The sequence below is a fragment of the Colletes gigas genome, unplaced genomic scaffold, assembly GCF_013123115.1.
Source record: "Colletes gigas isolate AHSC1104 unplaced genomic scaffold, ASM1312311v1 Colletes_gigas_Sc00044, whole genome shotgun sequence".
NCBI lineage: Eukaryota > Metazoa > Arthropoda > Insecta > Hymenoptera > Colletidae > Colletes > Colletes gigas.
This window is the reverse complement of record NW_025106673.1, coordinates 634,781-1,122,367: the sequence shown is the minus strand read 5'-3', so window position 1 is coordinate 1,122,367 and position 487,587 is coordinate 634,781. Positions and strand designations below refer to the sequence as shown.

At 36.7% G+C, this 487,587-nt stretch overlaps 23 protein-coding genes across 30 annotated transcripts; 15 read left to right on the top strand and 8 right to left on the bottom strand.

Annotated features, from left to right (window-relative positions):
- Positions 1-5,217: 5,217 nt before the first annotated feature.
- On the top strand, positions 5,218-8,337 carry LOC122403095 (cytochrome P450 307a1-like). The gene is made up of 3 exons (XM_043406412.1): positions 5,218-5,608; positions 7,135-7,926; positions 8,009-8,337. The coding sequence occupies exons 1-3, from the start codon at positions 5,218-5,220 to the stop codon at positions 8,335-8,337; spliced, it is 1,512 nt and encodes a 503-aa protein (XP_043262347.1).
- Positions 8,338-12,563: 4,226 nt separating this feature from the next.
- LOC122403138 (facilitated trehalose transporter Tret1-2 homolog) lies at positions 12,564-23,162 on the bottom strand. The gene is made up of 6 exons (XM_043406488.1): positions 22,503-23,162; positions 21,825-22,398; positions 21,344-21,400; positions 16,617-16,752; positions 15,209-15,528; positions 12,564-14,198 (listed from the first exon to the last, which is right to left on the bottom strand). Exons 2-6 carry the CDS (start codon positions 21,885-21,887, stop codon positions 13,254-13,256), a joined length of 1,521 nt encoding a protein of 506 aa, XP_043262423.1. The 5' UTR covers positions 21,888-22,398; positions 22,503-23,162; the 3' UTR covers positions 12,564-13,253.
- A 6,114-nt stretch (positions 23,163-29,276) lies between these two features.
- On the top strand, positions 29,277-30,372 carry LOC122403119 (DNA-directed RNA polymerases I, II, and III subunit RPABC2). Its single transcript, XM_043406454.1, has 3 exons — positions 29,277-29,433; positions 29,692-29,844; positions 30,044-30,372. The coding sequence occupies exons 1-3, from the start codon at positions 29,405-29,407 to the stop codon at positions 30,252-30,254; spliced, it is 393 nt and encodes a 130-aa protein (XP_043262389.1). The 5' UTR covers positions 29,277-29,404; the 3' UTR covers positions 30,255-30,372.
- Positions 30,373-30,542: 170 nt separating this feature from the next.
- Positions 30,543-31,926, top strand: LOC122403126 (bridging integrator 3-like). 2 transcript variants are annotated; one of them, XM_043406464.1, is made up of 4 exons: positions 30,543-30,762; positions 30,849-30,956; positions 31,079-31,253; positions 31,318-31,926. In XM_043406464.1, exons 1-4 carry the CDS (start codon positions 30,755-30,757, stop codon positions 31,825-31,827), a joined length of 801 nt encoding a protein of 266 aa, XP_043262399.1. In that variant the 5' UTR covers positions 30,543-30,754; the 3' UTR covers positions 31,828-31,926. The 2 variants fall into 2 exon arrangements, with proteins under 2 accessions (XP_043262399.1, XP_043262400.1); XM_043406465.1 differs by having other exon boundaries at positions 31,063-31,253.
- LOC122403125 (activating signal cointegrator 1 complex subunit 2) lies at positions 31,848-36,099 on the bottom strand. Of its 2 annotated transcripts, XM_043406462.1 has the most exons (14): positions 35,881-36,099; positions 35,693-35,770; positions 35,340-35,500; positions 34,818-35,202; positions 34,525-34,745; positions 34,259-34,444; positions 34,023-34,178; positions 33,842-33,935; positions 33,614-33,778; positions 33,413-33,544; positions 33,201-33,331; positions 32,942-33,065; positions 32,704-32,863; positions 31,848-32,115 (listed from the first exon to the last, which is right to left on the bottom strand). In XM_043406462.1, exons 1-14 carry the CDS (start codon positions 35,920-35,922, stop codon positions 31,976-31,978), a joined length of 2,175 nt encoding a protein of 724 aa, XP_043262397.1. In that variant the 5' UTR covers positions 35,923-36,099; the 3' UTR covers positions 31,848-31,975. The 2 variants fall into 2 exon arrangements, with proteins under 2 accessions (XP_043262397.1, XP_043262398.1); XM_043406463.1 differs by lacking the exon at positions 35,693-35,770.
- Positions 36,100-36,376: 277 nt separating this feature from the next.
- LOC122403123 (methylcrotonoyl-CoA carboxylase beta chain, mitochondrial) lies at positions 36,377-86,301 on the top strand. Of its 3 annotated transcripts, none has more exons than XM_043406458.1 (10): positions 36,377-36,479; positions 36,946-37,009; positions 46,089-46,342; positions 46,412-46,683; positions 50,512-50,659; positions 73,216-73,631; positions 81,915-82,049; positions 83,257-83,393; positions 86,003-86,088; positions 86,154-86,301. In XM_043406458.1, exons 1-10 carry the CDS (start codon positions 36,442-36,444, stop codon positions 86,269-86,271), a joined length of 1,668 nt encoding a protein of 555 aa, XP_043262393.1. In that variant the 5' UTR covers positions 36,377-36,441; the 3' UTR covers positions 86,272-86,301. The 3 variants fall into 3 exon arrangements, with proteins under 3 accessions (XP_043262393.1, XP_043262392.1, XP_043262394.1); XM_043406459.1 differs by lacking the exon at positions 36,377-36,479 and adding an exon at positions 36,818-36,861; XM_043406457.1 differs by lacking the exon at positions 36,377-36,479 and having other exon boundaries at positions 36,807-37,009.
- A 143-nt stretch (positions 86,302-86,444) lies between these two features.
- Positions 86,445-182,172, bottom strand: LOC122403124. The gene is made up of 8 exons (XM_043406461.1): positions 181,803-182,172; positions 102,781-102,882; positions 102,544-102,653; positions 101,196-101,371; positions 89,500-89,730; positions 88,687-88,834; positions 87,384-87,528; positions 86,445-87,321 (listed from the first exon to the last, which is right to left on the bottom strand). The coding sequence occupies exons 1-8, from the start codon at positions 181,867-181,869 to the stop codon at positions 87,077-87,079; spliced, it is 1,224 nt and encodes a 407-aa protein (XP_043262396.1). The 5' UTR covers positions 181,870-182,172; the 3' UTR covers positions 86,445-87,076.
- Positions 182,173-199,665: 17,493 nt separating this feature from the next.
- Positions 199,666-212,164, bottom strand: LOC122403112 (protein artichoke). Its single transcript, XM_043406445.1, has 11 exons — positions 211,912-212,164; positions 208,634-208,921; positions 208,324-208,561; positions 208,019-208,265; positions 207,309-207,563; positions 206,745-207,061; positions 205,921-206,218; positions 204,291-204,771; positions 203,735-203,998; positions 201,370-201,598; positions 199,666-200,002 (listed from the first exon to the last, which is right to left on the bottom strand). Exons 1-11 carry the CDS (start codon positions 212,162-212,164, stop codon positions 199,666-199,668), a joined length of 3,207 nt encoding a protein of 1,068 aa, XP_043262380.1.
- Positions 212,165-223,435: 11,271 nt separating this feature from the next.
- Positions 223,436-224,606, top strand: LOC122403120. Its single transcript, XM_043406455.1, has 4 exons — positions 223,436-223,558; positions 223,615-223,658; positions 223,732-223,997; positions 224,461-224,606. The coding sequence occupies exons 1-4, from the start codon at positions 223,513-223,515 to the stop codon at positions 224,567-224,569; spliced, it is 465 nt and encodes a 154-aa protein (XP_043262390.1). The 5' UTR covers positions 223,436-223,512; the 3' UTR covers positions 224,570-224,606.
- Positions 224,607-228,810: 4,204 nt separating this feature from the next.
- Positions 228,811-236,867, bottom strand: LOC122403111. Its single transcript, XM_043406444.1, has 4 exons — positions 236,838-236,867; positions 234,099-235,526; positions 230,690-233,606; positions 228,811-230,618 (listed from the first exon to the last, which is right to left on the bottom strand). The coding sequence occupies exons 1-4, from the start codon at positions 236,865-236,867 to the stop codon at positions 228,811-228,813; spliced, it is 6,183 nt and encodes a 2,060-aa protein (XP_043262379.1).
- A 9,398-nt stretch (positions 236,868-246,265) lies between these two features.
- On the top strand, positions 246,266-249,994 carry LOC122403109 (protein apnoia). Its single transcript, XM_043406443.1, has 3 exons — positions 246,266-246,482; positions 246,572-246,709; positions 249,740-249,994. Exons 1-3 carry the CDS (start codon positions 246,266-246,268, stop codon positions 249,946-249,948), a joined length of 564 nt encoding a protein of 187 aa, XP_043262378.1. The 3' UTR covers positions 249,949-249,994.
- Positions 249,995-253,267: 3,273 nt separating this feature from the next.
- On the top strand, positions 253,268-253,915 carry LOC122403108. Its single transcript, XM_043406442.1, has 3 exons — positions 253,268-253,460; positions 253,526-253,623; positions 253,700-253,915. Exons 1-3 carry the CDS (start codon positions 253,268-253,270, stop codon positions 253,913-253,915), a joined length of 507 nt encoding a protein of 168 aa, XP_043262377.1.
- A 13,573-nt stretch (positions 253,916-267,488) lies between these two features.
- On the top strand, positions 267,489-270,022 carry LOC122403107 (protein lethal(3)malignant blood neoplasm 1). Its single transcript, XM_043406441.1, has 4 exons — positions 267,489-267,648; positions 269,111-269,242; positions 269,331-269,434; positions 269,615-270,022. Exons 1-4 carry the CDS (start codon positions 267,489-267,491, stop codon positions 270,020-270,022), a joined length of 804 nt encoding a protein of 267 aa, XP_043262376.1.
- A 7,408-nt stretch (positions 270,023-277,430) lies between these two features.
- On the top strand, positions 277,431-282,052 carry LOC122403121. The gene is made up of 2 exons (XM_043406456.1): positions 277,431-277,740; positions 281,706-282,052. The coding sequence occupies exons 1-2, from the start codon at positions 277,431-277,433 to the stop codon at positions 282,050-282,052; spliced, it is 657 nt and encodes a 218-aa protein (XP_043262391.1).
- Positions 282,053-286,455: 4,403 nt separating this feature from the next.
- LOC122403092 (U-scoloptoxin(01)-Er1a-like) lies at positions 286,456-290,702 on the top strand. The gene is made up of 3 exons (XM_043406404.1): positions 286,456-286,560; positions 286,640-286,843; positions 290,472-290,702. Exons 1-3 carry the CDS (start codon positions 286,456-286,458, stop codon positions 290,691-290,693), a joined length of 531 nt encoding a protein of 176 aa, XP_043262339.1. The 3' UTR covers positions 290,694-290,702.
- A 68-nt stretch (positions 290,703-290,770) lies between these two features.
- Positions 290,771-302,406, bottom strand: LOC122403091. The gene is made up of 5 exons (XM_043406403.1): positions 301,880-302,406; positions 294,408-294,589; positions 293,457-293,678; positions 293,091-293,237; positions 290,771-292,793 (listed from the first exon to the last, which is right to left on the bottom strand). Exons 2-5 carry the CDS (start codon positions 294,510-294,512, stop codon positions 292,275-292,277), a joined length of 993 nt encoding a protein of 330 aa, XP_043262338.1. The 5' UTR covers positions 294,513-294,589; positions 301,880-302,406; the 3' UTR covers positions 290,771-292,274.
- Positions 302,407-319,930: 17,524 nt separating this feature from the next.
- Positions 319,931-327,200, top strand: LOC122403117 (U-scoloptoxin(01)-Cw1a-like). Its single transcript, XM_043406451.1, has 5 exons — positions 319,931-320,093; positions 320,256-320,327; positions 325,402-325,524; positions 326,575-326,676; positions 326,751-327,200. Exons 2-5 carry the CDS (start codon positions 320,256-320,258, stop codon positions 326,826-326,828), a joined length of 375 nt encoding a protein of 124 aa, XP_043262386.1. The 5' UTR covers positions 319,931-320,093; the 3' UTR covers positions 326,829-327,200.
- A 6,568-nt stretch (positions 327,201-333,768) lies between these two features.
- Positions 333,769-400,920, top strand: LOC122403139 (zinc finger CCCH domain-containing protein 13-like). 3 transcript variants are annotated; one of them, XM_043406492.1, is made up of 8 exons: positions 333,769-334,026; positions 374,546-374,592; positions 383,558-383,697; positions 384,326-384,547; positions 396,508-397,220; positions 397,631-397,830; positions 397,908-398,079; positions 398,307-400,920. In XM_043406492.1, the coding sequence occupies exons 2-8, from the start codon at positions 374,556-374,558 to the stop codon at positions 399,913-399,915; spliced, it is 3,093 nt and encodes a 1,030-aa protein (XP_043262427.1). In that variant the 5' UTR covers positions 333,769-334,026; positions 374,546-374,555; the 3' UTR covers positions 399,916-400,920. The 3 variants fall into 3 exon arrangements, with proteins under 3 accessions (XP_043262427.1, XP_043262426.1, XP_043262425.1); XM_043406491.1 differs by lacking the exon at positions 333,769-334,026 and having other exon boundaries at positions 374,297-374,592; positions 397,911-398,079; XM_043406490.1 differs by lacking the exon at positions 333,769-334,026 and having other exon boundaries at positions 374,297-374,592.
- Positions 400,921-403,697: 2,777 nt separating this feature from the next.
- On the bottom strand, positions 403,698-433,846 carry LOC122403128. Its single transcript, XM_043406467.1, has 3 exons — positions 433,410-433,846; positions 408,581-408,796; positions 403,698-406,297 (listed from the first exon to the last, which is right to left on the bottom strand). Exons 1-3 carry the CDS (start codon positions 433,501-433,503, stop codon positions 406,113-406,115), a joined length of 495 nt encoding a protein of 164 aa, XP_043262402.1. The 5' UTR covers positions 433,504-433,846; the 3' UTR covers positions 403,698-406,112.
- Positions 433,847-434,400: 554 nt separating this feature from the next.
- LOC122403118 (protein bric-a-brac 2-like) lies at positions 434,401-435,870 on the top strand. The gene has a single exon (XM_043406452.1). The coding sequence runs from the start codon at positions 434,688-434,690 to the stop codon at positions 435,828-435,830; it is 1,143 nt and encodes a 380-aa protein (XP_043262387.1). The 5' UTR covers positions 434,401-434,687; the 3' UTR covers positions 435,831-435,870.
- Positions 435,871-436,240: 370 nt separating this feature from the next.
- Positions 436,241-437,439, top strand: LOC122403106 (tetratricopeptide repeat protein 12-like). The gene is made up of 4 exons (XM_043406440.1): positions 436,241-436,376; positions 436,672-436,866; positions 436,925-437,317; positions 437,387-437,439. The coding sequence occupies exons 1-4, from the start codon at positions 436,241-436,243 to the stop codon at positions 437,437-437,439; spliced, it is 777 nt and encodes a 258-aa protein (XP_043262375.1).
- On the bottom strand, positions 437,424-439,826 carry LOC122403143 (UPF0415 protein C7orf25 homolog). The gene is made up of 5 exons (XM_043406497.1): positions 439,559-439,826; positions 439,013-439,181; positions 438,348-438,789; positions 437,699-438,252; positions 437,424-437,634 (listed from the first exon to the last, which is right to left on the bottom strand). The coding sequence occupies exons 2-5, from the start codon at positions 439,160-439,162 to the stop codon at positions 437,548-437,550; spliced, it is 1,233 nt and encodes a 410-aa protein (XP_043262432.1). The 5' UTR covers positions 439,163-439,181; positions 439,559-439,826; the 3' UTR covers positions 437,424-437,547.
- On the top strand, positions 439,475-445,897 carry LOC122403142 (zinc finger protein 346-like). 2 transcript variants are annotated; one of them, XM_043406495.1, is made up of 8 exons: positions 439,475-439,606; positions 443,952-444,395; positions 444,560-444,633; positions 444,715-444,864; positions 444,937-445,031; positions 445,121-445,437; positions 445,507-445,575; positions 445,650-445,897. In XM_043406495.1, exons 1-8 carry the CDS (start codon positions 439,567-439,569, stop codon positions 445,802-445,804), a joined length of 1,344 nt encoding a protein of 447 aa, XP_043262430.1. In that variant the 5' UTR covers positions 439,475-439,566; the 3' UTR covers positions 445,805-445,897. The 2 variants fall into 2 exon arrangements, with proteins under 2 accessions (XP_043262430.1, XP_043262431.1); XM_043406496.1 differs by lacking the exon at positions 445,650-445,897 and having other exon boundaries at positions 445,496-445,575.
- Positions 445,898-487,587: the final 41,690 nt, after the last annotated feature.

Genomic DNA, 487,587 nt, shown 5'->3' with positions numbered 1-487,587 from the left:
ACTTCTGAATGATTTTAATCAATATTTCTAAGTATTTCTCACTTTCGTCTGCAATGCGATCGAGCCGATCAGAGACAACAGCTGAGAATTCCGAGAATAGACCCTCTTTCGATAATATTCGCGTCGCGGAACCAAGCCAGCGAACGTTAACGAGGGACCACTATAGTCACGAATGATGGTCTACCAAAAATGTAAAATACAGTACGACAATACCAGACCACACGTAGCAAACAGAACAGTGCAAAAATTACATTAGTCAGGTGTCGAAGTTTTACCTCATCCCTCACATTCCCCTGTTTTATTACTGGACTGCGGATGTTTATGCATTCATGGGAAATTTTAATTTTCAAAAAACTACAGTATGCATTTAATATGTAAAAATATAAGAAATACTTAAAGTAAGATACGAATTATTATATTTAGGGGTTGAGGCAACCCACTACGAAGCTCCCATTTCATTAATTCTATTAATAAAAATATGAATCTGTATAAAGATCCACAGTCTAGTAATAATTTTCTATTGTAGTTTCTCAATGTCTGTCTCAAATCACGATTATTCACGATTACAGCAACGACTCAAACTCATCTATAAAATACACCTATCTTTTGCCAACAAAAAATTAACCATTCCAATGGCAGACTTATCACCTGATTTTCACTTTTTTCATTCACTTGACACTTTTCTTAGAGGAAGACGATTTAGGAATCACGAGAAAATCAAAAACGCCTTTCAGCAGTTTCTTTCCATCCAAGATTTTGACTTCTATGTAAACGGAATTAATGTTCTTGTATAACGTTGGAAAAAGTACATAGAAAACGACAGAAATTAGTTTTAATAAAAATATTGAACCGGAGTTATATTCTTTTAAAATGGGTGACCCAGTAATAGTACTATAAAGTAAGTCACTCAGACGATAATGTATTTTATGTATAATGTAATCGAATGTACATGATATCAAAACAATGATATCAAAACGGGTGTAAAATAACATTTACCGCGTTTTCGGGGTAAATGCCCCACTGCGCGTCGGAAATCGACCTGGATCGATAATCTTTGGTCGCGTTTGAGAACCTTGAAAGCGGTTCACCTTTCTTTTTCATCGTGGAAGGGGGCACTTGTCTGAGATAAAAATTTTCTTACACACTTTTTGGCACTTTCGCGGGTAGTCGCCGAGGGACCATGTTCGCACGAAGCGCATCGGTCCTCGCGTGACTCGAGATATTTTAATAGATAATAGCGAGCAATTTTATTTCGCGTGCAGCTGACGAGGGTCCCGGCCGTTTCGGTCATGTTGCTTTCGCGGCGGTAAATTTCATTTTCATCCAATTCGTACTGTTTCGAAAGTCGTTAGGCGTTCCCCTTGGAAACGACGATCTCTGGGCGTCGCGATCCATCGGAGCCCCGCGAGCACGTGTCTGTCGGATAGCGAAAAATCGCGCGTTATTCGAGGCCGGGAGAGAGAAAGAGAGGATCGAAACTGGTGCGCGGAAGGGAGTCGCCGCTTTCGACTTGCACGGTCGATCGAAAGCGAAATGAAAAATTTCGCGGCGCGCGGAGAGAAGAGAGGGCCAGCAAAAAGGAGCTTCGGGTCGAGCAGGAGAGTCGAGAGCTTTCCCGTTATGCGCCTCCTCTCTAAGCTGATTTCGAGCTGGCGGGCAGAGACCGGTACCGCTAGCTTCCCAGAAATCGACGCTCGATAATACCTCTCGATACGGATGAAGCAATCTCCTACTGTCGCACCGCGCGAGAGGGGAAAAAGACTGCCCCGCGACAGAGGGTGGGGAATCGACGTCCACCGTGTGGGGGGGGGGAAGTCGCACATATAACCAACACCACCGGCTCATGTTTTATTCATCGGTTAAACGAATTCGAGGTGTACTCCTCATCGCACGCTTCCTCATCGCCATCGCGGACCGATAACGCGACGATGTCCTTCTTCTGAGCGAGCTTGCAGGGCTTCCTCCCTATTTCACGATATTTTCGATCCAACCACCTCCCGTCAACCCATAAACTTATATTTTCCTAATACTCATAGAAATAAAACTATCTTTACTTTAGAAAATACCTTACATTTTTCTAAATTTTAATTATATTTTTAAAAAGTCATGCAAATATCAGGATCGAACATCGTTGAATCACTTTTCTGTACAATTTTACGAGTCGAATAAACCGTAAATTTAAAACCGTTAATATATACGTTTTGTCCCATTTTCGTTTAGAAACCTCTTCAAGGACCTTACAATTCTTTAAGAAGCATTTAATTTTAAATACTTTTAAGAATCGTAAGACTTGTAAAAAATTTTTTAAAGGAAAATGGGACTATACACTATCATCTGCGACATATATACAGAACAATAACATTTCTTCTTCGATCAAAATTCTTGAATTAAAAAATGATCTATACGCATTCGTGAAGTTACATTTGTATTATACGTATCACGAAAATATTTAAAAAAGATAAATAACAAAAATACCAGTACAGTACCATTTTTTCACGCGGTTCTTCCTCGGAGTTTTAGCAATACATTTTTCATTATTTTGTTCACAGAGAGTGAAACGTTTGCAAGCGATTTTTGAAATGACGAGAAGACAGATTTTCGTCGATATACAAATGTCTCTCTGTCATGTATTTTTTTGCGGATTCTCAAAAACTGTTAGGCAATTCGGACCGTTTCGAAGAATGTTCTCGAATAGCAAAGTGAATCAGGTAGATTCAGCGTCTCAAGTAATTGCGTCTGACTTAAATTCGATTCTACTGACCTGACCTACTATGATCGCCGCGTCCAATGTTGACGGTCGATTCGTGAATGTCTCTCGAACTTGCTAGAAAATATGCAACATTTCTAAGATATTCGGCGAATAAACGCTCGTATCCGGCCAGATTCGTTGGTCGTTGTACGATCCAGACTGTTTTTCGCACATTCGAAATCGAAACTTGGCATTGTTCCGTTCGCCTTATGCTGTCCATTCGCTCGATTTTTCACCGTAAAACTTTGTTGATTTAAACACTAGACGAGACCAAAATTAATAACGCGTCACGTGATAGAAAGTATGCGGTTAACAAAATTTATATTCGTTTCGGAAACATTGTAACAACGGCTACGCGTTTGCAATAATTCAACCGATCGATTTAGCTGACTGGCAATCTTATCTGATATCCTCACTCGTTGCGAATCACTCTAATATTTTTTTTTTTCGAATCTCGAGCGTTGTAATATTCCGCTGAAACGTCATGATAGATTGTTGCTGTTCGACGAGAAAGTCATGACATTAACCGTGATAGGTTTCGTTCACACTTATTCCGTGCTACGACGGAGCACGGTTTTCCTTTTATTTTCGATAAGGTCGGTTTGTCACCTAATATTTATACCGGCTACATTTCAAACGTCACTCACAGATTCGGTCTCAATTCTGCGTGGTTGCATCATACGAAACGTTAGTGAAAGCATTCTTTTCTCCTTTTTCAACGATCTCGTCGAACGCATTCGCCGGAAAGTGCTCGTCACAGTGTTACGTAACTTGCATTCAACATCCTGCAGAAGGAAATTTCAGATTCAAGATCGATCGATTTTCTCGATGGTCGACAATAGAAATGTCGCATCGATGATGGCGTATAATTTTGCAGATCTAAACGGCGCCCAGAGTAAAAACAGCAAGTCACGAAGGACGGAATCGTCCGATTTTCCGGTTCTTTTATTTTTTCAAATGGAAAATGTTTAAAAAATAAAGAGCCGTAGGTAGTTTTCCAGCGTAGTCGGAGATGTGTCGAGTAGGTTAAAGGTAGGCCGGAAAGTAAGTAGGATCGAAGATACAGAAGGCGAAAGCGTAGCTTACTCCAGTTTTCCAGTTGGCCAAATTCCGTCGTAAAAGGCGAGCTCGGCTCGCGTCGCGTAAGTTTTTCTCGTCTCGCGTCCCTCAGGCACCCCAATGGCCCTAAAAGGCCCATCGAAAAAGCCACAGCCGGCCACGTACGTGAACGCGGGAGAACATCTCCCCGGGAAAAACGAATGATTTTCGGGAGCCGGTGCCGCGAGCGAAGGGCCACTTTGGAAGCATGATGAACCGTAGTAGCGTCCCGAATCAATAAACGTCAAGTACATCGAAATAAAGGCGGAATAAAGCGTGTCTGGATGGGAGCGCAGCCGGTCTCACGAGGTACTCGCTGGACTGGAGGCACACCACCATGCTGCCAGAAAACCCGATGGCACCTTAAGGAGAGAAGTCAAGGGCAAGAAGCGTCCCTTCGTTACCCAGTCTGGCCCAGCTTGGGCCCTACTTGGACCCCACTCCAGCCCGCGTCCACCCCCTCCCCATACCTCTTCTGTATCTCTTGTAGAATCCCCTGCTCCTCCAGCCCCTTCACCTTTCTGGATCTCCCTCCTTCCCCTCCACACCTTCTATCATCCCTCCGTCCGCTCCCTCCACCTTTCCAGCCCTTCTTCTTCGGGCTCTCCCGTTCCACACACGAACGCGAGTTGGAGAGTTGGCTCTCTCGGTGCTTTCTTGAAATTCGTCTCTCTACCAGCAGTAGCAGCACCAGCAACACAAGCAACACACCGGGTTGTATACACTTACGACAGAGTACGACAGAGAGACCACCTCCTCCCCCTTCTGCCCTCGTCTCAACACGAATCCATATGTATGGGGTTGGCGCACAGCGACGCAAATGTGCTGACTATATTACGCCACCACCTATATAAGATAGCCGGCCAACCATCCTATCCCCACAGACCGAGCCAGATCGGCAGACCGTTCACAGACGGACCAACGAACCGATCTACCGATACAGACACGATACATCCATTTCGTTCACGGGATCGCGAACACCCGATTTTAGGATTACACTCGTTTCCAGTCGGACGCCAGTCCGAAGTAATTCGTTCGATCCCAGCCTGGGGAGAAAGTGATACATTCGTATTTTCGGTTTCGACGGTATCGAGCTTTCATATCGCTCTAGCCGAGCGCACACCCTGGCTCCTTGGTCGGTAAATTTTCGAAAGAAACTAGTCGCGTTCGTCGTCGGCCGATTCCGCGTGACATCGCGGCACGCGGGCCATTAGATTTCCGGGCTTCGTACATACCGCTCCTCCAGGCGACCGAGATTTCCTCGTGACCCGGGTACCGTAGGTCGGGGTACCACCAGCTCTTCTCTAGACGTACAAAGGCCCCGCTGTGACGAACGTTGTGAGTGCATCGAGGAACAACAACATCCAACGATGATCCCTTTGACAGCCACCACGTGTTTCCTCGTCGCTGTCACGTTCTTGGCTCTCGCTCTGATCTTGCTGGATCACCTACGATCCAAGAAAACCTCGAAAAAGATCATTGGGAGCGACATCCTACCGGAACCACCTGGACCAAAACCATGGCCGATTCTGGGCTCCCTTCATATACTGGGACGCTACGATATCCCTTACAAAGCTTTCGCTGACCTTGTCAGAGACTACGACTGTCAGGTGATCAAGCTCAGGATGGGATCTATGCCTTGCGCGGTCGTCAACGGTCTGGAGAACATCAGGGAGGTGCTTACCACCAAGGGGCATCACTTCGATTCCAGGCCCAACTTCACCAGATACCATCTGCTCTTCGGTGGAAACAAGGAAAACTGTAAGGAACTTTCTTTTTATCTCCCTTTTTATTATCGAATCGTTCGTTGAACAAGGGGTGAATTTCGTTCGAGTACACTTTTCCTTAAAATCGTAGATCGGTCGATTTTGCATCGGGCAGCAGATTCGAGGTTTTAACCGTTCCGAACGATCGGAATTAATTCGACATCCCGTCGAGACAGCTCGTTCCCCGTACAAACTATCTCTTCGATCTTCGTTTTTAATTATTCAAAGCCGCGACGTCTACCGGCCTTACGTAACACCGTGCACAACAAATCCCCCACCCGAGCCACGGGAACGGTCGTCGAATTCGTTCGAGCGCGCCTAAAACCTAAAACTATCCGCGCCGCGATCGTGTAAGAAAAGAAAAAAAAATCAATTTCCCCGTTGGTCGGTGTCGGCGTTTTTCGAATACTGACGCGAGAATCGAATTCGTCGACACCTCGTTACGGTTGCTGAAAACTCGTTCCCCATGCTAATGACCTTGCCGTCGCGCGCGACACGTGAGCGGTCCGTCCTACACAGTCGCAGCCCGTTTATTTTTCGCGTGGCTCGTGCTTTCGTTCGTTCAGCCAACGCCGAAACTCGTGCTAAGGTCAACGTCGAAGCGGTACCAAGTGCAGCCGGAAAGGTCACGGTACCACTTTCACGCGTTCCTGGCTCACCTGGCAGCCGGCAAACAGGATCAAGGCTGATCCACCGGAGGCGATTCCGACACTCGAGTTACCACGATTTTCTTTCTCCCTTTCTCTCCGTCCGCCTCGTCCAATCAGCAATTTCGCGCTTAGATCGCGAGAGTTGTCGCTACTTATACTTTTTCTCCTCTCTCTTATTGTAAATCAAAGTTATTGCGTAATTCTAACAGAATCGTACGGATAATGTTTTAAGAACAACTTTAAGATCGGCGATCCGCGTGGAAATCCTGCACGGGACAGAAACCAGGTCACTTCCTGTTCTGGTCCGCTCGCAACCGCTTCGATTTCAAATCGAGCCGGCTGCTCGCGCGCCGATGAATCGATTTTCTGCCGAGTACGCGCGATCGGCATCCGCCGGCTTGCATTTCCGCGTGGCGCGTTCCCCGATGCGACGACGCGACGGCGAGAAAGAGACGGCGATTAGGCGGCGCGAGAACGGAATGGGAGAGAAGAAAGAACACGCGTCGACGAATTTTTCCCTTTTTCGCCTGACAACGATATTTCGAAACGCATTTCCTACGCACGTTATCACGTCAGGAAATGCTGTTCCACGATAAAGTTTAACGCGCCGGCGTATTTATTCCACCTTGACGCCAGGCATCAATGGAAATCGTCGAATCTGACGATCGATTTATCTCTTCCTGTTGTTCGCGTGTCACGAATGGACATCTTTGCATAACCACGTTCGCTGGAATCCGTTGGATACCGAGAACTTTCAAAATAGGAGTTTCCTCATTGATTCAGAATTCTTTTTTCTTCGTCGTATTACATTGAAATTCTTTCTTCACGAATCCCAAATGGATTAAAGAATCCCATTTCCTTTCTGTTATAGCGTTGGCGTTTTGCAACTGGTCCGACGTACAGAAAAATCGAAGAGAGATGCTGCGAGCGTACACGTTCCCTCGCGCCTTCTCCACGCGGTACAACGAGCTGAACGGGATAATCGGTAACCAGATGGAATCCTTGCTGAAACATCTGGACTCCCTCTCGAACACCGACGTGCACACGAAACCGTTGATCCTCCACAGTTGCGCCAACATCTTCATCACCTATCTCTGCTCGAAGAGCTTTCATCTGGAGCACGCGGGCTTCCGCAACATGGTCGAGAACTTTGACAAAGTGTTCTTCGAGGTGAACCAAGGCTACGCCGCCGACTTCTTGCCATTCCTGATGCCACTTCATAATCGGAATATGGCGAGAATGGCGCACTGGAGCCACGAGATCCGCAAATTCGTCATCGAGAACATCATCTCCGAGAGAGTAAACAAGTGGAACGGACTGATGCCGGAGAAGGATTACCTCGATTGCCTGGTAAATCACGTAAAGACTGACGCTGAGCCGCAGATGTCCTGGAACACCGCGCTGTTCGTCATGGAAGACATAATCGGTGGACATTCGGCGATCGGAAATCTCCTAGTGAAGGTTCTTGGATTCCTCGCCACACGACCGCACGTCCAGAAAGCTGCCCAAGAGGAGCTCGACGCTATAGGCATCACCGGAAACTTCGTCGGATTGGAGAACAGGAGATCGCTGCCGTACGTCGAGGCGATCATTCTGGAAACAGTTAGGATAATTGCCAGCCCTATTGTTCCTCACGTGGCTAATCAGGATAGCTCCATTGCCGGTAAGTTTGAAAAACTTTGAAAGACTAGACGAAGCTTAACACGGGAAACACGGTTGCGCTAATCTCGCGGTTTCCTCTTTAGGTTACAGAATCAAGAAAGACACGTTCATCTTCCTGAACAACTACGACCTGAACATGTCCACAGATCTCTGGACGTCGCCGGAAGACTTCGTGCCCGACAGATTCGTGCAGAATGGAAGGCTACTAAAGCCCGAGCACTTCCTGCCGTTCGGCGGCGGACGAAGATCCTGCATGGGTTACAAGCTGGTCCAGTATTTGACCTTCTCGATCCTGGCCACGTTGTTGAAAAATTACACGATAGTCCCTCTGGAGAAAGAGGACTACACGATCCCCATCGGGAACCTGGCGTTGCCCGAGATGACCTTTAAAGTGCAATTCAAGAAACGGTAGGGCCGAACGTGAACGTAAACGTTGGCCTACGGAAATAGGTTACGCCCTTCGGTTCCGGTTGATTTATCGAAGTTTCAAAGGGCAAAGGAAACTCGAAGAGACGATTCTTGGATGAAAAGTTTCGGGTATCTTTGGTCGAAGGAGCTTCGCGGAGATTGGGAGCGATGAAGGATCAGCCGAAGAGAGGCTTTCCGTGTTTTAGACAAAGCTTTAGGGGAAGGTCGATCGCTACGGGCCACGACGAGGATTCGACCTTCGTTGGCAACGAGAGCTTTACTGACATTACTAGGTGTTTAAGGTAGCAAATTGTTGATCGTCCCTCGACGCGTAAACTCTCCTCTAAACGAATCGAAGACGATCAGCCGCGATTACAGGAGAGAAGACTTGGACTGAACAAATGACGACCGACTTCGCGACAGACTGCGACAGAACGTCGTCATCTTAGCGAGCGCTTTAAGTAAACCCGGGCTTCGCCGATCACCCTCTCCTATTTACGTCTTCGAGCACGAGATCGATAGGACATCGTCGCGTTATCGATCCACGATCTCGGACTAGACTAGATTTTCGGTTAAACGGTTTCAGAGTAACCCTGGATTATAGTTCGTTCACCGATTTTGTCAGTTTATTGAATCAATAATAACTGAAAGCAATGTTCGCACAGTTTACTTTGTTTATTAATTCGTTCTGCTATTTACATTTCCTACATTTCTTTTTTAATACGGAAAAAATTTTTTTTTATTTATCGTATATAGCTTTGGTCTACAAGTTTAATTAGTAATTCTGAATCCATTTTTTTAATACAAATATAAATACGCTACTTGGATGTATGTATTATACTGTTATTAAAAGTGCACTTCGTGTTATATACATGATTACCAAACCCGAATGTCAAAAATGACTTAATCGGTAGACATAAACTGTATTGCACAAGGCATACGAGTGCTATTTTCAGTTATTACAGAATCGATTACAAAACTATATCGTACAAACGAACTGTTGGATTGTATTCCTTCGAAGTCGATCTACCAATCTTGAATTCTTTTCGTCGATCACGTTTGTAGCGATCGATTTCAAAGGAATACGACGAATCAAGTGGTGAATCACGGCCTATAACGAGATCCAGGGATCAGAAATCGCCGAGACTTGCTAATCCTCTGTTGATCCAACCATCACGTACCGACTGTCGTCCGATAACGACTCGTTAGAAAGACGAGACGCGAGAACGTGAGAGGCAAGCCCGGACAAACCGCGACGATTTCTCTCGCGTTGATCGTTCAATTGCGAGATATTAGGGGAAATAGACGCCTAACGACCCTCCAAGAGGGTGAAACGCGCATTTTTCAACGTTTTTTTCGACGTCCGAACGTTCACGGTATTCCGAATACTCGACCAACTATCGGTGTCGGTGTTGATCTAATATTGGACCTCTCATCGATTTCACGTTCGATTTTTAAATCGAGTAACATTACCGAGGCCAAAGTTGTCCGATTCCGCGACGAATCGGGCTTGTTTCGGAACCATGACGAGTTGAGCGTGTTTCTAGTTGTTGTTCGGAAGGAACGTTCGATACTTAATAATTTCTAATTTTCACGTAAGTTGTAGGGAAAAGCAAAGACCAAAGTTAATCGAATTTGTTGGAAATTAAGTTATACTAAGGTCAACTTGTCACGGTTTTGATCGGATTTCCTTGCAATGTTGGATCAACGTTTGATCGAGATATCGAGATAAGAAAATTTTAACGAAAATGTCGCACCGAAGGGTACAATACAATAATTTGTTTATCTCGTTTCTCGACGCATATTCTTGACGCGTTACTTTCTTTCTTTTCTTCTGTATTATCCTTCTCATTACGTTTTTCCACTTTTCTCCCTGTTTTTGTTCTCTATTACTATAGTTTTGTTTTCTGTTTTCCTAGTACAAATTAATAATCATCCACTTCGCCATCGTCACGGTAAAAACGATCGAATGTTCACGATGGCGCAAAGTGGTAGCTCTAAGGGATGAGTACTGATAGAGGACGAAATGAGTTTGGAGAAAAACGAGAAATCGATTTCACTGTAATATCAATTATTACACGACTGAACGGCTTTCCTCAAGGAGAAAAGTCGTGTTTTCGCGGGCCACCCTCGCGGATAATAATTTATTTCTGCGATCGAGCATCGATTCTAATTAATATGTTATTATTATATTATATTATATTATATTATATTATATTATTATTATATTATTATTATATTATTATTATCGCTTGCTACTATTATCACCACTATTATCAATAGTTAAATGTATCATCCCTTCTTTTTATCATCATGTTCTCCATCCCCCATTTCATGCTTTCACATCTGTACGTTATTATGTGTTTGTTATTTAATTATCGTGATTGTTACGACATTTGTTAATTTATTATTTAAGATTTTAATAATAAAAGTGAACATTAAAATTCGTTGTTTCGTTCGTCAAACTTCGGCCCAATCGACCTCCTTTGTGCAATTTTCAACACAAAACTCGAAGCTTAATAAAATGAAGGATAATTTATAAAAGATTCGAAAAAGCAAGGGAATTCGATTGAAAATTAATAGAGATGAATATGTCATATTTTCTAATACTTTATTAAACTCTAGTTGAAAAGATAGAGACAAAAATTATTTAACATCATTTCGTCGTAAATCCCCGAGTAAATATACTACTGAAAAATAAAAATCAACGACTGTTTTATGATTGTCTTAAAAAATAAAAGATTTTGTTTCGCAAAACACAATAACAATCAAAATTGGAGCAGTGCATAAAAATGGAACTAAAATACCTAATTTTAGTTGAATGGATACGTTAGATGAAGAAGAGATTTCTTGATCAGTATTGTTTTACATTTGTTAATGTTTACTTCTATTTTCCAGGCTTTGCATAGTCTATTATTTCGTTGAAGGTTCAAAGATTATTTTGGATACTGAGAATTTTTCTGTCTTTAGCATAAATGATTAGATCATCGACGAAGACAATTTACATTGTTGTTTTCGTTTAAACTAAGTAGTTTTAAAGTGTCTGAAGAGAAAATATTGAACAGGCTTAATGAGTTTACTGTTCCTTGTTAGAGATCGTTCTTTATCGAGTGAATTGCGCTGGTTTGTAATCATGTTTGTTATTAAGTATATGAAGTTATTTGGAAACTACTTTTTTGTTCGTTTATAGTAGATGAAGCCTTATTTAGTTCATACTATATCGAAGACTTTTTCTAGGTCTATTAGGCAGACTTCTATCAACTCTTTTCCATTTACAGTCTAACAAATATGTGATAGTACCTTGGTTATTGCATGTAACTTTTGTCAATTATTATTTCGAAGATCTTTCTAGCGTTTGGTAAGAGGCTTATAAGGTCTATATTTGCTAGATTTGTTACGTCTTTGTCTTATTTCATTGGGAGGGTAATACTATTAGTTTTGATATTTTTCTAATTTTCTGGAAAATAGTTGATGTTAAAGGCAGTTGTCGAATATTGTTGTATACTGTCTAATGATGGTGGCGGGGAATTTTTCTTAGTATGCAGTTTGGGATTTCATCAAAATTTCAGAATTCTTTGTTATTTAATACGTGAACAATCTTTGCGACTTCTTTATAATTGATGAGATATTTATATTTATTATTTATTTGTAATTTAACTTAAAATCTAGATGTATACCTAAATAATAGCGTATCATGTGTTGGTGTTTGTGGGGGAACTCTTCCAATTCTTGTTATTGTTATAAAGGTGAATTTCGTCACGTATTTACGTACGTCGTAGTTTGTGACAAAGATAGGAAACATGTACTGCCTAAATAGAATTGCCTTGTATTTATTAATACTGATTTTAAGAATTTCAATCTGTAATTTCTAATAGGCCCTGCATTAATGTCGAGACATTCGATAATCATTCGTTGAAGTGCAAATATAGGAATCAAAAGCAGGTCGAAAACTTGTGAGAGAGATAAATATTGGGTAGCCCTTTAATGACAATAAGTGTCGCCACAATATTTATCTTATATTGGCATAAATACACTTTCCAATTGTGCAAACGATGACATCACAGATTGTACATCGACAATTGTTTATTTCCAATTAAATTTGACAAAGCTGACTTAATAGTTGTAAGATCACATTTTTGATTTGTTAAATCAATCATCGAAAACACTTTTTCTTACATATAAAAATTTTTCTTTAAATTAAATAGTCGAATACATATCTCAGACGTTTGTAATAATTTATTTGTAAATTATCGATGTTACAAAACGCAACATTATACAAGATTAGTGTCTTTTATAATATTAAACACCTTCTTAACGGTATAAAAATGTTTCCTTTTACTTAATATGCCCTGATAGTAGTATAACATTGATTTAATATTAAATAATTCTTAAGTTATAGTAAAAGTATGTGAACACAGACGGCAGATAATCATTGTTAGCATGGTAATTTCACGTATTAATGTTAATTTGTTAAATAAAAAAAGCTGCACATACGTATGGCAATACTATTTTTAAGCGAGACATAGCTAGTACAATTTTGTATCCAAACGTATACTGGACTAGTTTAAATGCAAATTCGTTTCTTCACAAAACTTTTTATAAATCCCAAATATTTCTAGGTAGTATTCGCAATCTTTTATCATCTTTTATTATCTCTTGCCCCAACTGGGACAAAGCAATTAAGAAATTATAAACTGCTCTCACAAATTCCATAATATAAATCGATTTTAAACATTCTCGAGCAGTATCTAATCACATTCTTTCTTTTTTCAGGCTCAAATTCTATCCTCGATCGACTGTCGAAGCTTTTTAAAAAGAGACGCCGGCTTCGAGCAGCAGTCTAAATTTCCAATTCAAACAAGAACTAATTTAACAATTAGTTTCCACATTTTTTCGAACAAAGTGAAATCACAAGAGAGTCTATACTCCTGCAGTAACGTCTTTCAGGTCCACCATCCTCTCTTTCTCCTGCGGATCGACAGCGTCCTTCTTCTTGGAGAACATTTCTTCGATCTCGATCAGGGTTTTGCCTTTGGTTTCAGGCAGGAAGAACGCAACGAACAACGTGCCTAACAGCGACAACGCCGTGAAGAAGATGAACACACCGTGTCTGCCCATCGTGGCCTCCATATCCGGATAAGTTTTAACGGTGATCGAGCTGAAGATGTATCCTACGCAGGTGGTCAGTCCTGTCAACACTTCCTTCACCTTCGGGGGATAAACCTCACCCACCATAGCGAAAGGAACCACCAGGAAGCCAAGGGTGCTGGTAAATATATACATAAGCACACAAATTACCGGTATCATACCACCATCCTTTATGACGTAACCTTTATCGTCCATCACTAGATAAACGGACAGTATCGCCATGAAGATCGTCATCCCTAAACCGGAAACGATCGAAGGTATTCGTCGTCCGAATTTCCTGGACATGCAGGCCACCAGTACGCTGCCCACCAACCTGGTGAATCCTATCAGAACCGCCCCTAGATAAGGGTCTATCGTAATACCAGCGCTTCGAATAATATCCACCGCGTAATAGACCACCACGAAGATCCCGGAGAACTGCTGGAAGAAGAAATAACTGAGCATAATGGTGAACGGCACCAACGCGTTCCTCTTCAGCAGATGTTTCAGCAGGTTCTGCTTCTTCTTCTGCGGTCGTCGTCGCAGTTCTTGCAGCAGCTCCGGCGAGGGGGGTGTATTTTTTGGAATGCCGCGGAATCTCTTCAGGGACTCCAGCGCCTCGTCTAGACGACCTCGGTCCCGCAACCAGATCGGGGTTTCTGGGACGACGGCCAAGGTCACCGTGCCCGAGAGCAGTGGGAATAGGGCACACATCAAAGCCACCAATCGCCAGTTGTCCTTTGAAAGAGAAAAATCGTACGTTATTTAATAACGTGTCGCTTCTGAGTTCGGAGGGTTGATTTCGATGGTCGTTCGCGGACGCAAATTTGTTTTTATTTCTATGAGGAAAAGTGGGATAGAATCGTCTATCAGGAAATATAATAAGTAAAACGAAACAACGTCCTTTCTATTTGTAATAATGATACAGAGTGTCGTTGATGCATCCAAAAAATATAACTGCACTCTTTTTTCAAATGGAACTCTAATTTTTATTACTCAGAAAGTATAAAGGTACTTATGTCTAAACTTATTAGTTCAAATGTTGTGCCGCAACTATATTTATATTGAATTCGTTTCAAAAGGAGCTATAAGATTACAAAAAAATTCCATTTAAAAAACACACTTAACCTTGAAATTTCCCCCACTACTGCAGATATTAAAAAAATAATTCTGCAGCATTATGTTCCCCCTCGTACCTAACAACATTTGCGAAAACATTTTTTTTTATATTTTCAATCCCTCCTGAGATATTCCAAAGAGTCTAGTTAAAAGAGACACCTTTTTAATATAATATACTATAATTTGTGTTCAATTTATATTCATTACTTAGTAGATATAGGCATTTACATTTTAATACGGCAGAATCCGATTGTTCAGTCATCTAATCGCTCTATTATATCCTACAGAATATCCATCTTCTTATTGATGCATTTTTCCATAACGGTAAAAATTAATTATTACAAGAATTTAGGCTGTAACCCGTTTTCTTTATTAATAACTTGGATATCCTTTTATGCACAGCAAAATAACGTCAAATAAGTATGTAACAAGCCTGAATAGAAATTATTATTGCGATTGTGATGCAAACATAAAAGTGAACTGCAAATAAAATTTTTAAGTAAATAATATTAAGTTAATAAAAGCGACAGTATTGTGTGGTCAACCAGTAAGTGTGCGGTTGTGTATTTGCGTAACAGATGGAACTACCGGTGTTGTTCTACTTCGAAATGTTTTTCCTCGACCCTTACCTTGAACAGGTAGCCGAAAACGTAAACAATCAGGACACCGACGGCAATGGCCACGCTGGTCCATGTGACCATTGTGGCGCGCCACTTCGGAGAGGCGACTTCCGCGCTGTAAACAGTCGCCGGGACCGAGGCCGAACCGGTCGCGATTCCGGAAATTATTCTGCCCACAATGATCTGTTCGTATGTCCCAGAGAAGTAAATGACAAGCCAGCCGACAACCGAGACGATTGATGTTGTCAGCAGGCTCAGTCTCCTTCCGCGTCTCATGGTGTAACTGGACAATATGCAGCCAAACGGAATTCCCAGCGCCGTCACGGTGGCTGTGAATTAATTGGATTGTTAATTGAAACGCTCGAACCTCGCAATGGATTCTAGTTAAACGTTTCGAAAGATTTTACACGGGGTATGAGGGAATTATACAGGGTGTTCGACGACCTCATGTTAAAAATTTGAAGGCTGATTCTAGAGTCAAGAATAGTGATTTGTTGATTGAGGCTTTGTTTACAAAATATTAACATTTAAAGATTCGCCTGTAGAACGGTATATGTATTTCAGGAGTACATATATGTATTTCTGCATTTCAGCAGAATTCGACATCTTTCGTTCAGCGAAGATTTTTTGTAAAAAATTACCAAAAAATTGACTCTGACTTGAAAAAATCAAAGTTAATTTTTGTTTACTGCATCGTATTATATTCGTCGCGTGGATAATAAATATTTATTTATCAACTATACTGCTTTATTTATGTGTGTGTTGTGGGTTTGGTTTCCCGTTGTTCCGACGCGATAAATATGTATAATTTGTGCTTGGTTTTTGAGATGTTGCAAGTTTATGAGAATCAATGTCTAAACGGGCGTAAAATCATGCTCGCGCATGCATCAGGTTGTTTGTTACTAGGGGCACGTTGCATGAAAGAAAATTATAAAAAAGAAAACTAAAAATTTACACCTAACTTGTACATACATGATATTAGTCCTTTTAGATTTAATTTAATTTATTCTGTTTTGAAAAGAACCCACACTAGGATAGAAACGTAAATAAAGAATTGTTTGATAGGCTGTCAACTCATTATACACGCAGTATAATTTTTTAAATATTTTCACGTCGCGAGATATTTTTTTATCGATGCTTCTATGCCTTTAATTTTCAATATTACAGTAGAATTAGTTTATTTCATTTGTGAACCTCTAGAAGACAATACAAGCTCTAGAATCGAAGAAGTATGATATTTGTCTAGAAGTAAATGTGTCTATTTTAAAATGTTAAATATTCTCTCCTAAATTATTACAAGAATAGACATGTTATTAGAAAAAATGAATTATTAAGCTCTTGTATCTTACAGCATTTTTATTTTGCTAAATATAGTTGTATGGGGTTAGATGGTAAGAATTATAGAAATAACACTGACCTATCCAATTTGCTTGAACCTTATCAATTTTGACGTCACTCATGGGCGCCATTAATGGCCCCAGTGCCACAGCACTGTAACCGAAAGCCATGGCTGGGCCCAAAACAGAGGAATTTGCACACAAAGACATAATTATCTGAAAGGAAGTAAATACTTATTAATTCCTTTCAAAAGTACGTTTTAGTAATAATAAACTTTATATTATATTAGTAAAACATAAAATTAAATCAAAATCTGTACTTCATTCTTATATTTTTCATATTTTACTAAGTTTTTATAGAATTTTCATCATTATACCCATTTCATGATTGTACAAATTTCAATACTTAATGGTACTATCATTTCGAGGATAAGCAATTGAGCATAAGTTCTCATCGATACAAAAATACAATGATAGTTATTACTTTCTTTACAATAATTTTATAAATTCTCCGCAGAAATAATCAAAGGTATTAATTTCAGAAAGTACTAAGTAGTATTTTAAATATATTTTATTGAAATGGTATTCGAAATTATTGTTTGTGTAAATTTTCCGTGTTAATCCGATATGTGGTTTCCCAGAATTTTTTAATACTAATACTATTGCTCTTAAAGATTATAAACCAAAACGTAGGACGCAATGGAACACGTAATACTAAATACCCAAACGAATTCAGACAAAGGTGTACAAAATGAAAAAAAAACTAAACTATGTATCAAAAATATGTTTTTGAATTTTGTACTTTTTAAATTTTTAATATGTCCATTAATTTAATTTGTTATACTATATTATGTTTCAAGAACAATCAGAAATGTTGTTTGTTGTAAAATTAGTTTCAATGACTATACAAATATTTTAAATTCGCAAACAAGCATCCAAAAATAATCATTGTTTGGCCGTTTATGAGTAACAATGTATTTACAATATCTTTATTTTCGAATTGTTTTCTTTCTTAAATATTATTTATTTTTTGACTCAGGTAAATTTTCTTATCGTGCTGCAGAATATGAATTGCTTTCCAAAAAACTGTCTGAACATTTTACAAATTTTGTATCAGTATTTTGTAATGTTTTAAACTACTCTTCAGAGAGTAATCTTTTAATTTGTCTTATCGCTAGATGTATTTAACGACAAGATCGTTCGCTATCTTTTAATTCGACGATAACCCGCCGGGGGTCGAACAACAAAAATAGCAACGTTACATAATCTTTGATATTGCGAACCGTGTTCGATAGAAAATTGCAATTACAGGATATAATTGATTTTGATTAATTGCAAGCTTCAGTTCGAACGAGTAGAAATTTATTCCTGACGAAGCCTTGGAGGAATCAAAGTGCCGCTATTTTTTCTAAATTCCAAATCACGCATTGAAATTTCCATGTTACATAAAGTCGTCTGTAACGCACAATTGTCGTGATTATAATTTGTAATTAACAACCACCATTGAGAAACTCGGTAGAATCGATTACCTGAACTTCAAAGAATAATTCTTATAAGCGATAGAGATTATTTTAAATGGCAGTCAATTACGATTTTAAAAGTGATAATACAAACATGACGTTGTTTACAGCGTTAGTTTCTTGATTATGAGTGGAAAATTCGTATAGTATCTTAGATCAAATTCGTGACCGATAAATTTGTGAGGCAACCAACTTCGATAAATATTAGAAGCCACAAATCGATAAAAATTTTTCTATCGATTCCAATCGAACATATAGTTAATGCAACGAATTAAGTTTGTGTTTCAATGTCAATTTCCATCTACGAAAAATCGTTATCTAAAATATACTTCATATATTATATTAATATTCCTCAGATAAAAATCTCACGCTACTTTCAGCACAATAAAATTAAGTTGAATGTGCGAATGATAGCACAACAGAACGATAAACGAGTAAATACAAAGGGTTAGCTGATCAAACGACCAAATGCTAAAATAAAATCGAGTCGATCGAAAAGATTTTCCCCCGATCAACCCCGCTATCGTTGAACTTTTCTTATGACCAATATCGAAACCGGTTTGAAAAGGATGACCGAGAAGATGGGCAAGATAGTCGTGGAATAATTAAATTAAGCCTTGAAGTGTCGCCGTAAGGTTTACGTAAAGCAGCGTTAAACGTTCGATAATATCACGGTATTTCAAGTTACGCAAATCTTTCTAATCAGCTCCACTGTCTGGAAGCTGAACTGTCAAGAAATTGCACAAATTCTGCGACAGACGATTTATAATATTATTTATTCGAACAGAATTTATTTTGGTCAGTGTCGCCAATTTATTGTTTAGAAAATTCATTGATCAAAACTAGTTTGTATTTCGAGACGATTTATGTTTAACTTAGATGAAAATTGGAAATCGCTATTATGCACAATTTACTCGCAAGATTTGTGACGCAAGTGATCACGTCGCGAAGAGAAAAAGGAAAAATTCTGCGTGTATAGTGACAGGAATTAAGCATCCCATATAATTTATTACCCAGATAACAGACCAGTCATTTAAATTTTTTTACGTAAGCCAAGACAGCTCGGTCCTCTCTCTGTGTCTATGTTACTCGTATATAACGGCGATCGTAACTCGATCTTAGGTAAGGTCTGATAGACTTCGTCCTCGATTCTCGAAAAATGTACGTGATCGGCTCTGTGTTCATTTCACTAGCGTCTTTCAAACTGTTTCGTCTGCAAGAGAAGATCCTCGAGGTTCTAACAGACGTATGGCAGAACCGTAGCTAAACGTCAAACAATGAACTTTAGCAGATTTCTATCTTTACACTAAAATATACATATTTGTAAATTTATGATTTATTCAAGAAATTGTAGCGTTTCTTTATAAGTATTAACTAAGCACTAAGTATTCGACAGGTCGACGGGCATAAGGTTTACAAATATATTTTAAATATTCGAAATATTTTTCAACATGTTTATTATCGTTAGGCAATATTGCAAATGGGTTTTAAAAGACGGAGTAGCTTCGTTCCTTCTATAAATTCGATGTTCAATGTTGAAACTAAAAAGAACTGTGCTTCAGTTATGTTTCACATTATATGTAGTTCTCGTAACCTAGTATTATGTACTAGAATTTAAAGCAATATTTCAAACATACCATAGAATTTTATGAAAAACTGTAATCTCTTTCTCGTTTTAAACGTTAATTAATTTGTAATATGAAGTAAAAAAGAAAATGTTGGATCGTGTAACGAAGAACTCAATAGCAATTACTTATATTATAATGTTTGTGCAAACTATATTTTCTACGAATTATTATTATTATAATATAAAGGAATTTGTCTACTCTTAATATTTAAAAAATTATCAAAAATAGATTTGAGAGGTTCTAGTATCAGACAGTTGCAACCTAAATAGTTTGCAGTTAGATGAGAAATTAAATAAAGCCTCAATTATCAATATACTTCAGGTATTAATTTGTCAAACGTAGTATATCGTTAAGCAATAATGAATAGAACGAATATTGATCCAACGCAGAAAGTTGTGCCTATCATTAAACTTTCTATTATAATATTTACATGGTACACGAAATTAATAATTTAATCTTCGTTCCCTTGATAATAATAGTGAACCAATTAGAGTCATAATTCACAAAAGATTAGTACGCATCGTAAATCGTTCCACAATCAGTTTGAAATTGTGCACTTTGATGCAGGTTAACATAGATAAGAGAGAAACTATTAATTCCTGTTTATCTCGTCTATAATTTTGTGCCATAATTTCCATTATGGATTAATGTTAACAAGAAAATAGCTAAACAATTGAAACGAAAGGAAACTTTTATTTTCGAATGAAATTTGTAAAATTTTCATTCAATTTGATTCAGAAAAATTTTCAAGCTTCGTAAGCTTTTAAAATATAAATTTAGATGATAGAAAATTCTGAAGAAAAGTATTGGTATATTTTCTTTTAATTATGGTTTCGTTTAGTTGCCGTATTATGCCATAGTAAATGATTCATTTGATATATCATTACTAATACCATAAAACACGAACTCTGGATACAATAATTTCAACGATTCTTACTGTTTCATCATCCAATGCATATCAAGGGATTCGTCGATTGTCACGAGAAAAAAAAAACAGCTGAATAACAATGTCACAGTAACTAACGTTATTATACAGTTCGCTTTCAATAAAAAATATATTCATTAAACGTTGAAACGATTCTCATTGTGAGTAACAGTAATTAAAAATGCATGTCCCTTTTAAATTTTTGTATAAAAATTTCTTTGTATTTTGTCATTGTTCACATAAAAAATTCGTGAGAATAGGGAAAACGTCAAATTTTAACATCTCTAAGAAAATAAAAATTTATTTTTTAATATAATGTCAATTTCGTACATATAGTTTTAATTTTAAATAGTATATAACACATTAAACTTTAAAAAACGAGTACTATTTTTGTCCCCATCTTTTTCGTAAAACTCAAAATTCATTAAAATTGGCATTCCTCCTTCTTCTCGTAGACCTTCATTTGTTTTCATTTACACGTTTCATTAATTTTAGAGTCAACGTTTCTGTCTCAAATAAAAATTACCCTATCTGTGTTCTTAGATATTTGGCCTCGATTGTATTACTAAGTAAATTGTTCAATTATTGTGCAGACGTTTGATTTATTATACGCAGTATCTCGTTGCAAACTTGACGTATTTATCGTAGAGATCGTAGTTTCTGCACAATTCACAGAAGCTGTGCATCGTTCGGTCGAAGAATGACAGCATAAAAATTCAAAATCCGACAATTACCTGATAAGTGACTCCTTTTTTCCCCCGCCTTTTTTCTTCCGCAATGTCAGGCTCCATCTGGAAAAAAAATGTTTATAAAATTTCTGTTCCTTTCACCTGCTATTGCTGGCTATTATTAAAGTCTTATTTTTACGATAATATGTGTGTTGCGCGATAAGCGAGCGCGTTACGATCGACATTCTGACGCTTGTTTGCTTTCTTCGACGTTGGAAAGTGCTAAGCGATAATTGCAAATCGTTGTTTCTTAATTCCTTTGTTAAAATGATAATTGATACAAGTGAAAGCCAACTTTGAAAATTTTTAAAATAACATTTAACATTTTACTACATGATCTAACATTTCGCGTTAAAGTATGAAGGGAATCGATAAGTATCGATACAGGGAAATCCACTCAAGCAGATTAAAAACATTCGATAAGTCAATGAAGAATTTAGATTCGTGACGCGTACAAATTTAGAAGAATATCATACAAACAAGTTACCTTCGCCTCTGAATGTTTGTCCACATGCCCGTTTGAATTACTCGTTCCGTTTACATTACTCATTTTAATCCGTTGATGAAATTTTCTCAAATTTTGCGTCGCAATATAAGATATTCAAGCAATTTTGTATCGTAAAATGTTAGATCGCCTCTTATCGCGATAGTCTCTTTTTTTATCTCGAACCAGCAATGCTTAATCCTTTAATACACTGCTTTACAGGTAGCCTGTGTCTTGTCCTTTTTTTCTTTCCCCCTTTCTGATAAAGACTTCTTCAAATTAATCCGACGCCGAGATATAGTGAGATATAACTGGATACGTTAAATTGGTAGTTTATCTCTTTTAACTTTTTCTTTATGACTAGTGTGATTAGTGTATTTCCTCGATTTTCAATCGAACTCCAATTCCTCCCACAAGAGTATTTCCCACATGCCCAGGACAAACGACATGAACCAAAAGTCTCCCAAGTGTACGAACAAAACTTGTTTCCAAAGCAACCAATCGACCTTTCTGCAATTAAGAAAACTTCTATTCTCAAATTCTCCGACCACGTCCCATACATTCGCTTCCCACGTATCTGAAAAAAGACTTATTACAATCCATTCGTATTTTCTTCCGACCGGTTCGACATTTTATCATTAAGAGATTCACTATACTTTGTATACAGGTTCTACGACTCACATTCCATATAGTCCCCTTATTTCCCCCATTCGCACGATCAGCAAACTATCTCCAAAAAATGAATCGATCCTCTTCGAAGTATCGATTCGAAATTTGCAAACGTTATTTCTCAAATTAAATCAGTCGACAATCTTCAAAATTGCTAAAAATTTCATCGATCCACTGTGTACCAATGAAAATCTATTCGTAATTCCTTTCACTGGCGACTGCAATCCTATCCTGCAATTTCCCGATACTTTCGCAAAAGCCACTCGCGGTGTCGTTGACCGAAATGCCCTATGAGGAACTCCGAAAATAAATATTTCCTTTCACAAAAAATGGTAACTATCTGATTTCGTCTTTCGAAGGGTGCGCGAAAATTCGTGCAGAAAGAAACGAATTTAATTTATTTTCTTTGATCTTGAAAGTGGTAATCGGGATCACTGGTTCCGAACGGTTAACGGTTGATCAGAGTGGAAACAATTATCGAAAGTTTCTGGTCCCTGTTGGACACTAAATGGCACACGGTGGTGAGTGCGGTTGCAGCCAGCAGAACTGCCACTCGAAGACTCGTTACTCACTGAATGCAAGTCCGGTTTTATCTGCCACGAGCGACGCGCGTTTCTTCGATCCCGATCGTCGGAGACCATTCACATCCGCGGCCGCGTCCCGATATATCGCGTCGTCTGTCGGCGAACGATCGACGAGAAATTATGTGTTCCCGACCCGCGAATTCCAGCAAATAAAGAAGACCGATCGCGCGAGCGAATCCGTCCGCTCGGGGATTACGCGAATCGATCAGTGGGGACGTTCGAGGGTAACGCGCGGGAAAAAGGTTGATGAAACTAGGTAGACGAGTTGAGTAGTCTAATTCTTCCTTACGTACGGGAAAACAAAGAGTGTCTAAGTAGGTTAAATACTAGATTCTTTACGCGTATACGGGGTGAGTCAAACGATTAAGACTTGTATCGCGAGTTATAAAAGTGTAATTTCGAAACTGTTCATTTTTTAAAAGTCTTTGGATATTTATTGCAATCTGTTTTGTTGGCATGCCTGATGTTACTACACTGTAGAACGTAACTATAGTTTTCGAAAGTTTCAAAGTTTTAACAGTTACTTTCCACATATTAGTAGCACAGATTTTTCAAACACGAAAAAAGAATTTCTGAATTTCTTTAATCTGATGTCCCTATTATTTTATTTTGATTATTATAATCATAATTTTCGAGAGTTTCAAAGTTTCAACTATTGCCTTTCAAATATTAGCACAGATTTTTCGAATGAGAACAAAAGGATTTCAAATTGAAATGAATTCAATATCATTTAAATGACCACCACGATTGCATTTGACGGAGCAAGTACGATAAACCTAATTTTTGATAACTTTGCCACATAAATCAAGCTGTATGACACCAATAAAACGAACGATGTTTGCTTCGAGATTGCCAACATGTTGTAATTTGTTGGAATAAACAAGAGACTTAACGTGGACCCCATAAGAAAAATCTAATGGCGTCGAGTCGCAAGATCTTGGTGAGCAGTTGACAGTTGCATTTCTTGAAGTAGTCTTATCGTTGAACTTCGATCCCGATAAAGTGGTCAGCCAAAAAGATAGTGGCGTGTGGCACCATTTTGTTGAAACCACATCTCAGACAAATGAAATCCACGCAATTCGCGCCAAAGAAAAGATGTGAAAATAGGTGTCTAACCGTGGTGAATATTGTAATTTTGTAAAAATGAACGAAAAATCTACGAAAAGAGTGAATTTTAATTTATTCTTATGTATAAGAAAGATAGAGATAGGTGCTTAAGTCTGTCGCGTACTCTAAATATTACTTACGTACAGAAAGGGTAAAAATAGATGTATAACTAGATTTAGTATTTCAATGTTTTCTTATATACAAGGGGGACTGAAAATAAGCTTTTATCTGGGTTGAATATTCTGCTTACCTTCGCCTGCAAGAAGGGTGGAAGTAAATGTCTAACTAGGGTGGGTATTCAAATCTTGTCTTGTATACAAGAAGAATGCAAATGAATGTCTAACAAGATTTCACACAATACTCTAATTCTTTTTCTTTGTAGAAACAGGATCACAATAGAACTCTAAATATTTGCATTGACTTTTCTAATCTTTTCTTATGTATAAGAAGGGTGAAGATTGATTTCTAATTATAAGTTTTATCAGTTTTCAATATATAAGAAGAGTAAAATATTAATTATTCTAATGTCTTCTCACCTACCAAGAAGCTAAAAAAGGGAGCTGCGTAAAATATATTAAAATTTCTTTATTTACGAGCAGGGTAAAAATATTATGTAAATATAATTAAATTGAGTATTCTAATCTTTCCTTACGAAAACTGTAGACATGATTCTAACAAAGTTAACAAAAAGTTTAACAAAAGTCTACATCGAATTCTCTAATAATTTCCATTACACAAGGAAGATAACATATGAATATTTCCTTAATTTCGATTTTAAGCCAAGTTGCAATTTACCATTAACTTCAAGTCCCTTTAAATAAACTCAAAGCACTTAGATCGAACCGTAGAATGAAAGGAATGCACGAATTCTGGATTTATTTGGCGATATTTCTACTAGAAACTTCGTAGACGCTTTTACACCCCCGCGTGAGTCTACGGTAACAGCCGGAAGCGACGATGTTTCATCGGTGAGTGTTATATTAAATCGAACAGACCTTGCTGTTGGAGTCATAGGTCGGTTTCTACGTTGTCGGCGTCTTTTCGGAGATCAGAGGCCAACCTGCGACACGTGCACCTTATATTAAAGCGGATTAAGATGTTCGACAGATTAATCATACTTTAAATCGTCTGGTGAAACTTCCTAGATGATTCATTCATTCGAACGTGTTGTTATTTTAAAAGCTGATGATTCTTAAGCATTTGAGAATTATAAATAAGCAGCGTCAAAAGATTATTGATAGTCCTCGATAGTATTAATATACTCGAGTTGTGTCAAAAGTTTCCAAACTTTGATTAAAACATCACTTTTTCGTAAAATAATAATCTTATTAGGTGTTTCTTTCACCCTGTCTATGGATATTTTCCATTAATTTTTCAATTACATTAACATAAGTTTGAGACCAATTAAAATTAGATAAAGTAAACAAATAAATTAAGCTAAATATGGGATAAATTGCAGTTGCTTGCTTCGAGTCACTTGTCCAGTCGTTTGCCTTTGTTTTACTTCCATTACTCCGAAAGTTCAAGCTACGTCCATCAAGATCATTTAACCCTTAATCAATTCGACTGGGACATTCTATGTATCTAGCCCGCCCACTGTATTCTCCCGATATTGGCCCAACTAATTTCAACCTGTTTCTTTCACTAAAAAATTCAGATTCTTGGAAGAACTAAAAAATCACCATATATATTCTTAAAAAATAAGGAACTTTCTTTTTGAAACAAAGGTATTATACAGCTAGTTGAAAGATGGGCCAAGATAATAGAATAAAACGGTTGGTATTTAATTTAATAAAGTAATGCGTTAAATAAAATACTGTGGTTCAATATAAAAAATTTAAAACAACATAATATTTAATATTTCTATACAAGAGAAGCAAGCTCTCAGACTTCCAAAAATCTATCTATTACCCCTCGACGTACGATTTAATTCCAAATAATTTGTCAAACGTATACTATTTAATTTTGTTTAAAAAAGGGTATGCCGAATAAGGGGTTCAAATGTGCCCTCGAACCAAATTTGACATACGATGGATCCATCGATAGAGAATCAAAATCAAACATTCTGTGCCAAGTTTCAACCTTCTATCTTGTCCGGAAGGGTAGTTATAGGGAAACTCCGGATTATCGAATTTGTATCTATTTTCCGTGTTTAATCGAGTACGAAAATTACGTAAAAAATCTGGTACATTATGGTTATCGATATACGTGTTCAAGAATTTTTTTCGGTTTTTCGATTCCAAATTCTAGGTGTGAAAAATTAAAAACGCAGAAAAATATCGATTCCGTATCGAAGCTTTCGAAACACTAGATTTATATAATTACTGTAAATGCGTATTATCATTGGTTATGCCCCTGAATTTCGTACAAAGAATGGTCATGAAAAAGAATAGATTTGTTTTACGAATACCTCGTGAATGTAAAAATGTGTTTATTTTAATTTATAAGACTCGATGACAAGTGAGCCTCATAATTGTGAAACTTATGACGAGTCTGACTCGTCATTGTACGACAGGGGATTAAAGGAAATAGTGATCGATGACTAGCAGATGGAGAGGTGCAACAGCTTTCATTTCTGTTTTTTTCTTGTCGATAGCGGAGCACGCCGACGATGCAGAGGAAGATCGACACGAAGAACACTGACCTCCCTCTACTACTTCGGTGTGTCCTTGGCCTTGAAACGAGAACGTGTTTCGGGAGATGAAATCCAACCGCACAGGTGGAACGATAATTGCTTGGCCGTCATAGAGAGAACGAAAGCCTTGCCTTTACTTTCGCTCAATTACGGAATCGGAGCGGAGAAGTGTCTACACAGAGAGAAACGAGATGCAGTAAAGCTTCCTTGCCCCTTACGTGCGTATGCGTGCCCGCGCATGCGATCATACTAGTCACGAACCGTATAGTTTTTAAAATTGGACGAAAAAGGGGAAACTTTTTGGAAAATGTTCCAAGATCAAAATAAATAAATGATCAAATTATTTCTATTCCTTTCTGGCGTTTCCGTGCAAATTCAGCAAATCAATTTTTATTTCTTAACTCTTTGCGGCACAGGATTTCAGATAATAAAATAGACCCATGTAACTTAGAAATTTTATTACGTTTTAAATTAAACAAAACTGGTATATTTTTATTAAGAAAAGTATCACATAATAACATAAAAAAAAAATAGTAATAGTTGTCGCAATAAACCTTACGCTTGCAACAATTGATGAACCTGTATTAACATTTTGAATATTGCCAACACAAGTGAATACATTTGTAACATTTGTTGAAGGTATTACCATCTGCTTTACGTGAATAAGACGAAATATAAACCTCTGCGCATGTAGCTATTGCAATATTTGGAGGTGGGACTAAAAATGTCCCACCATGCATTACGGTGCATCAAAAAAGTGGGACACTTTTAATCTCAGCGTGCCCCAAAGAGTTAATCGAGCCAGAGTTTTTAACTTTCTTTAGGATAACAATTAGTTAGATGCGGTGAGTAATTGTCATCCACCCCCGTACGGGGTGTTTCAAAACAATGAGACAAGAGTAATATACATATTCCTCGAGTGAAAAGAAATTGAAAATTTATTTACTATTTTGCAAGAAAAATCAAACGGTACATACGAATTATTAGTGCATATGTTTGCAACGTCTTCAAAATAAGTAATCCTTGCTATTGCAATCCACTCACGATTTTAGTTTTACTAAAAAAATGTCGAAAGTAACAAGTAGCCGATGGCCAGAGAATGTAGTATTGATTTTATCTCGTTAGAAATTTCATAATAGGTAAAGATCATGTAACAATCATGACTTTGTGTCAAATAAAGAAAATGTCAAATTTTCAATTGAATATTCCCAAGTATTAGTCATATTTAATCAAAAATCACTGTTACTTTAATATCGTATGATGTAACATATTCGCCAATTAAGAACCATAAATTCGTTACAAATAAATACAAATTCATGTCCAAAATTTAAAAAAATAAGTGAAAATTTATTACACGTCGGTTTAGAAGGAACCTGAAATAATTAATTGGTATTTTATAATAAGTATAGGAAAATATAATTGTTGCATGAAATCCTCGCCCAATTTATTTTTTCTGTTTTTTTTTTGAGGAAGAATAATATTATATAAATATTTTGAATAATAATGCAAGAATAGTAACAGTACACCTGTGCCCTTGGCATTTTTGCACGTACTGTGCTTTAATCTAAATAGAGGTGTTCGTAATCAAACCGTATTTTAAAACATTAAATGCAGATGTGACGATTCTAATCTGCGTCACGTGTTTTGCATTCGGTGCTAAACAACTGCAAAAATTCGATCGGTAGTTTGCTCTTCCTATTTCGCAATTAACACCATTCCGAGGTTGTCGATAACGTTACGTAAGTTACATTGTAATGTGATTATTATGAATTATCGATTAAAGTTGTCACAGTTTAATAACGTTCATCCTATAAATTTGAGAAAAATAACTAAACGAAGAAAAACTTCATTAAACATCAGAACATCAGATCTTAATTTTAGAATTAGTAAACAGTTAGTAAGAATTTTTACAAACGTAAAAACATAATTCTTCTTTGTATAATTATTTGTCATATATAATAACAGTTTTACTTTTTGCTTCCTAAATTCATGATTTATCGAAAATACAGAATAAAAGCAGAATTTTTTATCGAAAGAAAACTCCAACATTTTCTTATCTTAAAATCCTTCTTTTTTAAATAATGAAATCAATTCAAACGCAATGATCGATTCAAATGATTATAAGAAACACTTACAGAGTGAGTCCCATAACTGTGTCGGTTTATATTTTTTTGATTAAAGGTAAAAAATGTTGTAGAAAAAAAAGTTGCCAGGTATAAGATCTACTTCCCTGCCACACTATTTTCTAAATACAATAATGCACCCAAAAAGTGTAGTTATACTCTTTTTACCTGAAATTTTTTTAAATTGTATATTTTGGTAATTATTTAGTTTAGAGAGTGCTTCCATGACCTAAATCTCTAAAGCCTCCAATAATTGTAGACGATTGAAAATTCCCTTTGAACTTCGTATCTTTCATAACGAATTTTATTTCAAATGTAGCGTCAGTTGGTACAAGTGTTACCATATTTAAGCATTCAAAGTATTGTTTGACGTCGTGAAATTGTTATTGATCACGCTGAATTAGTATAAAATTAAATACATTTAATCTTATAGCACATCGATAAAGTTTCTTCAAGTTTAAAAAAATGGCAGACGATGATTTTGATGGAGATGAGTGAGTAACTTGTTTAATTGATCATAAATTTTAGAAATTATATATATATACCTACTGTTCAGAATATTTATTTGTTTTATAATAAAGATTCATTCAATTTATATTGTAAGTGTATATTACTGGATAGAGACTCGTTATATTTTTGTATAAATTGTATTGGTTGATTCTAATCTTATACTTTTATGTGCAAACTGATCATAACCTAAGAATATTATAGAGTTAAATAATTTAAAAACACTAAAATTGTATAATTTAAAGGGTAGCGGATGATTTTGACGATGTTGATGATGATGACAATATAGAATTGGAACCCCAAGAAGAGGATGGAGAAAATATTGAATTACTAGCAGCTGGCGAAGCTACTGGTGGTGTGCAAAGATCAAAACGGATTACAACAAGATACATGACAAAGTATGTAACTTTGAAATTTTAACAAAAATAAATCCTTTCGGAATAACAAAATTGAATAGCCTGATCAAAGAACATAATTATTGTTTACTTTATCGATGACCTTACTAATTTTCATGGCTTTATAAGAGCCAGATTAATTAGTTGAAGTTTTACATTAATTAGCTTATGTATGTATTATGTTTGAATTATATATTTGCAGATATGAGCGAGCAAGGGTTTTAGGGACAAGGGCATTGCAAATAGCTATGTGTGCTCCGGTAATGGTAGAATTAGAAGGAGAAACAGATCCCCTGCAAATTGCAATGAAAGAATTAAAGCAAAGGAAAATTCCAATTGTGATCAGGCGCTATTTGCCAGACAACAGTTACGAAGATTGGGGCATAGATGAATTAATTATAATAGATCATTAAGTGTCATTTATATTTCCATCAGCTTTTAAGATAATTTTAGATATATTGAAATTTATTGTATCAATAATGTTTCAATTCCTGTATGTTTAATACCTGTACAAAAAGAATAAATAATAAATATTGATTTTATGTCGCTCTCCTTAACGAAGATGTACAAAATTTGATTGACTATAGCGATGTTTCGGAAATGTAATCTGGTTCATAAGATTCAACTAGTGATAAAATCACTATAGGTTAGAAAACCTTGCGTCAGATTTAAATGTTTCAAACGCGCTGATATAACGAAATTTGTGAAACATATTTACATTCATCCAAAAAAATGATAAGATTAGTGCACTAAGAGATGGAAGTATGTGAATCACTTTATTAAACAGTGATAACATTGATAACAATTTCGAAACACAAGTCATTTAATAATCGTGACAAATTATTTATATAAATACATTGACTACAAAAATAGACATAAAAGAGTATGAAAATACTAAAAATTAAGGTATAATATGACGTGGTGAGTAAACTAGTTGTCTACAATTACTAATTAATTTAGAGAGGTTAAGACCATCATCTTTATAAACATTATTGCGATGTATACAGGAATCCTTTAAAGAAGAATCACTTAACACAAAGACCCACATCAGCACCACCTCTGTTATCTTCTGCAGAGGATAGAGAGCTTGAGGTTGCAGTTCAAAGACTTATTTCGTACGTATTATTTATTATTGTTGTATTTTCAAATTTAACATATAAGTAATTTTTCAAAGCATTAACGAACTTTGTATATTAAAAAGTTGACTGTCTTATACTTAAGACATTATTTTTTTAAGTGTCGAAGATACAATTAGAAAACTGACGAAAGAAATGAAAAAGTACATAGAAGCTGTAGTAAACTTGGATCGTGCAGACCAAAGACTAACGTTTAATCTGACAACTTGTGGTCTGGTGCATCTGAATGATGAATTTAGAAAAATAGTGGAAGATTATCACTCCGTTACTACCCAGGTACATTTATAAATTACTAGTCTTTAATATTTGACGACATAAAAATCCTTGTGCCATTTGATAGGTTGGAAAAACGGTACAAGAAATGGCAGCTCTTTGCCAAAAAACCTTTATAGAACCTTTAAAAAAATTACGAGACGAGTTTGCTCTAATAGCTGCGGCAATAGCCAAACGGGAAGAATTAGTAACTACTTGGAAATACAGTTATAATCGTCTTAAAAAGTTGCAAGAAAAAAAAGATAAAATGGCTAGTCATACAGCAAAAGTGGAAAGAGAACGCAGAGCAGAAGAAGCGGCTGCAAAGGATCTGAAGACTGTACATAGCCAATTACTTGTCGAATTACCTTCATTCTTAGACAAGAGATTAGAATACATTAAGCCTAGCATACATGCTTTAATCATGGTACAGTTAGATTATTATGGAAGCACGACAAAATTATTCACACACTTAATGCCAGTTCCAAACGTTTCGGGATCGCCGTCTAGTGCAATGATACCCGAGGAAGAATATCAACAATTAGTGGCTAATCAAATGAACAAAATAAGAGCTCTTACAATTGTTAAAGATCACTGAAAATCGGTAGTAGTTTTATAACAAAGGTTTCGAAGAATTAATGAAAATTCATATATCGAAGGTACTAAATGCCGTGGAGTTATCGTAGGTACGAATGTATTTATCACATGGCAATATTTACATTAATATTGTAAAAGTATAAGTAAATTTAAGATGGAACCATTCCTTGGTTTCGTTTGTATTGCGCACCAGAACGTCGATTGTGGTTAGCACGTGTTGATTTATGGGTATTTTTCTGTTGTCTATTATATAAGATATCCTTCTCTTGCCCTTGACCTCTGGGTTTACCTACGCACGGAAAAAGATGCGACAAGATGTGTTTGATGTTTTACTTGCATAGAGTTAGGCAAATTTTACGGCACAACTTTAGTTACTCAGGCAATGAGGAAGGGGGTCTTGATTAAAAGATTACGTCTCAAGAATTACAATAATATCGGTCGGACGTGCCAAAAACTCATACTTTCCGAGATATTAACAAAAATATATCGGTACTCTAATCCATTTACCAAACTTAGCTTAATCCACTGATATAATAGACTGCTCGCGTAAATAGATTAGAGTTCGACCACTTTTTATTTCGTAACACCATGTAAACAAGTGGCGTTCAAGGAACGAGGCGGATATTATTTGACTTTGCACTCTGTTTGCCTACGAGAAGAGGCGCCAATTTCAGATTCATTTGCAAGTTAGAATCCATTAACGGAATTCTTAAAACGATATTCAAACAAACAAAGCCGCGGACAAAAGCTAGGTTACGAATAAATTTGAAATTTTTATTTGTTATTCGTGAAAATTTGCCCAACTCTGATCCCGTGAACTACAGAAAAGATATGCAATTGTCAATGCGTTGTAATAAATACAACTTATATAACTTACCGACCACGTTTGAAGTCCTTCCGCCTCGATGAGCTTGTTGCCTTCGTTGTTCAGCTGGGTTCTGTATAAAATGATCTTTACCGTTCTGTTCTGCTCCTACATCTTCGTCCTCAGATTCCGATTCGTCAACAGTTTCGGTCTTTTGCATAGCAAGGAGCACCTACAATAAAATAAATCGTTTACGCAATTTTCGTGTAACTAAATGAGTTTATTTTTCAAATTAAACGAAAATACAAACTCTTGGTGTCGTAAAGGGTCTCGAATCTATATCGACGGAATCGTCGCGTGCAACGCCACGTACATCTCTACTATCATATGCGTCATCGTATTCATCCTCGTAATCATCTATTACAAGGCTATAACTGTAACAAGCGTTAATTCCATAAAATAATGCTATTTTATGAATATTATTAAGTACAGTTGTTTTCAAATAAATATTATTTTGATATGTTATGTGTACAAGTAAAAATTAATTACTCTACTCTTTAAAAACTTACTTTTTCACTATATAGTCTTTGGGTACTTCGACGATTTCATGGGGTTTAATATTGTTAATATCGTCATCGTCGTCACTGAGCATGTTCAATTCTCCAATGTTCAAAGCTAGATCTTCGTTGATTGACGCCTCCTATAAGAATGATACATAATATTTACATTCTCTAATAAGAAACTGTTATTTACAATAATGACAAAAACGAAGTTCATGTACCGTGTAATCTGGTGGTGTATCGTTTATTGCCGGTTTTAAGTCTTTCAATTCTTTCAAATGGGGTGGTAATGTATCTTCTAATACAGCGTTTATCACAGACGCAGTATCATATTTGTAATGATCCAAACATAACTATACAATGAACAATTTTATTAAATATATTTTGGTAATGCAAATTCGTTCTCATGTTATAACTGTTACCTGTATGAAATGTTCGTTTAGATGAAATAAAATATCTTTAACTTCAGAAATAAGAGAGTCCAATATAACAGGGTCCTTCATTATTTCTTTTTCATTTGAGAGACTTATATTATCTTTAGGTGCTACTAATTGATTTTGAATACCACTAGGACCAGCAACACTTTCCTACGGGAAAATGATATTGGATACAAACGAAAAAACAATATTGTTTATAGACTTTTTACTTACAGCTAAATTATTCGCATAAGCAGTAAATGGAGCATTGGGGTTTTCAACAATTGCACATATTGAGTTAAATATGTAACTACATTTTATTGCATCACTGAATATTTGTTAAGTATCGTAGAACTGACTGTGTACTAATTTTTTAATTGTAACAATTTCAATTATGTTAAGTTAGAAAGGATACACTTCAGGACAAATACTCGACAATATTCCGAGATCCGTTGCAACTGGATAAAACTGATCGTAATCTGTAATAAATTCTTTCTCAGAAATGACACTGGTTAAAAATGTAAGATATTCTTCCACACGTTCCTTTATCCCTGCTTCTGTCATTGTATTTCTAAATATAATTTCATAATAGCGTTTGTTATGATTATAATAAATGATAGACTTTTGTTATTTGAGTATACATGAACTTACAAATTTTCCTGAACATTTTGTATGGGTCCGTACAGTATAGTGCGAAAAAGGTGTAAAATTTCAACCCTTATCACATCCAATCTATGCTTCAGTTCCATATATTTCGGTATGTTTGCGTCGTTATTCCCTAACTTATCTAATTTTTTATACATTTCAGGTATTGTGCTCTCATATATCGAAACAATTCTAATTAATTAATTAGAGAATAAGAAAATAAATTATCAAAAATAGTCTGCATAAATGAAGTTATAAGTAGATATACTTACTTATTCATAAAATCCTCTCTATGAAATGTACTCACTGCAGGAGGGTAATTTGTTAAAAACACAGCAATCGTTGATGATATATCTAATACATATAATATCATATCTTCTAAATTAAATAATGTAAGTTCTGTGGAACTAGTACCCTGTTTTGGTAGTGAGACTGCTTTGTTGGTATTGCAAACATAACAACCAGTGAATTTTATTTCAACATTTTCAAGAGCCTATACTAACAATACTTATTTTCAGTTATATTTTTTGAGATAAAAATATTTTTTTATGTATGAATGCATCACCTCTATAAGACAAGGAACAGCTTTTTGAAGATCGTTATTATACCGTGGCTCTAATGTAAATAAACAATTTAAAATTTTCTCCATTACTTTTCCATTTTCTCTGCCATAAAGTTGACAGAGGTCAAAGATAATTGGTATCGTAAATATGTAGTTTTCATACAATAAGTTTCCAAGAAATTCACGGCTGATGTATTCTCCAGTGCTTTCCTTATTTGTAACAAAACGTGAGAAAACCACAAGTACATAGCGACGAAGAGTTTCTAGAAGTTTCAACATTTCTGGATAGTTTGGAAAACTTTCTAAAGCATAAAATGGTGGTGCTTCTTGTAAAAAAGATACCAATGAATTTATTATCGAGGTATTGTATACAATGTTCGACCAGAACCTAAATAAACAATGCATAGTAATACATACATATAATATACAAAAAACATACAATGAAGACATATACAAACATACAATATTTTTACTATTGCAAATTAACATTGTTTTAGGCTGTTATGAGCTAAATTATGGGCTTACCTGTAATGTGGAAGACTAAGTAACCATTTTAAATCATCGATCATATATTTGACAATTTCTATCCAATGCTTTTTAGCCCCCATAATTTCAGATCCATCTTCATTATATAGTTTAGGAGCTTCATAATTCAAAAAATAATGTTCATCTGCCCACCTTTTATCCTAAATGAAAATTGGCAATGACACTTTGTATTACATTCATAGTTTAGAAATCAGCAATTTTACAAGAATGAAGCCATGGATAAATTCATTATAAAGTATTATTAAATAATGGAAAACACTTGAAAGTTATTATTAATGAGTAAGAATAATAAGTTGTGCAATGTTAACTAACATTTTCATAAATAAACATACCAAAGCATTGATATTCTCAACAACACCATTAGTTCTGATTTTTAGCTTCAGTTTTTCAAGGGGCACATGGTCAGGATTCTATTAAAACGTGGACATGTGTAATTTTCTAATAATTCTGATTATTATAACCTCTTGTAATCGGCAACAGTTACATGAATGACAATTGTAAATAGTCAAAGATATGTTACCTCAAATTGCTCCATGTTCTTGCGCGATACATTTTCCGTCATAAATAACGTAAATTGATGCTGAATAGCCCTAATAGTAAACAAATTGTCTGTTAAACAATTCTAGAACGTCAGAAGGCATTAATTTCTGCCGTTTAAGGGGAATACCAGTGAATACCGCACACAAAACGAATCCCCTTCTCCTTACAAGCTTCTATAGTAGAAGTAGAAGTCTGTCGTTTGTCTGAAACATGTGAACATCTAACCTGAACTCATTTAACCTATATGCAACAAGTCACGCGATTCGTTATAAATAAAGATGTGTTAATAACTTTGGGATATTTAAAGCATAGAATCTGTTATTAAATCTAAGAATTAAAGTATTATTTGTGAAATATGAACTAGTATGTATTTAAAAATGAACATCGATATATGTAATTTATACATGACAGGTTACACGAATCGTTAAGAAATACTAATGTCCTGTCGTTCTAGTAAATGGTTTCACGAAATTTAAAGTTTATAATACATAATCGATCCAATGAATGTATTATTATTTATAAAAAAATTATTATTTTCAAAATGAATTCTGACACATATAACATATTAGTACAGACGAGGTTTATGTATTATTGAAATATTCTATTATAAGAATGAAAATTCTTAGATCGATTTCTGATTTAAATCGACCTTAACAATGATATTATTACCTATAAATAATTAATATAAATTTTAGTTACTCAAATATTATTTTTCGAAGAATTAATCAAAACATATAGTTAATTATTTTAAGATAAGGAGTGCTTGTAACCCTAAGGGGAAGCAATAAAATGATACTACTAAGTACTAGTTAATTATTTTTGTCACTAGAATGTAAGAGAAATATTCTTGTCAATGTATCTGTGGTCTAATTTTTTTTATAAAATGTGATAAAATGTATGAGGAAACTCTCTTTTGAAATAAGTGAATTGTGTGTCGCGAGAGTGCAACACGTGTAAAGTAGTGCGTGCTCAAAAAAGTTGAAAGTCAATAAACAATGTTGAGGAAAAGTAACTTGTTAATAAGACGCTTATGTTTTATTGCTAGGACGTTTCATGATGAGGCGACTATTATCGGCTGCACACAAGACGTCAATTCATCTGTTTATCAGGTTAGAATTACGAAACATGCATCTCTCATTGATAAACGACCAAGTCCTTGATTTTTGACTTTTTCGTACTCCGGTTGTCAACAATTTTCGCTTTAATGGCCTTCAAAAGGGAACGATAACTGTTGCCATATTAGTTGTACAGATTTTTCTATTATTTCTTGAGCAAAATAAGTCAAATATATTTGAATGCAGCGGAACGTAATCACTCGCCCGATAGACACATATACAAGGTGTTCGACTACCTCTAGGAAAAATTTTAATGGGCGATTCTAGAGGCCAAAATAAGACGAAAATCAAGAATATCAATTTCTTGGCTGAGGTTTCATTAAAAAATTATTACAAAATTAAATTAAACAATTTCAAATCATTCTGAAAAAATTATTTTTAGTTGCGGGGCTCAATTACAATCATTTTTGATGAATACATATATCCCTGAAATCCTATCCACTTTCGAGAAAAAAATTCGAGTAGGTACTGAAATTATTAGTCGAAATTAAAAAATTTCAAATCATACAAAAAAAATTATATTTAGTTACAGGGGTCAATTACAAGCATTTTTGGAGAATAGACATACCCCGAAATTCTACGCATTTTCGAGAAAAAAGTTCGTTATCGAAAATCTAATGTGAGGCCAGAAATAGTACTCCGAAATTTCATACGAATCTTTAAAATGTCATAACTCCTGAACGGATTGAGGGATTCTAATTTTTCAAAATGTAAACAACGCGTATTTTGGTACAGAATATGTAGAAATTCTAACAATATTGAAAAAGTTGTTCCTTAACCCCATAAAGTGAGAAAAACCCCATAAAAATGGTGCAATTTTTGAACAACCATAACTCCTACAGTAGTGAATATATTTCAATGAAATTTTTAACTGAAGTAGAGCCCATGGGTACCTACAAAAAAGTATTAGACAACTTTTCTGTAGAGCATCAAACAAATTTATTAAAAATAAAAAACGAATGTTTAAGAAAAATCAACAAGGATAGGATTAGGTGCCTAAATTTTTCGGCGAAAAAAAAAATTTCAAATCGTTCAGGAAAAATTATTTTCGGTTATGGGGGTCAATTACAATAATTTTTGGTGAATAGACTTACCACCGAAATTCTATCCACTTTCTAAAAAAAAATTCAGTACGGGCGGAAATTTAAACATTAATAACTTTTTAACGAAGCCTCCATCAACAAATTAGTATTTTTTATTTCCATCTTATTTTGGCCTCTAGAATTTCCCATTAAAATTTTTCCCGGTGGTGGCTGAACACCCTGTATGCAAAATATCATATTAATGTATAAAAACGTATAATATGTATGTTTTCATATAAATCAACATACAAATTTTCATTACTGATGATTTTATACTTTTTCTTATTTTTAAAGCGAGTGTTTTACATCTAAGCAATACTTCTTTTTCGTGGCAACAAACTTATCATTTATTTTAATAATCGACTGAAACAATTTCACACTTGAAATGTGCAAAATATGCAATTAAGCAGCCTTTTTTATTGCTTAGACTACATTACTATACAATTTAAATTTGGCGCATTTGTAATTCTTTGAATTTCCACTGAGAGCAGTTAGTGGAACATTAACGATCACAGTGAACGTGAACTATTAAAACGCCATCTTTCGGATCACGGTCGTGAATGGAGTTTAATCACGAGCTTGATCGTGATTTTGTAATCACTGTGATAAATCACTATTAGTGGTTTTTAGAGATGGCGTGCAAAATTAAATAATTTAGAGAAAACAGTTTGACTCTCTTTCATAAAAATGACAAACAATTTTCTCAATAAACACAAGTGGAAAAATTATGTTACTATTATTAAAGGGATATTAAAAGCATGCCAAAATCTTGACTGTAATATGTCGTTAAAAATGCACTTTCTACATTTTTATTTGGATATTTTTTTTCAAACTTTGGAGACACAAGCGATGAACATGATGAACGTTTCCGCCAAGATATATTTTTATATAAGATGTACTTTTCAATATTGTATAGGACTTTTATTTCACAAACTGATTTACCAATCAAGCAAAAACCTTCTTACCACCGTACGTATCATCGTTATCGGTTGAGTCTAGAACATGACTTTCGCATTTCTAGCGTCTAGAATTAAGACTACGTATAGACAGAAATAATTATTTTCGAAGTTATCAAAATCAAATCATAGAATCTAACTGGTAACTATTTTAATTGATTAGATTTGAGTTGAGTTTGGGTTAGAATTTTTGTAAATATCTCAGAAAGGCCGACCGCCTATTATTGGAAAAGGAAAAAATTGTTCAAAATATCGTCCTTTATAATATATTTAAAAATAATCAAAATTAAATTTTAAGATAGAATTTAGAATGTAATACCACAGACGAGATATATGAATAGACGTTTCACCTTATGGACTTTCGCGGCCGAATCTGACTGTCATACCGACCTGAAAATTCGTAGCTGATTTTAGCGGCCTCTTCTCATGGATGGCGGTTAGTTGAGAAACTAGGCACTGAATTAGTATTGATGGGCAGCCAGCTGAGTGTGTACGTAAATACATGTGAGTTGATTATGGGAGGGATTGGAAAAGACAGTGGAGTATTATCAGACGGCAGACCCGTGCCGAAAGGGAACTGCCCCACCACTCACACACCCTAATGCCAACCACCTTGTATATGAGTTCTGGCGTTTCGTATAGCTTCGTAGATTCGAGAAAGGCGGCGAATGTCAGTCTATCCTTCTTGCTCTCAACACAGCTGAAATTCGATCTCGCATATTCTCGAGCCGAGATTCTCGACTGCCTAGGCATTTTTGACTTTCCGACCTGTGTAGTCATATACAATGTATAAGCAATATACCATAATGAAGAAAAAATTACAAAAATTTGTTTTTACGGAAATACACGTTTTAAAAAGATAATATTTTATGAACATATTTTAACCCTTTGCACTCGGTTGTCCCCTCTGAGGGGACATGAAAGTTTATTAGTGATTAAGGAGAATGAACTGATTTCACCGCAATTTTTTAAGAAACACATGTTTTCCTGTACTTTCCTATTAAAATGGGAAATATTCTATTAAAATGAGAAATATATCAGCCGTTTTTACGTTGGGAGTGGAAGGATTGTCGATGATGGTCAGAGGCGTATGGTCGGATTCAAACACGTGGACAATAAACGTAACTATATAAACTATATTATTTAATGTTTACTAAAATTATTTAACATAAAGAACATAAAACGTAAACGTAAAAAACTATAAACGTAAAATCGAAACTTCATTCAAAGTCGAACCATTCCTATTGCTATCTTCGTTATAATCTAAATAAATTAACGTTCTTTGTCGGACAATAGAATGAATAATAAGCTACATATTCCAAATGTAGGCCAAAGAAACCGGGACTGCATTATTTGTTCCGACAGGAAAACACCAGGAGAAAGACGTCAAACAACATTTTATTGTGAAACATGTATAAATCAACCTGCTATGTATATTGGGAATTGTTTCAGAATTTACCATACCATAGAAAATTATGAGAAATAAATTTTTATTTTGTATTGTAAATATGTGTTCTTCAATGTCCATAAATACATATAAACCAAATTTCAACACAATGCCTTACTTGGTTCCAAAGTTGTACCATATAATATCACGACTCAAGGGTTTTCGTTTTCGCGAGAAAGTAGCGTCGAGTTGCTGATAGCTAACGTCCGAAAAGGTGCCGAGTGCAAAGGGTTAACTATTAAAAAAGACATTTTTTTACTACGCTTATGGACGTGCGTTCATATATTTATACTATTAATACGATTGAGTCTAAACAACCAAATGAATTTCAATGTAATTTTACATTAAGTTTTGTGTTCTCATTTCAAGGTTTGATACACGTTATTTGTAAGAAATTTAAAAAATGTAAAGTAATAAAATTATAATTATAATCGACACATTATACATTATTTGTCGTCGGTTGTCATGCCGGCTAATACAAACAAGAGAAAAAAGCAACGATCGTGGACTGATGCAATATAGAGCCACAGATATGTACATATAGACAGAATTCATTGTAGTAGTAGCGATATTTTTGAAGAAAAATCTCGGAAACTAAGGCCGAGCGGCGGTTATACAGGGTGTTCGGCCACCTCTAGCAAAAATTTTAATGAACGATAGTAGAGGCCAAAATAAGACGAAAATCAAGAATACTAATTTGTTGATGGAAGCTTCGTTAAAAAGTTATTAACAATTAAATTCAAAAATTTCAAATCGTTCTGGAAAAATTATTTTCGGTTGCGGGGGTCAACTACAATCATTTTTGGTGAGTACACATACCTCCGAAATCCTATCTACTTTCGAGAAAAAAAATCGAGTAGGTGCTGAAATTTTTCGGCGAAAAAAAATTTTTCAAATCGTTTTAAAAAAATTATTTTCGGTTGCGGGGATCAATTACAATCATTTTTTATCATTACATATACCTCCGAAATCGTACGCACTTTCGAGAAAAAAATTCCTTACTGAAAATCCAATTAGGTGCCTAAATTTTTCAACGGAGAAAAAAAATTGCAAATCGTTGTGGAAAAATTATTTTCGGTTGCGGGGGTCAATTACAATCAGTTTTTGTCATTAGAAATACCCACGAAATCCTGCCCACTTTCGAGAAAAAAAATAGAGAAGGTGTGAAATTATTCGAGAAAATTAAAAAATTGCAAATCGTTGTGGAAAAATTATTTTCGGTTGTAGGGTTCAATTATAGTCATTTTTGGTGAATAGACATACCCCCGAAATCTTGCGCATTTTCGAGAAAAAAATTCAGTAAGAGCGGCACTTTAAACGTTAATAACTTTTTAACGAAGCTTCCACCAACAAATTAGTATTCTTGATTTTCGTCTTATTTTGGCCTCTACTATCGCTCATTAAAATTTTTGCTAGAGGTGGCCGAACACCCTGTATGTATAGGAAAAAGTTGCTCAAAATGTTGATTTCTACAACATATTCAAATATCATCGAAATCGGTGAGACCCGGCCTTTTCTAAATAATTACCTCATTTTCTTTCAATAATTCTCCATTGCAAAAATTCTACAGTATTCTTACATTTTTTTATATTTTAAAATTTTCCCATGTTATTAGAAAGTAGATATACAACGAAAGTTATACAATTTATAGTTCCTAGCATGTATAACATGTATATGTATATAACGCATGGTCGCTTCGTATGGAAAGTCAATGAATCTTCAAAAAGCGCCCAGGTCCGATTTCGAGAAATGTAAGGTCTGTCGGTCACGATGGCTTTTGTCGTTTACTGACGATTCGAACGGTTGGCGATGCCAGGCTTGCTTTCGAGAAATGTAAACGACGTCAGCGATGCAAGAGCGAGAAGGAAAGCGAGTATCAGCCTGTTCTTCTCGGCTCTTCCGAAACTCAACGAGCTCACGTACACGCAATTGAGCATAGTGTGCGAAAGCGAGGAATGAGGAGTTTCCGGGGCCCCGATGCACAGTCTGATTAAACTGATTTCGAGTCGCAAATACGTTTCTGCCGAGTTATTTTTTTAATAAATGATGTATTACAATTTAAAATAAAAAATAGAGAATTTGCGGTGTACGTATCAATGAAATACATCCTTATGAATTTTAATAATCTTGAAATTTTTAAATACTCTTAATCGATTGATTTCTCCAATGAAATTAATCGATTAATGTCCAATGATGGACCCTACAGCTTTAATTCCGTTAAAAAATAATAAAATTTATGTAATTTTATTTTCTGTCTCACTTCCTCTTGTGTTAATTTCTGAATCTGTTGATAACGTAGCGAGTGACACGAAAATGGTAATGGGGTCCCGGGACCCCAGAAACTCCGGCCGAAAAATTACATTACGTGAAACGTCTATTCATATATCTCGTCTGTGGTAATACAGTGTTTTCACAAACCCGATACAGAAGAGTTATAAAAATGTAAAAGGAAATAGAAGTTTTTATGTTTGTCAATTCTTAGTTAAAAATGAAAAGACAAATTGATCAAACTGATTGTAAAAATTTATTACATTCAACATTCTTTTCAGTGCTAAATTTTTAAAGCTAGCGTGCACGTTATGCGAAGATTCTGGAGTTGTGTTTGTTTAGCATATACGCTAAACAAACGTAGGCCTTGGTGGCGTCGCCTCCCATGCTCGCCACCAGAGGGGTGGCACTCTCACAAGAGCTTGACTGACCTCTCGGTTGCTATTATATGTTAATAGGGATGTGCGAACGCCCGATATTTCGAGTTCGAGCCGAGTTGAAGAAAGTCGAGCAGGCTTGAGCGGGCTCCCGAGACATTCGAACTTTCGGGCGGCTCAACCGATCGACTCGACTCTACGGTTCGACTGTTTGTTGGATATTTAATAGTAATTGTTAGGAACTTTGCGAGGTTTACGATACGGTTGCTTGTGAATACCGCTATTTTTGAGGATAGCTCATTTCAATTCGCTTGTTAATAGTTACAGCTAAACGAAGAGTCAGGGCCCCTTAAAAGAATTATTACAAAAATTGAAGTAATTAGGAGGAACTCGTACCAGGGCCGCGCCCTGCTCCGTCGTTCTCAATAGCGATTGACGGTGTCAATAAACCTTTCAACTAGCGCGGTCGATTAACGGCCTTGGTACCTGGGCACGGTCCCCGGTCGGTTGTTGTGAAATATCCATTTTCGGGGCAGTTTGTAGCCCGACTAGTTGGGCGGCAACCTGGACTAGACGGATTTCGGAAATCCAACCCCCGACCAGGGACGTTGGCTGAGATTGGTCAGTTTCATTACGCCTCATCGGCAATTTTTTTAGAAGAGCATCGAAAGACTATCGCGGATTAGCAACAAAATTATAGTTGGAAACGTCACTGTATCTCTTGTTGAAATTAATAAACACCGAATACGAAAACATTAGTTTTCTTCAGAGAAGGTGGCCCTTCGAGTTGTATCTAGTCGGCACACCACGTGCAAACTTACAATTTCCGAACGAGCAACACTCGACCACGAAGCGAACAGTAATAATAAAAACATAAAAGCATATGAATATGTTTTTTAACATATAGAATTAATACAGGAAGTAGATACAAGGTGGAATTCGACATATGCCATGTTCAAAAGATATATTGTGTTACAAAAATCGTTGAATGTATTACTATGTGAAAAATACATCCCAGATAATTTAAGTATATTAAGTAGAAGAGTGGAATTTCATGGAAGCCCTGATAATGATTCTCGAACCACTAAAAGAGGCAACAGAAGATACGAGCGGAGATTCGTATCCTACCATATCCCACTACTTCCCCATGTATTTTGCATTAATGCACATATTAAAAGAAGAATCGGCAGAAAATGCATTAATTGCAAATATTTCCAACAGCGTTCAAAACGCATTAAAGGTAATTTTAATTATTTATCGGAAAACGACAATAAAACAATATTAAAAAATAGACAGAAGGAATTATACAAGAAAGTATTAAATCAAAAATATAATATTTTACTTACAGGAACGTTTTGAACCAATTATTCAAAGTAATTGGATATACTATCACAACATGCTACTAGACCCACGTTTTAAAGACCACTTGTTACAATCGACAGAAAAACATATAATACATGAACAATTTAATGAAAGAATTTCCACAATTTACAATGAAGCTAACGATAATAACAAAGAACAGGGCAACATTCCAAGCATCAATTTTTATTTTTTAATTTCATCAATTTCAAATTTATCATTATATTATAATTTGTTGATTAGGTGCAACAAAATCAAAATTATCTCATTTTTTTTTATAACACGCTGGGCAACACAGAAGAAGGACCAATAACGTTTACAATGCGTCAAAATAGAGAAATACAGGCATACTTCGCTGAAAATTTAGAACCGTGGAAAACAAATATTATAGACTGGTGGAAATCAAATCAGACACGATTTCCAAAACTGTCTCGAGCAGTTAAACATTGTCTTGCTGTACCAGTAACACAAGTAAAAAGCGAATGCTTATTTTCTACTGCCGGAAACATAGTAATGCAAACTCGAGCGCGATTGCTGCCAGTAAATGTACAAGGACTATGCTTCTTACATGAAAACTTAAAATAAAATGTTAATACATGTCGTGTACGCCGCGACAACGTTGGAAATTGTTGACTCGCGACGAAGTATAAAATGCTGGTTGGTTTAATAATTTATTTATTAATGAAGCGCGATTGAAGTCCACGGCGAGGACCTTTACAACAGTCTGCTCGGAATTTTGGAGTAATCTCGTTCAGATTTTAGAGTGTCCTGTCTGTAGCTCGCAGTCTACCTTATATGTCTAATTTTAGTGGGTGGAGACGCCGGAATTGGGATGGAAAATTGGGAGTAGTTTATCAGACATTGGCTAGTAGGGAAAAATGTAAGCTGGGACCTAGGAAAAGGAGTGGAGGTGTGCATAAGGCTGTTTTGGAAAAGGAAAGTCGGTTAAAAGGACACCAGGGTGAATGAAAACATATTGGAAATTGGTCGAGCGGCGCCTCCAACCACCTAGCCGACGTCTGGCCTTAAGAATACCACTTGCCCAGGAGATGAAAAATGCCTAATAAAGAGGCGAGCAAGTGGTTGGGCCTACCCTAAGTGGTCTGCGACGCAACAATACATACATGTTAAAAAACATATTCATATACTTTTATGTTTTTATTACTATCAAATATCCAACAAATAGTCGAACCGTAGCGTCGAGTCGATCGGTCGAGCCGCTCGAAACGTTCGAGCCGCCTGAGAGTTCGAATGTCTCGGGAGCCCGCTCGACTTTCTCTAGCTCGATCTATCGACTCGGGCGTCCGACACATGAGACGGGCTGCACATCCCTAAGCCTATACATATACATATACATTTCTCGAACGTCTTCCCAATATCCCAGTCGTCTAAGGCAGGGCCTGCTAAAAAGCCTTACTGACGAGTCCGCCAACAGGCTCGGACGAAACGCGCCCCCTCCTTTCCTTTTCTGTCCTACAAATTTCCCGAGTTCCTACCCGCAGCAAAGCAGCGCCAACAGCCTCGTAAATTTCTCAAAGAATTAATCGACGAAAACAAAGTATAAAAGAAAAGATTTGTTTATAGGAGAATTACGTGCAAATGGAAACTTTAGTCCGCGAATTGAGGAAGATCACTGAAAGAATTGTAGAGGGTGCCGATGAGAAGACAAAAGAGTGGCACACGAAAAGAGGAAAACTTTTACCGCGAGAACGAATAAACGTGCTCCTCGATCCAACCTCTCCTTTTCTCGAACTTTCACAATTGGCTGGCTACAAACTGTACGAAAATGAGGAAGTGCCAGCCGGTGGTATTATAACTGGCATAGGTAGAGTAAAAGGGTAAATATCATTGATTTTGGATTACAGTATGCAGTAAAAGTTCTTTAGTAAAATTCGATTATTTGTTAGGACCGAGTGCATGATAATCGCGAACGATGCAACCGTGAAGGGTGGTAGTTATTATCCGATTACGGTGAAGAAACAATTAAGGGCTCAGGAAATCGCGGAGGAGAATCGCTTACCTTGCATATATTTAGTGGACAGTGGCGGCGCGAATTTATCCAAACAGTCCGAAGTGTTCGCCGATAAAATGCATTTTGGCAGAACCTTTTACAATCAGGCAATGATGAGCGCAAAGGGAATCGAACAAATCGCAGTAGTTATGGGGAGCTGCACGGCAGGTCTGACTATTGCATGTTTTTTCTACTTAATCCTTTCATTCCCACTGTAGACCCATGGCTACATACAGGGTGTTCGGTCACCCCTGGGAAAAATTTTAATGGAAGATGCTAAAGGCCGAAATAAGACGAAAATGAAGAATACCAATTTGTTGATTGAGGCTTCGTTAAAAAGTTATTAACGTTTAAAGTTGCGCCTGTAGAACGGCAATCTGTGAACAGCTGGGTACGCGTGATAGTTGTTTCGTGTCGAGGTCGGTTCGTACCTCGCAATTGCGTCGCGATATCCCGCACGGTTGTGCCCGTCTTCGAAGTTGTAAATTTCGAAGTTACCTTCGATCGGGTTAAATGGTCGGTCGCGACGCGTTGCTTCTAGGACTTAACCCGGAAACAATGTTTCTAAATTATTAAGCAGCGTGAACGGTGATGCGGACGAATCGCACGTAAGCCTTCAGTCCAAACGTTGACTCGAAGGGGTGGTCGAACTGTTAAAAGAATGGAAAAATATCCTCGAAGTAAATCGTGTGATCGAATCAGAGTTGCAATGTAAAAACCGGATCGCGGTGAAGATGTATGTATCGACTCTCGGTTGATTTGCAAGTGACGACTCGGCGTCGTCCGAACTTCCTCGCGACGTCGGAAGTGTGGGGAGCGACACTGATTGGTGATTTCCAAAAATTAAAAAATCCAATCAGCGTGCCCGCTTAGACCTCGTCACCACCCTCTATGCGCCTTTGGCGCGCCTTCTTTTAGAAGAGAGTGGGGCGATACCTGGTTGTACGCGAATGTTTCGACGTCCGACAATATCGCGGCCTTCCTCTGGGTTTTTCCGCTCGAAGGTCGAAGTCCCGTTTTCGACGTACTCTTCGGAAGACCGAGTTTATGACCGGCTGAGCTATTGAGAACGAAACGAAAAAGTAAAATTCTAAATCCATTATTCGAAAAGTTAAATGGTTAAATTGCCGGCAATTGAATAAAATATCTTTTCTCAAAAATAGCTTTACGTCGCGGACCTACCATAAACTGACAACGAAATATTCGCGTATTGTGTTCCTTCGGACGGAACAATAGTAGTTCTCACTCACAAAACTGTAAGGCTGTGGATACGTCAGTAAGTAACTCTCATGCTAAATAAGAATGTGGTGTCGCCTCCCATGCTCGTCACCAGAGGGGTCGCGCTTTTACAAGTGCTCGACCGACCCCTCGATTGCTATACATGTATACATATATTCCTTGACCGACTTTCTAACATCTCACAATCAGTCGTCTAAGGCAGGGCCTGCTAAAAAGCCTTACTGATGAGTCCACTAGCAGGCCCGGACGAAACGCGCCCTCTCCTTTCCTTTTCTGTCGTCCTACGATTCTCTCGAGTTCCTACCCGCCGCAAAGCAGCGCCACAAGAACCATTATCGTGCGCACGCAGCTGTCTGCAGATTGCCGTTCTACAAGCGGAACTTTAAATGTTCATAACTCTTTAACAAAGCCTCGATTAACAAATTGGTATTCTTGATTTTCGTCTTATTTTGGCCTCTAGAATATCCCATTAAAATATTTCCCAGGGGTGGCCGAACACCCTATATAAAGGCTGATTGTAGACGCCAAAAGAAGACGAAAATGAAGAATAATGAAATTGTGATCAAATCTTGACCTTGTAATTATAAGCGTTTAAAAATTTGTACACATGCATATACAGTAATGGATCTTAAAATGAAAATCGCTCCGTGGCTAGCATGTCCTTTTAAGTACATACGAGGGCGGTCCGATAAGTACTTAGCCTCACCACCCGATGGTCGCCACGATGGCAAGAGAAATTTACTATCGTGTAGTACATTCTTGTAGACAGTTACTGTCAAAATTTCAGCCGAATCGGACTCGTAGTTTTGTTTTGACCGCGTGTGGAAGCGGGTGTGGAAGCGTATTTTAGAAAAATGGAAAAAGAGCAATATCGGTCGGTGATTCGATTCTTGTTTTTGGAAGGGAAATCGCGCAGCAAAATCAAAGAGCGCTTGGATGCTGTGTATGGTGACTCTTCTCCTTCGATGGTGACCGTCAAAAATTGGTTTAACGAGTTTCAACGTGGTCGCACGTCAGTTTTTGATGAGCCACGTCCAGGTGCCCCGAAAACGGCTATCACGGAGGATAACGTGAAAAAAATTCACGATCTCGTATTGGCAAACCGACGATTGAAGGTGCGCGAGATAGCTGAGACAGTAGGCATCTCAAAAGACCGCGTGGGTCATATCCTGCATGAAATATTGGGCATGAGAAAGCTGTCGGCGCGATGGGTGCCGCGTTTGCTTACTCCGGACAACAAGCGCAACCGTGAGACCACTTCAGAGCAGTGTTTGATGCTGTTTAGGCGCAATCCGAAGGAGTTTCTGCGTCGTTTCGTGACCGTCGATGAAACATGGATCCAGTGGTACACACCAGAGACCAAGGAACAGTCGAAACAGTGGACTTCACCCGGCGAACGTGCTCCGAAGAAGGCGAAGACTGTCCTATCGGCCGGAAAGGTAATGGCCACCGTTTTTTGGGATTCAAAAGGTGTGATCTACATCGACTACCTGGACAAGGGCAAAACGATCACAGGGCTCTACTATGCCGGATTATTGGGCCGATTCGACGCCGAATTGCAGGAAAAACGGCCCCATTTGGTGAAGAAAAAAGTGCTCTTCCACCATGACAATGCACTGGCTCACACCTCCGCTGTCGCCAAGGCCAAATTGGTCGAATTAGGCTACGAACTGCTGCCTCATCCACCGTATTCTCCAGATTTGGCCCCGTGCGACTTCTTTTTGTTTCCAAACTTGAAAAAGTGACTTGCCGGGCAGAAATTTGAGTCGAATGAGGAGGTTATCGCCGCCACGGAGGCCTACTTTGCAGACCTCCAGAAAACGTATTTTTCAGACGGGTTAAAGAAGTTGGAGCATCGCTGGGTCAAGTGTATCGAGCTGAAAGGAGACTATGTAGAAAAATAAATCGCCACTTTTCCAAAATTTTTGTTTTTCTTTTGTAGGCTAAGTACTTATCGGACCGCCCTCGTATGTACAGTGGAAGCGAAATTCGACACCAGTAGGGAGCTCATTTTAAGAATCATTACTGTGATATGATGATATCTGTAAAAGTTTCCTTATCGTTGGATAAAATAATATTTTATGCAAAGCCAAATGTTTTTTAAGACTATATCGTATTTTTAATTTATTTTAGTTCAGACAACACCCACAACTATGGAGATTAATTTAATTTCTTCATTTTCAATGCCAATCATGAATACAAATCTTCCTTTTACACATTCTATGTATTAGGTCGTCCCATAACTTCGTGTCGAGTTTTGAACTAAAATTTAATCTTGTTAAGCTCATTTTTCAATACTATAATTTAAACAAATGCATTTCTTATCGATTCATCTGTACAGTGGAATTTGTAATAAAAAATATATGATTCATTTGTTTGCACTTTTCTAATATTTTTGATAGCTTGCGACATGTTGGAGTAAATACGTTTTACTGCTTCTACTTTGAGGGCGGATTTCACTCCTTCAACACGAACGATGGCAGATAAAAAAATTACGGGTCAAATATTTTTGGTCGCTCTGCTAGTGTGCCAAATATTGTTGAAATTAGCGATTGACACTTTGGTATGTTCCGTTTTAAGTTATGAATGTTATCTCTCGTCAAATCGACAAAAATTCGAAAGGTACGAACTTATGGGAGAACTAATATATTATAAATGAATAACTTCGTAAAAATCAGTCATTTGAAAAAATTCCTGTAACTGATTAGAGCAAAATTTTATTCTATATTCGTGATAGTATTTGACTAATGTATTTAGGGGGTGCGTATATACCGTCAATGGCCGACGAGAACATCATCGTCGGTAAACAAGGAACGATCTTCTTGGCTGGGCCTCCCTTGGTGAAGGCTTCCACCGGCGAAGACATTTCTGCAGAGAATTTAGGCGGCGCTGCGGTTCATTGCCGGTAATTAATGTCTACGTTAAAGGGTTACGTGCACCTGAACACTTAGAAAACCATCAATTTTTTGGTTACCATCTTGGTTTATACGAAACAAAAAATCTAAATTTGTATGGTTGCAGGTGACTAATTGCACCGTTATATGAAACGAATCTAGAAACTGAGACAGGTTGCAGCAATATATTCTTACATTTAATTTAAAAATGGAATTATGTTTCTTTAACTGTTCGGGTATGTGCGACCGCTTAGCGAGCGTATAACCACTAAAGTCCTAATTTCTTAATTACGCCATTGGGTTCAGGATGTTTAATCCTCGCTTAGTGGACTCGAGATCCATTATTACCTTTAAAAATTGTTTATTTTAGAATCGCAGTTTTGATTTTTATTAAATAAATTATAATAATTAGAATCTTATATTGGAATGCGAAATAATGAAAGTCAGATTCGGGTAAAAATGGACTTGGAGTTCATTTTTCTGAACTAATTGGACTACTATTGGATCATTAAGGTGCGTATTCACTAGTTGCGTATTCCCGTATCGTATTTCCGTTGCGTAACATAATGAACAAACAATCGTTGCATCGGTGCGTGAGAAAACGTAATTAACACCTTATCGTTCGGTAGCCTATTAATCAGCTTTCTGTCGTCAACGTTTACCGACCTGTAGCTTATCAACCGGTTGCTATGAAAATAAAAAATGTTACTAGATTTAATTACCCTATAACAGAACAATACAGTGAGCATTTTTACAAACGACTTAACATTTCTATAGGTGTAAGAAGAAGCATATATTCTAGCCTAGGGTCAACAGCTACCGGTAGGTAAAGTGTTAAGGTATATAATCACAGACGAGGTATACAAGTAGACCTTTCACCTAATGTATATTTGCGGCCCATTTTTCTGGGGCCCTAGAGCCCATTACCATTATCGTGTCACTCGCAACGTTACCAACAGATTTAGAAATGAACACAAGAGGAAGTGAGACAGAAAATGAAATTACAGAAATTTTATTATATTTTAATGGCTGTACGGTCCATCATTGGACATTAATCGATTAATTTCATTGAAGTAAACAATCGATTAAGATTGTTTAAATAACGCGTTAATTCGTTATTAAGAAACGGCGGTTAAATTCTCGCGTGATCTATGGAAAAAAGGGGACATTTCTTATACGGTGTTGTCCTCAGTGTTCGCGACATTCCAGAGCCTTCTCTGCGTCGTAACCTGCTTCGGGAGCAATACCGTGTAGAAAACATCCAAATTTACCTTCAATCATAGTCACGCGATCGGCCCAGTAACGGTTCCATGAGAACAGGTGTTACTACGCCGAAATAACAGAGAGGATACAAGATTAATACGAGACAGACAATCTCCCCTCTCGCGAACGCGCACAAGAGGGTCCGTCTCGACAATCACTTGCTATCTGGTTCTCGACGAGTTCGCTTCGTCCAAGCCGACCTCGTCCAACACCGCGATCACGATATACGCGCAATTAAATCCGTTTAATTGTATAGTTACACCACAGAACCGAAACGGAACGAAATTAAGACTGTGGTAAATTCGAAAGAATTAACCTAGTCGGATTTCGTACCACACGGTTTCGTGAGTTTAGTGATCGTTGTGTGAACAGAACCGTTCTGGAAAAACGCAGCATTGAAACAATTTACAGTGAACAACCGGTGGCTCATCATAATCGTGTGTGCACTTCAATAGTGTTCGATTATCGCCACCGTTGCGTCAATTGTTTCAAATCATAAGCGATTTCCCACATTAACAACCGGTGGCTGATAACAATCATCGTAACACTTAAATAGTGTTTGATTGTCACCACCGTTGTGTGGAAGACACGTACCGCTGTAATCAGCTGTCGTGCAACGAGAACCGAGAAAAACTTCTCGGTTTTCCTTGAATTTTTGTGCGATTCAAACACTCTGATAGGGGCCTTTTGGCGTATACCCTGAGTGGGATTGTCGTTTCCGAGGGTCGAAATTTCAGTTTGAGTACCACCCCCATAGGGGCCTTATTTGGCGCATTCCCTGGGTGCTCTCGGCTGAATTCGATTAGCTCGAACGTCGGTCACCCATCACCAGTGTGTACGGACACTCGGTGTAGAGCGACGTTCAAAAGGGCGCCGTGGTGTAAGCACCTTAACCTTCAGACGCTTCTAGCGCAGTTAAGGTGTCTTGCATCACACCGGTCCCGTACGGACCAGGAAACGACGCTGAATCACGGAGTGGACAATTTTTGGAGCCTTACAACCTCCAACTGTTGTCACCTTCAGCCAAAATTCAAGCCAGCAGCAGTGGGAAGATCGAGGCTCAAATCTTGTCTTCCCCATCTGCTGTTAAAAGTTTCCAGAACTGCAGTCGAACGTTTCTCGATCACACGAGAAACGTTTAAGTATACAGTCCACTAACACAGTTGCGTATCGCTGTGAAGGAATCCCGCTCCTGTTTATCATAAACAGAGACAGGAGCGTGTGGATTGAAGCGAGTCAGACAACGCGACGAGCGTTGTCAAGTATTTACAGCCGAATTTCGGTCTCTGTTTGTTGCAGACGACCGAGACGCGAGCCGTAGTGGCCAGAGACCACGGCCAGGTTTTTTACGAGCCCGCTAACGGGCTCGGTTTTTCCTGGCGATTTAAAAAATTATAATTTTCTTCATTTTTGTTTTATTTAATCTTGTTTTTTTTTTATTAAATTTCAAACTTTTTAAATGAACGGCCTAGTCGATTGACTAGGCGAAAGAAAGGACAATGTTAAGTCATAGAGGGGTTTACTGACCCAAGAGCGTACAGCATATGCTATACACCGTTGGAAAGGTCTCGCCAAGGCGAATCGACTGATACCATTTTTAACTTCGATATCAGATGGGATAATGTCGAAAAATGGCCTCAAAGTTCGAGATTTTGCGGTTTTGAACAAAAGAAACCGGTAGTAAAAGCCCATCCGGCCCGAGAGACCTCGGGTAGGCACCTGAGGAAAAACCGAGGGGTGTAAGCGATACTCTAACAGATTGGGACGGCAAATGTGCCCCACCACCTTCATTTCAGTGCCGTGTTGGGCCTGCGTTTGTCGCATGGGCCCCGTTCCAAATGCCCAGGTCGAAATCGCCAATGGATCAGTTGTTTTTCATGAACATAATATATTCATGATAGACGATTCGCAGGTATGAGTTGGGAATGTGCAGGTTAGTATTCAGTATTCACATCATTATGTTTCGTTCAATCAATAAAATGTCACTCCATTCACTATTGTAAGTGACGCATTAGTGTGAATACTAACCTGCACATTCCCAACTTATACCTTGCGAATTGTATACCATGAATATATTATGTTCATGAAAAACAACTGATCCATTGGCGATTTCGCCGTGGGCATTTGGAACGGGGCCCATGCGGCAAACGCAGGCCCAACACGGCACTGAAATGAAGGTGGTGGGGCACATTTGCCGTCCCAATCTGTTAGAGTATCGCTTACACCCCTCGGTTTTTCCTCAGGTGCCTACCCGAGGTCTCTCGGGCCGGATGGGCTTTTACTACCGGTTTCTTTTGTTCAAAACCGCAAAATCTCGAACTTTGAGGCCATTTTTCGACATTATCCCATCTGATATCGAAGTTAAAAATGGTATCAGTCGATTCGCCTTGGCGAGACCTTTCCAACGGTGTATAGCATATGCTGTACGCTCTTGGGTCAGTAAACCCCTCTATGACTTAACATTGTCCTTTACAGTGTACCGATTCACTTTCCCACACATTCCCACTCCCTCGTAATTCGGACTCAACGTTAAAGGGTGAGAGCGATAACAACTCGCACCTATTTTAACAAAGATTATTTAAAGATTTCAAGGTTATTAAAACACCTAAGGATGTATCTCATTGATACGAGCACCACAAATCCTCTATTCTTTATTTTAAATTGTAATACATCATTTATTTAAAAAATAAATCGGCAAAAATGTATTTGCGACTCGACATCAGTGTTATCAGACCGCGCATGGGGGGGGCCCAGAAAGAAGCCCCAGTGAGCTCGTAGAGTTTCGGAAGAACTGAAAAAAACAGGCTGGTACTCGCTTTCTTTCTCGCTTTTGCATCGCTAACGTCGCTTACATTTCTCGAAAGCAGGCAGAGATGCCAGACGGAGCCTCGGGTACACCGAGGGCACATCATACCACTTTCTTACACTATGCCAGGTCACAAGTACATGAGCTCGTAGAGTTTTGGAGAGTCGTCAAAGGCAAACTGACACATGCCCTCTCTTTCGATTCTCCGAAGCTGCCTGAAATATTTTCGGACCGTCTCGTGGGAGTCGAGAGAGGAAGGCTCACATTTGCCTTCTCGCTCTTGAACAATTGAAATTCGACCTCGCATCACCGGCATGCGATTTCAAATCTCGACTGCCCAGACATTTTTACTTTTCGATCTCTGTAGGCTCACATAAGCAAAGTACCATAATAAAAAAAAATGTTGTGAAATTTTTTTTACGGAAATACACGTTTTAAGGTCCTGTTGCGACGTGAGTAGGCCCTCGCAATTTAGCATTTATGACAGGGTTAGTTGGCGACAGTCAATGCCCTCGGTCGAGCCGTTGGCCGGGCCTGCAAACGACTCTCGGCCTTTTGTTACCCAAGTGTTTCGAGCCGGAGCATTCTCCAACTTCGGTCGATGGCAAGACAAGTTATTGTTTCCGGCCATATAAATTCACAGCCCAAGTGCATGCATCTTGAGCAAACAAATTCGTGCCTACGCATAAGTAAATTCCATTAGACACGCCACTTCTTAGCAAGGCGACGGTTTAAGGCCCTTCAGATAACGGGTCGCCATAAAACTATAAATCAGTTTCGAACCGGGAACAGTCCTCGCGCCAAGCGAGAGGGTTCTCTAGGAAAACAGGGTCCTATTGAAATCGGGACACTCGGCCCAAACCGAGGCCTCCCACATGGCACACTGGCCAACTACTTTACGAGCTGTCAAGGAGTGTCTCGAGTTACCAAACTCAGACGACTTTCCTCGCCAACAACAGGAACAGTTCCTTGCAGTCAAGGGCCAATATATCTTTCCTCAAAGAAGTTCCTCTCCTTAGCTACAATCTGTTTACCAGCCGATGCACATGTCCATGACTCCAATACATTCCGGCTGACAAAGGCCCTCGGTCGCACACACCGAGCGACCAATGCGATGCATTGGTCTTTAGGCCAAACCCATCAACAGACCAAATCACACCAGTGATTGGACCTCCAGATTCCTTCCAAAACTTAGTCGATCTTGGCATGCAGGGGGAGGTCTCGATAGTCCAATCGGTGTGCTCTAGCGCGGCAGCGACCCCTGAGTGGTCCCCGTTGTTAGACACAGCCGCAACTCGACCACCCCCCCCCCAAGATTGCATGTTGACCGATGGGACAAATCTCGTCTAGTCTACCAAAGGATCTCTCTCGTGAAACACATAGCGAACAGACGAACCATCGTCATCAAGCGTCCTAGTTTCAATCGTTAGAGATCGACCACAGACGCGAGACTGTCCCACATCCATCTCTGATCCAGAAACATCAACCACATAGAAACAACCTTATCCTCTCCATCACCCTATCAGGTCGTGGAGACGCACTCGAGTCGTGGAGAGAAGATTTACAACCTTCGACGATCCGATCGGCCAACGTGACGGTTACTCCACCCTCAGTGCTGAACACCAAGGGTAATCAAGACGGAGTTTTTTGGACAGCTGAAACGCACGTACGCGGCTAGCGCGCACTTTCACTTGCTAGCTTTTACCAATTTTCAAACAGTTAAATTTACCAGAAAACTCCGTTCCAACCCCGGAAAGGGCCTTCTCATCAGAGCCTACCCTTTCCGCCAGTACAGTTAAGCCTTACCCATACAGGACAACTACACCAATCATTCATAACCAACGTCACTCCTACAACACGACACATTAGCCAATAAGAACATTCCACAACCAATGTAAATAGCAACATCAGACCAGAAATAGACATTCTACGTTAAACAGAAAAAAGATCAACTTCGCTCGTTCACTAGTTCATTCATTTTTCCTTATATTCCGATAGTACTAATTGTATACTCTTCGGAAAGCGTTGCTTCGCGCACCATTCCAATTTTTCCCGACCGCGAGAGTCCACGCAACAGACCCCCAGATCATATTTCAATTATTGAAAAAAGAAATTATTTGTTTATTATTCCTATGTACGAGCGTACATATGTATATAATTAATACGATTTTTCTAAATCAAAATACTTTAAGATTGAAAATTAATAAATTAAAATGAGAATCCACTCTTTGTCAGTGTCGTGCACGCTGTAGCATTTTTCAATAAAAAGTGTTCTTGTTTTTATAATATGAACAAAACAGAAGAACCAATTGTTGCAGAAATGAATTAATAATGATTTTTCTCGATATGTTTTGAGATAACTAACTAAGCTTCTGCTGGTCTCTACATGCCTTTACTGGTCTCTGTTTGTCTCTGCTGGCCTCCACTGGTATCTGTTGACCGCTACTGACCACTTCTGATACTTCTGACAACGTATAACGATAACGACTGGCTACTGCCTGCCTCTCCCAGCCTCCGATGACCTCTGCTGAACGCTGCTGACCACTGCTGACCACCTCTGATGCTTCTGACAACGTATAACGATTACTACTTGTTACTGCTTGCTTCTGCTGGCCTCTACTGGCCCCTGCTGACCACTGCTGCCCTTGTTGATAACTTCTGACATATCGAGGAAAATCATTATTAATTCATTTCTGCAACAATTGGTTCTTCTGTTTTGTTCATATTATAAAAACAAGAACACTTTTTATTGAAAAATGCTACAGCGTGCACGATACTGACAAAGAGTGAATTCTCATTTTAATTTATTAATTTTCAATCTTAAAGTATTTTGATTTTGAAAAATCGTATTCATTATATACATATGTACGCTCGTACATAGGAATAATAAAAAAATAATTTCTTTTTTTCAATAATTGAAACATGATCAGAGGGTCTTAAAATGTGTATTTCCGTAAAAAAAATTTCACAAAATTTTTTGTTCATTGTGGTACTTTGCTTATGTGAGCCTATATACAGTGAAAACTCGATAAATGTCGCTACTCCGGGTCCGGTCAGCAACACTTACGGAATAGGAGAATCGTCTTTCGAATTTGATTGTAGTTTGCCGACGCTTCGAACGTAGAAAGAGTCAGTAGCTAAAAAAGAAAGAGGGACTGAAACTCGGATTTATCGCCCCAGTTTAAATATCCGCGTCAGTGTGACCACACTACTGCACAGAAGAAAATTTTTTATTTTTTACTTTTTGTTAATAAAAATTTCACTATCATGTTGGGGAGATTTCTCTAATTAAAATGAGGCTAAACACGATATACATCGGTCAATATTTGGTAGCATAATATTGAATTAAATATTGTACTTGCGAGTCTTTCTCTCTTTATTTATCCTTCTTGTGCTGCCCTTTTCTATGTTCGGAAATATCAAAGAACGACGCATCGAGGTGCTGGCTACATTTATCGAACGGGAGGTAGCTATTTTCAAACGGAACGGTTCCACCGTTTCGTAAGTGATCAAAAACTGCAACACTTATGAAATAGGGGGTTTCGTTAGCTACCACTGTTCGATAAATGTACCAATCCACTGACCTTGCAAAGATACGAGTACACAATATTTAATTCAATATTATGGTAACAAATATTGGCCGATTTATATCGTGTTTAGTCTCATTTTAATTAGAAAAATCTTCCCCACATGATAGTAAAATTTTTATTAAAAAAAAGTAAAAAATAAAAAACTTTCTTCTTGTACAGTAGTGTGGTCACACTGACAGGGACATTTAAACTAAGTGACGAAGGCAATAAAGATTTTTAAAGAAAGTCGCTACGTCTCCGGTTACACTTCGCCTCACTGGTTCAAGGGGGATCCCCCTAGTGGTGGGGATAAAAATGTATCATTTATGGAACAGCTCTTGAGGACATTTATCGAGTTTTCACTGTAGATCGAAAAGTAAAAATGTCTGAGCAGTCGAGATTTGAAATCGCATACCGGTGATGCGGGGTCGAATTTCAGCTGTATTGAGAGCAAGTAGGATAGACTCACATTCGCCGCCTTTCTCGAATCCCCGAAGCTATACGAAGCGCCAGAACTCATATACAAGGTGGTTGTGCATTAGTGTGTGTAAGTGGAGGGGCAGTTTCCTTTGGGCACGGGCCTGTCGTCTGATAATACTGCACTGTCTTTTTCAATCCCTCCCATAGTCAACTCACATGTATTTACGCACACAATACAGCTGTCTGGCCAGCAATACTAATTCAGTGAATAGTTTGTAGGGACTACACACGTTTCCGCGCCTTACCGCGCCGCTAGCGTTGCGTGACTAGCCGCGTGCGAGCGGAGAAAGAGAGTCGCCCCTCTCGACTCTGGTATTGGAAGAGTCGCGGCGGATTGGCCGCCGTGGAGAACTTCCCGCTCTCTCCGGTGACTGCATTCGTGGTGTCAACATGTGTCTGCATCCGTGGTGCACGTATAATAATAAAGTTCATTGCTGATACGCACGGCAGTGTTTTTCCACCCAGCTTCCTGTTTCCCGACGGTTGTAAGCCGCTGCTTAGTTATTCACCAGGCCATAATCCTACAAGTTTCTCAACTAGCCGCCATCTATGAGAAGAGGCCGCTAAAATCACCTCCGAATTTTCAGGTCGGTATGGCAGTCAGATTCGGCCGCGAGAGTCCATAAGGCGAAAGGTCTACTCGTATCACAGACGAGATATATGAATAGACCTTTCACCACAGACGAGATATATGAATAGACGTTTCACGTAATGTAATTTTTCGGCCGGAGTTTCTGGGGTCCCGGGACCCCATTACCATTTTCGTGTCACTCGCTACGTTATCAACAGATTCAGAAATTAACACAAGAGGAAGTGAGACAGAAAATAAAATTACATAAATTTTATTATTTTTTAACGGAATTAAAGCTGTAGGGTCCATCATTGGACATTAATCGATTAATTTCATTGGAGAAATCAATCGATTAAGAGTATTTAAAAATTTCAAGATTATTAAAATTCATAAGGATGTATTTCATTGATACGTACACCGCAAATTCTCTATTTTTTATTTTCAATTGTAATACATCATTTATTAAAAAAATAACTCGGCAGAAACGTATTTGCGACTCGAAATCAGTTTAATCAGACTGTGCATCGGGCCCCCGGAAACTCCTCATTCCTCGCTTTCGCACACTATGCTCAATTGCGTGTACGTGAGCTCGTTGAGTTTCGGAAGAGCCGAGAAGAACAGACTGATACTCGCTTTCCTTCTCGCTCTTGCATCGCTGACGTCGCTTACATTTCTCGAAAGCAAGCCTGCTGGCATCGCCACCCGTTCGAATCGTCAGTAAACGACAAAAGCCATCGTGACTGACAGACCTTACATTTCTCGAAACCGGACCTGGGCGCTTTTTGAAGATTCATTGACTTTCCATACAAAGTGACCATGCGTTATATACATATACATGTTATACATGCTAGGAACTATAAATTGTATAACTTTCGTTGTATATCTACTTTCTAATAACATGGGAAAATTTTAAAATATAAAAAAATGTAAGAATACTGTAGAATTTTTGCAATGGAGAATTATTGAAAGAAAATGAGGTAATTATTTAGAAAAGGCCGGGTCTCACCGATTTCGATGATTTTTGAATATGTTGTAGAAATCAACATTTTGAGCAACTTTTTCCTATACATATAACCGCCGCTCGGCCTTAGTTTCCGAGATTTTTCTTCAAAAAGATCGCTACTACACAATGAATTCTGTCTATATGTACATATCTGTGGCTCTGCATTGCATCAGTCCACGATCGTTGCTTTTTTCTCTTGTTTGTATTAGTCGGCATGACAACCGACGACAAATAATGTATAATGTGTCGAGCTAAATCTAGTTCTGCATTGTTGTCAAAGGTTCGAATATTCTGAAGTATGGAACTCGCCAAATACATTATGTAGGCTATTTAGGTGAATTCTTCCGTCGACAATATCATGCTAATGATCTAATAATTAATTTTGTCGAAATAATGGCTGAAATCTTTCCCACTTCTGATAATATCAATAAAGAAAATTGAAATAGAAAATGAATGCGTGGCCGCCGTCAGGCGGCCCGCTACACAAATCGAGTTTTTAAGCACAGCTGTTATACGCATTCATTGCCGGCCGCCTCGATGTATCTATAGAAACAATAAACAATCGGCGAGTCTATTCATATATCTCGTCTGTGCTTTCACCTTATGGACTTTCGCGGCCGAATCTGACTGCCATACCGACCTGAAAATTCGGAGCTGATTTTAGCGGCCTCTTCTCATGGATGGCGGTTAGTTGAGAAACTAGGCACTGAATTAGTATTGATGGGCAGCCAGCTGAGTGGGTACGTAAATACATGTGAGTTGATTATGGGAGGGATTGGAAAAGACAGTGGAGTATTATCAGACGGCAGACCCGTGCCGAAAGGGAACTGCCCCACCACTCACACACACTAATGTCAACCACCTTGTATATGAGTTCTGGCGTTTCGTATAGCTTCGTAGATTCGAGAAAGGCGGCGAATGTCAGTCTATCCTTCTTGCTCTCAACACAGCTGAAATTCGATCTCGCATATTCTCGAGCCGAGATTCTCGACTGCCTAGGCATTTTTGACTTTCCGACCTGTGTAGGCATATACAATGTATAAGCAATATACCATAATGAAGAAAAAATTACAAAAATTTGTTTTTACGGAAATACACGTTTTAAAACGATAATATTTTATGAACATATTTTAACCCTTTGCACTCGGTTGTCCCCTCTGAGGGGACATGAAAGTTTATTAGTGATTAAGGAGAATGAACTGATTTCACCGCAATTTTTTAAGAAACACATGTTTTCCTGTACTTTCCTATTAAAATGGGAAATATTCTATTAAAATGAGAAATATATCAGCCGTTTTTACGTTGGAAGTGGAAGGATTGTCGAGGATGATCAGAGGCGTATGGTCGGATTCAAACACGTGGACAATAAACGTAACTATATAAACTATATTATTTAATGTTTACTAAAATTATTTAACATAAAGAACATAAAACGTAAACGTAAAAAACTATAAACGTAAAATCGAAACTTCATTCAAAGTCGAACCATTCCTATTGCTATCTTCGTTATAATCTAAATAAATTAACGTTCTTTGTCGGACAATAGAATGAATAATAAGCTACATATTCCAAATGTAGGCCAAAGAAACCGGGACTGCATTATTTGTTCCGACAGGAAAACACCAGGAGAAAGACGTCAAACAACATTTTATTGTGAAACATGTATAAATCAACCTGCTATGTATATTGGGAATTGTTTCAGAATTTACCATACCATAGAAAATTATGAGAAATAAATTTTTATTTTGTATTGTAAATATGTGTTCTTCAATGTCCATAAATACATATAAACCAAATTTCAACACAATGCCTTACTTGGTTCCAAAGTTGTACCATATAATATCACGACTCAAGGGTTTTTGTTTTCGCGAGAAAGTAGCGTCGAGTTGCTGATAGCTAACGTCCGAAAAGGTGTCGAGTGCAAAGGGTTAACTATTAAAAAAGACATTTTTTTACTACGCTTATGGACGTGCGTTCATATATTTATACTATTAATACGATTGAGTCTAAACAACCAAATGAATTTCAATGTAATTTTACATTAAGTTTTGTGTTCTCATTTCAAGGTTTGATACACGTTATTTGTAAGAAATTTAAAAAATGTAAAGTAATAAAATTATAATTATAAAAAATGATTAGGTAATAACCAACAAATTAAAATTTATTTATTTATTTATTTATAAATGGGTTCAAAAGTCATACATGTACAAAAAGGAAGCGTGCATACAGACGAGCAACTTAATTAATTTAATTAATTAAGTTAAGTTAAGTTTATTAATTTATTTAATTTAATTTTGTTTCATTTCTTATATAATTCTGCCTAGTGTACAAACATTAAACAGTCTAGAAAACACTCATATATTGAAGAATTCATAAAAATTCAACGTGTAAGTTATTCCAATACGCAGAAAATGAGGAAAAAATCGGTTTTTATTTTTTTTCACTGCGGCGCACCAGAATGAAAAATCTGAAAAAAATTGAGAATAATAGTAACAGCAATACCTGTTTACTATAAAAGTATAAAAGTAGTTCCGGACCTTCTTCAATACGTAATCGGCATTTTTCGACATTTTTTACAGTTTTTTATTTTTTACTACCTAGTTCTTCAATCAAAAAATCTGAAAATCTCCCAAAATATGTGCCCCGGTACAAGAAATGTCTCTGTATTGTTTTACATTTTTTTACTTAATAGGTCAACAGAAATTGTACAAAAACATGATTTTCGTTTTCACGACATTATTACCCCCACGGTCGAGATTTCAAGTTAAAAATTTGCATACAGAGTTTGTTTTGGATAAGCTATCGAATGACGAGGGATGTGTCCGATATAAACATATGTATGTATATAATCAATTCATTTTCGGTAATTATTTAGGAAAGGTCGGGTCTCAAAGATTTCGATGATTTTTGAATATGTTGTAGAAATCAACATTTTGAGCAACTTTTTCCTATACATATAACCACCGCTCGGCCTTAGTTTCCGAGATTTTTCTTCACAAATATCGCTGTTACTACAATGAATTCTATCTACACTTACGTGCCTATTATATATATACGACTCGCCGATTGTTGACAAAAAATCTGCAGTATGTATACGACTCGCCGATTGTTTATTGTTTCTATAGATACATCGAGGCGGCCGGCAATGAATGCGTATAACAGCTGTGTTTAAAAACTCGATTTGTGTAGCGGGCCGCCTGACGGCGGCCACGCATTCATTTTCTATTTCAATTTTCTTTATTGATATTATCAGAAGTGGGAAAGATTTCAGCCATTATTTCGACAAAATTAATTATTAGATCATTAGCATGATATTGTCGACGGAAGAATTCACCTAAATAGCCTACATAATGTATTTGGCGAGTTCCATACTTCAGAATATTCGAACCTTTGACAACAATGCAGAACTAGATTTAGCTCGACACATTATACATTATTTGTCGTCGGTTGTCATGCCGACTAATACAAACAAGAGAAAAAAGCAACGATCGTGGACTGATGCAATGCAGAGCCACAGATATGTACATATAGACAGAATTCATTGTAGTAGTAGCGATCTTTTTGAAGAAAAATCTCGGAAACTAAGGCCGAGCGGCGGTTATATGTATAGGAAAAAGTTGCTCAAAATGTTGATTTCTACAACATATTCAAAAATCATCGAAATCGGTGAGACCCGGCCTTTTCTAAATAATTACCTCATTTTCTTTCAATAATTCTCCATTGCAAAAATTCTACAGTATTCTTACATTTTTTTATATTTTAAAATTTTCCCATGTTATTAGAAAGTAGATATACAACGAAAGTTATACAATTTATAGTTCCTAGCATGTATAACATGTATATGTATATAACGCATGGTCGCTTTGTATGGAAAGTCAATGAATCTTCAAAAAGCGCCCAGGTCCGATTTCGAGAAATGTAAGGTCTGTCAGTCACGATGGCTTTTGTCGTTTACTGACGATTCGAACGGTTGGCGATGCCAGGCTTGCTTTCGAGAAATGTAAACGACGTCAGCGATGCAAGAGCGAGAAGGAAAGCGAGTATCAGCCTGTTCTTCTCGGCTCTTCCGAAACTCAACGAGCTCACGTACACGCAATTGAGCATAGTGTGCGAAAGCGAGGAATGAGGAGTTTCCGGGGCCCCGATGCACAGTCTGATTAAACTGATTTCGAGTCGCAAATACGTTTCTGCCGAGTTATTTTTTTAATAAATGATGTATTACAATTTAAAATAAAAAATAGAGAATTTGCGGTGTACGTATCAATGAAATACATCCTTAGGAATTTTAATAATCTTGAAATTTTTAAATACTCTTAATCGATTGATTTCTCCAATGAAATTAATCGATTAATGTCCAATGATGGACCCTACAGCTTTAATTCCGTTAAAAAATAATAAAATTTATGTAATTTTATTTTCTGTCTCACTTCCTCTTGTGTTAATTTCTGAATCTGTTGATAACGTAGCGAGTGACACGAAAATGGTAATCGGGTCCCGGGACCCCAGAAACTCCGGCCGAAAAATTACATTACGTGAAACGTCTATTCATATATCTCGTCTGTGCTTTCACCTTATGGACTTTCGCGGCCGAATCTGACTGCCATACCGACCTGAAAATTCGGAGGTGATTTTAGCGGCCTCTTCTCATGGATGGCGGTCAGTTGAAAAACTAGGCACTGAATTAGTATTGATGGGCAGCCAGCTGCAGTGTGTGCGTAAATACATGTGAGTTGACTATGGGGGGAATTGAAAAAGACAGTGCAGTATTATCAGATGGCAGACCCGTGCCCAAAGGGAGCTGCCCCACCACTTACACACACTAATGCCAACCTCCTTGTATATGAGTTCTGGCGTTTCGTATCTCTTCGAGGATTCGAGATAGGCGGCGAATGTCAGTCTATCCTTCTTGCTCTTAACACAGCCGAAATTCGATCTCGCATAATCTTGAGCCCAGATTCTCGACTGCCCAGGCATTTTTGACTTTCCGACCTATGTAAGCGTATACAATGTATAAGCAAAATACCATAATGAAACAAAAATTTTTTTTACGGAAATACACGTTTTAGGACCCCTTGATCATATTTTAACTATTAAAAAAAAGACATTTTTTTACTAGGCTTATGAACGTGCGTTCATATATTTATACTATTAATACGATTGAGTCTGAACAACCAAATGAATTTTAATATAATTTAAAATTTTTAAATCTGAAAAAATTTGAGAATACTGTCCTATTTGTCCTCTTTGTTTAGCAATTTAAAAAAACGCTGACTCATTGAAATCAATCATATGAAAATTAGTGGAAGTTGACACCGCCCCTACTGAAAATGAAAGACTGGAAAATTTTTCTTCTTTCAATGAAGGAAACTCTTTTGCTTAATCTTTTTCGAAGGCGAAGGCAAAAAAGTCGATTTCGCCACGGCAATAATGGTTGGACGCGACGCGTGGACATTCCCCCGAAATAGGGGATCGGCTTTTGTTTTCCAGAAACGCTAGCGACAATGTATTTTCCAAGGGAGTCGAATGTAAGGACCACTGAAGGACGCTCAGTCTACGATACATTTATAACAGAGTTTTGGGGTGCATGTGGCAAATAAAGAGCAAATGAGACTAAACAGGCCTGGCAACGGATGACGCGATAGCGGACGACCGCGTTGGGTCTCCAGGTAGCGCGTGTCGAGGCATTGATTGTTTATGAATAGAGAGAGAGTAGTTAAAAGAGGCAGACGACCTGACGTCGTACTGCTGGAAAAAATAAAGACTTTGTCCTGAAGGATCTGACCACGGAGTGGGGAAGGCGTGGGACCTTCCGGTAAGAGCGCTGTGAGGAACGGCACAGGACTTACCCCAGAACCGTCAAAGACAAAATTTCTAACATACAGGCATGTCTCTATAAATTTCAAATCCATTAATTAATATGAATTTGTGATATCATGTCAGCCAATTTCGAAAATATGGTTTCGAGAAAAACTCATTTAAAATTTCTGGTATGATTATTAACCTTTGGGTACTCTTCCCTCTAAATGGCTATAACTTTGTTATTTTTACGAATTTTAATGAGTCTACGTTTATTATAATTGCTAAATGAAGAGGACGAGTTCCGAGTCAAATATCAGTTGCGGGGTTTTAAAAAAGGACAGATTTGCAGTTTTGTTCTCATTAATGTTTGCAGCGTGTTTGCGAGGGATCTGTGCGATATATACATATGTATATAATCAATTCATTTTCCTTCAATAATTCTCCATTGCAAAAATTCTACAGTATTCTTACATTTTTTTATATTTTAAAATTTGCCCATGTTATTAGAAAGTAGATATACAACGAAAGTTATACAACTTATAGTTCCTAGCATGTATAACATGTGTATGTATATAACGCATGGTCGCTTTGTATGGAAAGTCAATGAATCTTCAAAAAGCGCCCAGGTCCGATTTCGAGAAATGTAAGGTCTGTCAGTCACGATGGCTTTTGTCGTTTACTGACGATTCGAAAGGGTGGCGATGCCAGCAGGCTTGCTTTCGAGAAATGTAAGCGACGTCAGCGATGCAAGAGCGAGAAGGAAAGCGAGTATCAGCCTGTTCTTCTCAGCTCTTCCGAAACTCAACGAGCTCACGTACACGCAATTGGGCATAGTGTGCGAAAGTGAGGAATGAGAAGTTTCCGGGGGCCCGATGCACAGTCTGATTAAACTGATTTCGAGTCGCAAATACGTTTCTGCCGAGTTATTTTTTTAATAAATGATGTATTACAATTTAAAATAAAAAATAGAGAATTTGCGGTATACGTATCAATGAAATACATCCTTATGAATTTTAATAATCTTGAAATTTTTAAATACTCTTAATCGATTGATTTCTCCAATGAAATTAATCGATTAATGTCCAATGATGGACCCTACAGCTTTAATTCCGTTAAAAAATAATAAAATTTATGTAATTTTATTTTCTGTTTCACTTCCTCTTGTGTTAATTTCTGAATCTGTTGATAACGTTGCGAGTTTTATTGATATTAAATTACATTTACAACTAGCTTCATTGAGCTAACCAGCAAATTTGATGAACTAGAGACGTGGCATGCGTGCAGTAAACGCTCCGTAGCGTTGCCGCTTCCATTAAATGTGATGTTCCTTCTTTACTTAACTCTGCAAATCGGTCGGTTTGTTCCTTTTTAGTCTTCTGTGTTGTGGTGCCTGATTTAGATCCTTGACATTGTCGTTGGGGTGATTTAATATTCGTTTCTTGTGTGCTGTCGCAAATTTTTCTATGTGTTGTTTGATATTATGTATGCACAAATCATTATGAAGAGAGTCTGAGGTAATGTACCATGGGGCGGCAGCAATAGTTCTCAGTGTTTTGTTCTGAAACCTTTGGATGATGTCTATGTTACTTCTCTTGGCACATCCCCAGAGTTGTATTCCATATGTCCAAATTGGAATGATAGCGACCTTATACAGGAGTAGTTTATTGTGTAGTGTAAGTTTTGATTTTCGACCAAGCACCCAATACATGGTTCTCATTTTGTGATTTAGTTGCATTTTTTTCTTTTTTATGTGGTCTTTCCATGTGAGTCTTTTATCCATGTGCAGACCAAGATATCTGACACAGTCCTTGATCTCGAGGTATTCGCTGTTCAGTTTGACTGCAGGGGACGTAATATGTCTGGTAGTAAATGTAATATGTGCTGATTTGTTTACGTTGATCTTAATTTTCCATTTTTTGGCCCATTCTGTAGTCTTATCAAGAACTCCCTGCAAGAATCGTGACGCCTCCGCAGGGTTTTCATGGGAAGATAAGAACGCAGTGTCGTCCGCGAATGTGGCCACGAGTACGTTTTCATCTGCAGGAAGATCTGCTGTATAGATTTGATATAATGTGGGACCTAGGACGCTACCTTGAGGAACACCCGCGAGTATAGGGTAGATTTTCGAGTATTTGTCGTTTTGATTGACCTGGAAGAACCTGTCATTTAAGTATGATTTTAGCAGAACACAATAGTTATATGGAAGGTTTTGCCTAATTTTATATAACAAGCCCATGTGCCACACTCTATCAAAAGCTTGGTTAATGTCAATAAACGCAGCGGAGCATACCATGCGTTTCTCGAAACATTCTTCTATCACATTGACTATACGATGTACTTGTTCGATAGTAGAGTGTTGCTTCCGAAAACCGAATTGATGTTGTGGGATTATGCATTTCTCCGTTAATATTGGTGTTAGCCTATTTAGCAGTAATCTTTCAAATAATTTTGACAAGATTGGTAACAGTGAGATAGGCCTGTAAGAGGTCACTTCTGTGGGTGGTTTGCCAGGCTTTTGAATCAGAATGATTGTCGCAAATTTCCATTGGATGGGAAAATACTGAACTCTCAGTATCGCATTATATATTTGCGTGATAGCTACTACACCTTTCTTTTTTGGTAATTCTTTTAACATTTTAGCGGTAATGAGATCATATCCAGGTGCTTTTCGGTCATTAAGTTTCTTTATTTTTTGTGCTATTTCTCCGGGAGAGAAATGTATGATGGGTTCGCAAGGTTGCGAGGGAGCATTAAGGAAGTTCGTGATGTCTCTGTAGTCGCTGTCGAGCGTTGGTATGTCATTCGGTGTGAAGATTGTAGATAAATGATTTGCAAAAGTATCGGCTTTTTCTTGATCGTTCCTGGCCCATCGGTTGTTTCCCATTTTTATATGAGAGATGTGTTCAGTTGGCCTTTTCAATTTTTTTGTGATTTTCCACAAGGAGTAATTATCTTCCTGACGTGGAGACAAGCTTTGAAGGTAATCTTGGATGCGCTCATTTGTAATTTGGTGCAGCAGCTTTGTGAGTTCCCTGGTTAACTTATTTAGCGTTCTCTTATCATCAGGGTGTCTAGATAACTGCCATTTTTTCCTAGCTTTCCTCTTTTCTGCAATTTTAATTCTCACGGATAACGGATGGTTCATTGCGTGTTTATTTTCAGCTTTGGTTTCAGGCGTCGATTTATATGCTGCATCTTGCAGCGTCTTAGTTAGGAGTTCTACCGCCTGATCTAAGTTGTTTGCAGTTTTTAATGGGATATTTAGATCTATATTATTATTTATAAGTGTTCTGTAAAGAGACCAGTCTGTTTTCGAGTTTGTCCAATACGGCCGTTTTTCGTTGTCTACCAGTGTAGAGCTCAATGTGAGTATAATTGGCGAAAGATCAGATGACAAGTCCAAGCTTGTATTTACCTCAACCTGGCTTAGCGAGATACCTTTGGCTATAAAGAAGTCAAGTAAGTCTGGTGTTTTCCTGGGGTCGGTTGGCCAGTAAGTCGGTTCACCGGTGCTGATGTGATTATACCATTTTGATGTCATTGTTTTCTGGAGTGCTTTACCTTTTGGGTTGCTGAGTCTTGAACCCCATTGGGGGTGTTTTGCATTGTAGTCTCCACCTGAGATAAATCTCACACCTAGCGTGTTAAAGAATTGATCAAATTTTTCTTTGCTTATTGCATGTCTGGGTGGACAGTAGACTGCCGCAATGACGATTGTACTGTATGCATCTTTGATTTCGACACTAGTTGACTGTAGACAAGCTTCTTCGAATTTTGATGATTCAGAGTGCGATATCTTTTCGTTTATAATAATAGCAGTTCCTCCGTGAGCTGTTCCGTCTGGATGATTGGTGCTATATGTTTTGTACTTGTAAATATTAAAATAGCTTCTGTCAGTAAAATGAGTTTCAGAAATTAGGAGAATATCTATTTTATTTTGATTTAGAAATAATTCTATTTCCTGTTTGCGTTGCTGCAAACCGTTTGCATTCCATAAGGCTATTCTTATATTATCAGGCATTGTTATTTTCTGTTGATGAAGGCGGTAAGCAGATTTATAATCATGCTGTTTTGGTCCATTAATTGTTTGAAAAGAGACTCGAATTTCTGAAGGAGTTGATTTGACATTGTGTTAGTAGCATCATTATGGTCATGTTGGATAGTATTACCTTCTGTGGCTTGAGCGTAACTTATGTTTTCACGTATACTATAATTTCTTTTTACAATTGTATTTTTATCTGGCTTACCTCTTATTTCCTGTAATTCTCGATATACACTGCATCCTTTGTAATTTGCAGGATGCGGGCCGTCGCACAATACACATTTTGCAGGAGTGTTTTTCTCCTTGGTGCAAGTATTTGTAGGATGATTTTCAGCACATTTCACGCAGTTAAATGGCTTGGTGCAATAACCCTTGGTATGCCCATATTTTTGACAGCGATGACACTGAGGTATCACGTTCTTTTTACGCGGTGGTACGACTTCTATTATAACACATCACTCAATAAGTCTCCGGTCTAACTAAGAAAAACAAATTTTTTTTTAGGAATTCCACTTTATTCATCAACATACTCTCCTTCAAGAGTGATACATTCATTCCAACGCTCCTCTAACTTTTCGATGCCCTTTGTGTAAAACGATTTGTCTTTGCTCTCAAAATAAGCCTCAGTTTCGGCAATCACATCTTCATTTGAGCGAAATTTCTTTCCCTGGAGCATCTTTTTCATCTCTGCAAAAAGCCAGTAGTCGCTGGGGGCCAAATCAGGAGAATAAGGTGGGTGGGGAAGCAATTCAAAGCGTAATTTATTCAATTTAACCATTGTTTTCATCGACTTGTGACACGGGGCATTGTCCTGGTGAAACAGCACTTTTTTCTTTTGCATGTGGGGCCGTTTTTTCTTAATTTCTGCACTCAATCGATCCAATAATGCCATGTAATATTCACTGTTGATAGTTTTGCCTTTCTGAAGATAGTCGATGAATAAAATTCCATGCGCGTCCCAAAATACGGATGCCATAATCTTGCCAGCCGACTTTTGAGTTTTTGGTCGCTTTGGACGACTTTCACCGGCTGCTGTCCACTCAGCTAACGATCTTTTTGATTCAGGCGTGTAATGGTGGATCCATGTTTCATCCATTGTCACATACCGACGCAAGAAATCCTTTTTATTTCGTTTGAACAGCTCCAAACAGCGCTCGGAATCGTTGACGCGTTGTTGTTTCTGGTCCGGTGTGAGCAAACGCGGCACCCACCTCGAAAGCAGCTTGCGCATGCCCAAATTTTCATGTAAAATTGTAAAGACACTACCTTCTGATATCTTCAAGGTGTCAGCTATCTCCCGCAACTTCATTTTACGGTCTTTTAAAACTATTTTGTGGACATTTTTTATATTTTCCGGAACAACTGCCGATTTTGGGCGACCAGACCGTTCAGCATCATCGGTGCTTGTACGACCGCGTTTAAAATCAGCATACCAGTCAATAATAGTTGATTTCCCTGGTGCAGAGTCCCCATAATGCTTATCAAGCCACTGTTTGTCTCCAACAGTATTTTTCCCCATCAAAAAACAGTGTTTAATCAACACACGAAATTCCTTTCTATCCATTGTCTTGAAAATGACAAAACTGGGATCACTAAAACGACTGCAACCTCTAAACTAACGGTCAGAATGCCACGAAATTTGGACACGTACTGTTTGAAGGTTCATACTACCCGGACATCACGTAGGTTTGTCAACAATGTTGCCATATATGCGCCAGACCGGGGACTTATTGAGTGAACTGATAGTGTTAAGAAGGTGTTTTAATTTATAGATTTCTTTATTTTTCTCACCTGGTACTTGGTCCACAAAGAATAAAGGGAGTGATTCTTTCGTTTTCCAGCTACGTATATTAGTGACACTTCTGATTTCAAAACCTTTTTGTTCTAGTTCATCTTTAATATCCGTTGTTGGAATTGAGCTATGTAGATTTTTGATAACAACTCTGAAAGATCTTTCCTGACGCGGTTGATACGTGTGAAATGCTATGTTATTACTTTTTAGGAAATGGACTAGTTTTCGGTAGGCGTCTGGTGTGTTGGTGTTTACTTTAACCGAGTCCGCAGACATTGATTTGCAGGAAAAATCTTCACTTGTTAGGACAGTTTTAAAGCTTTCTAACATTAGTGGGAAGTTTGCTATATCGTTCATAAATATTGGAGGAGGTTTTTGTATTTTATTAGTGTTTTCATTGACATTCTCGGTAATTTCATCTTCTTGCATTGGTTCATTATTATTCAGCTCTGAAAATCTATTGAAGTTTTGTTTGCTGATATCCTGCAAGGCTTGTTTCTTTCTTGTGTAGTTATCTGATTGAACTGTATCTCCATTTCTTTTATTCCTCCAGGGTTTTACTTGTTGCCACGTGAGTTCTTGATCTGATATATTCGTATCGATGTGTTGTCTAAATTCCTCCTGTTCCTGTAGTGGGGTATCTATGTGTATTACTCGCCGTTTCTGTACGTTGTGTTGTTCCGAGGTGCCGGCGTTGGCTGTGTGTGTGTGGGTCTGCTTATTTGTTGTGATTTCTGTAGCCATAATAGGTGCTCTTCCAAATATGGATTGTCCGTAATATGGATATGTAGAGTACGAAGTTGTGGTTACTGTATCACTTGCGCAAGTGAATATCGGTGAGGGAAATGCCCCTCCACTTCCTTGCTGCATTTTGCAATATCTTAACCGTTCGCTTATGTATATTTACACTCAAGGATCGCAACGTATACACGTCTGTACTCTCCGACGGTCCGCACGCGAATTCTTGTATTTCTTGAATGAATTTCAATTAGTTCGGCAAAAAACAATTAATATTAACGCTCCATTTACGAGATTAAATGTCAACTGCTAGGTTATACATATAACTGTACGAGGTCGTTGCTAACTGAAGAGGTGAACTTATTGTAGAGTCAAGGAGAAACTAACCCTATTTCTCGCGATTGGTCGTTTGATAGGGACACGCATGCAATGATAAGCAATTAGTGGATACACACCTTTGAATTTTATAAGTTATACGTATGAATTATAATTACTCGATGACAGGGTATCTGGAGTTACCGACCATTACGCCATAGATGACCATCACGCTCTGTACCTGACCCGGCAGATCGTCAATGACTTGAACAGACAAAGAGTGATGCACGTAAACGTGGACAAGAACGTGGAATTACCTGTACACCCTGTTGACGAAATTTACGGTATCGTTGGTACGAACTTGAAGAGACGGTACGACGTCAGGGAAGTGATCGCCAGGATCGTGGATGGATCTAGATTCCGCGAGTTCAAGGAGCAATATGGCGAAACATTGGTTACAGGATTCGCGAAGATCTACGGCTATCCGGTGGGAATTCTAGCGAACAATGGCGTGTTATTCTCGGAGGGCGCGTTAAAGGGCACTCATTTTGTGCAGATCTGCACGCAGAGGAAGATACCTCTGATCTTTTTGCAGAACATTACAGGTGCGTCCAGTTTAACAACTTACTATGGGATTATAGTTGCCTGCTGGAAATTTCGTTAAAAAGAGGGGTCATCGAATATGACATTCTGTAGAAGGACAACATCGTATTATTAACACTAAACCTACCACGATCGGTCAAATGACTGTTTTTAAAATTTCGTTTAGATTTTCTAACATACAATGATATTTTAGCGCCATTTAACTTCACGACTTTTCTTGTACAGTTAAGAGCAAAACTGAACACACATACGGAATTTTTGCGTAAATAATATTTAAAAAAAATTATACAATTATACAGTATTAAGTTCAATGTTTTAACTGTCCAAAAAATTTTCAACGATCTTAATATCTTTATTATTTTAGTAGTCGGTTTTGCACCATAAAGCATTTGTAAATAAACATTTCAGTTTTATCTAGATTTAATATTTCGTCCATAAACCTTTGGCCTTAATGGTGTGTTGAATGCATTTTGACATACTTAGAACTATATTTTCGCAGTATTGTGGAGTAATTAAGTACCATAGTTCCTGCACTCTTTCCCACAAATCGTTTATTGTCGCTAGCAGTACATTATAATCACTCGCTAGTTTCATTTTTAAATATGCCCAGACATTCTCATTAGGATTTAAGTCTGGTCTTTGAGCAGGTCATGCTATCGTTTGAAATGATTGAACATCGAACCAATTTTTCACACTTCTCGCAGAATGTACGGTGGCATTGCCATGTTGGAAAACGACATCACATTCTGGTACTGGCTAATTGTCAACTGTGTGTAGTAGATTCTTTTCTAAAATGTTCTTGTAAGTGTACTGATTCGCCATACTATCAATTCGATCCAGTGGACCTACACCATACGCCGTAATGCAACTCCATACCATAACTGAACCACCGCCAAATTTAACTGTCTGTTTAACTTAACGTGGTTTAAGTGATTCATCTTTTCTTTTCCAACACCAGGAACGACCATCCAACAAAATTCGATTAATTTTACACTCATCTGAAAAGATTACGTTCTTCCATTGTTCAATGTTCCACCTTATACATATATATTTTTGCAAAGCTCAAACGGACTTTTATATTCTTCTTTGAAAGAGCAGGTTTCTTTTTTCTTTCTATTGATATAAAATTAGCTTCTTTTAGTGCTCTTCGAGCAGTCCATTTGCTTATTTTCTTTCCAACATCGCTTTCCAACAGCTTTGCAGCCATTGATGCCGTCATTGCGACTTCTGATGTAATATACTTTGTTAATCGTCGCTTGTCCTGACAAGATAATAATTTTGGACGACCTCCAAAAGATGTAGGAACGTCATTGCAATATCGTTTCCGTATTTTATGCACTACTGCCTGACTAATAGCAAACCTTCTAGCAATGTTTCGTATCGATAAGCCAGATTTTAACTGGAAAATAATATTATTCTTCACAATTTTAGATATGGCCATGATTTCATGGCACAATGTTAATACGTATCACTCCACAAACAGCAATGAACTAACTACTAGAGTACTTCCGGTGATAGATACTACCGGGCGTTGTTTATAAAAACTGTGTTTACAATTCGTAGCAATAACAGTTCTAACGCGGTGCAAAACCCACTATACGAACAAAATTTGTAGGTGTCAAAATAATAAGGATATTACGATTGTTGAAAATTTGTTGGAAAGTTAAAACATTGTACTTAATACTGTATATTTCGTTTCTTTTGTATTCTACATACAAACAATGAATAAAATATTATTTACGCAAAAATTTCGTATGTGTGTTCAGTTTTGCTCTTAACTGTAGCATACGTACAATGAATTTTTCAATATTCACTTCTATTCTTATTGTTTGTTTTCTGAGAAAAATATGTAGTCTGTCTTACCTACCATGACTGGTTATTTGACCGGTTCAACGACTTGTATTGTTTTGTAAAAGCCGGGCAAAATTTGGTATCAAAGGTTAGCTTCCGATGTAAATATTAAATACATAGTAAAGATGAATGAAATACTCTTCAGTATCCACTGGTTTAGAATAGTCTAACAACGGTGTATTAAAAATAGTCAAACTTTACATGCGTACAATGCCGAAACTACTAGTGTTTTTCCATAATTAAGCCACTGTTAGAAGCGGCAAGACTTGCCCTTTAAAGTGGTTTTTGATTTATGTTGATCCGACTTTCCGTTTTGGAGATATCGTAATTTAAATAAAAGGGTAATTTTTCAAATTCCACTCTCTGTCTAACAAAAGTGTATTAACGCGTATTAAAAGTACTAAAGCTTTAGACGCGTAAAGTTCCGAAGTTACTAGTTGTGGTCCGTTAGTAACGTCATATATACTTTATTATATCAATAAACCATTCAATACACGTGATACACCTCATTTATCTCGCACGCTCGGAAAAACGTCCCGCGACCACGCGGCCAGCGTCACTCTCCGGGGTTCCCCTACGAACGCCACGGCCTCCGCCGTACAACGCCATCGTGCGGCCACATGCACGCCACAATTCCCCCTCTTGAACGCACGATCTCACTGGTTACCTGTAACATCTTAGTACCTTTAATTACCTTTTCTTCAGTCAGTCCTTTTGTCAATATATCGGCTTCGTTTTCCTCTGATTTTACATGTTTCAGCTCGACTCTTTTCCCCTTTACTTCATCTTTCACGAAATAGTACTTCCTGTTAATGTGTTTCGTCCTGTTAGTGACTTTATCCTTGTTTATCCAGTCAATTGCTGCCTTGCTGTCTGTCTTCACCTCTACTGGGTTTTTACATAAATGCTCCATTCCTAAACCTTCCAAGACTGTCTTGATCCATTTTATGTCCCGTATGCCTTCACAAATAGCCAACAACTCCGCCTCACAGGTAGATAGTGCTACCAGTCGTTGCTTCTGACATTTCCAAGTTATCAGATTATTACCTATTTTGGCTACATAAGCTCCATATGACTTGGCATCTTTTGTGACGCTCCAGCTTGCATCGGTACTCATCGTTAACTGGGACTCCTTTCTATCATATTGCAATTTATAATCCATTGTTCCCTTGAGATATCTATATACTCTTTTTACTGCTGTTAAGTGCATTACTCTTGGTTCTTGATTATATCGCGATAGTCTACTTATCGCATAAGAAATATCAGGTCTTGTTCCCACGGCTACATACATAAGTGATCCTAGTAACTCCTGATACTCGGTTTTATCTACTTTAGGTGAGTCTTCATATACATCCAGATCCTGTGTTGGACATATTGGAGTTTTTACCGGATTGTAGTCTTCTAAGTTATGTTTTTTTAAAATCTTCGCAATGTATGCTGCCTGAGACAACTGTATTCCACTCTCGTTCTCCGTAATTCTTATATTCAGGAAATTTTGATCCTTTATTTCAATTAATTCGAAGTGTTGTCTAACCCTTGATACTGTCTCTTCAATTATTACATCGTCAGATCCTATTACGATAAAGTCGTCTACATAAATCCCCACCATCAGCTGTTGTTTTCCCTTTTTCAAAACATAAGCACACGGTTCACCTTCTATTCGTGTTAATCCTAATGATATTAACGTGTTATGCAATTTCTCGTTCCAATAGTGACCTGATTGAGGTAATCCATATATGCTTTTTCGTAATTCGCAAACCTTATTATCGTCTCTTGCAAACCCTGGTGGCTGTTCCATATATACTTTCTCCTTTAGATCTCCGTAGAGATAAGCTGATTTCACGTCAAACTGCTTAATCTTCATTTTGTAAGTTGCCGCTAACGATAACATAATTCTTGCAGTTTCCAGCCGTATAACTGGTGCGAACGACTCCTCATAGTTTATCCCCAATTTTTGATTACACCCTACAGCAACCAATCTCGCTTTGTATTTTATATCACCTCCTGGTGTTTGTTTCTTACTGTAAACCCAGCGACTCTTTATCGTTTTTATCCCTTCTTGCCGCTGAATTAATTTCCATACACCATGTCGTTCCATTGTGGTAATCTCTTGTGTCATCGCTTTTTCCCAGTTCTCTGAGTCTTTTGACTTTATTGCTTCTGCATGGTTGTTCGGTAATCCCATGTCTTGTATGCTAATGAAATTTGTTTGCTCAACTTTTTCCTTCAATCTTGTAGATCGTCTTACCCCGTCTTCTCTCAGACGTCTCTCTATCTCCACCATTCGTTTCTCATGTTCTTCTCGTATGTCTTGATTTGACTTTCCCCGTTTACGTCCACACTTTCTACTTACTCGATTTTCTTCTATCTCTGATTCAGTCTCTACATCCTCTATCCTATCGTTCATCTGTTCATCCTGGTCATTTCTACTAATCTGTTCTTTCTGGTCTCTTCTACTGACTTGTTCTTCGTCCTGATCCTCGTTATCCATAACTGTATAGTCCTCCTCTACAGTCTTATTTTCCTCACCTATGTATATAACGTCATTGAGATCTTCCTGTTGCACATCTGTTTTCACTAGACTGGAGCCCATAACCTTCTCATTAAATTTGACTGATCGTGCTGCATGAATTTTTCCAGTTTCTATATTATATACCCTATATGCTCTACTATCATTAGAATACCCGATAAATATCCCTTTTGCGGATATAGGTTCAAATTTACTTCTACAATTCTTAGGTATGTAATAATACGCCGTACAACCAAATACCTTGACGTGTGATACGGTTGGCTTTTTCCCTTCCCACATCTCTATCGGCGTTACCATCGCTCCTTTCACCGGGCATCTATTTCTTACATACGCCGCTGTCGCGACGGCTTCTGCCCAAAATCTTCTCGGCAAGCCGCTATCGATAAGCATCGTCCTTGCTTTGTCAATTAGGGTTCTGTTAGCTCTTTCTGCGATTCCATTGCTCTCTGGGTTGTATGGCACGGTTCTCTCATGTCGTATTCCTTTCTCACCAAACAATGTCTGAAAGTCGCTATTAACGAACTCTCTACCATTGTCTGACCTTATAGCTAATATCTTCCTGTTAAACGCATTTTCATATCTATTCATATATTCCTTAAACCTGTTAAATGTTTCATCTTTGGTCTTTAAAAAATATACACATATATATCTACTATAATCATCTATGAGTACAAACATGTAACGACTCCCACTAAGAGATTTTATCTGCACCGGTCCACATAAATCTATATGAATCAAGTCGAGTGGACCTCTCGCAGACTTCGCGTTCAGCCTTGTGTGCGGTGCCCGAGATCCCTTCCCCATTATACATATTTCACAAGCGCCCAAACTTTGTACAGGGTAACTAAGGCCTCTCACCATTTCCTTTCTTCTCATGTTTGTTAAGTATTCTTCACATATGTGACCAAGTCTTCGATGCCACAACATTACATCTATTTTCGCACCACCAACCTCTCTTGTACCTGGGCTGTCAGACGTATCTCCATTTTCGTTTGTACCCTCCTGAGATACCAAATATGATTTATTATGGTTTTTAACATACGTATCCAGCATGTAAATTCCATTCTGTTCTTTGCCTATTCCCAGTATCTCTTTCTCTGGTCCTATTATGGTTACTGATCCATCTGAAAACACAACCTTATTGCCATTATTCACCAGCTGACTCACAGACAGCAAATTGGTACGCAAATCTGGAATATGCAAAACGTTATTAATGCGTATATTCTTCTGTTCACTTCTTACTGTTGTACTTCCGTGTACATCCCCTCTGCTTTTGGATACCATGCATTTTCCATTCTCCGCCAAATTTACCTTGGTTGAATAAGGCTCCACATTCGTCATGTGTGCTGCATCCGGTGACATATGTGACGAGGTTCCAGAATCTACTATCCATGTCTGTTTACCACATAAGCAATCACCATCATTTTCCCCATAACTTATTGCTTGTCTCGATGCTCTAAAAGCGTATTCTTCATGATTTTCAGAGGCCATATTCGACTGCTCTCTTCTGTACCCAAATCCAAATCCTCGCCTATTTCCTGTGTTTGGTCTTCCTCTGGCGCCCCTATAATCTCTTCGGTTATTATCATTCCTGTGAAAACATTCTTTCGCTAAGTGATTTTGTCTACCACAGATGTAACATCCACTGGTACGTTTTGGTTTATCCCGTGAGGCTCTATATGCTTTCTCATTCGTTAAATTTACTTCAGAATGATAATGACTATTATTTGACTTTAACCGACTTTCTTCTTCACACAGAATTCGTTGTACCTCTTCTAGGGTGATATCTCTCTGCGCTCTTAACACTACAGATGTCTTTTCAAACTTTACATGCACACCCCTGACTACATGATATACTATTTCTCGGGTTGCTATTACTCTACCTAATGTTGCACTTCTTGCTGCGATATTTTTGGCTCTATTTATATAATCTATTACTGCCTCATGGCTTCCCATTCTAATATTTCGCAGTTCTAAACCTATATCTATTACCTGGTCTTCGGCCTGACCCATAAACATATTCCTTAGTTCATTCCATACCTTTTTTGCGTTGGTTTCGCCCAGGAACAACCCAGCATGCTCGTCAGATAATGTTAATATAATAATACCAAATGCTTCATCGTTCTTCGCTTCCCACAACAGACGGTTTTTACCTTCCGGTGTCCCTGCGTCATTAGCAATGGGCGGTTCATCCTTTTCTACGACATCCCTGAATAATTTTCGGCTTCTCAAAGCTGCACCTACTTTTAACGCCCATACATGGTAATTTCTATTCGTCAGTTGCTCTATTTTACCCGTTGTCATCATGGTATTATCCATTTTACCGCTTTGACTATTCTTCCTTTATCTATTCTATCCTTTTGCAACGACGTCAATACCCGCCACGTGTTCTTCCTAACCTCTATTTCTCTTCAACACTATTCTCTCCTTTCTGAAGAAGAACCACGAACCACGAACCACCAACCACGCTCTGCTACCATTTGTGGTCCGTTAGTAACGTCATATATACTTTATTATATCAATAAACCATTCAATACACGTGATACACCTCATTTATCTCGCACGCTCGGAAAAACGTCCCGCGACCACGCGGCCAGCGTCACTCTCCGGGGTTCCCCTACGAACGCCACGGCCTCCGCCGTACAACGCCATCGTGCGGCCACATGCACGCCACACTAGTGTTTTCTCCATAATTGAGCAACTGTTAGAAGTTGCAAGGCCTCCCCTTTAAAATGGTTTTTGGTTTATGTCGATCCGACTTTCCGTTTTGGAGATATCATAATTTAATTAAAGGGGTAACTTTTTAAATTCCACTATCTCTGTCTCCGTCTCACTTGTCGGATTTTCTCTCTCTCTCTCTCTCTTTCTCTTTCCCTCGTACGTGGGTCGTGACCGAGTGACCGAGTGACGTAATGTTTACTATTTACTATTTACTACGAGCACGTGCGATCATTGACCTCGCGCCAATGTCAACAATGAAAAGTGAACAAACGCTTCGAACCCTTATATCTCCGGAACTACCCACGCGATCGACATGAAACGAAAATCGTTATATCTTCAAAATTAATTGGGCTATTGACTTGAAACAGTTTCATTTTAAAGGGTTCTTCATTCTCTAGGCGATGAATGTATCAACTATTATCATTTATGCTGTCTTCTATGTTTATTTTGAAATTGAGTTATAAATTGTTTATTTAATTGAAAATGAATTTAAATTTGTACACAGGATGTTTGCGTAATTACTAGCCAGCATTTTTTCGAAAATAATAATTTTCTCTGAAACTAACTACGGTATCGACTTGAAACAAAATTCGTTTTTAAAGGCGTTTTATCTTCTATCCGATGAAAATTGAAAAATTTCGACGTAGTTTGTAAATTCTTCATATGAAGTTAAAGTACTAAGTATGCACATTTAGATTAAAATTATTGAATATTTTTGTACAGATTTTTAAACGCATGCTTTGAGAAGAACTATGCTACGTAAAAGAGAAAGATGTCTTATGAATAAACTTCAAAATACAACATTCTATACAATATATTATTCAAACGTTAGGAGTTCGGTGCCTGATAAAAGAGAAAACGAAAGACTGGTCATTTGACTGATTATGGTAGGAACGAATATACGAAGTATCGAAGTATCAGTAGATTTAGTGTTAAGTCTACTAGAAAATTCTAGTTGTTCATTAAGTGAACAAAAATAATACATTTTTACACTATGTGTTAATACTTAATTTACAATGTAATTTCCATTAACGTCAACAACTGCGTCTCACCTTAAACGTGACAAAAGACATACTTTTCATAAAACATTTTTTACATGCCTGAATATTAAAGGACCAACGTTTTCTTATCTAAAGAATCTTTTCTAAATAGTCTGTTGCTTCTATTTGTTGTAAAACTGCAGGTTTTATGGTGGGCAGCGACGCAGAGGCCGGCGGGATCGCAAAAAATGGTGCGAAAATGGTGACTGCTGTAGCTTGTGCCCAAGTACCTAAAATTACAGTGTTGATTGGGGGCTCGTACGGAGCAGGGAACTTCGGTACGATTCGTAAACGAATGTTTAAATTAATACGTCCACTGTTGTAAAATTTTAAAAGAAGAAATAAGGAATAGGCCAAAGAGTGAAAAGGAAAATAAACATCGTTCTAAATGCTATTCAGGGTGGGCCGGAATTCGTAGTACAACCAAGCAGGGAGTCATTCTGTGTACAAAAATAAGAAAGAAATTTGGTATAACATGTTTTTTTATCCAGGGCTCCGTTTTCGAGAAAATCAACTTTGAAGTTTGTTCACTTTTGTCAACAATTTTGTCGTCATCTATTCTTCGACTGTGGTTGTTCCGTCTGAGATAGCGTTTACAAACATTGACAATGATAAAAATATTCGGTTTACGATAGAATCAGACTGCGTAATAAGTCAGTTTTTCTCATTTATCTCAACTCGAATCGTTCACAAAAATGAAGAACAAACTTTAAAGTCGATTTTCTCGAAAATGGAGCCCCGGATAAAAAAATTCTATATCAAATTCTTTGTTCATTTTTTCACGTATAATCATCCCCGTCCGGATCACCCTGTATTCATGAGGAACTGTGTCGGATTATCCAATAAGATCTTGTCATTTTTATTCTCAAACATTTCAATCCATGAGAAGTTGAATGTTGGCTTCGTGTTAGAATCATCATAAAGTCGGTGTATTGGTGAATAATTTAATGGTTCTTCATTAATAATAAAAATTAAAAAATTGGCAGGACGAGTCCTTCGATGTCAAATCGCGAATTTCTCTAAAAACGGTATACGAAGCGAATATCGAATTGATTAATTTGTGTTTAACACGTTGACTGCCACGTTACCCATTTATGGGTGACATGACTATTTCCTAGGGGGCTACAAAAATTAATTCTCAAGATTAGATGTTAAAGAAAATAAATCTAAATAAGACGTTTGAATTTTAACGAGGCTGTAAAATTAAATTCTATGACAATCTATAAGTATGCTAGTTTTCAATTGTCTAAAAACAAAATTTCGATTTCGTGGACAATTTTAGAGGTTTGGTCTGGCAGTTAACGTGTTAAACGACAGGAACTTATTGGACTTTAGAATTCATCGATATCATTATCACTACATGCAGCGACTTCTATGACGAGCTGAAAAATAATCATCAGTATTGTTGTTTTCCACTAGTTGTTTCTAAATCATAAATTTGTATATACAGGGTGTATTGTAACGTATGGGACTCATTGTATACAGGCATGTGTGGCCGAGCTTATTCCCCGAGGTTTCTTTATTCCTGGCCGAATTCCAGACTGTCTGTAATGGGAGGTGATCAGGCTGCAGGAGTGATGGTTCAGATCACCAAGGATCAACGTCTGCGAGATGGGAAGGAGGTACGGTCTACTGTTGGCAGAAGAGATGTTGGCACACTATCCGCAAGCTAAATGATGCAAGGGAGCAAAGAGAATCATCCGTACTCTCCATCTAATCCCCTCTACTGTTTTAGACTTTACTGTTTTACTCTTGCATCGTTTAATTTGTAGATAGTGTGCCATCATCTCGTCTCCAAATAGTACACTATTCAACGAGAACTGGCAAAAAATATAAACAAACGCGTAAGTGATGAAGCAAATCGAACGTATACAGGGTGGATGGTAAACCGTAGTACAACGGGCTAGGAAGTAATTCTACGTAAAAAATAAGGAACAATTCAATTTTTTCATTTGGGGCTTTGTTTTCGAGAATATCAAATTTAAAGTTTATTACTTCACAAATACTGTTGAAAATACTCTTCTCGATGCTGCATACACAACTATACATGGCCAATTGAAGATAACTGAACGAATTGTAACATATTATTATTTTTTAGTTTTACCTTTACAAACTCCCAAACCTAGTAACATATCAGCATACTCTCGATTAGAATACCTTGCCATATCTTGATAATTTGCAACAAACGAAACAAAATTGATTGTTACACAGTCTGATAAATTGTGATTTCTGTCAAACATTGCACTACCTGGGTATAGTAATCCCTCTCTAATGTTTGTTGGCTTGATTATGGGACGCGAACGTTATCGAGGAAGATACTATTCTGAGAATTGCTAATTATTATTTGTATTAGTCTTGATCGCACTACAAGTGAAAGTAAGAAGCACTGAAAGTGAGTGAAATACAGAAAAATGTTCAATGTTTGTATATACTAGGGGTTTTAAAATCATTTAGAAGTCAAAGTGTATAATCTTTTTTTACAAATTGCATGATTTTCGTTTTGTGGTTTAAGTTTAAAGTACGAAGTTTGATTTGTTAATAATGTTACACCTTTCAACACATTTATTTTTAATTACTTTGCATCTTTTTAATGCATTCAACATACTTATGCATTTCTTCTTTCCCCTTTTTGATAGTCATATATGTATGTGAACATTTAATGGCCAGGCCTGTCAGATTCTATTTTATTCTATTCTATTCTATTCTCTATATTATTTTGTGAATTTTTCCATTTCATTTCCTACATTTCCCATTCTTAATAATTTCTTTCAAGGTTTTAATAGATTATTATTATCAAAAATATTATGTATTTTTTATATACAGGCTGTTCGGCCACCCCTGGGAAAAATTTTAATGGGAGATTCTAGAAGCCAAAAAAAGACGAAAATCAAGAATATCAATTTCTTGATTGAGGCTTCGTTAAAAAGTTATTAAAAAATTTAATTAAAAAATTTCAAATCATTTTGGAAAAATTATTTTCGGTTGTGGGGATCAATTACAATCATTTTTTGTCAATAGATATACCCCCGAAATCCTATGCACTTCCGAGAAAAAAATTTGAGTAAATGCTGAAATTTTTCGGCGAAATTAAAAAGTTTCAAATCATTCTGGAAAAATTATTGTCGGTTACAGTGGTCAATTGCAATCATTTTTGGTGAATACACATGCTCGAGAAATCCTACGTACTTTCGAGAATAAAATTCTTTACCGAAAATATACTGTGTGGCCGGAAATGTTTTTATAACTTTTTAACGAAGCCTCAATCAACAAATTAGTATTCTTGATTGTCGTCTTATTTTGGCCTCTAGAATCTCCCATTAAAATATTTTCCAGGAGTGGCCGAACACCATGTATAGTCATTTTTTTATATTTGCATTATTGTACTACTTTCTTCTTACTATTATTGGTATTTCTCACCTTATTAATACATATTACTATCATAAAATGTATATAATTTACTTTGCATTCTTTTCCTAATTTTTACCCGTGGAAGCAAATATGGCTTTGTTTGGTATTATTTTTACTGGAAAAAGCTCAGCAATGCGATTAAACTAATTTCATAGTTGTAAATTGGAAAATATAAAAATGTTATTTTTGTTCTTTCGATGATTCGTTCGTAGTTGCGTCATTACTAGTCGCGAATTATAGATAACATGGTCGCTCGTCTTATCGAAACAGTTCTAAAAATTGGCGGAGATGACTTCGTGAACAATATCGAGGGGAAAAGTAGCAATCAATAGCGAAGAACCACTGTATTTCCTACAGTACCCTATCATTATCAATATTTGCAATAGAACATACAATAAATAAATTGCGTAGTTGAGTAAACTTCAAATTCGATTTTCTCCAAAATGAAGCGATGTGAATGTATATTCACACTGAACGAATAAAGAAATTCTCTTCTCGTTGAACGAAATATAGACACAGTTCCTTATTACGGGGAATGAGGACAGTATCGAATAATTTTTACTTCTTTACAGGCCTAACAAAGGTTGACTAAAATGTTTGACTCAATACGATTCGCAATTCCTCGTAGAATTGCTCTTACTAATTTTGATCTATACTAATACAATTAATTTCGTATTGCCACCTGGTTGTCAGGTTAAAAAAAACGGTATTTGAATCTTCTTCATGAGAACTTTCTATACTTGTACTCCATAAGTTTGCATTTCAAGTCTAAAATGCCCTATATGTAGATGATTTAACACTGTTCCTTGGATGATTTTAACAGTGGACTGCGCAGGAGGAGGAGAATCTCAAGAGACCTATCTTAGAAAAGTTCGAAAAAGAGAGCAGTCCGTACTACGGCAGTGCCAGGTAAGTTTAATCTCAGTGCAGGAAGTTTTATCGGAACGTTGTTTTATAAAATTGACTCCTTTCAGACTCTGGGACGATGGCATAATCGATCCCGTTGACACCAGACTGGTGCTTGGACTCAGTTTATCGGCGGCATTTAACGCGCCCATTCAGGAGAGTAAATTCGGAATTTTCCGAATGTAAGTCAATCAAGATGCAATCGATGACCTGCGGGTATGAATGCATGATCGGAATCTCGTGTTCGTTACTTTGTATCTGATATTACTTTAAGCCAAAGGTATATAGATATATTTTTATACGGAATCATCATGTATACATGAGTGTTAAACATTCCAAGTATATATATATAAATTTTTTTTTATGTTTCTACGCGCATTTTTATTGTCGGTCTCTTCTCCTTCCCGACAGACAAGGACGAGCTCGTCGCGTTCGCACTCGCGTTATTAATAGCTATTTTACACTTGCGCGTCGGTTCGTTATAATTAAGATTAAAGCAGCAATTAATTACCCTCGTGATCGTCTATATTTGCTTAAGTCGTAGCGCGATGTTATAGCTCGTCGCGCGACTAGGTCCTCGGAATTCTCCGCTCGCAAAGGCCAATTTTCTTCCGGGCGGTGTAGCGACTGTATTATCAAGCAATTGATCGCGAGCAACTAATAACGCGCGGAAAAGGAAGGATCTGGATTACTCGCGAAGGGACAGGAACGAAAATTCCGGCGGTCGCAGAGCGGAGAAATGCTTTTGAGCACGGTTACATTTACGTACGTCGACCCGAATTCAAAAGTAACCCGTGTGCGTATTTCGGAGTAGATCGACATCCGTTTCGATTCGATATCACACCGTTTCTCCCTACGCGTAAAGGAAAATAATTATACTAACGCCTGGCGAGGCATTCGGTCCTTTTTGTTTCTCAGTGGTAACCCGAATTCCGCCGGCTCTCGAGCTGCTTTCTATTTACAATTGGCGATCGTTCGTCCCTTCCGGATCCTACAAGAGCTTGCAGACGCAGAGAAGGATAAGGACGATGGCGAAGGGCATCGTTCTACACGAGGATCCATTTATCTCCGTCTCCGTGACCTTGTACTTGAACTGTTCGTTGACTTCTTGTGCTATGAAAGCCCTTTCCTCTGTCCTGATCGTCGTCGGCGATGTCTGCTCCCTCACCTCTTCCGCGATCACCGCCCTGGCTTTCGTCCTGTTCTTCCCCTTTCTGATGTACAGTTCTGATAGAGCTGCGCGAAACAGAGGTCAAACGATGTAGAAACTGGAACAAAGTAATCGCAATGGGCGTTACCTTTGTCGACCACGGCGTCCTCTTCGAAATCGACCTTGATGAACGTGGACATGGTCACCTCGAAGATCTTGTTCTTGTCGGTACTTGAGACTTCTATGGCTCTCTTCTTTCTACCAAAGCCTACTTGGCCGTTGCTGCATTCGATCTGCAGCAGTCAAAATTCACAGACTCAGGGAATATCAGCTGTCTGTTTCGTTACTTTGTTCATATATTCTTCGATTTATTCCATAAGTTGTTATTGTCAAATTGCGCATTAACACTAGAACTATCAAAGCAGACAAAATTATCCATTCGTAATTTCTAATAAAACTTGTAAAAAATTGAATAGAATATAGTTCGGCTACCTCTGGGAAAAATTTTAATGGGAGCTTGTAGAGTCCAAAATAAGACGAAAATCGAGAATATCAATTTATTGATTGAGGCTTCGTTAAAAAGTTATTAACGTTTAAAGTTCCGCCTGTAGTAGTGGGTTTCGGAACTTTAAACGTTAATAATATTTGGCGAAACCTCAATCAACAAATTGCTATTCTTGATTTTCGTCTTATTTTGTCCTTTAGAATCTCCTATAAATACTTATTTCCATTATATTATACATTTCTTCACGTATCTATTGTTTTAATTTCTTTAGTACAAATAAATACACCATAATTGTCGGTAGTTTTAGTGTTAATCATTGGATGAAATTATATAAAAATTTGTTATGCAAATTAAAATAAAACTGCAAAACTCAAACGTATTAATAATTCGAATAAAAAACATTACGTAAGTATCTATCCTTACTTCGTACGCAGAGATAATGAAATTTTGCAAGTATTAAGTTTCCATTTAGGCAATAAACTTAAATATATATTTAATTTGATAATTTTTATAGTTAGGAGACTGTTCCATTAGAGGTGTTGCTATCTTCTTACGAAGCAAACGTTGTTTCTCATCTAACACACTTTCCTGCAAAGCTCATATTTAAATGTAAATAAATTGTACTACAAATTTGAATTGTTTATAAATAATGCCTATGAAAAAGTAATATCATCAACTAAAATACTCATAATTCTTGTCAGGCCTATTCTTTCTTTTCCCCTGCAATAAGAAAACTGCAAGAAACTACGTTTGTTTCAGAACATCCGCAACATAGTGGTTACTTTAACAAAAATTCCGATTTCCAATACGTTCGTACGCTACAATATAGAAACATAATACGTCTCGTAGAAGGAAACAAAACGCTTAAGAGACTTTCATGAACAGAACTGATTTAAACGAAGCTCAAGCAGTTTGCATGTACGTGACACTTGGAGAATCAACGTACCCCTTGGCACTTGTCCAAACAGACGTTTACGGTGCCACGAAACTGAACGTATGTGCTTTCCGGGAACTTGAATGCCCGGAATTTCGCTGTCAGGAAGTCACCGTCCACGGTGTTAAAGTTCTCGAAGAGATAGGGATCCACGGAGCAGCTGAAGACAAACAGATTATGCAGAATAATTACGTGGACAGTGGATGAATTTACACGGTTTTTAAATCGAAGACTGTGTTATATGTATATTATATTATTATATTATTAGATCGTCCAATAAGCTTGCAAGCTTTTCATTGCATAGTTTTTTTCCAATAAAAATAACTTTACCAACTCATATATGTATACACGAATTAATTAATATTTCTTGAGTAGGCCATATTAGGTACACTTTCCCATTTTTCTGTAGATTTCATCAGTTCTAGCCTATTCTGTATTAAATTCGAATAATTTTGTTTACACCCTATAGTATTGTAGTAAATATTTTTTTATGAGAATATTGATGCGATGGACGTTTTTTTAGTTTGGTATATAATCAAAGATACTCCACTAAAGGTGCTAACAATTTAGGTACAAGTTATTTACAGTTTGTACCAAATCGATGTAGTTATAGCGAACGAAGTTGAATAAAAGTCTGTAATTATTGACTATTCCATAACAATTGAGTCCTTTGTTTTTGATAATATGAATATGCAAATGTTTTTAATTTTTTTAAGCATACAGAGCTCTTAATTTTTGACTATTCTGTTTCAGGTATAACCGGACAATGGTTTATAGTGATTGTCGTTTACAAATTTGAAAAGTAATTCTAAAAGTGTCTGTTACCCGTTAATGATGATAGTTTCTTCTTGCGATTTTGTGTCAGTAACCAACATGTAGCTGACCAGCAGACCATAAACAGGTGCGGAGTGGTTGTCCAAGAAGATTTCCATCTGCAGAGGCGTGCCTGGACTGACATTCAACTCTCCGGTGACCAGAGTACCGCCTTGCCTGACGCCAACCCCTAAAATGGGCACTGGCGCTGACTCGGAAATTTCACCTCTGATCTCGACCATGCTGAAGCAACAAATAAACGACATGGATTAAATTTGTATACAACAGAAGGTACGAAATTTCTAAATTCCCGAATAGAGAAATTTTTATATACAACGAATAAAAATGTTAAATTTCATTCGCAAATTTGCTTCTGTCTGGATATCGGTAGAAAAATCCGTTAATGGTTTCTAATTACACGAATGAATTTACGCAATACGAAACGTAAATGTAAATTATTTCACGAACGGACATATAATTTGTATATTTTATTATATTTTATTAATCTGGATTAATATCATTTTATAAATTGAGAACGTCGAGACAAATCGTATGCCTGCTATTGTACAATCAATTGCAAAAGTAAATAATAATAGATGAAATCAAACAAGAGGTTTTCTAAGCAACACTCGTGCCAAATACCGTTGAATGTAATCGAATAGTCATGACTCGGGATCGTTATAAGAAATCCAGAACGAAAGGAAATCGTTCGAAGAAATTTCCTTCGAATCTTTCCAATCGCGTTACAATGAGGCTAGATTAACATTATAACGTTGCGTTGCATCTGGCGATCGGAACGAATGCAATTTCCGGGTAAAAACTACCGAACGAACGGCACCTCGCGACACTGAATGACAAGATCGCGATGATCTACATGTTTTGGTGGACAGTTATAGGAAAACGGTGCACGACCTGGACCACTTTGAGGCTTAGAGTCTCCATTGATCTGAATCGCGGACGTGCTTCTGCAGAATCATTCGTCGTTTTCGCGGAATCGTTTGTCCCGCAGATTGAACGATGAAGATTTATAAACGATATTAAAGTAATGGCACGATGACGAAGGGGAGAGAAAAAATGCAATAAAGTTTCCCGTTTAGTCTCTAGCAAGCCAAACGATAACTACGAGGACTGTTCGATAAATCGGTGAAAACCACATTAATACCTTACACCAAGAAATATTGTAATAAACACATTTATAAAAATATTATTTTGTTTGTAGTGGAAAGTATTGTAACGTAATCGCTTCTGTTAATTTAATTTGATTATAATGATGTGTATTATGATATTGATCTCACTATTACAAATTTCAATATTGACATTAACGAAATCTTTAAATACATAAATAAACTATATATTTGTACTGAACCAGGTATGGGTGGTATTCACTCTCTTGCGAGTAAATCATGCGTTTATATAATGTCAAGAATACTTTGATTTATTTTTAATAAGTCCCTTGACACCAGCCTCTTTCTACATATTTGGAAAATTTGTACTATTTGTCCTGTACCAAAATTAAGGAATAATTCCAATATCAATAATTATAGACTAATAAGTATTCAAAATGTAATTCTGAAGATCTTTAAAGAGATCTTTAAAGAAGATCTTTCAACTCTCCTTCATTTATAAAAATATTATCATTCCGGAATAGCATAATTATCAGCAACTTGATGTTATATCCTCATTGCCTGGTTAAAGCCATTGAAAAAGGCGAGCAATTAGATGTAATCTGTATTAACTTTCGGAAAGCATTTGACTCGGTAAATCACTCTGTAAATAAATCACTCGATAATCTGTTATCGTGGCTGCATGGATTTATCTCTGGTAGATCAGAAATTGTCAGATTTAATAATGCCTTATCCAATATCACTATAGTTCACATTATTCATTAATGATATTAATCAATGTTTTCGGTATTCCATATTTTTACTATTTGCTGACGATTTAAAAATATTTCACGCCATTCTCTCATAAAAGTTATGTCCCAAAGTTTCAATACGAAATTAACCACACCATATTACATTCTGTTACTAATATCCTAGATTTTTGAGTCATTTATTCAGATAATCGTTTGAGAAATACATTATCGATATCACTAGTGTCGCACTTAAGACTTTGGGCTTTCTAGGTAGAACTTATATATACCTTAAGAACACCAACACAATTAAGTATTTATATGTTTCTCTAGTTAATATAATATTTTCTAGTTCATAATTTTGCCTTTTGAATGCAAACAACTGATGTCTGACTTATTACTTGCCTTCAAACTTATAAACGGTATTATAATTTATCCCGAGATTTTGCAACTTTTTAAATTGAATGTACTTTCTCCATCAATAAGAAAGCGTACTTTCCTTAAGTGGAAAGCTCATCGAACACTTTACGGTGAGTACAACTGCGTCAATCGTCTAATTATTGATATAAATAAATACTGTGAAATGGTTAATTTTTTTAGCTCTTTATCCGTCTTTAGAAGGAATCTGCTAAATAATTTTGTTAAAGGTAATTCCTTTACCCTTAAATAAATAAATAAATAATAATAACTAGTATGTTTTACGAAAACAATCGATGATCCGACAATTATTTGTTTACAGTGCAAATAAGAACTTATCAATATCTTCAAAATAAAGGAGATGTTTCGATGTGACATTAGAAGTTTGCGAGCATATTTTCAGAGAAAAGTTATTTTTTATTTTGAGATTCTACACGCGTCATTTTTTGGAGCATTTTAAGCTGGGAGCAGCCTGTGTACGTCTTAGAGTTTTTTCGTAACAAGCATAGACCGAATATTGAATTTTTAATTTTGGATTTCGAGTTGTTTATTTCTGGAGAAAAACAAAAAAGAAAGTATTGGAATTGGGTGAAAAAGCAGTACACTTTGTAAGTAAAAGTGAAACTTTATTCTGTGGTTTGGAAGGACGTCTTTACTCTGTTAAAACTGAACAAGAAGTGAAGCGACGCTCAGATCCCCTAAAAGAAAATCTGGCGTCCACTTAAAAGGAAAGAAACCATTGCCTGCATCATGTTTATTTCCCTGGCCCTCGACGACAAAACAGACCCAGGCCCCTAGGCCCGATGGTGCCAATACGGTCTTCGTATGCAGACAATGGGCAGTGTTTCTCACTGTTAGATTATGTTTTATTAATGATTATTTATTAATAATCCAACAGAAAGAATTAAAAGCTTTAGAGTATCTTCTATTTAAGGGGCATAAATTTTCTCGTATTCACAGTGAAAAATTATAGATCTTTTACAAAATGCTTGATTTTCCATAATTTTTTTAAATTGAAAATATTCTTGATTCCTTTCTCTATTTTTTTTTTTTATTCTAAAAGTATTTAAATATAAGCTCAAATTTTTTACGAATTTGTGCCAATTGTTTGACACTTAGGATAAGATAGCTGTATTCTCACCTAATATATCACCTTTCTATTCCATTTGTATCAAAGTATAATTTCTTCATCCGTAAATAAATAAAGAAATAAATAATGCAAAACGGTAACACGAATGCTCAGGAACGTACGAAACTACTCGATGATAATAATAATAATCTTTGGTGGATCGAATGGATGTAAATGAACGTCGCAATCGAGGAGTATTCGAAGTATTCTTCGACCGGTCGATCGTTCCTCAATGTAGTCGGCGATCCTTAATCTCGATGAACGCATCCGATCGGCTAGGTATGCAATTCCATCGACTTCGTGGAAGCAGAAACAGTTATCAAGATCGAGAAAGAATTTTCCCGGTGGTGCGTGGCTCGCGACCCCGCGGTATCAGCCGCGCGCGATAATTCAACAATAAAAGCTTGTTACGGCTTCCTGGTCGAGAGGCGACATCGTGGATCCCAAGGAATCCGCGGGACAGCCGGCGCGAGCTACGATCGATTAGTGCCAATAAATTAGCTTAGCCGCAAAACAGGAACGACGAAAAAAAAGTTACGTCACGAGTCCCTTGCTCGTGTCCCGGGAGTATACTCGAAGAATGTCGTCACGGCGAGAAGTGACTTTCGTCATCGGGAAACAGGAAGAGAGGCCCACGCGTGACAGCCGTCCGTTCCTTGGCAAGCTAAAATTGCATTACGGCTTTTCTACCATCTGTTCAAGAGCTGCCGGTATGCAAACACGCGTAAATCGTAATTTGGCAACCGATCGCTTGGGAAAACGTGTCGTTTCTAAGAGTTTCTGCAGAGTTCCGTGTCTTCTCGACGGTTCGCGAACGAACCGAGACTCGGAGAAGAAAACCTTAAGCAAGAATGCTACGAGAGTCATTCAATAAGTCGCTAGAAAGAGATAGAAAAAGAAACTATTTTAGGTAGATCTTTTTTTATTTTTCATCATAATCTCCTTTTAACTCTATACACTTTTCCAAGCGTTTCTCCAACTTTTTTAAGCCATTTAAAAAGTAAGATTTTAGAAGGTCCTCAAAATAGGTATCTGTTTGAGCGGTGACCTCCTCGTTCGACGTGAACCGTTGATCGCCGAGCCATTTTTTTAAGTTTGGAAATAAAAAGAGTCAGTGGAGGCCAAATCCGGTGAATACGGTGGTTGTAATAATTCGAACTTTAGTGCACCCGTGCATTGTTTTGATGGAAGAGGAAGTTTCTTGCTTCGATCGACAATAAAAATGAAACCATGTGGTGGATATAATTGAGACTTTGACAGCTGTCTAGTGAGTCATGATGCTTACTAAAAACAAACCATTTTCGATGCTACAAGCGCCAGCACTTGGATTTTCTAAGGACTTATTGAACGACCCTAATAGCTGGAAGAAATATAGGAGTTTTTAGTAAGAATGTTAGAAATTTCGATTGTCACGCCCTGAATAGTTGCTCGACGCGTTGGAGTTATTAATGGAGGATGTTAAAAAGTGCCCATTTTTGGCATCGAAATGGAAATGAAAAATTTATGCAGATACTTTCAGAGTGTCTCTCAATGAAAATGCTTTTTCGAAAAATGATGGGAGAGTTATTGTAAATGTTGGTTTCCAATTCGGTTTCACTTTTCGTAATTAATACATATGTATACAGATTTCTTCTTCTTAAAGATTAACGGTGCTGCTTCTCACATTTGTATTGTTAAATTTTGTGCCATAGATTTGAGTCGCTCACGAATTTCAAGGTATCCCTTATATGGTCCTTGGATGTTAGGGCCGTATTTGACCTGATGCCATAAACTTGTTTTTGTTGGTCGAATTCTCTGCATTCGTACAGAATGTGGTTTCTTGATAGTGGTGTGTTTCCACAGGAGCTGCAGTTTGGTGGGTCTCTTTTGTCGAGGATGTAGTCGTGTGTTATTTTTGCACGGCCACTTCTTAATCTGGACATTATAGTTTTTTCTTTATTGGTAATGAGACTGGTGTTTACTGCTATGAAGACGTCTTGTGTGATGTTGTGTATGTTGGTTGTTTTTGTTGTTTTATTACAAATTTTGTTTTTAGTAAAAATTGTGATTTATGTATTATATTTATTTGATTTTATGTTGTATGCCACTTTTTGGAATATTAGCGACCACATTTGCGTATTTCATGTGCACTGCATAGAATGTGTAGTATACAGGATGTCCCATTTAAGTTGTAAGTCACTTTATCCTGTTTTGATAGCACATTGTCAGATACATTTGTAAACAGAAACATAATATCTATGTTTATCTCTATTACACTTAAAAAAGAGAAATATCGAAACATTTTGGATCTGAAGCTACGTGTCTGAAGATGTAAGCCTACCAGATGTGGTATCAGCATAAATTTTAGATGACGTTTCGTTACATATCTTAAAAAATATTAAACTTATAAAAAATGTTTCAAATAAAAGTTGTGACTTTTTAGATATGATTAGATATGACTAGTAGAATATAATTCCAAAATAAAAAATATGGGTTTATGATAAAAAAAGCCATGATGACCTTGAAATAACCTTGAAAATGCCCACGCATTAAAAAACTATTAGTGCTGTTACATATCATTCATGCATGGGGCTGAAACGTTTGGTGACTTGGGCGTTGGCTCGAGCATCTAGCGTGCAACCCTTTGAACGGGGTTGACTCATGCCGTATGCGCACACCCGGCCCAATTTTCATTGCCTTTTATGGTAATGCCCCGCCTTAGTACTGAGCATTTTCAACTATATAAGGGCCGCGGTTTCTTACTCGGGGAGCTCAGTTTTACCTAAACTCTTGGCACGACGTTACTGTGACACTCAGGGCAAGATCGGGCTATAATCCCCTTCAAGCAACTATCTACGACTATCTACCTTAGCGGTTTATCAGTGAGTGTCCATTAATCGAGTAGAGCTCCCGCGAACGCGCCGCGTAAAAGCCGATAACAAATCTTTCGCCTTCGAGGCAATTTAGCAATTGTACAACTTCTTGTAAATCCATAGCTGTATTTGTGCATCGTCAAAAATATATATTCAAGTTATTATTCCTTACGTGTGTTATTCACTCAAAGCAACCCTGAACCATATTAACCGTAAGGCTAGGGGTATCTCACGAACCCGGTACACCTTTACCGCTCGAGGTGTACCATCACGACAGAGAGCAAGATCCTAAAACATCCTAAAAACCTACGTGGTTCCCAGGGTATAAAGCCCCTGGTTCGTCCACTCCTACTAGCGGTTCCCAGGGTATAGAGCCCCTGGTTCGTCCGTGAAACCATTCATTTTCCCTATAAATCTAACCCCGTGGCTCCCAGGGTATAGAGCCCCTGGTTCGTCCACGTAACCTCCACCTACGGCTCCCAGGGTATAGAGCCCCAGGTTCGTCCGGACCTCCTTTCTTTTCCTAACCATACCCAAAACCACCGGTCGAGTACTGCCCCTCGACCGAATCCAGGATCTCGCGCTCCCGCTCGTAACAGTGCTATTTGACTCCCTACTCGAAATACTAAAGAACATGTGTAAGTTTGCTTTTTTTAATTCACATGTCTTTGAAATTTTTTACAATCTTAACTTAAATGGAGCACCCTGTATAGTGAAATACACGATTTATATTCAATCGGTGTGTTATACATATGTATAAGGTTCACGATTCCTATTTCTTTTAAAAATTGTAATGCTTCTTTTTGCACGATTAAACGTCATTTAGGTGTTTGATAGTTTTTGGTAGGACGAGTTTCTTTCTTGTTTCTTCGTATTTTTGACACTTTGTTAAAATGTGATCGATTGTTAGCGTCGAGTTGCAGTTTTTGCAATTTGGTTTTTCTTCTTTCGACATCAAATACGAACATGTTAATTTACTTACTTTGATTTTTACAAGTTGTCATTATTTCAAAAAATATCTAAATATATGTATTTTATGTTATATATTCAGACATTTTCATATGTGTATGTATTAATTAGGAAAAGTGAAATCAAATTGGACGCCATACTTGCACAATCATATGAATGCAACGTAGGAGAACGCGTTATTAGGTATTGTTCCCATGTAGCAATAATTACATGGTACTTTAGGTTTCCTCGATTTCAAGCCTCAATTCATCTGCCTGCTGATTTCTCTGTTAATTATTTCGTGGTCGATTCGATATCCGAAGAAGACGATGAAACGAAATATAGCCGAGGTCAATCTTCACCATGTTTACATTTTAGACTCATTTTCAATAATTTCATTTTTCGGAGAAGCGATAACGATATTTTTTTAGCAAAAATGAGCATTTTTTAACATACTTCTTTAATGTCAAAATTCTTGTTCAATTCGAATAACATTTCGTGCACTTCGTTCGATTGATGGTCAATAAACTCATACAATTTGTCGTTTAATGTAGAAATTCGAAGCCACTGGTTGTTGATTAACACATTTTGTCACGTCAACGTATTGCAAGAAGACAGTATTGTTACTGTAAGGAAAAATTGTTGTAAATCTAAATTGATTGATTCTACAATGTCTCTACTCAAAAATTAGGTATTCCTTAAATTTTCGTGTAGCGAATTCTGCGATTAGACGTAATTTTATCATCGCAAGTATAATTAAATTACACTTTGGCCAACTTTATTCGTAGTTTTGAAAACACTTCAGCAGGATCATTAGTATTCTATAGATGACATTTACATGTCGGAGGCGTGGAAACCGATCCTCTTGAATGGGTTCTGGCTGACCAGCTGGAGCTTTTTGCCGCGGTTACGCGGAGAGTACGAATGACTCGCGAAGTGAGTTTTATCGAGCGCGCGGAAAAAGGAAGGTAGACTCTCTGACGCGACATATCCGAGGCTAAAATTACATTTCAGGTTTCCCAGCACCTGCGCGCTATAGTCTTCATGAATAAATGGATCGTAAAACAGCGAGTCGACTCTATGATCGCAACCTTTGAAACGATCGAAAGAAAGATGGCCGAATTTATAACTGTTTTAGCACCAAAAATTTTAATAAGGTATCGTTCTATAAGTTTCAAAGTATCATGAAAGTACAATTACATATTTATGGCAAACGTTATAAGAAAGTTGTGAAACTAGTTGATGAAATTGATGATCCACAGTGAAATAAATTTTAACTCGCTGACATTAAACGATTTTAACTTTTGAACAATTGCGTGAAACGTAAACATTCAAACTGATTTTTAAAAAGAAACTCTATATTAATACATTGCGTAGAAAAATCTTATTCGAATTGTTACTTGATAATTAGACTGCGGATCTTTATATTTTTATTAATAGAATTAATGAAACGGGAGCGTTGTAGAGGGTTGTCTCAATCCCTAAATATAATAATTCGTATCTTACTTTAAGTGTTTCTTATATCTTTTCGTATTAAGTTCATTCTCTAGTTTTTTGAGAATTAAAATTTTCCATAAATGTATAAACATCCGCAATCTATTAATTACAATGGTGTTTTTGCAACACTTGAATATGTTTAAAATTGTACACTGTCAACAAGATGTGTACCTACGACCATAAGTAAGATTATATTTATGGACAGTAGTGCACATTGTTTTTTCGTCATTTTACGTGTGTATGTAAATGTCTTCAAAAGCATAAAAGTAAGTTGTAGGAAATCCCAGTTTCTACATTTAGCTTAGAATTAACCTCTTGTTGACATCTGTGTTCTTCAAAACATAGTTGATTAAAAGAAAAATTAATTTTTTACACTTTTTTCTGTTTACATGTATAAGTATAGAAAATAATGAATAATCTGACTTATATTATTATTGTATATTTTTGAGTTATTATTCAATTCATTATCAATTATATATTCTTGAGTTTCTAAAAATCACTTCGTATTTCGAATAACGGACAACTATTTTAAATAAATACGTCTCAATAGCCTCGCCTTCTCTACTCGAAGGGTTAACGAACGTGTCGGCTCGTTAAAATATTTGGTAAAGGCGCGGTTAATTATTGACTTAACACGGCGAGTATCTCTCGTTGTCCTCGTTCTTTCCATAATTCATATCGATCCGCAAATCTAAGCGAAAACGGTATTTTTGTTAAGGCGATCGTCTCATTTAGAATTTCAAAAATATCGATTCCTCTTTTGTCACATTTCCTTAAAATTTTAGATTTTAAAAACACGTAGACATTAGATTGAAATTCGAAAAATTAACAAAGCTTTGAGACTTGAAAGGTACAAATTGAAGCGTTCAAATATGGTAGCTGTAGCACCTGTAAGTAAACTATAGTAATGACATTTTATAACTTAATCATACATAAAATGTCATTAGTGTACAAATATACTTACAGATTCTACAGTTACATAAACTTGATTTTTGTCACAAAGGTGGCTCAGTTTACTTCTCATTAACTTCTTTCGCACTTAACGAAGGATTTCATATGGTTAAATTAATCGCTGAATTTCTATAACGATTCTGATTAAAGTAATTACAGTTGTCTGTCGCGGCATCCAATTCCAATATCAGCTTTTGTAAAATGTAAAGTAATTATGGCTGTATCGCCGGAACAACAATCAAAATGATGAAACACAATGAAAATTTCACTATTTTTCATTAAAATTCCACAATATTTTTTGTTGGCAAGAGACTTATTCTCATGCAGTTTTTCTTCTGAAAATCTAGAATCTAATTTTAAAATTATATTTTCCTTGATTTCCTTTAATATGGTTTCATATTGGGAAAAAGTTAAAAAAATACTATACTAATTACACTACTAATATAATCTATTTATCTACAACTGCAGATAAATAGATTATGAAAATGTATTCACAAATATTAATACTATTTAAGAATAACTTTTGTATATAGGATTTAAGGGGTTATTTTAGTTTAGAGTTTCATTTTTTCGGTGTTTTGGGGTTTTTTTTAAAAAAAAAGTATAAGTTTCTTAATTTCAAGATTTTGCATACATATTTATTTATGGTTTACGAATGTTCACAATTTTTTTCAAGTGAAAATAATCAAAACTGACTGAATTATGTGCAATTGAACAAGGTTCCTTTAAAAAAAGTGTCTTACTGGCTAACACGATTTCGATCATTCTGCTTATTTGAAATGAAAAAGTCAAAGCGATTCTTGATTACCATGACTGAGATTATGACGTGAACTAGAATGAAAATAATAGTAAAAATTTACAAAATGGCACTTTGAATCTTAAATATCGATTTTCTTGACTTTTTTTCACGTTTAGTGAGCTAAAAAAACAATAAGAAAAATTTTTTTTTTATTTTGGTCTACAATCATACTGATCAAGAATCCTTTTAATTTTTTCATTTTAGATAAGCAGAATGATTGGAATCATGTTAGCCAGTAGGACACTTTTTTAAACTCAATAGTTTTTTAAATTCAAAATGTCGAAATTAAGAAATTTATAGTTTCTTTGTAAAAAAAATCCCTAGAAAGATCAAAAAAAGAAACTCTAGACCAGAATGCCCCCTTAAGAAACCTAAATAAACATTACAAGTCTTTAAAAGACAGCGTACCAGCTCGTTAATTTTTATGCATTGCACCATTAGTTATAATACAACATTGTGCATTTAAATCAGTGTTAATATTTTTGAAAATTTTATAACATTGCTCAGTTTTGGTCATCACTGTAAATAGCTAATCATCGAATTTCTTAAAAATCATGAGAAAAGATAGTATCATATCTATCACTAGTTTCGAACACCTATTAATGAAAATCAATTACGTTCCAAACATTAATACAGTTTCTTTTTTCTGGTTTATATTACACTAAACTAAAATACATAATCTTACGCGAGTTAGTCATGTGTTGTTTTTGTTACTATCGTTTAAAAATGATGGGAAAAGATAGTACCATGCCTATCACTAGTTTGGAACACCTCTTAATGAAAATCAATTACGTTCCAAACATTGAGACAGTTTTTTCTAGTTTATATTATACTAAACTAAAATACAAAGCCTTACGCGAGTTGATTGTGTGTCGTTTTTCTTATTATTATTTAAAAATCATAGATTCTATTGTTCCGTCATTGTAGCCGAACCTTCAACGCTTTGTCTGACCAGGTACAGTCTCGTTTCACTGCTGTCACCCTATAAATTCTCGAGCGATTGCGAAACGGTTCGTTCGCCCGCGAGCCACTCGAATGAAAGGAAGGCTTCGTGGCGGATCTTAACTATTACTTTTCGACGCCACTTACTGTCTACTAGAGTCTATTAGGTGAAGCTGTCCTCGATGGAAAGACGCAACTGTTGCCCGTGCAGAATCGGTTAGCCGCGTGCAACAGCTGTTCCGTGTTCTTTGACGCCGCGCTCGAGAACGGTGCAGCAAATAATCGACATCTGAAACAAGTATTAACGCAACGAGAACTCACTCGGGTTCCTGAAAGCCCGCTGGAAACACGCTGCGCCGAACCGTGGTGTGATTGGACGCGATCGAGATTCCGGGCTTCACCAAGACCTCGGTGATAACACACTTCACCGTGAACGTGTGCTTGCTCGAATCAGCGGGCTCCTCGACTATTATCCGATGGAAGTATACCTTCTGGCCCTGTACAATGCAATTACACGTCTGCAGTTTGACTCGAATCCAGGGGTATCCTCCTACGCGAGGGAAACAATGGAAACTAGACGCGACAACTTGGGCTCGATGCGGACGAGCGACTTTTTCAAGCTAGATCACGTATATCTTTCTTTGTTTATTCTACTAAAAATAATCAGCAACGTTCGATTAAGTTTAGAGCTTCTTCCTTTCCTTTTTTCCCCTTGCGATACAAAATTTTCTTTTCTTTTCTCTTTTTATGTATTTTTTTAATCACGTTCTATTTACTATTTTTATACAATTATTATCATATTTTATTTTATTTTGTCAGGCTGAAGATCGCTTGAATAAGTTTCGAAACGTTCACGTTTCAAGGGGGTATTCTGCCCTAGAACGCAATTTTTTCATTGTACTTTGAACATTTTTAGTGGGAAAGATAAAATATTTTTGTACCCAGTTTAAATACATATATTTAGATCTATGCTTGAAAAATATTCATAATTTTTTTCATATAAAAATATTAAATATTTTAGAAGTCACGTTAATTTTAGCGAAAGTCCTTCAAGAAAAAGATGTCCTTATGGTTGCCACGAAAGTCAACAAGCACATTAATCAGTATGGACGTGGTCGTAGTTGGAGCTAGAATAATACACTTTAAAACCAAAGAATCTATTCTCTGTGTTTTTCAAAATATTTAATGTACTAAGGAAAATAGTAAAAACACGTGTGCTGAAAATTTCCTCCAAATTTGTTATCAATCGGTCCAGTAGGATTTGAGCTATCATGGCAACCATTTCGAAAAAATCGCGTTTAAAGTTTTATATTACTGTGCAAAGGTGTAACAACAAAAAAGATTCTATACTAGAATACCTCCTTAAATTAAATTTCACAAATATTGGGTCTTTTGCTCGTGTAAAAACTGAAACATGATCAAATTTCTATTGGTATCGAATAAACGGAAAAAAATCAATTATGAGTCAGTGATCTCCGTCGTATGATATGCAGAAGAAACATTGTGCCCCGTGGCTTGTTAACAATTTGAGAAGGAAATGGCGTCCGTAATGGAGTCGTGTAAGTCACCAGTCGCGGTCAGCCATCGACTTTAAATTCTACATTTTAATTATTCGGTTGTAGCCGTCCCGTCGCGTTATCGGCAACCAGACCTCGTAATTATGTCCTACCGTGACTTTGTTCACGACTTTCGTGATACCACATCGTAATATGTCCTCCTCCAGGAGCGATAATCGGAACGTGGCGACGCCGTTGCTCAGCCGGGCTTTGCAAGCCTCGTCTGCAAAAGAAGATACATTTCAGCGTACAAAATACGCGTGCGCAAAACACCGCTTCCCGTTTATATTTCACTGGCACGCCGGTAATGCTGTGGCTCCGCGTAGACAGAAACACGAATCGATCTTTACCTGGAAAGTCCTTCAGCTGCTGGAGATATATACTCGCCTGTGGACTGCTCCTCACGATGTCGACATCCATCCACTGCTCGGAGCATCTCACTTTGCTCTGAACTGGAACGAACAAGCGAGAGAAAATATCAGAATTTGTCCCGTAAACGGTTTTCGATTTTAATGCAAGACGATTGTATTATTTGAGAACCAATACCAATGGTCGGTAATAGTGCATTGAATTTCGAAAAGAAATCAGTATATTGTAGATTTATCAAACTCCAGACCAGTTGCTCTTAATACTTTTTAAGGCTATAGCCTCGAACTTATGTAACGTTTAACGATTTTGTTCGAAAGAACTTTAACTTTTTCAAAGCAGAACTGTTTCTGTTCGACTAGATCTTTTTCCCATTTTTGAAAAAAATAAAAATTTGTTATCTGTGCATAAATATATAGAGTGTAAGTATGTGGCAATGCCTCTCGCACTCATCAGTAGAGGGCTACGCGCAATTTATCACTCCCACAAGTACTCGACTGATCTATCCCTATACAGGGTGTTCGGCCACCCCTGAGAAAAATTGTAATAAGAGATTCTAGACGCCAAAATAAGAAGAAAATCAAGAATACCAATTTGTAGATTGAGGCTTCGTTAAAAAGTTATTAACGTTTACAGTTCTGCCGGTCGAACGACAATCTGCAAATTTTTTTCTCGAAAGTACGTAGGATATCGGGGGTATGTCTATTCACCAAAAATTATTGCAATTGACCCCCGCAATCGAAAATAATTTTTCTAGAACGATTTAAAATTTTTTAATTTTGTCGACAAATTCGTACACTTACCCGAATTTTTTTCTCGAAATTATGTAGGATTTCGGGGGTGTGTCTATTTATAAAAAAATGATTGCAATTGACCCTCACAATCGAAAATAATTGTTCCAGAACGATTTGATACTTTCCAATTTCGCCGAAAAATTTTAGCACACCCTCGTGTCGATTTTTCATAAAAATTCGTTTTTGATTTTTAGTAATTTTCTTTGACGCCCTACAGAAAAGTTGTCTAATACTTTTTTGTAGGTATCCATGAGCTCTACTTCGCAATCAAATTTCAACGAAATACGTTCGCTAATATAGGAGTTACGGTTGTTTGAAAACAAGACTATTTTTATGGGGGTTTTCTCACTTTACGGGGTTAAGGAACAACTTTTCGAACATTCTTAGAATTTCTACATATACTTCACCAAAATACTAGTAGTATGCATTTCAAAACATTAAAATCCTTCAATCCGCTCAGAAGTTATGATGTTTAAAATATACGCACGAAATTTCAGGGGAATCATTCATGTCTCTGGTCAGACATCATATTTCCGGTAAGAAATTTTTTTCTCGATACTGAGTACAATTTCTGGGATATGTCTGTTCACCAAAAATGTTTGTAATTGACCCCTGCAACCGAGATAATTTTTCCAGAACTATTTGAAATTTTTTAATTTTTATCGAAACTCTACTTACTTACGTATCGGCAGCCTTACAGTTTTGTGAGTGAGAGCAACTATCGTGGGTACACAGCTGTTCGCAGATTGCTGTTCTACAGACGGAATTTTAAACGTTAATATCATTTTAACGAAGCCTTGATCAACAAATTGGTATTCTTGATTTTCGTCTTATTTTAGCTTCCTGGCATCTCCTATTAAAATTTTTCCCAATGATGGCCGAACACCCTGTATATACGCTCCTCGACCGAGCATTGATCAACCCGTCGCGTCGTTTAAAGCAGAGCCTGCTAGAGTTGCTTTAGTATCAATATTTATTGATACATAAATATATATACATTATTATATTTATTTAGTGAGAATATTGGAGTCCACTAGCATAACACGAGAAACGCCTTCCCCCTTTCGTTTTCTTTTCTTTCCTATCTCGGTAGATATGTGAAACTGTTTTTTTTTTATAGCGAAAAAGTTAATAGTAGTAAAGAAACCTGACTGCTATATCAGAACAAATTGAAAATTGTAACAATTTCGTTCAACCCCGTGTAAAAGTCGCGCTGATGGCTTCTTCTTCGACGCAGCAGAAATCCGGTCGGTCCGCATTAAGGAAATTGTAATTCAGGTAGCTGAAGGAATATCGTGGAACCAGTTTCGCAGTGAACGTTGATAAAATATCGCTTGATATCGTTCCGGTGGATAGACGTTTCGGAAAAAGGGTAGGAAGAGAGGTTTCGAAACGCGCACAGCACGATCCCGGCGAGCGACGGACACTTGGAAAAGAAGACGAAGAAGAAGGAGTGCTGGCTATAAGCCTCGCAAACTAACTTGCAGTATACCACGGTAATTGGCCCATAAAGTCGTAAACGTCTCGACCTTGAAAAGCGACCAGCTCGACACTGGGTGCTCGAGAGACCCTCGCTGATGTATATCCCACTGGGTTGGTCCCTGTTTATTCGCGGTACTCGATGATAGATACTTTCACCGTTCGCGAGTAATGTCTGCAGCGATACACCGAAACCACCGATTTACATTATCGCGATGCGAAAGAAAACGCTCTATTCTCCGGCCCCCAGGTACGGACAGACCAGAAGAAATCGCCGAGTATCCTGCGTGATCGTTTCCTCTCCGGATAATTGAATTTCCAGTCATAAATCTCGATCCAGAAATAAAACGCGACCAGCCGATGCTCTTACAGCGATCGACGACTACTTCGATCGCGAGCCACGATCCCGTGGTTACGATTGGTCTGTGTCATCGATAATAGCTCTCCAGTGGAAGATTAGAAAATTAAACGACCGATAATTGAGACTGCCGACCAGACGTCGAACGATAAACGCGGGAAACGATTTGGTCCAGTAATTGGATTCAGGGATAACAATATAGGACGCTTGCAAACTAAAAGAGTAGTGAACAAAAATATCGACTGAAATGGTATTGTATTGTATTAGAATTTTTCTAACCGTTGATTATGGTAAATGTTTGCCGAGTAGTGTATATCCAACCCAACGTAATCTGGTCTAACTTATTCTTCGGTTTTTATTACTTGATAACTTCGTTTCATTCAAAGTATGGTTAAATTAGGGTAGGCTAGATTTTTATTAATTTTTATCAATTTTCTAAAAATATAATGTAATCAATTTAGTCTCTTTCAAGCAAAATGTAAAACATTTTTGTTGTTCTGTTTAGTATATACAGTTACTCTTACTCGTATTCGTACACTTTAATGGTGATTTGCTATAAATGAAAAATATTTGTTTGTTATAAATTGAGCCGTTATTTTTTATATTGATACAAGTCCATTTTTGCATACATTGTGATATTTGAGGGTTTGTCTTTGAATAAATTGAAAACAAAAGTCAACGGTCATGCCACGTTGAAAACACCGATTCTTATCTTTCAGAAACATGGTTTTATTAAACTTTTCCTGTAAGAAAAAGATATTCCTTCTATAGAAAATATATATTATTGGGCATCACATTGTGATAAATTTGAAAGAAAAATAGATATAATATCTTAACTGTTTCATAATGAAACAATGATTCATAATGAATGTTAGATGGGTGATTGCTTTGGAAAACACAACGTATTGTTGATTTGTATACTGTTTATATTATTTACATTTCTCTCTCGGTTTTATAATTGACATTGCTTACCCGTTAATATTAAATAAAATAAAATAAAATTACTTCGTAAGTAGAAGTTGCATAACTAATAAACAACATTTGATAAAAATAAATGGAAAGAATTTATAAGAAACAAGTTTCTTTTCATTTATAGCGAATCACTATTACAGAGTACGTGTACGAGTAGGAGTAATTGTATGTAAACAATCGTAATGCAATGGTGAAGATATACATACATTTTTTCGTCCTCAGAAACTTTCATTAGAAACTATTTCTAATTAATTTGTTTAAATTTAAGTCGATGAGCTATCAACTGCTTTCAAAGGCAATCGATCAATTTTATAGGAACAGTTTGAAACGATTTTCTACACTGATATTGTAGATCAAAAAGAGCAATACGAAAATGGTAGGAACTATAAGTTGGAATATCATAACACGAGATTAAATTGGAACCTCAATAAACGTAACAAGTTAAATGGATGATGACATGATGACGGAAGCAATGAAATTACGTACACGTGACAGCGGCCGTTAAAATATTAAACGTTCTCTTTGATATTTGTACTTCGGAGCCCTTCAGAGTTTCTACGAGTCCTTCTGTAATTAAATGACGGTTCTCCGATGTAACATTAGTGGTTTTTCAATCAAACTCTGGAATTCTTTTGATGTTTCCTGATGTTTATGATATATTTTCAACTATAGAATTGATGATTCGTTTTACCGTCCGACGTAAAATGTCCTCATATAAGAAAAACCCAGCAATTTAATAATTTATTTTTTGATTACTCTCACTCTTCTCAACTCTGACTCTGATCAATTCTTTATCAACTCTTTGATTCGTGTACGACAATCTTGCTCACTATAGTAATAGATTAATTGTTAATGTTGTTATTTGTTAATTGTTATGTAACATCATTATGTACCTACATATTTAAAAAAAAATTAAGGCAGTTAAGAGTAATTTGCTACTTATGATATATTGTTGTAGTTAGAAAAATCTAATTCTTGCATGTGGTTCAACTATTATATTTATTTTTTATTTGTTGACCGCTTTCAAAAGTATTTGTAGGGTAATCTTGTTTTTGAAAATGAAAACCTATATTTTTATTTACAGATTTTTATTCTACACAAAAAAGGACGAAACTATTGTATGAAATATGTTTTTATAAAATTTTATCTTACAAGGATATTTAATAAAATAAAAACTATATTTACTTATGAAACTTCTTTATTTTTTTCATGACTGAATGTTGACAAATTAATAACAATTACACTCTTTCACGTGGTTCTTTTGGAAGAGATTTAAAATGGAGAGCATTTTGAAAACATTTTATGAAAATGGGGGCACTGAAGTTTTTTTCGTATTATGAACAATAATCTATCGTTTCAAAATTTTGTTTATGTTTTAGGGATGTAAGCGTCCACAGTGATTCCTTATGAAGTAAAGAAGTCACGTAAAAATGTGTAATCGTTATTGATTCGTTATCATTTAGTCAATAAAAATAAAGATGTTTCATTAGTAAAAATTTTTTATTTTATTAAATATCCTCGATAAAAAAATGTTTCATATATAAGTTTGTTCTTTTTTTTGCGTAGAATAAGAATTTGTAAATAAAAATATAGATTTCCATTTCCCTTTAAATAACTTTGAATGCGCTCAATAAATAAAAAATACCGAGCAACTTTTATATTTAATATTTTTTCCAAAAATGTGTTGTTTTCGAGATATTTAGATTTAAAGTTTTAAAACGAACACCTCGTATAGGCTAAATTACATAACTATCCTGAATGACTCTTAAAGTATGAGTTCTGCAAAAAAGTGTTTCATATAAAAAGTTTACGATATCAAATACCCCCGATATTACCCCCCTTATCACCCCTCTACTGATATGTCCATTTACTGAAAAACACTTTCTAACACTTTAGGCGATTCACTTCGTATTTAAACCAGATTTTTTATTGTACACCAGAAGAAGGTATCGATATTGTATATCGATTAACCTTGAGCTGCGCAGTGGCATATAAAAATGAAGGGGAGACGTAAACTTAAAGCGATTTCTTTATCGACAAATGTTAAACAATCATCAAAACTTTACAATTTCTAGAAGTGGAATTCTGGAATATTTCCGCAATTTTTATTAACCCCTCTTTTATATCTAGCACCGTCAAGTGTAACTAAATATTGTCGATCGATGGTTCTCTCGTTTAAAACGTTTGCCTTAGACCCTTTTCTTATTAACAAAAGTCACGACATTTAGAGTTTATGAGCGCCTTGTACACCGAGGATATTCGACTCATAATTTTAGCGCCAATCTCGGGAACAGCGATATTTCTACTCAAGAGACTTTGCGCGCGCATTTCACGGGCGGAGTAATAATTCACGATGAAGTATCATCGTCGCGTGCGCAACAGGGTGTTAAAGAATGCGGTGAACGTTCTCTAGGACAAGGGAACGGACGCGGGAAAATTTCACGCGAGTTCCGGCTCGTTTACGAATGGTAAACATTGCCAGTCACCGATCTTCCATGCTTGCTACTCTTTAATCTATTTTTTGTACGCATTCCGGTTGTCTCGAGGCAGTACGATTACGCCAAATGAGCAGTTGATGGCAATCGGATATATGGAATTTGTACACCTGTGAATCGTGACGAACGTAGCTTGACGTCTTAACATCGACGGAATTCGTTTTGATTTGTTTGCTTAAACGTTCCCGTTTAAGAGTCCTCGAGCGGAATTCTATTGGATTCAAAATTTAGATCCACGAGAACAAAACTATCACTTTGGTATTTTCGTATTGTCACGGTTGAGTAAAATAATAACTTAACAGCAAATTAAATTTTTGAATAACATTAAATATTTGAATATCACATTTACATAAATTACATAATCGAATGTTCCGTTTAACACAATTCCAACCTAGAGACTCTTTAAAATATTTGGTTATAATATTATTTATAAAAAAACGAAGAGGATCCCCTTTTTTAATTTACGTTAAGATAAAATCAATCTCTTAACAATATCTGCCGTATAATTCCAATTGCACGCATCATAACCGTTTCATTAATTAGATAAACACGATTATTTAATCCGAATCTCAGCTAACTGTTCATTATAAATAAGACAAACATTTGTCTTCACACAGAACGTGCCACAAACATACTTAAAACACTTTGAGCAAACAACGATTGTCTTGGTTAGTTTTTACACTATCTCGTGTTTACGAAGACTTTTATTGCGACACTCAAGAATACCCTCGATTGCATTTAGAACTTGTTTCTCATTTCAGTAACGTTTTATTACTCGCTCTTCAACCAAAAGTGTTATAAACTGAATTACCAGCTATTACAGAAAGAATCATCTTTGGTTCCACTTGGTTTTATTTCATTCTGAGCAATTCGAAACAAAAAGTTAACAAGATATGACTTTCCAGTTTTTATATCGGTTATCAAGTTCAAAAAATATAAAATACAAAATACAATAGCTTTTATAATACATAGTTCGAGATTGCATTACACGTCCAAGGAGGGTTGTTTCATATTCATAACGAGCTTAAGTCTTCTCTTTAATCTTATTTATTTCTTAACACTAAACCTATATTATGAAACATGTTTTCTTTTAAATATGTTTTCTTAACAATTGGTCATTTGACCAGTCATGATAGGAATAGGTATAAGTGAAATGTCGGTAAATTCAGTTTTAATTAAAATAAATGAATATTATCAATTTTAAAAAGAGCTGATTTTAGGAGTCTCATTACTGGGAAATCTTAGTACTATTTAATTAAAATAATTTTTTAAATAGAAGAAAATGAGTTCTATTTATTTTAACTAATTGAGTATAGATCATAGATATTATTAAATAATCATTATTAAAAGGGTCTAATAAAAATAAATTTATATTCAAATAAACTATACGAGAAAATTTTCAAGTAAATTTTTGTGTGTTTAATTTTTTATTCGAACAATTTTTTATTTGAATGGAGTGTTATTCTTGATTGTTATTCGTTATCCGCCATTCGAACAAATTAATAGAATGTATAAAATGGAGAATTCCTTTTTTTTTAAATATACAAAATTAGATTATTATTATTCTTCTTCTTTTGTTTTGTTTAGAGTCTTTATTAATATGAACAACTAGCAATACCAATGCAATTTTGTGATGTAATTTCTAAAAATAAATAATATAATTTAAATTTATTTATATGTTCCCTAAACTCAATCTGTTATGATAAATGAAACTTAAATCGAGCTTGTGGCATGTATTATGTTTGTCGCCATAGCTGCGACAGTGGAGTGCAAAAGGCTAATTAAGAATCTTTCACGTTTTTTCATCACCTAATCCAGAACTATCACTCATCTATATGTATGTGAGTGACATGACTTTTCACTAAGGAGCTAAAAAAAATTAATTTTCAAGATTAGATGTTAAAGAAAATAAATCTAAATAAGACTCTTGAATGTTAATGCGGATGTAAAAATAAATTTAATGACAAATTGTGGGAATGTTGGTTTCCAATTGTTTAAAAACAAAGTTTCGTTTTCGTGGACAATTTGAGGGATTTAGTTTGGCATTCAACGTGTTAAAAGCGGATATGTTTGAGAGTATGCACTGCCACCAATTTTAATTAAAACACCCAAGAATGTCACTGAAAAAATGTGTAAATAAACCTTGTAAAGACTGCAATAGGTGTTACAGTTTATTTGCAAAAAATTACCCGAGAAAGTTAAAAGAAAAACGCACTTTCACACCAGAATACCCCCTTAAGGACGTATTGCTGTCTAGATTGTCATTTATTCGGTCGTTTTTATAATTTTTTTAAAATGATAGATAGGCTGTTTTGTACTGAAATTTTTCAGATATATTTATTCATCTTATAAGTACGTACAGTTTTTTTTTCATAAAAAAATATTAAAAATTGTAGGAGTTATAATTTCTTGTTTAAATGCGTTTTTTTAAACTGACCTCCATGATATTTCAAGATCTAGCAGACCAATTGACTTCTTTGGAGAGAATATTCAACAGACACGCCTTTATTCATCGAGATTTTGACTTCTCCCTAGTTCCTGCTATAATTACACCCTTCCTAATGAAGATACTTTAGCCCCCTCTGTTTCAGATTAGCGAATCGGTTGAAATCGTGGAAGTCAGTGGAGCACCGTTTTCAGAAGAGCCATTAAACAAGAAGTTTTAACTCCCACAATTTTCAATACTTTTTAATGAAAAACATATTGTACATATTTGTAAGATAAATATATCTGCAAAATCTCAGTACAAAACAGCCCACCTATTATAAAAAAAAATCATAAAATGTCGAAAAAATGACATAGACAGCAATACACCCTTAATGAGTGTTGTTGTTGCTCGAGCTTTTCCCGAAGATAATTCACCGTCGGTTTCCTTCCCATTTGTCATCGCTGACCTCACGCGATTGATATCGTAGGCCTGGAGGAACGTCACCCACGCTGTTCGAGTCCCCGCGCGGATCCCCGGTTTCCGCGTGTCCATCAGCGCATGGTTAACGCGTAAATTACGTGACCGCGCGGCGTGTCGCTTTCAAATAGCCCCGGGGGCCGGTGGTCTTTTCCATTAGCAAGTTTAAACGCTCTCCTAGGTAGCACCACCACCTGTGCGATCCTCCGGCGATCTCTCGACGAAGGTCCGTGACCTTAAACTTCTCCCTCCCCTCTTTCGTTCGTTCTCCTCCTTCTTCGTTCCTTTTTTTTTTGTTCTTTCATTTTTGACATCCGCTACGTTTTTGCCCGGCTCCTTTATTTGCTCCAGCCCCGGTACCAGGTTCAAAGATTCCCGGCCCGACTGCCATGTCGAGAATCGTTCGCGTTTCTTCGTTTTCTTCTCCTTCTGCCGGTTCTCGTCCCTTCGTCTGTTACCGTTCGCTTCTTTGTGTTTTGATCCGCGGCGTCGTCGCGTCGGTTCGAAGTCACCGGTCGCCGCGAGAGATCCTGCACCTCCCATTCCTTCTTCCCTTTCATTTTTTCCCCTCGTCTCCTACGTCGCCGTGTGTCCCTTCGCGGTGTCATTTATTTACCCCGCTGTCAGACGCGTCGGACGACTTCCTGTTTCGGTTCTTCAACGTCGCGTCTGCGGGCCCCAAAGGCGAACGAACCAACGGCAACTTTTTTCTTACAACCATTGGACACTCTCATTCCCCATTGTCTTCATAATTTATATTATCGATAGGGATCCGTTTTCATCGGCGAGGTAAGGGTGCGTCTTCCCTTGAGTCGAATACCGCACTGTGTGGGTATTTGCATCAAATGACTGGCCAAACGTCCATTTTCAAAATTCTGCCTCGAAATATTTTCATGCATAATGTATCGAGTCGAACCATGCGTATTTTCTAAGATGTCTCTATATCCTGCTACGTCCTCTATTTGTAGTTAGTTTTTGGATTTCACAACCCTAATTATTTTTTCACACTTTTTTCATAGTTACAAGTATATTTTTTATTTTTGGGTATCCACCAAAAATGACTAGAAATAAGATATATATTTTCTAAGATGTTTCTATATCCTGCCACATCATTTATTTGTAGTTAGTCTTTTATTTTCATTATATTAGGACTATGAATAAAATAACTTGAATATAATTTAATTTTTAGTTCTTTTTATCTGAAGGAATGTATATCTTTCTTTTAAAACATTTCTGCAGCGACTAACCCAACTCGAGCGTAGAAGAGCGTACGCGACGCAGTTCGCCTAAACTCACAATTCCTATTTGTTTCTTGTGTAAATATTCACTCTTTCTCAGAACCACACTCAAACTATTCACTCTTATAGACGAGATTAATTTTTGTTTGAAACTAAACTTACTTTTCAATACATAATCTTAATTATTCTTCCACCTTTTATTTTTACAAGTCAATTTCTTGTTGTTTTGATTTTTGGATATCCACCAAAAATGACTGCAGATGAGATACATATTGGTCACGTATTGTTTTACGAATTTCTACTGTCGCAGAAACAGTAAAGAACACTGGTGAGGAGCATGGAGAAGACATTCTAAAGATTCGCGTTCCTTTCGTCGCTGAATTCCTTTCAGCTCTTTTTCTAATACCACGAGAGCTTGGAATATTTCTTATAGAGATATTTTTAATGCCACTAACTCTAGCTTTTCCAATACTATGCAATATTCATTCTTCACTAAATTTATTGCTGTTATATCAGTTTGACGATATTATTATTCATATCAAATGCCTGTAATAATTATTTGTTACCGTTATGGAACAGCATTTCAAGAATAAAAGGTAATGCTTTTGATTGAACATTCGAATAACAGAGATTCCTACAACGAAGGATTTATTTTGTTTTCTATCCACATTCAACATTCCAAAATATACTTAGAATACTGAGTTTTAATATAATACGTCAAGAAGTTTGAGTAGCAAATTTTACCATGTCTTCGTGAAAAAGAATTTATCTAACAAAGGGTTAATTATGTGAATCGGTAAAAAAGAATGATGAAAGCGAAACTTTAAAATAAATTAAATTTTTCAATTTTTGAAATTTTTATTTTAAAAAATAAGTCGGAGATACAGAATAAATTTCTTTCATACAAGAAATTGTTTTCGAAAAAATCGATTTTTTATATATTACAAACATATATGACTATATTTTTATAATATAATTATAATTTTGCTTGTTTAAGTTGGTACACAATGTGTTAAATATGTAAAGCATCGTACGGGATCCCTAACCTTCTTTAACAAGTCTAAATTATTAAAATTCGGTCGATTCAGAATAACTTAAAAGCATTTAATTGCGTCATAGCATTAAATGAATTAAAAAAGAGGTTTGCCTACAATGGCAACTATTAATTCAATTAAAAAGATTAATTATTAACTAAATAATGAAGCTGAGTCGTTATCTAAAAAATTAATAAATTAATGGCGGGACACATGGGAATACTTAATTTTGCTGACCTCTGATCGAAGATATATGAAAACATATTTTTAAACTCTGTTTTGCTCGACTTTGAAATTTATTTGTAATTTGATTACTAATATTTTCTGTGTATGTCCAAAGCCACATGGAATGTAATGTAAAATGAATAATGGTATATACTTTTTACATGTGTAATCGTTAATTTTGAAGAATCAAGAGACGAGAAAGAAACAGATTATTTAAGCTTCAAAATGTTTCTTGATTGATCTATGGTTTATGTGCCTAGCATTGTTGTGCAATAGCATAACGCCTTTACGATAGACGCAAGACTGGTCGTTCTGCTTGCACTTTTTCTTGCACTTTCGCTAACTACTGGTCATACAGTGCTGCCGTAACTGCATCATTACGCTGCAGTAACTCGTATTAAATTATTCCTTTGCGATCCCACCACGTGCAAAAAAGAATCTTCCTTCCATGAAAGTTGGCTTGGGAATCCTTTTAAGGTCGTTTATTTTCATCAATCTACGTTTTTTTCAAACGGCATTACATTGGTGATCCACCATCCGTAATAATTTATCTAACAATAGGTCATTTCCGTACGAGGACAGAAATTTAAAGACTATACTTATACTATTTGCCTTGGTCGTGTCTAACAAGTTACGTGGAAATGAACCCTCGACAGAATACAAAACTACTGTCGTGTACGAATTTTCCACCGACGATGTTCGGAAAGTTAAACCCGTACTTCGCACGCCGACTTAACTTTGTGCGAATATTTTACGTTTGAAAGTGGACTGTATTTAAAGTTATGATGGATATGCAATGCGGTGACTCGAAAAAATGAATACTTGTCGGTTTGATGATGCTCCGAAAAATTCTTGTTGAATCCTGTGGCATCGAATCGCGCGCCAGCCGCGAAAAGACGCGCGACTAGGTGTGCATGAGTGTGTGTATGTCTGGGCGAATCGAAAAGTGCGAAAGATGGAATGTTTGTAAACGATTGTATGATTGGTGAGGATGAGGGCAGAGAGCACGGCAGAGCGAGTGTGAGAGAGATAATGGATGAGAGGAACGGTGAGCGATTGGAAGAAGTGTGCCAGAGTTTGAACGACAGCGAAAGCAAGCGGTATCGAGTAGAGAATCTGTTAATAAAGAGATTAAATTAAAAACGCCCGTGGTCTTTTAAACTCTCGGTCCCCGGGATTCCGACAATCCTTTATTTCTGAGCGAGCGTCGCTCTTTATACAGTTCTATTTGGGCGGTTACTAATATGCGAAAAACACTGATAGGTTACAAGATTTTGTAAGGCGTGAACGGCCAGCCCCTGCAAGAAGGGGTGGTGTGGGTGTCACCAAAATTTTCTGTTTTTGGCTGTGTCGGTGGTCGCGCGAAAGTGCTATTGTATCCTCGAAGGTTGACCGTGGCGTGCAATAAAACTAGACTCCTAATTGCTGGAAAAAACGTTTGTAACGGGCTTGATGCACAACTGCTAGACATCTGGTGCGCAGGTATGGAAAGAACAAATTTTGTTATATGACGGTATTTACAAGGCTCTTTCTGAGTTGGGCTCGTTTGTTATTTGACGGCCATACGGAGGGCTCGCGACGCGACAACTACATACCAAATAAAATGAAAATTACCATTTTCTAAATATGGTAAGAAAACAAGGTTGTTACAAAAGATAGGTCATAAAATGAAAAAATTGATAAAAGATAGTATGATATAGGTAAGGAAGCGTAAATTGTAGCTTTGATATAATGCTGCAAAAAGTGGTGTAATTTATGGTAATATATGTTGAACAACATACAATTTAGATCTAGAAATGTTGTAGTAATTAATATTGTTTCATTGGTTCGCAGAAAATCTTATCTTCATGATAATATTATCAATGGATTGTTGAGAGTATTTTAAAGAGTATTTAAGGCTATTTTTAATTATATATTCCAGAAAACTTTTAATTACAATTAAAAATAGTCCGAATAAAATCAAAATGAGTCGTATTCGCGATACAAATTATGTAAACATGATAAGCTTTCGTAATAAAATTAATTGCCTTCTGTGTACTTGCTAAATATTTGATGCTTTTTAATTTTTGAAAATTTCTTTTCACGGTTTTGTTGGCTTCTAGCTAATTGGACGTTGTCACGCACGGTCTCAAATTAAATCGAAAGGCAAATGAGTTAAGTGTCTGGAAGAAAGATCAGTCCCGGAAGGCATTACGAGGCGTATTAGATCAGGCGATTTATTTAACCTTCGTAAAGCCTGCGATGAAGAAAATATTACTCGACACTGTGTACATTCCACTTACTCATTTTACCACATTACTCTTAACTCGGGTCTGGTCTTTCTTTCTCCCTTCAGTACACTCGTTGACAATGAATCATGCCGCTTGAGGGGCATATGGCTCGATTCATGCTACACGTTGCACTTCTATTTAGTTGTCACACGACTAAAATGCTATAGACGGCGTCACTACAAAGGCATGACATATTCCGTATAATCATTATGCCACCATTTACATTACGGAATAAACCTAAACCATCATACATGTTTGAACAATGCTTCATTAACAGATCGACAGTTAACATTTATAATAGATTATTTTAGTGATATATGCATTTAATAGTATGTCATTCACGATATAAGATATGAGTTAATTCTTTTTTTTTTAATAGAGTTTCTGTAAGAAACATTCGAAGGATATACTGATTTTATCTACAAAGAAATTTCAGTGTCAACAAATTCAGTTACTACATAAAATGAGAGATGGGCTCATTATCAAACACTGTTATATTTCTCGACCTATAATGTCAAAAAAATATAAGAATATGGTGGACATACCATCTGTGTATCATGACTATTTCTAAGTTCGACCAATTTTAGAAATGCCTAGAGTGGGGGAAATGAATTTTGTTGCTTCTCTCGGATCAAATATGACCCAGTAATTCAGAAAATCACACTAAAAATCACCCACTATAATTGTTCTTTTTAAAATATTTTATTTATAGTATTACTCTTTTGAATGTAAAGAATGGCACAAAATTTTGTAAAATACCAATAAAGAATTAACACATGTAGTATAAACACGCAACAAAAGTGCCTAACGATGAGACTTGTCCATCTATACAATTTTAGGATTCTTTGAACTATATTCGTAAACAATTATACAAAAATGTTATTTAGTGCTTTTCGACTTATCTTTTTCATATAGAATCACTCTTGTGTAAAACAAATATCAAGAAACATCTACGAAATTAAAAATTTTATCTCGGATCTCGCAGATCCAAGAACAGTACGATCAAATAATATTTTAATTCCTGGATTGATAGCGTAGTATAAATTTTAAATATTGCGAAGCCGTCGAAGAAGCATCGATACTTCCTAAAAATTCATACGACCGTACAAAATTATTAAAGCGTTTTAATATGATTGCAAAGCGATTCTGGATATGCGTCACACCGCGGGAGTGCCTTCCCGAATACAATAGACCGCGTTTCCTCTTCGTTTGTCGCACGCCGCGTTTCACAGTTAGATGCGTGGTTACCTGTTTTAATAATATATGTATGTAGACAGTTATCGTAAACCTGTATACCGATTGTCACATTTAGTCCTAAAGTTTTTTTTTCCTTCCGCGAACATCCAACGCCGCAAGACCAGCAGCATTCGTGACCTCCTCGCATCTTCTTTATTATCATATTATTTCTCCGTTTCTTTCCGCCATTAAATCCGAGAAAGACGCACTACCCTGCTCTGAGAATTCTATTCCTCTTCTCCCTCCGTTCCGTATCCGTGTTTCGTTTCCTCTTCTGGATCTATATCCGAGATGGAGATCTCTTTGGCCTCCGTGACCTTTTGTTTCCGTGATTATTTTGTGTATTATTACATTATTTTATAATGTATTGGGTTAGCAAAAAAGTAATTTCGGTTTAGTAGGCTGAAATAAAACTCATATTCTTTATACACAAAATAAACTTGAATCAATTATGTATTTTCCTTCTTGTTCAATCACCTTCTGCCATCTTCCATGCAGTTTCATGATTCCACGTTCATAGAAATTTTGGTCTCTAGCAGTAAAAAACTGAACCAGGTGCGATTTCAGATCCTCATCATTTTTGAAAGTTTTACCATTCAAAGAGTTTTGTAAACTTTGAAATAAATGATAATCAGATGGTGCCAGGTCAAGGCTGTATGGGGGATGCGACATCACTTTTCAGCCAAGCCTCAATAATTTCTCACGAGCGACTATACCATAGATGTGTGAGGCCTTCTTTTGATGCGATTCAGCTTTATACAGGGTGTTCGGCCACCCGTGGGAAAAGTTTTAATGGGAGATTCTAGAGGCTAAAATAAAACGAAAATCAAGAATACCAATTTGTTGATAGAGGCTTCGTTAAAAAGTTATTAACGTTTAAAGTTCCGCCCGTACTGAATTTTTTTCTCGAAAATGCGCAGGATTTCGGGGGTATATTCTATTCACCAAAAACGATTGTAATTGCCTTCCGCAACCGAAAATAATTTTTCCAAAATGATTTGAAATGTTTTAATTTAATATTTTAATAACTTCTTAACGAAGCCTCAATCGAAAAATTGACATTCTTGATTTTCGACTTATTTTGGCCTCTAAAATCTCTCATTAAAATTTTTCCCAGGGATGACCAAACACCCTGTATGTGGTTTGTGCTGATTCATTATGCTTGCACAATGATCGTTCTCGAATGATATTACTGTAGACGACCCATTTGTCATCACCAGTGATGATTCTTTTAAAAAAAGAAATGCATTTGCGATTTTATTTCATTTAAATGAATTTCCTTCAATTCATGCAGAACCCAAATATCGAGCATCTTAGAGAGTCTAAGACATTTTAAGTGGTTTTCAATTGTTGTTGTGAGATACATTTAACCTACCTGCAATTTCCTGAACAGTTATATGATAATTCTCTTCAAATATAGCTTTGATTTGGTCATTATCAACTTTAGTAGGTCGACCAGAACGTTAGTCATCTTTGAGTAAAAAATCTCCAGAACGAAATATTTTAAACCAATTTTGACAGGTACATTCTATTATGCAGTCAACGCCATAAATTTCTACTATCTCTTTGTGAGTCTCAGCAGCTTTTCCCCCTTCACGGAAATAAAACAGTAGAATATGGCCAAAATGTTCATTTCTGCACTCCATATTAAAATGAACACTAAACTAACAGTTAGAAACAAAATTAGGCATACCTTGCTTCTAGTGTAACCTAAATGACTGATATCAAATACCAAAAAGGAAAAAAAGATAACACTGACGGAATTCTTGCAAAGCAATTACAACACTCACTATGCGTGACAAACGAAACCCAATTATACATGTATAATTTCAGTTTGCTCATATTATGATGATAGTTTTCTTAGAGGGCACATTCGAGTTGTTTGCTAGATTTATGACGTCCCCTCAAAGGCAGCCGAGTGCAAGAGGTTAACTAGTAAAAGTCCAAGTGCCGAGCCTCGGCAGAATTTAATCGACAGGGAAGAAAAATTCTGATTCAGCGCGCGATCGTATCTTGGAATTACAAAATTTACACTCTTTCTATTTGTATCGAGGAGGTTTCGCGGGAATTGACGGCTCCTCGATCGTTCGACGAGCTCGAGTCTCGCCGCTCGCGCAGCAATTACGTTCTCTAATCGAGACTGATGCCACTTTGACACTCTTTCACTAGCGGGGTGACTCAGCAGTCGGTATCGGCAGCGTGTGCAGCCTCCGGGCGATCTTTATTTCCCTTCGAGATTCAACGTGGATAACGTCCAACGGTGAAGCATGTTCGTAGATCTTCAGAAGGATCCGCGACCATGAACTTTGTCCTCTTTCTCCCTCTGCCAGTTTCTTTATTTCTCGCGTTTAGCGTTCGTGTTTCGAGCAGCACGCGGCCATCGAGATAGAATCCCCGGGGAAAGAGAATCGGTCGACGAGTGACCGGTTTCACTGTCGATAGCAGAGATATTCCTCCCGGATTTGCATGAATATTCCCCCCGAGCGTTCTCCGCTTCCGGTTGCCGTCTCTGTCGCTCGCGACCGCGCAACTTCTTTTCTCCGACTGTCTCGTAAAGTTGTCGAGGGTACCGGGAAGAATTGATGTAAATTGCGGCAACGGTACGATCGCCGGGATTACAATAATTTGAGGCCATTACTGGCAGAGTGTTAAGACCAGAGCGGAGCCGCGTAATTACGCGTCGTCGCGCGATCTTACGTTCTGCGAACGTTGCGAATACTTCTCTCCCGCCAGGGATCAAGGACATTTGTGTCCAGAGATAGAGAGTCTGGATATAAAACGGGCTCGTTGTACGATTAATTTTCATATTAATCACCCAGACTGCCCGACTAGAATCTTCTACGTTCGTCGTCAAAATTATAGAGTTCCCATATAAATTACGCACATCGAATCAAGTATTTTCGATTTTATGTCCCAGCTTTGCAATTTCTTTACCACCACAGTAGAGTTCTGATTATCCAGCACCCGATTAACCGGCATGTCACAGTTATTTCACACTAGCAAAGAAGTCACAGCCGCATGCATCCAGCGCAGTGACAATGATACGAAACAATTTTATCTATTTTATATAATGTATTACTACATTACCCACTCGATATCCTACGCACTTTCGAGAAAAAAATTCTTTACTGAAGACAATATGTAGCCAGAAATGTTTCTCCGAAATTTTATGCGTATGTTTAAAATATTATAGCTCTTGAAAGGATTGAAGGATTTTAATGTTTCAAAATGCAAACAACGCGTCTTTTGGTGAAGAATATGTAGAAATTCCAAAAATATTTGAAAAATTGATCCTTGACTTTTCTGTAGAGCGTCAAACAAAATTATTAAAAATCAAAAATGAATTTTTAAGAAAAATCAACAGAGGTGCCTTTTTTCGACAAAATTAAAACATTTCAAATTATTCTGGAAAAATTATTTTCGGTTGCGGAGGTCAATTACAATCATTTTTTGTTAATACACATACCTACGAAATCCTACGCACTTTCGAGAAAAAAATTCTTTATCGAATATACAGGGTGTTCGGCCACCCCTGGGAAAAATTTTAATGGGAAATTCTAGAGGCCAAAATAGGACGAAAATCAAGAATACCAATTTGTTGATGGACCCTTCGTTAAAAAGTTACTAACGTTTAAAATTCCGCCAGTATTGAATTTTTTTCTAGAGAGTGGGTAAGATTTCATGGGTATGTCTATTGACCAAAAGTGATTGTAATGGACTCCAGCAAACGTAAATAATTTTTTCAGTATGATTTGAAATTTTTTAATTTAATTTTTTAATAACTTTTTGACGAAGCCTCAGTCAAGAAATTGGTATTCTTAATTTTCGTTTTATTTTGGCCTCTAGAATCTCCCATTAAAATTTTTTCCCAGGGGTGGCCGAACACTCTGTATAATGCATGACCAGAAATGTTTCTGTAATTTCATTTCCTGTGTCATTTCCTCTTGCGTTCATTTCTGTAACCTGTAACCTGACACAAAAATGATAATGGGGCTCTAGAGCACCAGAAAAGTAGGCCGAGAAGGTAAATTGGATATAAGTTCTTGTTGTATACCTCGTCTGTGATTATAGGTGTATTCCTCGTTTTTATCACTTCATATGTAGATATAGTCCAATTATCCGACATTGCCTCAGTCTTATGTCGGATAATCGGAATTTTACTGTATTGTGTTTCCAACCATACGTGACATTCGAGTTAATTAATATTACAAGTTTCATAAAACTGCTGTATACCTCGCTTATCTTAATATGAAAAGAACAACAAAATAATTTAGACATTGTCTAGTTTTATAAGGAAACATTATGAATTTAAATAAAATAAAAACATTATATTTTGATTAACTAAACTCCATGTTTTAACGTAAATAAGACAACAGAGTGAGAACTGCAAAATGTCCGAATTTTAAAGATGACGAATTTCTCGACGACAAAATAGCCCCTTTCGGCTTTATTTTTTCTCGCGAGTCCCGCAACGCCACGAAAGGGTGGAAATCCGGTCCGAGACGCGATTAGCATTCTTGATCCGTCCTCCGTGCGTTGTGGCGTTAACTGTAAAACGAACAGCGGCTCGGCGGACGGTTCTTCGGAAGAACGAAATACTCGGAAATTTCTGCAATTAAACCGTCCGACAAACGTGACGTCCGAATCGAAGAAAACCGAACAGGAAGCTTCGACGCGGGCGTGTCTTCGTTTTCAACATAAAACGGTCTCACGAGCCACTTCCTATAACTAAAAACTTGTATGGCTGTCGCCATATTGAATCTTCAACAGGCGCATGTTTGAACTTTACGCAGATGCTCGTTATTTACGAAAGACATTTAACTCGTTATTCTGTATAATTATTATATTCAAACTCCGAGTTACGTGCGTGATTTGAAAGTTATTGGTTAATTAACGCGAACCTTACGCGAGGATATGACAATTTATTTCTGTCGAGGTCAGCAGAAAATGATGCCAAGGCCTATGATTTCGCCAGGCTAATGTGAAGCGATCCGTGCGAGAAATCGATCACACGTTGCAATTAGGGACATAGTAGCGAGAAACGTAAATGCGTCGTTTCGTTCTACCGACTACATATTAGCCGATTTGCGGCGTATTGCGTCATGGTGGTATAATATAACGATCATTATCGCGGCCAAGAGTACGGAAGCAGAGTGATCGAGTCGGCAGGGTGCGGGACCCCCACTGATCTCACGAGAATCGAGAAATTAGATCGAAGACACCGCGATCTTCGAGGGTGATCGCTGGGATTACTGTTGGATTATCAGTTTATTTTCCTACATAAACAATGTCTTTCTCCGACTGATTACTTTGTACAGTTATCTTCCTAAAGCATTAAGCAATTCAGTCTCACAGTCTTGTTCATCTTCTCACTAACAATAAGAACTATTCTAATATACCAAATGAGTTAAATAAAAAAATTTTACAAGTTGTTTTCTCAAAAACCAACGATGGCACAGACAATTAATAAGATTGTCAACTTGATATGGTCACCTTTCATCTTCCCAATTAAAAAAAAATTTCTAACGATCGAAAATAAATGAGAATTAGTTGATGTAAGATCTAAAGAGGAGGGTGATGTACAATTTCTCAAATCGTAGCTTTCAATGTTCTTATTTATTCACTAATGCTGATCATTTTTCACATAAAACTGCGTGTAATCAGTCGAACTGTTCGCTATTTTACGTGGTCCAAATAAAAATGTTACAAACTATTTTTTTAAAAATGATTAAACGATTCTATCGAGTATTTTTCTAGAATTACAATGACTGCCAGTCGCGAATTGTGTGTTTTCAGAGTTGCAATTAGTTTCATAAAATTCGTCGAAGCGACAGATTTAATCGTTCCTCGAACGAACAAACCCATCCGTCATGTGAAACATCGCTCGTATCAGATGACGACAAATGAAGCGGTTCTACAAATTGATAAGTCGTGACCGCAAGAAAAAAAAAATAAGCGAAAGGCCGTTAATCGTTACACGATACGCAACATCAGTTTGCAATGAAGAACACGAGATTATTAATTGCTACAATTTCCCAGCGAGTCGCTAACCACCGAGGACACAAGTTGCGATTCACGTTAATTAAGCGACCGCGTACATTTTCGTAGTTATGCAAATAAATCGCGGCTCGCGTTCCATTGGATACCGTCAACGCGTTCGTCGCCTCTCCACATACGTAATTCAATTAGTCGCTGTTCATCGATCTCCACGCTCGAGCATGAGTTACTTTTTTTGCTAGAATGCAACGATCAGGACGAACTATTTGGACAACTACGAATTTTCACCTTTGTTGGATTTCTTCAACCGAAGCCTACTGATTCCAAGCCTATCGTGTTTCAATCCTTGCACCTTATAGGGTAAGTCTAAGGTGTGAGACAAGTTGGATGATCTTAACGGACAGTAAAGAGCAACGCCGGTTGGAAATGTGCATTTTTCTTTACGTACGCAACGAGAATTAAGCAAGTTTTCGTTCAACTAAAATTATGATAACTGTTTGGTGGTCCGCAATAGCTATTAAAAACAGAGATTCTATTTTAAAAAAACGGATAAATGTACTCGTTTCTCGATGAACGAAATGTACTAATCGTTTACTTTGAATAATAAATATTATATTTAATAGAAATGTAATTGCTAAATTTTAAGTTTGGGACATGCCATATGCAACAACCTAATTACCTCTGCAATAATAATATTTGTTGGTTATGTAAATGATTTTCATACAAGAACACAACGATATTTTTATAGTAAAAAAAACACTTTACTACGAAGACTTGTATTAAGTAAGAAGAAAAAACTAAAGTTAGGAAATAAATCGAAAAATCACTACTAGAGGCGCTTGTGTCGTCTCTCTTCCCAACTGTTGGAAGATTATAGTTTCAACAATATTTTATATAATTCTAAAACGTATAAGCGTATCTGGTGGGAAACTTTTCTTGACTGTAAAAGGCGTATGTGCTTAACAGATGCGTAACAGGATCGAAAGTTCGTAATCGATGCGAGGCAGGTTGGCCGCGAGAGTGATAAAACAGGAGCGGCTGAGACTTCGTAACGGTGATTTCATTCCGGTTCCTTTTGCCGCGGCGATATACGCCGGCCCGATTACGACGGCTGCCAGCGGTAAATCACTGATCATCAGTGATCATTAGTGGTCCGCGATTCTGTCGATAGGACCGCGGGAAACGACGGAATCGCCTCGAAAGGGACTGCATATGGTCGCTGGAGATCGCAGAGGTACCGAACGCTCTAACATCGGTTGATATCTTGCTGGTATCTTCCTGATACCTTCTTGCTAAGTGCGTGGTGACTCGATAATCCTATCTCCTTCGTAGAACTACCATTTTTTCTATCCCGTTGCTGGCTGTTGCGCTATTCTGGTATATGAAAGGAACGAACCGTAGGACAAAGAGGAAACGAAGACTAAGGATCGTAAGGTTAACAATTGTTGAGTCCTCGTTTCCTCTTTCTTCCATGCTTGTTCCTTTCATATATCAGAATTACGCAATAGCAAACAAGGAATACGCTTATCGTCCAACGCCTTAGAAAAAGATCCTTGCGCCGAGTTCAGCCTTCTCTTACAACGGGTATTCTCGCAAATTTAGTTTCACTGTTATGTACCATCCAAATATCTAAGGAATCACACTCTATTTTATTCTCTAAATCATCGCACAACATATGAATTTAAGATTTGTATAAATAGAATATTATTTATGCTAACTCCGTGCACACAAAAACAGATATAATTGAACGATCCTTAAGAAATCCAAAACTACCCTTGCAGTGTATTGTGCATTAATTATTTTATAACATTTTATAAGCGATAATATTTTCTCTGTATAGTTTTTACTTTGTTTTTACATACAATTACTAACTTTTTATACTAACGGGGTTTTATTATTATTATTATTATTCATTTATTAAGGGGAATAAACCCTTCAGTACAAAAGATGTAATATGAAAGAAACTACAAATGGGGATTTTATACAATCAAACATTATCGCTTATAGAATTTTAACAAAATAAATTAATTTAGAATACGTTGCAAGGATACTTTTAGACTTTCTAATGATTGTTCGATTAAATCAGTTTTAGTGTGTACAAAATTTGCATGACTAATCCATTCTATTTACACAATTCTGAGATGCAAATGTTTTGCAATAACTTTCAGAATAAAATAGAAAGTGATTTCTTAAATATCTTGATGACTTTTCTTGTTAATAAATTAATAATCATAATAATATTCGTCTCTGCTCTCAAATGTTTTTGAAAATTTAACACTAAACCTACCGCGACCGGTCAAATGACCGTTTTTAAAATTTCGTTTAGAGTTTCTAACGCACAATATTATTTTGGCGCCATTTAACTCCACGACTTTTCTTATAGTATACGTACAATGAATTTAACAATATTCACTTTTATTCTTATTGTTTATTTTCTGAGAAAAATATGTAGCCTGTTTTGCCTACCACGATCGGTCATCTGACCGGTCGAACGATTATATTTTTGTTGTAAAAAACTGGACAAAATTTGATACCAAATTCTGGTTAGCTTCTGATGTAAATAGGAAATATATGTATAACAAAGACGAAAGGAGAGAATCTACAGTTTCCACTGTCTTAGAACAGTCTAACAACGCGTATTAAAAATAGTTAAACTATAGACGCGTGCAGTTTTGAAACTACTCATGTCTTCTGCATAACTGAGCCATCGTTGGAAACAGAAAAACCTTCCTCTTTAAAGTGATTTTTGGTTTTTGTTGATCCGACTTTCCGTTTTCGAGATATCGTAATTTATGTAAATGGTAATTTTTTTAATTCGACTATCTCTGTCTTGGTCTAATGGAGTCGGACCTCTTTGTCGCACGTGCGTGATGCTGACCTACTCTGCGTACGTGACTGTCGTGACCTAGTTTCGGCGTAGTATTTCCAAGAATTTACTACGCACTGTTTACTGTTGTCACGCGCGCGAGAGCAATGAACTCGCGAGCGCAACAACAAAACGTAAACAAACCCTATCTCCGAAACTAGCCACCGCATCGACTTGAAATTAAAATTGCTATATCTCCGGAACTAACAAAGCTATCGACTTGTTCGAACGCTCGTTTTAAAGGGCATTTCATCCCCTACCTAATGACCATATCACCTACTATAATTTATGCTGTCTTTTACGTTTATTTTGAAATTTATTTTAATGCTATCTACAATACACATCTTTAATAATTACCATCCAAGATTCAAAGCAAAATTAATTACTTCACATAATTTTGAAAATTGTAAATTACATTGAGAGAACATGGACAAGTGAAAGTAACACAGTATTGCCTAAAAAGAAGAAATGAAACGATTGAAACAGTTGTGGATCATATTTTAGTTACATAAAGATTGGTGAGAGTTCATCTCTTTCACAGATTCGCCAAAAAAATGTAGAAAATAAGTATTCGGGTATCAGATCACCCACATGATATATTTCAATATCGACATTACAAAACTCCTTTGATTTTTTATTAAAATATAATTCAACGCTGTTCCTTAAAATGTTGACATTTTCAAATTGTTTACCCATTAATATGGAGATTGTTGTATACGCTCCATTTCTTATCTCCAGTTATTAAGTGGTTTAGGGAGGGTTCGATTTTCTTATATGTTAGCAAAAGTAGTCATGAAGTCTGGCTTAAGCACCATCAAGAAAATTTCGTTCCTTAGCCAGTGTAGATTCCATACTGTAAGCTTTAACACAATATCTATTCGTTTCAAATTTCTCTGAATCGATGATGTTAATTTATTTAAAATTACGAAAATTCCCTGAACTGTCAAATCTTGTTTCTTTTCTACTAAACTAAAAATTTTGTCGTTGTCAATTTCAGACTATCGAATAGCATGTTACGTACGCCGAACGTTTCGTCCCTCAAAATTTTCTTGTCACTTGCGTGCATTGGGAAATCGCCCTGCTACGTATCTAACCTTTGGAATGGGGGTCACTTCCGTCGAGATACAGTAGCCCGGTAATTAAGACAATTCGGAGAATACCGAATCCGGTAATTAACACAATTCGGAGAATACCGAATGCGGTAATTTCTAACGTACTTTTCAATCCGCCCCCACAGATTTTTGGGTATATAAACCCCGCGACTTCATTACTCGGGGGATCATAATCGTATCGTCACGTTTAGAGTCAACGTCACGTCTCTCGTTACGCGTCTACGATTTTGATAGTCAGTTATATCTAGTGAGATCGGGCTACAGTACCCTTTCGTATCAATATTAAACCATATAGAATCCGTGAACCGGCATAAATTCTATTACGGCCTTTAGTTTCAACCGACTTACCCCCGCATCGCCAGTGCGTCAACACCGAGCAACAACATTTTAGGTATTTATAATTATTCTTTGGACGCGACAAACATACACAGAACACTTGTATCTTTCTTGTTTGTTTTAAGAATATATCTAGTTTCATTATTAAATCAGAGTTACTTATCTTCTCTAACCCATCATTATATAAAGCGATTATTGTTAGTTAAACGTTCCCACAATAATATAACCTTACCGCTCGGGTTATATTATATTTAATAATTGAAGTTACGAGGTCAATTAACACATCCTTAATCCAAATACAAATTCTTACAACCTAGTGGCTCCTCGATTACGCATCGAGTTCGTCCACGCAATCTAATACCATCCTAGCGGCTCCCTGCTTACGCACCAGGTTCGTCCGCATCCTACAGCTCCCTGATTTCGCATCAGGTTCGTCTGTGATTTATCCAACCTCCCAGCAGCTCCTCGATTACGCATCGAGTTCGTCTGCGTTTGTTCCAACCTCCTAGCAGCTCCCCGATTTCGCATTGGGTTCGTCTGCGTCGTTATTAACCATCCTAGTGACTCCCCGATTACGCATCGGGTTCGTTCACGACATTACACCCTCCTACGGCTCCCTGGTTTCGCACCAGGTTCGTCCGTAAGTGACTCCATCCTAGAGGCTCCCTGATTTCGCATCAGGTTCGTCCTCGTTATCAACTATCCTAGCGGCTCCCCGATCTTGCATCGGGTTCGTCCGTGCACCTAATTAACAAATTGATACCATATTCCATACTCTCACTTGCACTCGCAGGCCACGCGCGCTGCACGGCCCTGGCTCGTAACAAGCACGAACTTATGGGACCTAATACGACATAATATTTTCGAGGGCACATACTTTGAGAAAGTAAAATAAGAAAGAGATGAATTTTTGGAAGGTTTTAAGTTAGAAAACTCCCTTAACCTCTTCAAGGATTCCGACACATATTCGTACGCCTAACATTTTAATTATTTTAAATATTATATGAGCCGTTTATTTTGAAAGCGGCGTAAGTCCATTTATGTTCGAATCGAGATATTGAATGGTTTGCGTTGGATTAAATTTAAAAATATGGGTGACAGATGACATGGTAGAATAATGTTTTTGGGTTTCTAAGGGTGTCAAATTTATCATGCCAATTAGCATAATTAACATTATTTAAAAAATAATATGTTTTTAATGGCTATGATTGGACTTAAGCCACTTTCAAAATCAATGAAATGACGTTTTCAATTCTTAAGAAAGTGTTCCGATACGAGGTTGGTTTCGTATCTCGCGATCGCGTCGTGATATCCCGCACGGTGGTGCCCGTCTTCGAGATGGTAAGTCTCGAAGATACCTTCGATCTTGGTAAACGGTTAGTCGCGACGCGTTGTTTCAAGGAATTAACCTGGAAACAATGTTTCTAAGTTGTTACACAGCATGTACGTTAATGCTGACTAGCCGTACGTTAAGCCTTCGGTCCGAATGCTTGACTCGAAGGGGAAAAGTCGAAACGTTAAACGAATGAAAAAGGTACTCGAAGTGAACCGTGTGTCTCGAATGGCAGTGGAGATGTTAATGCCTCGAATCGCTGATGGAAAGTGAAAAGTCGGCGTTGTTCGAACTTCCTCGCGGCGTTGGAAGTATGGGGAAACACTATGATTGGTGATTTTTGGAAATCAAAAAACCCAATCAACGTGCCCCCTTAGGCATTGCCACCACCCTCTATGCGCCCTTGGCGCGCCTTCTTCTAGGAGAGAGTGGGGCGATACCTGGTTGTACGCAAATGTTTCGAAATCCGACAATGTCGCGGCTTTCCTCTGGGTTTTTCCGCTCGAAGGTCGAAGTCCCGTTTTCGACGCACCCTTCGGAAGACCGAGTTTATGACCGGCTGAGCTATTGAGAACGAAATGAACGTGAAATTCTAAGTTGATTATACGAAAAGTTAAATGATTATTGCCGGCAATGGAATAAAATGTCTTTTCTCAAAAATAGCTTTACGTCGCGGACCTATCATAAACTGACAACGAAATATTCGCGTATTGTGTTCCTTCGGACGGAACATGCTCCCCCCGTTGAGCGAACGTATCGCTCAAGATTCGATTGGGTCTGTTGGTGAGAGGCCTGGTTATCGTTGGGGAGGTTCCTCGTTTGTAATTGGGAGCAGCGCCAGCTGCTTCACGTTGCGTCGGTAGGTGCCCTGGTTGGTCCGGACGGTGACTGCTCGGATGATGTTGTCCGCTCCTGGATGCACCTTCTCGACTCGTCCGAGATGCCATTGTAACGGTGGAAGATGATCATCCTTTAAGATGATCAGGGATCCTTCCTTGATCTCGTGCGAACCCTTGATCCACCTTGTTCGCACGTTCAGCTGGTGGATATACTCCTTGTGCCATCTGGTCCAGAAGTCCTGCTTGACCTTCTGAATGTGTTGCCAATTTGACAACCGATTGCTGGGAAGATTGCTGAAATCGGTCTCGGGTATGCTCGTTAAAGAAGTGCCAATCAGGAAATGGGCAGGAGTCAACGCGACGGGATCGTTGGGATCAGATGACAGAGGAGTTAGTGGACGGGAATTTAAAATCGCCTCGACTTCGATCGCGAACGTGTTAAATTGTTCGAATGTGAATAATTCATCCCCGACCACCCGTTTTACGTGATGCTTAAACGATTTGACTGCGGCTTCCCACAGTCCGCCGAAATTAGGGGAAAGAGCCGGTATGAAATGCCACGAAACTTCCTTGTCCGCGAGGAAGCGTTGCACCCTTTCGTCTTTCTCGAGCGTTTGATGTACTTCGGCCATCTCGTTGCTGGCGCCTACGAAATTGGTGCCATTGTCCGAATATATGTTCCGGCAGATTCCTCTTCGCGCGACGAAACGTTTTAAAGCCGCGATGAAGGCTTCGGTGGTCATATCACCAACGACTTCGAGATGAACGGCCTTTGTCGCGAAGCATATAAAAACGGCCACATAAATTTTAAGGCGATTGCGGTTTCGAAATCGTTTTTCCTTGATGTGGAACGGTCCGCAATAATCGACGCCGCAATTGTAGAATGGTCGACATTCGGAGACGCGTGCCGCAGGTAAGGCGCCCATCAGATAATGCACGGCCGGAGGGTTTACGCGGAGGCACCTGACACATTGACGAATTATTCGTTTGACCCTGTTTTTGCCGTCAATGGGCCAGTATTGTTGTCGTGCGTTCGCCAGCGTAGTGTTGATACCTGAGTGGTGTCCCTCCACGTGGGCTTGACGCAATATCAAATCGGTAACATAATTGTTTTTTGGAAGCAGGATCGGATGCTTCTGGTCGAATGGCATGGTTGCGTTTTGTAGCCGACCGCCGACGCGAAGTAGTCCCTTGTCGTCCAGAAACGGGTGCAATGGCAGAAGACGGCTCTTCGTATGTAATGATCGGCCGGTTTTGAGATCGCGGATTTCTTGATCGAAGGAGGAGGCTTGAACGAGCCTCAAAATCTGTTCGTTGGCGTAGTGGATTTCTTCGGCAGATAGGGTTCCTTCTCGACGAGAACCTTTCTTGAATCGGAGACAATATGCGACGATTCTTCGCAATTTGGCGATGTTTGAATACCGATTCAAGATTTCTTCGCTGCGAACGATTGTGGTCGCGAAACATGCGCGCGGACGGGTTTCCGGAACCTCTGAGGTGACGATGAATTTTGACTTGGGCCAATCCGCGACGTTGTTGGCGAGCCATTCTGGTCCGTGACGCCAGAGAGAATCCCTTAAAAATTCTGCAGGTGACTGGCCTCGCGAGATCAGATCCGCTGGATTGTCTCCTGATTGGACATGATGCCACACTGCGATGTTCGTTTTCTCTTGAATTTCGGACACTCGATTTGCTACGAACGTTTTTAGCGTGCATGGCTCTTTCCTCAGCCAGCTCAGGACCACCGTTGAATCGGTCCATAACCTCACGAAGTCGAAACCGAATGCGTTGATTTCACGAACGGTCGAAACCAACGACGCGAGGAGTACGGCTCCGCACAGCTCTAATCTTGCAAGGCTGACGACCTTCAAGGGGGCGACGCGAGACTTTGCGCATAACAATTTCGTTTTGATATGACCGCGTTCGTCGATTGACCGGACGTATAGGCACGCTCCGTATGCCCGCTCGCTTGCGTCGCAAAATCCGTGCAACTCTACGGCGCGGATAGCGCGTTGACCGACGTGACGCTCGAATGATGTCCGATTCAGTGATGGCAACTCCTTGACGTAAGTGGTCCATTCGGTATGGATGCTGGCTGGTAAAGATTCGTCCCAGTCCAATTTCAGTAACCAAAGTTGCTGCATCAGTAGCTTCGCGGTCGTGATAACCGGTGCCAGCAGACCTAAAGGATCGAATATCTTCGCGATGGTGGACAAGATTGTTCGCTTCGTTACTCTTGTCTCGATATTCGGATCCACCGAATAGGTGATGTGGTCGTCGCGCGCGTGCCACGAGACGCCGAGAGTCTTGACCGTTGCGTCTCCGAAATATTTGGTGTGGATTTGGGCTTCCGGAAGTCCTGTGAGAAGTCGTGGTTCGTTCGAAGCCCACTGCCGAATGTGCAATCCACCCAATTTGAGAAGCCTGATTGTTTGCTCGCGTAGCCTTATTGCTTCTGCGTAGGTGTTCGCTCCGGTCAACAAATCGTCCACGTACAAGTCGCGCTGAAGAACGGTTGCCGCGACTGGAGCCTCAACTCTTTCGTCGTCCGCTAGCTGTTGAATGCTCCTGATGGCGAGGAATGGTGCGGGAGATAACCCGAACGTGACGGTGTTGAGTTCGTAGGTTTTGATCTTGTCGTCGTTGTCTCGCCACAATATGCGTTGGTACCGGCGATCTTCGGGTCTGATGAGAAATTGGCGGTACATTTTCTCGATGTCTCCGGTCAAGACATACGTGTGCGAACGAAACCTGACTAGGAGCGCGAAAATGTCGTCTTGAATTGTCGGTCCAGTTAACAGGGTGTCGTTTAACGATAGTCCGCTGCTGGACCTTGCGGATCCGTCGAAGACGACACGAATCTTAGTCGTCGTGCTGGTCGGTTTTATGACCGCGTGGTGGGGCAGGTAGAAACCCTCCGTGCCGCGAGGTTCTACCTCGCTCATGTGCCCCAGGTCCCGATACTCTTTAAAGACGTCCGAATATTCGCGTTTTAAGTCTGGATCTCGCCGGAATCTGCGTTCGAGGGACAAAAGACGATTCAAGGCGCGCGATCGAGATTCGCCGAGTTGCGTCTTTTTTTCGTTAAACGGCAGCGCGACGATGAAACGGCCGGTGTTGTCTCGCGTGACGTGATCTCGGAAATGCTGCTCGCATTGTTGTTCCTCGAAGGAAAGGTGTCGCGTTTCGGATACCTCTTCCAACTCCCAGAACCTTTGAAGGTCAAAGGTTGGGGTGGTAAAAAATGTGCGCTGTTTTTTCCGCGCGGCAGCCGTTAATACGCTCCCCCCGATGATCCATCCAAATTGCGTTTTTTGGAGGACCAGATCAGGTCCAGTGCGAGGAGAGAGTCGATGTTGACCGATGCTGAGCGAGGACAACGTAGGACCCGTGCCGATTAACATGTCCACCTGTGCCGGTTGGTGGAATTGCGGGTCTGCGAGCTTGATGTTGGCCGGTATCGCTATTCGAGAACGATCGATGTGCTCGTCCGGTATTGGTCCGGCGATCCGTGGGATCGTGAAGAACGTTAATTCCCGCTGATAATTGGAGTGTCGCGATTTGATTGTGGTTGAGACCAGTTTATTCGCGATCGTGTTCAACTGGTTCAACGCTTCAATCGTCGTGGTATTGTCTTTCGTTGGAAGCCGTAATTTCGTCGCCAGGTCGTTGGTAATAAAATTTGCGCTCGAACACGTATCGATTAGGGTCCGACATTCGAACGGTTTTCGGTCGCGATCGAGTACATGTACGATTGCGGTAGCTAGCAACTCGGAGGTCGATCCGTCGATCGCGATGTTTGCGGCCCTCGGATGGTCGGGCTTTCTGACGGTCGATCGTAGTCATGTTTCGTTCTCCGGATGCTGATCCTGGTGCAGCTTCGTGTTGTGTCGGTGGTTACACACACGGCATCTTCCGGCCTTGCAATCTTCCGTGTGGTGGTCCGGTTGCAAACAATTAAGGCACAAATGTGCCTTGCGAGCGGCTTCAACGCGACGCGGTACCGTTGTATCCAAAAACCGCGGGCACTGATATATCGCGTGCGATCCCTCGCATACGGGGCATTTCGCGTTGGCGTATCCCGTTCGTTTCGGTCCCGGCGGCGGCGTCGATCGGCGTTGGGCGCGTGGAGACGATGGAGGTTGAGGTTGATCGTCGTTGCGAACGCGGAGATGTCGGCGGCGTCGTCCGTCGTTGCGAATTCGAAGATAACGGCGGCGTCGGACTGTTTCGCGTGGTGTTGGTCAAATAACCTTGACGTTTTTGTATCGGTGGCTGCGTTCGCGGATAGTCGGTGGGATTGCGCGTCGGGGTCGCTCGCGGTCTGTTCACGGAGTCGCGGTATGTGGGCGAGCGATTGATGTCGAGTCCGTACTCCTTGCTCTGGTGCGACGCGTTGTGCAGGAATTTAAACAGGTCGTCGATTTTCGGTACCTCCGTGTCCGATAAAGTGCGCTCCCACGATCTTCTCGTCTCGGTCCCCATCTTCGCGATCAGAATACTCGCCATTAGGTCGTTCGCGATATCGTTTGGCGATCGACCGAGGGCTTGCAACGAGCGAATGTGCAGTTGCATGTGATTCGCGAGATCGCGTATCGACTCTGATGAATCGTCTGGCATCGCGGGGGTGTCGCGTAAGAGCGTGGCGTGACGTAACACGAGCGCGCGTTTATTATCGTAAATTTCTATCAGATGTTTCCACGCGGCTTCGTAGTTGTCTTCGGTGATGCTGAAAGCTCCGATCGCGGTTTCAGCCCTTCCGGACAATGAGAGTCGTAAATAATGTAGCTTTTGAATTTTACTTAATCCCGGTTGTGTATGGATCAAGGTATGGAACGCGTCCTTGAACGTTATCCACGTTTCGATACGACCGTCGAATTTCGGTAGATCGATTTTTGGTAGATTTACCGATAGCGCGTACGCGGAAGAAGAGGGGGTTGGCGAATTGCTGCTCGCGGGTGAAGCCTGTGTAGCGCGTGCCTCTAACCTTTCGAGCAAAACGACCGCGGTGGCTATGACGTCGTCGAAGTGGTCTGTGGTTGTCTGCCGCTCTTCTTCCTCTTCTTCAAAATCTCCTACCGAGCTTAGTTCGTCTTGGATGCGGTTGAAGGTTTCAAACTGACTGCGTAACCTTCCGACACGATCCCGCAATTTCACGCGCTCCTTGGGGGAATCCGCGTAGGTCTCTATCCAGTTTCCGAACTGTGTGATCTGGCTCTTAAAGGTCCGTCGCTTGATTTTCAGATCACGAATATGTGCGGACGCACTGCTGGACGCGTTCTCACTTCGAGATTCCATTTCGATGCGATACGAATTTAACGAGGTTCAAGGAAATATTTTATAGGTGGATGATTGGCAAATCTAAAGTACGAGCTTACCCTTGACTGGATCTCGCAATGGCTGGTTGAACCTGGACCGTCTGTTGTCCTTGATGGATGAATCCAGTTGGTGATGGCTGCTGCTTTTGTCCGTAGAATTGCCGTTGACTGGATTCCGCGAGTGTTGTGCTCCGTTGCTCTCCCTTCTTCAGCACAATCACTGTTACACTTGGAATGTCTGTGTCACTTAGTGTTTCGTCAGAAGAGTCTCTTGTCCACACGTCACTGGAATCCGGCTCGAAGGACCATGTTCCGATACGAGGTTGGTTTCGTATCTCGCGATCGCGTCGTGATATCCCGCACGGTGGTGCCCGTCTTCGAGATGGTAAGTCTCGAAGATACCTTCGATCTTGGTAAACGGTTAGTCGCGACGCGTTGTTTCAAGGAATTAACCTGGAAACAATGTTTCTAAGTTGTTACACAGCATGTACGTTAATGCTGACTAGCCGTACGTTAAGCCTTCGGTCCGAATGCTTGACTCGAAGGGGAAAAGTCGAAACGTTAAACGAATGAAAAAGGTACTCGAAGTGAACCGTGTGTCTCGAATGGCAGTGGAGATGTTAATGCCTCGAATCGCTGATGGAAAGTGAAAAGTCGGCGTTGTTCGAACTTCCTCGCGGCGTTGGAAGTATGGGGAAACACTATGATGGGTGATTTTTGGAAATCAAAAAACCCAATCAACGTGCCCCCTTAGGCATTGCCACCACCCTCTATGCGCTCTTGGCGCGCCTTCTTCTAGGAGAGAGTGGGGCGATACCTGGTTGTACGCAAATGTTTCGAAATCCGACAATGTCGCGGCTTTCCTCTGGGTTTTTCCGCTCGAAGGTCGAAGTCCCGTTTTCGACGCACCCTTCGGAAGACCGAGTTTATGACCGGCTGAGCTATTGAGAACGAAATGAACGTGAAATTCTAAGTTGATTATACGAAAAGTTAAATGATTATTGCCGGCAATGGAATAAAATGTCTTTTCTCAAAAATAGCTTTACGTCGCGGACCTATCATAAACTGACAACGAAATATTCGCGTATTGTGTTCCTTCGGACGGAACAGAAAGCATAAGTCCATAGGAAAAGTAAATTTCTCTTGAAATAAAAATAAATGTATACATTTTTATGTTATGAAATCAAAAAGATATTCAACTTGTATTCTTTGTTAAAAAATTTTTACATTAAAATTAATCTTGTTTTATTAATTCCAAAAATTTTTTTTGGTAGTAACTCGCATGGATATAATTTCTATACATAAGAAACAAAAACCAATTTCCTTCAAATTTTTAATAATAATTATTGTTCTTTCCGTGGTCGAATGTTGCTCGTTCGGAAATTGTTGAGTTTGCACGTGTGTGCCGACTAATACAAACTCGAAGGACCACCTTCGTTTGAAGGAAATTAATGGTTGTGTATTTGGTGTTTATTGAATTCAATAAGTAATACAGTAACGTTTCTAACTATGATTCTGTTGCTAATCTAACTAAACTCTTCCAATGTTCTTCTTATATACTAAAATTGCCGATGAGGCGTAAAGGACATGACCAATCGGTCGACGTCCCTGGTCGGGGGTTGGATTTCCAAAAACCGCCTAGTCTAGGTTGCCGCCCACCAGTCGGGGTACAAACTAGACCTCCCTGGAAATGAAAAATTCCTAACACCCGACCGGGGACCGTGCCCAGGTAAGTACTAAGGTCGTTACTCGACCGCGTGACTAGTTGTAAGGTTTATGACACGTCAATCGCTATTGAGGACGACGGAGCAGGGCCCTTCCTAATTGCTTCAATTTTTGTAATGATTCTTTAGGGCCCTGACTCCTCGTTTAGCTGTAACTATTAACAAGCGAATTGAAATTAGCTATCCTCAAAAATAGCGGTATTCACAAGCGACCGTATCGTAAACCTCGCCAAGTTCCTAACAATTATTATGTGAAGACGTGTAGGGCATTTATTTTAATTGCCTGCGTTACTGTCGGACGTATTGTGAAGGTGAGCATTTTCCAACATGTTGAAATTTATAATATTACAAGTAAAGCACAAATTAAGCAATTCGAATTTAAGAAAACTTGTGAAACAAGTAAAAATACTCAGCGAGTGAAACAACACTATTCATCACTCTGGTTTTCAACGCTGACTGCGCGAGAACGATGCGCTTTTTTGTGGACAGGCGCTGTTCTGTGTTTATAACAAGTTCATTGCACATTGATAATTCAACTGCTACTTTGCTAACACTGAGATCTCATAAAATTTTATTGCATAATATTTTCCATATATATTTGAAACTCTCACAATGGGACATACGCCACTTTCAAAATAAACTTTTTCGTCACTTCATTAACCAGCAAATTTTCGTGTTACAAAATCTTAATGATTTTAAATACAGTACACGTATTAGTAACAAGTTGCTTCAGAATGAAAAGATCATGAAAAAATGTAACTGTTAAGGTAGCTAACTCGATTTTTTTGGAAGATGGACTTACGCCACTTTCAAAATGAACGGCTCATATCATAATAGTAACGATCAAGAAAGTTTTATTCCGTAAGCCAGTGTGGATTCCAAACTTCGAGCTTTGACACGAATTCTCGAAGCTGACCACCAAATTGTTAGCACAACCCTGCTTCGTAATAACAGAAAATGCAAAAGAAATGAGAAAAACATTTGTTTGATTACTCGTCAATTTAAGAATGTTGAACGCCATGAACTTATGAGACAGGTGACAATATTGCGTTGTTTCCAGCGGATTTTCTTCCTGCGACGCGAGAAGAAGCGATCACTTGACGATCGGCGATGCAAAGGACACCGATGAATTCGTTGTCCCGTGGGTCGCGGCTAGTCACGAAACGCAACCAGTACACAAAGTGCAAGGTGCATCGTGAAATGAATAATTTATCACGGCGGCGATCCGTGCACGAATTATGCGCGTATCCGGGCGATTACCGTTAGCAGCATTTTCGGTAATCGAGGGAACGCGATTAAATCGCGGCGGCGCGATTATTTAAACAATTTTATGCCGCGGCTCGCCGGAGCAGCGCATAAAACGTTCACACGCGTCGTTACGTGACCGGCTCGATGCGCATTTTTTCGGCCCACATTCTTCTGCGTTGTGTATTGTGCGCGAAACGTAACGAGCGCCGATTCCTCTCTCCGGAAAATCCGCAATATCCTAACCCCGAGTTCACTGAAGCTCAGATTCCCTAATTACAACCAACGCACTGTCGCGTATTTGCACCGTAATTACTCCCATAATTTTGTTAAACCTCAAATATCACGAAAAAAAGTATTTTAAAGCATAAACTTCCTACTATTTAATTTCTTAATACATTCGCTGCCAAGCCTAAATTATATGAAGTTATTCCTATTGCCATTTCCGTTTTGAGTGTTATTGTTTATCTAAGTTTTGTTATTTCTTGATAAGCACACATATTTTGTTGTAAATAATTGTTTACATGCATAAAATCAAATACGAGTATACTCGTGGTTGACAGTGGGAACACTTTTATATTTATGTCTGTGGCCACAAAAGGTTTGCAAATTCCAAAGGCTTTATGTTTTAACATGTTTAAGGTACCACGAGTACATTCGTGCAGGCAATGCATAACACCCTGCCAACAACGCGTATACTTCTATCGAAATAAATGCCCAGGGGGTAAAATGCCCTTAACTATAAGCATGGCATTGATGCAAATAATATTTTTTGTAATTTCTATAAATGTGTACTAACGAAAAACATAATCACTTAAGTGAGTCAAACCTCATTAAGAAAGCATATTTTTTAACGAAGATATAGCCATTTAAACAAACCTACGTTTTTTATACGTCTTATGTATGTAGCAATGGTTACTGTTGACGCAATTTAAATGCAAAATGGTATCCATCAGAGGGCGCCTTTAGCGTCATGCGTCATCGCCAGTTTTAGTTCGGGTTTTGTAAACCCGTTTTAATAACGGGTGTTGAGAGAGAAAATAAATCGTATCGAATCTTTGATTCTCGTACCACTCCACAATCTCAAAAGAAAATACGCGCTAAGCATTGATTCTCTTTTAAAGGGTACGATTAGCTAATAATCAACAGACAGTGACAGAAGAACGTGCGTCGATTGTATGCATAAGCAATCATAAAAGTTATAATTTATGCTGTATAACATATAGTATTATTTATCTTTAATATTAGTCCTCATTTTTATTCTTTTCATTTTCGTCTTCGTCTTCGTCTTCATTTATGAAAGTTGTAAGTTCAGGAACAAGAAGTAGATCCATAGTTTCCTTTAAGAATATTTCGTGATCTTAAGATTCCTTAACAAAGAATAGCATATGCTTTTTTGATTTTCGTTTCGTTTCATGCAGCTCACTTATTTTTTCTTTTATATCATTTATTTTTTCAACAATAATATTTGTCGAGTCTCTAACGAATCTTATTCGACTGTAAAAAATAATTTTTCCTTTATGGAAAAGATTAAAATGGAACAAAATTGCTTTTAAATATATTGGACTTTGAATCCGTGGTTTTTGTAAGCTTTTGTTTGAATTGTGTTTGCTGTGACCCATCACATCTCCATTTGTTTAGTAGTTTCAATGAATTGATTTCGTTTTCGCTGAAATTACTTCTTCCATGTACAATAATAACCAAGATTTTCAATAAATCTTGAAAATTTATTTCAACACATGTTTCAGTTATTAAATATGATTTACGAACTGGATAGTGGTACTTTTTAGCTCTTTGCAATAGAGAATAATAAGGAATTAAATTCATGTCACTTGTTCTAATTACTTCATCCTATCTTTTCGATAGCCTTTCTTCATCAAACATTGAAAGAGGTTTCAAAGTTGACAGCTGCTTTCGTTTTTCTTATTCGTTAGTGGAAGAAATTTTCTTTCGAAAAGAGATTTGCTTTACAGTATCCTTCAGTACAACTGAAATTTTATACTACTGATTTTATTGTACTTAGGTTTTATATATAAGTTTTGGAAGTACAAATAAAAGACGCGATGGATCCTAACAAGACCGAATAACGAAATGTACTCCTATCTTAGATTTTAATATATAATTGTTCCATGATTAGTTCCAGAATAGCTGACGTAAGTCAAGGTAAACACAATGCACACGTGTATATAGAAACGTATATATTAACATTGCATGACATTAAGTTGAAACAAAGAATGAATATTTCACACATTCGTTATTGCTCTGTCATAAATTTACCCCATCTTTATTTTTGATTAATTAAGTATGTCTTGAATATTTCCATAGATGTTTACCTTTAAAATGTCCTACTCTTAATACTATTTTCCTCGTGTGTTTTTTTTTCTATATAAAATTTTGCTTAAAAGTAACGTTCGAAAAATCAACATTCCTCGGTCAATGTAGAGTTAGTATTGACTACGATGCAGCGATAACTTTCTCGATAATCTCGATTTTGTGATAAATTGCGCGTAAGTGGCGCGCAACGTTTCGAAAGTAGAACGTGAACGTATCGCGTCAGACGCAGCGATATAATTTATGGAGAAATTATTCGCGGGACGATAATCCTTCGTCGTTCAAAAGGACTTCCTCGTACTGTCGTTGTCGAGATATCGAATCGGTCTAGCTCTATCTCGAGTCGACTTCCGGCACGCTTTATTATCCAGACTTTGTAGCTCTCGACCCGAGCGCGGAATACATTTTCCAGAGGATACTCGCGCGCTTATCTGATCACGGGATTTAATTGTTTCCTCGAGTTCGTCCTTCCCTCGTTGAGCCTCGGACGTCTCCTAAGGGGGAATATAACATCCGAGCTCCCGGATCCCGCTGAAAATTACGACAACACGATGATTCTTGTCACTTCGAAACCGCTCGCTGCTCGCGAAAATTCGAGCCTTCCTTTTCCATTTCTTCGGAAAGTTACTTAACGTCATAAGAAGACAGCTTATGGTAGTCGACGAATGTGTAGAGAATCTTCATTCTTTGTATAATAGATGTCTTACTTCGTTTTATCTTGTTTGAAAAACACACATTGTGGTGCAGATTTTCGTTTGGAGGATCGAAAGGCAAAAGTCACTATCCATTTTTTGAATTTAGAGGTGATATAAAAACAATTATTAGACGCAAAAGTATATATGTACATTAAAGCAACATAAAGAAAAAAAGAAAATATTTGGAAGAATATTTTTGTTAGAGAAACTTCTGATTTCTGTTCTTCTAAATTACAGGAGAATTTTAGTGTGAATTATTTTACAAATTTCTTTTCCTGAGGAATTTCTAATTCTTTTTGTTTTGTTTCGTTTTGTTTCGGTATACATATATACTTTTGTGTCTTATAGTTGTCTGTTGTAAATTTCTATTATTATTACACAGAATAGACAGTGACTTCGGTACACTTTGCAAAAACGATGAAATTAATCGGTAGTAACTAACAAGAATTTCTCGTCGGCCAACAAATTTTTTAATCTCCGTAAGACAACCTTTGAATTAGTGTATTATCGAATTTCTTTTCCTATATTTTACAGTTTTTGTACACTGATTAATCTTCATTATTATTAGTACGAATGTTTTCATAATATTTCTTCTTTTCATCTGAAATTTCTAACATTTACGGATTTCATTAAAAGTAGATTCCTATGTAACGCAGATTTTTAAAAATATTGAGAACTTTGTTACTGTTTTTCAAATAATATAATTTTCATACGAAACCTTTCGCTGCATGACTGGAAGGTATTTTATGTTTATATGATACAATATATTGAAAAATAAGAAGACAATTATATACGAATGACAGCACTATTCTGTGTTAACATTTATAATACTCTAACTACAAAAAAATTAGCTTTTCTTTTCCATTGAATACCACTAGCGTACACTTTATGATATTTAATTTAATTTCCTTTGTTTCGTAGGTATAAAACACCGCGTAAAACATAATTCAGTTCGATAGATCAATTTAAATAGATTTAATCCTCCATTTTTTCAATTATGTAAATGTTAATCCTAATTTTTTAACTACACTTGTATCTAACGTCTGATAATTATTTCATCAGTATTTTAATATAGCATGATCAAGATTATGTTTATATTACACTGTTAGTTCGAGCGAAGACCCAATTATACAAAGCATGAATAAAAATATAAAGATTGCGTAGTATGCTCCAATCGTTAACTGCAAAGAAAAGAGAAACATGCTACGTACGCGAAACATGCGAAAGAAAGTCTGAATTGCGCGTTGAAGAATGTTTCAAAAGATACCAACCGACGATTAATCTTAAATTGCAAATAACGACGAAACATGTTTTGTAAGTTATTGCTTTACTTATATTAAATCGATTACTGTAAATAACGTTTTCATTATGTAATAAGGAAATACGTATGAACCGTGAAGTATAAGTGGAAATAATTGAATTGTATAATATCAAAAATATCTCGGATCGCAGAGAATTAATAAGAAGTATACAGTAAATTACACTCTTACGTCGGCTACGTTACTATATAAATAATTTTAGTAATTTCCAAATTGCATATTATTATTTAAATACGTTGTAAATTTATTCCTAATTATTTGTTTATTCTTCTTTGTGATCTCTCTTTTTAATCACAATCAGGAAAAGCAAAATGGCCGTTCCTTTGAAACACTGGATATTCAAGAAATCCTCTGGAATGTATCGTGCCGGTCTAATCAATCTCCATAGATGCTGAGAGCCATAAATACAAGATGTTAAACAAACATCAAATCATCATTTGATGTTAAACCAGACAGGTACGTAAATTTTCATTAGACATTCAGTTAAAATGTACAGTTGTTTAAATGGAGAACACGATGTATTAGAAAATTGTCCGAGATATTTAAAAAAAGAACATACTCTTGATCAATACTTAAAGTCTTTTAATGGCGTTAGCATCTCTGGCAGCTATGTTGGGATTAATTTAAAGTTAATAGCCGGAAGTTCTCCGCGTTTACTAAGTTTTCAAGTAATCATAAAAATGTTAAAGATTTGATTACGAAAGCATGGAATTAAAATTTCAAAGTCTCTGCAACGTAGCAAAAATTCATTTTACCAGCTGTTCAACTTTAATTCGTTATTAAAAAATAATTAACCCTAATTCGTATACATGCCTCCCTTCACGCGTTCGCGTACTTTAATCGACGAAAGACTCGCATGAGGCGTTAGGTACTTTTATAACTCGTAACAGTGGACCTCGCGGTGAAAATTGCCCGACGTTTCGCGCGTCGTTAATTTGTTTTTCATTTCAGCCGTGTCGTTACCGGTGCCTCGCAACGTGCAATTATCGCAAAGCAGAAGTAAACTGTTCGCGGCGAAGCGCGAATAGAAGACAAAATCTCGATTAATCGCGTTCGATGGTCGGATCGGCCATCGAAAAGAGCACTGGCAGGGTGGTAGAATTTTCTAGTACAGCGGCTGACGAAAGACACGCACCAACGACGCGTGCGTCTGGGAACTTATTCGCGCGATGGAGCCGCGATAACGCGCTAGCTCGTTCGCTAACGCGTGGCGGTGCATACTCGACACGCTTCCCTGAAGAAGACGGCTTTTTAATCCTTACAAATGCGCTGCTTGTAAACCCGGCAGCCGTCGCGTCGCGTCGGAGCCTCTGGGCCTCCTTGTAACTCCTAGACGTTCTACGAGGCGGCAAAGTAATATTTCTAGCTTTCTGCAAAAGTGCTATGAAAATTAACTTGTTCCCAAACTTGAAAATTGAAGTATCGATTACTTGAATCTTTGTGCAAGTATAATACGTCAAAATATGCAAAACATATGCAAAATACATACAGGGTGTTCGGGCACCCCTGGGATAAAATTTTAATGGGGGATTCTAGAGTCAAGAAAATCAATTTCTTGATTGAGGCTTCGTTAAAAAGTTATTAAAAAATGAAATTAAAAAATTTCAAATCATTCTGAAAAAATTATTTTTGGTTGCGGGGGTCAATTATAAGCATTTCTGGTGAATAAACATACTCCCGAAATACTACACATTTTCGAGAAAAAAATTTGGATATGTGCCTAAATTTTTCGGCGAAAAAAAGAAATTTCAAATCGTTCTGGAAAAAATATTTTCGGTTGCAAGGATCAATTGCAATCAATTTTGGTGAATACACATGCCCTCGAATTCTTACGCACTTTTGGGAAAAAAATATCTTACTGAAAATATAATTTCTGGTCAGAAATGGTTTCCTTAAATGTGATGCTTACGTTTAAAACATCATAACGCCTGAACGGATTGGTGGATTTTAATGTTTCAAAATGTAAACTACGCGTATTTTGGTGAAGAATATGTAGAAATTCCAAAAATGTTGGAAAAGTTGTTCCTTAACCCCGTAAAGTGAGAAAAATCCCATGAAAATGGTCCACTTTTCAAATATTCATGGAGTAAAAGTCAAGTATTAGACAACTTTTCTGCAGGGCGTCAAATAAAATTACTAAAAATCAAAAACGAATCTTAAGGAAAATCGACAGGGGGTAGGTGCCTTTTCTAGATTCCAATTTTGACAAAACTTTGCGCAAATAATCGTTGATTCAACCTAAGAGTATGGTTGATGGGTCTTTTTTTGACTCAGATAACACTTGTTTTTTATTCATCCTTTTTCACTATTTTCTAAAACGTTAATGTTTCTGATATTCATTATACACTGTGTGATTCGTTGTATTTCATTGGCATTTTAAGAGCAAGGGTCTAATAAAATATGTATTCTTTTAATAAAACTCAAAAGTATTCAGGACAAAATTAGAATCATTGTGTCTCGTAACAAGTGGGTAAAATAAATATTCTACATTAATATAGGTTAAAAGTCTAAAGATATAAGTATTTCAAAATGTAAGATACGGGTTTTAAAAAAAGCCAGCGATTGCCGCTCGGCTAAGTATTTTAATGATAGCCGCCTAAATGTTAACGAATCATCCTTTATATCGAAGCTAGCTAATTTTATCTACCTCTATACAAGGTGTTGTCAAAAGAGTGGGACTTTTTTCCACGATCGATTCTTTGTGACCATATTAATTAAAAAGATCTCCCACCATTTTGTCATTTGTCTTCATTGCAAAGATATAAGCGTTTTAAATTTACAGGTGTGACATCCGGCGTACGCTGTTAGAATCCCAGTCGATTGATTCAAACACACGATCGTGTATGCGTCACACGTTGACGTCATAGCTCCGAAGATTTTGATCCATTTCTGCAATGGTTTTAATAATTCATCCCAAACTAAAACCATATGCATCTTCTACTTTATGGTTTTAATCTTAATCCTAGCTGTTATGTATCAAGTTTGAGTAACTGTAGAATCTGATAGTAAATGTATATATTAATATTTTATATATTATTCAATGATAAAATACGTAAAATTGTTATACGTGATATTTCCTTAACTTTTTTACACATTTTTCTGAGCACTTTTATTAATGGGACAAAAAAATGTTTCGAATAAAAATTCGAATAAAAAAAAAATTATCAATTTCTTTTGTCAGCTTTAATTTAATTTTAAACAATTATTATTCTTTCAATAAAACATCGAGATCACCTTGATTTTGTTAAATGGCATTGCATATGTTTTACTTCATATTTTTGTAGTTCGTTTCAATTCAAGACGTTTCAGTAATCGAAACGTTGTACGATATAGAATTCCGTTGTGGCGTTATGATAATCCAGTGTTTATTTCTGTTGATTCAACTTAAATTACTCAATTCGAGGTCATCCAAAGGTCATGATATGGTACGTCGTTGAATTCCTCTTGACACGAACTACAATAATATGAAGTGAAAAATATGCACTGCCATTTAAAATAAATTAAGGTGACCTTGATTTTTTTATTGAAAAAATAATAATTTTTTTAAATTAAATATTCCATCGTGTAGCTGATGTTACGTATGCCGAATGTTTCGTTCCCCAATTCTTCCTTGCCACTTGCGTGCATTAGGAAATCGCCCTGCTACTTATTTAACCTTTGAAATGGGGTTCACTTCCGTCGAAATACAGTAGCTCGGCAATTAACGCGATTCGGAGAATACTGAATACGGTAATTTCGGGGGATCGTAATCATACCGTCACGTTTAGAGTCAACGTCACGTCTCTCGTTACGCGTCTGCGGTTTTGATAGTCAGTTGAATCTAGTGAGATCGGCCTACAGTACCCTTTCGTACCAATATTAAACCATATAGAATCCGTGAACCGGTATAAATTCTATTACAGCCTTTATTTTCAACCGACTTACCCCCGCATCGCCAGTGCGTCAAGACCGTGCAAGAACTATTTAGGTAATTATAATTATTCTTTGAACGCGACACAACTTACACTGTACATTTGTAAATTATTCGTTGTTTTGAGAATGTATTGAATTTTATTATTAAATCAGAGTTATCCAACTTCTTTAACCCCTCATTGCATAAAGCGATTATTATTAGTTAAACGTTCCCACAATAATATAACTTTACCGTTCGAGTTATATTATATTTAATAATTGAAAGTTACGAGGTCAATTAACATATCCTGAATCCAAATACGAATTCTTACAACCTAGTGGCTCCTCGATTTCGCATCGAGTTCGTCCACGCAGTCTATTACCATATTCCATACTCTCTCTCGCACTCGCAGGCCACGCGCGCTACACGGCCCTGGCTTGTAACACTGACAAAAGAAATTGATTTTTATTCTAAATATTTTTTTGTCAGATTAACAGAAGTTCTCTAAAATGATTAGAGATACACAAAAATGTTGCAACGTAAAATTAAACGACATTGAATGACAAAAACTAATTATAATTTTATTAATTTTTATAAATGTGATACTCAATGCAGCCTTTAAATCTCGACAAAAGATTATTAAGGTACATACTTATGTCCTAAACGTAATAGTTCAAGAGTTATATCACTTCAAAGTTGATATTGCTCAAATCGATGACTTTGACATGACCTTGAACATATTTCAAGGTTATCAAATTCGAGCTGTTTCCGTATAATTACCAACGTTCTTTAATTGCACATATTTTATTACATTTCCATGTCATTTTAAAATTATTTCCACTAAAAAAAACTATATCGTACTTCCAACAAAATATCCTGTACATTAATTTGAACAAAGAGAATAAAAAACATTCGTTTCTTTATATTTATTGTGTTGTTCCTACACCCATTTCCTCGATTCGTTTTGAGAATTGCCAGCATCACGCTCGCTAATCAAATTAATTGCCGGCAATAATCTCGAACGTTGTCTGATATCGATACATCGTTAGAGCCCCGATCGTATCGCGGCGATCGTCCTTCGCGACGCAACTTTTTCCCGCGGGAATGTCGTCCGGTGCGAGTCAGTCACGCATCGCGGTGTCGGTGCAATTTTATCAGTCATTCGGTCGCTAATTGCTTTTCAGCCACCCGAGAATTCGCTCAAACGCGGTTCGTTAACGACCGTTATAACCGTCTGTGCGATTTCTTGCTAATACGATGGCGAAAATACGAAACGATCGCCCCGGCGGCAGTTTCGTTAACCGTGCGTTTCATTGCCGTTACTTTACGACCGCTGTCGCTTCTTCTTGCAACGGGTCTCTCGGTTTCCTATCTGAAAGCGGAAATCCTCGCGCGGCCATTTCCTTTTTCTTTTCGCTAATGAAGCTACGGAACAAATTTCCGTCCAATCTTTCTATCTTCGTCCCATTAACATAAATATTAATATTTCGGCTCGAAATAAAGGAAGCCTTCTTTTAAAAACACTTCTTTTGGAACTCTTCTTAGTCGATAGTATTGCTCGTTGCGCGTAAAGTAGAAGACGATAACAGTGACCTTAACTAGTCATTCTGTTATTGTGTAGTTAATTGAAATTTCGAAAAGTCCATAAAATTACGCGTTAGAAGTAATCATACGGCCATAAAATGTATTCCGACGATACTTCCTGGAATATTTAAGTGAGAATTTAGAAGAAGTCGTTTAACTTATGACTACGAGAAAGGGCATAGCCACCTTAGAAAATAGCAGTTCTGAATTAAAACTTCTGATAGTTCGGTAAATGTTGGGAAAAAAGAAATTATAACACATTACTTATATGTATGTATGTTCATTTTATATACAAAACAGTATTCTATGCATCTACTATACAGGGTGTTCGGCCACCCTTGAGAAAAATTTTAATGGAAGATTCTAGGATCCAAAGTAAGACGAAAATCAAGAATACCAATTTGTTGATTGAGGCGTCGTTAAAAAGTTATTAACAAAATTAAATTAAAAAGTTTCAAATCATTCTGAAAAAATTATTTACGATTGCTGGAGTCAATTACAATCATTTTTGGTCAATAGACATACCCCCGAAATTTTACCTGCTTTCTAGAAAATTCAATTTTGGCCTCTAGAATTTCCCAAAATAATTTTTGCCAGGGGTGGCGTCACAAAAAGAATTTATAAAATTAATTACTTTTATCAAAATTAAGATAATTTTCCTCGATAAAAATCATTTGAAAGTAACATTAATCATTTGATTCGGAAGGTTGACTCGACAGGTATGAAGATATTTGTGGTGGAAACGACATCGGTTCTTATACCAATAAATTGTTTAACTGCTCGTTTCAGTCAAGGCGAAACGTTTTCTTTTATTGAAACAATTATCGAGAGCGAAACAAATTTTATTATTTTGACTCGCCCTATTAAGATTCCTCATTTCGTTCGAGTTATGGTACTTCCTTTCGAACGCCACCGTAATTATTACGTTCGTTAGCATTAATAATGCTTCATGAATCTCGCATTTCACCGTGAAGTTGCGTTTAACGTGATTCTCCATAGCGAATCTATCCCCTATCAATTTATTAATGTTTCCTCGATTGTAACGGCGACTGTGTACGCTTAGTGGCTTGTGCTCGTTTGTGTGGAACGGCTGGCGCTCTGTTGTCGCGGAAACGGGAAATGGGCTCGGGGACGTTCAATTTTATAACGAAAGAAACGGTTAGCGCAACAAACCTTGAAACACCGTGCACAGTAAAACTGAAATATGTCATTAATGTTAATTAGCCTCCATATACACTATCGGTCAAACATTTTGAATTGACAACAAGAATGTATTTTATATAAAGAAATTTTCGCATTTTCTTATACCCAATGCATCCAATACAATTTAATTAAAGATATGTTTGAGAATGTATCATTTACAAACTAAGAAAATTATTAATTACTTGTTTTTAAACAAAAATTTGTTTTCATTATTAATTACATTTAGGCCAAAGATTTCCCCTAAATTAAAAACCAAACGAAAAAATGGTTGTAACGTAAGTAAAATGCATTTATATTGTAAATAAAAGACTATTAGAAAGAGAAGGTGTAGAAAATCAAAGATTATACAGGGTGTTCAAGAATATCAATTTCTTGATTGAGGCTTCGTTAAAAAGTTATTAAAAAATTAAATTAAAAGATTTCAAATCATTCTGAAAAAATTATTTTCGGTTGCGGGAATCAATTACACCCTGTATATGTCTGATTAATCGTTACGGGAATTTGCTACTTATTCCCATCTTAATTACGTGTCGAAAAAAAATTTTATACTCACGAGATAGCCTAATACTTTCTTGTCAACAATGGGTAATTATGATAAATCTCTTTGGCAATTAGCTGTGGATATAACTATGCTAAATTTTCGTGGCTTACCTAAAACAAAAAGAGAAAAGTAGTATTAGAGGTGGGAATTTTGGTATTAGAATTAATATAAAGGATGAGTCTCGTAACGTGACGGCCTTAAATTATGTATAAAGTATTTGCTGTATCAAAAAATGTTTCAAATAAAAGTTGCATAGTTTTCTGGAAGACACATAGCACAATAATCAGAGTTGTATTATTTTACTTTTTCATTGAGATACGAAAGTCACTTACAACTTTTTAAGTGGAATTCCCAATATTTTTTTCTTAGATTTCGATAAAGCATTAAATTTGACGTATAAAAGTATCATATGACTGAAAATGAATGATTAGGTACTGTAATATTATTAAAATATATTTCTTATTGGAAACACTCTCAACGTGATTGTCAACATCACTTGAAAATTAATTTTGTTTACAAAGGTAGGTTACGTTTGTAAATCTTTGTTGGATATTAGACATTATTAACATGAAATACTTATTAAGCTCAGTGAAAGTACGTATACGGGGAAAGTGTTAGTTTTATGTTACGTTCAATAAGAATCTTATTTTAAAAATAACTCGGTATCTATTAATTTTAGATCATATATAATAAAATAAATTTTTACATAAAATTTGATGCTTTATGAATATTTAAGAAGAAATATTGAGAATACGACTAAAAAAATTAAAGGTAATCTTCGTATCGTGATAAAAAAAAAAGTAATCAAAAACAAATTACTGGATTGTATATCATAGTTTGAAAATCATACAATTTTTATTTAAACAGTTTTTCACACAGCAATAATTTACGAGTTATTTGGTGTCAATCTTATAATATACTAGCAGATTGCCCGGAAAAGAGGAATCAAATCTATCTGCATATAATATAATGTAATATCAGAGTAATTTCACTTACAGGTTTTTAAAAGTATAGGTACAGTACACAAATTATAAATTAAAATCTTTTAGAAATTCAATACAGTAGTAATTTAACATAAAAATTGAGAATGGGAAAATGATTTCTTGCACGTCCAGTTTTTCTAGAAGATTCTATAAGGTAAAAACTTCCAAAAGGTTTTTCAGAGTTCTATTCGTTCTATTCAACTAAACTTGGCATCAATCTGCTTAGCCAACCCTAAAACTATGAATTCGACTCTAATATCGGTTATTTTCGATTATTTGTCACCTCTTCCCACCCTCACCTCACCTTTAGGGTGTACATGTGTATCAAGTTCGGTTGAAATTATTCCACAGTTATGCTGCAATATACACGCATACATTAATTTTTATATATACATATAGAGAGAATTAATTGTATCAATATTGTAAAGAAATATTTAGCTATATATAAATTATTGTTTTTTCTCCACTTCGCTATTGTTTATTATTTTAAGAAGCATCATTTTTGTAATTTTATTACTTTTGTTTACAATGGGACAAAAAAGATCCGAGGACCGTGAATGTAACAATTTTTATTAATTTTTAAATAACCGAGGAAGCCATGGATCGAATGAGGCCCAAGAAACGCTCTAGAATTGAAAATAATTTTTATGAAAACAATTATTCAAACGATTTGGTCGGCAAACGTTGTTTTTCTCCATTTTCGAAACACAGATCTTCCAATTCGATCGATTTTTAAGACAGTTGTTTTTGCATAGGTATCTTTGACAATGACTGGCGACTTTCAGGTTCTGCCGGACCGTTGATAAATCCGCGAGCACGATCAATGATCATGCTTGACCACGATAGTTGTCAATCATGAAGCAAACACGTAACTTTTTCCTGGCATTCGGTCGATTATTATCGAACGCGGAGACGAGTTGTTGTAATGAGACAAACGAGGCAGAGTGCACATAATAGGAGAGACCGAACAGGAAGTCGATTAATCGAACAGAGTGGCAATATCGAGAGGGTGAAAAACGTCGACGACATGCTCTATAGTTATCGAATTGGCTCGAGTCAATGGCACGAACAAAAATTGTGGCGAATCGCTGCGAGTTGATTATACACCGTTTCACCAAGATTGCTACTTTGTAGGCGACGCCAGACTGGTTTGAAATTACGTCCCAGATGCGTAGATCCGGTAGGTGGAAATCCTTGAAGCCGAACTACTGAACTCGCCTAATGTGTTACACTTTTATAGCCCCGCTGGGAGCCCACGAGAATCAAGGAACGATCATGGAGGAACTATCGAAGATTGTGCAGAGTGCACCATGCAATTCAAAACGGGTTGAGAATGCCTTTTGCTCGGCAGAAGATGGTACAAGATAGAATTGAATAGCAAACGGAGAAGTTCAATTTTCGATAATAAATCGTGAAATTATTATATTTTTCATTTTATCTTCGCGAAAGTATAGTCAATAGATTTGTGAAGTTTTCCCGGTGAAAATGAGCCCAAACACGACCTTGTTTGGATCATTTTTGATTATACCACTGTCTCTCAGGTTGTCACAGTTGTCTATTTTATTATCAATTGTATCTAACTCGTAGTACTATTATAAAGATACAATGATACATTAAAAAATTTGTATTTTATAACTGAATAAAATTCAATCTCGTGCTGATCATGACAGAACGATTAAACATACTCTGTGGTCAGGATAATTTCGTTTCAATTGTCCAGAGATTACTGTTTTAATAATAATAAAAAACTTTGTAATTGTAGCGTGTTTGAAAGTATTAAGGCAAGGTTTTAGTCCAGACTTTTCAGAAGATCAATTTATCTCTATTTTTGTCTTTCGATTTCTTAATATTTCAAGACTATACAAGACTATAATTACAAGGAAATTTAAAAATGTTTAAAGTCACATAGCGGCATGATTTAGTAAAAACTCGAGCACTGGCACGCCGTTCCATAATGTTACTCGATAAATCAATGGAATCTTTTGCCTAATTTACATTGATGAATATATTATATGTAGAGTCGAGCCATAGTTTGCTGGAAGCAAACTGGTTTTTACAAAAAAAGTCGATATCGTTCTGAACGTCAAGTTATAACGCGAGAATATAATAAGGCAATTCACTTGTTTTGTGTTTTTTCATAGATGAATCATCTTATTCGATTTTGAATAATGTGTCATTTTTTAAAAAAAGACTCACGATATTATCGAACACGTTTCTTATTCACAAAAAAAGGAAATTCAGAGGCAACCAGTTTATCTTGAAACATGAAACATAATTTACAAGTACGTCGGCTAAAAAGTGAAAAGGATTCTAAGAATGATGGTGTAATTATATATCTGTCTTACGATTATGTTATTATACATTTTCCATCAGTTTTTAATTTCATCGGCCAATGTTTGCAATGTAAGTTCTGTCGGAATATAGTGATAAATTGTAAGTTTTTAAATTCAAAGTAAAATTTCACAATAGTTTTATATGTATAGATAGCACTTTAGAAATTCAATGAAAAAGTGATGAAAAAACGGCTGAAATTCGCATCGAAACAAAATAAGAAAATTCATTGATGATTGCACCAGCTCGAAAAACAAGGATTTCCTTCATCAAGGTGTCTATTTCATATCAGAACGATGGAAAAAGGTAGTAGAAGGTAGTGGAAAATGTTTTGACTTAACAAATATTGTACAACGTATAAAACATTATGCATACCCCTAATATATTTGTAGGAGATTTGTATTTTATACTTGTGCCGCGCTGTAGTTTTGTTGAATGTTAATTTATGTGTAAAAGGGTTGAAGGTGTTTTGTTCGTGACGGAATGGGTAGAACAAAACGAGTGGTTGTGAAGGACAGACGTGATTTTTATATAATATTAATTTGTGTAGAAAGATTTTGTGCTTGGTATGTTTAAAATTCGTTCATATAATTATATCATTTGTACATTTGTTCCAAATACAATTCTCTTTGATAAATCCTATACATTAATCATTTTTTCGCGTCCCTTTGGACAGTAATTTCGCCTCCCTCCCCTTCTCTTAGTTTGGAAAATACTGATGTAATGGAAGTAAATGAATAGTGAACCTTCATTGCTTCTATGATAAACCTCCTAACGTTCAGATATTTTTCGAATTTACAATTCAAAGTATACAAACGGTGGTGTACGAGTAGTTTATACCTTCTTTTAAACAAAACCCTATCCAATGACGTATAATTCAATTAGTTTTATTGTCACTTGAAAAAAGTTGTGAATATTTCTAAAAACATATATAAATATGTATGCAAAATGTCGATATTAAGATATTTATACTTTTTTTAAAAAATAACACTAAAACACTGCAAAAATGAAGCTCTAGATTAAAATATCCCTTTAAATCCTATACACAAAAGCTATTCTTAAACGGTGTTAATATTTATGAACACGTATACCCTTTTACAATTAGATTAGTTGTAGGTAAATAGATTATATTGGTAGTGTAATTAGTATAGTGTTTTTTGACTAAAAATATAATTTTAAAATTAAATTCTTCTAGCCGAGACTACAAACATGAAAGTTTAAACTGGAATACCTCCTTAAGGAGTTAAGGGGTTAAAGAAAAGTTACCGTGTCCTTAACGTGTCAATCGTCGCGTAGAGACTTCGGACGGATTCGCAAGAAGATTTATTTATATTCAGTGCTTAAAACGGAGGCGCGGTACCGGTGGGCGATTTTTACGGCGATCTTGTCACGAAGAAGCTTATACGGCATCGAGAGACGATCGTCGAACGACAGGAATTCGCCCGTGGGTGCTCCTGTCTGTTCTTCGTCTCCACACGCACAGGAACGCGTGCCCACGCATTCACGGTGACACGCGTGCACCGAGCGAGTGGTTCGACCGGTATCCGCCATATTTGGCTGCTGGAACAGCCGCGTGAACTACAGAGACGCAGAAATCCACCGGAGAGAAGAGGTCATTGCTGCGAGGGTAAGGCGTTTTGTTCAAATATAGCGAACAACAAAAATCCTCTCGGCGCGATGTAAACATTTTTTCGAGAAACGCCTGTTCGCGCGCGCGAAAGTAGAAACTTCAAGCTTTAAAATGAGCTCAAGTTGGTCGCCGTACGATATGTTTTTAAAAAATTGGAGCAGTTCGAAGTTTGACAATTTTTCGATCAAAATTTGTTGATCCCTTCATGTTACTCATAAACCGTACCGTTTCAACCACTGGATAAAAATTGTTGTTCAACATTTTGGATAGATGATTCTTACTCGCTAGATGGTGCACCTATAAATCTCCACCTTTTCCGTTCTTTTTAAAATGTTTTAAACGGTATTTATTTTCACAATGATGGAATTCAAAGTTTTCACAATGATTTACATTTACGAATGGGGCTTGAGGAGGTCTTCTACTGTAAAACGCGTTTTTTTATGCTCTCTTTGGTATTTTTTTATAAAGAAACTATGCAAGTTTTTGCATCAGCGTTTCGCATATATAGGGTGTTCCACCACCCCTGGGAAAAATTTTAATGTGAGACTCTAGAGGGCAAAATAAGACGAAAATCAAGAATACCTAATTTGTTAATTCAGGCTTCGTTAAAAAGTTATTAACGTTTAAAGTTCCGCCTGTAGACGGCAATCTGCGAACTGCTGCGTACGCGTAATAGTGGTCATTAAGTAGAGTTTCTCATGCTGAGTGAGAACCACTAACATGCGCACACAACTTTCCGCAGACTGCCGTTCTACAGGCGGAACTTTAAACGTTAATAACTTTTTAACGAAGCCTCAATCAACAAATTGCTATTCTTAATTTTTGTCTTATTTTGGCCTCTGAAATCTCTCATTAAAATTTTGCCCAGAGTTGGCCGAACACCCTGTATATTTATTATTCTTTCAGTAATATTCATAAATTTTTACAACGAGAAATAGTCAAAATGAGTGGTAGTACAGAGATCGCGTACCAAAAAAGTGTTCTAATGGCTTCTATGATTCCAGCCGTTCTGTTTGTCTAACAGTAAGTAAAAGAAATGAGAAAGATTCTTAATTAGGATACATTTTTCTATAGCTGGTACTAAAAGGACAGAACAAAATTGGTAATTGAAGGCATGGCAGCATTTTGAAGTTAAAATATCGATTTTTTTCTTGTTTTTAATTTCAGCAGGCTAAACAAAAAGAATAATGATTTTGAGTTCATTGTACTGCAAGCTATAGCAACACATGTACTGAAGGTACATGCTAAATTTGAACGAAACTGGTCAAGTAGATCTTGAGATATCATGGAAACCAATTCAGAAAAAAATAGTTTTGAGTGTTGAAAACGCAACTAAATAGAATGATCAGACCGTTTAAACAAGTCTAGCTCGACCGAGTAATACGTATACCTTCGTTAATTTTAGGAGTTCAGTGATATGCTTTTGTACACATATTTCTAAGACTATATCCTTTAAAAAAATGCAAAAAAAAGTCGAATTTTTTGACGGTTTACAGTAGAGGACACCCTTAAGGTATAATCACTGTTGATATCCGACGTGTACATTAAGTTTTTAAAATAGAGTTAGGAGCAAAAAAAGATATTTAACAGTTGAAATCATATCGTTAATATTGTACTTGAATGTTTACACTCATTAATATCAAAAGTAGTTGTTAATATCTAAACACTGGTTAAAATGCGAAAGAGAGACAAATCTTACCGTGACATTTCTGCTTTATTTTCAATTGAATAACAAAGAAATTAATCGTATTTATTAAATGGAAATCTGTAGCAAATTTAAAAAAAATTTGTCTCAAATTGCTCACGATTTTTACGAAGAAGGAATCGTTAATGGATAAATGTAGTACTATCACCAGACACCTACACGATCATTTTTTCTCGATAGATATAAAAACAACTTTGAATCATTAATTAAAATGAACTTCATTATTTACGTTAGTATCGAAAAATATCTTGAATAGTTCAAAAGAGAAGATATAAAATATATACTGTACTTTTACATATCCCTCCCAAACAAAACATGTGAACCCCTCTCTATTAAGAGGTGTTCGCAATTCATTTACACCGAGTAAATTTATTTGCAATCGTATAATGCTCAAATCGCGTACACTTATCATTTGAGAACTAATTGTAGCATACGCTGCAACTCCTTTTGTTTTACTTGCCCCACCGTATGTAGGTTAGGCTTAATTACAGCTTAGCTGAGACTCAGCGTGTACACTGCTCTCTACATTATGTAATGTTACGTAGGGCAATAAAGATGATATCGTTATTACTTCACGTTTTTTATTCGAATTCTGGAAAACGATTTTTACGGAAAGATCGAATATCCGCGGCTCGTCGTTTAAGGAAATGCTTCCCAGTCTTTGAAATCCTAACGGCAGCACTTTACTGGGAAAAGTTTTCCAATGCGGATGACATTTACGAGGGAATAACGCATGCAACAAGATACGGATAGTTAAAGAAGCAACGAAGAATGGACGACCATTGACGCGCGTTAAATGGAAAATGTTCCGTGTCGAAGGTCACGATCCCCTGCCGATCGTTCTCCCCGACGAAACGGTGTAATAACTGTACAAACTTTTCTCTCCAAACCGCTATCCTTTGTTTAGACAATTTCACGATTTAATTTGCCAAGAAAAGCAGCGTGGAAAACGCTCTGTGGACCGTTGTACAATCGAACAGCCGAGACCTAGTTTCATTGTCTAAAAAAGTGGACGGAGATCGTCGATTGCGCGCCCGGATCGATCGTTCAGGGGAAAAAGTAGATCCGTTACGTCAAACACCCGATCGCTAGATCTTCGGCTAGATCAATCTATTAAAAGTCAGAGATAGGGAAAATCTAGGTAAAGGTTTCGAAAAATAAATAAAAGATGTATTGCACAAATAAAGATAAAATTAAATTTTTCATAACGAACGAACAAAAATTCATTTCTTTCAAGTTCAAAATAAAAATGATATGTAATTAGTGTATATAGTTTTAGTTTGACGTCAAAATTGTTGCAAAATCATTAAACACGAACGAATAACATTTGAACAATAGAATAAAACCAGTAACTAACAGCTTGCTTTTATTGCTTTTAACCTTCGAACGAACTTGTGGGAACCTTTACTTTAGTTTTTCTCAGAATTACAATTCCTAATTAATTCTGGTTTTTATTCAAATGTGTATTTGTGTGTCCATTACTGGTGCTAATTAGAAGATATGAAATGATACAGTAGAATCTCGATTACTCGGGGTAAAAAAGATGTTTTTACATAATAATAACGCAAATTAAGTGTAAAAAGCATGGAAAAATTACTAAATGATTAATTCGTTTAATATTTCCATCTCATTACTTGCTCCTGCTTCCGACTGATACAATACATAATGTTTTTATCACGTTTCACATCAGTACCATTTTTAACCTCATAACGCCATCTGCATAAATAAAAACTGCGTTTTTAAGCTAGCTGGTTATTCTTTGCGGGATCGAGTTTTATTAACACTAGAAGTACCAACAATTACAGTGTATTTATTTGTACTAAAGAAATGAAAACGATAAATACTGGAAGAAATGTATAATGCAATGGAAATAAGTTTATTCATTCTCTTATAGAAAATTTCGGTAAATTTTCAAAAATTCAGTCGAATACATTTTTTACCAGTTTAATCACGAATAGGTCATTTTGACAGCTCTGGTAGTTCTAGTGTTAACAAGAGGTTTAGGAAAAGAAAGATGCTGCGTAAAAAGCGCGAACGAAAGTTGTTTCGTTTCCTTTTGGCGTCCGAATCGAACCTATTAGCCGCGAAGGAATGATCGGGTGATCGATCGGCCGATAACTAGGCCTTCTAAGGAGATCGAGGATCGAGTTACCCATCTTGGAAATCCCGGCTCGATTCGTTTTCAAGACCTCCCAGACCGGAGAAGGTCGTTTCGATTTCAGCCTCGATCGACGACAGGATCGTTCGAGTTTTCTAAATGCAGCTTCACGGATCGCGGATGCTTTTTTCTTCGCGTGTTTCGACCGTTCAGAATTCGGTCGATTCTGCTTGGCAATTCATAATTACACTTCCCATTTACTTCGAACCGCGTGCATGGTCGGTCGTCTTGCGCAAAAATGAATGAAAATGGTTTCGAACGATGCGATGGGTCGATTTACTGAAAACCGGAGTGCCGGACGTTTTGGCTTTTTCTTTCTGCAGCCCTGCCCGGCGACGTCCAACGTCTGTGCAGATTGGCAACCGGTTTTCCTATGGCCTCTCCCAGCCGATTCCTCACTCCCACTCTCACTCCCACCATCCGATTCCCATTCCAGCATCCCACATTCTCCGCGTCTTCATCGTCCAGGGCCGTCTCTTTATTTCTTTCAACCCGTATGTCAATAATCAAAACACTCACGGTTGTTCAATAACCGAGGTACCTGGGTACTCAAACCGCGTTATTCGAACGAGTTGGATATGAAATAATAATTTTGCTTCTATGCTTTCGCTAAATTCCTCCCTGACCATCCTACGATGCACCGCGTATTGTTTTTAAAGTTAAACAAAAAATACTTGAAATTATAATATAATAATGCTGAAGTCGATTGATATGATTCGCACGTATACGTGCTGTTGTCGATTCAGAAGATGACAAACAAAACATTATCTTATATTATACGACCATGGGCTATGTAAAACTATGTAGTGATAAGTAAACAAAAGAATACATTTTAACATTTTGACTACCACATTATCCATATAAAATTAATTCTCAAGTTGAAATGTTCAGAGATATAAATTGGGATCGAATTTGTGAAGTTTAGCGAAGTTACAAAAATAAGTACTGAAACATATTTTAGGATATGTACTTTACGATTATCTAAAATCAAAATTGTAGGCTTGCAGAATATTATACGGTTTGATCTGGCAGTGAACGTGTTAAAAGAAATGACAGCCTCAAAATCACGTAAAAACATTTTCGTGTCATTTGGATTTCGTGAGAATGTTATAATACATTCGTATACATCGAAAAATGAAGTTGTCACTTTGTTAGCCACTATACACACAAATATTGTCGTTTTTTAGCTGGGAGATAAACTAGAAATAATTGAACTTAATAATCGGATCAATTTGGTATTGTCATAATAGAGCAAATGTTAGTACGATACATCTAAACAAACTATTAGACGATAATAATCTGAAAAAGGAAACAAAACAGTTCTCTAAACGTTCTAATAACAAGACAGTTTTCCATTAAATTGATTATTTCAAATTTGTTTATAAGAAAAATTTTGCTTGGATCATAAAAAACACCCAGCGTGTCATTTCAGGGTTAGCTTATGCTTAATTTCAAGATCTTGGTAACCAATGGTAATTGTGTCGAAGGACACAATTTAGTTACTTTGCAGTGTCTAGTTTAATACTTAATTAAATTTCTGTAATTTCTAGAAATTCGATATTTCGATTTTGTCGAGATAAATTAATCAAATTGACCACTGTGCGTCCTCCATTTTAACCAAGTCTTTACCGATCGCCTTTAACGAGCCGTTTTCGTGGAACTACGACACTGTCGACACCCACGCTCGATTCACTTTTCCGCGAATGCTTATTTTGCATACAAGGCGAACGTTCGATCGCGAGGCGCTGCCTTGCAATTAAATGCCCGACGACCTCCGGTGTCTCTCAAATCGCTGTTCGCGAGAAACTTTCTTACTGTTTGTTCCAATGACTCTCAAATTTATTTAAAGCATTATCATGCTTGGCGATTTTTTAATTATTGGTACAAACAGAAATGCTTAATCCTCGAAAGCCAACGAATTTCACCCAAATCTTGTGCCAATCGGGCGAGTAGATTTTGGATATCACGTCAAACAGTTAAGAAATATACTTTTGAAAGAAATGTGTTAAACATTTTCATTATTTTCGCAGACTAAAAAAAATATGATAGAAACAAGGAGTATTGACATATTTTACAAGAAAATGTCAAAACATATTAATTTTTTTAAAGTTTTACAACAGAATAAATTATAAAGTAGAATATCTCTTGAAGCTAAAAATAATTGGTGATATGTGTTGTAGCATGATTTACAAACCCACAATGTAGTGCACAGAATGATGTTACTATGGATTCAACATACAGAAAATACGTACATAGTTCCTTAACTCCTTAGTAATATTTACCGACTTCTTTATAGAAAAAATTTTGCTACGTGTTTGGTAGAATCATTTATCACGTATTTTTAGAAGTAGAAAAAAGCTATCATTCCTCAAGAAGTTCAGGAAAAATTAAGAAATGAAAAACAAACCAGTCAGCCTTGATAAAAAGAAAGTTTTGTTTTTTTAAAATAATACTCGACCCCATGACAAAACAGTGAAACTTAAATGGGATTTTATGTATCTTTATGTTACGTTTTATGTTATGAAAGAAGAAGTGTCAAGATTTTACTGCGGTAGAACAAAAGATTTTTGCATATATAGGTTATTAAACCGTTAGGAGAAAGTTATAGAATGCAAAGAGTCATATATTGACGAATAAATTAATTTAAAAATAAAAATGTGTTTCTTTTCTGAGCACACAGATTTTTTACTTTGAGCTTTAAGGGTTGTTTTCAACCCTTCAGTATGGACGTTTGTAGCTAAAAGAGGCTTGAATATTTCAGCGAACGATTTATCGCTGCATCTTTGCAGCATATTTGTTGTTTCGTAGTTTTACTGAACGTGCGACCTTCCACAGACTTTCTAAACGATTTTCTGACTAATTACTTCGCAAACAAACCGTTACTCGAAGGACACAAGGATGAAACGCAGTCATTAGGTGAGTCGCGGTTGCTATCATATTCTGATGTTTACGCATGGTTACAATTTTCTCGTTATATCGTAGTTAAATAATTATTATTTCTCAATTTTTCAAAACATAACAAAAAAAATTTTATTTTTTCCATGCATACCAAATGTAGCCATTTTCGAACATTGTCCTTTTCCAAGAAAGTGTTAATCAGGCGCACTCTTACGTTCCCTGCTCTTTAATTTATTTATAAACGACATTTCCACTGTCTTTAGCAGTTGTAAATGTGTTTTATACGTAGATGATTGAAACATTTTTCTCAAAGTAAATTCCTAATTTGTGACGTGTTAAGAAACGAAGGTAATTATTCGGAATCATGGCCGTCTCACTGATTTGGATAATATTAAAATACGTTGTAGATATCAATATTCTAAACAACTTTCTCCTATACACGTTACCGCTGCTCGACTTTAGTTTTCGAGATATTTGCAACAAATTATTGCTACTGCATAAAATTAAATTCTAATCTAAACATCTAAAGATTAAATCATTTACACCAAATTTCATTTCATTAATGCACTTCGGGCAATTCAAAAGTTTATTAAATTATCACAGTTGTCGTATATAGTAAAAAATTTGTATAACTTCATCGTAACTAAATTCAGTATTACTGTAGCAATTCGTACACTTTAAATGTAAGACAAATTAATTGCGTCTTGTCTTTCTCCTTGTCACGTATACACTAATAATCAGAGACAAGAAATAGAGTTTCTTATACACAATTCAAGGATTAAGGGCAGTTGTATATTTTTACATGGTAGGATGAATCATAATGGAAATTATATTCCATTAAAGTTTTTGCGGATATCTTGGAGACTAAGGCCGAGCAGTAGTAACATGTATCAGGAAAAGTTGCTTAGAATATTGATATGTACAACATATTTAAATATCATTCAAATCAGTGGCCATGATTCCGAATAATTATTAAAATTAGATTTAAATAATTTTGAGATCTGGAGTGAAGTCAGTACAATGTCATCAAATTGCTTTATTATCAATCACATATGTTAACAAACTCCAATAATTACTTCCTACAACTTAGAATTTCAAAGTTGGAGACAACTATTCCCATTACTATTAACACCATCAACAATCTCTGAATTACTTTGATATCGAAACTAACATTTACTAATCCTATAAATTATAACCATAACGTTGTTTCCAAATCGCTTAGTTTTCAAATGCATTCGGCTAATAACTTCCGTAAACTGAACACTCTGAAAATTTTATGCAGGGTGGACGGAAATTTGTGATAAAACCGTGCTCAGTGAGATTCTGTGGCTAAAAATAAAACGAAAATAAAGAATAATAAAACTGCAATCTTGTACGCGTACGCCTTAACAGGTATAACGCCTCTTGATTTTTATCTCTAAGACAACGTAAAAAAAAATAGTTTATTACAAAAGAATAACAAGCCTTGACCAATTAAAAGGAAGAATTATCGCAGCATTCGAACAAATTAAAAAAGTTCACCATAATTTAACACAATGAATAATATCACTATTAAAATAAACTGAACAAGCAATAAATTAAATTTGATTAAAATTGTAAATGTTCAATTCATTGATATCATTTATTTATTACATTCGTTGTGCTCGTTCACAAGGCTTAATTACAATTTGATACAAATAAATGATAATAAAAATGTATTTCTACTTTGAAAAAGTTTTGTATCTAATATTTTTAATTCTTTTTTAGATATTTATTTTTGTACATACTATCCTATTTAGTTTTTATTTGGCAAGTGTTATCAAGGTTATTTGAAGGCCAATTTTGGTTTCTTAGATACAGAGGCTATATTTTCATTTACAGATTCTTGTTCTATGGGGGAAAAGAAGAAACTTGTGTATGAGACATTTTCTTCATCAATCTTCATTTTAGGGAGGTATTCGATAAAATGGAAACTTATTTCAAACTTGTAATTTTTAAAATGAAGCATAAAAAATTAAACCATACAAACGAAATTTCTTTAATTTTTCGGTGACTAAGAGATGATGAGGTCAGATCAATAACCACGTTTTTACTAATGGAAGAGGATCAAACCTTAGATTCTTTTATGAAGGCATTTAAAGCCTGTACAAGGCTAAAAAATATTGCGAATAGAATAAATAGAAATATCCAAAAGGAAGCTGTAAACCAAAAGAAAGAACGAATTCCACAGCAAATTGTATTATTGCTTAAAGATGCTACAAAGATCCTTCGAATTGAAAGTCATGCGAGATCTTACGATTATCATTATTTAGTCACCAAAAAAAATAAAGGAATTTCCAACCTCTTCTTTGGAGGATAGTGAAACTGAAAATTTTTTTATTTCGTGATGTTTCTTTTTGGCTATTTTCCTTTTTTGACTTTCCACTTTCGATTACTTTTTTATGCACCAGATTATGGCACTTGGTAAAAAAAAGTTCTGTGCAAAATTTCAGTGATATTAGGCAATAAGAACACGTGCCGCATTTAAATTAGAGTTTTGACATTTTTATAATTTCGCGTTAGAGTCGAATGCACTTGTACCATTTTATATCAAACTTATTGACTAATATTTTTTAGTGAAATTATAATGCCCTATGTCTGAAACAATAGCGTGAGTGTGATTTTCATTGTTATATTTAGAATCCTATATAATGCAGCATCTGAAGTAGAAAAGTATAGTACATATTGGGATGGTCCTTATTTTTCGACTTCCAATTTTGTTCGGTCTTATCCTCTTAAATTATGACATTTAGAGAGAAAATAACATGTGTAAAATTTTAAAGTGATTGGAAGACGGGAACCTGTGCCGCATGTGAGTTAAAATTTTTAAATTATAGTTGATTTCACGTTAATTTAGGACATAATTGTATTGTGCTATTTTAAAAGTATTGATGAATATTTTTAAATAGAAGTACAATTTCTCAGATATACAGGGCATTCGGCCAACCCTGGGAAAAATTTTAATGGGGGATTCTAGAGGCCAAAATACGACGTAAATCAAGAATACCAATTTCTTGATTGAGGCTTCGTTAAAAAGTTATTAAAAAAATTAAATTAAAAAATTTCATATCATTCACGACAAAATCATATTCGACTGCGGAGGTCAACTAGAATCATTTCTGGTGAATAGACATACCATCGAAATTCTACGCACTTTCGAGAAAAAAATTCGAGTAGGTGTGCTAAAAAAATTATTCCCAGTTGCAGGGGTTAATTACAATCATTTTTGGTCATTAGACATACTCCCGAATTCCTATGCACTTCTGAGAAAAAAATTCTTAACTGAAAATGTAATTTCTGGCCAAAAATGTTTCCCCAAAATATCATGAAAATCTTTAAAACATCATAACTCCAGAACGGATTGGACGATTTTAATGTTTCAAAATGCAAACGATGCGTATTTTAGTGAAGAATATGTAGAAATTTCAAAAATATTTGAAAAATTGATCCTTGACTTTTCTGTAGAGCGTCAAACAAAATTATTAAAAATCAGAAACGAATTTTTAAGAAAAATCAACAGGGGGTAGGTGCCTAAATTTTTCGACAAAATTAAAACATTTCAAATCGTTCTAAAAAAATTTTTTTTAGTTGCAGGGGTAAATTATAATTATTTTTGGTCAATACACACACGCCTGAAATCCTACGCATTTTGGAGAAAAAAATTCTTTACCGAAAATATACTGTGTGGCCGGAAATGTTTCTATAACTTTTTAACGAAGCCTCAATCAAGAAATTAGTATTCCCGATTTTCGTCTTATTTTGGCCTCTAGAATCTCCCATTAAAATTTTCCCAGTGGTGGCCGAACACCCTGTATACTAATAATATTTATATATTACTTTCAACAATAAGGCCATAGGGACAAGAAGCGTTTCTGATTTAGTCATCGTTAAGATGTCGACGTGTGCAGTTCGCAAAATATTATTCATAGAGAAGGTGAATGTGTACAAAAATGGAGATCACGAGCTCTGATGAAATATATTTGTTGGGGCATGACGAAAGTAAAATTATTGGAACAAAGCTTCCTAGTAATAGACAAGTATTGTGTGTGTTATTTTACAACGTACAGGAAATAAAATTGGAAGACAAATGTCGCGATCGTGATCAAAGCTCAAAAACTATTAGCATTGCATGAAACTTGGTGTACAAGAAGAACAGAAGACTATGATTGTGTACTTGAAAAATGGTTTCTGGGATCTCCTCATCTACAATGAAGCGGCTTTTATTAATTCTCGTGAATAAAGGAAAAGAAGCACGATTTTCCTAGCACGATGCAAAGAAGCGTAATTTCTTGACACAGAATCGTATGTGTCTCCTTGTCCTTCCAATTGAAAATAATCGTATGGTAAAACGTAGCACACCTACATTCGGTTTTAGTTTACATAAGGAAAACCCACGAATTATGGCTCACTCTCTACGTTATATGCGATGCTTAATAATAAATTGAATGATAGTATTGGAGATCATACGTAATGTTAATTATTTTACACTAAAGGAATTATAATTTCACCAAAAAATATCAGTTAATAAATTTCGAATAAGACGATACAAATACATTCGACTCTAATGCGAAATCGTTATAATTTCAAAACTTCAATTCAAATGTGGCACGTGTTTTAGTTGTCCAATCACGCTAAAATTTGGCATGAATGATTTCTTTATCAAGTGTCACAATCTATGGGTAAAAAAAAAACTAGAAAAAAAATGTTGACCTTTGTAGCTAAAGACCACTTTAATACGGCTATAGAAGGGACAAAAGGATTAAGACACCGATGGACTCGCAGTTACCGAAGTGTCTTGCAACGCTCGAAGCAGCGTAAGAATTTAATATCGCGAGTGTCTCTCGAATGATGCTCCCTTTAATTGCCTTGAATTATCGAGGCTGCACAGATGGACGACCGTTGTTCCAACCGCCAATAGGCACGCGAATCCGTTATACTTTTTGCATAACGCACTGCACGCTCGCAGCTGGACACGTTCGAGCGGCCATAAATCGTCCCAGCGCGTCAAGTAGCCCCTAAACGATAGCGAGTTAATAACGCGCGAAAACGGTGGACGCGTCACGCGAGGCACTCGACATACGTTCGCCTTTTTGTTCATAACAAATCCATCCACAGGGATTCAGGTGCATATCATTCGTTCTGCTCCACTTAGGGTGTGCGTTTATAGTCCGGTCAGCTTCTGATTTCAAAGAAGGAACGCAAATTTTTAAACTATGTTGGACAACCCGTTCACCAAAAACGAATTTATTCGAATGATTTTGTAACAGAAATAATATCTATTTTTCTTTTTTATTGATGAATAAACAGACATTAATTGTTCTGAAAAAAATTCTTGTGTTATTTCTAACTATAGTAAAAAATATATAATATTTATTTTTCCATATTTCTTAGTTCAGTTATGCTTCTTCAAATATCGTCATTTATTTGTACAATAAATGTTAATTAAATCAGTTTTTGTCATTGAAAACATATTTGTTAAAAATTGCAAAAAAAACACTAGGCTCAACTTGTTACAAGTTTGAGATAATTCTGACATAATTTTACTTATATAGTTTTATGATCTGGAATCAGTGGAGAATAATTTGCGCCTTAAACCATTAATGAGAATCATTTCTTGCCAAAGTATTGAAATATGTTTGTAGTTCAAACACACAAATATAAGAATTGTATAGAAACACACTAATGGGCAAGATTCATCGTTTAAACAGCTGTTTTTAAACCTGACTCTGACAATTTTTAAATATTTATATATTTTCCCGGCTGTATCGGTACTTAATCTAAAAATAAGCAAAACTTCGTTCAAAGCACAAGCAAACAAATCGTGTTAACAATTTTTATATAACTTCAGAATAACACTGCTTTGTACTGTTTCGCAAGAGAAAAGCCATACAAAAATTAAATTACGACCACAAAAGAATTATTTAAAGTAATTTACAACACAAAAAATATTTAAAAAATTAATTTAAAGCAGCGAAAGCTATTAAAAATTCTAGGACGCTACGTCACATATGCAATTTTTTTAACGTGATTTCATAGTGTCCTTTTAGTTTTGTTATGCAGTTTCAGACTGACCGTTTTATTTAAAGCCAATCAGTTGTTGCGCATTAACGACCCCTACGATGAAGCAATTATCATAGAATTTTACATACCTGCATGACAAGGTCTTTTTGTCGCCACCTGAGAGGACATTTAACATCACATAAAATGATAATATCTTCGTACAAAATGTAAACTTAATTTATGACATTTCTTATTAGATTTGGTCTTTTGCATTGCAGTCTTTGTCGTCATATTTCAACTTTAGTTTAGTCAATGAATTAAATAAAATCGCCTACTCAAACGGGGAATCTCACAAACAAGTCGAAAGTTAAAGTGAAACAAAAATGTTCTATTATTTTTAATTATTCGAGTAAGTGCTGAAATTTTTCGGCGAAATTAAAAAATTTCAAATCATTCTAGAAAAATTATTTTTAGTTGCAGGAGTCAATTCCGATCTCTTTGGTCAATACACGTATCCTCAAAATTCTACACACTTTCGAGAAAAAAATTCTTTACCGAAAATATAAGTTCTAGCCAGAAATGCTTCTTCGAAATTTCATGCAAATGTTTAAAATATCATAACTTCTGGACGGATTGGAGGATTTTAATGTTTTAAAAGGCCAACAATGCGTATTTTAGTGAAGAATATGTAGAAATTCCAAGAATATTCGATAGGTTGTTCCTTAACCCCGTAACGTGAGGAAAATCCCCATAAAAATGGTCCAATTTTCAAATGACCATAACTTCTACAATAGTCAATGGTTTTCATTGAAATTTAGTTTGGAAGTAGAGCTCATGGATATCTACAAAAAAGTGTTAAACAAAATTTGCATATGACGTCAAACAAACTTATTAAAAATCAAAAACGAATTATTTAAAAAAATCGATGGGGGGGTGGGTAGTCCAAATTTTGCGATGAAAAAAAAGTTTTTCAAATCGTTCTGGACAAAATTATTTTCGGTTACGGGGGCTAATTACAATCATTTCTGGTGAATACACATATCCACGAAATCCTAGGTGCATTCGAGAAAAAAATTCTTTACCGAAAATATACTCGGTGGTCGGAAATATTTCGATAACTTTTTAACGAAGCCTCAATCAACAAATTAGTATCCTTGCTTTTCGTCTTATTTTGGCCTCCAGAATCTCCCCTTAAAATTTTTCCCTGGGGTGGCCGAACACCCTGTATAAATTGAATAATTTTGTATCTAAATCATAGAGATTGTTGATCAGGATCGAAATACAGTAGAATTTCGATTATTCCAACCTGGATAATTGCAAGCAACGAAAAAAGTTGGAGAGCCTAAGCACGGACCATAAGTATTGTGGATACGCTGTGTGAGGCTATTTCACGTTGGATTGATTACCTTGATTATTACAAGAACCTCGATTACTGTAGGAATTTTCAGCCCCGATTTCTTGCAATAATCTAAGTTCTATGGTCGGTATGAAAAGCCCTTAAGAGGTTTGTATTGGGTATTTTAATTGCTACATGAATCTTTTGATCAAGTAAATACATTTATTAAACAGTATTTTGACAATAATTCACAACGATAAATAGTTTGTTAAGGGGATGTTCCCGTTTGGTAATGTCATTTTTAAACGATATTTGGGACAAAAAGTTATTAAATAATTATAGTAAAATCTAATTAATTTGGGTAGATAAAAAAAAGAAAGAAAATATTCTACTATTGTATCTTTTTAAACAACAGGGCCAAAACTATCAGTGTACATAGTTTTATTAAAATTGGTGACCCTAAAGGTCTTGCGTTCTCCTAGCGAAGAGCAGGGCCCGATGGTTTGTAGCTACCTTACTGGTCGACCCTTGGTACTCTCGTTATTCTTCATTCCTTGGCACGTGTTTCTGCTGATCGTGAAATGCACGGAATACCGTCTTCGCGAGCTGCTTTTCGCTTTCCCGCAAGAATCTGCGCGTTTCCAAGTCAACTTTTCGAGTTTCACAGCCGAGAAAAGAATAGACGGGCCCCGATACATCGAAACCGCGACGATTATTATTTCATCGCGCCACGAACCGCTGCGGCGTGGCCACTTTATTTTAATCGAACAACTCGATTTATTCCGTGATTGAACGCGTTTCTTGCGTTACGCTCGATCTCCGCTTTTTCATTTCCTCCAGCAAACTATTCAGCACAAGAGGAGAATATGTACATCGAATCGAAGCGGTTTCCTACACTGTTGCGTCGATCGAAGTTTCCTTCACCGTCTGCTTTTTAAACGATCCTGTGTACTTTGTATTTTTATCGTGGAACCGTCGGCTCCACGTCTTTTTATTCCCTTCTTATGACAAGCTGACGATTCTGTGAGTGAACTTTATACCCCTACATACAAGGGGAAATAACAACGTGTCGAAGTTCTTCCTCTCAGCGAAACTGAATTACTCTTTGTCTATATCGAGAATAATACAAGTAAGAATACAACGTTATAATAGTTCTTGCTAAATTATCGAAAAATGATTACATATTCCGTGTCTGTAATTATGCATGGATTAAGGGAAGGACTCGCCTTTCGAGGGGCCTCACGTTTTCAGATACTAAAATAAATTTGTATGTTTGTTAATATTTTTCCATTTAATTGAATCATTTTTAAAACTTTGATTTCAACATATAGATTGGGTGTAAAATCGTAGTACAACCGATTAGGGAGTAATTCTATGTAAAAGAAATGAGGAAAAAATGTGAATCGAATTAGAAGTTTGCTCAACTCCTACGCAATACGATTTATTTATTGTATATTTACTATATGTTCCGTCCGGTCAGCTCGGGGTTTTCCGCTCGTTTATGGTGCCAGATGCGGAACCTTGACTTTGTCGAAAAAGTCTTCGAACATTCCGCATCTGGCAAATTTCATCGTAAAGCATTCAAGCGCTTTAGCTTTTCGAAAGCGCAAGGCCCGAGTTGACCGACGAAGGGCTGCATTGTTCCGCGGGTGGCACGGTCCTCTACAACGACCGTCGCCAACTCGTGGAACAATGCAGCCATAAAACGTCTGCAACGCACGTGTAGCCAGGCGTAATTCGGAGTACCGTTTTTTCCTCGGCAAAATTAACGGGGCCTTCGACTTGGGGAGGAAACCTCGGTCACCCTCGTCCAGGGTGAGATGGGACTCTTCCTCCTCCCCCAAGTCGATGGCCAATCGATAAACGGAAAAAGTCAACGCGAATCGGTTGACGAACCCCCAAAATCGCGTCTCGGAGGGGGTTCAAGCCGAGGAGGAAACGGGCTCCGGACACTTCGACACTCGTCGCTGAAACCTCAGACAACAACGATCGAAATCTTTAACTCGTCGCTAAAAGTTCGAAGACAACGGTCGAAATCTTCTTTAACTCGTCGCTGAAACCTCAGACAACAACGATCGAAATCTTTAACTCGTCGCTTAAAGTTCGAAGACAACGGTCGAAATCTTCTTTAACTCGTCGCTGAAACCTCAGACAACAACGATCGAAATCTTTAACTCGTCGCTAAAAGTTCGAAGACAACGGTCGAAATCTTCTTTAACTCGTCGCTGAAATCTCAGACAACAACGATCGAAATCTTTAACTCGTCGCAAAAGGTTCGAAGACAACGGTCGAAAATCTGCAGTTCCATCGTTTCGGGAACACTCGTCATTCGATCTTCGAAGAAATCGCAGCTTAGAAAGTTCAATCGTCTCGTGAACCATTCGTTGTTCGAACATCATTTCGCGAAAACTCAGCTCAAGCGGTTCGTGAGCAACAACTCGTGATTCGACATTAAAGAGAACAGCCGGATTTCGATTCGAAACAATCCGGCAATTCAACAGTCGCTCAAGATTAATTTGGCGAGCGACGGCTAGGAACCCGCGTACCACGAAGGTTAAGAGGGCCTTACAACCCCTCAGAGTTTAAAAGAAAACTCACGCGACTACCTGGCCAGTACCGCCGCGACGGTACGATTCACTATACAAATAACCTATACTATGGCCTATACCTGAACTATAATTTCCCAACAGTTGGCAAGAGAGACGACATGGACGCCTCTAGCAGTGACTTTTGATTTGTTTCCTAATCTTAGTTTTCCTCCTTAATTAATACAAGTGTTCATAGTGAAGTGTCATGTGTTTTTCTTTACTATAAAATATCATCGTGTTCTCTTATAGAGATCATTTACATAACCAACATTTATAAACATTGTAGGAAATACTCAGTTCGATGTCTGAAAGAAATTATAATTTATCAGGACGCGTAACAGTCTGTTTCGTTTCGTTTGGTGCAAATTTACAAATTATGGAGAGATATTCTCATCCGGAGTATGTTGACATGTCATCGCTTGGGGAGTTTGTGGAAGTAAGATTAAAAAATGACAATACGTTACAATCCGTTTAGTTATCTTTAATTCGTTGTGCACAGTTATGAATGCAACAATGAGAAGAACATTTCCAACAGTACTTGTAAAATTGCAAACTAAAATGAAAGCTTCGAATTAAATAATTGAATAGCAAATTTTTTTCTTATTTATTTACGTAGAATTACCTCCTGGCTGGTTGTATTACGATTTTCTACTCAATGCGTACAATGATAATTAACAGGAAAAAACAAGACATGATTTTATCTAAAATCATATAAAATTATAGACCAACACTTTGGCATGGACGCCATTTTGTCACGATTATGACTGTCATATTATTGGTCTCTGAAAATGCACTTTTATACAAATTAATATTAATTCCTAACCAAGAAATAGAAAAAATGTTAACCGTCGGCTTTCATTTTTAGAACAACACTTGTTTCAGTAAAAAACTATTCTTTTTCATGGAAATTCATAAAAAACTGTGATGTATCAGAAAGCAATTTTGAATTATAGATTTAACTATGTTACAATGTGTGCACTTAGAAGTTCATATAAAAGTAAACGATAATTATTACTCAGAAAAAACTAAAACATTACGATTTTTAAGTAAATAGATTTCATTCATCGTATTTTGAAGTTACAACATACCGATTTGATTTTACTGAAGATAAATTGCGAACAGATTCCATTCATCGGGTTCATAATGGCCCGAAAATCGATGACAAAAATCATTACATAATGTTTAGATGAAAAGAAAATAACTGTTTTGAAATGGTCGTCACACAAGGTCTGCATTTAAATCCTGTCACGATGCTTTGAATAAATAACGATAGGGAAATAGTACATAAAAAAAATATTAACAATTATACATATAAGGTATTCCAGGACTCGTGGAATTCGATTTCTGTCGATCATTTGGTTCGTCTAATTCAATTCATGCAAAGATGTTGTGAATCAGTAAATCACAAAACGACAAAATACTAGAGTTATAATTTTGACTCTTGAAAATAATGTTATGATATCGAAAATATATTGTTTCTATGCGTGTAAGGTAAAACATAAAAATCACTACAATTGTTAAGTTAATAAAAAATAACTGTACATTTCTTAAATATATATGTATACCATTAAAAAATTGCAATGAAAAATGTATACCCTTCTTGTATGATACTGTTTTCAATGAATGTGGAAAAAGTGCACGTATGGCGGAAAGATTATACAAAGAACGATTTCCAAATAGGATTTGTCTTTCTAGAGAAACTCTTCAAAAATCACTTTTGCATGGATAATTTCCTGATGGGAAATAGCAGTAGTCTGTCATAAATGAAGACAATGCAATATCAGTGCTAAGTTATTTTGTTACTTCTCTTCGACAAGTTGAAAAGAAATGAATATGTCGGTCACAACTGTTAACACAATTATGAAAAGATACAAATATCATTCCCTTAAAATGACATTAGTTAAAAAACTGCGTGTTACTGATGAACAGCGGCGATTGAAATTTTTAGCATGGCTAGCTGCTGCTAATGAAGCGGATCCTGAAATTTTTATGAAAATTATGTAGACAAACGAATCTAAGTTTATCAATAATGCTGTTTTCAATCGACAAAATCAACGCTTTTGGTCGATAGAGAATCCATACTAGACACGAGAAACGTGTAGTATTTTAAATGGTCACTTAATTGAACCATACTTCTTCGAAGAAAATTTGACAGCTGTCCGATACCTTAATTTTTTGGAAGGAAAACTTCCCCACTTATTGCAAGGCAGTACTTTCAACAAGACGGGTGGCCTACTCACAATGTTATTGTGATTAGATGATAATTAGGATCGGAACATATGGTCCGATTCGTTGGCCACCGCGTTCTCCAGATCTGTCTCTGCTGGATTTTTATCTTTGGGAATATCTACAATCCGTTGTATACGACACACCAATCAATAATGTTCAAGAACTTTGGAATCGCATAACAACTGCATATAATAACATAAACCGAGACGTCCTAATTACAGCGACAACGAAAAGTTTAATGCAAAGAGCAGAGCTCTGTACCATAGAAGATGGATCGTTGTTCGAATATCTGATGTAACTTGTTTTTTTTTGCAAGAAATAATTTTTCATTGAAATTAGGTTTGTACAAAATTTTCACCTTTAAGTTCATTTCAAGGTCATAGTATAATACACTGTTGAATTTGCCTCGACGTCAACAACAATCCTGTGACATCAAAAACATAGAGTACCATTTAAAAGCATTTTTTGAGATTTAACAATATGGGAACATGTAGTCCATCAAATAATAAAAAAAAATTTGTTTGAAACATTTATAACGCGTACACCCTGTATACATTAAAAACTAATTTCTACATGTGAAAAATAACATTGTTTCATTTTTATTAAGAGCAGTCCAGACGAATTCCTATTTGTAACAGAGGATCCAATTACTGAGTCTTTCTAAGCAACTATCATTTCGCAGATCATAGGTTGAGAAACGCTGCTCTAGAAAATAAGATCAGTTATAGAATAGAATAGTTAGCAGATAAGATTTAGCTCATAAAAGATTAAATAGGCCAAGAATATTACCAACTATTTGTAAACAATTGAATGCGTATTATTTATATTTTATATGTGTTGTTATAAACCGGAAGTGATCCTAAGCCAGATAAAAAACGCGATCCTTCGATTGTAAGACACCTCTTGTAGAGTTCTCACGCCACCATATTGGAAAACACTGGGTTGCACAGTTGATATTCCAGAATTCCTCTTGCGTTCCTGGAGAATTCGAGAAACCGAAAGAGGAGAGATTCGTAGCGCGACTCGAAGCGTGAAAAAGTCACTTTCCTCATCACCTTCCCTTTCTTTCCGCGACGAAAAGAAACCACGAGTCAAGCATTCTCCAAGATCGCTTCAATTATGCCCATTACAGGAACGAACAAAGATAATGAATTTTACCGACTGAACGAGGAGAATTTGCGGCGCAACAGAGAGTCGACGAAGAATAATCGATCGCGGTCGATCAATCCGGACACGACGGAGCCCCATTAAAGCTTACGTCGAGGAATTAACTCGAAGAAGCGAATCACCACAAGGAAGCAATCAAGAACAATATGTCTTCCGTTCGATTTCGTAAAAACACAGCGTAATGTTGGATCAAAGAGAGCCGAGATCTATCGTTTCCCTCTGTTCGAGCGCGTTGCTCGTTTCTTACGGATTCGCGATCGATCGGTCTGTGATTAATTCCCTTGCAATACAGAGGGAGACGCTGTCGAACGTTCTCTTTTACTTTCTACGTAAGATTCTACGAACAAGAGAAACTTGTGTTTGGCGCTGAGATTTACGCAACACGAGGAGTTGAATAATGAGATTTACAGCGATCGTGTGATCCATTGAGCAGCATTATTGTTCGCGTGAAAATCGCATGATTTCCGAGGCTTTCACGCGGTATTATTAGTATCTTTGCGCAATAGTTACGAGGCTTCTCCATTTGCAAAAGCGACTACGCAACGCGAGGACTCGTTTCACGTACGCTGACATTCTCAATAACTCGTATGCTGGCATTACCAGGATATTTAAATTATACGTTTCTTTCAAAAGACTATGACAACGGTAAAGATAAATATGCAAAATTAATTAGAACTACGTTATTCAGAGCATGGGCAGTGCTTTGCTATTAATGATTATCCTTTTAGAGCAAGGACGGGGAATTTCTTTTCCGCTTAGAGAAAATGGCCGTCACAGTTAATACAAAAATAATTCGTTTCTCAATTTTCTTGTGATTCTTTTTTGTCGATGCATTCGTCGAGACAGTAGCAACAAATGAAGTAAAGTATAAAATACGGAGGGGACGGTATGAGCAACACTACGGACCAAAAGAAGACGGAAACCAAGAGGAAATAACGATAATCTTTGTATTAGAGTTAATGAATACTAAAAATATGCGAAGGAACTAAGATTTATCTAATATACAGTTTTCCAACAAAAGCGATAGAACTTTCAATTGTCATAGCCGCCATATTTATTACCCCATTTGTTCGAGTCATGTGACATTTGTATTCAGTAGTGTTTTGGTTCTTTCTTTACAAAACTTCTACTAATATATTTATGACATACTTAGAATTAAAATAAAATGAACCCCAATATAATTTTGACTATGCACGGTGGGTCACCACATGTTACCATCTAGATTTACTTCATTATAATTACATGTAGCGAAAAATGATTCAAATAGACTTAAATGGTTACAAGAGAGGCACATTTTGATGGTACTAGTTTTCTTACAGGTGAACGTGTAGAGGACATATGAAAGACATTAACATCTTTTAAATGAAATCATACATTTTTTATTTTATCACTTGATGCTTCTTGATATTCTTTACAAAAAGGTTTTAACCTGTTTAGGAAATATTTTAATTTTAATGTTGTTAAGTTATCATGACTCCTCTGTTGTAATAGTCTTATTTACAGAAAAGGTTCAATATGACCATTTACGACCATTTACATTGCAACATTTTCTGAATCGATAGATTAATGACTCATTCATGTTGTGTAATGTATCTGGTGTTATTTTATTGCATTCAGTGATGATACGATCTCTCATATTTGCCATTGTAGTCGAAGGCTCAGCGTACACCTTATTTTTCAAATCAAACTATTCTCAAATGTTTATATTTCATAACGCCGTTGAATAAAGTCATAAACAAAGCCAGTATTAAATAAAAGGACAAGAGGACAAGATTAAAATATCTCTTGAAGTAATGATTTTTTAACATAAATAGGTTAATACTTTTTTGTCAAAAATATTAAGGTGAATTTACTGATGAACTAAAAAATATATGATTCGATTTAAAAAAAATGCTAATGACCTTCTTATGTTTTTTACACCATCAGAATGTGCCCCTTTCGAAACCATTCAACTTCATCTGAAACATTTTTCACTACGCGTAATAATAATGACGTCAATCTAAATGGCAATATGTGGTGACCTAACCTGTATAATACATAAAAAAAACTAAGATACTAACAATTTAATACATTACTAATAATCACGTTAAACCTGGAAGGTCATCATATGTGTATCATTCTACAGTTAACTACAATATAATCTTGATTATTGCGAAAGTCTCGTTTGTTACATAGTGGTCCCGGGGATGGTCGCTAAGCAACATGTAAGGTAATCTCAGTAGTTTCAAAAAATCAAATGTATTAATCTATTGTTTATGGTTTCATTGCAATTTACTCGACTGTTCAGACATAGTTATATTAAAAAATATGAGTACATACATCCAACTCGTACGTACATGTTCACATTTGACAAATATTTTTGTTTTTATAGTAAAAATATTTCTTTTTGATATGTTTTTATTGTACGTTGAAAAGTAAACAAGCTTTAAACATAATTTTTGTAGGATCATCCTTTAAAAGAATTAAGTATTAATAACCGAACATCTGGTATATACGAAATATCTGAACAGCGATTATTCGTAATAACACTGTTCAATAAGATTTAGGTATTAAAATAAAGTTATCGTTCCTTGAAATTCTTTTCTTGCTGGACTTAAGTTCGTGGTTAAAGTTATCATTTTTTATATGTAAAGAATGGGTTAAATTCAATTGGTTAAAGTCGACAATTTGTATATTGTTGGATTAGAAATAAGTTCTGATTGCGACGCGATATATTTATGTAGATGAAACTTGTGACTTGTACTTGATATGAAAAAAAGTAGAATTTCCGCACTCAAAAATGTAGTGAAATACAAGCTATTGTATAATGCAGCATACAAAACTCAAAGCTATTTTTCTATCCTGTATACCGGAGTAAGTATAACTAATTAAAAACCATGTCAAAACTACAAATGCAGATAAATCCAAAATTGCGATTATCTTGTGTGAATTTCCACTACAGAATTAAAAATCACTTCTAAAGATCTAGCACCGAGTGAATTGTAATGGTCGACTTCGGACTGCTTTTTAAATCGAATGACGATCATAGAACAAAGTGAAGTACACGAAGGTGTTATACATATGATTATAAGGAATTATAAATGTTAAAATTTATAAGTTGAATGGATGATATCATAGCAACTCTCAGAGTATACAGGATGAGTCATCGCGATATTCAAGTTCGTTATGACAGTTTAATGAACAAATATTGCAAATAAAATTAATTGATATCGAGTAACAAATGAATCGTTATTAAAAAAAACCGTTAAAAAACTGTTATTTTGTGCTTTCGAAACAGCTTTGTTTATTTTTCTTTGCATACTTTTAAATTACATAAAGTTACGGAATTATATATATAAAAATAAATAACATTAAAATTTAGACTTATCCCACTGATCGCTTACAAGAATGAAAATGTAATTACTAGATATTCTGTTAAAAATAATGGTTGAGGGAATGAATGGCTATTCGATAGTATGCGTTTACAGTTTCTTCGCACGTTTGTACTATTTTCCACTTTAATGATTGACGGTCGACGTCCATATACATATACATATACTCTATTAGCATATTCGTTAACAGAATATATACGAGGCATGATCATAGCTATATCTGAACCTGCTCTAAAATTCTTTCGATTCATACTGTCACTGTCTATAGTAGTAACAACTTCATAAAGATATCACAGTAAAACACATTTTAACTATTCTATTGGTTTATATGTCCCTAATGTTAGAACCAAACGTTCATCCTTTCCACTTTGGTTTTCACTGTCATTAATATCAGCTATCAAAAAGAAAAAACTTGCTCATCTCCGCTACAAAGGTTACAATCATTTTTCGGTTTATCTCACCTTCTATAAACAGAGCTCGGAGTGTAAAAACCTATTGTGCAAATGCTGGATGGACTTCGTTGGTGATATTGAAAATAACATTATCTTAAATCCGAAATTATTTTAGAAATTTACTCGTTCCATGAGAAAGTCAAATGACAGACCACCTAGTATGTATTATGACGACATCGTATTAACTGATGACACATTCATCGCAAATGCATTTGCCATTCTTCGCATCCAGGTATGGATGATATTCACCCTCTTATAAATAAGTCATGCGTTTATATAATGTCAAGAATACTTTGGTCAATTTTTAATAAATTGACACCAACCTCTTTCCACATATTTGAAAAACTTGTATTATTTGTCCTGTACCAAAATCAAGGGACAGTTCCAACATCAATAATTATAAACTAGTAAGTATTCAAAATGTCATTTTGAAGAACTTAGAAGCAACAAAAAACTCTCCGTCATGTATTAAAATATTATCATTCCGGAACAGCATGGCTTTATCGAAGGTCATTCAATTACCAGCAACTTGATGTGATCTATTCTGACTTTTGGAAAGTATTTGACTCGGTAAATCACTCTGTATTCTTATCAAAATTGCGTGTTTATGGTACATCCGGTAATCTGTTATCGTAGCTGCATGGATTTATCTCTGGTAGGTCAGAAATTGTCAGATTTAATAACGCTTTTTCCAATACTATAATACTATCGCAAAGATCACATCTTGAACCACTGTTATTCACATTATTCATTAATGACATTAATCAATGTTTCTGGTATTCCAAATTTTTGCTGAGGAATTAGAAATATTTCACGCCATTGACGGTCCATACAGTTCACGATATACTCAAGATGATTTGCCTAATCTGGAAGGGTAGTGTATAAATAATAGGTTGACTTTAAATTTATCCAAATGTTCTGTCATTTGCTTCTTTCATGAAAATTATATCTCAAAGTTTGAATATGAAATTAACCACACCATATTACATTCTGTTACTGATATCCTAGATTTTAGAGTCACTTTTTCAGATAATCGTTCGAAAAACACATTATTGATATCACTAGTGTCGCATTTAAGACTTTGGACTTTCTAAGTAGAACTTCTAGATACTTTAAGAATGCCAAGTTGAGTTCTGCTCAACTATTTGATCACTCTATCATCTTTGTTTTTATAATGTTAGAAAGTGACATCGTTTCCTCCGTATAGCTGTCTATCGAATTGATCGCCAATGTCACTATATGAACATAATTATATCGACATGTACAAGTATTTCAGAATTTTGCCTTTAGAATATAGACAACTATCATAATATAGACAATATGCTTGACTTCGTGCTAGCTTTCAAAATTATAAACGGTATTATAATTTGTCTTGAGATTTTGCAACTTTTTAAATTAAATGTACTTTCTCTATGTATAAGAAAGCGTACTCTCCTTAAGTGAAAAACTCATCGAATACTTTACGGCGAGTACAATTGCGTTAATAGTCTAATTATTAATGTAAACAAATACTGTGAAATGGTTGATATTTTTAGTTCTCTATCTACTAAAGACTTTGTAAAACCTCACCTAATGTTTTATTCTATTTGTATCAAAGGGTAATTTCCTTACCCGTTAATAAATATATAATAATAATAAAAACTAGTTTGTTCTACGAAAACAATTGATGAACCGACAATTATTTGTTTACAGTGTAAATAAGATCTGCATGTTCAAAATAAACGAGAAATTTCGATGTGACATTGGAAGTCAATATTTCTTGAACAAAAAGTTAGCAAGTTACTTTTTGTTTTGGGATTCTAAATTCGTGATTTAAGTTTAATCATTTAAATATTAAATATTGAATTTTTAATTTTGGTTTTCGAGTTGTTTATTTTTGAAAAGAAAAGATTAAAAACTTTAGAATATCTTCTATTTAAGAGGCACAAATTTTCTCGTTTTCACAGTGGAAAATTATAGATCTTTTACAAAATGCTTGATTTTTCATAATTTTCTGAATTGACAATACTCTTGGTCCCTTTCTTTATTTTTTCTTTTACTCTAGAATATTTTGGCACTTGAAATGAAATGGCTGTACAAAAAGCCATTGTTATCTCAGAAGGACAATAATTAAAAATTTGATGAAAATTAAGAATAAAGATTTTGTTCTATTCGATTATTCAAATTTCATGAAACACTGAACGAAATGCACTGTTGTTTCGTCCTTAAAATACAACAGTTTTTCTTTGTTACTCAAAAACCCTAGTGACATTGCAATTCCTTTTCATCGATCCACACATCTCAAGATAGCAATCTAACCATATTATATTTTGCAAACGTAAAACTGTGTACGCGCAACTGAAAAATTTTTTGAGAGTACGTATTTGATACTGTTCGCCAGTAGATTACGATTTACTGAGCTGGTATCGACGGTATCGATGCGGTATCATTCCCATCGCTAGTTCTCACTTGCTTAAAACTCGCGCAGCGTTTCCGTCGACCTCGCAACAAAAGAGCCTACAATTATCTGTAGCGTCACGGGTGAGAATTGCTGACATTCTTCGCGGTTCGCACAATTTCCACCCTCGGTCTAAAGCGTACGAACGATTCCAAAGGATACGCATAACGCGAGATTCGTGAGACTCGAATGCGTCGCGTATCGGCGAAATCGGTGCCGCGCAATGGACGAGTGAAGGTGTCTGTCGGCCTTGAGTCGTCCGTCGACCGTCCACCACGTGACACGTCGGTAATCTCAAAATTCAGAGCACGTTTCGTTTTCACCGTCGTCACGGGCCGGAAAATTCAAAGCTCTTCACTCACCGTTCGCTCGAGCTGCGACGAGGATAAATATCCAGCACAGAACCAGTTTCCAGAATCCGGTCTCCATGTCCACTGGCGGTCGTCGTGATCGCGCACACGGGGGTTGAAATCGAGAAAAAGGGAAGAGAAAAGGGACGATAGAGGGAGGGAGAAGGGAGGAAGAAGGAGAAGGAACGGAATTTTCGCTATTAACCCCAGAAAAGTCTCATTTAGTCGGATTCCCGGCGCTCCGAGTACGAGTTTTCTCACCGTCCTTGCGCGTCCACGGCTGAGATCTGCGTTCGACACGTCGCACGACACAACAAAAGTAACGAGACAAACGAGTCGCACAAGAGCACGCGAGGCCAGCCGGAGATGTTCCCCGTGCGAGAACGCGAGAGACACTGACGGGCCCCGGCGACTGGCGGGAGAGTTCGAACCGCGCGCACGCACCGGACCCACGGGGCCGGACGTCGACGTCGAACGGGGCAATATCTTCTTAACGGCGCCGTGCACGACGTACGGTTGCTTAGAAAACGATCATTCCTGTCCAAAATCGAATTTTTCAACGTTTACTTAACATATAGGGTATTCCGCATTTTTCCGTACACACTTCAGCAGTGTGTTCTACAAGCAAAAATAAGACTAAAGTGTTATATAACAACAAATTCATAAATGCTTTGTTAAGAAGTTATGACAAAAATATGAAATGTGATGTTTTTTTATTTACTAAACAAACAAATTTATTAAAATTCTGTTTAAAGAGAACAACTGCTAGTTGACACACGGAAAAATATTTTTAACGTAGAATTATGTGGATAACTTAAACATTTCTTTATCCGAGTTTAGTTTCTATGAGTTATCTTAGGTGCTGAAGTAATCTTTCTTCGATGATAGCTTTTTGTTGTCATAAAATTTTGAACTATTGTTCAAGTCTATGTCCAGTAAATTACAAAGAAACTTACGATATCGAATGTTTGCAAAAGATTGATTTTATTTTATTATAAATTTTTTTTCTTATTTTAATGTCCTGAATAACAACCGAATTTCACAGTTCATATTTTTGTTATAACTTCTTAACAAAGCATTTATGGATGTTTTGTTATACAATAACATTTTAGTCTTAGTTTTGCTTATGAAACACTGCGGAAATGTGTATGCAAAAATGCGGAACACGCTGTATACGTGACCGTGAATGCTGTGTTAAAATTTTTTTGTGAGACCGACGATTTTGGTAATAGGGTCAGTTGTCCTAATATGGAATAATTTTTACATATGTTTCACTTGCTCGCAGAACTTTTATAAAAACTTAAATATTATGAATCTATAAGAAATTGTATACTCTCTTTACTGGTAACAATCAAATTAAAAATATAATAACGGTTTAGGAAACGTTTACTTTTTTGACGGAGGTCGTCATTTTCGTAATATGAAATACTATACAGGGTGTTCGGCCACCCCTGGAAAAAATTTAAATGGAAGATTCTAGAGGCCAAAATAAGACGAAAATCAAGGATACTAATTTGTTGATTGAGGTTTCGTTAAAAAGTCATTAAAAAACTAAACGAAAATATTTCAAATTATTTTGAAAAAATTATTTTTAGTTGCGAACGTCAATTACAATCGTTTTTTATGAATTCACATACCCCGGGATCCTACCTACTTTCAAGAAAAAAATTCGAGTAGGTGCTGAAATTTTTCTAATCGTTCTAAAAAATTTGTTTCCGGCTGCAAGGATCGATTACAATCATTTTTGGTCATTACATATACTCCCGAAATCCTACTCACTTCCGAGAAAAAAATTCCTTAGCGAAAATTTGATGTGAAGAAATGCTTCCCTGCATGTGAATCTTCAAAACATCATAACTTCTGAACGGATTGGACAATTTTAATGTTTCGAAAGTCAAACGACGCGTATTTTAGTGTAGAATATGTAGAAATTCTAACAATATTGAAAAAGTTGTTCCTTGACTCCGTAAAGTTAGAAAACCTCCATAAAAATGGTCCAATTTTCAAACGGCCATAATTCCTACAATAGTGAATATATCTTCATGAAAACTTTTTCGGAAGTAGTACTCATGGGAACCTATAAAAAAGTATTAGACAAAATTACTAAAAATCAAAAACGAATTTTTAAGAAAAATCGACAGGGTGCCTAAATTTTTTGGTGAAAAAAAATCTCGAATCGTTCTGAAAAAATTATTTTCTGTTGCAGGGATCAATTACAATTATTTTTGGTGAACAGATACCACCTCCAATATCCTACCCATTTTCTAGAGATAATTCGAGAAGGTGAGAAATTGTTCAACAAAATTAAAAAATTTCAAATCGTTCTGGAAAAATTATTTTCAATTGCGGGGGTTAATTACAATCGTTTTCGGTGAATAAACATACCCACGAAATCTTGCACATTTTCGAGAAAAAAATTCAGTGCGGGCAGAACTTTAAACGTTAATAACTTTTTAACGAAGCCTCCATTATCAAATTGGTATTCTTAATTTTCGTCTTATTTTGACCTCTAGTATCCCTCATTAAAATTTTTCCCAGGCGTGGCCAAACACCCTGTATATCGAATTTAATAGAATTGGATCATTTTTGGAAGGTTCAACTTTAAAATTTAATTTTAATATTTATAGATTGTGTAATGGGCAAATGAATCTATCTGAATATATTACAAAATAATTTAAAGCAAAGTGTCGAAAAAGTGGAACTTTAAAATAATTTTACATTTTATTCCGATAACTTGCAATATAATTTTTACGTGGTTTAAAGTTGGCTATCGAATAACTGCTCTAAAGTTCTTTAAACACCTCCCCAATTATCCAACATTAATGTAATAGGGCATCTGCGACTACATAATAAGATTACATAATATTACGAATAAAGAAGCTCTCAGAAACACTTTAAAAAAATCTAATCAAATGCATGCCTCAACAACTACAATATATTAAAAATACACGTGGATACCCTACAAAATATTAACATAAGCTATACGTATTAAATATAAACGAAAATAAGTACTGTACGATTTTTACTGACAAGCTGGTATTTGTAGTGACAATTTGTATTTGTTATACTAACAGTTACTGAAAATTTCATTCTACGTTTGTAATATATTAAACAAAAAAGCATTGAACTATATACTTGTATCTGTATTTTAGCCATGTACTGTAAATTTTTCGATTTATAACTGAAAATCGACTGAATCGCTAGGTGTACGATTTTAAGTGACCGTACAATTATTTTAACACATGGATTGTTGCATCGTCCACATATAGGTGACATGACATTTCATTAAACAACTAAAAAAATTCAGTCTCAAGATTAGATGTTAAGGAAAATAAATCTAGATAGAATTTTTGAATTTTAACGTGGCTATAAAAATAAATTCTGTGACAACTTGTAGCTCTGTTAGTTTCCAATTGTTTAAAAACAAAGTTTCGTTTTCGTGGACGATTTGAGGGCTTTGGTCTGACAGTTAACGTATTAAAAAGCATACAATAAACCTATAGCAAAAATTTTAATGAGTGATAGTAGAGGCCAAAATAAGACGAAAATCAAGAATACTAATTTGTTGATGGAGGCTTCGTTGCAAAGTTATTAACATTTAAAGTTCCGCCTGTAGAATGACAATCCGCTAAACAGCTGCGTTCGCGCGGACGGTTGCGGCAGGCGAGTGCTAGTGGTTCTCACGCAGCATGAAAAATTCTGCTTACCGACATTATCGACAGCCTTAGATTTTTGTCTACTTATGGGAATGCGAACACCTTACGTTGAATAAGATTCAACCTGTCTTATGAAAATCCAGAAGGGCATGTAGCGGCCATTGTATAGCCACTACGCCCTTGCCAGAGTATGAATGGGAATGGAATATAAGGATAATTTTAAGCTTTCTATTTTTCCATTTTCCCAGGGTCTCGTGCGAGCCTGGTCGTCCTGTTAAACACTTGGCGACCAGAGCCGTGCGAGGCGTCTGTTTTCCCTCAAGGTTTCGCCTGGGCCTCGGACCACCCTGATCCGGGCCCGGCGAGCCTCTTGACTTTTATGACTCGCTTTCGCTAAACTTTTCCTATACTGAGTATTTTCCAGTTTCGTTTTTCCGTCTTTCTGTCCTGTCTCTTTTTCTCTACCTTTGCTATTAGGGTATGTTGGTTATTTAAACGCAGTTAAAGGAATATTTATTAAAAGCTCGATATAATATACGCCATAAATACATAACAGATCGTCGGAAAAGTGACATGTAACACACACGGTTGAATAAACAGTAGTTACCAACAGTAACAAGAACAGATGAGGATAATGCCTATATGGGTACAAGTAGGCGCCGAAAGACACGTTCTTAAAATGTCCGTGCATCGTCGTGTGAACACACCCAATTGCTCACAGGGTAAGAAATTGTATATATTCAGGGGACGTGAGAAGAAAGACCCCCAGTCTATTTTAGACCTCAGTCTGGCTAAGACGTCGCGCGTTTGCGAAGCCAGTTATAGTGTCGATTTTACCTACGTGTGGCTACACCCCCGACACCCGCGAAATAAACTCTTTAATAATTGTTGGGGTAGATTGAGGTTTGTCACTTGAACCTCCAGCCCCCTCAGGCATATCAAAACTCGCCCGACGAGATTTTCACAGAGAAAGGGTGAATGCCAGTTCCAATACACAATGTTGTGAACAAAAATCACCCACATGCGATTATACACGCCCCACGATTGCCCACAGTGTCCACAAGTATCCACAAATAATCCTTTCAGGCACTAACCACTATGCAATTAAATAAACACGTACCGCGATTATGTTATTCGTGAATGTCTACGTGTACGTGTATCACGATTCTTCCGAGTTACTTACGAATAAAACTGTTATTAATTGGAATTTCTTTTCGTTTGGGAAGAAGTAACTGAAATAGGATTAATAATGTTCGAAAATAGAAAAAATACTGTCACCTGGAAAGCAATAAAGCAATAAAAATAAAAACAAGAAATCTCGCGTCCGGTTTTTGACGTATGTCTAATGAAACTGAAAATTCTTGTTACCGGTCCTCAATGCGTCCGTAAACTATCAACTCTCTAAAGCTTCGAAATCTACACATATTTCATTTTATAAATAATTTTTTTATACATACAGTATTAAGATAAAATGATTATACTCTAAATGAAACTAATCATAATATATTAAAATATAGATTTTGTATTATATTTTTATATAGGTAAATATATTTCAATTATTATCAATTATTATGTTCATACTACTTCAGAATTTATATAATATTTTACTTTTGGCAGTATATAATATTATAGTATAATATAATATAACATATACATACTCTATATAGAGTATTCGTATTTTGACTAAAAAGTCAAATACGGAATTTACAAGCCCATTATTTATTTTTCGAACAGTTGTAAACTCCACGATTTTATTTTCTAAGTTTAAAAAAATCCTTAGAAACTTTACATACTAATAAAGAGTGCAACACACTTATGTTATTAATGACCCATTAATATGAATGATATTAATAAAAAATGTTTTAGTGAAAAAGTAATGAACAAAATTGTGGATTGAAGGATAAACACAGAATCACAGAAGCGCGAAAAAGGATTACAAAAAAAGACGGACATACAATCGCCTGCGTTGCGCTGCTCCACTTTTTTCGAATTTTTATGAATTGATTTCTAGAAGGCTGCTCTAATTCAAAAGAAAAGAGGGCAATGAATAAGAAACTGTGATCACACTTCGTAGGTTGCCCTTGTAATAAGGCAGAATTCCGGTCAGTTAATTCTGTGTTACTGTACCTTCATTACTTTATATTCTTTTAATAGGCAGCCTACTAATTCTAGTATTTAGCTGACTAACAAACTGCATTTTTCCATGGCCGAGGTCATGAGACAGTACAGTGAAGCTGTAAAATCTATTATTAAAAAGATATTCTGTGTCATAATACTCCTATTTAGGACTAATTTCTCAGTATCAACTCTAATGGGCGAGTAAGACAGAGTTTACTTCAATTGCAGTTGTAATTTTTAAAAAATTAAAAAAAACAATTGTTTTTTAAATAAATTTTGTAATTAATTTAAATTGTATTTTCCAGAATCGAGGAATAAAACTATGGAAAATATTGAAAAAATGAAGTCTTGGTAAATATTAAATTTTTGCAATTTTTTGCTGACTTTAGCATCGTTCATAAGAACACAAAAGCAAATATTAAAAAACGTGGTTTGCAATGTTAGAGTACAATCAATTTTCTTAATTTACAATAACATGTTTTCAATTCACAACGCGAAAATCGATTTTTGATCCTAGTCAGTTTGATACACTGTTAAAAAGTGGACAAAATTCTTATCTAAAATTAAAGGTAAAGAATTGTTTACTTCGTTAAATAAAAATAAAAATTGTAAATATCGAATGAAATATTTTACAAAGAACACATGAAATTTTAAATGAAATATCATGGATAAATTGAAATGTTGATATTATTAGTTATTTAATATTTTAATAAAATTTTGGCCACCTCTAATCAACAATTCTAAAAATAATTGTAATAACAGATCTTAAGAAAAGAAATTGTTGCGTATACTATTTAAACCACGAGATATTTGTAGATTCTGTTTTAATATTTTAACATTTTTTATGTTGTAAAATGTACGAATATGTAGCGTAAAATAAGTGTGTAAATATTTTCATTAAAGCAAGTTATTCTAAAATTGTAAAAAATACTACATTCTACGCATTCCAGTTCTACGTTTATCAGGTTTTTATTCAGCATCGAAAAACAAGTCTTCCACAACTGGCCGAGGTATTTCCTTAATCAGGGAATGGTCGGAATTGTACTCGCTATTTGAAATAACTTTAATATTTTTTATATTCTTTAATAAAGACACGAATATCACTGTTAATATCTTTTCCCATTCAATATATGCCAGGTATCTGCATACATGAATTTTTTGAACATACTAATGTCGATATTTATTCATTAACCATATCAATTAAATGATATATAAGTTTCGATAAATAACATTCGTTCCATTACTTAGAATTATTGATTCTTAATCAATTTTCTAAATTCTGTATTTTATAACATTTTATCTTCGTTTGTTTTAAACCTGAATATATTCGTGAAATATCGATTCGAATACTGTTTCTTTCAACACCAGTTTATATGAACATACATAAATAGCTTTTTATATATTGTTTTAAGCAACCTGAACAATATAAATGTGAACTGGGTCTCCAAGACTCATGCATAGTATTATGGGTTAATTACTGGGTAAAGATTTATTTTATAGATAATTAAATTTTAAATTTACAAAAGCGTATCATGTAATTACAACTGACTGTATTCCTCCAATTATCATCATCTTGATTGGTCATAAAAGTATTAAGTGTTTTTCGCACATTTATATGCAGCAGATAATGTAAATAGGGGCTATAATTACGAATGTGAATATTTTATATTATATCATGGTAACTAATTTATTTTAATATTATATCGGTGTTGTCTAATTTTCTTAGTTTTGGCAGACAAAAGACTTTTAATTTGCCATCGTTGGTTTAAAAGGAAATTCTTAATCTTCTCGAGCTCGTATTTAAAACAAAAAAAATCCGATACAGTTCTTAATCATGAATAAGTATATAAATTTTAATAACTATAAAAAATAAAAATACATTAGATCCTTTGCTGAACACTCGTGTTATAGCATAGACGGCTTCACAGCACGTTCATTAAGAATCACCGACTTAGGGTAAGGTTACTTTATTTGGATCGCTGCCTTAATTTGGACTATGTTCATAAATAATTGAAATTAGTACAATAACTCATTAATTGCATGTTTTCTCAACGTTCTTACTATAATACAGTATATGGTCGAGTTCCTGTTCGGAAATGGAACAGTTAATTTGTTATAAAAAAAATATAAGAAGGGGCGACAACGTTAGTGTTAATTCCCTTATAATAAGAACATTAAACTGTTAGGAGACTCAATCTGTGTGGTCCTGGATCCTCTAATGAATTATTGGAAATAATTCTAGCAAGTATTATTGGAAAGTTTAGAAACTGTGCAACCATCTGTGACGTAGTTGCTTTCAGAGCATAATTCTTAAACATTTTTAGAAATTTGAAATAAAAGTGAGAGTCAAAGAGCCAGAAGCTGGAAAAGTCTCGTTTCAATTACTTTGTAGATTGATCGTCACAAGGAATGATTTTGTAATTGAAAACAATCGAAAGTATTAAATATTGTATTTTCTATTTTTATTCGATTCCTTCTACATTTTCTCCAATGTTAAATATAATATAATAATATATTCGACATTGACGAGCCAGGTAATATTTATATAAATTTAATAAGCAATGTCGTAAGAATTAACACAGCTATTGATTATCATCAGAAAATGGAGAAAATATTACAATTATCATTTATTTCGTGTATTACTCTTTATTCATATTGTATTTTATTATTCACATTTTATTATTTCACATTACTCAATTTGAAAAGTTTTATACGAACTATCAGCCAACCGATTCCCCCATTATCAGGTTCCACACTAGTTAGGTGCTCAGTGAGCCTTCGTTCCAACTCTGCAGAATAGACATAGTGGGGGAAGTTTTTTTACGCTAGCACGGAACAGAGGAGTAGGGGGAGCCACAACTGATTTGCAGAACGCCAGTTCGTCACACCTGTTCTATACAATTGAAAAACCAAAACCAACATCGTATTTAGCGTAGATAAATCCAAATAAAGATTCAAATTCTTGAATTCCACCATTCTATTTTTACGAAGTGACTTCATAGAAAGAACTTAAAAACGCAGTTGTTGAAACTCGGCGGAATACGAGTGAACTTTAAGATTAATAAATTCAATTGTTTATCGATGTCATGCTTGCATACAAGAAGGACATTTTTTTTTTAATTCATATTTTACGTCGCATCGACCTTCGGGTCATTAGCGACGACTTGGTGCTGGGTTCTCTTCTTTTACTGTGGTTATATTTTGTAGTAGATGTTGGTTTCTTTTAGATATTTCAGGGTATTTTCTATATGTTTCTGTGACATCAAGGCTATAGGTGATGTTATCTTGTATTTTTGTCTTTGGACGATGTATCTTCTACATTCATATACATCATTGGTCGTTATGATTTTGTTGCATAGGTTTCAGGTTGGCAGTTTTTTTCAAGGTACTCATGTGTGAGTTTACTATTCGTAGCCTTGTCATGATTATTCGGTCTTTCCTCTTCACATTATTGGTGGTTGATAAAAATCTTGTGTTATTTTGTGCGTTTTTGCTTTTTTGAACGAGATCCATGTGTTCTATTCTTGTTTTAAGACGTGATTTATTGCAACAGCAAAGTCTTGACATGGGATTTGAAAGGACATTATTTTGAATTGAGAGTTTAAAAATAGTATAATATGGGATACAGTTTGCATTTTCAGATAATAAAAAAATATGTAACTATGTAGACAATCGACGAAAAAATTCACAAATTTTATATAACATTTCTCATTTCTCTTTCTTTTCTCTACATTAAGTTCCCGCAGGTTGCCGTAAAATCACATAACACCTCAATTTTCATGAAAATCTGCAGACTCTTTCAAATCATGGTCAATTTTTCAAAATTCTAGCCTACTATGCCATTTCTGGTAAACGGTCCTTTACACTCCGTTCGAAAACCAACGAGACTCTCATTTTGGGCCCCACGGACGTCCTTCTTTTTTTATCGATGAGACGAGCAACGTTCGCAGGCGTACAGATCTCAGGAGAGACTGTTGCGTGAGTCACTGCCCAAAGTAGACTATGTAAATGCGTTCGTCCAGCCTCGAGAACTGGTCGTTCTGTTCATCGCGTTAAATTTTCTCTTGGAAATCTCGCGGCGAGTCACTCTTTAATCTATTTATAACACGGACGAATCTGAACCGGAATAAATAATTGGAAATCGATACGCAGGTTGATTGCAGGATCTACGATTTACAGAGTACTGGGACCGATCGATAAATAATTATTGCGTTAGCGAAGGAAGTCGCGGGGCAGTGTAGTCGGGTCAACGAAACCGAGGCTCGTCGCGAGCAAGGAGGAAGGGAGCGCGCATAAATTTATTCCAGGCCGAACAGCCTTGGGGCCTTATGGCCCCAACCGGGGCCCAAACAAACGGATGTCTGCCTCTGGTAGACAGCCGCGAACAACCGTCGTCTTCGTGGACGTTCGTGCACGGTCGTGAACTCTCGTACGGTACCGAGGCATCGCCTACCGGTGAAAGTGTCCAAGGATTTCGTAACGAGCTACCGATACCGATTACGCTTACGAGGAGAAATCGTTCGGCTTCGTAACGACCGCCGCGGTTTCAGGCTAATTGGACTCCTTCCTCGGCGACTGCCTCGCAAATATTCGATAATTAAAGCGATCGCACGAAAGAACATTTCCGGTAACATGTTATCGTGGATCCATGCCTATCTCGCGCGGAAATCGCGAATAATCCTTAACGACTCGCTGTCTCGACAGAGGGATATACTTCTGTCGCATCCTGCGGGCCCTGGATCCGCCATTATATAATTTAAATGAACAAATTAACGACGCGCTTGTTTTAGCTATTTGAAATTTGAAAGTACAAACGGTGTGAATTTCGTTTGGTTATGGAGGACACTCGTCGCCACTGGCGGATCTACATAGAAGAGCTTAAAAAGTGGGAAAACGTGTGAAAATCTCAATCTTAGAAATTACAAATAAAAATAAAAATAGTTTGTTAAGGAATAAATTTCTTGAAGGAATTGAAATTCAATGAATGGAAGTCGAACAGTTTTAGGTAAAATTTAATTTTTTGAATTCAAGGATTGCATCAATGTATGATTCCCTAAGGGTTTAAAGCTTTTAAAGGTTAACATTTAAAGTGAATTTTTTCGAACGTTTAGTTTTAGTTTTCGAATATTTTATTTCACCTTTGTTTCTCTTCGTTCCCATGCTAAAAATGAATTAAAGGGACCGCCTGTTAAATAAATAAAGAGAAACGTCCCATTCGCGATTCGTGCGGGAAGAGGCTGGAAGGGTCGATTGTTTTTTCCGTTCGCGTCGAGACTGATAACGATCGCGCACGCTATGCGTTTACTGATTCAATGTCCCGTTAAGCACCGACGAAACAGGCTCGTTGTCTGTTTCTCTGAATCTCGAGGATCTTTCGAAACGAAGGGACCGCGTTGGGTCAAAAAACCAATTTATTTTTTACCTTTTCTGAAAGTTTCAAGTATTAAGAACGGGTTCGTAAAGTTTTAAGCCGGAATTCGACAAATTAAGTCCCGTAGAACCATTTCAAGAGATCCGTTTTATATATCCTGTAACCTCACTTGAAACTTCGAAGCTGTTCGAAGCATAATTTTCTCGAAACGACAATCAAAATATCTTGAAAGGTAATCCAGTAATCGATTTTAAATTTAACAAAACTACATTTACACGCAGTGAGAGCAAGGATGAATAAATATAAAATATGCAATACTGAATACTTTAAGCAAAAAAATTACTGACAATGACCCATTTTTACGACCAAGATAGTGGAAGTCACCCTTGAAAGTTAAATTAACCCCTTGACGTACGATTTAATTTCAAATAATTTGTCAAACTTATGTATATTATTTAATTTTCTTTAAATTTGTTTGTACAAGGAATGGCCACGAAAAAGAATAGATTTGTTTTATGAATGCATCGTAAATGTAAAAATAAAGTGATCTTAATATACAGGGTGTTCGGTCACCCCTGGGAAAAATTTGAATGTCAGATTCTAGAGGCCAAAATAAGACGAAAAATCAAGAATACAAATTTGTTGATGGAGGCTTCGTTAAGAAGTTATTAACGTTTAAAAGTCCGCCCGTACTGAATTTTTTTCTCGAAAATGAGCAGGATTTCGGGGATATGTCTATTCACCAAAAACGATTGTAATTGACCCCCGCAACCGAAAATAATTTTTTCGGAATGATTTAAAAATTTTCTTTTTTTGCCGAAAAATTTCAGCAGCTATTTCCTGCTATCTATCCCTTGTCGATTTTTCTTAAAAATTCGTTTTTGATTTTTAGTAATTTTGTTTGACGCCCTATAGAAAAGTTGTCTAATATTTTTTTTGTAAGCACCCATGAACTTTACTTCAGAAAAAAGTTTCATTGAAATATATTCACTATTGTAGGAGTTATGGTCGTGTGGCGCTGCTTCGCTGCGGTTAGGGAACTCGTGAGAATTCGTAGGAAGGCAGAAAAGGAAAGGAGGGGGCGCGTTTCGTCCGGGCCTGCCAGTGGACTCATCAGTAAGGCTTTCTAGCAGGCCCTGCCTTAAACGACTGGGATATTGGGAAGTCGTTCGAGGAGTGTATATATAGCAACGGAGGGGTCGGTCGAGCGCTTGTGAGAGCGCGACCCCTCTGGTGGCGAGCATGGGAGGCGACGCCACAGTCGTTTAAAAATTGGTTCATTTTTATGGGGTTTTTCTCATTTTGCAAGGTGAAGGATCAATTTTTCAAATATTTTTGGAATCTTTACATATTCTTTACTAAAATATGCATCGTTTGCATTTTTGAAACATTAAAATCATCCAACCTGTTCAGTTATGACATTTTAAAGATTCGCATGAAAGGACAATGTTAAGTCATAGAGGGGTTTACTGACCCAAGAGCGTACAGCATATGCTATACACCGTTGGAAAGGTCTTGCCAAGGCGAATCGACTGATACCATTTTTAACTTCGATATCAGATGGGATAATGTCGAAAAATGGCCTCAAAGTTCGAGATTTTGCGGTTTTGAACAAAAGAAACCGGTAGTAAAAGCCCATCCGGCCCGAGGGACCTCGGGTAGGCACCTGGGGAAAAACCGAGGGGTATAAGCGATACTCTAGCAGATTGGGACGGCAAATGTGTCCCACCACTTTCATTTCAGTGCCGTGTTGGGCCTGCGTTTTGCCGCATGGGCCCCGTTCCAAATGCCCACGGCGAAATCGCCAATGAATCAGTTGTTTTTCATGAACATAATATATTCATGGTATACAATTCGCAAGGTATAAGTTGGGAATGTGCAGATTAGTATTCAGACTAATGCGTCACTTACAATAGTGAATGGAGTGACATTTTATTGATTGAACGAAACATAATGATGTGAATACTGAATACTAACCTGCACATTCCCAACTCATACCTGCGAATCCTCTATCATGAATATATTATGTTCATAAAAAACAACTGATCCATTGGCGATTTCGCCCTGGGCATTTGGAACGGGGCCCATGCGACAAACGCAGGCCCAACACGGCACTGAAATGAAGGTGGTGGGGCACATTTGCCGTCCCAATCTGCTAGAGTATCGCTTACACCCCTCGGTTTTTCCTCAGGTGCTTACCCGAGGTCCCTCGGGCCGGATGGGCTTTTACTACCGGTTTCTTTTGTTCAAAACCGCAAAATCTCGAACTTTGAGGCCATTTTTCGACATTATCCCATCTGATAGCGAAGTTAAAAATGGTATCAGTCGATTCGCCTTGGCGAGACCTTTCTAACGGTGTATAGCATATGCTGTACGCTCTTGGGTCAGTAAACCCCTCTATGACTTAACATTGTCCTTTCAGGGAAGCATTCCTTCACATCAAATTTTTGCTAAGGAATTTTTTCCTCGGAAGTGGGTAGGATTTCGGGGGTATATGTAATGACCAAAAATGATTGTAATCGATCCTTGCAATCGGAAATAATTTTTTTAGAACGTTTTGAAAAATTTCAGCACCTATTCGAATTTTTTTTCTTGAAAGTGGGTAGGATTTCGGGGATGTGTATTCATAAAAAACGATTGTAATTGACGTCTGCAACCAAAAATAATTTTTTCAAAATGATTTGAAATTTTTTAATTGAATTTTTTAATAACTTTTTAATGAAACCTCAATCAAGAAATTGATATTCTTGAGTTTCGTCTTATTTTGGCCTCTAGAATCTCCCATTAAAATTTTTCCCTGGGGTGGCTGAACATTCTGTATAAGACTTGATGACGAGTCTTATGATTGTGAAACTTGACTTCAAGAAGTCAGACTTGTCATTGTACGGCAAGGGGTTAACTGAAATATGCGTGATCATTACGATTTAAAAAAAAAAATACTGCACAAGACACAACGAGAAAAGTTGTTGAGCATTATTCTACTACAATTGAAGAATGCAAATAAATTTTTTGTAAGATGACGAAGGATCTTGAAACAGAGGATCGAGAGACGTCGTGTGGACGATCGCGTTGACGCCGTTAATCTTGCCGAGAGGATCGTTTTGCGGAAGCGACAACTTCTACGGAACCTCGGCCTCATTAGAAAACCCCTCCCCCGAGCTATTTCTCTTCCTCCGGGATAACCGTGGATGCTAATTATAAAGCGCGGAATAATGAAATCATCTTACAGCGCGGGGCTCGCGAGCCCGCTGACTTCCTTGAGAACTTTTTCACTCGAGCCTTGAGAGAAACGCCTTTATTAGTGGCGGTACATTGCGCTCCGTAGAATTAGGCTCATGGGATTAGCCGGTTGGTGTTATTAAGACAAATTGTCCGCTAATCGTCTCAACCTCCCGGCCACCTAACGATCTTGAATTATTCGTCGCTACAGTCTTCTTTCTAAGAGCCTCCTATCAATCGATCTGCCTTTTCCAATTATTCTGTATTAGGCGTTGGCAACTTTTCAAATTAAAATTTCGTAGTAATTATTCAAAGTATTCCCAATTCCCATTTCAATGACTGCTGGTTTGTTTTAACGTCTAAAATGTACGCAAAAATATTTTCGATACTGGTTTCTTTTTAAACCACGCCCTTAACAACTATAAAAATTAATTTCAATCTCGACCCTGGGTGGGATGACAAATGGAAAATAGACTCAATGTCACGGATAACGATAGTTATTTCATGTTATAGGTTTGTCCTCAAATCAGGAACGTATAACGAATTTTCTAGTTTTACAGATTTTTCTATGATACCATTTATGGGTATTAATTTGAACCACTCCTGCTGCCTTTACACTTGTCGATGCATTATTAGCCAAGTGCAGTTCCTTATTAATTGAACTTGTAATTTCCATAAATTTATCTTTATTTTTGCACAAGTGAGCTGTATAGCCACTATCGAGATACCAATACTTATTTGTCCTACTCTTAGCAACATTATGTGTCTCGTTTTTGCTAATATCTTCTATATTAAACACATCATCTGCCATTCCTGCCTTCGAATTGACGTTTTCAACATTTCTTGAATAGCACTGATTTGCCTTATGTCCTAATTGTGGACATTTATAACAATGCGGTCTTTGAATTGTCTTGGCATCATATCTATCATCTCTCAATTCACGATATCTACCAACATTTCCGTTATCAACATTTCTATTTGTACCATTAATACTTCTGTGGCGTCGCCTCCCATGCTCGCCACTAGAGGGGTCGCGCTCTCACAAGCGCTCGACCGACCCCTCAGTTGCTATAATATACATTCCTCAAACGACTTCCCAACATCCCAGTCGTCTAAGGCAGGGCCTGCTAGAAAGCCTTACTGACGAGTCCACTAGCAGACCTGGACGAAACGCGCCCTCTGCTTTCCTTTTCCGTCCTCCTACGAATTTCCCGAGATCCTACCCACAGCGAAGCAGCGCTACACTTCTTTTATAAAAACTTCTACTTGAGTTACTACTATTCCCCTTATAATAATTAAAATCTCTGTTCGTGCTTCCTGTATTACCTATATAATTATTATATATTTTACTTATACTCATCGCTCTTGGATTATCAGTGTTATGCTTATACCTGCGCACATCTAATTCCTCTATAATTTTTATCTTAAGCGTTTCTGCATCTGGCAATTCGTCCCAAGATTCTATCGCACATCGAAAATTGTCGTACGAATCGGGAAGGCTATACAACATTGAGCTTAATAAATCTTTATTTACATTTATTGCCATACTTTCTAACTTGTCAACAATTTCAAAAAACTTATATGTTCGCGTACATTTTCAACCTCTGACATGTGATTTGTGCTCAACTTCTTCAGTAGTGCTACTTTTCTCGCGGGTCTTTTAGATGCATAAATTGAATTTAACTTTTGCCATACCTCATACGATGTGGTGCATCCTTTTATTTGTATGACTTGTAATAGACTTATTGATAAAATCAGATCAGCACGTGCCTTCCTATCCATGCCATCCCACGCTTCTGCCGCGGCTCTCGATCCTGCGTTTTCATACTGCCCAATTGGTCACGATTTTGTCCCGGATGCATATTCCCATAAATTACTCTTTCTTTTAGTAGAGCCTCTACTTAAATGGTCCATGATTCGTAACTACTCTTGTTCAACAATTCTATACGGGCAGTCGATACCACGATTTGCGCCATGCTTCCAACACGTGGTTAAACTCAGTTTTCTTTTAAACTTACAAACTTTATATTTAAACCACGCTGATCAGAACGTCCTGGGGCCATAACCTGTTATAGGTTAATTGAAACAAATAGTTGGCCAAAATGCAAGGTTAAGCAGTATGAATTTATTTCTAAAACTTTACACAGATCACGTATGTACATACAACACAAGCCGGTGGGGGAAGCGTCATGCACCGGACGTTATATGAACGACTGAAGCGCGAAATACAAACACTTACAATTATATCTAACATTTCTTAGTACTTTAGTTTCTGGTTTTTAATAATTCTTTTATTTCCCTCCTACTTTCAAATACATATACATATGTATTTATATATTTATATTTATACATATATATATGTATATACACATATGTATATGTAAGCACAAACGCACTTTCTTGGGTTCATACTTCTTCATGTATAGCAATACGAAGTGCAGTGAAGTAAACAACAAAGGATATAGACGGGACAAAATTCACTGCATACTGTCATTATCTAAAATATGCATTTATTTATATCTCGTGATTTAAATAAGTTGACTCGAATCAAGAACTGCAATAATTTAACTAAAGAGTCGGATGTATATACATACGTTTATGTAAAAAACAGCTTTTCTACAATTTTAATCATAACATCGATTCATGATATACTAAATTTTGATGTTTTAGTGCGAATACAACCATGTCAAATATTAAAAAAAAAAAACTGAAATAATGTAGTTGCAAATAAATTTTTTTTAAATAACTTTTTGTGAATGAATGTATCTTTTTGCTTATTTCTCTCTCTTTATAAATTCTATAGATACTTGCTTGATATGTAACAGAATAACTGATGTTGGTGTGAAAACAGCCCTTGAAATATTTTCGACTTTGTAAAATAATTTTGAACCTATGGCCCGCCACATGGTGTCAAAATACAAAATGATCTGAGGTTTAAAATACGTTTCACGTGTCTGCAAATAGAACAAAGTGATGCTGCACACGTATTTATGTGGCAACCATTAACACAATATAAGATTATTTTATATTTTCATTATATCTTTACGAAAATAATAAATCTCTTTTCAATAATAAATTATTCGAATTATTTCCAAAAAACTTTCAACTATATTAAAATTATTCTAATTAATGTAAAACTTCATAAATCTATTAATAATACTTTCACAAAGATACAATGAGAAATATAAAAATTAAAAAAAAGTGTTTACCGTATAGAAGAAGAGAATAAGTGGTGGAGACGCATCTGTGTCTTTTCGGCGGGGAAAAAATTCGGTCGATGAGCGAGGGAATACTGTACCGTGTGTGAAAGACAGACACACAAGACTACCGGTCAGCGTATATTTTTACAAAAATAAATACACGACGTTCAACGCCCTCGCAGCTCTGGTAACGCATAGAACTTATGTACAACCACAATCCACGCCGCGACGTCGTCACGATCGAGGTCGCTATTATTTACACGGCTAATTCTGGGACGTACGAAACTCGACGTTCCTTCTTTCTTCTCTCTTCACGCTAGAAAGCCGCAGGACATGACGATTAGGATCAAGGACAAGGCACCCGTGAACTTCGTCGATGAGTCGAACGCATTCTGCGTCAAAATCTGACACTGAGAGCTCCGAAAGTGTTTAACGTTTCCTTCGGAGTCCCTCGCGAGCACGCACAGCTCGTACTTCGACCTAGAGTCCTGGAGATCCTGAATCGTGAATGATCGCTCGCTATAGACGAGATCTTTCTCTATGGCCGACTTGCTGCTTCCGGATTCGCGTACCACCACGTAGAAGTCACCGATGTCTTCTCGCGACGTCACATACCAGGTTGCCTTCCAGCTTTTGTCGTCCTCGTTGCTGGAAGATATGGTCAATATTTAGCTTCTTCCAGTATGTTCTTAGATTTAAAATAAAAGGTACGGAAGCAAAATCTTCTTTAAGACTAAGGGTTCTTTGTAACAGTATTTTTCAACCTTTTGGTTTCGAACCAAAAGTAATCGATAATTAGGTTTTTAATTTTAGAAATGAAAATCACCAAAGTGTAAATTGAATTTAAATTAAATTGAAATTTTTATGTTAACTTATATTTCTGTAAAACACATTTTGTAATTTATATAGTATGCAAGTAATGCATTGTAAAAATAAAAGAAATCGATAATTGGGTTTTGAATTTTGGAAATGAAAATAACCGAAGTGTAAATTGAATTTAAATCAAATTCAAATTATTTGGATAACTTATACTTCTGTAAAACACAGTTTGTAATTTATACAGGGTGTTCGACCATCTCTGGGAAAAAATTTTAATAGGAGATTCTAGAGGCCAAAATAAGACGAAAATCAAGAATATCAATTTATTAATTCAGGCTTCGTTAAAAAGTTATTAAAAAATTAAATTAAAAAATTTCAAATCATTGTAAAAAAATTATTTTCGGTTTCGGGGGTCAATTACAATTATTTTTGGTCAATAGACATACCCCCGAAATCCTACTCACTTCAAAGAAAAAAAATTCTTTATCGAAACTATAATGTCTAATCAGAACTTATTTTACTGAAATTTCATGCATATGTTTAAAACAGCATAACTCTCGAACGGATTAGAGGATTTTAATGATTCAAAATTTAAACAATGCGTATTAATGGAGCCCCACAAAAATGGGCCGAAAAAATGCATTGGATGTAAAGTCTACTCTCAGATTGCCGTTCTACAGGCGGAACTTTAAGCGTTAATGACTTTTTAACGAAGCCTTAATGAACAAATTAGTATTCTTAATTTTCATCTTATTTTGGTCTCTAGAATCTCCCATTAAAGTTGTTCCCAGGGGTGGCCGAACACCCTCTATAGTATGCAAGGAATGCATTGCAAAAATAAAAATAATCAATAATTGGGTTTTGAATGTTAGAAATGAAAATGGCCGAAGTGTAAATTGAATTTAAATCAAATTGAAAGCTTTTGTTAAATAATAAAATATTTTTGTAAAATACACTTTATAATTCATACAGTAACTATGCAAGTAATGCATTGTAAAAATGAAAATAATCGATAATTGGGTTTTGAATCTTAGAAATGAAAATTACCAAAGTGTAAATTGAATTTAAATTTAAAGTCAAATAAAGATATGATATTTATCTATTAATTTCGATCCGAAATCTTGAAAATTAAAAGGGAAGTAGACAAAAAAGAGATTGCTTTGGATTCAGTGATCCAATTGGAAGGGAATACGTACTACTCGATATTTCGATATTTCACGTCTGGGGTGATGTCGAATTCCGGATACTCCTTGACCTCCCTTTCTCCACAACCCATCAAATCCTCTGTGACTTCCAATATGAGCTTCCCCGCGAGGAAATGTGGAGTTCGACAGCTGACGTTCGACCACTCCTTCGGCATTTCGGTGTGCGTGTTCAGCCACCTCTTCAGGGGCCTCACGTAACAGTCGCAGTGCAATGGGTTTTCTGAAAATCAAATTTATTACACATTAGTTTCCTTTCTACGCATTTATTTTATCGATTTTATTTAATGCTTGCGAGACAGGATGCGTTAAAGAGAAGACATACAAGGACACGAAATATAATACAGAGGTTTAGCAGTAGCTGTTTTACTGCCTATCAAAAAACTTATGAACTTGCCTTAAAAAATAAGATGGGCAGAACAATGCTGCTAAGATGAAGAGGGAAGGAACGAATGAAGAATTGTGAGAAATTGAGAAAAATAAAACAACGGAAATACCGTTAAAGGGTCATTCCATGCGAAGTCGGACACCTTTTGGAGTACCATGTCGGATTTTGTTCTAATTTGAATATGTTGTAGTCTTTAGTGATATTTAGTGAGAATTGTTTGTTATAAAATTACTTACTTCATAACAGCTACAACTTTTGATTTTTCACTGTCTGAATAAATTCGGGCAGTTAAATATGTTACTTCTTTGGTTGGAGTAAATGAATGAAAATGATGTGTTCCACAGATTGTTGTAGACAGTTCACGTCTTTCCAGCAAGAATTCCGAATGTTTCTTATATTCTTCTGTTGAGCTAAATTCAAAATGTATATTTTTAATATTGACAGTTGCCCAATCAAATAATTTTTGTGGTGTTGTTATCTGGTCTTCCAACGGCTTTTGTACACTAGCTCGAGCAGCAAGGCGTTTTAAGGAACCACTAATACCATCGCATCCATTTTTGCCATGCGATGTTGCAAAGTAATGCCATTTGGCGTTGATTTCAAAGTCTTCAAAATCGAAACTAAGATTCAATAAATTTTATTTATTTTTGTACTGCAATGATGCTCCGTCAGAAAAATATTTGATTTTCTTGACAATTGTGGCATGTGTTTCTTTCAAAAATTTCACTAATTTCTTTTGGTATAAATGGACTGCAGTATTGTCATGTTCGGGACAATCCGAAATAATTACAAAGTTGTCATGGTTTAGACAATTATCCAACAGATAATATGCAATAAATGTGAGTATTGTCACTTGTTTGTTGGACCAATGATAATTGGTTACGACGCCACAAAAATTATTTGATTGGGCAACTGTCAATATTAAAAATATACATTTTGAATTTAGCTCAACAGAAGAATATAAGAAACATTCGGAATTCTTGCTGGAAAGACGTGAACTGGCTACAGCAATCTGTGGAACACATCATTTTCATTCATTTACTCCAACCAAAAAAGTAACATATTTAACTGCCCGAATTTATTCAGACAGTGAAAAATCAAAAGTTGTAGCTGTTATGAAGTAAGTAATTTTATAACAAACAATTTAATCCGGTAGAGGATCATTGATAGAATCCAACCATTATTCCTTAACCAGAATCTAATCCCATCACATTCCATCATATCCTATCCCACCTCCCGATGGAAGAATACTCAACACCTTCTCGTGGTTTCCATTGAACATTGACAACTTAAATGTGTATAATGCTAAGTGTCATTGACAAAGAGTGAGTGCCCAAAAACTGTTAGACCTTCCAGCAGTCCAACACCTTACGTATAACAATATTTCCTTTAAAGGAAGAAACATAACGTACTTGGAAAAAGATTTGTATAAATAGATTTCCAGTATTCATGTTATTTATCAATTTTAATGAGTATTCTTTTAATGCCACTTTGCTACTTCAGTATTCTATTATAGAATCGTAGGAGAGACGTTAAATATCTTAAAATATATGTATAGTAGATTTTAACACATAAATTTTTAAAATTGCAATATCATACGTATCTCTTTGCAAATGCAATATATCCTTTTCCTTCTTTTTGATCTTTAAGGAGATATTATACTAGTTTTATCTGGCACACAAGAGAGTTTTGTTTTTTTTTTATTATATTAAAAAATAGAAAAATTGTCACATTCCTTGTACAACTCATATTAAAATAGTAGTTCAATAGACAAAATGAAGATCCAAATTTTGGATACACTGAAGAAAGAATAAAGACTATAGGCAATATAAAAGTAACCAAACAGGAAAACAACTAAAGACTGTATAATATAATGAGTTTAGTTTTGACACAACACGAAGGATACAAGAGACATAAGCATAAAAAAGCAACACTGTATAGAAATTTTCATTTCTAACGTTTGTGTGTTACCAGAATACTGTAGTTTCGTGCCATTTTCTATGATCTTCATAAAGTCGTCGTCGAAAATGCCTATCTCGTTGGACTCCACGTCGAGGATCTTCAAATTCGGCAACAGTAGAATTTTGTTTAGCGGTATATGGCTCAGATGATTGTGACTCAGGTGCAGATTAGTCAGATTCAACGGTGGATCGAAGATGTCCTTTTCGGAAATGTCGTTGATCTCGTTGTAGGAAAGATCCAGCGTCTCTATGGCCGTCAAGTTCCCGATCACATCTAGAAAATGCATTTAACACTTTGACTGCCACGTCACCTATATGTAGGTGACAGACTTTACCACTATGATACTAGAAAAATTCATTCTCAAGTTAAGACGTTAAGGGAAATAAAGGATAGAATTTGCGAATTTTAGCAAGGTTACAAAAATAAGTACTGAAACAAATGTTAGACTATGTAGCTTACAATGGTCTGAAATCAAAATTTTACTTTTGCAGAATATTATTCGGTTTTGATCTGATAATGGAACAAACGTTCAGTTACCAATGTTCGAAACAAGTTAATTACTCACATCTTCGAATCTCGTTAATATTGTTGTGACTGATGTTCAACGACTGCACCTTCTTCGTGCCGATGGTAAGTTCGAAAGTCAGCACAGGCATAGTGTTGTACGATATATCAATGTCTTTCAGCCTGTAAGGGATCCACGGGTCGTTTGGAAAGGTTTTCCTGGTGACGAAAGAGATTTTGTTGTGGCTGAGATTGAGCCTCTCCAGGGATAGACAATCGTCTAGTAGCCCATGAGTCTTATTGTCCAGACTCTCTAGTTTATTGTGCGAAAGATCGAGCGTTCTTAGGGAAACGAGACCCTGGAACGCTCCGTTTGGAATATGACTAAGTTCATTGCTTGTCAAATTCAACGTCAGCAGTTGCAATAACCCTTCGAAAGCCCGGCTGCTCACGTTCGATATCCGATTATTGGCCAGATTCAGCTCGAACACTATTGGCAGGCGTCCGAATGCTGACTTTCCTAGCTGAGTTAGCTGATTGTCCTGAAATTATTATTCGTAGGTAACTGCCTTTATGGATTTATCGTTAATTCGTTAAACCAATCGACGACCATTATTATTCTCGGTATCTGTACAGCTCGAGATATATCCACGCAATTGTTTCAGGTCATAACTCTGTTATTAATGTATTTACGAAAAAATGTCAAAGGACAAAGGGAAATGGCTCAAAGAGTACTACATCCGCAGGATGTCAGAATTTTTTTTTCAAATTCAACAGTGCATGTGCAATTAAGAATGGCATCCTTTCTTTAAATTGAACTGCATATCTTTTGTTGCACAGATCCGTTTCCCTGTTCATTCTACTTAAAAAATTATTAAGGTATCATGGCAAAAAAATTATTAGTTTCCGAGATATTTTCAAGAAATATCTTTATTGAAGAAGATGCTCAAACGCTTCTCCATTACATTGTAAACATTTCCGATAACGTTTTTTTATTGTTTTCATGACTGCGTTTAAACTATCTGTATTTATCGCTGTACTTTTCAGTATGATCTATTCTCTCATAGTCATGAAGCGTTTGAGCATCTTCTTCAATGAAGATATTTCTTGAAAATATCTCGAGAACTAATAATTTTTTTGCCATAATACCTTAATAATTTTTTATGTAGAATGGACAGGGAAATGGACTGTGCAACAAAAAATATATATTTCCATAAAAAAAAGGATGCAATTCTTATTGCACATGGACTGTTAAATTTGAAAAAAATTTAGGGTCTATAGATGAAGTGCTCTTCGAGCCATTTACCTTTCTTTCTTAGTATTTTTTCGTAAATGCATTAATAACAGAGTTATGGTCTGAAATAGTTGCATGGACGAAGCATAGTCCTACTCCATCTCCAGCATACGTTTAGGAACGTCTTTATACAGAACTATTTTGAAATACATTATGTAAATTGATCAATAAGATATATGTAAACATTTTTTATAAAACAGGTTTCATTACTTTTTAGATACATCTCGTATATAAAGAGTAATATTTAGATGTCTAGGCTAGTCTTCATCATAACGTGTACGATATTCCTTCGTAAAATGTAACTTTTTGATAATGAAAATTCAAAGACTCGACAGCGTTGGCTACCAAATCGAAAACGAGTTAACGACGAGAAATAGATTCGGTTCAATGGTGCAACCTGCATGTGAAGATACTGCAAGCTGTTTAGACTGCTCAGCGCCTCCCAAGGTGGTTTCGTCATATTGTTCGACTGCAGGTCCAGGGTCCTCAAGGTGAGCAGGTTCTCGAAGCTTCCATACTTGAGATTATCGGCCAACCGATTCCTGGAAAGGTCCAACGAAAGGAGAGCGTTCATCGACGGCCAGATGTCCGTGATGGGTATCTCCTCGAGTAAATTGTCTGAAAAGTCCAAAGAGGCCAAGGAGATTGGCAGCTGAAAGATCTTTGTTAATCGGTTGCTCCTGACAGTTAGGACTCTGCAAATCGATACGTCACGATTGTTATAAAAACGTTAACGTCTGTTGTCTAACACGGAATACTAGTTTCGTGTATCCCGCCAATTTTCTTTATTCTTTTACGCGTTGTGAAGCAGTGCTTCTTAACGTGGACATTTAAAGTTTCAAATTGAAATCACTGAAGCAAAAGTTGAAGTTTAATTCAATCGAATACACGAACCATTAATTTTTAAATAACATTGCCTCCAGGGAGAATCAAATTTTGTAATATCAAATGAAAATTATCAAAAAAATAAATAGAGCATTTGAAAATTACTTATGACTTATTTATAGAATGACGAAACATTTATTAGGGAGATTTACCACCCTAGAAAATTTGAAAAAATAAACGACGAAGCAACGAAAGTTTAGACCCTTTATTATCCTCTTAAAATGTTTCTTGGCCGATATACAAAAATATGAAAATTTTCTTTTTCAATGGTCTATACAAAAATAAAGGAAATCGGCAAGGTACACTAAATTAATATTCGTGAAAATGACCAATCACCTGCAGCTTGGCAACCTAGTCAGACTGCCACGGGCGACGTCGATCAGCTGATTGTAACTCATGTCCAGGTCTAGGAGTGTTGGCAACGGACCAAACGTCGACGGTTTAATCTTTTCGAGAGAGTTATGCGACAGATTCAAGAACCGTAAACTAAACAGTGTTTGGAACACCGCGTTGTGTATCTCGGATAAGTTGTTGTAGGACAAATCGATCGTGTGGAGCTCGTAAAGCTTCGGAAAGGTCTGGCGGGGCACCGAGTGTAACAGATTATGGGAGACGTTCAGGATTTTCAAGCCAGTCATATTGTGCAAAGGCACCTGGAACGAATAAAGATGAAGTTCTTCAGAGTTCTCAACTACATCGTTCTATTTAGAGACTCTATAATCGGAGTCTGGCTATCAACGCCTCTGACGGTCCGCCATTTTAATTCCAAGTGATTAACCGTTTTCTCTAATTTCTCGAAATTAATATAAAATTTTGACAACGTACGATCACACACGATTGGCAATAAGACGACAGACTCTGTTTATAAGGTCTCTAATTCGATTCGATGCTAAACAATACCTGGTTTAGAGCAGTGAATTGGTTGTAACTCAGCTGCAATTCGGTGGCATAGGTCGTGCTGTCAAACGAGTATCTGGATATATTGTCTAGTTTATTATGACTTATATCCAGGACCGTCATGTTCACGCAGTTCTCAAAGGCTCCCGGCTCGATCTTCGCGATCTCGTTATGCGACAAGTTGACCTTCGCCAGAAAGATATCCTTGAATGACAACTTCTCCACTACGGTCACGAAATTCTCAGAGACGTCCAACAACTGGGGAAAAAGGGTCGATGAATGAATAGATTTGCTATACAGTACCTAATTGCTCTTATTAACCCTTTCCCGTACTTTAACGAGTTTGACTCGTGACAAAGATTTTGGCGCAAACATAAATATAACGAGCCAGATTCGCGAACAGAAAGTCGGCCCAAATGTAAACATCACAAGCGAGGCTCGCGGACAGCAAATCACGATCGTGATTGAGTTTTAGTTTCTATCAGAACGCCACAAGAGTTGGTCGCGATTCTTATAACCTCTGTTACAAAGCAGTTTAGCATCATTCTGGTCTGTTTACCGCGCGTTAACGTCTGCCGTTTGGACCCGGATTTCGTCGAGTTAAATGATACGGGAAGGGGTTAAAGGTTTCAAAGTTACGTTTACTACGTGGAAAAAGCCCCGTTTGGTGTCTTTAATATTTTTCAGTATCAATTAATGAATACGATTCGTACCTCGGCAAATTGCAGTTGATTGAACATCTGGTAATCGATTTTCTTGATAAAGTTCCTGGCCAGGTCGATGGTGCCTATCCTCGTGACCGGTCCGAAGGTTCCTCTGCCAATGTCGTTGATCTGATTGTCGCTCAAGAACAGCCTTACCAGGAAACGCATTCCGCGAAAGGTGTTGGAATCGAGTTTTCTGATTTTATTGTGGCTCAGATTGAGCACCTTCAACAGCGAGTTCCTCGCGAAGGTGCCTCTGCGATCGGTAAAGGATGGGCAATAAAACGAGAGGCGAGACGAATTACTTTACGTACCTCTTCAAGTCCGCAATCGCATTGTGAGACAGATTGCACCAACCCATTTTAGTCAGGTCGGCCAAATGGGAACCGTCCAGCTTGTTGATCAAATTGTGGGACAGGTCCACGTACTCGGTGTCCCTCAGGCCTTTGAACTGATTCCTTTGTAGCTCCTTGATCTCGTTGCCGTGGAGATCGAGTCTCTTCAGCTTCTTCAAAGCAGTCAACGCTTCTACCGGAAGGGAGGTCAGGGTTCCTAAGAAAATCGAGATACCAAATCAGAGAGAAGATCGAAATCAATGGAGTTTCCTTTTACGAAACCCAGTACCGTTACTGATCTCCAGTTTTTCGATTTTAGCCGCCGCCGCGCTCTCGGCGAAGCTGTCCGCCGGCAGAGTGGCGATTCGATGACCGGCGATGCTCAGGATACTCAGGTTTCCCAATATCTGCAAAGCCTCGCGCGGGAATTTTTCCAGAACGCTGTTTATCACGTACAGCTCCTGGAGCGTCCTGTTCACGCCGAGAAAACTGTGCTCCTCGATCCGTCCCAAAGGCGTGTCGACGAACTTTAGGACTCGAACGTCCAGGGGATAAAGCGCTGGACCGTAAAAACGTCCTAAAAACGAAACACAAATGGACGAACGAGCTAAACTTGGGGCTCTAATTACTAGACTGCGAATGTTTATGTATTTGGGGGAAATTTTAATTCTTAAAAAATTACAGAATGCACTTAATATGCAGAAATATAAGAAATACTTAAAGATACGAATTATTATATTTAGGGGTTAAGACAATCCTCTACAAAGTTCCCATTTTATTAATATTAGAACTATCAAAGCAGTCAAAATGACCCATTCGCAATTTCTAATAACACTTGTAGAAAATTTACCGTAATTTTCTATAAGAGAATAAATAAACACTTATTTCCATTTCATTATATATTTCTTCACGTACCTATGGTTTTAATTTCTTTGGTACCAATAGTCACACTATAACTGTTGGTAGTTCTAGTGTTAATTTTATTAATAAAAATATGAATTTGCATAAAGATCGGCAGTCTATATACTTATCTATGATTTTTAACTTTTGTGTTACACAAAAAAAATGAGTGACAATGTAAATTAAATTGTTTTCTATGTATAAAAGAGGTATGTTCTTTCTTCGATGACGAATTTTATTATGATTTTTTTGGTTTAATATGCGAAAACAACTGAAGATAGCTGCACATAGTTTTATATTCAACTATTATTTCTTGATTTGATTTAGTATAACTCAAGGATTATCGTAGAATTGCAAAAAAAAATGATCGGCGATATAAATTAAATTTCTCTCCATGTATATGTGCTTTCTTTAACGACGAATTTTATTATGATGTTTTTGGTTTAATATGGGAAAACAACTGAAGATAGGTGCAAATATACTTGCAGACAGTTCTATATCCAATTATTATGTTTTGATTTCATTTAGTATAATTTGAAGATTATCGTAGAATCCATTTCTGACAGAATGCCTATCATGCTTCAGTTAAAACTTCGTAGCTTTGTTAATTTTGCAAATTTTGTCTTAAAATTTGTATAGGAAGTTGATTTCTTTCAGTACTAAATGAAAAGTATTAGTAGAAGCAATTGTTATTTAGTGAAGATCTTATACGAATTTTACGAAAATCTCCATCCATATGAATTCGTTATAATTTTTGCACATTTGTAGATATACATTGTTTAATATATAATGGAGAAATCTCGTTGCTTTCGCACTACTCTTTTCTCGGTAACATTTTTTTTCTTGAGGAGGCACTGTATTTGTCATTCGTTAGTATCGCTAGAGTCATCGCGAGGTTGACGTTGCACGAAGCGTTATACAGGGGCGGACTTCTAGTAAATTAAATTTTGCTGTTAAGTCATATTTCCGTAAATTAACTTAAAAAGAAAAAGTGACTCTTAATTACATTTTATATTTTTCAATTCAATGTATGTCTCGAGTTATATTAACTTATACATTAAAATAAAAGACTTCGTCTAATATCAACTACAAATTAATAAAATCGGATATTTTCATTAAATATTTAAACAATTGTTCCGAAGGATTACTTACTATGTAATTTAGGTCAAACAATATTATAATTATAATAATTTTAATAGAATCATAACAATAAAATTAAAAATAGCCAAATACTTGAGGGTTAATTTTGATCCCTTAAACTGAATTTCCGTAGCAAAAAAAATATTGTATAACATATATTTACATGTTTCTCGAAAAATGATGTTTTGCATTTATCGTTTAAAAAAATTTCATGTACTTATAACAGCTGTAAATACACGTATATAGCTTCAAGAAACTTTTAAAAAGTGTCTATACCTGAAAATTAAAATACAGAATAGAATTGTATACAATCTAGAAGTAAATTAATCAATTTAAACTAACTTATTTAATACATTCCTAAGCATTTTGGTTAATTAAAATAAAGGGTATTTCTAAGAAACGAAGCTTTTTTCCATTAATTTCTTTTTCACGAATGTGTATCAAATTTGTTGGTATTGCTAAACAGTAGAAAATAGCAGAACTATTCATTTTTGCATAGAATCTTCTATTTCGTTATCAGAAAGTAGATCATGATCTTATACATATTTGGAGTTCTTAATAGTTAGAGGAGGAATGCAATTCTTTTCTTTCAAATTATTCATTTAAACGTTTTGGCCGATTCTGTTACATTCGATATTTTTAGTAATAATGCCATTTTATTTGCAACCAATTCAAAATAAAATAGTGTAAAGTGACAAAGAAAAGTACTCCTATCATTTTATAGAGTTTATACTCGTACTACTATGCTTCTCATATACAGGATGGTTCACGCAACTCGTGCAGCTCTATAACTTCCAAAATATGCATTGCACGAAAAAGTTTGTATTCAAAAGTTGCATGGCTTAAAGGGATACATAATTTAGTGCATTTATTTTTGTTATAGGAGGAGGCGATTCGGAGATTTGAAGGTCAACTTTGTTTTTTTAAATAGAATACTATATTTTTTATTTCAAAATATGGAAGAATATCGAATTCTGAGTAGAAAAGTATTGACCTTTATTAGCCCTAAACCTTATAACTAACGAGTAATTTCAATTCATTTCTTGACAATTTTCTTCCCGTAATATCAAATAATGAGTAATAATAATAATGAGTAATTTCACTTGATTTCTCGATAATTTTCACTGTTCTACAGAAATCTGTAACAAGATTGAATCTCCAAATTCTTATTACGTGAAGAAAATTCTCAAAAAATAGGGTCAATATTTTTTTACTCAGATTCGATATTTTCCATGTTTCTATATAAAAAATATAGTATTCTAATTAAAAAAACGAAATTGAACTTCAAATCTTCGAAAAGTACCCCTTTAAGCCATGTAACTTTTGTATACAAAATTTTTTCGTCCAACGCATACTTTGGAAGTTATAGCGTTGTACAAGTTGCGTGGACCATTCTGTATTTCCATAGATTTCTACAGTTTCAAAATGTTGTTTATCTCCGGGTTAAGGATCATTCCTTGTTAACGAGGTCGTTGAAAATATGAAAAATGCTGTTCGATTCGAAAAAACGGATAATATTATACGCACCTATATTACATTTGTACAAAATTAGCTCCTCGATGGGCATGCCCTCGTTGCCTAAATTGGAGAACGCCAGGCTGAGGCTGGCGAGATTGGTGTTCTCGCAACGAACGTAAAGGCCTCTGTCGCTGCCACGAAGACACACGCAGGGGTAGATGTACTTAGATTCCTTGGGACACCTGAACCGCGGCCCGGGTGGAACGTAGCCGCCCATGGCGGACAGGACCATGGCCCATAATAACGGGAAAAGAAGTATCATCTGCGGGGCAGACAATGGCGGCGTTCTAATTAAACGTTTCGTTCTCATTCGTCGTGCTACCCGGGGCAAAATACGCTAATGGGAACGATCGCTCGTAAAAACAACTTTTATTAGTCACCGCTACTGTCGCAATTGCGCCGTTTTTACGCGAAACGTGAGAAAGTTTTTCCCCGCGCAGGTCCGTTGGCCCCGCGTCAGATTCGTGCCGCGATAGCGCGGCGCCAATTAAAATTTCCCTCGATTCGAAACCCTTACGGACAACCAGCCTTCTCGTTTTTTCAGTTTCGTTTGGAAAAGCCGTGATTTATCGCGTTTCGAAACTGCCTCGCGTCGACCGATTTCCGCATCAGCGGCCTCCAGAAACAATTACGAGCGAAGGTAAACGCGTCGTACGAACATTTCCAAACAGACATTCAGCCGAAACTGGCAGAATTTTTAATTAATTATCGAGCACTTTTACTTAATAAGTTTTGTATAAATGGGAAATTTTTGTTTTTCCTACGTTGAAAATGGAGTTAATGGAGTCAGAGATATTAGACTGTCACCCAAAGGAAAATTGAGTTTATGGTATAGTGGTATAATACTATAATAATTTATAATATACATCCTAGAACAAAATCCTCTAATTTTTCAAAAATCGTAATTCAATTTCAATTCCTCAAACAATGCTAATTAAAAAAATAGTTGGGATTTACATATTTTGCCTTAAATTATCTGTAGTTGTTTGGAAATTTGTCAACGTTTAAAATACTGATCGTTCTTTTACCCTCTAATTTCGTCATTAATAGCACGCACACGAGCGATGCAACAGTTACAGTTAATTCTTTCGCAACACGCTTTGAAACGGTTTACTCAAATGGCACGGCACGTCCTTCATATTTTGCCTTTCTGATTTACCGATGAATATTAAAGTATAAGAATAATAAAGTTTCTATGAAACTAAACACTGTAAACGTAAATAAAGGTTTCGGAGATGGTCTGATTCCCCCACTAGCTGTTAAATCATTCTGAGTTCTTTATGGCTAGGGTAATTTAGATCGCTTTTAACTCCTCTTCGAATTTCGTATTTTTTTGCCTTTTTTCTAATTTTAAACCTGTTTGCGTTTTCAGTGGTACATGTTTGTTAATTATTATAGACTCAATACTTTAAATATACAGGTTGAGTCATTTAACTCTTTCACCTTAATTTTTCTTATAAACTGCATGTATAAAAACATGTTTCGAACGAAACTTGTTTGATATGAAGACGTGCATACACGGTAACAATTAATTTGTTGCTATTTTCCTTTTTTATCAAATTTTTCTGCATTCAAACGTTTTGCTCTTGCAGAGTTTTCATTCAGAGGTACCATGAGCAAGGATCATATCCCGCTTTTCAATATTACTAAATTTCATTATAACGACGATATTTGTCACGTTCGCTTCTGCTAATGACTTATCACTGCAGAATTGATTCATGCAGAAATAACATTAGAAGATTCTACATGTTGCTAAACATTGAAATTGAGGCAAGCGTTGCGTGGAATTCTCATACACAAAAGTTTCACAATCCTTCACTGGAGAATATCTCGGTAACTATTTATTTCTGACCCCATGCATCTTAATAAGTTTTTATTCTATATTCAATAGACGTTCGAATAGTGTGATAAATATTGCACATTATGGTTAAAAAATTCAAGGTTCTCTCCATATTTTGATAAAAAAGAAAAACAGCAAAAAATTAATTATTGCTGTGTATGCTCCTCCTTATGCCAAACAATTTTTGTTCGAAACATTTTTTTATATAACTATAGTTTACAAGAAAAATTAAGGTGAATATTAAATGACCCGCCCTGTATACAGGATGTTCGGCCACCTCTGGGAAAAATTTTAAATGAAAATTCTCCAAAACAAGACGAAAATCAAGAATATCAATTTCTTGATTGATGCTCCGTTAAATAGTTATTAACAAAATTGAATTAAAAAATTTCAAACCATTTTGGAAAAATTATTTTTAGTTGCGGGGATCAATTACAATCATTTTTGGTAAATACACACACCTCCGAATTTCTACGCATTTTAGAGAAAAAAATTCCTTACCGAAAATATTATGTCTGACCCGTGACCAGAAATGTTCTACTAAAACATCATGCGTATGTTCAAAATATCATAACTCCTGCATAGATTGGAGCATTTCAGTGTTTCAAAATGTAAAGATTTTAGCGTATTTTAGTGAAGAATATGTAGAAATTCCAAGAATGTTCGAAAAGTTGTTCCTTAACCCCGTAACGTGAGGAAAACCCCCATAAAAATGGTTTAATTTTCAAACGACCATAACTCCTACAATAGTCAAAGGATTTCATTGAAATTTAGTAGAAGTAGAGAACATGGGTACCTACAAAAAATTATTAGACCAAATATCCGTAGCATGTCAAACAAATTTATTAAAAATGAAAAACAAATTTTTAAGAAAAATCGGAGAGTGTGGGTGTCTAAATTCGACAAAATTAAAACATTTCAAGACGTTCTAAAAAAATTATTGTCAGTTGCAGGGGTCAATTATAGTTGTTTTTGGTGAATAGACATACCCATGAAATCCTGCGCATTTTCGAGAAAAAAATTCGTGTAGGTGGTCAAATTTTATTAATAACTTTTAACAATAGTTTTGTTAATAACTTTTTAACGAAGCCTCAATTAACAAATTGGTATTCTTGATTTTCGTCTTATTTTGGCCTGTAGAGTCTCTCATTAAAGTTTTTTCCAGGGGTGGCCGAACACTCTGTACATACTTAACACTTTACCAACTGGTACCGATTGACTCGAGGTTATATATGTACGTACTTTTTCTTGTACTTATAGGAATGTTACATCAAACTTTGTGAAAGTGCTTACCACATTGTTTTTTTTCTGTTATTATAGGGTAATTAAATCTAGATTAAAAGATGATTTCCAGGAACATTCTGTAAACAATATTATTTGTTTTTGGATTTTCTACAAACATGGAGATTTCTTACGTATAAAATGTTTGAAATGACTAACATTGACGGAAGTGTTGACATTGTACTAATTTTAAACAAATGACATCGTAATTCTCGTCAAATTGCTACAGTGATTGTAGAACATTTCTACATAAGGAAACCACATATGAAATTTATAAATTTAGAAAATCGTGCTTGAAAAAATTATTAATTCAAAAACCTAATAATATTTTTTATTTCCATGACAACCGATTAATAAGCCACCGGTTGGTAAAGTGTTAAATTATTTTGTCCTTCGTAATAGACGAAACTATCAAGCCTGAAAACAAAGGAAGAATTGCGAAGTGTTAAACTGTTAACTTCTGCGAATATCTGTGACCCACTCGGGATACTCTCTCACTGTGAGCTTAAAAGCCGATCTTCGGATGGAGGTTGGTCGAAAAACCAACGTCCCACGCGTACGGATGATACATTAGGACTAAGCTCTGCGTAGAAATAATAATTTCGTGGGTGCACCGGCTCACGTCGAGGCGCGACTAATTCGTTCGCGGATCGCCGCTATCATATCGCCAGCAGAAACAAAGAAGTCGTAAAGAGACGAACGACCTCGTCGTTGCTGACGCTTCCTCGGAGGGCCGTGTCCGCGGAGGAATTGCGTGCAACGACTGTTATCCACCATGTATCTATTTAATCAGCGATCCGTCCTGACAATTCCGCCCACGAGGTCACCGCGACGAAAGATAAATCATAGACGAAACTCGTTGTGAACAATTACGTTGATTAACTTTTTACAAATACATACTCCGGACGGGGGCTGCCATTCACCGCGACACGATCGTCGCGCTCAAGTGTCGCAAACCAGGAGACACGCTATTGGAAATGCGTGCTGATGCGCTCGGTTGCAGAGTTTTCCGATAGAAAGTGAAATGAATGGGGCTTTCGCGACGCGCGCTCTAATGCAAATACTTTCTATCGTATTATAGCGGGTATAATACCTAAGTGATAGAGATTCAACGGAGAAACGTACTGCTGCGCGATGGTGCTCATTTGGTTAAAGTAAAGTAGTTCAGTCTGGTTGGAATCATGAGCCGTTAGCGGAATATGAATGTTATCTGATGCTCGATACCGTAATCGTCACGAAGATTTCATGTTTTTTCTCTGGAAAAATATTTTTACATATATTATACTCTATATGAACAGAGGAGAAATTTTTTGTTCTACATGGGAAAAGAAGAAACTTTTGTATATCGATTTCGCAATTACCTGCCCCCAAAAAACCCTCATATATCAATTTTCAAGCAAACGTAATATATTTTTAGCATACAAGTAGACCGTATCGAAACCATCATTTTGAATTTCGGAATGCTGATATCCAAATTCATATTTGTATTAATAGAATTAGTGAAATGGGAGCTTTATAGAGGGTAATCTCAACCCCTAAATATAATAATTCGTATCTTATTTTAACTATTTTTTATATTTTTGCATATTAACTCTTTTGTATTCCACTAGCGTTTCTATGGTGACAAATGTAATACGTAGCCATAGCTCAATACAAGAATGTAATTTAGGAAATATATGAATAAAATTTAAATTATAAGTATTTATTCATTTTTGTAAAGAAAAGTTTCTTTATTTTTAGAAGTCACGTCACAAAATTGCAATTGGTATTGCTAGTTGTTATTATTAACGAACACTCTGGAAGTGCAAAGGGTTAAGTGCATTCTGTAGTTTTTTAAAAATTAAAATTTCCCATAAATGCATAAACATTCGCAGTCTAGTAATCACTATGTCAAATACAAAACTCTCAGTTTTATAACACAACTATCTAACTTATATATAACTATCCTATTTACTTTTTATTTGCTGAGCGTTTTTAATGTTATTTAAACGTCAACTTTATCTTTTTAAATAGAAATTTATGTTTATATTAACAGATTTTCATTCCACATGGAAAAAGGAGAAACTTCTATATATGAGACTCTTCTTTATCAGACATGTTTTAGAAAAACGTTAAATAAAATTTATTTAGTTTCGCTGCTCCCAAAGTAAAGAATGGAAAACTAAACCTTACAAACGAAATTTCTTATTCGACATATCTGTATATACATTTCGTTTATATGGCTTAATTTTCCATCCTGTACTTTGGAAGTAGCAAAACTAAATAAATTTTATTTAATGTGTTTTTAAAACGATGTCTGATAAAGAAACGTCTCATATAAAAGTTTCTCCTTTTTCCATGTGGAACAAAAATCTGTTAATATAAATATAGATTTCTATTTAGAAAGAAAAAGTGAATAAGATAGTTGTTATAAAACTGACACAATTAGTGTTTAACATAGTCATTACAAACTTGAATTCCAAAACTCGAAAAAGTTATTAGGTTTGCTTGAAAATTGATATATAAGGAATTCTTGAGGCAGGTGATTACGAAATTGATATAAAAATTATAAAATTCAAAATGGTAGAGTCAATGTAAATGATTTGTATATTAAAAATTGATATACTATATACAGTACAATCATTAATATACAATATCTATTAAGAATTAATAAGTGTACATTTCATTTCGTTGCTTTAATAGAAAATATAACAAAGTACTTTCCAGTTCTTCCAATTATTTAAGAAGTTACCATTACTTTAGAATTAATTAACATCATTTCATAATGATAATTCGTTCTTATAATGCATTAGCTAAGTGTCTGGTGACTTATATGAGTTTACTCGTTTCTCTACTTTCTTGAAATTCCAAATAAATCTGTGATGAATCTACTAGTTACTTTCTCACGTATAATGCAACATAATCCATATTTAAGAAGATAAAAAATAATTATATTTACATTGTAACTTTGGCGAAGAGAACTTTCTATTTGAGCGAATGTGTAGCAGCGTTGAAACGGTTTCGACAGATTCGGTTTCGTGCGAATCTTTGCATAGGTGTGGTAATTATTTTGCGATACAATGAAAAGTGATTTGTATTTATGAAATATTAGAAACTGGTTTTTCAAAGACTGAAATGTTCGAGACTAATAAACCACTCAGTATCGATTTAAAAAAATACCAATTACGAAACGTATTTAAACTGTATGATATTATATTACAATGTGCTTTTTTACATTCTACACAAAATACTATCATATTATTTTTCTAATTTAATGTTGATCTACTGGAAAGAAATATAAAAAATATCGTGGAGTGTAAAGAGTACATTTTTGTTATTTATAATAAACGTTGTTTACGTTGTTCCTTTTATTTTGAGTCGGCAATTTTTGTAGAAAATATAATAAAATACTTTTCAATTTTTCCAATTATTTAAGAAGTTACAATTCTTTTATTGTCACTAAATTTTTGATACGTCTGTTTCTTCGCACAATTCACCTTATAGCTGCGACAATGAAACCGAACTATTTGAATTCGAAACACAAACTGCCACATCTGACACTTAATTAGCAATACAAGGTTCTATTCTCATTGTCACTACACAGTTATGGTATCAAAGCACATAAGGAGAAACACAATTCTACATAAGCACGACGCACACGTATGCCCAGCAATTAATGTATACACTATATTCTTGCATATGTATGTTCTTAAATGTAAATATGTAGATTCGGTGCATACATTATGCAAAAAATGCAAAATAAGTAACACATTTGTATAATTTTCTAATTACAATAAATTTCTATTCACCAAGTGGTCCAAATAAAGAGCAACTAATTATCTTAGAAACCAATGAAAGCATCCATTTCATTTTTTTTTTAAATTAAACGGTCCATGGAAACTAATTTTTCATATGCAATAAATTCTTCGAGGATGATTCTTAAACTTTAGCTAAATTTTTAAAAATGGAGAGCGATATTATTTCTTCGTTATTTGGATAACTCTTATGAAACTGAATAACATTTATTTGATCTATTTATTTTTATAGTTACAGAGTTAAAATAAAAAATTAAAGTCGATTCTATAAAGTTAAAGACAAGTACTATAAGTTATTTCGGTACTTGGTACTAGATGATTTCCAGGAACATTCTGTTAACAATATTATTCTTGTTTGGATTTTCTACAAACATGAAGATTTCTTACATATAAAATGTTTGAAATGACTAACATTGACGGAAGTGTTGACATTGTACTAATTTTAAACAAAGACATCGTAATTCTCGACAAATTGCTACAATGATTGTAGAACATTTCCACGCAAGGAAACCACATATGGTATTTATAAATTTAGAAAATCGTGTTTGAAAAAATGATTCATTCATAAACACAGTTCGTTGCACTGCTGCGTGTCATAAATCATGACAATGCTGTTATAGTTTTGACATGGCAGTAGTTCAATTATTTCTCAATATTTTACTTTTATTTCTTCATGAATTACTGTCTTCTAATCATATAAACGGATTTAAAGAAAAAAGGAAATTCATAACATCGAGCTTGTTGTTAGAGCGTCTAACTGTAGGTATATAATCTCATGAATGACAGGTACCACATGAACTATACATGCACAGGGTGTTTCGGTATAGATAGTACAGTCGAGCATAGATGATTTCTTCATGAAAAAATAAATCGAAAACAAATATAGTTTTCTGCGAGTTCGTTTTCGAGGAAATGAAGCTTTATACATGCCACCGATCTACCAGATTGCACTATAGCGATTAATACTTCATTTTACCAGAATAAAAATTTGTATTAATGAAAAAATATTACTGTATACAACATTGTTGCTCATTGATTTGGTTCAAATATCAATCTCGAAAACGAAGCTACGTACAGAAAATTGTTATCTATATTTTCTATTGATATTTCCATAAGGAACACATTTGATCGTAAAAAATCGCACTCCTTCGACTTTCCAAATAAAAATACGCAATCAAGAACACTTCTAAAAGGCTTGTCAGTACTTGTTTTACAACTTTTTTTTCGAAACGCGATCTTAACACGGTCTGGAAACGAGCCGTCCAATTAACCGTTAGACCGTGGACAAGCGTTTACTATAAAGAGGATCTGCGAGAGAAAAGCGTGGGTCAACGATGATTGCTAATCGAATATTTCTTTTTTTATTTCAACCGGTCGATGATGCGCGAAGGCGAACGGTGGCCTTGAAAAGAAGTGTTTAAAGAGGTCGACGAGACGCGAGAAAAGACAAGAGAACGCGTCAGTGGAATTCAGAGAAATGATATCATTTTTTGGTAACGACGAATCCTGCGATTAAAAACGTCGTCGAGACGTTTCACTGACCTAAGAAACGTAAATCAGCGTAGTTCACGACAGTTCCAGTAATCTAGTAATTCAGAGAGCGAGAAGGTAAAAAGAAAAGCGCGGTGATCTAGTTTCGCTGCTCGTTTATGCAACGTTCCGAACATAATACGAGCCTTCCATGACAGCCAACCATAAATACGTCGTTTACCATAGAAACGATCGTTTTCTAGGAAACTCTGGGAATCATTTTTCAAGCAACTATACAATCTACAAGGTAGGAAATGTTCCGGAACGCGCGTTAAAAGTAAACTTTAACGAACGAGCTAATAGTTCTAATCATATGTATCTCTACGTTCATCCTCCACCATAAAATAACGATATAAGATCAAATTTGGTCGTAAGTAACACCAAGAAACCGATGAAATATCCTCGTTATAAAGATAAATCTATCTTGCGTTATTTTCAATTTTAAATGAATAAGAAGATCGATTAAAGAAACTTTATTTCTATTATTTTACTATGAAGTGTGATGGTTACAGATGATTCTACGAGTAAATGAATTTTCAAGATAAATGCATCTAAAATTAATGAACTTTGATGGAATGTAACAGTTAATTAGAAAGATTAATTCCAACCAATGTGGAAGGGAAAAGTTAAAATAATAAAATATGATTAAAATTTTCGCTGTAATATAAAGACTTAAGGTCAAGAGTGTACGTGCAATATTATTATGCTCATATAAATTATAATATGTGTAATACTAATTTGGTTCTTTAAATAATAAAATAGGCGGCTTATCCAGACCAGTAGAGATCGGAAAACTAAACAACTTCCCATAAATATTAACACTGATTTTATTATTCTTTTCTTACGACGTTAACCACATTATTATAAGAATATTCCGTTTTGCCAAAAATATCGATTTCCCTTTAATGCGGATATAGTCGTACGCAAAACGAAAACACTTGCTCCTTTCACTTATTTCGAACCGACCATAGGCGCTGCTATTAAGATAAAAGCAATGGACCGAATCACTCGGATTTCAAACTCGTATTAAAAATTCTCTTGCACCGGTTCTGCTGACGTAATATCGCATTTGACACTTGATATTTCTTTCCAATCTACGCCCAGTGGATCCGGGGTCGGTGTCCAAAGCAAAATATTGAAGGGAGAATCGAAAGAACGAACGTATCGGGCGTTATTAATCCAAAGAGGCGCGAAGATGTTAACAGAGAATACAATTAAGAAGAAATCTAAGCTCGTGAGAAACCCAGTTTCCGTTCGCCGATCGCGGAAGGAATAACTGACGCGCGAAGAAAATACAATAAAGCCACGCTCCACTTTCCGAGGCCAATTAATGTTATTATAACGACACAGTGGGGGAAAGCTCGAAGAATCTAGAATATAATGTCAATTGTTCGCCGTGTCTTTTGTATATTCAATCCCGAGGAATCGAAATCGACGGAAGAATTGCGTTCTTGTTTCTATTCTTCTCGCGTCAACCGAGACGAGGATATTTTTGTTTCACCGACCGTCCGTTTGCGACAGTTCGTGCCGCGCGATGTAAGGAAAAATTTAATTTTTTCCAGTAACGGGACACGTTCTCTCGCTATCGATAAAATCCTGTTCGAAGTCACGCGTAAATCGATCTTCGGAAAAAATCGTTATTTCCTTCGGATACGTGCACGCGGATGAAAAGACATAGACGAAACGAAATCGAAAGTTCGTTGTTAATGCGAGGCAACCGCCGGAAAATGGTTATCGTGTTTACCAGTTAAACAACGAGCGACCGTATCTCCAACCACGCATTGAAATCACCACTCGGCGCAGCCAGCACGGACGCACGTGGATCGTTGACACACACGCTATCCACGCGATTTTGCTCGCGTTTATCGCACGATCGTGACTCAGAAATATCGAGTAACTTCTACCGCATTTGTTCGAATTAAATATTATGTTGGAAATCTGGTTTTGATCTTTGACAAACGAGAAAGAAAGAAAGTGTGTTCCTTTTTTCTCGGAATAAGAAAATACCTTGTTATCGCACTTTGCCCAAAAAGATTCCAAAAGCACAATGACAGTCGTTGCTTTTTGGACGACCTTGTCCTCGGGTCACATCTTCGTCGTTCGGCCAGTCCGTGTATTCCGTGCACGCGCGCGCGAGTTGGTACAGAGCCAAGAGAGAGAGAAACAGAGAAACAGGAGAAAAAGAGGAATTCACGAAAACGTTTCAGCGAGTCTGTGTCTTCGAGACATTCTGCAAGTGGTTTCTGGATGAGGCTGCCGTGAAAACTGAGCCGCGGCTCGAAGCCGAAGAGAAAGGCAGTCTGAGACGTGAGACCTCTCTCATTGGCAGTTGATACGCGCTGTCCTTTCGTGGACACGCGACTCTTTGACTGTAAACTCAGAATATTTCTACGGGACTGGGACGTTAAGGTCGCGCTCGATTGGTTCATTGGCTACCAGTGCTGTATCTAAACTCGCATTTCCTTCGTGGCAGAAACAAATTCACAATTTTAGCCTCCCTCTTCTACTTCCAACGATATTGGAAACGTTCTCCAAATTGAGGAAAGGATTATCGTCGTTTCGTTGTTTGACTTGAAAAAAAAATTATTTTCTAAAATCCATTGGGTCGACTGTGGCGGTACGCGACCCGCGTTCCTAGTAGAAGAAAGTCAACGCTAGAACGAAGGTAGCTGTTGGTCAAGGCAGGTGAAAGTCACGTAGAGCACGGGTACTTGGCTTCTTCGTCGGCCAGAGACATCTGTTGGACACTGTAAAGCGTTCGTACCGAGATTTTCCACCGATGTTATCGTTCGAACAATTCGTGCACCAGGTAAATGCATCGTCAGATTCATCGATAACGACCGGTTAGCAAGTTTCGACAACGGTCTTTCAATTCCGGTTCGTCGTTCTACGATTTCACCGTCGAAGGTTCTTCGTCGATTTAAACGACCGCGAGGATTTCCGAAGCGACGCGAAACGACCGGATATCCCGGTTAACCGTCGTTTAGATCGTAACGAGAGACACCGTCACGGCTTTTCGAGAGATTACGCGCTCATTGAGGTCGATAAGTTCTCCGAGCAGCACGGTGAACTCCGAGTGCCAGTGAGAGCGGCTGCTGCATCAGCCGAGTATCGAATCGGTGCGCAGAAAATTCCAAAAAGTCTCCTTCGTCGGGAGATTCAAGCATGGATCAGGGAGTTTCGTTGCTGTTTAAATATTTTCTGCTGTTACGTGAGTGCGAAACGCGTTTCGTCCGACGAGAAATACTCAAACGTCTCGTTTTGCAGGCACGTCGATGGCAGTGATCGCTTTACCAACCCTGGGTTACGTCGTAAGGAATCGCGTTTATAGGAAAGGTAATGGCTGTTACCGGGACGAGTTTAACTAAACTTGACTCTCGACAGGATCGACATCGCTTGGAGACGTACGAGGATCTGTCAGCGGAGTCGAGCGATTTCGATCTCTTCGGCAATTTGACCTTCCGATTTTCCTGCGAGGGCAAACAGATCGGTTTGTACGCCGACGTGGACTACGACTGTCGAGTTTTCCACGCCTGCGACGATTTTGGACAAGGATTCCCGGTTATCTGTCCCAACGACACGTTGTTCGATCAAAGAGAACGAGTCTGCTCAGACGAAGGGCACGTCGACTGCGTACACGCGGACGAATGGTACTGTGACCCTCGCAGTACCACGAGCGGGTCTTTTCGGACCCAGAGCTGGAGGCCTGTCTCGACTGTTTTACATTTAATTAGTTTATAAGAAGTATAGAAATAATAAAATTGTAGTTTAAAATGTTTATATACATAACATCAAGGTTCCATTTGGACCCGATCATGGGCTTTCGCGTGAATGCCTAATCGGTACTGCGAAGGTTAATTCATAGTACTTGGACCTTTCAGACCTGGTGGTAACATAATATGTGCACACGATATTTGAAACCTAATAATTTTGTATTTATATTTTCCTGAAATATTCAATAACGTTTTCTAATAGATTTTGCCCTGTGTTTGCAATCTATTTCAAACTGTAGCATGTTATCAGTTTGTAAAATCTGATAGGAAATAATCACATAGTTCCAGGTTTGAAAGGGTTCATTGTCTTGTAGCTTTTCTACGATCAATTTTTTCCTAGGTTTTACTTGAACGAGTTAACGTACTCTATGGAAATGATGGAAGGAAACGATACGAAGCTGGAAGAAATAGAAGAAATTCCTTCGGTTCTACCCCTCTTGCTGCAGTAATGCACCTGAATCTAGCCCCATGTAAAATAATATGGCATGCACAATACACGATTGTTCGAAACATTGCAATAATAAAATGTGCCTGAACGATGCCTTGTATATCTTTAAAAAATCTAGATAATTTTATTTTAGACCCTGAATAAAATACCTTACGCATTAAACTTAGGTTTAGAGAATTTCAGATAGTTATAAGATGTTCGGCTGCTAATGGTAGTCCTGTTAGTGGATAAGTACGTCATTTTAATATAATTGAAGCTAAAAGTATTGAACAATATACAGGTGCACCAACATGAGCTTTTAAATTTAGCTAATAAATATATGTACTACATTCAAATACCTCAATAAACAATTATTAAAAACAACTAAAACTAATCTAACTTCAAAAAAAAAATATTAAAACATTATTAGATAAAAAAATAAAATTTACAATCTAAAATAATTAATATATGGAAATACATAAATATTAAATCTAAAATTAAATCTAAATTTTATTTGTTCAATAAAAAAATCATAATTCAATACTATAATATATAAAACAAAATTAATTGAATTTCTTAAAAAAATAATGAAAAAATATTAAACTAAATATAATCATTTTAAATTTATTATTCTAATACTTTGATTGCTATATAAATAAATTGTATTAATTATCAAAGATATACCAATTACTCTTTCACGAACAGCAAAACTATATGTATAATGTACAAATAATCATTCTCCAAAATTATTAATTTCTATTATATATAAAAAATTATTATTAATGCAACTAAAAATTATTTTTAAAAATCTTTCTTAATAAAAATATTTTTTAAAAATTTTGAAAACTAAATTAATTCACCAAATCCAGTATATTTTTAAATAAAATCAATTTATTTAATTTCGTTTTAGTTTTATAGTTTAATTTAAAACATTTATTTTGTAAATTAATATTAATACAAATTTTTATTTATTGAAAACTATTTTCAAATTAATTTTCATTATTTTAATTTTCAACAGAAACTAATACTATGTATTTATCATTAGTCTTCAAAATTAATGTTTTCAAAAATTAAAGATGATTTTAGATGTCAAATTAAGAACAATTATGAAATGACGTTTGCGGCTTGTAACCAAGCTTCGAATTTAGTTATAAAACAAAGATTTCATTTATTATAAAAGATAGAAGAAACATTTGTTCAACGCTTTTATAAAGTTTAACTCTTTTACAAGTACAATTATGATCGAAGATAGGAGAAAAGAAACAGTTAAAATTGAAAGTAAAAGAAAATGTCGTAAAGGGAGATTGTACAGTTTAAAAAGACAAATATGGTAACGCAAACAAATCGTTTATGTGATATTACCTTCAAGGTTATTTAAAGTTTATCAGTATGTTTTGTAATAACACCATAAAATAACTTTATAGAGTAGTAGATGTCGAGATGAGTTCAACGACATAGGTAGGATCTTCGAATGACCCTGGACTCAGCAGTCCAAGTTCGATCAACACTTCTGAAGCCATTACATTCAATTCATAGCAATAACGCGTGCCCCGTTATAAGAAGATGATCTCTGAGTGTACACAAACATGATTATCAATAAACTATCCCATAGCAGGTATACCCTACTTTACTTCAAAAAAAGAAATTCTTCTTATAATATTTATCAGCAACCATTATTTCAGAGAATATGTTAGAAACGGTACGTACAGCAGAGCCTTACAAACACTTAAGGGGGTAATTTTACTCTATTGGTTCTTTTGAATTTTTGGGGGAAACAGTGAAATACTTTTGTATTAAATCTGAATACATATATTTAAATCTATATTTGAAGAATATATTTTGCCCATACAAAATATTCAATATTTTAGAAGTTACGGTAACCTTAGTAAAGGTCCTTCAAAAAAGATGTCACCATGGTTGCCACGATTTCGGTCGTTTTGCTCATTAAAAATAAACAAAATTAAAAACCATGTTATTCAGAATGGACGTGGTTATAGCTGGAATTAGAATAATAAAAAAATATGAAAAACTAGATATTTAGCAACACTTTAAATTAAAACAATCTATTTTCTGTGTTTTTTTTTATTTTTAAAAAGCATCAGATTTGGAAAATCGTAGTTCAGACGCTAGACACACTGAAGATTTTCTGCAAATCTGTTACTAATCCTTCCATTAGAATTTTAGATATCGTGGCAACCATTTCGAAAAATATGGTTTCAAGAAAGTTGCGTTTGAAGTTTTATATTACGTATTTTATACACGTTACGGACGAACGCATATAACTTTGTTATTTTTTTGCATCTAGTAGTATCCATTAGCAGAAATATTCCCGAGGACATATTCTCGTGGAAAATAGAATAAAAAATAATCGATTTTTTTTATCAGTCTAGAGTAGAATACTCCTTTAAGTGCTTATATTACTAACGAAGCTTATCATTTTGAACATTTAATTCCACTTATATCAAATAACTGTACTTTGAAGGTGTCGCTGTACGGACGAGCAATTTTAAATATTTGGGGAACATTTAGAAAATTGTATTGCATTTATTTTTTCCCCGATTTGAAATATCTAATCATATTTTTTTGAGACGTTGAGGTTGGTTCTAATCCAAAAACGTTTATGTGAACTAAGAGGATAATTTTAGTAGCTGAATACCTTGTAAACTGCAAGTAAGTAAGAATGGAAACATTCCTGGTATTCTTTCAGCGAAGGGTGTGTATATTCCTTGTGTTTAACCAGCACACCGAATCTTTAACGTTATTTTAAACAAACGTATCTATAGAAATGATCGTACACCATAGACATTCCTCAGTTTTGCACTTACCCTTGCTAAAAATAACAGTATCAATCAATTTCTTACTCATTTTACACCGTAACTGTGTAACGTATCCAGAAATAAAAACCAAAATTTACGTCTTCGTCGTTGCACACGAAAACGGATACCCCGTTATCACGATTTCTCGATCGCGACTCGAGCAAATAAAATCTGCTGACAAATTCCTCCTTTTTGATCGTTTCTCCGGCGCAATATGGAATGCAATATCGGCATACAGCATAGTGACCGTGTACTGTAAATAAAAGCAAAAGTATCGAAACGAACGAGCGTGTTTCTTGGGACGAGTCCGCTGTTAAATTATCGCGAACGTGCGTTTTCGTTTTGCCGGCGGTACCCTTCGATCTACGAAGGGTTCAACGCTCGATCACGTGATCTCGCGTGCTGTTTGCTCGGCCGCTATCGCGTCCAGATGCAACGTCCGGTCGCCCGCATCCCGTAAAAAGGCGAGCAAATAGAGAAGCAAGCGCAAAAGGGGACCTTCGTCTCGAACTAAGAATAATCTCGGATTTACCTTAACCCTGACCTTTCGAGGCGGGCGCCCCGCGGGTCCTTGAGACTTTCTTATCGCCGTAAGGTGAACGATTCGCCGGGCCTCCTTTCTTCTCTGGTTCCTTGTTTTCTCCTCCTTCTAACGTACGAACACGCGATTCTCGAGACGCTTATCTCGACGAATCGAAAGGTTGAAACAGAATTGCTCGGTGCGTTCGAGCGAAGGAAACGAGGGTGCATGGATTCCCAGACGTTTATTCTCGTAAACGCAGGATCAGCGGGGACCGCTGATCGTCTTACAAACTAAGAGTTTTACAATATTCCAACTTACGTTACGGTCTTCTATATTATTGAGCGCATCGAGTATATGGAGATCGATTAGAGAAATAGCGTAATGGAGAAACTGTTATACCCGTCACCCGTGAAATCCCATAGGAACGAACGAAGTGAACAGGAACCTGAACTATTCGTTCCCGATTAAAAACCGAGTCTCTGTAGTCCGTGCCACTAGAAAGAAAAGAATTCTAAAGTAGATGCTTCCAAATAGATCAAAGAGCTACCGCCGACGTTCGTCGGCTGTGTACGGAAGAAAATTAAAGCTAGCCCCAATGGAAACGTTTACTGTTTATCAGGCTTTAACGAAACAAACGGCGTCTTAGCTCTTAGTGGGCCAAGCGCCGCGCGTTAATTAAGTATAGCCGCTAATCGTTAACCCTAAAACCCTCAATACTACGTTATAATGGCTCTCGGGCGACACTACGCGCGAGTCTAATCGAAGCGAACACTTACGAGTCCCCAAATATACTCGGTATTCGTCCGAGACATTGTCTATCTTTATCTCTACAGCAACCAGATTTGTTCCAGCGATGTCGGTATCACTGATCAAGATCACGCCACGCGCGCTACGAATTTACTCTAAAATAACATCTCTTGACGATTATAAGCCGCGATAGTGAGAGTCGGAGCCATACTTGACGGGCCAGGAGACGCCTGATCCCACCTTGTTGTTATCGTAAACGTACTTAATCTGTGGATTGTTGTTTCCCCCGAAAAACGAATCGCGTATCATTCCTATAATGGCGGAGCCCATCGCCATGTTGCTGAGCATCCCGGCCATGGACGCGGCCGCCCGCGCGTGAGCCACGGCCATTTGAAGCAGGAAGGATAAAACGAGTCCGACACCAGGCATCATCTGCATCATCTTGTCCTTCATGGCTTTGCCCAGGTGCGCCATAGAGCTCGTCATCTTCCTCGACACGATCTCGTCGTTTAGTCGCGGCAATTTCACGATCAGACCCGTTCTCCTGTCCTGGTCGCGATCATCCCCGATGATTTTGTTCTCATCCACGTCGTCGAGCCTCTCCACCACGGACTCCTTGAGATACTTATTCGAGTGCTTGTCCAGAAACGACTTGAACAAGTTCTTGGCCCGCTTCTGCCGTTGCTTTTCTTCTTGGTCCCTGGAGGACTCTTTCTCCAAGTCGTACGTCACCTGACTCTTCAACGACAAAACCTTCGGCTCGTCGGAATCCCCGTCTTTCTCCGCCTCCAGAGACACGATGTCCACTTCTTTGTCCGCCTCGCTCGAACCTTCCACGGATCTCAGCTGGTGGTTCAAGTTCTGCAGCTTGTCGGCGAGCCTGCTGTGCAACCGGGGACCAAAAAGGACCCCGAACGCGTTGTAAGCGTCTTCCAGGCCGAAATACTTGCCGTCGCCGTCCGCATCGGAGTCGTTCGACTTGATCTTGTCCAGGAACATCGTGATGATCTCGTCATCATTCATTGACCTCTTGATGTCGACGTATTCCACGCTGTCCTTCAAGAACTGGATATCGGCTTCCCTTGAGACGTCTATGCTCTTCTCCCGTTTCTCCTTCTCCTTCTTCGGTTTCTCGCCCTCCGGACGCTGGTCCAAGACTTCCTCCATGATGTCGCTGATGATCGTCAGTATGCTGGGGAGGTTCTTGTTGTCTTTGAGCTTGGCGCCCCTGCCCTCCCTGAACCCGGAGAAGCTGAACCCCAGTTCACCGTTACCGTATCCCCTGATCTTCAAAAAGCCCACGTTCGTCTGGAACTTGTCGTCGACCAGTTTCTGGTACCAGTCAACCAAGAAGTGCTCGATCGACTCCTTTCTCGTCAGCAGCTCCTTCTCAAAGTCCCCAGTGGACATGCCGAAGAATTCCTGCACCTGGTGCTCCGTATCCAAGGAACGTCCGAGGATACCGAAACTTGGGAAAGACGGAAGATTGCTGACGATCAGCGGCCAAATGAAAATACCCAAACACCTGATGAAGCTTAGGCCAGTGATGCACTGGATGACCTGCTGCGCGAGGCCTCTGCTCGCCCGATTCTGGTCCAAGTCGTCGACCACCTTCAGTATTTCGTATTGGTCGGCGGTCAGAGAGTTTCTGATCGTGGAATTCAAACTGTCGACGTAATATTTCTTGGACGCGGGAGGAACATCACTAGCGGATCTCGCGGTCTCCCTTATTCGAATTAGAAGCTGAAGATACTCGGATTCCGTTATGTTCGGGGCCGTCAGGGACGAGGACGAAGAACTCTTAGGCGATCCGTCGGTTCCGTAATAAGTGTTCGAGAGTTCTATGCTCCTGCGTTTTCTGGATTTCGAGTCCTCAGTCTTTGTTGGTCGTTGAACGGCGTCGGGTATCTGAACCTTCTCCTTCGAGATGTCTAAGAAAATTCCTGGTGGTTGGCCTGCGTATCCGGGTACCGTTCCTTCGTTACCTAGAAAGAGGACGAGAGTGAGAAACGATAATCTGTGGGTTCAGCGTATGCCAAGCTAACGATAGATTCACCTACTGACGGCGTAATCGCTGGCGCTCCTTGGACGCCCGAACGAGAGAAGAACTGCCCACCGGAAGCGCCCTGTCCAAAATATCCGGGGTACTGCGAGAATGTCGGTACCTGGGGAATTCCGTCGGCTAACTGGGAGATCCCACCAGGTGTCTGCGACAGTCCACCGGGATACTCGGCGTTTCCTGGAAGATTCTGAATAGGTGCGCTGGGAAACGATTCCAAGGAAACCTGGGGGACGTTGGACAACGGAGAAAACAGATCGTTGATGTTGGAGAAGTCTGGCAACGAGGGTACGTATTCCTTGAGCGTGGGCCAACTGATGCTCTGCGTACAAGCTACGAAATTGTAACCTTTCGTGCACTCCAGCATCTTCTCGACGAACGTCGCTCGAGCCGAGTCCGGTATCCCGAGCTCCACGAGCTTGATGATGTGCTCCTGTCGTTTCGTCAGGTGGGGGAAGGCGAAATTGCTGTCGTCTAAGTAGGATCGTTCGAGTTTCGGGCTGGACTTTCCCAAAGAGTTCATTAGAATGTTCTCTATTCTCTTCTCGGCCTCCTGCAACAGCAGCGCTTCCGTCTTCTGGTTTGAGGTGTCCTGAGCGGCTTGGCCCCCTAAATTCGGAGATTTCTCCGACAGGAACACTTGGAACCGGATCCTGGGCGTGTTCTGATAGCCACCGAAGTTGGGGAAGCTAGGCAGGAACGGATACGTTTGGGCGATCGTCGGCCAAGTGACGTCCCTGGTACATTCCAAGAAGTTCTTTTCCCTCATGCAACGAGTAAATTTGCTGATGTAGCTTGGACGTAACGAGATAGGCAGCAGGTTCTCGGCGATCTGCACGATGTTGATCTGTTGTTCCGTGAGGAAACTAGCGAACTCCTGCGTCCTCGTCGGAACCGGAGTGCTTTGCAGGTTTGGAAGAGTGAGCTGCACGGACTTGAGGATGTTCAGTATTACCGATTCAGGCATCTCGTTGAAGATCGGGAAGAATCTCGTGTCGGTGATGGTCACGGTGGTGTCTCCGTGCACACCCGTCGTCACGTCGGTCTCGGCGAGTGGACGATTGTCCGCGTTGGATTCCGTCAGGTTCTGTTTAGGCGAATTCGAGGATGTATCGTTGCTCGAGGAGTTTAAGAGGGACCCAAAATTCGGGAAAGCGGGCAACCAGGGAAAGTACTGCAACAACGTTGGCCAAATCACGTCCCTGCTGCATATTATGAAGTTGTTTATTTTTAGACACGTGATCAATTTATCGGCGAACTCGTTACGAATGCTCTGGGGCAGCAAGCTGTCCACGATGTTCACGATACTTTGTTGTTGCACGGTGATGTAATTGAAGATTTCCTGGTTCTTGATCGTCGGGATGGTGGTTGCTCGGTTTAGATTCAGCGATTGTAATTGCACCGACCGAAGAATATTGAAGATAACAGATTCTGGGTGCTCCGTGAACAGTGGAACGAATCTGGTGCCCGTCACGCTGATCACCGGAACGTTCTGCTGTCCGTTGTTTTGCGATTCCTTGTCCTGAAAACGAGTCGACACGGGCTTCTCGGCTTCGACGCCTGAAACAACTCGTTCCTGTGCCTGTTCGTTGACCGCGGTTGCTTTCGCTTCCAGTTGTTCTTGCGCGTTCGCCAAGTTGGCCGGTTGCTTTCTGCTCTCCGGAATGGGGAACTCGGGCAAGCTTGACACGTATCTGGCGATCGTCGGCCACATCACGTACCTGACGCAATCGATGAAGTTGTCGTTTCTCTGGAGATAGACGATAACTTCGGTGACGAGACCCGGTCGAGCAGCAGGCGGTATCAGGCATTCGGCCAATCGCAGAATGTCGAGCTGACTTTTCGTTAATGTGGCGAACGTTATCGCGTTTCCGGTCAGAGTGAATGGCGGCGATGCTCCTGAGGATTTCGACAGAGATTCTCGTATCTTCAGCAGGGTATCTATGATCTTGATCTCTTGTTCGTTGGAAGATTGAAGAACCTCTGGTCTACTCTTCAGCAGTACGAAGGTTGGCGTTCCCGTTGCCTGCTGGTCGGAAGAACCTGCGATCGGCCAGTAAGAACTCAGATCTGGAAAGCTCGGGATCTCCGGAACGTAGCTGAAAATGTCTGAGATACCTGGGATTTGAAAATCTGGCAACAGGCCCGAGATGTCCGGGAGCGTGGGTATGAATTGCCTGACGGTGGGCCAGGTCGAATACTTGATACAGGTCAGATAGTTGTACTCTTTCATGCAGTTTACGGTCTTCTGGACGAATTCTGGTCGGTAGGAGACTGGGATCAGTTGCTCGGCCATGTTGATGGTCAGCAGCTGATCTTGGGGTATCAGAGCAGCGTAGGAGTCCCCGGAACGATCCAGGAACGACGTCGACGCCGATATTCGTGGCTGTTCCTTCAAAGTGTTCTGGAGAACCCGGATGATCAGCACCTCTGGTCTGGGCCTCCTGTTTCTGGTGGCATCGGCGTCCACGACTTCCGGCAATTCGCCAATGTCGCCCACGGGACTGGGAAAGGGAAGAATGGGGTACTGAGGGTACCAATCGACGACAGGGTACCAACTCTGGTAATCTGGAAAAGCTGGCAGCGCTGGGAAGTACTGCTTGATCATGGGCCAGGCGAAGTATTTTATGCAGCTGAAGTATTCGAATCTTCGGACGCAGGAGAACATCTTGTCGGAGTAATCTTGGCGTAACGTCAGGGGCAATAATTTCTCGGCCATTTGAATGATACTCAATTGATTGGAGGTCAGAAGTTCTCTCAGCGTCTCGTTCTCCGGATTGACGTAAGACACCAACGTCTCGTCGCTGGGATAGGATTCCAGAGCGTCCTGCAGGATATTGTACACCAGCGTCTCCGGGGTGATCAATTTCACCTGATGAAGATTCTGAGCTCTGCCGGACTTTTCTTTGTTAGCCTGAAACAAGTCAAACAAGTTTACCTCGATTGGTAAGTTGTCCAAACTCTGGCTGACAGATTCCGGGAGATTATTCATCACGATCGGCCAAACGAAGACCTTTATGCAATTGAAGACACTCAGTCCTCTAATGCACTCCACCATGTTGGCGACGAACGACTGCCGCTCCCTCACGACTACCAATTGCTCGGCACATTTAATTATCCGTAACTGATTGTCGGTCAGCCCAAGATCTTTCGCGATGCTCAAGTAAGACACGTTAGAATCGTCCGATTCCTTCGAAGCCACGATCTGCTCCAACGTGGCCAACAACTGTGTCTCCGTGAACTTAGGTATTCCCGGGAGTACCTCGGCGGTTTGCTCCTTCGAGCGGAGCAGAAACGACCTGTTTTTGATCTGTTCTTGAACCGTTACAGCTTGTTCCCTCCATTTCTTAAGAATACTATTGCTCCCTAACGATCGCCTTAACTGTACTAGTTTAATTTCTTTTACCTTGTTCTTGACCTCGGTCTGGACGTTCTCTTGCGCGAAGGCGACTTCATCCATCCCAACTTCCCGCTTAGAGTTCAGAACCTTGGCCTCGTCCAGCTTGTCCGTGTGTTGGGCGTCCAGGGCGTCGTCTCGAATCGATATCAGCTTCTTAATTTGTCCCTCGACGATAGACTGCTGCTCCCCGTCGGGTATCTTCTTCTCCTCGGCGTTCAGGTAGACGGTGGAGCTCTTGCGTCTGGATTTGCTCGTGCTACCATCCAAATACCTGAACTCTCTGTCCCCGTTCGAATTTTCGTCCGAACCAATTTTCTCCTTCTCCTCGTCGCTGTCCTCGACCATAACTGATTTCCGAAAGTAACCAGGGATCTCTTCCTTCGTCTCTTCGATCGCTTTGATCTGACTTTTTTCGGGAACCACCTTCGAGGGAGATTGCTTCGACTTTTTTGCCTGGTCTTCCGTGGCTTGCTGAGTTTCTATCAGTCGTTTACGAGTACCGGTGTCGTTGACTGCGTCGCCGGCGTTTTCCTGCGAAGGAGCAGCGCCATCCGCGTCCACCTGCACGTCGAACCTCCGGATTCCTTCGTCTTGGGCTTTCCCGATCTGCTCGACAGAAATTCCTTCGCTTCCCTGAACGTCGGACTTACCAACGAGAGCCACGTCGTTTCTGCGTCTCTTCTTAACCACGCTAGCGTCTTCTTGGTCCTGCTTCAGCGCGCCGGGGTTGTCGAGGCTCGACGCCTCAGCCTCGTCGCTCTTCTTCGCCTTCTCTTTCTCAGCGTCGAAATCCTGAAGGGACGCCACGGAGTTCTCTCGCGGCGACTGATCGACGGACTGGTCGTCGCTCTTTCCAGCCTCTTGCAACTTGTTCCCAATCTCCGACTGCGAAATCTTCCCTTCGATATCCCCCGGTTCCTCAGGCTGGACCTTCTCATTCTCAGCGCCATCGTTCTCGACCGTCAACAGTTTTCCCTGCACTGGTTCCGGTTGCGCACTGTCCTCCACCTTGGTTAGCTCGACGTTGGCTTTGTCCTCGACTGCCGAACGGTTGGCTTCGGGCTGGGCCAGGCCCTCCTCATCGCGGGGCACGCTACGCGCTCGGATGCCGTGAAGAACGAACAACAGGAGCAGAAGACAGAAGAAGGAACGAGGGAAGAGATAGAAGGTACTCGTTAGCTGTGGGCGTCGCGAGTTGAGTGCTCTCATGGTCGCGGTCGAGAGGCGAATGTCTCGGCCACTTCTGAGCCGGTCTATGGTCACCCATGTCGGAGAGGTATGGTAATACACATACCATCGAACGGACAGCGGGGAACGAAGATGACCGTGAGAGTGTACGCGAGCGCTCAACCAACGAGACGCGGAGGATCGCGAGATTGTGTGGATAGGCAACAGCCGGGTATTTCCATTTTTACGTAGCCCCCTCCCGCCTGCCTTCACGGGGTTGCCACGGGATCGGGTTCACGGTCTAACGGGTGTAGATGTATTCGGTTCGACGCCTCCTACGATCCATCGAAAACACAAATCCGCGAAATCGTTGGAATAGATTAACCTTTTCTTATTTGGAATTTAACGAAATTATTTTAATCGGGAGTTGAACTGTCCAAATATTTTATTTGTTACGAAATAACAGTTATTCTTTTTACTGTTATTATTTCTGATGCGAGAAGACAGTTATGACTCGAAGTACATTAACTGGAACAATTCGATAAATTTTTACTAAACAGAGAATTTGTTTTTTTTAAGGTAAAATACAAATTCTGGGTAGAGAGAAATTTTTAGTTTGCTTCGAGAAAGTAAAAGTTATACTAGGTGGGATAGAAAATTGATTACTGTTTATATTGGAATTATAACGTTATAACATGTATTAGTGATATACTGGTATTATTATTAATACAAGACAAAGAAATCATAAATTAAATTAAAGAATACAGATTGATTATGGACACTTAATGGATGAACAAAGTACTTTAATAACCAAAATACTTTAGAAAATATTTTACAATTTCTTCAATAATTCTAATTAAAACAAAAAATAGCTGAAACTTTTATATTTTATGTTTAAATATCTGTTAAAAAGTACATTGTATTTAGACCTTCTTACATCTACAGATATAATTCAATCAAAAGTTTTTCAATCAAAGATGTAGTTCGATTAAATAAAATTATTATAGCGGTTTTTAGATTGTTTGAAAACAGCCGTGCAATACTGAATGAATAAATAAATGGTTTATCAAACCAAACTTATATTTGTAATTTAACTTACAAACCAAGAAAAAAAATTCCTTTAAAATAAAGATTTCTTCGATTAAAGACATAAATGTACTTATTTCATGATACATAAATTATATTGAATATTATATTTCAACTAATAAATATTATTTTGAATAAACCTATAGCCATATTTTATTGAACGTTTCATTAAGAATCCAGTGATTTCATTTACAAGAATCTACTAGTAAAAATTCTGTTTAAACACACGTAATTATATTTCATACGATGTTAATACAAAAATCATCCAAATTTTGTTCTTCATTTCATAAATAGATATGAACATAGTTTTATCTCATTAAAATTTTATCATTAAAAAATATATTTTTTAATAGAATTCTTTTTAGTCTAACAGACAATAATAGTTTTTAAAAACGATTAACCTGAAACACAAAAGAAATGGTCTGAAAGTTAAAATGCACAAATAACTTACTTTTAAAAATTAATACTCTGACTTATAAATTATTTTGTTACCCGTAGATCTTGTGTCTGTCTTTTCACCATATTTCCTTCGTGGGTCACATTCCTGATGTCTGTGTAAAATCGTCCTACTATTAAATGGATTTCATCTTCATTGTCTGATCTATGAAACTGTATCTACTAATTTAACTCCTTACGGACAAGGATATCCATAGCGATCGAGCGTATCATCTGGCCAACGTGTTCCCTATCTGGTTTCAATTTCTATTTAATTATTCAAATTCATTGTAGATATAAAATTTGAGTCTTCTATTATTACAATTTCCATTGTTTAAACTTAATATCAGGTACTTCTATATTAAATGATTTTCTCAATATTCCCACCTAGTTTTAATGACAGTTTCTGTTCAATATTTATTTGTTTCTGCTCTAAGAATTGGACATTACACAATTAAGACAAATTATGTTTCAAATTTGATAAAAGATAGAAAAAAATGATAGAGAAAGAAGTTTTATGATATGGTAATATCTACTTTTTTACTACTTTTTCCATTACTGTCAGTTGTCTACATACTGTCAGGATAAAAAGAAACAATTTTCTACACAACTAAATGCACCTTTGAAAATTAGTCTTCTCTTTAAAGCCACCCCTGTAAAACTTAATACTATTCCACTACTCTATAAGGAATAATAGGTTAATAGGTTAATAGTAAAAAAATGATTATGGAATGTTAATCAAGTTTTATGGAAGGAATGTTTTATGAGAATGTTAATTCATTTAATTTATCGAGTATTTTATATTGTAAGATACATACGACTCGAAAGTCGAAGATTTTAATTAAAACTAGAAAATAAAGGCAAACATGTAGTAGCCAATAAATGTTTCATTTTGTACGAACATAACAGGTGTGTTCTACTTATGGTTGTGTATTACTTATGACCGTTGAGTAATGCGATATTGACGGCACTCGTCTATAGTGGAATAAAATGACATAATTATACATAGTCTTTCAGATGTGCGAAAGATTTAACGAATTTTGGAAGTCGTTCGAATTTGAAAAATGTTTTAAAGTAAAACCAACTTTGCCTTCTCACTCTCTACTTAGTGTAACAAAATCTTCGAGGAAATTAAATTCTAACCTTTGAAATGATGCAGGATGATCATTGTGAAACTTCTTTTCATAAAATTAGTCGATAAATTCACAAGGTTGGCTTTAATGTTCGATACTTTTTCTCTCGATATTGTTCGCGGTATCATCTCCACCACTTCCTAGAATTGTGAATGAATTATCAAAATAATAAAAATAAAATTTGAATATTTCCCAGTTTCTATTGTAAAATTAGTTTTTCGCATTGGTGAGCTTTTTCCAATAGAAATAATACCAAACAAGACCATATTTGCATTCCAAAGTAAGAATTAGAAAAGGGATGTAAATAAATCATATACTTCTTATAGTAATGTAAGGTGAGAAATACCAATAAAAGTAAAAAAAAGTAGTACTACAATGCAAATATAAAAAAGTGATTATACACAGAAGATACATAACATTATTTTTGATAATAATAATCTATTAAAACCTTAAAAGAGACTCTTAAGAACAGGATATTCCCGGAATAGTCCCTCCCTCAATAATGTTCGCATCTTGGAACCAAGCCAGCGAACGTTAGCGAGGGATTACTGTACCTATGAACAGCAATGTATGTACATAAAATGCACAGAAATGCTATTGTAGAAGCTAATTCCATTTAATAGTTGACTAACCCTGTTAGTGCAAGGGGTTATATCGTCCATATTTGTACAAAATGTCGAAGTAGATAATTCTTCAATCGTTTGGACTATCAGAGCTACGACACAGTTGTGCGAGCATGTCGGTGTACTGCAGCCGACCGCTGCAGTATCCAGTTTTGTTTCTTCTTACGGCCAGGGCAGTAATGAGCCAATTAGCCTTGAGGCAGTGGTGCTCGGAAAATAACGTGGTTTGTTCTCCTCTACGCGTGAGATGTAGCGCGGACGTCGTCGACAATTCGCTACTCGGCCACTTGTTCCTCATATTCAGTCCAACATTTCTGTCTACTCGCGCCCCTTCTTCGAATCCGTGACTCTGTTGGGTCGACGTACGTTTACTGGTACGCATTCGCGTGAAAAAAAGTCGTCCCCTAGGTTTGCACAACGACCGTGGATAGTACAGGAAGACACGCTACCAGCTACAGTGCGTAACAAAAAGTTGTACGCACCCACTTTTTTTCGATTATCTAACGAACGAGTTGTGATCCATGGATGAAACTTTTATATAATAAAGAGCATCTAAAAACACCTATTCTTATTATTTGTATCATCCGAATTGGAGCACACGTTCCCGAGTTGTGCAGCCGGAACAGTTTTCGGCTGGAACGAAAAGTTGTACGCACTTAATAAAAAATTAATTTAGTAATATATAAGATGCATTTTATTGATGGATACAGTGTTTTAATAATTAATGGGACCTCCTTTATTTTCTAATACTAAAAGGAGTCTCCTCGGAACACTTTGGATCAGTTTTTTGAGGACTTCCGGTGTGATCTCGTTCCAAGCGTCGATTATTGCGTCCTGTAGGCCAGCAATGGTTTCGAATTGTCGATGATCCTTATACACATCTCTGGCTATAATTCCCCAAACATCTCAATAATATTCAGGTCCGGACTTATAGCCGGCCACTCCAAAACCGCGATATTCTGGTCCGCGAAAAACTTTTGGGTCTCTTTCGAACGGTGAATAGCGGCATTATCTTGCTGAAAAGTATCTCCATCATCCATATGAGGCAAAAGGAATACTTCAAGAGTGCGAATGTAGTCCTTCGAAGCCTGTCGACCGCTTAGAAATGCAATCCGCGATTTCTTCCCGAGTTTGAACGCGTCCCAAATCATAACACTTCCTCCGCCGACTTGCCGTCTGACCTTCCGGGGTTGTTCCTTCCTGGTATCCTGCCAGCAGTAGCCCCATCTATCAGGACCATCCAGATTGAACTTCTTTTCATCGGACCACCACACATTATTCCATTCGGACGTCCACGCATGGTATTTCCGTGCGAACTCCAACCTGGCTTCTTTATGATGCGATTTCATTCTTGGTTTTCTGGTGATTTTCCGATATTTGATATTGGAATCTTCAACTAATCTTCTTCTAATAGTTGTATGGGATACCTCGTTCTTCAGTTCCGCGGAAATCCGGCGTGTAGACATCTTCCCGTCCGTGGCCAGCTTCTTGATCCTCCGAAGTGATCGCTCATCCAACTTTCTTGGACGCCCTGGAGACTTCTTCTTTCCATAATTTTCACGTAATCTGATGAGGTTTCTAATTACTCCATCAGATCTACCAAGTTCTCTTCCAATTTGTCTCATTGACTGTCCGCGACCGTACATTTCCCATGCACGGTTCTGCTCCTCCACGGATAATTTCGCACCACTTCCCATCGTTGTAGAATCAGAACTACGAGCGTCGATATCGCAACGACAAAAGACGAGTGACGATATTGTAACGACAAAAGACGTTCGTCTATTTCCAGTCTGATTCTACAACAATGTTTTATTAAGTGCGTACAACTTTTCGTTCCAGCCGAAAACTGTTCCGACTGCACAACTCGGGAACATGTGCTCCAATTTGGATGATACAAATAATAAGAATGTGTGTTTTTAGATGCTCTTTATTGTATAAAAGTTTCATCCATGGATCACAACTCGTTCCTTAGATAATCGAAAAAAAGTGGGTGCGTACAACTTTTTGTTACGCACTGTACCTTCGAACAACACATGGTCAATCGATACAAAGATCCTAACGATTTTCACGCTCGGTGCGAAACTTCTTTCACGTTTTCATCAAAGTCGAGCTTACTTTACACGCGGATAGCGAATAAAAAAGTTTTATTCGTTGCATGGAGCTTATTTCACCGTAATTGCGGTTTGAGATATTTGTTAATGGATTGTGAATTATGAATAAATTTGAAACTTTTATTTGTTATTCGTGAGTAAAGAATAAACTTTTGTTTTTTGATGAAAAAGATTGTTTAAGGGAGGTACTGACTCTCACCCCACTTAGTACATTACTGTGTCATACATTTTGTAAAATAATATTGTATAACATGAAAACAACTTTATTACAAATATTTATTTTAATTTGCCGTTCAGTCGGTAGTTTCTATTTTCATATTTTATTTAACAAGATATTTATTGTAGCTTAGAGAATTCAGAAGTTCTAGAAAATTGACTTATTTGCGTGGATAACGATTGTACCCCGTCCATTTTTATTTTTGTTTACTTTTTACATTCGTATTAACATTAAGAAACACGATTCTTAAATGTTAATATTAATAAGCAATAATAAATAGGTTGTATATTTTTAAAAATGCCTGATTAGTGAACTCAACATGTCTTCTTTTTGTCTTCTTACGAGTAATGTATGCGAATAAAAGATGATGGCTCGATTATGCCATGTTTTGTATCATTCAATAAATTAGATCATTTGCAATTTTTTAATATAATCGATAAAACTATGTTCATATTTGTTTATGAAACGAAGAACAAAATTTTGATGATTTTTGTATTAACATCATATAGAATATAATTGCGTGTGCTTAAATAGGATTTTTAGGAAATTCTTGTAAATGAAATTATCAGATCCTTAACAAAACGATCAATGGTTTATTAATAATAATACATATTTATGTAAGTAAAATATAATATTTAATATATTTTGAAGATCATGAAATAAGTACATCTATAATTCCTTTTTTGGTTTGTAAGTTAAATTACAAATATAAGTTTGGTTTTTATATTGCGCAACTGTTTTCAAACAAACGTTTTCAACCTTCTCCGGATTTGTTCATAAAAAAAAATTTCAATCTATAAAAATTCTATGATAATCTGATCGAATAAATTTTTCTTAAATGGACGCATAGAAAACTTTGTTTTTTAAATAAAATCCAATATTTTTAAATACATTTCCTACACAAAAATACTACCCTATTTATAGAAAAAAAAACGTTAACTAAGAGATATTTAAATATTATTATTGGGTAGCAGTTCTCAATTTCGGTGTAACTAATATGTTGAAACATTTTTTAGTATAATCAAAAGTTCTGAAAATATTCGAGTGGATCGATTTAAACGGACCTCTCAGTGTATAATTAGAAATGTAAAAGAATTATGTTCAAAGGCATCCCTTTTTAATAATTTTAAGCAATGCATTACAAGTTTGTACGCCAAATCTGATTTGTTTAACTGCTAAAAATTGTTTTCATTCTAATTTACCTTTATACTGTAATAAACTTTGGTTCACGGAAAGATTCTGTTTTTATGTAATTACTGACATAAACAAACGATTGATACACTCGAATGAGGGTCAAATTTTACAGAGCTTTCGAATTAGATTATTACTTGATATTGCTAAATTATTCTCCACAAAATGAACAGAAATTCTGAATAAGCAGAATCTTTCGTAGATCTTAATATTGCGAACACAAGGTGTATTGGTGCAACGTCTTTTAGATAAGTATCATTTTAAGATAGGTTTATTTACTGTTGATTGTAACAAATAGAAAGTAACAAATTATTTCAATTTCAAACCAAACGCAAACGTGATAATCATTTAAACGATATCATATTTCATCGAGTGTACAACAAAATAAAATAATGAGCGCCAGCCTATCTTCTGTAGCTTTCATCTCAATTCAAATCGTTCTGTCGTTCTTTTTGAGAGATCCTGCATTCATATCCCGCATCTACGATAGAATAAACAGATTCCGAGGAAATTTCTCGGGATAAACCGCGAATGAGTTAGACGGGCGGATCTCGAAACAAAGATTTCGTTCGAGAAGGAAATATTCGAAGAATCTATTCTATCGCGATAACCTTGATGTTATTTGTAACGAGCATGTTGAACGAACCTTTTAAGCCTTCGCCAGCGATCGAGAACACACGAGTCGAAGGAAAAAGGAACAAAAGCGCCGCGGGGGAAGAAGCAGTCGCGGAGGCTGGAGGATGCAGCTGGAACAAAGTGCAAGACCAGGTTTCAGGTTCGTCTTTAATACGGTCTTTCTGGTTCTGGGCGCAAGGGGTTGTATTTTTAGTCCTTGAGGGAATCGAGACTAGAAGGGACGGCCAGGGAGGAAGAGGAGCTCCCAGCTGCAGGGAGGGTAAAGAATTTTTACGACGCGTATTATTTTCCAAGATGGCCTCGTCTGTTTCCATGTTCGGCCTCTTCTTCTCTTCTTCTCTTCTTCCCAGCCGGAGTCACTTAGCAAAGCCGATGCAGTAAACCTGTACTAGATTTCTTTCTTTTATCCGCCGAGCGGCCGGCTCTGCTCTTAAGGCGCGTTCACAACGCTCTTACCGATTTTGTTAATCGTAACTTGTATCGAGTACGCTATTCCAGGATGCTCGAATCGCTGCTTTCCACCGATCGCCGCAGCGCCGGATCTAGAAGCTCGCAGAAGGGGCTAACAAAGAAGCGTGATACAATTCGAGAATCCCACCTTTGGAAATTAAAAATAAAAATAAAAATATTACATTTGTTCGTGCCTTGGTTTTTTATTGTTTTGTTAATGGATTTTTAAGTAAGTACAACCGATATTTAACAGTGTTTATATTTACATAAAGTCACAATTATTGCATGACATGCACCTCTGGAAATTATAAATAAAAATAAAGATATTACATTCCTTCGTACCTTAGTTTTTCCTCATTTTATTAGTAGATTTTTAAGTAAATAAAACTAATATTTAACAGTATTTGTATTAACATAAAGTCACAATTATTGCATGTTCTTTCTTATGAAGAAATTTCTGATAAGAGCAAATGTTTTAATCTGTTTTATGAAGCAATAATAACTACTACTTTTACAATGTATACCAACTGTCGATACTAGAGACCCAAAAGTTAGCTTTTTGATTTCATCAACATACAATTTTTGTTTATAGATGAAAACCAAATTTATTTATATGGCGGATGGTCTAAATAAAGTGTTACAAACTGTCTTCTCAGGAACAAATGGAGAGAGGCTAATCTATTCATGCATACGAAATTTTTTTGAGATGACTGTTAGAAGGAATTCCGAGATTCTTTTTAATGGAAGATGGTGTTATTTTTTTGTTGTTTAGAAAGATTTTATCAAATCGAGTAACATTTACTCAAACTATTTTTTAAACTTGTGTACAGTTATAAATTTATACCACACATACAGATAGAAATGCATATTCGCAAATAGAATAAAAATAACTTAAAATACTTGTGCCTAAATATATTTGTAAAATCTATTTTAGTTTATCGTCTTAACTCTGTCACTGTGCACAATAAAAAAACTAGTTTAAGTAAATGTTATTCAACTTGATAAAAGTTATCCAAATGACAAAAGAATAATATCACTTTCCATTTTAAAAAATCCAGGGGCCCTTCTTTTTTTCTAATAGTCGTCTTAAAAGAATTTGTTGCACATGAAAAAAATGAGATCAATATCTTCGTTAGTTTCTGAAAAAACAGCTTATAACACTGCATTTAGACCTCATCTATAGTATATGTATACATATTAATTAAAAAATAAATTTATTCCTATTATTTAGTCATTTTTTTACGAATATAAATCCATTTAATAATAGCTTAAGTATGTAAATAAAATGAATATTTAATTCATATTAAATTCTATGTATTGACAAAAATCATTCATAATTAATTTACAATAGAAAATTGACTTAAAATCAAATATTTTCAACCATAATATTGAATTAAAAAATAAATTTACTTCTATTATTTAGTAATTTTTTTTACGAATATAAAAATTACTTTATGGAACGTATAATAGCTATGTTTACAATCAATATAAAATTGAAATCCTAGAGACTCTGGAGTATGTTTTTTTTATTTTATCTACATACAACTTTTTTTCACACATAAAAACTGAATTGATTTACACATATACATCATCAATTTGCAGTATTTGCATTTCGGTACTATTTAATTTTAGTATTATTCTGAAGGAGGTCAACAACTATGGCCAAAACGTCAAAAGGACGAAATAGAGATTCATTTACTAAATCACAATATAACAACATAATAATATAACAACATGCATTATAACACAATAAGAAGAAACATAAATTATAAATTATTCTAGTTCATTTATTTATTTTGATAACTTGTGCAAAATAAAATTACATTAAATTAGAAATATTAAGTTCTGATGACTGTTCGACATACATTTTATTATTTTAGTATTGTACTGCATTTAGTATTGGAGCTGAAGTTCCTGTATCCCCGCCCCTATATCCATCACTGAACCATCGGTCATTTTATGCGATTTCCGTCGAGATTTTACTGTCGCTGTCTGCGCTTTCTGTTTCGTTACGAACAAGAGAAATTCAATAATTCACTATTACCATCGTGTAAACCTGAATTAATAGCACGTATATTTATTGAAACCCATTAAATGCATTAAAACGCAGTTTTGTTTCTAATTAGGATATACCGTTACAATAATTAAACTCAACATGAATCGATAACAAATAACATTTTACGAGCTCTCTAACTTCAAGCATGGAATCCAAAAAATCGGTAAAATTGATTTCAGTAAATCTAGTGTTAAAAATCCTGCCTACAAATGCCGTGCTCGATAATCCAAGCAACGCAGGGGGAACGGTCAGCGCGTTATTGACTCTTTGTGAAAGTCATTACCGCTAGTAATTACGTAAAGATTGCGGGCCACAAAGCATTAACCTTACCGTCTGCGACCAGCCACTCGTTTGTATGGAATTAACAGGTCGTGAAGCGATTAAAAACGCTGGTCAACGAATGACCGAACGCCTAGTTCCGTTTCCACCGTTACGTCCTGTTCCAGGGGCCCCGAAATCGAACCTTTAAAATCATTTCCTTTTCCGTCGATGCATCGATGCACCGATCGCATAGCCCCGCGTTCATCGTGGCCAAATTATCACGCCCTGGTCGAGGAACGTGCCAGCATGGTGACCGTGACAGTGATATAGAAAGTGGGACATGGCATGACCGTAGGAACGAAGAAATTCGTGAACGTAAAAGGACTCGAACCGATCTGTTCGAGGAATGCACGGACGACTAGGGGAATGCGGCGCTCCTGGGTAATCGGACGATAAAGTAATGCATGCCTGGAAACGCAGCGAGGCGATCATAGACCGTACCGCCGTGAGCACGTGTAGCGATTCCAGTCGGTGTTCTCCGGAAAGTATTTCAGCAACGTACAGGCGGCGCGTCCACGAAATTCGAGCCGCCGCGCAGATCCGCCGCGCAACTCGCCGATCTTTTGAGTTCGAACGGCGTGGTGGCCGTTCGTCCGAATCATACTGCGGCTCGTGCGTGTTCGATTAGCACGGGGTGTGTGCACGGTGTGTTCCCTGGTCCCGAGCCCACGCAAATTCGTCCTCCGAGCGAACCCATCGTGCGTCGATGAGGAGGATCACGTGATCACTGAAGCAACCGGTTCGACAATGAGCCCGATTGGCTGGACGCTGGCGTGTATGCTGCTCACGAGCACTTTTTCGAAAATCTCGTGGAGCGTCGAGTGCGCGCGCGTCGCCGACGAAGCTGGACGCGCCAAAGTCACGAAACTTTTGCCGATTCCCGACCGCCATGACGTCAATTTCGACGTACGAGAGCTCAGAGAATTCTTGGACGATTTGTTCAATGGCGGGAACAGCGTTCAGGGTGAGTTCAAACTGTTTTCTATATTGTTTCGTTATCGAAAGTGACGGTGTTTGAGTTGGTGAAACGTAATCCGATTTTTAAATACACAGAATCGATCAGTAGACAAGCGCGTACTTTCGGTCTGAAACGAATACAATTCATGCTGATGCCGATGGTGTACAAAATGGGAGTGATGATGACTATGTTGACGGTTTTGACGGTGATCTCTTTGAAGGGATTGCTCATTGGTAAGTACATAATTTCGGGGAGTGGAACAAACACGTTTGACGGAAAGGTAACGGTGAGCTTTTGTTGGCGTACACTGTTTGCATACGCAATCAAGAGACATCGACGACCCATTTCATCGATAAAGACTTCTTCGCGGGTCACCGGTCTGTGTTAGGATGTGCAGACCCAAACTTTACCGGTGGACCTACTTTCTTTTATCGTATGTTTGTTCGATACAAAATTTAATATCGATGTTACAGTCTGTGTTTAACCCCTCTGTGTTTAGATTATGTTTACGAGATAAATATCTGTTAAAAACTATTTGCGTTGATTTTGAGTTACAGTACTCTTCCAATCTACATCGTTAACAAATAAGATACACACGTTAGATCTGGATTAGATCTGAATTACTTTCTTTTATCGTATGTTTGTTTGATACGAAATTTAATATCGATGTCACAGTCTGTATTTAACCCCTCTGTGTCTAGATTATGTTTACGAGATAAATATCTGTTGAAAACTATTTGCGTTGATCTTGAGTTACAATAGCTCGCGAAAGTACTCGAACTCTTCCACTCTACATCGTTAACAAACAAAATACACACGTTAGGCCTGGATTACCTTCTTTTATCGTATGTTTGTTCCATACGAAATTTAATATCGATGTTACAGTCTATGTTTAACCCCTCTGTGTCTAGATTATGTTTACGAGATAAATATCTGTCGAAAACTACTATTTGCGTTGATCTTGAGTTACAGTAGCTCGCGAAAGTACTCGAATGCTTCTAATCTACATCGTTAACAAATAAAATACACACATTAGGTTCAAGTTTTCAAAATAGGATTTGAGTTTCGAGAATGTATAAGTGAAATTCAGTACAAGAAAATTCAGTATAAACATACCGTTTTTGGAACGTACGAATAAGTCTTGAATTGTTTGATATTAAATATCCATTTTGTCCTCCTTTGGCATCAATAACGTATCTTAGCTTCCTGTACCGTATACAAGCTTTTCTGCTGTCTTTTTTTTCAATGGAATTCTATATTTCTATTTTTCAATAATAATTGGAAGTTTCGAGATAAGATTTATTTTCATTATGGAACTTCAATATTAATTCGCGTTCACGTTTACTGGTTTCTGATTTTTCCGTGCCTACGAAACCTGTATGAACCACACGATGTCTCGAAATCGAATAAAATGTAATGTTTACATTTCATTCACTAGAAACATATATACGCTTCTTGTCTACGCGTTCGAATATTTTTGTCACTCAATGTCTTGTCAATTCTGTATGTGTTGTCATATTTTTTCATAATTTCACTTGTACATTCTCGAGAATTGTATGTGACGTTATTTATCATTTTATTTTGAAAACTTAAACGTGTATACTTTATTTATTAACAATTAGATTGGAAGTGTTCGAATACTTCCGTGAACTACTATAAGGTTTGAAAGAATCTTAGTAGTTTTATTAAAACATATATTCTTCTGTCTATATCTAATGTTCAAAACAACATATAGCATATCTAACCACATTTAAATAAAAAAAATCTGTTCGAATCACTTTGTCATCGTTCAAGCATTATTTATCGCAAGTAAACCAGTCAATGGAACAAAAAGACCACTACAAGGTGAAACGTATAAGCACTTCAAACTGTTGAATTTCCTTTTATTTAAAATATTAATGACAAAATTGTGGATGTTCATGCAAACGTGTATTTTTGTAGAAATATAGGATTTAGATTGTTATTTGTTTCGTCGTGAGAGGACTTTAAACTTATATTTTTTATTTTACATATTTCATCAATATATCTACATATTTATCTCTGATAAGATTAAAAATTGCAAACAATTTGATGATGAGAATATGGAAGGATAGAATAATGTATCGGATACAATATAAGTATAACGTTCGTATCCATTCGAATGCATTATAATTTACCAAAGTATCAGTTATAAAAGTATTATCAATTATAATTATGAATTTACGTTATGTTGTTAAATTGCAGTAAATTGAAAAGAATATTTTTCACAGTTTCATAATACTTCGTTTGTTAAACTTACTAAGGATTAGCACGGATTATTGCATAAAATTTTCCCACTTAACATTACAAAGAATGTTTTTATTATGTTTCCAATTAGGCACAGTATGCGTTAAAGGGTTAAACAACTTACGGTGATCTATGATGACTCATTAGGAAACCACGTTTTCATTTCTGGTTCTTTTATGAGCTGTCCCAAATAGCTGGTTTACTTTTTCCTGAGATGCGTCGTTGGATTTTTGAACACAACCTAAAACGCATTCTATAACAGCTATGACAAGTCAAAAAGCTAGCAGCATGACCGATCCATTCGTTACTATCAATTTGAATCGCGACCTTTTGAGAATTAATTTTATAGTCATCGTTTATTTGAAAATCGAAGATTAAAGTAAAGCAATAATTCAGCTTGTAGACGATTATCTATATTAATGCCAAGATTTAACAATGGTCTTCTTCGTTATGTACAGTGTGACTCATTTGAAGCTGAAATCTAAAATATTTCTGTTATTTTCAACGACACGAAAAAATTCTTTTCTTAACAGTACATTTTTCGAGATTTTAAAGTCGTCGACGTTATTTTTAAATATAATAACGTATTACAGGGATTATTATAGAGATGCCTCTAATATAAATATGTAGATCTACTTAAAAATTTAAAAGTAAATATAACAAATAGTTAAGAACCAGGAAAACAATTTTTCTAATGAATTTGTACGACTCAATTTTTTATTTTATCGATTCCAATTCTTCAGATACAAAATCGATTTCTGAACGTCCCTAAATTGCTTTATTTTAATCTATAATAAGACACGTTAAACAATCGGGTGTCTAGCCCTATATTTATGAGTTAAACGCGTAAAGAACTCGTAAAAATGTCCACTGAGTTGGACAGAAGGTCCGAAAAAGTGAATTTGAAACTCTATCTAGCTCCTATTGCCACAAGTCTTTCTGGAATCGTTAGATTCGAGAATGCACGAAATTGCATAGACGTATTAATTTCGTTCCAGGTGCCACTCTGTTGATGTTAAAAATAGGTACAATAATTGCAAAGATTTCGTCCAGCTGGCATCAACAACAAGCACCGGCCTGGTCGTCTCAACCGATCCACGTGCACGTTCACAACAGTTTGCCAATGGGGCATCATCCAGCGTACAGTGGTTGGATGCAGCACAGCGGTCCAGGAGACGAGGAACACTATTATTATAGAGGACATTGAAGAAAAACTTCCGAGAGCATCCTCTCACGGATGGAAAACTATTTCATCGGCGACCACAAATGGAACTAGGCTATCGCATATCGTCCGCTATCGTTTCCTCTTCTTTTCTTTTTTTTTTTTAACAGCATCCGTTTCTCCCGCAATTGCGGTTTTCGTCCAACGATCGACGATTCGGCGAATCGAAAGCTCGATCTCCGAACGAATCTTCTGTTTAGCCCAGCTAGGCATACTCTGCGAACCAAAGGAAGTCTATGATCTAAGGATGTCCTGAAAATTATGGCACGAATCGCCAAAAGTAGTTTATAGTAAAACCTCGATTTAAGTGATTGGAGGGAGCAAGTTACATTAAAATGTCCGTAAAATAGTATATGTATGTAGAAGAGGAATCATATCGTGAATAGATATGTGACAGATTCGGGTTGGATGTGAGTATATGTGATTAAATACGGACTACGTGTGAGAAGGAGGTGATTCTACGTGAAAAAAACAAATAAAAAATAAAGAATAAAATTTTGTCATTCGAGGGTTCGTTTCTCAGGAAATCTTGATTGACTTTAAAAATTCATTGTGTAAACAATAGAGTTCGATTTGGACGTTAGCATAAGTAGAAACAGTGAGTTATGGATAGACACGCCAGAGAAATTTGTAATTTCAAATTCAACAATCTCAAAAACGAAGCCTTAAATTAAAGAATTTTATCTGATATGACTATATTTATACCTAAAATTGTTGTATATACATAATATCATATATGATGACTCTTATGGATCGATTATGAACATACTATAATATGGATATTTTTTTGGGGTTGAGTAAGAAATGATATGCTTTAAAAGCAATGGAATCCATTTTGTGAGCTAATAACCAAAATTTATGAATTTATTCGATTTTATTTTTCTACAACATGGGTCGGTGTTCAAAATCCTCCGACTGAATTAATAATGAATTTATTTTATTTAGAAGAGAAATCATTTAATTCGACAGATTTTATGTTTATTTTAGAAAGACTAAACAATTTAAAATCTTGATTGCATAACCAGATTTAGAGAAACAATTTCAGCAAAATTTGTTAAGAAAATTTTACAAGATTTATGGCATGATATTTCTTTATGGAAATAATTCATTTTATGAACATATACTAGTAATCAAGACATAATTTCTCTTTTGAAAAATAAACTAAAATTCACGATATAAAGGATAAAATGACACGTGTAAGAACCTAAACGGAATATGGGAATACAGAATTCTGTCCGTTACATCTGAAATTCGTTAAGTCGAGGTCGTACTGTAAAAAACATAGTATACATTTATTTAGTGCGTTGTTGCCAAGAGAAATGATTTTGAACATGAAACTATGAAAAATGTTATCCAAAAAACTTTGATCTCGAATTTCTTGAAGAAAAATCTAAAGTAAATAAAACTATTTTCTAATATCTGAAAAAATAACTTCAAAATAAAAAGTTATTCACTTAGAGAACATAGCACTTAAAAGTTTTGAAATATAAGCAGTATAAATGAGGTAAGACATAAATACTCTCATATAACGAATTATTGAAAAACATAATTTTAATTTATAAAATTAATATATAAAGTATTAAAATAGATTTATTTCTCCAATTTTGAGATTTGGTTTTGCCTCTTCGATATCTGCCATTGTCAACAAAATATTTTTTTAATATTTTTGTAAACACTACTTCGTACAAAATTTCCATATATGTTTACAATTTTCTCGTGTATTATCGAATTATTACGAATCAAGTTGAATACGTGTTGGTTCTCAAATTCTTCAAATGCTAAAATAAGCTATCTTACGTTTAATGTCATCAGTCAGACAGCTACAAAACAATTTCATGTTTTAAATCATTTTTCTCGAATTCCGTGTAATTGATTTCACGAGGAATTTTCTTGGTAACCATGATTTACTGGACACCTTGTATAAGTATTAACGATAACTTTAGACAAATTTAATTTAATTTAATATCATTTAACATCAATTTAGTGTTAATCGGTTTCTTCTGCAAAGAGTTGAACCGCAAAGCATATCAGAAGGACTTTCCTTTATTTACAATACTTCGATTCATTCCCTCTTAAGGAATATAACTTGTATAATTTACCAATTGAAATTTTACAGATAAAAATTGCACAATCCCCAAATGATATGATAATCATAAAAATGCAAACTTAAAAAATATGAAACTAAATGAACAAAAATCTTAAAAGTTTGCAATTTTTATCTACAGTTTCTTTTGACAAATATGTCATATTAGTCAAGAGTGTAGAAAGTATTTAAAATGAAAGAAAATTTTCCGATGTGCACTACTGATCGAAGATTTTCCTAAAGAACCAATCCGTTAACGAAATCAACGTTGACCAACCCAATATTTAGTATCGATTGATCGCAACTAGGAATTAGAGACACCCACCTTTAAGAAATAACCGTGTTTACCTCACGTTACTGCTAATTTATTTGTAAAAAAAAACTACGCCACTCGTGCATCTAGCTATTTATAAATTTACATGTACCATCGTAGAAACTATTTATTAAATTCATTCTAAAATTAACTGTTGTTGTGTCGGTGACGCCTACTATTTCAGCAGAAATCAGGCGATCGTTTCGTGAATTCGGGACGCTCGTAACGAAAGTGTCGATCCCTCGACGACGAGTAAGGATCATGTGATCCGATGGGAGGAGAAAACGGGCCCCAACGAGACGCTGAAAATCGAAAGGAACGTTTTCAAGCAGCTCGGTTGAATTTTCCGCGTTTCAAGGTCGGCTGAACTCGTTCGAATCGACGACCAACCGCGTGTGCATCGCGCCTTCTATGACGGCAGTTGCATCGACAGGCTGCACAGACCCAGTTTCCTGGCCTTAGTGGGGTAAGCATAGAGCGAAAAAGGAAAAATGTCTGTTCTCCGCTCGACAGATCGGCCAGTATCCTCTTCGTCGACCAAATGCAAGGACGCGTTTTGACCGCGTAACCGATTACGAAACATCGAGGGGACGTACAGATCGCGTTTCAGTGACGAGGACAATTTGCAGTGTCCGATGAAAGGATGTCCGTGTCTGCTCTGAGAGCTGATCGGGCACGACGGAGTCCCCGGATGTGAGGAAAAGTTAAATGATTTTGAATTTGGATATCCGTGTCGCACGCGATCCAGCGGGCAACGGTGGCACTCGGATATTGTGCTCCAATAACGGGTGAAATTTAGAAAAATGGGAAAATGCGACGAGCACAGTCCTAACTTTGATCCGTGAGCTCGAGGTCCTTTCGGTTTACTTTTGTCTCCTCGAAAGTGGGTCTCCAAACGATTCGAAACCATGAATGGACCGGAAGCGGTATTTTGGTGGCTCTGTTTCGTGATCGCGTCGTTCGGATTCGTTAGAACTGACGATAAGGTGGAGTCGAAGGGTGCAAACGAAACCCTACAGCTGAATATTTCTCGAGGAGTCCAGCTGTACGTCGCGAACGAGGAAACAAGGGTTATCGTAAGAATGTCTACGCTACTCGAGAGTGAGTAATATTTTCGGGCAGAGATTAATTTTAGAATATTCTATCGCTGCGATTTCTCGTTTTAGGAAACGAAATAGGACAGAGAAGCACCGGCAGATTGAAATTCAACGATACTTTGAAAAGAATCGGAATGGCGATGATGATGGCTCCTATGATAATACAGGTTCGAATCGATACAGAATACCGTTCATGGACGTTTCAAACTTGGTTTTATTAATTAACATTATGTTACTTTACAGTTAATGTCCTTACCCGGGACTCTCGCTTCCATAAAATTCAGTTTGCTTAGAAGCATCTTTGTGGGAAAGCTCGCGTTGCTCCTGATTCTCTGGAACATATTCAAAAACACGCAACGATCGGAGGTGGTGTTGGTCCATAAACCCGAATACCACGAGCATTATTACGATAATTACCACCACAAACCGGATGAAGATGAAGGCTGGCTTGGAAGATGAGCAAAATGATAAAAGACTTTTTAACCAAACGTTGAAATTATGTCGGAATACTCTGCGAGCATCGAAGATTCTATTACCCGTTAGATTAAGCGTTGATCATTGACTTATTTATTTATTTATCAATCGTATGCGAATGCTCCAAGAATATTTTAGTAACTTGTGTCCGAATATGAGTCGATAGATTACTTTTATACGATCTATTTTGCAACGTTCAAATTCTAAACGGAATCTTCTATTTTACTTAGCTGTAATTTTAACTTTAAATCATAATGTAATATACTATACAAATCACGCATAAAAAATGAATGCATTGTAATTAGACGACAATTATAGAATTTAATGATTTATGATTTTTATTGCATGACAATTACTCGATAATTGCCTTGTAATTATAAGTCAGTTTTTGGCAAAATGTGATTTTATTATAATTGCCATGGCTATATTTATAGAGTTTACTGATTTATCCTACACTTACTATGTAATTACTAGACTGTGAATGTTTATGGATTTATAGGAAATTTTATTTCTCAAAAAACTACAGAATGCACTTAATATGCAAAAATATAAGAAATACTTATAGTAAGATACTAATTATTATAATTAGGAGTTAAGACAACCCTCTACGAAGCTTCCATTTTTATTAATTCTATTAATAAATATATGAATTTACATAAAGATTCGCAATCTAGTAATTACAGAGCAGCTATTTTGGAAAAGTAACCTAAGAAAATGTAATCACATCATATTTTGCTCAACACTGATATAAATTTATAAAAAGTACAATACAGCCAAAACATTATAGATTAATTCTCAGTAGCATGCAATTATCATTACATTAAGGGGTGTATTTATATGCAAAATTTCATTTTGCAAAACGAATTTGAAAAGGAGGGCATAAAAAATAGCTGAAAATGGTGCATTTTTCACGAAAGAAGTGAAGTAATTTCGTTTTATAACTATTGGATGAAATAAATGAGATCTTGCAGAATTTTTTAAAATAAATAGGACACGGGATAATAATATAGTCTCCTATATTTTATCTGAAACAGTCTAAAAATCAAACAATGCCTCAATTTTACAGGTGCGTTGCTTCGCGTTATTTTCCACTTTTACAGTGAAACTTTCAAATACTATATCCTCAGACCTATTTATCATAGACTTATTCAAAACATTTCATTATACTCATTGAAGAATTATTTTACCTCCTATGTAAAATTCTGCATAATTTTAGAAATATAATACAGAAACTGGAATAACGAAAGAAATACTTTTTGTTCTGTATTTGTACCATCGATAATAGGAAAGTAGAATGATAAAGAAATTCTTTAAATTTTTCAGAGCTGAACGAACATTAAATCTGAATTATTGATATGTACAACATGAGTCTATGTATCGTACCGTTTCCATTTATAGGAGTCTTTCAATCCTATAAATAAACCTTAAATTAGAATACATTATAATAAAATATATGTAAAACTGATTTTGTCCATTTTAATTATGCACAATTTATTTGCATTTTTCTTGTTACATATATTTTATTTTAATGGTCTTTAAAGAATTGTACGATTCGTAATGAGGCCCAGAAATAGATACAAGATGAAACATCGAATCACGACAAATGTATATTGGAATAGAATCTGAAATATTTTAATCGCTAAGACAGATTTTATGAAATTTTTGTACATTCTATACGTAATAATATTAGGTTTATACTGAGTAATTAAAGAAGATAAATAAATGTTTATTCGGCTCTGAAATACAAATATAAATACACCCTTCGATGCAACAGAATATCCATTTCTAATTGTTGTATTTTTCAAATTTCTGGGGTTCATTAACGAGACGATAGAATTCTATCAGAATATAAATTTTATAAATTGATTGGAGAGTATAAGTCGTATTTAAAATCCAATTTCAGAAATATTTATCTCTTTCTATCGTTTGTATACTCTTATGTTCTTTCTGCGAGAAAATCACGTACCTGTGATATAAGATAACGCGAAGTTAGCGACTGATAAGAAGCAACAAGGTAATTATTATTTTCTATAATTTGTAACGCTCGCGTGAAAATATGTGATAGATCTAGAGTGTTACGTCTCTTCGCGTAATCAAACGACGCTCGATCGGCTATTTTAATTAATAATAGTTTCTGGCGGAAGCGTCCGGTGAAGCGACCAATGGCAAGATATTTAGTGACCCACATTTCGTGCCACGCGTAACGGCATTTCGGTCCAGATTCTGTGGCGATCAACTCCGACAGTATGTTAGTTTTCCCTTTTCTCTGGCGTTCTGTTCAACGTCGAAATCGAAATTATTCGCAACTCGATTTTCAACGTAATAACGTAAAACGAAATTCTTGAATTATTATTCCCACCTTAATCACGAAATCTAGAATAATCTTAATTTTATGATATTATATTTGATAAAGTAACATAATTATATTATTTAGAATATTATGCTAAGCAATGGAAAAAAATTAGACGATGGATAAACAATTTGTCTAATATATTTCTGTAAAATACACATTTTTTAAAGAATGTTTGAACATGTTTCATGCGAAAGATAACGTAAAAGAAAAGACATTGGACAGTTGACTCTCCAATAACGAAATTTGTTTTCTCTTAATCATTTTTGAGGTCAAAATTCTTAACGAAGAAAACTGTGTCAAGTTGAAAACAAAAGTGGGTGGCTTTATAAGGTTTGTACAGAGTTGGTTAGGAAAGTTATGGGAGAAATTATGGATATGATAAATAAGGGAGGGGATAAATAATAAGAAGATATCAATTTTAAAATATTAAGAACAAATAGACACCACATTAGAGGTATTATCGGATGACATTATGTAAAAGTCAACTCGAAAAGAAAGGTATATACTTATACAATTGTTAAAATTGGGACAGAAAATACGTAAAAAATGGCGGTACCTGAATGCACAGCCATTGGAGGAATGTTGAAGAAAGTTGATGCAATGTTGCCTGTGAATTGTAATAATTAGAAAATGTGTAAGAAATAGACGTTCGAAAATTGTTTAAAACATGGTAAGAAATAGAGAAAGGTCATTGAGAATGAAATCTACTTTATACCAAGGCCAATTGGATATTCAAAATATATTGATTATTACGATAAGAAAATGTAACATTATTTTATAAATAATATGTAAGGCATTTAGATCAATTTTAAGGTTGTCTATTTGCATCCTTATACAGGGTGTCTCAGATTTAAGGTACGAAACTTTATCAGTAGATTGTACAAAAGCAAACAAGACAAAAATGGGTTGTTTAACGTTTTATTAGAAAATTATACATAAAAATGCGAAATTTTAGTATTCCATTACGAAATGGCTACCACCGTTAGTAATACAAGATTTACAACGATTGGAAACAGAATTTAGTACTCTATGAAGTTCATTTGTATTTTGTTTCATTTCTGTAAATACAGTAGCTCACGAAAGTGTTCGAACGCATGCAAGAAATAAATGAAACGAAAGAGATATTTATGTTAGAGTTCAGTTTCGAAGATAACATCTTAATAGCTATTAGACACAAGTATCAGGATAATATGTGCAAAATTTCAACTCAATCCAACAGTGTATATAGAAATTAAGAAGCATTTATTATACAAACGTACTGCATGAGGGTCACGAAAGTGTTCGAACGGAAGAAATAATTTACATTTTTCACTACGTTAGTATTTGGTTGGACCTCCTTTTGCCTTAATTACTTCACTTAGACGTCGTCCCATGCTGTGCACCAAGTTCTCCGTCACTGTGGGTTCAATGAAATTCCATATTTGTAATATTTTTTGTTTTAATCCATCCTTTGATGAAATATTGTGGTTTTTTAATCTTCTACCGATTTCGGCCCACAAATGCTCGATGGGGTTCATGTCTGGGCTTTGAGCTGGTGTATGCAGCATATGTGGTGTATTATATAATAGCCACTCCTGCACAATCTTGGCTTTGAGCTTAGGGTCGTTATCTTGCTGAAAGTAAAAATTTTCTAACAGGCCTAATTTGGCAGCACTTTCTTTTAAATTGTCTTTTAAAATATGTAAATATTTGGCCTTGTCTAGAATACCGTCTATAAATACAAGATTTCCTACCCCACTTGCTGCCATACACCCCTAAATCATAACCGAACCTCCTCCGTGTTTCACAGTGGGGCGTAAATTTCTCATATTCATTTCCGTATTCGGTTTTCTCCACACATATCGCTGTCCATCCGACCCAAATATGTTAAATTTACTTTCGTCGGAGAAAATAACTCTGTTCCAAAAGTTACAATCTTTACTTTCGTATTCTTTTGCAAACTTTAATCGTTTAGCTTTATTCGTTTTACTGATAAATGGCTTCTTCCTTGGTACTCTAAGATTAAAATTATTTTTCCGCAGTATTCTGCGGCATAATTCGGGGTGAACAATTTTTCCAAAATCCTCACTAACCATTTGAGCAAGTCTTGTTGCCAAAATAGTCGGATCTTTTTTAATTTCGCGAACAACAATCTTCTGTTCCCTTGCACTTAACTTACTCGGCCGGCCTGCACGCTGTTTGTTTATCACTGTACCTTCAGTTTTTAACTTTTTTATAATATAGTGGACTGTGGACACACTTCTACCTACACACTTAGCTATTTCTCGGTACCATTTTCCATCTTTGTGCATCCTCACTATAATTTCCCTTTCGCATATTTGCGTTTCTGTTCTCTTTGAATTCATTGTCACTGAACACACGATAATCGACAACTAACGACATAGAATTTACTATGCGATGCCTAGAGACGGAATCAACTTACAAATGTTTACATATTTTGAAGCAAAACAATGTTTACTTCAATAAATTTCACGCGTTCGAACACTTTCGTGGCCCTCATGCAGTACGTTTGTATAATAAATGCTTCTTAATTTCTATATACACTGTTGGATTGAGTTGAAATTTTGCACATATTATCCTGATACTTGTGTCTAATAGCTATTAAGATGTTATCTTCGAAATTGAACTCTAACATAAATATCTCTCTTGTTTCATTTATTTCTTGCATGCGTTCGAACACTTTCGTGAGCCACTGTACATCTTCTTTTTGTATTAGTTCATCATTTCATTTCATTTGTAAATAATCGTGGCATTTTGATTCAGAATCCAAATATATAGTAATAGTTCTAATCGAAATTAATATCGATAGTTTCAATGACCTCAAATAGTAAATATAATTCGTAAATACAAAACAAACATAAATATTACTGATCTATTCCAATACTGTATCTCGTCCCTTACTGTTTCCATTGTTGTTTACAACTTTTTAAATAAGCATTAAGTAACTCATATTTATATAAAATTTTTTCAAAACAAAGTGGACCACCCTGTATAATAACATAGCGTTCAAGCGTTTCTTTTCTTACCCTGCCTTGTCACGATTTCGTTTACGAAAACTGGAATTTTGAACACAATTCGTATAAATAAGACAACACGAGAGAGAAAATCCGTATTTGTACAATGATATGATAGTCGACAGATGAAATTTTCAAATAAATATATGTATATGTAAAAGGCCATGGCAACTTAATGCAAATTATTTTAGAAAAGTGTTCCACATTTTTAAATATACGACCCATCGTAATGTTGCCCGTAAACTGTCAATTGCTATACGTGAACGCGGATCGTGTTAGGGGCATGTAAATAGAGTCCTGTCAATGTCAAATTTATTTCCCAAGGCCTCGATATTCGCGGTGCGTATACGTGCCAGAAACCCACCTTCCGTTTGTACATTGTTTCGTTAGTATGCCACCGCCATCGATCCAGTATCGACAGCTCGCCATACCGAGTCGTATCGCTATACCGTTTTCTAAACTACAAAATGCACGATGCACGACGCATACGTGGCAAATCGGCAATCGAACCAGGCCTAATCTTTGTATGCCTGGAAGCTTAACCGACGTGAAAGAATTCGACTATTTTCTGAAATTTATTGTCGCGTTTCTAATTTCATCGCGTACCTAACCGACTGTCAGAATCTTCAAAGGGCGTACAGTATTCGACGTAAATATTGACAGATCATAGTTGTGTGGTACAAATGCATATATGTAACTACTAAACAACTTGATTTAACCCTTTCGCTTCGGCAGTCCAGTCCGCCGAAGTGTCGTCACCGTACGGAGTCGTCGCGCGGATGCCGGATATATCCGGCGCTCGAAGCGAAAGGGTTAAAGGGAAAACTTTTTCAGATATTCAAATATTATCTATTTTAGTTTATTACATAACAGAAGCAATAATATAAATATATTGATTCACAAAACAATAACAAAAATGTATTTATTGAACATTTTATGGGTAGGCAAAAGTATTGGCACATGATGTTAAATATAGTATATCAGTATTTGTTTGAAAAATTTCCGATCGTCATTTTAAAATGTAGGTAGGGCAGAGATGCCAGATTGAGCATCGGGTGCACTACTCATACTATGCCAGATCACGCGTACGTGAGCTCGTAGAGTTTCGGAAAGTCGACAAACTGACACATGCTCTCTTTCTCGATTCTCCGAAGATACCCGAAGTAATTTCGGACCGCCTCGTGGAACTCATATTTACCTTCTCGCTCTTGAACTACTGAAATCCGACCACCCGTCAACGGCATACGATTTGGAATCTCGACTGCCCAGGCATTTTTACTTTCAGATCTATGTATGTAGACGCACACAAGCAACGTACCCATAATGAAAACAAAATTTTGTGAAATTTTTTTTACGGAAATACATGTTTTAAAATCCCCTGACCATATTTTAATTATTGAAAAAAAAGAAATTATTTTATTATTCCTATGTATGAGCGTACATATGTATATTCTTTCAGATATCACTTCTGATATACCTGGCAACATATAACCATTACTACTGGCTACTGCCAGACTCTGCTGACCTCTGCCAGCATGTGCGGGTCTCTGCCTGCCCTCTGCTGACCTCTGCTGACCACTGCTGACCACTCCTGATACTTCCGACCAACGTATAACGATTACTACTGGCTACTGCCAGCTTCTCCAGACCTAACCCAACTCTTGCTGACTTCTACTGACGACAGCTTATATTTCTGACAACGTGTAACGATTACTATTGATTTCTGCCTGCCTCCACTGGCCTCTGCTAACCGCTGCTGGCCACTACTGATACTTCTGACAACGTATAACGGTCACAACTTGCTACTGCTTGCCACTGCTGGTCTTCGCTGGAATCTGCTGGCCTCCGCTGGTCTCTGCTAGCCTCTGCTGGTCTCTGCTGGCCTCTACTGGCCTCTGCAGACCACTGCTAATCACTCCCGATGCTTCCGACAACGTATAACGATTACTACTTGTTACTGCTTGCCCCTGCTGGTCTTTGCTTGCCTCTGCATGCCTCTGCAGGCCTCTGCCAGCCCCTGCTGACCACTGCTGACCTTTCTTGACAACTTCTGAAATGATATATATGTATGTATTAAAGCTTTGTACAATGTAAATCGGTGGCAATAAATGATATAATTTCAAAGAATTCTTTGTGTTCTCATATTTTTTTACCTTTCTTTTCCTCGACAAATCATTCCCTTAGTTATAAGATACGTGCGACCTATTTGCAAGGCCGCCAACATTTTTGAAACATTCCGGACACTTTGGAAATCCGGATGGCCTTGACCCGCTTTCGAAAATGGGTCAAGGTCAAGTTCATGGCCATTCGAATTTTAGAAAAATTCCGGACACTGGGATTTCAGTTTTAACTGGAAAACCGGTATCTTATAACTAAGGGAATGATTTGGAGAGGAAAAGAAAGGTAAAAATGATGAGAACACATAGAATTCTTTGAAGTTATATCATTTATTGCCATAGATTTACATTATACAAAGCTTTAATACATATGTATAAATCATGTCAGAAGTTGTCAGCAGAGACCAGCAGCGGTCAGCAGAGGCCAGCGGAGACTAACAGAAATCAATAGTAATCGTTATACGTTGACAGAAATATAAGCGGTGGTCAGCAGAGGTCAACGGAGGCTGAGAGAGACTGGCAGTAGCCCGTAGTAATCGTTATACGTTGTCAGAAGGATTAGGAGTGGTCAGCAGCGGTCAGCAGAGGTGAGCGGAGGCCTGTAAGAAAATTCGAAAGTATGTGTAGTCGTACTTTGTACTTCGTACTTTTTACCTTATAGTTCAGGTAAAAAGGGGTATAACTGGATAAAACAGTTTTATGACATTACCTGCTAACTCAAGTTACTGTTCTAAAATTAAACGGTATGTTTGTACCTGAAAAAATATTCGGGTATATCCTTTTAAAATTTATAATCCGACCCATACTTTGTATTAAAATGGCATATAATTTTTAGTTCGTCATAACAAACTGATACGGTTATCTCAAAACATATCGAAGAAAATCATTATTAATTAATTCCTGTAACAATTAATTCTTTTGTTTTATTCATATTATAAAAATAAGAACAATTCTTACTGAAGAATGCTACAGCGTGCACGATACTGGCAAGAGTGGACTCTCATTTTAATTTATTAATTTTCAATCTTAAAATATTTGGATTTTGAAAAATTGTATTAATAATATACATATGCACGCTCATACATAAAAATAATAAAAAAGAATTTCTTTTTTTTCAATAGATAAAATATGATCAAGGGGGTCTTAAAACATGTATTTCCGTAAGAAAAATTTCACAAAATTTTGTATTCATTATGGGCACTTTGCTTATGTGCGTCTACATACATAGGTCTGAAAGTAAAAATGCCTGGATAATCGAGAATCTCGACTCCAGATTCTAAATCGTATGCTGTTTCCGCGAGGTCGAATTTCAGCTGTTCGAGTGCGAGAAGGCAAATGTGAGTCTTCCTCTCTCGACTCCCACGGGACGGTCTGAAATTACTTCAGGCAGCTTCGGAAAATCGAAAAAGAGGGCATGTATCAGTTTGCCTTTGTCGACTCTTCGAAACTCTACGAGCTTACGTACGCGTAATCTGGCATAGTGTGAGAAAGTGGAATGAGGTGTCTCCGGTACTCCGTTTGACATCTCTGGGGTAGTGAGCTTCCCGATTGTCATTTTTAACAACGATCATCCTAAAGTTCAGTCGTCTAGCAACAGGGTAAGTAAAAAAAAAGTAATAATGTCAAAAAAAGCAAAAGAAACCGCAAGCGTAAAGAGAGAAATAATACTAAAATATAAAATGAAAAAATCTTATAGTGAAATATCACAAACTGTTAACAGAAGTCGTTTTACTATTAGAAGCATTGTAAAACGACTTATAAATCAATCAGATTTTGATAATGCGAATAGAAGTGGTCATCCTCCCAAGTTATCTGTTAGAGAAAAACGTAGAATTGTAAACGAAGTGAAGAAAAATCCTAAATTAAACTTCTCAGAACTTAGAATGATATTAAATAAAGAATGTCAAAAAGAAGTAAGTTCAAAAAATGTATGGAGGGTATTAAAAGCTGCCGGATATTCAGCGTGTGTTGCACGAAGAAAACCATACATATCGGAAAAAATCGAAAGATTAGGGTTGAATTTGCCAAAGAATTCTACATTTTGGAGGAACATACTGTTTTCAGATGAAAGCAAATTTAATATATTTAAATTGGATGGTAGAATATTAGTTTGGAGAAAGCCAAATACTGAACTGGATCGACGGAATTTACAATCGAGTGTAAAATATGGAGATAGTAGAGTTATAGTGTGGGGTTCTATGGCAGCATCTAGGATTGGCGAATTAATTTTTATACGTGATTTATGGACAAATACTCATATTTAAATATATTAAAACAAAATTTATTCAAAAGTACGGAAAAATTAAACCTTCCGCGGAATTTTTATTTCCAACAAGATCACGATCCAAAGCACACCGCTTACTCATTCCCTAAATACACCACTCCAGAGCCCATATATGAATCCTATCAAACATCTCTGGAAGGAATTAGAAACAAGGATTAGAAAACATTATATAACAAACAAAGCAGACTTGAAGAATGTTCTTTTAGAAAAATGGAACAAAATCAAGCCGAATTTTACAAACAAGTTAGTTGATTCAATGCCCAAGCGATTAAAGGAAGTCCTTAAAAAGAAAGGTGGGCCAACTAAATATTAATATTTAATTCCAAGTCATTTTTAAATGTTTCTATTCGAGTCTGCCAATACTTTTGTTCACTCATAAAATGTTCAATAAATACATTTTTGTTATTGTTTTGTGAATCAATGTATATATTATTTCTTCTGTTATCTAATAAACTAAAATAGATACTAAATGAATATGTGAAAAAGTTTTTCTTTGAAATCAAGTTGTTTAGTAGTTATAATTATTTGTACCACAACAATCATGATGTGCCAATACCTATGTCCAGCACCGTATTTCTCAGACATTGCCTATTCTTTCGGTCGTATTTAAAATCGCGACGGGTTAATAGTATAACTTGTTCACCACGAAACTAAAGAAAAATGTTCTATAAACATTATACGCTGTCAAAAAGGACTTACGAAGCTCAAATAATGTTTTTTTTTAAATAACTTATCCGTGAACTTGAATTTTTAAATATCTTCCTAGTTATTGAGTGTAGACCAAATAAACTCTTAATGAGTAAAACACGATACAAAAAACAAAATTTTAACGTTTAAAAAACTGTTCAAGGTTAATTTTATGGCACCTTCTTACATTGTTTTCCTTTAAATTGACATTTACTTTTTTTACACCCTGTACATGACTACTAAAAGTTTCACGTTGAACTAAAATTTTAACATACCTTTTTGAATAAATACGATATTATCAAATTTGTGTTTCAAATTTGAGTTTCTTGATAATGTATGTATTCAAAAAGATATGTTAAAATTATAGTTTGGACGGAGTCTTTTGCGAGTCATATTGTATAATATTGTAAACATAAAATCATACACACGATATAAAGGTAACGTCGCGTTCACCTTTAACAATATAAATTAGCCCCGATTTTTTCGAGTCCAACCGTATTCAGCTCCATTCATTATTTATTAACTTAATCGTCCCCTTCATCGAGATTCATCGATCCCTCTATGAAGAAATGCAGGCGTCCAGTACCAAGAATACTACGCTGACATTATAAACATTGATTCCTCTTTTAGATTACCTATGCCTTTCAGTTCTCGTCGATTTATCTCTGACTCGAACAAGAAAAATCTCTTTGCCGTGATATCTCTAATACAGTAAATGCACCTGCGTCTCTAAGAACGTTGCAACAAAGTGAAAACAGAATTTTTATCCCAAGTAGAAAGCTTTAATCCAAGTATAGGCTGTCATAAAAAAAGTTTCCACATTGTTTTATATACATATACAGGATGAATCACCTAACATTTCTACCTCAAATATCACTGTTATTTTTGAAAATACGTTAAGTGTATTGAGGACAAAATTGAACGGGACAATGGGGCTCACACGATGCCAAAAATATTTTTGTTTCTATGTAATTTTTTTTAAAGAAATGAAGGTCACCTTCATTTTTTTAAATAGAATCACCTTTTCTGAAACATCTACAATGATAGTCCCTTTCATTTGGAATTCAGTGACTGTAATTATTCAAGGTCATTCAAGGTCACGGTCGGAGAAAATGGTATAAGATGTAAAACACGAAAGCTGTTGATAATCAGTCGAAGCCGCACTGGCTTCGAGACGTTGATCACCAAAGACAATGGAGCGTAAACGTGTGGTGTGGTATTTCAAACGATAAAGCAATCTGACCATACTTCATTACCGGAACGATGAAAATTTTTATAAGAAGATCTGCCGATTTTATTGGAAGATGTCCCTCTACAAAACCGTTACGATATGTAGTACCAACATGATGGCTGTCCGGCCCATTATGCACGAGTAACAAGAGAAACATTGGATTCTAGGTTTCCAAACCGATGCGATGGATAGGACGAGGTGGTATTGTTTCATGGCCAGCAAGTTCGCCTGACTTAAATTTACTGGATTCCTTTTTGTGGGGTCTGCTAAAAGAGACCGCATACGCGAATGCTCCAACAACAGTTGAAGATATGCATCAGCGGATCGTCACAGCATGTGCGAATATCACCTCGGATGTACTTGTCAGAGTTCAACATTCCTTGAGAGCCCGTTTATAGCAATGTATCGACGTAAATGGCCATCATTTTGAATATTTGTGAAATACAGGTATTCTGCTTTCATATTTTACATCTTATACCATTTTCTCTGACCGTGACCTTGAATGACCTTGAATAATTATAGTCACTGAATTCCTAATGAAAGGGACTATCATTGTAGGTGTTTCAAAAAGTGTGATTCTATTTAAAAAAATGACATAGAAACAAAAATATTTTTGGCATCGTGTGGGCCCGTTGTACCATTCAATTTTGTCCTCAAGACATTTGACGTATCTTCAAAAATAACAATGATATTTAAGGTGCAAATGTTAGGTGACTCACCCTGTATATTTAATTTAAATATTATTTAAAATATGGGTGTTTCAACTAAAAAACACCACCTAAATATCTCCTTTATTTTCAATGACATGCAAAATATTCTTTCAAGATCGTCGTTATTTTTTATCAGAAAAACTTATATTTTTTGTTATTCCATCTTGTAGAGGCTGAAAAAATACATTTAAATATATTTATGTCATGACCTTCAAGTGACCTTGAGTACCAAAATTCTGATAAAATTGTAGAATAATATTAGAATTATATTTGAATTTATTGTTTATGTTATAAAGTGCTCGAAATCATATTCAACGGCAGCTATACAGGCGACAGCAACGAATGATATGTTTATGCAATACATACGTATAATATCAATAGTTTGTTCACTCACTTCGATTATATCTGAAATATAATAATGATCAAATGGCCACACATAGCCTCTGGACAAAACACTTTCCTTAACATTTTCACGCGTTTCTTGTGTTATTTGTTTTATTTCTTGTCAAATGTTAAGCTGCTCAATTATGGTTGACTAAAGGTAACAATCCACACCCACGTGGATAATTGAAGCGTTCGAAAGTCCAGATGTGAAACGTAATGTCGTAACGTCGAAACTCGAGCCAAGAAGATGCTTATCTCTGATACAATAGGTAACGATATTACTTACACCAATCATCGATGTAATAGCAATTGTGGGACAAGAACTAAAAGATTTAATCGATGTTCGCACGAAAGTTGTATTTGCATAAGAATTTTCACTGTACGACACATCTTCGCTAATAATTTATTACTGGAACGGCGTGAACGTTTACTACTCTTGCAACGTTTTACTAAAACCCCTTCGAGAGGACGCAACCGACGTGCTGTTTTATGACACAGCAAACGGACGTTCTGTCCACTGTGAGAATGTACGATCGTTACAAGCGTCGAAGAAACCTTCTCCGGCTTTCAGGATTTTTTTTACCGTTCAGTATCTACGATTTCCTCTACTCTGCGAATCCTTCGACGAGGAAAAGGTTTTTTCACTTCGATCGGTTACATCACGATCGAACGCTCGTCTTCATTCTGTATCGCGATCTTCGAGTTGCAACAACCTCGGAATGACATTAACCGTAAGGATTTTTACTGTAACGATCTGAAATTTAGAAGACGAAGTAAGATGTCGAAACCGTTTCAGAAAATGGACTTCAACGTTCTGTGCGTTCTTGTTTACGTTTTGTGGAGAAATCTCGCAATGGCAGATGAAACGAGTGAGGATATAAGGCCTTACGAATTTTCGTTCAATATCGAGAATTTCCAGCACAGGTTCGAGAAGAAAGGTGTGTAAAACACGTGAAATTTGGATGGTTAAGTAAATTCAACAATATATAAATATTTTATAAATATTCGAATATTAGTTCTACATAGTTATATCATTAATTAAACATGCATATGTTAATTGAAGAAAATATCTGGCTGTATACTTTTTTATTATACTCCGCCGTAAGTTTCGAAGGAAATATTTGACTATAGTATACTTTTTTGTTATCCTCTAAAGTTTTCGTTACAAACTGCGTTTGAATTATGAATGTAGGTGAATTGAAAGTTGCAATTAACTTCTGTGAAATTGAATCAATAATAATTGTTTTGGAAGACGTATCCATCGATTTGAAATGAACGACTTACGACAGCTGTCAGAAGAATATACAGGGTGTTCGGCCACCCCTCGGAAAAATTTTAATGGAAGATTCTAGAGGCCAAAATAAGACGAAAATCAAGAATATCAATTTCTTGACTAAGGCTTCGTTAAAATGTTATTAAAAAATTTAATTTAAAAATTTCAAATCATTCTGAAAAAATTATTTTCGGTTGTAGGGGTCGATTACAATCATTTTTGGTCAATAGACATACCCCTGAAATCCTACCCATTTTCAAGAAAACAAATTCGAGAATGTGTGAAATTTTTCGACAAAATTAAAAAATTTCAAATCGTTCTAAAAAAATTATTTTTGGTTGTAGGGGTCAATGCTAATCATTTTTAGTCAATAGACATACTCCCGAAATCGTACCAACTTTCGAGAAAACAAATTCAGTACGATCGGAAATTTAAACGTTAATAACTTTTTAACGAACCTCCATCAATAAATTGGTATTCTTGATTTTCGTCCTATTTTGGCCTCTAGAATTTCCCATTAAAATTTTTCCCAGGGGTGGCCGAACACCCCGTATAAGGAACTATAAAAGTAGAGATACCATAATGAACATATAACATAAGATTTGATCCTGAACAAACTCAATAAGTTGATCGAACAATAACGTTGCGACAGAAACAATGAAATCACGTACACGTGACAGCGGCTGTTAAAGTATTAACGCATGATGTGCTAGAAACGTGTAGAAAAAACTAAAAATTCCATTTTAATTAAGATTATTTTATATTTATATATTAAAGTAAAAATTGAAATATAAATTTTACATTTCGTTTCCGTCGTTTAATCTCTTTGCCATACCTGTTTACCAGTCATTTTTTAACGTTCTCCATTTGAACGAAACGGTGGAACGATAGCGACATTAGTAAACAAACTACTGAGAGACTAGAATGGCATAAAAATCTTTTCTCTCGGATGGTTCAAAATGCCAAAAACGTGGCAACCAGTAAACAATATTTTATCAGACTGACAATCTCGACGAAAAATAACTTAAAATAAAATTAATATTTTTCAGTAGCTCGTTTCCTCATTTATTTTCCAATGAATTTTCAATAGATTAATAAATTGAAATAAGCACATGATCTTACTTTAGACGTTGAAGGAATCATCACCGGAGAATTCGGATTCATAACCGCCGACGGAGTGTATCACGAAACCGGATATGCAACGGACAAGAACGGCGATTTCATTATCACCAGGATGAGAAACAGGAAGATCACCAATCGTGAGTCTCCGAACCATCGAGCTTGCAATATTCGTTGCCCCGCGATCGAGGACTCGTTGGTCGAACTAATTAATTTTGTTTCCACAAGTGAAGGACGCGCTGGAGATATTCAAAGACAGACCAGAAACTGCGAAGAAGCTCGTTGAAGCCGTGGCGCGGGCTTGCAGCAGTTGTAAAATTCCTGTGAAGCAAGTCGGACCAGATCACGCCACGACGATTGCACCAACGACTGCTTTCAAGACAAAAAGCACGAAACCTGGTGAAGCATTATCTTAAAGCTTTAAATTTGTCTCATTGCGATCCAGTTGCAATTAAGAAAGAAACTTTTTACAGTATTTCGATTTCTTTTTTACAGGTGAAGCAATTACTAAGAACAAATTGGCCCAAGAAAGGAATAGAATACCTGAAAATTCCAAGGATTTGTTCAACGAAAGAAGAGGGAAAAGCTTGATAGATGCCATGATGAACACGATCAATGGAGCAAAGAAATTTTTGAATACGACTGGAGCTGATCAGAATTTTCTTGAAAAAATGGCGAACGATCTTTATTATCGATTCAACTACACAATTACGTCTCATGGGCATCAAGAAGACGGGTACAGGGACGGGAAAAAGGACGGCAGTTATCGAGCACAAAGTGAAAATGGTGTCGACACCCGGGTGAAGTATCTGTCGAACGAATTCGGTCATCAGCCCAACGTTTCGTTCGTTCCGAGATCCAATGGGACGACGGAGCACCAACGTCTCAAGGGATATTCTTTTCTTTGGAATTGGTCGTGAAAAATATCTTTTATACAATACACTTTACTCGATAAGAAATTTATGTAACAAGACAATGTGGATAAATCTTAATTTCGGTGTCCAATAAGACTTACTTAGCTTTTGTTTTCATTTTCTTAAATTTCTAATCTTAAAAACGTAATTATAAAGTAATATGGTAAAAATAATTTTTGAAGGAATCCGTACATTTATCATAAATAACGACGTGTAACGCTTGAAAACAATTTTTTTAATTATATTAATCAGTGATTCAGAATCTCCCACGCAACTAGGAAAAAATATAGTATATAGATGTATATGTAAAACGATATTGTGATACAAAAAAATGTCATGAAGCAAAATTAAACGGCATCAAATGATGCACAAACTGAATGCAATTCTTTTCATTTTTATGTGTACTTTTTTTAATGGAACTTAAACTATTCGATGTAGTTTTTTAATTTTTACAAAAATGTATTAAGACTTTGTCTGACACGTTATCCATGCATGGATGACAAGGCTTTTCACATTGGGACTAAAACAATTAATTCCCAAGTTGAAATGTTAAAGAAAATAAATTTGAATAGGATTCATGAATTTTAGTTTTATTTTAATTTACGTAATTTACAATTGTTTAAAATTAAAGATTTGTTCTTGTAAAAAATTTTAGAGTTTTATTTTGACAGTCAACGTGTTAAGGCTTAATAGTTCATAAATTATAACAGTTTTGAAATTACTGAATATAATCTGGCGTATTTAGCATGTAAATAGCAGTGATGATGAATCCTTGTTTTATTAGTACAATTATGTCCTGATTTGTTATATATATGTACTTACGTTCTTTTTTATTATAGAAATAATTATCTGAGTTATTATAATTATCCGTTTAATTCCGTTTCTCACAGATCGTAAAGAGTTCGTTAAAGGGTTTACAACTATTTTTTACATTAGTATTATACTATTATTTATATGTATATATATAATTGCAAGTATTTATCTCCTGTGTCTTTGCTCTCTAAATTCAAAAGAACTCATTACACATATAATTATTGTATTTTGCATAACTACTGGAGCAAAAAAGTGTTACACTTTCTAATTTCTCCAGCTCGTTGACGTAATATCTCGTGAGAAAATGGTCTGATTAATTTAAAATTTTTCACAGATGGAAAGCAAATATCCGTCTAATATTCACTTACAAATCAACTTCATATTTATGAATATTTTTTTATTAATGAGAGAATAAAAAATGTGCAGAAGCCGTATTTTCTTTTAAAATACAGTCATTTTTTAAATTCGTGAGATTTTTATTTATTTCGTGACGCAGACTAAGAATCTCTTTGAGTTTAATGATTTGAACGACCGTTATATCAATTATAAAAACAAATTTTTGTTACCCAATCTGTGTGAAATTGTATGTCTTCAAGAAAATAAATGAATCATTTGTGTTTGAAAAAGTTTGTTTCGTTAGTTAAAATATAAGTAAATATATACGCAAAATTTGAAACTGATATAATCAATGATTTTCTTTAAAAAAAAAATCTTGAAAATCACGTAATATTTAGGATTAAAAACCAGACAAACTTCTTATAACCATTTGAGTTACAAATAAAGTAATTAAAAAGTAGAAAAATCTATAGTAGTAGTAAATTGTTCAAATATAAAAAAAAACTGACGTTTGGAAGAAACAATACGTGACGTGCGTGAGACACGAAAAGACTTCTAGCTCGTTTGACTCGATAACTAAATTTTCGAAAACTAAATTTCAGCTTTTAACATTTAAATGAAATAAGGAATTAATTAATGTTCGACAAGTTCCTTTCTTACTAGCTACCAAACGATGCTAACGTCTATATTCGTCTGATTTAACGAAGCTCTAGGAATGTAGTTCTTCGACGATGACACATTTTTTTGGAATTTGTCTTCGAAACGTTAATTCGTGTCAAGCACGTGAAACTCGTTTAAATAATAAAATCTAGTTTCACCGGTCCAAATATATATGCATTATGATTTGCAAATTAGTGTAGAAGTTACACGGTCGACGAAAACTTTCCGAATTCGAACGATTATTCTCAACAAAATTTCGGCAAGGAAGTATTAAAAATCGAGTCGAGGGACACGACAAAATAAATAATAATTATTATTATACATCTTTATTGTACCAGAATTGTATATATTATATTAAGCTATTCAGTACTTTCTTTTCTTTGTTTTAGAGCTTAGGCTATATGTATATTAATGTTCCTCAGAAATAGAATGGGGTTCTTTACATTATGTCACTTATCCCATTTTTAATTTTGTATTCTTCCCTGATATGGTGAAAATCGTTACATTCAAAAATAATATTGGTACACTATTTTTCGTTATTAGGTATGAATTAATTAATTTAGTGTACCATATTAATATACGTATAACTTTCACTTGGTCGTATCTTCTTCATGCGTGAAGGGAATCAAAATGTACAGAAATCAAAATAAGTATGTATACTGTAAGTGTAGTTAGTAAGTATAATTATGTATTATTATTAACTTAACCTTAAAAACAATTTAAAAAATGGAAGCAGTAAGCAATTATAAACTAAGAGCAATATGACATCAAAATCTAAAATTTCATGTCACATTCTGTATTTCCGAAATGAACGAATGCAATTAAATGATTTACTTTAAACAATCGAATACTTACTGAAAAACTTCTGTAAATTGACGTTTCCTCGCTCTGCCGATTGAGCCAGAAATGTCAATTACGATTCTTTGTCTTGCTTAACAGGTTATTCACTTTTATTATTTACGGTGTTAAAAATTAGATAATATTAATAATTTTGTAGATACTTGGGTATTACTTGGGTATTGGGTACCTGAAATATGCTGCACTTCCTCATATTTAGACGTTTTCTTAACACCTTTTCATTGTTGTTAATGGGGTCAATCGCTCTCAGGTGGCCAACAACTATGCGCCTGGACATGCGTCGTAAACGTCGTTGGATTTCTATGAGCTGTTATGACACTGTTAGCACATTTGTCGTACCTTTCAGTAATCGAATAAATGAACGTAAATCATCGCGCACGCGCGGCAATTACAAGTGAGTTTTGCATAGAGGAAGAATGAAGTTCACGGTGAATCGCGTGGACAGCAATATCTGAGTTGTTATGACAGTTGTTCTGTTAGGCCGGAACACGCGAGACTGCGCGCCTCTAAGAGGCGGAACGTCTTTATTATGGTAATCGAACGGAGCAGAAGTTCACGTAAGGCTAAAGCAACGCTTCGTTCTCTCGATCGTCCGAGCGAAATGTGCAGTCCTCGATCGACTCCTGCGCTCGTTCGCCATCATCGTTTCATCGAAAACGAGGGACGGGAAGGGAAATAAAAAAAAGGTTGTGTCCCAGGTGCGTAAAAAAAAAATACGCGTTTATTCTTGGTTCCATGGTATTTCGAAAGTAACGATTTCACTACGATTCCGTGTGTCTTCGTTCTTTAAATAACGATAAAAGATGGCCGGAATTAGGTTGTATTAGCATCCCGCTACGATTCCAAGCGGAATTTCTGTCGTCGGTCCACGTACGTGATCCACGTGCATGCCAAGTTACACGCGCGCGAGCCTAAATCCATTATTTTGTTTTCTTTTCCGTAGTGCAAACAACGGGGAACGATCGCCGAACGCCGCATAAAAAATTCATTCCCACCGCGGAAAACGGATTTTCGGATCGCGTAACCATTTCCGCGGAATAGCAATTAGCGAATGCAAATTGGTTTCAGAAACGAAACTTGGCTGGCGCCAAAGGAACGCGCTTGCAAATTTTCACAAATAATAGAAAATTAACGGAGATACGAACAAATAATATTTTCATAAATATATTAATTCAAATATTTATGGTGAACACTTAAACGCGACCGTGACAAGGTTGTCTAAGGTCAACGCAAGATTAACATTATGATGTGCTTCCCTTAACACTTTTTGGAACTGAAACAATTCATTTTCAAGCTGAAATGTTAAAGGAAGTAAATTTTAATTTGTGTAGTTTATAATTATCGAAAATCAAAATTTTGATCTCGTAAAAAACTTTACAGTTTTGGTCTGGCAGTCAACGTGTTAATACCATACATTTGTCTGAAACATTTTTCCGTATAGTTTTCGAAATATTTATACGTTTATAAAGGGTAGGTAGAAAATTGTAGCATGATCGTCAAAGGAGTAATTCTACGTAAAAACATAAGGAAAAAATATGGTATACAATTTTATAATTCAGGACTGAGAAAATCATATTTGAAATTTATTCAATTACACAATACGATCTATTTATTGGGTATTCTATTAGGTTGTCTCTGTTTGCACTAGTATTTACAAACATTGATAATGATAAGATACTGTAGAAAATATCCAAATAGTTCGATGTCTAACAAAAATCATAGATCAAACAAATTATCAAGTTATGACAAGGTATTTTAATCGAGAGTTTGCTGACATATTACTCGCTTTGAGAGCTTGTGGAGGTAAAATAGAAAACTAATAATAATAATATGTAACAACAAAAAGGACATTTCCAACAGTACTTGTAAAGTAATAAACTTTAAATTCGTTTTTTTTAAGACGAAACCTCGGATGAAAAAATTGATACCAAATTTTTTCTTTGTTTCCTTACGTAGAATTACTCCTTTCTCCTTTTTCCAACCATCCTATATACAGGGTGTCCCGTAAATAGTGTAAGAACCGGAAATGGATGGTAGGTGAGACGATTCTGAACAACAATTTCCTTTGCAAAAATGTCGGATGGGGCTTCGTTTTTGAATTATTAACGAAAAACACTGATATATACGTATATTAAATGCTTTTCATAAAGTCGAGAAAATTGTTATAGTTGTCATAGGAATCGTTTAAATTAACTGTTAACTGTGGCTCCGCTCGTGTTGAAGTCATTTTTACTGACAGTTCTTTATAGATTGTCATGTTCCTCAAATTAAACTAATCAGAATAATGGTGGTTTAATTAGAATTGATTTAGTAGACTCTGAGTTCACTAGAAATAAACAAACAAATAAATAGATAGACGGACAAAAATTCTAAAAATGTATAGGTAATTTCTTTTAGTTAAGTAGTTCAACATTCTTGTTTATAGTCTATAGTTTAATTTCAAAATATATTTTATTAATATCAATTATATTAGGAATATACTTTTCAATATTACAATATATGTATAGAATATAGTGATGCAAAATTTTGCATTAATGATAGAATTCTTTTATTCAACAACAGATTTTCATAGAACATATGTAATTATTGAAATTGTATTCTTATTAACATATTTATTACATATACATTCTAATCATTTTTCTAAAATTCATCATTTTCATTTTGAAACATCATTATGATATTGACATTTTGTAGATATTATTTGATTATTTGAATATATTTCAATCTATTGATGAATATATTACATATATTGTATAAAAAATATATTTAATTTCTACTTAAAAATTTATAAAAAAATAATTATAATTTAAAATTCTTGTATATCACTTTTATTAAAAAAACAATTGAGATAAAATTTTTCCTATTGAATGCGGATTTAATCCACTAACTAAATATCATTTCTAATTATATTTCTAATGTTTGATATTGAAATTATTCAACTATTTATTCAACTATATTTACATTTACATTTATTATATTTTTATCGATTTTAGTTATTACATTAATCATAGAATGAGCAATAAATTATTTAAAATTTATTAATTCAAATTAGAAAATGTAAATTATACAGATTATTTTAAAATAAAACAAATTTTGAATTCGAAATTAAATGTAAAATTTTACTTTATATAATAATATTAATTATAAATAAAAGTGGATATTAGTTAAAAAAAAATCATTTAAATTGCATTTAAAAATAAAATAAAACTATATCTAAAAATTATTAGTTGAAACCAAATAAAGGTAAATTGTTATCAACAATTTCATTGAAAATAATTTCAATTAAAGTTATAAATATATAAATATTATTTTTATATTGAAAATATAAACTGTAAACTGTAGTCCAAGTTAAAATTGCCTATAAATTTTAAATAAATTATGAATCGATCGTTTCACGTATTTTCGAAACGAAGATAGACGAACATTTTAAAAATGTGTAATTTTTTTGGATTTCCTATAGACTATAATATGATTAAAGTCGAAATTGCCTAAAAGTTTAATAGTTACAATTTCATTTATACAGCTTAATACATAATTGATCACCTTAGCTACTTGTGGAATAGTTTTTGCCTGTCGCACAGTGGCGCCATATCCCGAAAATGCTGTAAGAAGCATTTTCTGACCAAACACATACAATATCTTACGAGGTATTGAAGATATTAAAAAAGTGTTTTGAAAAGTTATTTTATATAAAGGGGCGCGTTATGTGGCATAATAATTTTTGTGTAGATGGAGTGGTGGGGGAGATTACAAGGTCAAGGTAATTTTTTTAAGTGGAACTACATATTTTTCTGTTCATAATATGATAGCGTTTGTTGTAACAAATTCAACGACAGATCAACGGAAATCACTAGCCGAATCCTACATACTGCAGCAACAAAAGTTTATAAAAGGTTAAAAGGTTATACTGCGAAACAAAAGTTTTTTGCTGTAATTTTCGCAGTAACAGCTAGTAGCAGCTAATTTTTTTTTAGGAATAAAAGCAAGACATAGATCTTCAAAATGAGACTAGACTTGAGATGAGACTTCAGTTCTAATCAAAAAATGGAATTAAAATTGAAAATGTTCAATTAGGCATAACTCAAAAACTATCATAGATATAAGAATAATTTGGTACAATTCAGGTACATACTAGGTAAGATTGATTTCATCGCTCATCATTTAAATTAAAAAAACAACACAGTTATGTAGTTTCCGACGATTTTGAGATTTACCACTTCAGAACCACCTAATTGTTTCCAAAATTAACAAAAAAATATATGTGAATAAATTTTTCATTATGGGTATACTTTTTAAAAAGTGGCTTATTGCCGCATTTTCGATAAACGGCACCACTGTGCGTCGTGCGGGTAAAACGAAGGGCCCATTGACGGGACCGAGCCCCACGAGGTGTCCAGAATTCTTTAAGGAGAGCCAGACGCTAGCGTGCCCGTGCGACGTGTGCCCACGAAAACAGTGGCAGTGGGGGGATGCCGGTCGGTTCTCACTCGAAACAGGACCAACTTGATTGGCGGAAGTCCAGAAGGAAGGGGTTAGACTCTCATATATGTTCGATCACGCACCTTCCACAACCACTTGTTGCCCGTGACACGCGGTTCAAGGATATAAAAAGAGGAAGGTCGTAGCGTGAATTAAAGGAAAACCGAGTAAGGGTGGAGATCAGGACGCCTCGTGGTGCATTCGCGGTGGTGACAGTGTCATTTGTCGCATTTTCTCTCGAGGGATCTACGGAGATCAAACTGTAATCATGAGGACAGTGTCGGTCTTACTGCTGTTGGGGCTGGCCCTGTACGTCCAGGGTGAACCGATCGAGAGGAAACAGGACGACGAGAGTGCTCTGTACTGTGTGCTCAAGGAGAACGCGATGGAATGTCTGAGAACCAGGCTGGCCAGAGACATCGATCGGATCGAGATGCAGGTGACCGGGGCGAAGAGCGAGACGCCTATAAGCGCGGTCATCGAGCAGGCTGGCAACTTCGTGGCCGAGGTGGTCGACGATTTTCAGAATCCCGGAAGAGCCGACGGAGCCGGGGAAGAGACGGAAGCTGGCGAACAAGGTGAGAGACGAGCGATAAACAACTCGGGAAAAGCGAAGTGACACGCGAGCCACGGGAATTCGTGTTTCGGTAGTGGCGCGCGAATCTCGAACTCGAACGACAATCGAATAGATCGAGCGAGGAATTTCTAATCGATTCGCCGGCACGTGGATCGCATGACAAAGCCAGCCGCAAACCTTTCCGGGCTCCTCGCCACGGGCACCGTTAAAAATCTCGACTTTTACCGACCTTGAACTTACCGGACACGAGACACCTCCAATTAACAGTTCGAGGCTTCCATGTAATTTCGTCAGCCCCATTTGTCCCATTCGATCGTAGAGTCGTCGCAAGGTTAGATCAATGGCGTTACAACGGTTCTCGCTTAAAGACCGGCGCGACTCGTTTTTACGATATTAATTCTGGGAAATTTGCTTTACGACTACCGCGAACAGAACGCAAAGACGACGCGTTGATGTTTAAACTCTCGAGTCGTTGGATTTGGCGACGAAATACGGCGTGAACAAGGCATCCAATATGTACGGAAAGTGTTTAACGTTTGCTCGATGAATGACAATTAACAGGGGAATGTTGACAGAAGACGAGAATTCTACTATCCATCGAATACGTGTCTTTAGGTCACCGGCGATCGTTTGAAATGCAATATCCGATATGTCACCGTTGTTCCTCAGTTTGCGCGCAATTTAATGGGACGGCTCGGGTAAATCTTTGCTAACGGTACCTGAGCTCGTTATCGTCGTTATCTTTTCGTGCAAGTCGCCAGAAAATTGAACAATTTGGCAGCCGTATTATGTAGAATTTCGTTTAAAATACGTCGTTGGAAGCACCAAAAGCGGTGCTCCTCTTCTTCGACGAGGTATCGCGATGAAAATCGTGACTCATTTTTAAGAAAGCCGCACCAATCGAAAGAAATTCCGTGGGCCACGCGGATTGCAGGTTTCTGGGTCAAGCGACCGGGACATCCAAAAAGTTGATTTAATTGCTTGACCGAGGCAAGTGTTGGTCCTTTTCGATACAGAATTCGTTAAAGTTCCTCCCTTTGCTTTCATTAGAGTCGATGTTTTTGATTTTCTCTCGAGCAGCGCTACAGGGGTTTGAGTTTCTCCCCCATCCCAACTGTTTAAATAAAATTCACTAGTTTCAAACGATTTCTTTATTGTAAGACGAACATTGGATAATTATCAAAACATTTTTAGCCTTTGCTTGTTTTTATTATTTTTGGAGCTGGGATTTTCGAATCTCAAAAATTTATAATCTTTGAGATCCCTTTTTGAGCGCTTTGAGAGATCAATAGAAGATAATATAGAATATATGTAGAATATTCTATTTCCAATCAAATTAACTAATAATGTTAGTTTTCTTAACTACTAGAGTGGCCCATAAGTCATTTTGTTTCGATCTTTTCTGTTGAAATTGTATACAATGTAACAATAATAAAGTAAATATTTTTACGAAATTTTTAATTCCATTATAAGTATTTATTTTATGTGATTGCGACTTTTTCTATTTTTATGTATATTTATTCCTCGAATTGTGACAGCCTCTTCATTTTCCAATTTGTATGTCTTCTTCGCCAAATTTCACTTGCTTCCTCAGAACAATACATTAAAGTTCGATAACTAAAACAAATATAAAATAAGTATAAATAACAAATAATCTCATGTGGGTAGAAAGTATTGAGAAAACGAGTATAAAATTTTCTGCAATCTTTAAATTTTGATAGAAATTAATAAATCTTCGTTTCCGAGTTGCCCTTGAAAGCAAAATGGAGTCTAATTTTGACTCGAATGTTTAAGTTAGCAGAACTTTTACCCAACATTAATTTTACTTTCTCATTTTTATTCATGGAATAAAGTCGTGATTATAAATGTAATGTGAATCGATAAACTTAACGAAAAATGGTATTCAACGAAGAAATGAATGAAAGTTCGTAAACGAGTGACGTAAACACCCTCGTTACGCGCATGATTTCGCAGACAATTTGCGGCGATACGAATCGCGGCCATCAAGTCGACCAAAGAGAGTGAGTTCGTGGTAAGCAAACGAGACTGTTGTTTTTCCGGTTTCTGTGTCGATTCACGCATTAATGTGCGTTTGGGTCAGGGGAAGGCGTTGGGAAGCATTGGTGCCACGGAATTGAAGAGCGTCTTTGGGATTGTAACGGTGTTACGGTGTTGTCTTCTTCGACTTTACCTGTAACTCGCTGCAGTACGAAAATCGCTTCCACGGAAATTAATACTAAATTTACAGACATTTTTTTCAGTTAAGATATACGATCGAACCTTACTGCGATAAAAATTTTGTTCATTCACTTCCATTCCGTTATGAAAACCTCTGCAATTCGAAATATAAACTTTGTATAATTCAAATTATTACCAATGCAAGTGTATTACTTTGCAAATCGAAATTTGCCTCTGTAACTCAAAGTTTTATCTGTATGATTTTAATTTTTCTCTATTTAACTTCATGTAGTCAAAACTTCGATAAGGCGAAATTTCTATAATTCGAAGATTTTTTTCCTTTGAGATTCGACTGTATATTCATATAGTTACATTAATCAAATTCAACGTAAATTACTATAAAATAATATTAATGAGTTCTATAACTTTAAGTGTGGAATACGAAACTCAACAAATTAATGGATTCCATAAATCTAGTGTTAAAAAGAGTTACATTATAGGGGCTCAACGGGTTATATCGTTTTAGGGGCGTCAAAAAATAAAATCGAAAAATCACAAATAAAGAAAAATCTTCTATACAGGGTGTTCGGCCACCCCTGGGAAAAATTTTAATGAGAGATTCTAGAGACCAAAATAAGGTGAACATCAAAAATATCAATTCTTAGATTGAGGCTTCGTTAAAAAGTTACTAAAAAATGAAATTAAAAAATTTCATATCATTCTGAAAAAATTATTTTTGGTTGCGGGGATCGATTACAAGCATTTTTGATCAATACACATACTCCCGAAATCCTACACACTTTCGAGAAAAAAATTCGGATATGTGCCTAAATTTTCTGGCGAAAAAAAATTTCAAATCGTTTTGAAAAAATTATTTTTAGTTGCGAGAGTCGATTACAAGCATTTTTTATCAATACACATACTCCCGAAATCCTACACACTTTCGAGAAAAAAATTCCTCTCCATTCGTAGTAACTGCAATAAAAAAAAGAATTATTTCTCATTATGGAAAAATTAAGAGGGATATTTTTTCGTATAGATTTTTATAAACAATACATGAGCTTCATTCTTATTGTTACTAAATTGAATCCAACGCCGTAACAATAATAATAGTATATTACCTGTTTTGATAGTTCAAACTAGGCTCATTAACCTGTACTATAAAAAGTGCATTTATCGATGCATTGCCACTATCGCTTTCATAGTAGCTTTCAGCAATTTTAACTTATTTAGAGTAGCAAATGTAATTAAACATATTAACAGACATAGTGGAGTATATAATAGGTACACTATTTTGATAAAAATCTAGTCACTGTGGTACTAAAAATATATTCTACCATTCAACCAAATAGAATATATTATCGCAAGTCGAGTTTAGACTAAAAATATATTCTCTAAAAAAAATTTTAGTTTAGTTTTAAAATGAATTTTCACTATTCATTTGTAAATAAATATTTATAATAATTATAAAATATACAATATTTATTTATATTTAAAAAATGATACCAGTTAAGGAATAATATGTTTCCATTCAAGATAAGATACTAGGGCTATAAAATTAGTATTGCAGAAGCTACTTAATTACATAAACAAAAATCAATGCTGATGTAGCACCTGTTTCTTCCTCCTCACTGAGCTTCTCGATCGTATATACAGAATAAAGAAAACAATCGACACACCTAAAAAAAATTATATCTCTCTGAAATCCCCTGTAATAAAGAATTAGAGTAGAAAAGTTCGTCTTGAAATTTCATGGCCATTAAATTTCCCGTGACGCGTTGATTTCAGAGGAAGGACGCATGAAGAAGATTGGCAAGAAGAAGAAGAAGCAGCTGCAGAAGCTGTTGAGCCTGGCGATGGTATTCAAGGCGAAGCTCAGTCTGTTGCTTCAACTGATCTCCACCCACCTGCAAGTGAAATTGTTCGCGATCGCCATCATCGGATTGGTCCTGAACGCGGTCAAATTCTGGTTGGATTTGAAGAAGGGCCACCCGTCGAAGGTCATCTACTACGAGCACGCTCAGCACCAGCACCATTACGATCACGATGACCACGAGCAAAACTATTGGGGACGATCCTCCGGGAACGAATCTCCTCATAACCTAGCTTACTCCAGCTACGCGCCCAAAGACTAACCCCCACGGGCGATCGAAACGAAAAGAGATCAATCTTCTCGATGACAGGAAGTAATAGCAGCGAGAAGGAACGGTCGAATCGTCGCTGCGATTATTCTCTCCGTGCTCAGGTCTCTAGTTAATTGTTGAGAAATAATTGAAGCGACATTTCCCTCCCTTTCCCTCCCTTTTTCGCTGCCCACGTTATTTTTATATTTATGTTTACCTATTTATTTTGTTTGTTATTTATGTTAACGACCACTGCGGCTAGCGCGTGAGTTTCAGTGTTCAAAGTCCACTTTGTGTACCTGCTGTCGCACGTCATCCCGCGCCCCATACCTAAATTATGTTAATTTAATCCTTTTTTGTTTAAATAACGCCTGTAAGAAACGTACAAGCAATAAATTATTTTGATAGTAAACCAAGATTCTTCGACGTTACCCCTTCTCGAGTAAATCTCCGTCGAGAAGTCGATCGTATCCGTCTATAAATTCGTACGCGAACGTATTAAGCATTCAACGCGACTCGTAGATCGTCGATTTATCGACGGTGAATAAGAAGCATGATCGCTACGCCGCGAAAGTTTGCCGAATCAACCTGCGACCTTCTTTCTCCGCGAAGCGTGGACCAGCCCGAAGCATTCCTTTTGTATTCCTCGTCGACGCGCGAAGGAAAATGCGGCTGGAATCATCAACGAGCACCGATACTTTCGGGCTGTTCACCTTGCCGCAAATGCGATCGAACGATAAACAGTGGAGATTCTTGAGGCGATTCCCACGTCTTCCTTTTTTGCCATCGAACTGAAGAAAATCTTGCAAAAATGGTTTTGTTTCTGCAGGAACATTTCGAGAATTGCCCGACAAAATATCATCGTTTATAATTATTATTATTATTATAAACAAAGGTAACACGTGACAAATTATTACCGAAAAATATCGCCAAGAGCTCTATTTTAATAAAAGTTTACGTGTAGGTTAAGATATTTATTTGAGTATCGCAAATGGTTCTATCTTTGTTCGATAGTATGTTTCGATTTTATCCGCCATTGAATCAACCACCTTTTTTTGCCTTCAAACTAAAGAAGATCTTGTTGAAAAAATACTTTCGATTTTGATGGCGAACGAAAGCGAAAATCGTGACGTTTAAATTATTATTTATTTTACAGTTTTGCGGGAATATTTTAATACGATTGCTTAACAAAATATCACCAAGTATTATAATTAACATTATAAATAAAGATAACCCGTGACAGATTATTAACAGAAATATAAACAAGAGTCTTATTTTAATAAAGAATCAAAAGTAAGTGAAGATACTTACTTAAGTATCACAAATGATCATATTGCTGTACAATGGTATGTCTCGATTTTATCCGCCATTAAATCAATTATCTACGTTAAATAAAAAAGAAAAGCCCACCAAAAAACTATCCCAATCTTTTCCCATTTCTGATTTTAAATTATACTTAATTTGAATTGAAATATCTTTAACTGTGATATTTTGTCATGCTACCGACACAAACATTATCTCTTCTAGCCTCCATTCTTACTTATTCTACATTTTATTTTCCCCTTACCCTTATTCATATCCAATTCTTAACCTATTCTTCTCGAATACCCCAATTATCCCTTTCCTCTCTACTTGTTCTCCTCCTTTCTCCCAATTCCCTCCCCGCTACCATTCCCTCATCCCTCAATAACCTAATTATCCCTCCTTTGCATCTCCACGCCAAACGGTTCATTCTGTTTCCCACCATAACTCATATTTTCCTTTTTACATAACTTCCCAATACCTATTACCCCTTTCTTTGTTCCCACATCTCTTGCTGTGGCTATTATTTTCACGATGTTTAAATTAATTAATGCCTTGGTTCGTGACAGTGATCTTGTAAGCTACCAATAACTATTGAAACAACATTTTGCATCAATATTTCTGTAACTAAGTCTGCTAAGAAAATAAACGAAACGATACAGGTTCGAATGAGAACAGACTTATGGCGAGAAAAAGATTGAACGTAAGATTTTAAGAAAAATTATATATCTTGATAATTAAACAAGTATGTCAATTTTTCAAATGCGGAGATTTCTAAATAATAAAATTAATATGTATTAATATTATTATTAATATTAATGTGTATTAATATTATTAATACAATGATAACGATAATGATAATAATAATTTATTCTACAGATAAACTATTGCACGGGTAGAGATTGAAACAACATTTTAACTTAACTTAACTAAATTTAACAACTTTTTGTAATTAAATATGCTAAGAAAATAAACAAAGCCATACAAGTTCAATATTAAATATATTCATCTTAATAATTAAACAAGTATTTAAATTTTTCAAATTCGGAAATTTCAAAATAAAACAATTAATACGAAAAAAGAACCTGCATTGATTGACAATGACAATGACAACGATGACGATAGTGTTAATAATAATTATAATAATAATTTATTGCACAGGTAACCCCTCTAAAGTATATATACATATACATATATATAATACAATACAGAAAAATAAATCAATAAGAATTATAAATAGTATGGTTCATAATATGGTTAACAAGTCTTTTCTGAATTCGCACGGTGAATTTGAAACAAATCTAATTTGCTGCTATGTAGATTCCTGTTATTGGATCGGAATTCATACATTAGAAAATCAGTAGCATAAAAATACGCGTGAAACGAAAAGATCTGTGAGATGCATTTAGAGACTTTAAGAGAGGCTGAACTAATTTAAATTGTAAAAAAAATGATATCTGCAATCGTTCTACGAGTATCCAATGGTAGTAAGTTTAGAAGGTTCATAATTTCATTTAATCGTAATAACAATCAAATATAGACATGGCTTGCCCTGCTCTAAATGCAATGGAACAGAGTAATTTATATTATATACTTTCTATCATCTGTTTATGTTTGATTAGGTTTGACCCTACAAAATTTGTATCAGTTTAGATGTGAGATTTCTCCGAATATTTGCTAAATCTGGTACCAGCTGATTTCCGCATATACAAAAATTCCCAACACTTTTCTGATGAACAAAAAAATTAATAATAAAACAGATATACAAAATTCTAGAAGTACCTATAGATTCTTTTGCAAAATGTAAAAAAATGGCAGAAATGCATTGAATATTATGAAGTTATATTTTAACAAAATTTAGCTATGGATCAGTCGTTTCATGTGTAAGAACCTTCATTTATGATCGCCTTAGATTTCTTCTTCTATTTTTCTATGGTGATCGCTATCAATACTACCTTAGGTATTGAAAGGACTGTTGCTCCATTAATAAATTATTATTATTCGAGGACGAGGAGGGGCAACCGAGTATATCACGATCGTGATATTTCGTGATCCTCATGGTCAATGACCAGAAACGGGCAGGGTTTCGTAATCGCGGTGGGGATCCCATGAAAACTGTTAAGTATTCACATCCCGAAGAGTCGCTGGTCACCGTTGCGTCCTTAACGAAGACGAGGCCCGCGCTACCCGACTTGCCCTCGGATTTTCGACGTCTGAAACCTCTTTTCGGAGCTCCGATTGGACCGTGGCCAACGAGACCACCGTGTCACATTGAAATCATCGGAATTCTTGAGAAGAGACGCTGAAATTATCCTTCCGCGGTTCATTTATAGAATTTCATCGCAGCGCCTACGTCCACCTTTTTCTTAATCAGCTAACGAATTTCAATCTGGCATGGCCGGCTTTGGCAGAAGGAGGGTTATTTCGATTCTATCGCCATTTGCATCCGACCTTCGAGGCGAGCACGTCTCCGGGTTATTCATAGAGAGAATACGCCGCATCCGATTCCTTTCAGGAATATTCTTCCTTCGACGGAAGGACGTCTGAGTCTGGCGAAACTCTTAAGGGCATATTAATGCCTCTTTGTCTCGTCGAGTCGTCGTCGATTTTCTATTATACGTCAATGTACGAACGCAACCCTTGCTTCGTTACAATTGCGAAAGAAACCGGTGTGGCTGGATGTCTTCGGAATAAAATCCGGCGCTACGAACGGAAACCGAAAAACCAAATAACGGATGTCACGCGAATCAGGATGAAGGAATTCTGTCCTGGAGTGCACGGGGAGCATATCTTTCGGCACATCAGAACCAGAGAAATTTGCATCGAGCCTTCGAGGATGATGTGGACGTCTGGATGGTCATTGGCAGACCAAACGTGATGAAATTACTAATTTCTACCTACCGAGAATCGGCCATTCATACAATATTCAAGATCCTTACGCGCAGGTCGCTATATAACACCCTTCCGTGGATCGAATCATCAGTCTCCTCAGGATCCTCGAAGACGGAGCTCGATACACCTTTAAAATCCCCCTGGAGTCCATCACCGGAAACTGTAACCGGAATTCGGCGAAAACTATCACGAATCCCTGTAGATATTTAATTTAATTCGTCATGATTCGACAATCGTACCCGATCGTGTTGTTAGTCGGCGTATTTGCCATCGTTTGGGCTCTTCCTCAGCAATCCAAGTCCAGGAGACCCGTTCCAGAATTCAAGGTTTGTGACAGGTTTCGTACGCTGGAGAAATTCGCAAGACAAAGGGACATTTCTGGATAACGTTCGTAAAATTTCTCAGAATAAAACCGGTGGCTTGGAACTGCCGAACAACGCGACGCTCATCCGGGAGAACATCGTGGACAATTTCTCGTGCCAGGACAGGATCTACGGATACTACGCCGACATGGAGAACGACTGCCAAGTCTTCCACGTCTGCATGCCGCAGGCTAGGGGCTCGACCAGATGGAGCTTCATTTGTCCAGCTGAAACGGTCTTCAATCAGGTAAATTTTTAATTCGATCTCCTCTCTTTCCCTATCCTTATACGCAAAGATCTTATCTTCGCTGTTGACACAACTACAACTTGTTTGCAACTAACTTTTCTCGTTTATTTTTTTATTTAGAGGTCCTCTATCCTCTTATCTATTCTCTTAGTCTTCGTTATAGTATTATACTAAGTCGTCTCGTATGTGCGTGTGGAGTTTTGTACTACAACTTAAAGCAATATTATAAACATATAATGCAATTTTATGAAAAACAGTAAACCTCTTCTTGTTTGACAATTTCCTTCTCTTCATTTGGCAAAGCATTTGTATTGTTGTCATACTATTTCTTTGATTTTTTGTTAAAATATAGTTCAACACTTTTCATTAAAACGTTGACATTTTCAAATTGTTTACTCACTAATAAGACTGAAGATTGTTGTATTTTATTTCTTATAAAATTCGCCTTTATTATACAAGATGTTCAGCCACCTCTGTGGGGAATTTTAATGGGAGATTCTAGAGGGTAAAATAAGACGAAAATCAAGAATGCTAATTTGTTGATTGAGGTTTCGTTGAAAAGCTATTAACGTTTAAAGTTCCGCCTGTAGAACGGCAATCTGCGAACAGCTGCATAAGCGTGATAGTGATTCTCACTCAGCATGAGAAACTCTACTTACTGACATATCGATAGCCTTATAATTTTGTGAGTGAGAACCACTATCACGCGTACGCAGCTGTTCACAGATTGCCGTTCTACAGGCGGAACTTTAAACGTTAATAACTTTTTAACAAAGCCTCAATCAACAAACTGGTATTCTTGATTTTCGTCTTATTTTGGCCTCTAGAATCGCCCATTAAATTTTTTCAAGCCAGTGTGGATTCCAAACTTCAAGCTTTGACACAATATCTATTTGTTCCAAAGTATGAATTCTTGATGTTAGTTTAAAATTTCAGATAACCCCTGAACTGACAAATTGTGTTTGTTTTCTATTAAATTACAAATTTTATCCTCGACAATTTCAGATTATCGAACGACACAAACTTATGGGACGACCAAATAGTATTGGATAAAATTGGATTGTGATTACTGTGCAATCGAATCAGTGACTAATGTTGACAATTTCCAAGTAATTAGTAGTAATGGAACGATGAATAATGCAAATAATCAAAGCGTTAAATAATCGGACGCGATTAACTCATCAATTTTAATCACGAAACGATTGAATCAGTCGATTATAAAAATACTAAAAATAGATAGTAAGCGAAGTAATTTTTCATCGAACAATTACAAATTATTTTTGATTTGCGACTAACGATTAATTGAATAATGATTGCTCACCCAAGGCTTGCGGTTGACCTCTGCGTAATGGAAGCGTTTTATTCCATAAATGGAGTCGTTCCCACTCGTCGCAGTTCCGTTTTTCTTTACAAATCTCTCCAACCACTGAAATATTATTGAGTGTACATAGTTATTCTTCAAAATTAGACACATACACATTTTTATCAATTTATTCGAAGTTTGCTACTTACATTTGATCTAAAACAATTAAAGTAAGTTTTTCGTATAATTATCGTTTATTACACAGCGGTAAAAAGGAAAACAAAGGTTTCACTCACCATTTTCTAAAATCTTTACGATTTTTATGGTTATATTTACTTTTGAAGATAATCAGAAGAAATTTTTGATTTATAACGACAAATAACCATGAATTTGTTAAATACGTTACGATAAATTCATTAATAATAATATTTTGCTTTTATGAAAAATTTTAATTCTCAAAAAAATTGTCAATGCACTTAATATGCAGAAATATAAAAAATACCTAAAGTGAGATACAAATTATAACATTTAGGGGTTGAAACAACCCTCCACAAAGCTCCCATTACATTAATTCTATTGATTAAAACATGAATTTGCATAAAGATCCGCAGTCTAGTGATTATATACCTTCTTTTGTATAATCAGTGAACAATGACTTAAATGTTCATTAGTTTTACTATTTTGGTTCAGTATTTATATTTATTTCCTTCCAAGAACCATGTAATTTTTTTTTCATAGCAAGTTTTAGAGTTCTGTGTTTATAAATCTCTAGTTTGCAAGATGAATTTATTCTAATTTATTTATTATTTTTTAAACATAACATGCCCAATCAAGCGACGAAAAATCATATAGGACATGCAGTGGAAATAACTTTTAATAGTACGTTTTTACATGTATTATAATTCGTTTAATGTTTTTTAAATAGAATCAAATCAAATCAGACCATTACTATTTACGTATCTTCGATTCTTCTTTGACAGAAATGAAAATACGAATGGATTTAACAAATGATAAAGAATCAGATTGTTTAAGTTAGTTTCAGTGTATATTTCAAATTTTCAGTCGTTTATCAAGTAAAAACATGTTTAATGGCAAGAATTATTCCGTGAAAAAATGTATGTATACTTTTACTGAACGTATACTACATCTGACAAAATAAATTAAATGGATATGAACTAAGTTGACATTTTGGCCGTAACTTATGTACACTAGACTCCTTAGCTACAGGAGTCAAAATTTTTGTTTAATTTTTCTTTGACGCACCCCCCACAAATTGTGACACTTGACAAAGAAATCATGTATGTCAAATTTTAACGTGATTGGACAACTAGAACACGTGTAGCATTTTAATTGAAATTTTGAAATTATAAGGATTTCGCATTAGAGTCGAATGTACTTGTATCGTCTTATTCGAAATTTATTAACCGATATTTTTTGGTGAAATTATAATTCCTTTCGTGTAAAATAATAACATTACGTGTAATCTCCAATACTATTGTTCAATTTATTATTAAACATCGTATATAACATAGGGAGTGAGTCATAATTCGTGGCTTTTCCTTATGTATGGAAACTAAAATCGAGTGTAGGTGTGTTACGTCTTGCCAAACGATTATTTTCAATTGAAAGAATAAAGAAACATATACGATCATGTGTCAAAAATGTAAGTTGTTTTGCATCGTGCTAGGAAAAAGTTCTTTTCCTTTTTTCACGAGAATTAATAAAAGCCGCTTGATTGTAGATGAGGAGATCCCAGAAACCATTTTTCAAGTACACAGTCATCGTTTTCTGTTCTTCTTGTACGCCAAGTTTCATGCAATGTTAATCATTTTTTAGCTTTGATCACGATCGCGACACTCGTCTTGAGATCCAATTTTATTTTCTGTACGTTGTAAAATAACACACACAATACTTATCCATTACTAGGAAGCTTTGTATCAATAATTTGACTTTCGTCATGCCCCAACAAATATATTTCATTAGAACTTCTGGTCTCCATTTTTGTACACATTCGTTTTCTCTATAAATAATATTTTGTAATTTTATTTAAAAATATTCATTAAGATGGTACAACTGCATCTGACTCGAACGCGAAACCATAATAATTTCAAAACTTTAATTTAAATGGAGCACGTGTTCCTGTTGTTTAATCTTGCTGAAATTTTGCACAAAACTTTTTTTTACCAAGTGTCACAATTTTGTGGAGGGGGTGCGTCAAAAAATAATCGAAAGTCAAAAAATAAGGACCACCCTAGTACATCCACTTTTACGGTAACAGGTATAACGCAAAAGTTGCAATAAATTTAATATTTTTCGTTTCATCAGGCCACGTTCGTTTGCACGCTAACGGAAAATTCGATACCTTGCGAGGAGTCTGAGAGCTTTTACAATTTGAACGAGGCGATCGGCAAAGAAGTGGAAGAGGAAGAAAGCGATATGGAACATGCGACGAAGGAATCGGATGCCGTGGAGCCGATTTCGAGCAAACCGCCGGTCAGGACCTCGAGGATTTTAAACAGGAAGAAGTCGTTGCGAGCCTCGTCGTGATAGAAGAGTTTTATTTATACAGAGTTCGCGGAACGAAATCGACTATATCTGCTTGCCTGAAACACGATCGAGCAAAGAAAGAAGCTCGTCTAGTATTTAAGTGTCAATTGTAAAACCGCGCGACTGATTGTTCACGCGGCCAAAGAACGATCGCGCGAACGTAATAATCGCGTGCGTACGCGTGTAAAAAGTGTGCAATATATTAATGTAATTTTATAACGTTCCGATATCCTACGCTGAAAAGAAACGTCGCAATAAAGAAGTTAAAGTGTCCGTAAAAAATTTATTGTACAGAGTTATTGATACAAGTCGCTAATACTGGTAATCGGACGACTAATATAATCAAGCAGTCGTCTTGCGCGCGGAGAAAAACGAAGAGTTACACAAATGTCCCGAGCCTAGAACGAAAGGGGAAACGTCGGTGCAGAGATTCGATAGTTTGAATAATAAAAAAAAAAAAGAAAAAGAGAAAAATGACTTAACGGTTAAACAAAGTGATATTTATAGTTAGTACGATGTCGAGAAAACACGTTGCTGGCAACGTGCTCCTCGGTCGTTTATTTACAACTGATATGTGTCTATATTGGTTTCGTGACTTAGCAGCAAGTCGAGAATAAATTAAATAATTACGTAGGATAGCGTATAATTTATCAGCGTAATAGGAAGTTACTGTACATCGAAAGAAGTAATTCGTAGGATGAAGATAAAAAAAACACACACACACACGCACACACAAACGGGCTAGAGATAAATCCAATCTTTTCTTTTTATATAATTCAGGATGATATCGTATTTTTTATGAAATCGAAAAAATCACCAACGTCGAGTCGGTGACTTTCAGTTATTTTTTCCTATTCGGTATCTTTGGATAACTAGCCATTATGTCGTGGATAGGCGTGGCCTAATCCTCCGCTCGTAGATGCCGATAAAATAATTAACCACCAACAATTGCACCAACTTTCGTGCCCGCGAACGGTTCTCGCGACAAGCCTTTTCAAACGGTTTGAACTTCGACTTAAGTATGCACGTCGCCGAAGAAAGCGGAATTAGCGTCGGTTCGCGTGTCGACTATCTTCTAACAGTTACTGGCCTGAAATTATACTCAAGCAAATATCAACCAACGATCATAACAAAAATATTATTTATAATTAAAACGACTCCACGTTTGTTCCGTTAAACATACTATTTATATTACTTTGTACAGTCAAAGCTTCTATTTACAACGAGTTGTCGAGAGTACAATTGCCTCTCCTCAACGTATCCTTGACCAGCCTCTTATTTCGCTCAGACAAAAGAATAATATTAATACTTTTCTTCTGTACAAGCTTATCTCGTGATCGAGTCGATAAATACAGAGTATTGCACGGAAAACACCTAATTATTTCTTCCGCGTCTAACATCGTTTCATTTTCAGTTTTGGAAGATGCAAATTCGAAGCCATCGAAATAATCTCTGAAATATTTAGGTGTCTCGATTCAAGCGGGATGCTTTGTACATTAAAAGTTTTCGAAAATATGTTTTCTATGTTGACCACGAATATGAGTCTCACTGATGCAACAATTTATAAAAGACACGAACAAGCTAGGCTTCGGAGTCCGCGGCCAGGTCGGCTTCAATTTCCTCGGGACTCCTGAGATCTATGGCGAACCTCTTTTTGGCGTTGTTGCCGGACATTTCCGCCATCTTATCCTGAGCTTTCACGGTCCTCGAGTATATCTCAAAGGCAGTGGCCAGGGCGTAGGTCAGCTGTCTCGCGTGGTGTTTCGACTCGCACACGAAACCGTGGCACTCGAACGGCGAAACTCTTCGGAAGTTTTCCGTCTCGCGAACCACTATCATGGAGAATACCCTGGTGTAGACTAGGTCTTGAACGCCGTAGGAGATGGTCTCGATGGCATACATCTTGGCGAAGTGCGGGTCCTGCTTCCTCTTCTCGAGGGGCAGCAGGGCAACACCTTCCTGGGAAACGATCAGCTTGATCAAAGGAAGCATCGTGTTGGTCGGTAATGCCTTGGCGGCGGCCACCATGTTATCGACCGGCCTCCGCGTATGTTTGATGCCCCAGAGGCCCCTGGCATCATGAGAGCCCAGATATTTCACCTGAAAAGGGGTCTCCTTTAGTCTCCCACGCGCAACTCCGCTCAGGTAGTAATTAAACCTATGCGGAGACCTTGAGCTCTTAGCGTACGCGCTCCGGGACTTTCGAAACGGAGCGAGTTAAAATTTCCCCCCTCCCCCTCTCCGTACGTACGAAAGGAGAGTAGACGCACGAACTGTAGTACGTTTGGACAATAAATTAGGAAGTATCTAGCCATTGTGATGGAAATGACGAAACGTACGCGTCGGAGCGTGCTCGTTAACGGAAACAGGTAAAAGGTAAACACCCAGAAGATATACCTGAAACACCTGAGGCAGTTCCGTGGAACCGTCGAAGACATTGTTGTCGATGGACAGGCGGCACAACTTCGACACCAGATCCTTCTTTTTCTCGATGGAAGACACAGGATTCTTATCTTTTTTCATCTCCTCGTTCTCGTGGCTCGTCTGCGTGAAAAGCAGTCAACGGTTGTATACATGATTAATAGATATCCACGATATATTCCACGTTCAAATAAATACCGTTAGTATTTGTGAAAAGGTAACGGATTTTGATCGATTCAACGAAAGTGCGCGACAGTTACCGGATCGTTTGAAAAATCGAAAGACAGTTCGATCGATCGATCGATCGGTTTAAATCGTTCCGGACCGATGATCGGTACTCACTGGACTGTTATCTAACCGGCAGGCTCTCTGCGCTTGCCCAGGCTTCACTTTCAGGTGATACTCGACCACGTTCGGTATGTTCGGCGGGTTGGGAACGACTGAGGAAGCCGGAGAGGACGAAGAGGCGGTCGCTGGTCGTTCAGGAACGGCGTTTCCGGCCTCGGTCGCCCCGGATAACGGCGCTGTCATCACCGATCCAGACCCACCAACGATCTCTCCCGCCTAAAAAATTTCAAAGTTTCTCTATCACCCCTTCGTCCCGATGAACAACCATTGTTCGCGTTATCCGAACATCTTTTTTACGACGATTTCCTAACTCTAATTATTTTTTCCACCAATGATGATTACAGTCTTTATATAGCGGCGTATGGACGAACAAACCCATCTTTCACGAAGACTACACGATTAAATTTAATTAGATTTCATATATCGCAATTCACGCAATCATTGACAGAATAAAATGTCCTACAAACTGTTTCGTTTGACGACGTTATAAATAATTCTAATAATTAATTTGAAAACAAACTTAATCCCGGGCTTATAAGACCGATTTTTACACGGAAATATAATTTTTGTAATCCTGTTTATTACTAACGTTTCGTCTGCATTTTTCTAATTTCCACTAATACGTGAAGATTGTAAAGATATTACTTTAAGACCGGTTTTTACACAGGGATATAATTTTTATACTCCTCAAAATTTATATTACTGTATAAAAATCGGTCTTATAAACCCGGGATTAAATTTGTTTTCAAATTAGTTATTAGAATTATTTATAACGGTCGAAGAGCAAGGTCCGAATATAAAAAAATATCATTTACGATTTAATGGTGACAATTTTCTGTCTGTATTCACTTTGCTTTTGGTTAGATTTCGTTGGGAAATAAAATGTGTTGTTTTTGGTGAAATAAATTCGAAATCTCTTAAATTATCTTTTGATCGAAAACGAACCTTTTCCGATGGTGGGCCACTGTTCTCGTCGCTCCTCCCTGCGTCTTTGGCGTTCTTGATGACGCCGTCACCCCTCTTCCTGAAGCCAAAGTCTTCGTCCTCCATAATAATTCTTAGGATCCTCTTAGTCTTCGGAATCTTCTCCTCTATGTCAGTTTGTTCTTTTCCCTTTTTCCGCGTACCTAAAGTAGAGCAAATATAATAGATATTCGTTATCGTTCTGCGAGAATACGTATTGTGTCAGAGAATAATTTTTATAAATACAAATCGAACTCAATTTGCAGATTTATATTGATCATTTTGTGGCTATTTTTACGAATAATAAATTCCTTTAAATTCTTCGACTTCTTTTTTACATTAATCCATATCCTATATTTCATTTTTATTATTACTATTATCGATATAAAATAGTGCAATTAGAGTACTAAAAAAATATAACATTATAAAAGTGCACTGTCTTGTACAGAAGAAAATCCAAAATTAGGCAAGCAATCTTTTAGAGTTATTTTATAGAACGAAATAACACAAAAATCAAAAATGACGAAACTGCATTTGAGACTCTGTATTCGAATTATTAATTCATGAAAATACACGAAAAGGACGGAGGTATAATTTAATTTCTTTTTTAAGTAGAGAAAATAGAGAAAACTATTTAACTTATTTTTGTCAAATTTAATTATTTCTAAGATTGATTGAGAACATTCTATAATAATATGTATCAGGAAAAGTGAAAAAGTGCAAGACAAATCAGCATAGGTTGTCACATTTGATTATCATTTTATTTTAATATGTATAATCGCTTCTAAAAAATTATTCACCACTAAGTAAATACCAAGTATTTGCTTACATGATAGGAATATACAAACAAGCAATTTAATTATTACATTTTCCATCTTTAATTTTTAATCGTCTTTAATATAAATTACTGTTAGTAATTTAAAAAGGAGCTCTATTTTATAATAAACAAGATTCAAAATTAAACATCGAAACGTTTTGAATAAAATTATTTACCAATTATTAACTTCACTATCATGATTTTATAATTAAACTATCTTTTAAACTAATCAGTTTTCTACTGAATAGAAGAAATGCATGGATTACTCGGTACGAAAATATAAAAAAATCGAGCTGACTTAAATAGTATTGAAATATCTCTACACAAAACGCACAAACATATTCGATGCTACCCAATGAAATTTTGGTCTGGTTCTTTTGTTAACTCTTTTAAAACTACGCCTTGTACGAGTTTCGTGGAACACCATATACATGCCCTAAATAAACATTATCCATATTTGTAGTTACTGTATCGATGCCTATATCCTTTTATATCAAAAGATTGTCCATAAATAATGAACGCTCGCGCTAAATAAAGTGTGAAGTACATATTCTCGTTATTTATGTGTCGATTATGCCCAGCGGGCGAAACGACCGAGCAATTTACGATCGTGTAACGGCCAAGGGGAGGAAGATTCACCCCTCGTGGCCGTCATTACCGTCATCGTTACATCCCGAAACGCGTTCAGCCGCGGAATTAAAAACGGGCTTAACGTCTCGGGTTAAACCGGAAAACAGCTGTCGTCCAGCACGTGTTGCACCTTGCGCCCGATCGTTTCCTTCGTTCTCTTTCCGTCTGGCCGGCTTCGACCGTTTTGCGAATGTTTCGAAAAAAAATGAAACAACCGTTTACCCGGGCGTCGAACGACGGAACGTGAACGCGAGCGAACGCCAAACCGACTGGGACTCCCGTTCGCGGATCGCGCTGATTTAATCGATCGAAACGGATGCGAGAAGGCGCGTAAAACGCGATGGCTATCTAGGATCCTAAATGCGCACAGGGGGCTTGGCACCGAGCGCGCAGGAAATGAGTCAGGTGACCGACAGTCAGGTGAAAAGGGATTCATTAATGTATTCCGTCTGTTGGTCAGGTGTGGGCATTCTGTTGTTCGAATTCCCGTCGGTGAATCCCCGAGCGCGGTCACCGTTTCGAAAACAAGCCCTACCTTATGGTCGCCCTCGCGGAGCTCCAACAACCCGGAAATTCCGATGCACGACACCGCGTCCGCTTCGCAATACCTATTTTTCGACGTAAAAAAATTCATCCAGACAAATACGTCGCGATATTAACGCTGGAACTAACGAACTGGACAAAGTGACCCATTCGTAATTTCTAATGAAAATTGTTACACATTTACTTGACTGGATTTTTAAAAATTTATAATGGTTTTCTATAAGAGAATGGATAAACATTTATTTTTATTGAATTATACATTTCTTTAAATATCTATCGTTTTAATCACTGTGGTGCAAATAAATATACTATAATTGTTTGTAGTTTTAGTGTTAAGGGAGTATTCTAGCGTGAAGTGCGTTTGTTCAAATTTTTTTGAGGAACTTTTTACTAGTAAAGTATAACACCGTTTGCAGTCAAATTTACAAGGTTCATTTATATATATTTTAGTGATATTTAAATATTTCTTTGGGTGAAAATATGTTAAAATTGGAGGCACTGCATATTCTTAAACATAGTCGCTTTTAAAAAATGTCATCTCACCGTATCCATGATTCTGGTCATTCTGTTTGTTTGAATTGAAAAAATGTGAAAGATTCTTAATTAGTATGAATTTCGCTATAACTGGTACTAAAACAAAAGAAACAAGTCGATAACTAAAAAAATGGCTACAATTGAACTTTGATTATCTCGATTTTTTCATGTTATTTTTCAATTTCAGAAACCTAAAGAAACATCAAAAATAAAAATTTTGGATTAATTTTAGTACCGGCTACAGTCATAAATAAACTGCACATGTTTATGCATTTGTGGGAAATTTTAATTTTCAGAAAACTACAGAACGAACTTAATATACAAAACTATAAGGAATACTTAAAGCAAGATACAAATTATTATATTTAGGAGTTAAGACAAACCCCTACAAAGCTCCGATTTCATTAATTCTATTAATAAAAACATGAATTTGCATAAAGATCCGCAGTGTAGTCATAAATGTACTGAATGTACAACTAAAATTGTAAGCCAATTGATCAAATAGATTTTAAGATATCATGGACTCCATTCTAGTAAACATACTTTCGAGAAAAACACTTTAAAAGTTTTGTATTCCCATAACAATGACATTGACCATCGTGTCCTTTAAAGAGCCATAACTTCGTTAATTTTGGGATTCAGGTATAAGGTTTTGCAGACATACTTTTCAAATAATATTCTTTAAAAAAATGAAAAAAATAGAAATCGATTTTTTCGAAGGCTCAAACTAGAATACCCCCTTAACCCTCGAATGGTGCACGGTTTGAAATGGATGCGACAAACGAATAGAATTTCCATTTTATACAGGTTTCCGAAAAAAATTGTGCACAAAATTTCGTGCATATATTTTTTGACAACTTTTAAACCTTTCGTCTTTGAATACATTTCGATTTTATTTGCATAAAATTGTTAACGATTGCATTGAATCTTCAGAAAGATCTTTTTAAATTGGTAGAATCGAGATCTGCTTGAATTATCTAAACCGCGTCGTCACAAATGTAAACAGATATTTTAATAACGTCACTTTTTTTCTTGCAGATATCACCTTTAGATATACCCTTAACACTGTTTTAAGAAATTAATTTCTACTTCTTAAGGAAGTATTCTAGTTTAGAGTTTTATTTTTTGTTCCTTTTAGCAATTTTTTTATATAAAAAGTATAAGTTTCTTACATTCAACATTTTAGATACACATTTATTCATGTTTTACCAACGCTCACAATTTTTTTAAAGAGAAAATAATCAAATCTGACTAAATTATATGTCATTGAATAAGGTTCCTTTAAAAACAAGTGTCCCACTAACTGACACGATTTCGATCATTGATTACTATGATTGCAATTATTATGTGAACCAAAATAATAAAGAAAAGGATTTCCTTATTATTTATTTAGCTCGCTAACATGAAAAAGAATCAAGAAAATCGATATTCAAAATTCAAAGTGTCGCCACTTTATAAATTTTCACTGTTTTCCGAAAAGCAGAATGATCTTATTCAATGATACATTGTTCAACTAGTTTTGATTATTTTTACTTGAAAAAAATTGTGATCGTTTATAAAACATAGTTCATAAACACAGTTATGAGATTTATACTTTTTTGTAAAAAAAACCCTAAAAAGACAAAAAAAATGAAACTCTAGACTAGAATACTCCCTTAATGCTGTATCACATTTTTATTATGTAACATGTACACGAAGACTGACACTGAATATAACCTGAATCGTCCGTCTGTAAAACATTTAAAGGATCCCATATATTTGTCAATAATTGATACTACAAAGCTATTAAAGATAAGATATTCTATTTCTGTATCTTCTGCCTCTTTCGAGTGAATATTCGATCAAATTTAAACGAAGTATTCAGAATCATGGCTAACTTAAAAAAAAATTGAAATGATGATTTTATGTAAGTACACTTACAGTAGAAAGTCAATTTCGTAGGCTATGCGAATTGTTCAGCGCGCACACTTATCTTTTTCGATTCTGTGATGCGCTTCAAGCGGTAACTTAATAGCGCTTGAATATTTGGTGGTTGGTGTAATGATTGAGATACAATTAACTATTTTAATATTTAATAATCTATCTTAGTCTACTACAGTGCGGTCTTCACCTTTCTTGTTTAACTTTGCTAGCTGGTTTTAAAAAATGTTTATTTGATGGTAACTGATTCTAACTTTTTGTTGTTATGCCTGTCCCCGTCAGAAAAGCTACCCTTAAATACAAATCGGCCTTGGGTTCTGACGGGGATGAGGCACGCGGATTGGCTGCTGTGGTATTTTGAATTTTGTGCACGAATGATCAATTAGTGAAATATAAGTCCAGTTCTAACATTGTTAATGTTTCAGAGTCTATATTTATTTTGCAAATATTAGATATAAACGCATAATTAAAACTACACGTTTCACTTACATTATGAGTAATAAAGGAAAAAGAATGGTGTTAGAATTGAAAAAGAAATTTTGAAAAAGATTTCTAATGTAAATATGTATATATAATATTGGAAAGTCCACAATCGTCGAACTTAAAAACGATGAATCAAAATTGTTAAAGAACAAAATAATAATGCAAAAATGAATATTGCGTTAAGATTAACGAAAACTAAAGAAAAGGTAGATGCCTGTTCAATATTCATTGTAGAAGAAACAGAGTTATTAATTTATTTTTTATGTCACGTTTAACATATTCTTTAATATGATGAATATCTCTTTTAAAATTATTTTATTTCTTTTTATTATACGATACAGTTAGTTTTACTTTGGTAGATACTTGATATCTTGGTACTCCATAGATATCTGATACGCGATACTAGATACTTACTAGATTGGTTTTACTAGACTGATTAATCGAAAAATCGATTACTGGAACGAATTTTTCTCCCTATTAATTCGGATAATCGATATTTCACTATACATTGACTATTATAATTTTAATAATCGAAACTTCTAATCAAAAATTCTAAGACAATACATAGATAGAAAAATCAAGAGAGTTCGTTTGAAACATTTAAAATTAAAATTATTTTTTATCAGTCTTCTCGCTTGTTATCAGTAATTCATCCATCAAATCAATAATTGTACACGAACGAAACTACAGGTAGCACTCCTACAACACGGCATCCTATAACACGGTTTCGCTCTAACACGATAAGAAAATTGCGAAAACCTTTGTACAACACTGTACTTCTACAGCAGTGGATAACATGATTTTTGCTTAACATATTTAAAAACTAAATTACCTTAAAATAATGACGTGAAGGAATAATGAACTATAGTGGCTTTACATGAAAATATATAAACAAATTATAATTTATTAAATTAAGGTTGTGTTAAATTAAAATGATATTTTTTGTTTCACTTTTTGTTTTGTGTTATATTTACATACATTTATATTTTTCATAGAAATTAAGTTGCGTATGTAGAATTAAAAAAAAATATTTGTTTTTAATAAGTTTTGTGAACGTAACCCGCCTTTTTGTACTGGCTTTGGGTCTCATATAACACGGTTTCACACAACACGGCATTTTCTAGGAACCTATCTACCGTGTTATAGAAGGGTTACCTGTATATATTAATAACAGTACTTGATCAATTATTAAACGTATAAATAAAAAAATGTAACATAGTATATTATCAATAAAAAAAGAACAGAAATAAATAGAGAATTGGAGGTTAATAACTCGAATACAAGGGTCCTTCGTCAAACAGTGCAAAAAACCAAATGCAAAAAACGGTGTTTCTATTAGAATCAACGACGGCTAAAAAGGTAATGAAAAATCAACGAATTAACGAGAAAATGTAAATTCTATGTCGAGAATTTAAATCTCCGAGGCCTCGACGAACGACAACAGCTGGACGTGGTATATTTTCGAGCACCTTGTAAACACGCGGCGTCCGTACACCTGTCGTCCAATTACACCCGCGTACAATACTAGAACTGTTAACGCGTGTGTTCACGTACCGGGTGCTCCAATAAGAATCGATTCGTTTTCGATGCATAAACTAGACAAGGTGGACGACGAAACTGGGACGATTTATCAAAATAATTTGCGATAGTTTGGCGTACACGCGCAGAGAAGAAAAAGGCGCAGCATCGATGGTAACGGTATCTTTCGAGGATGAAACGGAGCAATAGACAGTCACTGCTCGTTATTACGGTTTTCCGTGATCTCCGTTACGTCCCGAGATATCGGACACCGACTTTCGACGACAAATCCGCCGTTAATCTTTGACATCGGCGAGAAATTAATCAACGTCGTTGCGCGATCCATCGATTCAAGGTCGACGCCGTTACACCGCGCCGGGAAGTCGAAAAAGAGAGCGATTCCATTTTCGTTTCGAGCTCACGAGAGGGTAACAGTGATACCGGAAGCCGCAGTAGATGGGTGTCTGACCGGAAGCTATTATGCCCGTGTCACGAACGAGTCGCAACGACTCGTGTCTAGCGTCGCTGGAATTTTCAAACCGTGGCCGTTCGCGTTTGCTCGGACTAATCGTCGCGACGTTCCTCTTATTTCTTAATTGCGCATTAACGCAGGTCGCCTAATTAATTAATACCGTGCACCGATCAACGGACGGACGTCTCGATGACTGAAACGCAAGCCGGTGCATCGGTGATTCATCGTTGTTCCTTGCCGCGCGGTTTCTCACGATACGGCGATACTACGCTCCGGCTGAAAACGCGGAAGAAGAACCGCGAAATCGAACACGACGCGTCGAGAAAATCGTTGGGAAGCGTCGAGAACTTTCGCGTCGGAAACGTAGACTAGTCTTATCGCATTGCAAATACTACCGTCGAGATAACGATGTTTTATTACTCCGAATACGAGGATTTCGAGTTGCGAAACGATGACTGGTGGAAACGCGACATCGAACAGGTGTTTAGCGATTTCCACGGGCAGAGGGAACGCGTCGATTAGATTTCGATTGTTTACCTTCACAGTCCTCGCACGTTCGACGACAATCGACATCACTGAAGGAGCACGGTCACGAAACACTTGGCCGGGATCGGAAAGTAGCCGGTATACAGGTGCAATCGTCTCAGGTGATCTCGATCCGAATGCAGCTGCGGCACGCGGGCTACGTGTTCCAGGTATCCGGAAACATGGTCGCGGATGTGGCTACCGGTCGATCGATCCGCACCCGTTCAACCGCGAAACCGTTCTGAGGATGGACCGATCTAGGATCCGGTGAACGATCGACGGAACAGCTGCCGGTACTATGCACTGTCGCTTGGTCGTACGCGACCGCCTGAAAATCTGGGACACGCCGCGCCGCGGCTCGCTTCGACTCGCGTCGACTGATAAAACGCACCGCGAAACTGCCACCATCGGCTCGCTGCCACGACTCACGCGTGCGTACTGATGGGACCGATCCGATACTCGTGATAGTCGACCAATTCAATGATCGACCGCTCCGTTGGGAAAATCGTATTCAAGGTACAACGACTGGAGAACAGATACGCGGCACGCTACACGTGCTCTTCGCTCTCTTCACGCGCTGAATATTCATTCGGTCATCCCATAACCAACATCTTTTTCTCACGCTGATTTTCGATGCGGATCAACACTTACGGTATTGGACAAAAATATTGGACCGTTTCATATGTTCGTACTGTGTTGTGTGGTACAACTTAAAGAGGGATTCTCATGTAACAGCGTTAAAATTAAAGTTTTCTTTTTCATTTTTTTCGGAGAGAATTAAAAGTTTTTTTGTATTAGACTTCTAGGAACGTGAAGAGAGACCCTTAACCAGTTAACTGTTTTTGACGAGTATACTCGTCATGAAAAAAGTGTAAAATGTTGTGTTATGACCAGTATATTCGTCATGAATAAGTAGCGACAACTTGCAGTTTAAATTGCAATTTTAGTGAAAACTAAAATATATTCGTAAACTTCAAGATATTTGAAATATTTTGAGGCCCGCCGAAATAAAAGTTTATAAATAATTAATATGAAAAAAACCGTATATAGTATGAATTATTTTTCGTCTTCTATTAGTCATCACAGAAGCAATTACGGATTCATATATTGCTTTAGACTATGCAATTAGTGGCGCGCTTAATTTCATGTTACACATACTCTGTGTTTGACGAGATACGCATTTTCCAAAGAGGTCGAAACAGTTAACTGGTTAAACTATATCAAAATATTTTTTTCGTTAATTCTTTATTAAATAGTAGTTAAGTCTTTTAATTTTATTCGACGATCATAGTTGGTGTACAGCGTAGTATCAGAACGCAGTAAATAAAAAATTTTCTTCAAGCTGGTTGGTTTCCATTGGTACTGAACCTATTTTAAACAAAAAATATGAAACATTTTTTAAACTATAGCATTTTAAAGAACAAATTTTGTTGGTATAACAATTTTATATAATTTTTGTTGGTATAAAAAAAGTTTAAGCTGGTTAGTTACCAAAAAAAGAATTATCCACATTTTTTATTTAAAATAGGTTCAGTACCAATGGAAACCAACCAGTTTTAAGAAAATTTTTCGTTTGTTGCGTTCTGATGCTAGGCTAAACACCAACTATGGTTACATCGTCGAATAGGATTAAAAGACTTAACTATTATTTAATAAAAGATAATAAAAGATGGACTAAAAAAATATTTTCATATAGTTTAAAGGTCTCTCTTTATGTCCTTAAAAGTCTAGTAATTCTTTACGAAAAGAATTAAAAAGAAAACTTTGATTTTAGCGCTATTACACAAGAGTCCCCTTTTAAAGCAATATTTTAAACATATAATGGAATTTTATGAAAAACAGTAAATCACTTCTCATTCGACAACTCCCTTCGTTTTTTTTTGGCAAAGCCATTGTATCGTCACTACAAAACTTCTTCAATTTTTCTATTAAAATATAGTTCAATGCTTTTCATTAAAACATTGATATTTTCAAATTGTTTACCCACTAATAAGCTTAAAAATTGTTGTATTTTATTTCTTATGAAGTTCGAAAAAACAAACAATTGGTTATCTGTTACTTATTACATAAAAATTCCAATTGTAGAATCAAATACTTCACAACGGATATACAAATTTAACTGTTGGTTTTCTAATCTATTATTCGAATAAAATAACCATCGTTAATGATGTCCCAAAATGGTGGAAAAATCTACATATACGTTGTTACATGATAAACGGGTAAAAGAGATCCCACAAAAATATTAATGTGACGTGCGACCAAACATGTCTACTAAAGAAATGACAATTGTTTTATAATTGCCTTATAATTTCATCCAAGCAAAATCGTGTTAAACTTATGTTAACATTTTTTTCTGTAACCTTTTTATTGTATGTTTCTCGAATTTAAAATTTTGTATACTCATTGTTAATATCATGCAATATGTATAAAATCTTCAATATATTTCTTTTATACGTACAAAATATAAGTAATCGGAGTGTCTTATATTTTTGTCCAGTACTGTTCTTAAGGTATAAGTACTTTAATAATCTTTGATAGAGATTAAAATTTGCATCGACCAACGCTTTCATAAAAATGAATAAAATTACAATCAGTTTACGTATCACACAATGTTGTTCAATTTTACCTTATAACATTCTTCCGTATCTCTAATTATTTTAGAGATATAGCTTTTCTTAATTGCGTGGCACATCCTGTATAATAATGTTACATATTTTATAATGCTTAATAATACATACAATGTCATTTATATAGACACTTAACGAACGTAGAATAAAAACAAATTAACATTGTGAAGCAATGTAAATTATAAAATGAAACTAAAACTTCTTTATTCGTTTCATTATAAAGGAAACATAACTCATATTGTATGTTTAAATATTTTAAAATGTTTAAAATTTTTAGCAAACAATTCAAAATTTTCGTTTTACGAGTGTATCAGCCTCGTTTGAAAACAATTCTTCAAATCAATGGTAGAATTTTATCTACAATTGTTTTTTAGTGTTTTTTGTTCCTTAATACCATTTCAACCTTTCTACAATATTATTCACAAGTCCTTCTTCGATTTTAAATTTATCTTCAAAATTTGCTTCCTCAAACAATTTTACTTATTGCATATTAATTTTAATTTCATAAGAGTGTTGTAAAATTTATAATAAAGTAGTAATTTGAAATGACTAAATGTAAGAAAGTTAATTTGCATTTTTCAAAAATGCGTGTAAAAATGGTACATGTTTTTGTTATATGTTTATTTAAATTGTGAAAGACTTAAGTATGATTTAAATAATTTAATTTGGATCAAGAGTGGCAATAATTTAACTCAAGAGACTCATGAGATTCGCGAGTCACGGGTTACCGACCCCTGGTGTATGAGAAAGTCGCATAATTTCGTGCTACAGCTAATTCTGCGATCATTTGAATAAATCTGATTTGCTTAATGTCACTAGCCCATTTTCGAAAATAATTTTCTCGAAGTATTTCGAAATTAGCCTACAGAAATACCAGATCAAGTTGGTGTAATTTTGTAATAATATATCACAAGTTATTTAAAATTTTATTACTGGCGTAGACGAATACGAATATTTTTACTCGTGGACCATAAACATTTTTTCTTTTGATTTTAATTTCATCGACTCCCTTGTATTCTACGACAAGGCTCACGAACTATTTCCACGACACGTTTAATGTTTTATTTGATGCTCTGAAGAGAGTTACACTACCTAATTAGTAAAAAATCGAGCGAAGATAATTAAAGATAATTCCTGCCTTTGCATGGTATCTTCAACTGAGAGGTAATGGACGTATAGGTATCGTTGGAATGTCGATACCATCTCATACGCTATTTAATTAAAGAAGCACTCTACAGCTGTTCCTTCTTAAAATTAATACAAGTGAAATTCAGTTCCTGAGCCTCCTTATAATTTAAATGGGATTAAACAAGCGAGTTATCAACGCATCGCTTGGAGGAACATATCCCGTAAAATGTAAAAAAAAAAGAAATCTTACCGAAACAGATACGTAAGATGTCTTCACCATCCCATCATTTGTTTAATTAGTTTCTTATGTTTCTCTGTTCCACAAAGATCAAAGAAGTTTCCAACAACCTTACATCACTGACGCTATTGTTTTGAAATAAATGTTTATATATATATCAACGAAGTTACGCGAGACAAAATAATTCTAGAAAAGCGAAAACAAATATCTTTGAAAGTTTAGTAACTTTTATAATATCTATGACAAATTTCCAACGCTAAATGAAAAGAGTTGAAACGTCGAATAAAATCTTCTGTAATTTTCTACTTTGTTACCAATGTGAAGACTGTATACGTTTATACTGATACGGAGTGCTTGCGTGTCTATTATCGCCGTGATTCTAAATCTTAACTAATGCTGAGATAACGGAGAAGCACCTGGATACAGAGTATATGTAGAGCAGGTACACGTTCCTGAACACAAAGAGTACTGATTAAGTTTCAAGAACAGTGGTATTCAAACTGGGTTCTACCGAACGTTTACATGGATTCCACAGCTTTTTTAAAAATTTAAATTTTTGCTAGTTGTTATATAATTTCTATTAATTTTTATTTACATTATCATTTCATAATGTTTTTATTCGACAATTTTAATGATCATACTTTATATTAAGACATTTTTTCTGTCTAGATGTCCTCAAAACTTCTTTAAGTTATAGTGTGAAAAATATGAACATTCAATATTTCAGTGACGCACTTGTTAATTTAGAAACATTTGTAATGGCAAGAATATTATTGAAAATTTTACAAATGTTGGGTTCATTTATTATAAATATTTGAATCAGTGTGTTAACAAAAAACATCTTAAAATCACACGATCATCTATGGCAAATCGACTATTTTTTGAAGTCCGAAGTTTTTAATAAAATCAAAATATGTCATAATTCGTGTGATATGATAAGGGGAGTTTAAGTCATTATTTGTATAAAAATATTTGAACAAGAGTTCACAAGACAATACAAGAGTATTGACATATTTAGAGTATGACATATTTTCAACAATTTTATCAGTTACTTTCAATGTTACTATTTGTATATAATAAAATCGTTATTTCCTTTAATAAATAAATGGTATTTTTTTATATTTATTCCCTCAATTATGTACTAAAATAAAGCGTGGCTTCTCATAGACAATACGTCTCGGTATTTTTAATATTTTATTTTTATATCAAAAATAATGGTTGACAAAAAAAATGTACATTCTGCAATATACTAGAAGAATTCAGATTCTAAAAATATTAAAGAGTCAAGAATAAATGAAATATGTATGTTTAATTATTTACAAATTAAAACTTCATTATTTATGCTGAATATGTTTGTAAACAAACATGAATATTGTTCTTATTCGATTAAATAAGATCGTCTTCCAGAAATGGAGTACTAAAGTGAATATTAAATTTGATCTGTTTTGATTTATAATTTAGATTAAAAACGATATTATTGCTTCAAAATTATGAACAATACGGCTATAAAAATATTAGCTTTGACCAAAACTAAACCGAAATATCTCATTTTTAAACCTTTAAAAACAAAATGACCATTATGTACCAAAGATGTTAGAAGTTTGTAAATCACTAAGCGAGAACGATAAGAATAGTAAATTGGTGTAGTTTTGTTTCGGTACTCGTGTTATTGTGTTGTTCGTAAAGGAAGCGACGACATCGTCCAGGGATTAAAATGTTAGTAGAAAACGTGCGCGGACTCATCGATAAAACGATGACGCTGATAAAAGCAATTCGTCCTTCGTCCGTTGAAGCGAAATATTTGCTTCGCGGACGAGCTTTAAGCATTTCTCGTCGTTGCACAATGAGATGCGAGCACTTATCAATTTCCTCGCGGACAGGTGTCACGTACGTAGGTACGTGTACGGTTGAAAATGTGGGACAGCTTCGGGCAGTCTCGTTCAGCATGGGCGGTACACGATTTGCGAACGATAAAACCACCGGTGTAGGAGATGCGACGAATATAAGGGAAAATAAATTTTAATTACGTTTTTCCCCGCGCTTCGATAATTATTTTTATTTTATTTATTCAATAAACGGGAAACCCCATTAGTGTACAAAGTAATAGACTAACAACGGAAGAACCTCAATTGTCCGACTTCAATTTTAACGACTATTTGCAAAGTGATAGTATATATGTTCCTAACGATATTTGTAAGATATTAGGTGTAGATACTCAATAATTTTAAAGATATAAACAATTAAAGTTATGAACCATACTTACATACCATGAGTATAGATAGAAGATATGAAAATGATGTTGGCCAGGTGAGAAAAGTGCCTGGCTGGTAAATCCAAGGTTCTGGGTTCTCGAGTCTTCATTCAGTGGTAATATAGGTTTTTTTATTATAAAAGGTTATTGCGTTCACAGAGTACATGATGCTGGATGATAATAGCCATGTATGCAATGGAAACATAAATAATGAGAAACATAAATGATAACAATAAATGCATCTTATTTAATATTTAAAGTAAATGGTTTACAAAAAGGTACAATTAATATAGTGCTAAAACTTTCTTATAATATGGGCAGTTTTGATACGCTTTGGTATTATATTAATTGTACTCTTTTATAAATCATTACTTTAAATATTAAATAAGATATATTTATTGTTATCATCTATGTTTTTCATTATTTATATTTTTATTGCATACATGGCAATTATCATCGAGCATCATGTACATTGTGAACCCAACAAACTTTTACAATAAAAAAAAGCATACAGGGTGTTCGGCCATCCGTGGGAAAAATTTTAATGGGAGATTCTAGAGGCCAAAATAAGACGAAAATCAAGAATACTAATTTGTTGTTGATTTCTGGTCATAAATTACATTTGAGATTAGGAATTTTTCTCTCAAATGTACGTAGGATTTGGGGGTATGTGTATTCACCAAAAATGATTGTAATTGACCCTTGCAATCCAAAATAATTTTTCCAGAACGATTTGAAATTTATAATTTTGTCGAATTTGTCCACCTTCCTGAATATTTTTCTCGAAGGTGCGAAGTATTTCGAGGGTATGTGTATTCACCACAAATGATTGTAGTTGACCTCCACAATCGAAAATAATTTTTTCGTGAATGATTTGAAATTTTTTAATTTAAGTTTTTAATAACTTTTTAACGAAGCCTCGATCAACAAATTAGTATTCTTGATTTTCGTTTTATTTTGACCTCTATAATCTCCCATTAAAATTTTTCCCAGGGGTGGCCGAATACCCTGTATAAGTATGGTTCGTAACTTGAATTGTTTATACCTTTAAAATTATTGAGTATCTACACTTAATATTTTACACATATCATTAAGAACATATATAAAAGGTAATTTTAATTAAAAAAGATTAAATACACAATTTGTAAATGATGTAACAGCGTCCGTAAAGAGATCCAAAGCAGTACAATACGAGTTCACGATCAGACAAAGACAATTGAGTGGATCTACCGCTCCAAACCTGGATCTATTGACGTCTCATCTATTGTTAGAGCATAAAAATTGATTAACTTCAACAATCGAGGGCAGTGAATGTTGCCATTAATATTATAATAAAAACGAGCACAGGAATAACGAAAGCGACAAAACAAAACTTGCTTCCTAGGATTCGTTATAATTGATGTTATATTACTTACGTAACTCTGAATAGAATTAAATCCATGCGATGCCAGCGCGATGTTACGCAACCGAAGATAGAGCCGGGTCGATTGTAAGGCGCTACGTTCGTTAGATGCGGATAAAAATCGAGGTAGATGTTAAAATAATTGGACAATCGGCGGACGCGGAGGAAAGTCGATAAGGAACATCCAGCGAAAAGTTCCGAAATACGCCGTCGATCGATCGATCGTCGCGAGATATAATTACAATTAGGTGTTTGTCAACCATTCTTGACGCTGCGTAAGAAGACGATTAGATTTTTAAACTTGCAGGATACCTTCATATAAAATTTCGGTAAATTAAAGTTTATTTTATTGCTAAGTAATTATAGAATTTGACAAAAATTATGGCACCAGGAAATCAGATGTATTATTATGGATTTATTGGTGCAAGTGTAAAAATGACGAAAAACTAAGGAAAGATGAACAAAATTCTTCTTTAGATTTTCGAATAACTTGTTAAGTAAAAATGAAATAAAATATTCCATAATGAACACATAAAAACTTGACTGTTCGATCGAATAAATGTTACAATTAAATTGCTATAAGTTGGTCTTACTGGTTATCTGTTAATCGACTAAAATTTTACACATTTGTTGATTACTCGCGTGTACAAAGTAAGTGGACAATCGACGAATGTGCAAGAGAATCGATAAGAAATCTCCAGACGAAATTTCCTAAATATGGCGTGGATTGATAAATTATCGCAAGATACGTGTACAACGATTGGCACTTAAAAACATGAAAGTAGCATTAAATGATTAGAACTCGTATACAAATAAAAAGTCTAATGTTCCTTTATTCGATGTGACAAAGGAATTATAAAAAGAAATTAAGAAAAAGGTATTATTTACAAATTCATAATAAAGCCTGTATCCTATTTTTCCTAAATTCGAAGATTTTACAAAAATGAGAAATGAACAATATACGTCTTACTTCACCCAGCTTGCAAAATATATGAAAGGAAAAAAATGGTGGCAATCTTTCGATCAGATTTATCAAAATTAATATATAAATAAAATGAAATACGTTACTAACTGATGATAGATTTATATTATTATAAATGTACAATATACAAGAACATTTCATAGGATAAACGTAAATAAGTTGATCTCAATCCTTCAACGTTACGAACTACAACTCAGTTATATTTCAATTAGACTGATCATTAATCAGCAATTGAATTATGTGATTCAATGACGATGTAATTAAATCGCACAATTGAAATACAATATAATTGAACGATCCATTCAGCACGGTAATCACGTTTTATAGTAAAGAAATCGATCGTGCCCCTAGATGCGCGAATCGTAGCGTCGTTCGTTGCAATTAGGCGTTTGTCAGCCGTTTTCGACGCCGCGTAATCGGCGAGGACGATCGGATTTCTAAACCCGGTGTAATTCAGTCGCGACGATACCGCGGCTACGCCAGGTATCGTAACGAAATATTTAATCCGTCGACAGTGATAGAAACGTGAGAAAGACTTTCATATATCGCTTATTGTACGCGACAGGAAAGATGCTCGGAAGTCAACTCGTTATGAAATTACGAAAGCTTACAGCGGTTGAACATTGCCGAGCGTGTGAAGATTCGGAACGCAGAGGTAACTGTTGTGACGAAAGTGTCCATTAAAACGAATGGTCTCCTTTTGATTGCCTTCCTGAAAAAAAAGAGCGAAGAGAAGACGCTCCTTTTTCTCGTAGCCGCGATAGAATATACGTACTTAATAACACCCACGCCTTCGCGACGAGCAACATTCGAAACGGGGACATTAAGATACATCGTGCGATAAGATATTTGAAACCACTATCGGACACGCGTTAAATTGGGTAAACAAAAGGGGAAGAGAGCCTTTCTAATGCGACCATAATATTCCTAATAACGGGTTTCCTAACAAGAAGACACGTTTTCTTCTCCATTAACGTCGTCATTTTCTTCGCGGCATCAAGACGATTCCGCGGCTATTCTCGATCCTAAAAGAAACAGTCAGACCTTCCCACGAGCGTTGCGTAGATTTTGCAACCGCCCCGATATGTAATTAACGATAATTTAATGAAAAACGACGTCTCTTCTCGTCTCATCTTCTTGTCACCGTTGTTGCTCCTTTTCCGTATTATTTGGTTACGCACAAAATGCGGTAATACGGCAGTCCCTCGTTAATGTTCGCTACTTTTTCCCTCGATATTGTTCGCAGTGACATTCCCACCTATTCCTGGAACTGCATCAAGGAAACGAATGTTGCTAACCTGGTTATTAAATATTTACTTATAAAAAAAATGAAGTTTTTATTCGATTTAAATGGTTACTTAAATTTTGATACGCTATTCATTAAAACAGTGTACAAAAGTAAATGCATGGATCATGCATGAGTCATCTTGAAATATATTTAATACTATACAGGGTGTTCGGCCACCTCTAGGAAAAATTTTAATGGGAGATTCCAGAGGCCAAAATAAGACGACAATCAAGAATATCAATTTCTTGACTGAGGCTTCATTAAAAAAGTAAATTGAAAAATTACAAATCATTCTGAAAAAATTATTTTTGGTTGCGGGGTTCAATTACAATCATTTTTGGTGAGTACACATACCCCTGAGGTCCTACCCATTTTCGAGAGTAAAATTCGAGTAGGTATACTGAAATTTTTAGACAACATTACAAAATTTAAAATCATACTAAAAAAATTATATTTAGTTACAGGGGTCAATTACAATCATTTTTGGTTATTACACATACCACCGAAATCCTACGCATTTTTGAGAAAAAAATTCTTTACCGAAAATCTAATGTAAGGTCAAGAAATGCTTCCCTGAAATTTCATGCATATCGTTAGAACGTCATAACTTCTGAACGGATTGGACGATTTTAATTTTTAACAAGACAATCAACGCATATTTTAATGGAGAATATGTAGAAATCGCAAAAAAATTCGAAAAATTGATCCTTGACCTTGCAAAATGAGAAAACCCCCATAAAAATGGTCCTATTTTCAAACGACCATAACTCCTACAATAGTGAATATATTTCATTGAAATTTTTTTCTGAATCTTTTTTCTCGTGACTACCTACAAAAAAGGTATTAGACAAAATTTCCGTACAGCGTCAAACAAATTTATTAAAAATGAAAAACGAATTTTTAAGAAAAACCGATAGATGCCTTTTCTCGGCGGAAAAAAAATTTCGAATCGTTCTAAAAAAATATTTCTAGGTTCTGAGATCAAATACAACCATTTTTGGTGAATACACATACCCCCGAAATCCTACGCACTTTCGAGAAAAAAATTCAGAAAGGTGGACAAATTTTTCGACAAAAAGAAAATGTCAAATCGTTTTGGAAGAATTATTTTCGATTGCGGGGGTCAATTACAATAATTTTTGGTGAATAGGCCTACCCCCGATATCCTACCCACTTTCTAAAAAAAAATTCAGTGCAGTCGGAATTTTAAACGTTAGTAACTTTTTAACGAAGCCGCAATCAACAAATTGGTATTCTTGATTTTCGTCTTATTTTAGCCTCTAGAATTTCTCATTAAAATATTTTAAAATCAACAAATTGGTATTCTTGATTTTCGTCTTATTTTGGTTTCTAGATTCGCCCATTAAAATATTTTAAAATCAACAAATTGATATTCTTGATTTTCGTTTTATTTTGGCCTCTAGAATATCCTATTAAAATTTTTCCTAGGGGTGGCTAAACACCCTGTATAGGAATAAATTTTTTTTATTGAATAGTATTAAAACAATTCTTATTATTTGGATTCCAAGTAGAACTATCGCATCACAAACACAAAATCTAGCAAGATTTACTATTTTTTATTACTTTTTATGGAAGCAGTATTCTCCCTTTGCACTTCATTGTCGCCGTTACGACATACATAATACCTACCATAACTCAATTCAATTTTCTTTTCTGATAACACAAATTGAATTTACGAAAGACTCGGATAAAATTTAAACAATGGGCATTCATAAATTCTTATGGAAAAAAGAATATTATTTTATTTTTGGAAATCACACCATAAAATTGCATCAATATTTCCAGTCGTTCGTATTAATACAAATTTTCAGAGTGCAAAGAATTATATTATATAGTATTGAATTACTATAATACTACTTTAAATATTTTTCTTTACTGATGGTGTCCACAGGGAAGTGATATTTTAGAAACACATTTATTCAATGTATTAATATATCTTTATGAAAAGAAAGCTATTCTTGATGTGTACGTAGATATGTATGCAAATGTTATGAAAGCTATGATCGACAGTGTTTGAGCAAAAAATTCACAAGAAAATGGCGATGATTTTATACTCTATCTTAAAAGTTTTCTAGAATAAAAATAAAACATTACAGTAAGTAATTTTTCCCGATTTCACGTTATAATGTGCTTCCCTTCCTCTTTACGGATCCCAGTTTGAGAAACTCTGTGATAGGGCTTGATATGCGTGCTTACTGGATATAATTACGCTTGAAATGCAATATTCATCGTAAGCAAATATACTACATTTTCAATCTTCGCTTTAGGAGCGTCTTTCGTATATTTTAATATAAATTAAAAATTTACAAAAGCGAAACATTCGAAACGATTAAAGGAAAACATTAACAATAAAAGAGTGATTTCTTGAAGCAGAAAAAGGTAATTTTATATAGGACTAATCAGACTTCCTTCAAATCGTAAAAAGCAAAGTCTAGAAATAAGAACGAAGAAATTAATAAGAATTGGATGTTGAACATATTAAAAAGATGCAAAGCAATTAAAAATGCGATAGAAAAGAGTAGACAGTTGACCGCTGGTGAATCTATTAAAAGACATAACATTATTAACAAATCGGTCTTTACTATTTTAAAGCTGAGCTACCATATAAGAATTATGCAATTTATAAAAAAAAACTATATACGTACTTTAATTTTTAAACGATTTTAGAATTTGTAAAATAATCAAACGTAGAATACATCTCTCTATTTCTCTCACTCTCAATGTTTCTTACTTTTGTTTGCAATGAGATCAAGCCTAACACAGATAACAGTTAGTAATTAACGAGTACCTCTCTCAATAACTACCAACCGCTTTGTTGAATTTTACTCAAACTTCTATGTGTTATAGCGTTTAGTTATGTTTAGATACATTCCTCTTTGATCAATAATTTTTTTATTAATTTTTAAATCGTTGGAAGTGTCTTTCTAAAACGATTAATCATGTAGATGCGTTGTCGCCACATACACCTAACACAAAGATCATGCTCGTATCCTCTTGATTACTGCATGTGGCTATTACGGTAGAATGACAAATGTTGATTGTTATAGTCCGAATCGGATATGATAATAAGCTGTGACATCAGTATTATTTATAAATTTAAACGGAAGACTATAACATAATCAAGTGTACAGCTACTCTATGAATCTTTATTGGTATGAGCTTTATTCGTAGATAGATGGAAAGTAGCATACCCACAATTTATCATAGAATTAATTTTTACAGCCTCGTTATAAATTAAGACGCATATTTAAATTTATTTTCTCTAACATCTAATCTTGAGAATTAATTTGTTTAGCTTCTTAGTAAAAGCTTCTTGGTAATTTTTTTAGCTTCTTAGTAAAACAGTCAACGTATTAACGTTCATTTATTCGAAAATGGAGCTTCATACGAAAAGATGTCACTGTACATTTTCGTTTCATTTTTTCGGGTAGATTCACACATTTTTGGCTTGAAACATCAGTTTGATAATATGTACTCTATAATGACAGTTTTAACAGCTATCCATATTTTTTCTATTATCTATCCTATTCGCAGTTTGAATTGCATTTGGATATGATATATCATATCCATACATATTTATAAAGTTGTATGAATGTATGTATGTAAAAATATATATTTTATTTTGCACGTATCATTGTACACAAAAGGATATAACATTACGGACTTTTTTCTTATATATTTCTTGGAACATTCGATAATTGTATTATACCAAACATAATCTTATCACAACGCATTACACATTGTAATCCACATATGTCATTTTATAAATCATATTTTTCTACGTTAACGAATCACTCTTTAGTTGCGAATGTTCCCCTTCAATTTTTTCGAATGTTCGGTTTTGTAAATTTTTAATTTATATTAAAACATACTAAAGAAGATGCTATAGAAAGAATTGAAAACGTTGTAGTATATTTGCTTACGAAGACTATTGCATTTCAAGCGTATTTATATCTAGTAAGCACGCATATCGAACCCTATCGCAACGTTTCTCAAACTGGGGGCAGAAAAAAGGAAGCAAATATTATAACGAGAAATAAGAAAACATTACTTTGCATAATATTTTATCTTTATTCTGGAAAACTTTTAATGTAGAGTATTACAAAGTCACCATTTCCTTATGAATTTTTTGCTCAAATACTATCGATTATAACTTTCATAATATTCGTATATTTATCTATGAACACTTCAAGAATTAATTCTTTTTTCACAAAAATATATTAATTCGTTGCACAAGTGTGTTTATAAAATATCACTTCCCCGTGGACACCATCAATAAGGAAAAATATTTAACACAACCCTTAAAGTAGAGTTATATTCTTATTTTAGTAACATAATTACAAAACTTTTTACCAACGACATCTCTCAATTTTTTAATTTTAATTCCATAAAAAGTAGTAAAAAGTAGTAAATTTTGTATTTATAATGCGATAGTTCTACTTGGAACCTAAATAATAAGAATTGTTTTAATACTATTCAATAAAAAAAATTTATTCTTATACAGTAATAAATAAATTTTAAGATGACCCATGCAAGCCTGCTAATTTTTTCACATTTACTTTTGTACATTCTTTTAACGAATAGCGTATAAAAGATTAAGTAACTGTTTAAATTGAATAAAAATATTTAAAATATAGACAGTTTTTTTAAATAATTTCAAATTATATTTAAAAAAAATTAAAATATAATACTACTCTTGGGGGTTCATAAACCATTATTCTGTATCGAGGTAAAGTTTGAGAAACCCTGTTCTATCATATTATTCACAGTCTCGAGTGCGAACGCAAGCATTTTAGAAATCCAACCGAACAGATCGAGGCAGAAAATACTAAAAAACGACGTAGAACTTCGTTATCTGATTCGAGGCAGAACCAAGGCGAGCCGTCGTTGGAATCAGCCATCTAATTCCGTAGAATTTGCATGTCAATCTGGAAAAGTTCGTGACCGGCAATTATCCCGTGCTAATTGGCACTGAACGCGCCTCGAAAATTGAGGGTTCTGCCGAGAGGAAGATGGGACGTGCAACCTCCATGAAAACGAACGATTCGATCGCGCGCGAGATTCCTGTTTTCCGCCTGTGAAACTATAGCGAACAACCATTAGCGTACAAGTTCCAACTTCCTGGTTCCCAAATGCACGACACTCTCTTCTGAATCCATTTCAATAATAACATTGGTAGTTCTAGAATCTTCATTTCAACTTTGATCCTCTTCGGATAGACTATCTTATTAGATAATAATAATAACGCCTTTGTTACGCAATTAGCGTAGATGAAAGAAAATAGTTTAAACGACGATATACCAGAGTTGAGTACATTTTATTTTCGAACAATGAATACAAAGTTTAGATTCGATCGTATGTTAACTCTTTTGTTGATTTAATTAATTTTTTTTTTAATCAATACTTTTGGGGGGTTTCAGGTGGATAAATAAGATTTTATAGCTTTATATACAGCTGTAGTTAAAAAAGAAGTAATTTTTATGCCAAATTTAAAGTCACTCTTGGAAACTTTAGAATCAGCTAATAAGAATTTAAAAATTCAGTTATTTAACGTAACTTAATTAAAAAATAAAATAGTATACGCTTCAATTTCATTTGTTGCTTACTGGTATCGACACCATATAATGAGCCTGACTTTCATGCAATAATCGAGGTTCTACTGTAACGAATAAATGAAACCAATAGTAAAATTTGTACTTGTTTATTGTGAAGCGCTATCTATGCGCTTGACATTTTCTATTTATATTCTAATTATCTCACGCGCGTCCATGACGTTCATGCAAAAGCTGTAACTGCTTGATCTCGAAAATGAAGTCTCAGATTGCAAAATGATAAAATATTTTAGGAATTTGTTTCGTCTCGTTAAAACCCCCTCTATTCATATGACACTTTTTAAAATCCAGTTTCATGATTAAAACAATTTCCATGTTTCTGTAGCTAGCTACACAAGAGGATAGTAAAAATATCTTAACGTTTGGATAAGCTTTGATGTATGTATAGTCACGAGTCTCGATTCCTGTCTTGTCATTGGCAAATACGTACTCGTTACGGAATAAGACTTAAACCACGATAACGTCGATGTATTTCGGGGCTTACGCGTACTTACAATAAGCATTTTCCGTTCCGCCGGAGAATCCCACGACTAAAACACACACGTATCTGATCGATGGAATCGGCGAAATAATCTCGAGCATCCTCCCCGGGAAACACAAACAAAGTGTAATTAATCGATAGGATCGCGTTCAATCCAAGAAAGGCGTCGGACCTGACGAACAAGGAGCTTCTCCGGGAGATCGACGATGCAGGAAGCGGTTTTGAAAGGGGCAAAGTTTAAGGAAACCGAGAAGGACTCTCCCTTTGGTCCTTGCAACGCGATCGTTTTCACGGTTGCAGAAGCACCAGACGTTGCGTAAACGTTCGGCAACGTGCACTTAGTATTCCCGGTGAAAAAATAAAGAGATTACTAGGTCAGAACTGTCAAGCACGTTTCCTGTCATCGTGGCTCGTAACTGACAGCACTTTCGCGCGCAAGGGGACTGTCAAAAATACAATTGAACGGGCCTTTTTTCTTAACATTTCATCACGGAGATTCATACGTTTCGACACACCGTAATTCTTTCATTCTACCTTACTTGCAAACGAGCAGAAATTTTATTCTCTTACGTAATCCTGTTATTAGTATTTTTCTGTTAAATGCAAACGTGAACACTCACTTTGTAAAACGAATTTAATACTGTATTCGAAAATTATATTTATTATTTGGTAATCGTACAGACAAAGTCAACGTGCCTGATAGGAAGAGTCACCAGATATTCGACTTTCTCGTGAAAAATTAACCTCTTCAGGGGTATTGGCGCGTTCGTGTAGTTTTTGAATTACTTGAAATATTTTAATTGTGAATAAACTTTCATAATGTAAGCGACAACATCGTCGTTAGATTATTAGAATAAAAATACTTGTAAAACCAGAAATATACAAATTGTTACGTGATTCGCAAGTGAATAACTGAAATCATATATATCTGCTTAATTTATCCTTCGAAAATATACTTTATGATTTTTCAAATTCAAGTTGGCATACAATGTCTTAAATCAATACTACTTGGGACTTTTAATCCCAAAGGGAGAAAAATATTAGGGTACAATTGTAGTTATAATTGTAAAATATATAAAATGAAGCACGTGAACATGAATCTGATTGTTTCATCTAACATAAAGTATGAAAAAAGAGAGAAAAAAATCACCAGTTTCTTTAAGAAAAATGTTTGTATCGATTAAATTTCTCAAGCACATCGTTATTTGTATAATTCTAGTAAATACTCATGTGTTCGTAGAATGTTTAGACTTGTCTTCTCCAAGTGTGGTGTAAAGTTATCGTGGGTCAATAAATCTATACACGATTAAGATTCATTAAAAACACTTTCCCTTTGCTAATTACTGATCAATTGATGCTACAGTCACAGTATGTCTTCCTGGAAGCGTTTAAGGATTAATTCTGTTTACAAATGATAAATTTTAGTTTTTAGACCATCTTAGCTACTTTTACCCTATACAGTAATAATTCTTAAAATGAACCCACGTGTGATTCATAAGTAGTATATTTTTATCCCTCTCAACCGAAGGGATCCCCATTAGAGCTTAGTGAAACATGAAAGACTACATTCAAAACACACTGTACGAAAAATGAACATGCCAACCCCGAAGCGATGTTCATTTTAAGAATCATTACTGTTCAGATTACTGTGTTTGTAAAGAGTCGTTTAGAGATTCTCGGTGCAAATAGACGAAACGATTTCCAATCGGTCATCCTGTGACAAACCTTTCCGGCGGTAGCGATGACAAGATGAGAGGCGCATGGAAAAGTTGCAACCCTGGTTCAAGTACGATCAAGTTACGAGTGTTTTCACGGGTGTAAGAGCACGAAGGGATTGCGTAAGAGAAGAATCTGCGGCATCGCAGGAGATCCCTCCTCCACCTTCCTGGGATCTTCTCTTTCTACGTTCGTCCGGTGTGGGAGCCCCGGGAAAGAGGGGCTCTCAAGAACCCCCCCTTGTTCCTGGTCGATCTCTAAAGCCATATATATACACCACCACTTCGTGGTAGCATCCTTCGAGAAAGAAACTTTGCCGGTAACACCGCGAAGACTGAAACTTGTGTAGGCGGAGGTCCAGCGAATCAGGGGGCCCGGTGAGTGCATTGTGCGATCGACGAACAAGGATCACCCGGAGATAAATGAACACCACGAGGAAGGATACTGCGGATTAAGGTGATTGGATTTTTCTACGAAAAGGTAAGTCAAGTCTTCCGTAGTTAGGAAAGAAAAGAAAAAAAATTTTTTTAAATCCTGTTTCGCGTCAGAAAGATCGTTCTTTTTCGCTTGGATTCGAAGAAAATAGTGCTTTTCTTCGGTGTCTTCGAATTTATTAATCGTTGTACTTTTTCTATTTCTCAGATGATTTCACGGTATCATATTCTGTGCGCGATCCTGCTGTACGGCGCGGTTTTGTTGTACCAAGCGATGGCGGTAAGTAGATCGAGCTGCGGGCGTTCGTGCTCTAGGAAACAAAATCTCGGTTCAAAAGTCGAACGATGTTGCGTAACACGCGACACCTGTTCAGAGAAGGGAGGGTGTACCTATCATCTCGCGAACACAATGCCTTTACGAAACCCGTGCTGAATTCAACCGCGAAATTATTATATTCATCGCAGTTTCTCACGTGCAACAATGACAGAGGGAGGACGGCTATCTTCTCGTGTCATCTTCTTCAGCTGGCAGCGTGAAGTAATTCATTAATTAACCCCTGTTGCGCGAGCGTGCTTTCTCGTCGCGGGATTCGCGCTTCCTTGGACAAAGTCGTTCAACGAGCGTTCCCTGAAATTCAGCTGTCTTCCGTTTGAAATTGCTGCCCCCCAGGGCCGACGCGATTGCGCGAGAACCGTGTTCGATTCCAGGAATTACGAAACACCCCGGGTAATTCGAGACCGCCTCTGTTTGTTTGAAACTTTATCCACAGGCAATCGTGCGACCGTCGAGCCGCGAGCGTATTCATTTTCACCGGAAACAATGACCGTGAACGCGTATCGAAACGGAAGGGCGGGATGAAAGGAAACCGAATTTTCAATGCCGCCGTGGCAACGGACAGAGAAATGAAAATGATTAATTAATCCGAGGATCGTTATCGCGGTTAACATTCACGGTACGTGCTTCTAGATTCTCCTTTAATCCTGTAATAAAATCAACGTATTGCTGTCGCAATTCGTACGACCCCATCATCCACAAGTTTCGATACTTTGCTAATCGAAATAAAATTACGCTTCTCGCTTGCAAAGTAAAAAATTAAATTCGAAAGGCACGTACATTATTATTTGGAATAATAAACGGTTTGAATATTGCTTTGAATCTTCTTCGGTGTAAAAAATTATAACCTACAAGTAACAGTGAGCCATAGAAAACTTCGGCCATCTTGGTTGTGGGAGACGCCATTAAAAGAATGAGGAATTTCGATGGTATTTCAAACTCATTATATAATGTAAATAATGCAATTGCAACGAGCGTGTGTAATGTATAATGCAAATATTATTTTTTTTTAAGCTGGAAATTTTACAGTTATTATTATTCATTTATTAACGGGAATAAACCCTTTAATATAAAAAATGTAATATGTAAGGAACTATAAATGTGGATTTTACATAATCAAATATTATCGCTTATTAAATTTTAACAATATAAATTAATTAACAATACGTTGCAAGGATAATTTTAGACTTTCTAATGATTGTTCAATTAAATCAGTTTTAGTGTATACAACATTTGCATGACTAATCATTCTGGCAATGATTATGGCAATAATATCTTCATTGAGTATAACAAATATTATAATAATATATTATGTTAGAAGAATATAATTATATACAAAAACAAAATTTATTAGAGCAAATGTAATTATATATTTAGTGAGACATTCAGGTTTCCAAAATCTTTTACTTTTTCAAAATTTTTAGAGATAGAAATGTTGTTACATCTCTGAAGTTTCACTTTATAAATGTTAATTTTGATTTGTTCGCATTTACTTTGTACTGCCAAATATTGGTACTTTCTTCTGCTAGCAAGTTCTACTATTCGCGAGAGAAATTCTAAAGACAGTGAAATTCTAAAGTGACATAAAATTGTAATAAGAAAGTGTCTAAATTTGTGTTAAAGCTCATTGGTTTTAAATTCAATTAATTCTATTTGTAACTCCCTTTGACTCTGAGAAATATATGCATTTAATGGATTTCAAAACAGCATAAAATTTAAACACAGAATTAGTACTAAAGATCAGTGGTTAATTAAATTGTTTGTGGAACTTTTAATGAAAATTCCTAAACCCAACATTTTCAAATTCGTCGCAGAATTCATATCTACATAAAAATTTCAAGTATGGGACGAAAGGTAAAATGTTTATCCGTAACTAGTTGAATAAAAATGAAAATTTAATTGATTGAATGAAATATTTCATAAGGAATAAATAAAAACTGATAATGAGGTTTGCTTATTTGTAGGTAAACAAATAAAACACTAATAACTATACAAGCAATTGTTTAACTTATTAATTACGTTAAACTTTTCTACTTTTATTTGGAATATGTTTGATAACATAAAATTAGTATAAATATCTATAAAAGCATTGAAGTTTTGAAAAACGATTTAAATATTTTTTTAAGAGGCACTTATAGCTGTCAATAATTTAAATTAACGCTTCGTCTCTAATTATCTCCATCTTCCAACGACTTTACTAAAACCAGTTACTATACTAAAGCCACGTCGCGTTTTTTAGAGACAAACAATGAGACAACCCTTCGATTGACACGTTATATACACTTGTGTTGCACTCAGACAAAAGTAGTATATTTTCGTTAATATTTCAAATTTTAACGTTTGACAATGTGTAACACATTCTTACAACTTCGAACTCTCAAAAAATGAGTATAAAGATTATATAGCTATCTATCTATTTTAGCTAAGAAAAGCCAGAGATGAGAAAATACCTAATGAGAACATTAAGTTCATCAAGGACAATACTAGTTAATGTAGAGACTGTCAATATTTTAAACTTAGAATTACGTAAATCTAATTTTATACGATTGGTGTGATTCAAAAGTTTTTGTAAATGTTTTACAAAATTCGTGCATAATTTTATTTAAAAAAAATTAATATTATTTAAACGGTTTTGTTTGTTACGTACGAATTTATTAATTGTTTTCTCAAATCTAACCTTCAGTTATATATCTATTTAAATCAATTTTATGTTGCCAAAAATGACCACAACAAAATAAGAAATGTTTATCGTAATGAATAAATTAGTCTACTTGGAGCTATGGAATTTCGTACAGACGAATATTTCAGATAACATTACAGCATTATGGAAAACTTAGGCATATTTTACCTTTTCTAATATTCTACAAATATTAGTATTTTATTGTATGTATGTTATAGCAGAGCAACGGTTTATCTTTGTATGTTCTCCAGTGACAGCCAATTTTTAGTCTAAAATAAAATTAAGACTTTGCTTTCTTCTAGTGAAAGTAAAAAGATCGTTGCATCATACTGCATTAAACTTGAAATAAAAAATAAAAATAGAATATATTCAATAAGGTATAACACAAAATAGTTCTATGGTATCTATCTTACTTAATTCCATCATTTACCATGTAATTTAAAAAAGCAATGAAATTGTCAATACTTTCAAGAATGACTAATTGAAACGCATATAGCTGTGCTATAAATGAATACGGAAAAAACTAATCATGAGTAACAGCTTAAGTGTTCTATTAACAAGTTCACTGTCAGATGAAAATCGTGTAATATTCTGCAAAACAAAAATTTTGATTTTTGACCATTGGTAACCTATATAGCAATTTTAGCTGAAACATTGCTGTTTGGTAATATATTTGCCAAATTAGTATTCCATGCTTATACCCTCATTTTGTCAGGAACAATGCAACTAACAATTCTCTTAACACATTCACTGCCAGATCAAAATCATAGAATATTTTGCGGGACTAAAATTTGATTTTAATAACCTAAAATCTCTTTCAATACTTAGCTTAATAACATTGCTAAAATTTACAAATCCCATCCAGATTTATTTCCTGCAACATTTCAAATTGAGATTTAATTTCTCTAGTACCAAATTCTGTGATCCATATATGAGTGACGTGGCAATCAAAGTGTTAAATACCCAGTGTTGATTTTTTTCTTAACACTATTTCTACTACGATTTTGTGTATACCTATTTCGACCAAAAGGTGTCTTCTGACACTTTTGCGTTTGAATACAAATAATTTCCAAAACTGTCGGGTTTTTAAATTATCAGTTAAATATAGATAATTTGAGCAACAAATATTTATATATTTATTGATACATTGATTCGTATTTATCAGAGATTAAACTTGGTCCTACGACGCTGGACTTTGAAAATTTTACGCTTCAATCAACGGAGTGATCGGTCGCGACTCTATCGCGATTATTTTGAAAACTTACACGACGACCTATATTTTTAACTACAGCGTTGTGTTCTCCTGGTTTTAATCAGGTTGTAAATTCTAGCTTAACCAGGATATTTGTTTGAAATGACTTTTTTCCCGCGTTTAAAGCCAGATATAGCACTATGTATGTATAAAACTCTATATCTACTATGTTTACTATATCTGTATAAAGATATTAGTACATTATACGACTAAAATGGGCATCCCTGTTGGATAGATCTTCGAAGGAATCCCTGACCTATCCGAATCTCGCGCGCAGTGAGTTCGTCGATCGCGGCCGTGGCTTCTTAACCGAGCGTCGAAATCACCGGTCGCGTCGAGAGGGTGGAGACCGTGTTTTGCGGTTGCGCGCGTACCGCTGTACGAGAAATCGAATACAAAGGCACGGAGATGCGCATCCGCTCGCGGGGAACAATGTAACCCGACTTCCGGTCAGACATCGGCACGTGCACGCACTGGACTGGCTCGATCCGGCGTTTCGTGTGTCGCAACGGCCTCCTTTTTTCCTCTCATCTCGACCGATAGCCAATTGCGAAAAAGATCTCGCGCAGAGATCCCCTTCGACCGCGGTCTAGACGTTCTTTAAGAGCTGCTCGGATCATTAACCGCCATTCGCGAAGGAGGGCTTCCTCGTGAACTCTTGAACCCCTCCCGAACCCTTTGTTCCTCGCACCGGAAACGGCTGCGTTCGCGTATCACGCAATCGCGACAAAATCGTCGACTCTACTGTGCAAGTTTACCTTCTCTCGAAAAGTTGAACTATTTATAATAAAAAAAAAAGGATCGTGGTAACGAAGCTAATACGAAAAGGAATTCTTGCTTGATCCACATTCCATTGTGAATACATGACGAAAGCTGTCGACACTATTTCGACAGAGTCGCGGGGCAATCGCCGCAGCGTAAATGCTCTTCTTAATTGCGTGTTTCGATTAACCGCCTTTGTTCCGAGGGAAACCGGGATACAACTATTGCGAGTCTTCGTGTATTTGCATTTAAATTAATGGTAATTGGGATATGAGCAGGCGTTGCTAAAAATTTGAAACAACTCGAACTTTTAACTGACGTTTCAGCAAGTTGATGGTTACACGCCTGGCGTGGACTACCCGATCTACGATTCCGTGCCTTTCGGTCTGACGTTTACCTGCGGAGGCAAGCTACCTGGCTACTATGCCGACCCTGAAGCCAGATGTCAGGTAAATTCACACTCCAAACTACAGTCGATACTTTTATTTAAAAATTTCTTTCCTTAATACGCATATTGTAACGATTCATTAAATTAAAATAAAAGTAATTTTCTTATTTTTCGTTAGCTTCGCACCAAAATAATTATCTCGATCGTTTTAAATGTTATTATTAGACTGCGGATGTTTATGTCAATAAAATATGTCAAAATATGTAAGTGACATATGCCAAATATGTATCAATAATATGCCAAAATATACAAGAATATGCAGAATATATTCAAAATATGTTTAAGTAAGAAAATTACTTTTCATTACTTAAGCATTACTATTACTTAAGTAATAAAATTACTTAAACATATTTTGAATATATTTTGCATATTCCTGTACATTTTGGCATATTATTGATACATATTTTACATATGTCCCTTACATATTTTGACATATTTTATTGACATGATAATAATCAATTATAGTTTAAATTACAATATGTTACGCGTATTTTTTCAATATTGTCAAGAGTTAGTTGATGACGTTTATCGCTTAAAGATAATTTATAAGCTGAGAACGAACGCTGAACATTACAAGATGTGATTGGGGCATATTTGAATTTGCTGCAGTAACATGCTTTAATTGTTTATCTGCCAAGAATATTTGAAAATTACTGATTAATACTATTCGTAGCATTTACGAACTGTTACCATTAATGATTCACTATAGATAAACACGAGATGTATAAACAGCTATGTTGTCATTTCTGCCATGACTATCATAAACAAACGTTAAATTAATAGACTGAAATAGATGTTCGGAAGCCCATATAAGCATTTCGTGAAAAGAAATACAATAAACATATATGACAGATGTTTTTATAAAAAATATGTAAAATATGCAAAATAAAAAAATGTATTTTTAAGGGCCTCTAGTGATGAAACAAACTTCTATTTAGGTTTCACTCTTTTATTTATTTCCTACAAACATATGCTTTTGCATAAACATTCGCAGTCTAGTTATTATGATCTCTAGATAGGATTAATATCGAATTAAACGTTTTTCTTTTAGGTTTGGCACTGGTGCTTGCCAAACGGACGGCAATTCAGCTTCCTCTGTCCAAACGGCACCGTCTTCAGCCAGTCGGCTCGCGTCTGCGATTGGTGGTTCAAGGTGCAGCTTCCTTCGTCCAATCGATTTCTATTCTCTCGTTGCTTCGTTTCAATGTATCGTTTCGTTTGCCATAGGTCGACTGCAACGACTCGCCGAGATTGTACGGTATCAACGACGACCTCTACAGAGACGTGAACGGGAACAAGATTTAACTCAAACTGTATTCCTGTGAAACATTCGTATAAAACGCGCGTCGACGAAGGACAATTTCTGTACAGTCTCTTCGCGGCAAGGAAGCAACATAACGGAAGCAAGATTCGGTCCAACGAGTTGCGAGTTCCTAGCTTGCCGACGGAGAGAACGCGCGAACAGGGCGCTGTAATATTCTCAGACGCTAAATTCCACGCGATGGCGGCCGACCGTTACGAAGCTGCTCAAACTTGTAGATACACTTTCCACCGAAATCGATCGCACAACCGTTGTCCGTCAACCATAGAACCGTTCAAAATTAACCGCACAGTTTCGTCCGACAGACGATCCGACATTAACTCTTAATCGCCTTATAACGAACTCGATTCTTCAATAAAAACAAACAACTGATGCATTAATTTCTCTCCTGTGAATCGATCGAACGGGTCACGCTTCGATCTCGTTATCTACCATTAAGAAAGAACCGCGATTTCAGCGTCGAGAAGAAAAGAAGAGTCGAAATCCCATCGAACAATTTCTTGGCATGATTGGACAATAGAAAGTGAGTGGTCGTCGCGAGCGGCCAGTTCGATCCCTACCTTTTCCTCGTCGAATGTCGCCATTGTTAATACGTTTTTCCGTTTGCGTTTTGCATGCAAGTCCCGTCGCGGATACACCTTTTTTTCCTACGTCCGCGACGGAGTTCCAAATCATCGAAACGGATGGAGACGAGCTAGTCGTTACCGTTTCTATGGCGAGGAATTTCGATTGTTGTTGCGTAAGCAAATAGAAATTTCGGCGCAACGATTTACGAAACCCTAGCTTCCGGCCTGTTCGAATATACAATTTAAAGCGACAAGGCCAAAATCATCGAGCATCGCCGTTATTCCGATGACGTACCGTTGTGCCGACGACGTGAGCGTAATGAGAATATCTTTATTGCATTGTTGCTATTGGCGGAAGAAAAAAAAAATCGAAAAATTTGGATAGCCATCGTAAAACCCACGAGGTAACCAGAAATTGTTCAACACTCCTCGCGTTTTCTTTGTGGTATAGTTGGGAAATTGGAGGATCGTACCTGTATTAAACGTTTGCCAAACATTTTTAATCCACGCGGTTAACCAAACGTTGCCAAAACACCATCCACGTTTCCTTTACGAGCTATGTAGTTGGGAAATTGGAAGATCGTCTCTGTATTAGGTTAGACGTTTGGCAAGCATTTTTAATCCACGCGATTAACTAAACGTTGCTAAAACACCATCCACGTTTCCTTTACGCGCGATATACATAGTTGAGAGATCGAAAGCTCAATTTTGAATTCACGCGGTTGACCAAACGTTGCTCAACCTTGTCCGCATTTCCTTTACTTGCGGTATAGTTGAGAAATTGAAAGAATTGCAATATTGTGTGAAACGTTCGGTCAGGCTTTGTAATATTAGCGGCTAACCAAAAGTTGTTGAACACTGTTCGCGTTTTGTTCAGCCGTGGTATAGTCGAGGGAATAAAAGAAATTGCGATTTCTATCAGGCTATGTAACATTCACGATTAACCAAACATTTCTCAATATCGCCTCTTTTACTGATTGTATAGTTGGAAGGATGATAGATCAACCTTGGAAGGAACTGCGACTCGTATTAGGTCGGGCGTTTGGCCAGCTTTTGTAACAACTGCGGCTAACCAAACGTTGCTCAACACTACGTTTCCTTTACTCGCGGTATAGTGAGAAGAATGAAAGATCAGATCAGGCTGGAATTGCAACTTTTATTAGATCGCGTGTTCAGCTATGTAAGATCCCTGGATAGTCAAACATTTCTCAACGCTCTCCAAGTTTCTTTTGCTCGTTGTACAGCTAGGAAACTGAAAGATCAGTCCAGGAAGGAATTGAAACTTCTATTATGTTTTTTGAGCGGTTCTAAGATAACGAAAAACTGCTGAATACTCTTCTTTTTTACACGATTTATAGTTTGTAAATCAAAAGATGAGCCTGGGTATTACTATTAAGAATATTTGACGTATATTTTCTCACAGATTCATGATTTATGCTTAAAGGCTGAAAGTAAGTTTGATCAGTAACCAAAGGTTAAGTTTGATTAGGTTTCTTAAGAAAATTGAATGGTTTTTTAGGAAGAATAAGATAGCTCGATCAAAATTTCATAAAAATTACAAACAGCAACACTGTAGCAATTCTAAGATAATGAAAAACTGCTGAATTCTTCAATATTTTTTTACTCGATGTATAGTTTGAAGAATGAAAGTTGAGCCTGAGGAGAGTATTACTATTAAAAATATTTTACGTATGTTTTCTCGCAGATTCATGTGATTCGTGCTTATGTGATGAAACTACCCTTCAGATGCTTGAGGTTAGAAACCTATTTAGTCGAGGATAAAATTAAATACACAGAAAAATTGCACGGTTTTTTAGGAGGAATAAGATGATTCGATCAAAATTTCACTGTAGCGAAACAAAATATTCTTTTACCAGTATATTTGCAGATTTAAGTAAATTTGTTCGCGAATAACGAAGGAAAATTATAGATCAACTCGTAACCTAACTTCCATAAATATTTTATTCGTAAATTAGAATTGTTTTAATCAATACCTTATTGAACTTAATCTGAAATATTTATTCGTTAGTAAAATTTGCTCGACTACAATCGGGCGGCACCGTAGCCTATTATTACGAAGGAGATGCTCGAAACGATGGGCAGGATTATTAAACATTTGCATGGAACTTTCCAAGCCGACACGTAACGCGTTAATATTCCGCGCGCGTGAAAACCACGCATCAGAACGCTCCTCGAGCAGATTGCGAGCGCAAATACCACGGGCGTACCCTGTACGCCTCGTCCTGAAATTCTTCGCGATCCCCTTTCAAAGATCAGCAGGCGTGTCGCCGGAGCGGGACGTCTTCGAAAGAAGAAATTCGAAGCGACTGACATTAGACGGACGCGAAGTTTTTCTCTCGCGGGAACGATCCGTATCGAACGAATCGTTTCGTTCGATTTAATCAGTCGGAAACTTTGCGAGCTGCCGGACACGGACACGACTTCTTTTCGACAGGAAAAATTCTCAAGAAAAGGAGAACCAAAGTTATCGTCCTTGAGTTCCAAAGAAGAAAGGATCCATTGTCCTTAGAAGAAACATAAAACCCACAAACATGATTATATGTGTGTTTCGAATGTTTTCAAGTATGAATGTGTCGAGCTGGAAAAAATTGTGACGAAGTATCATTTTACATCGATACATAATGCCAGGCAAATTAATCTAAAGAAAGAATGATAGCAATTTAATGTATATTTTAAATTTAGTTGCGAAAATATAGATCATTAGGCCTTTCAGAGCGAAATGTATTTTATTTTCATTATTTTTTTGTTTAAAGACATTCGATAATTTACAAATTGCTATTTACTTTTTCGCCACGCCCACAGAAATCTTTTCTACGTTGTGGAACAATACACGCGTCTATTCCACTCCTACTCGCATAACCTGTAGATCAATAAACATGGATAAAGACAGTTTAACGCGACTTGCGCAACGGCAAATGCAAACATGCCATAATTTATGCTAATACAAATAGTATAATACTCCTATTTACAGATGTTAATTAAATGCTTTCGTAAAAGTTCAGTACGAATTCTTATGCATGATATTTTTTCGTTACAACTTATCTACCGCATTCCCTAGTCGAGATTATGATACGCGATTTTGATTTATCGTCGATGCAAAAGCGCAAAGTTCTTTTCCATCTTTCATTCTTCTTCAAACTTTTAAATCGATACGATTAGGTATCGATGATGTTTAAAGAATTTAATACCAAAATAAGAAGTACCGAATGGTATTAAAATTTGTAGTATTTGGAATTCAGTTTCGATGTAGGTACTTTTGTTATGAATACTTATTGTTAGTATATTCCTTACTCATGCATGATAAATGGTTAAGATTTGTATTAAGGCATTTTCTTAGACAAAGTAGGGCCTTCTATACATTTTAAGTATTTACTTTTCTATAACTGAAACAAAGCAAAATCGTTCCTACGTTATTTCGATTTAAATTAAAATTTTATAGCACGATTCTTTCCTTGTTTGAAACCTCGTAGCCTACTTTATAATTAATACTCCTACAAACCCAGTAGCCTATACTTTTCATGAGAACATAAAGAACAACTGAACAAAATCTGGACTGGACAAAAATATTAGGAAATTAAAAACACACAGATTTTAAAAACAAATTGATACAACTTTAGTAATTACAAAATCAAAAGTTCAACTCATTATACAGGACGCCCAAAAAGCTTGGGACCAAATTTTCTTGGATGTTCCCGAGATTAAATAAATAAACAAAATTTATATAAACTTATGCCTGAAAATGATTGAATGATTTATTTATTGATAAGATATAAGCTTTTAAAGATATTTATGATTTATTATGGCAATTATAAAAAATGTTCAAAAATTTCATTCGTCGAATTAGCGATTGTCAAATTCTTTCAAATATTCCATCAGTATTGGAAATAATAATAAATGCATTTTGAATATATTTGAATGTGACCTCATAAAAAAAAGACGAATTTTGCCCGTAAATTGTTGAACGCTTACATTTTTTCAATAAAGCATTTTCGGGCATAAGTTTATATATGTAATTTTTTCAACTATTTGATAAAAAAAAATAATAAAAATTTACAAAAAAACGGTACTTTAAATTTTAAATATCGGTTTCCTTGAATTTTTTCATATTTAGGGAGTTAAAAAAACAATAAGGATAATTCTTCTTTTTATAATTTTGGTTTACAGCATAATCACAATCATACTAATAAAAAATCCTTTTGAATTTTTAATTTCAGATAAGCAGAATGAATAAGACACTTTCTTTTATAAGAACCCTGTTTAATGGCATATAATTCAGTCAGTTTTGATTATTTGAGCTTAAAAAAATTATGCACATTTGTAAAATATAAATAAATATGCATACAAAATGTCGAAATTAAGAAACTTATATTTTATATATTTTACAAGGTCTAATATTTTATATTTTATAAAGTTATATATTTATAGGGTTTGTAAGGCCCACAATATTTATACTCATGCAGCTTATTTCATATAAAACAATTCTCTAAACGTATTCATCAACATTTATTAATTTATTTAACAATCCATCGTTCATCCCTGATATTCAGTTTCTTCTCAGACCTCTCTTTTAATTTATTCACTACACGGTCCTCTTCTTTGTATCGTTTTATTATACATTGAACTGTGCTTCTACTTCGATTAATAATTTTACTAATTTCATTATAACTTTTTTTGTTTTTGTAGTGATAAATAACTAATTCACGCTCCGCTTCTACAATCTGTCGCATTTTAAGTCTATTTTATTGATTTTTTGGCAGAACAACGCATACAACAATCAGAATGCTGCTAAATCAGCTAGATTTAATCGTTGCTAAACATTGTTAGATAAAAAACAATTGGGAATTCACCGAATTTCCAATGTTACCAACAGTGACAGCTAAGTTTCATACGCAACCTCAAATTTTATATAATTTACTGAGTACTACTAAAGGTTTTATAGTATTGTTGTTATATATTAAATAAAGAAACATTACACTATATGCCTCCATACGAGTTTCAATAATTTAGTACAATTTTCATGTTTTATTGAAAAAATATCGGTTGAACCGCTAGGTGTACGATTTTGAGTGACAGTCGCTGTATATTGTTGAACTGTCTTTTACAACAGATTCAAGTTGCAATAGTTTGGTGGATATCGATGGACTGCGACCCTTTTAGCGAACAGCCAATCGACTCACAGCGTCGATCACTTTTTTAACCCCTTGACGTACAATGACGAGTCTGACTCGTTACAAGTTCCCGATGTCAAGTTCCACAATCATAAAGCTACTCATTTGTCATCAAGTCTTATTGTATATTACTGTATATTCATGAGGTAATCGTAAAATAAATTTATTCTTTTTCGTGGCCATTTCATTTGGAATTAAATCATACGTCAAGGGGTTAAACGGCGCTGAAGTGAAACGAATGTCACTAAAGAAACTTTTCTAACAGTTTACGACATGTTTATATTTGTAATAAACTTATATTGTTGAAATGTCTTTTACAAGAGATTCAAGTTGCAATAGTTTAGTCGATATCGATGGACTGCGAACCCTTTTAGCGAGCAGCCAGTCGACTCGCAACGTCGATCAGTTTTTCAAACAACGTTCGATTACGAAATGATCGTCGCGCAAGCGTCACGGGAAGCCGAACTTCCTATTTCTAAACAGCCTGTGGCTTCGTCGTCCAAGATAGAGACGGGGAGAAAACGCATCGCGCGCGATCCTTATCGATTAATAAGATCCCCGAGGCTTGATGTTTCGAGTCGCGGGCCTCGTCATTTTTGTCCTCGTCGATGTCCTTTGTCGACGGAATCTCGCGTCCCACTTTCACTTCGTTTCTTGGATCGATCTTTCGAAAATTATCGAAACTATCCGGGTAGAATACGCTCAGTGGGTTCGGTCGTTCCGAAAAGACCGCGACTGCTCGAGGAATCCCCTGAAGGCGCCGCGAGACCTTTTCGATCGCTCGAGATCCGTCCACCCTTTGTCCGGATTGGACCAGAACGTCGAGGGCGAAACAAAAAAAGTTCCTAGTAAAAGCAAGGCTCGATCAAAGACTGTCCATAGAGACGGCCTTCTGACGCGTCGCTCGAGAGTCAAGTTTGAAAGGTTTCGCGATGCGTCGCGTCGATTCGCACGGCGTTCGCGTCGTCTATCAGGTGGCGATGCAGGTGCCTTTCGCTCGCCGGGGCCCGGATTTTTCGCGAGTCTACGCCAATGGGGGCCCGGTCCGGACGCCTATGGCTGTCCGAGCCCCCTCCTCGACCTTATCCTCGCTCGTAGAAAGCTCGACCAGACGACGCTGGTCGGAGCACAACGCTCCTGCTGCTGGCTTTTCCACTTCCATCGCGCAGTCTTCTGGCCGGACCCGACGCGGTCTTGCCCCGAACCTACGAACGCAGTGATTTCGCTCAACGATACAGCCATCGGTTCTCGAAAACCGCCCCCCGGTGTACGAGTTCGAGTGCCCTTTCAGGATCGTTCGCTGCCAGAGACGTAATCGTCGCGGTGTACAGGTGTAAGACATTATAATAATCGAGTGCGCCTCGATGTGAGGACGGTGCTTTCATGAGGGATTAACAAAGAGGTATCACCGGAGCTGAGAGAGACAGGTCAGTGTTTAACCTATCGATCCGAAGAAACTGTCGCCGTGAAACTTTGAGAAATCGCGTTTTCGTTCGTTTAGGGAGATCGCAATTTCGATTATACTCGGTGCGACCAAGGGGGGAATTTACGAGATTATCGCAGCGAAAGTAGCAGCAATTCGCTCGCTATTTATACTAGCGAATGTTGCCTTCCGCGGCGGCGCCGCGTCGAGACAGCCGAACGAATTTTGGATTACTTAAGCGGCGCTAATCACAGTGATTTATTCGGACAGAGACGGTCGTAATCGTTATCTTGCCCGCGGTCAGAATGTCACATCGTTTTCTTACTATGATCCCTCCGCCACGTAAGCGTACCAGGCGACTTTTAAAACACCGTGTACCTCGCGGCCAGTGAAACTGCTCGAAAGAACTCACTACGCCCGATATAGTCGAAAAAAAAGAGAAGATTGGAAGCGTAACGCAACGCTCTGGTATTCAGACACGCGAAATTTTCGTAAGAAGAGAAAACAGCAAGACCGCGACGAACCACGCTGCCAGCGGTCGAAACGCTTTTCTCCCAATCCCGCGACTCTGTTTCACTCTGATTCGATGATGAAAATTCACTCAGGAACGCGGGACACCTGCGCTCGACGTTAAGCGGAATACACACAACGAGATCTGTCACCAGACTATCAGATCGCAAGTCTGAAACGTGCTGTGTACCATAATATTTGTAGAAACAAAGGTTTTCGGTCAGTATCTTGTCGTGTGTATCTAGCTTTATATTTACGATCCCATATAGTTATTTACATGTCTCGGAGTGTGTAACGTGCTTAAAAGTCGAATGCATACTAGATACTCATGTTTTAACGTAAGTTTATTTAGAAAATTGTATTATTATTTCCAGTACAAGGTTTCTAGTTGAATTTTTGCGTTATCGTATTTGTCGTCAAAAAATCAAGACTCGCGACTCTGGAAGAAATAGTTTATATGAGTCTAAATGGACCCTTTGCTCGGTGTAAAATATGATGTAAAAAATATTTTGTGCATTTATTTCTTGTTAAACTGCTACCAGGCCAGGGTAACAGCATGTATGGCTCGGCAACAATAGCATCTACCTGAGAAAGCTTATCCGACCAGGACTTGAGCGCAAAATATATTCGAAGGTCGCGTAATAAACATTCTCTTCCCGGTACAGTTAATTCTCGTGAAATTGAAATTTTTCCACAGACGTTGCAACACGAAATAATATGGAAACTATTCGTTAACTTTATTTGTATTCAAGTATGACGTCTTTCTTCCTCGAAATCGTACACTTTCAGGATATAAGTTTCTGCTGAACGCACGATCTATTTTACGATGGAAGATTTTCTTAATAAAATTACGTTAAAATCTGTGTAACCGGTTCTCCGTAGTATGGTGAAATAAAAGCGATCGGGCGACAAACGCGTACGCGAATGTAATCGTGAAAGGACGATCATGCGGAGCGCGTGCTTCAGGATGAAGATAAAGGCGCCAGAACTTTCGCCAACATCATCTCCTCCTTTCGAAAGAGACGTTTTTACACCTTCGGATGACAACGAAAGCGAACTGGTTCTATCTTCGAATTCGCCGTACGCCCGACTTTCCACTCATCTTTTTCCTTTCGGGGAGAAAAAAAGGAGCGCAACTCCTACGCCTGGTCGTACGCTCCGCGATATTTAATAAGGTGAAAGGAAAAAAAATACCGGTAGCACGTTTGCCGCGCGGTACCAGGCCCGATTATATCTTTCGCATCGAATACCCTTTGATATAACTAAGAAATTCAAGAAATAGGATAAGCGTTCTTCAAAGTGTATTCCTTCGAGCCCTTGAAGATCCTTGAGATCTGTATATAATGCAAGGATAATGAATTCAATTTCATCAATAACCCGAGAAACTGATTAAAATTGAAAAAAAACTCAATAGATTCTTTATTCAGACTTTTATATTTATTTTTTTCTGAATTTATTTACTTCAAGTTTTCAATCATGCTTCCTTTTAGAAATATACAGGATGGCCTATGCAACTTGTGCACCTCTACATATAACTTCCAAAGTATGCGTTGCTCAAAAAAATTTTGTATAAAAAAGTTGCATGTTTTCAAGGGGTACACCATATAGTGCATTTGTCTTTTTTATAGATGAAAGCGTTTCGGAGATTTGAATGTCAACCTTCTTTTTTTAAACGAAATACTATACCTTTTATACCAAAATATGAAAGAATATCAAACTCGGAGTAAAAGTGTTGATCTGTATTAGTCCTAAACCTAATAACTAGACTGCGGATCTTTATGCAAATTCACATTTTTATTAATAGAATTAATGAAACGGAAGCTTCGCAGAGGGCTGTCTCAACCCCTAAATATAATAATTCGTATCTTACTTTAAGTATTTCTTATATTTTTGCATATTAAATGCATTCTGTAGCTTTTTGAGGATTAAAATTTCCCATAAATGCATAAACATCCGCAGTCTACTAATAACTAATGAGTAATTTCACTTTATGATTACTCACTGTGAGTAACTATTATTATAGGTAAATCCGTTATACAGTGTGGTCTATGCAACTTGTGCATCTCTATAACTGTGAGTAATTTCACTTTATTTATGTAAATTTTTTTCACGTAATATCAAATTGGAGACTCAACCTTATCACAGATTTCTACAGAACAGTGATAATTGCCAAGAAATAAAGTGAAATTGCTCACAGTTATAGAGGTGCACAAGTTGCATAGACCACCCTGTATAGCGGATTTACCTATAATAATACAGTAAGAAACATAACAAATCATTAAATCGATGAGTTAAATAAGGTTTCCATTTCTTTCTGTTATATTTTATTGTACTATTTAATGTTGTTAAGTGGCTGTTTGCTAGTATTTTTTTTGTTTCTTTGTTTTTGATATTTTGTTAATGCATGTTCGATCGTTTGAGTCGGATTGCAATTTTCGAAAATTTTATTCAGTCTTATCACAAGCTAATCGAAGTTTAAAACTTAAATTCAATTGTGAACGTTTTAATAATGACATTTCCTTATGTTTTGTTTTACGTTTCCCGATTAAAGCATATTTTCTTGCGAATTTAGAATAATTACAATCAATTGCCTTCAGTTCAATCAAATACAATTACGAGAAAATGACTCAAAAATAAGTGGCAAATATTATGACCGAATATATTCATTAGCTAATGATATAATGTAATGGGTTGCTTCGGTCGATAAAAATTATTACGTAAACAATATGTTATTTTAATTTTCGAGTGCTGAAATAATTCGTAAACTAAAAAGTACGATAAGATTATCGAGAATATAGGGTATTGGAAAAGCTACAATTATTGATATGAAAAATATCTTCGAAACGTTCGTGCCATTAGAAAAACGGATCACGTGGTTAGCCTGAGGCAGAAAATAAGTTTAATTTCAGGTAGTTTCACAATGTAAAAAAACTTGAGTGATTTGGAAGAGTTGAAAGTATCATTCCCTGTCATTAATATTTATATTATTCTATTTAAAATATTGTGATGAATGATAGAAAATTAAGTTAGTCTATAATCCGAAAATTTTCTTACTCGAACAGTTTTGCTTCACTATTGACGCGGATAATAAAGCGGATACTATAATTACAATGGAGAGTGAAAGGAGACTGAGTTGATGTGGGTACTCGTAAAAGACAAATTAATAAGCACACAGCGTGTCGTGTAGATAAAAGAGAACCGCGACCCTCGAAACACGTTTAATGTACCATAGCAAACGTTAACATTTCCACACGTACGATTTGTGCACCTGGATTTGCTACAACTCGTCATTATTATTATTCATTTATTAACAGGAAAAATCCTTTAGTCCAAAAAGAAGTAATATGTAAGGAACAACAGAAAAAATATTATCATTTACAAATGGCCATAGAACAGAATTTGGAAACAATATATTGAGTATTTCGAAGTTATATAAATAATTAAAAACATATACAATTTTTTACTTTATACGATTATACTTATTGCGCGTCAATGTTAGGCAAAAATGATTTAGAATAACGAAGAGAAAGATTAAATTCAATTTATTCGTAACTCATGAATAACGAATAAACTAATTAGTAAAATTGTTGAATAACCAATAAATAAAATAGAATTTTACATAACCATAGAAAATGCATTAACTTTAAAATATCAAGTTTTTGGTTTAACTTTCACTTCTATGAACCAAAAGTTACTTCAAAATAAATGTATCTTTACTAAAATAGTAAATGGTGTATGTTATGAACAAATCTAAATTGTACACACAAAATGAACAAAGATTTTCGGCTTAAAACATTATTAACTATTCCAAATGAATAATGGCCTCACAGTAAATTGTATTTTTAATTTTTTTATACTACTAAGGAGAACGTAATTAATCACTTTTTTAAATTCTTAAAGAGAGTTTTATACTATGTCATTAGTTTATTACGATTATGACAATTAATTTTCTTATATTAAATCTACTTGAATCTTCTTGCCCAAACGTTTGAAATCTTTATAATTCTAAACTTTTTACTTAATTTCATAATACGTAATGATTCTTTTAATTACTGCAAAATTAAGAAGTATTTGTGATAGACAGGCAAATTTTGAACTTTTGTGTATTTATATGTAATATGTTTTAAAAGGATTCGCACGACTTCGTTAGCCGATGATTATTTATTTCGAAACAATGGATACCCTTTTTTCCAACTATATTTCGCAAAAAAGTTGGCCAAATTAAATTCACGAATAATGAATAAAAATGTTACATTCTTTCGTGTCTTTCGCAAGCAGATTCGCTCAACTATATGTGTATGTCAACGTAAAAAATCCGTTAATGGATTCTAGTTTACATAAAAGTTTATGAATGAAACGTAAATGGAAGACAGTTTGTTATTGTTAAATCGAGTATTCTCGAATCGTGCATTTAAATTCCATTTAACCCCGGATACTACATTTTTCTCAATTAATTTGTTTTATTATTCAGATAACAATGTGCGTGATACTAAATGATAATCGCCATAGATGCATCGGAAGTATAAAAACACTCAACACCACGAACACACAACGAATGCTTGCTTATTCCAATTACACTTTTTACTTTTTACTTCTTCCGGGAAAGTAACTTGGTTACCGTTTCAAAATACGTATCTCTTGGGACGAAATTCATTTTGTGGCATACCAAGGTATTGCAGTTATAAATAAATTCCCTAATAAAAATTTAACCTGAACAAGATTCGATCTCGTAATCTCGAATATAAGAACTACCTCCTATCGTCTGCACCATGAGTTGAAGAAAGTAAGTGACAAATCTTGATATTTATACTTCGTATTCCAGGACATAGTATACATGAAATTTTAATTTATTTTTTAAATTATTAAGATAACACGATTGAGATATAGCAATTAGAACATGTAATCTATCATTTTGTAAAAGAAGATTAAAATTCAACGCCAACAATTCTGGTATTTTCAAAAATTACTTCACAAATTTTGTCTCCCCCTCCCTTTTAAAAAACAAGATATGTATTAGAAATAGAAAACACAAAAAAAGTTTCTTTCTAAATGAAAGAACTCAATTAATCAAACACTTTTTCTAGTGTTTCCTGGTTTATTACTGAAGATGATTTTGAAATAGCTAATTTTAGAAGTAATCAAGAATTCATCAGTACAGGAGTGTTATGTCACATTCTAAGAAGTGTAAAGAATTGATTACGTATTCAACCATTTAAAATCTTGAATTGACTCAGATCTAAGATTAACTCAAGATCTTATAAACTTAATATGAAATGTCTGGGCAAAATGCAGTAAAACAGTCTTACATCAAAATACAGTAAAAATTTACAATCAAATATGCTGAAACACAATGAAATCATTGTTAGAGTCAAAGATTCGTGAACCAAACGTTAAGTCCCTAAAAACTCAACAGATTGTTGAAAATCAATGGCCTTGCAAAACTGGCTTCATAAAGATAATTTCCATTAAGCAAAATAGCGATAGTAATACGAATTTAATATTTTTCATGGAAAGTCAAAGCATTCAAACACCAAATAAAATATTATTTGTGTTAAAAACTCATATATTTATTTTGCTCCTCACTGTATAACAAGTCTCGATTAATTCCGCGCTTTTCTGAATAATAAAAAGATCTAGGCTCAAACATTGAATAAAATATTATTCATATTAAAATTCCACGTATATAGTTAGTTTTTCTCCTCGCTCTATAACGAGTCTCGATTAATTCCGCGCTTTTCCGACTAATATAAAGATCTGTGAACAGAATCCGTTAATTTCTGCGAACTGCGGAATCGCAAATTTCTATTCCACTCGGCGCGAATCGCCGCTAACGAGCGAGGCGTTTCGTTTTAGGAAACACGCGCGCACGTGTCGTGAGCGCGTGCAATACTGGATGCCACGCACCAGAAAGAAACGTAATTCATGTATTTTTTCTTTTTCTCCAAGCGGATTCTCACCGGAGCGCCGAGATACTTTTCACGTTCGACGATGCTAAGAAAAGAAATCGAGAAAAATTGGCGTTTTAAGCTTACCACCGCGATGCTCGTCAAACTTTACGACTCGATCCTGTTCTCGCAGATTCTACCGTTCGAAACGTACCATAAACACGAAATTTATGCTTCCCATAGTTTACGTTCCCATATAATAACGGTCGACGTAACGTTCCGGACGCGCGACGCGGCTTACGACACCGCCTCGATAAAGAAGCTAAGGTAATTTAACCGTTAATCGACTCGTGCGTCGGTCGATTCCACCTTGGATTTTGATTGGCGATCTATGGAAATTAACGAACCTCTCCCCGCGATCATTCGATCGACTGGTCGATTAATCCCGTGCGTTTTCCGTAACCTCGACAGTGCCTCGGCGACCAACCGCTCCCTTCCTCACAGTGTCTCCCTTTCGTTCTCTCCTTCCTTCTAATCGCATTCTAACGCGTCCACGTTCACTTTCGATCGACGGATTCCGCGACCGATTGTATGTACATACGCTTGAAAGTGAATTTCATTTGCCCGTTAGACGCGCGCGACACGCCTAGTCGTCCTAATTACTCACGGGGCCCAGAAAACCGCACTGGAAAAACCGATCGGCGGACACTCGGTATCCGAAAGGCCTTTCCTAACCGAAAATCTTGTTCCGCGCGATTATCGCTCGCGGATTAGAATCTTGCAATATAAAATTTATTGCAGCGTGGAAAGAGAAGGGCCAGAACGAGCTTGTTTACAGACATACGAGAAACGTAGAGACTCGGTTCCCGAAAGGGGACACGACTTACTGTCGCCTTTATGAAATGTTACGATTTATGGTACTGTGATACAAAATTTGATTAGAACTTTCTTTTTTTCTCCAATAGTGACTAATAGAGAAATTTTTAAAATGTTTGTTTTTATTTGAAAACGTCAAATTAATCGACGATATCTAAGAATACAACGAAAGTAATTATAAATTGTAAATTATTACGAAATATTCGATAATTACGAATAATCGAACACTTTCAAATATTCCATCTGTATTGGAAATAATAGCCAATGCATTTTGAATACGTTTCTTATAACTCTCACAGTGAATCATAAATATCATTAAAACTTTTTTTCATCTATTTGACCTTAGTACTGCGTACTATAAGTTTGGTCCCAACCTCTTTGGACACCCTGTATAGAAACCAAAAGAAAAAAGCAAAAAATGTGTTAATATACAGTGCAAGTAATATTCAAATTTGTTTTGTATATTACTAATATAAAAGTATGGCTTACGTGTATACTATTGTAAATGTATAATCTATATTTTAATTATGATCGCCAAAAAAGTCCGATTCTATGTTGAAAAAAAGATAGGGAATAGAGTATTCTACGTAATGATTGTAACGATATTATGTCTCAAAAAAGCAGTTTAACACAAACATTGCACTGTGGAATTTCAGTTTTCTCCTTATTATAGTATTGCTGGAAGGTTCCTGAATTTATCAAGCCTTGCATTGAGACGGTTTCCGAAAGGAGACACGACTTACTGTCGCCTGTACCTGTTGGAAACTGAAAATCATGAATTTCGAAGGATCAAAATACTGAAATTTTCATGAATAAATACGAGCCACGAATATTTATTTCAAAGCGAAATATTTTCATAATCTAATTGTTAGTATAATCGAGAATGGAAAAAGATCGTTCTCCGCTCGCGTTACGAATGGGAAACGTCAGAAATATTCTAAAAATTATCTCAATGATTGGGGAAAGTTGTCTGCAGTCATAAATTATCCTTTTTACATCTTGAATAGTAAATTAATATTTCCTTCCTTGATATATTTAACATAATTATAAACTTCGTCTTGAAAACATCATGCATCTTGAATCGTCGTAATATGTGTTCGTTAAAAAATGAAAATCGTTTCGATCCCAGTTTCCTATATACTTTATATTTGGGTTTCGTTCAATTTTTTTTTATTTTTATATGTTTCAATTATTCCTCTGTGTTAATTCTATATTATTTAATGTTTCATTTCTTAGCTCTAAAAGTTAACTAGTTGCGTAGACAATAACATGAAAACTATTCAAGATATCAACTTTATGCAGTATCTTTAGAACTGGTCTCTCTATCGCATGAACTAAAATAACTGCGATATGTGCAATACTTTTTCTTTTATTAACAAACAAGCAACCGAATATATGAAAATATTCAGTACCTTTTCGTAAAATAACTACCATTGTACCACTTTTCGTTTTTTTAAAAAGATCTTAATTCGTGATATAACCAATATTACCTATATTAAGAATATCTTTGGTTTTTGGATTTCGAATAACTTGTTTGTAAAATATTACCTACGCAGTCGGACGCTGTATGTAGAAACTGTTGTTTGTTTATCAACAAAAACTGCGTAATCAATAGAATTGTGATCCGATAATAATATAAAATGTAATTTATTCAGGTCTCATAAACCATACAGCGAAATTACAGAGGTAGCCAAGAAGAGATGTTTTATCAAACAATTTCGATAGTAATACAATAAACACAAGAAGTCCCCGAAGTGACCGCGTGGCGAGCTTCACTTGGGGGTTCCCCTACGGTCGACCAGTACTCCAACGTAAAGCGCCATCGTGCGGCCATATGCGCGCCACAGATATTATGGATATTATGTATAATAAATATATCCACAAAACCCGGAATTAATAGCTCTTTAATAGCCCGCAAAAAAGAAATCACAAAGAAACATCTTTTTTTCTTACCTACAAAGTAGAATGGCCCCTTAAAGCTTCGAAGGAGAATTTTAGCAGAATTTTAACTAGATCGGTAAGGAGAAGGAAAAGCAACCGCGAAGATAAATCGTCGTTTCCCCTAAAAATGTAAAATGGGCTTCCCGGGTTCGGATAATCGCGGCGCTGGAAACGCAGCGGATACGTATTACGTAAATTGCTTCCGCGGCGCGAGTTGACACGTCCGACCGACATTTTACCAGATCTTTTTCAATAAACAATATCGCGCGGAGTGTTACGACACCGAGAACGCGGCTTGCTTTCTCCCGCTCTACGCCGTCGGAAAAATAAACGAACGACTTCGCCGTAATCGAGCACCTGGAATGGGCTTAATGGACGATCGCGATTCGCCACCTAAAACCGAGCGAATTATCAACCGCAGCCCGTTCCAACCAGATTCCGATCGAGTGAATAAACGCGACGCACACCAGACATAATTGCGTGCAGCGAATCGAGTCTTTGATGGACGTATAATTGGACAGCCACGGAGACGCGTTTCGTCACACACGCGGCCGTCGTTTAAATTCATTTTCTTCGACGTTCGATCTCCTGGAAAGGTCAACGCTAGTGGTGGCGTCAAGTTCAGTGTGTACCTATGCACGTATCGGAAGTTGCCAGCGATACAAATTAGATGTACCGCTTCGAGTCGCACGGATTTTCATTATTGACTCGCAAAGAAATTCTTCCAACTTTGTAGACTCGAGACAGAACCAAATATAGTAAATAGGGTAAATGTACCCTATTACCGCGGAATTTTTTTCTATAATTAAAATGCTTAAAAGTAAATATTTTGCCTTCTAAAATTTGTACATTGTAAGAATGTTTTATAGTCGAAGAAATGAAACTATTAACCCTTTGCACTCCAAGAATATTTACTAATATGAACGATTAGCAATACCAAATTAAATTTTGTGATGTAATTTCTAAAAATAAAAAAAATACTCTTCTTTCCATAAACATATATATGAATATGTATAATTTAAATTTTATTTATATATTTTCTAAATTCAATTTGTGTCATCATAAATGAAATTTCAATCAAGCTATGATACGTATTATGTTTGTCATCATAGCGGCGCTAGTGGAGTGCAAAGAGTTAATCATTCCCATATTTTTCATATTTTAATGTTTGAATGAACAATCTTTGTGGAAGATAAAAAGTAGATGATATTTTTCCTGTTTTGACTATCGAAGGACTATTCTTAAAATAATTATATATTATAGCAAAAAAATATAAAGAGAGTTTAATTTTGAATAAAAAAAATTAAGCTCTTCGATATTATATATTCTCGAACGCAGTATGAACTCATTAAAACTTAATGGATCCAGAGAAAAGGATCCAGAGAAAAAAAGAAAATTCTCTAAAGAATTTTCTTCATTTGGAAGGGTTTAAAATTAAGAAGGCTAAATTGCAGACAATACGAAAACAGTGAAATTGCTGTAACTTCAAAAACAATACAAACTTTAATTTCTATAATTACAGGTATAAACCCTTGACACCAAGTACCTACATTAATCATCCAAATAGAAACGAGCACACGTTTGCAATTCAAATTTGTTTCAAGTACACTCGTGCATAATTACTACAGAATCGTTGAATATAGCAGTCAAATCATGGAAGAAGTTAATGGACGTATCGTAGACATTCGCAGTCGTGTATATTCTGATGATGCAGTTTTCTTTTCCTAACGCGGTACGGTACGAAGCATATAGAATATTAAAAGCTCGTTAAAAGTAATTTAAGTAAAATTTCGCTGGAATAAATGTATATCCCATACTTCTAAGCACAAACGTTCCCTTCGATGCATTTTCAATGTACTTTGTATCGATTAGCTGGGACACGACAAGCATATTCCATTAGATTTCGCTCTAAAGTGCGTTCGATCCCATCGCTAGCTAGCGACATCACCATTAAACAGGATGGTAAACGAAGGGACTAGCGTTGTTTCTGCGGTTGTTCGAGGTCGTGGAGTCGCATCAATACTCCTTTTAAAGACTCTTCACGAAAAAGATTATAGCGGTATTTCTAACGAACCGTCATCGACAGCATCCGCCGATGCAACGTTGAAAATTTATTGACTCCGGCTGTCCTATCGCGAGATTCTTCGAACGTGAATGTTTCGAAACCCTTTTCGCTCAAAGTAACGACGCCAGATAATATTATCTCTTGCCTCTTCTCTTTCGTTGGTCGTGCATGCGAATTAATTCCTGGAAGCTCGTCTTTTCTTCGAAATCAAATGACCGTAACCGAAAAGCCGACGAATCTGACTTTCGTTTTGACACGGAAGGCGTCCGTGGCAATGACAAGATATATGTACAATCACACGATTCCACACAAAACGGTCCTTTCTATTTATACTCTTACACAGATATATTAAGCAATTTGGAAGAAATAATTCTACGTATTGCTGGCGATTATTAGTGATGATGATAGGTGAAACCGCGTCGATCACTACTCTCTTGCCTTAGGATAAAGCGAAATTTGACCATCGTCGCTTTCGAAACGCAAACAAAGTGTGTCAGGCTGTTCTACGTACAGTCGTGTGAATATTGCGCGATGCTCACACACTTTCGATTATGTCCATTTGATCTGCACTGCTGATTGAATTTCAAACGATCTATTCACCCGTGAGTCTCTGCATTTGTTCTGCGCGTACTATGCATATATCGCTAGGCACTTGACATATTTGAAATATTGGGTATGTAGGTGCTTTGCTATATGAAGGAAGTGAGTAGGGCCTGTTTACACACCAAGCCATTAAATGATCGATCGAAGAGTGTATACATATATAGAGTGTTCGATCACCCTTGGGAAAAATTTTAATGAAAGATTCTAGAAACAAAAATCAGACGAAAATCGAGAATACCAATTTGTCGATCGAGGCTTCGTTAAAAAGTTATTAATGGTTAAAGTTCCGCCTGTAGAACAGCAATCTGATGCATGAAATTTCAGGGCAACATTTCTGGCCACACAGTATATTTTCGGTAAAGAATTTTTTTCTCGAAAGTACCTAGGATTTCGGGGGTATGACTATTCACTAAAAATGATTGTAATTGACCCCTACAACCGAAAATAATTTTTCCAGGATAATTTGAAACTTTTCAATTTCGCCAAAAAATTTCAACAGCTGTCATTCAATATAAATATCATATTTAATTATATATAAATAAATTCCTATTATTATTAGTATTAAATAAATATTAATATAAATATGTTTTATTGGTCTTATCTTGATTAATTTTCGATTGGTCAACGAAAATTAACAATAAAAAAAAATTACCAAATAATAAAAACAATCAATTTTCCTTCAAAATTTAGGATTTTAAAGGTATGTCTATTTACCAAAAATGATTGTAATTTACCCCCGCAACCGAAAATAATTTTTGCAGAATGATTTGAAATTTTTTAATTTAATTTTTTAATAACTTTTTAACGAAAACTTACTCAAGAAATTGATATTCCCGATTTTCGTTTTACTCTGGCCTCTAAAATCTCCCATTACAATTTTTCCCAGGGGTGGCCGAACACCCTGTGTACAAAACGGTAGTCGATCGAGTACTCGTGAGAGAAATAAGTTATGTGTAGCCCTCTACTGGCGAGTGCGGGAAGCGTCGCCTAAGATACAACTTTTCTTCGTACTTGTTTCTTAAATCCAAGCACGTTACGTTTACACTAAAAAGGAAGAAACCTCCATCGACAATCTTAAATAACAAAAATGTTTCTCGGACAAACGTAACAAAGCCAACAAGGAACCAATATAAAGAAAAAAAATAGAACGGTTAAAAAGAAAAAGAATTCCAATTTCAACCTAGAATCTACAATTCCCACGTTAAGTCTCGCAGTTAGTGCTCTTGGTTTCTTCTGGAAAATATCGATGTCGATGGTCCACGAGCTCTCTATCTGTACAGTGTGTATAATTTACGGACGCGGTTATAATTTACGGAGCAACAGGAAGCGACCGTAAAATATCTCTCGTACGTTTCTGCATCGGCCTCGTTATGCTCTCTCGGGGAACAATCGTCGCTAGTACGGCAGAGAAAGACGAGAAGAGAGGCGCAGCGACTTCTCCGACGCATTAATTGCGCTAATTATACACGCCAGTTCTCGCTTGTTCTCTTCGAAGGAAGAAATTCGTGGAAGACAACGGTCGGGATCGGTTCAATTTCCGATTCCTGGCGAGTAATTCCCGGCACCTCCCTGCGGTTTTCGAATTACGTCGACGCTGCTAGCGGGATTTTCTCTGAAACGACAGTGAAATTGGATTCTGGATCGATCGACGATCGGTCTACGAATCGGAAAGCGTGAATTTTGACTGGCGTTCTTCTTGTTATTAATATCGTTAATTTCTCTCGATCGTTTCCTCGGTCATGAAAACACCGACGAACGACGAAAAACCGTCGAAATCCGGTGCCGACAAGACTCGTGCTGCTGTGTAACCGTATTACTTTTGTCGTAAGCTTGCACAATGCGCCAATAAAACGACGGGAACGGCAGTTTACGGTCGAATAAATTTTATTCGCGACGGCGAGTGAAATCATTTATTCCGGAGCCGGTTTCCGTCGCCGCAAAAGCAAAGCGGGCGTTGGCGGTCCGCAAAAATTCCAAGTTTATCAATTAAAGCGAAGTTCGATCGACCAATTCCTGGTTGAACGTACCAGACCGGAAAGCTGGCGAATTTAGAAATCACTGCTGATGATCGCTGCCTCGGGTTGCTTCGGGAACGATTACAGCCGATGAACAGACGCCACGAACGATTATGTAACGCGACCGCTCTTACCAAACACTGGGTATTGATCATGTTCGTACAACGACTCCGAAGAACCGTGCATTAAGGAGAAGAAGCAAAAATTATCGTCATCTGTAGAAATTGCACGTGCGAGAATGTTAACACTCTGAAATAAGTAAAACCTTTTTGAACAGTTTTTATAACACTTTAAATATAGTCTATACGGCATGGTATTTATTAATCTGACATACGCGAGCCGCGTTGAACATATTTCATTTGCAAGGGAAGTTCTGTAACCGATACTCTCCGAGAAATCTAGGTTTTTACAGAAATAAAGCATATATGGAATTAATTACGGTACTATTTTTCATTGTTGCGGAAAAATGATTCTAAGGTTGAAAACACGGCTTTGAAGAACTTTTGATTTGTTATATTTTTGCTGATATCTCTGAAATCGTAAGAGATATTGAACAAACGTTGAATGCAAAATGTTGTGATCTATGGTATTGTGATACGAAAGATTAGAATTTTATTTTTCTAAGCTTCAAGAGTTACTAATAGAGAAATTTTTAAAACTATCATATGTGTTTTTATTTGAAAACGTCAAATTAATCGATGATATCTAAGAATACAATGAATAATAATTACGAATTGTTGAACTCTTTCAAATATTTTATCTATATTGGAAATAATAGCAAATGCATTTTGAATACATTTCTTATAACTGTCACAATAAATCATAAATATAGTTAAAAATTTTTTCCATCTACTTGACCTCAGTAATGCATATTATAAGTTTGGTGCCAACCTCTTTGGGCACCCTGTACAGAAACAAAAGGAAAAAAGTAAGAAATTTGCATAGATAGAAAAATTCATTTAGAAAGTATAGACAAAATTTCACCGTATGAAATTCTTGGTCAAAGAAGAATATAACAAAAAAATTAATATACACAATATGACTCGAGATTTTTAGGTACCTATTAACATTATCAGTAACAAAGAAAAGACTACATTGTCCAGATTATTAAAAATATCTTCCTAACTTTTCTTACATTACTTCTTATTAGTCTATTTATGTTTGGACTATATTTAATTTAAATATACAGACTGATAAAAATTAATATATTTTTTCCTTTTTCTTTTTTAAATCTTGGATACAATTTATTTACGAAAGGTGGTTTTTGATTCGCGTTATAAACATTATTTTCCAATTTACGAAAAAAATTCTTTACCAAAAATATAATGTGTTATACATATACAGTGCAAGTAATATTCAAATTTATTTTGTTTCAATTTTCGATGCCTTGCATAATTAAAACTACGGCTTACGTGTATAATATTGTAAATGTATAATCTATATTTTAATTATGATCGCCAAAAAAGTTCGATTCTATGTTGAAAAAAAGATAGGGAATAGAGTATTCTACGTAATGATTGTAACGATGTTATTTCTATAAAAAGAAATATTATAGTATTATTGGAATGTTCCTAAATTTATCAAGTCTTGTATCAAGCATATTTGAATAAATTTTTAATTCTTGGAGAAGGGAACTGATTATATAGTAAAATGGCATGCACTATTTGTTAAAGCAGGATGTTATTCTTTTCTGTGAAGCCTCATTTGTATCTATGCTCACTCTGATTATAGTACGAAGTAGGTGTCATTAATCTCGATGCCATAAGTGACATTACCTTTTTAATGCTCGTCGAGAAAGTACTATAAAGCAAAACGCTTAGCCATCAGTGTGTGCTACTTTTTGACTTCAAAAAGTATCGTAGCGCTCAATTTGAGAACACTCTCTATTTACAAAATTATTTTGATCGATTATTTAACTTTGTCGATATTGTTAGAACGTCGTAAAGCAAACTTACATTCTTATCGGGTGATAGTTACGCAGAGATGGGGAAAGAACGAATTAACATAAACAATGAGAAAGAAAGGCTACATATCAAAGATCCTGTTCTCGAATTTATGCAATATATTTCAATAAAAAAGAGAATAAAAATCCAACCAAATAACGTAAATATTCTATCAATTATTATTCTCGTCACTTAACAATATTACTATAGTCTAATGTTTCTTAAGAGTATCGAGTTTCTTCCTACCGTTGTTACGATGGATGGATTCAACGACATAAATGTTACAGTAATAAAGTAAATTGCCGGAACAGAACAGATATCAGAAAACAGAGATTCTGAAATTCTAATAAGAGAAAAGATTCCGGGTAATATTCCGGTTCTCCGTTCGATCGGCCATTATTTTCCTCCGGCGAAGGACTCGCACAGATTGAACGATGTTTCAGTTACTGTTTCCTCGCACGCAACCGATCCGAATAATTCCGACGCCTTGACACGAAAAGGCAGCCAGCATTAAGGCCCGCAGCTTCGTCAACGATCCTTGATTTTCATGTCTCGACAAGCGAACGGAGCACCGGGGAACCGTCCTCGAGACTCGAAAGCCTGTTTCCAAAGGAAAGGCGCCGACAAGAGACAGCTTTACCCTAATTTCGAAGGATTGCGACAACCTGGCCGAACACCTTGACAAAATCGATCGCAATACGCGTTCCATGCTCCTCGAGCGAATGTCGGCGTGCACGTTCGCCTGCACAATCGAACGCTTTCTACATACAAAGTGGCAATCTTTCTGTTAAACGGCGCAAAGATTAACGACGCAAAGGAAAACCGCATTCGCGGTCTAACCTCTCGCCGAAGTATGACTCCGGCCGATTGAAATAAATATCTTGGAAACTATTCTAACCGAGTGTTATTAATCGTACAAATTTACGTGCGATATCCAATCTACTTAACGAAATCAAATTGCTCTTTAACCAAAGAATGAAGCATTAGGTGGTAACGAGGTCGGTTGGAAATGTAAACGTGCTCTAAATTCTAGGAATTCTATTCGGATGTTATTAACCAATTCCGTTTAAAACCGCCATAAATGGAGATTATAGAAGGTATTTGTCCACCCCTGGGAAAAATTTTAATGGGAGATTCTAGAGTCCAAGATAAGACTAAAATCAAGAATATCAATTCCTTGATTAAGACTTCGTTAAAAAGTTATTAAAAAATGTCTAATCGTTCTGAAAAAATTATTTTCGGTTGCGGGGGTCAATTACAATCATTTTTTATGAATAAACACACCCCCAAAATACTACGCACTTTCGAGAAAAGAACTCGAGTAGGTGGACAAATTTTTGGACGAAATTAAAAAATTTCAAATCATTCCAAAAAAATTATTTTTGGTTGCAAGAGTCAATTACAATCATTTTTGGTCATTACACATACTCCCGAAATCCTACGCACTTTCGAGAAAACATTTCTTATCGAAAATCTAATGGTTCCCTGAAATTTTATGAATATCATAAAAACATCATCATTTCTGAACGGATTGGACGATTTTAATGTTTCAAAATACTCTTAACCCCGTTCTTAACCCCGTAAAGTGAGAAAAATCCCATAAAATTGGTCCAATTTTGAAACGGCAATACCTCCTACAATAGTGAATGAATTGCATTGAAATTTAATATGTAAGTAGAGCTCATAAGTACCTACAAAAAAGTATTAAACAACTTTTCCGTACAGAGTCAACCAAATGAATTAAAAATGAAAAATGAATTTTTAAAAAAAATCAACAGGGGGTAGATAGGTGCCTAAAGGCGATAAAAAAATTTTAAATCGTTCTAAAAAAATCATTTTTGTTTGCGGGAATCATTTGCAATAATTTTTAGTAAATACACATACTCCCGAAATCCTACGCACTTTCAAGAAAAAAATTCGTGTAAGTGGACTAATTTTATTAATAATTTTTAGCAATAATTTTATTAATAAATTTTTAACGAAGCCCCAATCAACAAAGTAGTATTCTTGATTTTCGTCCTATTTTAACCTCTAGAATCTCCCATTGAAATTTTTGCTAGAGATGGCCGAACACCTTGTACAGGGTGTCCACGCTAAAGTGTGACAGTCGCGATATTTCAATAACTATTGATGATACGAAAAAATTGTTTATATAAAAATTGCAGGATAAAATAGGATCTTTATTTTGGCGTAAACGAAAATTTTGTTTATATTATTAATTTCAAAGATACGATGGTGAAGTTTCGTTTTTTAAATACAACTATATATTTTTTGTTGTATCATGCGATAGTGTTTTTCAAGACGAATTCATTAATCTGCAATTTATTCACCCGATTTTTATTAGTTTTCATAATTGATTCAATGTAATTCTGTACTTTGTTAATATATGACAAAAATATTAAACATAACCTCACTTATTCGTGTTACAATGCAATAGAATCTATAGTCTTGATCAACTGTGCAGAATTAGGTCTTTGCACCGTTTCTAAAGACGAATCTATTAGATTAAATTATAGAGAGTCATTTTTGATTGGATAGGTGAACGATAGTAATCCCTACTGAAAAGGGGACTCCCCTTGACACACCATACGACACTCAACGTCGCGTAGTGTAACCTGATCTAGACTCGAATATCGATGAGACAATTCATACATAGTACACAATGCAAATATGAAACTTTTTTCACTTCTGTTTTTTTTTTAATGATACTTTTACCAACGTATTTGTGAGAGTTTTCCGATTAAAATAAGACCAAACACGATATATGTAATTTGTTTTCAACCTACTTCTAATAGAGTATAAGATCGTGTTAAATACGATTAATTAAACACTCAGTAAATACGGAAATATGATCCAAGTTATATCGTGTTTGAACTTATTTTAATCAGAAAATCCTCACAAATATATTGCTAAAGGTCCCATTAACAAAAAACAAAAAGTAAATAAGTTTCACATTGTGTTATCCTTCATTCGCTGTCCTTTTCTACGTTCGGCAAGATATGTACAAAGTCGAACGCCGTAGTCGGCTTCTGCCTTTCCGGGAACTGAAAATTAATCATGCTTTTATAACTAAGAGACTTCAGTCCCATGTATCTCGCAGTTATCCAAGATTTACTGAATTCTTTTCCAATAAAAAAAACTTATTTTATTCGTTAAAAACCTTACATTCTGCCAAAAAAAGATTCAAAACGAAGCTTCCTGCTTTAAATAGATAGATAGATAGATTTATTTCCTGCTTCCCCTTAGGGTTACACTTCCTCCCCACCTTACATTTCCATCTCTCCCTTAACCTAACTTATCCTACTTATCCTACTTATTCTACTCTTACTCTACTCCTCACTGCCCTTACATCCTCCCCCCGCCGCTTTTCCCCTCTCTCTCATTTCCTTTCGCCGCACGCTCTTATCCTAATCCTACGCTACTCGCTCTCCCTCTCTCTCTCTCTCATCTCCCTTCGCCGCACGCTCTTAGCCTAACCTTACGCTACTCGCTCTCTCCCTCTCTCCCTCCTCCCTTCTCTCCCACTCCTCCACCCCCGCTCGCCCTCCCCGCCGTCGACTTCCATTTCCGCCCTTGCATTCCATTCCTTCATTCACTCCTCCCCTCATCCCCCCCTTCCCCCCTCTCCACCTCTTTCTCTTTCCTCCTGACCTCCAGCTTCTTTATCCACCCCTCCCCTCCCCCTCCCTCGTCCAAAATCTCCCTTATCCTTTCCCCGATCCCCTTCCCCTCTGCCTCATCCCCCGTACATCTCTCCAAAACGTGCTCCCATGTCTCCTCCTCCCAACCACATACCCTACATCTCCTCTCTTCCTCATCCCCCCAGTACCTCCCCCCCCCTCATCTCGTTCCCCATCCTATACCTAGCTAGCCTTCCATACCTCACTTCTCCCCACCCTGCCTTCAGGTACCCCGGTAACTCCCGTCCCACCAACTCCCTGTACCACCTATTATACCTCGACTGCACCACTTTTCCCCATCTCTCCTCTTCCTGCCTCCTCCCATCTTCCTCCTCCCATCCCTCCCAGCCCGCTCGCCCACTTGCCCCTCCCTCTCCTCCCCTCAATCCTCCCAACCCTCTACACCCCAACCTGTCTCTCTCCCACGCCGACAATTCCTCTCCCCCTTCCCTTTCCCTTTCCCTTATCTCTTCCAGGCACCACCTAGCCAACTCCCCTCCCTCTCCCCTACTCAGTTTCTCCTCATATCTCCCTGCCCTTCCCCCCGCCCACGTCCTCAACTTTTTCCTCTTCGTCTCCTCCCTTACCATATATCCTGGCGTCCTCCAGTCCACCCCCAATGACCACCTTATATACCTCTCTTGCATCCTCTCCATCTCTTCCCTCTCCCTCCACCCCCAAATCTCTGCCCCATATCCCGCCACCGTCCAGACCAACGTGTCGAACAGCCACATCCTCCTTCCCCAGTCCCTCTCAAACTTCCTTTTCCCGATTCCCCATGCCTGCCTCATTACCACCCCCGCCTTTCTCACCCTATCCCTAACCTGCGCCTCCTGACCCCCGTTCCTCCTGAACACGTACCCCAGGTACTTAAACTCCTTCACCTCCTCTATCCTTTTCCCCTTCCACCTCCACTCCACCTTCCTCTCCCTTCCACCCCCCTTCCTAAACCTTACCACCTTCGTTTTCTCCACATTAACCTCCAACCTCTTTCTATCCAGGTACCCTTCGAGCCGCCTAATCATACTCCCCATCTCTTCCTCGTCCTTCGCCACCATCACCAGGTCATCCGCATACGCCAGCGCACACACTCTCCTCCCCCCTACCTCCACCCCTCCCCATCTTCCTTTCCTCATCTCCTCTTCCACATCCGCTATTAACAAATTGAAGAGCGTCGGACTCAGGGGGCACCCTTGCCTCAACCCCTTCGCCGTCCAAAAACCCTCCCCTACCTCCCCCCCCCCACCTTCACCCTGCTCTTCGTCTCCCTATAAATTTCCCTTACCCTCTCCCTCAACCCTTCCCTCACCCCTCTCCTCTCCATCGCCTCCCACAGAGTCCTCCTGTCCACCGAGTCGAAAGCCGCCCTCAGATCCACGAACAGCGCCACCAGCTTCCCCCCCCTCCTCCCGACCTGCCTTCCAATCAGAAAATTTAACACGTAGATATGATCCACCGTACCCCTCCCTCTCCTGAACCCCGCCTGATTCTCCGGAATCATCCCCCCCACCTCCACCTCCCGCTCCAACCTCCCCAACAGTACCGCCGCATACACCTTATACAAGGTCGGCATCAGCGTAACCCCCCTGTAATCCTGCACCCTCTTCCCGCCCCCTTTCTTCGCCACCGGTACTATAGTCCCCTTCCTTCCACCCCTGCGGCCACCCCTCCCCATCCCACACTCTCCTACATACCTCCCATGCCAACTCTAAACCCCTCTCTCCCCCGTACTTCCAAGCCTCATTCGGGATCTCATCCCCTCCCATTGCCTTTCCTTCCTTCAACCTTCTCACCACCCTCCTCACTTCCTCCTTACTTATTCCCTCTTCCTCCCCCCTTCTCCTGCCCTCCTCTCCCCCCACCCTTACCCTATTTTCCACTCCTCCCAGCAGCCCCATGAAATGTTCCTTCCATTCCCCCTTCTTTATACTTTCGTCCACCCCTTTCCTTTTCTTCCTACCCCTATTCACTATTTCCCACACCCTATTTTCCGTTTTTGCCTCTGCCACCTCCCTTACCAGCCTCTCCCTCTCCTCCTCCCTCTTCCTATCGCACAGCTCCTTATACTCCCCCCTCCTTCTCTTGTAGTCCTCCCTACTCCCCTCCCCTCCCCTCCACCTCCGTAGCTCCCTTCTCAACTCGCTCTTCTTCTCCCTACATTCTCCATCCCACCACCCCTCCCTCCTACGCCCCTCCTCTCTCCCCCCCGCCTCCTCCCCCTTCCTCATCACCTCCTTTATCGTTTCCGTCGCCTTGTTCACCGCCTCCTGAATCCCACCTCCTCCTATGGCCACCCCTCCCATCCCCCTCTCAAACTCCTCCTTCATCCTTCCCGACCACCGCCCTCCTCCCACCTTCCTATCTCTCTTCCTCCTACCCCTCTCCCCCCACCCCCCCCCTCTCTCATCGTCACCACCACCGGATGGTGGTCCGACTCCACTCTCTCCCCTACCTCCACCCTTTCCAGCCCCTTCCTTGTCCCCTCGTCCCCCAGCACATAATCTATTACTGTTTCCCCCCTCCCTCCCGTGTATGTGAACTCCCCATCTTCATCCCCCTCCACGTTCCCATTCAGAATCTCCCACCCTGTCTCTTCTACCAACTTTACCAACTTCCTTCCGTCCCCGTTTATCTTCCTGTCCTTCGATTTTCTTCCCCCTTCCTCCTCCTCCTCCTCCCTTCCTTCTACCCTGCCCCCCTGCCTGCCCGTCCTCGCATTGAAATCCCCCCCTATTACCACCCTGCCTCCCTCTTCCTGCCCCTCCATCCACCTTCTGATACTTCCCAACTTCCTCTCCATATCCCCGTTCACGTACACCGCCACTACCGCCCACTCCTGCTCCCCCGCCTTTACCCTCTCCACCATCAGTCCCTCCTCCTCCCCCTGTCCCTGCTGTTCCCTCCCTACCATCTCCTCCCTCACTCCTACCACCATGCCTCCCATCGCCCTCCCCTTCCTATTTCTTCTCTTCGCCCATTGCGCTCTCCACCGATACCCTACTGGCAGCCTACGCCTAACGCCCTCCCAACTCTTCTCTTCCAACCACGTCTCCATTAAAACTACCACCTCCCACTCCTCCAACCCCTTCCAGAACTCTGTGTCCTTGTTCGTCACCCCCGCCACATTCCAAAAGCCTATCTTCCACCTTCCTCCCTCCCTTCCCCTCTCCTCCATCCCCCCTTCACCCTTCTTCCTTCTTTCCTTTCCTCCTAGTTTTTTGCTCCCCCTCTTTCTTCACTCCTTCTTTCTACCTGTCCCTCCACCCTCCTCCCTCCCTCCCCACTCCCCTCCCTTACCTCCCTCTCTGCCCCTCCCCTCTCTCTCCCCCTCCAGTCTCTGAGAACTTCCCTCCGCTCGTCCCAAAACCACATCATCCCATCCACCATCACCTTTCCATAGCCCACTCTCACTCTCCTTCCCTTCCCCTCCTCCTCCTCTCCTATCCTCCTAAGATGCCACTGCATCCTCCTCTCCCTCCACGTCAAATCATCCTCCACCCTCTCCTTCCTTCCCCTCAACCTCCCTTTGCACCTCATGACCTCCCTCTTTGCCTCCACCGAATCCAACCTCACCACCAACATCGCCTCCTTCCCCTCCTGCCCTCTTCCTCCTATCTCCCTTGCCCCTACAATTCCCCCCCCCTGCTTTAAATATTTAAAATGTAAAAGAATCGAAATCACATTTATGTAAGCAAACTTTATTCGACAAAATACAATTAAAATGAAACGTTTTCATTACCTCGATTAAAATATTATTATAATTAAATTCTTCGTGAACACGTTTGATATTCAAACATTACTTTTAAAACAATCTGAAAAAATACTGACATACTTATCGTTGTTTCTGTTTTAATGTGCTCGTAACTTTCATTTTATTTCGAATCAAAGTTCTATCGCTCTTATTGAAGATATTAGAAGTTTCGAGCCGAAATCTAGGTCGTCTTCGGTGACAACAATTATTTAGAAAATTGGTTCAAGAAGATTGTGAAAAGCTTCGTAGTAAAGCGGTTTGGTTAAACTCTCCAATTGCAAACCGATGTGCCGCGAATATAAAATGTCTCTCTAACAAGTTGCAACAACGGAGTTCGTGCACACATCCACACGGAAAATGTATATTACGACGATGCTCGGCTTGATGAGACACTTTCTACAGAAGACGCGGTAATCCATAGACCGATGAACGCGAAACACGGATTCTTCCTTCGTTGAGACGCAATACATCTTCGAGTAAAGTTCACGTCTTCGGACATCTAATACGTACTTACCTTCTAGCGCTCTTGTTGTAGCCGGTTTTCTCGAGCAACAAAATTACAAGATTACGTAAAATTAAATACAGTCAGTGACGCAAATATTCGGGCATTAGTGCGCATAGATTTATTTCTTTACATCTGAATTGTGTATGCATAAAATCAATTTATTCTTCTTCCATGTGGTAAGTCATTTATTAGATTTATAAAATATATAAATATTTTCTTACGATTTTATTAACATTATATTTTGATTAATAATAACTGAAAATGTCATTACTGCGTTATAAAAATATTGGGACCCTTGTATACTTTTGTAGATTATTTATTGTAAGTATTTGTGAATCTGTAAAACGCGTTATGTTTACAAACATTGCGAATATATGATTCTTCATAATTTTTCAGTTTCAACTTGTATTCTTGCAATATCTCGTAGAATAAAAATAACACCTACAAATTGCAATGAGTTTTAAGTACAAGTCTTGCTTTTTTGAGAAAAACAGTTTCCAGTATATTGAAATGTTTAAGACATGTCTTAAAAGCCGGAAAGTCATGCTACAAAATATTAAGTTGGTTTATATTGTTATCTAGGACGTCTGAATCATTGTTCTTTTAAATGCGTCCAAATATTTGTATAACACAATAATGACTTACCTTTTTAGTTATTATCAATTAGAATATAATTTGTATAAAATTGTTAAAAAATATTTATATATTTTATAACACTAATAAATGACTTATCATATGGGAAAAGAATAAATTGATTTTATGCACAAACAATTAAGATATAAAGAAATAAATCTATGTATACTTATTGTACTATCTTAGTTCAATTAAAAACAACGAACATTAGAATTATCTTTCGTTTGACTAAATATTACCGGCAAATTATTTATAGTTCATAGAGAAAAAGTCGTTCACGATAGTCAAATGTAACAAAAGAAGAGTTGTCTGTAGAAAAAATACTAAACCAAATGTTTAGTTATTTCATTTACTGGTGATATTTTATATTTAACAAATGATTGTAATGCATTTGCAAAGGATTGTTACCTTCTCGGTTAATGGATCATCGTAAACAATTTGCTATCATCGAAACTTTGGGGTTAAGCTTTTTATAAACATCTTGCATATTTAAACATTTGTAACAACTGAACTGTAAAAGGTACAACAAAATGTAATGAGACTTTCTTGCTCTATTGCTGCACAACGATAAATATTTAAAGTTAAAAAAACCTCAAGCTATTGGATTAGCATAAACACGATCTAACTTAAGGGGGTATCTCAGTCTAGAGTTTTATTTTTTTTATCTTTATTGAGAATCTTTTTACAAAATGTTTCTTAAATTTACAATTTCACATTTATATTTATTTAAGTTTTACGAACGTTTACAATTTTTTTTCAAGTGAAAATAATGAAAATTGACTGAATTATATATCACTGAAAAAAAATTGTCCTAATGGCTGATACGATTCCGATCATTCTGCCTACTTTTAAATGAAAAAATTAAAAGGGTTCTTGATTAGTATAATTGTGATTATGGTGTGAACCAAACTGAAAAAAAAAATAGTTATATTTACAAAATGGCGACACTTTAAATTTTGATTATCAATTTTCTTGACTCCTTTCGAGTTTAGCGAGCTAAAAAAACAATAAGGATAATTCTTTTTTTTTATAATTTTGGTTCACAGCATAATCACAATCATACTAATAAAAAATCCTTTTGAATTTTTAATTTCAGATAAGCAGAATGAATAAGACACTTTCTTTTAGAGGAACCCTGTTTAATGGCATATAATTCAGTCAGTTTTAATTATTTTCACTTGAAAAAAATTGTGAACTTTCGTAAAACATAAATAAATATGTACATAAAATGTCGAAATTAAGAAACTTATACTTCTATTGTAAAAAAATTCCTAAAAGGACCAGAAAATGAAACTGAAGACTAGTGTAGCGACTTCGTCGCCACTACGCCTCCGCCGAAAACAGTAATTTTTAGTGTCCTTTGTAAGGGCTTGTACGGGCCCGGTCAGGGTCGATGGGCGCACATGGCGACCACCGGTGCAAGCCTGGGTTTTTCCAGCGGCCAGGAAACTCATCGACGCTGGCCACGCGGCCGAAACATTGTTCCCGCCAAATTCGGCGTCGTTTTTGTGAGAGCCGGAGATACGCTCTGTCCTTTTCCTAGACCGGGTATAAAACCCCGGTAGGACGGAGGGCAAAAGACAGTCTGTACTTGAACATCATCGCGTGCTTCGCACCTCACCTACGCGGTTCTCTAAATCACGTTTCGTTGTACCAAAATCCGAATAAAAACACTTGTACTCCCGCAATCAAAGAGTGGGTGGATTGAGTTATCATTACAATCCTTTCCTGTACAAACCCCCCCACAAACTGGTGACCCCGACGTGATCGTCGACGCGGGAGTGAACATTTTTGGTGCGAAGTGAAAATTTTTAACGTGACAATACTAGTGACTTTTTCCAGTGACACTCGAGCGTGCCGGTGCTAGTGTAAGTTTAATATTAGTGACTTTTAGAAACAATTACATTAGCGCGTGAAAATGCCGACGAGCAACGAAAGTGCGAGTCCGTTGATGGTGGCTACGTCCACAGCCGCGCTCGAACGAATCAGTTTCCGTGTGCCGGATTTTACCGCGGACGATCCAGAATTGTGGTTCTGCGTTTTGGAACGCAATTTCGCGGCAGGAGGCGTGACGTCGGACGGCATTAAGACCAGCTACGTGACGGGTGCGCTAGGTCCGCGATATATCGCCGAAGTTCGCGATATACTCCTGAATCCACCGCCTACCGGCCTATACGATACGTTGAAGAGGGAGCTGATCCGCCGGCTAAGCGTATCCCAGGAGCAGAAGGCGAGACGGCTCCTGGAGCACGAGGAAATCGGTGACCGCAAGCCGTCACAATTCCTACGACACCTGCGTGGCCTCGCGGGTACGTCTGTGTCCGAATCGCTGCTGCGGACTCTTTGGCTGGGCCGTTTACCGGAAAACGTGCAGGCAATTCTGGCGACGCAGAGAGACACGGCGCTGGACAAGGTCGCGGAATTGGCCGACGCGGTTACAGACACCATGTCTGGACGTCCCGTCGTAGCCGAAACCACGTTTGCAAGCACGCCAGCACAACCAGCCACGGTGGACGCCGTAACGGAGCGAATGATGCAACTACTCATCACGTTGCAAAGCCAGACCGAGGTAATGCAGGGCCAAATCGCGGAATTACGCGCCTCGCGGAGGGACCATCGACCCTTCCGCCGCTTCGACCGGAGACGCAGCGCTTCGAGGCGCCGGTTTAACTCACGGGACCGATCGCCAACGGCCAGCGGGGTGTGCTGGTACCACGCCAGGTATGGAGCCAGGGCGCATCGTTGTGCCTCGCCCTGTACGTACACCATGCCGGCGGGAAACAATTAGGGCAATCGCTGATGGCGGCTAGCGACTCCAGCCCGACGTTTCGCCGTCTTTTCGTCCTTGATCGGAGCTTGGGTACGCAATTTCTGGTCGACACTGGAGCCGACCTCTGTGTATTCCCGAGAAGATCAATCCGCGGACCATGTGCAAGCTCCGACTACGAACTTTCCGCGGCGAACGGCACCCCGATCGCGACATACGGCACCAAGACAATGACTCTAAATTTGGGTCTCCGTCGGGACTTCACGTGGAGGTTCATCATTGCCGAGGTCTCCAGGCCGATCATCGGAGCGGATTTCCTCGCCCATTTCGGACTTCTGGTCGATGTACGGAATCAACAGCTGATCGACCAGACCACGACGCTGACAGCGGGAGGCGCACCGGTTCGGGAGAACACACCCAGCATCAAGCAGGTACAAGGGGAATCCATTTTCCACAAGCTGCTGCAACGCTTCCCGGAGATCACCAAGCCGAGCGGGACGCCTACCGAGACCAACCACGGTACCTACCATTACGTTAGAACCACCCCAGGACCATCCGTAGCTTGCAAACCACGGCGGCTTGCACCGGATCGGTTGATCATTGCGAAAAAGGAGTTCGAGGATATGGTACGTCTTGGTATTGCGCGACCGGCCAACGGTAGTTGGTCCTCACCCCTACACCTTGTTCCGAAAAAGGAGAGCAATTCGTGGAGACCGTGCGGTGATTACCGTGCTCTTAACGCGCGTACGATTCCGGACCGGTACCCGGTTAGGCACGTCGAAGATTTTGCCCAGTCGTTGCGCGGAAAAACAATTTTTTCTACAATAGATTTAGTCAGGGCATATAACCAAATTCCGGTAGCAATAGAAGACATCCCGAAAACGGCAATTACGACTCCCTTCGGGTTATTCGAATTCCCATTCATGACCTTCGGTCTCCGTAACGCGGTTCAGACCTTCCAGAGTTTCATCGACGAGGTATTGCGGGGGCTAGACTTTTGTTACGCATACATCGATGACATTTTAGTCGCAAGCAGTTCAGAATCGGAGCATTTACGCCATCTAGAAATTTTATTTAATCGCCTTAAGCAATATAGTATAGTTGTAAATTCTAGGAAATGCGTTTTCGGGGAACGCGAAGTTAAATTCCTCGGGTATATTGTATCAAAGGAAGGCTCCAGCCCGTGTACGGAAAAAATTAAAACAATTAAAGACTTTCCCGAACCGGTAACTGCAAAACAGTTACGCCGTTTCCTGGGTATGATAAACTTCTACCGACGTTTCATACCCAGGGCGGCCCAGGCCCAGGCACCATTGAATGACCTCCTGGTCAATAACATTAAAGGAAAGCAACCGATTGCATGGACACCTGAGGCCCGCGACGCGTTTCGCCAATGTAAGGAAGACCTGTCGCAGGCAACTTTGTTAACGCACCCCAAACAGAACGCACCCGTCGCTCTTACCTGCGACGCCTCGAATTTTATGGTCGGAGCCGCCCTGCATCAACGCATCGGTAGTGACTGGGAGCCACTTTCTTTCTTTTCGGCAAAACTTTCACCGTTAGAGCAAAACTATTCCGCATTCGACAGAGAATTATTAGCTATATATCGGTCGATAAAGCATTTCCGCCACCTTCTCGAAGGCAGACATTTTGTAATTTTCACAGACCATAAACCCTTAATTTTTGCATTCTCTAGTAAGTCCGACAAGCATACACCAAAACAAATCAGACACCTAACTTTCATCAGCGAATTTACAACAGATATACAACACATTTCCGGCCGCGACAACGTTGTCGCGGATGCTCTGTCGCGAATAGAGACTATAGAAAAAAAATTAGATTTTGAAGCTCTGGTAACTGCACAGTCGCTCGATCCCGAATTACGAGCTTTGATGCAGGGTGAATCAGGCCTGACATTTAAACAGATGTCTGTTCCCGGTTCGAGCGCGAAAATTTATTGCGACATTTCAACAAACTCCGTACGACCCTTCCTCACAGCCCCTTTTAGACGGGCTGCGTTCGACGCACTGCATGGGCTCGCGCACCCAGGCATTAACGCGACGGTCAAATGCGTAACACAGCGTTACGTCTGGCCGTCAATAAAAGCCGATTGTCGGGAATGGACCCGCGCGTGCATTCCGTGTCAGCGGAATAAGATAAGCAAGCATGTATCCGCGCCGCTCGGATCGTTTCCTCGCCCGTCAGAACGTTTTGAGCACGTGCATCTGGACATTGTCGTTTTACCGGCTTCCGAAGGGTACCGGTATTGTCTAACGTGCGTAGACCGCTTTACGCGATGGCCTGAGGCCATACCCTTGCGCGACCAAGAAGCCGCTACCGTCGCAAGGGCCTTTTACGAAGGCTGGATTTGCCGTTTCGGAGCCCCCGTACGCGTGACCACAGACCAAGGGCGACAATTCGAGTCGTACCTATTTAAGGAAGTAAATTCCTTGATAGGTTCGACTCACTTACACACCACGGCGTACCATCCAGCAGCCAATGGCATGGTGGAACGATTCCACCGCCAACTAAAGGCAGCGATCCGATGCCACCAAAACAATCGATGGACAGAGGTGCTTCCGACCATCCTGTTGGGCATACGCGCAGCATGGAAGGAAGATTTAAAAACAACGTCCGGAGATTTAGTGTACGGCGAGCCTTTACGCCTGCCAGGCGAATTTTTGTCGCCGTCAACGAATAGTCGCAGCACCACCGTGTTTGCTAAAGAGTTGCGACACCATTTCCGAAACATCGGACCGACTGCAGGATCGCGACATGGCAACTCGCAAATTTTCGTATTTAAAGACTTAGCTCAGTGTAAACACGTTTTTCTGCGGCGAGACTCGGCGAAAGCCATGTTACAGGCTCCGTACGATGGCCCATACGAGGTCGTAGGTAGATCAGATAAGGTCGTAACAATTAAGATAGGTAGTAAGAATAGTGTAGTTTCTATCAATAGAGTTAAGCCAGCATACACGATAGAGGAAGAAATTGCGACACCACCGGACCAGCCGCAGGTAATACCCGTGCGGGTCTCGACGCCTCCCATCACCGAGACAGCACCGCGCGCAGCACAAAGTCCAGTAATAATCATACAACCTTCGCTGCTACCTGTGCCAGTGCCGAGCGCAGCACCTGGTACCACGCGGTCCGGTAGGCGAGTGCGATTCCCAGACAGGTATCAAGCGGGATTCTCGTAATGTAGGTTAAATACTAGCGGGGGGGTGATGTAGCGACTTTGTCGCCACTACGCCTCCGCCGAAAACAGTAATTTTTAGTGTCCTTTGTAAGGGCTTGTACGGGCCCAGTCAGGGTCGATGGGCGCACATGGCGACCACCGGTGCAAGCCTGGGTTTTTCCAGCGGCCAGGAAACTCATCGACGCTGGCCACGCGGCCGAAACATTGTTCCCGCCAAATTCGGCGTCGTTTTTGTGAGAGCCGGAGATACGCTCTGTCCTTTTCCTAGACCAGGTATAAAACTCCGGTAGGACGGAGGGCAAAAGACAGTCTGTACTTGAACATCATCGCGTGCTTCGCACCTCACCTACGCGGTTCTCTAAATCACGTTTCGTTGTACCAAAATCCGAATAAAAACACTTGTACTCCCACAATCAAAGAGTGGGTGGATTGAGTTATCATTACAATCCTTTCCTGTACAGATCCCCCCACACTAGAATACCACATTTAATTAAGTCCATATTCTTGTGTCATTCCTCGAAAACTTTTTAAAGTATTGTTTTTTTTCAATAATTTGCCTCTCAATGATAAATGAATCAAATAAAGCATAACGATTGATTTAATATATCTGAAAGGTATAAATATTGATATTACAACTCATTTCAAAGTTATAAAATATATAAGAATAGTTTCTGAAAACCAGTAGAACAATGAAGCTCTAGACTAGAGTACATCTCTAAATAATTAAAATGTAACTTTTTTTATGAAGTTTGAGCTTCTCTACCACTCCTGTGAAAAATGAAAAGTACACACTTCTACACACCCTGTACAGAATACATCAAGAACTCTCAGCGTTCCGTCTCCTGTCTAAATATACACGGTTTACCATAAAATTGCCAACGAAGGCGTAACAAGTAAGACGTAACAATGCCTCGAGAGACGTATAAAAAGAAGCGTCGCGTATCCATGTAAGTAGAGACGCGTGAGAATTTCCCTCGTTTCATCTTGCGTATCGTACACGATCCATCGCAGGAGGCGATACTGAATTATCGCGGTAGCTCTCTTTTTCAGGATCGAACTTAATTGGCCGGTGCCTTGACCTCGCCGGATTTGTAGCTGTTATGGACTTCGGAGAGTGATTGTAAATCGCGGCTTCGCTGAAACGAACCTACCGCGTACCTCGATAACCGTACGCTAGAAACGAACGCCAATAAGGTTACCTAACGTTAATCTGACTCTGCGAGATTGGCTGCGGGAAATTCTGCTTTCGCGAGAAACTAAATAGCCACGCTGGGAAAAACGCCTCTATGGAATGTCCGAGCGTGACGATCGGAATCTACTTCGGGCGCATTGATAAGCTCGCGGCTGACTTCCATCAGCTTTTTCTACCATCTCCGCCGGTCGAAACGAACCGATTCGAGTTTCCGGTGAACGCGAGCTTCGTTTGTTCGAGTGGACAGAACGAGATCGGCCGGCCAGCTAATTCTCACGGTCCAATTCTGGCTAATTGTTTTCGCGATTTGAAAGAAAAACGAACGTCGAAGCTGGTGAGTGGAAAGAATCGGAAAAAAGACGGAAGCACGCGGATCGATACGTAATCCGAATCGTTCGATGAACACTGTAATCCCTCGTCGACTTGTCTTTGTTGCTGCTATCTTATCCGAGTTGGTTGTCGATAATGCGACGACGTTAAGCTGCGTCCCCACTGGATCGGCACGGCTCGGCATTTGCCGATAGCTGCGTCCCCACTGGGTCGGCACGGCTCGGCATTTGCCGATCGGCACAGCGTTCGGCAAAAGGCGGCACGGCCGTGCCACTGCTATGCACCGCGGCAAAGCCATTTCAGTACACAAAAAATGTACAGTGACGACGAAGTAATAACTGGTGCTGCTGCAGTTATAGTAATAGCAAATGCAAAAAAAATGCCTAAAAAACGAAGATTTTGGATGCGTCCGAGTTTACGTAGCAGAAGAATATACAGGGTGTTCGGCCACCTCTAGCAAAAATTTTAATGAGCGATAGTAGAGGCCAAAATAAGACGAAAATCAAGAATACTAATTTGTTGATGGAAGCTTTGTTAAAAAGTTATTAACAATTAAATTCAAAAATTTCAAATCGTTCTGGAAAAATTATTTTCGGTTGCGGGGGTCAACTACAATCATTTTTGGTGAGTACACATACCTCCGAAATCCTATCTACTTTCGAGAAAAAAAATCGAGTAGGTGCTGAAATTTTTCGGCGAAAAAAAATTTTTCAAATCGTTCTAAAAAAATTATTTTCGGTTGCGGGGATCAATTACAATCATTTTTATCATTACACATACCTCCAAAATCGTACGCACTTTCGAGAAAAAAATTCCTTACTGAAAATCCAATTAGGTGTCTAAATTTTTCAACGGAGAAAAAAAATTGCAAATCGTTGTGTATAGCCATAAAACAGCTGTCAAACACGCGCGGCCACTCGTCGCGTCCTAATCCGGAGTCCCGTTTTTTCTTCGATAAATTAACGTAGCCTTCGACTTGGGGAGAAAACCTCGGGCACCCTCGTTCTGGGGGTGACCTGGAAGTCTTCCTCCACCACGTTCAGGTATGAGGAAAGAGTTTTCCTCCCAAACGGGGTGTGAAAATGGGTCCTCCTTCCCTTAGTCGATGACCAATCGGTCGAGCTAAAAGTTAATACCAAATTCGGTTGACACCCCCAAAATCGCGTATCGGAGGAAGAAACGGGCTCCGGAAACATCGACTATGCAAAAATATGGGCACGAGGAAAAAATCTTTCGCCTATGACCATATTTGGTTACAAGACGGGGCTTTATGGCCCTGCCTGGGCCTTTCAGAACTGGAGGTAGCAATCGTCGCGCTGTGAAATTTTCCGTTCGATCGCGAAAGAATACCAATTTGTTGATGGAGGCTTTGTTAAAAAGTTATTAACGTTTAAAGTTCCTGTATCTTTGTATCTCGATGATGGTTTTGGAACGAAATTGACATGAAACTTTCGTGCTCTCGTGTCTTGGCACGATCTCTTTTGATGGTTACCGACATCGTGCCGATCGACTCGTCGGCATGCCGGTCGGCTTTTCAAGCCATGCTATCCAAGACGATGCAGTGTTTGGCTTTGCCGAGAAGTACTTAGGGTGCCGATCGGCCGTGCTCGATGACAGATGCGGACGCAGTGTAGACGCAATTCTCGGCTTTTGCCGATCGGCCGTGCCGAACGGCAAAAGCCGACCCAGTGGGGACGCGGCTTTAGGCGTACGAACAACAAGCACGAGGAAATGAAAGCTCACCGCGACTGCCTGTTCTGCATTTGAAGGCTATCAGGTTTCGCAACTACATCTTCGGTGGAGTGTTTATCTGAAAAATCGCAGCTATCTCGTCCGGATGAAACGAACTGAAAGTTGAAGAAAATATTCCGGTTTTCCAGATCTAGATACGATTAAATCGGAATAGTTTCAAGTTTATCTAAATCTATTTTACAAACATATCTACACAAATGAATAAATTGATCATATAGAATGATTTTCAAATGAATCGTATTGTGAATCTTTCACGTACCTCTTTCGTTACTGGATTAAATAAAATAAAATTTAATAACAACATTTTACGGTCAACTTTGAATACCAAATAATTCTTATTTCTCTTATGTAATTCAAAATACAAAATGATTGGAATAAAGAGCTGAAATCCACAATACCTCCACATCTACAATTTAAAGAATAATGTTATCAAAAAAATTATTTAAAATAATCTCTTAAGACAGGATCAAGTTGTTATCTCAAGAATTATAACCGTCTATACAAGGATATCGATAACGATACTCCAACATATAAAATGTCCAATAACAAAATTATTATGAATCACCTAATCCTTCATTGATGCAAATTTTCATCCAATAGAATGCAGTTCCAATAGCATCAATATTACTTTTGTTCAAATAATTTGAAACATTCTAAATTATTACAATTTAACTTTTTGTTTAAACAAACTAAACATTTTCAAAAACTGTAACTTGCAATCAATAGTTCCTACTGAGTCACTATAATAACCTATAGGGATTAATATGTACTCTATTTTAGGTATTTCCCCGCGAAACAGTTCTAGAAGCACTGATGAAAATTACTACAATTAAATTCAACAAAACTATGCATTTAATAATAATAATAATAACAGATTTCACAGGACTAAAAGGACTTTCAAGAATAAAAAGCTTGACGTTGCTTTTCTTGCGAAAACTTTTACATTTTTAAATGTAAATGTAAATTTTCATTGTGATGCAAAATGACGTGAATGCTATAACATTCATAAGCCACATCATTATGCATTCGATTCTAAACAGTTTTTATTTTTTTAAATTATTATGCACTAATGTAATAGCTAACTGGTTCATTCAATATTTTCATTTTATTTGTCTTTGTGTATTTAAAAATTTCTTTTGGCTAGGACATTGCGTAAATTAAGTAGAATTGTAACACTTGACGTAAAGCACCTGTTCATTTTTGCAGCTCATTAAAATTTGTAGTATCCACAAACGTGTTTACGTGTACATAAAAGCGTGCCTACGTATGACAACCGCTGCAAATCCATTCGAATGATAGATGTGACTACAAACAACTAAAGAAAAATATTTCCTTATTCACCACATAAACACAAAATAAAAAAATGTATATGGACTAACTTTACCAAAATTCGATGATTTTTAGATAATAAAATAATGTCCATCGATCTACAAAATATAAAGCCATAGTAAGATATCAAAATGGGAGGTACATTCGTGATTTATTTCTTTTAAAGAAAAATAAAAGGTATAACCGAATAAGCATGGTAAAAGTGTCCCCAAACTAAATTCCACTTATGAGCCGAATATTAATTCATTATTCCTACTATTAGGGTAGTTACAAGGCAAAACATAAGTTACTGTTTAAGCTCCGTTTCTTTTGTTATATCGAATAAAAAATATAGACATTCTATCTAAAGGCATACACGTTTCTGAATTTTTACAGAATTTTTGGTTACAAAACGAAATTTTAAACAATTAAATAGTTTAACAATGTCAATTTTGTATTGAAATGTAATTTGTTTAGATTTTTTAAAATAGTGGAACATAATTAAAAAAATTAAAATATGTTATTTGTTTAGATTATTGTCTTAAACATTCGATTAACTATATTTATATTATTATAGTTTTAGCAGATTGTTATGATTCGTAATACATAATTTCTTCAGATTTTTTGGAAAGGTAAAGGGAATTTGGGATTGCCTATTACTGATGCCAATCATCATTTTTTACGCATCAAAGGTAATATATTAATTGAATTGACTCATTTCTACATATGAAAATATTTGAAATTGTATATAACACTCATTTAATGAACAAAATATTTCTATCATATGAATGATAGGAAATATCGTTTTTTAATCTTTTTGACTATGATAAACCTTTTCAAAAAATCTGAACAAATTGTACATTACTAATCATAAGAATTTCCTAAAACAGTAATGATATAAGCATGGTCAACCGTATATTTAAGACAATAATCTAAACAAATAAGGATTTTAATTTGTTTAATTATGTTAAAAGTTACACATTATCGTAATTAAAATAATAATAGTAAGACTCAAAAACGGCAAAAATATAAACGTGGTCACATGATAACGTCAATATAAAATCAGCATCTTTATTTTTTTTTAGTTGTCTAAAATTCCATTTTGCAACTAAAAATACTGAAAAATTCAGGAACATATACGCTTTCAGTTAGATAGTCTATAATTTTTTTCATAATTTTTTATTCGATACAATAAAAGAAATGGAGCTTAAACTGTAAATTATGTTTTGCCTTATAACTACCCTAGTAGTAAGGGTAGCGAGTTAATAGTCGACAGAAAAATTTTTCTTTGTGGGGCTTATCTACTGAAATGTCCAAAATTGAATTTAATTTGGAGATACTTTTACCATGCTTATTCGGCTATACGTAAGATACGAAGATATGACAATTACAAATAAGTCGATCCAATGCAAAATGGGCAAGTAACCCAATACAATTGACAACGTTGATTCTGGAGATGTAAGAGAAACAATAGAGATACAGAATATGATGCGTTTAAGAAATCGAATAGATGGAACGACTGGTCGCGCTAGCGTCGCTTCCGGTGACCTTTAGAGCGCTCAGGATGACCGTTACGCGTGTCGTAACGTAACGTAGTGTACCGTAAGGTAACGTTACGAGTGTCGCGTTCCATATGCGACTCGATATAAAAGGGGAATCCTCCATCGGAGAAAACATCTTTGCCTCTCGTTGCGAAGACAACGTACCGCTATGCGACAATTTATTCCAGCAAAAAACGACGCGATTCGACAAGCTATTCCAACGACGATGGCATTTTACGACGCCTCCGCGGATTATTGGAAGGCAGTAATAACCCTCCCAGTGTCAATAACTGGGACACCCTTTTGCATATTTTGCAAAAAATTTGGTCATTTTTTATTTAAATTGGATCCTCATTTTTTAGTTGATTATTGGTTTCAAAATAAACATTTATAGGAAAACATTTGAGTATGGAGAATTCTGATATATTTATACATTAATTTCTTGAATGAAATCAAAATTTTATTACTAAAAGTTTTGAAGGTCTAGTTAAGTTTTAAATGTATTTAGAATTTACAAATCTGCTTCGCTTATTTCACTACACATAAGAGCAAAAACAAAGAAAATAATAGTTGTTTTTTTATATTTATATTCTTGTTTGATAAATGATGTATCCATGTACCCGTATAACGAAAGTTGTAATTAGATCTATTATAAACAGTTGCGTAAGAACATTTTACCAGTAAATTATGTAGAACATAAAATTCTTGAGTACAATTGTTTATTTGCTTTCAACAGAAAAGAAATTTTTAGACTTTGTAAATCAATTTATATTCTGTTAGTAAATTGGTCGTTGGAAATTCCCTGGCAGAACTGTCATGACACGTATAACACAATCTTAACTTTCTTTTTTTCACTTGCACCTCTTATCGCTAAAAAAAATAATGAATTTCATGATAAAAAAAAATGTAGACTTTATATAATTATATATTTCAAACAAAATATATTTCTTTCGCGTTGTTCTAGTTCTGACGATAACTACACTCGTATCTATTTTTGATTGTTCTATTTCAGGTTAAAATTAAAAACGATAAACTGCGGGAAACATTCAATAATTTAATTATATTATTGTATTTGATACTGATAATTGCATGAAAATATGTTATTTTGAAAAATAATTGAATACTTTACTATTATTTTAAAAATTGCTTAAAATCGAAGCTCCCAGGCTCCTTCTAAATGATTTTTAATACCGGATAAAGTTCAAGAAGACACTTTTAACCAACTTTTCGGGTCACTGTTCCACTGTGAGCCGGTGTTCTGTTGTTTTCGGATGGATCCAAGCGCCCAGAATTTCCCAACGCGCTTGAGAACTCGCCTATTCGTTGTGACACGAGCAAGGAAAGCAATAACGAAACTTGTGTAACACGAACGGCACAATTCTCCGCAGACCGGCATCCTCCGCCTTTTCCCCGTCGCTTTTACAACGAACGATCGCGAGCCGTCTGCGAACTGGAGCGCGATACGGCGCTTAATTAACGCGAAAATATGCCGTGGCCCGAGAGCGATCGGTCCGAGTGATCTACATTTTTTAACGGAAATCGAGACGGTTCATAGAAAATTACGCGCCATCGATATGTTCGAGTTTCGTGAAATTTCTAGAAAGAGCACAAATCAAACGGATCATTGAACTTCCAATGTCCCCGTGTAATTAATCTTGACGTCCTTAATCTTTTCGTCTCTAACGGGAAAGCACGGCCTATGAAATGTTAATTTTACAATACCGTTGGAATTTTTTGACTCAAAAATAGCAGGAAATTATTTTTGTTTTCTGTAGATTTACTGTAAAAAAATTGTACAGTCGAGTACAATCGATAAGCAAAATTCTTAACTGATTCAATAAAAATTTTAATTATAAATTAAACGTTACGAATAAATTGCTTGTATCGATTGCTTATTTTACACAAATATAATTTTGCTGGACTCTGTTAATCGACAAGTACATGAAAGACCCGATAGAAGCAGGAAGGAAAGGTGCAGACCAGAAAAGTAAACGAAGTTACGAACGTCCTCCAACATCTTCAATAAGAATGAAAGTTTTTGATGACCATCTACCTACATTGACTGGAATGCAATCACGTCGAAAAAATAATAGAAAGTCAGCTGATAAATGTTCTTTACGTGCAAACAATGCAAAGTTCCGCTGAATTTCGAATGTTTTGGTCCTTACATAAATGTCAGAAAAACTTATTTTTTATCAATTTCTAATTTGCTTTCCGTATTAATTTCTCTTACATTTCTTTGTGAATGTTTTCTCAGATAAAATACTATTGAGTTACAATATCCCAGGACTTTTCGGAACACCCAATTTTTGTATAGCTTTATAATTAATATTATCGATTGTAACGACCAAAATACGCAATCAAAGATTATTTTTTAAATCATACAGTCTAAAGTTGGGTTTACAGAGTTAATCAAATGGAATGGAACCAGAAAGAGATACCAACAAATTTCTAACACGTAACCAAAATCAATTCTACCCAAGGTCGCTTTCACCAGATTCCTTTTCGCCAAAGAACGTCGTCGAGTACCATGATTACACCTTGAAGGTCGTTAAAATATGTTCGGTTAATACATGGTGTTACTGCATGAATTCCGTCCGTCGATTAATCCTTGTACATCAGTGGTGCACAACCTTTTATGCTGAGAGATTAAATAAAATAAAATAACATTCTTTCGAAACTATCTTTCGAATAAAGTTGGAAATTAAATAATATAGATTCATTATTATAGATTGAATGGTTCAACATGTTCATGTAACATTGGGTCGATCAATCACAAAGTCAGAATTTGTTACAATTTTTACAAACCTAAACTAGAATTCATGGAATTTACTAAAAGAAATGTATACATGTATGTATGTACAAAGGTTTATTAAAACATCATGCCTTTTATTGGCTTCTTAAGACGGAAAACGCACGCAGACCGACTTTGAATATTAAATACAAGCTATTTAATATTTGACCTCGATAAAGTCACAAGTTTTAATGGTATTTAGATTTTCATTTTCTTTTCGTTTTGTTTTTATTCATACTCACGATTGAAAAATGTATCTGTATATTTTTGGTGTCTTATTTTCGTAAAATGTTATTTGATCAAAATTAAGAACGAAGCAAATCAAATTAAGTGAAATTGCCAATGATCACAGATCATCACAGATTTTCTTCGTTTTTAAATATGTTAGAAAGGACGATATTTTCAGTAAGTTTTTTAAGATATTTGCAACGAACTATTGCTGGATAAAGACCTAACTCAGACCTAATTGGTGACTGTTTTAACTGATTAAGTTTGAATTGCATTTGGGCTAAGATTTTTGCAAATATCTCGAAAACTAAAGCCGATCGAACTTTATCACGAACTTTATTTTCAAGGTGGATATTGTACACTACTAATGTGTACAAAGTAAATATCATCCTGTTTCTAAGAAATCTTTGGTGCAACTATTAAATAGTGTAACAAGTTTAACTAAAATTCTAAATATGCAATTCCGACCCAAATGGATATATAATAAATACTTCTCTTGCAAATTCAGTTGTATACAACGCGTGGAAATCTCATGTTCAAAACACCCAGTAGTAGTTCGACTATCTACAACCTGGAAAGAATTTTTTTTCCAAAGATGTTTGTAGAAGACACGTATGTATGTACCGGGTACCTCTGCACAATCATGCAGTCGGTTTTAGCAATTGATAGAAACGACGCGCGCAGCAGTGACGACACAAAGTCACACCCGGTATTACGTGATCATGCATTTATATAACACCCACATTATCCTTGCATTATATGGTTAGCAGTGGTGACAGCACAGAGAAAGTTCCTATCCGTTCCCATATGCTCGAGCGGCTGTATGGTCTACGCTCGACGCCTGAACTACGTGTTTCGATTATGCTCGACGCAGTTTGGTATCGTGCTTCGACGATATCTTTACGCGAATTTCCTTCGGGCTCTGGCCAATACTATCTACCTTAACTATAAAAATTATCCGAGAAAAACCATTATAAAAATGACGTTCGTGTCTGTTTGTTACAGCAGCGCCAACATGCGTGAGAAAAGGTGGCTTCTACTCGCTCTGTACGGTAAGTGAATCGAACTCTTCTTCTCTTCCATACCGAAACATATTCGACTTGCAAATTCAGTGAACGCCGACGGTGGAAAGAGGTCAATTTCCAACGTCGAACTACTCGTTTAAAATCTCGATCGAGTTTCTACGCGAGAAAAACTCCTCGACGTATCCTTTTGTATTTTTGGACTTTCCATATCCGGAGAGGAATGCCGAAGAACAGCGGTCGACCTTCCAATCTGAGAGTTTTGCATCGGCGCGTTCAAGGTTCGTTCACACCGACATTCCGCGAAACCCTCTTCAGTCAACGCAGTTATTCCCCGAATAGAATTTGATAGGACGTCAGTCAACACGAAGGATCGTACGTTTCGTATTCGTGACGCGAACCAAGGTACGCGTGACGCGCGAAACAGCTTTGCCAGAAAGATTCCACGGGAGAAAAGATGAACCTGTGGCGCATAACAAGTCCGACTCCTTTGTTCTATTGCGACGCGCGGCGGAAACCGACGGGCTCCAAAATCCTCGATCGAAATGTCGGGATCGATGTATTTGACTACCGGGGAATCTTCCATTTTTCTGTCATGCAGTGACAGTAATTCTGTCTGATTACTTTTAGTCTTTTTTGTTATTTTTTAACATGCTGAATTAGTCAACTACGTACATACGTACTTTTGAGTTTGAGTAATGGTGACAATTTTAAAAATGGTGTTAAATGTGTGGAAAAATAGGAAGTATCGATCACTTCATAATGGCTACTGGTGATCAATACTTTAAACTTATATAGGTGTTGTAATACTATTTATGACGGAAGAACCCTTATACTTGTAAAATTGCAAATAATGATATTTTAATTAACCCATTTGCAGGCAAGCCTAAATTATAAGAAATTATATGAACTTATTCCTACTACCATTTCTGTTTTGAGTGTTATTGTTTATCCAAGTTCTGTTATTTTTTGATAACTATATTTTGTCATAAATAATTGTCTACATGCTTAAAATTAAACACGAGAATACTCATGGTTGTCATTGGTTGGAACACTTTTATATTTATGTCTGTGGCTATAAAAAGTTGGCAAATTCAAAACGTTTTATATTATAACTAGACTGTGTATCTTTATGCAAATTCATATTTTTATCAATAGAATTAATGAAAAGGAAGCTTTGTAGAGGGTTGTCTCAATCCCTAAACATAATAATTCGTATCTTACTTTAAGTATTTCTTGTATTTTCGCATGTTAAATGCATTCTATAGTTTTTTGAGAATTAAAATTCTCCACAAATGTCTATTTAAGGTACCACGTGTATCCTCGTGATTGGCAGCGAATGGATTAAGAATGTTATAAAATGACAGGGACTATTGAATTATCGAATATTTCTATGTTTCACAGTATAATTTGAATAAATAAGACATCTTTAGATATGAAAAATTAGTATTTTGTGCTTTGGCTGAATTAATGTATGTGTCTCCATACAGCTTTAACATTCAAGTTCAGATTTAAACACAGCTATCTTATTGTTGAACCTCGACCTTTACTTTGTATAATGTTTGTCCTATTTTGTAAAATTTCTGTATTTGTTTTTCGAGTCTTAACGAATAAAATTAAGGGGGGAATCTTATGTAACAGGCGCTAAAATTAAAATTTCCTCTTTAGTTTTTTTTTTGTAAAGAATTACAAGTTCTATTGTACTCGACTTTTAGGAACATGAAGAGAGACCTTTAAACTATACGAAAATATTTTTTAGTTCATTTTTTATTAAATAGTAGTTAAGTCTTTTAATTCTATCCGACGATGTAATCATAGTTGATGCACAGCGTAGCATCAAAAAGCAACAAACGAAAAATTTTCTTAACGCTCGTTGGTTTCCACCGGTACTGAACTTACTTTAAACAAAAAATATGGAAAATTTAAAAAACTATACGCATAAGAAATAATTTTTTTTGGTATAAAAATTTGTTCCGGATAGGATTAAAAGACTTAACTAGTATTTAACATTAGGACTATCGACAATTATAGTATGTTTATTTGCACCAAAGGTATTAAAACGATAGACACGTGAAAAAAATGTACAATGCAATGGAAAGAAGTGTTTATTTATTCTCATAGAAAATTATGGTAAATTTTCAAAATTGAGTAAATGAAAAGTTTTATTATAAATTACAAATGGGTCATTTTGACTGCTTTAGTAGTTTTAGTGTTAATAAAAGATAATAAAAAATGGACTAAAAAAATATTTTTGTATAGTTCAAGGGTCTCTTTTCATGTTCCTAAAAGTCTAGTATAATAGAACTTATAATTTTTTAGAAAAAAAATTAAAAAGGAAAAGTTTAATTTTAACACCTGTTACACGAGAATCACCCTTTAATAACTCAATGTTTGTGAAATTCAATTTAATATAAAACCTATTAAATTCTTGCCTGTGACAATTATTATTCTATATATATGCTTGCCTATTATTTCGCACAAGTTACTAAGAATAATTTTGCACGTAAATCTTTAAACTTTTTTCATCTTATACTACCTCGTTAACAGGTGCAGTGAATAGTGTTTGAAATACTTCTGTTTCTGCGACAACCGGTTGACCGGTTACAACAGAACCAAATAAGAGAGAGTCTATGTATTTGGAAAGTATCTTCGAGAATAAAATTATTTAAAAAACGAATGAAATGGCACGTGATTCGATAGGATTCGAGTCCGATACAACTTTGTGCAACTCGAAAGAAGAAAAATTGGCCAGTTCTAGGATACTCGAGCCCACCAGATAGCAAAGGCACACGCAATCGCAGTGTCCAGTGGAAGGTCTCAAACCGGCCGCGTGACGGTACATTAACATTTAACGCGGTTCCTGACATTTTCACCCGTTCGACGAGTGTTATTCGTTCCTCGCGAGCAGAGACAGTCGAGGCCTTCGAAAACTTGTTTGAAAGCTACCAAACGACGCAGCAATGGTCTGCGCGGCGCTCGCCACCTCGGGACCACAAAAATTTCCACCCGTGTTCGCCGCGAGCCGTGCTCGACACATTCCCGAACGATCCTGACCTTCGCGATCTCGATCCACGACTCCAAGTACCGCACCCGATCGAGGCTGACGGTTCGATCGAGATCTCCGCGCGCCCGTTATCGTCACGAAGGGAAACCAATGTCGTCACGCCCTTCTTAATGAAAATGTCAGGACGTTCCCATTCGTGTGGGAATCGGACAATCGCGGATCGGAGCGATCCGTTTGCGCCGCCGGTAGGCCGATTTCGTCATGAAATTGTGTTTCGCCGTTACGTTTGCGAGCCGGGGCGAGGCGTGCCCACGCGAGCGTTTCCCACAAACGGAATGCGAACTCGTTCCCATAATTCATTTTTATGCAACGTCGTCGGTGCTCGTTATCGATCCCTGCTTGGAAAACCAAGATCCCGTTACGAAGGTGTACCTGCAACCGTTGCTGGCGGACTACATGTGTTTTTCAGCGTCGAGGACGCCTACTCGCGAACCAGGTCCATAAAGAGCAACTTATAATGAAGACCGTTAAAAATGAGCAAATTTTTAAAGTCGACTGGAACGTAGAATTCTTCTAGAGAAGAAGAATTCTAAATGTGTAAAGAATCTCAAACTAACGGTCACTTATCCGAAAACTGATGGGAAAATTGGAAGAAACATCGTTAAATGCAAGAAAATGACCGTAGTTAAAACTAGTTAAAAAAGAGGCACTCACAATGAAGATTGTTAAAAACGAATGAATTTTTGAAGTCGTCTGGAACGGCGAATTCTTCCACAGCATGATTCTAAACTGTGCAAGGAATCTCAAATTAATACTCATTTATCCGAAAACTGATGGGAAAGTTGGAAGCAGCATCGTTAAATGCACGAAAATGACCGTAGTTAAAACTAGTTAAAAAAGAGGCACTCACAATGAAGATTGTTAAAAATGAATGAATTTTTAAAACCGTCTGGAACAGAGAATTCTTTCACATGATTGTAAATGTTGCAAAGAATCATTAACTAACAATCATTTATCCAAAAAGTGATGGGAAAGTTGAAAGAATCGTTATTAAATGCACGAAAATGACCGTAGTTAAGTTCCATTGGAGTTTTTCAATCTGACTTACAAGGCTCATGTTCGCTTTATGAAAATTGTTCATTTTTAATATATATAATAATATGTCTTTATTGTACACTTGTGCATATCAAAATCATAAAAAAGTGCAGTGGATAGAGACAAAGTAATAGAGCAAATATAATGGGCTTATATCTTACAAAGGACGAGATTCAGCAATAAATTGACATAAAATGCTATTATGTGTCGATAATATTATGGTAATAGGCTAGACTTCTGATGAACCTGGTCGAACAAGCAAATGGCCGATTAATTGACAAATATGTTCCAATTGATTGTATTATTCATTTTATATTAGATTCTATAAATATATTTAGTATGTACTTGTATAAATAAACAATTAATATGAATTTTACTATTTAGGATCTATACTATCGAATAAAAATGTTAGATTCTAGATATGAGAAACAGTCTTAAACGCTTATCACATGCATATCCACAGCTAGGTTTCTCAAGCCTAATTAGAAACAGTTATTAATTCGATTAAGTACTGCGATGTAATATTTTTTCTAATTATATTTGACTTGATCCAAATATTTACACCTATATCTATAACAACAAGTAGTGCAGAAAGGAGATTTTCTACCTTTAAGAAACTGAAAATACTATAACAATCAAATTTGGGCTTGCATTAGCCAATATCCACAAAGACAAAAAATCAACTAGAACAACGTAATAAATCTGTTCCATAAAATAAAGATTGGCCGTAATAATAGAATTAATTTCTTAATATTTGACTATTAATTTATTTCCTTAATTCCTAGAGATGGGATTCCAGAATCAAAATTGTAGAATGCTATTACAACTTTTAAATCTGCCAATATTACTATATATAGTTTTTCAATGTTTATACATTACAATGGTATTATTACCATACTATGAAAAATATTAAATAATTAGAATTAAATCTAATTTTTTAAATCCAAGTTTTACTTACCTCGTTAAAAGTAAATTTATTTTGAGTATTTATAATATCGAATAAATGGAGTATCACGAATATGGAAAATAGAATTATTCGGTATAAAGTTGATTTGTAGGATGTTATGGTAAACAGTTTAAACACCCTGCAGTTCAATGCCCCATAGAAAGCTCGAGAAACGGGGAAAGTATTTGGTTTTTCACCCAATGACAGGTTATCCTATCTTGTTCAAACTGTTCTTACTAATCCGTTGGCCTTGAACCGGTTCGTTCTAATTAGGCGAACCTCGCGAGCAAAAACTCTATGGTAATTAGCGTTCATTAAAGGCATCAAGGGGTAAGTCTCACTATATCGCATAGCTACTTTATCGTTCCATTCGTTACGATTCTTCGCTTTACGTTCGCTCTGCCCCATTGTTTCGAGATTTACGAGAAATAGTGATTTGTAACGAAACAACATCTACAAGATAAGCGTGAGAAAATAAGTATAAGAGTGAAAGACTAAGGTAAATAGGTTTCATTGGCAATTCTAAGACAAAGGAAGGTTGCACCACAGAGACTCTCCTGCGCAGGGCGAGGCACCTAACTCGACCATTTTAAATTTCTCATGAACTGTTTGTTATATGAAAAAAATATTTCAATCAAACGTACAGTGTACTAAATAGCTTTTTTGTTATTTTGCTTTTCTATGCAGATACAAAGATCACCTTGAGTTTTTTTTTTAATGCAGTGGGTAACATTTATCCCAGCATTTCGAAAGACTTCTTTTTACAATGAATTTGTTTATAATTGCAGTACGTTGCAACATTAATTTTGTTCCGGGAAACGTTTTGTAACGTCAACTAAGTTGCTTTCCCGGAAGAAGTAAAAAGTAAAAGTCTTCATTGTCTATTCATGGTACCGTATATTTTTATGTTTCCAATGCATGTACATATAATGACTACTACACTGCATCGTGCACGTAGCAATACAAATAAAACAAACTGATTAAATCTTTTTACGCTGAATAAAAAAAATGTTAAGATATAGATCTAAAGCTAGTAATTACTCAGATATTTTTTAAATGATTTATAATGTAAATTGAAACAATTTTTAAAATACTTCTAGCATTCTTCTTGATACAGAACGACACACGTTATCAGCCTATTGTTCGACTCGAAAAGAAGCTAGTTGAAATGTCGAAATATTTTTCCAAAGGTCACGACCTGCACCTCGAAGCCTCGATCGGTATTTACAGTCTAAAAAGATAGTTATGAAATATCATTGTTCTTCTAATCAATTACAGTACATACAAGATAGAATAACACTGCGATTCATGTCGGTTCTGTTAATTGGAGTCATCAGTAACGCTTATCTAGCAAATTCTATCTTACAATGCAAACCTTGTTAGACACAACGTTATTATAGATTGATCAACCTGTTCAAACTAATTGTGTACTGATCAAGTATCGAGTAATTGGGGATTGTTTAAACGATTAATAACCTCACGGCTAAGCCTGGATTTACGAGATAAATCTTATTGATGGATTCAAGTAATAAATACAAATAATATTTATTATAAAAAAACAGGTTTTTTTAATATATGGAGGGGTTTCTAGACGATCCTGCAAATCTTTCACAAACTGTGCATTAATTTTATTTGCAGCTTCGTTATTTGATGTATCTACAGTATGTGTGAAAAGTATTCGTACAGTGACTAATTACGACTAAAATGCTGAATAATAATGTTTATTAAACAATATTTTTTAAACAAACATGTTACATGTATACTCCAAAGTCTGTAGAACAACAATATCAAACAAACAAAAGAAATATTTATATTATTTATATGAATATCAAGAACAATGAACAAAATGAGAGAAATGAACGCGTAATAAGTATTCGTATAATTCTGTTGCCATTGCCAAGTGTACAAGTAATTTAAATATTTGTAACAAAAGCAACAAATAATTGTAAAATTAATATCTAGAATTAGTATTTAGTAGGGTTTCCCTTTGATTTTCTTATTGCGGCTAGTCTTCTAGGTATTGAATTAACTAAATTAGATGTGATTTCATTAGTAATATTATTCCATTCGTTAATTAAAGCATTTTTTAAGTCTGTTTTAGATGAAATTGTATGTTTTCGAATTGCTTGATCCAGATAATCCCATAAATGCTCAATAGGGTTAATATCTGGTGATTGCGGGGGTGTTTACTTGATATTGTTGTTCTATAGACTTTCAGGAATACATATAACATGTTTGTTTAAAAAATATTGTTTAATAAACATTATTATTCAGCATTTTAATCGTAAGTGATCACTGTACGAATACTTTTTACACCTACTGTAAGTATGTTTTGTTTACATCCTCTTTTGTAGAAAATGTCCATATAGCTGGACCTCAATAGAAGTTCAGTAAATCGTGCATCGATGAAAATATCATACCAAATAAATTGTACTGTAGATTAAAATTGCAGGCGGACAAGTTAGCTTTTACACTTACGAGTGTGGCGCGTGGAACGGCGACAAACGTCCGCAGAGGCGTCGATCGTTTGCTACCGCGCCCGAGTAGAATAGAATTGTTTAGCATATCGTTCGCGGACCCTGCGGGAACGATAAATCAACAAAACCCGGTGAAAGAACACGATAAATAGACAGCCTTGATCCGCTTGAAAACAATTACCCAACCGAACGAACGCGTTCACCTGCGCCGCGAAAATTGCAACACTTACGCCGTGCAAGTCTAGTCTCTTCTCTCGCGTACTGGTTTCGCAACACAAGATGCTTCTTCGTGATTTTCGCAATCCACGGATGCGTGGCGGCCTTTGATTGTTTTTTCTCGCGGTTGTCCCGTTCCAGTATTCAAACGAATCCACTCGTCTCGGTGCATTTGACACTTTGTTACCCAGCGACCAATCCGGAAGGTTTGCTTCGAACAAAGGGGCGACATATGTCAAACTATACACTTTTTTGGTCACACTTTTTATATTTCTATTCTTTGCTAACCGCAGTCCAATTTTCTCTTATTCTTCTGCAGTGATCTTTCTACTGGTAATTTCAGTTGGATAATCTTCTTTTGCTTATATCATCAGACTGATAAGCATCGAATGATACGAATCTTTTATAGACGTTGGCTAGCATTACAGGAAAACCAACGTAAAAGAATAAAAATATATTGCAACACAGAATGACAGCATAATTTATCCGATAATCTTCGAATAAATTAGTACCCGAAAAAGAGGATGGTTTTGGTATGTAGTAGACTGTGATGGATTGCTTTAAAACGAGCCCACGCTTTGATTTTACACTAGATAAAACTTTACTAGTAGTTGTAACAATGCTTGGCCCAAAGGTGTAGGTTCGATGTATTCTCTTAAGTGAGTTCTATACGCGTGTGTTTGTACACTTGTTGATTCAACTGTGAATCTATGATTAGGAGTTTGTATTTTATATGGTGGCGAAATGAAAGATTTCTGATTGGTGTGTATTCTTATAGGTATTATTCTTGCATTATTTATAATTTTTGGGTAAACGTCGGTCGGTCATAATAACTATTAATGTTTATGGTAGTAATTTGCAAATAATATGCAGCTGTCCAGAATGTCCTCGATTTATGACGATTCTTTATGCAAATTCATATTTTTATTAATAGATTTAATGAAATGGGAGCTTTGTAGAGGGTTGTCTCAACCCCAATTTTTGCATGTTAAGTACATTCTGTAGTTTCTTAAGAATTAAAATTTCCCATAAATGCATAAACATCCGTAGTCTAGTCATTATTGACGAGTCCAATCTGAACATGTAAACCAAAATCACCGATATGGAAACTTTGCACACTTTTAATATATCTAGGACTCATCGAACGTGTAGCAATCGTTATAAGCTTCTTTATCGAAAACATAGAACCGCGAAGGATTAATCGATGACAAAAGAGTTCTCCGATGACCGGTTTCTGATGTTTCTTTCGAATTCCAGGAATCGTTTTGGCCAATGCAGTTTCGGCTGCAGTCAAGGCTACTAGACCGAAATTCAAGATCGCGACAACCTCGACTACCACGTCCACAACCACCACCGAGGAGAGCCACGTCCACGAAAACGAGAACGAGGATGCAGAGGTAAATCGACTTTCTAACGACCCGGCGCGATTGCGTTCTAAATTTTTCGTTTAACCACTTCATCGAATCGGGACGGTGCACGGACGAGTTTACGGCGCAACAGCTTGCAATGATCGCGGTAGCATCATCTCCATCGCGTTGCATTTACGTGTACCGGAATAGAACAGGGAGATCGTTTATCGTCTATGATGCAAATCGTGGCAACGATGGTACAGTCACGACACCACCACGCGTCTATTTCTATTCTCCAGCCGCGTCTTCGTGCATTTAACGAGCACGCGAAACCGGGACGAAGATGCAGCGATTCTATCTCGAGTAACGATCGGTTAAACGTTTTCTATTCTTATTGTTTTCTGGCTAATCGTAATTTTATCGCAATCCTCTCGTCGATATTTTTTAATCATAATAACGTCAATATTGAATTAATCGACGCGTGGTTGGGCTACCATCGCGCGCGACAGGTTCACCTTCACATACAAACGACACTGACATCATCGAACGACTATCAAGAGCTCATCACGCTGAGACCAGGATGCGTTAAACGGCTACCGTGTCTCTCGGTGCTGGGCATACGGACCAACGTGACGCGATTCGTTAACGAAAGAATGCTTTTCGCGATTTGTTTCAGTCGACCGCGACTACGGTTGCCACCGAGACGAACGGGACGACCGGACACACCCTAACGGGAATCCCCCAGATCGACTACATCTGGGACCCGAATTTGCCCCGCGAATTGAACGGCTACAATCTCAGCGACTATCCGTTTTACAACAGCATACCGGAGGACATCGACTTCAAATGTGACGGCTTGCACGATGGATTCTACGCGAGCGTGCCTCACAAATGTCAGGTGAGAAGACGCTTTGCAATTACCGCGACGTGGCATTAATAGCTCCAAGTACCATCAGCGAGCTTTCTTTCGATCGCGTCATCGTCCAAAGACTCGTCGCGGTACATTTGGAGATACTCGGGTTGCACAAGAGAAAAATGCTAAAAATAATAAGCAAGAAAGTTCTCAAGTAAATGTAACAAATAGTAACATGGAGAGCTTTTTTTTAAATATGTGGAGAAGATCAATTTTTTCACCTGGAAAAACAGGAATAAAATACGCGTCGATTGCTTTTTGAAATATTAAAATCGACCAATCCGTTCAGAAATTATGATGTTTTAAAGATATGCATGTAATTTCAGGGAATCATTTCTGGCCTCACATTAGATTTTCGTTAAAGAATTTTTTTTCTCAAAAATGCGTAGGATTCCAGGGATGTGTGTAATGATCAATAATAATTGTTATCGACCCGTGCAACCAAAAATAATTTTTTCAAAATGATTTAAAATTTTTTAATTTAATTTTTTAATAACTTTTTAACGAAGCCTCAGTCAAGAAATTGATATTCTTGATTTTAGTCTTATTTTGGCCTCTAGAATATCCCATTAAAACTTTTCCCCGGGGTGGCCAAACACCATTTATACAGAGCGTCCAAAAAGGTTGGACAAACTTATACTACGCGTTACACATGTCAAATACATAAAAAAAGTTCATATAAACTTATGCTCCGAAAATGCTTTATTGAGATGATGTAAGCTTTTAAAAATATTTATGATTTACTGTCTCAGGTATAAGAAATGTTCGATTGGGAATGCATTCAAAATACATTCACTATGATTTCTAATACAAATCTAATATTTGAAAGAGTTCGACTATCACTAATTCGACGAATGGAAGTCTGGATTCTTGCAAAGGGAAGCATTTTCAAACATTTCTTATAAGTGCCATATTAAATCATAAATTTCTTTGAAAACTTATATCTTTTCAATAAAGCATTTTCGGACAGAACCTTCGTTGCAGGAGTTGAAAACAGTTGTACTATCGGATTTAGGTCTTGAAACAGTTGTGGAAAACCGAATTGATATCACATTGATATGAAAATAAGTCCTATGACAAATTGTGGGTGTGCTAGTTTCTAAATGTCCAAAAACAAAGTTTCATTTTTATGGACAATTTGAGATGTTTGGTCTAGCAGCCAACGCGTTAAAATAATCCACCCAAAATCAACTTGTGACCCACCAGTGTGGGGGAATACATACTTTATACACTGCCTTTTTTCTTATTGAAACATCTTTCCATAATGGAATAAATCATTACACAAATAATGCGAATTATTTATACATTAAAAATATAAGATTAAATGTTTATGATATTAAAGAAAAAGCAAAAAGATTATTATTTTTCTATTTCTAAACGTTTTATGTTTGCTATTTTACTTTATTCAAATATGACACGATTGTTGTGAAACATTCTATCTCCTTATTAGATTTGGATAATGGAGATTCTATTATATATTAGTAATAAATTCCACTCGTGCCTTAACCAATAACGAACGACAACAGAATATATGTCTATCTAGAGACGCGACCAATCCTTTCACTCATCTTTTCAGCTCTGCACAATAGTACGTTTCCTTTAACACTTTGAATGCCATATATGGGTGAAAGGTCTTTTAACTATGGAACTAAAATAATTAATTCTCAAGTTGAAATGTTAAATAAATTTGAATAGGATTCATGAATTTTAGCAAGGTCACGAAAATAAGTGCCAAGACAAAATTTTAAATTATGTAGTTTATAATTGTTAAACTCGAAGTTTTAGTCTCATAAAAAATTTCATGATTTCAGTCTGACAGTCAACGTGTTAATAGAAAATAGAATTCTGCAATTTTACATATGGATAAAATTCGATTGTAGGTTTCTTCAAAGTCAACGAGTGTATAAATGTTTTCAAGATCTACGGTTCTCTTAGTTTTTTTAGATGGAAACAAGCAAAATACTATTAATTTACATTTAACGATGTTTTGAACGTTCCAACGGAATACTCGTCGGTTTGGTTTTTATGTCCGTCGGATTTTGTTATTCAGGACAGCATTCTTAATTAAGATGAAATTTATTCTGCCCCATTCTCGAAGACCTTGTCTGGAAAAACAAAAATCTGACGCGTCTGCGAAAGCGTGTGCCACGTAAAAGATCGTACAACGAAGGACAGGCAATGTTTGTGCGGTAAAAGCACCTGTTACTACTGGGCTAGACACGTTTTGCACGGTGATCACCAACGAACCTTTTTAGACTCGATCTAATAAGGTCCAGTTTCTCGAGGATAAATCGGTCTATATCGCCGCATTCTCGAGGAATCTCTGCACGCCCCATATAAATCCCTGCCCACTGACACGTATCGGCGTAATAAATGAGGAACGTTCGAACGTCACGAAGAGAAAAAAAGAACATAAAGTACAGGGTGTTTCCTAACGCGCGACTGGTACCGCAAAGATAGATTCAGGGTCTTCCAAGAAAAGAAAATCGTCTAATCATTAGGATTCAATTGTGAGAATATCGAAATACTGGTACACGTTCCCACATTTTCTTAAACGAATTAGACTTTTTTCCTTTTTGAATTTTACTTCAAAATAGTAGGAATTTTAGAGAATTTATAAACCCATATTATCCTAATCATCCTAAATAATAATTCCGAATTCGCGAATCTTATGTGATGAATAACGCTACACAAATAAAATATGAGAAACACACTTTATGCAAAATGAATAATGCATTTTTAAAACCATTTAATGAAGAAACAAATGGCAGTCTGAATCCCAATTTTTTACCTGTTTTATATAAAAGTATTACATTTGTATCGACATTTACAATTTAATTATTATGGATTCTCGAATATTTGTGCTATGGAGAGAGGTGCCATATTTAAGTAGATTCAGATACAGAAATCGTATAGATCAGACACGTATTACAGTAATCCCTTACTAACGTTCACTCAATTCTGCGATGCAAATACTATCGAGGAAGGATCTGTTTTGGGAATTGATAGCTGTTATCTCTAATCAGATCTAAAATCTAGAATTTTTTTATTTCATTTTCTGCATTTCCTGTACTTCAGAGTTTCTTTCAGAAACTGGCGTTGTGTACCTGTTATATTATAATCATTTTTTATATTTGCATTATACTACTATGTTGGTATGTCTTAGTTTAAATTATTATCATAAAAAGTATACAGAGTGTTCGGGCACCCATCGAAAAAATTTTAATGAGAGATTCTAGAGGCCAAAATAAAACGAAAATCAAGAATACTAATTTGTTGATGGACCCTTCGTTAAAAAGTTACTAACGTTTAAAATTCCGCCAGTATTGAATTTTTTCTCGAAAATGTGCAAGATTTCTGGGGTATATCTAGTCATCAAAAATGATTGCAATTGATCCCCGCAACCGAAAATTATTTTTTCCAGAACGATTTGAGATTTTTTAATTTTGTCGAAAAATTTCACACCTTCCCGAATGTTTTTCTAGAAAGTGAGTAGGATTTCGGGAGTATGCATATTGACCAACAATGATTGTAACTGACCTCCGCAACCGAAAATAATTTTTCAGAACGATTCGAAATTTTTATTTGCTGAAAAATTTAAGCAACTACCCCTGTCGATTTTTATTAAAAATTCGTTTTTCATTTATCATAAATTTGTTTGACTCTTTACAGAAAAGTTGTTCAATACTTTTTTGTTGGAATCCATGGGCTCTACTTTAGAAAAAAGTTTCATTGAAATATATTCACTGTTGTAAAAGTTAAGGCTGTTTGAAAATAGGACCATTTTTATGGGGTTTTTCTCATTTTACGGGGTCAAGGAGCAACTTTTCCAATATTTTTAGAATTTCTACATATTCTTCACTAAAATACGCGTCGATTACTTTTTGAAATATTAAAATCGGCCAATTCGTTCAGAAGTTATGATGTTTTAAATATTCGCATGAAATTTCAGGGAACAATTTCAGGCCTCAGATTATATTTTCGGTAAAGAATTTTTTTTCTGGAAAGTGCATAGAATTTCGAGGGTGTGTCTATTCACCAAAAATGATTGTAATCGACCCTCGCAACTAAAAATAGTTTTTCCAGAATTTTGGTCTTATTTTGGCCTCTAGAATCTCCCATTCAAATTTTTCCCAGGGGTGGCCGAACACACTGCATACTTTATTTTCATTCTTTTTTAGTCTTATCCACAAGTGCAAATATGGTTATCATTTTCTTTGGAAAAAGCTCAGCAATGTGATTTAAATAATTTCATAATTATAAATTGGAAAATAGAAAAATTTTATTTTTGTTTATTTAATAATTCATTTGTAGTCGGAGTTCTAGGAATTGGTGGGTATGACACCGCGAACAATATCAAGGTAAAAAATAGGGAACATTAGCAAAGGATCACTGTATATTAACTTAGTGGATAAACATTATCGAGTTTTGTAATTTGAATTTGTTTCTAAATATAATCTGTATTAAAGAATTGAAAACCGACCTCGGATGTTTTTACTAAATCTCGTTCCTCACACAATGTTTAACATTTGCTCTCTATCATTTTCTTTGTCTTCTAATGTACTTTTTGGGGATTTCAAGCGTGTAGTATGATATTTCGTGTTCCTATTACAGTACTTTAATGTTACCAGAAGGACATAGTCCAATATGATTCTTTCGAAGTTTTTTCACTCCGTTCGTCTACACAATTTGGGGTGGTAAACTACATAAACGTAGATAAAACGCAACACCATTTGAGGAAAACCTACATCGAGAACATTTTAAAAAGCCAGAATTTCAGTATACATACATACTGTATTCATAACAGAAAACGAGGCATACGTAAATGTAAAATATCACCTCACAAACATCTAAAACACTTGTAATAAAACAGTTAAGCAAACAGTACCATAATTTCTTTCATAATAAAAATAATATGCACTCGTATAACATGTCCTAACTTGTCTTCGTTAGTGTGTACGATGTTTGAAAAAAACTACGTGCGTTTAAAACTTGATTGAAATACGACAGTATATCGTATCCAACGATCTGATAAATAAATTGACTTGTCGACACGCGAGTGTTCGTATTTTGAAATTAATTAACGAGCCCATAATCTTCATCAACAGCATTTCCACGCGTTAAGAAATACTCTGTATATCCTGGAAACTCGTTCACGGTATCGCGTACATCAAGAAACTCGGGACGGATCGCGACCACCGCAAGAGTAAAAGTGGGTATCGTGACCGTTCTAGTGAAAAGGAAAGTCAGTGTCATCCGAACGAACGCCGAAGAAAGATTTTCTGACAAGGTGTGTCGTCCATTCGCGTAATGAACGGACGTCGACGAGCCGTGACGGCGGTTCGCTCCAGCAAAGGAACAGACCACGCCGATCGCGATCGTGATCGAAGCAGACGAGCGCCCGACAGTCATTCCGATTTCTACGACAACGCCGCGCGAATACGGAAAATCGTGGAACGAAAACGAGTCCTCGAACAAGATACGGATGCAAAAAATGCCAACGCTCTACGACGATCGTTTCTCCGTGACTTCGAACTTAACGAGTACACGGGAACACTCGTATTCCGAGTAAACACATGTTTCCCGTTTCGATTCTCAATCGAGTATGAAATCTATTTTAATCCTATTCCTATAACTTTAAATTTATAAGTTTGGGTAATTAAACTTATCTTGTAACATGACGATTTCACATTATTTGTTGTACAAAAAAGTGTTTCAGATAAAAGTTCCATGGTTTTTAAAGGGGCATATAATACTGTAATATAAAACATATGAAGGACACTTTTAATTTTTTAAATGCAATGGTTAATAGTTTTCCTCGAATTTTGATAAAACAAATTCTACATAAAAAAGTATTATACCAAATAGAGTCAGAAAAAAATAGTTACTGAGATACTAGCGAAAATAAATTACCTTGTATTAGAAAATTTCACGTTAATCAACATGACTGTTAGCACAACGTAGTAAAGCAACTTTGTTTATGGCCGCCAGTCATATTGATAAACACAATTCTCGTTAGATGCTAGATATCATCAACCAACTAAGAATAAGTTTAGTAAATGTAAAGTCGTGCATACGAAAGGTCTTACTTTTAGGGTGATCTGTAACAACGAGAAATACGATGTGATAATCATTTATAGTGCATGCGATAAAACTGTATTTTTAGTATCTCAATAATTATTTACTTTAAGCTCTATTTGACATAATACTTTTTTATGCGGAATGTAATGTTTTATCTAAATCTGGGAAGAAATATTAACCATTCTATTTAAAACACTGACAGTGATCTTCATATATTAATAAAAAAACAAAATAATATAAGACCGATTACAATAATATACAGGGTGTTCCGCCACCCCTGGGAAAAATTTTAATGAAAGATTCTAGAGGCCAAAATAAGACGAAAATCAAGAATACGAATTTCTTGATTGAGGCTTCGTTAAAAATTTATTTATTTGAAACGTTTCTTTGTACAACAATAATTTATGAGTTATTTGAAATCGTCATGTTACGAGACTCAGCCTATACATATAAGAGTGATAGGATTTACTACTATGGAAGTAAACAAATTTTATGTTGTTTACAATGGTCTAAAATCAAAATTTTATTCTTGTACAATATTGTACGATTTTGATCTGACGAACATGTTAAGGTTTGTGTGTAAATTTATGCAGCAATTATATTTTAGGTATTTTATTTCTTGACTATATTTTTCCGTCAAGCGTGACAGACTGTATGGTTCGAAAAAATATTTTTATGCTTCTATTTATCTATATTGAAATCTTTGTTTAGTAGACTATATTTTTTGTCGGAACATGAGGAGCAATTAAACAGAATTTTATCTATAGTCTACAAAAATAGTGTTAGAGAGACATCACAAACACGTAAGATAATAAGACGTTAAGAATAAACATATTTATAAAATTGTGGGAAGGAAAGACTAAATCAAGAATATGGCGAAAAACTAAGAAAATTGAAATATTCACAGATGATATCGGTGGGAATGGACGTTAATTAATACCAACAAGGGAAAAATAAAACGTGTGAAATGGATTTTATTAGTCTACGTTGTTTATTATAACCACGTGTAATGATGAAATAAGCATGACAAACTGGAAAGGACACTTTTTTAACCGCGGTACACTTGCACATCTGCAGAACTAGGAGGAATGTAAACAGAACAGACAACACTTTTAAATCCAAACCGTACTTTCACAAAAAGCTGTTCAACAGTATTGATGTTTAATTCAATTAAGAGGCTGAAATAAGAGTTTTTTTACGGCTATTAAAATACCACGCCTTTAACGCTTTGTCTGTCACGTCATCCATATACGGGTACCAGCATTTTCCATTATGGAACTATAAAAATTAATTCTCAAGTTGAGATGTTGAGGGAAATAAATTTGGATAAGATTTATGAATTTTAGCAAGATTACAAAAATAATCACTGAAACAAATTTTAGATTATGTATTTTACAATGGTCTAAAATCAAAATTTTAGTTTTGCAAAATATTGTACTATTTTGATTTGGCAATTAATGTGTTAAGGGAATTGCTAGTTGCATTGTTCCTGATAAAATGATATAAGCATGGAATACTAAATCTGCAAAAATATTACCACACAGCCACGTTTTAGCTAAAATTGCCACATATCTGGAAGCGAATGTCCAACATAAATCAGTTAATTTAGATTTTAAATCCCAGAATATTCTAATAGTATTTCAACCATTTTGGTCGCGCTACAAATTAATTTTGCCCCATTGTGAGATGGTTCTTTTGCGCTGAAGAAACACAAACAATGGCGGTGATGACTCTGTGTCTTGTATCTGGGGTAAAAATTCGATCTTAAGGGGATCTTCTACTGTAAAACGCGTTTCTTTTTATTTTCTTTGGTATTTCTTTATGAAGAAACTACGCAATTATATTAATATTTGTAACTGTTTTAATAATATTTACAAAATTTTTATAACGAGTAATAGTTAATATTAGTGGTAGCACAGAGCGTAAACGAGTGCTGCTGCACTCCTAAATTTGATGAACGTTACTAGAGTCGAGGAACGACCGGAAGATGCAATGTCTCGACTCTTCGGAAGGAGAGGTCGAGGAAATCTCGAGGTTGAAGAGTCTGTCGCGGTTCGATACACTTCCCGGCCCTGACCGTTTCAAGATTCACGCGCGTCGATCTTGGGATTGTGAAAGCGATTGCAAAGTACCCCTTTCCGACGTTTCTTATCGATCGTTTTGCCCGGGCTACCAAGAGAACGGGCCATTGTCATGCAAATGTTTGCAGATTCGCTTCCCCCGAGCGGGCCCGGAGCAAACCGGATATGAGGCAGGAAAGCACACGCAAAAATTCTGCGCGAGACGTTCGCGATTCAGAGGACCATCGGTCGATCTAACCAGCAGTCTAATTGTCAGAACCGTTTCTTTTATTACCAATTAAGCTTCTCTCGACGTACGTCCACGAATTAATGGACACTTAACGAATGTGGAATAAAAACGAATTAATACTGTGAAGCGATGTATATTATAAAACGAAACTAACATTTATTTCTTAAAATTTATTCATTACATTATAAAGTAAACGTAATATAACCAGAATGTTAACAAATAATTAAAAATTTCCGTTTTATGAGTGTATCAGCTTTGTTTGAAAACGATCGTTCAAAGTAATTATTTTTTACCATTTTTATCATTAATTTTATTCCGACCTTCCCGTAATATTTTCTACCAGGCCTTATTTAATTTTAAAGACGTTCACATTCGAAACTTGTTTCCTTACTTATCGCATATTTATTTTGTTTTTATACGTACGTTGTAAAATTTATAGTAAAGTAGTAGCTCGAAACAAATAAATGTAACAAAGGAAAATAATACGATTATTTTAAAGAATTGTATCTGTACTTTTCGAGCAAAGTGTCCTGTGATTTAAGGGGTTACGCCATTCCGTGGTCAGCCCCTTCTATCGACACACAATGGGCCAGAATTCAGAATTTACCAGTTTCAGTTACAATTTCTTCCGCTCGGTCCTTTAATCTGCTTCGATAAAATCGAAAGATTCTGTTCACTTTTATCGAAAGCTTCGTATACGTTACTATGTTACCTTTTTAAGCGTGTAGAAGTCGAGCATACAAAGTGATCTACGAGGGCGACTCGCATGGAAATGCTTGGAGACGACAGCTCCGGTGTAATTTTCAGGGCGAGTACGCGTTTTTGTCATGCAAATACGCAACAAGTCACTTCCTGCAATCTAGAACAGGGGACGTCGACTTTCCAATAAAATTACCAAAGCATAGAGAAACTCTGCGGCGTCAAGGTGTAATAAGCGCGCGGGCAAAAAGGTACCAACGACGGAAAATCAAGGTACGAGGAAAACGCTAACGATTTACCGGCGAAGGGAAGAAACGAGCTACGGTCCCGTTTGGAAAAGTTATGACGGACAAACTAGCCATGTGCTGGCGATTCGGAGAAACGAGACAGAACGTTGGACAAGCGAGGACGTGCTCTGAATGATTCTAGATGATTCCTCTAGATAATCCGTGGCGATATGTACCAGATAATCGCAGATACCCTTACAGAGACAACTTGCTCGTACGCGATACAGTTGTGTGGCTCGAAGCAATTACTATCGTGCACGTAGTCCCGGTGTGAAAGCTACGGATAGCGTCGAACGTCTGTCTTCGGTGAAAAGTGTGCTAACACTGTCGTCGAAACTGCCCCATTCTTTCCCCAATATGGAAAATAGAGGAAACGCTTTAGCCTCGAATTCGGAAGCGTGCCTAATTCCTGAAAATTGCGAAACTTTGCGATTTATTCGCTTTCATCACCGCTCTGCGTCCGGTTTCAGAACAATAGCTTCGTATTCTCGTATTCAATATAACGAATCAAGCACTACTATGAAAATGTTGCATTTATAAAAATAGTATAATCTCAATTTTTTGGTTTGTTGACTTCGTGACACGAAACACTTTCGTATTAACTACCACAAATGTGAATCACAGCGGATAGAAAACAAAAAATATTCTTTTAAGAACTACTTTATACGGAGTGTTTATTTGAAAACTTGAAATCAAAATATCTCGAAAACAACACATTTTCGGGAAAAATGTTAACACGACTGCCATGGTGGTCTCCGGTGACCGGCGCTCCAATCCTACGTGGTTTTAAAACGCTTACAATAAATGAACCTTAATACTTATTATATTTTTATATTCCTAATGGCAATGACATTATTAAAAAATATGTAAGTACGCCATTAAACTATTCAATATTTCTACTTGTTATACTATAATTTTAAAAAATATCGAGAACATCCCTATACAGAGAAAACTGGTACAGCAGTTAACGTGTTAAATATAAAAGTTACTTGGTTTCAAGGGTTTCAAACACACAACTATTTTATTTATTTTTTATTTCTTAAACGCTCTCAAGATTATTTTAAAGGTAATCTTGTTTTTTTAAATGGAAACCTATATTTTTATTTATAGACACTTATTCTACGCAAAGAAAGAACAAACTTTCGTACGAAACATATTTTTATCAAATTTTACCTTACAAGGATATTTAATAAAATAAAAACTTGGTTTACTTACGTAACTTTTTTATTTTTTTTATGATAAAATGTTGAAGAATCGATGGCAATTACATTTTTTCACGTGGCATTTGTATTACATAAAGAATTGCTTACACTAATCGCTTACATCTTCAAAATTTTGAAACAATAAATTATCATTTCTAATACGAAAAAAATTACAGTGCTTCTACCTTCATAATATGTTTTCAAAATACTATCCATGTTGTGTTAAACAATTATACAATCTGTTGTGAGATTCACTTCTCATATACATATAATTGTCATTAATTCGTCATGATTCAGTCATAAAAAAAATAAACAAGTTTCATAAGTAAACAAATTTTGTATTTTATTAAATATCCTTGTAAGATAAAATTTCATAAAAATATGTTTCATACACAAATTTGTTAATTTTTTATGTAAAATAAGAATCTGTAAAAATATAGATTTAAAGAAACAAGGTTATCCTTAAAATAACCTTGAAAGGGTTCAACAAATAAAAAATAAATAAAATAGTTGTGTTCCCTCCTTGAAACCAAGTAACTTTTGTATTTAACACTTTTCTGGAGAATGTGTTGTTTTCGAAGTATTTGGATTTAAAGTTTTCAAATGAACACCCTGTTATATATAAATTTCTTAAGAGAGTACACCACGATGAATGGCTTAAAATCACACCAAACTTTCGCAATTTATTCTTAGGAAAAATGTCTTGATAGGTTCGCATTATACAACTATTAAGAAATGTGTGCGTATTTTTTCTTTTCCTTTCTAAATACAAAATGGCGGTCTAGATCCGTTTCATTCCTACACCTTTTCAGACAACCCTCTTTACAGTCAATACAATGATGATTACAGTTTTTGAGCTGCAATCAAAAACTAAAATTTGTTCGATTCAACATAAAATTTGCTAATCAAGTACGCAGGATATTTTTAAATATTGATTTTTGTAGAATCAGTACATGTTTGAAAAAGAAATGTTGACTTTTAAGAAAAAATTGCGTATAAAAATATTTATAACAGAAAAAGTTTTTAACGTATCACAAAACCCCTCTGTACTCGGCTAGATAATCAAATAAGACAAATTTTATGAAAGTTTGAAGTGAATTGGATTAAAATTCTTGAAGCTATCAGCAACTCTAGTTTGAAAAATGTCATTTTGAGGAAAACAAGTTTAAAAATGTTGATTTTTACTGTATAATACGAAATTACTAGATACTTTTTTAGATTACTAAGATACTATTTTCAGAACTATAGACTATCGATTCTGCAAATAAAAAGTGATTTTTTTAAACTTTCATCGTGACGTTACAGTTAAATCTAAATAACACTGCATCTATTCGAGAAGGATTAACGATCTCTTTTCTTCTTCAAGGTGTATCATCATTGCCTCTTCGGCACAAGGTACGACTTCCTCTGCGCGAATTTCACGGCGTTCGATCAAAAGACCTTCATTTGTCACTTCGTCTCCGAAGTCGACTGCGCCAACTCGAAGAAGTATTGGCACAGAAACGATGCTCTCTACAAAGCAGCGACGACTTCAACGACGTCTACCTCGACGACCACGACGACGACGACAACGCCACCGCCGGTGGTAGCCGGCGCAGGACGATCGAGGGACAGAGATTCACCGAGAAGAAGAAGGCCGTTCAGAAGACGACCGGCGTACGACTACTACGACGAGGAGTATTACGACGATGATTACACTCGTCCGCGCGGCTACAGTAGGGACGATTACGACTACGACGACAGAAAGTACAGAAGGGACAGGGATCGTGACTTCAGAGATCGAGATCGCGATTTCCGAGACAGAGATGCCCCGAGAGACGCCCCAAGGTCTAGGGACGGGGTTGTCAGAGACGACAGAGATCGAGATACCAGCGTTAGAGACAGATTTCCGAGCAGAAACAATAGAAGAGATCCTAGCAGAACGAGAGACCCCGTAGAAGAAGACGCGAGACCCAGGCCAAGAGATCCTGACCCAGGTTCAAGGTCTGCTTCCAGGGAAGTCGACGACACGGAGTTGGACGATCGACGAGGCGAATCTAGAGTCAGAGATACGGACGATCGCCGGTACTCTGACAAAAGGTATTTTGTTATTAACAAATTTTATTTCTGTAGTGGTAACGATTTTCAAATATACAAAAAAAAACAATTATCAGGATGTTGTAAACGAAGTGGCCTTTTTTTCGCAATTCAAATTTCCCGCCTTTTTAACTCGATTTCTACTTTATCGACGATGTTGTATTCATTTTATTTAAAAAGTATTTGCATTTACATTTGCATTTATCATAGAAAAGGAGAAAATTTGAATAATTTATTGGTAAGAGTTAAAACTGAAAATTAATTATTATATCTCTCGAGTCCTTTCCCTAACAAGTAAAAATATTTTTCGCAAAAATCAGAGGATATACACGAGAGTTCTAGCGTTAACGATGGGCATTTTAAACTCGTATTACAAACAAGTTTAATCGATTTCATGGGAGATTCCTTTGCAGATACAGAGACGAGTACGATGACAAGGAGTCTGTATCCGCATCTGCGATCACGGAAGCAAATGGGGATGGTCTGGTGAAGCCTGCAGCGCCTATAGCTTCGGTTTATTCGAGACCAAGAGCCCCTCCGAAGATTCGAAGACCGGTTCCGCTCTCCGAACAAGACAAATACGCTTACAAAGCGACCGCTGTTCAGTCTACGGGTAATCGGTTGAAATTTTCAGAGCGTTCAAACGGTTTATGGTAAGGCATTAACTGCAACGAAGATCATTTATTGCAGAAGATCCTCGAAGGAGACCAACGGACGTCGCGGAAGACGATTACTACGAAGACGAACTGGAGGATTTTCGGCCAGTTCGTAGACCTATGAGAAGAAGACCGTCGTACAGAGACAGAGATTTCTACGACACCAGAGACAGGGATAGGGACAGGGACAGAGATCGACCCTTCAGGTAGGGTAACGTACGTACACAACACCGATACAATTATATTCGTCTGTCGTAACCAATTAATCAGAACACATCGCTCCGATATCGTACCGACCGATGTCGTTGCCCACATGTAACACACAGTAACAAACATTTCTCATAATCACATGGAACATGGAAAACTACTGTGACACAGAACTGTGACAAATATTTTCTTTACTTGCGAAAGTTTACGGAATTGTTAATTTTAGACCCCGTTATCGGGACGAGGAGGACGACCTGCGACCTAGAAAACACTCGGATCGCTCGAGAGACCGCTACTACGATCGAGACAGGGATCGAGGCGCCGATCGTGGAAGAGATAGATCCCTCGACCGTGGAAAAGATCGTACCACGGACCGAACGGTGGATCGTGATCGCGGACGACCTCAAGACACCGAAAAGCAAGAGAGACCGTACTCGACTCGACTTCTGGACAGGGAAAGAGACGCGGAGCGTTCTAGAACGGGATCCAGAGCGAAAGATCTACAAGAGACCACGGATTTACCGTCCAGGAGACCAAATAGCTACGAAAGAACAACCAGCACGGCGACAACGACCACCACGTGTACGCCCGAACAACTGATTCAGAAAATAGAGTCGGACGTGAAGGATCCCGCGAACGATCGGCCCGAGAGACCCAGTCACACGGAAAGACCACCGAGACCATTACAAAGTCCACCGACGCGGACCCCGATCGAAGACGAAGAGTCTCATCGAACCAATCAGCAGCCGGATTACCACGAGAGGGATCAGGAAGAGAGACGCGAACACGGTCAGTACCACACTTCGTCTCTAGAGGAATACTCGCAGGACTACTACGACGAACCGGAAGATCCGCCTGCTCCGCCTCCGCGAACCGCGGTTCGCATCGTCAAACGACCGTTCTTGCCATCCAGAGGTGGGAATCCCAATCCGAGGGGTCTGTCGTCGGTCGGTTCGAAAGCAACCACTCCCAGAAGGGACGAAGACAGACCAACGGAGAGGACGACGGTTCAGGAAAGGCAAAAGAATTACTACGAGAATCCCCCGGAATCCCATCAAGAGTCGAAAGCGCAACAGGAAGAGAAAGAAACCTACGACGCTTACAAAACCGTTCAAGCTGAAACACAGCGCGAACACAGGCCGGAGGAATACGACACGTCCATAGCCAGGCCCGCGATTCGACGACCGGTCGACCGTCAGCGGGAAGAGGAACCTCAGAAAGTTATGGAAGACGCGTACGTCAGGGAATCGAAGCACGGACAACAAGAAGATCGACGGGATTTTGACGAGGGGTTGGCTAAATGGCCTTCCGAGGACTATTCGAGCGAAGGAACGGCGCAAGCCTCGAGTTCTTCGCTTCGAAACAAAGGGAGACTGACCGCCAGCGAAAACCCGAACGTTTACGGATCCACGTTTAAGACGGAGGAGAACCAGGAGCATCCGTCCGGCCCGGGCAGCTTCAGAGTGAAACAAAAGATCAACGAGGTAACGCATCGGCTGCAGGACATCCCGGAGAGCGAGTACGACGTCACTCTGAACGATGCCTTGACGCCCACGTTGAATCAAGAACCGAACCTGCCTAGCGGATTCGTTCTGCCTCTTCACAGGCAAGTTGGACGGGACGCGATCCTCCAATCGTCCGAGAACAATTACAAGGTCTCGAGACCGGTGAATCAACAGCAACAGAAACCGTTCGTGCCTAGTCCACAATTTTTGCCGACATCCAACAACGACAGACTGAGGACCGTGTACTACAGATCGTCTGACCCGATTCAGATAAGCGGGACGCAATACCGACCGCAGAGGGGACCGTGGCACGATTACACTGGTTATTGAAACCGATCACTAACGCGCGAGGTACATTCAGAATTTGAAAATGCTTCGGGATTTCACGGGAGTCGTGGACGAGTGAAATTTACTCGCATCGGCGTCGAGTCGATTACAACGATACCCGGATAACTGAAACGAAAACGAGTCCTCGCGAGTTCAGTTATCCGGGGATTACTGTATTCAGGGGAACGGTCGTTGCCTCCGACTTCCTTTCGGAACGGAGAAACGTTATCGAACCCCTCGATCGCGTCGATCAGACTTTTCGATGTCTTTCATGCAGGCGAAAAAAGCGGAAACGAATTCTTCAGTCTTCGGGTCCCTGAAAATAAAACACTAATACCTAAATAATCAAATAACTATCGTGACGCTGGCAAACATCGAGCGTAACAACAAAATCGAAGAGGGTACTTTAAAAGCATCGATAAATGTTAATTGCATTTCGTAAGTTTCCATCTTACAAATAGAATAATTAAATAAACTCGAAAGGCGTGAATCTAGAATAGTATCTTCGACGATAGTATCCATGTTCAACTTCTTTCTCCTAATGGCGCGCATCGGAATCTACGTTTTACTAACCGGATACGTTTCAAACTTTAATTATTTTAACGGTAAATGAAATTCGGGTCGAAGGTGCAAACCGTCCCGCGATTGTTTCTATTTTCGGCTAAGCTTGTAAATATGCACACGATTATGTCCAATTTTACCATGTTTCTTTTCGAATTAAATTATTGTTCTAAGCACGAGATACGTGTATACAGTTTTTTACAAATGTTCTTTCGTCGTCTCGATTTTTTCTTTCGGCAGTAGTAGCAAATAAGTCTTCTCGAGTATACATTTTACATTGAATGTATTGTAAATTATATCAAGCGTGACGTACGATATTAAATAGTGAGAAAATATAGCTGAATTTATTTTTCAATCCATGTGATTTTTAAACCGATGTTTAACACTTTGATTGCCACGCAAATTATTATTATGTTAAGAAAACCCCTTTGCGGAACCATTATTGTTTTCTATTCGTAACAGAAGTATGTAAGCTACCTAATATACTTCACTAAACAAAAATACATTTGCAGTAATTACTGTTTTTATAATGTCGAAAAGAAAAAGTACACCAACAATTTTTAGTTATTACTCGAGAAAAAACCTATTACGAGATTTATAAAAATTTCCAATGTACATAGTTATGCGGAAGAATTAAGATTTTCCATAACAAGAAATTTATAGGTATATTATCGTAATACCTTTATAATAATTTATTAATCCTTTTATATTTTGTTGACTATCCGTCCAAGCACTTGTTTAAATCATTAGTGATTAGAAAGTATAACAATCAAAGTGTTAAACTCGTAGCCATTCGCTCGTGATTATTTATGATAAAAACTTTACCATAAATAATCACGATTCCCAGGTTTCACCGCGTGGAGGTTGCTACGAATCGAGACCCATAAAGCAGTCCCACCACCTTTCCTTTTTAATCAACGTTTTGAGTTGTATAAAATACTTTTTTTACTGTTTTAAAATAACGTGTATGGCCTCTATAAAGGTAAGTGGACTGCAGCAGTATCTTCTAGTAAGAACGCTATGAAAAACTACATGGTACATACAGTTTATCACAAAAATATTCAAACATCGATGGAAGTTGATTTCCATATTCTGCATTTACAAAATATATACAATGGACAATATAGTTTATAGACAATAAAAACACAAAAGCTTTCTATTTGCAATCATTCGACTTATGAAATAATAAAGAAAAAACAGAATGCTACACATCTCTATAGCACAAAAATATTTAGACGGTACAAAAGTTAAACTTACAAAATTAAGATAAAAATTATTTATAAATGATTAATGTTTTGTAGGATATCCTCTGTATTGTATAACATGTCTTAAATATGTTGGCATGAAAAATAATTTTGTTTAGATAATCCCTACTAATACGCCGTCATTCTTCTTTAAGGTGTGTTTTCAATTTTTTTTTTTGTTAAGTCATAACATTTTTTTGAATTTATGAAATTTAAATTTCGAATCGTTATCCTGATAAAATTAAAATTTGTATCTCATGCTTATATTAATTGCACTCTTTTCTAAATTATTCTTAAAAATGCGTAGAAATACAGTGCCACACCATTACATCTCCACCGCCATATTTTGTTATTGACTGTAAATGTTTTGGATTCGGATCTTCTTTTTGCTTCCTTTACACTCTTATTTGTTCATCGCTACCATAGATATTAAATTTTCTTTCGTCAACAAAGATCACATTATTACATCATTCATTTTCTTTTCTTACGTATTTCTTTCTTGTGAAATGAAATCTTTTTGCGTCTTTTATTAATACATTGCGGCTTTTTCCTAACTATTCGGAAAATAGCTCTTTGATCGTAACACCCTTCTTACATTTTCCAGATGCACAATGATTCATTTAACATTGACACCAATTTTGGAATACTTCAGTCTTTCTTAATTTTTCTAATCATACCATGTCTGTCACGACTAATTTTAATATATGGACATCTAGTTTGAGAAATAGATTCAATTCTATCTTTCTACTTATATCTTTTTATAATATCTAATGCCCTTGCTTATTTTTCAAATACTTGCAATTTCACGAATAGTTCATCCCTTTTCTTGGTGTAAAATTACCAATTGTCTCATATGAAAAAATGTATTTTTCCCTTTACGATCCATTTCTTACAAATGCGAAATACGAATTCGATTCTTGATGTTCTCTATAGATAAGCTTATCAGCGTTAAGCCTATAAACATTGTTATAGAAATTGCTTACGTAGGTATACCAGATGTCCGAATATTTTTGTAACACAAAAATCAGTTGTATTTTCCTTTTTGTTTCATTATTTAAACTGTGCAAAATAAAAACAGTTTTTGCATATTTATCTACAAACTATACCGAACGTAACCTAAAATATTTTTCTTCATTTATTGCATGTGTATTTAAATCATGAAGTCTAGAAGCGAAATTCTATTGGTGTCCGAATATTTTGTGACCGATTGTACTTACCCTTATCCAGTTACAGAACCCTTAAATCGAGAGTACGCTCAACCAAAGTAACAATATTCCAACAAGCAATAAAAAGGTGGTAATAGAAGCATTCGAACCTACATGGTGAATAAAAATAATCTTGAAGGCCACTTTCCATAAACAAAAACTTATACGAGCGTAAACTAAAAAAGAAAAATACGGTAAGGAATCAATTCGTGAAAATTTTTTGGCGTGGTTTCTTTTGAAATCCAACAGAAAAATATAGATTTTGAGAACTAACTATTTCCGTGGCCCTTCCATACGGGGAATGATTTTAAATATTTATGCGGCAATTAGAAAAGTATTTACGTTCGTCATTATTTTTTATGCTAGTGAGCATTGAAGTAGAGCATAATCAAAAAAAAGTTGGGAATTCTTATATCTATTCTTATAGATTATTTTTATTCAAAATATATATTCAAAATTATTCAAATTATTTATAAAAATATTTTTTGAATAAGAAAACCACGGTTTGGTGGGGCTGTATTAAAGGAAATAACTTCGATATATGGTAGACCACTTGACTTGTTATTTTATTTATTTTCTGTCCCATATTTATCAATAATTATTTATTTACAAATTCTTCGTTGCGGTTAATTTCGACTTAATTTTGGTGATTCATTGTGTACACACGTGTCAAAATGGTAAGACTTAAATAAACTTCCGAAGAATAGAACAGCGGGATGCAAAGAGTACCTGTAAACGTCACGAAAGCGATAGATCTCGTTTCTTGTATTCGGAGTAGGTTACATAACGAAACGAACGTGTAAAATTTTACGTGTACTTGTCGAAAACCTCGAAGAATCGTACGTTTTCGCGTTCGAGTGAACTTTAATTCTAACAGATTGTGCCATAAGTGCGATTTAGTCGATGACAAGCGTTCAGTCAAGGATAACGTAAAATACATCACAGAGTAAAATTTACAACTTAACAGAGCCACGCGTGCACAGAATCAATCATTCTCGTAAATACAGTGTTGAATAACTTCGATTCGAAGTACAGAGATAGTATTCCAACTTCGAATCGTAACACAAGATTACGAATGCTTCGTGTGAACGTGGCTGTGGCTTAAAAAAGAACGGTAACAACAATTATATTCAGTCAAATTGTAAAGTTGCATTGGAATTAGCAGTTCGGTGATAGACGCGCGATAACAAGTGAGAAAATGTCGTGTCTCGCAGTTTTTATATCGCAAAATGCTCAGTCAAAATATCGACGACACGTAAAATAAAGAACACAATAATGATAATTCGCTAGTACCAGTCGCACCGTTCAAAATTTGTACTCGCGAACTATAAAAATATTAAATCTTGTCTCGCGATGCCGAACGGTCTAACGAATCCGGATCGATCTCGAGCACCGACTATAATCTCTATGGTTAGCTTCTAGTGCGATTGTTCTGTACAAAAATGATAGAGTACAAGAATAGGTTAAATGTGTATAATGTATATATGAATATATAAATACATATACATATACATAAATATATATTTATATTTATATGTATTTATAAATCTCGAGAACGTACGTCTCGATAAATCTTTCGCGAGCGGGAGGACTCCCATTTCTCAGGAATATAAATATAGACGATGCAATTTTTATTTCTTTTTGGAATCACGATTAATTAGATTACACGCTATAGGAAAGTGAATTATTGGCTGGCAAGAATACGCGTCCACGGAATGGCGGAGGATTATTTACAAATTTTGTTATATTACAAAATACGACATCGAGCACGATAAGAACTGTAACGTTCTTTTGGTATGAGGGCAGTGGTTTCTAAACGTTTTACAGTTTAAAAGTTAACTTCGGTCGATCGATGCACGATCCAAGCCCGAAATCGTCGATTCTCTACACGCGGTGTTTTTCTTAGTTTTTTTCACTGACTTATTCGATTGATTTTATTCCCAATTATACCGCGCGGCAAAGATCGACGAGTCCTGCTTCGACATTTTAAACGCTACGTTAAACTGCCTGTCCACTTGAAGTTAATTTGGATCCTGGAATCTTTATTCTTTGGTAAAATAACGTCAAACGTCAATCGTGTCTATTTTGAGAATTATCCTCGAGAAAACAAGACTTTCGTGAGAACGATGAAACTTTACCCATGCGACACGAATAATTATTATAGACGCGTTATCAATTTCTCGAATAGGAAGAGTACGTTAATATTTAATATCGATATTTGGCGTGCGTTGAAAAACTATGGAATCCTTGATACGATCGCGAGAATATTAATCGCGTCGCGTGCAAAAATTTCATCGAGAAATCGAAATTACGATTTTATCGATAGAATAGTAACGCCTAGTATCATTTTCCTAGAATTTCCATACAGTGAAATGACCCGACAGTCTCCGCTTTTATACAAAATATTAATAACGTGTAAAATTTACTGACCAGCTTATTAATATCATCGTAAAAAATTATGCTTTCAGTATGTTCTTAATAGCTACCGAGAACGCAGTCAGTTACCCCACATCCCTTACGATCATCGTGTATAAACATATAATCAGCGGTCGTGTAAGTAGTAGAATCTTTATACGATAGTTAAAACTAATTTTAAACAAATAGATCAAATTACGAACGTTCCATAATTTATATATATCGATAGAATTGAGCTAAATTTCTTATTGGTTACGAATCGTCGTCGATACGGATAAAGTAAAAAAACGCGTGAAGAAACATTAGAAACTTCTGATTGCCAGCATAAAGACACGTCTACTTACACTAGCACCCCTTTACAATTATTTAGCCTCTTGATTCAGTTCGACGATATTTTCTCTTGTGTATACCTTATACCTGAACTTTCGCTTGATATTACATATACACAAAGTTACACAACGTTGTTCCCTAAGCGTGAGCAAGCTTCGAGTTCGCGTACGAAATCCAGCGAAATCAGCAGAATTCGCAGCCAATAGGATCGAGGATCAGAAAAATAACCTGAATCCCATTTTTTGGAACTGGGGGGGATTTCAAGAGCTCCCGTCGCTTCTAAAAAATAGACGCGCGACGACAACTCAAAGCTTGCCGCTTTTAATCCCGAATTGCGTAACCGAACGTGTCTCTAGTGTTAAAATCCGTCCCTTCGACGAGAAGAAACAAAAGAACGCACTTTGTACACGGCACATACATACGTCGTTCATCGTTCCACACCCCCTTACGCTATGGGTGGATCGTCATCGTCGTCGTCGTCGTCCCTCGTGATTAGAACGTTGCCGTAACGATTCTGACGGAACTGTCGAAATCGTTGTAGCCATTTGTATCGTCTCGCGCCGAAGTACAGCAAGACACCAATTACTACGAGGAAGGTTGGGATTAACAAACCAGCCGCTACAGAACTACCTAAACAAAGTTCACAAATAATTCAGTCACAGAAGCATCTCGTTGCGCGCAGCTGTTAAGCATTTCTTTCTACGATAACTCTATGAGTAACGAGATAACCCGGATTATCGGTCCAATGGATACTTAGAGAAAAACGATTCGACTTGTCTCAACAGTTTTCTCGATCAGAAAACCTTTCCTCAATTATGAGTTATACATATAATGTTTTCGTTGAAATTATTTTAATTATACAAGATGGCTGAGGATGAATTAAGCACAGAATTTTTCAGGTACAAAAATAAATCGAACAGGACAAAATTTGTTAGTAATTATTTCATCGGTATTTGTAATATAAAATAGTTAGAAGAACATTAGGTCGATTTGTGCTCATCTGATTAACAACAATGATTAGACGAACGATTGACCGTAATTATTCAAAATTTACAAGAAAAATATAAAAATTGTATTAAAAAAATACCATACAATGAATATTAAATGATAAATAATGGAATGTATTCTTGTAAGTAATTCATTCTCTAATATTAAATGTATTACTGTAAATTGAGTTTTCATTACTGCAAAATAAATAAGCAAATTGTTCAGGAGCCTGCGACAACGAGATAAAAATATCCCAGAACGCATAGGGTTACTAAGGAACACCTTATTACATTTAAGATTTTCTACGAAAATTATTGGAAAAAGCAATTTTATTTGGTATCATTAAATTAGTCTCGGTGCCACTTACGCTACAGGATGGGTAAAATGATATGATTCCATTTAAAAACAACGACGAACTTGATTTTCTATCGAGAAAATCTGTTTTAACGATTGTTAATATTACACTTTGTTACCGATTGAGTGTTTTTTGTTATCAGACTATTGGAAGTGTTTAAAAAATCGCGATATCATTTATAATAAACACTCTATACAAGGTGTTCGGTCACCTCTGTGAAAAATTTTAATAGAATATTCTAGAGGCCAAAATAAAACGAAAATCGAGAATACCAATTTGTTGATTGAGACTTCGTCAAAAAGTTATTAACGTTTAAAGCTTCGCCGCTAGAATGGCAATTTCGGGGAAACATTTCTGGCCACACAATATATTTTCGGTAAAGAATTTTTTTCTGGAAAGTACGCAGGATTTTGGGGGTGTGTCTATTCACCAAAAATGATTGTAATTGACTCCCGCAACCGAAAATAATTTTTCCAGAATAATTTAAAACTTTTCAATTTCGCCGAAAAATTACAGTCGATTTTTCTTAAAAATTCGTTTTTAATTTTTAATAAATTTGTTTGACGCTGTACGGAAATGTTGTTTAATACTTTTTTTGTAGGTACCCAACAGCACTACTCCAGAAAAAAGTTTCATTGAAATATATTCACTATTGTAGGAGTTATGGTCGCTTGAAGATTGGACCATTTTTATGGGGGTTTCCTCATTTTATGGAATTAAAACACAACTTTTCGACATTTTTGGAATTTCTAGATATTCTTCACCAAAATACGCGTTGTTTGCATTTTGAAACATTAAAATCCTCCAATTCGTTCAGGGGTTATGATCTTTTAAACATTCGCATGAAATTTCGGGGTAACATTTCTGGCCTGAAATTATATTTTCGGTAAGGAATTTTTTTCTCAAAAGTGCGTAGGAATTCGAGGATATATCTATTCACCAAAAATAATTGTAATTGGCCCCCGCAACCGAAAATATTTTTTTCAGAATGATTTCATATTTTTTAATTTAATTTTTTAATAACATTTTAACGACGCCTCAATCAAGAATTTGATATTCTTGATTTTCATCCTATTTTGGCCTCTAGAATCCCTCATTAACATTTTTCCTATGGATGGCCGAACACCCTGCGTAATTTACTAATTCAAATTTTTCGAAATCCTTAAGTGTCTTTTATCACTAAAGGGTTAATACTTTCACAGTCCATTAACTCATATTTTAGTCAACATATTAAGCCATACACTTCTGATTTAAAAAGCAGTTTATGTTTAAACTTTTATACGAGTAATCGAATTATGTAAAAAATAATTCAATCGAACATTAACATTAATTTATCAAATTTGGTTAAAGAACAACAAGAAAAGCACAATACGTACTTGATTTTTACCACTGTATTGCACAGAGAATTGTTTCAGAATTACTAACAAGTCAAGGGAGAGCTTAAGAGAATATACAACATTTATCACTTTTTATGTGTGATTGAAGAATTACATTTTTAGGTGAGACAAGATTTTTTTTTTTGGACTGTGAACGCATTAAAGGATCATCGTCTTTTCTTAAATTTGATATACCTCCCGAGTTGAGTTTAGGATCTGGTTGAGCAGTCACGCTAATGCTCAAAGTGGTCGTGGTCTGCACGCATTTCTCGCCCACGAATTCGTAGTGCAACTCGCAATCGCATCGTGGTGCCACGTCTTTCGAATATTGAATGCACGTTTCGTGCGGGCCACATTGCTCCTTCGCGATGCTCAAGTTGCATAGTTTGGGCAAACTCGCCCCGTTTCCACCTAAAACAATCTCAAGTCCTTGACACCTGTCGACGCTCGAAATGACAAATACAACGAACATTTCACCAAGTGCGACGTACGATGGACCGATGTACTGCCATGATACTGCAAACATTTAACTTACATTGTTTCTACACTATTCTCTCGCTATATGACCGAGCTCTTCCCGCAACAATATGATCAGCGTCATCCCCACCACTGGGGACTCAGTCAAGAGACTACATAGAATGTTAAACGCCAGGCTTATCTTTCACAAAACGTTTAAAAGACTAATGTAACAGTAAAACTGTTTTATGTATGAAAATTTTGTTTATACATTTGTCAGAATTTACCAATTAAAATGAGACCAAACAAGATATAATTTAGATCTCATTTAATTAGTAATGCTTATTGCTAAATTTTCCAGTGAGAGAATACTGTATCTAGTATTCTAATATTTTTAAATAACTACTATTTTCACCAAATGAAAATGAGACAGTTGTTAATCCATAAATTGGTTTTGGAAAAGGCAACTGATTGGCAACTGATTGGCAACTGATTTAAAATTAATAAATAGCAACTTAAAATTAGAGAGTAGCTAATTTTAAAGTTCCGTGTTCACTTATTATTTCATTCGTCTGAACATAACTATATATCTGATATAATGAAATATTATTTCGTTACGGCTTCATATTGACCAAGAATTTCTCCGATAGGCGAAATAAACCAGTCTGTGAAAGCGTCGCCAATGTCTATAGCTTGTCTATTTGTTCCTTCATAACGTCTTGATTGCCGATCATTAAAACTCATTTGTGTCAAATTATTTCCTGACAAAGTATTTTCTGTACATTGTTCGATTATTGTTCAGTCTATACACAAAGAAAAGACGTAATATTTGAATTTAATTAAAAATATAAACGTTTCGACCCTTATTCGAGTCATCTCCAGCCTGATAAAAAAAACTGTATGACGTGGAGGAATAGTAAATACATTTGAAACCAAAACTAACTAGGAGTATGATCATAAAAATGTGCATACGCAATAGAACATGAAAAGATAAAACAGTAGAAAAAAGTATTTCTAATGTAAGAAAAAAGACAAAAAGGGACAGTAAATATTGTTGCCTATTGTTTAGACTAAAATTGACGTTTTACAAACTGTAGATTTGCATATTTTCATTAAAGTATAATTTGTAGACAGGAGTAGAACATTTACAGTGAACAATAGAAATATTACAAAGTATAAGCGAGAATATATTATGTTTCTTTTTCTCTTATCTATTCTTTTTTTCATCGGTTCAGTTTCTCCTGTACACATAAAGAATTTATCTTGATATTTAATTTCATAAACATTGTGTTTTTTACTTGTACGAAGACTTGAAAATAGTCAAATTTGTTCCCTATACTATATTGTTTAGTTATGTAGCGGCTAGCCGTACAAGTATAAAAAGGCATAGGACATGCAAACGGCTAGCACGGTTTATGACATGAACAACAGCGAAGCTATCTTTGAGAAAGCCGTTTCTGCAATTAGAATTTGTAAAAAGCATGCCCATAGTAAGAATTTGTTAAACGGCCTCGATGGTGAATCGCTAGTGTCATAAACCCTGAGTTTCCCCAAGGGTCCTCTATGCAAGGACAAGCGACCATCGGCTGGTCACGCTGCCGACCTAGGACCTTGGGAAATTCCGCGGCGTTGCCACCTTCGCCAGCAAGCGCAACCACCGTCAAATCGCACCCCCGTTTCAAGAAGCGCGCTGCGAGCGCAAGAAGGGGAACGGTACGATTTGGCGGAGTTCTAAGTCGCTAATTGGTTAACCCCACCTTTTAGGGGGTTGGCCAAAGAAAACGGCGACAGCCATGTAATAATATATAAAGAAAGACGAGAGTTTTCTCGAGACCAATTTGTTCGAGAACGACGCACAGAAAATAAAGACTTCAAAAAGTGAACGCTGTGATTATATAATACCAACACGCACTCTATCCCTTCATTGGTGACCGCCGACGTGATCACAGTTCAGTTTTTGTTCATAAGTTTTGAGTGACGTGCAAGTGGTGATAAGATGCAAACGACACGGAATCAGGCAACATCCGCGACCGGCAGCGCGTCCGAGAGCTCCGCCGCGATTCCGGAAGCAACCAGGATGAACATCCGCATTCCGCCGATTTGGCCCGAGCAGCCCGTGGTGTGGTTCCACCAGGTGGAGGCGCAATTTGCTCTGAGCGGCGTGTCAGCAGACACAGCAAAATTCTACTATGTGATGTCGCAGTTAGAGCCAAAATACGCTGCGGAGGTGCAGGACATTTTTAACAACCCCCCGGCCACGGAGAGATACGAAACGCTAAAGAAAGAGTTGATACGTCGACTTTCCGCGTCTCAAAGCGAGCGCATAGAACGACTCCTGGCGAAGGAGGAAATAGGGGACCGGACACCGTCCCAATTTTTACGGTACATGCAGGGCCTGGCAGGGACTGCGGTAAATGAAGAATTTTTGCGTACGCTATGGTCGCGAAGTTTACCAACAATGACCCGCGCGATAGTAAATTCACAACCGGACTTGCCGCTCAGCAAGCTCGCTGAAATCGCGGATCAGATACGCGAAAATACGAACCCAGTGCAAGTCGCGAGTGTTCAGCAAGACAGTGCAATGGAGCAGGTATTAAAACGCCTGAATGACCTGCAGTTAGAAGTGGCTGAATTAAGACGAGGCCGTGCCGAAAGACAATCGGAGAGAAATTTCCGTCGCCGATCTCGCTCACGTAGTTTTAAACGCGGAAGTTCGCCAGCGGGAAGCAGGCATTGCTGGTATCATAGAACCTTCGGAACCGCGTCGACAAAGTGCCGTCAACCGTGCAGTTTCGCGGCGGGAAACGCGGAGACACGTCACTGAATGCGGCGAGCAGTGATGTCCCAAAAAACGAGCCGCCTCTACATGGTCGACAAAGATTCGAAGGAAGAGTTCTTGATCGACACGGGCTCGGACCTTTGCGTGTACCCCCGCATGCGAATAAAAGGCCGAGTCGATAAGGCGACTTACGAGATGTACGCAGCGAACGGTTCTACCATCAGCACATACGGCGTGCGAACCATCAATTTAAATCTGGGACTCCGTCGTGCTTTCCAATGGGATTTCATAATCGCAGACGTATCGAAGCCCATCGTTGGAGCCGACTTCCTGAGCCACTATGGGCTGTTGGTGGATTTGAAGAACCGCCGGCTACTGGACCAAACAACTACGCTAGCAGCCATCGGCAGGACAACGAAGGACACGACCGAGTCGGTCAAAACAATCGTTGGAAATTCACCCTACGACCGGATGCTAGAAGAATTTCCAGACATCGTCCGACCCATCACAACCGTCCGTCAGGTAAAACACGACGTCGTACATTACATAAACACGACTTCCGGGCCGCCGATTTTTTGTAAACCGCGTAGATTATCGACGGAAATGTATAAAATCACGAAAACGGAATTTGAAAAGCTCCTAAATCAAGGCCACATACGACCTTCAAAGAGCCAATGGGCTTCGGCTTTGCACATTGTGTCTAAAAAGGACAACGGATGGAGGCCTTGCGGAGATTACCGCGCTTTAAATGCTCGCACGATCCCTGACCGTTATCCGGTCCCGCACATCGAAGATTTTTCGCGAATGTTGAACGGAAAATCGATATTTTCGACGATCGATCTGATAAGAGCGTATCATCAAATTCCAGTACATCCGGATGATGTCGCTAAGACCACGATAACCACGCCTTTCGGTCTGTACGAATATACAGTCATGCCATTTGGGCTGAGAAACGCTGCTCAAACGTTCCAACGTTTTATAGACATGGTACTCAGAGGCCTTGATTTCGCTTACGCATATTTAGATGATATATTAGTCGCGTCGAGAAATGAAACGGAACATAGGCAGCATATGAAGCAACTTTTCTCACGTCTAAACGCGTACGGCATAGTAGTTAATCCGACAAAGTGCATATTCGCCGCGTCCGAGGTAAAATTCCTTGGGTATATCGTCAACGCCGAGGGTACGAAACCACTACCTGAAAAGGTCGAAGCGATCGTAAAGTTTCCGAAACCGCATACGGTCAGACAGCTTCGCCGATTTCTAGGTATGGTTAACTTTTATCGAAGATTCATACCGAACGCAGCAGTACTTCAGACCCCCCTTAACCATTTGTTAAAAGGGAAGAAATCAAAGAGCGACGCGCCGATACAGTGGCCCACCGAAGCCGAAAAAGCAGTAGATGAGCTAAAAAACGCGTTAGCGAACGCCGCGTTATTAGCACACCCAAATAGTAGCTCGCGCCTCGCGGTAATGGTAGACGCGTCAGATTTCGCGCTAGGCGCTGCCCTGCAGCAGCGGCAAGGAGATGGTTGGCAACCGTTAGGATTCTATACGAAATCGTTGTCGCCTCCGCAACGAAAGTATAGCGCATACGATCGCGAATTGTTAGCAGTATATGCCGCGATCAAACAATTTCGCCACGCATTGGAAGGGCGGACATTTACCGTGTACACTGACCATAAGCCACTCGTATACGCGTTCAGGCAAAAGCCAAAGAAAAGTACTCCCAGGCAATTTAGGTATTTAGATTTTATCGGACAGTTTACCACAGATATTAGACACGTCAGTGGCAAAGACAACGAGGTAGCAGACGCGTTGTCAATGGTAGAATCAATTACCACAGCAATAGACTTCGAGAAACTAGCAGAATCACAAAAAGCGGATCAAGAGTTACATAAACTTCTAACAGCAGCCGATACCTCGCTACAGTTAAAACGCATGAAATTTACGAATAGTGACACCGAAGTGTATTGCGATGTTACCACAAATAGAGTTAGGCCATTCGTAACTGAACCCTTCCGACGGCAGGTATTCACCTCAGTACATAACCTTTCACACCCGGGGATTAAAGCCACCGCGAAACTGGTCAAACAACGCTTCATATGGCCGTCGATCGAAAGAGATTGTCGCGAATGGGCCCGAAGTTGTCTCGAATGCCAACGCGAAAAAATTCATAGACATGTATCGAGTCCTATCGATAATTTCGCGTTACCATCCACCAGGTTCGAGCATGTGCATATCGACCTTGTAGGCCCATTGCCGATAGCAAGAGGTAACAGGTATTGCCTTACCTGCGTGGATCGGTTTACGCGTTGGCCGGAAGCGTTCCCGTTAGAAAATATTGAGGCGGAAAACGTCGCCCGAACATTTATTAGCGGATGGGTAGCAAGGTTCGGCACGCCGTTACGGGTTACCACCGACCAGGGCCGACAGTTTGAGTCGAAATTATTTAAACAATTGAACGCGCTGTTAGGGACGATGCACCTGCGAACGACCGCGTACCATCCGGCAGCGAACCGGTCTGGTCGAGCGTTTCCACCGGCAACTCAAAGCAGCGATTAGATGCCATAATGACGAACGATGGACAGACGCACTACCAATAGTTTTATTGGGTATTAGAGCAGCCCACCGATCGGATTTGACAGCGTCCGCAGCTGAATTAGTCTATGGCGAGAATATCCGTATACCAGCAGAATTTTTTACGGCATCGGGAAATAACGCGGAACCCATAGAATTAGTAAATAACCTTCGAGCGCATTTTAAAACTCTACGGTCGATCACAGGACCACGGCATGGAGAAAGAAAAATTTTCGTATTTAAAGATTTACCGACAACCACGCACGTTTTTGTACGCGTCGACGCCGCGAAAAGCCCGTTGCAACCACAATACGAGGGACGATTCCCCGTCATTTCTAGATTAAGAAAAACATATGTAATCCGAGTAAGAGGTAAAGATACGTCAATTTCGATAGATCGACTCAAACCGGCATACATATTCGAACATAGCGAATTACCGACAGAATCAGATAACGAAATGTCATCGCGTACCACACGAGCACCGGTAGCAGATGCCACGCCGACCTGCGCGCAGAATCCTGTACGGACGCGTACGGGAAGACGCGTTAGATATCCCGATCGTCTCCAGGTCGGTTGCTAGTGTTGTAGATAAGCTTATAGCGTAAATAGTAAGTAGTTTGTAAGATGTACATAGTTTTAGCTTAAAACTAATTGTAAGTTAGAAATTAGGAACACTAGCTAGGCATAACGTTTGCACTGGAAAGGGGGTGATGTAGCGGCTAGCCGTACAAGTATAAAAAGGCATAGGACATGCAAACGGCTAGCACGGTTTATGACATGGACAACAGCGAAGCTATCTTTGAGAAAGCCGTTTCTGCAATTAGAATTTGTAAAAAGCATGCCCATAGTAAGAATTTGTTAAACGGCCTCGATGGTGAATCGCTAGTGTCATAAACCCTGAGTTTCCCCAAGGGTCCTCTATGCAAGGACAAGCGACCATCGGCTGGTCACGCTGCCGACCTCGGACCTTGGGAAATTCCGCGGCGTTGCCACCTTCGCTAGCAAGCGCAACCACCGTCAAATCGCACCCCCGTTTCAAGAAGCGCGCTGCGAGCGCAAGAAGGGGAACGGTACGATTTGGCGGAGTTCTAAGTCGCTAATTGGTTAACCCCACCTTTTAGGGGGTTGGCCAAAGAAAACGGCGACAGCCATGTAATAATATATAAAGAAAGACGAGAGTTTTGTCGAGACCAATTTGTTCGAGAACGACGCGCAGAAAATAAAGACTTCAAAAAGTGAACGCTGTGATTATATAATACCAACACGCACTCTATCCCTTCAGTTACTTTTTTCTAAATTTGACTTTTACCATATTAAGCAAATAATAATAATAAAGTCATACAGTAACTCGCGAAATTGATTACATGGTAGTATAGTTTCTAGTATTCTTAGAATACAGATTTCTTAGAATAGTTCATATTTGAGCAAAACCATTTAAATTGTTTGTTTGCATTTCCTGTTGATGCTGAAACATCCAATTTGTTGGTGTTATTCTTTGAATCTAGCTAGTAGTGCCTGAGTTACTCTATAAAACCTTTCTTGCTGTTCATGACAACTACTTCAACTATTACCAATTTTATTGTTCAACTGTAATCAGTGAGCGATGCGTGCATGCTTACGCACTAGATAATAATACACACGATACTATTCTTGTATTAATATTAAATCAAATTTTATGTCCACACTTTTCTTGTACAGTGAAGCCAATCGCTCGAAATACAGTAAAACAGATTATAAAAGAACTTGATGCAGGCGTTTCACATAAAATATTAACAAATAAACATCAATGTTTAGTAACAGTGGTTATTAACACATTGAGCGCCGGCTCCAACAGCATGTAAAAATTTTTTATATTTTATAATGTTACCATTGAACTCAATATACAATTTAAATGCATTAAACATTGCGCAATTTAAAGGAATTTAATGTGTGTTAATATTAGAAACATATATAGAAATAATTTTACGAAAAATAAGGTCGAAAATCGAAATTTTCTAACATGGTAAAAAATAGAAAGAAAGTATTTGTTCGTATACTTCGCAGATGAGACGCGTCTGCAGTGTGACTCGTCAACAAAGTACCGACATCCCTACATTCTGTTAAGTCGGTCGGGATTAATTAGGTTGAAATGATTGTTGGCAAAGTGTGACGGAAGAAGAATATACATACAGTTAGGAACAAAAGTATTGGCACACCTGACTCTTTATTATAGAAACGCATATAAATCAAAGAAAAAACACAGGATTAGATTAACTCTTTTTATCAATTATAACTATTAAGTTTATAGTTTGAGAATATTACAAATATATTTATACTAATTAATTGCAAAACAAAAAAGAATGATAAAATGCACATTAATAGCAGTTTTCAATGAAACAAAAGTATTGGCACATTGAAATAAAATGCTTTTGTCTAGGATCTAGAATTAAATTTTTATAAGGTTGGTACATTGTTCCTTCTCGGGAAACCCCCTGATTTCGATAGCATTTATTTGTTTTCTCGTTATTCAATTGTTTACAAAATCTAACGTGAAAACGTGCAAAATGGAGCGCAAAGGCAAAGAAACGACTGTTGCTGAGCGAAAAATTATTTTACATTTGTTTAATGAGGGGCATTCATACTCGTCTATAGGAAATATAGTTAATAGAAGTCGTTTTACAATTAGAAGTATTATTAAACGGTTTTCTAACACAGAAAATTTTGTAAGTGCTCCGCGATGTGGTCGACCTGAAAAATTGAGTGCACGAGAAAAGAGAAAAATTATTAATATTGTAAAAGGAAAACCATCTAGTTCTGCGTCAGAAATAGCGGCAAATATAAACGAAAGTTTTAATAAAGAAGTACATAAAATAACTATTCGACGAATATTAAACAAGGTAGGATACCGATCGCGAGTTGCTAGACGAAAGCCTACTATAAGTAAAATTAATCAAGAAAAAAGATTAAAGTTTGCAAATGATTACATTAATAAAGAAAACGAGTTTTGGGATACAGTGCTCTTTTCTGATGAGTCTAAATTTAATATTTTTCAAAATGATGGACGCACTTTAGTTTGGAGACAATCTAATACCGAACTAGACCCAAAGAACATTCAGAACACTGTTAAACACGGGGGTGGTGGAGTGATGGTCTGGGGTTGCATGAGCTCAAGTGGAGTCGGTGAGCTTGTTTTTATTGATAATATAATGGACAAATATGTCTATTTAGATATCTTAAAAAATAATCTAAAAAAAAGCGTGGAAAAATTAAATCTTGGGAGACAATATGTCTTTCAACAGGACAATGACCCCAAGCATACCGCTTATTTGGTACGGCAATGGATAGTTTTTAATACCCCACATTCCTTACCAACCCCACCGCAATCCCCAGATTTAAACCCGATCGAACATCTCTGGGCTCATTTAGGAAAATGTATTAAAAAACATAATATAACAAATAGACAATGATTGAAAGAAATATTGATGACAGAATGGAATAAAATAAGTCCTGAAATTATAAAAAAACTAGTGCATTCCATGCCAAATAGATTGAAAGCCGTTATAAACAATAAGGGATTACACACGAAATATTAAATTATATAAAATACATAATAATATACCATCTATTTGTAAGCGTGCCAATACTTTTGTTCCATTAAAAACTGCCATTAATGTGCATTTTATTATTCTTTTTTATTTTGTAATAAATTAGTATAAATAAATTTATAATATTCTCAAACTATAAAACTAATAGTTGTAATTACTAAAAAGAATTAACCTAACTCTGTGTTTTTTCTTTGATTTATATGCGTTTCTATAATGAAGAGTCAGGTGTGCCAATACTTTTGTTCCTAACTGTATGTATTTATTTTGTTAGACACGGTAGTTGTGAAATGCAGAACAGAACAGTGTATGAATGATCGCGAACGTTGAGGATATTAATCTTTGAACGCGTGTTCGTGAAAATACTTTTTGTGGTTGTTCTACTGATCTCGTGATATACTTGTTAAACTTGCTCTCTCGGCGATTGGGGCCCTGGCTATACAGGGTGTCTCACCCGATTTTGACATGTTGATTTTCTCGCTATTGTTACTCGTAAAAAAAAATGTTTCAGCGGAGGCTTGAATGGTATCGAGTGGAGCATATTCTGATGTTATTAGTTTTTTCGTGAGTGGACGCGTAAAGGTCATATAAAGGTCAACTTTGTTTTTTTAAATGGAATGAGGTGTTTTTTAATACATCAATCGATTCAGCTGAACAATCGTTATAAAAAAGTACTAACTATGTAACGTCGAAAAATTAGTAGTTCAGGAGATATTTCAATTTAAATTATTTAAATTCTTAAGGCATCATTACTACTGCACCTACCGTTGAACCATTCCTGTAAATAAACGCTAACGTCTTAGTACAACAGTAATGGTGTTTTAGAATTATTTAAATTGAAATATCTCCTGAACTACTAATTTTTCGACGTTACATGGTTAGTACTTTTTTATAACGATTGCCCAGCTGAATCGATTGATGTATTAAAAAATACCTCATTCCATTTAAAAAAACAAAGTTGACCTTTATATGACCTTTACGCGTCCACTCACGAAAGAAATTATAACATCAGAATATGCTCCACTCGATACCATTCAAGCCTCCGCTGAAACATTTTTTGTTACGAGTAACAATAGCGAGAAAATCAAGATGTCAAAATCGGGTGAGACACCCTGTATATACATACATATGTATATCCCTGGTCCCGATCGTCTTTTGGTTTTCCTTCACGCCGGGTGCAAAAGTTCTTGGTGCGTATAGTGGAACATTCTCGGGCCTTCAAGGACTGAGAATATTCCGCGACACGTGCAGTCGATCGATATTGCACCCGGCCCGAATCGGTTGCACACGGCACCGTTTCTAACGGGCCTCAACAATAAGTAGTATAAAAATAAACCGATTTAAGCTATTTGCCAAAATTCCATAGTAAACTATTTACGGGCTCGAATTGCTGCTAATCCGTGTGCTATGGAACAGTATTTAATTAAATATTAGTGCTGAAAAAGTATATGGAACATTACGACAAGTCGGATTGAAAAAAGAACCTAAATTAAAAATCTTACTCAAATGGAAGAGAATGATTCTGAAAAAAACGAAATGAAAAACTGAACCGACAACTTATTTGCCGTATAATAAAATTTCGAAGAGTAAACAATGGTATGAGGTTCTATGACTGTTAGATCTAGGTTTTATTTATCAAACAGATGGTAGGATGGTTACAAAGAACTACGTAAATATTTTAAAACGTTTCCACGATAAGTTAGCAAAAAATAGAGGCTAAGTATAAGAGATGTTATCTTTCAGCATGATAACAAATCAAAACATATTACTTGTTTGACCAAATCATGGCTCTAAAATAAATAGTTTAATATTCTACAGTGGTTATAAAAATCTTTAAATTCGAATTCCATCAGAAACTTTTGGAACCAATTAAATTAAGAAATTGCTGATTTAAAAGAAAAACGAATTAAAATCTATTATTATGGAAAAATAGTATGAAATTAATCTTGAATAATGCAAGGAATTTTTGGAAATAAGAAGAATTAACGCAATTAAAGTTATTTGATGTTAAGTTACATTATTGATCACATCGAACATCGTGCCTATTGTTCAATTATTGTTGTAATAAATACGATGTTCAAAATATGTTTTGTATTTCTTGTATTTATAAAACGCTTCAAGGTATATACATATGAAATATACGTGTCCAAAAATTAATTATCAGAGATTACAGTTTGTTATGATAAAAGTATAATAAAGGAAAATATTTGATCAATTTCGAGAGTGACTGCAACTCGTTTTTAAATCTGAAAAGGTGGCATTTCGTAATTATACGTGTAATATAATAGTTTCACTATGTTCAGTAGAGTGAATAGTGATTGTGCTGCACTGTTTTCGCCGGAACGTCGAATGAGACGATCCATCATACGCCGCCATGCTTGATGGAATGTTCGCTTAACACATTCACTACACACGCGTCGCATATGTGTGACAACGACGATTGTCTATTTTATATCCCTCTGAACAAATAAAATATAAATTGCTGACCACTGTCACGTTAAGTGGAACACAATATTAAAAATATTCAGTTGGTATAAAATATATTAGCTGCTCATTTATTGTTATCATTAATAGATTCTTCAATAAATAATTCAATATTAAAAAATCTTAAAAATCCAATTCCTAATATTGCATAAATTATATCAACATTCCCAAATGTTTCTTTTTTCCCACTTTCATTGAAAATAATATGTGAAATTAATCCAACGTATTAAATATATTTTCTATTTGTAGATAATTAAAAGCATGCAGAACGCTGAATAAGATTATTACAAATATAGCATTGGTCTATGACGAACGATTTTCCAACCGGTGATAGGAAACGTGTTAAACCACGATAATTACACGACGCGTGAGTCCCTGAACATAACTCTTAATGGCGTTTGAAACTGTCCTCGCGACATTCGCGTAACGCTTCTAAGTTGAACGATTATTTTTCTGCACCTTAATCGACCGAAGGTTATCCTGCTTGGCAGTAAATTGCTGTTCTTTGCAACGACGACCCGAACAAAATTAGGCGGTGTTGCGTCGAGGATCGACAACTAGCGCGTTACATCGTACGAGATAAATCAGTCGATGAGTCGCATCGACGATCGCGCAAATTGAAAGCAGGGGATACAAAAACCCTTTCTAGTTAATTCGTCCAACCAAAGGTTAATAGATACGGTTATCAGTGACGATGGTCGAGTGGTAAAACGCGCGATAAACTACATTCGTCAGCGCCTTGAGTCCGGAAAAGTACGTCAATTGGGAACAATCGAAACGAAACAACCCTCGTGAAGAAAAACAACGACTTATCGTGCATTTTTTACACAAGCCCCCCTCCTTTTATCAAAATAATTATAGTGAAAACTTAGGACTTTTGTCTACATTTTCATGTTTTTGACCCATTAAAGATTCGAGAATCGTGACCCCAATAAATAGAAACAGAAATATCAAAATTTTCGTGATTGCTGGAGCGATTAAAATTTAGACGATTGATTATCTTGATACACGGAGGGGGACTTGTGTCAAAAATGCACGATAAGTCGTTATTTTTTATTTTATTTATAATTATTGCAAATAACTACTTTTAATTTTGCAGTCTGTATCTACTATTTCTAATCTATCGTCTGAATTTTAATCGCTCCAATGATCACGAAAATTTTGATATTTCTGTTTCTATTTATTAGGGTCACGATTCTCGAATCCTCGAAAGCTTAATGGATGAGAAACATGAAAACGTAGGCGAAAGCCTGTAAGTTTTCACTATAATAAAAAGTCAATCATTTTTAGGACCATATAAACAAATCATTTTAAATTCGTACGGAATATAGTGTATAAAGTCACCGTATACTAAGTATAATAATAAGCGATAGTCAGTATTAATAAATAATAACCTCGATTACTTGGGCAGATTTTCAAAATCAAAGGTTTCTTTTTATATTGTTTTAGAACGAAACTAGTAGATACAGGCCGCAAGATTCAAAGTAGCTGTTTGTAATGATTGTAAATTGTATGCGGTTTAAAATAGAAAATATGCAAGAAACGCGCTATTCTTTGTTCATGAAACAAGTTTCCGTTTATTCATTCTAGATTCCTCTATCCATGAACGGCTGTGATGAGTCATTGTTTTCATATTCAATGTGCGCCATTTTATGCATATTGGAACATTTATTAGCAACCAGCTATTACCCGCTCCGTTCGTGTAGAAATCGCTTCTGTCAACAGTATTTTTAATTTTTTTTTCAGTTACGTCCATGCATGGAAAATTTGTATGCAACAAGAAAGTTTTAAAACTTAATTTTTAACAAACTATGCCATAAATATATATTAAAGATTGTATTTAAAGATGTATTCCAAATTTCAACTATGTTTTATTTATAATTGTTCAATATTTATCCTCTTTGATGAATATCCTACGCTACTCTTTAATATACATACATATACAGGGTGAGTCACCTAACATTTCCACCTCAAATATCTTTGTTGTTTTTAAAAATACGTCAAATGTCTTGAGGACAAAATTGAATGGTACAATGGGACTCATACGATGCCAAAAATATTTTTGCTTCTGTCATTTTTTTTTTTAAATGAAAGTCACCTTCATTTTTTAAAATGGAATCACCCTTTTTGAAACACCTACAATGATAGTCCCCTTCATTACGAATTCAGTGACTATAATTGTTCAAGGTCATTCAAGGTCACAGTCGGAGAAAATGATATAAGATGTAAAATGTGATTGTGATTGCTGTAAACGGGCTCTGAAAGAATGTTTAACTCTGACAAGTACATCCGAGGTGATATTCGCACATGCTGTAATGATCCGCTGATGCATATCTTCAACTGTTGTTGGAGCATTCGCGTATGCGGTCTCTTTTAGCAGACCCCACAAAAAGAAATCCAGTGAATTAAGTCAAGCAAACGTGCTGACCATGGAACAGTACCACCTCGTCCAATCCATCGCATCGGTTTGGAAACCTAGAATCTAATGTTTCCCTTACTACTCTATTGGAAATAGGTGGTGGAATAAATAAAATAATTTAAACGATATGACTTTTACTAAGCTTTATTTGAAACACTTGGAAGGCACGTCTTTATGCATTGAAAGAAACATATAGAATGAGAAAGGTCAGTGACGAAGAATTCGTCCCGTACCCTCAGACCCAATCGGTCCTATACTTTGTCTAAACAAGTCAAGGAAGGGACACAGCTGCACCCTCTTGACTCGTATCTCTAAACGCAACATACGCGTCGATGGTTTTTGTTACGTAAAGAAAACTTTCTCTTTTAGAAGAGAAAAACCAACATACTCCATCATGTTGGTGCCACATATCGTAACGGTTTTGTAGAAGGGCATCTTCCAACAAAATTGGCAGATCTTCTTGCAAAAATTGAGAATATTTTTGCCCTGTCATCGTTCCGGTAATGAAGTATGGTCCGATTGCTTTATCGTTCGAAATACCACACCACACGTTTACGCTCCATTGTCTTTGGTGATCAACGTCTCGAAGCCAGTGTGGATTATCAACAGCTTTCATATTTTACATCTTATACCATTTTCTCCGACCGTGACCTTGAATGACCTTGAATAATTACAGTCACTGAATTCCAAATGAAAGGGACTATAATTGTAAATGTTTCAAAAAGGGTGATTCTATTTAAAAAAATGAAGGTGATCAAGGTGACCTTCATTTCTTTAAAAAAAATGACATAGAAATAAAAATATTTTTGGCATCACGTGAGCCTCATTGTACCATTCAATTTTGTCCTCAAGATATTTGACGTATTTTTAAATATAACAAAGATATTTGAGGTGCAAATGTTAGATGACTCACCCTGTATATACGAAACAGAATAGAGATGGTTTAATCAAAATCTGTTCGGTAGATTTCAACTTAATTCAAATCAGACAAATAAACGGACAAAAATTCTAAAAATGTGTAATTCGATTTACATACTTCATAAATATGCATCTAAATAAAAATCACCTAAAAATATCACGATTGGAAAGTTATAATTTTATTCACATAGATTTTTACAATTTGTTACGATGATCTAGGTATTAACAAATTTGGAAAAATAGAAGCATAAGCAATCTATAAAAATACAATTAAACTTACGGCGAAATTAGTGTGAAAGGTATTTTGAATTCTTGGTTACGATATTTATTGTATATTAAATATGTGTACATTAATATATATATATAAAATTTATTGACTATAAATTAATTAATTTTCATTGGCCAATTGAAAACTAATCAAAATAAGAATTTCCTATCTGATTTTTTTTTATTATTTAATAATTTTTTTTATCGAATATGGTATTTAATAGTAATTTTACATTCACGATAGCCGATCTTGAGACATTGAAAAACCGAAATATTAAATTCATTTATCTTTTGAAATTTTTACGTGTACCATATTGAATGAGTAATTTTTAATTTTACCATTTTGATACGATGATCTAGATATAAGCAAATTTGGAAAAATAGAAGCATAAGCAATCTATAAAAATACAATCAAACTTACGGCGAAATTAGTATAAAAGGTATTTTAAATTGTTGGTTACAAAGTCGAAATTATAAAATTTAAAATATCCAATCTTGAGATATTGAAAAACCGAAATATTAAAATCATTTAGCTTTTAAAATATTTACGTGGGCCATATTGAATGAGTAATTTTTAATTTTACCATTTTGACATCATTTGCTTATTTTTGGCCAGTATTTCGTATTTCTGATCCACCGTGCAACGTTAAGTTATCAAATATTCTACGTTGAATAGAGTCTAACTGCGTCTCAATACATCGTAGACCACGTAACGATAGCTTATTGAGTTAATACAACACCGTCGACGCAAATCAAAAGTAACTCCCCTAATTTGCTTGACTCAAACTCGGTGCAGTTAACCTCTGTATTCTGGCTGATAAAACGAATTCATCCCAATTAACTGATTCAGCCAATCTCGGCTCGCGCGGTACTGATAGAGACGTAAAAATGCTGCGCGCGTTCGAGACGTTTCGTACTCTTTTGTTTGGCTAAAAGGCGGGAATGCCAACGTATCTGATAACGAATAAATAACAAAACATTTTTTTGCTGTTCGAGAGATGAATGATGCACAATTTGATCCACATGTAACCAGTAGACGCATAATAATAGAAGATGGAATTATTCATAGATCGAAAGTCAGAAGTAAATGCAATTGGAAAGACAATTGATTATAGGATCGCGGTTCATCCACGGCTCGTGAAGTGAATATAAATAGAAGACTTTAAATGGTATAAACTACAAATTGGGGGAATTGTAATATAAAAATCGATTAAGAAATTAAGGGAGAAGTGGTGTATAGTAGTTTTTGTGTACCACTTAGCAACGTATTTTTATTATAGTTTACTACGCTCTGTTTATAAAATATTTTTTTTTTCTAAAATTACTGATTAATAACCGGATGCAATGGCATATTTGCAATTACCTTTTTATTTAATTACGTAGTATGATATGAGCATTGTATACAAGATGTACGCGTTAAGTTTCGTCACCATTTCTTAGGCATTTTCGGTAATGCAATTAAAAAATATTTCAGAGAAAATTTGTCCAGTATTTGGTGGGCTATATGTTCCCATATTCTTAAATCTCAAAAAATGCTTTTTACGTATAAAATCAAGGTTACAAAGGTTTTTGAGATTTAAAAATATGCGAACATGTAACCCACCAAATGCTAAACAAATTTTGACTGAAACATTTATTAATTACACTGCCAGAAATGCCTAAAAAATGGTGAAAAACGTGTACACCCTGTATATTCACATTTCTGATTAAAAATTTCAAAGTAGTTTCTTTTTCTTGTGGATATTAGAATTGTAACTACACGATATCGTGAAGTATACTATCGGCACGAGTCAGTTGCAGAGCATTAACCGTTGAATAACAACGAATGTCATAAGTGAGATATATAAGCGAATAAAAAAAGTATTTTCTAGTGAATTAATATTAATATTAACAGTGGAGCAAATAAAACATGTTTAAAATACCAGTTTCTTTAAAACGAATAAAAACTTACGGTAGAGGATAAGAACAAATAAAATTCATAGGGAAATCAATAAACTTTTATATTTCAAACTCTCAGTAATGAAAAACAAAAATTATGTGGCACTTTGGTTTAATTGAAAAATAACGTAAAATAATTTACCTTCACGTGATACAATTAAAGAATTAAATTAAATATCAATTCTAAGTCTTGAAATGTACTTGCGGTAGTCACAGGTGTAACTTCCGGAGCTATAACCAGAACATTCATAGTGCATCCACATTCTACACACGAAAAATTGCACTCCTCTTTTGTCTACACTGTAATTTATATGGGAGAAAAGAATAGCTATGCTTTAGAATAATCAATATACACTATCTTCGATATTCCGAATTAATAACATAGCACTGAAACTTAAAATATCATGTCAACTTATTCTCGAAATGATCGCAAAAATTAACACGAAGCCATAGAATTAATATACAAATCAGTAGATCAAATGATTTACTTTAAAGTTTTAATATATTTGAAGGTTTTTTTATTCCACAGATTAAATTGAGAATGCCAAAATAACGGTACTTTTAGAAATGCCATTGGTCAACAGATAATTCACCCCTATCATTTACGGTGTTACAAATTAAATACAGTGAAAACTCGATAAATGTCCTCAAGAGCTGTTCCATAAATGATACATTTTTATCCCCACCACTAGGGGGATCCCTCTTGAACCAGTGAGGCGAAGTGTAACCGGAGACGTAGCGGCTTTCTTTAAAAATCTTTATTGCCTTCGTCATCTTAGTTTAAATGTCCCTGTCAGTGTGACCACACTACTGTACAAGAAGAAAGTTTTTTATTTTTTACTTTTTTTTAATAAAAATTTTACTATCATGTGGGGAAGATTTTTCTAATTAAAATGAGACTAAACACGATATAAATCGGCCAATATTTGTTACCATAATATTGAATTAAATATTGTGTACTCGTATCTTCGCAAGGTCAGTGGATTGGTACATTTATCGAACAGTGGTAGCTAACGAAACCCCCTATTTCATAAGTGTTGCAGTTTTTGATCACTTACGAAACGGTGGAACCGTTCCGTTTGAAAATAGCTACCTCCCGTTCGATAAATGTAGCCATCACCTCGATGCGTCGTTCTTTGATATTTCCGAACATAGAAAAGGACAGCACAAGAAGGATAAATAAAGAGAGAAAGACTCGCAAGTACAATATTTAATTCAATATTATGCTACCAAATATTGACCGATTTATATCGTGTTTAGCCTCATTTTAATCAGAGAAATCTCCCCAACATGATAGTGAAATTTTTATTAACAAAAAGTAAAAAATAAAAAACTTTCTTCTGTGCAGTAGTGTGGTCACACTGACGCGGAAAGACGATTCTCCTATTCCGTAAGTGTTGCTGACCGGACCCGGAGTAGCGACATTTATCGAGTTTTCACTGTAGCATTAATAGATTTTCGATACATCAATTATCAACAGTATTCCAACTATGCTGCAACCCTCTAAGAGTAATTAGCATTAATATTATCAATCTCAAATAATAAAATAGTGCCTAAAATAGTAATATAGGGTTCGAGATTATCGAATTCGAATACAACACTTTTAGAATCTAGAAAGAGGTTTATTCAAGTATATGTATGTATATCGTGAAATTGTACTGTTATTCCATGATCATAATCTCTTAAAAAAGACTGGTATTCCTTTGACACTATACAGGATGTTCGGCCAACCCTGGGAAAAATTTTAATGGGAGATTCTAGAGTGAGAACTGAGAAAGTGAGATACTAGAGAAAGTGAGTGGGATTTCGGAGGTAGGTCTATTCACCAAAAATTATTGTAATTGAGCCCCGCAACCAAAAATAATTTTTTCAGAATAATTTGAAATTTTTTAATTTCGCCGAAAAATTTTCCGGTCGATATGAAACTTTAAACGGTAATAACTTTTTAACGAAGCCTCAATTAACCAATTGATATTCTTGATTTTCGTCTTATTTTGGCCTCTAGAATTTCCCATTAAAATTTTGGTAATTATTTACTTTGGCGATTCCTCGCCAATTTCGATGGCCTTGAAATATGCTATCAAGGTCACTGTTAGGGAGATTTTTTCTTTATACATATTACCGCCGCTCGCCCTTCGTTTTCGAGATATTTGCAAAAATAATTTTATGTCTGAATTAGCCTCGGGTTGAGTTCGAGATAAAATATTAAACTTTATTCTTTATTATTATTATTATTATTATTATTATCGTTATTATTAACAGAAATTGTATTAAAATCATGACGAACAACGACAAATAATGTATACTGTGTCAAGCTAATATCGGATAATATTAATAAAGAAATTTGAAATAGAAGATGAATGCGTGGCCGGCCGGTATAAGAGAATCTAAGCTAAACCTAATCAATTATATTAATTACTAGGTAGAAGAGTTAAGTTTAAGTAAGGTTTGGGTAAAATGTTTTTACGCGGCCGTCTACTCACATCGAGTTTTTAAGCACATCCGTTATACGCATCCATTGCCGGCCGCCTCGATGTATCTATAGAAACAATAAACAATCGACGATTCAACGCTTACACACACGCTGCCACAGACATGTATGTATAGACAGACTTCATTGGAGTAGCAGCAATCTTTTTGAAGAAAAATCTCGGAAACTAAGGCCGAGCGGCGGTTATATGTACAATAGAGAAAAAATCTTCATAACAGTGACCTTGGCAATATATTTCAAGGTCATCGAAATTGATGAGTTATCGCTAAAGTAAATAATTACCAAAATTTTTCCCAGGTGTAGCCGAACACCCTATATAGCAATGCTTGGATAACTGCGTGCCATTTTCAATTGGATAAGTGAACGGTAGTCATCCCTATTATTCAGAAGAACTCCCGTTGACACATCAGAAGCTCAACATCGTGTAATGTAATCTGATCTGGGCTCGAATATCGATGGGATAATACTGTTACATATCACTCATATATGGAACCGAAACGTTTGGTGGCTTATGCGTTGGCCTGATCATCTAGCGTACAACCCCTCGAACGGGGTTGACATGTGCCATATGTGAGCACCCGGCCCAATTTTCATTACCTTATATGGTAATGCCCCGCCACTGTAAGGGCTCAATTTCTAGTATATAAGGGCCGCGTTTTCTTACTCGAGGAGCTCAGTTTTTCTAAAACTCTCGCCACAACGTTACTTTGACACTCGAGCCCAGATCGGGCTATAATCTCCATTAAGCAACGTACCTACCTTAGCCGTTTTATTAGTGAGTGTTCATTAGACTAATCGAGAAGTAGCTCCCGCGAACGCGCGGCGTAAAAGCCGACATAGAATTTTCGCCGTCAAGGCAACGTAGCAATAGTACTAGTTCTGTTAATTGACCATTGTACTTGAGCATCGACTAGAATATATTCAAGTAGTTATCCTCACTTGCATTATTCACTTAATACAACCCTGAACCCTATTAACAGTAAGACTAGGAGTATCTCACGAACCCGGTACACCTTTACCGCTCGAGGCGTACCATTACGACAGAGCAAGATCCTAAAAACCTACGCGGCTCCCAGGGTATAAAGCCCCTGGTTCGTCCACTCCTTCTAGCGGCTCCCAGGGTATACATACATAGAGCCCCTGGTTCGTCTGGAACTCCTATGTCTCTCCCAACCATACCTAAAAGCACCGGTCGAGTACATACTGCCCTCGACCGAATCCAGGATCTCGCGCTCGCGCTCGTAACAATCCATACATAGCACATAATACAAACATGAAACTTTTTTATTTTTGTTTTTTTCTTAATGAAACTTTTACCAACGTATTTGTGAGAATTTTCCGATTAAAATAAGACCAAACACGATATAATTTATTTGCAATTTACTTCTAATAAAGTATAAGATCGTGTTAAATACGATTAAATACGCAAATATGATTCAAGTTATATAGTGTTTGGTCTTATTTTAATCAGAAGAACCTCAGAAATATATTAGTAAAGGTCCCATTAACAAAAAATAAAAAATAAATAAATTCCATATTGTGTTATTTATTCAAGATTTGCTGTACTGAGGTTTTTTCTTTAGAATAGACTTAGTCAAACGAAAATTACATAGTTTTACAAGTGTTACTGATACTTTACACAGGGGGTTCTTTTCAGTGGTCAGTAATAAAGACGGGGCAAGGTTTGTCGTTGCAATTATCACATACGTCACGTCGTGTCTTCATATCTTATCGCTTCCTTGGTGGGCTATACGTAAAAAAAGAAACTCTCTCTATAAAATGTTACATATGCATCGCGCATATTTGTAACAAAAATAAAACAAAGAAACATCTTTAATCATTTTTCAAACGTTAAATTATTTTTATAAATCGATTCGTATTCGTGGAAATGCAGATATTTTTTCTTCGGACTCTGTAATCGTTTGAAAATGAAAGAATCGAAGCGTTAAGATTTCACCATTCGGTTCCGTGCGATTAATTCAAATGGTTGATACGGGCCGATGAACTTCTACGCGATAACGTTGCAGATTCGATAGCGCTATCGAACAATGAGTCTTTTCATCCGCGTTCTGTGACGTTCATCCGTGGGTTGTATTCGAGAAAACGAAAAGCTCGGCTTTCGAATCGCTAAACGAGCGCGGATCGAGCAAAAAGAAATTACATAACTGTATCTTCGACTCCAGGTAGAACGCAAACAGACGCGGTTAGAAAACGAAATTACGCAAGTGCGTTCTACGCAAACTATAATGGAATATTTATACGCGAGTAACTGTATCCCGTACAAAACTGTTCCGCTAGATAAAGTTACAATAATTAACGGAATCGTCGTGGGAAATTATTCGTTGGAAAAGTCAATTGCACGCGACGGGCTACGCGTTCGGGCGTATCACCAACGCGATAATTATTACCCTCGGGAAATTAATTGCGTGCATTTTCAATCGAACGTGTCGAGCTTCGGAATGTAACGTGTATACTCATAGATACGTATTTATTTGTCATACAGTAAGAAAAGAAAAAAAACAAAGCAACACCACTGAATCACTCGACGACGTACTAAACATTACTGCTACGTGGACTTTGTTATCGGGTTGACTCATCTTACTTATTATGAGCAAAATGTTGATTGTCCTTGTCGGAGCGATGACTACAAAAATTGAACGTGACCGGAGACCGTTTACAAAGATAAGTAACACGCTTTCTCATTAGGCAATACTACAAATGTTTCCACTGTCTCGTCTTATGTAAATTCATCATTTTCTATGTTATCTAGGTTTTGAAACGGCCTACGACAATGGTTTTTAAATTTTTTAACTGGTTAACTGTTTCGACCTCTTTGGAAAATGCGTATCTAAATTGCGTCGCACAAATTTAGCGATGACGAGTATACTCGTCAAACACAGAGTATGTGTAATATGAAATTAGCCGCGCCACTTATTGCACAGTCTAAAACAATATATGAATCCATACTTGCTTCTGCAATGACTAATAAAAGACAACGATACATTTACGAAAAATAATTCATACTATATGCGGTTTTTTTATATTAATTATTTATAAACTTTCATTTGTTCCTTTTATTTCGACTCAAAATATTTCAAGTATCATGAAGTTTACGAATATATTTTAGTTTTCACTAAAATTGCAATTTAAACTGCAAATTGTTACTACTTATTACTCATGACGAATATATTCGTCATAACACAAAATTTTGCACTTTTTTCATGACGAGTATACTCGTCAGAAACAATTAAAAAGAAACTGGTTAAAAGGCGACCCACTATTACAAGAAAAATATACTCTTGTAATCATTAAGCTTCAACAATTAATGTATCAATAAAAAAAGACGTTTAAGTTATCCGCATTTTTCTACAATCTTTCGAACTAACTCTTCTCAATTGTAAGACGCACCCTCTACAAATCGACCCTCCTCTCGCTCTGGTAAACACTGGTCTACGTTATAACGAATGCAACAGTTTGTTGGAAGAGTCATGTGTTATAGATTTGCATAAATCATCGCGTGAAAGTACCATGTTGTAACAAAATACACGATAATAAGATATAAGATTATTATGTAACTAATTGTAAACATTGTAGACAAGAATATTCTCGTTTATAATTATCTGAATGATTCTGTATGTATATCGAGACACGTCAGAATTATATTTTTGATACAGAACGTATTTATTCGTTTTTATAACTTGTCGTCACTAGAATTTTAACCAAAAGTTGAGTTACAAGTTCGTCAAAAGTAACAAAATAAGATCAACATTGTTATTATGAATTGACTACAACGTTCCACAATTATTTTTATGTCCTTTATTACCTACAATTTAATAAATACATAGTTCTTATACAATAGAAAAAATAGTATACTAAATTGTTAAAAGATTAATAATCAAAATTCATGCTAAAAGGAATCACCAACCTCCGAACAAACTTTGAACAAGTTTTGCATTATTTTATAATTATGTAAAACCGTTAGAGCATTCGTTTCCCAGAAATGAAGTTATTAATTACAAAAATACTTGGACGATTAAAGCAGAACAAATAAACAAATGGTAATCTATTCGAGTCAACACTTCAGTTTTCAATTGGCCAATGAAAATTAATTGGAATATTAGTTTACGATCAAGTACAGTAATATTATTATTAAATACCTTATTCGATAAAAAAAAAATGACTAAATAATAAAAAAATCAGATACGAAATTCTTATTTTGATTAGTTTTCAATTCTTTTTACTTATTCGTTATAAAATATTCTACTCTATGATTGAAATTTTTATTTTTATTTAACGAAAAATGAATAAACAGTCGTTTATCTTACACTCATTCTTCAAAATTTATCTAAATAAGCATACCTTACCGTACGAATAATTACAAACAATGCTATAATGAAATCGGACCTTGCAAATTAGTCGATCGAATGCGCACGGAACCCACGTGTTTTCTGCAATTTCCATTTATATTTCGAAGAAGTATCGCCTGTTTTCGACATACACCGAATATTTTGGGATACACGATATAAAGTAAAATAATAGAAGAAGAAAAAAATCTGACATTATCAAGAACTCCCGGACGCACGACTGTACTGGGAAATATCGCGTTAATTACGCCGTCCTCAGGAAACGAGGAAGTACGTACACGTCTCTAAATAAACCTGATCAAACGAATTGATCACTTAGTAATGAGCGTACCTGACATATTAGTGACTAATCTTTCCTCGAGGCACCGTGTACGACAGTAGCTGATAGACGAAAAAATCGAACACACGACACGCGAATGTATAACTTGTAACGTATCAACGACGCAATACGGAGAAACACAACATCGGAGGGGACTCAATTTCTGGACCGAAAGAAGACCAAGAGGAGAAGAGTCGGAGCGAGAGAATACGAGAAAGCGCGAGTAAAAGGAAGGAAAGAGACCGAAAGAGCGGCGAGGGGTTGGGGGGAGGAGAAAAAGCGGAAGAAGACTATTATGGCCTTAGCAAGGGTGACCCCAAATGGTTCGGTCGAACGAAGCAATTTCGGTCTCGCACAGTACACAAGGAAGATACAATTTACTGCCAAACAACGCCGATAATCATTTCTACAGAATCCGTTGTGCTTACCTGCGTAACTGAATGGCGCTAGAAAAAGAACCGCCACGATGATATAGCAGAAAACATTGACTCGAACGTATCGCATTTTACTTCTTTCGTTCATTCCTTCCTTCCTGCCTGCCTGCCTTCTCTGTGCTACCGTTCGATCACGGTTCACGATCACATAATAAAGGAATTAAACGTTTGCTTGATGGTGCACTCGGTCTCGCGATCGGTGGGTTGGTTTATGCCGCTCGAAAAAACGTAACGTTGAACACAACAGACTTGCACACGCGGCTCTCATCAATAGCGTATCCGTGTCGATAACCTGCAATCGATTCGTAAGGAGGATCAACAGGCGCGCGTGAGCCGGCTCATCGCCGATCGGCCGGCCGTCACCACTTTTGACAGATAAATGCTAGGCCGCGCCGCGGAACGCGTTCAATCATCTGTTATTAAACGACCATTTGCTGTTATCGAAGCCAATTGGCAGTCCACGAATCGTCGCACGCGACTCGATGTTTCGAGATATCTCGAAATCCATCGCTTCGCGGGAACGCGCCTGCGCCGCCAACAGGCGCGATGCTTAAAATTTAAATACGACACGCGTACAATATGTGCACTTCTTTCCAGTTAAACTCCCTTTTTATTTGTAAAGTTGCGAAAGTTACTAATTTTACGAAACTACGCAAAAATTTCCCTTTGATTATCTTCCTTGTTAGCAAAGGAAAATAAATTTTCATTCTCCTTGGACAATTTGATTTAAACGCAACAAAGTTAAGAGACTACATTTTCTATGTGAGTCATTTTTTTATTTAACACACATAATTATGGAGAAAAAGTGTTTTAATGAACATTTCAGTAATCGTTACAAATTTCCTCACTGTTTTATTTTTGGACCAGGTATCCGTGCCAATAGTTTGTTTGTATGCTCCTAGATAACGCTGGCATCTGTCTGGCGGAAATCGATTACTATACAGAGTATTTTTAAAAAGTAGAACCCCCACTCTACCATGCAACTTTTCTCGAAAAGTACACGGATTCGTTGAACTTTACATACCGATATTGTGCGGAACACATTCTGCAAGTTTTAACCTATCAATTACATATTCCGGGATTAAATTGTTTTCAATTCATAAATAGAAGTATCGTAACTAAACGCGTAGCTAAGCATGTTACAAGTCCTTGAAACGTAGTTGCGATGACAGCAGCACGTGTCATGGCGAATAGCGTTGTCGTAAACGAAAGTCGCGTACCGTGAAGCGTTTGCATAAAACCCAACACAGCTTATCAATTACAATAACCAAAATGAGCGAAGAAACGGTGCTAAGTTTGAAATGGCACAGCTTCCCAACACATTTGACAGTTTCCCTCGATACGTGCTACGAGAAGCAACAGTTTGTAGATTTATCTCTGGTGTGTAAGGATGGGACAATTTTGAAATGTCACAAAATGGTATTGGCCAACTCGAGCTCATTTTTCCGGCGATTACTCGTCGCCAATGATCATCCTCATCCTATGATTATTCTCCACGACATCGAGGCAGACGACCTTAAGACAATCGTCAACTTTATGTACTGTGGTGAAATACAAGTGGTCCAAAGTGAGGTTAGGCGATTGTTGAAACTCGCCGAAATTTTGGAAGTTACTGGACTGAGACACATACAAACTTCGGTTCTGATGGGGGAAACCAACAATGCTTCTCCCGAAACATCTAGAAAAACGACCACGGTATCTCGTTTGAAAAACGAAGAGCCAAAAAGTTTGCCTTCGAAAACTGTATCTGATCACGAATCCAATATCAGGCCACAAAATAAAACATCCTGTTCGACGTCGAGGTTTATTTCATCTACTCATCTTCAGAAAGGAGCAACCAAGCATTCGCAGGAGAGTATTAAGAAATGTGATGAAGGTAATATTAATTTATTAAGTCAACGTCTGGAGGCTGGTAGATCAGGAATCAGTATTGTAGACATCAATGATATGCCGAGCACCAGTAGGGGAATTTCTAACCCACCGCCTCAAAAAAGAAAAGAACCTTCTGATCCTGTTATTAGTTGGCCCCGCATTTTATCAGCTATATCAAAGGATAAGCCATTGCATTTGAAAAAGTTATGTATTATGGATGAAGTAGAAATTACTGCTGGAAAGGCACCTATAGTTATACAAGACAATTTGCAAAACGAACCTTTGGACAGAAGGAAACAAACCATTAATTTGGAAAACAATGAAAGTATGAAATGTGCTGTGTACATAAAAGACGAAATAGACATAACGACTGACATGGAAGAAGACGAAGATATGGATCCCCTTGAAGTAGAAGAGATTGAAAACGAGTGTACGGAAAACATTAGAGGTTCATCTCAAAGGTATTCTTATACAAATGTTGATCAAACATTTAATACAGGGACGCTTTCAGAATTTCCACCGAGAAAAGGATCCAATGGTTAATAGAAATAAAATAATGTTTTGAAAGCTAAAACAATTACTACCTGCTACATTAAAGATAATATTTAGACTGAATAAAACTGTTTTTGTGATTGTAAATTTTTCTTTAACTAAAAAAACTTTCCAAAAATGTAAACATGTACACATTAACCATAATTCATTACCTTATTTCTTACTTTGTTACATGTCCTTATTCATTTTTGCAATAAATTAATTTAACCTAAATATTTTATACTGTCTATCCCAAACAACAAATAAATTGCTACTTCATTAGGAGTAACTGTATACGTAGATACTTTACTACACGCACAATTTGTAATACTGTATATGTTACTATGGAAACCTAGAGTAGTTAAACAGTCTCAAAAGTATTTGGATAGATTCTTCTATTTGTATTAAAAGTTGTAAGAAATATGAATAAGAAATCAGAAAACGATCAAATGCGCGACAAAGTAATAGAAGCACAAAAAATAATAGACGATTTAACCATCGATAAGCAAGTGACGGAAGAAGAATTTCAAAACTTTATGCATCGCGTTACCGAAGTTGGTAAGTATGTACTATTCTAAGTCAATAGTTCTTAACCTTTTCAAAGTCACAAAACACTTTTGATTATAAAAAAAAATGTGTAGAATAACAAGGGCTAAACGTTAGATACTTCACTTGAAAATGCCAGTTACATCTTGTCTACGTTATAAACTGCACATTGCACAGTTACGCTAAAGTTCGTTCAAATGTAATTTCCTACCTAGAACGTCGTTTTTACAATTCCGCGGAACACCGTTTATGATTCACTACTCTAAGCGATTATAAACATAATGTTAAGCGTATCGAAACATTTAAGAAAAAATTGTGAAGAAATTAGCATCGTCTAATCTTGAGGAACAAAAGCATGGTCAAATATTAGCAGACGAAATTTTAGGAAAGAAATCTGAAACAATTATTTCCGAAGATTGTGAACTGAAAGTAAAAACTAATCGCACGGTGATTAACAAATATTCCACAGACGAAAGGAATAGTAACGAGCAAATGTCACAAGGTATGTAAATGTTATGATTTTTTTTGTTCACAAATTAAACGACAATGTGTTCATCTAGAAGCATTTATGAAAAGTATAGAGAAAGATGCAAAAGAAAGAGCGGACAATCGTAAAATTAGAAATGAACGAGCAGAAACACTGAAAAGAATTGGGAATGGGGCATTTAAAGAGGAAAATTATGAAAAAGCTGTTACTTATTATGCTAAAGCAATAGAGCAACGAAAAGATTCGTCTGTCTTGTGGATTAATAGAGCCTTGTCCTATATTCACCTTGGATTATTTGAAAAAGCCTTAGCCGACTGTGAGTGGGCATTAAAAATAAACAACGCAAATATCAAAGCCCTTTTAAATAGTGCTAAATGTTATAAACAACTTCGAAACGAAATCAAATATAAAGAATATATTCAATTAGCAAGAGAAAGAAATCCACACTTGAACAAATTTATTGATGGTATACTTAGGTTTTAACATTTGAAACATTTCTATTATAATTTAATTTTAATAAATCTTTATTTTACAGAATTCGAGGAAAATATAGATATAAAATTGAGTACCAGGCCCGAACCAATATAAAATAATTTCTATATGCTTTATGTATTACATTTAACAGTAAACAATAGAAATATTTCTCATGTACTGTGTATATTTTTTGGCAATAATCTAAAATGCATTCAACCAATATCAAGATGAATTTATTTTTGCTGCATAACCCTCTTTAATCTCTGAAAGAGATCTAGGTTCATGCAGAAAAACTGTGCACTCAATGCCCTGAAAAAAATGATTACTGATATTATTTAAATTTTCTAAACTTTAGAATAAAAAATGCCTATACCTGCATACGTGCTGCCCTAACAAATCCTTCGTTTGCAGATACAGTAATGCTTTTCTTATTTTCACCTGTTGCAAAAACTAGTCGAGATCTATCTTTAATTTTACCACCCAAATTTAGTTTCTCTATAATTCTGCCTGTAGGTAGATCGTTAACAATCTGAACTCTGTTCAATAGCTCTTTTGCTCTAAGAGTTTCTTTGGATCCACCAATCACATTTACAATGTTCATGAAATTTTCATAAGCAGTTTGGCAGACAATAAGTTCTTTATCTTTAAATAATTTATCTAGTATTGGTTTCACTGGACGTTTCCTCTCCATTTCTGCTTGTTGCGTGAGCAATGGTTCTCGATAAATAAAATAATCATATCCATTAGTCATGTTTGTTACATAAGCCAATAAAGTTGACACATCTAGATTAAGAATATTTATTTCAGTTGCAAGAGAAAATGTATTTAAGGTTTCTAAATCTGAATGTAGATTCTCTTTGCATTTGTCCGAATGTTCATCCATGGATTCTAATGTATACATCCATGTGAAGAATTTGTCATCTGTATCTATATCCAAAACAATAGACAGCAATGAATATTTTCCTTTTGTTTGTAATACAATACATGATCATACATTTATCATATTAGAAAAACATTTATACCATGTATGTCCATGCTCTTTCCATCTTCGCATTCTATTCTATCTCCTTCGATAATTACTCCCATGCGTTCCAGTTGCGTGGCTAATGGTATTTCTATGCCATAAGCAAAATGAAATATAACATCTGGAGGTCTATAAAGGTATGGATAACATTTGGCACATTGCAAATAACTTGTTGCTTGATCGAGCACCGATTTCTGTCCATATTCACCATTGCCCAACGAAATTAAAGTAAGTGCTCTGGCATTTCTAGCAATAACTTTTATCCAAGATGCACCACCGTTGCAAACTATATCTACTTCCAACCGTGATTTCTGGTATTTGAAGGGTTTCATAACATTGATGGGTTCATCTGCACAAAATAATCGTGCCACGATCGCGTTCAGATGAATCAGATTTGTGCTCTGTAGATGTTCTTTTTTCACATTTCCTGTAGATTGTACCTTTATGAGAATAGCGTAAGGTTATAATTCTGGTACTATTAATCCAAATATACATAACAATTTAATAGTTGTCTATACTGATGTGTACAGTACAAAATAATAAGATCAGATAGGCAGTATCACAACCTATAGCTATATACATCATCTATCAATGATTTAACGTTGCAAAAAAAGACATCTATACGAGACTTACAGTTTTCACAATAATCTCGATAAGACGTACCTTTTCTAAAAATCTAATCTCTTGTTGTATCTTTCGTATAAGCTTTTCAACCCCATCGACCGTTCCTGCAGGTTTCAGGCGATGTACCGTGGCTTTGCCACTGTAAATTTTTTCCTCGAGACATTTTAAGAGCTCAGTCTTCTCCTCCATCCTTCTCAATCAAACGATACTCAAAAACTTGGCCATGAAAAATCGTTTCTTCTGTGGCAATTCGAATAATTTTTGATAGTTCACGATCGACGAACGTAGTGTTAGCGGCCATCTTGCATCACACAGGTCAATATCGCGTAATGTCGTCGGGTCGCTTGTCAAACTCGCCTATTAACCTCACAAATTTTTCTATTTCGAAGAATAATTGACAGTCAAGCGTAATACATGAATGGTAATGATATCGTGTTCCAACGAAACGTGCGAAGTGCAAAACGACGAGGGCAAAACTAATTCGCGTGTGTAAAGGACTCGAAAACAAATTTCTTTATCGCGCTGGAATTATTGCTCGCTGTCAAGTTTTTCTCTAACAATAATAGAGAATATTGCAATATTTACACCGCAAAATGTCCAGCACGAAGATCATCGAAAATCCAGAAATACCAGGTAAGTTTCTCTCTTCTTAGGAAACATTCTTCTTTGATTCACGTTGTTAGGGACGTGTGCCCTAGTGAATCTCTGTTATCGAAGAATACACGAACTTGTAAATATTCGCGTACATCGATCATTAGACAAATATATTATTTTTGTGACTTTGTTATCGAAATGATTGCGAAAAGGTAAGTTTACGAACGAAACTATACTGCTGCGAAACCAAAAACATTCAATGTTTGTATTGGCAATGGATTCCATCACAAATAGCCGGATGCGAGTTACAACATATCTACATCACTAATTATCGAAACAATTACTCGAAGAATGAACCTATCACGACCTACGTCAGACACATGAAACGAAAAGATAAGTCATTTGTTGAATACCCTTATGCTTTCTGTTAAATTTCATTGAATACTTGACCGTTGAAATCAGCTGACATCTTAAAATATAAAAATAACAGTCGCGTATATACTGATACAAATACAGTGTCCACTCGGATCGTCTGCGTCATACGTTTTCCAGTCACGAACATGACAACACTTAATAAAGAATTCTAATAAAATAATTGCTGTCATAAAAACGAATTATATATTCCATTGACTCGATGTCTATGATGCATGTTCAGCAACACGTAATAAACAAACAAGCACAACGTATTCACTCTTGTTACAATGATGTGAGGATCATATCGATTATTATTACTTTTCATTTTACTCAACTCGTGTAAATACCAATTCTTTCGTCTAGTTCTTGAGATATGTTTTTCTTCGATCTCGATCACGGGTGCTGAAGCAGCTTGTTCGGTCCTGAAGTGCAGAGCGTAGACAGCGTGTAGATAGTCGATAAGTAGTAATGGGATTAAACGTATCGCGAATGGTATCGAAACTTGATGGGACATACAGGATGTTCGGCCACCCTTGGGAAAAATTTTAATGAGCGATTCTAGAGGCTAAAATAAGACGAAAATCAAGAAACACCAATTTTTTGATTGAGGCTTCCTTAAAAACTTATTAACGTTTAAAGTTCCATACCGACCAGAAATTTTTTCGCCAAAATTAAAAAATTTCAAATCATTCTGAAAAAATTATTTTCAGTTGTGTGGGTCAATTACAATCATTTTTGGTGAATAGACATACCCTCGAAATTCTACCCTACCCACTTTCGAGACAAAAATTCGAGTAAGTGCTGAAAATTTTGGGTGAAAAAAAAGAATTTCAAATCGTCTTGGAAAAATTATTTTTAGTTGCAGGGGTCAATTACAAGCATGTTTGGTAAATAGACATACCTCCAAAATGCTACGCACTTGTGAGAAAAAAATTCGTGTAGGTGGACAAATTTTATTAATAATTTTGTTAATAACTTTTTAACGAAGCCTCAATCAACAAATTGGTATTGTTGATTTTCGTCTTATTTTGGCCTCTAGAATTGCTCATTAAAATTTTGCTCAAGGCTGGCCGAACACCCTGTATTAGAATTGTATACGAGTACCTTAAAAAGCAGTATCAGTACTTCTACATACAGTCGAACTCTAACGGAATAAGTTTGGCTGCCACACGAGAACTCGAGGAAACAATATCAATGTAATAGAATGCATACCGAACTTGACCCCATCGCTAACGATAAGCGTAATGTGCGTGCTGCCATCCACGGCTGTTCGGAAAATGTATCTTGCACGTTACCAATAAAAATGGGTGGCATTACCGGCTTTATATCGGCAGGCTTGTGCGAAATTAGCGAAATCAGTATTAGTATTACGCGCAATTAAATCGAAACCCGAAGCAAATTGCATCGATATGCATCTCGTCTTGCCCAATATATTTATGTTTATACTTTATTGCTTCGCGCTTTCGATATTTTATCCCGCGCATTTCCATGCATAGCTTGAATGTGCTTAAACTGTCCTGACCTTTTATCGCCACCATAAATCTAACTTGTAACGCAAACGTTTGCCATTCATTCGTTTCGTATCGCATCCAAAATATTCCTCGAGTTTCGGTCCTAGTATTATGATTATTGTTGTTACTCATTTTTAAAACGTATTCAACAAAAATATCACAAAGCTTTTATGTCGCAGATGCCGCAAATGGCCGCGAGAAATCTTTACGATCTTTGCGATCGTTCTTTGACAGACTATAAATCTTTCGCGAGCATAGATAGAAGAAATTGATAGAAAATGTTGGCTACGGTTCGCGCTCGCAGACGTCTCGTAAAGCATTTATCTTTCGACGTTCTTATCGTAATAGTTTTATAAACTTTATGACAGAAACAATCGATGCACGTTAATGATTTCGGGTGTACTTTCGAAAAGAACATACCTCCGATTATTTTTATACTTAGGATTCTTACGTATTTTGACGTGCTGATTGCGAGTATGATAGTGAAAATTGGCACAAATTTTATTTTCATGCCGGAAACCCTGAAAAACCCATAAAATTCATAGTTTTTTTATTTACTTTCGTAAATAATGGGAATTTTGAAAAATACTTCAGATAAAAGTTGTAGACCTCATCAAAATACACATTTTATATTGTATTGATTTTTGTCATAAAGATAATACTTTCTGAGAAAAATGATCTTTCAGAGTTATTATGGCGGCGTCGTGTGAAAAAGTTAAAACGTGATCCTTTTGAACAATTAATCATGGATATTAAAACCGTTTATCCTGGGACATTTTGAATTTATTATTCATTTGTCTGTGAAGAGCTCAAAATTTTGTATTTTTTGAAACCAATACCTTTATTTTTTAGTTTTTGTGCGGTAATTTTACTTTATTTTGTTTTTTTTTATTGGGAGCTATTTTTTAGTTGTCATGATTGTTTTATCCGCTTTGTTTTCGGTTTTTAGAACAAACAGGTTTATTTTTTAGTTTATATGAGGTTGTTTTATTTCTTCTATAACGAACAGTCGTTTAATTTAATGTTTAAGTTTAGGTTTAGGTTAGGTCTGGGTTATTCCTTTTAGGGATGAAGTTTCCCGCAGAGGGTGGACCTCGCTACGCGTGGAAAGTTAAAAATCCTATGATACAGAAAACACGTGGGCGAGGGAGGAGCTTTGCTGTGTCCCTTTCTAGTATTAACTAATGAAATTAACAATAAAACATGGTTTGTGTTGGATGAGTTATATGAAGTTGTGGCGTCACTTGCCATGCTCGCCACTAGAGGGGACGCGTTCTCACAAGCGCTCAACTGACCCTTCCGTTGCTATTATACAGGGTGTTCGGCCACCCTTGGGAAAAATTATAATGGGAGATTCTAGAGGCCAAAATAAGACGAAAATCAAGAATACCAATTTGTTGATCGAGGCTTCGTTAAAAAGTTATTAATGTTTAAAGTTTCGCCTGTAGAACGTCAATCTGCAAACACAGGCGAATTTTTTCTCGAAAGTGCGAAGGATCTCCGAGTTATGTGTATTCATAAAAAATGATTGAAATTGAGCCCCGCAACCGAAAATTATTTGTTCAGAACGATTTGAAAAATTTATTTTTTGCCGAAAAATTTCAGCACATACCCGAATTTTTTTCTCGAAAGTGAGTAGGATTTCGGGGGTATGTCTATTCACCAAAAATGATTGTAATCGACCCGTGCAACCCAAAATATTTTTTCCAGAATAATTTGAAACTTTTTAATTTAATTTTGTAATAACTTTTTGACGAAGCCTCAATCAAGAAATTGATATTCTTGATTTTTGTCTTATTTTGGCCTCTAAAATCTCCCATTAAAATTTTTCCCAGGGGTGGCCGAACACCTTGTATACAATCCTTGACCGATTTCCCAATATCCAGTCGTTTAAGGCAGGTCCTGCTAGAAAGCCTTACTGATTAGTCCACTAGTAGGCTCGGGACGAAATGCTCGCCTCTCCCTAAATCCTTTTCTGCCCTCTTACGATCTTTCTCGAGTTCCTACCCACAGTGAAACAGCGCCACAAAGTTTATGAACATTTAATATCGTTTTTCTCAAAAACTATTGTCTTTATGACCAAAATCAATAGGACATAAAATGTGTATTTTTATGTGGTCTACAACTTTTATCTAAATTATTTTTCAAAATTCCCATTATTTACGGAAGTAAATAAAACTATGACTTTTTATGGTTTTTTCATGGTTTTTGCTATGAAAATAAAATTTGCGCCAATTTTCACTATCATACTCGTAATCAGCAGGTCAAAATACATAAAAATTCAGAGTATAAAAAATATCGGAGATATGTCCTTTTCGAAAGTTTATCCAAGATTTCCAACTGCGCTTCGCAGGTGCATTATATCATCGACGGAAAAACGAATTGATTGATTCTCTATCTTTCCTTAAAAAAATATTTACGTCCCGTCCCAGTTCTTAGAATGATCCTATGTAATGCAGGACTCGAATGTTTTCTGCCGCCTCCTCCGCCACCGCCACTTCCAGCCGCATCGCCGAAAAACAACAAGGTACCGTGCACAATGGATCAACGGCAACGACAACAACAAGAACCGATAACGATGGAAACGACAACCAGTTCTATAACCAACGTAACCACGATTAATCTAACGACGGTTCAAGCACCGACATCGTTTCCAAACCTTCCCGTGCCAACACCGTATATAATGCATCCGGCGATGCAACCACAAACTCCTGGACAACCAGCTACACCCTGGTGGGTACCTACGGACGCAGACACGTCGGACCTCTATGCACGATGGTACGACACGACCTACAAGGCAGCAGCTGCGGCGGTCGCATCGCCGCCGATCCAAATCTCCAACAAACCCAAGAACAAGCATCACAAACGCAAGAACGAGTTCATCGATCCCGCGCAAGATGCAGGTAATTAGAGAACGTTTGTATTTAAGTGCGCTCCAGCGCGAGAAATACTCGGAACGTGCTTCATTGCCTTGCGGAGTGCATCGAATTATCATTGAGAAATCGGAATCCAGATTCCTATGGCAGTTCAGCTAATTAAAGATTGATTTATGTTTTCTATTTCGCAGAGAAAGTCGCGAGCGCCCAGAGGGAACTGTCAGCGCTAATGAAACCGCTGAAATGCGATCTGTGCAATGCAGTTGTGAGTCTCGATTACTTTATCCGATAAAAATACACGCGAACTGTTGAATTTCCATCGACGGTTAAGAGTTATGATTTTTAGATGAACTCCACGTTGCAAGCGAAGTTACATTACGACGGAAAGCCGCATCAAAAGAAAGTGTCCATGTTTCTGAATCAGAGCGTGAAGAAACTAAAGACCGAGGATGGCCAAGTCAGTAGCACGACCAACGATTGGCAAAACTATTGCGACGTAAGTAGTCGGGGAAACGAGCATTCGATCGCGTCGCAGTGAAAAGTATTCAAAGGTATGTTCGTGTTACAGATTTGCAAGACGTGGTTCACGTCGCAAACGGATGCGACGCAACACTACGCTGGTAAAAAGCATGTTAGGGCGGCAAACGGCGGACATCAATCGAGGTACATAGATGCCTATACGTGTCTCTATTTATTCTTAGAAAGATAGCCGTGTCGTCAAGTTCGTCGTACCAGAGCGTTGAATTCTACAGGCCGTCGAAGAAGTCGTCGCAAAGTCAGAGTCAGTACAATCAAATAGATCCAACCGGACGGTTCAGGATAGGAGCAGCCTTTCAGGCGGAGGTACCTTCCGCCGCACCAACGCAACCAGTCGCATCCGAAGGTAGCACCGCGTCGATACCGGCGCCAGGAACAGGACCCGTTTACACACCGCCACCACATCCGACGCCGTTGCGTTGCGATTTGTGTGGAGTATCGGCTAATCGGCAGGACCAATTGGAAACGCACAAACGTGGCGCTAGGCACCTGAGGATGCTTAAGTTGAACGGGTTACCTGTTCCTGAATCTGGTAAGTATCGCGCGTGATGTCAACGAGTGTCTATAGAAAGAAATCATGTTTATCGCAGACATTTCTTAGCCAACGAAAATGAGTGCACCCCTGTCGCGCCTGGACCTATAGATTATTCTATTTGCCGAACACCATCGGGTAAGGACATCCTTCGAGAAGAATGCGACCGGTGGTGTTGTTCGCGTATTCTTAACGAACTGTTTTGATTTCAGGTCAATACTATTGCGCGCCGTGTAATCTCTCCTTGAATTCTGAGAGTACGTTTGCACAGCACGTTGAGAGTAAAAAGCACAAGAATCAATCAAACCCAAAGTCACCGTCGAACGCAGCGGTGGTGTCGAAAAAAGCCAAATGTAAGAAGAAATAAGTCCACGAGTACGTGGTGCGCGTGCACGATCCGGCAACTATACTACTTCGTCGCCTGTCCATTGTTTTCACCGAAACCTTTCCTCTAATTTTCCCGGACACGCGAACGTATTGTTTGTTACATCGAGACAGCGCGCGCTGATCTGTGTGCAAAAAAAGAAAATAAAACTCTTGTTCGATACAGACGCGTACTAATGTCATCGATACCGTCGCGACAGTCAGTAACCTCTGGCACTTTAGACTGTATTTAAGATCAGGCCGAGATTGACGAAAATTCTGAATTAATGCGAAGATAGATCCGATCGTCGCACGACTGATGAGAAAGATAAGTCTGTTAGTGCGCGAGGAGCGTATTTAAATTAAATACCGATTAACTCTAAATTCGATTTGTAGCAAGCCGAACGGTTATTTAGACGGTAGCTCGTTAACCGTCTCTCGGAGGCAACGCGACTAATCGCGCACATTTATTCAATTAGGAAACCATTAGCTCGAACGCGCCGTTCGATTCGCGAAATCGTACGCGCGTGTGTACGAGCACGCGTTTATCGCGTCCACGTGAAATTTATGCGTCGTTCACTCTCGACCTTCCACTAAATTTATGACCAAGCGAACGAGCCATACCGAACCCTCCTCTATTAATTACCTTCTAAGACGCATACGACGGATATCAACGTTTCCAGCCTGTTTTTACTGTCACTTCCCCACGACGAATATATCTTTTGACAGCGGTGACCAAATAAAAATATCGGTGTAAAGCATGAATCAACCGGCCATGAGAATCTTGCCGCTACGTTCAACGGATTACCAAAAATGGCAGCGATGGAACCGTAGAAGCTCCCTATTGCGGGAACCAGGACGAACTAATTACGGAGCGAAGTTAGGGGACAGCATATTTTGGGGGAATAAAATTAGTCGTCGTTAGAATCGTAAAAATTTCACGAGTACCTCGAACCGACCTATTAAAAGAAGACCAAAAATTTAGGTAGCGTAGGTCTCGTGTCCTGAAAATTCCTTCGCCCTCCTCTCAACCTTTGAGTCTGCATTCCGCTGATTTTCTACCAAACTCGCGCTGCGGCAGTTTAGCGGCCCAACTATTTTCTTCTAGTGCCTCTTTTTAGCTTTCCGTTGTAGAGCTTCAACTCCCGCTATTCCACCAGCGAGCTAGAGATTAGGATCGTCCTCGCCACGGACTTGTAGATCGTTGGTTTATACCTGCGCTTCGGATTTTTATGACCCCTGGTTCCACGTTTAACGTGTCCCCTTCTTTTTATTCCTCGCTGCGTCCACCTCCCACTTCACGACATCACCGAAATCCCTTTTCCGTCTTCCCGCCTCGTCTCGTACAAACACACGCACACACCTACACGCTATTATTTCTTTCTGCCCTTGCTTTTACACCGGCAGAGCCGAAATGTACGTTCCTATGCGCAACATAGAGGCCGACGTGAATAGAAAATGAAGCAAAATTTAGAAAATAACGAGGAATCGAGCGTCGAACGAGAACGGAGAAACGGTTTGTAAAACGACGATAAAGGAAGTCGTTCTAGCGTAAGGAGGAACAAGAGAGGAATCGATTCGTCGCGCAGCCAAGTGTAATGCGCGTAAAAACTTATTAATCATCGTGCATCCGCTCTGAAATTTGGTAGAATTCCTCCCGATGACTGGAAAGAATTTCTGAGAACCTTTAGTAACCGGCAGCATCATCGGACGGGGTGTAACGAAGGAGATCGAACGATCGATGCTCGCTCGAGCTCGGTTCGATCTTTATACATATTACGCATCCGTTCGATTCACGGAGTCTCTTAACTAAACGCGAATCGACCTCGGTTTCTGATACTTCAAATTCTTCCAATATCATAATTTCCACGGGATAATGAATTTCTTCGCGGCAAAGCGAACAACCGACAGGAATGTACATGTGTAAGTCCGTCGACGTGTAATGCTTACGACCGGCGGTTATGAAGTTATTCGCGCAGAAATCCTTTTCCGTGGTCGCGTGGATCCACTTTATTAACAGAACATATCGATCGGCATTTGTCTCGGATGGTGGGCACCGTGGAACTCAGATGCAGACAGGTTCAGGAACGGGTAAGTCTATCGCCTTCGGGCATTGCCTTTTACAAACGACTAAAAGATCGATCCACTTTTAAGGAGTCGTTCTTACGTGCGTTATCGATAAGCAATTAACTACTCAACAGGCTCGATAAGCTCGACAGTTTATTCGAGCACATAATCACTAAATAAATAAAATTATTTTTAGGAACTAAAATATTACAAAAACTATTGCTCGTTTGAAAACCTTGATTTATTAATAACTATATTACAATTTTACAATATGGATTTACTTTCACGTTCGTTTGGTCTCTGGTTTGTAGAGAAAGTTTAATAAGTACGATAAAACAGAATTTCAAGCGTAATGACATGATTTGCTGTCGTAATTTTTAAAGTAATTTTGGACGCAAAAAATTAGGGGTAAAAGTAGATTCGTTGTGTTTAAACGTAAAACTGTGGGCAGCCAAATCTATATAGCGGAGATTTTATGGAAATGAAAATACCAGAGTCACAGATATGGTTATATCAGTCCTTCAGCGACATAATCGAGCGTTGGCAAGTCGTTGGGAAATGATGGATACGACAAACCGTTTGGTTTTGATAATACGGGTACGCTGCGTCTTTTCAAGTTCGCTTTGCAAGTTAAACGAGCCATAAAATTGGCAATCACATCGTTGGAAAACTCATTCGCAATAACTGTCTTCTATGGCGCGTTAATAGATGGCGAATTGCTCGTAGTCCACAGCCGATCAGACACGTTACAAACTCTGCCAAACTCGTTGTCATTGATGGTTTTCTTGAACTCGACTTTTTCTTTTGTCTGAACGTCGATGTAACTCTATGGCTTAACATATTCCATGTTGTCGATTTTATTCCAGTCGGAATTCGAATGGTTTACATACATTCAATCGGGATCCTATTCCTCTTTTGTTTGTTGTGGATTATCTTGACAAATTCTATTCTATTTCTTAAAACACCAAACACTTTCAATGGATTAATTGTCTAGTGAAAAATCATCAACCCCTGAATTTTAATTTTATGTTTTCAACAACTTTCACCGACGTTTTTCCAAGTTTGTATACATATGAAAATGATTATGCCTCTTTAGTATTATTAAAAACGATTGACCAGAGAGCAGATTAAAATGGATGTTAAAGGTCTGGTTTGGGGTTTCTAATGAAAATTCATTAGCCCTTGAATTTTATCTTTATGTTTTCAACAGTTTCTATCGCCATTTTTCCGAGTTTGTATCCACATAAAAATGCTTATACTTCTTTACTATTATCAAAAACAATTGACGAGAGAGCAGATTAAAATGAATGTTATAAGTCTGGATTGGGTTCTCAAAAAAATACTTACCACTAAAAACGATTGACGAGAGAGCAGATCAAAATGTATGTTATAGTTCTGGCAAAGTCAGAGATCGGAAAAACGACGTTTCGTATGCGGCAACGTAATATATTAGCGAAGGGGATCGAAAAATAGAGTGGGATCGTTTAATTAAATTCATCGCTTGTACCGGTGTTAATCATTCCTCTTAGAATCGGACTCGTTTAAACTGGAAGAACGTAGCAGTTTGCCGGGCGACTCTAATGGATCCGTGGCTCGAGCCACTGCGAAGGCGTTCGCGAATTTTCTTTTCACGCGAACCTTCATTTCTAATTCCGCTAACGAACGGCTAACAGAGTTAGCGCGAGAAACGGTACCCTACGCCGAGCAAGAGCAGCCGCTCCTTTGTCTCGCCGAATCCATTGTTCCACCTGAGAGTATGAATTGGTAAAAAACAGCCTCCGGGAGGTAGCGGCTAAACGAGAACGCGAGGATTTCTTTTCCGTCCCGTTCTGCCAGTCCTCGGACAAATTCGTACAATTATTTCTCGATTAGGAGTGATTGGTGGTCAGCGGGGAGGGAACGACCGGACCAGATTGGCTGTATCGCAGGTGAACAGCGAAAAGGAACGACGCGTGTGCCTCGCGGTTCGCTTAATCGCGGAAATTTCGCGGGACGACGCACCCGGTTTAATAAGACGTTTTTGCTAGTCCCCTGCCGGAAAGAGGCCAACAGTCGGCGGCGACGAAGACACGGCGAGACCGGCCAGGACGAAGAGGAATAAAACAAGAGGGGCAAAAACTGATCGGGCGCATCTCGGTGGGGCTGACCTTGCAGGTCTTCGAGGGCCACCAATGTAGACCGACAAGAAAATAGAAAATCGTGCCGCTCCTAAATGCGGGTGGTGTGATGTCATGCGGAAATAGCCATCCGTCCGTCTATCCTTATGCGAGTAGCGCTGCCGCCGCGCGACTCAGAAAGGGGCAATCGGGGATCTTGGTCACTCGACCGATTACCTCGTCGCTGGCCTTCCAACGAACCGATCCCAGTTGCCCAAATATTATTCACGAATAAACAATTAAAATTTTTCAGATTTGAATCTGTAACAAATAGTATTTGACAATAGCTGAGCACAAAAACAAATGATGGGCGGGAGAATATGAAAAGATCGAGTAAAGCGTGCACGCGTGTGAAGAAATAATAGAGATCTATAAATAATATTAATAAAGGTATCAGTGGAAATTTCGTTACGTTAATTGGTGTATATTATTGACCATCCTGTTCCTAAAATTACAAATCGTTCGTTAAACCGTCATGCGCGACTTTTAATCTCAAACGATACGGTAGGCTCGGTTGTCCTAATGTGGAATACGTCCCTAATTTGGAACATTGCAATATTAAAGCAATTATCGCAATATTGATATTGGTGATGAATGTAATCGATTACGATTGTAATTTGTTGCAACTACCGTGCATATGCCCGAATTCCAAAGCAACACGTGTTTGCAAAATAATATTGAAGATAATATCGCAGTCTGAGTTTTTGCAAGGTGATCTTTGATCTAATATTATACATAATAAGGTGAGTACATCAACTTTGTGTTAGCTCGATTATTTTTTCAAATATAAATATAGTATTCCATATTACGAGCACTATAAGCCCAATATGGAAAATGAGGACCTGAGTAAAAAATGTAAACCTTTTCTAAACCGTTATTATATTTTACATTTAACTGTCACCAGACAAAAGAGCATAAAATTTCCTATAAATTCATAACATTTAAGTTTTTACGAAAGTTCTGCAAGCAAGTTAAACATGTGTATAAAAAAAAAGTATTCCATATTAGGGCAACTGACCCTACATCATTCTACCTAATTTTTACTTATTCCTACAGGAGTTACGTTTTAAAAAAGGCATTGAAAGTTGAAGTTTGATTTACAAATGTAAAAGATTTTTAGATTTCACGGGCATTGGACTTGAAGGGTTAATGGGTTATTATTTATGAAATGTATACGGAAGTCAATTTTCGAACGAATTACAATTTTTATTTGCTGTTCGTTAATAAAATATGCTACTATTTTGTCGAACTAAGAATCGTTTATGTGTTAAACTTAAGAAATTTAATTATACAATAGTCGCGCCGGTTAGTCGAAAGGTTAGAATCTTATGAAAACAAACGAAAAAGCAAAATTTATCGATCTTGTGTGAGAAAAGTATACGATAGAATGAAATTTTATTTGAACATTTTGATACTGTATACTTCTAGCTTTACGTAGGAAAAAGGTATACTGCAAAAACTTATTTTAATAAGAATATATTTAAAATAAGGTACACTCCATAACAAACTAAACTATTTTGTAAATTAAAGACATGTTGCTATGATGTGATATTCGCGTGAGTCTAAACAAAAATATTTCATACTTTTACTACAAACATGAGAGTATTTTTTCTGTATACAAAATTTTCCTTTCAATTTAGGGGAAAAATGGCCCGTGGTACCATAGATCAGCGTCTCTTAAAGTGGGGTGCGTGGACCCCTAAGAGTTCAGCTCTTAGAAAAAAAGCATATCTTATCGTGAAATAAAAAAAGGCACCTCTTGTAATATTTTATACTTATTAGGGATCTTCCAATCTAGAGCATTGAAATATTAGCGCTTCTTTATGAACTATTTTGCTCAAATACTATTGACGATAACTTTTTTAAAATTTCCATACTTATCTATGCACACTTCGAGAACACTCTCTTCCCACAAAAAAAATATGTTAACTGAAGGGTTTCGGTGGTAAAAGCTTGGGCTCACAACTTCTTTGATTTTTTAAATTTTATTGAAATACAATAAAAAATATAATTTTTTGTTTAGTATCAGTATGGCTTGACGGATCTGTATAAAATTTTCAACCTAAATTAAATCTATTGAAAAAATTGCCTATAGCACACGCCTCATATTTTTTCATTGTCCAATCGAGAAAAAATTTTACAGAGTTTATTTTATACGAATTAGAACTATTCTGGAGGTTGAGATAAAACAGTTTCAACCATTGGATCATTCTAATACCCACGACCGGAAATTGTCAAGCAGATTTAAGTAAAAAACAGTTGCAAAACCTATTGTGACCGATATGCACATCATTCAAAGGGGTATTAAAACCTTGTCTGCATATCAATAGATAAACAACAATATATAATGGCAAGATAGGTGAATAATTTTTGTATATCATTTGGAGTAGCTGTAGAACCGTGCACATATGTATAGTTTTATATACAGGGTGTTCGGCCACCTCTAGCAAAAATTTTAATGAGCGATAGTAGAGGCCAAAATAAGACAAAAATCAAGAATACTAATTTGTTGGTGGAAGCTTCATTAAAAAGTTATTAACGTTTAAAGTGCCGCTCTTACTGAATTTTTTTCTCGAAAATGCGCAAGATTTCGGGGGTATGTCTATTCACCAAAAATGACTGTAATTGAACCCTACAACCGAAAATAATTTTTCCACAACGATTTGCAATTTTTTAATTTTCTCGAATAATTTCACACCTTCTCTATTTTATTTCTCGAAAGTGGGCAGGATTTCGTGGGTATGTCTAATGACAAAAACTGATTGTAATTGACCCCCGCAACCGAAAATAATTTTTCCAGAACGATTTGAAATTTTTGAATTTAATTGTTAATAACTTTTTAACGAAGCTTCCATCAACAAATTAGTATTCTTGATTTTCGTTTTATTTTGGCCTCTACTATCGCTCATTAAAATTTTTGCTAGAGGTGGCCGAACACCCTGTATAAAACCTCAAGGCCCACAAGGCATGCTTTTCTGCTATCCAATCGCTCATGTTTGACTCCAACTATTTTTTTATGTTTTGCAATTACGCTGGCAGATGAACAATTTCAAGTTTTAAAAAATAAGGACTACTATAACATATACTGTAGATATACTGTATAACATATATATTTTATTGAAATTATTAAATAAATTTCTATCAGTAGTTTTCGTGTTATCACTTATAGATTTAAATAAGTCATCATCTAATTTTTCATTTTAATTCTACACTAAACTGATATTTTGTCTATTAATACCTAAAGAGAGCCTCATATAAGAGGATCAGAACGTCGTAATAGAGATAGTAATTTCACCAATTTTGTGATTCTGGAATTCATTATTGCCCATGACTATCAAGGAGGAAAGAGTGAAATTTTCCATTAAAATAATATTCATGGATTAGATAAAAGTAAAATACAATAAAATTTATCAGTTGTCATTAATTTGTCATTACTGTAACAGATAATATTGCCTCCAGCAAAAGTCAACGAAAATTTCGTTTCATCGTGCTCCATATTCTTAAATGCGCTATCTTTCCACGGACGTTACCGAAGATTCTTGTCATTTATGTTAGCACAATTATCGAGGCCCATATTTCCCTCCTCCGTAGCCGCCGGGTCCTTATTAGCGTCACCTGAGTGAATTAATTTCTTACTTTTAATGTAATTATGTCGCATGCTGCGGGCGAAGACAACGAAATTATCGATGTAGCTGATAACGAGCCGTCGACAAAATGGTCGACGAAATGGTGGCGCACGGAAGTAGGTAGAAAGCACCGTAAAAAAAAATAATCGTATGGACAGCAACAAGCGTCTTGCCAATAAGCTACGATGATGGAATCGCTTGATTATAATCTTGACTTACGATCAATGAGATAAAAATGTATGACAGGGTTGATGAAATAAAGATTGTGGTGGTGATGAGTTTAAAGAGTACAATTTTTTATCGATAATGTAAGCTAACGTGAGAAATTGGAAACGGGCAAACAACCGGCTTCGAACGTGCTCGCGATTATCGACAATCCCCGAAATTATCCGAGATACGACGTTTAGGATTAGTCACATGACCGCAAGTTGCAAGATATGTATTACCTAGCATGGATTTCGAAGGATCACGTGATCGAACGTTTTCGACACTTGAAGAATCACGTGATCATGGAAGGGGTGGATACGCGATCGATTATCAATGGATCGAAAGATTTGCCGCGCGGTAAAATCATTATAAGTAATAGGTAAACTGTCACATTTTGTTGCCATAAAACGTCGTTGTCAATGTCGACGATTGCACGAGCATACAGTTTTTCGTAAAAATATAGATAATTATGGCACATTTTGTGTTTGCTAGATCGCATAAAATGATGAAGACGACGAAGCTCTGAATGACAGTCAATTATCGTTGAAAAATGTTTGTCTACTTGGCGAAAGAAACATTGAAAATAACATTACATAAAATATGTGTTCTGTGAACTTTGAAGTCGTCGTTAGCATACAACCCACTAGCAAGTAATGAAAATTCTCCAGGAATATCAATCCAAGAGCGATACGTCAAATACAAGAGCGTATAGTTCGAGACATCTGGCAGCATTAGATCGTGGCTTCTCGAAGAGCAGAAGCGCGAGTGGAAGGAGGTCGACGACGAAGAAAACCGAGGCCGATTTCAAACAATATTTCGCCGCTGTGCCGCCGCCGGCGAAAGTCACCAGAAATTCAAGTCCGGAACATCGCGGACGAGTATGAGAACGCCCGATGTCACGCCGGCGGCGCGATCGCGCATGCGCATGGCTTACACTTGACGGGCTCAAAAAATCAATGACCCCGCTCCGTCATGGGTCCGTGTTTGCGTCTTTATTGTCCACAGGCAAAAGATTTGGAGAATAGGTTTGGTCCGATCAGCAGGAGCAAAGACGAAGGTTCGAAGAGCCGATCGGCGTGGTTGTAACGACGAAAATCTTAAGTAGGAGAGAGAGCAGGGCAGGATCGAGGAAAATGGACGGTGAGGGTGCAGCCCCGGTGATGGCGCTAGTGTAACACGGCCGAATAGCGGTACGGTGAAACCAGCCGAGCAAGCTGCTCGGCTCGCTTCGGCTCGCCGCTTCAGTTCGTGTTATTTCGCTGCACACGACGGACGTACCTGGACTCAGTGTCGCTTCTCGCGTGCTCTGTTCCATGAGAAAAAAACGAGAACTATTACCCTCCGTCGAACTATTGGAAAGTACCACCTTCGTGATTCGGTGGTTCCCGCGTAAACGAGAAACTGTGCCGCGTAGATTAATAGTATACACAGAGAGGGAAGCGTGTCTCGCGAGAACGACGCACGAGGTCGTAGTGTTTCCGGCCGGCGATCAAGTTTCGTTTTAGTGGCTTGTGTACAAAAAGAAAGAAAAAAAAAAATAATAAAGTGGTGAACCCAGTGCGCGAATTTTTCATCGTACGCGTTGTGCGTGACTCTCGTCAGCCACGATCCACGTCGATAAGGGGTTCGATAATCGAGGATCGATTCCCGTTTAGAACGCTGCTCGGCGAATCCTCAAGGGAGAGAGAGAACGCGCGTACATCGTAACCGTCGCAGCCGCGGTGCACCGTCCGTCCACCTTTCGCGTTGCCGCGAGTGCACGGGATAAAATGGCGCTTGCTTTCGTCCGTGTGCCTCTATCGACCGTAACAAACAATCCGACGACGGAATCGCGTCGACGCCAGTCGCGACGTTTTTAAGCGGCCGAACATTTCGCGGCACCGCTTCCCCTTTCGCACGGCCCCCACCCCCTCTCTCCCTCGATCCCCCTGTTTCGGTCGTTTTAACGTCTTTTTGTCTGCGAATCGAAGCGCCGGGAGAGTCCAGCCGGAGGAAGATACCTTCGCCGCTGGAGAAAGAAGATTTTGTGCGGTTGCTGTGCCGTTCGGGCAGTGGAATTTTGGGACCCATAGCTCCGCCGTCGGCGGACCGGACTTCCAGGAACACGCCACGGACGAAATAAGGTAAATACGATGCAATGCTTTTTTACGTTTCGGACGTTTAGCGACGTGTATCGCGTATTCGTGCTAAACGCGAACCTACCGTATTGCCTGGAACGCGGACCGCGGGTCCTATTGTTTACGTAGGACGTTAGGAGATTAGTTTTTACAATCGTGCAGCGAAATGTTGCCCGTACAGCGAGGTCACGATAAATCTTGCTTCGAGGCAAACCAGCCATGGAGAAAATGTTCGTTTTCCGTTCGTTATTCGCGGCTTACGACACCAGAGATATTAACGATCCCAGTGAAAGGCATTGATTCGTTGAACCTCAGACTGTGCTGTGTCAGGAGTGTGGATTCCGTTCGAACAGGTTTGCCGTTTTACCCGCGTTACCTTCCCCGGTGTCTACGAAGGCTTCTCGAGTCGAATATTCGCAATCGCGTTCTCTCCAACTGCACGTGTATCTGGTTGGCGCATAACATCGTTTTCCTGCGGTTGAAATTTTCCTGCGTATTCGATCGTTGATCGTTGCACATTATGTACTCTTCGATCAGATTTACAGTTTGTTATTTAGCGTTTCGTGTTTTCAGTGCGGTGGTTGCCGCCTGTCTATAACGATGAATAGCATAATTAATGAGCCGTGATTTACGATAGAATTTCTTGTCGAAATAACTTCGAACTGAAATGGATTGATACAGGATATTATAAATTGTAGGTATGATTAGCGATGCATTGATAGAGATAGTATGTTGTAAGCGTGACTTGCCCAGAGTAGATGCGTACTGGAGATTAACAAGAAACGATTATTCTCGTTTCGAACTGCATACGTGAAAAATCGTAAGCAGAAATGTAGAAAAGAATTTTGCAGTATAGGAAGCTTGATCTGCTTTTGAAAAATTGATTCGAAAATCGTCGTTTAGAATTCCATATTTTCATCAAGCATTAAATTCAGTGGAGATCGAGTAAAAGGTTACGAATCCTTTTGGTTTTTGATCGAAAATTCGACGTTTCGCGTTCAACAGAGAGGTTCGCATTGGGCGGGCCGATCCTTGGAACGTTTTTTGTTTATCCTCGATGACGGTAAGCGCACGTCGTGTCCAGCATTAACGATTCCGTAATTATGCAAATAAATCCGTATAGGGTTGGGGGTCGTGGACTATTTGAAAGTCCGAGTGACAGACACGCACGCGCGCGTACACGAACCTGGCCGATGTGTGCATAGGTAACGCGTGTGTGCACAGTCGGCTGAGTACACACACGCGCTTTCGCACGCGCCTAAACGTGCCAAACGCGGTTCGGCCGGTACGAGCACTCGCTGGCTCGCTCGCCACGGGTTACATACGTGTACTACTCGGAAAATGACAGCCCATCGGCGGAGAGCCAGTGCGTGTTTGAGCTCGCCTCCTCGTGCAAATATTTCGCGCGGGCAAACACTCGCTATGACGGATCATGGCCCTCCTAGATAAGCCTACCGCACGGGAAGAAGTCGCGAGCACCGCCGAAAAACGAGCTTTCCTTCAGAATTTTCCATACTGCCACGAACGCGTCACGTCGAGTAGTGATGGATACCAGAGGGAGAGCTACAACAGGGCCATAACACAGACCAAAAAAATCTTTGTACCTTGGCAAATGAATAGAACAGAATTATTAAAATTAATATTTCTAAGGGCAAGATTCTAAAATTCTCGTAATCTGGAATTTTCTCGCGATTTTTTGTTAGTCCTTCCAGACCAAAAAAATCTTCGTACATTGACAAGTGAATCGAACTATCATCAAAATTAATATTAGGGGTAAGATTCGGGGGCACTTCCGAAAAGGACATATCTTCGATTTTTTTTATACTCTGGATTTTTACGTGTTGATTACGAGTATGACAGCAACAATTCATAGCAAAAGACATGAAAAAACCATAAAATCATAGTTTTTTATTTACTTCCGTAAATAATGGGGATTTTGAAAAATACTTCGCATGAAAGTTGTAGACCTCATCAAAGTGCACATTTTATGCCCTATTGATTTTTGTCATAAAGAGAATACTTTCTGAGAAAAATGAAAGGTAATTATTCACTTATACGGAGCCACCCTCGATTGCAATGTCCTTTACATATGTTATTAGGGACCTGACTTAGAGGAACCTTTATTTTTTAGTTTTCGTGCGGTAATTTCACTTTATTTTATTTTTTTTATTGCAAACTATTTTTTACTTTTTATGATAGTGTTCTATCTGCTTTTTTTCGTTTTTTAGAACAAACAGATTTATTTTTTAATTTATATGAGGTTGTTCCATTTCTTCTATAACGAAGAGTCGTTTAATTTAATGTTTAAGTTTAGGTTTAGGTTTAGTTCTGGTTTATTCCTTTTGAGAAGGTAGCTTCCCGCAGAGAAAGTTAAAAATCCAATGATTCAGAAAACACGTGGGCGTGGGAGTAGCTTTGCTGTATCCTTTTCTAGTATTAACTAATGAAATTAACAATAAAACTTGATTTGTGCTGGATGAGTTATATGAAGTTTTGAACATTTAATATCGTTTTTCTCCAAATCTATTGTCTTTATGATCAAAATCAATAGGACATAAAATGTGTATTTTTATGAGGTCTACAACTTTTATTTAAATTATTTTTCAAAATTCCCATTATTTACAGAAGTAAATAAAACTATGACTTTTTATGGTTTTTTCATGGTTTTTGCTATGAAAATAAAATTTGCGCCAATTTTCACTATCATACTCGTAAGCAGCAGGTCAAAATACATAAAAATTCAGAGTATACAAAAAATCGGAGATATGTCCTTTTCGAAAGTTTATCACAAGATTCTCAAATTCTCGTAATCTAGAATTTTCTCGCGATTCTTTATTAGTCCCCCCCTTTGAGCTCTTGCAGAGCTAGTTCCGATGCCTTCTGTCGGAAATCTGAGAATGATAAATAATCGAGTGCCCGAAAGCTTATCGACGCCATCGCCACACACGAGGCTCGTTCCTCTGCGACACAATCAGATTCCATTGTAGATGGGAACAGTATACGTAGAGGGAAACGTTTCCTGAGTCCGTCGAAAGGGAATAGGCGATCGGCTGCGCAAGGGAAGCAAATGAATGGATCGTCGCGAATGGCAGTTCGGGGATAGTCGATCACTATTGCGGTTGACACTGGCCTAGCCAGGCAGAACGGTAACTTTACGACATACTGTTGGGTGAAAAAAGGTAAACCCCTGCGTCCCTTCTACCTGTTGGCACAGGTAGCGCGCTTCTGGGCCATAGTTTATAGCTTGGTTTATCGGGCCTCCGAACGTGATGAAATTGTAGAAATCCTGCTTTCCAGCGGTCCTAGGGTCGTGCATTTGTATCGCGCGGACGAAACCGGGGATACGAATGGTCTAATTACCGGGTCGAGATGTTCCGTCGATGCATAAACCGACGACGAAGCAATGTCCACAGTGGACCAAAACGCGGAAAAACTAGCCAAGTATCGAAAACGCCAGGAAATCATTGACAATGTTTTTAAATATGCTTTATATCGGGGCTTTCGGGGTCGCTGATTACGAATTTGATATCCAATTAATAGTTCAATTGCTTCTTCGTCGATAACAAATTGAATTTTTTAATCAAACAGTGGACATTGAGGTTGTTGATGAAAAAGAAGATAGTTGATTTAGTATTTAGGATAAATTTCCATTGATTCGAATCGTTTTCAGTCGTAGAATAGTTAAGTTTTTAATTTGATTTTGATCCATTACTGTCGTTTGATAGTATGCACATATGTACAGAAAGATATTATTTAACAGAAGGTACAATGTTCATACTGTCGTTCCTAAATGTACGCGTTGATGATTTCTTACAACTTTTCTTACGACATAGGTCCTTTAATGATACATGCATTAAAATTAAAACGAAATGTGGAAGAACGATTACCACCATATCAAACTATGTTGGAAAAATGCAAAAAGAGACGTGTTCAACTAAAATTACCATATATTTTCATAAAATATACATATGTTTAAATATATATCATGCGTGTATAATGCACATATGATTTTCCTATATCCCTTGTATTATGGTTTCCGATTAATAGAGACTTGAAGTGTAGAAAGAGTAGAGTTCATTGGTCGGTTTCATAATTACGTGGTATTTTGCAATATTCATGGAATAAATTTAAAAATTTGTGTAATCAATATTAATCTTACAATAACTAATTCAATATCGATTCCTACAGAAAATATGCATTAGTTGTAAGTTAGTACGTACAAGCACATAGTATTATAATGTTTAGTATTGGCAGTAAAATTTAGAATCCAGAAATTTATAATTTAAAACGATGACGGGTCTTAATCGTTAAAGCTTGGCTTCATTTTCTACCTCGTGGGAGAAACGTTATTATCGATCGATGGTTGCGATGCATCTGGTAAATAAAAGCAATTTTTAAATTCATGCAATTTATTAAAATGTATCCAGATAAAGATGTTGAACAACGAACGAAGATAAGTAACTATTTATCCATTATTCGTTAAATGAAAGTTTCGAATGTAGAATTTGATATACCGGACAAACAAAAGTTTAACTGTTCGATACTTTACTATTGCTATACACGAGTCGTTAACCCCTTCGTGTTCACTGTTTCTTTTTCTATACACACCAGTTTCAGACACTTGTGTTATTGTACTATACATATAATCACATGTTATAACTTGTTTATTTCTGTTTTCTTTTTGCAATCACATTCTATTTGGGGCAAAACAGATTAATGTTCGTTGAAAACAAGAAATATTAAATTTATTTACGTTTATCGTGGTACCCACATTTTATTAGTTTGTATTTTTCATTAAAGTTTTTAAGTGGATTTAGAAATTCCTGAAGAAATTTCAAAATATAATTAGGACGAAACGTCGAATTATGACGAACATTTAATATAACATTTTAAAGAATCATTAACTTTGAATTAGCCGTATAAAGACAGCAAAATTCTTTTTAAACGTTTTACATTATTTTCTAGATAAACATACACAGCAAACAATAATGTCTAAAGTATTAAAAAAAGGAATAATTTTTATTGCATCTGGTTGTGTGGCGAACAGATTAATAATGAACGATATACGTAAACCGAAGCAATTTACAGTATTTCTGTTAGTCAAAGAAATGATTCGATTTATCGGAATCCATAAATCTATATGAGCCTCATATCGTAAAAAATAGACATATCCTTAATCGGTTTGGAGGGAATATACTATTTCAGCAGTTCTACTAATGTAGAGCAGATAATATAACTATTAATGATTCTGAATAAAAGTTTAACGTCTGCCACAATTTTACGTTCATTCAATGATTTTAAGCGTTTCCAGTAATGTTTCATAATTATAGTCAAAGATGAATATAGATTAAATTATTCTGCAAGCAACCACTTTTGGATGCTAATCTTGTGCTATTTTCAAAAGTACAAGCAGTGATTACCAAACATTTTGGCAGTTGCTTATCCTTTCCCCAAAAAAGGAAAGTTTCTATCTATGATATACAGGGTGTGCCGTTATTTGTAGTACAATCGGTGATGGAAAAACAAGTCGAGATGAAAAAGTAAAATTTGTTCGCACGTAGCTTTGTTTTCAAGATAATCGAGTTTGAAAATATGTATGTATGTATATGGAATCGTGTATAACATCAATGTAAGTGGAAACAGCCAGTAATGAACAGACGCGTCAGCCAAATCGTATTCAATCGTACACGTATACAACAAATTATGAAATACAATTATTTAAAAAATGAGTCATTATTAGACAAAATTTTATCTCTTCTAGTCAGAGGCAGGTAAAATTCTTCTTTAAATGAATATTTTGAATAACAAAAAGATACAAATTTGCATTATAGAATGAAACATTTGACAGCGAACGTACAATTTAACTGTTCGATCGAATATACGTCACGAATAAATATCCAATAATGTCGCGAAAGCATAAAATTTCAATGCTTTCAGAAGTCGCTCTAAAAATAAACAAAGTTAACGATGAAAATGCAACACACGCAAGATGTATTTTCGTCATCAACACAAAAAAAACATTCCAATAATATAAATACATGTCAATTTTATTTCAATAAAGTTGTTTAAGGGTAATAATTACGGTGCAGCCTTGAAAAAGCCGATAAATTGTTTTGTACAATTCCGAATTGTTTAACGGTTTGAAATATATATTTCCGAAGTTTTATTCAAAAATTCGACAAAACAACGACGTTGTAGAATATTTTCGAGAGTCTGTCGTGGTTCGAGCACGCCGTCCAGCAGGTTTCTCCGCAAATTTTATGTCAGAAATGAAATTTACCTTGAAATCCAGTTTTTCGAACTGGTTGTTAAAATTTGTTGAAACGCAATAAACTTATCGACTTTGAATTTTTATCGTATATTCTCAGATATATTCTTCATCGTTCGATCGTAGTTAATGTTTTCTATTTAAAAAAAAAACGAGAAATGTTATGTTAAAAATGAAAGTTTAAGTGTTATTTTAACGTAAGTACTCGAAATGTCAATATTTTGATAGTACTCTTTAAATATTATTATTTAAAGAAAAAACTATTAGCATATTATATGTAGATAGAAAATTATGTTTACCTGTTCAAATTATTTCAATACATAAAGTAAAAACTAATATAACAAAAGTTTAAAATTGGACAAAGCAAACGAAAAAATATTATTTTATTAAATTTTGTATGTTGTTTCGTTAATTGGTTTAGATGCTAATATTTTATGAATTAAATGATGAAAAGTGGTTTGTAAAGTATATATTTTTTCTAGATAAATAATTCTGCAAATATATCCTCGCTGACAAATAATCGAATCATCGACTCTTTTGTTAATTAGTTGGTTAAGAACTCGAATAGTGAAGTATTCGAGCACTATTCGAATAGTGAAATATGTACACTGGATGTTCGGCCACTCCTGGGAAAAATTTTAATGAGCGATACTAGAGGTCAAAATAAGATGATAATCAAGAATACCAATTTGTTGATTTAGGCTTCGTTAAAAAGTTATTAACAAAATTATTGCTAAAAATTATTAATAAAATTTGTCCCCCTACACGAATTTTTTTCTCGACAGTGCGTAGGAATTTGAGTTTATGTCTATTCATCCAAAATTATTGTAATTGACCCCCGCAATCGAAAATAATTTTTCCAGAATGATTTGAAACTTTTTAATTTCGCTCAAAAATTTCTGGACCTACTCGAATTTTTTTCTTGAAAGTGCGTACAAATTTGGGGGTATGTTTATTCATCAAAAGTGATTGTAATTGACCCCTGCATCCGAAAATAATTTTTTCAGAACGATTTGAAATTTTTTAATTTCTCCGAAAAATTTTCCGGTTGTTATGGAACTTTAAGCGTTAATAATTTGTTAACAAAGCTACAATCAACAAATTAGTATTCTTGATTTTGGTCTTATTTTGGCCTCTAGAATCTCCCACTGAAATTTTTCCCATAGGTGGCCGAACACCCTGTATATGCATTATTTGAAACGTTGAAAAGTTGGTATATTCGACAAGAAATCCTGGTATCGGCTGCGTGGCTATAATAAAAATTTCTGACCTGAAAAATTTCATTTCGTAGTAACTCGTCATTCGTGGTAATTAGCCTCGATCCGGAGTTCCGTCCGAGAGCCGGGAATTCGTGGTGTCGAGTTTCTTGCTTTGCCCGGTACCAACCTATTTCCTTGTTTCTTTCGCGGCGCGCGTACTCGACGTGAGAAAACGGATCCCCGATGTTAGTCTCCGCGTTCGTGGCAGCATCCTCTCCCGTCAGATCTTGCCGATAATCGTCGAACCGTTAGACGTAAAACGATCGCACGGTGGGGCGAAGCCAGGCGAACACGCTCGACGTGGAACCGTTTCTGTCTCGTCCCGCGGCCGAGAGCAATCTTCTCTCTCGACGGTATCGAGAGGATTCGAGCGATTAATTATGATCGCTGGTATTATTAGAGGCGCGTGTTGGCTTATCAATTCGAGCGTGTGTGCACGCGTGTCGTGCCCTGTCGTTAGATACGCCGCGATCCAGAGACCGTAGCGTTCTGCGCATACTGGCGCGTAATTGCATCGTGAAAGTGTTACAAAGCGATTCACGTCGGCCCTGTGGAAACGCGTCGCTCGATCGACCGGCCTCCCGCCAATCCGCGTCGGCAGACCTGTGGAAATAGTGAAAGTAGTGCAACCACCTGGCTCGTCCTTTGAAAACCACTTGTACCTACGTACCTTTGCCCCGAGCACGATCGAATTACGCTTCCCAGTGACCCGACACGACTCTTTCCATCCCCGTGCGATCTACGATCGATACGCTGTGTCTGTGCCTCTTTTATCTTTCTATCAGAACGATTAGAGCGATAAAAGTTCGACGAATTGGGGAACTCGATGACCCGCGACGCACGCTGGGCCAAAACATTTTACGTTCTTAAAAATATAGTGGAGGCTTTCAGGGTCGCTGATTACGAATTTTAGATTCAGTTAATATTTCAATTTTTTGATCAAATAATGAACATCGAAGTTACCGATGACGAAAAGAGTTCTAGTGTTTTGGATACACTTTCATTGATTCAAAACGTTGTCAGTTATGAAATAGTAAAGCTTTTAATTTACTAATTAATCTACTAATATCATTTAAAAATACGTAGAGGAAGTATAATGTTCATAGTAATATTTAATTGGCTGTACAATTTTGTCAATCAAGAATATCAATTTCTTGATTGACGCTTCGTTAAAAAGTTATTAAAAAATTAAATTCAAAAATTTAAAATCGTTCTAAAAAAATTATTTTTAGCTAGAGGGGTGAATTACAATCATTTTTGTGAATAGACACAATCTCGAAATCCTGCGCATTTCCGAGAAAAAAATTCAGTACGAGCGAAACTTTAAACGTTAATAACTTTTTAAGGAAGCCTCCATCAACAAATTGGTGTTCTTGATTTTCGTTTTATTTTGGTCTCTAGAATCTTCCATTATAATTTTTCTTGGGGGTGGCCGAACACCCTGTATTAAATGGAAAAGAAAGAAAGAAATAATATTAAAAGAATTAACTTCCAAGTCCTCTAAATCAATAAATGCCAAAAAAAACTATAATTTAACAGTTTTAATTTTTATCTAATGATATTCCAACTCGTCTTTATCTGATAAAATTAAGTTTTGGCCAGCTGTTCCGCGTTTTGGCTCGCAGCGCGAGGCATCGTACTGTTATGCCGTAGGCTGCAGACTCGTCCAAATAGTTGCGGCGTCACAATATTAGGTTGATTTTTGATTGGGAAAGGTTCAAGCACTCGGACAAAGATATCAGGATATACTCTAAGGTTTATTCGGAGACTGAACACTGATGCACTCTTTACAAGATGAAACGTCCAAATGAGCCCGGAGGGCCAGGAGCGGTACGCTTTTATAATTTTGGTTTAGGTACAGCCGGGTTAGGTCTGGGTGTATGACGCATTTGTTTTTACCCCATAAAGGAGTCAACAAGTTCGTCATCTTCTTCGAGTATCGCTTATGACTAACCTTATCACTATGAGTAATACTTATTTTCTATGGGGGCCTACGGCATGACAGTACGACCCAAAGTGCAACCAGGACCTCTTGAAACTTTTTGGAGCAACGTCCTGACTGCCGACAGGCCGATTCGGATCTCGTAGGTTTCCTGCAACGGCGACAGGTCTTTCTGCTCCCGCGGTAATCTCGAGGCTCATCTAGGATCTAGGGTTACCTGGTCCCTGCATCTACACGTACTTAAGAGGACCCCTGTACACGCTCATCTCTGGGGATATTATTATATTATTCGCAAGGTCGCATTTTGACCCGACCCGTCGTAGATGGCAAGACAGATATCGACGATAAGATCGCCATTTCTGTGCTTCCAGCACACCGTGGAAATTGAATTTGCAGTCGGAGCAGCTTCGTTTTTCCCTGGACTTATCTGGTCGTGCGGCTCTCGCTCGACATCGTCGTATCAATATTCAGAAGTTTCGATCGGATCGTACGTCGTCAATTGCGCTTCATCTCCGTCTTTTCGTTTAACAAATTATAAGTTAGCCGGCACACGTGTAACTTGCGCTACCGGAATCCTAAATGAGCGGCGATTTCCATACTCCCGTAAGATTCGGATCGATCCTCTCGCGAAGACGCCCGGAATTAATAATTGCGCGGGGCTGAATTAATAAACCGTTGATTATGCTCCGGGGCCGGAGCTTGAGGATAGACTTTCCATTTGTCGCTGCGAACATATTGCTTGCGATACAATCTCGAGATTCGAGCAATACCGTTGGACATTCCCGGTGGCCGTCGGCGGATAGGTGCTCGTCGAAGACGTTCCCTGATGCGTATCAAGTTTCAACTCGCGCAATGCCCGAAAAGAAACACCGTGGGCTGGGCATTATTAATTCCCGTAAAAAAAGCGTAAACGTACGCGTCGAGAGCGACAGTCTTGCGCAATTTCATTTGCATAGGATTTTTATTTCGCCGTCAAGAAGCGGAGAGCGTGAATTTTTATGGCTCGCGGACCCGTCGCGAGAATCCCGTCTGCCAGGATATTACAGACGATCGTCTCGATCGTAAAAACTAGCTTCGATCGGACGAGTCGCGATCGGGCATTACGAATGGAACGTACCTGTCATGGGACGATAAGAATAATTAGCCACCGTATAATAACGTGCGTACAGCGTTGCGAAAAGCTGCTTCGATATAACGCATCGTTGGGTGAAAGGTCTACCGACCCAGATTATACTATCGGACGTTCTAGCAAAAACGAGAGCTTATCGGTCGTTTAAATTTAGAAAGACAGAGAAGCGAATCGTTGCAAAATTTATGAGACGATCTATCGGGAGATTTATTGTTAATCTTTATTCTGTGAAACGCCCGGAGTCGTGTCCCGATCGATCACCGACGCGACGAATCCACTTTTGCCCCAGTTACGGGGCCAGCCGTTTTTGCTGGTGAAAAAAAAAACTGATCGCACCGACAGCCTCGCATAAATTAGGACGCGAACACGCCGATGAAGCCTATGGGGAATTTATTAGGATGTTATCGTCAACGGCGGCGTTTCTCTCTTTGCTCGGTTCCCTCGATAACGAGATTGATTAAAATCTCCTCGGTCGATTAAGACCGTCCTCCATCGTTCCGTTTCGCGCGTAGAGCTCCCTAACATGGGGGATGAATTATCTTCCTTTTCGACCCATGAATTTTCCTGCGCTTAGGATAAACGGCGATTCATTGTGCCCACGTGGCTGCAAACTATGGATCAACGATCCGCCACGTGTTCCTTTTGATACGCGATCGAGGATGTCGCTCGGCTGCCAGATTACCGATCGCATAGATCCCTTCGATTCCTCGAAAAGAAAGCTCATCCAGTTAAGTCGTTTCGCTTAACGTCGACTGTGTCGATGCGTTTGTCGATTCATGTTCGATTGCACGTGGTACATTATTATTCCTATACGACGCAGAAAAGGGAATACCATTGTTGGCAGGTAGGATCGCTTCGATCGCGCTTCCTGGGGAACTTCTACTTTCGTAGGCGAAGTGTTTGTTGAACGAAATTATTGAGAATAAGCATTGCATACATTTTTAATGAAAATTTGTATCCATTGGTGCAGTCCTCTTCCTTGCAAATGTCAGTACTACCCGAGGAGGACACTCGTTTATAGCACCCCCTGAGCGTCTCGTTTTTTTTTTCGAGCCTCAAGTTCAGTTAGCAGAAAACCAACAAGCTAAGAACGGCATTTTCGTTTTGTAAAACTACATTAATTAAATACAATCTTAGGTCGAAACTCTGCCGTATTTATTTAGCAAATCATTATTTAACAGAAATAACAAAAATAACTTTATTTACTGTTTTGACGAAGTTCTTATGTTCAGCATAAATGTTTAGATAAAGAGAAAAAATACGTATTTTCGGAAATAATTTTGTACTGCCCTTATACAGGGTGTTCGGCCTGGGAAAAATTTTAATGGAAGATTCTAGAGGCAAAAATAAGACGAAAATCAAGTTATTAAATAGTTAGTAAAAAATTAAATTAAAAAACTTCAAATCGTTCTAAAAAAATTATTTTTGGTTGCAGAAGTCAATTACAACCCTTTGTAGTCAATACACATACCCTTGAAATCCTATGCACTTTCGAGAAAAAAAATTCTTTGCCGAAAATATAATTTCTGGCTAGAAGAAATGCTTCCACGAAATTTCATGCAAATGTTTAAAATATCATAACTTCAGAACGGATTGAAGGATTTTAATGTTTCGAAAGGCAAACAACGCGTATTTTAGTGAAGAATATCTAGAAATTCCAAAAATATTAGAAATATTGTTCCTTAACACTATGAAGTGAGAAAAACCTCATAAAAATGGCTCAATCTTCAAACTTTCATAACATCTACAATAGGGAACGTATCTCAATGAAATTTAGTATGGAAGTAGTGCTCAGAGATACCTACATAAAAGTACTAAACAAAACTTCCGTAGAACGTCAAACAAATTTATTAAAAATCAAAAACGAATTTTTAAGAAAAGTCTACTTCAGGGATAGGAAAAGTTTGAAATCATTTTGGAAAATTATTTTCAGTTGCGGGGGCCAATTACAATCATTTTTGTTGAGTACATATAACCCCGAAATCCTATGTACATTCGAGAAAAAAATTCTTTACCGAAAATATACTGTGTGGCCAGAAATGTTTCTATAACTTTTCAACGAAGCCTCAATCAAGGAATTAGTATCCTTGATTTCCGTCTTATTTTGGCCTCTAGGATCTCCCATTAAAATTTTTCCCAAGGGTGGTCGAACACCCTGTGCATAAAATATCTCAGGCCTGGACAACTATACAAAAATAAATTCTAAATGCAAAAATAAGTCGAAAATGTGGAGTTACCTCTTGCCCAGTTGTACCAATCCTTCAAGGACACCCTGTATATTTTTTGCAGAACTCGCAATACCAGTCCAGATTCTCATCTCTTTACTGATAATCTTTCTTTTCTTTCCTGGCGCTTTAAATTCCGCTGACTTATTTCTCCGACGCGTAGTAATTTTCTTACCAATGTTCTTCTGACTCCTTCTGTGGTTTCTGTTTTTAGATTTAGCGTCGCTTTCTTTTTATTACAGTGTTCGTAAATCTGAGAACGAATTCTTTCGACGACCCTGAGAAACCGAGCGATATTAGGTTTTCGTGAGAAACGAGATACAAAACCTAGTACACACAGTTTCGATTATTTGTAGAAATAAAAAAATTACTCCGCTAGCAACTACGCTGTTCAAGAAGCACGGTAGAAAATTTCTGTAATAAAGGTAAGGCCTTACAGTGTATCGTTATTATTTATGGGCCATACGTAACGTGTTTAATCATACTTGTTACTTACCGACCATCCCATGCACTTATCGACGCCATACAATGAACGCGTCTTCCGTGCAATAATCGAGGTTCTATTGCAATACTGCTCAAATATTGAAAACGTTGACTCGGTAACGATTTAACATTCTCACGAGAGTTCATGTTCGTCGAAATATTGATAAAACGAGAAAATACTTTGAGGAAGATGGAAAATTGTAAGCTTTATTTTGTAAAAATATAAAACAGAAATTGAATCTATGCGAGTTCAACGATCCCAAGTTTGCGTAAATTTTGTGACGATTGCGAATATCGTCATTTAAAATTTTATACGACGTGCTCCCCAAAAATATTATAGATGGGGAAGTCGTAAGATAGGGGAAGAAGCTACATTATACGTAATAAACAGGTAAAAACTAATGTTTATGGTTGAAGATTGGAATGGAAGTTAGTAGATCCAGTTTCTTCAACGCGATCCTGTTCGCGATAATTGCAGATCGATTTCCCGGGATGTTAGGTGAGAAAAAACGGAATTCCGAGACGTCGGCGGGCCGAGTCTCTCCGAAGACTCTCCGCGAGAAACAACGCGGAATCGCCGTCCGGTTTTTTCGCAAGTGGTCGCGGCTCGATTCGAGGGTCCCAGCTGCTAATTTGGAATTTAAAGTATAATGTTCGCGATGTTCATTGTTTCGGGTGGATGGCTTGGCGCACACGTCGGCGAATCGCCGGAACAATGCCAGTAATTACCAGGATTTCGGTCGCGATTATGGTCCCGGGGGTACACTGGCAGCCAGGCAAGTCGGTCGCTCGATGGATTCGAGTTTATTTTCTCGTTGACAGGGCAAGCGTGAATGGAGATTCGCCTTATATTCGGTGCTCGAGTTTCATGGGAATCTGGCCAATGGCCGTGCCCCTTTCCTCGTGCCTTTCTTGCACGGCGTGCAGTTAGCGATGTACATATGGCTGCGTTTTTTCGTTTTCATTCGAGGGACCATTTTTTTCGGGAAGTGGGCGTACCTCTTTCCGGTTTTTGGGCCATTGTGTTCCGCCCTGTCTGATTCTTCTTCTTCGTCCTTCTCCACCTCTTCTTTTCCCCTTTTTCCTCCTTCTTCCTCTTCTTCTTATTCATCATCATCATCATCATCATCATCTTCTTCTTCTTCTTCTTCTTCTTTTTCTTCTTCTTCTTCTTCTTCTTCTTCTTCTTCTTCTTCTTCATCTTATTCTTCTTCTTGCACTCGCCAAGAATGTACCCGAACTGGTATGCGTGGACGCGTGTGTGTTCGCGAAACACGCAACGCTACGCGTGCATGCTTGCTCTCGCACACGTGTCCGCGAATACACGCCGGCGCGTCGCTTTCTTGTAAATCGGTTCCGCGGCAAAGACAAATTCGCGATCAACGATCCGCGCTGCTACTTGTAATAATTGATAATTAACCATTCGAGCTCGAGAAACGACTCTGAGTCGCCAACTAATTCAATATAATTTTCCCGATTCGAAAAAATTTACTTGAAATTTGAACATCGTGTTATATTATATATATACATATATATATATATAATATATATATGTGCAAGTTCATTTTCGTGAATTAGGAAAATAGACTAAATCGTCGAAACGTTTTATTGATCGCCCTCGCATACACGAGTAAGCGAGTTCGTACTTTATTTAGCACCAGCTATTAAGCGTTTAAATTTAATTTTCAACAAATTGTGTCATTAATAGTTTCGTTCTGAAAGCAAGTATAAGCGAGATATCATACATTTTATAGTTGGCTTTCCCAACAACTCTCCCTTCCAACAGAAATTTTACGATGTTATGTACATAGCTAATATTTTACGACGGTTTACTTTGGGGATACGTTTTAAATTTCATCGTGATCCCTTCAGGTATTTTCCCTGTACGCAGTAGCAAACAGACAGACACAACTAAGTTTTATTTATAATTGTTTAGTAGTGGGACGATAAATAATTCAACCCATTAAGCATGTGCCATGGAAGTACTTTTTTACTGATATAAATATTTATTCTAATATTACGTGATTTTTAAGATTCAAAGTTGAGACAATAATAATTTTCGTTAAAAAAATATTTGTAATGGCTCACAGTCTTGATATTATCGTATAATTCTAAGTGTCAACATCTTATTTATAGTATACGCTGTAGCTTTATGAACATCCTGTTCAGTAAGGTATCTGTAAGTACAGTATATAGCAAATTAACGTAAATCGAAGAAACATTAATTTAGTAGTTGTCAGTATTCGTGATAAATACTGATAATGCATTTATTCACGATTTTATTAATTGATGTAATCTAAAAGTCAACAAAGGGTGAGACGGTACAGCATGTTGAACCGCAAGATTACCAGATCTTAGTCCATTAGACTTCTACTTATGGAATCGCGCGAATGAAAAATGCAGTATAAACAGAAAGTAGTGCAAATCTTCTTTGACAAACAAAATCTATACAAGCTTATTAAAGTGTCAAAATACTGTGGTATCAGTTTAGGAATTGTTAGAGTAAAAGATTTGTATGCATTAGCAAGGACATTATTTTCAACAATTTATTGAGTAATAGACACCTAAGTTAATAAACTCACGAATAATAAACTCACGATTAGCATAACATATTTGTACAAACATAAAGCCTGAAGGTTCCACGCATCTTTAAATTCAATTTACTCCGAAAATTATATTTTTATACTTGTACACACATAAACACAGTACCAGATAGATTGAAAATAAGCCTTAAATAAAATTAAGACGAAAGTAATAGGTTATTTATGCAAATCACACTGTTCTTTAAAAATAAACAGTTTTCTCCCTATATTTTCGAATCATACTTGCATTAAAAGCGTAAGAAGCAAGCAGCTCTTGACCCTTCTATACGGAGGCCCGAAATTAAAGCTTCATTAGCTCCATGGTGAATACGCTCCTGGTCTCGTTTCTGTAACGCGGGACCCAGAAAACGATTAAGTCGGCTTATCAGTACGCGGTGCCTTTTAAAATCGATCCTTTTAAAGCGTCTGAACGGTGTTTGCACCACACGCTTCAAAAGTGGCAGCGCGACTTAATGCCGCACTTCCACTTGTCTAACGTGTGTCACAGAAAACGATTAAGACGGCTTTTTAGCACTCGGTGCCTTTTCAAATCTACATTTTGCAACTGTCTTAACCTCTTTTAAAATACTGGTGCAGTTATGCATGTTCATGTTCAGTCTTTCAAGTTATTTGTATTATCGTACAATGGATATGCAGTAGTTTCTCGCTAATGATCGCTACTTTTTCCCTCGATACTGTTCGCGGTATTATTCCTACCAATTCCTAGAAATGCTTCGACGAGACGAGCATCCATGTTACCTATAATTAACTTGCGATCAGTAATGACGTAACTATGAATGAATCATGGAAGGAAAAAAATAATATTTTAATATTTTACAATTTAAACATTTGCGAAACAGAGTGACTTTTCTACATACAAATAAAATAACAGGATATATGTCCCCGTAAATCGCATTTCTGCATTATACAATATCGATGAAATAGATTTTTTCAATATATCGCTAGCCACCCTTAAATGAAATATCCAACAAGTCTTACGAGCGACGGAGGTATAATGTATGTCGATATATTTGAATTTACATGTCTGTTATTACATTTTTGTATTCTGTTTTAACTGTATAAATTTGTAGAAAAAAGCATTGCCCGTTAAACTGTATTATTCAATAATAATAATGCATATTTATAATTATAAAATTATTATAATCGCATTGCTGAGTTTTTTCCAATGTAAATGATACTACCCGAGGCCATATTTTTTGCCCACGCGGGTAAGAATTAGAAGAGGAATGCAAAATAAATTATATACTTTGTATAATATAGTAATGTAAATAAGGTGAGAAATACCAATAACAGTAAGAAAAAATAGTACTGTAAGACAAATATAAAAAAAATAATTATGCAGAAGGAGATGATTTTACATGAAAAAACAAATCGAAAATAAACAATAAAATTTTTTCATTTGACTGATTGACTTAATTCTTTGTTTTTAATTCTTCAAATACCAAATGATTCTCACTTTTAATTGAGGAAGGCTTAAAATATTTTTCTTATACATTTTTGTTTTAACATGACCCCATAGATAAAAATCAAGGAGTATCAAATTTGAAGACCATTAATAGTCAAAACCAAAGATAATAACATACTAACAATAAGACAATTTTGTCAACACGAGTGTATAGAAGTGCAGAAAACACAATAAAAGTTTGTATTAAGATCTATCCGACGTAGTAAGATGTACACATACTCAGTGAATATTCAAAATCAATTTTTTCAACAAGAAAGTCCCGAATGAACAAATTTTATTCTTTAATTTTGATTTGTGTTTTCATATAGAATAACCCCCTTCTTGATTGTACCACTGATGCTAGGACACCCTGTATACAGGATGTTCAGCCACCCCTCGGAAAATTTTAATGGGAGATTCTAGAGGCCAAAATAAGACGAAAATCAAGAATATCAATTTCTTGACTGAGGCTTTGTTAAAAAGTAATTCAAAAATTAAATTAAAAAATTTCAAATCATTCTGAAAAAATTATTTTTGATTGCGGGGCTCAATTATATACATTTTTTATGAATACACATACCCCTGAAATTCTACCCACTTTCGAGAAAAAAATTCGAATAGGTACTGGAATTTTTAGACGAAATTAAAATTATATTTAGTTACAGGGGTCGATTACAAGCATTTTCGGTGAATAGACATATCCCGAAATCCTACGCACTTTCGAGAAAAAGTTCAGTACGGGCGGAACTTTAAGCGTTAATAACTTTTTAACGAAGCCTCAATCAACAAATTAGTATTCTTGATTTTCGTCTTATTTTGGCCTGTAGAATCTCCCATTAAAAGTTTTCCTTGGGGTTTAAAGACAGAATCTATTTAAACCTTGAAAGATACTCTTAAGAACACGAAATATAGAAAATGAAATGAAACAATTTTAAAACAGATCTTCCTTCGATAACGTTCGCATTAAATTTTCCCAGTGATCTAATCCAAAAATAAAATCAAAATATTCGGCAGATGTCGTTGGTGAATATCAATCTGATCAAAATAATTCATTTCTGATACGATTAACGATGCTGTAGAAGCGGAATCGTAGCTGAAAGTTGCATTTGCACCTTTGTGACGCAGAAAACGATTAAGACGGTTAGTCAGTGCGCGGATGGCTTTTAAAAAGAAGGTTTTGGAGCAGCTTAATGGTGTTTTGCGCCACGTGTTGCACAAGTGGGAACGTGGCTTAAGATCGCGAAGGATTATTAGAGCTGGACAGAAGCTCGTAGCGTCGCGTCGGTTCGCTCGTCACCTGGGAGAGAGACGGTCGAGATACGTAGAAGATTCGTTGACGACGAAAGCGTAGCTGGCCGGCCAATTTCATTCGAAAAAGCCGTAAAGTACAGGTTAGGCTGGCCCGGTCGAAAGAAAGGCTCGCTCGCTCGCATTGTGGCTCGAGACAAAGGGACATTTTTTGTGCGCGATCAAAGGAACGACGAAAGCGCGAGGAAGAAAGAGGAAAGACCCTTTTACGTGGTCTGTATCGAGCGGGGAGTTCTCTCTACTTGGCTTCGACACGCTCGAATTAATGATTTCCACATCCGCGAGCATTACTTTTTCTCCGCGCGTACGAATGGAACTCCGTTCGACGCGAGAGTCAGCCTAATTATTTTTCCGTGCGTTTAACCCCGCGCGTTCGACCGATACGGTCGCTCGTTAGGCGCTTCGAAATGCATTTTTTAAGATCAGAAGCTGCATCGGTTCCGGAAGCAACGCACACGGTACGCACAAGTTGGCGAAAAGCAAGAGATCGTGGGTAAGGAAAGGACGTTGGCAACGGGCGAAACGCGTTTTCAGGAAGAATTCCGCGAGAGAACAGCGCGCAGCGTGGTGCGGAGGCAGGGAGAATGAACCGTTAGAACTGGTGCTTCCCTTGCCTCTCTTTCCGAGCTCGCAAACGGTTATCTCACGGAGAGGATCAAAAGATTCGGGTCGAGGTTAATCTCTACCTCGTCGTCCGACGGCACCTGCGATTAATTTCATGCCTTTTCCTCCAATTCACCGATATCCTTTTTCACCCATGGCTCTCAGTCTCTCGCTCGCTTGCTCTGGACCGCGAGGACCGATTTAATTTTCGCGAAATATTTTAATCGAATCTCTGGCAGAAAGGAACCGAAGTCGGAGCAGGAAGCGAAGATTTACTTTGCCCATTTACCTCGAGGTTCGATCGATCCGACGTCAGGATAAACGAGCGTATCCGCGCATCCGTTCTTACGGCGACTACTTTATTTGCACTTGGCCAACAACGAAACGATCCGTTGGCTTTCCAATTTCCTCCTTTTTCTCGCGCCGGTTCGTCAGACCGTGGAGAAGGGAAGTTTGAAAATTCAAGGATCGAACGGCACGTTAATCGAAGCCGATGCCACCGACAGAAAAACCCGAACGACCTCGGCAGCAGTTCGTCGACGGTGTTTGCTCTCGGGATCTTTGGTCGGTTGCCGTTCGTTTTCCGCGCCCCCGGGATCCACGGAACAGAAACTCTACGAAGAATCGAAAAGGTAGCTTCTTTCTTTTATTGTGCGCCGCGGAGGCTTGTGTTAGCTCTCTGGGCCCCCGAGCCTTTGTGAATCTTGGAATAAATATTTGACGCGCGAACAGCTGCGACGAGATTCGAACGTCCGTGACGCCATCGCGCGCGAGTTTCTCGATCGTTACGAAAATCCCCAGCTGGGTACGTCCGCGGCGGTTCACGTTGTTTCTTTTTCGCCTCCCGGACGTCGAGTCGACCCCGGGGACGGGATTAACGAGAACTCGATACGAATTCAATTCGCCGGCTCGATTTACGAGGAACTCGCGGCAACCGCGAGTCGGTCGGATAACTTTTGTTCCCGCGAAACAGCGACCAAATTAATTTCGCCGGAGCACGCGATCATTCGCACCGTGAAAACTCCATACACGCGAAACCGTCGAAGCAATTTGCAGCTGACCAAGAAGCGGCCGCGCGGAATGAATCGCGTCGGATATACGGGGTGGTTCGTTATTGGCGGTGCAACCGGGGACCCGAACGATTCTTCGTGGAAAAATATGTCGGAAATGCGCCGTGAAATTTTCGCAAATGAGACTTCGAAAATACGCGATCGTGGTGGAACAATTACTTGGACGGATCGAACGCTGGATTTATTACCTTTGAATTTTTATTTATGTTTAACGATGCTGGATAGTCGTAACGAGTCATTTATTATTTATTTCCAACCCTGCGGGTTGTCAGCTTCGAAATGGCCTGAAAATGAAAAATAAAGTAAAATAGTTTGATAGAGTGTGGGTGAAATAGAACGGATTCTAAACTTGCTAATATGTTATATAGAAATTTTAGAAAAAAAATGTATATGCGAAATTGTTAGTTATAAAAAATTTTAGGCTGTTTTGTTAATAAAGGTATCGTCGTGGGCTCCATTTAGGTTTAAGGAAGTGGAAATTCTTTGATTATTTTTATTATAAAACATCATGAAATGGTGTGTAACTTTAAAAATATTGTATGTGTATTTGTTCTCTAGACTAGACAAATCATATTCTTCATAAGAAAATGTAATATAACAAAAGATCGGTTTCTTCAATGGTTTACAGTAGAATACACCCTTAATGGATAGGCACGCCAGACAAATCGTATTCAATCGCTCGCATATTAAGTTATTTCGAAAACAAAGCTTTAAAGAGCTATTCTAGTCTACAGTTTCATTTTTGTGGTCTTTTTAGGGTTTTTTAAACCAGAAAAGTATGTTTCATAATTTCGATATTTTATATAGATATTTATTTATATTATACAAATGTTGACAATTTTCTTCAAGTGAAAATACTCAAAATTTATTAAATTATATGTCATTGAACAAAGTTCCTTTAAAAAAAAGTGCCCCACTGAGAAAATCAAAAGGATTCTTGATTAGTATGATTGTGATATTATGGAGTGAATCAAAATGATAAAAAAAGAATTTTCCTTATTGTTCTTTTAGCTCGCTAAACATGAGAAAAAGTCAAGAAAATCAACATTAAACATTCAAAGTGCACCTGTTTTATAAATTTTGACTATTTTTTTTCATTTTGGTTACCACCATAATTCACAATTATACTGATGAAGAATCCTTTTGATATTTTTATTTCAGATAAGCATTTTTTAAAGGAACTTTGTTCAATAATGACATAATTCAGTCAATTTTGATTATTTTTACTTGAAGAAATTTTCAACATTTGTAAAACATAAATAAATATGTATGCAAAATATGGAAATTAAGAAATTCATATTTTTTTGTAAAAAGATCTCTAAAAGGACCATAAACTGAAACTCTAGACTAGAATACCTCCTTAAATGAAAAAATTACGCAAATGCCCAGGCACACACTGTATGTATATAAATTTTACTTTCTTGCAATAGTTTTAAGGCAAAATTGGGCAAAGTTGTTATATTACTTTATTCTCATTAGGCTTCACAATTGAATCATTGTTCTCAATTATAAAAGAAAAATTCTTTTTGTTTAAAAGTCGTGTAGTTCATACAAATAATCTAATAGTATTTGAAGCTTTATATCAGGAAACTAAAACTCCTACTGATATAGATGCATTTATCGAATTTAACAAAAAAGTTTTATTTTTTATAAAATAGTTTTATATTTTTACAGATATTGAAAATGTATCTAGTACAGTTTTTTAAATTTTAATCATTACCGTATATTATATTTTTAACGTACTTCCCTGACCGATTCTCTAAGTTTAAGTTTCTAAATTTTGTAGCATTTCATTTATTCCACGATACTCAGGACTGAAACTTGAAGAAATAGATAACTGTGTTCTAATGCCCTATAGTTTGATTAGTATCGACAGATAGTCGCCAATCTATAGCCTCGACATAGCATCAAGGAAAGAATTATGTATGTACTAGGAAAAACTAATAAAAGGATAAATATGTTTTCTTAATAATAACATCTGTATTTCATAAAGCATTTCAGAAAATAAAAGTGCCTTTCTGAGTAATGAATTTCGTACTCTGAATCTAGGTCCGTCACTGACTTGTAATGAATAAATTATAATGTTTAAAATCTCTACAAATTCCGTCAGTATATTGATATTAAAAAAAAAATGTTTAAAATAGATACTGGTAGCGGCAATGATGGTGCACATCATAAATACACAAAGTTTGTTTTCTCAACGAAAAATTATGATTTTTCTGACTTATGTGTCATTATAATGTTTACAATGACCACAAATGTCGTCAATACTCGAAAACAAATGTTAAAAATCGATACTGGTAACGACAGTGATGGTGTACATTATAAATATACAAAGTTTGTTTTATTCTCTGAACAACTAACGACGATTTTTCTGACTTACACGTCGTTATAATGATCAAAATCTTCACAAATCTTCACAAATTTCGTCAATGTATTGCTGTTAAAAATTGATGCTGTTAATGATAATGGTGACGTACATTACAAATATAAAAAGTTCGTTTCATTTTCTGAAATACTAATTGGGGCACACTGGTAAAGTATTTCCATTTGCGAAAGTTTGCTAGATATCGATAACAGTATCAATAAAAAGGAAGGTTGTAACTTTGATTGGTTCGGTGTGGTATCCATTGGGCGTGGAACGATCGGTACGTCCTTCGAGGAATCAGTCAATTTCACCGAAATTTCACGGTATTTAACGGATCACGGCGAGTTCGTTTCATCGGCGCCGAGGTGTGAGAAACGAACGACCTCGTGCAAATAACCGAGCTGGTTCGTTGTCCTTTGTCGGCCAGTAGTTGCGTGTCCCGCGGAAATACCTGAATCGGTTCGCCCCGGCGCGCGCGGCGAGAGCGATTTTCTCGGCGCGTGCTTGCTTAGGTGTTTTCCGAGCAGAAATCTCTTTCCTTTCGGGACTTTTGTACGTGTAAACGATGCTGGCGCGGGACACCTGGGCTCTTCGGACGATTTCCTCCAATCGACGCCCCTCGAGCAACCCGACCAGACGGATTCAAAGCTGTCCGGTTGTGTAAAAGCCGGCTGAAAATAAAGAGGGAGTCGTCGAGGCTCCGCAGGTCAATTTGTCGGGACGATTTCGAAATACAGGCCTTGGATACCCATTGTCCGCGCGTTTCGCCTGGAACCATTTTGGCCGATCCATTTCCCGCTTTCATCGCTCCCCCTCGTCTTCATTCGCCTCCCTTTCGTTTAATTCGATGCACACGGGCACGTGATTACGCGTCCAGAGTCAATTCGCGCGCATTGTCAGCGATCGTTATCGTCGCTGCTCGTTTCAGTGTTCTCAGAACCGGTGATTCAATATTATTTTTTTATCTTGACAGCAGATAGCGTATTAATAATACCGAGAAACGCTATTACGGGACAGCCGTGCTCTTATCTATATTCATTATCAACGTCACGAGAGATAAGGGATGAACGAATCTCGTAAGGCGCAATTGGATTCTCACCGGGATCAATCCCATATTCCGTTTCCGTTCCTCTTTGTCCGCGTTTTCCTTTTTTTCCCTGCGACCGGTGCGCGCCTCCGGAGAAGTGGGTTAAGTCAATGTTCAAAAGAAGACGATTTAAAAAGGTCTATTACGGGAGCTTCGTCGACTGTTCGGACCTCTTTCTTTCTTTATTTTCCGCGCTCCCACTCTGCGCCGAGCCGGCTGATAAGGTCGAGCGAGCCTCCGATGATTGCGATACCATCCACCCGTTCGCGAGGAACTCTCGAAAGGTTAATGATTTCGAACTCCCGGCGAGATTGTCGAAGAAAAGATGAAAGGAAGTATAGCGCGGCGTATTTATACTCACTGTCTTGCGAGTGCCTTAATGCTGTTTATACAGGGTGTTGGGGAAAAAGCCGGCTCAAACTTCAGGGACACGCTGTGTCGAAACCAACAAGAAAGTACCGAACACCGTTTACTTCTGATTTATTATGAAACGATTTTATGTCATGCGTCGCGTATCTATACAAAATCTGTCGAACCGTGTCTTATCGCTCGTTGCAAAGTAAACGTAGTTACACGCGCATTCCATTTATATGCGATCATCGATAAACTTTTTAATATAGCAAATGTAAGACGTTATATTATGACTGTTGTCGAAGGACGAGGGGAAAGCCTGAAATATTCGTGTGTAACTCGAAATGGGCACAACCTTTAACAAAAGCTATAACTGTTGTAGCTTAAACGCGTGAACCCTGCAGAACCTCTGTTCGTTAGTCCGACTTTGTTGGTTCTATCACCGATCGTGTTCGCAGTATTGCAAAAAGCGGTGTAATTTATGGTTATAAATGTTAAATAAAATGTAAAGAATGGAAATTTAATTGTAAGTGTATGTACATTGTACAGGGTAGACCACCTAAGTATCTCCTTTATTTGCAATGATATAAATAATACTTCTTATGCAAGTTCCATGACATCGAAAGACTTAAATTTTGTTTACACATAAGTGTTCAAATACAGATGTGTATGGTGCATGACCTTAAAATGACCTTCAATTTTTTTTCTAAAGAAAATTAAAAGAAAATGGAGGTTGTGAAACAAAGAATAATTGCATCTCGTGCTGCATAAGTAACGAAACCATTAAAAGATCATTACGATCACTCGTTTCAGGCAATGTATAGTTGTGGAGGGACTCTTATATTTTGAACACTTAATGTAATATGTGAATAAGAAATATGTACATGCTCGAGTCTCTTAGATTTTTTTAAGACTTGTGGCTTACTTACATTCGCAGGTTATTGTAGTTTTTGAGATCTGTGATTTTTATAGGAATAAATTTCATGTTTGATTTTAATTGCAATCAGCTGTAAGATGCCAAAGAGAAAAATATATGCTTATGTGCAAAACGAACACTGACGATCTTAAAAACTGCGAAGAAAATGATCCACATTGCCCCAAAAGAATTGTTTACACTTTCTATATCATATAACTTGCATAAGAAATATTTTTTATGTCCTTACAAGTAAAGGAAGTGTTTAGATGAACCACCCCGTATACACAACGCGAAGAATACTCTTCATTCTCATATACATACCTCATATTGCGATAGGTTGAATAAAACAAGATATGTATGTAATATTGTAAGAATTCTTATTGTATTCATCAAATTTTCTTTTCTTCTGTTTGCTTGTGTCGTTTCTCTATTTTGGGGACGATTTATAATTCGGGGCTAAAATGTCAATAAATAACCATGTTTTCTTTTAATTTATTTTCAGTTATTTCCTTTCAATAGTTGTACCAAGTTGGCAGTGCAAAGTACTCGTAAGAGATTTCCTATAAAAGCATTCATTTACTGACGTATATTAAGCTGGCGTAGCCATTTGAAAAGGCCAAAGCAAAATTAATACGATATTTTTTTGCTATTTATTTGCTAATTATTTGCCAAAGAATTAATTTTTTTGCTCCAGCCGTTTTTGAGAAACAATGGCTACGCTACCGTAATATTAAGCTGGCGTAGCCACTTATTGTATCTCTGTACGTAAGACAGATATCAATACCATTCTTGCGGCATATTTTGTTGCTAATTTATTGCTCGTAATCCACTGAATATTAATTTTTTTGCCCCAGTCGTTTTCGAAAAACTGTGGCTGCTGTAGCTCAATATTAACCTAACGTAGCCACATGTTGTATCACAGTAGGTAACAAAGCTATCGATACCATTCTTGCGGCATATTTTTTTGCTAATTATTTGCTATCAATCCCCCGAATATTAATTTTTTTGCTGCAGTATTTTTCGAGAAACGACCTCGAAAAAGACTGCGGCAAAAAAATTAATATTCGGGGGATTGATAGCAAATAATTAGCAAAAAAATATGCCGCAAGAATGGTATCGATAGCTGTGTTAGGTACAAAGGCGCGACACGTGGCTATGCTAGATTAACGCTGGTCCAGCGCGGTCGTCGTTTCTCGAAAAAGACTGCGGCAAAAAAATTAATATTCGGGGGATTGATAGCAAATAATTAGCAAAAAAATATGCCGCAAGAATGGTATCGATAGCTTTGTTACCTACTGTGATACAACATGTGGCTACGTTATGTTAATATTGAGCTACAGCAGCCACAGTATTTCGAAAACGGATGGGGCAAAAAAATTAATAATCAGTGGATTAACAGCAATAAATTAGCAACAAAAGATGCCGCAAGAATGGTATTGATATCTGTCTTACGTACAGAGATACAATAAGTGGCTACGCCAGCTTAATATTACGGTAGCGTAGCCATTGTTTCTCAAAAACGGCTGGAGCAAAAAAATTAATTCTTTGGCAAATAATTAGCAAATAAATAGCAAAAAAATATCGTATTAATTTTGCTTTGGTCTTTTCAAATGGCTACGCCAGCTTAATATACGTCATTTACTGTTATATACGCGTCTAAATAGACGCGGAAGAACGTATTAGTTTAATGAAAGTTTATTTGATCGTCGATCGATGGAGTTCAAGGAAGAGTTAATATAATTCTTTTTCTATTTTCCTTGGTTCGACTTGTTTCTAAAGTTTGACCTGAAATACTTAGAACGTTCTGTACACGCATGCACCGGTCACCGCGTCTAGCTAACGGTACCCGCGGCTTGCCTATTTGTTTATAATTATCCACGGGCGAGGCTTTGCATCGAAGGCAACCGACAGCGCTTCGTTAACCGTGATTTACGCCTGTTTTTACGGTATCACTCGTCCGTCTGGAAATTTGTGGGCAAACGTAAAAGTCGAAGAATGAATTGAACGCTACGATTTGTGACACCAGCAATAAAAATCGGCGTACCGCGGCGATGATTTATATCTTGTAAATTATTCGATTAAAATAATTGCTCGACGCACGTAAAAGTCGATTGAACGCGAATTGATGTCGATGGTTTCCAATTGCTTTTTTGGACGAAATTGAGTGCAAACTGTAAATGACCGATGTATATAAACAAATCCTAGAATAGAGTCAGGTTCTGTTTTCATGAAGTATGCCTGAAAACATTGAGAATTTCAAATCGTTATTGTAATTGGTTTAAAATTGAGGTGGATTGCAACGGTGGCTATAACCATTACGGCAGCGACCCAAATTATAGTCCAGGTGACCAGGATTCGAAACTCGCCGGTCGAGATCCTTCTCTCACATATTTCATTTTTTTATAGTTTCCTGTCATTTTGTTAAATAACCACAATTAAATTTTTTGATCTGAAATGTAATTAACCATAATTAAATATAATTAACCGTAATTAATATAATTAACTGTAAATTAATCGGTATATCGTGTAATTTATCGGTCATAAATAGCTGTGTAGCGTAATTAAAAATTAATAAACACGATTCAGTGCGTCTTGCACCATAGCCAATGCGAATATAATGTAATTTATACTAATACAAATCTCATGATATAATTAAAAAAATGGGTTCCTCGGTTAATTAAACCAAGAACCGTATAAATATCGAAAGACATATACGAGTACAAATACCGATTTAAAGGGGTATGGCGATCTAGAATTTCGAAAAAGTTTCCTTGAAACGTGCGACTGAAAATATGTGTACAAGAATCTCGACAACGTGATAATTTCTAATACATTCACGTGTTGCATTTTAAACTTTTACTGTGTTGTCTACCCTTTTTACAAAATTATCAGTATCTATCTATATTTAACTCTCTTACGAGTACATACTTCATTCTTTCCCCTAATTTAAGTCTAAAAATTACATTTTAGGGTCGTAACAGCCCTTAGTATACCGAAGATCGTTCGGAAAATTGGGTCAAACATATAATAATAATGCATATATTGGATTGGCCAAAAAGTATTTTGGCGATAGTTGTCTGCAGACGTTCTGAAACGCAACTTCAGATCAAATCTTAAATGTACATGATTAATGAATAGCTAATATTTAACCATAAATAGTAACAAAAAAGTTTGAAGATTAGATTTGTTTTATAATTTTGATTTGATTGAAAATTAAATAAAAAAGGAAACAACAAGGTGCAAACTTATAAAAATTTATGTAAAATATATGGAGAAAATGTAATCAAAGAACGCATGCACTAAAAATGGTCTTTTTATATAAAATACAAATTTTTTATCATCTGGGACTCTCTCTGCAAAATTCCTTCAATTCCTAAGAGGCTATTAAATAGCCCTTAATTAGTTTTTTGGGAGAAACAGAGGGATTTTCATGAATGAGAAATTATGAAGTTCAAAGTATGAGAATAAGTTATAAGTTAAAATAGAAAATTCATTATTGAATAAAGATATTTCATATTATAAATGAATCACTTTCTGTTACATTTACTTGTTGAGAACCGTACGAACTTCTTGGCCAATCTAATATATGCAATTAACATTCGTAAATCTAGCGTTAATACAACAGTTTTCTACGTGTTTTACTCTTGATTCAAATGAGCATGACAATCTGAAGTTCGAAAATCGATGGAAAAACTTTTTAATATCTTTTTCATTAAGACGCGAACTATCGACAGTTATGGTGTATTTATTTGAAAGAAACTAAACAAAATTAAAACGATAGAGAAATAATTGTTTATTCTCTTACAGAAAATTTTTATTAAAAATAGCCAATAAGTAGGATTGCACGAGCATTAATTGCAATCGTGTCACTAATATCGGTAGGATTCCTTATCGAAAGAGAATTGTTCCGGGAAGTTTTCTACTAATTGGTGATAAAGTGAAAGAGTGACGCAGGTTAATGGGGCGAAAACAGGCGTTTGTAGCCTTTCGACGAAACTCTTAACCGCGTCGTGCGTTGGAAGAGCGCCAGAAAGGCGCGCAAGAAATTGGAGAATCCTCGGACGTGTATTTCGCGCGATTCTTCTCTCCGCGAATGAGATTCCGTCCACGAACGGAGCCAGATTTCCTCCACGCGACCATTCCGATTACCCTGTTCCCAGATGGCGCGAAGAGAGAAAGAGACGGTGTTTAAATGGAATTTCTCGAGTCTCCCCGTGACACGATTCGTGTGCGAGTAACGCGAGCCCTCTCGAAAAGAAGTTGTCTCGGAGGCAGCGGTTATTACCGGTCGGCTCGTGACGAGGAACCGCTTGCACGTACCACTCCGCTGATATCCGGTTGATCCACTGGCATTGGCAGGCCTGGAAATATCCAGGGGCACTTAGCGCTATCTACAAAGGCTAATGTAGCCGCCCGATAGGAAGGTAGACGTGCCCTCTGTGTATATATCCTGCCAGTGGAACGAGAAGAAGAACCAGAAGGGGGGAATACACGCACGCGGCATACATTCTCCTCTGCATGCTCCTGATTTCTCAATCTTCTACAGGAGACCCGCTGCTCCCGGGCTCCCGGGCTCCCGAGCTCCCGAGCTTCGACCGAGACTCGACCTTTTCTTTCCTCCTTCGCTTCGTACAGGAAAATCCACCCCCTTGGATATGGAACGTGTCCCGATAAGGACAACGCGACACCGATCGTCCCGGATTTCCACTAAATCTCGAGCTCTTCCGACGTCGATCGAACGCGTGAAATCGCCTCGCGTATACGGGTCATACCATCGCCAAGTCGAATACCAAATCCAGCAAATCGAATTTTATTCGAATTTAAATATACAGAGCGAGTCTCCTAACGCGACGATGTCAAATAATTCGTTAAAGGGACGGTCTCATGTGTACATTGCAAAATTTAACCATCTTTGTTAATTTTTTTTAACCAAATGTTACATCTAACGCTATAATTTATTTTCGCAATTTACTTAACTATCCATTGGGAATACAAAATAAATTTTTCGATCATTTTTATTGACTTTTCAAGTTTTTATTACGCGCACAATAAACATGTGTTTAAACACTGGCGTAGGTGATTGCAGCTTTCAAGATTGACTAAATCAAAAAAATCAAAAAGATTTTTATTTGATAGCTTTCCTGGTATCGCCTGTAGCAAAATAGTTAATTTATGTTGAAAATTGGTAAAATGGTGAAAGCTTAAATTAAAAATTGCAAAATTTTGTCATTTTCTCTGCAAACTTTTTAATAAAAATATATGATATACTGATTATAAAAGTATAATTTTGTTACGGGCGAGAGCTATTAGTATGTGAAACAACGTGTAAATATTTCAGAGCAATCGAATTGCCCAAACCAATTCTCGACTGAATTCGAGAGGATATTCTACGCAATTATTTAATGATTCATTGGAATTTTTGAAAAAAAACGTCGAAATATTTTTTAATTAAATTTCAACACATATATTTAGATATATATTTGAAGAATATCCACAATTTTTTCCATACAAAGATATTCAATATTTTAGAAGTTATAGCAATCTTAGTAAGAGTCCTTTAAAAAAATCAAAAATGGAAAGGCCAAAAAGCATATTATTCAGTATGGACGTGGTTATAACCGGTATTAGAATAACCAAAAAATATTAAAAACTAGAATCTATTCGAACCGTTTTTCATATTTTTAATATTTGAACTTCGTGAAAGGAGTCGCATAATTATCTAACAATCCTGGCTTTTGCTAATTAACGGATTTTAATTTATGAATGAATTTACAAATGAAATGCAAACAAAAATTAACTGTTTATAAATGAATTTAACATTTGTATTCATTATTCGTAAATAAAATTCTCTGCCTAGTATCATTAAGGTATTATTTTAGTATAAATGTCATTTCCTGTTTGTTGGCTATATGATACATATAAGATGGTTGGTAACAGTGCATCAGCTGGTTAAAATTACCCGATTTTTCCATTTAGCACAATTTTCATCAAGGTAATTCCTTTCATCCACTTATCTTCTTTCAAATTTATCCTAACATATTTAAACTTTTAATACGTGCTTCCAAAGAATATAATCAACGTATGCAGCAATTATAGAGCTGGGGCTTTTTTCACGGGATGAATAATTAAGGATTTAATTTCAATTTTTTTTAAGCGGAAGGAATTACCCCCAATCTCCCCTGTTCTAGTACTGCTGCACGCGTTCGATCGGCTCATATACGAGCCAATGAAAGCTAAAGCGGACTAAATCCGTAAGCCTTTGCTTCGAGTAATGGCATACTTCTTAATTAGTTCATTCCATTAATCAATTGCACCATTTACATTAAAAATCATTTTCATGTAGTTTCGAAAATATGTTAAACTTGCATTAATTTCATTAACTTGTATCTCTACCATTATCGAAATTTAATCCTTATCTTTTCACTTTAGATGACATTAGCTTTCTTTATGCATATCTTTCTGTGTGGCATAGGTTTGCATGTAAATCCATGACTAGAAAATGTGATGTAAATGTACCCAATAATATTATATATCAATTGCAACGAGTGTCAATATAAA

Excerpts from the sequence above, each read along its gene's own strand:
- LOC122403121 (XM_043406456.1), top strand. The coding sequence starts at position 277,431 with ATGAGGACAGTGTCGGTCTTACTGCTGTTGGGGCTGGCCCTGTACGTC. Across the intron at positions 277,741-281,705 it reads GACGGAAGCTGGCGAACAAG|AGGAAGGACGCATGAAGAAG; the intron begins GTGAGAGACGAG and ends CGTTGATTTCAG.
- LOC122403124 (XM_043406461.1), bottom strand. The coding sequence starts at position 181,869 with ATGGAGACCGGATTCTGGAAACTGGTTCTGTGCTGGATATTTATCCTC. Across the intron at positions 101,372-102,543 it reads AAGTCGTGAACAAAGTCACG|GGCCAGAAGGTATACTTCCA; the intron begins GTAGGACATAAT and ends TGCATTGTACAG. Across the intron at positions 89,731-101,195 it reads GCGGGCTTTCAGGAACCCGA|CATGGTCGAGATCAGAGGTG; the intron begins GTGAGTTCTCGT and ends TTGTTGCTTCAG.
- LOC122403095 (XM_043406412.1), top strand. The coding sequence starts at position 5,218 with ATGATCCCTTTGACAGCCACCACGTGTTTCCTCGTCGCTGTCACGTTC. Across the intron at positions 5,609-7,134 it reads CGGTGGAAACAAGGAAAACT|CGTTGGCGTTTTGCAACTGG; the intron begins GTAAGGAACTTT and ends TTTCTGTTATAG. Across the intron at positions 7,927-8,008 it reads TCAGGATAGCTCCATTGCCG|GTTACAGAATCAAGAAAGAC; the intron begins GTAAGTTTGAAA and ends TTTCCTCTTTAG.
- LOC122403111 (XM_043406444.1), bottom strand. The coding sequence starts at position 236,867 with ATGGTGAAAAGACAGACACAAGATCTACGG. Across the intron at positions 235,527-236,837 it reads GACAGACACAAGATCTACGG|GCAGGCGGGAGGGGGCTACG; the intron begins GTAACAAAATAA and ends AACCCCGTGAAG. Across the intron at positions 233,607-234,098 it reads AGACCGAGGTCAAGAACAAG|GCTAACAAAGAAAAGTCCGG; the intron begins GTAAAAGAAATT and ends GACTTGTTTCAG.
- LOC122403142 (XM_043406495.1), top strand. The coding sequence starts at position 439,567 with ATGTCCAGCACGAAGATCATCGAAAATCCAGAAATACCAG. Across the intron at positions 439,607-443,951 it reads CGAAAATCCAGAAATACCAG|GACTCGAATGTTTTCTGCCG; the intron begins GTAAGTTTCTCT and ends TATGTAATGCAG. Across the intron at positions 444,634-444,714 it reads GCGATCTGTGCAATGCAGTT|ATGAACTCCACGTTGCAAGC; the intron begins GTGAGTCTCGAT and ends TATGATTTTTAG.
- LOC122403106 (XM_043406440.1), top strand. The coding sequence starts at position 436,241 with ATGAATAAGAAATCAGAAAACGATCAAATGCGCGACAAAGTAATAGAA. Across the intron at positions 436,377-436,671 it reads GCATCGCGTTACCGAAGTTG|AAAAAATTGTGAAGAAATTA; the intron begins GTAAGTATGTAC and ends GAAACATTTAAG. Across the intron at positions 437,318-437,386 it reads CTTGAACAAATTTATTGATG|AATTCGAGGAAAATATAGAT; the intron begins GTATACTTAGGT and ends TTTATTTTACAG.
- LOC122403143 (XM_043406497.1), bottom strand. The coding sequence starts at position 439,162 with ATGGAGGAGAAGACTGAGCTCTTAAAATGTCTCGAGGAAAAAATTTAC. Across the intron at positions 438,790-439,012 it reads AGATTAGATTTTTAGAAAAG|GTACAATCTACAGGAAATGT; the intron begins GTACGTCTTATC and ends ATTCTCATAAAG. Across the intron at positions 438,253-438,347 it reads AAAGAGCATGGACATACATG|ATACAGATGACAAATTCTTC; the intron begins GTATAAATGTTT and ends TTTTGGATATAG.
- LOC122403091 (XM_043406403.1), bottom strand. The coding sequence starts at position 294,512 with ATGGAGGACGAAGACTTTGGCTTCAGGAAGAGGGGTGACGGCGTCATC. Across the intron at positions 293,238-293,456 it reads GCCGGTTAGATAACAGTCCA|ACGAGCCACGAGAACGAGGA; the intron begins GTGAGTACCGAT and ends CTTTTCACGCAG. Across the intron at positions 292,794-293,090 it reads AACTGCCTCAGGTGTTTCAG|GTGAAATATCTGGGCTCTCA; the intron begins GTATATCTTCTG and ends ACCCCTTTTCAG.
- LOC122403139 (XM_043406490.1), top strand. The coding sequence starts at position 374,364 with ATGGTCTACGCTCGACGCCTGAACTACGTGTTTCGATTATGCTCGACG. Across the intron at positions 383,698-384,325 it reads ACGAGAACGAGGATGCAGAG|TCGACCGCGACTACGGTTGC; the intron begins GTAAATCGACTT and ends GATTTGTTTCAG. Across the intron at positions 397,831-397,907 it reads GACCGCTGTTCAGTCTACGG|AAGATCCTCGAAGGAGACCA; the intron begins GTAATCGGTTGA and ends CATTTATTGCAG.
- LOC122403117 (XM_043406451.1), top strand. The coding sequence starts at position 320,256 with ATGATTTCACGGTATCATATTCTGTGCGCGATCCTGCTGTACGGCGCG. Across the intron at positions 325,525-326,574 it reads ACCCTGAAGCCAGATGTCAG|GTTTGGCACTGGTGCTTGCC; the intron begins GTAAATTCACAC and ends TTTTTCTTTTAG. Across the intron at positions 326,677-326,750 it reads TCTGCGATTGGTGGTTCAAG|GTCGACTGCAACGACTCGCC; the intron begins GTGCAGCTTCCT and ends CGTTTGCCATAG.
- LOC122403120 (XM_043406455.1), top strand. The coding sequence starts at position 223,513 with ATGGATCAGGGAGTTTCGTTGCTGTTTAAATATTTTCTGCTGTTAC. Across the intron at positions 223,659-223,731 it reads TACCAACCCTGGGTTACGTC|GATCGACATCGCTTGGAGAC; the intron begins GTAAGGAATCGC and ends GACTCTCGACAG. Across the intron at positions 223,998-224,460 it reads TGCGTACACGCGGACGAATG|GTTTTACTTGAACGAGTTAA; the intron begins GTACTGTGACCC and ends ATTTTTTCCTAG.
- LOC122403109 (XM_043406443.1), top strand. The coding sequence starts at position 246,266 with ATGAGCCCGATTGGCTGGACGCTGGCGTGTATGCTGCTCACGAGCACT. Across the intron at positions 246,483-246,571 it reads TGGCGGGAACAGCGTTCAGG|AATCGATCAGTAGACAAGCG; the intron begins GTGAGTTCAAAC and ends TTAAATACACAG. Across the intron at positions 246,710-249,739 it reads TTTGAAGGGATTGCTCATTG|GTGCCACTCTGTTGATGTTA; the intron begins GTAAGTACATAA and ends ATTTCGTTCCAG.
- LOC122403119 (XM_043406454.1), top strand. The coding sequence starts at position 29,405 with ATGGCAGACGATGATTTTGATGGAGATGA. Across the intron at positions 29,434-29,691 it reads GATGATTTTGATGGAGATGA|GGTAGCGGATGATTTTGACG; the intron begins GTGAGTAACTTG and ends TATAATTTAAAG. Across the intron at positions 29,845-30,043 it reads ACAACAAGATACATGACAAA|ATATGAGCGAGCAAGGGTTT; the intron begins GTATGTAACTTT and ends ATATATTTGCAG.
- LOC122403126 (XM_043406464.1), top strand. Across the intron at positions 30,957-31,078 it reads GCAGTTCAAAGACTTATTTC|TGTCGAAGATACAATTAGAA; the intron begins GTACGTATTATT and ends TATTTTTTTAAG. Across the intron at positions 31,254-31,317 it reads ATCACTCCGTTACTACCCAG|GTTGGAAAAACGGTACAAGA; the intron begins GTACATTTATAA and ends GCCATTTGATAG.
- LOC122403108 (XM_043406442.1), top strand. The coding sequence starts at position 253,268 with ATGAATGGACCGGAAGCGGTATTTTGGTGGCTCTGTTTCGTGATCGCG. Across the intron at positions 253,461-253,525 it reads AATGTCTACGCTACTCGAGA|GAAACGAAATAGGACAGAGA; the intron begins GTGAGTAATATT and ends TTCTCGTTTTAG. Across the intron at positions 253,624-253,699 it reads TGGCTCCTATGATAATACAG|TTAATGTCCTTACCCGGGAC; the intron begins GTTCGAATCGAT and ends GTTACTTTACAG.
- LOC122403107 (XM_043406441.1), top strand. The coding sequence starts at position 267,489 with ATGTCGAAACCGTTTCAGAAAATGGACTTCAACGTTCTGTGCGTTCTT. Across the intron at positions 267,649-269,110 it reads GCACAGGTTCGAGAAGAAAG|ACGTTGAAGGAATCATCACC; the intron begins GTGTGTAAAACA and ends ATCTTACTTTAG. Across the intron at positions 269,435-269,614 it reads GTAAAATTCCTGTGAAGCAA|AACAAATTGGCCCAAGAAAG; the intron begins GTCGGACCAGAT and ends GCAATTACTAAG.
- LOC122403138 (XM_043406488.1), bottom strand. The coding sequence starts at position 21,887 with ATGAGTAATGTAAACGGAACGAGTAATTCAAACGGGCATGTGGACAAA. Across the intron at positions 16,753-21,343 it reads AAAAAGGAGTCACTTATCAG|ATAATTATGTCTTTGTGTGC; the intron begins GTAATTGTCGGA and ends ACTTCCTTTCAG. Across the intron at positions 14,199-15,208 it reads TTTTCGGCTACCTGTTCAAG|GACAACTGGCGATTGGTGGC; the intron begins GTAAGGGTCGAG and ends TCTCTTTCAAAG.
- LOC122403092 (XM_043406404.1), top strand. The coding sequence starts at position 286,456 with ATGATTCGACAATCGTACCCGATCGTGTTGTTAGTCGGCGTATTTGCC. Across the intron at positions 286,561-286,639 it reads GACCCGTTCCAGAATTCAAG|AATAAAACCGGTGGCTTGGA; the intron begins GTTTGTGACAGG and ends AAAATTTCTCAG. Across the intron at positions 286,844-290,471 it reads CTGAAACGGTCTTCAATCAG|GCCACGTTCGTTTGCACGCT; the intron begins GTAAATTTTTAA and ends TCGTTTCATCAG.
- LOC122403118 (XM_043406452.1), top strand. The coding sequence starts at position 434,688 with ATGAGCGAAGAAACGGTGCTAAGTTTGAAATGGCACAGCTTCCCAACA.
- LOC122403125 (XM_043406462.1), bottom strand. The coding sequence starts at position 35,922 with ATGACGGAAAATGTATCGCGCAAGAACATGGAGCAATTTGAG. Across the intron at positions 35,771-35,880 it reads AGAACATGGAGCAATTTGAG|AATCCTGACCATGTGCCCCT; the intron begins GTAACATATCTT and ends ACGTTTTAATAG. Across the intron at positions 32,864-32,941 it reads GACCCTTTACGACACCAAGA|GTGCTCCTTGCTATGCAAAA; the intron begins GTTTGTATTTTC and ends ATTTTATTGTAG.
- LOC122403123 (XM_043406457.1), top strand. The coding sequence starts at position 36,896 with ATGTTGAGGAAAAGTAACTTGTTAATAAGACGCTTATGTTTTATTGCT. Across the intron at positions 46,343-46,411 it reads GGCATAGGTAGAGTAAAAGG|GACCGAGTGCATGATAATCG; the intron begins GTAAATATCATT and ends ATTATTTGTTAG. Across the intron at positions 86,089-86,153 it reads CCGTACTACGGCAGTGCCAG|ACTCTGGGACGATGGCATAA; the intron begins GTAAGTTTAATC and ends GACTCCTTTCAG.
- LOC122403128 (XM_043406467.1), bottom strand. The coding sequence starts at position 433,503 with ATGAACGAAAGAAGTAAAATGCGATACGTTCGAGTCAATGTTTTCTGC. Across the intron at positions 408,797-433,409 it reads AGCGCCATTCAGTTACGCAG|GTGGAAACGGGGCGAGTTTG; the intron begins GTAAGCACAACG and ends AGATTGTTTTAG. Across the intron at positions 406,298-408,580 it reads TCCTAAACTCAACTCGGGAG|GTAGTTCTGTAGCGGCTGGT; the intron begins GTATATCAAATT and ends AACTTTGTTTAG.
- LOC122403112 (XM_043406445.1), bottom strand. The coding sequence starts at position 212,164 with ATGATACTTCTTTTCCCGTTATTATGGGCCATGGTCCTGTCCGCCATG. Across the intron at positions 208,922-211,911 it reads TTTGTACAAATGTAATATAG|GACGTTTTTACGGTCCAGCG; the intron begins GTGCGTATAATA and ends TTTCGTTTTTAG. Across the intron at positions 204,772-205,920 it reads TGCAGTATCTTCACATGCAG|GACAATCAGCTAACTCAGCT; the intron begins GTTGCACCATTG and ends TAATAATTTCAG.